General features: G+C 40.7%; 9 protein-coding genes across 21 annotated transcripts; 4 read left to right on the top strand and 5 right to left on the bottom strand.

Annotated features, from left to right (window-relative positions):
- The first annotated feature begins 14,331 nt into the window (after positions 1 to 14,331).
- On the top strand, positions 14,332 to 41,635 carry GPD1L (glycerol-3-phosphate dehydrogenase 1 like). Of its 2 annotated transcripts, XM_072853922.1 has the most exons (9): positions 14,351 to 14,472; positions 15,003 to 15,103; positions 19,945 to 20,122; positions 21,496 to 21,636; positions 25,526 to 25,664; positions 26,853 to 26,965; positions 34,590 to 34,823; positions 35,234 to 35,340; positions 38,663 to 41,635. In XM_072853922.1, the coding sequence occupies exons 3-9, from the start codon at positions 20,015 to 20,017 to the stop codon at positions 38,757 to 38,759; spliced, it is 939 nt and encodes a 312-aa protein (XP_072710023.1). In that variant the 5' UTR covers positions 14,351 to 14,472; positions 15,003 to 15,103; positions 19,945 to 20,014; the 3' UTR covers positions 38,760 to 41,635. The 2 variants fall into 2 exon arrangements, with proteins under 2 accessions (XP_072710022.1, XP_072710023.1); XM_072853921.1 differs by lacking the exon at positions 15,003 to 15,103 and having other exon boundaries at positions 14,332 to 14,472.
- A 15,646-nt stretch (positions 41,636 to 57,281) lies between these two features.
- On the top strand, positions 57,282 to 94,721 carry CMTM8 (CKLF like MARVEL transmembrane domain containing 8). 4 transcript variants are annotated; one of them, XM_072851437.1, is made up of 4 exons: positions 57,282 to 57,601; positions 86,986 to 87,159; positions 91,551 to 91,667; positions 94,471 to 94,721. In XM_072851437.1, the coding sequence occupies exons 1-4, from the start codon at positions 57,443 to 57,445 to the stop codon at positions 94,552 to 94,554; spliced, it is 534 nt and encodes a 177-aa protein (XP_072707538.1). In that variant the 5' UTR covers positions 57,282 to 57,442; the 3' UTR covers positions 94,555 to 94,721. The 4 variants fall into 4 exon arrangements, with proteins under 4 accessions (XP_072707538.1, XP_072707539.1, XP_072707537.1 ...); XM_072851438.1 differs by having other exon boundaries at positions 57,282 to 57,613; positions 86,986 to 87,141; XM_072851436.1 differs by having other exon boundaries at positions 57,282 to 57,613.
- A 4,280-nt stretch (positions 94,722 to 99,001) lies between these two features.
- On the top strand, positions 99,002 to 129,794 carry CMTM7 (CKLF like MARVEL transmembrane domain containing 7). Of its 2 annotated transcripts, XM_072853919.1 has the most exons (5): positions 99,005 to 99,317; positions 121,421 to 121,594; positions 125,013 to 125,111; positions 126,145 to 126,226; positions 126,584 to 129,794. In XM_072853919.1, the coding sequence occupies exons 1-5, from the start codon at positions 99,159 to 99,161 to the stop codon at positions 126,595 to 126,597; spliced, it is 528 nt and encodes a 175-aa protein (XP_072710020.1). In that variant the 5' UTR covers positions 99,005 to 99,158; the 3' UTR covers positions 126,598 to 129,794. The 2 variants fall into 2 exon arrangements, with proteins under 2 accessions (XP_072710021.1, XP_072710020.1); XM_072853920.1 differs by lacking the exons at positions 126,145 to 126,226; positions 126,584 to 129,794 and adding an exon at positions 125,992 to 126,097 and having other exon boundaries at positions 99,002 to 99,317.
- Positions 129,795 to 137,742: 7,948 nt separating this feature from the next.
- CMTM6 (CKLF like MARVEL transmembrane domain containing 6) lies at positions 137,743 to 151,346 on the bottom strand. 2 transcript variants are annotated; one of them, XR_012041151.1, is made up of 5 exons: positions 151,109 to 151,346; positions 144,964 to 145,140; positions 143,951 to 144,049; positions 142,221 to 142,433; positions 137,746 to 140,977 (listed from the first exon to the last, which is right to left on the bottom strand). XR_012041151.1 is itself a non-coding variant. In XM_072853918.1 (4 exons), the coding sequence occupies exons 1-4, from the start codon at positions 151,229 to 151,231 to the stop codon at positions 142,284 to 142,286; spliced, it is 549 nt and encodes a 182-aa protein (XP_072710019.1). In that variant the 5' UTR covers positions 151,232 to 151,345; the 3' UTR covers positions 137,743 to 142,283. The 2 variants fall into 2 exon arrangements, 1 of the variants encoding a protein (XP_072710019.1); XM_072853918.1 differs by having other exon boundaries at positions 137,743 to 142,433; positions 151,109 to 151,345.
- A 5,921-nt stretch (positions 151,347 to 157,267) lies between these two features.
- Positions 157,268 to 186,315, bottom strand: DYNC1LI1 (dynein cytoplasmic 1 light intermediate chain 1). Its single transcript, XM_072853917.1, has 13 exons — positions 186,073 to 186,315; positions 185,703 to 185,776; positions 174,445 to 174,561; positions 172,518 to 172,748; positions 168,998 to 169,167; positions 167,688 to 167,781; positions 165,910 to 166,045; positions 165,419 to 165,530; positions 163,494 to 163,553; positions 163,332 to 163,376; positions 162,193 to 162,313; positions 161,863 to 162,021; positions 157,268 to 159,557 (listed from the first exon to the last, which is right to left on the bottom strand). Exons 1-13 carry the CDS (start codon positions 186,231 to 186,233, stop codon positions 159,445 to 159,447), a joined length of 1,593 nt encoding a protein of 530 aa, XP_072710018.1. The 5' UTR covers positions 186,234 to 186,315; the 3' UTR covers positions 157,268 to 159,444.
- Positions 186,316 to 186,349: 34 nt separating this feature from the next.
- Positions 186,350 to 251,036, top strand: CNOT10 (CCR4-NOT transcription complex subunit 10). 3 transcript variants are annotated; one of them, XM_072853916.1, is made up of 20 exons: positions 186,350 to 186,743; positions 218,929 to 219,020; positions 220,669 to 220,964; positions 221,810 to 221,971; positions 222,497 to 222,647; positions 223,653 to 223,798; positions 224,703 to 224,789; positions 225,505 to 225,588; positions 226,604 to 226,721; positions 228,520 to 228,669; positions 229,859 to 230,061; positions 234,114 to 234,235; positions 234,876 to 235,052; positions 237,700 to 237,780; positions 242,792 to 242,905; positions 244,771 to 244,901; positions 245,704 to 245,739; positions 245,840 to 245,967; positions 249,068 to 249,143; positions 250,742 to 251,036. In XM_072853916.1, the coding sequence occupies exons 5-20, from the start codon at positions 222,518 to 222,520 to the stop codon at positions 250,894 to 250,896; spliced, it is 1,938 nt and encodes a 645-aa protein (XP_072710017.1). In that variant the 5' UTR covers positions 186,350 to 186,743; positions 218,929 to 219,020; positions 220,669 to 220,964; positions 221,810 to 221,971; positions 222,497 to 222,517; the 3' UTR covers positions 250,897 to 251,036. The 3 variants fall into 3 exon arrangements, with proteins under 3 accessions (XP_072710017.1, XP_072710015.1, XP_072710016.1); XM_072853914.1 differs by lacking the exons at positions 186,350 to 186,743; positions 220,669 to 220,964 and adding an exon at positions 212,728 to 212,879; XM_072853915.1 differs by lacking the exons at positions 186,350 to 186,743; positions 220,669 to 220,964; positions 237,700 to 237,780 and adding an exon at positions 212,728 to 212,879.
- Positions 251,037 to 255,017: 3,981 nt separating this feature from the next.
- TRIM71 (tripartite motif containing 71) lies at positions 255,018 to 318,624 on the bottom strand. Of its 2 annotated transcripts, XM_072853913.1 has the most exons (6): positions 318,546 to 318,624; positions 317,382 to 317,451; positions 316,050 to 317,220; positions 275,549 to 275,716; positions 265,518 to 265,652; positions 255,018 to 262,712 (listed from the first exon to the last, which is right to left on the bottom strand). In XM_072853913.1, exons 3-6 carry the CDS (start codon positions 316,941 to 316,943, stop codon positions 261,261 to 261,263), a joined length of 2,649 nt encoding a protein of 882 aa, XP_072710014.1. In that variant the 5' UTR covers positions 316,944 to 317,220; positions 317,382 to 317,451; positions 318,546 to 318,624; the 3' UTR covers positions 255,018 to 261,260. The 2 variants fall into 2 exon arrangements, with proteins under 2 accessions (XP_072710014.1, XP_072710013.1); XM_072853912.1 differs by having other exon boundaries at positions 316,050 to 317,766; positions 318,546 to 318,609.
- A 35,428-nt stretch (positions 318,625 to 354,052) lies between these two features.
- Positions 354,053 to 383,688, bottom strand: TCAIM (T cell activation inhibitor, mitochondrial). Of its 4 annotated transcripts, XR_012041149.1 has the most exons (14): positions 383,504 to 383,688; positions 381,138 to 381,213; positions 377,743 to 377,878; positions 377,035 to 377,188; positions 375,572 to 375,818; positions 373,852 to 373,974; positions 371,074 to 371,171; positions 369,230 to 369,337; positions 366,710 to 366,965; positions 366,020 to 366,151; positions 362,436 to 362,581; positions 360,755 to 360,823; positions 357,328 to 357,572; positions 354,053 to 357,014 (listed from the first exon to the last, which is right to left on the bottom strand). XR_012041149.1 is itself a non-coding variant. In XM_072853910.1 (12 exons), exons 2-11 carry the CDS (start codon positions 381,164 to 381,166, stop codon positions 362,356 to 362,358), a joined length of 1,509 nt encoding a protein of 502 aa, XP_072710011.1. In that variant the 5' UTR covers positions 381,167 to 381,213; positions 383,504 to 383,688; the 3' UTR covers positions 360,755 to 360,823; positions 362,319 to 362,355. The 4 variants fall into 4 exon arrangements, 3 of the variants coding, with proteins under 3 accessions (XP_072710011.1, XP_072710010.1, XP_072710012.1); XM_072853910.1 differs by lacking the exons at positions 354,053 to 357,014; positions 357,328 to 357,572 and having other exon boundaries at positions 362,319 to 362,581; XM_072853909.1 differs by lacking the exons at positions 354,053 to 357,014; positions 357,328 to 357,572; positions 360,755 to 360,823 and having other exon boundaries at positions 360,922 to 362,581.
- Positions 383,689 to 389,314: 5,626 nt separating this feature from the next.
- TOPAZ1 (testis and ovary specific TOPAZ 1) lies at positions 389,315 to 431,036 on the bottom strand. Its single transcript, XM_072851435.1, has 21 exons — positions 430,957 to 431,036; positions 429,156 to 430,339; positions 425,163 to 427,623; positions 419,931 to 419,998; positions 417,403 to 417,533; positions 415,317 to 415,378; positions 412,854 to 412,966; positions 410,474 to 410,559; positions 409,603 to 409,740; positions 405,122 to 405,185; positions 403,839 to 403,990; positions 403,533 to 403,625; positions 403,143 to 403,258; positions 401,577 to 401,643; positions 400,371 to 400,545; positions 398,689 to 398,789; positions 394,439 to 394,604; positions 393,399 to 393,563; positions 392,110 to 392,313; positions 390,865 to 391,048; positions 389,315 to 389,528 (listed from the first exon to the last, which is right to left on the bottom strand). Exons 1-21 carry the CDS (start codon positions 431,034 to 431,036, stop codon positions 389,315 to 389,317), a joined length of 6,024 nt encoding a protein of 2,007 aa, XP_072707536.1.
- Positions 431,037 to 436,033: the final 4,997 nt, after the last annotated feature.

Below are 436,033 nucleotides of genomic sequence, written 5' to 3'. Positions count from 1 at the left end.
TTAATTAATAAATATGGGAAGAAATACACAAAGCAATTTCTTTCCACTTTGTTTTTTCCTAACATTTCCCTAGTGTAAAATTAGCACAGTTCTCAAAAGTAGAAATTCTATGAAGTTGTTTAAATGCAGTACCAGTCCTCAGGCTTGAGTCTTGCTAAAAGAAAAAAATGAAAGTGAGGGAAAGGTAGAAAGATACTCTTGTATCAGCCTCTTTCTCAGGAAAATTCTCCACTTTAGTTCAAGTCAAGAGAGCTAAGGTTACCAACTTCTTTTTCTTTGGCCAAGAGCAGTTTGCTTCAACCTGGACTGGGGAGGTAGAAATAAACAGCAAGCAATATACAGTATCAGTTTACAAAAAAGGGATGAATATCCATTTGTAACATAGAACCAAGGCAGCACATTTTTCATTTACAATCTGTAGCATAATGAATTGATGTTTCTTCCTTGGAAAATAAAGTTATTTTCTTCTCACTAATGCTGTTCTTAGCTACCCAGGAATGCAGACGTGGCAGGACTGACCAGGAAGCATGTACCTTCCTGTTTCACTGGCTTCTGAACTTTCCCTACATTCTGTGTACTGTTAGTGGCACCCTTTGAGAAGAGCTGCACCTCTGAGAAATTTGTGCTATATAATAGAGAAGATCAAGAAATTCAAGCCCAACTGGAATCAAAGCACTTAATGTAGTTGATCTCTGCTATGCATCCTGTGTCCCGGAGTCTACTTAATATTGCATAACATCAGAAATAAAACTAAAATATGTATCCTAAAGGCTCAGTCACAGCTCTAGCTCTCTAGAAATACAGCAGACAATGGAATGAAGTTCAAACACTGTTATACAGCGTATACAAAAGCAATAGGTATCATTAAAAGAAAAAATGACATTGAGAAGGTCGCCTTTTTATGATGGCTGCTGCTGAAATACATGGTATGTTTAGGCATCTCCTGTTAATATAGGTCAAAGGAGGCAGTGAAGCTGCAGCATAGAAATGTAAGAAGTACAATAGCTGTGCCATAAAATGAAACACAAAAATGTGGTTTTATCCAGGGTACAAGATTACCTTAGAAGTATCTGTGGCTGAATGAAAACTGAAGAATCAAATTTGTTTTCTCACAAAGGAAAAGAATACTGAAATCTAGGACACAACTAAAAAGCTTCAGAAAACACTTAAAAGACTGGCAGATTTAGAATTAAACCCAGGCACATTATTTAGAGTTCGCTCAAGATCTACTCAGTCCAGAACAAGGCTTCTAGCAGATGGATGGCAGTCTAATTCAGCAGACATGACTGAAAATTCAAAATGCCAGTAAAAAGACGACTCAGGTATGAAGCTCACATCCACAGGGTAATAAGGAATATGCATGCAAAGCTCAAAATCAAAGTCAAGCAAAATAACACAAGAAGCCTTACATTCTGTGATAGCCAACACGATCTAGGAAAACATGTCACAAAACATAAGTAGAAAAAGAAGCAAAAAATCTAATACATTATGTCATTTTGCAAGGGTGCGCCAGCAGAGTGCACAACATCAAAAAGGAGATGATGAGGGCCTCATTAAGTCTGATTAATTCCTCACAGGAGTTGTACCAGGAGATGAATGGACCGTCAGCTAGAAAGCAAATGAGAAATGTATTGCTTTGTGCGCCAGTGTCCAGCTTAAAACTAATGTATTGCTAGAACTGCAGAGTTTCTAATAAAATGCCACTAATAATAGAAGATAAGCAATAGGACCTAGATCTCACAGTGGTTAGCTTTACCACAGACATAATATATTAATTAGGCTATATTTCTATAAATTATAACAGTGTCAAAGGAAAAAAAGCCCTAACTTTTGGATTAAAAGTAACTAACATCCTTGGTCTTACTAAGGAGGCCACACTCAGAGGCAAAGGGAAAGCAAAATAATTCATAATAATAATATGAAGACATCTTCCTAGAGAATATAGAAGTCCTTGCAGAGTGTAGAAAAGAGCTGGAGAAGTTCAAGGGCTTCACATTTCATGCCTCCAGGAAACTTCCCCTTGGCCTAACATAGCATGAGAAGAGAACCTGAATGCATTATTTTGGGAGTCACAGACCAAACAGAAGAACCAAAAGGGCAAATGCATTTAAACATCACAGAAAAAATATTCCACTTAGGCATGGATTCCAAAGAATTCAGCAAATATTTAAGAAGGGAACATATTCCATTTCCTCAAAGGGAAGGCACACTCAGGGAACATGGCTGATGCCAAGGATTTTTCTTCACTGAATGCATTCTCTGAATCTTCCACATACATCTGCAATAGCCTATCCTGAAAAGCTTATGTATTTCACTTTTCCCTTTGAGAAAAGACTAAATCATATTTTTATTTAATCCGATATTCCAAAAAAATCTCCAAGTTTAAAAGTGCAAGAAAGTGCCCGGTTAACGTGGTAATTAATGACTACAAAGTCTTTTTTGCATTTCATTATAATTTGGATAGCTCACACACACTTCAGAAGACTTCTAATTGCATTACTGATGATGAATTTTGAATGGTCAAAGCATGCATGTGTTGTGCACATTTTAGTGCCTTCAAGGCCAACACACTAAACAATTAAAAACTTTCAAATATATACTCTTGCAAACTTGAAAGCTAAGCCATAAACTACATTACTAAGTTCACTGTTATTACAGCAGACTAATTAGTCATGCAACAGAATTTATGGGTGCACAGACAAAGAAAGACAATGCATCATCTCTACTAGCAGCAAATACAAAGATCTGAATCTCCATGAGAACTGATACTATTTCGTCTAAAAGATGCAGGAAGTCTTATAGCAGTTGAGAAAATAAATACAAATGAGAAGAGGCTTAATTATCTATTGTGCTAATTTATTCTTCAATCCAAATGTTTTCTACACCATCCTGGTATCCATTTTTACATATTAGGTATAAACTAGAATATCAGAGCAGAGGAGACAAGTTTGCAGAGATAGGGATAACTATAGGGAGGATAGTCTCTTCGTGCTAATAATTGTAAAGAATTTTCCTCTTTAACCAAATGAATACAAATGAGACTATCAAACAGTACTAGAGTCTCTACATAAAAAAGACAGCTATTTTTTCAAGACAGTATTTTGTGGCATGCTGTTAACTTGCAGAGTGGATTTATGTAAATAAAAGTGGATTTATCCCTTGTGCACATTCAAAATTAAAACTCTTCTACTGAGAGATATCCGCTGATATTTACTGATATCTGGTGATATCTATTAATACCTATCTACTGATATTTACTGGGTTTTAGTCCTATCAGTAGTGACCAAAACTCAACTCTTCTTCACCCTGTTTCCTAATCAACATAATTGCATCTTATACTCCCATCATTTATGCCTGCACAACCCTATCCATGGCAACCAAGTTGTATGAGCTTTGGGGATGAATACTTCAAGCTTATTTTAGGTTGAATATCACATAAGCATTACATTAATACACATTAATACACATAAGCATTAATACACATATAAAACACATAAGCATTACAAACAATGACGTTTTTCTATCCAAAATTAAAGAAAATCAAAACTAGTGATTAAATTGTTAATGTCACCATAGTTCATCATTATTTTTCTAAAAACTTGCAAGGATTTTTTTTTCCTGTTGCTTCTCCCACACCCAAGTAACCAACTGAGGCATCACTCAGTAATTCAGAACTCAGAGCTCTTTTGGAAACGCTTGTTACTCAGGGACCTAAGCTAGCTGCTAAAACCAATGAAGCTATCCATAAACTACAGATTTTTTGTTTTGCTATGAAGAACATCCCAGTCTTTCTTAAACATAAAGGGTGGAGACTCAGATTAGGTCCAAAGTGGGAGATTAATTCAAATCATTTACTAATTTTAAGAATTGCAATAAAAATTGGCATTAACTGCCTGTAAACTTCATTTTGTGCCACATCTTGTTCAGAAACGTTCAGTCTAATGCCACTTTTGTCCCCATCTTTGTCTTTTGCTCAGTCAGTTTGCATACAAACTCTGTAAACCAATAAAGTCCCCATATATTTGAACTTTAGCTGCATGGGACAGGATTTATTGTTGGGAAACAGCAACTCCCTCTAGTGCCAAAGGAGCTTCCTCCTTCACTGCACACTAAATTAATCTCTAGCGAAAGTCATCCTTTGCTGATTAATATCATGTTCTTGTTATAAAGTTGCATTTGGGAGTCTTTTCTTCTGTTACTGGGCTTTGTTGTATCTGCCAACACAAGTGTTAACAAGCACTAAAATTTAATAGAAAAAAACATTTCTGTGCTTGCAAATCAGGACGCTGTTGGGCATTGATGATGTTTTATTTGAAACAAATGATGGTAAGCACTCTGAAAAGCTTTGGTTTACATACTCAGACCCTATCAGACTGGCACTAAAGCTGGCTAGCTGCCATCTTTGCAAGCTGTTTCAGAACCCCCTGGCCTTTCACAATTTATGGCAAGTGTATGATTTCCAACTAAACAAAAACATTGAAATCAGTCACAGTTTCTCTGGATGCTAAATTTGTCCTAGGTGTCGATACTCGGGAGGTTAATAGGCATAGACTCTACCACAGAATAACAAAACAGAAAGTTGGAACACTCTCATGGGAGTTTTTATACTCTGCAGATAAGATAAATAAAGCCCTACACCCTTGAGTTACAAACTAGCTGCAGCAGACAGTTCCACGGGGGACATTCCATGCTGGCTTGGTATGCTGATAACAGGGGTTGGATGCTGCTGGTACTATTAGACTGCACGTATGTCATGGTTTATCCCCAGCTGGCAGCTCTATCCCAGCCGAAACCAGGACAACGTACTGTACGTGAAGGTTACTGAGATTGTCATACTCGATGCAGAGAGGCTTTGCACACATTAGGATTGCACAGCTTGCATTGTTTTCTGATGCATAGCAATGGAACAGCACGAATGTAAGTGGTAAAGGCAAAAAACCAGCCCACTGCTGGTGAGAAATAAGATTGCATCTCATTAAAGGCGACCAGAGGCAGCAGGGAAGCTGTCCTACCTCCATCACAAAGAGGTGACTAGCCTGCAATGCTAGACCTGCCCTCCATCCTGAAGATACGCTAAGCACTATGGGTGGAAAAGAATAGGAAATGGGGTTTATAGAAAAGATCTCACTAGAAACTCCTGTGACAATGCTCTAAAACTTAGATAATGATCTGATGTCAAAAGATATGCATTTTTAAACCTTTATAGGATCACATATTATGACCTACTATCTAGAAAAAGGATGAACACAGGAAATAACCAGCTGCTCTGCTGTCTTAAGGTCAGAAGCTGAGGTACAAGCTGCCCCTCCTGTAGTGTATGTGGTGGCCACTTACAAAGCAGACAAGCACAGGGCAATATACATGCCCTGTGTAGATCCGTAGCAGGAAGGTATGTCTCTGCATGTTGCTACGTGGCAGAGTTCTGTACAGTGCACAAGCTAAAATAGCACAAAGTCAGCATACAGAGAATTAGGGTCTCTACAGTGCAGACAGAAGGGGTGAAGACAGTGGGGCCAAGAAATGACATGTCTATCCCAGAGCAACTACCAAGTACAATTTGGCTTTCCTACTCCTGTAGCCTATACTTTTTTTTTCCTGGGATTACTGGCACCTTGTAAGTCCCACATAGCAGAACTCCTGCAGATTGTATGGCTTTACACAACTGATACCCCACAACCTGGTCTTCATCAACAACCAGCTTGGCTTGGTACTCAGCTCAAAGCCTTGCAAACTTCCTTCCTGCTATAAAGAACCACCCATTATGAGAATGTCACCTGAGATTTAACTAAGTAACCAGCCTGACTGCCCAGGTGAAGCCATGGGACAAGGTGATTCTCTTAAGTCTCCCAAGAATCTCCTAAGACAGCGTTTCTGTGTCTATTATGCATTTTGTGGCTAATGAAACATTGGCTGGCATAGTTGCTGGAGTTTTTACATTTTGCCTGAAGAGTTAGTAAGCTGCTTTTTACTAAATACCGTATTAGTTTTGCTTGGCATGTGGAGTGTATTTTTAAGATATAACATTTTATAGATATAGATTTTGTTTATCCTACCTGATTTATTTTTAATATGATCTCACATAATAATAGAGTGATTTGCTCCAATTCTACAACAAGGGAATAAGAAGATGTTTTCACTTCCAGTCTTAAATAGTTTTGTAATGTGGAATAATTTGCCCTTTGTACATACCTTCGTTGTATGAGTGAGTCATGTATTAATTGTGACTTCTTATGGCCCTAGTCCCTAATCCTGCATAACTTTACTCAAATAAACTGGCTCTGCGGCTGCTCAAATGAGTGAAGTCAGACAGGAACACAAGTAAATTGCCTTTCTGTGCAGTTGATCTTTGTTCTGTTGTTAGTCTTACTCCTACTCTCAGCGATGCAGGATCAGCACAGGTGCATCCACATAACTAAGAAAACAGTTATGCATTTGCTGTGCTAAAAGTGAATCTTATATAAGCCTGCGTCATTATAGCTTTTACAGCTCGCGTAGAAAAATATTTCTAGCTTTAGCTGTCAGGAAACAGCAAGAATGAGCTGCTCTGCAAAGGAAGGTGAGCCAAGAGGACGAGCCAGGATGGCAAGCAGATGGGAGCAATGCCCTTCCTAACAAGGGTGTAGTCCCATACTACCTGAGCAAGAAGAGCAAAGCAGGTCCGGTGACAGTAACCAGGTTCAGCCAAAAGTCCACTGATGGCCAGATAACTCTGCAGACACCTGGCGGGTCCAAGGTCAACCCAGGGAGACAAGTCAGGAAGGCAAGATCAGGGTTGGCAAGGTACAAGGCCAGGCATCACATACATGCAACATAGTTCAGGCAGGAACCAACAGCAAGGCCTGAGCTGAAATGCAGCTCCTGAGCCAATGGGTGGAGTGTGCATGGAGGGAAATGTGCATCCTGGTCCCGTCAAGGTTTCTCACAGCTCTTTCTCACAACCTAGCTGTTTCCAGAGCAGTCTGATCCAACATTACACAGTTGCACCACACCCTGGTCGCCTGTCAACAGAGGCAGACAAAGCCTGGGACATGGGGAAGGGGTTCCAGAGGAGGCTTACAGAAAAAGATGGTCACAGGCTGGTCAAGGCAACTAGAGCCTGTGGGCTCACTGAGGGCCCTGATAGCAGCTTAGTTAAAATATTTTGTAAAAACTTTTTAGCTATTCATTTCCATGTAAAAATGGAGTACCCTTCTCATATCTCTTACTCTCCTTGCTACATCAAATGTTCACGAGCCCTTAAACACCAAGGCTTTCATTTTGCTTAAAATGAACCAACAGTTACTTTCTGATTTTAGTACTTTACGTTAACTGTCTCACAGTGAATTTATATTGTTTATTGTTTCACAATGTTTACATTGTGAAAAACATGTTCCATGGTTCTCAGTTCAGTTTCTCTTGATAGACAAGACAGTTCACTAATTTGTTCCAAAAAATGACAATGACATATAATCAAATTTGAATGCAACAAAAAAATCAGTTATGGAACTGCATACAATTTCACATAGTCTATGTCAATAAAAGCTATTAAACAGTAACAAACTGACTTTCAGACATGACTACTGAGAGCATCAGCTAAGAATATCGTTGATCTAGCAGGAAGTGCTGGGCACAATTATTTCTAAAAATCAGTCAATAAATCTTTCTACAATAACTTTATCTGAATGCTTTCTTCAGACTGCATAAGGCTGAATATCTGATATACGGAGAGAAATGAAGACATACATATCTAGGTCAACATTCACTGTGTTAATGGAACTGCCTTCACTGTCTCAATCCTTATTTTGGAAATCCCAAACTTCACATCTTGTGTTACTAAAAGCTATAGTGAAAGCACTGGGCCTGTCTTTCCAGCAACTTTCAATCTGGAAGTGTAGCTGTGTGCCAGTTAAAATGCATTCTAGATGCAGTAAAAGTCACTGGAGCACAGCAGAGAGAGACTGTAAGTGATCTATCCTGATTCCAAATCACTGGACAGCGCATCAGATTCCATTATGGATGAGAGAACTGTGAGATCGCTTAGCTGTGCTTCCCACCATGTGCATGTCAGTTACATCCATGAACTTCTGATTCCCTAATTCAACTGACCAGACAGCCATTTTACATCTTGATGAGCTAGAAATAGTTTTCACTTCAAGTCCAGACACTTCTTTACTATCAGATCCTTCACTGCAACAATGCGTTCGTGCCAAGTGCCCCTCCACAGTTGTCCAGTGTCAGCATGATGCTAGCACGCAGCACTGTACCTAACAACCCAAGAAACCAGTAGTAGTAAATAGCAACGCTAAGAAAATCCTGACTATTGCTCGTTAAGAGCTTGCAAGCCCACTCAAAACACTCTTACGTTAAAATGTGGAGGCAACGATGCCAACAAACGTGCAGCAGATCTGCAGTCATCTGTGGCATCACAGTCATAAACAAAGAGGCACAAACCATTCCATTCCATTTAAAGCAGTCTTCCTAATTGCAGCATTCCATGGGATAATGGTACATGCAGAGAGAGACCTGGTATTCTTTTTGTTCCTAGCTGAGAACAGTTATGTCACACTAGTCAGTGAAGTTTATCTGAAGAATCCAGATTTTAATTTCATTGCACTTTTTTTTCCCCCTCAATAATCCCCTTGCAGTCAACAGACTGCAGGCAAAAGTTGACACATGATCCAAACTTTTTTTGACTAATAACTTTGCCAGAATTTTATGTAGAATTCCATTGAAATAGGGATAAACAGTAAATAATTTCAATTCACTCCTCCTAAACCTCAATTATACTCTATATGTGCTTGATAATAGCCCTGTGCAGCTATAGAAACACAGTTCCATGGATTGGGGCTGCACAGTAGTGGGAGGCTCATTTTAGAGTTTTGTAAGAGATCCAGTCACTACACTGTCTGAAAGGCAGAGCAACTATGCGACCAAGAGTTATCCACAAAGCGGAACAGGACATAGCTGCAATAAGCACCAGAGTGGAGGCACTAGTTAGTCTCTAGCAGCTGTAAGGATCACATCAGAGATACTGATGTAGGCTTTGCAAATTGAACGCTTTATCAAAGCTGACTGTTAAACAGCAGGGAACTAGGCCTACATTCTTACACCATCACCATTCTCCTAGCTTCCAAAGACAAAGGTCTTTGTTATTGTTTGCTTTGCAGAGGAAAGGTTAGAAAGAAAGCATTCCCTGCATGCCATCAGAATGGTTCAGTAAGGTGAGATGAAGACTAGTTTAACTTCAAGAACATAAGAATGGAAGACAGAAAAGAAAGGAATGATTTGAAGCCATCTGCCTTTCAAAAAAAGGGGAAAAAAAATCCACACACGTAGAGCAAAGCTTGCCTTTATTTTTTCTTTTGTAAGGAATATCTTTTAATACTGTTTATATATAGGACAGAGCAATGACGAGCAATTCTTCTAAAAATAGTTCTCCACTGCCTAAAGATTGTAGGCAAGAAACACTTACCTGACAGACACCCGTATTACCCAAACTCAGTTTTGTGTATTGCCCTCAGCCCACATAATTCTGTCTCTGTTTTATATTTAGACTCTGTATTCCAAAACACAAATCTAATAGCAGTAAATTGCTTAGTCAGATATTTGACTTCTTATGCTATGGGCTGAGACAGTTGTTCAACAAACACTTCAAGCTAGAAAAAGCAGATGAACACAGCTAATTCTCTTATTTGATTTTCTGCATGGACTGCACAAACAACAACTTGTGTGTCAATGCAAGGTGGGGGAAGAAAGTGCAGAAAGGGGAATGAGCAACTGGGGAAGGATGGCCTTTTTACTGACCCAAAAGGTTTATCATGCTATGACCTTAAGTAATAATGATGTAACACAAAAGCTTAATGGAATAATTTGTAACAAAGCACCATCAGTAATAGGTTACCTGAAAGAAGTACACCATGTTGGGCAGGCAGAGGAAAAAACAGTACCAGCAGAATCTGTAAGATACAGAGAGAAAGTCTTTATAAAGCTAAAATGAGACATACATTTTCGAGATTTCTCCTTATCTATTAAGCTTTGTAATTTGTGCTTGACCTAGGTTCCCAGCTAGATTAAAATTGTATTTATCTTGTAAGGCCTGTCAAAATGCAATATGATCTCCAAGCAAAGCCGCAAATATTCTTTCTTCTTTGAGAACAGAGAGGTGATATATTTGGAAGACTGACTTATTTTGAAGGTGCCTGTCAACCTTCAACAGGTGGGTAGTTCTCTAAAAATAAAGTGAGTATATTTGCCTCAATGTGAGGAAAAGTAAAATTACTTTTAACCCTCAATACACCTTCCTTTCCTCATTAACTTTTTATCCTCAAAAGTGCAGAATAGTCAGACAAAGTAGAGCAGGACTGGGAAGTCTGAGGTGAGAATGGGCATAAATGAGAAACAGTTGAATAAAGGAGTGGAGAGCTGACAAAATAAGCACAGATCAGAGGTGCGAAAACAGGTTATGTGAAGAAAGGATGAGGAGGAATAGGGAGTGGAGTTGAAGGGGAGGAAGTCTGAGTGGGAGGGAAGGTAAAATATTTGTGCCTTTTAGCATTTCCTGGCCTTAAGGTGCATTTCTTTTTTGGGGACTTTAAAGCTACCCAGCAGTCACTGGGAATAAAAAACCCAAAACTAAAAGCCAAACCTAACTCCTTCCCATTCTGTATACCTCCAAAAAAGTCAAAGACAGTGGGACATGAAGAACATTTTCTTAATTCTATTATTCAGTTACATCTATGTTTGTTTAATTTAGGCAGAACCTCATCCTCATGTCTGTCTTTAAGATGCTTTAGAAACTGAGGTGTCTTATGAAAATATTAATTATTATATCTTAGTCTTCTTCCCTTTCAGGTCATCTACTCAGAGAGGCTGAGCTGTGCTACCTAATCCATATCCATATTTAGGCTAAAGAGTTTAAACTACTACAGAAGTGACACAGTTTTGCCAGTCCCACACTCACACAATAGTATGTATGTGAAATAAATTCCTACAAAATCAGCAGAATTTAGAATTACTCAAGATGTGTTTCAAGACCTTAATATGTTCCAGTGCAATAATTATGTAATTATATATAAATCAAATTCCTATCTTTTATACAGAATGCTAAGAATAAAATGAAAGGAAAATTGAATGCTTTTAAATGTATCCTAAACCCCCTGTTTTTTATAATAATCTATTCAATGAGAAAATCAGCATATTAAATGGAAATTTTCCAAGTAGGTAATCAGGACTGTTTTCAGAAATTTGCAATTAAAGCTAAATATTTTAAACTATTGTAGCTCTCCCCTATTTTCTAGTAGCCAGATGTTTCTGCCTTGTACAGGACTCTTTGCAGCTGTAGATTAGCACTGACATATCTTATTATCTCTGGGTACTGAGTTTTGAAAGGAGCTTGTCAGGTTTTGATAAATACTTGGATATCAGACAAATAGAGAACTTCCTAGAAAAAGAGGAACAGGCATCCTAGCAATATCTAGAATAGTTAAAATAGATTAATAGATTAAGCTATAAGGGCAATGACTGCATATAGGTAGTCTAGAACACACAACTAGAGAATCTCAGAACTTTATACTGCCCTTATGAGTTGTTTTTTTTCTTCTTAATGGATGCTTAATCCATGCTGTCTCTTTCATCAGCATGTGTAAAGTCAAATGAAGCACTGAAGAAAAAAATGGATCTACCTCTATTGACATTGGACCAACAAACCACTTAAATACAGAGGAACACTGGAAAACAAGAAGAGTGATCTCATTGTTTATTACTTTGTCCCCCATCCAAAATGTATTTTTATTTTCTTTATCAACCTTATTTTTTTTTCTGTAATGGCATTATAGGTACCAAACCATCTGCTTTCTGACATGCATTAGATAAAGTTGATATTGACTTAGTCTTTTAGGGTGTTGACAGATAAAATCTGTCAAACCTTAGTGGTGGTTTAATAAACCCAAGTGCTTGCTTCACCTGTCAGAGGAGCTCATACTGCTGCCATAGCAAAGCTGGCATAAGGGAACCTGTGCTCCTGCCTCAGCTGCTTCCATACAAAGCCCAGAATCTGAGGACCTCAACACTTACAATTCAGGCAAACAGATGTTTGGCTTGATCTATTAGAACCCACAGCTGTCTGTCACTTCCCTTTGGCTGGTTGCTGTATAAGGTTCAGGGGAATGGAATATGCACGTGGGTATCTGTGACTTCACTTCATTTATTATACCTGGACTGTCATGGCTACACCGTGAGGATGTACTCTTTTACAAAAGAAGCTACTATTTTGATTTCCCTGAGATTACTTTTCAGATTGCCTTTGCTTCTAACCCACCTTATTAGCAATTAAAGGTAAGATGCCAGACTCTGAACTCAAGCCACTAACATACAAAAAGTAATTAATTCTGCCAACACTGAGAAAAAGATTAAAATCTCCAGCTGAGGTTGGTATAGCCTGCTAGGATGGGAGGACAATATCTTCAATCAGGACAGCTAGATTGCCTGAACACAGCCAGTCTGAGTCTGCAGATAAGGCTCACGCATTTGTGTTCTTGGTAACATTAATGATCTGGTAGCACTTGTTTTAACAGTAGAAAGGTTCTTTCTTGCTCTTTCTTCTTCACTGTCTGTAATGTTTTAATTTAAAGGACTGGCCACTTCTTACGTCAGAGGCAGCTTAAACAAACCAATGCTCTATTCATAGATAAAAGTCTCTATTTGGAATGGTACTGGTGGGCCTCTGCAATGTACTTCTGCAATGTGTCTGAGGATTCTTCAAGATGAATATGTGTTTACATTATATTTTGGTGTTAACAGTTTGTATAAACTTGAACTGTTTAACTAGACTGCACTTTAGTTCATGGAGAAGATGTATGTTAAAGTTCAGGTTGCAGGCTGCCAGTAAGACAATGACAATTCTGTGTAAAACACAGAAGTGCACACACAACCTCATAAAATGCTGCAGACTGATGGACCATAGCCTTCTAGACTGTTGAATAACTGTCAGCTTTATGAAAAAATCTATAGAAATTATAATTTGTCTGTATTTTTGGGAAATGGGAAAATACATTTCCCATTTAGCTCAATACTTTCATCTTTTCTGTCCAGATTATCAAAATGATCCTGAAGTGCTTACACTAAGTATGTACTTTTTGCATCATTCGCATTCCCTTATTTCATTAAGTATTTAGACTCCAGTCTCTTGTGTCCTTATTAAATTTTATAGGACTACCCCTTCCCCAATCCCTCAAAAGCTAGGCTGGATATTCTCAACCCTGGTCTCTGGGTGCTTAAGGCAAACACAAGCAAAACACTCCCTCACAGGACTCAAACAATAACGAGATGAGGGTTTTCTCCACGTTAGGAAATGCTACCAGTGGAAATGAAGATACTAGTGCAAGCAGGTTGGATTTATGCATGTTTTGTTTGGGTTTTTTTCTCCCTTTTGGTTTAGTTTAATGTGATAGCAAACCAGCAGTGAGGTAAATGAAAACCCCACTTTTAAACAGGAAGAACACCAGGTAGCAGTTCACACCGCTTCAGTTACGATGACCCAAAAGGCAACTGAGCTGGTGCAACTTTTCCTCTCATGTAGCCTCTAATTGAAGCATTTCAGGAACAGCTAGCACTATCTAGCCCCTTGCAAGCCACTTAGAAAAGGTACAAGAGAAGTTTGCCACAGCTCCCTGTAATGAAAAGCTCAAAAGAGTATTGTCTTGATACATGATTTATTCTAATAAAGAGAGGGGGACACCATCTTTGTACAGAGACAAGAGCATTGTGTTTGAGTGCTTCCAGGTTATTATTAAATACAGCTAAAAGTGTCAGCAGGAATACACCTTTGACAAACGGTGACATCTGTTTATCACAGATGACTCAAAACCACCTTACCAAACCAACAGCTCATCTGCATTTGTTTTTTCCCTGGAGGGAGAACAATATGATTTTGGGTAAAGGCTGAGAGGAAAGGAGTATTGAAAACACTCATATTTGTCTTATTAAGATCCTCCTGGGCCTGACCTGCTTTATTACTTGATACGTTGGTTCCTCCACATCTGGGTGCTTCACAGACTTACTCCGAAGCTATTCAGCACTGCTCCGGCACTAGGAGAGAGCAAAAGAGTTTTGTCATGACATATACGACTGAAATGTATGGTATTAGTTGAGTAGAAAACGGTGACAATAAGGATATGGCACAGTGCCTGCGGGACTGCCAATTTTGGTCGAGGGCCCGCCGTGGCCGTTCGCCTCGCCCTCCATGGCGGGAGCCCTCGACCCCTCCACAGAGCCGGCGAGGGTGAGAGCGTGAGCGACGCGAGGCGGAACTACACTTCCCGGCAAGCCGCAGGGGCGGAGGGAGGTGAGAGCGATCCCCTGACGGCGGAGGCGGGGGAGCGTGAGGCGGTCGCCTCACGGAGCCCATCGCCGCGGCCATTGGCGGGGCGCGGGTGGCGCTGCCATGGCGCTCTCCGCGGGGCCCCTCAAGGTCTGCATCGTGGGCTCGGGGAACTGGTGAGTGCGGCGGCGGCAGCCCCTGGGAGGGCTGACACCTCAGCGGCGGCCCCGGCCTGACCTTCTCTGCGGCTGTGCCTGCCCGGGCCTTGCTGTCGCTTCCCGCGCAGCGCCGTCGTGCCCCCGGCCCGCAGCCGGAGGGTTTCGCGCCGTGGCCGCGCTCCCCTCAGGAGTGGCGGTGGTGAGGGCACCCGCGCCCTCGAAGCGACGGCCCCGGTGCTGGTGGTGAAACACGGTGTCGCCGGCAGCTGCCAGCAGGGCTTGGTCTGTGGCGGGCTTTTGGGCGCGCTTGTGCTGTACGGGTGGGCTTCTCCAGCCCTGGGTCTCCCTCGGCGGCAGAGGTACTGTCCTGAGGTAAACGGAGAGACACGCGGCAGAATCGAGCGCCCTGTTTTCGCGTGCTTGTAGGCACCCATCTGTTCTGTGAAGAAGTTATTTTAGGATATTTTTAACCTGGTATTTGTTGTGTGGTTTGTCCGATGTCAGGTGACGTAGACATTAAAGATACTGAACTTTTTTTTTTTCCCCAGCAGGTCATTGCTAACTAAGCGCTGCCTGTAGGGCGTCTGTAACAAGTCCACTTCTCTGCAAAAGTGTTGTTCGGGGTTTCCTATGTTAGCTGTTTTCCAAGGTAGTTCAAAGAAGAGTTGCGAGACGCTAGGTTATTTGAAATACCTTTTCTTTTTGAAATTGATTATGCTGAAGCACACTGAAGGCTTGAGACAAGGTTTTATTGCTGCATCTATCACTAGCTTATAATTAGACTTAAATAAACTTACTGTTTTGTCCACTGAAAGCAGTAGATTTACTAATCATTTATCTAAGATGAGCATCAAGTTAATAATCCTTTGGCTTGCTTCTTCAATTTCTCTACCGTTCCTGATCACTGTTTTTACCCTGGATCCCTATTTACAATGAATAAGTTAAGTACAATGTGTTAGATAAATGTATCTTTACATTTTGTCACTTTAATTACTAATGCATACTAATGTCACTTTAATTAGTAAGCATACATTATTTCTGATAACATTCTGGTTTTTAAGACTAAATTCAGAGGAGTTTGGTGTAAAGTACTGCAGTTTATTAAACAAAACTTAACAGCCTTTTATCAAGGTGATCTTAGACTTGTTGCTCACCCCTTGTCCTCTCTGTGCAATTGGCTTTTGGTACTGTTTTGCATAGTTAAAAATATCAGCAACTGCCAAGTTGTGTTTTTCTTTGTGATGGCTTGTTGAGGGAATGGCTGACATTTCAGTGCAGCATCTCTTGCTTTCCTTGCACTAGCTTGCAAGATGAAAGGGGAGATAACTGTGCATTGCAATATATGCCAGAAGGAAATTACGTGGTGAGACCTATCAATCTTTTAGGAGTATTGTTGGTGTTCTTCCATACTTGAAATCTAGCAAAAAGTTTTACAGGAAGTTTGCATTTATATTTGATTCACTGTGAAACACACTTGCAGAAGCAAAAGGATTTGTAGATATTACCTACTAGCAATAACCATGTGCATATATATTTTGTTTTCACCTCATTGGATCAGTTTAATAACAAGAAAAGCTCCTTCCTAACAGGGTGGATATTTATGTGGCAAAATGCCCATATCTGTGATGCTGAGAGAAAGAGATAATGCTGTTACGGGGCATCAGCTTTTTTCTTTCTTTTGGGGATGAATGTATTCAAATAACTGATAGCTTATTTCATATTTGATAGCAGTGTGGCAATTTTTTTGTAGCAGGAAAGCAGAAATCAAAGTAATCAAAAATTTTAAATTGCAAATGATTTGATGTGCAACAGCTCTCCCATCCCCCTTCCCACCCTACCCCTGCATGTTTCTGAAAACAATAATTCTTGGAGAGGCAGGTGATTTCTTCCTCAGAGTCCAAGGGATGACAGACACCAAATCCTGACTGCAAGGAGCACTGTGATTCAATAATATGTGCAACCATTGAACTAAATAGGACTTAATTTAAAATGTGTACCGTGTGCATGTAAGTACCTTTTTGAACTGGGGCCTGTGGTCCTAAAGTGGAAGTATTTAATGCTCAAAAGCAGGTAAATAGAAAGAAATTGAAGCACTTATATACATCTTATCATTGATATTTTGGGGTTATGTATTTTTGAAGCCTGGATTACTGCAGTGTGTGACTGGTGTTGCCTAAATTGTAAGCATGTGAGTAGTTGAACTGAGTGGGGTTTGGCATCTTTAGCAGTCTGGAGACTGTGGGGTTTTGGGGTTCTGTGTGAGAGGATTCTGTCGCACAAGTGCCAGTAACTGTAGGGATGTCTTTGCCTTCTCACAGGCCTTTAACCTATATCCGGGACGAAAAAAAACACTAAAGGAGCTTGGCACAACAGTGACTGTTTAGAAGGGTTGAACCAATCACCTTGGATGATAAACTACTTCCAGTCAGACTTGTTTGGTCGGTTTGCTAGGGGGAAGGTCACCTTAACAATGAAGTTGACTTGGCAAGGGTCACTGGATACCTGATGGGAGGTCATGGGACGGGACAGATGGCTCGCAAGGCACCGAAACGCAGGAGCTGTGCTTTTTGCTGGCCTTGCCCATTTAGGGTTGCTCAGCTGGTGGATAAGTGATTGTATTAGGATCTTTAAGATAGAGGATAAAATAAGCTTTCTTGAATGTGAGGAGCGTACGCCTTAGGAATATGCCTTGGAGCCTCAGGATTCAAGGACAGTGCCCAGATTCAGTTAAAACACTGCAAACGCTGCCTCGGACACGTACTATAGCCTACTCTTCTGATAACACTTCCAGGGCAGGTTAGTAAGGTGTGCATGGCCAGAATTTATCCCTGTCTGTTTTGCTAGAACCAGTTGTTAATTAATCTGATTGCCCAACTTGAACAGAAACTGTGGAGTTCGGGAGGAGATGGGAAGTTCCCAGGACAGAGAGCTTCATACAGCTAGGAACTTGTAGAAAAATGGGAGGTAAAACCTGTGGCTTAACTGAGGTGATTTTACAGGGATAAGTGGTAGAGCTAGAGTTAATGATATTATTTGCACTTGCATATTGTGACCTCCACTGATGCTGGTATCAGGGCAAGTTTAGGAGTTTCTGGGGTTTGTGCTTTACTTTTAAAGTGATGAGGGGAAAACAGACCAACTGTGATCTACTGTAACAGTGAAGGGCAGGAGACAAAGTGAGTGGTTTTGCTCAGTGACTATCAGCTACAGTTCTTCAGAAGTGTTAAATAAGTGTATGTGATTGTATTTGTGTGTACCTTTGATAGTCATTGCAAGGAAGAGAATTGTTTGGCATGCAGCTACCTTGTATTACTTGAATAGCATCAACCATCCCTCAGAGCATGTCAGGGTTAAGGTTTATGAGGGAATCTTTCACTATGGTTTTTCTAGTGTAACTGAGCTGCTGCAGGCACGCAGTTTTGCAGCGTAGCTCACACTAGAACTGTTACTGCTAGGGATAAATTGGCAAGAATTCCCATTCCTTTGCCTTGCGATCAGGAGTATGCAAGATGAGCCAGACATTCCAGTAAATTATTTCAGAGTACACACTGAGGAGTATTAGGGCACAGAAGAGAATATAGGCTTGCTTGTTTGATTAACAGGTGTGGGGAGCTGGTATTTCACCTTGCATAGAGCAATCTTGGACTTGGTGTCAGTTGTTTGACCTTGCTTAATTCAGTCCTACAACAGTTGTTGCAACATAAGAGGAAATGAGGAACCAGAGAAGCCAGTCAGGAAAATCTTCTTGAATTCAGGAACTAAGACTAGGCAAATCTTCACTTTTTTAATACTACATTCAAAGGCTGAAAAAAAGACAGCTAAGTGTTAAGTAGTAATGGAATTAATGTCTTACTCAAGCAGTACACACTGCCAAACTTTATGCTGGCAAACTGTTTGAAAATCCCAGTTGCACAGTTGCTGAATCAGTTATTTTTGTCTTACTCTATCAACACTAAGCACACAGAATGTGTAGTGAAGTTCAAAACTGAAGACAGTAATTTGCCAGGATCCAGACTTCGTATACAAATCTGCAGTAGTAAATGTGCTTTTGTTCAAGGAACGCAAAGTACTTTCTGAGGAACACATACCTGTGTTGAATGTGATTCATACTGTTTGTGTGGATCTGAAGTTTTGGGGTTGAGCTGGTGAGTTGTCTACTGTTGCAGCAGAAACCACTCTGTGTGCATGCAGATCTAGAATATGAGCTTGATAAGAAGTGGCTGACAATTGTGGCTTCTGTATAACCTCCTGAACCCAGGGGACTGTGTAGTCTGTGAAGTGCTATTAGAGAAATAAATTCCAGTCTTTTAAGACACACAGTTTTATGGTTTAACTGAAGAAGGTCTACTTAGGATACTATAATTTTTTCTGCCACTACTTAGAAAGTGACCTTAGGCCTGTGATAGCATAAATCTTTAATATAGCACAATGAGTTGTGCCATATTAAAAGCTCTTGGAGCAGAATGAATCTATTTGGTTTAGTTGCCAGCTATGAGTTTATTACATGCAATGTCCATAATAAATTTAGGGGAGTGTGTAAGTATAACTAGGTTTGCAAAGTTGAAGTGTTTTTACCTTCTAATAAAGTGTGCAGTTTCCACACACACACACGTCAGCCTCAGATCAGGGACTCTGTATTTTTTTCGCATCTTTCTACATTTTTTTTTGTCTGCTTGGTAGGTTATCAGTAATTATGAAGCAGCCTTCTTGTCCCAGGAAAGGAAGTTAGGTTAACAGGCTTTATGAAATTGCATCTTTTTCTTCCAGGTAGCATCCGGGCTAGGAATGGAAGGGAAGGTTGCGTTTGTTCCTCTTCTTGTATATAGCTTCAGTAATTCTGATTAATTTCAATGCTGCTTAGAGATTTGAGTAGTAAAATTGATCACCATCCTACAGGTTTCACTGTGTGCTGTTCTTGGGAAGAAAAAGAGGCTAACAGTAGTGGAATTGTCTGTCTGCAAATTCAGAGGTTGCTGTTGCAATAGTTAAATTCTGTGAGGTTGGCAGCATAACCATAAAGCTTACAACTTTTGCAAGATATAAATGCTTCTTCACTTTAAATGCATATCAGTATTGTACAGCAATTGATGGGTCAATCATCTTAGCAAAGAAAGCTTCCCATTTCTTAAAGGTGAAAATGATCAATTTTTAAAAATTGAGTATGTCACTTTTACCACTGCTTTGAAGATATAATCCATTTGATTTGTGGAAATACAACCCGAACTCTCACTGGATAGCCAATAAGCAGACAAAATAAGTAAGAACGTTTTTGGTAAATGCTTCAGTCCAACCTACTCTAGATATATTTGTTTGAGAGAAAGCAGCAGGTGTGAATAACGGGTGTATTTTTCCACTTGTTTTACTAGATCAAAAATGCGACATAGTAACTGGTCCAATAACCTGTGAATTTCTGTTTATTTTAAAGACAATCTCTTTCTTCTAGAGCAAAATCATAATTTTTTTAGAATATTTTTGTTTTCTTTCCTGCAGGGGTTCTGCAGTTGCCAGAATAATAGGCAATAATGTAAAAAAATTGCAAAAGTTTGCTTCCACAGTGAAGATGTGGGTCTTCGAGGAGAATGTTAATGGGAGAAAACTGACAGATATCATAAATAATGAACATGAAAATGTAAAATATCTCCCCGGATACAAGCTGCCAGATAATGTGGTAAGGCTCAGAAGCTAAATTCTAGTTATGGAGCAGAAGGAATATTGCTCATGCTGTGAATGGAGGTAGAAACTTATTTTGTTAACAACTTTAGGGTTTATAATATTTCAAACTGTATGCTATTTTACTGATGAGATCAGAGATTTGAACAAGTAAAATTATGCAGGTAGGTAAATCCAGTGCATTGTACTCTCTTTTACTCTTTTTTTTTTTTTTTTTTTAATCTCACTATTGTCTTTATGTTATTTCAGCTTCTGTATAGGGAAGCAAATGTGAAAATGAGGGCAAGATTAACAGCTCTGACCATACCCGTTACAAAAAAAAATTGGTCTCAACTTTGGAAGGGAGCTGGCTGGTCAGTGAGAATTGAAGGGATTTCAAGTAGTCTGAAACTCTTAGAAGGTATTACAGGATAAGAGCTAGAGTATTTCTCAAGCAAACTGCAAGCTGTTTGCAGTTTATCTGGTTCTCAGTTGCGTTTCAACTATGTGCAGTCAGATTGGCACATTAGATGTAGCATTGCCAGGGCAGAACAGTGGGACTCCACATCTATTCTGTGGTGGTGTAACATGATGGTGGGTGCGCTGGTGGTGCCTCTTGCCTGAAAAACATTCTAGGAAGAGACTGCGGCAGCTGACAATTCAGTAAAGATTTTGGGCAGGAAAAACATGAATTGCCCTGCATTGCAGTTTTCTCTTTAACAATAATGCTGAAATCCGATTTCCCTAGCCTTCAGCAAGTGTGATGTTTCTGCTGTCCACTACATGCTCATTCAAGTTTGTTCTCTTTATCAATAGGTCGAGCTTATTGCTACATTTTAAACCTGACTTATTTTAGGGTGGTCATCAAGTGTTAGGAAAAGTGGAGTCTGGCAAGTGACTTTGAAGTAGGTCACCTTCTTACAGGGTAGACAGAATCTATGAGTACAGAGAAAGAGAATATAAACTAGTAGGTGTAAGACGCCTGGAGAGGAAATTTGAGTGTATAAGGAACTAAGTAAAGAAACTACTTTTCTGCATGCAATAATTTATCAAAAATTGAGATTATTTTGTCAAAGAGAAGGCAGCTTCTTATTTTATATTTTCTTACTCAAAGTACTTGTTTGAATGTTACGGAACATTTTGAATTTTCGTTGCACTAACCGTGCTGGTGGCTGTGAAGATGCCCCTTTCAAGACATGAAATAGCTTTTTGAAAGTTTAAATTCTTTTGCTTTTCTAGGAAGTTTGTGTTACTGCTTATTTTCAATGATGAAGCACAGTAGTTTGTAGCATTCAGTATAACACCAAAATGTGCTTTTACTTACCAGATAACACTTGTGTGTAATGTTTATTTTAAGAATTTAAGTGGCCTGTCTCTCCCATAACTACACAGGTTGCTGTCCCAAACCTTAATGAAGCTGTACAGGATGCAGACTTGCTGGTTTTTGTCATTCCTCATCAGTTCATTCATAAAGTCTGCGATGAAATCACAGGACGAATACCCAAGAAAGCTCTCGGTATAACTCTCATAAAGGTATAATAAATACTATGCATTAATAACTGAGAATGTGTCATGGAATCTTCTAAAACAAGATGGCTTGTTATTTTGAAATGAAAAGTCTTTTTGCATTATTCACTTGATTGTTCCATTACACCTTTCTAGATGTAAGATTGGAATTTGTCTCGGTTATTAGTGGATTGTTATGCGGTGTTTTATTTTAGGCTAGTGCTTGCAGGAAGAGGAAAATGAGGCTGTTCACAAGACTTTTAAAAAGAAAGAGGGAGTGAATATGTTTTGCACCACCAAGCTTTCCAATCTTTTATTTATTGTTTCCAAACGCATCATTAGATGAAGAACAGAGCACAAGCATAATGCTTTGATTGTTAATGCACATCCCACACACTGAGTTGATCATTTTAAGAACTGCTGAGAGAATTTCATGTGACCGAGAGGACAGTGCTCTTGTTCATGTAAAATATTATGTTGTAAAAAGAGAGTCTGTTCAGCATGGCCCAAAAAGACAGTTTGAGCACAGGAAATAGGAGGGGGCAGAGGTGCAAGAAGTGTTTCACTGGAGTGTTTGTAGTTTTGGTGGAGGATAATTTTTAAATGTGGATGGGCTTCCCCCCCCCCGGTGTGTTTAGCTGCAAAGAATAAGCTATTCCCACAAAGTTTGGAAGATGCTGGTTTGTTCTTGCTTTGTACTTAGTTGAGAGTAGGCCATTTTCTGAGCATGCATTCCCTTGTTTACTGTCATTTCTGGAAAATGACACATTTACGGATCTGCGCTTAAAAAGAACAAAACGCCCCTATCAGTACTTACTGCAAGCTTGTATCTTCAGTTTGGCTAACTAAGCCCATGAAATCTGTATTGTTTTGTCAGTGCTGACCTGATATATTGCTGAGATGTATGAAAAAGTAATGCTTCCCAAGTGCACTTGCTGCATTTTATAGAAAACCTTTTCATATTGTAGAAGAATAAAATAAGGCAGTGTTAAACGAGGTGAAAGCATAGCATCAAAACCACACAACTGTCCTAGATGCCCTTAAGTTTATTGAAGTTGTCCATTTATATTTCTTTCTTCTGTAAGCTTAAGATAAACTTTATTCTCCTTTAATTTGCTAAATGTGATTTACGTTCTCATGTCCTTAGTGATAGGAATAACTCTAATGAAATCGGTGGAGTAAATGAGGATTTATGTCAGCATATCTGAAGTCAGAGTCTGGGCCTATATTTCCTTGGGATTACTGCTCTGGGTATTGATTACCAGTGCTTTAATGGTTGTGTTGATTAATGGCTATGTTTAAAAAAAAAAGGCGGGGGGGTGGGGGGGTGGTACTTATCTTAAAAAAAAAAATTCAAACCCCAAACAAAAAAACCCCGACAAAACAAAAACCCCGTACTTAGTGTAGTGTAAGTAAAATAGTGACACCTGCTGTGCAAAGAAGAGTTGATTACTAGTAGGATTACTACCACAACTTCCTACTGTCACATTGTGATACTATTTCAAAAGAAATGGTGTGAGGCCCCTTTTAATTTTTTTTGCAGGAGAATGCAAAGTATATGTTAGCTTTTATGAAAAGACATAACTGTGCATCATTAAAAGTACCATTTAAGAAGAAAGGGCAGAGATTTAACACAACAATGAAACTAAGTAGCAGAGGCAGGAATGCATTCTTTCCTCTACTTTTGCAGCTTCTTTATGCATGCTGTTTTCATCAAAGTCATATTTTTAGTGCTCTCATTATGCTCAACACTAATGCTATTAAAGTGGCTTGTGTTAACTTTGGCAGCTAAAGTGCAGTTCTGCTCTGAAAAATACAATTAGTGGGACGTCTGGTTTCTGTGCTTTCTAAATTGCTTGGCAAGTTAGCAGTGTGTCATCTCTTAGTCTTTTTTTTATTTCTTTTTTTTTTCTTATTTTGACAGTCTAATCTTCAAGCAGAACCTAACGTCTGATAATAAAACTGAGTCTTTGGGAAATAAAGACATTTGTCTGCTGGTTAATCTGTGTTCCCATTGAAACATTTGCAGCTGTGCTGCTTTACCTAAGTTCTGATCACTGGTGTCTATGAAAACCTAACAAATCATTGTGTGTGGGGAGGAATGGCATACAACTTCTGATGTAGTACAGCAGTGAGCACAGGAAGCAGGGTAGGTGGAGGTCACTCAAAATACTCTTCAGGCAGCCTCAACACCAATCTCATTTTCATCTACCTATATAAAGGCCCCAGGGATTGCTCTGGCAGGCATATTAGGATGCAAGTGATAAAACCACAGAATTGGACTTGCATTGCCTGGGGATCATTGCTGCCCAGTGGAAATTCCCATGTTGGAGCCTTGGTTTTTGGCGGAGGAAGGAGTGTTTGTTTTTTCTCCTGTCATCTTGTCATTCAGTATTGGATTTAACTCTACAAGAGCTGCACGCTCTCCTTGACTTTGTCAGAAGTTGCATCTGTTTCACAGTGGGGCTGAATTTGGCACCTAAGCCTCTCTGATCTCCTTTCACTTGGATGAATAATTGTTGTGTACGTATTCATATTTTTGGAGTTGTTCCCAATGTGTGCATGCTTTTCTGTTTATTAATTGCTTGCTTAGGAGGAGGGGCCTTACAGTTATTTTGTGGGGACATTTTTGACACTGCAAGGGAAAAATACAACATGTATATGTGTGCTTGCTTTCAGATTCTTTCTATAAAGCAGAGCTGTGCATTAAGTGATACAGATTGAAAAATAATGCAGAAATGCAAGCAGTGTTGTCTGTAGTTTAATTGGCTGGTTTTATAAGGCATTTCTGCATGTCTCTTGATTGCACCATGTTGTTTAAGGAATAGCACCTCTGATCCATGGAAATGGAAATTACTGCCTGCCTGAAATGTTACTACTGGCAATGGGGGGGCGGGGGGGAGCGTGTGCGTGCGTATCTGGAAGTAGTAGAGGATCACACTGCCTTTTTGCCTTTAAATCATAATTCAGAATTACCAATCCCCAAAAGGACCAAATCCCCAACATTAAAAAATAGTACTGTATAAAAGGTGGTATACTATGGGAAAGAAAGACCATTTCAGTCTGCCATGCCCCTGTTCTAAAAACTCACAAGGAGTCTGCATTTAGCAGGCTAGGAAAAAAGGGTTTTGTGAGAAGAAAGTGGTCTCATTTGGAGTTCTTGGTTCAGGCAATTCAGGGTACCAGACTCTCTTCTCCATTGCACCATTAATCTCTGGGGTCATCTTTTCTGAGGTCCTATTTCTGCCCATACTTTCACGCTTTGTAAAGAGTGCGTTATAAATACAGATTAAAAATATCCTTAGAAGTTAAATTACTCTCAGTTGTTCAGCTTTCTACATGTCTGTGAATGGCTGTTCCATTTGTAATAATACTCAAAATTATTAAACTGGGTTTCTACTAGTAAACTGTTGGTATTATACACAAGGGAATCTGTCTCTGATATTTCAGTTCAGATACCTCTTCACAAAACAAGTTATTGGGATGCCATTTTGTGAGTTTTGGTGCAATTTCAAATCCAAGTGCAGGCCTCATTCACAACTAATGGATTGGTGATACTTCACTGGTTTTAGTAAGCAGCTTCACTGGTAATAAGCAGCTGAGATTCTGAACTAACAAAGCTGAATATTCAGCACTTCTTAGAATCAGGTCTTTGATTGAGCATGGAATAAAGACTGTTACCATAATCTAGAGTTTAGTCTTATTCTTAAGGTGCTACCTCCTATGAAAAGAAGACAGGTTGGAGATGTCACAACAATAGCAGAAGTTTCACCAGTAGCAAGTGTCATCTTTAGTCTCTGTCTGAACAGGCCTTGTTGCAGTTCTCACCCATGGACAAGACTAATTGTGATGTGCTTTCTTCTCTACTGTGTCTAATTAATGACTTTTTAGTAATTCCATTTAATGTTGGCTGCAGGGCATAGATGAAGGCCCAGAGGGACTCAAACTGATCTCTGACATTATTCGAGAGAAGATGGGAATAGACATCAGTGTGCTGATGGGAGCAAACATTGCCAATGAGGTGGCAGCAGAGAAATTCTGTGAAACCACAATAGGTACTGTTCCAAGTAATAAGAATGTTTAAAACATGCTCCTGTCCTCACAGTTGCACACCAAATAGCTCAAATTTTATAATTTTCAACATTAGCTGGCTGTTATCAGAAACTGTTGGGTTCTTCTTATTTTAATGTTGAATTTCCTAGAATGTTTACACTTCCAAAAGTACTAGGACAATACCGGGAATAGAGGGAGAAGGAGGAGTGCAATTTTACCTAGTCTCACTAGGTTGTGACCTTAACAGGTGAAATACTAAGCATGCTTTTTATCACCCTCCACATAACAAACTGCTTTATTTTATTAGTGTGCTTAAGATTTTTCTTGGGTCTGCATGGCTTTATATGGATAAATGATTATATATTCTGTACTCCAGCTCAGGTGTTATGGTCACAGATGGTACCTTTATGCATGTTTGGGTTGGTTTTTTTTAAGGTATCAATATCTTATTTTAATTTCTCGAAATAATTAGTTCCCCCAAAAGCTAGACATCGTTTTAGTGCTGTGTTGATGTCTGCACACCTTTATAGCACAAAGATGTGCCCAGTCTTGGATTTCACAGTGTTTAGATAGGCATATGTGTGTGTCTATAAGCATACAGGTAGTCATACATAATAGCACAGAGTTCATGTTATTTTTTCAGTGTTAATTTTTACAGTTTTGTGCATTTTTAGCTTTGTAACCTCTCATTAACAGCTGTTGCATTGAACTTATTATTGAATAGTTGAATTGCCTCTTAGTGGTTAGACACATTTGTCAGTGGCAGCATGCTCAATTAATAAAACATCCTTGACATGCCTTTATCAGTAGGTATTTTTCTGGAATGCAGGCCTTAAAAATAATTGGTAGAATTGCACCTGCTATATTTTTAATTCACCTTTGTTTCATTATTAACTGTTCTTTTTAAAGAGAATGATCGAAAAATGAGAGAGTGTAGACCATTAATGGAATTGTTATTTAGAATCTGTTGCTGAGCAGACAATGAATTATGAAGAAGTCCAGAGTAACTCAGTGCAGAGCTTTTAAGTGAAATGTAGACATGTCCTTAGACACTTAAAACAGGAGTCTGTTTAGGATGAAGATAGAACAACCTGATCTCTGCTTTTAAGTATTTTGGCTTGCACAGGAAAGGCTAAATAACACCCAAATAAATTATTCATTTTTTAGCCTTTCTTTTCCTCTCTCAACAGGCAGCAAAATCTTGGAAAATGGCCTTCTCTTCAAAGAACTCCTGCAGACTCCAAACTTCCGAATAACTGTAGTAGACGATGCAGATACGGTTGAGCTTTGTGGTGCTCTAAAGGTAAGATTAAGAGGCTGCAGTTGCTACACAGATGGAACGGTGATCCTTGTAGAAAAAAGAGGGTATTTTCATTTAAAGAATTGTTTATTGTGCTTTATATAATATATAAAACTTCTACATAACATTTCCGGGAGAACCAGATGGGAAATTAGGGAGTAGCATGTTCTGAGAGTTGGCTTTTAGACCCTTGTCTCACCATCTGCCAAGTTCTCTTTCTACATCTTTCACTTAGCTTACACACAGTCATGAAAAAAGTATTGATTTCATCTAACTGGTCAACATATTTCTAAATCCATTTTAGTTCCCTTTTTCTTTTTGCAACAGTGTGTTCACAAAAAGAAAAGGAGAAAGAAGTTGGCATTAATCCTTTGTGTCTGTTGACAAAACTATTCCCCTCTTCATTGACTTCCACAATGTGAGCGCTCTTAGGTTTTATATTTTGTGGACATACGCTGCATAAGGTTCATGTGGATAACCACATACAGAAATAACCTGAATAGAAAAAAAGTTATTTCGGACATTTACTCATCTGGAATTTTTTTGGTAACAAAATTGATGCCTACAGAAAGCAAAGGCTAGCTTAAACATATTCTTATTGCTATTTTTTTCAGGCTAATTTACAGGCCATTTGTTAAAGGAAGGCATTAGTCGCTTGGCACCCTGGCCAATAGTACTGTACTTCATGTTATCTGATACCTATCATGGAAGCATTTCTGATGGGTGTAGTGGTTTAGTAGATAATTTAGCTTACTTTTTTATTTTTTATGTTTTGGATAATTATTTTGTATTGCTTTGTTTTCTCTGTTGAAATTATTTGTAAACTACACCATTCACCTGCAAAGCTACCATACCAATGAATGATGTCTTTAAGCTAAGGAGTTCTGATTCCTGCTCAGCGGGAAATAGATTGATAGCTATAATAACATATTTTTTGGCATACTGTTTTTCTTGATAATTTTGTCTTGAGACCTGTCATACTGGAAGTCCTGAGAAGGAGGAGGTCATGGGTCTGCGCACTGGGCTAATGGGGTACACTTTGGTGTAACATGCTTTGGAATTCCAGTATTTATAGCAATTTCTCAAGATTGTGGCACTCGTAATTTGTCTCCACAGCCATTGCTTTAAAATGCTGTGATGATGTGGGAGGTTAGCAGGAAAGAAATCCCTGTGTATAGACCCATGAAATTAGTCAAAAAGTTTTACATATTTTTCTTTGAAATCTGCTCAGCCTGATGTTTTCTGGCTAGCTTAAATTCTTGCTTGATAGAGGAGTTCTGTCCCAGATAATTTTTATTCCAGACAAATCATGTGAAAGGGTGCTAGAGATGAGCGTGCCATCAAACTGAGCAGCTAGTCAGCAGGCACTGAAACTCCAGTGTAAAGGTCCAAGTCAGGCAAGATACCAGTATCCTTTTGGAAGTGCAGAAGAATTTAAATAAATTGTTGTTCTTGACCTGGAAAGATACTGAGGTGAAACTTGTGTATTTTCTTTGTACCTTTGTTTTGTTCATTATTCATCATGCATCCTGCAGACTGAACTCTCTAGTTGCATTTCTAAAAAGTATATATTCTGTGTGCTCTGGTCATTTGGTTTTGATAGCAGTATATTTTGTTAACTGAGTTGAGACTTCCAAAGAAATGCATGATATAAGCTCTAAACAAAAAGCAAATTAAGGATAGATTAACTTTTTAAAAAATACTATGGATTTCTTGCCTGATTAAAAGGCATGAACTGGTATAAAGTGGCATAGATCAGTCATGCTAGTATAGGTGATGTTTTTTAAACATACAACTCTTCCTTAGTCTCAAAGAAAATTTTATTAAAATCATATTTTTAAAAGTAATTTTTCATTTAAAACCCTTGCTTGTTTAATCCTAAATCTTGTGCTGACAGCATGTAAATAACTTCCTGAGCTGTTTTTAAATCAAACATTGCAAAATTTTATTAATGCATTGGGAACATGTATGCCTCTGAAAGAAAATGAAGAAGCTGAAATTAAACAGATGGGTATGTTTTTATTGCCTGTGCAAAGCAAAATGCAAAGCTCGGATGTGAATAGTGAAATGTAAACTTGAGCTTTTTTTCTTAGAAGTTTTATATTCTTTTTATTAGGAAAATTGTTTGCTAAGGGTAACAACAGGCACTTTGCTTTTTTATGATTAATCTGATAATCTTTGTAATAAAAAATGTGAAAAATAAGCATCTTTCCATGTGATTGTTTTTAGGGAAAAATCTAAAGTGTAGGTTCTGTCAGCTGACAGTTACTTTATTAAACTTGGAAAGTTACTTCATGAAAAAATAGTAAAAATTGTATTTTTTAACTTGCTGGAAGGAGGAAATTCCTATTTCAGGAGATGACAGTGTTGTGTTGTGTGAAGAGAGGGGTATAAAAAGAGAGGTTCTACTCTCTTTCTATAGCAGTGCCAATTCAAAATGTCGGCAGCATCACTGCAAACTATAGCTTAGAGGACAGAAGTAAGCAGGCACATGTGCCCAGTCTGTCTTTTTGGATGTGGAAATAGTAAAAGCAACTCCTGTATTGGTATGTAAAGGATGAGAAATACTACACTATGAGAAATAGTATATTCTCTCAGCTTCTGCATTTTTCTATAAATACCAGCTTGGGAAAAGGAGACTTTTCTGGTATTTCTGGCGTAATAGACTAGATCTTGTTAAAGGTCTATACTTACCTCGCTCTTTATTCCTGCAAGCATTTCTAAGCAGGGAAGATTTTCAATGTGGATGGTTGCCTAAAGGTTGGGAAAAAATACAGAAGCATAACAGAGAGTGCTCTGAGCACAGCTTTCCCTTACAATAATGATAATTTTAGGTTTGAAATTTGTTTTTTGAAGCATATTTGAGTTCAGACTGTAATAATAGGTATTGCAGCTGGGTCATCATGAAAGAACATGTGCTTGATTGCTATTTATATACATATATATATATATATTGAATATCTACTTCATTTACTGTATTTATTTTTTGTGACAATGGGCTGATGGAGACGGACTGAAGTATAGAAATCAGTGCAGTGAAACTGCAGTCTTGCGTCAGCTTGGAGACTGGCTGAATAGGCAACGGCAGTCACTTTACAAAATCGGATGATACTGAGGAAGAACAGCTGTCTACAGTAACTTGTTGGCTGTAGGAACAAAAAGTACTTGGCATGTTCTTCTCTATCAGGATATTTTTCTTTTGAGGATTGAAGCACATTTCACATTTGTTGACCTTATCTAAGGGTTGAGGTCAGAAATTAACAAACCTCAAATTTGGATAGTTCAGTTTCAAGGTGCCCAGTTGGCTTTACAGGCAGCCTGACCCAAGGCCACCTACAAGTTCCAGCTGCCATTTGCCAGACAATGAAGAGGTCTTCCTAGGAAGTGCTTAAAGGTTATGATACCACTGTAAGGGTAGTACGTGCAGCTGTGCATACATACAGATGTGCTCCTGGATGCTGATGGATGTGATACTGCAGAGTAGCACAGACCCAAGGTTATCACCTCTGAGGTGTCCTTAGAATCCTTAGTGCCTGTGCCAGCCTGTGGTCTTACAAACAGCACAAATGTGAGGCAAGACTGAGCTGGTGTGTGAACCTAGCTGCATACTTGAGAGGCAACATAAACATTGGTAGCTGCATTCTTGGGTGTAAACTGCACTGGAATCACTTACCCAGTGCAGCAGTGACAGGGGTGAGTGTGAGGGAAGGAGAAGTGAGAATCTGGTCTCTGGATATGGCAAAATGGCCACGCTCCAGCTGCCTCGTATTTGTTCAGGGATCTGGAGAGTTAAACTCCCTCAAGTGGCAGCAGCCAAGGACCAAGACAGAAGTGACAGTTACTGTAGGAAGGAGAAGGAGCAGCACCTGTGGTTGCCTTTCAGGTTGCTTCAGGCCCATCTCTAAATCTTACAGCTCCAGCTTAGCCTTAAGCAAAGAAGGAAGAAGTATAATGATGATTTATTGTTTACCAGGTTATGTAACCCAGCATTATTACTTACAAAGGTGGTCCTGCAAAGTGTATTTATGGCAGTCACTGTTGGATAGTCAGTCTCGGTCCTGTAGAAGTTGATTGTGGTAATTACTCTTTCCTGAGATTAAGTGGAAATCCATTATTTACATTCAAGTTTGCCAGGAGCAAGCAAGCAGTTTATGCTTAACCTCTCTAACAGTCCTGCTGATACTGTCTTTGATTTGTTGAGTCTTCTTTTGACCTCTCTCAGCCATGATGTGAAGCAAGGAGCTTCTTCAAGTTCATGTATAAGTAAGAGGGAAAGTAGGCTGTGCTGAGCTGTGACACTACCTCAGGGAAGGCTGGATGTCCCAGGTGAATTAACATTTCCGCTTAGTTCTCTAATGATCCATTTATTTATGGAGAGGTAATGGTTGCCTCAGAAATGGCCTCTGAAGCTGTCTTCATGAGCAGTCCTTAAACTGTACTGTAAACAGAGTAGGACTGTAAATTGGATATTTCTGAGCACTGATTCTGTAAGAGAACAATCTATCAGCAAAGTCTGTGGCCTTGTTAACCTCGGCTCCTTGGTCATCCATTGGCCTTGCATTTGTGACCTCTGGCATGTTTGTAGTAGGTCATGTCCAAGTAAAAGACACTTTTTCTCATTTGCTCTGACACATACTCTGAGCACTACCTGGCATCAACATTTCTTTTCTGGAGTATAGCTTGACTATCCCGATGATAAAATAACTGAGTTATTATACTGAACAGCCCTTACTCATGTTCTAGAATAACTAGGACTAGGACTAACACCAGCTTCCAGATACCAGACCAGATAAAGACTCACCTGTTAGTGCAAGGTATTTTAGTTGCTTAAAACCCTATGCAATATAAAAACACCCTGTCCATCTTGCTTACAGGATGCATGCTTTAATGTAAAAAGCTGTTAATGCTGAGATGGGGGAAATGTGTTTGCTCAAACATGAAGTGGTTTTGAGAGCTCTGAATCCCTTAGGCCAAGAGGAACACTGTGTTGCAGTCATTTTGCTGGTGTTGTAACAGTATTTTTGAACCTTTGGAACAACAGATTTGTCTGTAGGCTAAAGTCATCCTTGCTTATTGGGCCGTCAGACCCCCATGTTCTGTATGCAAACACAGTCAGTCTTTTTGCTCACAGAAATGTGGGCTCTCTCCCCTTCCACAAATGTATACCCATTGCATTTGCAGGAACTCTTGTAACTTCAGGTGCAGGCTTTGGCAGTGACAGTGTTCAGGATCAACCATACAGAAAGATGTTTTGGCCAGATAGATACATGATTCTCCCCCCACCCCAGTCTGTTTCTTAGAGGATCGCTATAGTGCTAGGCTCTTGTGTGTTAATTTGTGTTTTGCTTATGCATCTTCCTGAAACAAACTCGACTTAGTGCCTGCACCCAGAGATTTCAAGTACCAAGCTGCCTGTTTTGGTCTTGTTTTAGGCAGAAAGATGACTCAGTGGCAAGTTTTGTGAGTTTTTTTGTTGTTTTATTTTTAAAAGGGGTGGCTCGTCTTTCAGTAGGGTGTAACTTTCAGTGCGGTGTAATTCAGTTTTCTACAGAATATTAGACACGAGAGAGTTGTCATAGATTCTTCAAGGATTTAAATGAAACCAGATGGTAGAGCTTGTAAATTCATAGCTGTGGCCTGAGGGTTATGTGGACCAGGGTATAACAGTCTCCTAGCTGTGGGTGTGTGTTCTAGAGCATAATCAGTTGTGTTGTTTCCTCATGATTTGCAAACTATGTGTAAGAACATACAATGAGGACATTGTACAAACGAGGAGCTTAGTGTTTCAGAGTTAGACTCACAACTTCTCTTCTTCCCTACCCCATTTCCTCAGAAGTAACTAGTCTTGGTATGACTTGCTTAAAACAGTATTTCTGTTACTCGAAAGACAAACCTTGCAAAAGGTAGAAGTGGACAACAAAATACCATAGGCCAAATCATACTGTAAATTATGATCAGGTAGGCTGCTTCAAAGTGGAAAGGAAAGTCAAAGCAGGCAAAGTTGGAGGGAAGGGGAAGTTTTAGTATTGGAGTGTTCAAGAAGTACATGGAAAAAGCCCAGAGGTTGTTCAAAAATGGTTTTGTTTTTAGCTGAGTGCTAAACACTTTCAGACTTCACTTATGTGCAAATTCCATTTAAATGGGTTATCCCGTCTGAAAACTTCTTAAATACCTGTTTGACTTCCTCTTGCTTTGCTACCAAATGAACAAATATTGGAGGTTGGTCTGAGAGAGGCATCCAATGAAAACATACCTTGACTGAATCATCAGAGCCAAGATTTAAGCCAAGATAATCTAAAGCACCAGCTTTAAAAGTCTGATCGTCTTTTGCTGCTTCAGGTCTGATGCTGAGATATGTCTGCAATTTTTAAGGTGACATTTAGATCTCAGCTAGCTGCTCAAAAATCAATGACTTATCTTCTGACCTCATTTTATTGAGAGTCACCTAGACATGACTGGCCACACAGCACTGCAGCTGCCTGCAGTTTTTGGTTCTTACAGTTAAAAAACCAAAACCAGCTGTTAATCAGCTTGTTGCTTTCATTAGTAACTTTGGACTGTTGCAGTTTCTTCAGCAACAGTTAGAGTTAGTTTTGTTGTTTGGGGTTTTTTCCCTGCATCGGGTGCAACATTAGGTGACAATGTTGGTGGTTCTCCCGTGGTTTCTGTTGAGGTCACTGCTGCTGTTGTTGCATGCAGAAAGGTGTTACTACATCTGTTGCTTCCTTGTTTGCTTTATCAGTACGTCAGAATGCCATCTCTTTTGGAGTGTTTTGGTTTTTGGTAGGTTTGGGGGTTTTTTTTTGGTAGGGGCAAACTAACCATGACTAGTCTCTGACTCCCAGGACAGAAAATAGCTTTTATAGTCACTTCACTCAAACGTGTCTCAACTAATCTCTATGTTTGTAAACCAAAGAAGAGACTGTGTAGCTGATTGTTCACAAAGAAACAGTACATTCTTTGTAGAATGCTGTCACCAGGTCTAAGTTAAAAAAACCCAACCCAACATTTTTTGCTTAGGATAGGTCTTCCTGTGTCATGAACCTTCTGGGAACCCTTGATTAACTATTACTGTTATAGGAGCTCTGCATACTTAAAAGAGCTGAATATGGTGAGTTTGGCTGAATTTGATCCCTTAGCATACCAGCATAGAAGTCAATAAATGTTTCTTAGATTCAGTATTACTTTAATCATAAAGCAAATATGGATAGAAGGGCTGTGGGATGTCAGTCTAGCTTTACCCCTACCTCAGGGCAAGAACAACTCAATCTAGATAAAACCTCATTTGGGTGTAGTGTAACCTGTTTGTTCTTGAACGTAGTCAATAAGAATAGCTCCACAGCCTCCGGGGCAACTTGTTCCAGAGCTTTAACTATGCTTTTATCCTTGGAAATACTTAGTAATATAAGACTTGTCATTTTTTTTTTTTTTAAAGGTTATCCCATAAACTCCAAAACCAAAAAAACCCAAAAACCAAAAAAAACCAACCCCAAAACAACAACCTAGTCTTACATTAATAAAGTATTTGCAGTTCTTAAGGATATCTGCACTCTGTCTTTTGGTGTCTTCTAGGATTCTGTAAGCAATAATTGACTTATTTCCCATTTGTTTTTTCTCTTCTCATTAGAATATAGTGGCAGTAGGAGCTGGGTTCTGTGATGGCCTTTGCTGTGGTGACAATACCAAAGCTGCTGTTATTCGCCTTGGCCTAATGGAGATGATTGCCTTTGCCAGAATTTTTTGCAAAGGACAGGTGTCTACTGCCACCTTCCTGGAGAGCTGTGGAGTTGCTGATCTCATCACAACGTGTTACGGTGGCCGGAATCGACGTGTAGCAGAAGCGTTCGTTAAAACTGGAAAGGTACCTTATTCACTGGGTGAAACCCATTGTTGCAAGTACTAGCACTCCTGGTTTGTTGGAGTAATAGTACAGTTATCTGAGACATGCTAGCTGTACTGAGCGAGTACCTGTCTCTTTCCTCTCATTTTTGAGTGTGTTACAAGGCTAGAATCAGTGTAAAGGTGTTAAAAAGGAGGGGTGATTAAAAAAATAGCAGGAGGGATAAGATGTTGGGAGATGCAGATTTAAGAAGGAGAATGTTTACAAACAAGAATATAGGAGAATATTATATATGCTTACTCAAGTACACTTCTGAGAAAGGAAGAACCCTCAGTAACATCTTTTTTTTCCATCCAGATGATGTTGTCAGGCTTATGAAAACTTTATCATAGCTCTCCTTTTCTTCTTTTCCCCCCTGCCCCATTGTTTAGTCTATTGAAGAATTGGAGCAAGAAATGTTGAATGGTCAGAAGCTGCAAGGACCACAGACTTCTGCAGAAGTGTATCGCATCCTCAAGCAGAAAGGAATGTTGGAAAAGTAAGAACAGATAAAGCAAGTTCCACATGCCCCTTTTTTATCTCCATAACTTTTTTGGCATTTTTAGTCTTGATAATTTCATTAAGGTAATAGCCAAAAAGAAAATCACTGTAATAAGAGTAGCTTAATCCCCAATTAAAAATCAGAGAGAAGTGAATAAAAGCTCAAAATAATATTGCTGTAGATACAGCTAATGGTGTGACATTAAATTTGTGAATGCCCTTCTGTTTACAGAATGTATTATTGCCTCCTGCTATCATAGAAAAGCATAGCAAGAGTGTGTTTTAACGTGTGAAAAGAATAAAATACATGAAAAGTAGAAGCTGAGCTTCCTAAGGAGACTTGTGAAGAGGCTCTACAGCTCATTTCATAGTAGTAAATTCATTGCTTGTCTCCAGGGAGAGTATCTTTGTTATTAAAGATTTGTATAGCTGATCAGCTCTATCCACATGGATTCTAGCTTAGATACCGCAGTTCTCTTTCCTAATGTGACTTCCAGTTTGCTGTAGGATAAAACCTGCCATCTGCTTGTGTAGGTAAGGTTTTTTTGTGGTATAAAATTAAGCAGGTTGTCCTGGCTTGTTCATTTGTATTCAAGTCAGAACATGTATGATTCCTAAAGCCACACACACAGTTGTCTCCTTATGAGATTAAGGGATGCATTATCTCTATCTGTTCCTGTTTGTAGAGGAGGCAAAATCAGAAAATAAATGTCTGCCAGTCAGAAGACCAAGGCTTGTTGCTTTTTTTTCCAAAGCAGTTTTTAAAGTCTAGTTTTAGTGGATCAGCTGCATTAAATTGCTTATTTTTTAACATTATCTTTGGGAGTAAAGCACCTAAGTCTGTCTCTGCAGTGTACAGTAATTAAGCTAACTGCAGAAAAAAATCTAATTAAAATGCTGGCTTAAGTCTTTGCTGTTTATGATTTCCTAAATGAGACAGGATGCTGTGTTTGGGGTTTTTTTTTGGTTGGTTGGTTGTTTTTTTCCCTGTTCTATCTTACAACAAATAGAGTGCATTATAGAAGACTTTGGGTTGTGTTTTTAATGAAAGATATGAAAACAGACAGTTGCTAATTTCTGTTCAGTATACCAACATATATGTGTCACTTCTTCATAAAAGGTCTCATTCAACAACTTTCAAAGTGTTTTTTGAAAACTCTCTTGCTACTGCTTTAAAACACAAAACACAGTAAAACAGCCATGGTTTCAAAGTGAAGAGGTAAGAGTCTAGTAAGAGTAAAATCTCATACTCTCAGCCTACAGAAAGAGCCCCGAGGCTTCGTAGAAATATGCGAAAGTCAAAGTTCAGTAGAAAAGCCTTGGTAGCAGGGTTGATGCCTATTGATATTTACAGTGCAATTTGTTTTTTCGTTACAACAGTTGTAGAGCTACCCCTTTTAATGTGCTCAGACATAAGATGCATTTGGAGTTTGCTGGCCATGAGCCTGCAGTCAGCCTTGGTTCTGCTTTCCCCATGTGAAGTGTGGCAGACCTGTGCACAGCAGAGTAATGTTCTCTGTGATAAACAGCAAGACTTAGGTATCAAGATGTGGGCTGTAGTAGTGGTACTTCTTCACTGAGAAGTAACGGCCAGTACTGTATCTGAAGTTGTGTGAAACTTGCTTTTGCTTCAGAAAGTTCCCGTGTTTTGTGGCTGCCTCTAGTAAAATCTCACATAGGCATAACAAGTTTTATTTTAGTGCCTACATTTACGTTTTCATGGTAAAAGCAAATTCAGTCCCCACCCCAGCCCAATATATTATACAAAATGAGTGATAAGTGAGGCATGTTACACATTTGCATGTATTAATTTTTTTTTCCTGCAGATTTCCTAGTAAGGGTTTTGCAACCTAAACAGTGTAGCATTGGATTTGAAAGAGCAGCTATGTGGCTATATGCTAATTTTGGTTTCACCGATGAAATAAAAATCAAATCAGTTGGATTGACCTGAAATAGTTTTTGCTATTGCTGCTATTTTTGTCTTGTTCTCTACAAAAATAAACCAAAAGAAATGGATATGCATTCATAGCAGGACACTGAAATGTTTCAGATAATTCAAAATGTAGCATTTCATTTTTGAGCACTTGTAATAAAAGCCATAGAAACAATGGGCTAAATTCACAAGCATCTCAATTCCCCCACTTTTTTCCCCCCAGTAATGCAAAGTATTGCATTCAGCCAAGTACAAATCTTGTATCTGCCCCTGAGAGGGGCCCCATGCAGTAGTCACCATGCTATAATGGTACTCCTGAATGGCTCATGGCTTCTCTTGTGACCTCTGGTTCACTTTGAGGAGTCTAGTTCAGAGCTATGTGGTGATACCAGAGTTACCTCAGTATAACACATGCTAGCAGAGTGTATGGGCAAGCATATGGAGTGCTCAGTACTGGTTGGGAGTTCTGCTCAATGCTGCATCTGTGCATTACAGACAAAGCTTTAGAGTGGCTGATGGGACCACTTTTCTGAGGAGAAAGTCCTAGTCCAGATGTATTCTGAATCACTCAGAAATTAACTGTTTCACCATCTCCAGTGCTCCTTATTTTTTATTTCAGTCAAAATAACATAGTGTGTTTGGTCAAAATTTATCAGTATAACAGGCCACACTGAAATGGCATATTTATTCTGGTGAACAGATAATCCCTAAAATTCACCAGGCTCTGTATGAAAATTGGACTTATCTGACTGTCACTGTCCAGGATGGACAGAAAGCAAGTATAAATTTCTGTAAAGCGTCTTGGCTGTAACAAGCCTTCAGATTATCAGAGAAGCCTGAATAATTTGAGGGTTGTTGGAAATGTGGCCAATTTAAAAAAGAAAAAAAGAAGAGATAGAATTTAGTGTTTCAAAATCCACATTTAATTTGGACTCCTATTAAAAACTTGACCTTCAGTTTCTTCTTGAGTCTCTGTGTCATATTCTGCAATTGTATTATCAAATTATTGTTCAGAGATAATGCATAACTGATGTGCCAGTCATCCTTTTTAACCATAGATGAGTACTGCTATAAGAATGTCAAGGAAAGATGAGAGTGTTTTTAATTTTTTAATTTTTTAGATCACTTAATGGTTGTGCCATACATAATGAATGTTGCAACCTCTATTATAGCTAGCTAGGCTTCTGAGAGTGACTCATTTTAGAGATGCATGTAGGTTCTGTATTTATCCAGTGCTTTTCAGCCTGGCATTAGTGCTTGACAAATACTAAAAGAAATTGATTTTTCAGTTTCTCTCTTCCCCCCACCCCATTTTATTTCTTTCATTTAAGAAGATGTTACAGAATAAACTTACACTGCATTTGCTTTCCCCACCCTGTTTCCTCAGGTTTCCACTTTTCACTGCTGTGTATCAAATCTGCTATGAAGGGAAGCCTGTCAGAGAGATGATATCCTGCCTTCAAAGTCATCCAGAGCACATATAAAATCAATCAGGCCATCGTACTAATGCAGCTTTCTGCCTTTCAAATTTATATCTGGTTTCAAGTGGATGTATCATTAAGATTCGTTCAAAGCTGCTCACTAGGCAACAGTAACAACATGAATGTCTGTGAATCGGTATTGTTTTTTGTTTTACAGCCTAGTTTGACATAGCATGCAGTGTTGGCTTGGTGGTTGTCATTTTATTGGCTAAAATACAACTGTTTTAAGATGCGCAATGCAAAAGTTGCACTACATATCTAGTGTATATACACAAGTGTACTTTGTGTGTGTTCCTACACCATAAAACAATGTTTTGTTGGCTCTTATTAAGGCCCAGTCCAGAATCCACTGGACACTGTGGGAAGAATCCCACTGATTTTAATGGAGACTGAAGCGAGCCTGTAACCTTGAAGTATTAGGAGTCTTTCTATTAGAACTTGGTTTTATTCTGCATACACATTGAAATGTTAACATTTTGCATGTTTATGATTATATTAATTTAAGCAATATTAATGCAAAACAAGTGGTAGCAGTTATTCAGGGGGCTACAGGGATATTTTAATGAACTCTGGTGAAGAATATTTTGATTTTTGAAAGTCTTTAAAACTGTCATACTATTTTGAAACCAATTTCTAAGTGAATTTAAAGTTTTTAATTACACTGTTTTAAAGGGAATATGCTAGAGGGGGATCATTACCTCCCCTTCTGTTTTTTAATCCTTGCATTTTTGTATTTCTCCGTTTCGCCCTTGCTGTTCCCAGGAGTTAGGCTCTTCTGGAATCCCATTCCTCCAAACAAGTGGGAGATGTTGACCTGGGGATTCTGAACCTGGGAGCCTAGGGTTCATTTTAGTGTTGTACCTGTGGTCATTCTTCACTGGTATTGTTTGGTGGATGGGGAAGGATACTCTTGGGTATCCACTGCTCAAAATTGTCATGCTGTGTTTCTAGCTTAACCATCAACTGCGAAGTGTTGCAGTCCACACAACACTCCAAGGAATGTTTGGGGAATTCCCTGGTAGATCACGCTTGTATTGTCAAAAGGGTTATGTGCCAGTATGCTGACTACATTCATTTCAGTGCCTGCCAGACATGTCAACTGGACTGTAGTCCTGAACCAGCATCCCCAGAGAAACGATGAGTTCTGAAGTTACTTTTTCACTGGACAAAACTTTAATGGGTGCTGGATCAAGTCCTTTATGACCAATCTTCCAGAAAGCTTCTCAAAGGCATCTGTCTCTTTTATTCCCCAGGTAGCTCAACTAGTTTTTTTCAGGCACCTTTGCTTTATCAGGGAGGTTAATTTTATTTATTATTGGAAAATTTGTGATTTTATGGAGTTTGGGGGTGGGGTTGGCTTGGTTGGGTTTTTTTAGGTTTTTTTTGTTTTTTTAAGAAGGTTGATGCAAGAGAAGATAGATAAATCTGTCTTGCGTTTCTGGTGTACTAAACTGTAATTTTTTTGGTAAAATATATGCTAGGTGCATAAAGAGTGGACTTATTCTTGCAGCTGGGAGACAAGGATTAGCATCGAGATTTACAGAGCTCAACAAGAATGCACATCCGCTCTGAATATCCACTCCAAACCTCTGAGCAGTATCAGAACTGTTGTTCACTGTTCTCAGTTATGTTTTTAGACCAGAAGTGACAAGCACAAACCCATCCTGAAGCTTTAAGTTGTCATTCAAAACTTACTAAAACAAAGGGGATGCCTGGGAATAGCTGTCATTCTTACTTAAGTAGCCTGGATTACTCTGAAATAGGTGAGCATTGGGGCAGCTTTGTAGAGACAGGAAGATGCTTCAGCTCAGGCGTACCATTTCTTGTGCTCCTATAACGTTTTGCATTAATTTTTGGAAGAGCTTGTGAATGTCTTCAGATATTCAGGGATGTGAAAAGTTATTTTGCCTTATTACTGATTTCGTGCTAAATATAACAGATACTGGCCAGAAGTTAAGTAACATCAGATGTTTGTGGCAGTTGAGGAAATTACTGGTAGAGCTGACTTGGAGTAAGCACTCTGCTTACGCAATTAAAAGGATGTTTTAAGATTGGAAGCACTGTTACACTAACGCACACATGGAGCATACACTCCTCATTACTGCATAACTTTCAGTGTGTCTGCTTATGCTTTGTGTTGTTTTTTTCGATACCAAGCTGATTGGCTTTGCCTTTGTATGTGTATATATACATATATATAAAAACTTCTTTTTACATGCAGTATGTAGAACAGTAGCATTTTGTAAGATACATAAAGGGCTATATGAGCTAAATGTGGTAAATTAATATATATTTTAAGATGATTTCTTTATTATTCCAATACTGTTTCTACCACTGAAACCCCTAAATCTTAATTGTTCTTGTTTTGTACAGAAGCCTATTCTAAGGCAAATCCAGAGAAAAGGTTTTTATGGAATTCTTTCCTCCAGTCTGTGATGATATTCTTCTTTTCAGACAAAAAGTGAGGTTTCAGTAACTAAAATAATTTATTTAAATTTCTATAGGTACTTCACCATTTGTATTTGCTTTTAAGTGCTTGAGAACATTCGGCTGGGCACTAGATATTTTTCCCTCACTAATATTTACTGCTCATTAAAAGACTATGATACTGGAACTGAATTATTAGAATCCTGTTCTACAAACACTGTTTTGCCTAGTATTGGGATAGTCTTACTGAAAACATTAACCCCTGTGTAAGATTTTTGCATACAAGGTAATAAATTTGTAACTAATTCTTGATTTATGAACATTAATTACTAAGGAAGGCATTATCTTCTAATGATACATACTCATCTTGCCCTAGGCATGTGTACTGATTTTTGTTTAAAGATTGTGAATGTATACCCATTTGAAGAGTTAGTACAAATAAACATTTTTGTCTTAGGAATCACTTTGGTTTCTGTTGTCTCATTTTACATGGCTTGCAATTAATATTTTATTCACTTGATGGAATGTAGGTTTTTATGGATATGGTATGTAATGATAGCAGATATGAGATTGCCATGCAAGAACTTAAATTTTAAAAAGAGCTATTTGACATCCAGATGTCAGCATTTTTCATTTCTGTCCATTAGTGAAACAATTTCAATGAAAATGGTGTCTTTGACCTCTGAAACAGGTTCTTGTCTTCAGTTCCTTGAGTTGCTGTGTGAGCCACTGGAGGGCACTGGTGGGTAAGTGACCAAATCCACCTGCTCCACAGTTACTTTTCTTCCCATTTATTTCTGAATTTCCTTAGGTTCCTGTATGACTGCAGCTGTCTCACACCGTGTTCCTTGTATTTGGAGATGGTTATAGTTCAGCACCAGATGCATGTGTTGTAGGTCCACTGGAAGTGAGAGAATGAGCTTGCTATAAAACACCCAACACCTTATTACCTCTGCCCAATGCCCTGTCTTGCCTGTTGTCCAAGACCCTCTCAGTACAGGGCAAGAGTCACTACCTCAGCTCTTGGACAGTATGGTCTGTGAGATCTTTCAGCATCACTTGGGGTCCTGTAATGCGCATCCAGCAATGCTTGTTTCTGTTGCATCTTGAAGTTGCGAGAGCCTGGAAAATGATGAGAGCACATTGTGCTCAGTTTTGTCAGTTTTTACATCAGCTAAAGGGGTGGGAGGTGTCACAAGGAAAGGAAGGTCTACTACTTAGTTGTGGGGCACCATACTGTAAACGAAGTATGTTTTTTTTGGTGAACAGAATAATGCAGTCTACCTGAAAGCCTCAAAACATTTCATAAAATGAGAGCAATGTCCTAATTCCTCATTGACAAATAAGGATACTGAGACACGTAAAGGTGGTTGCCCAGCCAACCTGTGACTGGATGCATTTTATTCCTAATTTTAAGCCAGAGTTTCAGTCATTAGGTCATTTCTCATTGTACTTCTAGCTCAAAATTGTATTTATTTTAAGGGTGCATGAAATCAACTAGTAGAATAAATAGGTAGGTATCTAAAACATACCATCCAAAGGGCCTTTAATTCTAGTAAGTCTGAGTCAACAGGAAAGTAAAAACCATCACAAGAGAATTAGGATGGATACGTTTCTTTCATATGGGCACTATCTTCTCAAGGGGTGGTGCTTTCTCACTAAATCAGTGTTTACAGGCTGGGTGTCTTTGGTTGTCTGACTGTAAATTAAACACCCAGGCTGGCCCAGAGATACAGGAAACATGGCAGACAAGAAGTCAGTTTCCAATGGCCTGTGCTGATGCTGCTTCGTAATGCTCCCACCCTGGACTTCACTGTAAGGCTGGAGTCGTATGAATGAAGTACATAGATATCACAGGGGCTGCTTAATGCTGAAATTAAATGTTGTCCCGGAACACGTAGCACTTCATATTATTAGAAAATGTAAAACTATTTCTCTTCTGCCTGTCTCCTGGCTGCATGGAGTTTTCTCCTGTGATTTGCAGTGAGCTGATAGTAATCTGAGCACTAAAAGGTAACACTTCTATTTTGAATAATGGATGAGAAGAGTATCTGCCTTCAATCCCAGCATGTGCAAAGGAGAGGTGTTTGGCATTCAGATTAAATGAAACCTAGTTCTCTTATCAGTCTGTTCTAACTTGATTTATGATTCCTGCCAATATGCTTTGGGGAGGGACTTGCAGATACTCTTGATCTATCAGTCTAGTCCTCTTATTGAAAGCAATTGCAGAACTGGATTTTAAGAGGAGAACAGTAGGGTGACGCCCAGCAGAATGGTATCTCTGTCGGAGTTCCCCGTGTCTAAATTGAATTTACCTATTTGTTCTATTTACCTATTACCTACAGTATCTGTTTTAGAGAGATGTTGTGAAGGGTAATTGTCGGGAGCATTGGGAACCGTATGTTGATTATTTCAGTTAAGTTACTAGAAACAGCATGAATTACTGCTTTGAAATGTATGTCCTTCTTGTAACTCATGCTGAAGGAATTAATGAATAATAAATAAAGCACAGCTCTGACCTGTGAGCAGTCTTGCTTGTTTCGATGTGGGTAACTGCCAAAGTCTGCTCGGTATAATCCATATTGCACTCTGTGATGTTAGCACTGCTTGTTGTCACCACACTGCGTGTTTCATTTTCTCAGTTGGATGGGAGTCATTTAGTGTTTTTCACCCTACAGCTTTTCTTCGTATCTATTCCAGCGTCCCTCTTGTCTTTATGTTTCTGCACCTGTATGTGCTATTTTGTAGTGAACCTTAAGAAGGGTTCTTCCTGTCAAAAGGTGGGTGTGTGTACGTGCACACACATACGCTCATCTATACAGGTAAACCCCTACCTACCTTTTATTGAACACTTGTGTGCACAAGTAAGCCTTGTAAGGGGCTGGGAATTTTGCACAGGCTTTTAGCAAGGTCACCAGGAGGACCGATGTTCAGCTGCCTTTGCACCAGCTGTGTCCATACATTCATTTAAAGCTGCTTGGTTGTAAAGCTGGTGCATAGATCTCTTCCAGACCATCCTACAGTCTCTGGGATGGCAGTAAGTCAGGTTGGGTTAAGTGAAAACATTGCTACTATTTTAGGGGAACAGTATCACATCTATGCTACTGGTCATTGAAGCTCTGAAATGCCACATTTGTAAAAAATAGTGCATATTCCATGATTAGGTGAAAATAATAATGACATTAACTGAACTAGCTTGCCCTTTCTTCAAATCCAGGTTTATTATAAACTCCATTTTAAAAATTGCAAACTACCACATAACATTCTTGTCACAGAAACATACTTCAGCTCTCAGTGTGATAGGTTCTTTCTGAATAGTTTGTTTTGAGGACTTAGTGAATGTCTTTCAGTTTGATGATTACTGAGCAGAGGCATGTGGTGGGCTCAGAAAGTACAGCCTTGGGGATTTTTAGTTTGCTTTTTTGCTTTTTGAAGGCTGGAGAGAACTGGAAAGCAAGCCAAATCTGTTAGCAAGCACTGGCTGGGTTCCTGATCTATGTAAATAATAATATAGAGACATTTATGAAGCATTAGCTAGTATTTAAAATGCAAAATTCAAACACAAAATACTTGCACCACAGCTTCTCATTAACTGTAAGCCATTTTTTTAACATGCTATTCTTTTTTGTGGTACCTACTCCCTATATTGTTGCATCAAGGATAAACCAACATGTATTGTGATACATGATTTTGAAGGCTCAAAATACTCACTTTAAAGCATTTTAGCAAAATGAGCTCAAAGCAAGCTTCTCTGTATTGTGATAGCTGAGCAGAGACAGCCTTGGCTGTGCCTGTGCTTTGGATTAAAGCCCAGTTTTTGTACAAGTGTTTTTAGTGGTGTATTTAAACCCAGTTTAGGCATTTTTCTACTGTGCAGAGTTGCATTTGCATGTGACAGAGATGCTTTATTTTGGTTTTGGTTTTTTTAATGCAGACTTCATCAGCATAATTTTCTCCAAGCTTCAAGTTAAGTGGTAATTGCAGTAGCACTTAGTCATGCCAGTCTTCCCTTGTCTGTGTTTAGTCTTATCCTCCGGTCTTCTTCATCTGCATTTTTTTCAGGCTGTAGGCTACTATGGAGAAGGAATACCTTTTGTTACTCCCAGAGCTTTAGCCAGCACGGTAAAAAAAGATCAGCATACTGCTGTCTGCATTTAGCCTTGTCTTATGTTTGTTGCCCAGTAGAGAGGTTAAGTGTGGAATAAGATCTTCCAAACTTTCATAAACTTGTTGGGTTTAATCCTTCTGCCACTGGCATCTTTATTCATATATTCACTGTTTTAAAACAGCAGAAGCTCAAGTTTTTTGTAGTGATATTCCCTGGTGCAGTTGCTCAGGCAGCTTTAAGTCTAGAATATGTGATCACACCAAAATCTTGGTAGCTAGCAATGATCTTCACCCAGCCAGAGTCCTTAAACTTTGTAACAAAAGCTGCTTAATTTGATTCTAGTGTATTCCTACTCTAGAGCCACAGTATCTTACACTTATGTGTACTGTACTTCATTACCATATTAATTCAAATAATTTTTTTTTTCTCCAAAATTTTGTCTCCAACCTATATGTGACTATACGTTATTCACAGATATATTCTAAAACTTGTAATTTGGCTGCTTATAACCATTTGGCAGAGGAATGTGCAGTTAGCCAGTACGACAATTTCCAGGTGTGGCTTTTCTTCTAAAATACAATGTGGTTGGCTTGACAGTGCTGTGCACTGTTGAGCAGCAGAGGTGTTTCCTAGCAGGCACAATTAGCTTTCTGAAAGCAATCAGATTAGAAATGAGAAAAGAGCGTGGAATGAGGTTGGACTGCCTACCCTACAGGTAATTTGTTTTAAGTGTAACTTGTATATACTATGTGTGGAGGAGAGAGGGAACAGAATTCAGAAAATTGCACTCGTTGGAGAATGGGGAGTGAGACCAAGTCAGTTTTAACCAGTGCAAGAGCTGGTAATGCAAGAACATGCACTAAAATACAGGAGGAGTGAAGACAAAGCTGTTGAGAGTTGATTTGAGCCCCTTTTGTCCTGTCACTCTGTACCAGGCACGGCTTCATGGTAACAGCTTATTGCAGCAGTGTCCTCTTCAAAACTAAATCCGGAGAAATGTCTCCTCAGATAACTTGGCAGTTGCTCAAGTGCAAGAGAGATTTCACAAGCACACTCGGTATTACCAAAATGCACTGAGATGTAACAATTGCTGTTGAAGTTCCCTCCCTTCCATGTATCACTCTCCAAGAAAGATATGGGAGACTCTTGAGATGAGAAAAATATGCTGTTCATGCACTCCAGACAAGTTATACAGAGGAAATATGGACTCTACTCACTTTGCAGTGGGATCATGAGAGTTCAGAAAAATGCAGAGATAGTCATGAGAAAGGCAGGCAGGAGGTAGTCAGAGAAATGACTGCAACCTCCTTGGGGTAAAGACCCCCATTCTTTCTTGCACACACTGCATTTAGCAAGTGAGAAATAATCAGAGATGTTGTCTACCTCTTCATCAGTTCATTATTTTTCTCAGAGCTAAACTAAGCAGGATTAGGTCTGACTAAGTAGTGAGAGGCCCTCAAAGCAAAGCTTCTCAAAATGTTCTTCCTGAAATTCTGCGGGAATTTTCTTCCTTCTCTCTTGCAATTGTAGATTCAGAGCTAGAAGTGGGAGCCCTAGTAATAGCAAGGTATCCATAACCCTGGCTATTAAAGTTTTTTATGTGATCTTAACAACCAAATAATAATGCTATTAGCAGCTGTAACCTGATGTTACCAGAGATTGACGTTAAATGATAGAAATAGAGCAAGAACACTCCAGGGTTCCTCCTGACTCCTGATGCATTTTTATCCATCTAAAATAGGTCCTGACCCACAAGTGGGCTGGAAATCTTGCTGGCTCCTTCTACCTGAGAACTTGTGTGTTGTGTACCAGCTCTCCACTAGCACAAAGTCAGCATCACTGTTTTTCTCATTGCTACTGTAATCAGTCCTGAAGTGAAGAGCAGGGGACTTGGTTACATGATTTGTGCATTATCAAATATTATGGTGATGGGGGCATGAGAAGCATTTCCGTGAATTATCACATTTAGACAGAACCTGTCATGTCAGCATGTGGGCTGAGTCAGGGAAGCATCCAAGGAGTGATAAGCAAATACCGCGACATTTAAACATCTCTGATCTTCTAATGTTGGAACAGTAATTGGGTCCAGACTGGATGGGCAGATGGTTTTTAGGAAATAGAGTGGAAAGGCCCGGTATGGGAAAATTTGAGAAGCACAGCTCCAGGTACCTTGTTTTAATTACTGAGTTGGAGTAGACTGATTTAAGACTCATTATGTTATAATGACTGGGAACTCTGCTCCAGGTAATCAGGCCTTGGATGAGTCCCTCTTGAATGCATCGCTAAAAACAACAATGTGGTTTATTGTCGCAGAAGCTATAGGGTGAATAAGCAGGGAACCTAAACTATTCAAGGCAGCCTGCTTGAGTCAGGATGAAAGCATTTCAGCTGGGCTGTTACAAGGAAGTTCCTGGGATTGCTGACTGAACATGTCCTAAAGAACAGGTGACTTCATTCCCCAGGACTGCTTGCTCTGTGTGTTAAACTCACATTTTAAAAAAGGAGATGCATGCACATGCACAGGTAACACTTGGACAGGGAAAGTGCTTAATTTTCAAGTCCACTTTCAGCTCTGAAGTATTAGTGTTAACATATGATTTACCTCTATTGAATGCAGTTTTCTTGGGCTTACCCAGTCACAAGTCTTTGCATAGCTAGATAGCATTTTGGAAAGATTATTTTGCTTTCAAAAGCATTATCTGGCTTGAGATGATTAGTAAAATATATTGAAATCCAGTAGGTAGATCTCAAGAAATAGCTGATCTTCATATGCATTTTAATACGGATTTGGAGTATTTGGGGTTGGTGGTGGTTTGGGTTGGCAAAATTTTTATTTTTTGTACTGCCTTTGAGCAAACATAGCCTAGTGCATCTGCTTTAGTCCAGTATCGTTGACTGATTATAATGTGATGATGGCTTTTTTTAGCACAACTTATGTCAGAGGACTCACTACCACACACACAGGATAAGGGCTGCTTCTCTGTGTAGTGCTAATGGAGAGAGTACGCCTCTCGCTGTCACTCATCTTACAGCTCATGCTTGCTAAAAGTTATTTTCAATCACATCCATGAAATACTGTGAAATAACGGTTTCTTTTTCAAGGCAGGGATACATACAGAGCAAGTATGTGGGGGATGTAGTTCTTCATGTCCTGTCTCTTCCTCACTTCCCCAGATTTGGAGGTGAACTTGAACTGTATCACTCGCACTCAGATGAGGTAGACTGTGGGCCTGCTACCCGCTCCATTCCCCTCTCCTAGACAGGCAGTTGTCGTGCGTCCTCACAGCTCCCGTTCTATGCTCTTACAAGAAGACAGGATTGAATACTTCTCTTTGTAGTAGAGGTGCCTTCACCAGCATATTCTTTTTTTTTCTTTTCTGTCTGTGTTTTTTTCTTCCTGCTGGTTGCCTTACACGCAGTTGCTCTACAGATGGGAGTACTTTTGCAGGCTGGAGGATGTCACCTATAACTCATCTTCTGATAGATAGATAGCTTGAAATACACCTTAAAATATGCCAGTGTTGTTCATTGCTATTTATGAAGATAATTTATTAAATCCTGCATTTCAGCACTGATGAACTTAAGTAATCCCCTTACTCATATTTCTCTTGCTTGTGAATTACATCAAGAAATCCTTCACTAGTGAATTCAGATAGCCCATGACAGTAGGCTTCTAGGACAAGAGGGATGCTTGTATGCAAGAAATAATCTCAGATTTCATCAAAGTAACACCTGGTTTGAATACATCCTTGCTAACTTTGATGTTTTTCCTTGTACTGCCTGCTTGAACAATGAATCACAAAAATATGCCCTCACTGATTAGTACTTCACTGAAATAGTGATCATAACATCGCTTAAAAAGAAAGCACAGCAGTTTGATGCATGATCTTCATTTGCACACACTGATACAGCTTGTGTCCTGAGCCTCTGATTGAATCCTTGTGAGGAAGGCAAGTAAGAAGTTATTTGATTGGCATATTCAGAGAACCACACTGCTTTTGTAAGATCATATATTTGATATATTTAGTGACTACTTTTTTTTTTTTAATAATTGTCTGGGAGACATTCTTTTAATTATATAGATATGTCTGTGTATGTATGTGTGTGTGTGTATATATATATTTATATATATATAAAACCAGTTTTCTGATGTGCTGAGGAGATGACGGTTAAGCTATCACACTACCTGTCCTCATCTTCCTTCACAGTCTTTTAACGTATGGGTCAATTCCAGCTGAACGTGACAAAGTGGAAGAGTACCAAAAGATGTCAAATTCTTGTAAATGCCAAGAAAACGTGCTAACTGAGGATACCCTCTTAGTAGAAAAAAGCTACAGGGAATAGATTGACCTTACAAATACCCCCACTGCAGTGAGTACTTCCAACAGGGTCTGAACTTTCTTGGACATTAAGGTGAGCCAACCTCAAAGTTCATAGGAAACGAAGCTTTTTAATTGTGGGGCTTATGGCGACATCTGTGTTATAACAAATGTCATGTCAGAATTGTCTCATAGTTACCATTAAGCCAGACATTCACAAATATATGATGGAATTAATTCACCTCAATATTAGTAATTAGAGCCACATCCATCTCAGAGCATCCTCTACTTACTCCGGATCTAATACTGCAAACCACAGGGCTGTGCCAATTCACAGGATTTAAATACCTAGGTAATGAGGTTGCCCTCAGTAGGAAGGCTGTATTTTAGCTGCACTACAAGCATTTAGTAAAATCCTTCTTGGTATGTTTTTCTCATGGTTCAAAGAGCTTAGATAGCCTAACTCCTATCAGCTCTTCTCCCAGTCTCCTAAAATCCCCAAATGAAAACCTTCCTTTCTTCTGAAATTCTCTTTTCCCTCACTGATCTAGCAAAGAAGCATTATCCGTGCTCAGTAGCTAGTTAGTAGGGTGATAAATGACTTGACAGGATAAGCTTTCTCAAGACATGTCATAAATGGGATAAGCCTTTGTTCTGGGGAAATCCCAGTCCCTCCAAAAGGCAGCCCATCATCCACCCCCTGACTGCTCTACAGTCTGATGCTGTGCACCGCTCTCACACAGCCCAAAGCCTGCAATTTTCAAAGCAGACTAAGTGAATTGAGAAATTTAACAAAATTTGGCTTTCTGATTAATTTAAAAATCCCAGCAGGTTTTGCTAGACTGGCAACAGACAACACTCTCTTCTCCATAAATACATGCAGCCATAATAGAAAAATCATTCTCTCTTCTATTTATCTCCTGTTTCTCCAGGCTCCTATTTCTGTTGCAATAGCTGTTTTCAGGAACCTAGAACCGAAGAATGCACTAAGTGCCTTGCATCACTGCTGCTATTTTTTCATGCACTAATGCAAGACTTACCAGATATCGGCAGCTTTGCATGCTGGTTTTGTGAGCATCTGTAACACTAATGCTATGAAAGCATCCAATAATTATTTATAATCATGAGCAGTGTTCTGTATATTGTAAAACATTGGTGCCTGCACCTCTGTGTCCTGCTTTGAGTTGAACTTGACTGTGTTTTGTGCTAGGCAGATTTGTTTCTTTGTTTTTGTTTCGTTTCAGGGCTAAGACTGTTCTATGAATACAAATAATAAGGTCATTTTGTTCTTTGTGTTCATAGAAGTCTTTTGGCACTGGTCTACTTGCAAAGATAAATTGCTGATTTGAAACTAGCGATACCATATCACTCAGTCACTTGAAGATTTCAGACCATTACGTGGTATAATGTGTTCCTCTGTTAATATTTTGCTCTCCTTCTGTTAATGGATAGATGTCAAATGTCTTTATCCCATACTAAGAGAATGGCTGTGCAGACCAGTATGAAGAGCAGTAGAACATCTGCCTGCATTTCTCTGCCTTCTCCTTCCACTGTTGTGTTCTCCAAGACTTAGGTCACTGCCCTGCCAGGCTCCCAGTTCTCCTCTCCTGCACTTCAGCCCCCTACGACACAGCATGCACACTCTGGTACCTTGCCCCAGCCAGCTGCCGCCTTTCTCAGCAGATCCTGCAGTCAGCTCACTGGCCTTTTTTCTTTCTCTGGATGAGGATTTTCCACCCTTAAACCTTGCAGCCCACCTGCATAAAACTGATTCTCCCCATACAGCACTTTCACTACCCAACTGTTGGCCAGGCACAGCCCAGCTGGTGCGACTCGTGAGATCCTTTCTTCTGCTACCGCTTCAGGACAAGGAGGTGATGTGTCAGGCATTGGTACTGCATGTATATTGTACATCTGGGTGACTAGAGCAATAACAAGATTGTAGCTTTATGGAATTAATTGTAATTAATTTGTGTGGTTTCTCGAATCACTCAGGTCATCTCCTGTCATGTTCTGTATAATACAGACCACAAAATTTGTCACTGTAAGCTTGGTAAAGAGTATATTTTAAATAAATCCATAGCTTTTAATTATAGATTTAAAATGGTGGAGAGTCTACTGCTTTACTTAATAAATTATTCAAACTGCTAATTATGCTGTATTAAAAAGATAAGTTAAAAAACTCCAAACAACAAAGATGCTTTATTTTCAGTCTGAATTTGTCCAACTTCAGCTTCCAGCCGTGGTATCTGGTTAGGTTTTTGCCTGCCAGCTACTGGATGTCTTCTCTCTGTGTGTATACGGACACAGCAAGCTCACGTCACCTCCTAATAATTTAGCATAACATAAGGCGCACTTTAGGTCTCAGGCATGTTGCAGGGTGTTGTACCAACCATAGCAGAGCAAGACAGCTGTCTGTTAATAAAGCCTGCAAGCAAGCCCATGGCAGAAGTTATGAGGTGGCTGTAAACTCTCTTCCTAAACATGGATGACACTGTGATTAAACCATGGTGGAATTCTTCAGTCTTTCATTAATTATCTAAAAACAAATATGGCATTGACAATTGTTGAAGGTGATCTTTTCCTCCAGCTGTTTTGCACTGGGCTTGGGTGCTGTATAAACATTACCTGCTGTGATTTACATAAACACTTAGGCAAGCACCATCCTTAATGAGTAGAAAACATACATGTCTTCAGTGGAAACGTTTATATTCTCAAGTACTGTAATCACTAGTATGTGTTTGTACCATAGTAATATTTAAAGGTCTACGGAGGACTGGTGACCCCAATGAAAGTATTTATGAGTGTGCCTCAGGGACAGCCTGTCTGGACATGCTCAGGGGCAGAATAAGCTCATTGCTCACATAACATGACACCGGACACTCTTGAGTATTCAGGTGATTCGTGATCTGCACGTGCGAGAAGGCATGGCCACCAGCTGCGCTTGGAGCTGCGCTTGCAGGCTCACTGTAGAGAAAGACAGCTGAGGGCAGCTGAGAAGCAGCCTGTGAAATACAATATGGGCAAACTCTTGCAGGTGCGTTACAGATTTGAGGTCCCTGACCCCAAAGCATGAAAACCACAACTCCCATTCTGAGAAGATTTGTACATAGATTTCACACTTCTCACTACGAACTCTTCTCTCAATTTGAGTAGATGTGCTCTCTGCCTTGAAGTTAAGCATATGTGTACAGCACGCCGGGATGGTGTTCCAAGTACAAATCTGCTCTGGAGGAAGTAAGCAATTTTTCCTCAGCACAGTAACTAAGACATGGTTGTGTTTCAGGGCTGGGAGGGATTTTTAGATTCCCAGAGCAGATAAAACAGCTGGTGAAAGGCTAATGCACAGAAAATACATGGCTTATGTACTTTGTGACTTCTTTTCTTAGCACAGTCTCTATCACCAAACAGTTTACTTAGTGTCATGATAATGGGTTTCAAAACTGAAAAAAAAAATTTAAAAAAATCTTTAAGTCAGTATATTACCGTTCACAGCATGGAGTTAATTCTCTGTATGGCAGTGCGTATGTTCTAAGACAGCCTTTTGGCAGGTAAAATGTCTGTGTGTCTACAGTCAGGCCTTTGTCCATACAATTCAAGTAAACTCCACATAAAGAAAGAAATATTTGTGAGAAAAGGAGTACAGAACATAAACAGCTAAATTTTGCATTTTCCAGCATTAGGGTAGTAATTTATGTATCTGATGATCAAATCCCATGCACTGTCATTACTCGAACTGTAGTTTCAATTGGTATTGATTTTATGTTCGTTAATTTTGGGGTGCCCAAGCTGCAAAACCAAACAAACCTCATGTTCAGTGACTCTACATACAACCACAGATCCTTTACAGATTTGCAGAATAATAGCCATTTTGAAAATATAGGCATCTCATCTATTCTCTCTCTATTGCAGCAATGTTAGAAGATCCAAGTATCTCAATCATGAAAGCCATCTTTACTTTGCAAAATACCAGTTCATACACAGAGTCATTTGCCTTGATTGATTATTAGGCATGCCTATAGCACATGTCACTACCAAAGCACAAATCAAGTATTTCTGGTTTGGGTTAGTGTAAATCAGCTTTTCCGTACAGTCGTAAGCCACCAAAGAGTAATATATGTTATTAATTATTTACTTAAATACGTTTGTAGCTCAAAGCCTACACTTTGCTGATTCCGAAAAGCCATTAGGAAATACTCCAAACATTTCTTGATTTAATGCTAACTAAAAATATCTCATCCTCAGATTAGGACAGTGGGATGTCAAAGGTGAGAATATTTGTCCTGGACATCTGACATGAATCCACGTTCCTTATGTATGACCTGGGTTACACGGAAAGTACAATTCCTTTCCTGCCCTCTTCAGAATAAGTTCTCTCAGCTTTCTTAGATCACTCCTATGTGGTTTAAAAACAGTAAGTTTTTGTTGTTGACTGAAATCTGCTGATGACCAGTGAAAAATCTCAATCACTTTTCCTTTTATATGTTTACTTGTTTTACTTATCTAAAAAAAAGTCTGAATAACTTTGACATTTGAAAATTCTAGCATTTGGGAGGAGGGAAGGGAAGCTGTATTTCAAAAACAGAAAACCAGTTCAGGAAATTCCAGTCAGCTCCACTCCTTGGGCCTGTGAGTCTACTTTAATTAGCACTTCCAGTTGGTCAGATTGTTGCTAAGAAGGTAGTTCTAGAGAGCTCAATCAGTAATCTCAAAAATGTTGATACCTCAGGATTTGAGAACCAAACCAGCTTAAATGGAAGAATCTGTTAATTAGATATCGAGACGTTCAGGAATAAACCCTTTACTTAGAAACCTGATAATACTTGTATCAGCTATTTTGCTTTTACTAAAACATTTACATTGAACGGCTTCACCAAATTACATATTTTTTTCTAATCACAGTTTACTTCATTATAGTAGTTGACAAGCAGAGGTTACAATCTTGACTGGTGTTTAAAAGCCTCACCAATCTCCTTCCCTTGAAAGGTTAATTTCAAATACAGAAAATTGGCCACCTTCTTCTCTCTTGGTAGTTCTGTAATAAAAGGTTGATTGTTCAAGCAGCAGCATTCAATTATTTTGCTTCTGATGCTATCTACACGTAAAAAAATCTAGCTAAGCTCAAATGGTCCCTGCAGGCTTTCCAGTTCTAACCTTCAGTGGAAGGATACAAAACAAAAAATTAGAGCCTCACAGCTAACATTCAAAATGTAAAGTATTATGTTGTCAAGTTAAAGAATGAAATTTGCTTCCTGGAATATCAGTGATATAGAAAAGCTTCTGGAGTTTTGTCCTTTTTTTAGTGAAACTCATCCTTCGAATATGTTTGCCGGAGAAAAATGTGCTAAGGAAGTCAGAGTGGGAGCCAGTGTTCACAGAAGTTGCCCAGAAATTTAGCTGTCCAGTTCTTGTTGAATTAGTCATGATACTAGACCTCTACAACAGACATTGAAAACATATGCTATATTAATAGATTTAACATAGTTGGAACAGAAAACAAATGTTTCCCTATCTGTGTTTTTGTTTTACCTTTTTTTTTCTCCACAGGACCCGGGATGCTCAAATGATAGATGTGCAGACCAAAAGTAATTAAATTTATTGCTCTGATTGTGATGGTTGAAAGAGAAACAACACTGGCCTCCAGAAGTTTAGGGAGCAAAATAAATACAGAGTATTAGCATTATGCATCAAAACTGAGACCACTGAATAATGTCCTGGAAACACGGTGAGAAAATACATCCAGTGTAAAATAAATCAGCTTGCAAAGGGACAGTGATGTGAATAACCCAAACTATTTTGAAATTTGTGTTAATTTTGCTACTGGCATGAATTTTAGCCCCACATTTACTCACTTTTACTTACTGATCTTATAGGTGGGAAACTGAAAAGACAAGAGTCTTTCAGAGGAGAAAATCAATGCTGTTACAATGGATCCTCACGAACAGCAACAGGGGCATCTCAAAGTGGCTCTGGCATTGGAAGGAAGCTTGGCAGTGCTGAACAATCAGATAAAGCACTTTTTATTTGCAAGCCAGTTGAAGCAGGTCTCTAAACAGACCAGTGCACCCATGTGTTCTGTTCCTTTAAAATCTCAGCTCTTATTTAAGAGAAAGGGACAAAATAGGAACACAACCAATACAGAAATGCTGGTAACTCCACAAAAAATGATTATTTTTTACACAAAAAAGTGTAAAATTCCTCACTCATGATTGAGATGTTGTGTTAAATGGTTTGAGTGTGTGGTTTGCTAATGGTCTTCTTTTTTTCCTCACAAATAAATTATATTATCTGTATATCATATCATGCTGAGTGGCTGGCATCTCATTCTGATGACCTGTAGTTCACGTTTGCAAAACTCTGCCACATTTCTTCTGCCATCTTAAATAAAAAAGTCACCAGTGCCTATAAGTACGTGGAGGCTCCACAGAGCCTGAGCCAAGACACACATTCCAAGAAGCCCATGGAGCCTGTGCTGCGACACACTTACACTGTGAGTGGAGGCACAATGATGCATGAGAACCAGTTCTTTTGGGTAATTCACGTTTCCCGTATTTCTGGGAGAAACTCTGCCATCCTCCTCCTCCCTCCCCAGCTAATTTAATCCCTTGCTGAAAGGTAATACTGCAAAATCCATCCTTTGTTAGCCAGTAGGAGAGCAGCAGTAAACAATTCAAGGACAATAGCCACCAGACATATGGAAAACACTTCATTTTTACTGAGCTGCCACATGCAAATGCTTTGCTAACGAGAATTCCTGAACATTGAAAAAAAACTATAACCTGCTTGCTTGTTGTTGAAACACCCTATTTTTCGTAGAATGGAAGATCACTTTAGAAGCTCTTAAATGACCCGGAAATGAATTTTTTTAAAAAAGGCAACACTTTAGACTGGAAAAGTACTAAAAAATATAGGTTAGGGAACAGCTCGACACTCTCATGTAGTAGGCCAATAATGACCTCATACTTTCCATTTCCAGTGACTTTCATAGCTTTTAAAAAGTCTTTTGCATCATGGAGACTCTTGATTGTTTGGCAGATCCCAGCTAAATCCCCATTTCCAGCTCTGAGAGGGCTGTGGTATCTCCTAGCCTCTCATTCCCTGCCTGTGGCACTTCATGGTGGTTCGTCTCTCACTAGCGTGCCACTGATGAGCAATGGCAGCCAGTGGGGACGACAACCTGCAGCACCAGCATGTCTCCTGTCAACATTTGCTGCCCGTAGAGCCAGGGGCGACAGTCCAGGCAGACGACGACAGCAGCAAGCGGATGGGGTCGGACCCCCAAAACCATGCTCATCCATGAGGCTATGGCATGGCTTCCCGCGGGGTGTTTTTCCAGAGCGCGGCTGGCTTGTCCTGGCTCCTTGGCCGCACTGGAAGCAGACCTGGTCCCAAGGCCTCTGTGTGTATAAAAGTCCCGGAGGTCAGTAGGCAGTTTCAGAGGGGCCCCAGGCTGCCCCCTCAGAGGGCGTTTCCCTAACGCCGGGGTCCCCCACACCGGCCTTGGCGGCCGGTCCCCAGCGCCTTCCCTTCAGCCCCCCGCCCGCCTCCGCGAGGCAGCAGCCCCGCTCCCGCCCCAGGGGCAGCTGCGGGAGGGCTGGGCGGCCTCCTGGGCGGGCGGCACCCCACCGGACCCGCCTCTCCGCCTGGGGCCGGGCGCTGAGCACCCTCCCCCCGCGCTGAGGCGAGGGGCTGCCCGCGGCGCCGGGGCCACACAAAGCGGTGCGCGGCGGCGCCTTTCCCGCCGCCCGTGAGGCGGCAGCCGCCCCTGCCTACGCCCCGCCGCCGGGCTCGGGGCTGGCCGGCAGGCGCGGGGCAGCCCCGCGGCGCCAACGATGGAGGCGCCGGTGCCGCCGCCTCAGGAGCACCCGCCGCGCCCTCGCTCCCACACGGTCACCACCACCAGCAGCTCCTTCACCGCCAACCTGTCGGCCAGCTCCAGCACCCTCGCCTACGACAGGGAGTTCCTGCGGACCCTGCCCGGGCTTCTCATGGTGACCGAGATCGTGAGTGACCCCGGACAGGCGGCGGCCATGGAGGAGCCGGGCCGGGGGGTGCGCGGAGGGGCTCTGCGGAGGGGCGGGGGAGCGTCGGCCCGGCACGGGGCGCTCAGCAGGTTTTCGGGTCACCGCTGTGGAGAGTTCCCGCTGTGTTTTGGAGGTTGGGCTGTTTCCCCTCGGTTCGTCACTTGATGCCGCTTCGATGGGTCCGTACCGGCAGGTGAAGCGGCGGGAAGGGACGGCTTGGAAACAAGGGCGGGGGGGGAGCAACGCTCCCGCCCCGAGGGAAACTGTCGACAAATGCAAAAGTAATACAGGGCACATGCAGTCTTTTTAGTCTCCTGCGGTGTTTGTGGTATCATCGCCTCTCGTAGCGGAAAAATGAGTTTTGGCAGATCGGGAACTGGTTTTTGGAGTCTGTTCTGAACTACATCGGTTGTATACGATTCGTACTACATAGCGCACTGATAACCATGACGTGAGAGTTAATTAGGCAACCTGTCTTCATTTTGTAGGTCAATTAAAAACCATTTCCTTATGCTTTTAGTGATTAGATATACCTGTGCAGAGCGGGATATGAACGAACTAACACCTTTTGGTTTTGGTAGCGATTTTATTTTTGGCAGGTACTTTATAAGGTGTAAATGAATGTACAGACGGCCAGGCAGTATGGAGTTTAGTCACTTGTCTTAGTGGTAGGCAGTGAACAACACAACGCTGGGATCCCTCTGCAGGACTGTCTACTCTCGGTGTGTTAAGCAATAGATGCTTAGCATCTCCACTTAAAAATAATGCATTTCTTTTAAGTCTGCTCATCTATGCTATTAATAGTTAAGGAACTTAAAGAGCTGGTTGCCCCAACTAATTTTTTGAGTTTTCTGTGTGATGTTTTTGCTTTGATGCTGCTGGAATGATTAACTTATTTGACCAGATTCATTTTCAAGGCTTGAAAACATTGTGCTTCACCAGAGCAGTGGAATGACTGTTGTTTTTGCTGACTTCAAAGTTAAAATAACCAAGCGAAGCTTCTGGCAGATGTGGAGCGTAGGACCTCTGGCAGGAGCAGTGCTGTCGGAGAGAGAATGCACACTATGAGATGCCAGCTGCTGTGCCGGCAAGTAGGGCTGAGGGTGTGAAGTCAGAGCCTGCTCCCAGCTGGTACCTTATATGTTGGCATGGTTGGGAGTTCAGGCAATCTTTAGGTGATTTTAGGCTTGTTTCAGCTGTTAAATACAGGGGATGCTCCACTGTCAGGGTTATAGTAGATCTGTGAATAAAGTAGTCTTAGTTTTTGCAAGAAAAGCTGCTTTCTTTTCCATTATTTTCTGTTACTAATTACAATAGAATTATGAACTTTCTTGTACTTTATCTGAAGAGTGATCGCACTGTAGATTGTTAGAGAGGTGCCCAAGGCTTTTCCCAACCCCTGCTGGAATGTCATCTCTTCAGCCTGGCTGTGAACACTGCATCAGCTGCACTTATTTTGAGCTACACGGCCACAGGGCATGGACAGGCTCTTGCTTACTCTTTGTTGGAAGTGTGTTTTCTAGTTTGTGTTGACCGGTGATAATACTTGTGTAGCTTTTCTTTCTGAACAGAGTGATGATGGTTTTTAGGTGGACTTTGTTTCCTATCAGCCATTCCTGACTCATGGAGTAATTATGAGATGATTCTTCAGTCACCATTTTGAGATACTTGAGTCCATTAATATTGACATTTAGAGCCAACTTTGGTTTAAGTTTCCTAAGTTTCCACATTTACCAGCTTTGGAAAGAACCTCAATGCTATATGACTGTAGACTAGTGTAGAGTTGTGTCTGCACTACAGGCTTCCACCTATGTATTTTTATTGATCAACAGTGTGAAGATGTGCAGATCCTGGCCAGCTCAAAGGAGCTGACAGAAGTCTCTAATGTAGATTAAGTTACACTGGTTTGCGATTACATATTTGAGAGAATGGAGGACAGCTTTAATACGAAGTTAAAAGCCATGAGGCAGGCCCTACAGAAGTAGAGTATTGTTGGATGCTGCCTTTGAGGAAATAATTCTGGTTCTTAACCCACTTACTTTAAAGCAGGTAGAGTAGCTGTTCTGTGAAATTAAAGGAAAAGAAAAACATATTAGTGAATACCTTGATATGGAATTAACTGACATAAAAACAGTTGTTAAATAAGTGAGTTTATATATCTGTATATATGTAATGTTTGGCATTGGATTTTGGTCAAACCTTTTCCACCAGTCCTGTATGTTCTTTTTTTTTTTTTTTTTTTTTTTTAGAGAGAAAATGTGCTTTTAAAAGAGCACGACTGGCTTTACACAAGATCTCCATTTCAGAATTAGCTGTGCATATTCAGCAGTAATGGAGTTGTGTCCCCTAAATCAGTCAGTTCCTGCCTGTTCTGATCATCTTAGATATCTAAAAGTTGTGGCTTGCCTGCACAGATTGGCTCTTCAGGATATTTCTGACCCTCAGTACTCATCCCCCAGCTCACAGCACGATCCTTCTGCTAAGAATCTGCAAACCTGTAAATGGGACAAGCTCATACGTGTGTCTGTATTTCAGTCTCAGGAGTTTGCAGCCTGATAGATCATTTTCAGTCTAAGCACCAAGCTCCGAAGTGCAGCAGCTGTGGTAAGAGCATACCTTTGCTTCCGCTGCCCCTGCTCTGGAGACAGCTGCAAGACTGACAGGGAAGAGGACTGTTTTTAGTAGTATCTGTTATCACTGCAGCTACTCATCTACCAGACCCCATGTTCATTAGGATACTATGTTAAAGCTAAGCTAGGGCTGTTAAACAACAGTGCTAAATGTTCTGAGAGTTTGCACTGTGGGGCTGCATAAATATTTGATTATTGCCGCTGTCAGTCAGCAACATGCCTGCAGCAAGAGGAATGCAGTCTGTGGCTCCTGGCTCTGAAACTGGAGCTCTCTTTTCTGTATTAGGCAAAGGGCAAATCTGTGTTATTCTTCAACCAAACAGAATGGAAAAGCACAAAGTTACCACATATATTAAATCTTCCAGTCCTTTAAATGAAGGATCTTGATGAGGTTTTGCTCCCACCTCCCTCATTTGAGTGCTGTGAAGATGAATTAACTGCTGTGTGGATTTCCACATGCACTGGTAACCAGCCTACTTCTGCAGGGAGGCTGTGGTTTAATGGCACAGTAAATTCAGCTTAACGGCTCCTACTAAGAGATTCTTTGCAGTGCTGCAAAACACTGGTCTGCTATTAACTCAGTCTGCTGTTTCCAATTTGTTCAAAATGAGTTAGCTTTATAAAGACAGGTTTTATGATGGATCAGGTATTATCTGTCCTTTATGTAGCTGCTTTAAAGACAGCATAAATCTGGGATGAGGTTGACTGTGCGTATTCAGCAGTAATGGAGTCATGTACCCAAACCTGGTTCAGCTTAATTTTGTAAGGCTATTTGGTCTAGCCCCGCACATACCTAGTATGAATGAACGCAGAACTGCAGCCTGAAGTGTAGGCTAAATTACCTGCTGCTGACAGATTTCCATTGCCTTCTGCATCTGCCTCTGTGACCAGAGGGTGTGCAAGGTTTCCTGCCACTCACTGGGAAAGAACTGGGTCAGTTTATTTCAGTGCAAAGAGCAAACCAGAAAATGCCACTGGATTTCTGAGAGATGCTTTTGGGAACTGGCATAAAGCACAGCTTTGGTGTGTGGAAGCACAGCTTTGGTGTGTGGAAGCACAGCTTTGGTGTGTGGAAGCACAGCTTTGGTGTGTGGAAGCTTATCCAAATTACTTATATACAAAAGTAATGATGCTTGCTGAACAGGACAGGGGCTTCTGACTCGGGAGACTTGGACTACTGACAATTAATTTATCTGTATCTCTCTTAACTTCTCTGAATGCCTTATCCATTCATAGAATATGGATACAAATCTTTGTAAGGCACACTGAGATCTGTTGGTGAAAAGTAGTATCTAAGATGTAAGTGGTGTTACATAAAGTCTTCAATTCAGATATCAATTGCCTGGGTTGACACTGCAGTAAAAATACATCCTATAGAAGATAATTGATACTTATTCCTATAGTGTAACACACACCCCCACCCCGAGGATTTATAGCTTCAAAAGAAGCAAGTATACCAATTTCCAGAGATGTCTTTTGAGTGTTTCTTTTCTGTACAATAATGGCCCAGAAAGACTATATATTTGTCTTCCTGGGAATTTTATGGCCAAGGTAAATGATGGCTAGCGATACCTCCTCAGAGCTTTAAATCAGCTTCTCAAGTCAAGCATTATGGATCACTTCGGAGAAGTGGAGAGTTTTGTGGTTGCTATGGATGTAGTTATAAAAATATTTACTCTCTAGCATGATGACATTGATTCCTTTGGATTGTTGCTTCACACCAGTAAGTTGCTAGATACAGTCTCTCATAAAACTTGCCCTACTAATTTTAAGGCTTGTGATAGCTATTTGTCCTTAACAAAAGCACATACTACATAGCTTGGAAAGGTTTGGAAGGTTGTTATGCTGCTGCTGCAAGTGAAAGCTTGTGATGGTGTAAGTCTTGGTAAACTGTAATTACAGTTGAATTTCTTCATGCTATTCTATGCAGATTATTCTTTGAGTGAAATGCCCAGAGTAACTTATGTACTTGAAATAGAAGCCCGATAGGAGGTTATTTACATTATTGGCACCACATAAAATTATGGTTTGAAATTACATTTCTGGACAATAAAAATAATTTTGATCGCTGTGTCATTATTCTTCAAATGTAAGACCTTTGAAGGCTTAATTGAGAAAGGAAATCTTGTTGAATTTGTTTATTCTAGTAGAGTGGTGAGCCTCAAAATATTAAATAGATGTTGAAAGTTATGTCAGATTTAAGATATTGAGTTTACCAAAACCAGAACAACTGGAAATGTTCAAATGTTTGTTCAATAGGCTTTTCCCCCCTTTTTTTTTTTTCTCTAAGAGATGCACCAAAATCTTCTACAGATATTCAGGTTTTGAAGTAAGTTAGCAATAAAATAATATAAATGTTAAGAAAACCAGAAGTAATACAGTGGGACCATCTGCTGTGAAAAAGCTAAAAGACAAAAATTGTACTTAATTTTTTAAAGCTCTACATGCATTTAGCTTTTTCTTTTAGTCTTATGCCCTCTCTGAGGTCAGAGTTTTGTGTATAGATCCCATGCTCCTCCTGCACCCCCAGTTCTTGGATAGCCCTCAGAAACACAGAGGGAGTTTCATAAAGCCCCTTTCCTCACCTGACTAGCAGCAAGACTTTCTCTTCTATCAGGAACTGTAGAGAGTTTTTGGGTTTTGTTTTTTGGTTTTTACTTCTTATAATGCAATTTTTACTCCAGTCATAGCATGTCTGCTTGCATGTAGTTGACAACACTGAGGTATCTTCTGATGTGTTGCACAAGTGCTTTGCCCTAGAGGAGGTGTACCTAAGCATGGTCTTAAAACAATTCACTTTGAATTACTGAGTGAAGAGAAGTATCCTGTACTAGTCAGTCATTTCATCCAGTAGCTTCATTTTCCTATGCATGAAAAAAACCCCCACACAGTATGAAGTCTAAGCTCTCTCCTTTGCTCTTGATCAGACAAAACTCTCACCAAAGTCAGGTTTCTTTTCTCCCATTTTTAGGTGCTGTTGTTCAATCACTAACCCTTAGCGTAACTGTCCTTAGTGTAGTGGATACACAATCTATATGATTTCCATCTTCCTCTCGGATCATATTGTTTAAAGTTCTGTTTCCTTAAAGGTCTTTGGTTTCCTGGAGAAGATCAGGGTGTTTCCTTGGGAAGAGAGAACTGTTTGGGGGACACAAGAAAACAGGCACTTTGGAAAGTGTTATCTGGAACATTCTCCAAGTGCAGATAGAAATAGTATTAGGACTGACATGGTAAGAGGGTGAAAATGCCTCTCAAACTGAATGCAGATATTTTACAAAAGGTCAAAAATGTAAAATATTCTCAGTACCTCAAGGTTAAGGTAGAATATGTACGAAATGTCATTATCTCTTCATGAGAAGAATGCTTTAAAGACATCCTTAAACATCAACTTTGTTCTTGGGTGGATAGTGAATATAATATAATTCCTTCTCCCTCACTCCTCCCAAACTCTAGAAAACAATTTCTTTCTTTTGTACCTACAAAATTCTTATGCAACCCAAAGCTAATTTTAAACAATTTTCTTGGCCTTCAGTAGTCTGTGTCTGTATGTTGGTAAAATGTGCAGCCCTCCCATTATTCCTAATGGAACAGGTACAGCTTCCTAGGCGCTTAGCTTTGGCATGATGCTGTGGCTGGGTGTGTGACTCATGAGGATGAGTGCTGAGGTTAAAACCATCGTGGTCTGAGGAGAAAGGTTGGTAATACAGTTGGAAAGAGATTGGGACTGCATCTCTGAAAACTACCTTTTTCCAGCTATGCCAGCTGGTCCAATAAAAATCATTATGGAAGCTATGGAAGACTTTTTTTTTTTTTCTTTCCCCCAGAAGCCCCACATCCCTGGGTAACTGTGCTATGGGAACTGAGTTGCTTGTGAAGACAGTGGTATTTTCAGATACAGCAAACGATAGAGATACTTGATGCTGCGTCCTAAAATGAATACAAATCCTGGACTTGTCTGTGTCCCTTTTCTCTGTGATTGTTGGGGGTGTTTTGTTTTGTGTGTTGTTTTTCTCCCATCATGTTACATTCTTTTTTTCCTCTTTCTGCACTGGGATTCCTGCCTTCTCCTTGGAATGATTTATTACACACTGTTAAGACCTCAAATTAGAGGATCTTAAAGTAGAGTATGCCTGTATGAGGGGAAAAAAAAAAAGGTTTTCCATGCCATGTATGATGAAGAGGTATATTTGCTGGCAGTGTAGTAAGAATGCGAGCAGGGAAAGGATGAAGACAAAAAGGTTAATTGACTATGAGTCACACAGGACTCTTGCAAAATCATAAATGGCCCCAAGTTTCTGACTCCCAGTCTTAACGATTAACAAAGTGCTTCTTCTACAGCAAGAGCAGATGCCTTTCACTCCCTGCTCTAGGATGCTGGGAGCACTCTTGCATTCCTGGGGAGCCTGTGGATGTGTCTGCTCTGTCCTATGTCCTGCACCAGCTGCATAGCAGCAACAGGCAGGGGTAGAGCAGCAGCGGTTCAAGGATTGTTCTTAAAAATTGAATTCTCAAAACCACAGAAAAATCCTCTTAAGGGCTCTCAGCCCTTCTGAATGGGAAGTGTCGTGGGAATTATGATGTGCTGCCTGTGTTTGGTGAATGCCTTCTCATTCAGCCTGCTGTTCTTTCCTGTTCTCTTCTGGGGATAGTAGTGCCATATAGTCAGTTTCTAATGGTCCTTCTTTTTTAATATATATGTGTATGTATGTAATTTTTTAGCTTCGTTTTTTCTTTTGGATAAAGTACATATTGTAACAGTGTGATATTTCTGCACTTTTTCCTGTTACTATTCAAGAAAAGCAGTAGAAAGTGTGTCCTTGCAGAGAGGGCCAAGCCCTCTTTTCTAGGGTCAAATAGCAAATAGATTTTAGCGTCCATCAGACCTTTGGCAAGGTAGTTCTGTTCATATGGCCTGAGCCAGTTCCCGTGGAAGCTGCTGGCACTGATTCACCTGCCTCTGAAAGGAGCGGCTCAGGTATAAGACTGGTAAAACTCCAGTGAAGGAGGAACTGAGTAGGGAAAGAATCAAGTCACTGCTTTCAGTGGGAGCTGGGTCTGGTCCAAGGAAAGCTTGGTGCCAAGCTTATGTTAGTAAACTGAAAGAGGCTGGTCTTGGTTCCACATTCATTAATACTGGATCCAGGCTTTGCCAGTTCACTTTGCTACGCAGACTTGGATCAGTCCTGGGCGTGACTGCATTTTTGCCAAGTTAGAGCACAATATCGAGTGTTTACACTGTTAGTTTTTGGAAGGTACGGGTGTGCAGATGATGCTGATGCAACCACAAGAGACAAAAATCTTCAAAGCTGAGACAAAAATCTTCAGAGAAAAACAAAACCACTTTAAACAAATTGGTATAATGATACCAATTGAGTGATACTGTCCCAGCAGTTTGTTGTGGGCAGCCACAATGTTTCTGTTCCAGTATGAGATGTACTAAAAATCAGATTTTGTAGAACTGAGGTGAACTAAGTAAGCATGGTAATAATCAGCAAGATGTTTTCAGTCTTTGGATATATCATAATCTAGTTACAAAGAATAAATATATTGAAAAATGCTAGGTAGGATTGGAAAGAGGTCATGTGGGGAAAGCAGCTTCTCTGATCATACTCGAGTAATTGCTGCTTGTGTTTTAGCTGATGGCGTGATGTGCACAACTTGAAAGGAAACCTGTCATGAACCTCTGCTTCATACCTGAAAACAAGACTGGTTTGTATCATCAGCTTTAAATGTGACTGCTGTGTCCAGGCCTGGATTTAAATATATTAAAGGTGACACTGTTTTGCACAGACTCCATTTATTTAGCCTGGAAGCTGTACAGCCACTAACAGGGTCCCCCCCTTTTTTTTTTCCTTTGTGTGTGTGTAGTGATTACTTGAAAGAGTCCCTTTAATATGTATTTTAGCATCTGTTCTCTTCATTCAACAGTAGTGCTATTCCCAAGGCTGCAGCTCCTGCAGCAGGTAATAGCTGAACGTGGCAGCGCAGTTTTGAGAGGAGTATGAGGAACTGTAGGAGAAATTTAAAAATGGAGACAGAGTGTTGCAGGCAGGACTCAAGCATTGGGGGCAGGGGAACAGCAAAAAAGCCTCCAACAAAAGGAAAACCTTTGCCGTGTATCTTTAAAATGACACTTCAGCTGATAAAATCAGCCTCGGTTGTCTCCAACTGGAGACAGCCACTGTAGGGCAGACTCTGACAAAGATCAGGTGAGGAGAGGGTGAATCTGTGGTTGGATGCCTGCTACTACTGCTGTAGATTGGAAAGCATAAACAAATGCACATTTGTCCTCTACAGGCTCAGAGCACAACTGTGGTACGTGCTGGGGAGGGTGGTGCTTTTACTCAATTCTTAGAGGGCAGAAAAAAACACCCCAAAATGGCAGCATCTGCATTGATTTGGTTTTAGTTTAATTTCTAAACTATGATGTACCCTGCTGCCAGTAACATCATATGCTGTTTCAAAGAGCTTGCATGTGTCTAGGCACATACAAAACCATTTAAAAATATGATTATAGCTGAAGGCCTTGGAAATTAAGAAGTGTCAGAATTGATGTTCACCCTGGCAGTGTTGGTTTGGTATTGGATTGTGTGCAGACACTGGAATCCAGTCAAAACCTGTGTGATCACGTTACTTTCGTCAAGAAACTTCTGTCACGGTCATTGCACAGGAGAGTGTTTCTGGGAGTTACTGGGACATTGTGCATACAGCATTGGAGGAAGACATGTAATGAGTAAGGAAAGGGATTATTCAAAGAGAAAGGATGGTCTCCTGGCTAATTGCTTCCTTGGAAAATCTGATTTTTATCTTCTGCTTGCACTACAGTATTCCTAAGGGATGCTAGATAAGGTAAGTAAGCCTGGCATATCAGTGTACTCGCTTTTCTCCTTGTTTTCTGGATCCCCAACTTTGGGTCTGAGATGCAAAGGAAATGATTATTTGCAGTTGTAGCTGAAGTCAGTAGGAGCTGTGTTGTGAAGAGGCAAAATGCAGTACCATGTTACGGGCTGTGGGGAAAAAAGAGTTTTCCAGTGAAATTTGGCAACAAGTACTTTTGACCTTAATTTTAGTGCACTGTCTGTAAAATTGCGATACTGTACTTCTTTATCTCACAGAGATGTGTTTAATAGTTTACTAATGACCTGTGAGATAATTCAGATCACAAAGTATTTTTAAAGAGCCCATGTGGATACAAAGCCCTGAGTTGCATGCTGGGAACAAGTGTGCAGACCACACAAGTAAACAAGGAGAAAGCAAAATAGTGGAAGGCATTAGTCTGAAGAAGGCTCTCCCTTCTGTTGCTGCATGCAGGTGGTGTTGTGGAGAAGGGGAAAGTACGTGGTCATGTAATCACAGACTATACCATAACATATACTTAACTAATGATAGAATTAAGATGTGTGAAGAACTTTATTTCTGGCATTGTTGCATACTTAACGGAAAGTATTTCAACATATGTTTGTGCCTGTCTCTCTTTTGTGCACTCTTCTGCCTCTGTTGCAAGTCCTATCTTTCCAACTCTTTTAGTTGCACCTTTTTTTTTTGTTTTGTTTTGTCCCTTCATTCCTTCAAGCCTTCCTTGCCCAGCAGCTCAGAGCAACTTGCTGAAGGCCTGTTTTGCACGATCTTCATCCAGACTGCTCTTCAGGCTTGACACAGATAATCAACATAGAAGAATTAAGAACTTGGCAAAATGGGGTCTTATGATAAGGAGATGTGAGGCAACTGAAAGAATAGGCTCTGCTCAGTATGAGACATCCATCTTTAATGGTTTCATAAAGCTGTAGGTGGACAAAACTATGAAAAATACTGTAGTATTTTAGAAGAATATTAGAAACACAGTGATCAGTGATTTAGGAGGCTATGCTGAATATTGTGACATGTTTGGTTCTTGCATTGCAGCAGGTGCTTTCTTTTAAATAAATGCTTTTGGCTGAGCCATAGGGATAGAGCAGGTTGGACAGACTTGTTTTTGTCAGACCTATCACTATCTTGTGATGACCTCAATGAAAGATTTTAGAAAAAGGCTGAAAAGTTCTTCAGTATGAGAAATTCAGGATACATGGAAAAGCAGGATATGTATTGGGATTTCTGATTTATATTTCGAAGCCTCACCGTGTGCATGAGCCATGTTCATTGGACTATGCAATACAGTTACAACAGTTATTTGCTATTGGGGATTGCTGGTTGACCTCCAAGCTGGAAATATTTCTCCTTCCTTGTGATATTACTAAGATATAGCACAGTACAAATGAATACAGTATTGGTGTTCTTTTTTTCTCCTCCAAATGCACAGGAGTTTGGCTAATGTCAGAGTCTGGATGCCATATAAAATTCCTACTGGATAGGAAGATAGTTGTCATTGATGAACTACTATATTTAGTTTTGGAAAACTACAATCCTTATTTTACTGTTTTGAGTGGATTCTTGCATTAATGAGACCTGACTTTAAAAGGCAGTGTGCAAGAGGAAAGTAATGACCTACTTGAAAAGATGGGTTCTCTTGTGTTTTCTGTTTGAATTATGACGTCCATTGGAAGATGTGTAACAGCAGTTCTGAACATATTATACAGGCCTATAGAACTATAATTGAATGATGAGACTTACCAAGAGTGGAGTAATGATAAACAACTTTTTGTGTTACTAATTACATCTTCATTGGTCCATTTGCAATATTTAAAGAATTTTCCCTGTTTATCTTCTCAGCAAAGGGGTAGGAATCTTAGCCAGGAGAATAAGGTTTCCAAAAATTTTGTTCAAACTTGGGATTTCTTTCTAGACTTTGGCAATCATGAAACATGACCAGACACTTGTACAAAGAACTTGACATCCTCTTTATGCAGTAACAGAGGGCTATCTAGGAAATGTTTGCCTGAAGTAAGCAAGTCAAGATAATGTGTTAAAGGTGAGATGGGGTCTCTCAAAGTGTTTTACCAAGTCAAGTTAAAATTTGCTTAATTTTGTGAGTACACAGAAATAAATGAAATGGAATTCTCAAAGCTTGGTTACATCTAATTTTCACTTTCTTACTAAGCTGAACAGTGGAATGCTAGCCTCAAAAAAAACCCCAAAACCTGAACCAATCCACATCTGAAGTAATTTTTCACTTTAAAAACTGAGCTTTATTTCAAAATGCCTCTTCCGTTTAGGTCTCGGTTTAAAAAAAATTGTGGAGAAGTGCATTTTAAAAGAATACATAATTTTGACTTGTGGTGGTTGCTGTTTCTGTAAGATTACATAGACAATGTACACGAACAAGAAGGTGACCCTGAGAAGAGGTGCAAACAGAGTCCAGATGAGTTGATGGGAACGAAATCAGACTAAGATCTAATGTACACAAATGGTATTGTTATGAAGAGAAGGTTATAATGAATCAGTTTTTGATGCTGTTAAAGCCTATTGCAAATTTCCCATTGACTTCAGTCATCTCGACATATCCGCACATGAAATAAAAAGAACATGAAAGCCTACCTACCGCAAAGGCTATACGTGCTAATCCACGCTTATATTGTTTGTCAGGCTCTTAAAGATCAGCAGCTCCTTTCCGATAGTCGTTTCCTATCCACTTGTTAGCATTTGATAAAGGGGCGGCTCTCTTGTTTCTTCCGTTCAGTACTGAAGAAAAGTGTATGCCCAGAAGCTTTCCCCATTTGTTTCATTTGTCAACTCTATGGATTAGGGTAACAAAAGAGATCACCTCCCTTTAGACCTCTCCTCTCCGATCCGCTGTGTGGAGTACTTGCTGTCAAATTAGACTGAGATTAGGAGGAGCCTAATTAACACTTTCTACCTCTTTTTTGTGTTGACCTACTGTGCGAAAACTGACTTCGGGAAAATTAAAGGCATAGCTAAGCTACTTGTTACCAAGATTTCCCCCAAGGTGCTACCAGTTTGTTTACCTGTTTCATATGTGCCGTTTCTTTGGCTTGAACAGAGTAGCTGTTAGATGATAAAAGGAGAAGCTATGCAGCTCCATTCCTCAGACATGCCCTTTTATAACCCGAATGTCTAATTTACATATTTCTTTAAAGCTCCCTATAGTCATGTATCAAGTACAAGTTGGTATCTTATTTTGTGATGAAGCGTTAGTCACTTTGTTACATCCGCATCACCGTAACCTCATGATACTGTTAAATCCTAGCTGTCAAAACAGCTTAACATCACAAATGTCAATCTAAACGTGTTTCTTCAGTCCAACAAATGAGTGTGTCCCATGGCTTTCCTGCCTTATCACTGGATTATCAAAAGACATATGCCTTCTCCTGTATCAAAGGCAAATCACTGTGCATGCTGTGTTCTTCCTTTTCCTTTTGTGGGAACTAGCAAAGCTCCCAGCTAGTGATGTCTTTCTGTGGCCTAATTCCTTTCTGCTTTCTTGGTTTTACTTGCTAAGACCTGTAACATTGTCAGCAGTAGGAGGTTCCATTACATGCCTCTGTGTTTGTGCACAGTTCATGATAGCGACTGAGTTTTCAATATGTGCGGATTTGAGCATTTTGGTATAGGAATAGTTGGTAGCTTGAAGAAAAAGGGGGACCTGCAAAATACTACTTTGTAGTCAGATTTTTTTTTGAGTTCTCTAAAGAATTTTCCCCCTTTGATTTTAATTTTCCCTCTTCGATTTGAAACTAGTAATATCATGCTTTGGAGGGAAAATGTAGTGAGTATCTCTGACTGCACCCAGACTTTTTAAACAAAAAGCTGCCTTCCCTTTCCCCCTCAGTGGGAAAACAGGAACTTCTGAGCGGGAGGTATATAGCTGAAATACTGAACAAAGAGTATTTGAACAAAGACTGGTAACACCTCTTTGTTGTATCTGCCCTATTGTCATTCTAGGGAAGAAAATACTGGGCAGAAGAAAGCTGTGATCCAAATCTGAGGAAAGAGAAAGGGAAAAGGTGTGGAAGTTAGCTAAGTAAATATAATTTAGTTGGTTGTGTATATTGGGGATAGTGTAATATAAACAGAACTACAGGAAAAGGCTTGGGTTTTTCAGAAGAACCACTTGGGTGGGAAGGGAGCCTGCTGCCAGAGCAGAGCATACCCTCAGCCTGTAACCTCTCAGCTCCTTGGCTTTTGTTACCTTACCTAGAGCTCTCCTCCTTATAACTTTGGCGTGTGTGCTGCATCACTTGCTGCTGATGAATTGCAGGTCAGATGCAGATAGCCTTCGACAAAGTCATTTGATGCATTTTTGGATATTGGTACTGTCAGCTGCCTGCAGGGCCAGGTTGTGGCCGCCTCCACTGAATCGGCAGCTGACCCAGTCACAGTTCCCGTCACCTTAAACCATGATGAACTGTGACCTGAGCGCTGCAGAGGCAGTTGACTGGTAAGCAGTTGCAAATTTGGTGCTGAAGGCTGACAAGGTGACTGCCCTCTAGTTATCTGCCTTACTCATCTGCCAGTGGTTGATGGTGTAGTAGCCTTGTCCTCTCTTTTCACAATTTAGTCTCATGCCTATGCATGAGACCGTGCCCTGAGACAGACCTGGCATCCTAATCTGCTGACTCAGCTTCTGTAATGCAGAGGATGAGGGGAGGTTGGAAGGGATGGAGAGCAAGCAGTGCTTATATTTTAGACCAATATTTTGACCTCATGCTGAGGAGATTTGCTTGAATTTTAGGACAAAATTCTAGCCTGTGCTAGGACTGTGAGCACACTTTGCTAGATAAGCAAAACTAAAAGAGGATAGATTTAGACTAGATATATGGAAGAAATTTTGTACAATAAGGGTGGTGAAACACTAGAACAAGTTGCCCAAAGAGGTGCCAGATGCCCCGTCCCTGGAAACATTCAAGGTCAGGTTGGATGGGACTCTGAGCAACCTGACCTAGTTGACAATGTCCCTGCTCGTTGCAGGGGTTGTTGGACTAGATGACCTTTAAAGGTCCCTTCCAACCCAAACTATTATTTCATGATTCTATGATATGTTTGGGGGTTCTCAGGCTAACAACATGCTCGTCTCCCAGAGGAAAGTGCTATGCCTGCAGAGGAGCTAGAAGGAGAACGTATGGGGAATAACTTTCCACTATGAAGTGTATTGCTCTAAACACTTCTCTTTCAGGTATGGGAGATCCACTAATCCGTAGTAATCCCTGTAGTTTGCAACAGTTCTGACATCTGTGAACTGTATTGGAAAATCAGATTTACAGAGAAATGGAATTGAGTATGCTTGAAAACCCCAAATCTATTAGCTGTATTGTGGGGACAGTGAAGCATAAGTGCATGCAGCGAGAGCAGCAGCTAAGAAGGACTTGCTCCTGCTTGTTTCTTGACTTTTCTGTGTTTATGTATTACAGGAGGCAAATACAGAAGCTCTGATTTCAGGCTGGTAGCTCTTAAACACAGGCAGCTGAAAAGGTCTCCATGCCTTGCTGTTTACTGCAGTTCACAGTTCAGCATATGGTGATAACCCAAACCAGTGATTTGTTTACCTCAGATACACTGGGCAGTAGAGTGCAGTAATTCAGGAGCAGCTTTGTGTGCAGTCACCCTTGCAGGGCAGCAACCTCTGACAGAAAAACAGAGCAGACATCTGAGGGACATTAAATCATTTCTGCTCACTTATTTAAATCTGAATAAGCCAATGTCTTCAGGCCCTGAAATGTTTTCTTGATTGGAGACTTTTTTCCTTGCACAAGAAAGCTGACAGTTGTAGGCAGTTGTTCTGTTCTTTGTTTACACAAGGCCCATTGAAGCAGTTGGAGAACATTATACCCTGCCTCACACACAGGCGTATATACTTAATTTATGACTTTGGTAGTTTGAATTTCAAGTGTCAGGTATCTCACGGAGGTCTTTACTTTGTTCTCTTATGCTGCATGCACCATGAGTATTTATTATGGAGAGCAGACAGGCTGTGGGAAGTCCTTCAGGCTTGTGGACTTTTGTCGTCAGAACCTTAAAGATAAAGTTACGGAGCATGGTAACAAGGACTTCTCTAAAAGCATGACTGATCTGCAGTGTCTTTTTACATGTTTGTCTGATTAATTTTCTTCCTTTGGCATTAATATTTTCACTTGCATATAATTCTTCATCTTAAAGTTGCTTTTGTACCCTAGACTTCTCCACAAACATTAATTGTGGGACAATGGTAACAACTCTTAAATAGGTCTCTATAGAAAACTTAATTCTGGATTTGCCCTGTTCCCGATTCCTTCAAATTCTTTCTACTACTACCGTGAAAAGAAAAAAGAGAAAGAAAAAGGGGGGGGTGGGGTGGGGGGTGGGAAGCGTAGCTTATTGTCAGAAGCAATGTTAGTATTTGCGATTTATCTCTTGTTCAGTTGTCTTGTCAACAATTTTAGATATGGCTCTTAGTACAAAGTTATCTTTGATATATTGGTGACAGATGGAGATTTCAGAAAAGGACATGCCTGGCAACTGACTTCAGACAAATTCAGATGAGAAGCTGGGCTGAGGTTTTTCAACAATGAGAGTAATAGGCATTATGGCAGCTTATTTAGAGACAAGACAATTTTAGCATTGCAGTGGCTATGCCAAGATGTCATCTCTTTGCAAAAAGCATGTTGTAGGTTGAAATCTTTATACTATTGCACACACGGCCAAAATGGTCCTTACTGACCATGAAGTCCGTGAACACAAATGCCTCCAGAAAGCATATGCAAATGTTAAATATTTATAGGCATGCTGTTCTTCTATGTTGTTAATGCAAAATGTATTCAGAAAAGAAAACAATTTTGCCTCATTTTTCAATGAGGTACTTCTACAACACGTGGATCAGTCTTTGTAAAATCCTTAATCTTTACCTAAAAACATGGATAATGGTTCCTGGCATTGGACCGTTATATTTGGAACTCGATACAGAAATAGTCAAGAGGTACAATAAGCTTCTAAATAGGCAGACAACCACAGATCTGGATGCAGACTTATTTTCTCATGTCTTCTGTTTGTCAGACAAGGGGAACTGTTACAACTTTTGGTCACTAGAGGATTTTGTCTTGCAGCAAGCAAAAATTCTGTATTGTACAACACCAATTTCTGTGGTGTTCAGCTGGAAATGAAAAGATACTTTAATTCTAAAAACTAAAAAAAAAATATTTTTTTTTTAATGAGCAGTTAATGTTTTCCTCATGGTTAAGTGGATATAGAATGCAGCAGTAGCCTTTCTTAGCAGATGCTGTCTTTGATTTTTCCATTGCATCTTATCTGGCTTTATGACTGTGTATCCTAACTATAGAGCAAAATAAAAAGTTATTCCCAAAGAAGTAATAAGCTTTCTATTTTAATGTAACAGCTAAGATTTGTGAAACAATGCTGTGCGTCCGCCGATTATAGGCATCTCTATTTACATGGCCTAACAGGAAGATGGAGATGTAAAAATAGCAACAAAGAGCCAGTGACATTATTAATAAAGCAGCTGTATACAGCATTGTTCTCTTGAAGAACGTGGACACCATTTAAACAAAGTGGACTACATAAATAATCAGTCATAATTCATAAGTTACCATTGTTAGGAATTCACTTTTAAAAATAGTTCACCTTATTAATGTACAAACGATGGCAGAATGACTTTCTTTGTGGGTGTGTGTATTTTACATGTACACATGCACTGCAGGTTAAAAGTAACTTACACAAATCATTGCCATTTGTTGAGAAGCTGGTATTTTTCTACCCTCGGGAACTGTATTCCTTCAGGGAAGTTAGAGAAAGGAAGATAGAGTGCTATAAAACTTCTTCCAAAGGAAAAGTTTGTATGTAGATAGAAGAGGTAAGATCAAGCTAGAAGAACACATAGGTAACTCAAACCTCTTTTCACTTACATGAATTTATTGGAACAAAAGAACAAACCCTTCCTACCATCATGTTCCATTAAGAAACAATGGTAGTTGCAGTAATAAAAATAATAATAAATGGCCACATCGGGGAAGACACATTCAGCCAGACACATATGACCCTGTATCTTTTGAGCTCAGAATCCACTTCTGAGCTTTTTCAGTTTAAATGATAAAAGAAAAAGTAAAGAGAGATGACTGAGTTAGAGATTACTGAAGCTAAGAGTCTTTTTTTGAATTTTTCTGTGCAAGGGGAATCATTTCCTCACAATGCACTTCAAAAGTGTCAAAGACAACCATGTATTCAGTGTACGCGGCAGGTTAAACCTGCGCACTCATAGTTTGTATGTGTGCTTTATAAAGGAGAAATTGTGTTCAGAGCACCAGGTCTGTACCACGGTCTTTACCTCCAGAAATACGTCTGTACTACTTGATGTCCTGGTTTTGGCTGGGATAGAGTTAATTTTCTTCCTAGTAGCTGGTATAGTGCTGTGTTTTGGATTTAGTATGAGAATAATGTGATAACACACTGATGTTTTGGTTGTTGCTAAGCAGTGTTTATACTAAGTCAAGGATTTTTCAGCTTCCCATGCTCTGCCAGTGAGGAGGTGCACAAGAAGCTGGGAGGGAGCATAGCCAGGACAGCTGACCTGAACTGACCAAAGGGCTATTCCATACTGTATGATGTCATGCTCAGCATATAAACTGGGGGGAGTTGGCTGGGGGACAGCGACCATGGCTCGGGGACTGGCTGGGCATCAGTCAGCAAGTGGTGAGTGGTTGCATCACTTGGGTTTTTTTTTGTGTGTGTGTGCCCGTGTCCCTGTCCCGTTGTGTTCCCCCCCCTTTTTGTTTTTCTCTCTCGTTGTTTTCGTTTTCATTACAATGTATTATTGTTATTATGAGTATTATTAGATTTTATTTCAATCATTAAACTGTTCTGTTCTTATCTCAACCCATGAGTTTTCTTACTTTTGCTCTTCAGATTCTCTCCCCCGTCCCACTGGGGGGGAGGGTGAGCGAGCAGCTGTGTAGCACTTAGTTGCTAGCTGCAGTTAAACCACGACACTTCACTTGGAAGCCTGTGTCCCTTCTCAGAAAAACGCCCACATATTTGTGAACCAGTTGCTACATTTGCAGGAACAAAAGGTAGTATCTTAAGCTTGTTGCCTGCCCCACCCAAGAAATGCCCCCCCAAACTTTGGTTTAGGAACCAAAAACTGGGAGGGGGCAAACCTATCCCACAGTTAAACTGCAGTTGCACTACTGAAACCCTTTCTGTCTTGAGAAGAGATACGAAATTAATCATCCATAGAAATTCTTTTTAAATGTGAGGAGAGGAAATTTCTTCCTTTTGTCCAAATCTTGGCTTCAAATCTCAAAAGAATTTAAAAAGCCTGCCAGTGTGGTTTCCCTTTTTTAATTTTTTTTTAATTTTTTTTTTTTTTTAAATTGCAGCGGAGAAGCACTGTGAGCCCTTTTAAGTCCTTCCACCAAGTAGTTGATGTTCCCTACTAATATGAGCTCTCAAATCTGCATGTAATTTTGTAGTATGAAGATCTTTTAAAATTGAAATCAATGAAATCATGTGGCATTGTATGAATTCGATCATAGGACTTATTACAAATAAACTCAATGAATTGCTACTGTGTCTCATGTGGGTCATATAGGATGTATTTTTGTTTCTGTACTGCCTGTACAAGGACAGGACCGTTTAAAGGACCAACTTGGGAGTGTTACTTCTCAAAGAAGTCAGCTACAACTTTTACTCAGAGCTCCAAAATGCATTAATATTTGAATGTTAAATACAAAAACATTTAACCTTTTAATTTCACCTGTCTTGACGATTTATAAGCAGCCAGGCCTTGCTGAAGTGGAAGGAAAAGGGAGCAGCACTGTTCCTTTTATTCGCATCCCTTGTGATTGCTAGATAAGAGGCCAGGCGGTCTCCTTGCGTTGAGGTCACATTTAGAGCTTAAGCGCTGTGGAGGTCATTGCCTGCCAACTGTTTCACCAGGTGCCCTTCTGGAGAGGTAAGTGCTTTTTAGGACAGGCTGTTTGTCTTCAGTTGTGTTTTGCACCATCCCTCTTTATTTTTACATTAAACTGTGGCCCCGATGGAGCCACCGATAGCAGTAGCCAGTGCGTTCCTGGTCAGCCACAGCTGGTTGCAGCTCTGAGGCTGGTTGCAGGTCTTTCTCCTGACTGACCTGGGACGGGCCCATTGCACTGTATTTTGCATAAAGGTAGTTTCATCAGGTAATAGAACACTATGGGCAAAGATGAGGCTGTGTCTTCTGCTGTGGCTATGTAGATAAAATGATGGCTAGCACTGTGTTAGCAAGGGCATATAAGTTAATATATGTGTAGTGTGCAGTAACCTATATAAATGTCTCTGTGTGTGCAGATTCTCAGGCAAAACATGAGTGTTAAGTTAGAATTTACAGGCATCAGTAAACAGTAGTGTGCTCCTGAATGCAGCCCTTAAAAACCTTAAAGCATTTAATGTGGAAAGTGCCCTGGGACAAGGACCAATCTTTACGCTTTGTACACATTTTAATGACCTGTTAATGATCAACCACTGGTCTGCCAAGAAGATAGATTTCATGATGATACAATTCAAGCCAGTTTCTTCACCATTGCTTGAGATTATTCCTTGTAATTCTACTTTGGAAAGAAACAGTATATTGATGTGGCATGTAGTCATCCCATCCTATTCTGTTAACACTTTTGCAGCTTCCAGTACTCAGTTGCCAGGGTCTCCTGCAGGAAAGTAAGGCAAATTAAAACCAGAAGTTAGTAACAGTGGTTGTAATGGATCTGGTCAGTGGTCTGTTCAGTCCAGTAGTCAGTCTCTGATAATGACAGATACCGAAAACTTAGGAAGGAGTGTAAGAAGGAGCACATGTGGCAAGATCCTTCTCTGCTATAGTTTTCCAGCTTCTATCAAACTGCACATTTAGGAATTTCCAGAGCTGAAGGTTGCATCTTGACTATCGTGTATATAGGTATTATATACAGACAGGGCTGACCTGTCTGCCAGGAGTGTGTATGATGTTTCCTGTGGAAATGAATTCTGTAATATGGTTAGGTATTGGTTTTTTTCCTTCTTTTTGTTTTGTTTTGTTTTTTAAATACCGCTTCCTTCTGTTTGGTTTTCAACTTTCTGCCTGATATTTAGCTGGATGCTTCTTGTGTTGCAAGTCCTAATCCAGTCCTTGTTCCTTTCTTTGTGACCTGCTATTCTGCAGACTTCTGTCATATTCTCCTTCAGTCTTCAGTGGAAAATCGGACTAATCTTTTTTCCAACCTTAACTTTATTTTCTTGCAGGAGCCATTCTCTGTGCCTTGCATAATCCAATTGAATCATTTTAGAAATGGGAGAGAGGAATGAACAGAACATGCTCAATGTGTGGGTACACCATTGATTTGTAAAGCACTGTGATATGTTCTGTTTGGTAGAGTTTTTTATTATTTTATTCCTTTCCTAACAGTTTCTAATCTTCCGTTGTGATGTTCTTGATCACATGGAACAAAATTTACAATCCAAGCACAGTCTTATTTCTTTTTTACCTTCTGAATATCCACTACCCTATCTCTAGTTATTTTTTCAGACAAAACTTCCTGAGAAACTGTAAGAAATAAACTCTTGTAGTGATTGCACAATTCTGATGTGAGATGGGACAGTCTGTGTTTTCCAGAAAACTTCTCTTGCTTTTTTAATTTAAGCTACCTCCTTTTGGTCTGTATTACTGGTTTTAGCTCTGGTCTCACACATTCCATGCATATTTCTCAGGTGAAGCAACATTTGAGCATTGTAATATGCTGCTGGGATGGACAGTACGGTTTCCTTACTCTCTCCCAACCCCAAGTTATTTTTCTCAGCTGTCAGTTGCAGTGAGCTGGAGCACCGTATCACAGAAGACTCCTCATGCATGAGTTGCAGTGCAGTCAGTGGAGTCAACAGTGGAGGCTAGAGAAGGAGCACCTTTGTGATTTACTCATTTTAGTAGGTGGTAGACTCATTAAGGTAACATGAAATTGGGGTGTGCTACTGCATTTTGCTCAGGCACTATTGTCTTTATGCCTAGGCAGCACTGCAGTATTGCAATACCCATTCTGATCAGGAAAATAAGTTTTCTGCTTGCAATGCCAGCCACTAACTGCCTCCCTCTCTCTGCTCTTCCCAATGAGACTTCATAGCTTCTTGGGCACTCCTGCAAGCTGGCTCTGCCTTTCAGTGTGAATCCTTTTGTAAGTGCAAGCCAATACCCTTATTTATGCATGCCGTGGCCAGTTCAGTACATCTTCACTGCATGGCTGATCTGGATAATGAGCGTTGCAGTCTGAACATCAGGCCTAGCCCTTCTTTACTGGCTGAGGTGTGGGGAGGTCTGGTCCCCAGTTTTTTAGGCAAAGGTGCTCTTGGGCTCTTTCCTGAGGAACTGGGGTAGGTGTGGGAGGACTTCTCTGCTCCATGGAGCTGTGGGAAAGGCACTGGAGGTCCATCAGCTGTTGAAAGGCTTGGTCTGAATTCTCACCCCAGAATAGGCCTGCTCCCTATTGAATGAAATCTCTGCCAGTGGGCCTTGACCCATTTCAAGCCTGGGTCAGGAGGTTTTTCTGTGTGGCTTGTAATAGGATTTGGACTAAACTCTTGAGTAAGAGTTCAGTCTTTACTAAAGACGTACTTCTGGAGCATACTTTGGCACATGCTGCTTCCAGTAGTTTTCTTTCTTAGGAAACGGATCCTAAAAAACCAACTCTGGGGTGGGTGTTCTCTCAAGTGATGGTTAGTGTTTCCAGTATTTTGAGCCCTTGCATTTGGTCTGTAGTGAGGGGTACTCACTGGTGCTGCCATGGAGCCAAGAGCATGACAGAAAGTTTGAAGACTTGTGGGAGGATTCAACACTGAAACTGGTTGCTTGAAAATAATTTAAAAGGTATTCAGACAATTTTTAGAAATTCTGTGAAAGTAGAAGAGACTGAATTTTGCACAGTTTTATTACAAACAGAAATGTTTTCAAAGGTAGGAGAGACTTGAGATCTGTAGCTGCTACTCGGTTTGATGCTAAGAGTTTTACTGTATAAATGATAAAATACTTCATTGATATGTCTGTTATGACCACTGGCGTGTTTCTGCGAGCACTGTGGATTTTTTAACTTTGCTAGGAAGGCAAAGCCCTGAAAAGTCTCAGCAAAAACACTAGCCTTTACTTTTATTTGGTGTACAACCTGCAAAAACATGCAGAATTCAAAGGATTTTTTTCCTGCATGTATGTAGAGCCCAAGTTCTCTTCTGTGGGACCGTCTCACTAGAAGACAGTCTGGGTGAATCACAAAGCTTTCCTCCACTGAGCAGCTCTTAGCAAAATAAATGCTTCCAACTGCTGATGACACCAAATGCTTACAGAGGAAAGGTGGTATACAGCGATGGGATAAAGAGGAGGGGGACGGCAGTGATTGTCTGATGTCAACTCATTGTAATGTTTTGTGTTAAAGTGTTTGAGACTGGGAAAGAGAAGCAGTAGGCTAAGGCAGTGTATCGATTAGATTATTACAGAGTACATTAACATGGTCCTTGAAATTTAAAAGCAAGGATCTTATGTCTCTAAAAAAATGTAGCTGAAAGATGTTTTTGAATTTCCGCATCTTTGCATCTTTACTCAGTGTTAATAGAAATCTTTTTTAAGTTTGAATCCTTCCAGTTTTAAAAGCTAAGTTTTAAAACATGGTTATCACCTTTTCTCTGACTGCAGCACAAACAAGATTTTTATATTTTGTACTTTAGTCTGGATTGATATTTAATTGATTTATGCAGTACTCGTAGGCTTTCACATTGTTTTTTCTTAGGCATTTTTCCTCCATGGACATTAAAATACAATTTTCTAAATAGTGGGGAAGAGTTTTTTGTGGTTTTGGGTTTTTTATTTTGTTTTTGTTTGGTTTTGGTGGGGTTGGTTTTGGGTTTTTTTTGTGTGTTGTTTTTGGTGGGTTTTTTGTTTGTTTTTTTTTTAAGTAAAACAAACAAATGATCCTTATTTTGAGTAGTTTGGATAAACCTACATTTGACGTTGCTGTTGTACCCAGAATGGAAGTGAACCCATCAAAGCTGCTTTGTGCAGACGCTCTTAACTTCGCATAACGCTTATGAAAGATTTCTGTATATATATCGCTTACTTCGAGCGTTCCCCTTCAATCTGCAGGCGTTTGGCACCTTTTGGCACCAAAATGCAAATTGCCCCCTTGATGTTTCTGCTGGGCAGCTTAAGCCGGCCCAAGTACCCCCTTCGAAAGCGGCCCAAGTACCCCCCTTTCTAAAAAAAAAAAAAGCAATGATTGCGCTCCCTCTGGTGGCAGAATTGTTGCATGTCACTTCTTAGATCGTGTATGAGGGCACAAAACCTCTGATTTAAAGACGTTATTTAAGTGCGCTGCAAACATGTACTCCATTTAGCCATAGCTGGAAGAAAAAAAAAAAATCATTCTGTATCTGTCAAATATAAGACAATTAAATCTGCCTGTTCTTACGACTGACTGTCCTGGGCGGCATGTCTTACAGGAGCAATAGAGGAGGAATGCCCTTCCCCCCCTCCCCCTCTTTTTCCTCTTTAAATGACCCCCCCACCCCCAGATATTTTGATTCACAGTATAAGATCCTGCGTTTTGGTGTGTGATCAATGTCATAAGATTAATAAACATTCTTCCAAACCTGTCAAATGCTTACAAACACCCAAGGGGTGGTTGACTAACCAACATCAAATAAGGGGAGCCCCTATAGTGCTGAACTGCTGGTCTGGCTGCCCTTAGGGATCTTTGCTTACCTTCTTAGTGCCTGATGAAAAGCATTTCCAACCTTGTCTTCCCAAGGGCCATGAAAGGTGAGATAAGAAACTAGGGAGCAGGCATGAGAAATGTTTGTGCTCTCCCTGCCCACAGGAGACTCCCTGGGTTTTTTTTGCCTGCAGAGAGTAGCCAAGGGAAGAAAAGGATGGAGGCTGAGACATCCATAGGATGTTTGCGCTGCTGCTGATGTAGCTCCTAACTTGTGATTTAGTAGTGAAACAATGATGTGCAATAATTTAGAACGGTGTCTCTTTCTTCTAGTTGTAAATCTCCTTTCATGGGAAGGAGAGGCAAATTGTCTTGCTTTCTACTTGCTGGATTCTGTCCATGTTTAGGTGACTTGAATACAGGAGACAACTGTTGCTGCAAATGCACAACTCTTCTAGTCTCCTTCTACCTTCATTTCCATCTGTGCTAGTAGCAACTCTGTATAAATCCTACAATACTTATGCATACAGAGAACTGAAATGGTCCTAGGAAGCATCTCTAGGATAAAGAATAGGAAAAAGCTTCAGGCAAACATGCCAAATAGGTTTTTCTCCCTGTCAATTCTGCCACAATGAGACTTCTTTTGCCTTTGAAAGGGATGCATAAACATTTTTAACTGTGTTGCTGAGTTAACCAGTCAAGATGAATGCTGCAGAATTTGTAACGCTAGCGTCACTGGAGAGGAGTCACTACATCACAGGCTTTTTAAATACAGTTTGCAAGTACAGATTCAGTTCTGCAGTTTTTAAGCTGCTTCAAAAAGCAAAACTGGATACACAGATTCAAGCTCATACCTGCTGACTTGTACCAGCGACACGAGACAAGCTGTGTCTCATCTACTAGGCAATAAAGCCTTTTTTTTTTTTAAAGTGACTGAATAGTTCGATACTTTTGAAGTTCTCGACATTGCAGAAAAAATATGGCAGTTATTTAAGGGTTTGAATGTGCAATTAAGCATCTAATTTTAAACCTGCACACTCAATAATACTGGACTTTGTAGCAAAGTTATTCCCTTTTTATGGTATCTGCCAACTGCTGACGTATGCATTAGTACATGTGACATATTAATGCATTGTAGTAATGGAGGTACCTGATCAAGCAGCAGCCAAATGATCACAAAATAGTTGTCTGAGGTAAAATCAGAGACTGCAATAAACAAGGGAAAACTGCTTGCCTTTATCACGTGCTGACGAGTGAAATCCATATCTCCTATCTGACTTGAAAAACTGGACCCAGTTGGTGGAGCCCTTATAGTCTTAGGACCCAGCATCCCCTCTCATCGACTACCACATGCATTATTTTCTTTGGTCGTCTTGATGCTTTTTCCTCCCTTTCTCAGAGTAAGTTTTGACAGGATTGTAGTATGTTCCTATAATTCTAAATAAGCATATTCTGACTTGCTCATAAATTAAAATTAAATACTCAGCTATTACTAATACAATCTAGCATACCTGGTTATAACAAGATACAGGCCTTTCCCAGTTACTGAGTGGAGCTTTCTCCCTTGTCTTTCAGCTGATCTGAAGCAGTGAAGGTAGCTGTGTACTGTCTGTGCACGCTGAATTACTGTGGGCGCTCCCCAAGTATTGCAGTTGCTGATCTTTGCTTTATGGTATGGCATACCTGTCACTCACTTGCCAGATTCTGTATGCTAGATGCTCATTGAGATGGCATTTGAATATAATCCAGTTATTCCCAGTGGGGAGGTTTGTTATCAAATCAACAGGAAAAGTGGCATTCTCAGCTCCATCAGATGCACGAGTGCCATCTAGTTTGTACTGATCTGTTGAACAGCAAACGTGTAATGTAGGGGACAGTCAGAATATTACGAGACAGGCTTTTAACACCGCAGAAGCTGTCTCAATATTTAACATGCTGAGAAGACAAGCTAATCACGAAATACTTGTCTAGATGTCTATGTTCCTGTGACTGCTTAGGTATTTTGTAGATGCTGATGGCCAGTGTGAACTTTAAATCAATTTATTGCGTTTGTTTACGTATGCAATAAAACCATTTGCCATATCATTTAACCACACACAGAGTGAATTGCTGACCGTGAGCTGATCTGACCTTTTCGGGTCTAATCAAGAAACGTGAAATATTATTTCAGCCTGTCAGCTCCAGTAATATGCAGTAAGAGTATCTGGATCTAACTGAAAATGTCAGATACGCTCTAATATGCAACCCATCAAAGTTACGATGCATATGAACCAAGAACTGGTTAAGAATATAAATCTGTAACATCCGTGGTGCATCTCAATTGCTTAGATAAATTGTTCTGCCATTGATACGGGCCGGCTAAAAAACATCCATTAAAAGCAATTCTTTGGAATACCTGTGAGATGTACAGCTGCTTAAATATTAAAATGATCTTGGAAGAGGGGTGATAACACCAAGTTAGAATATTATTGGAAAAAACAGTGACCAGTGAGATTACCAGTGCTCTAGTTAATGTCTTGGTAGCTTTGTTGTGTGGTAATGTAAGATTAGTGGTCTCATGCAACCTCAGAATTTTCCTTTTTCATTTTAATAATTTGATGCTTGTGAAGTTTTTACTTTTTCCAGAAATAATCCATTATATAAGGTGAGATGTCCCTATCGATCTTATTTGTGTTGAATTTAGTATTAAGCATTTTTCGTAGTCTTGTGCTTTTTATGAAAAAGTCTACTTCTATTTTTAAAAGCTTTCTAAAAACCAACACTGTTGTCAGTAGGTTATAGTGTTTAACGATGTTTAATTTCTTTGTTTTCTTTGTCTTATATTTGAAGTTTCTGTTCTTGGTATTTTACTAGATATTCAGATCTAGGATAAATCTGTCTTTATTTATCAAGCATGAGACCAATTATTCATAGGTACAATTTCTGGATGATTAATTTAAATTTGGATTAAAGTGGATGGGCACAATGAAAAGCAACTTTGTATCCTAAGAAAAGGGGATTTTGTTAGCTAAAGAGTCTTATCAAGATTGTTTAATCTTAAAGCAGTTATTACACTAAAATTGAGTTGATTTTTAATCTAATTGTGGGTAGTTTGTGCAATTTGAGGCATTATTAACTGAATCGCTGCTATTAGTAAAACGTTGTTGGAACTAGAATTAAAATTAACTATGGGAAGCATTGCTGAACGGATAACTGCATTAAAGAATAGTGTATATTTTAAACTACCCAGTTAATGCTATTTGAACTGTTCTTGAGGCAATGCTGCCCTCCCCTGGTATGCTGCGGAAGGTAGGAAATTTTATCCCAGTCCGAGCAAGTTCTAGGGCTTCGTATTAAAGAGAAATTGCTGAATTGGTGAAAACGGTGGAAAAAATGTTCTTAAAAAGACCATTATGTGCATTCTGTATTACAAGACCAAAAAAAAAAGTGGAACAGACATTTGTGCAGGGCTTTTATGTATACATGGTGCAGATGTGGATGAATGTCCAAATAATATACAGGAATATACTGTGAACACACAAGACAATAAATTGAGGGCTGAATTAAGTTTGGGTAGCAATTTGGAGGATGAATTGAAGACAAAATAAACATATACCAGGTAGATGCTGAAAGTTAGCAGGACTGATTACCATAAACTTTTGTTTAACAGTATAGTTTTGCCTTGTATATAATGTTTAGGGATTTATCATTAATGTTTACATGTTCAATTCTGCAATAGAAAAGTAAATGGGACCATGGCCAACAATTTACACGGGAATAGGATTAGCTCTTGTGCAAATGAAGCTGTAGCAAAACCGTCATCTTCTGTCAGGGGCTATTGATTACAAAGATACCACTGTAGGCTCAGGAGGTCCTCCACTGCACATTCCTGAGAGACGACGAAGGTAGTCCAAGGAAATATTACTATTGCATGGTCTATTCTTAATATATTTCTTCAGACATCAGTTATTAACCACTGCTGGAGACAGAATATTGGGGTAGAAGGTTCTTTAGATTGTCTAGCTATGGCTGTTGTCTGTTAAATAAGTGTGTTGCTATTTGCTTTAATTTTGTCTTCATTTTCTCACTGCTAGGCAGTTTCACCATGGTCCAGATAGCAGAAAGAGATGAGCCTTGTTTCAAATATAAGAATTTTAGTTCCCACATCTGACTCCAGTAAAGTGTGTGTGGTGGGGTTTGGGTTTGTTTGTTTGTTTTCAAGGTATAAAATATCCCTTTCTTTTTACAATTAAGACTTTTCTAATTGCTGGACAACTTGCAAAACACAGAACTTTTCTTCCTGTGGCATATGACTTGACTTCTGTTTTGTTTGCTCATCATCCCTCTTAATGTATTGGAGATCACCTAACACTAGAGAAAACTGGAGAGAGTACGTTGAAATCTCTGGTTCATGTATTTCTTCATGTCGTAGATGTGAACAGATTGCCAGATTCAGGATCAGGACAGAGTTTTTTCCCCTGACTGGTTTGCTTGAGGACTTTGCTTGCATGTGAGTTTTTGCCTACTACTTAGGGTCAGGTCACCTGGGAGATGCTTTAAGAACTGTGGAATATAATGACATTCCCAGCCTGACCTGCTCTGGTCCAGCAGCATGTTACAGTGGTGGTGGCTGTTGATATTTTACTACTACCTTTTATGATAAAGGCCTAGGAGTTGTTTTGTGTCTATGGTGCCTGCCAGTCCACAGAGCAGGTGTGGACCATTTTGAAGTAGATCCCAACTACTCAAGTTACCTGTGACTGTGGCAGATGGGACCTGAAGATCCCAGTGGTCCTTCACAGGCTTCTGTTTCTAAAGTGACTTAGCTGACTGCAAAATAGTAGTATTGAGCTTCATGCACATAAGCTAGTAGGCTGTAATAAGCAATCCTTTTGAGAGCTAGCTGTAAAACCACTGCAAGTATGGCTCCATAATAGTTCAAGTGAGCTAAAACAATACCAAGACACCTTGTTCTGCCTTTCCTTTTGTGACACCCTGCCACAGCAAAATCAGTTCTTTTTTGTTAGATTAGTATTCTGTCAGAGTAGCATCCCAACTCAGCTCATCAAATGGTTATCTGAATGCCAGTGGTGTCGTTCCTTGACCTAGAATAAATGTATGAGGTCTAAGACTGCGTAACAGTTTTCTTTCTTGTCCATAACTTTTGCAGGTGTTGGGGCTGCTGGTGTGGACCCTGATTGCTGGAACAGAATACTTTCTATATCCAGCCTTTGGCTGGGTGATGTTTGTAGCTGTGTTTTACTGGGTTCTCACTGTCTTCTTTCTGATCATCTACATGACAATGACCTACACCAGGATCCCCCAGGTGCCATGGACCACGGTGGTAAATACACCCATTCTTTGTTGTTTTAGGTTTGCTTGGTTATGACAAGAATAAAATATTGATGCATTCTGTGGGTGTAGCTAACGAACCGTACTTGTGCTTTTTGCAGATTTTTCCCTAATTACTGTGTGACTGCGTACCTGCAGTTTTTAACCTTCATACTACCCAGACACTTTTAAAACACTTTTCCTATGATGTTTCACTGTTTTGTTCAGCGGTTGATGTAGTGACTTGATTTTTAATAATGTGCGTGTGACTGATATTTATGCACAGTGGCCTCTTTTTCTCCCTGTAGTGATTACATCGCATGAAGAATGAGTCTGTTGCTGCCTCTGAGCTAACAGATCTGGCCATATGGCTTAAACAGCAGAAATCCCTTCTTGAATCAACACCATGAATTGGAAGTGGGACCCTAGCTCTTACAGGGCTATGAGTCTTCCTGGGCTAAAATAAAAGCAAAGGTGGTTCAGAGGTAGCAACAGTCTGACAATTCATATATGGCCTACTGTGAAAATGGTGCTGAAAATTAGTGTTGTATATATGTAAAATACGTGCCATTATGTAAAATATGTGCCTTTGCTTTTAGCTCAAGATTTAATGCAAATCAGATAAACAGCTAATGTAATTACAGAAAAATTTCACAGGCATTTAAAATTCAGATCCAGTTTTTGTGGTTTGAACAAACCTGGCTAGCTGTACCTCTCAACAGTATATTTTTACGTGATTTTCATAACAGGCTGGTGTTCAGGGTAATAGATCCTAAAAGTCATTGTCATCTCAGCCAACTGGCTATTTGTGACCCATCCAAGAATTATTATAAATTTTAGCTTTGCATGTGTCTGATACAGTGAGATACTGTTCTTTTTTTTTTTTTACTACCTAAAGATTATTGACTAGAATTCTGTTAATTTTATGATAAAATATATTTGACTTCTGTGTTGCAAACAGCTTGTTATCAGCTATATTGTGTACGTGACTAAAATTGAATACTCTTTTCTTTTCATCTTCCCATTTGCTGCTGTAATAAATAGCCAGCTATAGCAATTACTAATAAGAACAACCAGGATTACGTTCAGATAGCTTCTCTATTTTCAAGTTTCATGACCAGCAATTACCATTAAGGCTATAACACTGCTATAGAAATGTTGGATTATTTCAATTACAGCAGTAATGTGTCTGGGTACATTTAAAGGTGTGGGATTTTTTTTCCCCTATTGCATCAGATGTGAGTAAAGTACATTCAAAGGGAAAGCATCTTTGTATCCATTTGGATACTGCTTTAGTCATTACCCCTATTTCATCAGTTTAACACTATTATCAGACAACAGCTACACATAAATGGGTTGCCCCCGATCTATGTGGTAGACAAGCTGGAGTATTTGATTTGTTTCTACTTCATATTGAGTGTATTTCTTGCTCTGAGTTCCAAACACATAAGATAGATAAGATCACATAAATGTAGGTCCAAAAGGTAGTCTCCTTTTATAGTAAAGGGTAATACGAAGAGAATATAAACGCAAAATAAATAAAAGATGTTTGCATTCCAGCTTGTTTTGCCCTAAGGTATTAAAAGAGCTGTTGGGAACAGCCTTTGAATTGGACCTCTGCCACTCCTGGCTGGCCAACAGGAATGTTGGGTCTCTCTTCAGAGAGATATTGTTAATGTCTTCATTCAAGACACACACCTTTTAGAGTGACACACACCTTTTGGAGTGAGTGAGTGAGTTTATGCCCACCTTCCCCCTATTCTCTGAAGTATCCTGACTTTCAGTCTCTGCTAGTTATTGCTCTGCCTCCTTAGGCGACAGTTAGCTCAAACTATTGTTGAGCTATTGTTGTGTCTATTGTATGCAGTATCCAAAATTACATCTGGACTTCTCTGTCATAAATCCACTTTTTGCAGGTTAAGCACATTACCAAATTGCTTAAGATGCAGTTACTTTTACTGCAAATTAACCCAAAGGACGTGCTTCAAAACTTACTCTCCTTAATAGTGCAAGTTCTTTGCTAAAACAATCAATGGAAGCTTTTAAAATCTGGTAAATTTGAATTTAAGAAGCAGATGGTAATTTAGCATGAACCATTTGGTTTGAGTAATATATTGGCGGTAAAGGCCCTATCAGCTTGCATTGCATTCCATCTTCCCCAACAGTGTTATTTCCCAGAGCAGCAGTTTGCAAAAATTATGTGCTTTTTTTCTTTTCTACATGACAAGATATTGCAGGGATTTGTGGCTTTCCAGGGTAATTGAGTCTTTTTTGGAACGGGAAATCTAAAAATAACAACAACAAATACTCTAGGCAATCAAATCTGGAGTTTGAAAATCAGTGCTTTACAAGAAGTTCACCTGAACCTGCCAGTTGTTGGCATCTTATCCTAAAATTGACAGTTTGATATTTTATTACTGTAATGCCCAGATAAAACGAGAGGTGAGGTCTGTGAATAGAGATAATACCTTGTATTAGATCATCTGATACAGGTGAGATAAACCCCACTCATTTATAAGTGTGTGAATCAAACCTCAAGTACCAGGCCTTGGACTCCATCGGAGTGTTGACGCACTGCCCATGATTCCCTGCGGAAAGGTGGGTAAGTGGCTCTTTTCCAAATGCCCTGAAGTTGCAGGGACTTAAGAACCACAGGAGGATGTGCATGCCCTTCAGGCTGCTCTGAAAACTGTAAGAAGGCTTTTTGCATGGGGAGTCTCATACAAGCAGTGGTGACCTGAAGACTGACATGTTGACAGGTGACAGCACAGCATGCTGCTCTCTGGAGGGGCCTGCAGTTGAGAAGGCACATGTTTGGGGAATGGCTTCCTTTCAGAAAGTTTCGAACCCTGTGTGTCATGGGAGTATGCGGCAGTGAGGTAGACTCCCCCAAGTCTGAAGTAAACTCTGCCAGAACAAAATGTCATGGAGATGGATGTGAGGAGCTTCCATACCAACCACTTCAAGCTGTTGATCCATGCTTTGGTGCACTGAGGGAATTGCTCATGTGATACAGCTGTTGTCGCTGCCTTCTGAACTTCTCTTCTTGGGCTGCAGCTCTCTTTTTAGATTCTGCCAGAGTTGGTGACTAGTGAATTCAACAGTAATTGGCATATATTCTTAGCATCCACTGGGTCACACCGTGGAAATTAGTAAGTTGGAGCTGTACCAGTATGGCAACATTTAGAGACAACTAGGGCAACAGAGTTAAGGGTTGTGATATTTGTGTGACACTTTGGAGTGCAAACATGGGGCCAGAAGCTGAAGGCAGCAGATCATGTACAACATGAGGACCTGGTCTAAACTGAGTTACTAATTCCTGCAGTTGTAACTAGGTGCAAAGTATGTCATGGGTATTCCACTTAAACATGGCACCAGTGAACTAAAAGTATGTTTTCTGGCCAAATTCATATGCCTTAGACAAGTAGCAGGGTGGAGTTTGGGGGGATTTTTTTATTTTAAGTCAGAATGAACTTCCTATAGCCCTGACCAAGTATTGAGTAAGTAAAGGACAAAGTATTAAAATTACGTACTTTAAAAACCCCCTCACACCTTTTTATGTGTCTTTCATCTTCTTAGACTTACGTTCTCCCTTCCTTTCCTGTTCTCTCTCGTATGCAAAACGTGAACAAACTGTTATTTGTTTCTCTAGTGTTACGTGAGATCACTGTTACCTGCTTTGCTTCTTTCTTAGTAATGATCATAGGTACCCTGAGACATTAACTCTGCTCCTTGGAAGAGAAAATGCAGCATCTGCCGTGGGTGGGTCTTGATGACCCATGTAGTCCATTCAGACTGTTCTCCTCCTTGGTTTTATCTGTTTCTTTCTCCTCTCGAAAACAGGCAGAAGGGAAAGGTAGTGAAAAGTGGAAGAATATGACTGAAAAAATTACACCCTCTTTATCTCCTTCAGAAGTGGAGAAAACAAAGTTTTGGAAGCTTTATAAATATTCTTCATATGCCACGAGTTATTGATTCCTACAGTGTATCTTTGTGTAGATTAGAAATGTAATAAAATTGCAGTTTTCTTTTGTTTCTTTTTTTTTTTTCATGTAGTGTCATATTCTTACTGCCTAACACTTAGGTTGTGATAACCAAACTTTGTCCTTATTTCCACTTTTGGAAAATCACAGTACACCAGCTTTAAGACTCTTCTGGATTTAGTGTGATGGAGAGAACAGTTTGTCCAAAACATGCTTTAACATTTATGGATCTTCAAAATAAGCAGTTAAATTTTAATCTTACAGATAGAAACTTGGAAGAAGGTAAAAATAGTTAAGAATCACATTTCTTGTGTACATTGCATGTGTAGATTATATTTCAGAGGAGAGTTTTGTAATGTTGGAATAGAAAATGGTAACAAATGCATGTACATATTAATTACGTTGTTTGTTTTTTCAACAGGGTCTGTGTTTTAATGGAAGCGCCTTCATTTTGTACCTCATTGCTGCCATTGTAGATGCATCTTCAGTTACCAAAGAACTGGATAGTCACAATTACAACAGCTGGGCAGCTTCTTCAGTGAGTTCATTTTTTGTTTAAATCGGTTTTATGTCCAATACAGTTATATCAAAAGAAGGCTCACTGGAAGTGTGGGTTGAAATGCATGCGTTGTGGATTTTGAAAAGCTGCAGACTGATATAGAAGCTCACGCACAAAACCTATAGGCAGCTGTAATTTAGTTCATAGTTTTTGGAGGTGACTAGAAATTCCACCAGGAGATGACAGTCACACCGGAAAAGGCTGTAATGTTTTTAAGATCATACTGCTTTTCCCCTTTCCTGCCCCCATTTATTACTAGGTCTCTGGCAGAGGTTATAGCCTGCACATCTGAGTAGACAAAACAGATTGGGTGAGCACCAAGTCACCTCATGCACTTGGACAACTTCAAAAGCAGTTTACACTAACTCGGCTGCCTTTGCAGGCATGTGGATGAGGTGCATTCAGCTTTTTGTGGGCTGAGCCATATACACAGCACCTTTGGGAAGGTCCTGAAGTGGTATTGTTGTTTCTACAGTGATCTTCCTGTTACAGCCTCAACTTCTGATAATCTTTCTTCTGAGTTGGGCAGGCAATGCCTGAAGAATCATATAACTTCCCAGTGTTTTAAAGTGGATGCAAATCATTAATTAGTCTGACATTACTGTCTTACTACTTAGATTTGGAAGTCCAAAGCAGTCAGTCAATGTGGGTGAAAAACAACTTTTTTTTTTTAAGAGCCTTGTCATTTTCCAAGTAGGTGAACGTATTCTCTAGCTAAGTTAAGGGAGTTGTAGAAGAACTTTTTGCATGTTGTGGCAACAGTAGTCAGATTCAATTGTATAGAGTAATTCCAAATTACAGCCACTTTGCTGACTGTTCATGCTTCTGCAGTTGTCCTCTCTGGACTATTCACAAATTCTGTCTTCTGTCTGAAGCTTATTGTATATGGCCGTGAACACAGAGACTTGAACACCTGCTCTGTTTTTGTCTTGGAAATTGGATAACTACGTCCCTGTCACTTCAGTGGTGTTCAAGGTCTTCTCCCCTTGGCAGTTTGTAACTATTGATTTGTCACTCGGCCACTGCTGTTGATGGGAACTTGCTTGCTGCTAGATAAGCTTCCATGCTGATTTAGGTTTTATACAAAATGCAAGAATGCTCAGTGTCTCATGGGATGTTTGGAATCTTTTCTAATACCTTGTAATAGTGTTTATCTAATGCACTGTCTAAATAAACTATTAAATGTAGATTCTTGTTTTCTGAACCCATTAAGGGTTCATGGGTGGATGTTTGTGAGAATTTAGCAAATCATCTATCCTCAACAGTTGTTCTCTTTTAGAAAGATTTTAGATAGAGCTTTTATTTCATAAGAAACAAAATTACTGGACAAGAAGAATGCTACAATTTTCTATTATAATAATATTTATCATCATCATCTACAGTTTTTGGTGCCACAGATTAAATTTACATTAGACAAGACTCACCAAGAGCCCTCTGTTGGAGGGCTTAGATTCACTGCCTGTATGCAGGCTTAGTAGTGCCCTGCTCTCAGAGCTGAGGTGCCTACCCAGGCCAATGATGGTATATAAGCAAGAAACATTGGTAGAATCGTAAAATATTTTTAGGCTGGAAGGGACCTCTGGAAGTCATCTGGTCCAACCCTCTCCCCCCTTAAAGCAAGGCTAACTCGTATCAGGCTACCAGGGTCTTGTCCACTTGAGTTTTGAGTGTTTCCAAGGATGGTTATTCCACAACACCTCCGGACCTCTGTTGTCATGTTTGATTACTCTCATTGTGATTTCCGCCCCCCCCCCCCCCCCCCCCAATCTAATGGAAATTTCCCTTCTTGTAACTTGTGTTTGTTCCCTCTTGTCCTATCACTGCTAACCTCCAAGAAGAGCAGTGTTAATCCTATTTGCAGTGTCAGCTTTATTTGGTTCAGTTACCAGCGCAAAACATTCTGGTCTTATCGCAAGACCATTTTGAACATTGTCTGTTTTGAACAACATGCAGTGATTAACAGGAACTTAACCACTGGCACTGAATTGGACTTTATCAGTACAACTGAAATAGTTCACAGCTGTTCTTTGGTTTCTGTGTGCGTATGCTGCAAGAACTGCAGAAGCAACACCACTGATACTGTGTAGTTTTAATCTTTAAACATAAAATAAATCGAGCCTGCTACAGAAGGCTTATTCTGTAATCAGTTTCTGACAAAGTAGTGATATCTCAGTGTGGTTGCTGTCACTGTTGTTTGCACTGAGGAATACCTTTATTCATCAGTAGAGAACCTCTGGAATTGGTAACCTGATCGGTACTGCTGTTTAAGAACATGTCTGGGCCTGCATTTGAATCCAAGTTTTCTCTGTAAACAAGCTATTTTGATGCACAGTGGGCCATACTGAGGTACAGGTGGGCTGTACGCAACTTCTGGAGCATAGCAGCAGTGCAGGAGTGTTGGCTTGAGCTCACACTGTCCCATGGACTATCCCTCAGTCCTTACCAGCAATTGATGTTGCAACCAGCAAGTATAGGATTGGTGGGAGTCCAATCTATAAGATCCATACTGAAGCAGTATAATGTGGAGATATGAGTTGCAATATGCCATGTTTTGTCTGCTTCTAGCCCCATATTTCTAAGCATAATATAAGCTTACTTACACGGTATTGACTGCGATGGCCACACAAGTACAAGGAGGTGAGAGAGTGCCATTTTAGTCAGCCTGGTATTTCTCCTTTTTCCAAATCCCATAGCTTTTTTTTTTTTTTAAATAGAAATGACAGTGCTCTCAATTTTTTTTTTTTCCCCTAATATGTTGGTTTTTTTCTTCCTCTCTCTACAGTTCTTTGCCTTCGTGGTTACCTCCTGCTATGCTGGAAATACGTATTTTAGCTTTATATCTTGGCGATCACGAACTTTGCAGTAAATATTTTGTTAAAATGAATTCTGTAGTATAAAATGTCTTGAGGATTATACTCTTTTGACAAAAGCTTGGAAGAGGGATGAGGTCTTTTTGAGCATTTCTGTTAGAATTGACACAATATATTTTAAGCTGAGATTAAAATGATTATTTATAATACAGTATCATCTTTAGAGACATCTAACACTGACTTTGTACTGTATAATAAAAATTCATACTGCTTCTTTTAAAATTAACATGGTATTTTTCTAGACGTTGTATAGATGTTATTACTAAAGCTTTAATAAATCTTATTCAGACAATGTGCCAATTTTGTAAATGTCACTTTTTAAATGTTACAGGTATACTTTTGATACTGAATGCTACAAATCAAAACTAAGATTGATACTGTCTCATTATTATGTATAAAAAGTGTCATTGTACAGAAAAAAACCACCCAAAACTTTAAAAATAAATAAATAATTGACCCAACTGTGCATGTTTTGTAAACTGGGAGTAGAAGGTTGCTTTTTTAATTTCTTTTTCAGAGTAAAATATATACTGTTAAGAATTCTGATGATCCTGTCAGTTTGCATATTCTAACACCTTCTCACAATCATGAGATTGCTTTTGGAACCTGTTGCTGTAGGTCTGAAGCTTGCTGAAGGAATGTTGCGCCTGAAACACATTATCTTAACAGGTCTCAAATCCAGCAGGCTCCAAGGCATAAGTCTAGACAACAGTCCCTTAGTGCTTAGTGTTTAACCTACTGAGAATATCATAAAACACCTGCTGAAGGTAATATATTTTGTTTCTCAGGGGACTGTGTGTTTTTTTTTTTTTCTTCTCAGATTAGGCAATTAATCTGTCCTAATTAAAGTTTGGGCTTCTAAATCCTATTAAATGATATCAAATCTGTAGAAGAATTGTCAAGATGTCAGTGCTAGAAACAAAGAATTTCCTCCCTCCTTTCCTGTCTACTGGCATCATCTGTGAGTTGTTAGTTTAACAAATGAAGTTTTTAATTTAACACTCATACTTAAATATCTTTGAGTCAAGCAGAAGAATGACAGGAGATTATGACTTTCAAAACAGATACCTTTGAAAATGACTTTCAAATACAAATTACCTAAGGAATTTTTTCCAGGAATTATGTGGAGAGTGTAAGGTTGTGATTATTTTGTGATATTATTTAAAGTTTTCCTCATTTAAAACTACTGGTAAATCTTTTAATCCTGGATTAAGAAGATTTGGATTCTCTTCCAGTCTTCAAAAACTTAGCTGGATGATTATATATGGTAGTAGAGAAACCTTACTGCTTAAAAAAACCCTTATTTCTCCCTGTAACTAAATGGTGTGTGCTTACTTACGTGTGTGCCCTGCAGCAAAGATTTATCAGCAGCCAGCTAATTCTGTTCTCGATCACATTGTTTTGTTCTTTATTATCTGTCGGAGTCACGGGATTTCAGTGTAAGGGAAGCCAAGATATTATTTAAAAACCTATATTTGTCTGCAGATTGCATCTGGCCTGTACGACAAAGGTCAGGCTGTCTGCTGCTTGCTAAAATTACCCAGTTGTGAGAAGGAAGAAGGGCTACCAACTATGCATTTTATCTACACAGATAAATGCGTCATTAAAATCCCATATGCTCTTTTCCATTGCTGGAAAAAAATCAAAGGCATAAAAATGATCCAAATGTCAACTGATAAAATGTGGCTAGAAATATAGCCAGAATTAAAATCTCATCAGTGATTTCTCATCAGTAAAAATGCTTTCGTAGTAATAGAAATTGTTTCTTAAATGATATTTGATGTACCTATCTTAAGTCCAGAGAACATGACTATGTTTGCACAAATGTTTCATGCTTTTGTGGTAACTGCGACGGTCTGGTCTAAAGTCATAACGCAGACAACATTTGTGGATAGAGGTAGTAAGAGGGAGTAATATGTTTCATCCAGTTTACCAAAAACTGTCATGGAAATGGTGTGTTACACGTCAGAATAAGCCCATTAATGAAGGACAAAACCACACTATTACCAGATAAGGAATGATGCTGGCAAAATATCTACCACCTTTCTGAGTGCTGATCAGTGCTGATCCTCAAGGGAAGATGTGTGTAATGCCTTCCAAAGGCAAAACTGTGAGTTGAATCCTTAATTCCAAATTTTAAAAAATACATACAAGGCAGAAATTTGTTTTTATTTTTTGCTTTTTAAATTTGCTTTTTTCCACAAACCATAACTTACCGGCCTTGCTCTTTCCTTTTAGAAAGATAATTATCTTACTTCCCATGTTCGTTCTCATCTGTCTCATTTCTCAGCTGTTCCCCAGGTACGAACTGCCTGTCTTTCAAGTGTTCTGAATATCTAGTTAAAATTGGAGGAATCTTACAAGCTGAGAACTACTTTGGACATTTGCTCCTCCTGTTTCAGGCCTGAAGAAAGGCATAAGCACCCAAAAGGTTATCTGTTTCTTCCAGCACATTAGTCTTAAATACTGATTTGCAAACTATGACGTACGCCTTTGTATATTGTAATATTGATAAAGAAGATAAGCTAGCTGTGGTTTCTCATATAAGAATTAAAACAAGATTTGTGGCTGCAGGCATTGCTTAGTGTTCATAAGATTGAAAGAAACCTTATTTAAAAGAACAACTGTAAGTGATGAAATCATTAGTGAAATTCTTAATACAGATATTTAGAAGAATAAACAAAATGCTAATCAACTTGCAAAATGAAGGTATTTGACATTATAAATAACTTGTTTCAGACAGTCTCTCAGAAAATCTAAGTCACCCACATACATAAGGATACTTGATGTGTATCAAGGTCAAGTTCATTTATTAAGGCACTGTCAGTACCTCTTATCGTCATCGTACATGATGCACTTAACAAGACGAAGTAAATAGCATGAGAACTGTAATAAAAACTTCAAATTCAGCAGTGTTTTGGACTGACTGTGCCAGTGGTTTACAGAAGATGCCTGTATTTCTGAGTAGAAAATATGACTGTTATGCTACTTGTATTTAATTTCAAGGTATTTCTATTTCATTGGGCTGAACTCAGATCAGCAGGGCCCCAGTCATATACACACTTTCAAAAGAAGAACTAAAGAAGCTGAATCAGTGGGTAAAAAAAATATTTTTCTTGATAGGAAGTACAGAAGCTACTAGAACCTCCCTCCACAGGGCTTGCAAGAACCCTGTAACTGTGCATGCTTCTGAACTTGAACAGTAAGGAGAAGTGGAGAAAAAAGGAGAAGAGGGAAAAAAAGCAGCTGTTTAAAAAAAAAAAAAAAGCTCTTTCTCAGCAGCTAGCGCCTTACTCTTGTGTAGATTGGCAATGTTGTAGCTTTGATATCTAATGAAATGAGATAAAATTTATTGGGACAGGTAATATTTTCTATTGCAACTACTAGCTGGCTTAATAGAAGCCCACAACTAAGTACTGGTTAGTCTATTACAGACCATTGCCCACGCTAGCAAAGCCTGTCTGGCTCATGTAAATTACTTACACAAGCCCCTTATTTGTGTTGGAGGTCATCTGAACTTACCTGTCATCCCTCCTAAGACAATTTTAGTTGCTGAAAGAGCTATTAAATACTAAATATGAACAGAATGTGCATCCTAACTGCAGAACAGAGCAGCAGAAGATGGTGTTAGTAACACTAACTATATACTCCAATGAGTATAAAAGTGGCATATCCTCAGCTTGGAGGCCTGCTATCCCCTCATTTGTCAGAAAGAGAAACAAGGTATTTTTAAACTTGAGGAAATATATAGCTTCCTTTGCTGAGTTTTGTCAGTATCCCTGCATGATGTAATTCAAACAGTGGGGTTGAGACATTTGGACAGTCATTACAGTTTTGCCTGTTGCTGCCCATGTAATGCAAATGTTTTATGAGATCATGAATCAGAAAGTTTGGGGTTTTTTGGTGAGGAATAAACGTCGTGTGGGAAGACGCTGTTTGCAGCTGTACCTCCACTGCAAAGCACCGGAGCAGCTCCCCTCCAAGAACATCGCTGGCAAACTTTGACACGCCGAGGGGTCTTTTACCGTTCGAGTAAAACTGCTAACCGCTGCGGTGGCCGGTTCAGCGCGGAGCTCCCCTCCCGGGACCCCACACGGGAGCGAGACGTCCCTCTCCCTGCCTGGAAACGTCCGCTTCGGCCTCCATTTTCGTGTAACCCAGCTGCAAAAGGGGGACGGCCGGGCGTCCTGCTGCGGCTGCCGGTCCGGAAAGGTGCTGTGGGAGTGCCGGGTCGGAGCCGCGGCACGGCCACCCTTTGCCTGCCCGAGCGGGGCTCCTGCGCCCGGCTGCCGGGCTTCGTCCCGGGCCCGGCTTCCCCTCCGCCTCCCTGCTCTTCTCCCCGCGCGGGTGCGGCAGCGTCTCCCCCGCGGAAAACCCCCGCGGTTTCTCCTCGCCCGCCCCCTCCGTGGCCCCCGCCCCGCGGCCGCGCCAGCCCGGGGAGCGAGGGCGGGCGGGGAGGCGCCGCGCTCCGCCCGGCCCCTGGCAGCCCCGGGGCGCCGCTGCCAGCCCCTCGCCGTCCCGCCCCGCCCCGTCCCGTCCTGTACCGTCCCGTCCCCCTGTCCCGGGCCGGGCGGCGGCGAGGGGAGTGCGGGAGGGAGCCATGTCTCACGGGGCGCGAGTGATCCGTACCGGGGTGAGCAGCGGGGGGCCCGCGGCCCCACCGGCCGCCACCGCTTCCTCGTCAGCGGGCTCGGACGCGGAGCTCATGGACGGCGCCTATTTCCGCTCCTGCGCCGGCATGCTGAAGGTGGCTCAGATGGTAAGGGGCGAGCGGGGCGGGGGGCGGCCGTTGGGACCGTTGGGGCCGTTGGCACCCTCGGCCCGCGCGGGCGCCGCAGTCACCCCTGCTGTCTGTTTCTTTTGGCGGCGGGTCTGGAGAGTGTCGTCGAGGGATGCGGGGGTCGCAGCTCATTGCCATTTTGGCCGCTGCGATTTTACTCCTCGGGTCTCGCAGCTCGTGGGAGGAAGAAGAGTTCGGGTTCCTCTGGCAAAGTGAAGTGTTAAGGTCTGTCAGAAGCTGCCTTTGCGTTTTCCTAAGGCAGCAATAACGCGCCCTTCTGCTCAGACGGGCATATATAAGCCTAGAGCAATGCTACCTGCTCGAGGTACTGCATGGTATTATCTTGATAATGGTAGCTAATGGTAATGATTAGTATTAACAGCCGTTTGCCATTAATAATAACGGTAACACTGTGATGCGAAGGCACATCGTGCTCCAGTGGACCACCTCATTCCTTAGCATGGGTAAGTTTTTGGGAGAAAGCAGGGCCAAGTGCCAGCGCCGACAGTGGGCTGGTAAGGGTGGGCACCACGGTTGGGACTGCTAGTCCAGCTGGCTCTGTGCCCTGTCTGTTGGCGACCTCCAGGCAGTGACCTAGTGACCCGGGGAGGGCTCTGGGAGATGTATGGCTGAAAAGCAGAAATTCAAAAGCAATCGATAGCAGAGCGCTGCCAGGATTTCAGCTGATGCCTTAACTTGACTCACTGCAGGAAATTTTGCTCCATCCAGATGCAGAGACGATTAACAGATGGATAAGCTCTTTCTTATTTCTGTGGTATATAATTGTCAGTGGAGTGATTTGTCAGCTTAATTCCAGTAATGGCAGTGAATGACGGCTAGGAAAGAGCATGGAAGACAACATGTAGTGATACCTCCTCGCATACATTCTCATCCTGCAAAAACTTGTACCTCGACAACGTTTTATGCTGGAGTCGTTGCCTTCATTTTTTATAAACCCCAATGCCTGTTTTTTTTCCCCCCCGCCTTTATTGGTCAAGTCATTTTTTTCATCTTGTGTAAGTTATTAGCATCCAGGGTCCTAAATTGACATTATAAGTTAGGAATCATTTTGTTCTGGGTTACTGTAGAGTAATATCAAATCCTACAGTTTGTCTTTAATGGGACACCCAGTTTCTTCCAGTTCATTAATAGCCATCAGCTGCCCCTAGAAATGAGCCTTGGTAGCAAGAGACGTAATTGAATGTGACCGGGCATGGCTACCTGCACCTGCTGAGCATTTGTACTGTGCTCGTGAGACCTCAGAGTTGTCCCTCTCTATGAATTCTGTTCGGTAGGAATACAAACAGTTGTCTGCTGCCTTCTCTTAGCTTGGGTTGTTCCCAAACCATCGCGTGGAGTATCTTTTCAGGGGACAAGTGACATTCTTTTGAGCATGTGTCTACATTGCAAATGAACCTGTAGTCCTAAAATGGTAGAATTGTGCTTTGCTGATTAGCTAAATGTCTAGTTATCCTTTTGCTTTCACCACTGCGGAAAGAACAGTTCCTCTTATGGACTAGAAATACCTAGTCATCTCTGCTCTCCATCCTGCTGTGGTGTCACTACAGCTATGAAGTGTGAATCTTACAGCTAGCACATGCATGCTTCTTTGTGCTGAAATGTCAGGTTTTGGTGCACATATGAAGTGTGTGTGTATGCTTTACATATTTTTATGTAATGCATGTAAATCTGTAATTTTATGTAATACTTCACATACTTTACATAAAGCAATATTTTGTCAGTGCTGTTCAATATAAAATTTATCAGAATTTAAGCTAGTGGCTTTCTGCAGTGACTTTAACAGAAGTTAAAATAATGTAAATTAGTTCCCCTTAGCACTCTTTCAGCTTCACCTTCTTACATTTTTCTGCTTTCCAGCTTGCCTGTAAATAACATCAGTAGGAGTTACCTCAGGTATCCAAGCAACTTTGGGCAAATTAACTTATTTTAATATGGTATCACGATAGTGTCGTCTTCTCAAATAATTCCCAAAGAAAACTAAACATTTGTGCTGCAGTGTGAAGAAATAACCAGGATAGATTAGTTCTAGATTAACTCCTGTACCCAATAAAATATGGACAGCTAAATATTTTTGCGGCTCTCCTTTTTCTCATCTCAGACAGTATTTCCAATATATCCATGGGTCCATTTGTATTAGCATTCAGTTCTTCTAGTAGGAAGTGTTGGCAGTGTCTTTCTTTGAAAAGAGCTCTTTATGCTAAATCTCTAAACATTCCTGCATTAGTGTTAATGTAGCTGGTGGGACTGCAGTCTTACTAAGAAGGAGAACCATTATGCTGGCAGAGGACAAAGGTAAGGTCTTTTGGGTTGGGCATATACCACACTAAATTGCATACTGGGCCTCTGAATGGTTGTGGTTATGAAGAGGGAACATTACTGTTTCTGTTTTCTCTTTCTTCCTCAATCCCTTTTACCAAGAAGGAAGCAATATGAGAGAGAACAAGAAAGAAACATTTCATCATTTACTGTAATGTTAATGGCTGTCTGCAGTGCTTGCATGCTAAAGAAAAATTTGATTTTATGTATATGTGCATGAAATAATTCTAATAGATGACAACAATATGCTATGGAAATTATACCAAGGAAATAGAAGATAATGTTACAGCTGTTCTGTAAGAAAGATCATAACACAAGGACTAAAACTCAGCCATCTTGGACAAGATGAAGAGCTTGTGCAGCAGTCTGATGTTACTGAATTGTTGTTAATGTCTAAATGTTGCCAGTGCTTTCTCTTCAAATTCTGGGTGCTGTGTTGTCTAGCACAGAATGAAATTGGGAAGTAAAAAATGTTTCTTGCCTGTAAGCCTACACAAATTCCTTTACTTTTTTGCTAGATAATTTCTTTAACCTTGCAGAATTATTATAGCTTTGAAAAGATAATGCATTTTATGCATTGAGTGTCTGGCTTTCTAATTCTTAGGAAATGGTCTGTAAATATTTTGAAAATAAAATGGAGGAGAAAACATAGTTCTATGACTTGTGTATTTCACATGGCAATGTGACAGTTTGAAAGCTGTTTTTCATGCGTGAGTATTACTAATGTTAGTAGAGGCTCCATTTTCAAAATCCAGTCTGAATTGACACTCGTTTTAACAGGAAGTTATGCACTATCTTCAACATCTGACCTACTTCAACTGGTTTAACTTGATGGTGATTACTATAGCTTTTTCTTTTTCTTTTCTTTTCTTTTTTTTTCTTTTCTTTTTTTTTCTTTTCTTTTTTTTTTCTTTTCTTTTTTTTTCTTTTCTTTTTTTTTCTTTTCTTTTTTTTTCTTTTCTTTTTTTTTCTTTTCTTTTTTTTTTCTTTTCTTTTTTTTTTCTTTTCTTTTTTTTTTCTTTTCTTTTTTTTTCTCTTCTTTTTTTTTCTTTGTATTTGCAGTTTTGCCAAGATCTCTTATATTCATGGGGATACATGCAGGATCCCATTGTGGCCACCTTGGTTCTATAGCAGCAGTGTACTAAGTAGGTGTGTGAACAGGTGTGTATCAGTGTGCACAATACACTTACACCAGAGAAGCTAAATAACGTGAATTTTAGCCAGCTTGGCAAAATCGACACACGTGGCAATCTTCAGCATGCCACACTAACTGCGCTGATTTGTTTGAAGCATTTTTGCTCTGTGTCCATGCTACTGCTGGCTTGTTTTATTATAAGACTTTCTAGGAACCTATGTTACTTAGCTTGGTGAGTTCTCAGTAGATGGGCTCTTGGAAGCCTTTTGAGGCATTCTGTGCCATTAGAGACAGTGGTATGAATTTGCATCTGTATTGTCAGCAGGGTGGCTCAAGTTGCAGTGTTCATAGATTGAAACAAGTTTGATTCAGCTGAATTTCTTGTGGAGCCCTTATGTGCCTTTTGTATTTTTTACAACTGAAGTCTGGAGAATGCCACAGACACTGTATTGGACCAGGTCCTGCTTTCAGCACAGCCCATGTTTGACAGTGGAGCCTATATAGGTATCCCACCATCTTAGGCAGTTGGCTAGTAGGAATGGCTGTGATTGTATCACCTGTCCAAAGTGTCTGATGCAGAGATTTGCAAGAGGGTGACCAGTACAGACTGAAGAGAGAAAATAAGTGTTGAGAGCTCACATGTAGAAGGAGAGCCATCATGGCACAGCACATGCTTGTGTAGGTCTCTTGGGCTTCTCAAACTGCTCTTGGACTGTTCCTTGTTTCTGGACTCTTGAGAAGTGCAGAGGTGGCCCATGGCCTTTTTTGCCTCCCTTTCACCTCGTTCAGGTTGGGCCAAGCTAACTTTGACCACAGTTCAGACTGAAGGTGATTGTTCCCACAATAACACTGCTGGTGCAGAGCGGACAACAGTTCTGACACACTAAGCACAGCCTCAGAACACAGGGTGTTTTAAGTTTAAAACAGTGCTGATTCTTTCAGCTCCATATAAACCAGGAAAGAAGAGCAGCTTCACCAGACAGAAAAGAAGAAAATCAAAATTATCTTCTCAAGGCTGAAGAAAAAATTTACAAACAATTGCAAGGTAAAAAAGGATAAACTCAATAAAAGTTGACTTAACATCATTTTAACTTGTTAAAAACACTAAGGCAATAGTTAAAGCTTTTGTGCTGAGCGTCTATTTAATTCCCAAAGTATATCTTGACAAAAGCAATTACACACTTGATAAGTGAATGGCCAACAAGACAGTGTGTAATTCTGAGTAACTTTGAAGTGTGCTGAAACCTCTCTGGGTTATTCGTATACTAACATACAGCTGGATAATAGTATTCAAGAGAATATTAATACAGCTAACACTGAAAGCTAGAAAATGCTGGTAGTTAGGTTGCTGGAGCCAAGATCAATTTCTGAATGTGTTGGATGATATCAGACAAATTTACTGGGGAGCTAAATTCAGAAGAAGTTAAAATATGAAAAGAAAGCAAAATCTGTTAGTGGAAGAAAACAATTCCTAATCAAAACCATTGATACAGGAAAAGGAAATTCACAAAAGCAAATGAAGCTTGGAATGATTTGAGAGCTACTCAGTCTTCTAACTTGATCTTGAGCCTGAAATGTCTTTCTGTCCGTGGAGGTGATTGAAGTAAAACATCTAATTCTTTGCAGCAGCACATTAGTGATGTATGATTTTGCCTGTATGGTAATAATGCTGCTCAGTCAGAAGAGAGGGATTCTGGTGATATGCAGAGATGCTGAAACTGTAAGCCTGTCTCTGGGTCCTGTGTAGACTGCACTTGCAACTTTCCCCTACTACCCCTCTGTCTATAGTTCTTCCAAAGGAAAATAATGGCCAGAAGTAACAAGCTTGGTGAAATTTGCTGGATGCTAACCTACAAAGCTTAGATTCAAACAGCTTTGTGTTCTGCTTGACTTTTCATCTGGCTGATAGCAGAAAACATGAAAAATAATGCTGTAATTGCTATCAATGATGTCATGACATATTATACAAAAAGTCTTATTTTGAGGCATGCAGGAGGCATTTCATGTTTGCAAAGAAAATAGTGATTGAGGAAAACCACCCCAAGAATGTGCAGGTGTGTTCAGTCTGCAACTATGTGATAAACTACTGCCTAAGCAATAAGAAATGGGACATGGTTTTTTAGCAGCAAAGTTATTTTCAGGCCAAGGTCAGAGTTGTGTGTTGTAGCTGCTAATTATTTTTGTTGTTCTGCTAGAAGCTGCAGTAAAAGGACCTTGCTTGGCATGCTGAGGAAAGAGAGAAAAAAATTATCTTGGATGGCTCCAAAGTAAGCAGGAGCACTTGAGTGAGGAATGTTCAAGCCTAGTAATTAAAACCAATAGGTCTGGGAATTCCTGTTATTTCTACTCTGAGATGACTGAAACTGGTTGGCTTGGCCAGTTGTCTTTTTTCCATGCCTCTGCTCTGGGTGGCCATTTTACAATTTCTGCCCAGGTATTTGCGTAAGAGCTGGGAGCAAACAGTGCATTCTCTGTGTGTTAACCAAGGAGTGCTTGTTGGTAGGCTGACATGGTTTTATTTGATGAGACAAAACTTCACAAGCAACACCAGTTTAAGGAATTTTCCCTTTCTGTCTCACCTCCACGCAGCCATTCTCAGCTGCAGTGACGCAGCTGTTCACAAGGTTACACAGTAAACCAAACCAGGGAACTGATGTAGCTTTACTTCAGCCCTGGTTTGGTTTTCTTTTTTACCGTAAGAAGTTTTAGAGAACAGTGCAGCCATAGAGACTACTGTCAGCAAGAGCAAGTGTCTGGCTTATAAGGGCAGGAACTCCATAAGCCTGAAGTGCTTCCATGTGCTTCAAACCACAAGCTGAGAATGTAGTCCTTTTTCTGTTGGGCAGGGGAAGGTTTGGTACCATCTATTTTAATTGCTATCTCTTTCAGCAAAAAAGAAACCAGTAACTTTTCTGATGTTGAAACTGCTCTAGAAAGCTAAAAAATCAACTCCAGTACATTTTGTAAAAGGCAATTATAGTAATTGTCAAACACTAGGGAATCTCTGTTCTGAACGTGTCAGTGAATATTTTATTTGTATCCTAAAAGAGGCTTCCTAAAAGAACAAAGTTGGAGCTACCTTTCCATTGACCCATCCATTAGGATTTGTTGCAATATATTCCTTAGCAACCTGAGTGCATATTGTGCTCTTTGTATAGAGGCAATTGAACAAGGGTTAGCAAATACACTTTCTGAAACAAAAAAAAAAAAAAAAAAGGAAATGAAGCCTAGAAATTTACCACATCACCTGAGATGTGTTTAGTATGCTTGAAAGAGCAGGTGAAGTACTGGCAGTGGTTTCCTGGCACATTTGTTTTACAGGAAGTTTATTTGCAAATGCCATTTAAAAATCTTAATCAGGTGTACGTGGTGTCTGGATAATAAGATGCGGTGAAAAGCATGGATTCTTACTGCTCTGTGACTTCCCTTTAAGACTTGCAAGTGTGGTGTATTCCCTGTCTTCACTTTCTTTGGAGATGGTGTCCCTTTGAAAGTCCTCTTCTCCTGCCACAGAGAAACAGAAACCAGGGTATCAGTTCTTTCCAAGCGCAGTCTCCATCTGTTTGGAGCCTATAAATGATAAAGAACATCTTGCCAAGCATCCTTCAGTGGGTTCTAGGGCTGTAGATACTGGAACAATTTGTTGTGTCTCATCGTGATCCAGTAAAGCCATGGCCATACCTCAGTAAGGGCAGTATAGCTGACCATAAGGCTCTGTTAGGTACCTGCTCTGCATTACCAGGGTAATGCAGTATTGTCGCCCAAAGCCAGACAGTGTTTGCTTACTATGAGTAAGTGTTTCCTCTGTTCCTCTCCCTGGGGACTCCTTGTGAGGTATTCGCTCAGTACTGTGTCGGAGTTGTCTCCTTTGCGCTATTGTCACGTCATGTGCGCTGTGGCCTTGTCCTCCTATTTTGTGGTGAGATGTAAAGTATACAGCAGCTAGAAATTGCTACTTTCTGTACACAGAGATCAAACTCTAAAATTGCTGTGATTTCCTTTCACCCACCTGTGAGCTTCCTCTTTTTTGTGTGACTCAGATTCTTAAGGGATTATCACAGCTGAAACAACTCCGTGCTCTGTGATGCTGGTAATTTGATGAATGTAATGGTAAGTACAGGTGCGTCTGACTGGTCAAAGCTAGGTGACTGCAGCTTTCAAAGCCAAAGCAAATTTGGCTGCTGTTCTTGCAACAATAGCAGCAGCTGCAACACTTACGGCTTCCTCTCTTGCTCACAGCTTCCCTTAAGGAAAATGGAAATGTGATGATGACAAGATTGAGAAGCTGTTTCAAGGGGGAATTTTCTTAGAATGTTTTTGGTGGTTTGTTGGTTTTTTTAAAAAAATGCCATTAGTGAGTTCAAGAAACAAGTACTGACTGCTGGGAGAGAAGTATGCTGTGAACCTGAGGTGACCAGCAGCAGCTGCAGAACTACAGAATGACTTAGCATACTTTCCTGCAAGTGTGTAATCATGCACTGGGAAGGCCACTTCAAAAGCTCTCTCATCTGTTTGGGAAAAACACAGTTCCCAGTTGCTGCTTGTCACCTTCTGGCTAATCGAGCCTTTTGTAGATTGCTTGAGTGAAGCTTCCTAGTAGACACAGGAGTGCTGTCCCAGCATGTTTGAGAGTCCTGCCAGTCTCCAGGCAGTCACTGAAAGCTGTCAGCTGCGACAGTGCAACTGGGGAATCTCATCTATTCTCATTTTTCTTCCTCATTAATTGCCCTTCACTTCTCTGGCACTTTGCCAAGCATCAAGTGTTTGCACTTAGGAAAGGTCCTTCTTTTGTGTGCTAAGGCCCAGTCTGATCCAGCAGCCAGTTTGTGATGATGCCGGTTGGTCTAGAAATTGTCATGATGTCAGCATTTTTGGGAACTCTCACCTGTTTTTTCCTGATAAAAATTATGATGTGCCAGCACAGCTAAAAACGTGGGCTTCGGTGATGTAAACAAGTGCTCTTCTTGTTCGAGGAGACCTTGCTCAAGGCTCTGTTGCCAGGGCTAACAAAGCCTTTGCTGGAGGTGACAGATACGAACTTTTTAACTGCTGTCTGTGTGACTGCCAGATGTCAGTGTGGTGTTCTCTGGGGCAGGGAGAGGTACAGCAGGTGTTAACTGAAGATTTGAATCAGTCAAGCAATAAATGCCTCAGACAATGAGAAGGGGTTGTGTTGTGAGCAGCATCTGTAAGGGCGAGTGATGAACAGGTTGCTTGCTGAGGGTTACCAGGCCTAGGCACTGAGACTTCACTGAGCAGTTCACAATGTATTCCTTATCTCAGTAACAACTTTCAGGAAGATGAGATTGCATACACTCTTAATTTTTTGTGCATCTAGTTTGATAGGTTACTAGAATGATCATTGCCATGAGGTACTGGTTTTGTGTTATATGTTCCTATTTGAGTTTTAAGTAGCTGTATGTATTGGATATCCAGGTCGAGGGGGAAACTTTGCAGCTTGCTGTGCAGAGTTTGTGGGTGTTTGTTAATAAAAAACACTGTGTACCCTGGGCTTCAAGCAGCCAGCCAGTCTGAGCCAGGCTTGGCTGGTCAGCCAACGTGGGCTCCTTCTCTGTAGGTGGTATTGCCATGCATGGTTGGTAAATCCATTTTTAGACAACCATGAACTTTATCTAGAAGAGCTGTATAGCTCACAAATAAGGATTAAGCTCTCTCTATATGTCAGTATGTTACTGACAATATGTTACTGACATATTTAAAGGGCAAACAATACAAACAACCCAAACAATTTATCTAAGAATGGTTCAGAGCAGTGGTTTCGGAGGTGCCTTGCTCCTACAAGGAGCTCTTCTTCCCAGCTAAAAGGAAGTATGGCAGGAGAGGTGGGCAATCTCCTGCCCCCAAGGAGGGCTTCCTCTCCAGACCCAGGGTTGGTGAACTGTGTTGCTGCTTTTGCAGCAACAGCCTCAAAGGACAAAGTTCTCCAGCAATGTTTGCATACCTTAGGTGTCTTTGTACCTCCATGAGCATGTATATTCCTGTACATTATTGTTGGATTCCTTTCTGCCATTAAGAGCCACTTTTCTGTCATTCCTTAAGACAGCTCAAACCTCTTAATTCTTAGGTTCTACCAAACCTACTTTTGTTGGCCTACAGTTCTCTTCTCCTGCCAGTCTTTTTCTTTTTCTTTTTCTTGCCTCAGAAGCACCTTGTGTACTTGAGGCAGTCTTCCTCCGTTTACACAAACCTACCCACACTATGGACTGTCTTCTCCTGTCATTTTGTCTGACACTCAGGTTTGCCAGACTGAGAGAATAGTTAACATGGCTCTTCAGGAGGATCTAGATTTTGAAACTGCTTGCCTTGCAGAGAAGAGAAGTAACAATCACAGCTCGCTGTGCAATTTCTAAATCTGCAGAGTTTTGGTTATATTAATCCCTACATTTTTGGTTGCTATCACCAGATCCTCCACTTTTTACTAGAGGACTCTGGAGATTCAAGTCTCTTACAATGTTTTTTTACTTCCTGTAATCTTCTGAGTTGTGATACAGGGATTCTCCCTACCATGCAAGATAGATGGTCTTCTACAGTGGAGTGAATTACAGCAGGAGCCACATGCATGCATGATTTTTGCAGCAAGCAGGTTGTATTCTTCTAAATGGGCAATTGGCTTCGTGGTGTGGACACAGGTTCCCATCGAGCACCACAGCCAGTACCTTACCTGGGAGGAGGGCAGAGAGCATAGGCTGAGCCAGTGATTGTATCTGTGCAACTGCAGAGAAAACCAATTATAGAGGATGTGCCCCTGCTCTTACCTGAAGCAGCAGGTTCATCTATGATTTGGGGATTATGACTTGATTTGAGATGGGAGAGCCCACTGGAGTGGGTGGCAGTCTAGCTGTTACATGGGGGCTGTTGCCTGCACAGAGAAGTAATTGCTTATTAATAGATGGACAAGCTACGTGCTTGCAAAGTATAGGGGTCTCCTGGCTTTGTCCAGAGTAGTACCTTCAGTCATTGCAGGTGTCTAGAAAGATATAAGCACCTCTCTGAGAGTTAGAGGGAAAGCAGCTGTGTTTCCCAGAGTTAAAACCCTGCTAGGGCATTTGCTGTATTTAAAATTCTGTTCCTATCCTTAGCAGACATAGTAACAGTCAGCTGTGCCATTGAAACTGTTTTGCAATGAGTTTTATGTGTTTTGGGAATTGTTTGTGACTTGAATATGGCACTTGTGCAATGTTTCTCAATTATCACTTACATTGCTGCAGTATTTTGAGTGTTGTGTGTGCATCTTTTATGTAGATTGGAAAAACTTACTGATAATGCTTTTACAGTTGAAATGCTTTAAATTTAAGTTGATTTTTAAAACAAATCTGTTAATATTGGATCGGAGAGAAAAGAAATAAAATTATGAGGTTGTTGTTGGTAACAAACTGGTATTGTGGTTTGTTTTTTTTAATTAATTCACTGCCTGATGAGAATGTAGCATATTCTTTGCCATATAACTGTAAAGTCCTCAGCTTTCAGTTAATAATGTACAGGATTGTATGGTATCTTTCAGTGTGGTGCAGGCAGCTGTGGAGATTGAGGCAGGGAGCTAGCTGGCAGTGGTGGGATTGAAGTATTGCATACACTGTGATCAGTGGTAGGCAGGACTTAATTGTAACTAGTCATTATAAAGAATTGCCTTTTTAATGATCATGGTTAACACCCTGTAACAAGGGCTCTTTAATAATGTCATTCATATGCTGGTTCTGTGATTACCCCACATCCTTTTCTACCACTGAGGCCTGTGCCTGAGCAGATAGATAACTTCTTATTAATAGCTAAAGTATACCACTTGCTTGTACTTAGGATTGTCCTCTTATCTGAGTTGTAGGGGGTCTGAATAAGATTATTTCACCTTTTCTCACCCTCCCACCATTTTTATCTTCAATAAATAGCCTGTGGATGGGGGTGCACAAGTGAAGTCACTTATCAGAGGCCAGGCAGCCTCCTTATTTTAGCAAAGCAGCCAGACAAGAAGGAAATCTGCCCAGACGCAGGGGCTGAGAGATCATTGTGCAACCAAAGACTGACTGCTTCACAGAACCATGCACTTGAGGGCAGCTGATTTCATCTGTCATTAGTGAAGTTTTAAATGGACTGGTTTTTTTATCTTCTTTTTCTAGTAGGGCTTTGGCCGTTACAGCTCACATTTCCCATGCTGCCGTGGAAGAAGAAAATCTCAATTACAGCAACAGTCAACATTGTTGCTTAAATTAGCTGAACCAGTCTTGCATGAACTACAATTGTAATCTTGGCCTGCTCTTTGCTCATCTTTCTGTTTTGGGAAGCTGTTAAAAAAAATTGTTTTATTCTGTCCAGAAATATGTACTTAATATATGGGTGTTGCTTCACTGTGTTGAGGTGTAACATTCAGAGACATACAGCTGCAGTCAACGACATTTCTCCAGGACATGGTTATCCTGATTGGCTCACTTAGGGATGGAAAATTCCACTTACTATCTTGGCTGGTGTTACAAGCTGGAAACTTTGACTTTTTTTTGTTCAAATACAAAAAGCATTTAGCTCTTATTATATTGGTTTTTTTTAAAAGGCTGTGATAAAACTGGATATGAGTCAGTGCTGTCCCTTGCTCCAAATCTGTAGACAGTTTCTGTACTATTGCTTGCACTAGAACTTGGGTAAGTTTTAAGAGAGTGGAAATGAACCAGTTTTTATCAATTTCATGGATAGTTCTCGGGGTCCTTCTCTTTTCAGATTTAGGAGGAGGGATGTTAAAACAGTGCAAAGGTTCATCAGTGCTTCAGCAAGTGCAGTGGAGAAACTGTCCTCTCAATGCTGTTTTACAGCTTCCAGGGTAAAAAAAAAAGCTATTTCTGTCTTCTAGAGGGTTAAATTATCAGAGAAGGATGGAAAGGAGAAGCACCTTCAGGTATTGCCAACTACCAACTGGAGATTGGTAAACCAGAGCTGCTGCCTACAGTCTTTGTACAGGTGTAGTACTGTGCTGAATCCTGTCCCCTGACCTTTTTCCCCTGAATGGTGCTAATTTTTAGTTAGCTAATTGCAATGCATGTCTTGATGCAAAGGAGTGGGGAAGATAGCTAGGAAACGTTAAAAGAGGGAATTATGATGTGTTCACATGTATAGAGGGAAATTTGGATGGGAGAGAATGAGAGATATAAAGGAGAATAAATATGGAGTGTAATGTAGGGAAAGAAGAGGAAAGGGGAATAAAGAGCAGGAAAAAAGGAAAGGAAACACTGGAGACAAAAAGTCATAGTACAACTTCTTATGGGATAGTGTAGCAGAGGGGAGTACAGTCAAGAAAAAAAAGAACATATTCTGAGAAAAGCAAGAATGTGGTTGTACATTGCATGGCAAAATAATTCAGTGAAAAGATAATGCAGTGCTGGGTGGATTACACATGACAATGTGTGTGTCACAGTATTATGGTAATTCTTTGAGATAAGAGTTATAGTGTTTCTCTAGAGCTGGGCACCTTGAGGCAATTTTGCTTCTTATCAACATTATCTTTTCTCCCTGCAGTTTAGTTGGCATTTCACGTCTTATTTCTATATAGAAATATAAAATTATTATCCATAGTTAAAAGTTACACAGCAAGACAGCAGTTTCAGCCTGTCAGTTCAGTGTATGATCTTGGGATTTGCAAAAACCACGTTCAGTTCCTTTCTTCAATGAAAGTTTTTAATATTGTTCTTTGTACTGCTGTAGCAGCTAGAAGTCCCAGGCAAGGAGTAGGCCACCTGCAGTGGGTTAACCCCAGCAGCAGCCAAACACCCCCCCTGCCTCTCACTCACTCCCCTTTCCTGCAGGATGGGAAGAAAATAGAAGGAAGGCAAAAAGACCCATGGATCGAGATAATGACAGTTTTATAAGGAAAGCAAAAGCTGCACATGCAAGCAAAGCAAAAGGAGGAATTAATTCACTACTCCCCATCAGCAGGCAGATGTTTAGCCACTTCCTGGAAAGCAGGACCTCAGCATGTGTAAGGGTTGCTTGGGAAGACAAATGCTATAACCATGAACGTTTCCCCTTATACCTCCTTTTCTTGAGCTTTTATTGCTGAACAAGACATCATATGGTCTGGAATATCCCTTTGGTCAGTTGGAGTCACCTGTCCTGGCTGTGTACCTTCCCAATGTCTTGCCCACTTGCAAGCCTACTTGCTTTAGGGTGACGGGAGGGAGAAGAGAGAAAGAAAGCCTTGCTGCTGTGCAAGCACTGTTCATCAGCAGCCAAAAGATTGATCTGATTGATCAGCAGCCAAAAGAAAGCATTATCAACACTGTTCTAACCACATATGCAAAGCACAGTGCCATACGAGCTGCTGCGAAGGCAGTTAAGTCTATCCTAGGCACAGCTAGTACATCACCACTGTATGGGGTGTTGTACAGGCACAATGGGAAAGGATAACCCTTACTTTGCAGTCATTAATAGAATTGTGAAAGAACAGCTAGAGACAGGCAAGTGTGATAATTTGTGGTACAGAACAGTCGGGAGTGGTCAAGAAGATGAATAGTAGCCTTAGCATTAAAGATTGCACTTTCAGTTAGAAAACAGTTTATTTGCAATGTCTCGTGCATGGTGATTGTTTTGCAACACGTGATATCAAAGTCTACTGTAAGTAAATAAGTGACAGTCAGGAAATAAATACCAATTCCCATTTTACAGTGAGCTGGGACTCTCATTTTTATTTATCTCATGTGGTGTAATGGCAACAAATCAACCAAAAAGCAACCCCCAAAAGACCAATCTTTTCCTACTGTTTTACTTGTTCTGTGGCTTCCTCCTCGGATGTTTCAAGGTCATTCCCACACATATTTTCACCCATGCTTGTCTGTTACATCTGTGATCTGTTGATTGTTAGTTTGGGCTTTTGGGGGGGGAGGGCTGTGGGTTTGGGTTTGTTTTTGTTTTTGTTTTTTTTTTTTGTGGGCATCTATTCTCATTCACACTATAAAGGAAAAAAGTCATCTTGACCTAGAGGTTTATTAGCAGCGCTCAACATTTTTGCCTTACTTTACATGTCTAAAGTGTTTTGAAGGTGAAAAACTTCAGCACAATGCATGTGAAGTCTTTCTTAGCCCTCATTTGGCAAATGGGGGAGCTGAAGCAGCGAAATACATGATTTACTGAAGTTCAGACAGTAAGATGGTTACAAAACTGGGGTCAGAATTCAAGAGCCAGTGACATTCAATTCTTCCCTCGTTGTGTCAGTGTTTGTCTGTGGAAATGTATCTCTAATGCTGAGAACATTAGGCTTTCCTTTAGAGTAGGTTGTTGTCAATATTGGAGATCGTGCTGGATTTATGTTTGTGCAGGTAGCCATGTCTGAGGAAAATGTAGTTCTCTCCAAATATTGCAAAAGAATTAAGTATTGGTAATAAAGCCAGAGCTTTATTTATTACATCCATTAAAGCAGGGCAGTGGAAAAAGATCATACAAAGCACTTGCACAGATTGATTCTTGGGTTATAAAATTGTTCTGTGGTCAGACAAACTACAGTCTTCTATCACATGATCAGAAAATGCTTAGTGGTGCCAGCTGGCCTATGGGTACATGGAGGGCAAAACAAGTCCTTTCTTATGTTATGGTTCCTTCATTACCCTCAGGGCACTAGTGAGAAAAATTGTATCTGTAATCTCTTCTGCCTGCCCATTCCTTGGAGCAGGTGATTCTCTAGTAAGCTGCTTTGAACTTGCTGGCTTGGTCCAGGTTCTTCCATCTTTGCTGGTACACTCTAGCACGATTGTGTTATTGGCTGGAAGGGGAGTCCAGCCTATTAGTCCTGAGATGCAGACAGCTCTTGGGCAGTTTCACGGTGGCCCATGTGACTGGCAACAGGACTGGAAACCGCAGGAGGATCTCGCCACCAGAGAGGCTGAGGACTGTGTTGCTGGCTTGCTCTTGGTCTGAGCATCATGCCCAGTCCACTCCTGTGAAGCTAGGATGTTTGGAGCTGAGCTTTCTCTGTAAACTAGTTGCATCTGCAGGACTACAGCCAGCCAAGAGCAAGCGCAGGGAGTTAGGTGGAATCCAAACCATCTGAAATGAGGAGTACAATGGCATCTGGGCCTAATGGCTTTTCTCCAGTGTGCATTTTCCCTGGGAGTAATTGGAAGTTGAATCTTCCTCCTATGTATAATCTCTTCATAATGCAAAGGCATTCCTCTCCTTTCCTTAAGAAGGTGTTGAATTTTCCTGCAGTGACAGATTGACTTCCTGGAAGTCTTGGTATACATTTTCCTTGTTTTTTACTGAGTGTAATCAATGACCAATGGACTTTAGATGCTTATTCTTTGACAGGGACAAGAAGAAACAGGGAGGAAAACAGCTGATTTGTAAAAAGGAACAGCATTTCCAGGGAACACTTCAAGTAGCATTTTGTAGCACATGGAAAGAGAATTTATCACTCGTGTCCAGTCCTTCCCTATCCTCTCTAGCCTGAGAGGTACAGAAGGAAAGTGTGCCATTCTGAATAGGCTGATGTCATCTCTATGGGCAGGAAGAAAGATCCAGGGAACTACAGGTTGGTCAGCCTCACCTCAGGCTCTGGGAAGGTGATGAAGAAAATCCTCCTGGAAAGCATTTCCAAACACATGAAGAACAAGAAGGTGATCAGAAGTAGTCAGCATGGATTTACAAAGGAGAAATCATGCTTGACCAGCCTTACTGACTTCTATAATTAGGTGACTCGATTGATAGTAAAGGGGAGAGTGGTGGATGTTGTTTACCTTGATCTTAGTAAGGTTATGGTCTCTCATGGCATCTTCATAGACAAGCTGACAGGGTATGGCTTAGATAAATGGGCAGTGAAGTGGATTAAAAATTGTCTGAATGGCCAGGCCCAGAGGGTTGTGGTACAAGGTCCTTGGAGGCCAGTCACTAAGTGTTATATCCCAGGGGTCAATGCTGGGGCCAGGGCCAGTACTGGTCAACATCTTCATTAATTACCTGGATAATGCGGCAGCGTGCACCCTTGGCAAGTTTGTAGATGATAAAAAACTGGGAGGAGTGGCTGATGAACCAGAGGGTTGTGTTGCCACTGAAGAGGGACGTTGACGGGCTGGACAGAGAGGAATCTCATCAAGTTCAACACAGGGAAATGCAAAGTGCTGCATCCGAGGATATCTGAGGGTAAGTCCCTGCACCAGTACAGGCTGGAGGCCAACTGGCTGGAAAGCAACTTTTGCAGAGAAGACCTTGGGGTCCTGGTGGACAGCAAGCTGAGCATGAGCCAGCAATGCACCCTCGTGGCAAAGGTGGCCAACAGCATCCTGGGCTGCATGAGGAAGAGTGTTGCTAGCAGATCGGGATCCTTCCCCTCTACTTGACACAGGTGAGACCACATCTGTGGTGTTGTGTGCAGTTCTGGGCTCCCCAGTGCAAGAGAGACATGGACTTACTGGAGTGAGTCCAGCACAGGTCCACAAAGATGATGAAGGTTCTGGAGCATCCTTCACATGAGGAGAAGCTGAGCGAGCTGGGACTGTTCAGCCTGGAGAAGAGAAGGCTCGAGGGGATCTTATCGATGTATATAAATACCTGATGGGAGGGAGTGAAGAACAGGGAGATGGAGTCTTCTCAATAGTGCCCAGTGACAGGACAAGAGGCAATGGGCACATGAAACTCAATCTGGACATCAGAAAATGCTTTTTCACCCTAAGGATGATCAAACACTGGCACAGGTTGCCCAGGGAGGTTGTAGAGTCTCCATCCTTGGAGATATTCAAAACCTAGCTGGACACGGTCCTGGGCAACCAGTTCTATGTGTCCCTGCTTGAGTAGTGGGGTTGGACAAGATGACCTCCAGAGGCTTCTTCCAACCTCAACCATTCTCTGATTCTGTGATCCTTGCCGTGAGCATGAAACACATAACTGGATCACGCCTTACATTTCCAGCATGGCTGGGACACACGTGCTGCTGCAGCCCCTCTCTCACCCCCCAGCCCTGGGTGTGGCTGGTCGGCCTGGCCCGTGCTTGGCACATTGAGCGAGTGGTGTCATAGTGCAGGGGGAAAGGGTCTTGAGCCTTGCCCTCATCACTTAAAGGCAGCACCAGCATAACCCCTGGCCCTTCTTCGATGTGAAGGTCAGATCTCCCAGCCCATGTCCCACCTCCCATTAACATCCTTGAAAGATCTGTACTTGTTCACCCTTTTTTAGGGGCCATGGGTTGGCTTTTGAAGGAAGACCTTATCAGGAAAGAGAAAATTATGTTTCATTTTTGGTAGAGCTGTGCTCACTTCTGATGAGTTTAGGCTTGGGAACTTATGTCAGTGCTATTCAAGAGCCAACATTTTCCACACACACGTTGCAGAGGATGTGGTTGCCTCATCTCTAGCTCAAAATAGAGACGAGAATGCAGACTCTTACCATCTTTCTTTTATGATGTCTGTTCTGTCTGGTAAGGTGCTGAGTGCCTCCTGGCAATTGCTGACTGCCTTTAGTTCATGTTGGCTTCACTGGAAGATAGTTCCTAATATATACCAGTGTTCCTAAACACACTTCATGACTCACTTCAAATATCTGGTCCAATGGAAAGTCAAGAAGTGGATTAGTTTAAGCCAATCAACTTCTGTGAAACAGAGTAAATATGGAACTTCATTTAAATCCAAAAATCCCTTCTTGGAGTTGATTGATGCATATGTTCTTTGTTTTGCTTTTCAGAAACCAGAAAGCACTTAAGTAGTAGTGTCCTGCAATGTGTCCCCCACCCCCTTTATAACGCAGTCTGAAGCCTGGATATATTTTGTGGAGCATATTGAAATCTTCTAGTGAGACTGACCATCATTTGGCTTGTACTTCTGGTCTGACTGGCTTGCTGGCTATGGGTTACATGTTTGCTGCTCTCACAATCTGTGAAATACTATATTGAAATGGAAATGGCAGTGCTCTAATTTTTTTGTGCCTCTAGTTTGTTTTTTTTTCAAGATGTATCAACCTACTCCCCTGAGCACAGATGCATAAAGAGGAACTGTAACATTTGATCATTTTATTGCTTTGCCATTCATTTCTCTCTGTGCCACAAACTGACTTCTAAGGTATATGTTGAACCGTATCCGGGATGGTTATGTATTAATAATTTTATCGCTCAATTTCAAGTTCTCTGGAAACAGGAATTACAGGAGGGAAAAAAGATACAATCATCACCCAGTATATCATGATAAACTGATACCTCATGAAGGAACTTTGGTGTTTGTCACTCTTAAAGGAAAAGTAATATTATGTGGCTCTATTTCCTACATTTGTTAGCGTTCTTTTTCAATAGGTGAATTTTAAACTCTGACTGTACCTGCTAGCCATGCAGGCAATATAGTGTGGCAAACATGGTATAGCTTTATATAAAGAAGTTGTTGATACCATCCCCTTTGCACTTGTCCTGTGAAATAGCATTATGTGCCTCCAATCAGAGAACCCTCTTTAGAAACTGCGTGTAAATCTCATGTGAAATTTATGCTAAGAAAGGAAATCTTTGAAAGAAATACCTCTTGCTACACAATTATTTTTTCGTACCTATATGCTGAGGCACATCTAAAATCAAAGAAGGGAGAATCTTTGCTAATTGTTTTTGGAATTGTTTTAATTGTGAAGTACACTTGAAATAGAAAGCATGTTTGTTCAAATCCACATTTCTACCCTGTTCTTAGGAGCTGAGCAGATTCTTCACTGACTGGTTGGTACCTTGTATCTTCTTATTTCTGAGGAATATAACACCTCAGATGAATTTCCTGATCTTGTCCTTGGGTGGCTCACATTGTTCTTTATGCTTCTTCTCAAATTTTTATACCTTCTAACTGAAAAAAAAAAACCCTTTTATGCTTCCATGAAGTTGAAAGAACTAGGTCAGGTTTAAACTAAGGTTTTTTTACCAGTGCGTCTTATTATTCGTACTTCAGGGATCCAGTCCTTCTTATCCTTTGTACACAATAAAAAAGTTGATAAAGTTAATGGTCAAGCATGAAATGAGCCAATAGGCAGATTTCATACTTCTGTGAATTAGCGCTTCCTTCTTGATTTGTACAGTGTAATTGCAACTGAGAACTGATTATTGTGAAGGCACCTGAATAAGGGAGACCTCTTTTAGCCTTTGGTGGCTGGAGAAGGGTTGTCCTCATCCCACCTTTATCCAAGAGCAAGATTCAACGCTTCCTGTGACTTCTTGCTGAGTCTTCCTATAGAATGAAATTTCATTAAATTTAGTTTTCATTTTCTCATGAAAATAATAGCTGTGTCTTGCATCGCTTCAAGCATTCTAGATTATAGGGTAAATGGCCTGCTGATCTTCTGATTGTTCAAGTTATTCAACAGGTAAGTCAGGAGACTCTTTGCTTAACTGATGTTAAGATTCAGAGAACCGAGGCAGTCTGAGCTAAGGTTCTGAGGCAGCCTGAGCCAGCGTGGTTACTGGCTGCTGCCACCCTGCCCGTTCAGTCCTTCCTGTCCTTTCCCTTGGAGTCCTAGCTTCTCCCTCACACTCCCTTGCTCACCTGATCCTGCCTTGTGTGATGGCAGAGTCAGAGTAAAGCTATTTGCTTGTTTCAGTAGTTCACTTTTCTGCTGGCTTAGTATGCTGAGGTGGCTCAGCACAGATGAGTGGAGGAGCCAGTACATGACAGGGAATGAATACAGGGTGAGAAGGAGAAGATGACAAAGGCCATGGCCTCTCAGGAAACCACAGCTTAATGTAGACCTGGTGTATGTAGACACAGATTGGAGAAAACTTATCTCACTCTTTCTTTTAGGAAAACTTAAAATTGTCTCAGAACTGAAGAACTGGGCCAGATGTCTTGAAATGCTGAATTGCAGAGAGCATTGCTTTGTTGTCTTCTAAGAAATGTAGCATCTCAGAAAGCTCTGCCATGCACAAGATGCAAGACTTTGTGCATTTAAGATTCCCCTGTGGCTAGGCTGTGAGACCCAGAGAACAGGCATGGTACAGACAGAAGCACTAAACATGCAGGATGCTGCTATGATGGTACACTCCCAAACCAGAGGGCAGGAACATATTTGGGCAGACAAGGACTGAACAATACCATGCATTTTCAAAGGCATTTGTAACCTCCATTCCTGAGAAGCATTGAGCATGATCCAGCCCTGCACCTCAAAGTCCTGTCTTCCCTACCTTATATCTATTTCAAAGGTGGGAGGAGATGTAGGCTTACTCTAGCGCAGAAGCCTGTCACTGGCTTGGACTGAGCATCACTTACAATGCTAATATCAACTACTTGGACTACCACAGTAAAAATAATGGAGCCAGACCAGATCTAACAATAGCTTAGCCACTTGTGTGGGAAAGGATCCCAGAGCACTGACCTTTCTCTTTGGAGCCACCTTTTTGAGGTGGTTCATTGTTGCAACATTGATGTGGCTGTTTGGATGGGGTTTGGCCAAGGTGCAAGTTCTTGTGAACTTCTTGTGAAGTTCTTATGTGTGTATAGAGCTTTTGGTTGCACTTGAGGATGTGTATGTTTAGCCTGTCCACTTAGAACTGCGCCGGTGAAACTCAGTTAAAACTACAGCAGGAAGAATCTAAGCTATGTTGTTTGGGTGTTGGGTTGGTTTTTTTCCTTTTAATCTTAAGGCAATTGTTATGATAATGGATGCAGTTGATTAGGAGTTTGGAAGATGAATGTGTGGGAAAGGATGGTGCAGTCTTGAAGTGCTGGCTTCTTCAGATAGTTTTTTCATGTCTTGGAGAAACACTTAAAATGTGAATCACTGCTGCTCCTGACTGACTTTGGATGAACTAAAAATCACAGTGGCTGAAAGCATGCATTGACAAAGTCTGTAATAAGAAAATATTCTGATATATCCTCGGTAGATTTATTTTTATCACCCAGGCTAGCCAGGCTGGTAGAAGCAGCAAGATTAGTAAAATAAACAAGTAGCTTTCAATTAAAAAAAGAAAATAGCTTTTGTTCTTTGCAAGCCTACAACTGAAATAAGTTGTACAATAATGCTTTATAGTTTTATGTGACAATGTTAACATATTAAAGCTTTATAATTATTGTATTGGGAGTGGGGTGAATTAATCAGTTCCTCCAAATTTTTTTATTTGCTATGATACTACCTTATAATCTGCTAATAATCCTGCTGTGTAGGTAGTAGAAAAGGAAGGGTAAAAGGGATAGCTCAGTTGCAGCCATCTCCTCTGATTTTGCATGTGAGAACTCTCACTAAATGGAAGTAAAGACGCATGTGTTCATGGGCACCTTAATTTTTACAGCTTTCAGTGATTGCCTTCTAAAAGTGTGTAGGCTTCAGATGCTTCAGGTGCTGGTGCAACTCCAGGCATTCAATGCCTCTTCTCTATTTGAGACCTCTTGTATTGTACATAGAGGCTTCTTCAGGTTGGATTCTTCAGGCTGAAACTGCTGCTTTCCTTCTAGCAGTTGGCTCTTTCCCCACTCTTAATGTTTGTTTTAGCTCATTTGACAGAAAATTTTAAAACATTATTACCATGCTTGTTACTTTGTCCTCTGTTTTGTTGGGACCATCCAATTTACATTAGATATTTGTCTTCTCTTTTTAAGTGCCATTTTGTTGTACTTAAAATCATCTCCATGGCCCTCTGAGCACCATTGTAAAAATCTTTAACATGCCTTTTATCTTTCAGATCTCACTGCTGGTTGGATTCATCAGTGTAAATAATTCTCCGTGGACGGATTACAGTGCATACAGCTACTTTCAGATTGTCACCATGTGCGACTTAGTTATGATTTTGTTCTTCTACATTATCCACATTTTCAGAATCTACCGGAAGCTCACTTGTGTTAGCTGGCCACTTGCGGTAAGTCTGGGTTCCTTGCCTCTCTTGTGGGTTGATGTCTCGATTACTTAGTCCATTTTCTTGTGACATTACACAACGATAGGCTTTCACGTACTTCTTTTTTGCCTTGTATACAAATCCTTTTGTTGCTTTTGTTATTAGTATTCGGTTCAGTGGACGCTGTAATTGTAAGTTTTTTAGCTGATTTGGATCTGATCCTGCCCTCCTTTACACAGATATAAATCCAGATTTACTCCAGGGAAGGCAATAGTGTTATTCTGAGACAATTGAAAAGAAGCTGCTGATTATCAAGCCTTCAGCAGATGGGTCCTAGCTCAGGTCATTTATAGCAGCTAAGGGATTGCTAGGGTACCAAATCATAGCATTAGAATTCATGTACTACATCCTGTCCCAAAATAGAGTTTACTAGTGCTATTTAAGTCAAATGTCTCTCTTTTTGGTATGGTTTTAGGTAACTTAAACAATAGCAAGAAATAGGAGCCTCAGCCTGATTGCCATGGCCTGGCCATTCCTGGGATATCCTGCAGGATGTTCCTGCCTCATTCCTGTATTTCCCCTGCACATCCATCTCTCATATCCTAGCAGAGAACTAACAAGCAGCACAGAAAATGCAAGACCTGAACTTCCTCAGTAGCTTTGGGTCAGGTCAGCTAACAGAAGAGTCCTGCATCCTAGTGTGGGATGACAGGTTTTAATAACCTCTTAGAACGTGTCTCCTTTATGCATAGTGACATGTTAGTTCCACAGCGGAAGGACCAGAGGGATGGGGAAAGCCAACTGGAGAGATATAGAGGGATTTTGAAATCCAATAAGTGGTTGGATGGCATTTAATGGAAGCTACGTAAGTAGTTTACAGATCTAAGATAACGGTTTGTCTATCCATCCACTTCTAACCAGAGAGAAAAATTTAATTTTCTTTTTCTTTTTAGCTGAAGAATGTGGTTAGACTTGTGTCCCTTTTAATTTTTTTCAAATTTGTACCACCACTATTTGTCTCTATAAGGTATTTCTTTATCTAGAGATAATACAGATGCAGGGTGTTGTGGTTTAACCCCAGCCAGCAACTAAGCCCCACACAGCCACTCGCTCACTCCCCCCCGGTGGGATGGGGAAGAGAATTGGAAGAGTAAAAGTGAGAAAACTCGTGGGTTGAGATAAAGACAGTTTAATAGGGAAAGCAAAAGCCGCACACACAAGCAAAGCAAGTCAAGGAATTAATTCACTACTTCCCATGGGCAGGCAGTTGTTCAGCCATCTCCAAGAAAGCAGGGCTCCATCACGTGTAACGGTTACTTGGGAAGACAAACGCCATCACTCCAAACATCCCCCCTTCCTTCTCCTTCCCCAGTTTTATATACTGAGCATGACGTCATATGGTATGGAATAGCCCTTTGGCCAGTTTGGATCAACTGTCTTGGCTGTGCTCCCTCCTAACTTCCCGTGTGCCTGGCAGAGCATGGGAAGCTGAAAAGTCCTTGGCTAGTGCAAACATTACTTAGCAACAACTGAAACATCAGTGTGTTATCAACATCAGTGTGTTAGCACAAATCCTAAGCATGGGCCCATACTAGCTACTATAAAGAAAATTAACTCTATCCCAGCCAAAACCAGCACACAGGGATTGAAATAAAGGATTGAAGTAAGCTAATAAATGGTAGTTTTGCAAAGCAGCATTTAATGTGTGCATTGCTGTAACAGGACTATGCCATTTTGACCTCTGCATAGGCTGCTTTTGTTTTTTGTTGCATTTAATCATTCCTAAACATTCCAAAGCCACCAATGAGTTTAAGACACTGCAGTTTGTGGCTGCTCAGCTTCAGATAGCTTTATGGGATGTGATGCTTGAACATTGCTGCTTTTTTACAACCAACCTCCTTCTCAGTCACATACTTAAGTATCTTGAGAACAGAATAGGAAGACCTGTAAGAGACTTTGAGAAACTACAGCTAGTGTTTGGTTGAGTTTCCTGGCAGGATCTCTACATTGCGATCAGGGGTGTGATTTGCAGTCAGTGAAGTTTCAGTGGTTCAAGTGGTTGTTCAGCACTGACACCTTTTAAAGCTGGGAAGTATTTCTCCAGAGGGGCACTCTCCCAGCCCTGCCAGGGGTTGGTTCTCCACCTAATTTAGCCTTTGATTATTCTTTTGCACCTTTGCCCATCCCTCGGATTCCTCTAAAGTAGTGGCCTGTGTACACTGCTTTATTTGGTGTCTAAGGAGGCAATGGCATGCTGCATTGTGGACTAGCCAGAGGAGCCTCCTTACGGAAATAATTTATTCTAGCAAAAGCAAGGGCTGAGATCTTGATTACCTGAAACAAGGTTATAAAGGAGGAAAGTAAGTTGCAGTCTCAGAGCCTACTTTATGGCAAAGATCCTCCTTAGCTGTTTATAAACACCTGAACAGAGGGGAAACTGTGGTATAGTATGATAGACTATTTCTCTTCTGGGATTTCCTTGAACAATTTCCTTTGGGGACTCTGTTCTCTCTCCTTTGATTTGAGATGGAATCTCTCCTCTACCTTATACATGGCATTTGCTTGGCTCATACTGGTAGTGCAATGCAGATAAAGTAAGCAGATACCCTCCTGCCCATGCCACCATGCAAAAATAACAACCCATGTTCAGTTTGCAAACATCCGTATTGGTTGCCATAAGCCTTGTGAGGATTCAAAATCTAACTCTACAGATAACCCTTGCTTATAACAAGGTAAAATTGACTCCTGGACTGATACTCGTCACACTAGAGAAGAGCTTAAATGTGGTGCCTCAGTGCTCTCTCAGAAAAACCCATGGCATCATGTTTTAGTGCAGGACAGCTGCAGCCACCCTTACAGACTTAGGAGCCTGGGTATTGGTTATGAGTGTCTGCGTAGCTGTGCTTTTCATGGCTTCCCTCCTGTTTCCAGTCTTGGTTGATATAAGTTGTTAGTAGATCCACTGCTTACTTTCTAAGATTGTCAGAAGTAGGAGCATTTGGATTTCCACTTACGCCGTTTACTGCCATTTATTGTCATTTCATATAGGCTAGATAAATATGCCCTTAAGGCTTCTTCCTTCCTCCAGAACTGTCTCTTTAAGTAAGGTGCATACTTGATGCAATAAAGATACGTGTTTCAAGCTCAGTAATGTACCATGTTGAATTGAAAGGATTGCATCCACACCCAGTAAGTAGATCTTATTCCAGTGACATTAGCAGACCTGAAGATTGGCCCTCTCTCCTTTTTTGAACAGAAAGTCAGGTATGGTGCAAAATCCACTCACAAGGTGTTTTCTTCCTTTCTCTCTCTTTTTTTTTTAAGCTTTTTTTTTGTCCTCTGAGTTTGAGTAACCTCTGCCAACTTGTTTTCATTCTGAGGCATATGGAAATGCTTTCCTGATAAGTTTCCCTCCTGATGCAGGCTGTGCTTGTCTTTACAGGAGTTTCTTCATTATTTAATCGGTACAATTCTGCTTCTCATTGCATCGATTGTAGCAGCATCCAAGAGTTACAATTTGACTGGACTTGTGGCTGGAGCGGTAAGACTGTGTTTATTAGTCTTGACACTTTCTTAATTGCAATGTATAGTAAGTAGGGCATTGGAAATCTATTACTTGTAATTTTATTTTCTTACAGACTTGCCTTGCTTGTGTCTTGTTTGGGTGAACTACCTTCTAGCTCATTTCAGTGAATGTTCTGTAACACAATGCCAACAAAAATATTTTGTTGTGAGACTCCAGACTCACCACTAAAGTGGGTATTTGTCCTGTCAGAGAGTTGAAATCAAAGACTCCTGCTTTAACTCAAACTTATTAGTTCCTATAAGGGGAGAATTAAGACAATTCAGTTTTGACAAATGGCTGCTGTAGCAGCTAGAAGTTACCCAAAGGATTTCACACCAGTCTTTGGCTTTTGATGCCTCCTGCTCCTCAATGGAGCCCTGTTCAAGATAATTTCTCCTGAGCTAAAACTCACTGGGGTCCTGGGCTGACTTACTGGAAGATACTCTCTGCTTCTGTTGGCTGGAGGGCTTTATAGAGAAAGGCATCACTTCTGAGTGTGGGCAACACTGTTTTCACAGCAGTAGGACCTGAAATACAACTCCTCCAGAATAAAGAATTACTTTCAGAAACTTAGTCCTGATGATGCGAACGGACTAGAAGACTTACCCGACTTGTTTATTTGGCAGATGGCAGGGAGAGACTTGTTTGAATGGGGCAGTAAAAGCGCAGTAATCAGAGGTGTTAGAAAAAGTCTTTTCTTTGTTGCAGAATCCTAGTGAGAAGTCTAGAAGGTGAGACTGTGCTGCTGTCCAGCTTTTTCTCCCCCCTTGTATATGACTCTCAGTCTATCTTTCAGTCATTGTTTTGACAAGACATAAGCTGCTGTTATACTATGGAAACTTTTATTTTTTTTTAGTATATTGGCAGAATGGAGTAAGAAATCACTTTTTTGGGATCTGTTAATGTCACAAAATATGTAGCTGGATATGCAGGAGTGTCCATACATTCATGGAATATGTGTCATCTAATGTTCTGTAAGTATTTGTGGTTTGTTTGTTTTCTCATCCAGACTTTCGGGTTCCTAGCTACGATCCTTTGTGTTTTAAGCATATGGTCATCCTACAAGGTTTCATGCATCACGCAGTCAACAAGTAAGTATCATGCTTAGTCACTGCTAGAATGCTTCCCAAAATGAATATTTATATTTTCTGCCACAGGGCTGTGTCTACCTGGAAGGATTTATTAAGTCCTGTTCCTTGTTACTCAAAATTACTCACAAAGCAATAATTCCTTATTTTCTGTCAACACAGACATATCACAGCTACTGACAGCTGTTAACAACTAACTACAAGAGCAAAATAACTTGCTTTGAGCAAGTAGTGAATGTATCAGTGTTTTCTCTTCTCCCTCCCCCACCCCCTACCAGAAGAAGGTTTCCTGTGTGTTCCTTAATCAAGTAGATTAATTTGTTTGTGGCAACGCAAGTGACACTGTCTTCCTTTTCAAAGATGCATCTGTATGATTCCTTCATCTCTGCAAGACGTCTGCCTTACAAAATAAGATACCAAAGACAAGCGTCCACGACTGAGGAGAGAGCATGGGTATTTTGTTACTAACCTGGACAGCCAGTAGCTTTTGAAGATCTACTTGAATGCCTATGCAAAACAATGTTGTGAACCAAAGTTTTTTGCTCCCCACACTTCCCCCCTTCCCCCAAGAAGTTTATAATGGAGAACCTGCTTTTTATGAGCTTTACAGAGAAAGACAACTTTCTGTCTCACAAGCTGGGCTGTGGTCACTTCCAGCTATTTGCAATAAGTGCACTTAAAACTCCTTTGGAGAGTCATTTAGTTCTCCTTTCAGAGAGATGGAAAAATGGCTTCTGATTTCCTCCATCTGTTTACAGAAGGGAAATCCTGCAAATTCCTACCCGATTCTTAACTTACAAGGATGATTTGTTTAATGAAGGAACTGTTACAAACTGATTTGTGCCTGGATAAGCTGACCCAAGTCTTTGTTACCTCTTTATATCAGAACTGTGGACTTTTTCTAACATTAGTTCAACCAGCATAAAAAATTATGAACTGCAACTTGAATACATCACTGCAAACACTCCCTCCTAGCCCCAACCGTACATGATGAAATCAGGTTTTTTCTCCATGAATTTTTACAGGTTATAAACAATCAAAGATTATTCTTAAAAACTTCCCTCTGCCAAATACAGGAAAATACATACACAAAATGTGTGTTTAATGTTTTGTGGGATCTTTTTTTTCCTTTTCACAAATACTCATTTGTAAAATGGGTATTTGTAAGACCTGTTCTGTAGAAAGTTTCTGTGTATTTCCTATAAATTACTCTCTTTGGGGTCTAACAGTGTTTATGGAAAGCCCATTGTGAATGGAGCAACGTGCTTCTTTCTCTCTCTTACATGCAGTTTGTCCCTTCCTCTGCCTCTGCTGGGATCCATGCTTTTGGAGATTCTGCCCAGAGCCCGGACAGGCAGAACAGTTCAGTTTTGTCCAACCTGGTATTGTCATGAAGTTCTATGTAACTTCGAGGCTGAGGCAATACCTTCTTGGCACCTTTGTCTTTCTCTCCTTTTGCAGTCCATCTCTGGTGAGCTGGAAATTCTTTGCAGAAAAAAGGGAAGTGCAGGCCCCTCGTCCTTGGTGCTTCCCCTTGCATGTCTAGCTGTGAAGTAGAACTTGTACTTATAAGTCAGTATCTTCTGTCAGGACAACTGCATGATGGTGCAGCAGGTTTCTGGAAAAAGTAGGATTTATACAGTTTACCAGGTCCAATCTGGAGGAAAAAAGCATTTTGTGGCCTGCTATGCATTTTTCTATTTGTCTGAAATTCTGTGTCAATACCGCTAAGTAATTTAATGGTTCTCTCAGAAGATTCTTTTTGTGCCTCATAGCAGGTCATCATACTTTGCCATTTGTTGCCACCTTATTTTTTTCTCTCATCCTAATATATGTATCTTTACTTTGATTTTTTTTTTTTACTCCTTGATAAGAGAAATTGGCCAAGTGCTAAAGTGTCAAAAATTTCGAGTAAGTAAATGAAAATAACTGAGCAGGTAACCTGGAAAGGTAGAAATTCCCCTCCTCATGGGGCACAGTTTCTGTGATTCTTCTTGCTGTTCCTTTTCATAAGTGCCCTATTTACAGCAACACAGAGCAGGAAACAATTTGAAAGCGCAAAAGTCTGCTGTTTGTGGATGAAGATACGTATATTCACTCCAAGATAAACTGCTTTGACAATATAGAGGATTATTCAAATAAAACTATGTAACAGGCAGTTATAATGTTATTCATTTCATATTGACTATTTTTTATTTCTTTACATTGTCTAACTTTGGCCTGCTTTTCTACCCCGTAACTTCAGATGACATATTTTGTGTTTGGTCAGAAACGGATCACTTTTTCTTTTTAACCACCTGAATTGAGCATGCCTCAAAGGCTCTCTGGCTTAAAAAAACAGACATCCTTCTCAGCTAGAAATCCACTGTCAGCAGAGTCAGTGATGGTTCAGGCTTCTTTGCCCTGCCAGCACAGGACTGGTCCAAAGGACATACATGACAAGGGACTTCATTCTGGGCACTTTGAGTGAAAATACCTGGAGAAGAAGGTACACACACACACACATATATGGGGGTTTTTTTGCAACAAGGGTGCTTGATCACCGGTTCTCCTGCCAAGACTGAGTTAACTACAGTTTTTGGAAACCAGCACTCTGACTTTAATTTTGACTGACATGGTAGATATTTAAGGATACCACCTCTTCTGTTCCCCCAGAGGAAAGAATTGCTCTATTTCTCCTTCCCCTCCTGAGATACCACCTCAGATAGATAGTAGCCACCTTTCTACAAGCTTTAACCCCTCTTGGCAGTCCTGAGGGAAACCAGTGTTCTGCTGCACACAATGTGAATGCAGCTGAGACCTCAGCGCTGCGGTGGCAGTGGAGAGAAGCAGTGGGGAGAAGCACCTGCAAAGGATTGGGGCTGGAGCCTGAGCTTGCTCTGAAGAAAAGGCTGTTTCCACTCTCTGCTGGAATCGTGCCCCCTCTCCTGGCACTACATTAGCATCTTTTTTTTTCAGCCTCCCACATCACTCTGTCACTTGTCACCACGTGGGGGACGGGGGGGGGGGGGGAATTAGGGGGCATTTCACGCAGTCTGACAACCAAAGAATTTCTGAACTATGCTCTGTGATCGTCCAAAGAATATGTTTTGCTGCAAGTGCATTTGTTTATACTGGATCAGGAGAAGTAAATCACAAGTTCCCTTTTGGTTTTTGTGCCTATCGACAGGTCTAAGGTATGCCTGCAGCTTTTGCTGTTATGACAGTGCTGGGTCCATAGACCCACCAGATGCTCTTAATGCAGGATGCTTTCAGGCTGGAAGACTGACATCTCTGCTGCCAAAGCTTCCTTGCTTCCCCCAAATCATCCTTGTGAAACATGTCTACCAAGAAAAGCACAGGTTTTGCTGGTATCACCAGCTCTACTGGGGGTCTTTGAATGACAGCTCTGTCTGGCAGGGACTTTGGCACCTCACTACTGTAGCTCTGCCAGCAAAAGTGTTTTAAGTTTCCTTCAGTGTCAACCTGGTTCTGAAAGCTCCATCTGTCTGCAACTTTGTCAAATATGGGATTCCAGCTGTTTTAGAAATAAACTATGTTTGCTATTTGGATGATGTAACGGCTTTGAGGATCAGACTGTTGGCTTGCTCATTTTTTTTTTCCTTCCTCTACTAGAGCAGTGACTTTCTTTCTGGGGAGTGTCAGAATACATCCTGTAACTGCGGGACAAGGTGGGAGCCACAGAAAAAAAAAACGTTCCCCTGCCGTTGTGTTTGGATGTGCTGGTCTGTGACTATCCCACCCAAAAGTTGTCCATCCTCTTCAGCTCCAAGATGAGTGTAGTATGTCCTTTGAACCAACACAGGTAGAGTTTGGGGTTCAGTTTTACTGAAAATTAAAATGTAAATGTTGGGAGAAGAAAATAGGTAGTACAGACTGTTTCATACTGAAAAAAACCCCCAAACCCTGATGTTTGAGCTCTAGGGGCTTGAGATAAGTTAGAGAGTGAATAGTGCTTTTGTTGGGTAGAAACTGGGAAGATGAGAAGGGGAAATGAAACTTAAAAAAAGAGGAAGGGTGGCTTTGAAAAGCTTGAGGACCACAGTGCTGGATGAAGACACTGCAGGTTATGTGACAGCTTGCACACTTTTTCTGTTGCTCTGAAATGGTTGTGTTCTGCATTGTGTGAACTACAAAGGAATGGGTTCTTTCTTTGCTCCTAAAAGGCTCTGGGAACAAATCACTATGTGGGGTATAGAGGGGATAGCAGGCCACTAGGATAATGGTAACTTTGAATGAAGGAGGGGGCCGGGGTATTGAGTGATGCTCCAGGGAAGAGGACTAGGAGCTTATTAGGACAAAAAGGAGCAGGAGACAAGGAAGAGCAGGTGCAAACATTAGTAGAAAGCTTATGAGACGAGGAACTAATGTGAGCATATTATGCACTAATAGAAATGCTGGCAGATATCAACAGTTTCTGGCTGTGTCAGTACTTAAAGGGCAGACCTGCCTGGAGTGATAGAAAAGTCTCTTTTTTGCTTGCCTGCTATGTACACTTCATACCCTGTGTCTGGGATGTTCATGTTCTGCTAAAGCTGCAGGAGGATGCACTAAACCTAACCCAGAGGCTGCGGAACATGGTATCAAGTTGCCACATGTTCTGCCCTGTTTAACTTAAAATTGCTCAGGGCTCCACTGTTCTTAGAGACAGCATGGAGCAAAACGCTGCTGCTGAGCATGAGAGGCTGTGTGCTGGCCGGTAGCCTTGGCCATCCCTCTGGCTAGGGGCAAAAGTACAGACCTGCTTTCAGACTGAGCATTACCTGAAAGCCAAGGGACACTGGAGTTACGTATTGCTGGGCCCTGCTGATGAGCTTGACACTGGGCTGGCATCCAGGAGGTGCTGCTGGTTGCGTGAGATGGGGAGAAGTGGGTACCAGAGAAAGGGTCTGTGGGAGGGCCATGTCCTGTTCTTTCTGCCTGCAGAGATTTACACCCAGGTGGCAGGAGAGAACCCTCACCACAAACCTCTAGCTTAAGCAACCTTCCTGTTCAGGCCGTTTCAGTTTTCGGACTGGAGTGCAGGTGCAGGCGCCATGCCCTTGGCTTACCTTTCGCTCCTCTGCAGATGCACAGGGCTGCACACTTGCGAGGCCATCCCATTGGGAACAGGCAGCTCTTCGTTTGGGTCCCTGGTCCCAGGGCTTATTTAACCCCACTACATGGAAGCAGGTTGGAAAGTCACACTGGTGCATCCTCCTGCAGAAGGATGATTACTTTTTTTCCAGCACAACGGCAGCTGGAAAACAGGAAAAGCAGTAAGTGCTGTTGGCTGCTCCTTCCTTCGCCTGTCCCTTCTAGAGGTCACTGATTACCCACAGCTGGCTACTCCAGAGTTTGTCTCTATTCTGCCTGTCCCTGAGCCCAGAGTCCGTCAGCCTCAGCTAGTCCCCTGGGTCAGCACTCTGGTTTCTCACAGCCAGTATGGTAAGTATGCACTGTTGTTTATTACTAGGGACTGACCAGTATACAGTGGGTTCCCACCATCCAGGAGCTTGCATCCAAAAAAAAGCCCATATTTATAAACAACTGATGAAGCAGCTTTATCCTCTTATTATATCTGCACTGGTTTACTGGGTTAATGACTTGCTGGTTTATTAAGTATCAAAGAAGCTCTCATCACCTCCCTGGACCAGCCCCTCTGCCTTGGGGCAGTTGGCAAAAAAAAATCTGTCTGCTTTTTGCCCTCTGCCAAACTTCTGTCTGAGCTGCTCTGACAGTGAAATTGAAGCTGTCTGGCATGCCCAGAAGCAGCAGTTCATGGAGGTAGGAAGCTAGAAAGTCAGAAAAAAAAGAAAAGAAGAAAAAAGAAAGAAAAAAAGAGTTGCAGCATCACAGGATTTTCCTGCCTCAAGGGCGAGGTGGCTGCCAAGACAAGCTTTCAGTTTTACATGGAGGCCGAATTTAGATACCAAAATCTTTGGCATTATTCTGGCTTACTGCTGTGAAAGCTTGGCTCTAAGAAGCCAGTGTTGAGTAGCCAAAGGCATGATATTGTGGCTGCTTGTTATGTGCTGGGGGTGGGGGGAACAGTAGTATGATAGGGAGGGTTCATAACAAGGAGGCTGGGAGGGACCTTGCCTTTTGCGGGGCGTGGTGGAGAATAAGGATGGCAGAGCTAGAAAAGAAGGTGCAGATGAAGAAGCTAAAATCAAGGGGCCACTGCAGAGCAGCAGTGCCACCTGACATTTCATGAGCGAGCAGCTCAGAACAGTGCTGTTACTCGGGTTAATGTTTTCATATTGCTTCCTGAGCATGATATGACCTCCAGCAGCACCTGGTTTTTGCATATTGCTAAACTGCAGCTTACAGAAAGGCGCATAAGATAAATATTTTTCAAAAGCAGTTTTGTCACTGGGTAGGTGCTAACCAGTTCTCAGGTGAGACTTGTGTGTGGGCAGAGTACATCCTTCAGAGCACTAGCCAGCCATGAAGGCCAGAGCTTTTGAAGCACAAGAAAGGATTAGGACGTAGATAAAATGGCTTCAATTAAAATGCATTTTTGTGGATCCTGGCTTGAAGTGAGTTAAATTCAAAATGCCCAAGGTGTTGCAGCTTTCATATATTGCTCTTCAGATATTTACAGACCTAGAATAACAACAATGCACAAAGCAACCATTTGAAAGGAATGAACTGCAACCTCTAAAGCATTAGCAGTAGTCCTGCCCTCCTCACTGTGACAGGAAATTCAACCAGCAGTGTGAAGAAACACAGGAAGGCACAGGTGTCCCGGTGCCAACACTCGGTGCTACAAAGCCCCCACATTACTCTGACTAAAATGATTTCAGGCCTTCCTGGAGCACAGAGGCACTGCCACGCACGTCACCTTCAGAGCCCCTCTCGCCTGTGACTCCAGAGAGGTGCGCCCACAGGCTGGGACCGTGCAAAGGTAGACAGGCAGCTGTGCAGCAAACCAAGCACCTGGGGAAAAGCAGGAATAGCACAGAAGAAGAGGAACAAACTGAGTGCTCTGTGCTTTGCATGTGGGGGTATGTGTAGAAAAAAAGTAATGTGTGGTGGTGAAGGAAACACCTGCATGTTTCTGTGGCTGATGAAGGGGCTACCAGAAAGACAACAAGAATACGCCAGCTTGTGAAGTGGAGCTGATGTGTGCGTCTGGATGATGTGGTAGGCCAAGCAGAATGGTGGGGCATTTCTCCCCGCAGGGGTGAATATCCCCAAGGCACTAACGTAGAGTCATTGCTAAATTAAGTATGTCTGAACCACTTGTTCTTTTCTTACATTTGCACTTGTGCAGGAAGAGCAACAGCAGGCCAGCAGCTCCCTTGGCATAGGAGGAATTGCAGCAAGGCTCTAGAAACCTTGGGGAAAAAAACCCGCACAGGTGTAGACTTAGAGGCACCTAACCCTTAGGCATACAAGGACAGACTAGGAAATTAGAGACAGCACTCATCCTGCACCTATTTTTACAGCCCAAAGAGAATAAATGCCATTCTCCCAGGGAAAAGCACAGTATCTCTTGGAGGCTATTTGCATGGGACTAGCCTTGATACCCAGCCATTCTCCCTTGCATATTCAATGAAGAAAGAGAAGGGCAAGAGTGAATCACAGCAGCAGTGACTCAGAGTGCAGGAGTTACCCTTCCCCTCTGATTCACCCTCTAGCTGTGTCTCTTCTTCCATCAGCTACCAGGGGACCTTGGGCTCCCAGCTGGAACATCTCAGGGTAGGGCTGAGGAGATACCCCTTTTACTTTCCCATGTGGAGCTGGGGCAACACCCATCTCTTAATTCCAGCACTTGCATCTCAGCACTTACCAGAGCTAATGCGATAGCAGGATGGATGGGAAGAGACCAGGCTACGAGTTGTGTATCACCTCGAGGCCTGTAGCTAGCCAAAAGCATCCATTTGCAGCTTCCTTTTATTACATCTGCTAGCCAGCTGTGATGGTAGTGTATGATTTCCTCCCCTCCCCCAGTAGAGGCCTGCCAGCACACACAACTACGCTAACACAACTTTCTTTCATTGAGCTTCTTGGGGGTTGTAGGAGGTGGACCGGTGCTGGTGGCTTCGTACTACCACGAGTACAAATCACAGCTCTGCTGGTATAATAGCTCCTTTTAAATCAGAAATGCTTTGTCCATCTAGCACAGTCTACTGTTATTTCTACATCTGTAAATCACTCTTAACATAAAACTTAATGATCTGCATCCCCCTTTTTCATGAACCCCAGCCAAACAAGAGCACAATGCTGCAGCTGTAGCTATTAAGCTATGGTGGCAGCAAAGCACTCCATTAATACCTCATGCTCAGCAGTTTGTGATGCATGAGAGCTGAATAATTATGCCCTTGTTACCCTCAAATAAGAGGCACAATTGCCAGAAACAAGCGTTGACAATTAAAAAACTGTATCAAGTCAAGGACAACATTCATTCATTCATAAAACAAGCTCTTCTGAGCAAGAGGACTGTGAGGCAGAAAACAGACAGGCTTACGTTAACGAGACAGTCGTTTCTGGAGCTGTATTGTCCCCCCTCAGATAGACCTCCATAGCCACTTTATCCCAGCTGTTTTGAGAAACTAACAGGCAGAGCTTTAGCCAAAGCTCATGTTGCTATGAATTGCACTGATAGGGAGGTTTAAATTAGAGTTGAGGGACAGGAATGGGAAGCAGGGCTTTAGCAATGTATCAATAACCAGTGACCTGCAGCCTTTGAAACAGAGCAGACAGGCATAGGAGAGTGCAAATGGGTGTTAACAATAAAAACAGGTGGTGAGAGCCTGTCCTCCCTTCCGAGAACGTCTCGTTGCTCACACCAGGGTAGCAGCTCCACATCTTTGGTTAGTGGTGTGCAGATTAAATAACCATTAAGTAACTGTTCCTTCCTTACCTACAGCTCAACATGAACAGGGATTTCAGAATCGTGTCTGCACTGATATTTTTGGAAGAGTGACAGCTGGTGCAAAGAAAGTAGTTAAAAGGAGGGCTGTAGTGAAGACACACAGACTTGCATTATTTTGAGCAACATTCCACCATTCTCTAAGCAAGGGTAGGGCATATAATAATAAAAAACTTGTCATGCTTTTGTCTTACAATATTATGCTTTCAGTAAGTCCACGTGAGGACTAAAAAGAGAGTTCTGAAGTACACCCCAAACTTAGCACTGCAGAATACGACATGCTTTCACGCAGCACATCTAGCAGCAAATACCTGACTGGATATTTGCTGTGTGCTGTCCTCATCTGGCTGCACATGAGTCATGCTACAGAAGAATGTGCTTATGCTGTCATCTCATCTCCTTGTGAAGCCCTGACTCTCACCTCAGGACTTGCCAACTTCAAAACAGCCAAGTCGGTGTTATTTTCCCAGTCCTGTTCTAATATTCAGCCAAGAGATAATAGGTCATAAGAAAAACTGAATGAGTGATCAGGGCACGTGGGCTGGTCAAAGCAAGTTTCGCTGGGGTGCTTGGAGAGGACTGGAATTGCAAGAAGCCCTGTCTGGCATGCATTACAGCTATGCTTGCCAACATTTCTGTTTGTGGACCCTGATTTTTTTCCAGCATGCATAATTTGCATTTTTGGATAATAAGCTTCTCTCATTTAACTTCCCGAGAGTCCGGGAAATGCTCAGGTACTCCCAATTCCTTTGTTCTCCCACCCATGATCCACAGACCTTTCATTGAAAACCACAGCATAGTACAGACCACAAAAATCTTCAAAGCAGCAGTACAGTGTTATAGGTGCAGCTGTAGCTTGACTTTGTAATAAAAAGGAATTTTTAAAAACGTCTCTTGACAGGTTACAAAACAAAAGGAATCAAAGTAAAACCCTTTCAAACTGCTTAGGTAAAGGATCTCCTTGAGACAATATTGATCTGATTACATTCTCAAAAATCCCTTCAGGCTACGTTTTGAGAAATAAGCAAATGATTGGAAACAGTATCGCTAAAAGGCACAGTTCAATTTATAGCCACACTGACAAAAAAGAGGGCAAGGGGGCTCCAGCTCCAGTGAAAATACAGGTGGGAAGAGGGTGAAGTCCTCCAGACCGAATCATTTCAATCACAGGATCATCTTTGCCCTCTTGTGGGCAAACTTCTCTCCTGCAGCTTCTCAGCAGATTCCTGTGCAGACAACTGCACCAAGCGGGCGGCACGAACAAGATTTAAACGCATTGCTGGCCTGCCTTGTGCTTCCTTTAGCAGGCAAAGAATAGCTATTCTGAATCCAAAGAGAAGTCAAACCCAAAGCCCAGCCAAGTAGTTAACCTTGCCTGGTTCCTGCACGACAGCACGAAGGAGGCTGTGCGATAAAGCAGGTGGCTGGTCGTGCTCCTCGCTGTGAGGAGAAAGCCCACCCGAAAGCAAGGAAACACGTACGTGCCTTGAACAAAGGACGCACAGACAGCAGCGACCAGGTGGTGCCTGTGCACTCACAAAGGAAAGCCGCAGACTACCAGCCTATATTCTGCCCTGCTGCGCTATTCTGAGAATTTACAGTAAACTAACTTGGATTACGCTCCTGAGAAAGGAGTTGTCACGATTCTAGCAGTAACACAACTTAAAACTGTGTGGTCATGCTCCAAATTATTAAATCTTTATTCATCTTTCTTAGGACTTGTGTGACTCCACCACTGACGTGCCCTTTTAATAGAACATTTTGCCTCGATTGTTTTCTTACATCTAGTTTTCAAATGTAATTAAAAGCATTAGAGACCTTTTTCCCTTATGAATCCTTATGGTTACACTAATCTCTGGCAACTTCATCGAAGAGACAATTTCACCTTTAATGTTACGATATAAAGAAAAATGCACCATGGCATTCCAATTTCAGTGCCGACAATGAAGAGAGTGCCATTCTCCTCCTGTTTACAAGATCACCACCAGGTAATAAGCAATCTATAGGATTATGAAACAAAAGAGCTACCCTGCCAGAAAGCATGCAGGCTTATTTCCTTTTCCTCGCCCCCTGCCACTGACCATCAGACAAACATTTTTAAAGGATCCAGTGACTCCCCCTCAACCAAGTAACTCGGTCACCTGCATTTTTCTACCCCAGAAGAAATTATTTGCTCTTAACACCTTTTGCTAGTTTGTACTCTTTCCTTTAAGAAGGCTGCCACTTAATTATTTTCAGCTCCAACTAATGAAGACAACAGGAAAGCAGCACTTGAATTACGCTTGTCACAGTAACCTGTAGACCATGGTAGGTGTAAAGGCTATTGCAAACTAGTTTGGCTGGACCCTGTGGTATGAGGCAATACTGACCTTATCGGACCTTTCCTCCTGGAAACTTGCAGTGAGAATATCCAGCTTTGCAAGTTGGACCCTCTTCCCCAGTAACAGGCAAACACAATGCAAGCTCCTTCCTCCAAACCAGGAACAAAGAATGATGTTATTTCCTACAGTGGGCTCTGGGAGAACTACATAGCGGCACCAAATCATCGCAGCAGAAACGAGAAACGCTTAAGTTATTTACTAATATTTTATTTAAAAAATGATTACAAAATATTTTGAAAGTTCTTGAGACCAAAAAAGCATAATACATTAAAAAAAGACCACAGGTTTATAATGGAAAAAATATTTAAGCATTTCAAAATTACTTAAATGGAAATTCAAGGCAACACTGGCAACAAAACTGTATAAAATTTTTATTTATATATATATAAAAACTACTGTATTATCATCCTGATTTAATAATCCTTAAAAAGTCACTTAAATTCTCAAAAGTATTAAAAGTGATAGATAGTTCTGAACAGCATAAAATTTAATATCTAGAGATCTGCTTATGTTTACAGCAATAGACTAGACCAAAGATTAATTTCCATCTTAAAGGCACTATCAGCATCTTGATTCGTTACAATTTTATATAACCTTTCAAAAATTTCACAAAATATTTATTTCCCTTCAGTGTAGAAAGCTTGGTATTTTATTGCACAAATTTGAACGAGGATCACCATGACGGCCATTATGCAAAAACATCTTGTGCAGAGCTCTGAGAACTGTGTGAGATAGCTCACTGCTTTTTCAAGTTGGAGGGTGCAAAGGTAGAACTCCATTGTAATAGACCACAAGCCTTCCCGGCTATTTTTAAGCACAGAGTGCAAGCAGTAAGGCACAATTCCTTCACGTATTTAGAACCCAAAGGGCACTGGTAGCATTGCGATTTTAATGTGGGCTGAATGCCGAACACAAAAATTAACATTCCCAATCTACATAATGCACGTGGCAGAGTTTCAGAGCAGAAACTCACAGTCCAGCCACTTAACAAGACCTCACATGTCCTGGAGAATCCTCTGCGCTGATTCTCAAGGCACTGTAAACAAAGCCTGAAAGTGGGTGCAGAGCCTTTAAGTATTTTTTGGACGGGCTCAACTGGAAAAGACAAAAGCTTTTAATGTGTCTGAGCAGGCTTGCAACACCACTGCCAAGCACTGTGGTGAAGAAGGGAGAAGACAATCCCCAGGCAGATGTACTGGGCCAGTTGCTTCTTTCCCCAGGTTTTACTACCGGTTAAGATTGTACAGAGATGGTTACTCTGCAAACAGATGAAGACATTTAAGACAGTTGCTTGTAACAGCACTTCTGCCAGAGTTCCCACCGCTCTCCTGAACAATCCCTAATCCAGTTCAGTCAAAATCAGCCAACTTAATGTACGCAATTTAAATAGCTCGTTTAAATAGCTCGTTTAAATAAAGCAGGCTGATTTCATCAGAAGCAGGCTGGGAAACAAGCAGACCGCTCTGCTGACAGAGCACGGGAGGGGTAAGAGACATCCAGCCACACGCACAGAGCTCCCACAAAAACAGATGTTTAATCCAGCCCCAATACCATTTGCTGGGATCAGTCTAATTAAAAGACAAGACACTCAAAGCCTAGATCCGACACCAGAAGCATCAAAGGGGGCATGTCAAGGCTGCAGGAGACCAGTCTGCTCAGCCATGGCAGCAAGGAAGTCTCTCCCCCACCTAGCCTGCCAGGGCAGAGGAGCTAGGAGGAACACACATCTGCCCCTTTATCTTAGGAAGCTGATAAAGCAGTTATGGAAATGACCTCGCAGAAGCAGAGAACAGCATACCCACCAGCAAACCTGCTTTTCAACTATTTTAAAACAGAACAAAAAGAACACCTCGTACTTAGAAGCCTAGGATTAATAGTACCACCATGCAGAAACTGCTTGGTTAGCCAACAACTGGTTTGGAAGCAACAATTTAGCAATTGCCTTAAACCTACAACCAATATGTGACTTCTCTGCTTGTAGCATTTAACTACTACGTGACAGATTAATGCCAGCTAAAACAGTGTCTGGAATGGAGCAGTATGCATTGCTGTGAAAACAGCAGGACTCTTCCTATTAGTAAGCTCCTGTGCCATATGGGAAAACAACTAACCGGTGTCCCAAAGACAACCATTTGTCGTTTTCATTAGCTGACGGCAATGCTTGCATCCCTTTCAGTCAGAGATGGAATCTGATCCTCAAATCTATACATGGATCAGTCAGTTGGTGAGAGAATGGGTACAAACTACTTACTTGGAACAGCTAAAACGAAAACAAAAAACATGTCAAAACCCCCTCACTCTAACAACCCAAAACAGGCCAGGGATGCCAGCATGTATGTAGTAGGAGAATCCATCAAACCATTCTGCAAAGGTCAGCAGTATTTATTTCAAAAGGCTTCATAGTCAGATCATGGGAGTCAGGAGATCTCAGTCAGAGACACCTTCTTCTGACGCCAACTCCTTGTGGCACCTTTTCATAAAAATAACTTGCTCTGTATTTCAGTTTCTCTGTGAATATCAGCGGTAGATATCATAGATAGGGAGGCCAAGGCAGAGAGATGACTTTACAGATCCTTTTCATTACCAGTCTCTCCAATTCAGGAACAGACACCAATAACAAAGCACTTAAGTGGGGAAAAGCCTACAGAACAAGCAACAAAAACCCAGAACTCTTCATATATTTTCAAGCTGAGAAAAATTACAAGAAAAATTACCTCAAGATAAAAGTCCCATCATGGTGCTGCATTGCTTAATAAATATCAGCAGCACAGTGTTACTCTTACACTATATTTACAGCTTTTAATTATAGATCAAGATTTAGAGACTACAGACATTTTGATGTGAAAACAAATTCAATAGAATCCTGGGCAATAAAAAACCCAAAAAACTCCCTTAGAATGTTAATCATAGATATGGACGCAATCCTCAAAGTAAGACACTGCAAATCATACCAGAGATATTTCTCATTAAGGCAAGTTTCATATCACCAGTAACGCTGCTTGTAAACAAAACATCTCTAATCTACCCAGTTTTCAGAGAGAGCTACAGCAAGCTCTGTACACCGAGGCTGAGATCAGGTTTTAGTGCAAACGGACACTAATAAATACAAGAAAAAAAAGCCAGTCCAAAGAGCATTTCTTCTTCACAAAGCAAGACATCCTATGAAAGAAAGTACGTATTTTATGCATGGCTCTGAAACCAAGCTACAGCTTAAAGTCGATGCTTCACACAACCTGTCAAAATTTTACATCCTCGAAGCACAGTGTAGTGTTAGGCTTAAGTCTCGAAGCTTAGAGAGAGAACATCACTAACTCACGTTCATGAGAAAGTGGCAGCACTGGAAAAAAACTTTGACCTTCTTTTACAGTCCTTTGTCTTACAACAGCTTCCTCATCCTTTTCCAAATACAGCTCACTCAGCCAATTTCTGGAGGGCTTAGTCTCGATGCTGCCACAACAGGTTACAGGACTATAAATTTGTCAGACTAGGATACTGATGAAATGGAGTTAACGCCTGGAAGACACGGCAAAAGTCATGAGCACTCAAACAAGAATTGTTTTTGCATAATTAGCTTTTTCTCATTTGCTTTGGTATTTTGGAACATCTCCTGGCTTACAGCAATTTGCCCTGCTTTTGAAGGCTTTCCTCTTAAGTGAGGTCTAGCAGTCTTGCTTCTACCTCAGACATCTGAAAAATGCCTTTTCACCACTTCATTTCTTTTACAGCCATCAACATCTGGTCTGATATGTCCGTCCCTTGTGCGATACGTGTTGCATCAGTAGTGTTTCTTGCAGTCCTACAGCCTGTCGCTTTTACAAGGGTACAAGTGCTTATTTATCTGTTTACCAGCTGACCTAGTCAGTAGCAAGACGTCTCAAGCTAGCGCCATATTTATAAACCAAGAAAATCGTGGGGTCCATAACCGTTCTGGCAAAATTTACTATTTACTATGCATAAACAAGCTGCATACAGTATTAACCTTGCAAGTAATATTCACCAGGATAGTACCAACATGCTGTAACGTTTTTCCCACTGATGTTCAGATTGCCACTTTCTGGGTTACTTTGTAAAAATATTTATTCTTCATCTTCTTCCTCTCACAGCTAGCTTTTCAAGTTTCTTCCTGCAACTTTTATAGCTTTTGAAATGATCTGAAAGAAGATTCTGGCATACAAGTCCAAACTCTGACGACCATGGGGTGCAAAACTGTCTCCTTAATATACCATTACATTACCCTCCCCATGAAACCCTTACACTCACTATTCCATTAAACTGATCTCCACAGCCAGAACTGAGACATATGAGTAGTAAAAACAAAACCAAACCCCTTATGTAAGGATAAGCATTTCTGTAAGGCTCCAATTAGGTATCCCTTTTACATTCACAGTTTGACCAGTAAGTACAAGAATGAATTCTGCTGCACTAATTTATAACTTGTAACAGAAGTATCCAGTCCATTTATACAGAAATTATCTTTAGGGTATAGCTCAGAATTTATGCATCACACATTAACCTTTATTAGTCACCTCTGTCAAAAATCAAATCAGCATATTGTTGTCCTTAAGTTATTCTATTTAGACACAAGTTTTTTTAGTGTATGTCACCTGGACAGGTGGCAGGACCAGTTATTAAGCAGGACCAGACCTTAGAAAATGATGCTCAAGATGCTGTTACTTGACCTAAGGATCTATAAAAATCTGTGATGATCAATGCGTACAAAATTGATCAGAAAGAAGAGACAGAAGTTGTTACCTACAGTGCACTGAAAGTTCATTTTAGTTTGCTCCATTCAAAAAACCAAAGAAATCATTCCAGAAAGTTAGCTTTGTTTATTCAGGGGCTGATTTTCTGTGGCACTCTGAGTGTTGCCAGGATTTTCAGAGCATCCATCTATGTTTTGTTTCCGACTGTGAAAATGGTCTGCAATAATTTCAGCTAAAAACGCACAACTTGCAAGAAATCCAAATGCCTGTGAAAGTGAAAGAAATAAATTATTTTAAAATGTACAAACATTAACAGTATTCTAACATTGTTTGGAGAGATTTGCTGGACTATTTACATACATTAATAATACTTATATATTAAGATTACAGTCCTTAAATCGGTGGTTCCATTTAAATTAGAAACAGATCAGAAATCATAATTCCAGCACATTTAATGCAAAAGTTTTTACAGTTCTCATTTTCTTAATCAAGCTTGAGACATACAATATGTTCTAAACAGCCCTTAATAGTAAAAGTACATTCACTTGATTGCAAAAATTAGTTATTAAAGAAGCATGGCATTGGTGGTATAGCAGAGTATTCATCCAAGAGATGGCTGCTGATTCAAGGGACTAAGTGAAGAACAGTAACACACGGAAGTGAAGGGAGGTAAGATCTGCAGAGCCTAAGCAAGTCCTTACTGGGTCAGCAAGGGGGGGCAAAATGACATTTTGTTAATGACATTTCATTATTAGTCATGGCAAGAGAGTGATAAGGCGAAGGTTGGTTTCAGCAGCTTCTTCTGAACAAGGAAACACATGCATTATTCTAACTTCTACCTAAATTTTACACAACTGGTTTGCCCTAAAGCAATTTGACACCAGTAAGTCTTAAATCACAATAGTTTTTGTTTTTCCAGCACCAGAAAAAAAACCCTGGAAGACTTTATACTCAAACCATTAGGTTTTAATATATCAACATCACAGAAGATGACTACACAGAAGTGCTTATCTATAATAACTCGTGCTACCTGTGGAACAGAATTATTTTGCTTTTTCTAACTCATTTTTTCTCATTCAAGAATAAAATAAAAATGTGAACTTTTAAAATCACATATTCACAATTCCAAGGTTATTATAAACAAGTGCCAAATGAGTGAGGGATTACGACATCCACAGCATCCCAAAGCCTCTTCAGTGCCTTGCCCTGAGCCTCTTCAGTGTTCCCCGGGATATGCATGCCCTGTTGCTCTTCTAACTATTTCTGTCACTGAGGAAACTGCTGTTCTTATTGCAGCCTTTGCAAGTCAGCATTCTCCACATATGCTTTATAACGCCTGGCAAAAGACATGCTTTCTGGCTGACTTTGTGAGAGGGTGGCGTTATCAAAGGACAATTGAGGAAAACAGTTGGCATTTCAGAGACAGGGTATCAGAGAACTGGGGAAGCTGTGAGAGAGGGCAACATTGAAGCAGTGACAGATGACAGGGAATAATATGGAGCCAAGGCAGTGAAGTCTGAGGAACGCAGAAGCAAGCCACAAATGCTGGGGAGCTGCAAGTGCACGCAGAGCTTTCCAGCAATCCTGAGGAATGCCTGCTCTTCGGATTTCCTACGGTAAGTTTCTGGAAGGTCTGGAATAGCTAATTCCTCCTGAAACATCATAATGCACTGAATTCTGTTCCCTGCCCAGTTTCTTCCCTGCAAATTGAGTGAGGTTTAGAGGGCAGAGAAATTAACATACAAGATGAATACAAAGTAAATTATGCAATTTTAAGACTTACATATGCAGCTCCTTCAACAGCAGACCCGGAGCTGGTCGCAGCAAGCACTATTGACGCTAACAGAAAACAGACACCTATGACTAGCATGGCCCCAGAATTCTGCAAATAGAAAAAAAATGAATGTTATAGAATTGTAGATATGCAACCTGAAAAAGAACAAGCATCGTAACAGCAGCTGAGTTAACCTGCCAGTGAATTTATGCTTTGAAACTTTGATGCTAATAGGAGCTTCAGAAAATATATTTTACAGCTATATTCCAAACAACATTCAACGTTATCAACTATTTAAAAGAGTCTGCATTACATACTCCCCTGTTTTTGTCTTCTTGAAGTGTTTCATGCTTTTCATCTAACTTCTTTCACAATCAAATTCAGGCTCAGGTCAACCATGCTAGCATTATTGCCTATGTAAAACATCTAGGAAACCAGAAACCTGTAAGTAAATGTACTCATTCAAATCTCTTACTACACTCCCTTATCTGTACCTTCATGTAAAAAAAACCAGCCACTATTTGCTCTGAAGACAAATGGGAAGGGACGCTCATAAGACACTATAATACTCTTACTGACTTTACAGAGCAACTTTGTGCCACTGTGGGATCTTCTGAAATATAAAAGCATGAACTGTAACAAGTATGATTATTACCAAAAAGGAGGTAGGCTACACCCAGTATGAAAATAGACAGGGTGAACAGGCAAGTTACAAGTATCATGCTGTCAGTAAACTGTGTTCCGTATACGTATGTATAGGTGATGACTACACAGTAGTGTGAAAGCCTTTCACGCAGCCTAATAAAAGTCCTAAAATCCTGCAGGTAACCAACATGACAATTTTTGAAAAGTTGTCAATATAAAAGGGATTCTCAAAGTTGACTCATTTTTTAACTATAAACTACTTTAATCTACCCTTTAAATAGAGAAGAAAGGAGATTCATTCTGCATAGCCTTTTTACTCCACAGTAGTCTTTAAGCACTTACAAGAAATGGTTTGTTTTAAAAAAAGAATTCCTTACCACTGTCCGTACTTTATCTTCCCCAAATGTTTCATATACATCAGTGCAATACACACACAGGATCAGGAGGCTCAAAAGAAAGGCACTGCAGCTTGTGAATTCAAAGAAGTAAAGTCCGCCACACTTGATACAATCCTCCACAATTTCTTCACAAATAACAGCCAGAAGAGAGAGAATCTGCAAACAAATAACATGCTTGAGTTGGATCAAGTCTCTACTGTCTTCAGCAGATAGACGTCTCTGATATGAACATTAATTAAGACAGCTGTATGGAAAATCCTCAATCTACTACAAACCCTGTAAAATTCTGCACTATTTTCGTACAGGCAGAAATAATTACATAGTGACACAGTTTACACTTGCTGTTAAAGCTGGTCAATAATCTACACTCAGGTAAGCTAAGCACACACCGACAAAAACAGGCTTCTTGATTCGACAGTCAAGACTCCTGATTTGTGGTTTTGTGCAACTGCCAGTTGGAAGCAGACGAGGCAGGCAGTGTGGCGAGCACACATCCCACTCAGAACAGGCAAAAATGCTATTGCTTACTACTTACAACTGCATGTAATTTTAAGTGCACTTGGCTTCAGGGTGGGGGGGGAAATTGGATGGCATTGACACAGTCAGCTACCTCTCTGAAAGTTTACAGCCGACGTCACCTCCCTTGAAAAACTTCAGAGAAAGTGCACATAGCTAATAGCTCACGTGCTTATGATGCAGTAATGACAGAAGCTCAGCTGTACTTGTAGGAACCAAAACGTTAAACTATGTTTAAGCTATGTTGGACATTGTTTAATCTATGCAGAAGCTTATGTTCACCTTCCTGCCACAGTATGTTTTGAGGAAAGAACATGAGATAATTCCTGTACAGTCACCATACATCTGCTGCTGGATTTTCAGTTTTATTGTACAAGACAGAATATTGCTTATTTAACTGTTCTCTCATTTTGGCCACTTCTTGCTAGTTTCCTTCATCCCATAAAGTTGACACAGGATCATAGATCCTTGTAGTAGGGAGTTCACCAAATTAAAACAAAACCATTAGTAGGAATCAGACTCAGTCATAAAACTGAGACTGGTATAAGGATGATGACCCTATTTTTAATAACAGTATATGGGCAATAATGAGGTTGACAGTTCTTTAAAAAACAAATAAACCAAATTCTAAAATTCAGAATTGTTATTTTCCAGTTATCAGCAATTGCAGATGCTTCATCTGCACCTTATTCTTGGAAGGCAACCACCAGCCTTCGGTTTCAGTTTTCTGATAGTAAAAATAAGAACAGCAATTTAGCATGTGGGAACTGTAAATTCCCCCCGCTATGCCAGACCTCAGAAGGGCACTTCAAAGCACCATGTTTTGAATATCCTGCAATCACCCAGAGTAAACAGGATCTCAGAAAGGGAAAACCCGAGCTGGGAAACTGCAGTATTACTATCAGGCCTCCACATACTTCCCTTCTCTCCTGCAGCAGCTGGCAAGGCAAACCTCTCAGCAGCCCTCGCACCTAGAAGTGACTACAATGGCTGTCCGAGGAATGTTTTGAACTCTGAATTTCCAATTAAGTTTTTTTTTTGCATTTCAAAAGATTTACTTACAGCTGCATCCAATGACTTTCCATTTCACATTTTTCACAAGGTCAGCTAAAGTGTGAGATACATTTTCATGTATAGTTCTAGCTCTTTTTATCAACACTGAAAACTGAATGCCATCGCTTTCACCTGGGATGAAACAGAACAAAAAGGAAATAAACCTGCCCTTAAAAGAATTTATAAGCCCAGATAACTATAATATGATCTAAATAACTGAAAAAACCCTCTCTGTTGAGTGTACAAGAAGTCAAAAAAAATCCCACTCAAAGAGTAGCTATAAAGGGTTCAGTGTCAAATAAATGAGATTTACAAAATGGAGTCCCCTGTGGGATTTGTCCAAGTCAATATTCAATTTTCTATTAATAAGCTGAGTAACAAAATAAAGTACACCATTAAAAACACTTTGGCTTGAAGAACTTTAATCAAAGTAGTGTATCAGCAGCACATTTATAAGCTGCCAGAGAGTTCTGCTTGGGTTTCTTAACTTGCTTCTTGATATCACTATGAGAAACAAAAGGGATTACTCTGTTGTCCTACTACAAAAAAGGAATAGTCTTAAATACCACTAAAAAAGTAGTTCCTAACTTCAGTTTATATAGTTACAGCTATATAACATAGCAAGAAGTTTTTTCTACTATTAGCCAGAAGATTATTGTCTCTATTATTCATCTGCATTTTAGTAACATCCCACTATTAGATACAGTATAAATACATGAGACGCTTTAAACAAGCCAGGAGATACCACATTTCATTAAGTTTCCCAAGAACTGTTCTGCCAGAGATCCACCTTCATCCATCAGCATTAGTCCTTGGATGAGCGCAGACCTCTACAGGCTTACATTAAGCAGCCAAAGCTCCTTCTGTTTTGTTTTTATATCTGCTTCCTCCACACCGATCTCATGGACAATCCCTAGCAGCCAATGCCTAGAATATCACTACTGCTTTTGTTTGAGCCGTCAATAACAAGTGGAGGGGGGCAGCTCAGTAGTTCCTCATTTTCTTGAGAGCTAAACCTTCCAGGCAGATTTTCTTTCACCCTGAAGCCCAGGGTAACACCTGAAGACAAAAGCAGGCAGCCACTGCCACCTTCCTTCCCTCTTGCCCAGAGCCCTGCACTGTTGCGGACGCAGTGCCAGCGTTGGTGGGCAGGCAGAGGTTAGCTGGCAGGTACGTCAGGGCACGGTTCAGAGCAAGCACGGGCTGCGGAGAGGTGCATGGGGACACAGACAAGCTGGCACTAGGCTCGCTGGTTCCTGTAGGAAAATCCACACCTCGCCATATGCATGCACTGCTTGCTTTCCCGTGTGCTGTAAAGGGAAAGCATCACTGCAGACGCAGTTTTTAATTTTTTTTTTTTAATTATTAGTCCTATCTGTCTGTATGTACACCAGAAATTAAACATCTTTATCTGTCCCTTAGCAGCAAGAAGTTACTCATTGGTACTGACATTACTGTTGCAAGTTTCTATACAAGTGTCAAGTTTCTAAAGTAGATTTAATAAGTGAAAGGCTACAAAAGAATGCTCCGAAAAATAAATACGAACTAACTAAATAAATAATGAACTTTCCAAGAGGCCTGTGAAAATGCTCAGCAGTGGTATTCCCAGTACAAAATCTTATAGTTCAGATAGGTGCACTTATTAGTTCTGTAAGTCTCCACAATCAGGGCTGCTATAGGAAGTGAACAGCTCAGAAAAAGAGCAGATGTTTAAGACTGAATTACAATTTTCCTTTCCTAGTTAGGGAATTTCGGTTAAAGTCAAACAATAGTTAATGACAAGTATTTCTGCTTGAGATAAGAATTCGTTTCTACCTCAATCTTGGCACAATATGTGCTGTGCCATTTACCTTTGTGCAGAATTTGAACCAGTCACGGACTAACAAAAACATTCCACCTATATATATATTAAAAAAATAATAATCTAGAAACCCACACAATAAGCATGCCTCCCAGCATCCTTTTGGCAGTTACATTTTCATTATTTCATTTGCCCAAAAAGCTTTAAAAAACAGGCTAAGATTACAACGTATGCTATTATTAATCAGAAGAAAAACATTTCTAAGGTCCAGAAACCAGTTTTCTCCACAGGTGATTTCACAGAGTTTTGTAAAATACTTGATCACTTCTATAATGAAGACAGCTGATTTTCCGAGTGCAATACCCTGTTTAGCAGTCCACACGAGTGATTATCAGTGTGCAATCCCGCTAACAACTCAGAATCACTATTGTAACACAAGGCTAATAGATGTTAATGACCATCACCACCACTGGCATTTCCAAAAATCAACACTTCCCAGTAAGAGAAATGTTCCTGTTTTGGGAGATACTGAAGCTTCCACCTTCAGTAATTTCTGGGGCTTGTTTAAAGTGTTTTGACCAAGAACTCCAAGATCTGTGCATTTTGGTAAAGAAAAACAAAAAGGGGGGGAAAAACTGTTGGAAAACATAAAGGGGGGAAAAAACTGTTGGAAATTAGGAGGGTGAATTACTATAATACCGTTTTCTTTTTCCTCTTGTTGAAGGACAGGTACAGGCCATAAACTGCTAATTCTTTAGGAGCATATCAAGCAGCTATCCATCCTGTTTAGGAGAATCATAATTTTCCTTTTTTGTACCTAGAAAGCTTTTTAAATAACGCCTCTGTTCAGGTAAACAGTTTAAGACTTTGGCACACCAGTAAATTTGCGTATGTAATAGTTTATTTTAGTCGGTGAAACTACTTAAATAAATTATCTGCTTGTCTGGGAGCAACAGCCAGCAGATCTTACTTTATTAATCTCCAGTAGATGAAGTAAAAGTTTATGTCTTATTATATTTATTTATTTAAAGCACTCTTGAGTGTGATTTTTTTTAAACAGTCTTAGGAAACATTATTTTTGACAGCATTACCATGCATTACCATGCATTTTGACATCCATTACCAGCATTCAAGCACTCAAGAATCTTATGTTTATGGTTGAAGGTTTTTTTGACTGTGTGCAAGACAAAGTTTAAAAACCAAATGTCCTCTTTTCTGCAATGGTGAAGTAATGAGAAAGGGTTGGAAACCACCTACAATTCCCATGAGCATGAGACATCTGACTAAAAAGCCACTTTGTTGGCTGGAAAATGTACCCTGACGCACATTCACAGTCAGCCGCTCTTTCCCACTGTTGGTTTCACTACCTCCCCGCCAGTACTTAAGAATGACGCTGCTTGCGTCCTTATCAGCACAGTTGCACTGGCATGTTTTGGAAGAGCATATGGTCAAGCGCAGAACAAACAGGAGTCTGAATCGGGTGCCCAGCTGCTGAATGCATTCGGGAATAACATTATACATAACAAAAACCAAGCAGAACGTAAGCCTTTTATTTCCTGGTGGGCACAGGACTGCCCAACATGAACTGATGCACTGCAATGTCTCATACAATAGGCCACTATCAACACTGCAATTCTGGTGCAATTTTCTACCATGAGTCATGGGAGAAACGAGCGTCCTGATTTTAGCACAGACAGCGCAGCATGATAAGCTTACAAACGGGATGCAGGGGTGGCAGGAGAGGGAGGTCCGGATCTGATGACCCAGCAAGCCCTTCCCAGTTCTACTGCCCTACCCCAAGGTTCAACCAAAGGCTTCTACCTCCTGTTTTCATCTCACGTGGCCCTCAGAAGAAAATACTAGGTTTCCTGTGAGGTTTCCCTCTGATTTTAAACCGTAATGACAGCAGGCAGCTGAACCACGCTGGCTGCAGCACCGAACCTCGGTTGCATGACACATGCGACCATCAGATGTCAGCACCTGCTCCTGTAGCTAGAACGTGAAAAAGGAACAAGCCTGTTACTTCCCCACCATAAAATAATCTGAACCTGTAGAGATGACAGCACTGTAAGACACCACGTCTGCTTTCCATCTGAGTTACAAGTCCGCGCAGCTTTAGTGACCAGCAGCAAAGGTGGGCTTTGCCTCTAATATGTCTGAAGTCAGGCTTTCTGGTGGAGTGAGCCCTTTCCTGACCGACAGAAGTAATTCCCCTGAAGCCTGTGTACGGCCATCTCCGCCAGCCTGCACTTTGCCAGTGAAGAGTTTAATTTTTAAGCGGCGGGGGATTGTCCTAAAGCCGGAGGTCATCGTAACACGCTCATTTCCAGACCAAAGCCGCACTTTGGGCAAGCGGGGACACCTGTAAAGCACGCAGACGACAGTCGCTGACACGGCGGCAGCGGGCCCAGCCGGCGGCACGGCGCCCGCTGCTCGCCGCCGCCCCCCGGCCGCTCTCAGCCCCGCGCACCCGGGCGCGGCCACCTCGGTGGGACTTTCGGCCTCTCCATCCCGCTCCAGGCAGCCATTCTGCCAGGGGCTGCTCGCTCCGCGCAAGGCCCGGCACGTCCCAAGCCACGGGGATGGGGGCGGACACGGCCGCCGCCTGTGGAGGCGTGCGGGCGGGCGGTCCGTCAGTCAGTCGGTAACCGGCCGCCCTGGCCTCGCGCGCCGCCGGCCGCACCCGCCGCGCTGAGGAGAGGAGAGGAGAGGGAGAGGAGAAGAGGGGAGAAGAGGGGAGGGGACGGGACTCACCGCTTGGAGCGCCTTGGTCGGCAGCCGCCATCCCCGCAGGTGCCGCAGGGTGCAGCCGAAGGGGCGGCGGGACAGCTTGGCCTGTGGCTCAGTGGTCTCGTTGTAGACAGCGCCGTTCTCCATGGCCGTGCCGACGCCGGCTGCCAGCTGGGAGAAGGCGAAAGCAAAAGGGCGGCGGCGGTGGGAGGGGCGGGGAAGGGAAGGGGAAGGAGAAGGCGGCGGCGGCCGCCCGCCCGCCTAGGCCCCGGCGCGACAAAGGCGCTTCCTGCAGCGGGCGCCATCGCTCCCCCCGGCGGCGAGCGGGCGCGGCGGCCGGCGGCGGGGGCTGGGGACCGCGGCGGCAGTGCCAAGGGGCGGTCGCGCAGGGCTCGCCTCAGGCCTGGGGCTGTGCTCAGCTTTGTGAGGGGTGCTTATTAAGAAGCGATTACAAGATTATTTACTTTCCTGTTGTCACACGAGGTTACGGTATCAGAAGGATTTTTTAAGCCAAAACTTTTCCTGCTTACGTTCCTTGTTGTCAGTGAGGGAAAACAAACACTGATATCCCACAGTCTCTACTAACAGACTTCCATACCTTTGCCCAGATCAACTTTTAAAAGAAGCTACAGCTTTTGGTGCCTACGTAAGAGTACATCGAGCCCATTGTATGTAAGCAAAGATGTGTCACATTCACTTCTATGTTATTAATATATTATCCACAGAACTGTTATGGTCCTTCATAGTCAAGTTCAGGTATACCTCAGTTACTTAAATTCAGTCAAATACAATCTACTGAGAGAAAAGATGGCAATTTGCTTTCTTAACCTTAGCTTTACACGTGGTTAGGGAACAGAGCAGGATGTTCAGACACTACCTCTCTTTCAGAACCGCACAGTGAAGTGGAAGGATGTGTGCTACAGCGGCCCATGAGGTAGGTGCTATTTTTAACTCTGCCAAGGGCCACCGTTAGCTAAACAGACGGAGTAGCATGGGGCAGATAAAAGCAGTGGGGCCACGCTCCGCACTGAATGCACACCAGCAGGCCGTATGCATGACCTCTCCCGGTAAGACAACACAAGTTAGGGGAACATGCGGGGTCCCCAGGCAGGATGGTACAGACTTGCCTGTGCCATAAACAATGTTCAGCTGCAGGAATTGGCTTGAGAGGCAAATGAGTAGGGCAAGTCCTGTAATTCCCAAGGCATGGGAGTTTCTGCTAAAATAAGTAAGGTATCACCAGGGGTGTGCCCTAGCTTCTGCCTGGGGTTGAGGTGAGTCTCATGTACCTCTGCTGGCAGCATCCCAGACTGCAAGACTGAGCAGATAGGTGTAGTCGGTAACATTTACTGTTAACACCTACGAGTCCCCAGTGCCTTCATTACCTTATTTTTCCATTATAAGTAAGATTACATTACAGAGGCTGGCATCTGTCTTCTGAAGGAAATTCCCTTTTTGTTTTGTTTTCTTCCTGGATAGTATCTCAAAACTGGCTGAATAACTCCAAAGCTGTGAAGTGTGTGACTAGGCTATGCTGTGGTCTGAGGGAGACAGGACTTAACGGAGATAGAAGCAATTGTCAGTTCTTTTAAGGTGTTCAGTAGCATCTAAGGCTATTGTGGTTGTTCCCTTTTGAATCTTTACCAATGTCTTAATGCAGCATTGCTAGATTATGAACACAGATGATAGTATTGAAGACAACTCTCTTGAGGAGAGACTGCTTTTCAGGGAGTCACAGAAACACAAGACAAGCCTACAAAAGATAAGATATATGGCAACCTTTTTCTAGTTACTGCTGTCTTTAAGAGTTGTTTTTCCTGTTCAGGCCTTCTCCAGGAAATACGTATCAATGATGCATGAATTATAAAGGCTAGCTTGCCTTTAAAATTCATGCATCATTGAACTAACTTATTTAGGCTACTTTGTTTATTTATTTATAAGGAGGTGCAGGAAAAGCAAAACAACAGCAAAGCTACAGGAATTGTAAGATCATGTGACAGAGAAGAAATGAAAACTGGACAACAGCATAGGACCTGATAGCTTAAAAATACTTTAAGCATTATGTTAAAACATACAAATGCTGCTATTCACACCAACTGCAGGTGTTCTTCACCCTTTTCATCAGCACTGTCTTTCAAGTAAAGTATCTCTCCTTTAAAGAGGGAATGCAAACCAAAACAACAGTTACAATAAATAACAAGCCTGTTAAATACAAGTAACTGTAATTATCTGGTTGTGTTGTAATGGAAATCCCATTCCAGATGTACATCTATTCATTTCGTTTTGTTTATGTGCTACACCTGACAGAGTTTTCCAAAAAGAGAAGTCTTTCTTACTCCCACACGGCCTTCACCGGAATGGCAGAACCAGAGCTAAAGGCAGGACATGGCGGCAGAGAAGCAGCCCTGGAGTTAGATCCTGAGCTACGGTAATGTCTCCAGTCAGCCAGGCAGACAGTGGGAGATCAGTGGAAGCAGATTAGCCATGAGTGACCTAGTTTTCTCCCTCATTAAATCTTCTCCAAAGATACCCACCATAGTGACCAAAAAGCAATACCAATTAAGTTGAGAAAGCCATCTCATTAGGGGAGATTACAGTGTACACAGTATAGCTGTATGACAGTTACCACTCCTTGCCACTGATGTTGAAGAAATTTACAAAAAAGTGTGACTGGAGCTCCTTGAAGCAGTTGAGTAAATGCCAGCCGCTGGAATAAGGTGGATACAGGCCAGGGATGCATCGCTGTTTTCATAAAGTGATGCCCCGGTGGCTCCTGGGCACTAGCTTTGTGCTGTGTTACAGTATGACGCTAAAGCCTAAGTCACTCACACTCAGAACTGGCAGCAGGGCTCCACTGACCTCACGAACGAATAGTCTCCTTTTCCCATGTTCATAAATGCAGTTCTGGGGTTTTTTGCTTTTCTTCTCAGCGGGCGAGGGAGAAGGAAGTAGAGGAATGGCAAAGCAGCTTAAAAGCCCAAACCGCTAGGAGAGTGGGGGTTTTTTTGGCTCCACCAAAGAAGCCGGACTCGGTTTAATTTGAATCATAGAATCACAGAATCATTAAGGTTGGAAAACACCTTTAGGATCATCTAGTCTGACCATCAACCCACCACCTCCATGCCTACTAAACCATGTCCTGAAGTGCCACATCTACATGTTTTTTGAACTCCTCCAGGGATGGTGACTCCACCACCTCTCTGGGCAGCCTGTTCCAATGCTTGACCACCCTTTCAGTTAAGAAATTTTTCCTAATATTCAATCTAAACCTCTCCTGATGCAACTTAAGGCCATTTCCTCTCGTCCTATGGCTTGTTACTTGGGAGAAGAGACCGACCCCCACCTCGCTACAACCTCCTTTCAGGTAGTTGCAGAGAGCGATAAGGTCTCCCCTCAGCCTCCTTTTCTCCAGGCTAAACAATCCCAGTTCCCTCAGCTGCTCCTCATCAGACTTGTGCTCCAGACCCTTCACCAGCTTCATTGCCCTTCTCTGGACACGCCCCAGCACCTCAATGTCTCTCTTGTAGTGAGGGGCCCAAAACTGAACACAGGATTCGAGGTGCGGCCTCACCAGTGCCGAGTGCAGGGGCACAATCACTTCCCTAGTCCTGCTGGCCACACTATGTCTGATACAAGCCAGGATGCCATTGGCTTTCTTGGCCACCTGGGCACACTGCTGGCTCATATTCAGCTGGCTGTCGAGCAGCACCCCCAGGTTCTTTTCTGCCAGGCAGCTTTCCAGCCACTCTTCCCCAAGCCTGTAGCATTGCATGGGGTTGCTGTGGCCCAAGTGCAGGACCCGGCACTTGGCCTTGTTAAACCCCATACAATTGACCTCAGCCCATTGATCCAGCCTGTCCAGGTCCCTCTGCAGAGCCTTCCTACCCTCAAGCAGATCAACACTCCCACCCAACTTGGTGTCATCTGCAAACTTACTGAGGGCACACTCAATCCCCTCATCCAGATCAATGATAAAGATATTAAAAAAGACTGGACCCAAAACTGAGCCCTGGGGAACACTGCTTGTGCCAACTGGATTAAACTCCATTCACCACAACTCTCTGGGCCCGGCCATCCAGCCAGTTTTTTTACCCAGCGAAGAGTACACCCGCCTAAGCCGTGAGCTGCCAGGTTCTCCAGGAGAATGCTGTGGGAGACAGTGTCAAAGGCTTTCCTAAAGTCCAGGTAGACAACATCCACAGCCTTTCCCTCATCCACTAGGCAGGTCGCCTGGTCATAGAAGGAGATCAGGTTGGTCAAGCAGCACCTGCCTTTCATGAACCCATGCTGGCTGGAATGAACCCATTTGAAGGGTGGTGAGTTTTATTGCTACTGCACAATCTGGGGAGCTCCACTGAAGTCAGGCAGTCAGAGGCACAGCTCTCTCCCTGGCCTTGGTTCTGGTGTTCCCACACAGGCATCTCAACAGCTTTTGTTCATGACTCTAGCCCCGTGTATTACATGAAGTAAATACAGGATGACTAGCTAGCAAATGGAATATTCCAAGTACTGCGACAAAGAGCTTAGAAAAGACTTGAATGTGTTGCATCTGCTGAAGCTTCTTCAGCAACTCTATTTTTGGGCAACTCTATTTTTGGGCTCAGTATTGCAACTGAACTTCATAAACCCCGATCACCATACTAACGCGGTAGAAGGTGTGATTTTTAAACAGCTGAAGATAAAGAATTAGCATTTTTAACAGCTATTTCTAAGTATCCCTTATGGCACAAGAGAAAAAACCCCCTCAATTCTCCACATTTCCTGAAAGCAGTGTTAGGCCAACTCTTGTCAGTGGTTTTCTGCATGCGTCTGCATGGCACAGAGAAGCATAAAGCCATGAGGTATTTGATAGGCAATGGTTCTGCAGCTGCAGGTCTCCTACTGCAAATTAAGTTTGCTCCCCAAGAAGAGACTGCAGCCCAACAGGCTGGCACTTGCATTTCAGATGTATCACTAGAAATTTAAGGTTAGTATGGTATGGTAGCTAGTCCATATAACCTAAAAGACACATGCACATTTCAGAGACTGCCATTTTCAGCTGAAAAATATGAACTGTCTGGAAATAAAGTGGCCATTTACTCAAAATTTTCAAGCTTAAAATCTGCAGAACAGCTTTATTACAACCAGTTTACTCAAAGAACTGATGTAGGAACATGGTAGAGAGAAAGAGGAAGAGGAGATTTGTAAAATTCCCCCCAAACAGTTTAGTTTGAAGCTAATCAGCTCCTTGTCTACACAGAACTAGCCCTCAAAGGCTAAAGGAATGTATTTGGTTTGTTTATTTTGTAGTGTTTTTGCAATATTCATACTGCAAAGCATTTAAAAAGTATTGTTCTTTATCAAAAATCATCCCCTGTAGTTCTTGTATTACCTCTTTGCTTTCTGCATCTCGTGTGCTAGACTGAAACTTTGTACCAAATGACACTGAAGTATTAAAGGCACACAGGAGTCACTAGAAGCAAAATTGATGTTATTCACGCTGTTATTCTTTTTAAAATTAGGATCATCACAAACCTAACCCATCTATAGCTTAGGGCATGAAAGCACAATAAAGGATTATGCAGAAGTATCATTGCCAAATTAGCTTCATCGTTTTACCCAATTTATTTCTTATTTAGTTTTGGTGCCTGACTTGATGGTGATGGAAGGAGAACAGGGAGAAGGATTCACTGCCACTACATCTTGTGAAAAGGGCCTTCTGCAGAGGCTCATTCTGCATGATAGTTCTGGTAAATCACACCTTAATTGTCTACTCTCATCAGAGCAGTCGTCAGGGGAATTTCAACTCAAGAGGACAAAGCAACCAGCCCAGTAGTCTCGGTCTCACCAGACAGAAACAAGAAGCCAAAGCCATCAGGTTACACAGCAATGCATTCTCAGATGTTTTCCTTTTGTGGTACAGATACCTTAAAGTCTTTTTTTTCCCCAACCAGCATGAGCAGGCAGTAGACAGATAGTGACAGTGGTGTTAACAGAATTTGAACTTTAAGGAGGGAAGCAGGCTACTTTAGTCTTTCTTATAGAATGAAAAGGCATGGGAGGGAGACAGCCTTTTTGTAAATAATAATTTGTAAATAGTAATTTAAAAAAACAAAACAAAACCAAAGAGCTATCAGGGCTTAGGGAAGAAACACATTTAGAAGCTTTAAATATGCAGAAGTAACGTTTTGCCAACTTTGTTCGAAGAAGTGGAGTTATAATGAGTCATTAGTAAGGTTTTCCCCTGTCCCAGCCTCCACAAAAAAAGGGCACCTAGTGCAATAGCTCTTAATGTATTAGGTCTAGTTTTCCAGCTTCAGAAAGGGTATTGTGCTTTGACAGATGCTCAAGTGAACTAAATTAAAGATAGCAGGAGCTAAAGTTTTCTTTCAAAAATCTGGACAGTACCACTAGTTTAAGATGTTGCCCTAAAATCCAAAGTCTCACCCTACTAACACATACCACTGCAGTTGTACAAGGAAGCGTACTGGGGATCATATGAGCAGGACCCATGCTCTCAAGCAAATTTCAAATTCTGTTTCAATAAGTTTACATACAGAATCTAGAGAACTGTTCTGATACTGATGCATGCCATGCATCCATGATTGGAAGTTTAATTTTTTTTCTTGAAGACATAATTTATTCTATACAGTTGTTAATCAGCAGGTCATGCATTTCTCCATGTGCCACCTTTAACTGAATCGCTGCCATAAGCAAAATTTTAAAGACTCCAGTTTGAACAACTGATCCATAGTTAAGAATCTGTACTGAAACTTGTCAGTCCACAATTCAATATTCTGAGTCAATTTTAACAAGTCTGTTAACTCTAGGGATTCAACACGCAACAACATACGTGTTGTTCTTAAGCAAATTTAGGTATTCTGAAAATATGGAGGTAATTTACTAGAACCACTACAGAATGCAGGAACTGGAGGAGAGAGTACCACCATGTTCAAAATAAAGAGGATTTACCCCCTCTTCTTCAGTGTTTCAGAAGTTTTCTAAATAGACTTTAGAAATAGACTTTCTAAATTGACTTTAATAGTCAATTAACATAAGACTTGTTGATTTAAAAAGCTGAAAAACCTGAACTCATTAAAGAAGTCTCTTGGCAATCATTTGATCAGGATATACTTTTTACGCTTACTATTCTGTGGCTAACAGTAGAAAGCAACCACAAACTTGAGACAAAACAGTAAAGTGATGCTCAACATTTGTGTACTGAAAGCTTAAGTAAAGTCCTAACCTCAGTCAACTACTTCTTAGACAACATACTAGCAAGATCCTTAGTGTAACTAGCGTGCCTTTAAAACACAACACAGCAGAAACCACCCAAGTCGGATAAGCTAGTTTTACTCCTAGGAACAAACACTGCAGCCTATCCACTTCTTTCCAGAAACAATGTTTTAAGGAAGTTTAAATATCTACCAGCAATATTATTCACTGAGAGGTAAAACATAAAAGCATGTTTTCAGATGTTTTACACCACATCCTTAGATTTAACTGTAAACAAACAAGAACACCATGGCTTCAACGAAACTTATTTAAATTTGAATGCAGAGAATACTTTATTAACTGATTACAGTTTTGATGACCAATTTTAAACCGTAACTAATGTGGAAACATAGTGGGGGAGATTAAGGCTGAGCCATATATATATAGACAAATCTGGATACTGATAATCTGTACATTTAACCTCTGCTTTTTCTTTATACATCTTTTATTCACTGTCTGAAATTAATCAAAGAGGAAAAAAAAACCAAAAAACCTGGCCACTGATTTAGTCTTATATCTGGAATGATTTTTTGCATGTGTTTTTGAATGCAGTGTAAATCTCAGAGGAGATCAAACAGATTTTTTTAGCCATACTCCAAATGAAGTGTTCAAGTATAACTGGAGTTTGTTGTTGTTGTTGTTATAGTTTTGTGCAATTAATTTTCTCTTCCAAAAACTAGTAGTAGTTCTCTCCTTTAGAGGTTAATCTATTTAAGATGGTATTGAACTTGCCTAAAAGGTTGGGAAATCAATATAAATTAAGTGCCTGTGGTGTGTATCAGTTTTCCTGCTCTAAGCAACCCCTATCACTTAAGTGGACATACTTGCAATTTTACAGAATTACACTGACTTTTCAACAAAACCCAGAAAAAAATTAATTTACTATTCTTGCACTGTGAACAGTATTCCTACATGATGTGATAACTGTTTTCCATCAGTACAGCTCCCTTTTGTAAAGTTGGGCAACACATATGAAAGACAGACAGACATCAACTGTTTGTGTTCTGAAAGGTATTTCAGTTCTTTAGTTCCAGTCACTGAAGGAAGAGGCAGAGGCAAGTTTGAATTATCCCAGAAAACTGAACAATTGGTTTTATTTGGTGTCTTCAAGATGCTTCACCTTCTGTGGGAGATGTAGGTGTTGTAGGAGAGATCATTTCAGGTTTTCGTGAAATTCTGTCCAGTTCTGCCTGAACATCTGTTAAAACTGGCTTCTGACCTACAAAAGAAATGCATATCATTCAGTCATGTTTATGGAACAGTTTTGGGAAAGCCTATAGTATCTTTAGTTTTCAAGAAACACCTATCAAACTGAACAAAGAAGCAAAAACCAGAAAGACATAGTTTTTGCATCAGACAAATCCTAAAAATTGTTACCACACACTTTGAGTGCAGAGTAAAGGCATAAGGCCAAAACCCAAAAGAAACAGAAAGGAAACAGTAGAAAGTCACATCCTTCTGTATTTCCAATTTCTCAAAGAAACATCCATAATTATATATTAATTACCAGTATATGAAGAGTTAATGTGAAATATAAAATACAGAAAAGTCTACCATAGCAGTTATGAATACTTCTATGCAATTTTCTGCATCATATGTATTTTAAATATTTCTGGATGTAAATCAGGGGTTTCACCACAGACCAGTGTAGTCAGTTCTACATACTTGGTCAGCATAAACCTGACACCACTGGTCATGGGTGCACGCAGACCTGCGGATGGCAAATCCCTTCCTGTCCTCCCCCCCTTACCTCCTCCCTAACTTGGAATGGCACAAACATTTGTGCAGTCACACTTAGACCTGATCCAAACTTAAAACACACTTTTTTTTCCTCCATCATTTTACTCTTAACTCTACTCCCTCGTCTAGGTTTCTATGCTGCCATGTTCTATCACAAGAATGGAGAAGACAATATGGGAAAAGGCAGTGCAGAACATTAGAGTCTATGCCATGACAAGTGTGCATAGTATCTCAGGCTGTCAAGGAAAATTCTGACGTGTAGTTTTAGCAATGTCCCAGCATCCCTTCCGAAGACGCAAATTAACAGGAACTATCCACAAAGCTAATTTTTGCCAGATGTACTGTGCTGCTTTTACAAATAGTTTAAAGCAAGCTACTACCGAATCCAAATCAAAGCAGCTAATATTGCAACTAATAAAGCAGAGGAATTTCCCATAGCTGCTGGGGGAAAAAGTAATTCTCAAATCCCAAGCTACCATCTTAACAGCCAATTTTCAGATTTGAAAACTGAGCATTATAGATAATGCTAAACACAATACAGGAAGTACTGAGGAAGGTGAAGAGCCAAACATTTTTATTTATGATAATTCCTTGAAAACCTAGTCCTTTGCCATGTTAAACTGGCTACACCCTAACCCTTCATTTGCTGCATAGTAGGAAGGCTGAGTACAATTTTTTCTCCTTAGTAGTTTAATTCTGTTCCTGAAATTTCTGCCACAGCCTCGGACACACCACTTTTCTGGAGCACTGCCACCGTCTGCCTGGCATCACCCAAACCCACTGGCGGCCACTCCCCACAGGATTTTTCAGTGGGTGCTCTCTGCATCTCATATTGCGTCAGCTGCATTTGTTTGAACAATCGCCATATGCTGCTCAAACTAGCACGGCTGACTTTGCCTGCAGCAGATTAGGAAGTACTCATAAACTTTGCTTGGCCAACTGAGCTTTGCATTTAAAAAAAGGGAAGTGCACACATGTAAAAAAATTTCAGGGTCAGTCTACACAAAATGTTAGTGGGAAGGGAGGTGTTTTTTCACTTACTGTATAAATGTAAACACTAATGTCAAGTACCAGTGAAACACCAGCATTCTCACTTAAGCGCAGCATTACTAACCTCTGGGGAAGGGGAGAGGGAAGATGTCTGTATAAGTATGTTCTTAAGTAATACAGAAACATTTTAATCTGGAATGGCAAGAAGCACCAGAGTAGTCTTGCATCTAGATTTAGAGCAGTCACTATTAGACATTTTTAGATGAATACTAATTATTAATCACATCATATTAAAAAAGGCTATGAAGAGAAAATACGTAAGTAGTTTTATAGGCCATCACCAAACTCAGTCAACCAAAAGCTTCATCGCATCAGAGCTAGATCACTAGCAAAAGAAAATTTAGAGTTATCTTAACACTGACAGTATTGTTAAAAAAAACCCAAAACCAACAAAAAAACAGCCAACCTGAAATTAAGTCCCAATATATCCAAATAATATTAAAAATGGCTTATAGCATAAGCCATTTATTGGGATGGCGGGGAACAAAGGAAAAATGAGGAAGTCATATGGACACAATTAATGCTTAAACAAGCTGCATGAAAAGTTTTTCTTTGATCCTCTGAGAGCCATAAAAAGGTAATACTAAACTGCTGTGAAAACAAAAGCAAAACCCATATCCAATAAAAAAATTCAGTTAAATATAGTAGTGTTCATACTTCTGATAAACTATACTAATAGGAACGATCCCTCGCTCATAATTCAGATTGAGTTGATCTTTTATCATTAATCATACCTGACTTTTTTGCTGATGGTGGTAAGCTGCTGCCAGCACCTCCAGTGCCACCTCCTCCTGGACTGCCACCAACACCACCAGGGCCACCAGGGGAACCAGTTTTCTTGCTCAGGAGACTATTGAAGAAGTTAGCCAGAACTCCTTCACTAGTAGCTCCAGCTACAAGGAGAGGGAGGGGAAAAAGACGACAACACAAAACCAAAGCAAACAGATTTCTAAGTAAATACTGATTTTGTGTGTTAGTCAATCTAAATAAGCATATTAAAGAAAGCAGACAAAGCAGCTATTTTACTTCCCCAGCTGCATTTGTGCTCTCATAAGAAAAGGTACCTTTCATATTCGGATCAATTTTTTTTGACCCAGTAGGGATAGGTGTAACACTGGCAACGTTTGATGTTACAGATCTATTTGGTGTCCTGGGAGATCCTCCAGGAACTCTTGGAGAGGCGTCCTATAAAAAAAGAAAAAAATTCCAAAGCCGAACAAGTCAATCTTCTATAGAATGAAATCATGCAGTGTAAGAGTACATGAAGTGAAGTGAAGCATCTTGTTCTCACAGCTCCTAATCTTTTTTTTTAATAATGTGGTATCCCCTGCAACCGAAATGACACAGGATTAGATTTTGATGATTGTGTACAACTTTGTTTTTTTTTGGTGTGTGGGTTTTTTTTTTTTCATTTGTATAACATTGACAAATATTAACTTTGGTGCAACAAAAGCAGTAATGAAGCTTTTCATTTTATGTCAATGAGAAACTTGAAAATCCATCTGTTACTCAGTGCAGTTTTCATTACAGTCAGAGGTACTACTGATTAGATCACAGAGGAACTACACCAAATTCCTTGGAAAGACACCACATACCACCAATAGTGTGGAAAGGACTAAATGCAGCCCAGGAGAAAAAGCATTATTCATTACTTCAAGGATAACAAGTCATGTTTCTGCAAAATTGCAGTTCATCTAAAAAAGTGAAACTACCTTTATGAGATCACATGCTCCCCATTAAACTAAACTAACAAGTTTAGTTTTTAGTTATTTTATTTGTATTTTAAATGTAGATTATGTCATAGTTTTCATTTGACCTTAATTTTATGCCAGAATCTTAATATTCCTGGAGAGATAGTGCCAAATTTAGGATATAAAACTTATCAAGGCAATTCAGCCAACATAGTTTGCTCCCTGGCACACTCTTGGGACAGAAAGGGGAGTCAACTAACTGCTTAAATGCATTCTAACATATGAGAAGTAAAGCCATGACATTTATCTCTTGCTGTCAATACAAGCTGTCATGACTAGCTGTGAAGAAGTGTCATAGTTTTAGAGCAGTATATGATGTAGTCTTTAAACACTATTAGTTTAAAAAAATTAGATCAAAGAATATTTGGTAGTGCAGTTAAAGCAAGCAACCCTCTAAATGTACGAAAGTGAATAATTTTTGTGTGGTGATATTTAAAATTTTTATTACTAACCACTGGCCTTCCTGCAGCAGTAGGTGGTTGTTTCGCCAACTGTGACTGCAAAAAACAAACCCATGTAGTGTTAGATAGTGACTTAAGAATACAACCCCAAATTTGCATTGAGAATGTTGTTAAATGAAACACTGGCTGCTTGTTTTATAGCCAGAAAATTACCTGCTGCTTCATAAGAAACACTTGGTCATCTTCTGCTACAATTTCTTTTTCATGAACAAACTGCAATACAAAAACATTAACATGATTTTGACTAAAAGAAAGGAATTTATTTCCTTTTATACTTCCCCATGAATATGACAAAGGCATTCAACAATGAAGTAAATATATAAAGCACTATGTTGACTGCAGACCACATTTTCTATATTTAAGACTGCTACCTCATGATTCCACTTAAGCTAAATTAATTAGAAGTGAAATAGATCTCAGTATCTGTAAGAAATGTTCATATATGCACACACTCCGCAGCATGCTCATGTCTCTGTTAACTTATCGAGGCCCAACCTTGGTATTATGGCAAAAGTGACTCTGCACCTGCGTTGCATCAGACTTGTATATGAACTGGACAGAGAGATCTTAGATCCCAGGTCTATGCATCAAATCACAAGCACCTTCCCTCCAAACAAGCTCACCACAAAATCTTTACCAAAACAAGCACGGCAAATATCAATATTAAACTTTATAATCCAGGCCTGAAGTTTATAAGCATGCAAAAAAATTGTCAGTTATATTTTCCTTGGACACTTATGATTTAATAATATACTACTACATATGTCTTGATTTTTTCCCTAAAGATTGCAGAAAGGACATAGTATTAGTTTTCTCAGCTCAAATAATTTGCACTTGGAAATATGATCAGTCCCAAATTCTTAGCTTTGTTAGAAAAAGCCATAGAAATATTTGCCTTCAATAACTTCTGTGTGCATGGGGCCCACTGCTGCTGGCATTTTGTTCAACAGTCCCACATGGGTATTCAGGTAGTTCTATCAAAGCCTTTTGTTAAATAGTACAAGAGAGAAAATATACTGAATATATGTAGAACACGTTTTCACGTGTTTATTTTTGATTTTACACCGTCTCAAGCTTTCTTATTTTAAATACTCCAACAGAAACAGAAAGCATTATGAAGTTATGAGCAACTTGGAGCAAAATGGAGTGTTCTTAAAAAATACTAACTCAACCTGACCAGCAGTTAAACGACACAGACTTTTCAGTACCAAATATGTATTAAAAGCAGATGTCCTGGTTTCAGCTGAGATATAGAGTTCATTTTCTTTATAGTGGCTGGTATGGGGCTATGTTTTGAATTTGTGCTGAAAACAGTGTTGATAATACAGAGATGTTTTAGTTGTTGCTGCACCAGTCAAGGACTTTTCAGCTTCCCATGCTCTGCCAGGTGCAGAAGAAGTTGGGAGGGGACACAGCCAAGGTAGTTGATCCAAACTGACCAAAGGGCTATTCCATACCATATGACGTCATGCTCAGTATATAAAGCTGGGGAAGAAGAAGGAAGGGGGGAACATTCGGAGTGATGGCGTTTGTCTTCCTAAGTAACCATTACGCGTGATGGAGCCCTGCTTTCCTGGAGATGGCTGAACACCTGCCTGCCCATGGGAAGGAGTGAATGAGTTCCTTGTTTTGCTTTGCTTGCATGCGTAGCTTTTGCTTTCCCTATTAAACTGTCTTTATCTCAACCCACGAGTTTTCTCACTTTTACTCTTCTGATTCTCTCCCCCATCCCACCGCGGGGGGGAGTGAGCGAGCGGCTGTGTGGTGCTTAGTTGCCGGCTGGGGCTAAACCACGACAGCAGAACAGGTATATTCATAGTTTTGAACGATGTAACAGCAGCAGAAAAAAAACCAGTGTAAACTGGAGAAAAGCTATACAGAACAAAAATATATAATGATTTTTTTGATAACTAAAGAAGAACTGTAAGAACAAAATAAAAAGACAAAATAAGAAAAAAACCACATGGTTTATCACACTCTTATGATAAACTGGAAGCAAAGTCTCAAAGAAAGAGAAACAGTTGAAAAACTGACAGGTAAATAAACAGATAAGAAGTTGAATGCCAAAACATCTCTACCTTTCTGACTGGTGGTTTTGTTATGATATCTTCAAAACTGTCTTCTGCTTTTAGTGTCTGAAAGTTCTCGTGCAATATTCCTATCTTCTTGTCATTATCCCAACCTGCAGGACTAGATAAAGGATTATTTGGCTTTAAATTCTATTGTTACTTCAGGTTATTCTTGTATGCAATCCTGAACTGCACAGAACTGAAAGCCAGGAAAGTTGTCATAGCTCCCACTCTGCTGTGCAAGCTAGTTATTGACTAGTACAACTAGTTAGAGATTGGTTCATTGTAACAGAGAAGAGCAAAATCTCTGGGTTTAACATTTCTCTTTGGGGCAGTGAGTATTTGTAATCTCAATCCACTGGCACTCACCAAACTCCAACTCATGGGAGTGTTAAATGGATCTTTAAAAAGCATAAACAAAAAAGGCTATAAATGCTGTTTTACAGTCTCGTAAAAATAGATTTTGCAGTCATATAGACATAATAATGCAGATAACTTACATAAATACTGCATCTTTTTCCACAACAACAGCTGGAACATTGAAAGGAAATCCATACAACTTCTGAACTATATATTTATAAACTAAATCAATGTTTTTGTTCTCCTTTACTGAAGTGTAAATAAGTGCTGCCCCATCTGAATAAGCTTGTTAAAGAAAACTCAGTTTAGTGGTTAGTAAGAGATGCTAATGTGACCCTTTTTTGTTAGTTTAAAGGTTATCTACTTTGTAGAATTTAGAGGGGGAATACAAAATTAAATAGGTCAAACAACTTTCCACACTTGATTTCTGAAATAAGCTATTTAGCAATTTAAATCTTTCTTTCTGCATTTGTTTTAGTCCAACTATTCTAGTCAGCTATTGCTTTTAGAGTAAAGTACAGGCTCCTCTCAGTTTCAAAGCCCACAATACCAGTGGTTTCACTATGATGCCTTCAAAACTGTCTTCTGCTTTTAGTGAACAAAAATTTTCATGCCATATCCTTATATCTTGTTGTTATCACATCCTGCAACACAGACTACAGCACTAACACTAGTAGCTTCAAAAATGGCAAAGATCTTTCACTTCCCCACCTGAGTTTTTAAATGAGGGGAGCAAGTTCTTACATTATACAGTGATCTGCTTTTAAACAAAATTAAGGCAAATGAGTTGTGCTGTACATCAGTTACTAAAAGACCAAGAGAGTGCTTAGTATTCCAGCGTGGTTCAGTATCAAATTAACACAGCTTATGCACAGGATTAATAAAAGCAGCCAGGGAACTTTTGAGTAATTTTTACTTTGGGATTATAAAAATGCCAAGCCCCGTCATTTATTTCTACATGCATGCAATTCAAATTCTAGAAGAAAGTTATATAATGGGATCTGATTCCCATTCAGTGAAGTTTAGAATAGAATTCCAAGTTGCACATGGCATATACAATCACAGAGACTAATTCCTACTATCTTTCATATTCTTCTTCCATCCACAAGACTTATTACAAATACCCATAATTCCATTTTGAAAAATTAGGTCTTGGAAACCTTTTGAAGGAAATGCCATCTTGGTACTCAACTGAGGTCTCAGGTTCTTGAACTAACTTTTCCATCTGTTAACTGCTGTCTCTCCAATAGCATTTAAACTTCCCTTTACCACAGGATAAATGACAACGACACAATGTAGGCATATTACTGGCATCTGAAATCTAGATCTCAGCACGTCTAGCTGACTAAACAACACTAAACAGTATTTTATATACTCTTCTTTTAGAAAAAAAGAAGTTTAAAAATAATAATAGCACAGTGACAGCTTATGTGCGTTGCCTCTGCACCAACACAAGAGAAGCCAGTGGATCTTTCCTACAGCAATTCACACTTCTTTCCTTCCCTCATCACCTCATCCTGGGGAATAACTGAACACTGAAGAGACTGCATATTTGGGTCAAAAAGAATAACATGCCTTATGTGCATCTCAAGCAAGATCAATAAGTTATCTTGTTGTTATTATTTTAGGGATCTTGTCAGCTAAGATGTCTGATTGCAAACTGGCTCCTAAATATGGAAATGAAGGCAAGTAAAAAATTCATGGTAAGGGGACATGCTAGACTCTTGCAGCTCTGTTAAAAAAAAAAGAGAAAACAGAAAAGTTTAACTCAACATTGTCTTAGGGGGTAGCTGAAGCAGACTGCCAGCTACAGTAAAGGAGTTACTACTTTGGTACAGATGCAAATATTCTTTTAAACTGGTCATAATTAATGCCAAGATTTGAGTCATTATCATCTTTATGATGTGTTAAAGGATACATTGTAAGCAGAACCGTCTGATATGTGACTGAATGAAGTCGAAGTGTTCATCTCTGTAGTCATGCTCTTTTTCCAGAACACTGATGGCATCACACTGTCAAGATAAACACAAAATTAATATGCTACTTTCAGTTGTCTGTTGAAATAGCAGTGCTGCTACACATCCAGTTCACAACTGGGCAAGGGGGATGGAGTGGGGTGGGTGGTGCAGGGAAAAACAAAAACCTGCGGAGATAGTTTAGAAGCATAACTGAACAATTTATTTATTTTTTTTTTTTTTACATAGTATATAACTTGATGTGCATGTACTGCAGTCAGCATTAACCTGGGAGTTAAACTGATTGCCATTTTTCATTCACTCCCCCTGCCCCCCTCCAATGCAATAACTCAAACTCTCTTTTGAAGACTGACCCACCAAATGACACCACCATTTTTTGCACAATGTTTTTTTGTTTGTTTGTTTTTCATGCTGGTATTACAGGACATAGTAGTTTTTATCCAGTAGTAACTAGCCCTTTGCACAGGGAGGCAAAAGCAAGAAATATGGAAGCAGAAAAAAAAAAGGCGGGGGGGGGGCAGGGAAAGAAGAGTAACAGAGAGCTAGCAGGTGAGAATAAAGGTGCTTTTCAAATGAGAGGGTTAGCCTTCCAGTGAAGGAACAGCGTATGTATCAAAAGGTTTATTCTTTCACTGTGGGCCAGCAGAGGCTGCGGATGCAGTATGCTTAATGCCAATGAGAACTGAAGAGCCAGGGGGAAAAAAGACAAAACAAAACACCAAAACAAAAAACAGCCACAAGAGAACCACACCATTTTTTCTTTAGGCTAAGAATATGGTTACATATCTAAGAGAAACCAAAACAGATCACAGAAACACCCTAGGAACTGAGGAAAGTTAATAGAGCAGCACTTTACTAACTAGAACCTTCAAATATATTCATCTTCACAAAAAGATCAGAAATATTAAAAAAACCCAAACCCTACCAAAACACTATTTGCAGAATAAGGAGGACTGTGGAGATCAAGGGGAATTCTAGTTGCTTACTGGCTAGCTCACTTCTATGAACAAAACCAGGTCTGAGGTACTCCTTAATTCCTTTAAAACTGGTATAACTAAAGGAAAAACTACTCCCAAACTACATGCAGTCAGGGCTTCCAGAAAATATCCAACCTTCAACATTAAACATTTTTAAAGAATTCTTATGCAAGGTATTCAGAATGACTTGAGAACCATGTGCTTCCCACCCCGAATCCACAATTGACAGAGTTACTTAAATAAAATATACAAAAAACCTAAAATGTGAAACAAACCTTTGTACAAACTACTACTACTGGAATGCCTAAGTTACATGTTAGTGTATCTGCACCAAGGGGTAAAATCACACTGTCATCTTTGTCTTCCTGTAATGAAGTATTTCTTCTCTGTGGAGAAGCTGGAAAATCCTCGCCTGGTTCTATATATTCCTGGAAGTCTCTTACCACTGAAAGTAAAAAAAGTTACATTAAAAGATCAGCTACTTATTATTTCAACAATGATTCCCACTGTCATTGATCTCTAGCACTGTTGATTGTATAGTACTTCCGCTTCTTTATGTTGAAAAAATTGAGCATGCACCAAGTGCTGACTATTTGTTTGCTCTGTACAGCACAAGAGAGAACTAGTAACTTTGAGATCTGCTTTATCAGCAGCCAGAACATGATCAGATGAAACAGTCCACAGGGACAGCATTAACCCATTCTTATTTTATCATTGTGGAACCACTAGGCAGTTACTGTTAACTATTATTGCTTGATACATTTCCTAAAGGACTTAAGTTTCCTTGCATTCTTCTTGGCAAAATTAATGGAACAGTTTGCTAGAATAAACACAATTATGCCTTACTCATATTGCTTAGCTGCTACCATATACCAAGTTTTACCTAAAAACTCTTTGTCCACACTTCTCTTTCTCTCTGTACAGTGAATCTACAGTAGTAATAAGCAAAAAGAATAGAATACACAAACATTAGTTATTAACTAGCTTTATAATTAGTTAATAGTGTATTAAATATTTGGTATGCTTTTACAATAGATCAGATACTACTTTAAAATTTAGCAAGGAGGGTAAGTCATAATATAACAAGAATTAGAAAAAAAGATAAAGTTACAAGTGTAACTCTCTTGTCAGGTTCCGATGCATACACCAAAGCCTCTACAGTCACTTACTATTCCTACAGTCAGGAATGCAATATTAGGCATAAAACATCTGTACCTTTCACATCACGTGTCCTGTTTCACACAGCAGAAACAGGATTCTACAACCCCCACCACTGATTACTTTTCCATGAGTAGCACATCCTGATTCAGCCAAAAAAAAAAAAAAAAAAATCACACAGCAAGACAATTCAGCTGCATTGTGCACACGAACAGCCAACTACTCCAGTACCTTCTCACTGCTTTGTCCTAATTTATGGTAATCCACCACTACCTTCACTAAACTGACTGAAGCCCTCCGAGTTAATACCTAGAAAAGCATGAGTTGAATTAACAGAGCAAGACCCTAGAGAAAAATATGTATTAGGCCAAGATTATTCAACTTTTCTATAGATCTTGGAGTTCACAATAACAAAAAGCACATGCACAGATTATCATCTCTACTAGAACAGTCAACTCAGGCTCTTACTCAGGGAATGCTGCTACTTCTGTCTGGTCTGAGAGCTTCTGAGAGCCTCCCAAATTGACTGTGTTTTAAACCCAGAGTTCTCACCAAGATATGCCAGCCACTCAAGGGAATCTTTCCTACACAGCATCCTGTCTGTTCTGGGATAATTGCATGCTAAAATAAAAATCACACTACTCCAGTGCTAGAAGTCCTCCAGTGGATTCCTAAAATCCCCATTGTATGAGCATGACAATAATTTTTATAGAAGTACAGAAAACAGTAAAAAGGAGGATTGATGTAGTATATCACAGCTCAAAGACTGTGGAATACAATCTCAAGTCTTCCTTAGAGGCACAATTAAGATGACCAGGCCACAAGGCTTCATTAGACACAGCTGAATTCAGTAACAGAAAGAGCTGTTCCAACCCTTCACACACAGCTGCTGGGTACCCCCTAATGCCTTCCCATACCAGTTTTAGTCCTCACAGGGTCTGTCTTTGAGTGGAGTTAAGTTGCTAGAACAAACACAGCAGCACACCTCCAGAAAACTACAGACACAAACCCTCAGTAGATTTCAGTCCTCTTAGCAGGTTAAATCAGCTCACAGGAGCCTCTCAGGAGCACTGAGCCTGACACAAGAATAAAACAGGACCATGTAGCCTAAAGTCAGGCAAGCAAGATTCCTCCTTCCTCCTTTTGGCAGTGTCAAGCTGCTGCTCGCCTACCAATGCATGAAGCCACATCACAGGAGGTTTGAAACAAAACCAGCTTCCAGTCATATGTGGATTGTGCCCAAGGCTCCTATCATACCCAACAGGCAGACCATCAATATCTGTAAGAATTAGACAAGATGATAAAAGAACAAGAGAGCAGACAAAACTTTTAATGAGTGGCTGCTTTTCTTGAGTCACTTCATCAGTTAAATTTTCTGGATTTTGTGGAGTTTCACTATTCTGGTCACTCAGTCAGTAAAGAAGCAAATTTTTTATAACAGAGATACTGTGTCCTTACTACTTTCATCCAGTAAAATCCTACCCTGAAACTGTTTGGTGGGGTGTTTAACGCACACACACACTAACACCCACCCCCCCACCCCCCCCCAACCAAAACCAAACCAAAAACCACACCCAAAAGAGGTCAGCTCCTCCCTCCTAAACAAGTTCTTGTGGAAGATAGGATTCTCAAGGATGATACTTCCCTTAGAAGAATCTCTCTTAAGAATAAACAGAACACACACACCTCCCCATTCCAGAGTACCTACAACTGTCACCTTAAGGGCTACTTTATCACAGCATGGCTACAACCTGCATTTCTGAAAAAGCTATTCAGCAATCTGGCAGGCAGTTGCTTAAGAACGTACCAGTTCCAGAGAGCAACTTCAGACTTATAAACAAAGCTTAATCATGCTATTTGATCTTAACACACAGCTTTCTCAAATGCTCTTCCTTCTAGTAATTCACTGAGAGATGAATGGGAAAGGCTTATGTTTTTGTACCCCAAGGGAAATACGGTGGCTACCCAAAAGTAATATGGAACTATGATGTTAGTGAGTTCAGTCAGATAATTCAAGGAATCCTGCAAAATCTGTGTGTTCTGCATGTTTAAAACTAAAAAGACAAGACACTGACAGAGCTATATCATATCCATGCCAAAACAAACATATAGCTGCATGAGTGTCAATAATAATCATGATAAAACTCAAGTAGAAAGGGCCCAGACATTACCATGCTGTCATTAATCCTTTCAACATTTACACTTTTGGTAGGCAGGGAACAGGTCTCAAATTCTCTAGACTCACTAATTACAGGAACAGTTAAGAAGCTGATGCAGCGATTTGCCTTAAAAATAAGTAAATAAAATAAAATTGAAAGCTAGTAAGTTTTTTTTCACTTGGGAGAATCTTATCTAGAAAAATCTGTAAGAAGCAAGATTGTAAATTCAACCCAGCTGTGTTCATTCTGAAAGCTTCCCCCCCACCCCCCCCAAATAAGGTACTTCTGTTAGAAAGATATACTAGTATTTTTTGTATAGCTACTTGAGACTTATCTGAAGCTTGACTTGCTTGATAACTCCTAATTTTAAGTAACATTTCCAAGAATTAAGAAGACTGCAATGGAGAGATTAAATGGTGCAGAAAGCATTAAGCTCATTTGATTTAAATGGATTCCTACGTATTTGCAGAATACTCACACTTTTGTTCCATTTCTTTCATTTCTTCAGGAGGAATTTTTAACTTGTCAATATGTTCTCTTACAACACTTGCCCATTTCTGCAAAGAATCCAGTGCAGTCCAAGGCCTAGACATGTCTACTACCAACATAATTAGAGTGTCCTTTAGAGAGCTTGCCTCCATTGCAAATTTAAGAAGACCTTTGTGATACAGGTCACCATCCAAAATCCATACATTACATCTTGTTTGGTCTACAAAAAAAGGAAAAACATTTTATGAGACTTACTTGAAACAGTCCACTACATAATGGCTATTAAATCTTCTTTAGACATGTAAAATACAAGGAAGAAAGCAGATGACATGTTTTATCAGTCAATTGAACATACATAACTACACAGCAGACTGCAGCTTGTGGAGACCCCCCCTCCTCTTCCAAACCCTGATGTTTAATGGCTGATAACTGAAGATCTTAAATACATTACCTGAAAGTGAGACTCCAGAGATAGCACTCAACATTTCCAAAATTAATGTTCACCATTTTAGAGAGGGAAAGTGTTTTCTTCAAGATGCAACTTAGAAGGGGGGAATTGGGTGAATTCAGCCATCCCTTCCCAGTCCTTGGTCTGCTCAGCTGCAAGGACTGCCATCTCCCCTTAAAAACTCCAATGTGATACGCCTATATAACTCTTAAAGAACAGAACGTACCTCCGCCCTTCAGAAAACTGGAGTAGAACTGCAAATTTTTCATGATTTAGATGGAGTTAGCAGGCAAGAATTCAGATTCAGATAGCAGGCAAATTATTCAGATTTGCAAAAGGACAATCACCATACAAATAGACCATCCCACTCTTTTTTTTTTCCCCCTCCAAAACACCATACTCCAATATTCAGGGACATTTCTGTGGTAAAGGAAGAGCTGGTGATTCAAAATTAGATAGCTTAATATAATTACATTTTGCCTTCAGGTAAGTTTTTATTACTCGTTACAGAAGTTCTGAGGAAGACATTTAGACCAAACTCCCAATCCTATTAACCCTGGTCAAGTCATCTTTGAGACCAATCGCCAGACATGGAAGTCAGAAAAGCAGATGATTTCAAGGGGGGGGGGGGAAGCCAACTTCTTCTGGTTCTCCTTCTATCTATATTTGTTCTTATAGCATGGACAAGAGTTCCCATTTTTTCCCCCACAGCTCCCAGTATGTCCTCATTCACAGCCTACTCCCTGTAAGTATTGCCTCTAGATAATTCATTGCACCTCTACAGTGCCTGGTCGTACTCCTCCCCTTGGTTCCCTATATATAAGCATCAATTATCCATTCTATAGCTGCAGGTATTTGCGGTCTGGATCTTAAACATCTTTTTTACCTTCTAGCCATAAGCCAACTCAAGCCAGTTGAAACACAGCTTCTACTTCACTTTCTCCTTCCTTCAAATTTTTGGGTTGGTGGTTTGGGGTTTTTTGTTGTTGTTTGTTTTTAAAAATCTCCTTTAGCACTGTGCACATTTTCCTAACCATCAATACTAGTCTTGCAGATTCTGATACCACCAAGACAAAGCTTTCTCTGTACGTTCAAAAAGATAAATACATGCTACAATAATCGAGATGCAAGATAAGAGCCTAGGCACCTTTTCCTCTAGGCCTGAGGAATACACTTTTGCATACCATCCATTCAGAATGTTGCAGCTAAGACTGCTTCCCTGGTCTTTTCTTTTCAGCCTTTTCTTTTGACTGGTTCCTTTCCTCCTCTACCACTTAAGAGGTCATTCATGGTATCTACTAAAGGAATTACACCCAGAAACTTCCTCATGATACAAATCACTCATGGCCTAAGCTGGACTCCTGCAAATTATAAAGACAGAAAAACATCCCTCTGTCATTCCAAATATCACACTACTGAATCATTGTTTTCAAAATGGTTTAAGATATTATTAGAAATACAAACTTACCATCTCGATCTTCATCATGCACATTTAAATACAAATACTCCATTCCTCTTCCTTTTTTGTATTCCTCTATTCCTTGAATTTTTCCTATTAAACTAGTTTTACCTGCTCCATCTTCACCTGGAGAGACAGAAGTTAGATACCATTCAATCTTTAATCACAGTTATATATTAAAAATCACCTAGGGCAAGAAGGAAACCACATACTAACAGAGTGATTGAGCTCATTAGAGTTTTGAAATATAGCAGGCTTTGCCCAACTCATCCATCTGTTCAGAGTGCATGCCTCAGCTTAAAATCTTATTTCTAAGTATTAATAAATGCAATTTGGCCACTAACTATCCTATCTAAAATAGGCTCTTATACAAATCTTTAAAAAGGTACCTTAAGGAGTAGTTAAACACCTCAAACAATTTCAGTCTTTCAACTGCAACCAAAGCAGTAACAAAGTCTTTCCAAAGTAGAGTTCAAGCCACAGTAAGCTCATCTTACAATCAGAAAAATACTATTTAGAACTCTCTCATATCAAACCGCACACAACACCAGGCTCAGTAAGGCAGATCTGTTTCCTTAGCTTTTATGGCTTGGTTTCTTTGAATCTTTTTCTCTGTTACAGGTCTAAAGAAACCTTACAGAGGGGTGACAAACAGTAAGCCCATTGCCTTACAATACATGTGTATTTGGGTACACAGTGACAAGCCTGCAATCCAAATCGATTCACTCCTATTCTCTCCCCTCCAAAGGGAGTTTGGATAACCAGTGAACCTTACAGCATAAGTACAGTGTAAACACCTCAACTGTTTCCAGAGATTCTTCTTGAAAAGCTTCTATTTGTTACCATGTGTCCCAGAGCTGGAAAACTTAATGTGCAGTTTTTCCAGCTTCACGTGCAGTTTTTCCAGTCTGAAAGAGTAACCAAGCTGAATTTGGACATGAAGCGGGGTTTTGCCACTCTAATTTGGCAGTACAATGGGCACACAACAGTTAGACATTAGAAAATTATTGGAACTCACTCACAAGTTATAAAATAAGATCAAAACCAGGTTCCTAAGAAGCACCTTATCAGTTTCATGCCGAACAGAACATTTTTCTTCCCAAGGCTCTCCTATACAGGGAGAGTATAAACACTTGCTTTTAACTACATAACAAAGAAAAGAGTTCAAGGACAGTAATTTTCACTGCTAAATGCAATGATGAAGTCTTCCCTTTAAAGGGAATTGACCATGATCTTACAGACAATATTATGGCTACATTAAAAAGACTACAGATATAACTACAGAAAAGAGCAGAAAAATCATACTTTGCTAGACCGATTTTGAATTCACTCAACATATCTTTCCCAAGATTACAGCATGAAGTCTTCAATTTAGAGTTCAGCTTCAGGTTCAGATTTCACTAATAGTCTAGAAGCTACCAGAAAGCATAAGATTGTTTACTCTAAGTAGTGCAGGGGATTTTACTCAATGGAATAAAAGGCATTAAAAACAAAAAAACCACCCCAAAAAACAGAGAGAAAAATAAGACCAGAACTGAAGTTTAAGATCTGGGTAAGTGTAGAAAAGTTGTGAAAAATGAAGTTGTATCAGTTTAGCTTTTTCAACATTTAAGAGTTTGTTTGCTAGGTCCTTAACTTTATTAAATCAAGATGCACCTAAGAAAACAATTACAGCTGTGCTTTCCAATGTTTATTTAAAATTATTTTCTATTCATACACCAAGTTTTTCCTCTTCTTGTGAGAATATTCTTTTAAATAAAAGTTCTGCCCAAGAAGTGAAGAATTCAAGCTTCTTTACCAGAGATGAATTACAATTTCTCCTCTGCCCTCACCCAAGTACTTACCCAAGCTTCTTAAATTGGTCATCTACAAATAACTGGGGAGACTTTATTAAGAGCTGCTGCACTGACATGTTATGCTGCTGAAGTTGCTATTATTTTTGCCAACAATTTCTGTATGATTCATTCTATTATTTTACCTTTTTGAATAGGCATCTTCAATTAATTTGTGCCAGGAGAAGGCTCAAAAGGCGAGACAAAACAAGACTTGTTATTCCTTTTAAAGAGGGGTTGCACTGAACAGCTTTCCTAGTTTCTCAGAACAGCTGACCTCTAAGTTCTCTTGCATACTAGTTTGTTTCACATAGGTGACAATAAAGATTACAACTTGTTTGCATTGGGAAAGTTTAGCATCTTCTGCAAAGTACCTCTGCCAGTTCTTAACAAAAGTAGCTGCAACTGAAGTCTAAGAAACATCTGTGGTTATAAAAAGTTCTAAACATGACAAAAGATACACTTAAGCAGTCTAAACTAAAACATACTTACACAAATGCTAATATCTATGCAACTTTATTGTTTGAAAGTGCCCATGCTAAACAATATAGGCAAACTTGAAATATATGTCCCACAAGCCCCTTATCATGGCTGTGTGTTGTGTGGTTTCCTCCCCACTCCTGTATTTCCAAAGGCCTGAAGTAAACTGAAGTTCAGTACTGTTAAGGTAATGTCTTATGGCAAAATAAGAGCTGGACTTTTATTTTCACTCCTCAAGTTTTCCAGTAATTATCTTCAGAGCCTACACAGAAAGAAATTTTATCAGTACAGCATAAGACAAGTTGATTTGATGTAAAACTAGTACCTTTGGACACATATGTATGCACAGTAGTCATTTCAGCCTTCCATTATGGAATTAGTTAATTTTAATCTGTTCTGTGAAGAAGATTCTCTACTCCCTTCTCCTTAGCAAATATCCACCCATTTCAAAACACCAAGATCAGGTAGGTGGATCACTGACATATGTAACTGTATCATACAAGTTACTGCATGCAGAGAGAGCAGTGCTCATCATTCACTAGAAAGCCAGAATGATGCATCAGTGGGGTTTGAAGGGTTTGGTACTACTTTCATTAATAACTCAGGTAAATGAAGAGAATCGTACAGTTTGCAGATGACAGAAGAGAAACTAAAAAGATCTGGAGACCAAAAAGGTCTGGAGACCAAAAGAAAAGGGTTAGAAGCAATACTGACAAGTGGTTCAAAACAAGTTAGCAATGCATAAACCAAGCAGTCTACAAATAGGACAACTCCCTTGCAAGGGTGCAAGATAGCTGCCTAACCAAATGTGCCCTATTCCACAGGAGATCCACCATTCTCAACAGATTTAAGCCAAATTAGAGTCAATATTATGGAAAAAGCTGTCAGAAAGTAAAAGTGGGACCATTGTACATGACATGAGGACTTTCTCCTTTTTGCCCACACAATGCATCATAAAAAGGAAAAGATGACTGCCTTAGCCAAGAAAACATGCTAAGACTTGAGGTTCCATCTACCTCTACTTTCTATTTTTAGTGTGTTGCATATACCTTTTAAAATTGTGACAGCTGCAAATGTATTTGTATCCTTGTTATTTATTTATTTTTTCCAACCTAAAGTCTTCAATATAAAACACCTGAAAAGTCAACACACTTTGAATATATCGAGTTATGCTGGGAAAGAACAGCAGTATAATTTTGCTTTGTAGTTACTCTTCAGCAAGAATATCAAAATACAAATCAATCTTAAACCAGTGCTTATCTAAAACTCCTGAGTAGTTATTACAAATCTCATTAGCAAGTTAATTCTAAGTGCATGCAATGCTAGCTTTTAAGACTTCTCAAAACTCAAACATTTTATTGTAATGCCTTTAGTACATATAGCAGCTTCTTTCTACCAGAGGAGGGGGGAAATATTTGTGAGGAAATGAAAGTCTATTAGCTATTTTAGGTTTGATAGATAATGTACAGCATAGTAATGCAATTAGTGTTAAGTACTACCAGGGACATATATAAAAGTATATGTGCTTCTTTAAAAAAATAATTTCTCAATAACAATACATATATATACACACACTATATGGCATTTGAAATTACAAACCCTAAGACATTTAAGCATATTTATCTTTTTTGTTGTCTCTGGATATCTCTAAAGTATATGAAAAAGTAATGCTGCTTAATTTCAGACAAAAGGGAAATTTCATATTCCTCAGACTTAAACTTCATTGCATATTAATATTACAAAACAGATATTTTTTTTAAATGCTACTGAAGCAATATATAAAACAGAGCCTTATGCACCTTCAAAAAGAGTCATCATCCTCCTCTTCCCTCCAAAATTTTGAGATGGAAAATCCTTTAGCAGCTTCTTTATTTCTAACTGTGTGATAATCAAATTAACAATTGACTTCTGTACGTAAGCTCACAGAGCAAAACATTTCTGGTTTTGCATGAGCACAATTCTCGATATAGAATTGCAAGGTAGAATAAAAATCAAGTAGCTTGTTGCAAATTTAAGACTTTGCATCCCTCTTTTGCAAGTAACATAAAAGGTCCTCCTTTTCCAGAGTAAATCCTAAAGGACTGAAATTCTCCATTACATCAAACTCCACTTACACATTGATACTACAGTGAGGAAACAGAAATTATGCTGCCAGCAAGCAGTGCTATACACCAAAGCTGAACACAAGTAGAAGAGGGACAACAGATTTAATTTTGCAGAAAAGTCAGGCTAGGAAGCAGTTGAAACAAAGCCAAACCAATCTGCTTACACACAGTATTTCACTATCGTGTTAACGAAATTGAAAGTCTTAACTAAACAAAAGCCGTTTCATTGTTATCCCCACACTGCTACACTTCACTCCTCTGATGAGCTCCTCAAGTTTGGGGTTCTGCTCCTCAAAGCTTCTCTGTCCAAGGTGCTACTCTATCTACAAAACAGTTTGGTGACGGTCCTTCTTGTTCCTGCCCTTAAAGATAGAGGAAGCCATAATACAAAACCCTGCCCAGCCTCCTCCCTTCTCACTACTCCAGGCAAAAAGTATGTTTACTGAGCAGAAAATGGAGTATCACTAAATGTTCTGCTACAATACAGAATTTAGTAGAACGGTCACCCATAGATGGGAAGGATGGGCAATGAGGCGAATGAATCGCCTTCTGTGGATGCAGGCAAGCAAGCACTTATCTATGAACTGCTACTTAAACTGTTCAACCATAAACTATCACATTAGAGAGAACTTAGGCTCTCTATTACAGAACATCTCTAAACTTTCAGTTAAACATTTTAAAATTAAAAATATTTACTACTCACGCTATTTCCACATTTCTTTCAGTTTAGACAATGAAAACAGAAGTAGATTTTCCGTTGTCTTAAAACAAGATATTTCTTACTTCTCACAGAAGTCTTTACATGGAAGAGCAATCAATGTGTTATCTCCAGGACAGACATGACTTTTGACTTTTTATTTAAATTGTTTCTCCACTGTAAAGTGTCAAGTGTGTTTAAAATAGGGCAAGACAAAGAAGCAAGAGGTGAATGTTTCTTTTGTGTCATCAGTATTGTTGGTCTGTCCCTCTTCCATCCGGGGCTCTGATTTTTTCAACAGCTCTTTGAAAAGCCCTGGATGCACTTAGTTATGTGTAATCTATAATCCTACTGGTTCCTTGATGGAGTTTTTTTGTTTGCTTTTTAAAACCATCAATTAAAATTCAGCTTGATGTGGGAATTATACAAGTCATGTCTAAAAAAATATGTTCAAGCAAGGCCAAGCAAAACTAGAGATAATGGTCCTGATTAACCCCTTCTGCCCCCCAAAAAGGCATATTTTTGTGAACTAGCTTTATACTTTTTACAAAACAAAGACAGCTTCTGGGCAGAACAATTCATGACATCTAATATTTCTAACATAAAATACTGAATATTTTTATTAATAGAAAAAACCCACCTCACTTAAATATGATAACACAAAGTCATCAAACCCAAACCTGAGTTATCAAATAGGGCAAAGATGCCTTCCCAGAATCAGAGCAATCTCTATTCCATGCCATGTGGAATGTCTGAATCCTAAAACAGTAGAGTGGAGATATAACAGTCTTCTTCCTACTAGAACCAAGCGCATGTGTACTACAGCTGTTTTCAAGATAAAACACTTCTCACAAGCTAATAACTGCCTTTTCCACAGCCACATATTAGAAAGAGACTTGCTTACACATACTATAGTAATTGAAGAATGCCTTTTGCAGAACAAGACCAAAATAATCAGAGTAGGCCAAATTTAGTTTGCTTTCAGAGAACTGAAGAACAAAATTAGTTATGCTGACGAGATCCTTCTCTAGGATCCCTGAAAACAATATGGAAGTTCACAATAAGCAGGTCATATCAAGGCTTCAAATAACTTGCCACTAAATTATAATTTACTCATTGAACAAAAAACTTCTCCTCTAAGTTTATTTCACTCCACCAGATAAGTCTTTCCCCTCACATATGATTAATTTGGTATCTTTGTGGCAGTGAAAAATTAAATAGCTTTTCTGAGGAGCACCTTAATTGCATTTCTGCTTTACAGCATGATAGAAAGTAGATTGTTGACAACTGTTCCAGCATGCCTTTTGTTTGTTAAGTCCTGCACCACAAGAATACACGGCCTGACTGTGGAAACAGGTACAGCAGTCACAGTGTTACTTATGCTTGGAGAAACCCACAGTCAGAGGAAGCCAAATATTGCAGAGAATTCTATAGTGAATATGAACAGCATACATCTCTAATGCAAGCCTTCTCCTTTAACACAGCAGTAAGTCATCTAGCGTATTTTTCCCAGGTTCACTACCAAAATAGAATAATCCTGTGTTACTATCAAAGGGACATCTTCATCGGTGCTCCTGACACTAACCTGCCTGGAGAACAGAGAAGCACATTTCCTTTCACTGTTCGTCACCTCTGGAGCTATTTCAGACATAGATCCAGTAATCAGCACCTCTGGCAAAGCAGAGACAAATTAAAATAAATGCAATCCAAAAATTTCAGAACTTCCCGAGCTGTTCTAAGTTTTACTACACATCATCCATGTAATTCTGGCTTTTTGGAAAGGTATTATAGCAGAAAGGACACTACAAAGAAGTACTACTTAGTTCTAAAAAAATGTAGCTGCAAAACAAGCAATTAGAATTTTATCTAGGTCAATGCCCTATCAAAACAATTGACACTTTAGAAGTGTAACTCTGCTGATTGAAACAAAACTTGGCTACATTTGGAAGGCTTTCATCGCCCATAGAAGATGAAGTAGTTGCAAGAAGAGGAAGAAAAGAAGCTATCTGACTCAACTTCTGCAGTACTAGAGAATAAAGAAACATTTGAGATGAACAATATGGACAGTATCAACAAGCAGGATTTCATCAGCTGTCATGACAAAGTGATCACAGCTAAATTTTCAGCTATTTGAATAGGGAAAAAAAGTGGAAAAGTAATTTTTATAGTGTTGAGTACAAACTTAAGTAAGCAAAGAGATTTTATTTTATATATTCTCATGACAATTTGCTTTATCAGAACTTAATTTTGAAGTTCACTATATTCCATGGGTCCACTGAAAGAAAGTAGCAAGCTAAAACTACTCTTCAAGATGTACCATTTTCTACAATAACAGCCATTCCCGATACATGTACACACAGAAAAGTGTACCTGTAAATTAGCTGTAGACTGTGGAAACTTCTTCTCAAGCATCCTGACAGCCACTGGACAGGAGCAGAGCTCAAAGATTCAAACAAACAGGCCTGGCCCTGAAAAGTGAGATGTCTGGGGTAAAGAGAAAATGTGGACACAAGGCAGTTGAACACTTGCTGCCCACTAAACTCAAAGCCTTTATAACCAAGTGGGGTAAAATGCATAAAAAACCCCCAAAATGCTAGTGATTCAGTAGCAGCGTTAAGTGTTCAATACAGACACTTGGAGTCAGGTGCACATGTGTCACTGGATGGTTTGACATCATTAGAACTGCAGGCAAAGATTCTACTATGCTTCAGAGACAGAGGAATGTATGAAATACAAAGCCAGATAGAAAGCAACTATTCAGTTCACTTGCAAGCTGGGAGCCTGTTTTCTTGTGCAGCCTGGAATGACTTTGAACACTACTGCTTGAATGCGTACTGCAATTTATTGGATAAATTATTAGTTTGGGTCTCTGAATCCAAGCCTTCACACATTCTATAGCACTATGGATTCCATCTGTAACCTGTAATGGTGACTTTTTAGCTGCTCCCTCTATTCCACTTGCTGGTTCAGATATAATTATATCAGGAAGGAAATGAACAAGAGAGCTCCCAGTTATAAGCATCAGTTTTCTCATCACACTCAACAAAAAGCATCTCCTCTGATCAGCTACCTTTATTACACAAGTGAGCAGAAGAGACAGTCCAGGAGAAAAAAAGAAAAAAAAACCCCAGCACAACAACAAAAACACACTCCTTTGGCTATCTGCAAAAAGTAGCTAGAAATGTCACTGAGAACGCCCAATGTTCTTAAAAAAGCAGGGACATGTTACATTTTCTGCTGGTATAGTTTGCTAAATGAGGTAGCTATGGTCACTATGACAGAACTGGCTAGGAATCAGAGCATACTTGCCTTACAGAAAAGTTTAGGAAAGCTTGCATTTTTATTATTTGTTCATACAAGAACAGAAAAATGCTTTTATGCTACATGCAGTTCTAATCAGAGTTTAAAGTCTTCACAGAAAAATAGTTATTGAAAAAATATCTGCAAGTGAAACAATTTTGGAGAAGTAAAACTGTAAGTTAATTAATCTTTTTTGGCTAATTTTGAGCAGAGAATTACCAGTATTATATGTTAACCTTCACTTCACAAAACTATGTGCCATATCTAGAGATGAACATTTGGCATTCCAGTTTCCTTTAGTTATTTCTGTGATGCCTTGAACTGCTTTCCAGGTTTTTAAAAATGAGATGTTAACATAGCTAAAAATAAATACTGGAATAGCAGAATTAGCATGCCAGGCACAGCCAGGTTCCCAGAACAGCTAGGCATACAAGTATATGCAGTGTTTGAAAAATAGAAGCGCTGTAGGCAAATTAGAAAACTTGTCCTAGCAAACAAAAGAACACTAAGTGGTGGGTTTTTCTGGTTGTTTTTTTCTATGAGGTTTTAGGGAAGGGAGTGAGTTGGAGGCTTAGGGGATTTTTTTATTAGTGCAGTTTGTATTGAAAATAAGCATTCGTTTGTCACTATATATCATGTTTCAGCTGGGAAGTTTTGACCAATATAAACTGTTCATCCTGCAAATATTTGCCTACCACAAAATGAGTGAAAACCATCAAGACCCTGGTCAGCTTTACAACTCCTGCTTAAAAGCATTCAAAGAATGATGAAACTGTAAATAGTCATGGCAAGAAGTGATCTGTATTAACAACAAAAGCTAGTACAAAACTAAAGGAACAAAGCTTAAAAATAGAGGAAATGTGAGATAACAGAAATTGCAAACACACAGCTCAAGAACCTGAAGAGACAGAACTTCACATACTGAATCTGTCCAATAGAGAATACAGAAGACCTCTCCTTTTCCTGTGCCAGTATTCTTCAGGAGCAGCATCATGACTTGCAAGTGAACAGCAAAGTGTAAGACATGAATTAGGTATTCTCACAAAGTACATGGCCATGGTCCTCACTGGCCAGTCCTCGGATCTGATACTCTTTTTCCTAAATACATGCCAAACTTTTTTTTCCTTGGACCATATCCTTCTAGAAAACACAATTCTTAAGAAAGAACTAGAATTTCTTACACAAATCTGCACATCTTAAAAAAATGCATCAGTCAAAAAAGAAAAAAAAAGTGTTACATTAAGTCATTCTATAAGCTCTACATAAACAGGTAAAAAGAAAATTTCTATACAACAGATTAAACATTACAAACTAAATGAGTGTTTGGAAACATTCTATGGTGCCCCCTCTAGTTCTGAAGGGAGCACAGTCTCCAGTTATTGAGTACTAAGGATTGCCTGACTACGAAGAGAGAGGAAAAACAAGAGTGTAATCTTCTTGAGAAGAATCACAGCTTGAAGAAGAATCTTCCAACTTCAACAAGGACAATCATCCAATGTAGTTTCAAAATATCACATTAAAAGTTGTCAATCATTACAAAATCTTTCCTTTCTTTAATATCTATAGAACTTCCAATCTCAATGTCCTACTTAATTACCTAACATAAAAAGCAACAAATTAAAGGGGTAGTAAGTCCTGTAACAGGTTCACTAGACCATCCCATCATCCTTGCACAGTTTTCTCCATCACAGTCCATTTTAAGTCACCACTCAGCTTATCAAAGCAGGAAGAAAAGGGTCACAGTGATTGCTTTAGGATTATGGAGGAAAAAACCCTAACTTGAAAAACCTCAAGAGAGCACAAACCACAAGACTACATAGAATCAGTGTGCATAGAGTTCACATGAATATCTGTACTGGGTTTTAACCATGCTTCCAAATACTAACATACAATTCTTTCTGGGGCCAGGGAGGTTGGCAAAGGAGGGAAGAAGCAGCTAGTTAACAAATCCATCCACTCAGATTCATTAAATTGTCTACTGGCAATAGTATTTAATAGTCTTTCAGCCAAAAAAACCCCCACTAATAGTAAAAGCAATAATACACACACACACACACATTTGAGAGCATCCATTTCTCCTCCTCCCCCATTAAGTTTTTAATTTTGCTTGACATACCATTTTTCTTCTTTCCCTCAGCTCTGAATAATAGCTGGATCTCTCATTATCGCCCTATCAAAATCCCATCCTGTAACTCCTAATCCTTGCCAAACGCAAGGTTGGACTAATGCACTGGGTGGAGATAACAGAACACAATGAAAGCCAACAGCAGTAAACGATGCTGCTGCACAACTTGATGATGATATCGCTGCTGACAAGCTCGGTGCATGTGGGCAGGACACAACCAACACGCCCATACAGCCTACCCCGCCCTCTGGCCAACAGGGAGCAGCCGTCATTGATACCGTACGGACCACGGAAGCAGTTTTTGTGCTTGTATGACACACCGTAAGGACCAGCAATCAGCACTGTCTGCACGAACGAGGGAGCTTTCAGAAAAGCTTGAAGGACCTGCACGCACTCCAAAGTCAACACTCATCGGGGGAGAAAGACAATAAAAACTACCCTTCCAAGCCATCTCTACCTAAGGAACTGGAGAACTAGGGTGGGGGAAGGCTAGTAAGGGTATTATGGCGAGGTACCTATGATGAGTGGGATATCTAAAGCATCTCTGGATATTGGATATCCAAAATGAAGCAAACACACGCAAGGGAGGAGGCCAGCACCTTGCCACCATCAACCCCCGCCCCCCCCTTCGGGCACTAAACAAGAGAAGCTCCAGACGCCCAAGAGAGGGTTAAGGAGCAAGCCTGCGTGCGGCAGGGAGGGGAAGGGGATCAGAATGCTTTCCTCACCCAGCAGGAGGACGTTCTTCCCCGAAGGCAGCTTAGAGCGGGAGCGCGTGGACACCTCACTGAGGATGCAGGACCTGGCGCCGAGAGACGACAACGCTTAGGAGGGGGCTCCCGCTTCCTCCCGGCCCCCCACCCTCACCACCTCCTGGGGGCGGAAGGCACGGGGGACGGGGGGCAGGGCAGGAGTTGCCACCGCCAAGGGGAGGAGCCCCCCCCCCCCTTAGCTCACTGACTGAGAGGGACTGAATGCCAGGAGGGGGGATTAGCCAGCCCTCCCCCCCTCTCCCCCACAGGGCAAGGAGTCGCTGCGAGGGCGGTAACGGTCGGCGCGCGCCCCGGTCCCCGGCCGCGGGGCGGGGCGGGCGGTTACCAGAGGTTCTGCCCATCGTCCTCATCGCCGCCTGCCCGCAGCTCCGCGTTGTTGTTGGTCGTGGCCGCAGCGGCGGACGAAGGAGAAGAAAAACCGGCAGCCGAACCGAGCCCGGATGAAGAGGAGCCGAAGGAACCGGCTCTCCCTACCGTCGCCGCCATCTTCGCTGCCTCCTCCCAGCCCCACCGCCTCCCTGAGACGCGGAGCGGGCGGCGGCGGCGCGGCGGCTGACAGGAACCCGGATGTTGGGAGGTCGGGGGGCGGGGCCCGGGGCGGGGGCGCGCGGAGGCTGCCGCTGTGGTCCCGTGCGCGAGCGCTTTCCCCTCAGCCGCTCCTTTTGAGGGGGTCACGCCTGCCTCCCCACAGGTTGGTACCTGGGGGTACCGACGTTCCCGCCCTCTTCCCAGGTCTTTATCAGCCGCCTCGGGAGAGGAGAGGGAGGCCGTGAGTGAGGGAGCAAGTGCCTTTCGTTCGGACTGTCTCCAGTGCAGGTCCCAGCCCCCCAGGCAGGGCCACCCTGGTGAAGTGAGGTGAAGCGGTCGTCGTCTGCCATTGTGCCGGTTCCTGCTGCGAGGTGTTGCTGTGGGGCAGGGAGCTGCTGCTGTGTGCCGAGTGCCGTTTGCTCCCTAGGCAGCCCCAGCCCTGAAGGAAGCACCTTGCATCCAAGAAAAGTAAGTGCGGCTAGGGGCGAGACGTGCCTTTGTGGGCGGACTTGGTGGTCTTACCTTCTCCAGGAGGCCTACCCATTACTTGCTCATCTCTCATAAGTATCGCCTTAGAGTTGGAAAAAAATGGGTCAAATCACCATAATTTTCACAACTCAACTCTTGCTAGAAGTCCCAGAAGAAGCAAGCCAGCATGTCAACTCTTTTCCCTCAATTTACAGAGGTAACATGTTTGCTAGGGTAACACATGAACGACTTTAAATTCCATAAAAATTCGATGGATGAGTTTTGTCCATTCAATTCCAGAAAAACTTAACATGGGACATCTCCTTGTGTGCCTCTCTTTCAAAGGATGCATGTTCCTAGGTGCTCTGGATATATAGAAAGGTTGTGGCAGTATTAGCAACTTATGTATGCCAGCAGTTTGTACTTAAGTGTTTTCTTGCTGCTGGGTTTAATTTTTATTTTTCCCAGACAAGACTGCTTTTTAAGTTGTATTTTAAAATAGGAAAAAAATGAGCCCTTTTTTTTTTATCCATGTGTTTCTCTCAATGGCTTTCTGTTGCTTTGCAACCCAAACTGTGGACATTCCTTTCATATGCTGTTTTAGTAGAGATGAGGTGTTGGAACTTGCAGGTCACCATTCATGAAAGTAAATTGCAGTAAGGTCCTTTAGGTATAAAATAGCTGAAACAATGGTAGCCATATACTGAATTACAGGTACTTGTCATAACAGATGCACAGTTATTGGTCAGAAGCATTTTGTTGTGGACAGAATGCAGATGCAGAAACGTGGCAAAGTTTTGATGGAGATGTGTCATCCAGTAAACGGTGACCACTAAATACAGGAATGCTGCTGAAAAGCCATGAAGAAAAAACACTTGCTCCATGACCCTAAATTTTCCCAAGACAGCAGAGCAAATTAGCTTCCCACAGTTGAAAGAGGGAGTTTCTGCTCCCATCTCTTCCCCTCTCTCCATGTGGCCTGCTGTGAATCCCCTTCTTCTGTTCTCTCTGGTTTTCATCACTGTTGGGTCAACTGATTTAAATCACTAAAATAGCAGAAAATTGATTACTAGAATGGTGGAAGAACTCTTCAGTGAGTTGAATCAGCTTGTGGAAAGGGTTTGATGAGTGGCAGAGCCAGAACAGAGGGTGAGGAACAGAACTGACCAGAGAGTAAGGAGAGAAGGAAGAGCAGAAGGAAGGAGGAGTTTGAATTTGGAAAGCAGTGGGATGGGGGGAATGCCCTTTTCAGTGACAGTGAACAGTTAGGTCGGCTCAGCTGCAGGTCAAGTTGCAGTTCTAAGAGAAAGGAAAAAAAACAAACAAAAAACTCCAATAGATTCTATAATACATTTCCTAACTGCAACAACTTCTAAGAGTACCAACTTTAGCTACCTACTTTAGTCAAAAGGAATAACATCAGTTTTAAGACAATTTGACAAATAGGTTGCTATTTATCTGGGTGTGTGGTCTTGAGATGTTTGTGAAGCTTTACTAAAAAGTGGAAAATCTCTAAAATTCAATGAATTAGCTTTTAACACCTCACTCACAAAGGCTTAAAACTCTTGTTATTTTCAGTGCTACTTCATGTTGCTCATTATTTTAAATGATGTTCCATATCATATTGTTTGCATGTGAACTATATTAAATTGAGGTATGTAAATTATATTCCCCTAGGACTTTTTTGAAACCAGAATGTGTATGACAGCAAGTAATATCTAAGTATGTGAAAGTAGTAGAAAATAAAAGGCTGCATGGAAGAATGATAATAAGAGCATATTGCTTTGTGCTGAGTAGGGAACATACTGATGTTGAGAAAAGATGGTGCAGTTTTCCTGCTCTTCTGCTTTTATAGAGGCTAATGTTGCTAGCTGGAAAAAGAAATATCTGGTGATGGTGAATCTACCAAAGATTATTCACAGTGAAAGAGAGACCACCTCTTTTCTTTCTCCCTCCTCCTTCCCCTGACATCCATTCACTCTGGAGTCTTTTTAAGGTGGCTTTCATTGTCTCATCCTCTTGTAATGGAGGATTTTGCTGTGTGCCTTTGAAAGAGATGTGTACAATCAAAATTCTCTGAGGATTCACTTACCAGATTGTCACACCTGACAGTTCTGATTATGATTGTGTGGTATATTTGCTACCTTTACCAGAAGCAATCCCTCCCTCCTATTCTGCCTCCTCTCCATTTTATTTCTCTCTCAGGAGCTGCAGAGGAGAAGGTGAAAATGGAAATTCTCGCTCATCATACTCTCAGGTTAGGTTAAAAAAAAATCAAGATGGAAACAAAAATGTTGAGAGAATCAAGTCTTCATCAACTGTGCAGTATGCTGATACAGTATCTCAAATTATTCATAGAGTTAGCTGTGCAGCATGATAGGCAGATGAAATTTAGGAAAAGCCTGTAATGAAGATAAAGCAACCATAGAAAAGAGGGGAAAAAATCAATAAGACATTATTTCCTTTCCTCCCCTGTAAAATAAGTTTCTGTCCGGCAAAATGATCTTGTGAATGTATGGGAACAACCATTCCATGCAGCCTTTTCTGAAAGGTAACTGTGAACAGGAACTGGTGTTAATGATGCCCAGCAAATATAAAAGCCTCATTTTCTCCTACCTCACCCAATCTGTAGCTGTTTATCCAGGCACATTAAATATAAGGCCTTCCCCAACTATCAAATTGTAAGTTTTAAAGTTACAAGTTTAAAGTATGTTTTCTTACTTAAAACTACCATTCTGATTTGATAGTATCTTATACCCAGTCACTGTTACACTTGCAGAGGTAGGTATGGCTATGCAAGACATTCAAAGAATGAAGAACCAGGTTCATCAACTATGATGAGAAATAACATTGTGTCAGCTGTTGATTGTTAGCAACAGTTTTAACTTGAAAAAGCATTGCCAATGGCTTAACTACATGCATATGTAGGGCAAACTGCGACAACATCTCACTGGCAAAATAATGTAATTTCCTAATACAGGCATGATCTGCATCCCTCTGTGAGCTGCCCTGGGGTGATGCCGAAGTGCAGGCCCTGAGAGGGAGTCAGTTGTGTAGCTGTGAGCTAGCTATGCCATGCTGATCAAGGAGGGACAAACAGGGAAAGACACCTCCTGCGCACAGCTGGTTAGCAATTGGAGAAATGGAGTCTTGGTTTCTCTCATATTCTGTGCCTTTTCAGTTTCTGATGTGCTTTGATTATTCTGTACCCCTCTGCTTGTTCTTAACATAGGGCTCCTTGTTGGCTGTCTCTCTTCATGTGAAAACTTTTTGTCTGAGTTAGCATTGTATGAAATCCAGAAAGTAATGGGCCGGCTTCTCTGTCTGCATCTATTGTCAGTGGCCAAATACTATAAAATTGGTTGTGAATTTAGAAGGCATTTTTTTATAAGCCTATGGAAATGAATTATTATAGTTCAATTACATTTTAAAGATCCATTTTGGGTTGTTAGAGAAATTTTGCCTTTAAGGCAAAACTGGCTTCTTAGCAATGTTGACCTTGTTGTTGAAACCAAAATCATAAAGGTCACAGTGCTCAATACATACTAGTAGTTCACTGTGCAGAAAGCATCCCTTTGAAAAGGCAGCGGTGAAGAAGCAGAATGCATAGAATTACCAACAAGGTGTTTTGTTGCTTTTGGCTGTAGTTTATCAAAAAGTACAAAACTAAACCTTAAAAAGAGAAAGACAAGCGTGATTTGCCATTATTTGTTGATCTGAATTTGTGTGCAATTAATATTCAGACAGCATTCATGAAGTTGGTAATGATTTTTGAAAGTGTCTTTTTTGTAGTACTAACAGCTAGTCATCTGAAACTTAATCTTGAAAGTGAATTACTGATTATCTTCTTGTTTACAATGCTCAAGTTATTCTGTCAGGAAATGAAAAAATATTGTATGACTTAGCTGAATAGTTGACAATAGCAGAAATTGCAAATGGATAACATTGACACAATTAATATTTCAATCTATATGCTGAAATTTATTAAGATAAACTGTATGGATAATACTTAGGAATAATAAACACATCTCAGGAGACTTAATGGGATGAATCCATAAGGAGTATTAGACTATGACCAGTTTTGTGTATCACACTTCTGTTTTTCATTTGACCAAGTATAAGTCTTGTTATTCATTCAGTAATGGTTTTTTTGCTGGTTGGTAATATAAGTTCTGCAGACCATGCAGCAATATACCACTTCTAAATTTATGTTCTACATACTGCACTGTAAATTTTTAAGAATGTGCAGGGCTAACTAATTTTATGAAGCAGAGTATTATGGCCTGCTGCAAAGGAGACAAAGACTGTTTTATTTCACAGAGACAATGTTTTATTTCTTTAATCTAAATTTGTGACCATTCTGCAGCAGAGCACCTCAAACACATGTTTAAGTACACCCTTAAATTTGCTTGGAATCAATGGGATTTAAAATATGCTTTACATGTCTGGCTGATGATTAAAAATATGTGCTTGCTATGCATTTATAGAAGATAACTTCTGATCATCAGGATCTGATCAGCCAAGAGCTGCATGTGCTTACTTTTTGTTGGGAGACCAGGTATGTTCCTTCTCAAGGCACATTCAGCTCTTTCAGGGCCACACGATATAAGTACGATTGTTCCTTTGGTCTGAGCAGGATCATTTCTTCAAAGGGAGAAATGTCTTACTTAAATTTTTTTTTAATGCAGTGCTGTTTATTCAGAAAAAAATATATACAAATGAGTAATTTCTGTGATTACTGTAGAGACAGTCAGCAGCAGGCACTTCCTTGTGCATTACTTACAATTCTGCTCCTTTAGTCAGTTCTTTACCTCAGGGAGCTGAGTGAGTAGCTCTTAAGTAGCTGGTTTGCTTTATACTGGCTATTTGGTTGTCAGATGGCATGGCTACTTGGATAGGTTATGGTAAAACAAGGAAGGATGTCTGTTTGTGGTGTGGTAGCTACTTCATGCATGTTGTCTCAAGGTATCTGTGAAGAAATTTGTATTTGCTCTGTCTTCAGTAGGAATAAGGTAGGATATCTTCCATTTACTGCAAAATAAGAGTGTTCATAGAGACAATTAGTGCCAAGCAGCTAAAGTGTAAACCTGTACTCAGGCTACCTTGCAATAATCTATGTAAACATGCTCTTCTAAGTAGGGGTTGCCAAACTGTCACCTAACTGCTCTGTTGTGTGGTCTGAGAATCTCTCATCTATGGGACTTGGTTTCTAATTGGTTGTTTCCCTCTGGCCCAGTCCTTGGGTGGTATTTCCAAAACTGTTTATAAAAACATTAAAAGGGGCTAATGTTTCAAAATTCGGAGTCCTCCTTTGAAGACACTAAGCATTTTTAGCTGCCACCTAAGTAAGCGTTCGAGAGTGCTTAGCTTGGAAAGAAATATTCCAGTTATGTGAGTGTTGTATTAAATATATTGGGTTTAGGTTTTCATTATATCAGTGACTTAATGATCTTGAGACCTGTTCCCATTTTATCCTGCCTCTGCACAGAAGAGATTACTTGTTTTGTTACTTGCCAAAAGACATCTCTTAATTTCAATTTGCTACCCGTTAAAAAGCAAAAACTTTGGAATATGTTTTATTTATTTACACAAACTGATGTGATTCCCTCAATTTTTCCCTTTAAAAGCCTAGTCATTGAAGGTCTACAGAGTTCAGAAATATATATATACTTCCTTAAACTATGGGGTTAGAAATTGCTATTTTAACTAAGTGATATGTTGTTTCACACATTGGATGAAGATATTCTTTTTCATATTTCTCTTTCTGTGAATTCTGAATAATATCTCTGGTAAGGATGATGTCCTTTTCAATAAAACTGCCTGTTAAAATCATCGTCAGAACTATGTAAATGGATGACTTCGGTTAGTATAATCACATTATAAATATAGGACTAACCTGTACTCTACTCTCTGTGAATTGATAGAAAAATGTAGCCCAAATAGAAAGTTTTAAAAAATTGTCAATATGGAGAATTGCCTTAGAATAGCCTCACAGTGTCTTAGGATGTTGGTTTTTAAAAAAAAAAAAAGTTATTAATGTAATGAGAGGGGAAATACTAGCAGTAAGAGTTCTCACTTGAAAGCAAACCTTAAAGAAATAATATATTCAGTAAACAGAATTATAAAGGTTCTTTAGAGTGGAAGAAGGCTTGGTTGTTTTGGGTTTTTTTGGCTTTTATTTAAGTCCTGAAGAAATCTATCCTTATGGTGTCTTAAGAGATGTTATACACAAAAACAGTTAGCAGAACTGCACCCAGAGTGCCAAGATGTATTGTCCAAACACCTTTTTAACATATAAGGCAACATTTAAAAAGTAAGGAGGGAAAACAAAAAATCAAGTCATGAGTGGAGAAAATCAGATCTCAGCACCAGGCATTTGTAGCTGTCCTTGAGATAAACAGAGTGATGGGACAGGGCCATGTGATGGCCCTTTGCCTGACTGGCTAAAAATAAACATTGTACACACTTTGTATGCATCTCTCCCTTTAATGTGTGGGAGGACAGAAAAATCTACACAGGAACAGATGCTCCGCTCTTGTCCCTTTCACAGCACCCTCCCAGGTTCTTATCCCTGCCCTTCACTCAGTGAAGCTACACTCAAGTGAAAGGCCTCTGTTTGATTCTTAATCCCTATATGATGGGAGCAGGTCTATGGATGTAGCTGAGGATTAACTGGTCTTTTAAAATAATCCTAATTTTCTCTGCATTTAAAAGTATGGGATTCAGGCTTTTATATAAAATACAATTTTGAAAAAACAAAACAGAATATAGTTTTATTTATTCACAATAAAAGAATAAATCTTGCACCTCATAGCTAATAAATCAATTTCTCATTACTTTGGTAAGAATCTTGCCAGTGTAAAGAAAAAGGATCAAATCTTATTTCATGGAAGTACTATGCTATGAAAGTGATTCACAGCAAGAATACCTGAGTGAGAAGTATAAAAAAAAAAAAATACAGGAAAGAAAGATTATTGTTTTGTTCAACATGGCATATTTTGTAAGAAATTCAGATTTCTTTGTCAAAGAAGTGTTTACTGATAGTTGTCCAGCTTTCTGTTTCTCATTGGGGATTGCTGGGTTTGGTTGAATTTTTTTCTCCAAATTTTTGCAAACTGCCAATTTAGCATCTGTCTTTAAGATTATGATTTATTGTGGAAACTTGCTGACCCTTGACTGTAGGAATACAGTAAAAGTATTTTAGCTAGGTATTCTGAAGGCTTTGAAATGAGTATTGATGTTTATTAATGCAATGCTCTGTGTTTTGGAAAGAGATTAACAATGGCACTTCAGTTGAAGAATTTGTCTGGTTCACATCACATTACATTCAGATTGCATCTGAAATCTCCGATTACTTTGTTTTGCCTTTGGACAGATGTTAAAAATGCTAGTCAGGAACGTTAAGGGCTTGTTGCATAGGTATAGGGATTCAGTGGTGGTGAGGCACATTATGGGGCTGATTCTTCTCTTGACTTGAACTAAATCAAGTGAAACCTCTCTTAAGCCAGAGGTATTGCAGCAACGCAAAATGAGCGTGAAAGGGTAGTCAAGCACAGAGACTTTCTGCAGGCTGTTTCCTCTTATTCATTCATTGCTTCAACATGTGAGGAACACAGAAGCCAGGTACAGTGCCAACAGGACATCTATCATGATGGCAGAAAGGGAGTGAGGAAGTACCACTGCCCTGCTTCCTCTGCTAAGCAAACACAGATCTCTCTCTACTTACATAGTCTGATTTCAGATACGTGTTATAGATTTCCAAAATATATGTTAAAGGCTGCAAGTTGTAACCATTATAAATTACTTTAAAATAAACATTTTGTGGTTTCATATTGTGGTAAGTACATATAGTCTGCATATTTGACTTTAGTAATATTTTTACCTTTCTTTCATAAGAATAAATATGCATATACAGCTATTATTGTTATGTGGTTATATTCAATAACTAAACTTAAATTTGCGCAGAAGGCCACACATTTTTAAAAAAACCCTCAATTTCAAATGCTTTTCAGTATGTCTTTTCTCTAATCCACTGTGTCTTTCACAGGCCTTTTCCTCTCACAATTTCTAATTCATCTATAAAACATTAATGCCCCTCATCCTCTCATCTACCAAGTCACTCTGGGCCATTAGGGTCCTGGAGCTTCTCATGTTTTCTTTGCTTTGTGATAAAGTTCTTCCTATGTCCCTGTGTTTTGGAGCCCTTTTCTGCCCTCAGATCCTTTTTTAAGATTTATGTTGATCTTTGTGCTGGTCTTCCCTTCGTGCTTGTGTCAGGATAGAGCCCACTGTCCAAGCAATTGCTCTCATTCCCACCCCTAGACCGCTGCCCTTCCTCAATTCAAAAGAAGTGCTAACTAATATGACAGTCAAGCATTCAGTCAGATAAGTGGTAGAATTCCTGAAACCACATTCTCTGTTAGTAAGAGTGACTTGCAGTAACAAATCTGCAGTGTGGAACAGAGCCAGAGGAACCATGAGGAATGAAAGATGTCCAGGCTAGCTAAGCAAATTGGATTGCATAGCGGAAAGATCGGAACATGCAAGAAATTAATATAGACTGTTCTTAAAAAGAAAAAAAAAAGTGCAGAACCTTTGTCAAGTGTTCTGTCAATCTTCATTTCCTACTGTTTTAACTGCATTTCTTCCCTTCTCGGGCATCTCTTAGGAACTCTGTGATGACTATACCAGTTATCTGCCACTACTATATTAAGGAAATATTTCTTCCAAAATGATAAGAAGTGATGCCATTCTCATAATAGAGTTGTCACTAAGCTTCAGAGTCATTGTGGTGACTTGCAGGGCTAAGCATTCCAGCAAAGCTGTCAGTGCAAACTCTGAAAATCTTTTCAGTTTGCATGTCAAAGATTATCATAGACTTTGGTATGTATGAAAAAAATTAGTCTGTTCCATGGAAATTCTGCATCCCGGAAAGGCAAATCAGTACAGAGTCAGTGAGGAGAAAGAGTGTGGTGACTATGGAATTAGAAGTGTACAGTGTGAGATTAAGAGCATAATTATACTACACAGTGAAGTATGGTATAGAAATAATTCATCGAACGACCACTAAACTATTTCCAGAAGTGAATTAGTACAGCCACGTTAGTTTAGCATTGAATACATGTTGAGGAAGACTGGCTGTCTTGGTGTCAGGACACATCGGCTTGAAAGGAATGTGCTAGCCTATCTATATAGCTCTTGGAACCAGGGGCATGCAGGTATAGAGTGTTTGCAGTGTGCTGCACTGACTGGCATGGTGTCCCAATCAGCTTGAACCTCTTCACATTGCATACCATGTTGTAAGATAGATGTGCTGCAAAAGAGCTTGACTTGATTAGCCAGGCAAAATGAGTATTAACAGAAGATACGATTTCTTTCTCTGAATGTACCACCAGAGAGGTAAAGCTCTGTTTAAACTAAGGGACAGTGTTAGTAGAAGAGCATAAGTCATTGACTGACTAGGAATATATTGAGTCTAAAAATCAAAAAGAATTTTCTGCTAGGGCAGAGATGCTTTGAGACTACCATCTGATCGAGTAGTTATAAAAGGGGATCAGGTCAGTTTCTGAAAGGGATCAAGTGATAAGACTGCAAGTCTAAGAGTGGATCACTTGCAGTGATTCAGGAGTTCCCTTCTAGTCCTATGTTCCTATGTCTCACAATTCTGTTCAAGTGGCAGAGTCAACAATAAATTCCACTGTTGAATAATCTGGGAAGAGCAGGGTCCTAATTATAACCTTGTGGAGTAATAATCTGCTCTTTGTAAATATATTTCAACTATTGTGTGTGTGTGTGTGTGTGTATATATATATATATATTTCAGTTAACGGAGTTGAGGGGTGAAAGGAGTGGGTTCTCTGGTAGCCAGAGTATATAACCTTAAAAATGTGTAGGGAATTAGGCTGCTTCAGTTGTACAGTTAATGAAACAATTTTGTTTAATCTTGATTCTTTTTAAATAACAGTGATAGAACCAGGGAGGTCCTGGTAACATTTCTTGTAAAAATATGCCAAACAATATACATCATGATTTCAGTCATTCTAGTCATGAGGACTTGAGAACTGCTGAATTCAGCCAGATGAAAAGTCCACCTAACCTAGTATCCTGTCTTAGTAAGTAGATACTTACAGAAAAACTGTACGGAGGTAGTCATGCTTACAGTGACTTTTCCATCATGCTCTCCTAGCCTTCAGTGGCTAGGAGGCTCTTTTGTTTAATAGTTACTGCTGACCTACTGAATAGAACTGCTGAATTCACGAAGTCATGATTTGTTTGATCCATGTGCAGTTTGGGCCTCGCAATATCTAATGAAAATGAGTTTAGTTTATTATTAGCAAAAAATGTGCGTGCCTTCCAATATTTATATTATGAAAGCTAGTGAATAACTGTTCCAAGCTCACCTTTTTCATAAAATTCATGACTTAATATATCTCTATCATATCTTTCTTCAGATATTTTTCTAATTCTACTGTAATTTTTTTGATAATGGAATGACTAAAACTGCATATAGTATTCATAATGTGTCTGTGGCCTGAATGTGTACAGGGCAGACTTTTCACATTTGTTCTCTGTTAATTTTTAAATAATTCCTAAGTTTCTGTTTGCTTCTTTAAGAAATCTGAAAACATCTGGTGCTTTCCTGGTGATACTGACTAACACCTCATGTATATACTTATACGTGTATTTTCCCTTCCTCTCTTGATGTGCATTACACTTACTGACACCGAATAGCCTCTGGCATTTTATCACCCATTCAGTATTGAACCGTCCTCTGAAGCTTTTCATAGCCAGCTTTAGATTTCCTCAGCCTAATAGTTTTGTGTCATCTGATTTTTTTTTTCTTTGTCTTATTATGGGTGTATTTTTCCATATCATTTATGAATATATTGAAGGACCCAGATCTCTCAGTTGAGCCTATGTCAGTGAATCCTGATACTTTCTTAGTGTGAATATTTCTTTATGAAGAAAAGAATACAAGCAATATAAAATCTGACCTATAAAAATCACTCATCCTTTTTTTTCTTCTTCCTAAAATGACTCTACCATTTTAGTTTCATTGTTTATTTATTGCATAAGTAGATGCATTTTTAATTCATTTTCATGATGTAGTTATGCTTTTCAAAGGATTCATAGGATAATGGGAAAACAAGACAACAGAAATTCACTGCTATTTGATGATTTAATTATCACACATGTTGAGTTTAATGGCTCTAATTAACATTTTTATTTCATCAGAGTGTGGGATTCTGCCACATACTGACAACTGAGAGTGATTGTTAGGAAAAAGTATATAAAAGAAGCTGCTCTTTTTATTTTTTTAATGTTAGCATGTAAAGTTTGTCTTTGACTGTCTACAATCTTCTATTGGCTTAATCCACTGTGCTTACTTATTAAGCTATGAATACCTGCAAATCCTTTAAAGGATTAACTGTATCTGCCTGTTAAGCTTTCCAAGGCAGTTAAAAATAACTGCAGGCTGATTCTACTGACACACTAAAAATTGGACCTACTTTACATTTTATGTTGTATTTGCTGCTGCTTTGACAGATGCAATACAGTCTGGAGGTACGTAAACCTTCTATGAAATTCAGGTTGACCAAGTGCTCTTGAAACCCCCGTTGTAACTAGCAGCTGGTTTTCCTTACAGCCCATAGAAAATCAGCATTTGCTTTGTCTTGCGAAAAGTGCCAGTGAGCAAGGGCATATAACTTGGAAAAAGAAATTCAGCTTAATATCAATGCATGAAATAAAGGTATCCTTCTCTGTAGAATAGGCCATGACTTACACAAGATGGTCTGACCAGTTCCTGCAGTGCAGTCCTTTATGTATGACATAGCTTTTGCTAGCTTCAGTCATTGACTTCAGAAAATGTGGATCTTTTCCACATTTACAGAATTATTGTTACATTCTAATACAGTATGAGCATGTGTGCTGGATGCTGCTAGATATTATTAGGAAGGGAGCCAAACAGATGAGATTCACCATAGTGGAAGCCTTACAAGGAATGCACAGTTTCTCTTGGTGCTCCAGAGAGTGCATGAGACAGCAGTATATTAAAATGTGTACTGACTACCTCTGTGCTCTATTATTCCTGCTGGCTATCAGGGAGGAAGAGTTGGCCTTCACCTTCTTCCTTGGTCAAAGAAGTTAAATTGTGGGATATATAAAATGGAAACTTTGAGACAAGGCTTTTCACTTTTCATTGTCTTTTGCCAGATATTTTCTCTCTGAAGTCTTGTACTGGTACAACAGAAATTCCAGGTTGCAAAAGGGTATCATGCGTGCTGGTATTTTCTTGTTGGCAAAGGGGAGAATACCTGATGTGGATCCTTCTTTGCTACAGTGATTCCTACCTTCCTTAACAGATTCTTTAGGTTCCTGCAAAAAAGCAGAAGTTAGAGTGTACATAACAGCTGAAACTGGTTCTAGCAGTTTTAAGAGCTGAAGGAACATAACATGGCGTAAAGCTACTTTGCTTCCAAGTGATAGGCCTCAGGCTAAATAATACTTAGGTGGGTACATGAATCCTGCATTTGTTCTGAGATGATGAAGGACGAATATTGAAAACCAAATGCAGTGAGATGCAGGTACTCATAGGGGGCAACTCTGTCAGCATTCCTTGTAATGAACTCCTGACTGTAAAGCAATACGTACTTGGATCATGGCTTGCTAGCCACCTGGTCAGAGTGTAAAGCATTGACACAAGTGCAGAAAGAAGATTGGATTCATCAGTATGGATTCAACCTTCAATCCCAAAACAGTGTTTTACACAGAAAGGCTGCTAAACTTCTTCAGAGTTTAGCTGCTCCAAGAGCTAAGTAGTTGTTACTTAATTACTTAATTATTATGCTGTTTGGCAATGGAAGGGCTGTAGATTTTCCTGCTCTTCTAAATATGTAAGCAAACTCTGCACAATCCAAGCTGAAGGTTTTAGCTCAGATACAATAAGCAGTATAACTCCATTAACATTAATATGTGCTACTTTATGTCTAAAATACTTTTGGAGACTGATTAAAGTTTGTGCTGAGGTGACTTCATAATGAGCTAAATCAGGAGATCACATTATTCTTTTTACTAGTTCTAGCTAAGGGAAGTCAACAAAAACTTGAGAGAGTGATAACATTTTAAACCATTTTTGTAGTCATTGTCTGCCCGTGCATGGTCCTAGCCTACCTGAGGAGTGCCACGGTTAAGCAGATACATTGCTTGTGATATTTCAGCAATGTCTCTTAGAACTAGTTGCAGTGCACTGTATTGCACTATGCAGGCAATAGATGACATGGACTTACTAGGTGGATTATATGGTTCTACTTATTTCAATGGTAATTTTTCTAATTAGGCATATATTGCTTAATGTGTGGTTTTATCTGAACTTCATGAAAAATTGTCAGGTTAAATTTTACTCTGTGTATTTTGGAGGAAAAAAATGGACTTTTACAAAATGCACTTCCTAATATAAACTATTTAGTACTTTGGTATGAATAGAAACTAGCATTCTTATGTTTTAAATAAGAAAACTCGTGGAACCCAAGCTTGTCAGATTTTTGCCAGCAACTTCCTGGTTCTCTGCCAGCTCATCTACCCATCCACTTGGCAGGTTGCCCAGCCTTCCAAAAGCTGCAGCTGCCTCGGCGTCAAGGATGGCAGCACTTCCAGGGCTGCAGGCTCCAGAGCGGGTGGCCAGATGGACTTCCTCTCAGGTGCCACCCAAAGTGTCCCCATCGTCATGGGGTGATGTGCTGTGCAGACAGGCTCCTGGCAGGGTGGCAGGCTAAGGAACTTTCAGGTCTGGAGATGTTTTATCTTGTGCCAGCTTTTAGTAGTTTTCTAAGAAATTTTTTTATCAGTGGACATCCTATTCTTGCCACTAAGGAAGACCTTGTATCTGAGAAGAGGGATGTATGCGTTTAACACATCACTTTGTAGCAGTCCTGCTTCCAAGGTTCGTGTAGAAATGACACAAAACGCAACAGCATGTCTAGAGGAATGCTGCTTTGTAAGTTGGAATTTGGCTTCTGACAGAGCATTAGGTTTTGTTGGGGTTTTGGGTTTTCTTTTTATCTTAACAGACGTCCTTGTTTCTCCTACAAATATCTAATCTTATTTTAGATTCAACCAGACCTCAGCAATATCTTGTGGACTAACATACAATTTTTTAATCAGATACTCAGGATAGTTAATACACCCTTGGTATTAAGAATGTATTGTGGAAGGACTGTAATAATAAATAAAAGCTGATAAGCTTTATGTTGATATGTACATGGTGGTTGACCTTAGCAGTTTGTCTCCTATCTTTTTAGTGCTGAGACCAGTACAATTTAGTAGCACAGCAACGCTAGTGAAATTTTGGGGATTGTAGCTCATGTTTGTATAAAAGTGCTAACCATTACTCAAACAGGTTAATCAATAATAAAAGCACACAAACCAATTTTGCTTTCTTTTGCTGATTATTGGTTCACTGCATTTTAACTAGCTTGTTAGAAAATTTATCTTTCCTAACAGAGCTCTACTCCAAAAATAAATCAATTCCACAATAGTAGGCATGGTTGGAGAAGAACTTCTTTTTCTGCTCCAGCTATTGCTTGTAGATTGCTACTGGATGCCATATAAATAAATAAATCTCTATTTTACTGAAGTTAAATAAAGATATTGAAAAAGACATGTTAATGTAATGAAGCAACTGTGATACACCAAATATTTTATAGACTGTTGCCTGGAGATGATAATTTTTTTTTATAATTACCATCAAGGAAATTTAATGGAGAATTTTTAATTAAGATAATACACTAGAGCATAAGATAATTAATGCTTCTTATCATTAATTTGTCAAATAGAAACAATTATACTATAGAAGATGACATTCTGATAGATTTTTTTTTTCCCAGCTTAGTAACTTTTTCAGCAACTTTACTTAGTAACTTTACTTCATACCTTGCCCTACTAAAATTAGTAAGTCCATTTCTAAAGGTCCTAGTTGGGTAGAATAATGGTTTCAGAATCTAGGTGGATAATCTTTTTGCTTATACAATGTTATCTAGCAGTGCAAGAACTGAAGAACCAAATGTGGCCTTCTTTGATTGGACCAATGGCTCATCAAAACCAGTACAAAGGATGGAAGCACTATAATTAAAAAAAAAAAAAGAATTCCTTTCCTGTTTCTCAGCTAATACAATATGTTGGGGTGGAGAAGGTTGGCCTTGTTGTGCATTTAGCAGATGCTTCCAATGAGCTGTCCAAAATGAAAATAAGCTCAATTGATTTGCCTCTCTGCTCCTCCAGCTCTGTGTATTGAAAGCATTGGAGCTATGCTAATAATAAAATTAGAATGAAATAAAGATAAATCATACACACTGTTCTTTGCTGAAATTATGACAAGTAGTTTCTCTTTGATTTTATTATTCTTTTGCACCAGTCAATATAAAAATTTTGCTAACATGTTTTTCACAACATTTACAGATTAAAAGTAGTTGCCTAACTCGATTTCTGCTTATAAACTTAATAACAGCATGCTTATATAGAATAGACTATGATGGTCATATCTTCAGCTATATACTGGCATACCTCCAACTGCGTAGCTGTTGACTTCATGAGGATTTAGATACAAACTTAGTTAAGCCCATGCTTAACTGCTTTGTCAGTCTGTCTCTTTCTCCCTCTAGTTGCTCTTAATATCATATAAAATCTATGAAATTTAGCTCATGCTGACACACGAATGAATGTTCAGCTATTTCTATACGTTCTTTGTACCCAAAAACGTGGTTGACTTACTCTTGTTCCAAGCCTGAAGAAAAGACTGTATCCACTGTGACTTCCATAGTGGTATGCTCTGGGTGTGAGTGTGTATGTGTGCCCCCTGTCTAACCAAAACTTCTGTAATCCAATATACTGCATTTCAGAATAAATCCTTTCTAGTGAATCTGCACCCAAACTCATGCTTTTTGCAGTGGATGTAAATTAATTCCTCTTCTTTCGTGGCTTTTGATTTAAATCACTTACTGTTTATCACAATTAATGATACCTGTTTTTCATTGTATTTAAAAATGTTTACAGCAAAATATTACATTAGTAGTAGTAGCAAAGATTTAGAAAGTGAATTGCACAAGAGCTATTTTACAGCCTGAGACTGTCATCTCATATACAAAATATAAAAGTTATTACACAAAGGAAAGTATAATAAAATTATGGCTGTAGGCAGTGGCTTTAATAAACAGTATAGGTTTTTCTAATACTTAATAAATGAAGAGATTTTACCAGAAGTGTAACCTCATATTTCTGTGATTTATGTGCATTCTTCCCCAAAACATCATTCATCTACAGTAAGATTTAGTTGGGTATTTATGCCTGACCAAGCTAATGAGTGTGATATTAGACTGTCTAGAGAGCTATGGATATATTTTAATAAAAAGATTTGTAAGTGCTCTAATTATCTTGATAAATCAGGAGCTAAGTGACAATATTGGCATAGATTAGAATAAAAAAATGCATTTCAAGCACACATTTCCTTAAATTTTAGTTCCTAAAAATTTTGACAGCATGTCCATGTATCTCTTCATATTTTTAGTCTTTGCTAGGTGTACTGCAGTTTCCCCTGGCATATAGGTCCTGTAAGGCAAGGGACAACAGAATCATGAAATAAACATCTGACCATGTCACAAATCCAATTAACTCTGACAAGGCTAGTAAAGTCAAGTGAGTAACAAAGCAATGCTGTCTGGAAGCAGCTTAGTATTTTAGATCGTACTGGAGATGGTAGGACGCCAGCTGGACAAAGCAAAAATACTCCAGGCAGCTGAATTTTTTGCATCCACCAAGACCATCTTATACCCTGACGAGGTCACAGCACTATAGCATTTTCAAGTGTCAGATCTCATCTCTTCACTGTTTCTAAGCAGTAGAGAGGAGGGAAGCATTCCCCTCACAGAATGTAAAATATGTGCTAATGTCATTACGAGGTAATGCAGTGAAGCAGAAACTGCAGTAAATATCACACAGCCTCTCCTCAACCACCACCACCATGTTTGGTTATGATAATAACCTTCAATAGATTTCAGTGCAACAATCCTCGGGCAGAAGTTCTGGTGATTGTCTAATCCCAGGATCTATGCATGTTAAAAGTAGCTTTCCTTTTGCTAGCTCTTGATACATGTAGTTATCCTGTGTCCCATTTAATGAAACCGAATGATTAAATGATTGCTTCACTGGTCGGCTGCATTCATTCATGCTTGAGACTCAAAAATGCAGGTGAATTTCTCATCTCTAGTATAGCAGTGTCAATCTAGTGATACTCCTTCGGCAAAATTATTTTGGATTTATTGTGAGAGGAGAATCCATTCCCTGACCTTCTGATTAGAAATCTAAATTCTTCATTGCATCTTTCCGCATAGAAAGGAAATACATGCTCCGTTTACTTTATCTACTTTATCAAACTACACTTGGAAGTTCTACAGCTTTGTCTCTCTTCTCACTCAAGCCTATTTCACAATCATGCAGTACCCTCAAGTAAAATGTTCACTTTCACACTTGAGTTATGGAAGAAGTTATGGTAAGTTATGTTCACACTTGAGTTATGGAAGAAACTTTAGGCCCATCAAGTATTATACAATATTCACTATTATTACTGTCAGTTGTTGATGTTATTTGCAGCTCATAATAACCTACTTTTCTAGTTGCTGGAATAGTCAAACATATAGTTTATCAGCTCTAATATGGGCCCTAAAACTGGAACAAACAGCTGTCTTCAACTTTGGGATGGAGGAAGGAATGTTTCTTTGGGAAACAACATGAGAAATGGGGTTAGCTCATATCTCTCAGCTAGTTTGCGGCTGACTAGCATTGGAAATTTCCCAGCACTTTTCTAATATTTCTATTTAATTGACACTAAAATTATATTAAGTTCAGTAAAATTTTCCAAAGGGAGATTTCTCTGGTTTAGAATAGGATTTCTGGTCTAGAAACCAGAAAGAAATATACACAATGACTCAGTGATTAGGTTATTAAATTATTAGATTTGGAGTAGGGAGCGGAAACTCTTTCCCCTCTCCTAATTTCACATGTTTGTATGCACTGCACCTTTTGAATCTTTTCCCCCTGCAACTTGAACAGATTGGAGTTTTCTTCTCACAGAGGCCAAAAACCGTAAAAACTTCAGAAAGTCTGTAGTGCCTATTTTCTAGTTAATCTTAGTGTTGGTCCCACCTAACATGGGGTGAGATGGGTAAATTTATTTTAACTGTCAGGATGGTCTCTGAGGTCAGGGAAAGGAGCAAGGAAAGAATAAATAATGTGCAAGATTGCTTCTACAGAAAATTAAAAATGAAACATATAGACATGCTTCTACATTCTTCTAACTGCATTGAAACTTGATCTTCTTGCTACAACTTTGGACACAAATAGAATTTAGCAAATGGATATATGCTGTAGATGCAGCCCAGGCATATGCTGACATACGATTACCATATGTCAGTCCGCAGTGATTCTCTAGCTCCTGAGACATGTTTTGTTTTTTAAATAGCTTTCCATCTTTTTAACATTTTGAAACATGTGACTATTTTCATTATGCTTTTTTTTTCTCCTTCCTTTGAAGCCATATGCATTTACAACTGACTTTGATTAGGCAGAAAGGACTGTTAGAAAGAAGCTAAAATAGCTTTCAGAGATTACTACTATAGTCAAATATAGTTGGAACTTCAAGAGCCAACATGAACTATTGAAACAAAATAAATCTCCATTGATCTTTACAAGTAAAGAGAACATGATATGGATTGGGATTTTTGTCCTGGATTCATCCAGGATCATACACAATATTTTATTCCTCATATGTAACACAGCAAGTTAAAATTTAATCCAGAAAAGAGAAAACCTTTCTATTTAATCATGTATCATTAAATACTGAGGTTTCACCTTGAACTGGAGACCGCCTGAGTCAGAACCTTGCAGTCTCACACAGAGAACAACAGTAGCTGCCAACAGGGTATTTCCTCTTGGTTTTCACAACAAACAAACAAATTTGATATCTGCATATGATCTGCAGATGTGCAGTATGAAAGCATTTAGATGCAAGTTTTACAGAGGCCTACTACTTTAGGCAAATAATAGATAAACAAACCCCCTATCTCTTAAAAAACCAACTCCATCAGAGCTGTCTTAACATCTTTCAGGAAATTGTGTGACACATAAAATACACTCAATCTTATATTTTAAGTTCCTAAAAGTTTTGGAGGAAAAAATACTTTAAATGTACTTAAATGCCTGTAAGAACTTTTAAAAAAAGGAAGCATAATGAGAACGTACACAAACATTCTCCTGCACTGTGTGAAGGTAGAAAAACTGTACTGAACGCAGTCTTTGGCTTTTGCAACATCTCATATAGGCTTTATCAGTGAAATACTTCATCTGCATCTTTAGTGAAAAAAAGAATTGCTTTATACTTCTCAAGCGAGAAACCCTCTCTTTCTGAATGTCTGGAGAAATGCTGAGAATAATAACTACCATAAACAAGTAATTAGTAAGAATTTACTTATCTTTTGTTTTCGATTTATAGATTATTCCTGCCTGGAGACATAACATAATTTCTCAATAAACTCTGGCTTCCTAGCTGTTGCAATACCAAGGACATCAAGTGTTAGACTTCCCTACAAAGTGTATATATCAGCTTAGGCCGGCACAGGAAGAATTCTTAAGACTGGGCTGAAAGAACCAACGTTTACTCAAAGCCTCTGATTTGGCACAGGTACATTCACTTTCTATTTCTGCATCTCAGAAAGGGTCAAAGCGCTCTGCAATGTAGAAGGGCATAAAGTAGTACTTGACACACTGGACATAAACACATACGTCATGCAGACATGCTACTGTTACAAATAAATCAGTTCCTGCTTGTGCTAAAAGGCACTGATGTAATAACAAAATGTTTGAGAGACCTGATCCTTTTGCTCTTAACTGTGTAACACTGGAAATGTTGCCCGTCTGCAAATTAAAGATTGGGCCTTAGGAGACTTCCGTTGAAATAAAGGCTATTCTGTCAATTTGAGCATTTAAGTGGAAACCAAAGTTCCATAAGCTTTAGGTGAGCCTTCTCTGCAGGAAAGTAAACAACGCAAAATGTATGGTGATAAATGTATAGTTTTCCTTCCACAACTACCTTGATTTCCAGTTTAACTGTAATTGGGTGCGCAAATTTCTTCTGGATGACACCAGAAGGGAAAAATGACAAAGATTATATAAAACAATTTTTTGTTTCTTATCCTAGAAAAGTCTTAAAACACAGCACAATTTGGGTGATCCCTGGACTTAAACTGATTAACAGAAAAAGATAATGAAGCTATCACGAGAGCCAAATGGAGAGAAAATACGTAACAATACCATGCACAAGCAAAATCAGAGCAGATGTAGAACAAGGGAAGGGGGAGGTACGTGATGCCATGAAGGAGTTATTTATCAGGTATGAGGAAAAGATGAGCACCTCTCTTCAAAAGGGGAATCAGAAATTTATTGAGGATATTGTGGCATCATTCCTCCAAATCCCTTATGCTCCATTGTTCTCTATGTTTCTCAGTGGTATACCCCTGCACCCAGAAGTTTTGCACCCGCTTCTTCTCTTTCCACATCGCAACGATGATGGGGTCCTGTCTGTCTAAGCTTGTCTCCCACGTTCAGCATCTCTATTTGACTGTGCGTAAAGCTGTCACGGCGGTAAGCACTACCAGAAAGATATTCTGCCTCTCTTTTTTTATCTGTGAAAGCAAGGTGTAAGAAGAGCTTACTCAAGGTATTTTCCTGGCACTGCTACTGTGGCTGCAGGGTGGAGACTAACGTTCCTCCCCTGGACCACCAAGCAATGCATGTTCTGTCATCAGAGTGAAGAGCAGGATCTGAAACAAGTAAAACAGTGTCACTCAGAAGCTGCAGGAGTGAGAAAAATTAGAGGGCTTCCTTCTGCCTGTGAAGTTTTTATGTAGACAGTGGAGGCTGGTGTGAAACATATCTGCATGAGACAGGTGAAAGGGGAACTTGCTGCTTCCTCGAAGTCCTGTGGTTGAGGAATTAAAGTTTTGTGAGATAGCTTTCCTCCAGGGAGTTTCAAAATATGTAATGGAGATGTGTGGTACTGGGCCAGTCCCCACCTCATGCAAGATAACCCCTGTGTGAGAATATACTGGAGATGTGAGGAACCTCAGCATCAGCTGTTTACAGCTGTCAATCTACTCCTTCTGTTCCAAGTGAATTGCTGAAGTAAACACAGCCTATGCTGGTTTATCCATTGCTCACAGACAGAACAAAAAGTGTAATAGTTTGTCATGCATCATAATTTTCCAGGAAAACATATTCCATAGCACTCTGAAAGCAAAAATACTGTATTTAAATGAGATTCACAGCAGTATATTTTATTGACTTTGAGAGACAGATTCAGAAAAACAGGATTACCAAGCTGAGACTAATAGCTGCATTCAACATACTCAAATTTACACTAGTTTACATTTTAAATAAGAACTCCATCTGTAGGGGGAAAATAGTACTTAAACGTGCCTTACTTTACTAGATAGTGCCACCTAGGGGTTGAAAGCTTTTAAACTCTGGAGTGGCAAAGGCTAGCAAGCCCTATTAATAGCTGAGTGTGCTGGTTTTGGCTGGGGTAGAGTTGATTTTCTTCATAGCAGCTAGTATGGGGCTATGGTTTCGATTTGTGCTGGAAATAGTGTTGATAACACAGGGATGGTTTCGTTACTGCTGAGCAGTGCTTACACAGAGTCAAGGCCTTTTCTGCTCCTCACACCCCACCCCACCAGCGAGTAGGCTGGGGGTGCACAAGAGGCTGGGAGGGGACACAGCCACGACAGCTGACCCCAACTGACCAAAGGGATATCCCATACCATAAGACGTCATGCTCAGCATATAAAGCTGGGGGAAGAAGAAGGAATGGGGGGATGTTTGGAGTGATGGCGTTTTGTCTTCCCAAGTAACGGTAACACATGATGGAGCCCTGCTCTCCTGGAGATGCCTGAACACCTGCCTGCTGATGGCAAGGAGTGAATGAATTCCTTGGTTTGCTCTGTGTGCGTGCGCAGCTTTTGCTTTCCCTATTAAACTCTTTATCTCAACCCACGAGTTTTCTCACTTTTACTCTTCTAATTCTCTCCCCCATCCCACCAGGGGTGGAGTGAGAGAGCGGCTGTGTGGTGCTTAGTTGCCAACTGAGGTTAAACCACGACACAGAGAAAGTATTTCTTACATTAAAACATTTGTATTTTGGAATTTACTAGGCTAACAAAGTGTTGCCGAGATTTCCATACTGTTTTATCTGGCAAAAGAATTGTAACTTTCACAGTTCCCTTTGGAGCTGGCCGTACTCCTCTCTCTTCCATAGTCTGACAGTGATTGGGGATGTCGCAAATCCTGATTTTCTCCTCTGCTAGCCAGGTCTTGCTCATGTGATCAGTGGAGAGGTTATCTACATCTACTGCTGCAAGGCCAGGTAGGAGATTGCTGTCTTGCTGGTTTTGAGTCTGCAAGAACTTAAAATAGAGCCTTGAAAAGTTTGCTTTGTGGGGCCAGAATCGGAGAGGAAACCCTGGCCTACTTCTACTTAATCTAGTCTACTAAAGTAAGGTACTGTACAAGGGAGGAATGAGATGCTGGGACTACTCTCTGTCTGTGAGCAGATATGCTTTATTCTTCCGGAAACTTCACCCCCGCTCTTGCACATTACAAATTACAGTTGGCTCCTTTTGGCTTCTTTTGATGTAGCCTAGAAATGGGCAAAAGAAACCTAGAAAAATCTCCCCATCTCTGTCCCATGTTTGTTTTTTCAAACTGAGTTTTGGGCTAAAAGCCTGAATCATGGTAATTTCTTTCCTGAAAAAAACAAAACTCCAGGAGAGGTAATATTTTAGGAGAAGTGGGGTTTGTCACACTTTTTTTATTCTCTCAAATGGTATTTGATTTTATTCTGTATCTTCCACAGCAGGTGGCGTACCTGCCTCACTGAGACCAGAGACTCTTTCTGTGGTCTGCCGACTTGGCAAGATCTACTACACCTCAGGCAGAATGCAAACTATACATACATGTAGTCAAAAAACTCTCTCCCCTGTCCTTAGAGGAAGGTAGTGATGCTATCACAATATTTTTGAAGGAAAAATATCAACATTTTTGATTGCATGACTGTATGCTTGAACTGTAATAAAGGGCAGGTGTCTCTTCCCTTCCTTCAGCACCCTCCACACAGAAGCGCAATTAAGATTTGATTATTAATAAAAAGGGGGAGAAAGACCTGATTTTATTTGTGTTGAGTTCCTTTTTAAAATCATCCGTACTGAAAAAAGAAAAAAGAACAGCTGACAAAAATTGCTTTGTCTATGCCTTAGAAATGGAAAAAAAAGATTATTTTGGAACTACAAGCCACAAACATGGCAAAATGATGCTGGAAGATATACCAAGGATTGCTGTAAGTACCCCCCAGGTAAACAAGCCCTGCGGTAAAATCATAGCATGATGGATAAAGCAAACTCTCATGACTGTCCTCTAGATGTCATGATGTAGAAGAGATGAGGAGCTGGATACCAGGGCTGCCATACTTGAAGCTGAATGAGCTTTGACAAGATTGTTAAAGAAAAGCTACAGTAGGGAACAGTAAATTCATTGTGGTGTCTATTTTGATGCAGCACGCTCCGGAACAAGCAGACTACTGCTTAGATACTGGCAATAAACACTGTACCAAGCCTGAGAGAGAGGGAGACATACATTCACATCAGGTCCACGTTAGACATTCTTGTTCTGTACTCATGGTGGATTTTTGGTGACTTTCTTGTTTTGATAAAAGTCAGAATGTGTAGTTAACACTAGTAGTACAGTGCTTTTACCTTTATAGGTTCTATTGCTTACCAAAACAGCATGGTTTTTACATATACATGTGTACAAATAAATAAATAATGTGCCAGCATAAATAAATAATTACACTAGTAAATATATACACATTAGGAGGGCTTGCTATTACAACTTTATTGGCAGATATTCTCTAATACAGATAGAGCCTAATGGTCTGGGCCAGCAGCTATTTCTTACAAAAGAAGATACAACAAATTCAGAGACTTGGAATAAGATACTTATGAATAAGGATTGCAGGATTCTCTCATATATATATATGTCTAAAAGAAAGTCTGAAGATCAGAGTTTAGTGAAGAGGAATTGGAGAAGTGGTGATTAATAGAAGTCATTAAACATAATCTGGAATATTCAGAATTTCAATTACAAAATAAAAAGAATTATGCTACTCTTGAAATTCCTGAAATAATGTTTTCAGAATCTTTCATTTTACCGGGCCTGGCTCATCAAAAGCTGTGACGGTTTAAAGGTGTTCAGAGCTGGTGTGTCTAAAATCCTGTTTCTTTCCACTGTATCCCTCTGTTAAACAAAGTATCACCTTTCCTTACAAACCTTACTTCTCTGAGATGCCCCATAGCAGAGTTAGGGAAAACATGGGAGCTGGAGGCGTACCACAAGAAGACCAGTATGAAGAAATCCTGCTTCCACTAAATCACTTTTGCCATCGACTTCCCCAAGGACAAATTTCATCCTCAAATCTGGTCTTTCTTGACAAATGTTGTCTACCTGGCAACAAGGTCAAAATCATGTAATGCAGAATCTGTTAATCAGAATCGGGTGTATCCATGCTTACTGTCACCAGTAGAAAAACAAGTCAATGTTTAACAGGAATAAATGAGGAAGGGGGAAGTCTTGGAGAACCACATCTGGAGAAATAATACAAGAAAGCGTTCCCATATTAACAGATGACAAAACTATGGAAGCAGTGTCTTACATGAACCCCACTGTTACACAGAGGAAGCACACAGAGAGCACCATGATGAAAACTCACCTTCACAGAATGGCAATGAAGGGTAACTGTCCCTGTGTCTCAGGAGCTTGACTCCAAGGGACAGAAACACAGGGAGCCTTCTGGTGCCGGGACACTCCAGGGGCCCCTTCTCCTAACCTCATCCCACCTCCCACTGTATGTAACAACAGGGGATCAAAAGAGAAGGTGGCTCCTCTAGACTCGTCCACAGCGTCCCCACCCAAGAGTCAGAACAATATTAGGGCTGCTGAGCCTACAAAGATACATCTTGGCAAAGGTGAACACTCAAATACTATATATAGTATATCCAAGTCATAAACACTTAAGAATATTTAGTATTTGTAACGCTGCAAATGTCATTTATCCCATGTCTGGTACTTTAATGACAAAGATAATAAGTGCTAATTGGAGTCTTCAGTCTGATGAGGGTTACTTCGCCCCCAGTGCACTGAATGACAAGGACACTTGAAACTCGCCGCGTGAAACTGGGCTTCCCCGGGTCTCCTGGGGGGACCGAGCCGGTGCTCAAACACCCATTTAGGAAGGAATTCAGGATGCAGACACGAGGCCACCTTATCTGCCTTCATTACTATGGTGATGAGCACCGTAACAACACTGCAGATAGTCAGGCTGATAATCCACATAAACTAGTGAGTATTTTGCAGGTTTCTTCGTCACCAGCCGGTGACACCTGAAGGAAGCCCCCGGGTCACGGCTACTGGCACTGGCTGCTCCGGAGGGCATCCCAGCACCGGGCAAAAAAGACAAAATACGTTCGAGACAGCGGCCGACACCTGCCAATCAATGCAGTGCCGCGGAAGAATCGGAGAGCATCTACACAGACACGGCCCGCACCCTTCGCCCAGGCCGCTACCGCGCACGCAGCTCCCACACGGCCGAGCCGGCAACATGGCGCCGCCCCCCGACGGCCCCCGGGGCGGGACGCGACGCGCATGCGCCTCGCCACCCTCAGCACCACAGCCCCCCCCCGCTGCCAGGAAGCGCTGCCGCGTCTGACGTCATATGCGCGGTCCCCCGGCAACTGCCGGACGTCGCGAGGCCGCCGGGAACCCGGAAGCGGCGGGCGAATAGGAGCGAGTGGCGCAGTCAGCGGGGCGGGCTCGGCGCGCGGAGGGCGGTGGCGGCGGCAAAGTAGTCCCGGGGGGCAGCGGCCGGTTGGCGGTGGCGCGGCCAGCGCTCGGCGCAGCGGGGGGAGCCTCGGCCCTATCGGCGCGCTCGGACGGCGCGGCCGCACGGCGCGGCGGGGGAGATGGCGGCGGACAAGGCTGCGGGTGAGTGCGAGGGGAGCCGCCGCCGTCCGCCGTGTCCGCCTCGGGCCTCGGCCGCCTGGTGCGGAGGGATACGCTCCCGCGCGGGGGGCGGTGAGTGCCGGTACGTCCCGGGCGGAAGGAGAAAGGGTGCCTCGCCTGCTTTGTGCTGTTTCCTTCCGCCGAGGAAGTAGTGCCCCCGCGGCGGCAGGACTGCGGGCCGCCGGAGGCCGAGGTGGCCGGTGTGAGGTGCTGGCGAGGCCCGCCGCCTGTGGGCCTGTGCCCTGGCGGCTCGCCGGCTGGGCCGTGTGGGGACGGGGCCCTCCGTGCCCTCGGCGAGGGGGGCTGAGCTGTTGCACCCTCCTGGCCTGGAAGGGCTCGGTGGGGAGGGAGTTATGGACGTATTGGCGGGGGTGGGTGTCTCCCAGGGCTTAATAACCGCTACAGAAGTTGATCTTCTGGCTTAATTCGTGAAACTGGAGCATTCGGAAGGTGCTGGGGAGATTTGAACGCTTCGTGCTGCTGCTTAATGTCTGGAGTTCGGTCCGATTCCTTCTGAGTTTCCACTTTAGTTTCAGGGCACTAGTGGGTCTTTCCTAAACTCGGCCTGAAAAGACACTGTAGAGAGAAATCACCGAGATTAAAAAATAAATCATCTTCTGGTAAACACCCAAGTAAATTTCAAGTACAGTTGTTGTGTAACTCATTAGCATTCATAAGCTACTGCTCGTCCATTTCCCGTAAGATTACCCTTCATGCAAGAAGTCCTCTTTGCAGGAAAGGTCCTTCCCTCAGATGGCAGCTCAGTGGGGACGGAGAAGAGGGTGATGTGGAGGAAAGCCAAAGGGATCTGTGTTCTTCATTTTTTTTCAGTTGGTTTTACATGGTGGCAGCATTATTTAAAATTGCCTCAAGCATTTTTTCTCTGGATGCTAAATATGAAACTGCTCAGTATCTGAAAATGATTGTGGGAAAAATTAGTGTACTGTACTGAGTGATGTGTACTAAACTATCCTGTGTTTATTTATAAGCACTGTAAGCCTCTCCTAAACTACAAGAAAAAAAAAGGACATTAAGTTTTTTATGTCTTATTATTGTTGTTCTTGGAAGTGTTGAAGGAACTTTTCAGTTGTACTTGCTTAAAAGAAAAGTGTGTGCCCAAATGAATCAAAGACGTGAGCTATGGCAAGATAGTCTACATACTGTACTTGCTCACAGCAGTGAGTTACAAGTAACTTTCCACTGAAAAGTGTTTGCTTTTTATTGCACAACGTTGAAGAAGTCTGTTATATTTATACTCGTAGTGCAGTGCTTAATAGAAGAATGTAGTCTTGATGCCACAAACTGTCACTGTCTTATAAAAGGCTGAACACTCTGGCTGGTCTTCATACCCTTCAAAATGCTTTTGGATCAAGAGTCATGTTATAGATTCCTCCCCTTCCAAGGAAGAGATTATCCCCCTGCCTGTAGAGTTTGGAAATAAAAAATAATTCCAGAGGTGCTCTGGTATTCAACAGCACAGTTCATGCAAGATGTAATTTACAGGACCTAGGAACAAGAGGGCTCAGGAACAGCAGTCCTTGGAGATATGGAGAGCAGGTATGAGAAGGATAATGATTGCAGTCACTCTCCAGGTGTCTCCGGGTATGTGTATGTGGGAGATGTGCCTTCTTGTTGCCTATATGATGTGGCAGCAAGCCGATGAGGAGAGCAATCTCCCTTTTCAGGTGGCAGTCTCATGCTTTTCCTTGTTCTCCTCTCATAGAGCCAGTTTTCCCAAAGTTCTGACGTCCACCATGATGTAACTTCTCCAGTAGGAGCCAACTGCCTGCTCGTGCAAAGCAAACAAGCCTCCGTGACATAGTGTTTCTGCTGCTCAGCCCCAGGATTGTTAATTTCCTGACTCGCTTCTGTAACTTCCAGCTCAGTGCAGCAGCTTCCTCCAGATCAAAATCTGAGCAGTTGTTTTTTACATCCTTTTCCAGGTTGCCCCTTTTGCCCCTCATCACTAGCCTGAGAAGTATTAGTTTTAGAGTTGCTCTGTACTTGTGAAAATTGGACAAAATGAAAAGTTAAACAAATGAGTCCCTGTGTAAATACAATTTGCAGAGATAAATCGACTCGATAAATCGATTTGTAAAGCAGAGAATCTGCACTGTTTCAGATATTTCAGCTGATAATTGTAGCTACTGTATGGATAGGAGCATGTCGGTGGTGACTGGTGTGCCGTGTGTTACACCTGTCCTGGTTTCGGCTGGGATAGAGTTAATTTTCTTCCTAGTAGCTGGTATAGTGCTGTGTTTTGGATTTTAATATGAGAATAATACTGATAACACGCTGATGTTTTGGCTGTTGCTAAGTGGTGTTTACGCTGGTCAAGGACTTTTCAGCTTCCCATGCTCTGCCAGGTGCAGAAGAAGCTGGGAGGGGGCACAGCCAGAATAGTTAATCCAAACTGACCAAAGGGCTATTCCATACCATATGGCGTCATGCTCAGGATATAAACTGGGGGGAGTTGGCCGGGGGGTAGCGGTCGCTGCTCAGGGACTGGCTGGGCATCAGTCGGTGGGTGGTGAGTGGTTGTATCACTGTTTGTTTGGGTTTTTTTTTCCCTTGGGTTTTGTTCCTCTCTTGTTCCCTTGTTGTTTTCCTTCTCATTACAATTTTTTTTTGTTCCAATTATTAAACTGTTCTTATCTCAACCCACAAGTTTTCTTACTTTTGCTCTTCCGATTTCTCCCCCCCCCCGTGAGCGAGTGGCTGTGTGGTACTTAATTGCTGACTGGGGCTAAACCACAACACACCACATGCTTCTGCAAGAATGCTGAAGATCACTAGATCTGAGTGAGCAAGTGGCATGCTCTATGTTTTGCCAGGGAACAATGCACCTACCTGTTTCATTTTCAAATGCCTTGAGAAATATGGAAAAAATAGTTTTATTTGCAAGCACTTAATAGCCATTTGCAGCCAAGAGAGCAAGAGTACTTATTTTTCTTCTCCCATTAAAGTGGAATTGGAGGGCTCTTTTTGGTATCTGGAGCCAGCCAGCTTTTAGGTGACTCCTGTCTGTGAAATCTCTCGATAATAAAGATCACCTGAAGCAGTAGATCCTGGTCTAAACAAGAGTGGTAGGATTACAGTAGATTAGAAGGACCTTTAGCTCTTGAACAGATTTCAAGAGTGTTTGGGCAAAAAACTAGAGAGTAGCCAAAGTGTTGGTGTGGTGTGGGGTTTTTTTTGTTTTGTTTTTGGGTTTTTTTTCAAAGGAAAGAGCTGTGCTGTGAACTATGTCAGCTGGACTTTAGTTTTATTCTTTCTTGATAAGCTTCCAGTTCAGGTTTTGCAAACTTGCTTTGTTTACTGAGTCATAGTAGGTGCAGTTAATCAGATTACAGCCATAAACCTGACTTTATAGGAAAAGGGACAGCTCTGGTTTTGCTTAAAGTAGTCCCCAGTTTCATTTTGTTTTTTTTAATGTACTGGCAAACTTAGACACATAGTGAAATCTGTAGACCTGTCTTGATTTTTCCCTGGGAAATAGATCAAACAGCTATTTAAGTGGTGTTTTTATTATACAACTTAGGCAATAGTCTCTTTGGTTTATCTTTCACTTAACTGAAGACGTTTTACTTCAGGATTCAGACTTCCATAAGGCCAGTTTTGTTTGAGATGCTTGTTTTACAAACTTGCATACAATGGCAGTAATCAGTAATGCCCTCAGTAGTTGATGGCACTCTCCTAGATAAACCTCTATGTGAGGAACCTCTTGACCAGACTGAGCGTTATCAACTTCAAAAGTTTCAGAGTCTCAAGTCTCTGCACTGTGATTACTTTTACTAGCATAATCTGAAAGGCATGCTGAGCAAGTAAAGCACGTAACATAACTGTTAGCATGAAAGTTTGAGGGAAAATGTGTTTGCTTAATCGCTGCTGTTCTAGCGATCCTTGGAGGGTGATAGCTTTCTGTTCAGCTGTACAGCCACAAGATTTAGAGCAGGAATCAGATCTATTCTATATTTAGCTTGAAGGAGAGGTGCTTCTTGTTCCTTTCCTCTTTTGCTGCAGAAAACCTTGGCGCATCAGAATTTTTCTGAGCTTTTTTGTGTTTTAGTTTTCCCTCCTGCATTTCCCTTTCCTTGACAAGGCAGTGCAAGTGGTGTTGATCAATGCCATATGCACAGTCAGATTTTATAGCAGGTGCATGCTGTTCTGTAGGCCCCTGAGGATCCATCCCTCCAGAGTACTGAAATTGCTGAATCCTGAATTTTGTCTAGATCACAGGGGGTTACTTTAACTTGTGGGTGTAAGATTGTTGAGGTTTTAAAATCTCAACTTTGTTGGCATCTTGATGCAGGGTGAAAGTCACAACCAGATGTTTACAGTTCTTGCTCAAATGTGTTATTGCATAGGGCAATGGAAGGGATCTTGCTATCTTCCCAGCAACAAGCACAAACTATTAATAGATTAGTAAGTCTGCTTTATTCCTACTGTGGGGGTTAATTGATGAATCTTCTGAGATTTGGTTGCCCCTTACTGTTGTTGTTTGTCTTATATTTGTAAATTTTCATAGTCAGTAGCAGATGATCTAGATATATTGGTGATGATGGGGAATGGATTTTGCAGTGGAGCTCACAGATAAGTGCTTTCATTTGTTCAAAGTGAAAACAAAATTAGCAGAGTTTGCATTACATCTGTGAATTCTAGGGAAGAGAAAGAAGACATTGAATTCACAAAGCCTACCTAGCCTATTAAGATAGCAAAAGGTAGGTTAGAGGAAAGCTTCCGCTGTGTAATTCAATAAATAATTTTCTGCAAAAGTGGAAACCATTGCTGGTTTATAAAGTCTTGGTTTCAAAAACATTAAATGATTTTTGTATGTTCTAGCACATGAGTTAATGCTTCTAGAAATAAGCTGTCTGGTGTGGTGGTTGTGTGGTGTTTTGGGTTGGTTTTTTTTTTCCTCCATTAGTTTGCGTTCAGCCCAAGGAGGGGTTTCATGGGGGGTTTTTCAACTTCTTTGAAAGCTGAAATGGAATGTCGGTACTGTGGTTTTTCTTAATTCTTAACACTGAATTCTTAATTACATGATGACAAAAGGGTTCAGTAGGCTCCTTCCTGAAAAATATGCTCAGTAGTGACTGAAAGGTGAAACATTAGGAATTCTATGTAAAGAAATTGAAGACAATTAAAACCTTATTATATTGCTATATAAGTGCTCAAAGGGGCCACCATCATCATTGCTGCATGCTGTTCTTGTCTTAATCTGGAAAAGGATATAGTAGAACTGGAGAAGATTCTGGAAAAAACGTGTGAGGAAGATGCAGAATAAACTGCCTGCTCACCTTGGAGGAGAGATGATTCAAAGAAAGATCTGTAAGATCAGGAGTGAGGCTGAAAAAGTGAATAGGCAGCATTTGCTCCTGTCTTGCAGTATAATCACTAGATAGCATTTGATGGAGTATATTGAAGAGTACAGAAGTACAGAGAATTGTAAAAAAAATATATCAGGCCTGCCAGTGATTATTAACAACGATGGTTCGATTGCAGCCTCTTATTTAGGGAGACTTATTCTTCCAAAGCAGGGAGCTGGGTGGAAGTTCCACTGTTTCCTCTGTTTTTTATGTTGTTCCCTAAAGCATCCCTTGCTTGCTGTTTAGGAAGCAGCATAGAGGATGCATGGGTTTTTCATCTAACCCAGTGTAGTACTTATTTTATGATGTGTGGCCTTTGCTGCTAATTTTTGTGCAAATAAAGACGGTCCTAGTGTATGGTTGCAGCTTTAAAGAGAAATCTAAAATGTATGCATTGTCTGTTAACTTGCAGGACTTTGGTTATTGTTTGAGCATAGTAATTTAGCTAGGATTATTACATTTACATTTTATGGAGAGGAATTCACTAGGAGTATATGATAACTTGAGATATTTTAGTGTAGCAGGGAGACAGTGCTGCAGTTATCTGTAAAGTTACTTGTACTGGCAGGAGAATCTTGAGAACTGGAAGAAACAAAATTTTTAAGCTGAATAGCTGTCATCACATTTGCAAACTTTCTTGTAATCTTCTGTCCACTTTACAGATCAAGGTACCGAGAAACATGAAGGAGTGGGTACTTCTGGGATTACTGATCAGGAAAAGGAATTGTCGAGCAGTGCATTACAAGCTTTTCTGGTAAGACAAAGCCAAACTCTGAGACTTCTAATTTACTACATAACTGCTAAATGGGCTTATATAAGTATTTTTCCTGTTTTCTTAGCACGGTTGCGAATGTGTTAACGGGATATTATATCAAAAGTAGCACTAGTTGTGTTATAAAGCCAGCACATGCATTTTCTGTCTGCTATGATGTGAGAAGACTGAAGGAGATAGTTGAACAAAGTGTACAAGAGCGTGTTTAATATTGATTCTTAAAATGTAATAGCCTTAAAAGCTGTATAATGAGTTAATTAGAAGAAGCAGGCTGCTATTGTGTATCAGTGTTGGAAATGCATGATCTCTCTGAAGAATTAATCACTTCAAGCTAAAAATGTTGTGTTAAAAGGTTTAAAGGAACCACATGTATTTAAAAAACAGCAACCAAACAAACCTTTTTTTGTTTTAGCGTCTTGCTATATTCTTTCACAAAAAGCTTTGTATACTGTTCTGTCACTTTACATTAAAACGTATTCTTCAACACATAACATCTACAGGCAGTATTTACTACCTGCTTTGTGTTTCTTGAAAGATTTTTTTTTTTGCATGGTAAAGTTCAGGTACCAGGTCTTTCAGTTTACTTCTTTCTTTGTCTTGTCTCCTAATTTTATTCAGTGTACCAGGTGACAGGAAGTATAATTGCTTTTCCTTTCAATTGTTATATCTCTATCTCCACAATGCCTTGCATAATTTAGTTTCGGATGTGTTAAATAGATTGGGGGAAGAATTTAAATACTGTCTTTTGAGGTTCCTGCTTGTATGTTTCACTCATTACTTTTCTTTTGTCTGGAATGTTGTTGCATGAAGTGCATGTAGTTGGTCCTTAAACTGACTACTGCTTATGTTCACTGGTGTCTTCTTGAGTGCTGCCTAGCCCAATTACTCTTTTTTTCAATAACTTTTTGCTCTTTGGCATTTGATCCTGAGAACTGAAGGCACAGGAAAGGGTTGTCTGTTTTCCACCTTACCCACAGATTTGCAGGCCTAAAATACTTTTGATCTGCTGATGACTTCATCTTTGGTTTTATACTGGTCCAGTGTATCTTGTTTATCTCATGATTTTTTTTTCTTGCTTTAAGAACTCTCTAAGTGCACGGAGTTGTGAGGTGATGACAGATGTCAGCAGAATTAGTCTGGTGCCTTGTTTGCCAATTTTGCTTGCTATTGAGTTGCTGTAAATAGCTTTATGGACTGCCTTGCATGCTGTTTTATCATATTGCACTTTAAATTTCAGTTGTGATAGAGTTACTATAAAATTGTGTATTGTGTTCTAGAGCCTGTCTAGCAGAGTAGAGTAAAGGACTGTTGGCTGAGGAAAAACATCACAAAATAAGCTGAGCATTTAAGGGTTCAAGGTTTTTAGTCCAACCATCGTTAGAAGCTTTGTCGCTGTGATCTGAAAGCTACTCCTGTTGAAGAGAAGCTCTGAGTGTGAAACACATGAAGAAAATCATTGGGAGATGAACAGTCTCAATTAAAAAGCATGCCAGCAGTTGAGCTGCAAGTCCCTGTGTTTATGCACGTGATCACTAGGCAATCCATGCTGTTGATAGTTTGAGTTGTGGAAATACTGCGTGTCAATGTCCTGCTACATCTCTCTGTAAATTGTATAACTGTGCTTTCACAGGAGACTGAAGGAACTGGGATGGTTCTGGTGAGAGTAGCTGCAGAATGGCAACTTTCTCGGGGAAAAGCAGGAGGACCACAGAGCCTTTCTCTGTTGTAATTCTTCCCTTAATAGAGGAAGTTAGGCAGGAGCCCAGGAGAAGCTCCATGGAACAGCACTTAAAGGAGAAGGAAGTGGAGAGTGGTCGTGGTACTCAAGAGCATAGCTTTTGATTGTGAAGTGTTGACGGAGATGGAAACGAATCTGCTTATCTGGCTGACCAGATTGGAAGTAACCCTGATACAGAAGAGGTGAAGGTGATTATTCCTGTATAGGAATTGAACAGTAGAGTGTGAAGGATCATTTAGACTTAACATAGTGGAAAGAGTATGGAATTCTCTTTCATTCCTCGGTGCCGCTAAATTTCTCCTGCACAAACACAGAAAAGACTAAAACTGTAAGCAGAAAGAAGTGAGCCACTCTGAAGTCTTTGCCTATTCCTGAGGTCAAAGAAAGGGATTTCTTGATTAAATCACACCTCAGAGGAGCATCATACTTTTGGGTCCTAGTTTCTGTTTAGGCATGCCTAGATGATTGAATACTTCATTAAACAGGTAAAACTTGTAAAAATATTATTTAAACCTGTACCGGGAAAGTGACACCCTCTTTTTCCAACCTGTCTTAAGCTGACTTCCACAGACTAAATTGTAACTCACAGTCTCTCCAGATGAAGTGAAGAATGAACATGAAATGATGGGCTGGGACTTACGTAAGCAACTGCAGCTGCTCAATGTACACATGATGGGGAAAGATTATGAAAACTGAGGAAACAAAGAATCTTGAAATTCAAAATAATATGATGAAGAGAAACCAGAATAACACTTTTTATGGAAACATCTGTTTAATAATAGTCAACTACTCCATTTGTCCTTTCTCCACAAAATTCTTTTTGAAGTTTGGATATGACCTCAGCTTTCAGACTTACTTCTCATACATATTAATCTGCATAAATAATGAAGTATGTGTGTAGACCTTTAGTTTGCTTCACTTGCTGTTGATAAAGGAAATACTACTCTGCTCTCTATTTCATTAAAACTTAGTAGCCTGCTAGTTTAAACTTTGTATCTTCTAATGCATGTTTCTGGTATGTGTGCATTTCCAGGCCGGAAACTATGATGCTTGTTTACAACACCTAAATACCCTTCAAGACATAAACAAAGATGACTACAAAATAACTTTGAATACTGCTGTTGCGGAGTTCTGTAAAAGTAACCAGACTACAACTGACAATTTGAGACAAACCCTTAACCAGCTGAAGAACCAGGTAATGCAAACTTATTGATGTGGTACTTGATTTTTGAGTACTGTTAATGGTGGTGAGATCTTCCAGTGAAATAGGAATAAAACTTCTGCCCCTTGTCCCCAGATTTAATAAAGGAATAAGAAAGTAACATTACTTTTAAACCTCTGAGTCTGCTTAATCATTTAGGACAACTGTTTTTGTAGTTGTGTTTTTAGTTATTGTTGAAATTGATCTGAAGCTGAAACGTTTCAGAGATTATAACCATAGAAGGACCTGCTATGTTCTTTCAATAGAAAGTTCCTTAACTTGAAGTAGTTTGTAAAAATAATAAAGTGAAAATGTTACTTTACTACTCAATTGGCGGCTTTCTCAGTTGTAAATTTTTGCTAGATTTATGTTGAACAACAATAAAGTTTATTAGCTTATAACTCTTACTGACCTGTCTTTAGACAGATTAATACCTTTGCATTATTTTTTTAAACATTTGACACTTTTTAAAGTCATACGTATTGAAAGTTTAATGAAACGAGTGGGGGTTTTTTTCAGGTTCACTCTGCTGTTGAAGAAATGGATGGTTTAGATGATGTTGAAAATAGTATGCTGTACTACAATCAAGCTGTTATTTTGTATCATCTGCGTCAGTATACTGAAGCTATATCAGTTGGGGAGAAGCTGTACCAGTTTATAGAGCCTTTTGGTACGTAGACAGAAAGCAAAGTTTTGTTCATTAAATAACTACAGAAACATCATTCAGTCTTTCTCACTATCAGACAAGTGATTTTTAAATTGCCTAATATGGTTCTAAAAAAATAGGTAGGCTTTGGAATGAAGAACATGTTTTACTTATATCAAGGCAAACAACTGAATTTGGGGGGAAGGTACTTCAGAGACATGTAGCAGACAAGTACGATGAAACTGAAATGGATTTTTGACAACTTTAAAAGGTATTTATGTAAATAATATGTACGAGCTAATTAAATGATTTAAGGTCTAGTATTTTGAGTCATCATACAACTTCATGGGTGGGTGTGTATTTGTCAGGGCACTCGCATTTTTAAATACCTGCATTAGGTCATACATAATTGTATGTGCTCATATCTGAATGTAAAGTCTCCAGCTTTTATGAGCTATGGCACCCTGTGTAGTGGAATTGCCATACTTGTAGAAATAACTTTATAATCCTTGTTGAATTTTAGAGGTGACAAGGCTGAAGGATGTATATGTGTGTGTCTCAATAAATTAAGTAAATGCTACCATGTTTTTCCTTCAATTCCTCCCAGTTTTCACTATGCCTATTTGGGACTTACTCTGTGAAGCCAGCCAAGCAGAGATGTGTTTGTACAGAATCCTTTAAAGTTCTATGGCGTTCTACCTATGCATATGGCTCCATCTGTCTGTTTAGACACTGGATCTTTGGTGCTGATCTGCTTAGACCAATTCTCAAAATCTATAAACATTAAATACATGTTAAGCTGTCTTTAGTCTATGCTTTTATGCTGATGCCATTTGAATGAATTACCTTTTTTTCAGTATATGTGCTTATCTACATTGTGTAGATGTCTGCATTTTTTCTTATGTAATATATTTATTTTCTCATAATGTTGCATAGATGCACTTTATAGTCAATTTTTTTTCTTCAGTCATGTTTCAAAGGATTGATATTGGAGCTGTAAAATCATTTTTACTTCTTTGCTTTATGCAGAAGAGAAGTTTGCCCAGGCTGTGTGCTTCTTGCTTGTAGACTTATATCTGCTAACTTACCAAGCTGAGAAAGCCTTGCATCTGCTTGCTGTTCTGGAAAAAATGATTTCACAGGGCAACAATAACAGCAAGAATGGAAAAAATGAGGTAAGCTTAAAATCATATGAATGCCACTGAGCCTTACCAGGAGTATGCTTTAACTCAATTCAAAATTACACTTTTAAAATACTTTGGAATTATAAAACTATGTTCGATCACCTGTAACTTCAGACAGCAACTTGTACACGTTAGTAACTGAGTTACTTGTATACAGCAGCTATTTATTCCCTCTCTCCGACCCTTTTCTCTTATTCCCAGGGAGCTAAGAAGTGTTTCTTAAGTCAGAGACTTGCATTGGAAAGACAGTTGTCTTCAGGGTCAAATGTACATAGTTTTCCTTCTTGTCTTGGATTGTGACCATATGAGACCCAAAGCGTGCAAGGGACGTTGGTGTCAGAGAGGAATTGCAATTGCGTACCATAGTATGGGAAATCAAGCATCTTTTTTACATAGTATCTGAAAGTATGAGGCATACTTTCAAATGAGATTGTTTGTATGTGTCTTTTGGAAAAATCAGTAGAATGAGTAGTAGCTTGGAAGTGAAAAGAGGACACGTCTGTCTTCCTGTTGATGCAATGTCACACTTAAGAGAAAACATTTTATCTTTAAGTATATAGTAATTCTACTGAAGAAAATATTAAAGAGAGACTCTAGAATGTGCATATCATCCTTCTGGGTAAGAGAATTCTTAGAATACCTCAACTGCAGAGCAACGTATTGTAACACTAATGTTAATATGGAATTCTGTTCTTCATAGGCTGGTGTGATTGTTCTTGGATTTTGATTGTTAAGCTCAAGTTACAGTATTTAGTGGGATGTGTATTTTTTGACTATTAAATACTTATTTTTCTTCTTTATGTGAGATTAATAAAAATAGCTTATAAAAGAATCTGTAAACTGAATTTAAAACGTGACTATTAGTAACACTTCCTTTTTTTTGTTTGACACTTAGTCAGGTAATAATACAAATAAAGATTCCTCGAATCAAAAAGCTGAAAGTGGAGCTTTAATAGAAGTTGCTAAATCTAAGATACATCAGGTAAGTGTCTGCATATGATTTATACAGGAACATCAGTTCAAATTTTTCTTAAAACCGAGTGCCATCTGCTTCAAATCTAGTTCAGCATGAATTGTAATACTCTGTCTCTCCTTGAATTTCATGTTGTAAAACAAAAGAACAAATTTATCTAACTCTTCCTCTTTGTAAGATCCATGTACAGGAAAAACTGACCTAACACAAAAAAATCCCCAATTTCAGTCCCTGCAGTTTATCATAATTTCTTAAACTGCAGTTAGCTGCACTGACTTTATATCTGTTAGACCTCCAATGGTCTAAATCAGCTGAGGTTTTATTTCACTGTAAGTTCTGTAGAAAAATACGTGCAGCAAAATGCTTCTCTATCAGCATTCACTTATTGGTGTTTTCAGTTTAGTAGGTAAATGTCTGGGATTAAGAGGTTAATTTACTTTAATTAGTTTGTCATTTTAAGTGCTAGTATCTGTATTTGAATATAGAGTAGCTGTTGACCATTGAACAAAATGTGCATCTGCTTACTGTAAATATGAAACCTATAAATTTGTTGTTGAAAGTCTGAATATAATTTCTTTTTTAGGGAGGCTTTTTGAACAGCTTTTTACTACCTATTTTTAAGATTTATATAAAATATTCTGTAATAAATCTCTAGATATGGTTCATCTTGCAAACCTGCACAAGTTACTGTTTTTTATTTAACAAATTTAATTTTTTTTAACAGTATAAGGTGAGAGCCTATATCCAGATGAAGTCACTAAAAGCATGCAAAAGGGAGATCAAGTCTGTTATGAATACAGCTGGGAATGTAAGTATTCTTAAGGCTATTGTTTTTCTAATCTAGATCTGTTCTCTATTTTAAAACTGAATTTGCTAACTTTCTTTACAAAGAAAGGCCTTATTGAGGATGGATGTCTGACATAATGCGTTATGTAATCAGTTGGGTTTGTAATCTCTTTTCTGCAAGTGTAATTAATGTAGAATTTTCTTATTTACGCTGTTTTCAGTTGTTCAGAAAAATGCACTTTATTGTTAATGATACCAAAATAACAGTGAAACACTATATAATAAACAGGTTCAGTTTGCTTTACAACTTAAGCAGTGCAAAACAAGTTTTAGTTTACTATAAATGTTACAGGTATTACAAACTTTTGATGTCATTGGTGGTTTAAACCACTTTGTAAAAGATTAATTCTGGGATAAGCAGGTTTTTTGTTTTTTTTTCTTTTTGTTATAATTTTTGGAGGTTTCCCTCTTGCTAGAAAGCAGTTTCTTTTTTTATATAGGAGTTCTCAACTCAGAATTACGTCCATCTTCTCAGATAAATTCTACATTAACTGAGGAGCAGGGAATGGGAGGAGAGCACTTCCCTTTTGTTGCCAGTCTCAACAGCTGCTAGTTTGACAGAAATCCTTCTGGACCGTGAGCTCTCTGTTGGCAGACCAGGAAGATCACAGCCCAGGAGGAAGTTGTTGAACTCCATGGGGAGGAAAACATGGGGAGGAGTGTACTAGAAGACAGGTTGGAGAAAGATCCTCTTAAACAAAAACGAGATCCTCTGCGTTTAGCCATTGCCATGACAGTTCTCTAGAATAATGTTGGGTTTTAGAGCAGTAACAGACAATATGCTTAGTTTTGTAGTTCAGAGGAGGTGAGTGTTAATCACATGCTCAATAAAGAAATGCTACTTCATGAAAGTATTAAGGCCTAAGCCCATGTGTTTTTAAAATGGCAGCAGGGGCAAGCTGTTTGTGTAGTGATTTAACACTAGCAGTAGAAATCATAAAACAAGACATAATTAACTATTGTTTTCTCCTTCACAGTCAGCTCCTTCTCTCTTTCTTAAAAGCAATTTTGAATATTTGAGGGGCAATTATCGTAAAGCGGTGAAACTTCTAAACAGTGCAAACATTGCTGAACATCCAGGCTTCATGAAAACAGGTAAAATAGAAAACCTTCATCCTGCAAGTATGTAAATGTGTAGTATACTAAGACTACTCATTGATATTAATTTTAAGCATATTAATGATTACTTAAGGGAGTAGGCCCTGAATGTCATGGGTTTATATGCTGGATAAGTTTTCATCTTTCTTGTTGTGCTCCTTCATGTAACACTGTTGTGTTTTTCATTGAACGTTCTTCTAGACAATGCAGTGGTTGTCTTAAGAAAATGGATTTGTGAAGGTGTAAATGTAATATTTGTGAGGCTTATATTTGGATCTCTAAATCAAGACATGAAACAAAAGGCAATGTACTAGATCTAGAAAAGAGATTTCAGATTGTACTCAGAGAGGAGACTATAGCAGTTGTAATGATTATTGTGGGGGAAACATGTTTCATGAAGTGTTAAGGTTTGACTTCTATTGTATGCCATTTTAAATTACTTTTATATCTAGAAAGTATGTATGTATACACACACAGAGATATAACAGCACATAAATGTGTATACTTTTTTAGATATAGAAGTTATTTATATACTATAAATATATAGGCTGTGTATATATACACTCACTGTGTATGGTATTATTTAAATATATTTGAGATTTTAGTTGACTCTTTAAAACATCAGTTGAAAAATCTGGAGAGAAAACTGTGTCTTGTGTCAGTAGAGAGTTAGGATTTCAAAAAATACTTGCACTGTAAAACCACTGAATTTCTTTACTACTTTGTTCAATGCTGGTTTTGAGATAGTACTCTTAATTTCTTGTGCTGTAAAATCTTTTATCTAGTAGATATTGCTGCATAGATTGCAATTCGATTATAGAAGTCGCAGAGTTGGCCCTGGGAATCACAAGACTGAGTAAACTTTGTAAACTTCGGTATTTACAGATAAATTTAATGGAAAACATTAAAAATATCTGCCATAATGCCTATTCTGGTATATTTTGACACTTCTTTTAGAATTTACTGTAACTTATCTTTTTGACAGTTTTTATCTTTAAAGTTCTTTTTATAACTTAACATTTTCTGGAATGTTTTATTTTCATATAACTTTTTTGCACTAGCTTTTTTGCACAGTAGAATGTTCACTTAAGAGCCTTCCTAGGTTACGATTAAAATAGTGTATGGTTAATATGTTAATGGTCTGTTTCTTGGTTGTTTGGATTTTTAGGGTAGGTTTTTTCTTTTTGCCTCTTTATCAATGGTAACCTTGTAAAGCTTCAATTACCAGCAGATAAGTAAAAAGGTTAATTTTCTGTCCTTTGTTATTTAGAAGGAGCTTCTGACAGTGTTACCTGAGCATGATATACTTAGGAAGGAGAGTGCATTTCCTGCTTGTATGGTTAGGTTGACATATTTGTTTATTTTATGAAACTTAGGCAGGTAACATCATTGGAGAATTTCCTTTTTTACAAGAGCCATCTGTTTAAAAAATGTGAAGTGCTTGCATGCTAAATGCTACGAAAACCTCCAGGTGAATTTACTTCAACTTGCAGTCTGACAAATTTGCTTTATACCTGGCTCTCCTAGTGCATAAGAGCTGGAGATCTGTGGCTGCTTATATGTAGGTCATTTCAGGTCAACTGTCCAAGAGAACTAGAGTGGTATACAGAAATACAGGTTATGAAAATGCTTGTGAGGCAAGGACATAACCGCATAATCCATGAACATCTCACTGAAGAACATTTTTTTTAATAAACTGCCATAATATGCTGACCCATGAGAGAGCGATGGGAGCATTTTGTGGGCTCAATAACATTTTTAAGTTTACAAAAATGGTCTTTTGCTGTCCCCTCAGGTGAATGCTTAAGATGTATGTTCTGGAACAATCTTGGCTGCATCCACTTTGCAATGGGAAAGCACAATTTAGGAATTTTTTACTTTAAAAAAGCCTTGCAAGAAAACGATAATGCCTGTGCACAGCTAGGAACGGGTAGCTCAGATCCAGGTAAGACTTTTAAGAGATGAAAATAGATGGTGGAATAGGGGTGGGTGAATCAAGACAATAGAGGATAGAAGCTTTCAGGAGTTATCAGCAAAATTCCTGTTTCATCTCTTTGCAGAGGACAGGATAAGGAGGGTGAGAATTTTAATTGTAACTTGATTTCAAAGTACAGTTGCTATTGCCAGAAATAGATTATGATGAAATATGTTCTTTTTTTTTTTACTGTTTTCTGTGCCATGGGGCTGGGGCAATTACTTCTCTCTTGTTTATAGTTGTTGGCCATCAGTCAGGGAGGTGTGACAAAAAGAAAGTTTCTGTGACCTATTATGCATCATTAAAGATGTTATTTATAGTCCTGCTCGCAGTAGGTAGAATCATCAGGACTTGAAGGATGTGTTTTGGTTTGGGGTTTTGGTTTTGTTTTGGGTTTTTGTTTGTTTGGTTTAATTTGGAAGATATAGACAATGTGGAGTGCAATACTGTTAAAGTAGCATTTGGAAGATGGTGTATTTCTCAAACTTTGTTACTGAACAATTCCCAGACTTGTATGCGAAATGTTAATCTATTGTTTAGTTTTATGGTTAGTTTTATCCATCTACTTCTATTGTAAGTATATGAAAGGACAAGAAAATAAACATTCTAATAACTTTTCTTGCTTTGGTTAGTAATACTTAAGGTTTTTTTCTCTTCCAAGCGAATGATTTTATGATGAAGTGATAATTTTTCATTTTTTGTTTTCTTTAAAATCTAGTTACTGTGACACATTTTTCCTGTTCCTTCCCCAGCCGTTGTACCTAAGTGCAGTCTTGGGTACTAGTGTGAAGACAGAAAACTTTTTGTGCTTGTTAATAGCAAAGTGGTTTTCTTCTGGAATTTATATGAGCAACAAGATGTGTATTCTCACGAACCTGGAATTCAATGGTATTATATAACACTTACCTTGAGTGACAACGAATATAAGTGGTTAGCATTTAATGTACTTCAGCCTTTATTAAGAATACAATTAATTTGTCTTTGGTATCAGCTTTGATGTGGAAGGAATTTATTTACAGAGGGAGGCTAGTGAATTTCTGCGATGAACGGGGGTTTTGGTAGTGTTTGGGTGTTTCCCACAGCTTCCCTCCTTTTCCCTGAGTTATGTTTTCAGCTCTCCTGACCTGCATTTCCAATATTATGTTATCCTTTTCTGCAGGTAAAAAATTTTCGGGTAGACCCATGTGTACGCTACTGACTAACAAACGGTATGAATTACTCTACAATTGTGGAATTCAGCTCTTGCATATTGGGAGGCCCTTAGCTGCCTTTGAATGCCTGATTGAGGCAGTCCAGGTTTATCACTCAAACCCTCGTCTTTGGCTGAGAATAGCAGAATGCTGCATTGCTGCCAGTAAAGGGGTAAGTAGATTTGCAAATTCCTTATTTTGATTGTAGTTATGAAATGCATCTGATCACAGAAAGGAAGAAATAATACCTTGAGTTGAACTATGCATTTTAAAGGCCTGATGTTGCAACACGTCTGTGTAAGTCCAGATTAATTCTTTTTGTGTATATGTGTGTTTGCGTGTTTAATCTGAAGTCGTAGCAGGTGGAGGAAAACTACCATAGAAACAGTGTCTTGAGACCCAGTTTTTAATTGACTTTTCTAAGATCAGAAGAATTTGAGTAGGCTCTTCAAAGGATTGATGTGAGAAAGCACCTAAGTGGCTGCTGTAGCTCTTCTATAAAGTTATGAGTTTTTTGCTGGAGGGACTGGTTAAACGTGATTTTGTTTTGGCAGTTTACCATCACACCCCTTTGGTATTCCAACTCATAATCTGAATGGGTAATCCTGAATTGGTTTGAAGCACATTAGATTTTGCTAAGTCACCTGATGGTTTACCTTACTTTGTCTTGAAATAATTTTAGAAATAAAGATATTATTTGGACAGAAATTTGTATTATTCTCTAATGAGGCATCACTTCTGGAAGCAATATGTTCTTTCTGTAGTGAATGCTCTCTATTTAAAATGTAGATACTAGCATTAACAGTTTGACCTACTATTTATGGATGTTTTATGATGCCTCAGCTTTTCACACTCATTTCATATTGGTAGAAAAATCTTGGGGTTTATGTATTTTATTTATATACATGGATACATATATATGGTATATATTAAAACCAACCAAAAAAAAAAAAAAACCCACAGGTAATTCCGTCTCTTTTTGTGTGAACAGAGGAATTTAAACTTGCACAAGATCTTTTCTCTGTACTAAGTTCTGTATTTCCAAGGATTTGTATTCCTGGATTGCAGAAACGGCAAGATGAGATTGGAGTTGGTGACCAATTCTAGTATCCAAGGAAGGAAAATTTTCATGGCTGCTCTTACAGGTTTGATGTTAGTGTTGAGGCTTGATGCACAGAAACAACTGTTACAGCTTTTGTTGCTGAGGCTTTGAGGAGGAAGGTTTTTTCTTTTTTTGGGAAAATTGACTGCAACATCTTGGATTTTTATGTTTAGACTCTAGGAATTGCATTACAGCCTCTGAAACAATGAGGTTCTATCTTAGGTTTTAGCTGGAGTAGTAGGAGAAAACATACAACTATCCAGTAGAGATCCTTTGTCTCTACTTTAAGGCTAGATACTAGTGTGTAAAAGGTATGACTGAAAGTATGTTGCTACTGCTTTAGCAGACAGCAAGGTTAGTTTTTTGATGTTTTCATGAATATGGTTATTGGATCAGACTGGTGAATAATCTTGTTTAAAACCAAAATATAGCACTATGTCCTATAACTTTATTAAAAGATGCAAAGACTCTTGCAGAGGACTACTAAAAGTATTTGGTTAAAGAGAAGCTTCATTCCTGGGATGTTCTCAATTAATTATGTATAGTTTTCTTGATGTACAAGTAATATAAACTCCTTAAACACTTCTTGGTTAATTCTGTCTACTGTAAGTCTGCTATCCTAATTCAGATGTGGATTCACTTTATAGGACTAAGCTGGATGTAGATAACAAGATGTGCTCTGATTTCCATTGAAATCTTTGCATGTGGTGTTCCTTCGTTTCAGCTAGCCAAAACTCATCTCAAGTTTCATTATTTTCTCACTCAACTGCTGCTGGAGGTTGAGAGGGGCGAGGCTGTAGTGTGGCTACCATAGAAGTGGCATAGGCTGAGGAAGCCAAGATCAGCCTTCTCCATCTGAAGCTGTTGTGATCAGAGCTGCTGGGGAACTGAATCCCTTTGGCTGGCAAAGTTTGTGGAAAGCTGCTGACAGCAGACATATTGCATGTCCTCTGGGGCATCTTGGTTTCAACCTGTTGATCCGTGTCTGTTCAGGATAAGCCTGTATGTTAAAATTCAAATGGGTAGTGGGGACAGGGATCGTTTGTTCTTTTGAACAGAAAACTGCACCAAAATAGTATGCCTGTGAAATTAAGAGATACTGTACTTGATTCCCCGTGAAACTCTAATTCACCCCTCTTGTGTGTGGGTGTGATGATGTAATCTGTAACTGCATGATCCCATGCAGTTATTTCCACAGTATGCCCATTTCACTCAGTGCATGGGATGGGTGGGATTAATTGAACAAATGGCTATATTCACCCTATTTCCCCCCCCTCTGAATTCTTTCTGTTTTCCCTCTCTGGGTGGCCTCTGCACCTTTATTTACTGCACACTATCCAAATCATTCCAAATACAAAATTCATGACTTTTCCCTTGGAAATTTCAATGGTGCTCATTATTTTGCTGTCTCTATTTCGGAAAATTTAAGAAAGATATTCACAGCTTTATAGCTTCATAGAAGAGGTTTGCTTATATCGCCATTTCACAGGCACAGCGTTGAAGCTTCAAGAGTGTTGGATCAAAAACTTTGCACTGACTTTGTGTACGTGCTAGCTGTTGTCAGATAGTTCCAAGTACTTAGTTTTATAAAGCACAGCGCGTGCAGGGAGAGCAGCTTTTTTCATACTGATTTTACAATTTTCTGTGTCTATCCTACTGGTTACAAGTCACACATAGATAAAGAAGACACAGCTGATCATCTCTAGTGAAAAGTTGGGTATGAGAAACTGGATTAGCATAGGTTTTGTGGCAAAAAAACCCCCTAGGATTCTGTTTACAAGGACAGTGTTTATCAGTCTGGAAAAGGAAAATACAGGCCCTTATGGGGCACTTCTTTATTTATTGCAGACTAGCCAAAGCAGTAGATCGTGCCGGGCTCCTGAAGCCTAGCTTTCTTCCTGCTACAGTTGTGGTGATGTGTGGTGTACCAGAGTGCTTGAATTCATGTCACAAAAACAGATTGCTGTTTCCTAAATTTGTAATCTTACAAGAAAAAAATTAACTTTGGCTGCTGTTAATGTTAAAGGCAAAGGGGAAGTTTCTTTAAATTATAAGATAGATTTGCAACTTGACAAGTGAGGCCCTAAAATCAATAGTTTGTTTAATTTGACCTTGTAACTCAATTTGCAGTAATATTCCTTGATACCTAAGTATGGATTCATATTTATACTCTGAACACCATACAGAAAAGTAATTTCACGGAAGCTAATTTTCACCCATTTTAGTATTTTAGTTTATAAAATATAGATGGAAGATGATTCCCTTTCTGCAGTTTTTTTAACACCTTTTCTGAAATATGTGCTTTGTATCCAAATTCATTGTATGTATTTTTTTTGACAGTAAATGCCATTATAATGTCAATATTCTTCTTCACAATAGATTCTGATAAATTTTCTGAAAAGTGATAGCTATTTAAAATGCAGATTTAGGGTAAGTTTTTCCTTACAACTGCAACTCTTCATCACTAACTTAACTTACCAACAAAGTTGTTAAGATGACTCGTGGTAAAACAAACCCCAGTAAATACAGTGTAGAGAGAATTCTTGGGACTGACAATTATGGTGCTTGAATTTCGTTTGAGCCCCAGAATGTCTGCATACTCAAAAATCTGTTAAACAAGTTAATTTAATGTAACTTTGCATATGTTGTGGTTCAGCTTCATGCTCTCCATGGAATGGTTCGAGAGCAGCTTTTTCAGAGAGCGTTTTGAATGCTGTGTACACAGGAAGAGATGATGGCAAGCGTTACAGTGCCAATTCTGAATATTATTTTGCTGATCATATGATTTCTTTTTAGATATCCTAGCTGTTCTTGTAATACGACTTGGTTCATTGTTCTTTTGCTTTCAAAACAGAGGAGAAACTAGGTCAGTAGGCTATCAGACAAGCTGTCAGAACTAATCTGTGGTTACACTGTGTGCAGTAAAATCCCTCTGCAACACCAAGACAATAGAAAGTGCCTGATCCTTCATGGTACTTACGATTTAAAACTGTACCCATATAAACTATTAATTCTTATATTTTAGCAGGGTTCAAAGTCTTCTTCCAGCTTTTGCTTATTTTGTCAAGCTCTCATTCAACAGCCTTGGTATTTTAGTCCTTTTTTTTTTTTTTTCCTTTTAGACATCAGAACAAGAGACTAAAGGTCTTCCCAGCAAAAAGGGAATTGTGCAATCTATAGTAGGTCAAGGCTACCACCGTAAGATAGTCCTAGCATCCCAGTCAATACAGAATGTTGTTTATAAGTAAGTATGTTTTCCATGGGCTATTTATTTTGTTGTTGTAGCTTTGTTAAGGATACATATCGTTTATCAGGAGTTTTTAAAACTGTCATGGAATAACTGTTCATTTTGGAATTACTAATGTAGTGATGAGAGGGGCATGCTAAAGTGCTTGATGAGTCCTACTTAAACATCGTTTGGATGCCTCCTCTGTGATGGCCAGCAGAGGGCTTAACTGTGTATTCAGTGTAACTAAGAAGGGCATTAAAGCTTCAAATTGATTTATCTGAAATTTACATTTCCAGTTAACTAAAACTGTCCTCTCTTTCTCACTCAAAAAACCATATTTTCAGTAATCCTCTTTAGAAAAGTGCAAGAAGAATCTAGTTGCTCTGCCATAAAACTTCAGGAAGTGAAGTCAAGAAAAACAAGATAACTTCTTGTAATTATGTGGTTGAATCTGCCCATTCTGTTTGGGCATCGTGGTGTACTATAAGAATAGCAAGATACATAAGTCTTCATAAATTAAATGTGCTATATTAAAACATGATTTAATTTTTTTAGGATGATGTTTTCTCTGCATTTGGATCTTTCTGGAGCTCTGCTTTTATCTTTTAATTTAGTAGGATTGCTACTCACTGGTTAACTTCTGTGTCTCTTTAAGTGATGGGCAGTCCTCAGCAATACCTGTAGCCAGTATGGAATTTGCAGCGATTTGTCTAAGAAATGCCTTGCTGCTCCTGCCAGAAGATCAGCAGGAGCCAAAGCAGGAAAACGGATCTAAAACTAGTAATCAGCTGGGGGGAAATACAGAAAACAGTGAAAGCAGTGAAGCATGCAGGTAACCAGAATTGCATATAAACCTTTCTTTTTGTCCCAAGTAACTTTGGGCTGACAGTCTGTGTCTGCTACCTATCCTGTTTGGCCACCAGAAAAAAATAACGTATTTGTAAATTCTCTTAGCAGTGTTGGGATATCCAAGGAAATTGTTCAGCTGCTAATTGTTTTAATTGCTGGTATGCTAATTTAAGATAAAATACTGAGTTAATTCCTACCATTCCTAACAACTTTAGTAAATTAGACAGTGAAATGCTATTTTTCACTGGCCATCTTTTTTTTTCTGTGCTGCAAATTTTGTTTTCCCACACCCTCCCGCCGTGCATATTGGTATTTCTCTAATTGTAACTGAAGTTTCACATGTTACAGTGATTTTGTGTGTGTGTGTGCACGTGCACCATGTACTTGATTCAATATATAAATGTCTAGCAACTCAGTTGTAAACATTTCCCCATGATCAGATTTGACATTCATCAGCCCTAGTACTCTTTGTTATGTTTGTTTTAGACTAGAAATGGGAAACTAGATTTAGAAGATAAGTAGGAAAGCAGCATGGCGCTATTGCTTAATAAATTGCATTTTACAAAAAAGAGTTTAAGAAAAATCTTATTTTTTTTCTCCTCAAAGCTTCAGAAAAAGTAAATTGTAGACAATGTATGTCAAATATTAAATAGCAGGAAGGTGTTTTAATTTTTTGCGTTGATCTGGATGCATTCCAAACTTCCTTTTGAAGGGTAACTTTGTTGGCCATAGCCTGCACTTTCATTAATGCCCATTTTGAGAAGGGAAGAGTTACATTAACTAGTCTGAAAAAAGTAGCTATGCTAGAACTTGAACTACTTAGACTAATGAAAAAAACACAGTGTTTTTGTCAGACCCAAGTACAGATAAATTTTAAGAAGATAAGATCCATTTGTCACACAGCAGGATTTACTGCACATATGCCGTGTTGCATAGGCACAAGGTGCATCTCCATATATTCTGAGGTTGCCTGGGGATAGACTAGGGCTGGGAGTCGGTGGCTGCTACTGCTACAACAATATTTGAAGGCTGTTCTCTGTAACCCTTTTTTCCTAATGACAATCTTTCCTGTCAAGTGACCAAATGATTTATAAACTTTAAGGGGGAGGGAGGTGTTTCTTTTTTGCTTACTGAGGAAGGAGGTTGTGAACTAACTTCCCCTGGCAAGTTGTATGCAGCCCATTGAGATGAAGCTCCTCTGGTTTAAATGATACTTCAGTTTTAAGCTTATGGGACTCACTGAGTGGCAGCAATGAAAACAAAATGGTGGCCCTTACTCAGGCGAGACCTCCTTTTTTGTTTTGTTTTTGGTGGGGTTTTTTTGTTTGTTTCTGGTTTTGTAGGAGTGAGGAAAAGAAAACATGCCCTGTACCGGAAGATCCTTTACTACCTTCTGCTTTCAAAACCACATTCTTTTTCAGCTTAAAAAAAAAAATTTAAAAAGACTCCCTCAAATCTCCCAGTGGTTATTGCCAATTTCAAAATATCCAGCAACAAAGCAGGCTGTGCTTGAATTTGTGTGTGTCACGTTCTGAAAGGTTCTCCAAGGATTTGTTCCTTCTGACAAGGGACCCTCTGTAAGAGAACAGTAAAAGATATAAGGCATTTGAAGAAAATCACACTAATTGAACAGGATGGTTTTGAAGCAAATCCCACTAATTGAGCAGGCTGACTGTGAGACAGATTCTTCTGTTATTCACAAGAAAACAGTGAATACTTTCAGTGGTTAAGGGTATTTTTTAATCTAATTTTTGGCAAAGGCATGAGGTGTATACACTAGAACAGTGTTGAGTATAAATTTCCTTGGAGTCTGTTGCTATCTGTTTTGAAGGTCTAAGTTGGAGTTATCTTACCTGTTTGTAATAAACAGATATGAAACTACATAAATGAAAAAGTTCTTGTTAGGTGGACAGACTCAGTTTCAATTCCAGGTTTTTTTGATCTGTTGTTTCTAAACACTAGTGGCTCTCTCTGCCAAGGTGCAGCTGTTAACCTTCTCTTCAATTCTCATTCCAGGAGGAGGTTGTCTTTCAGCTTATTGGAGAGCAAAGTTGCATACTTTTTAAATAGAGCAAATACTTGCTCCCCCACAAAAGCCAAGTGTAACTTTAAGAAAGTGGAATTTTATTTAAAAAAAAAAAGATATTTTTAAATAATAAGCAGCTAGAAGTCTAAAGGAAGCTGTAGCACTTTGTGGATTATCTTTCTAGAAAATTTATGTAATTGGTTTTTAAGATGTCTAGGGAGAGAACTAGTTTACTGCTTTTCTTACATGCTAAAAGAAGAGAGGCTACAAATGCAGTGAGTTCTGCATCTATTCAGTTTAAAGTTCTTATCCTACATCAAACTTCAAAAATAGCTTGAGGCTGTGGAGAATGGTGTGGGTTGTTTGGTCTGTCAGTCAAATCGTTCCCAGCAAATGTCCCCCTTTTTCTTTCTCAAATAGAACGGTTAGGATAAGAGCATGTGCCTCAACTTCTGCATAGCTTAATTTCCCTGTTTTTTAGGCTATAGAATTTTTGCTGTCCTTTTAAATGGAGTGGATAAATATTAATGCTTATTACACTGAGATTTTTTTAATTAATTATTTATAGTCACTCCCTATAATTAATACCCTGTTTTTATTCTAGCAATAAAAGTCATGAAGGGGATAAATTCATTGCAGCTCCACCTTCTTCGCCTTTGAAGAAACAGGAATTAGAAAATTTAAGGCAAGTAAATAATATTCACCACTAAATGAGCCCCCTCTTAAACTGTGCTATGATTCTGGAGTCATTGCTAGCTTATCTTTTTAGGCACTTGCAATGTTGAATTGTAGCTGTTAGTCTAAGGATGCATTTTTCAAATGCATGTGCTTCCTTTCTTCTGGGCTTTGAGTCCAAGCAAGTAGAAACCATCCAGAATTTCAATTTAGAAGGTAGATCAGTTTGTGTTGGATCCCACTATTATAGGCTTGGCATTATATATTAGGCAAAACTAAAAAAACCAAGTCCCATAAATGACAAAGCTAAAAACCTGACAATGGCTCCTGTGATTGGTGGAAGGGGTGGAAATTACTGTATGGTACCTTTTCCCTTTAAGGCCTTGGTAAGGCTAGTTTGGAATTCAGCCCCCACAACATTATATGCTTGTTGGATGGGAAAAAAAATGAAAGTGATAAAAGCAGCTATGCTGCGTTCAAATGAGAACGGTGCACCTTTCAGCAGGAATAAATCCATAGTTTGCATAAAATAGAAAGAAAAGTTGCCTCTTTCCAGGCATTTGACTTCTTCACTATGGAAGAACATAGGTAAAACATGACTGTAGAGTTTTTCGTGTTCTCAAAGATCCTTAAACTACTTGTTCAGCAGTCTGAGTGCTCTCCAAACAGAGTAACTTCCATGTGTCTAAATAAGTATCATGTTATCTGGAACTTCTTTACTTTTCTCCAACAAGATTATCATTTGCTGGCAATGTTAATTATTTCAGGTGGCTGCCAGCCTGTTGAAAATCTCTCTCACTATAAAGCTTGCACCTGTTTAGAAAAAAGAAATGTGTTTTAAGTTTCCATTATGGACAAAGCATACAGTAATTTCCCACTTAAACTCTTGGGTAAACACTCTGCTTCAGCCTAACCCCAGGTAACCTGTGTTTTTATAATGACCAGCTTAACCTTTACTTTGCTTCACTATGTGTAGCAAATCTACTTGTATTCGTTTAAAAGCAATTTAGCAGGAATCTGTGAGGAGACATTACTGAGACCTTGATTATTTATTCTGAAGTGGTACAAGAGTATGCTACTACAAATAGAAAGCACTGGATTAAAAACAGTGATGTGGGTTGGTTGTGGGTGTGTCTTTTTTTTTTCCTCCTGGCTGTTGAAAATGTGGTTGCCACATGTCAAAATTACGTGGTGTCACATTGTGATTTTTTTTTTAATACATAGTCTTTTTCTTTCACAATCAGCTGTTGTTATCTACTGATGAAACCTGACAACATGTCAGGAAAAAATCAGTTTAGCAAGAATTACACTGCTTCTGGTAAAGAACATCATATAAGGAAAGGAATAGTGTTGATTTTTTTTTTTTTTTTGCAATACTTGCTTTGGTGGTTAAATCCAGAGGACTAGACATCCCTAGAGAGTGATTCTGCTAAAAAGATTTCTAGGTTTCTGCAGATAGCTGTGAAAAGCAAAATATGTTATACTCAAATGTTAGTATATTCCTGTAGTCTTGCTCACTAAGGAGCTATGTGAGAAAATTAAAATTCTCATCTAGTCAGGGAAAATTAAGAAAAAATTCTGCATGTTGGCAAGGATTATCCTGAGGAATAGGTGTCTATTCAATTCAGTTTTTCCCCGTTAAGTCACGGGATTGAAAAACCTCTATTGCTTCTAGAACTGAAATGGGCAACTTAAATGCTTTTTTTCCATGCTTTTGTACAGTTGCACATCCTAATAAGAGTTTAAAATGGCTGACTGACTTTGCCCCTAAATAGTTCTTAAAAATTAAAAATAACATCTAGAAAAGTCTTATGTGTCATATGTATTGTTTGGTACTTGTGCACAAATTAATTGAACAGACTGTTCTCATAATAAGCAGTAATTCAACTGCAGGGTTTTAAAGGCAACAAGCAGAAGTCTGAGGACACCAAATGTTGCTAAGAATTTAAGTGTAGGAAGTAGAAACTCCAGATTTTTCTTTTGATTTTCTTCTAAATAATTCTGCTCCTCACTTCTTCTCATCCTCAGAGAGGCCAATTCCCTTGCTCTGCTCTCAGCCTGTAGTATGTTTCACCATGCCAGAACAACCCAACGCTGTTAGGATACATAGAGAGTAAAGGAGTTCTGGTAGACCACAGTGCTACACTTGGAAAATTTTGTGGATTTTATTGTAAAAATAGAGATGAATAGCAACAGACCTTGTTGTAGCCTTTTTCTCCCTGGATTGAACAACTCTGTGTGAAAATGTTAATTTTCCCCTTCAAAGCAGTTAGAGATAAAGGAATAGTTTGATCAGCCGCTTTGTCCTGAATAGATTTGAACTGCAAGCCCTTGCTATAAGGCATGTCATCCAATTTTACCCTTTTTTCTTTTCTTTTGACTCTTCTGTTGGCCATCTCCAGTCCATCATTATGGTTTGTTTATTTTATTTACTTATGTATTTTTGAAGTGTGCATACCCTAGTATTGTATATGGTATTCCAGGAGCATCACCGACATTGCTAATAATTTCACAGGTAATACTGTAAGGGCCACTATTTCTCACCAACATACGTTGTCTGTTCTCCATGCCTACCCAGTATTGCCTCATTTGTCTACTTAAAGATTGCAGTGGTCTGTTTGTGAGCTTCCAGTATCATGACAGAGCCAATGATTATTATCTGTAGCTGCCTCACTCTTCTTCCTCACTGTCAGCCACTGCATAGTTTGCTGGTGCTGAATTTCCCCATTGAGTAAGCGCTGTTTGCATTCTGTGTTTTGTAATGTTTTCATTTGTTTCGTCTGAAACAAAAAGTAGCACAATAGCAGATATAATTTAAAATAGCTAACTAAGTTTATTTCAGATTAGTGATGCTCTCTAAATGGTTTAGAAGTGCCATTTTTGGTGTCTTCATAGTAAGTTTTGAAGAACTGGATTTGCTCTGGCTCACCCTTTGCCTGAGCCAAGTTGGATGTGTAGTTCGGGTTCTGTAAACTTGCAGTTGGTGTGGGCTGACAAATCTTGTTGCCTAGACCTGCACAAGAGGCTGTTTGACATAATCTGGCAGTTTAAAAAAACATTTTTCTTTTTCCTAGTGCAAAGGCAGTTTTATTTAGGGCATGCAGAGGCTCAGTGATGCTGGAAGTCTGCAGTGCTCAAAGGCATCCTGTGGAGTTTTGGCAGAATCCTGACCGGGGTGAAAAACTAGTTTGTCTTTTCCCTTGTGGGGCAATTCTTCTGCTCTGGTTAGCTGTCAGCTCTCTTGAGCATTTGGTTTAGCCTGCTCAACAATGGATCCTAGTGCGCAAGAACAGTACTGCAGGGAAGAAAACCTGAATATTTTCCTCTTTCGATGGCTGTTGCTGAAGAATCATGCCAGCTGTTACATGGCTTAAACAGCGATGAGTCCTTAGAGCAGAGGAGTAGGTTTCAGTTTTGCTGGACTTAACTATTGTGTGATTGGAGTGCGTCTTGTGTTTGAAATTACACTTTCAGAAATAAAACCAGGCTTTAAAAAAGCTGTGGGAAATAGAAGACACATATTGACGTAAAGGGCAGTAGCAACCAACTCTGCAGGCCTTGACTTGTGTCTAAGGGTATTTAGCCGGTGACACTTAGCATCTCTGCTGGTTTAAACGTTGTGCTTCCTTGAGGCAGAGACAAAAAGAGGATAGTTAGAAGGGGGCTGTTATTACAGAGATTTTTTTCTTCCCCATTACCTCCCCCTCCCCAGTTGCAACCTTTCAGAAATATTTTAGGTTTGGGACTTGAGCTGGGGAAGCTTTCCTCTCCCTCTCTCAAGCTTTTGTATGTGTTCAGATTTGATGTGACATCTGGGCACAGTGGAGAGGAAGTGGGGGGTAGGGAGAAACACTGGAGAAGTTTCTTATCCTGCTTGTGCATAATTAAGGAGCATGCCTCCTGGGAAAGGGGAATAAAGGCACCCCAGGTCCTGCCACAAATTACATGACTTACTGCTGAACCGAAAGTAGACTTGACAGTCGCCAGAAGGTTGGCGGGTAATAGCCCACCTACCAACGGGAGAGTCGAAGGCTCTCCTCCCTTGGATCCCAATGTGACACCCCACTAAGAGGATCCACTTGTCCTCCCTGGAGAAGGACAGGGTCCGTGCTCGCAGCAAGGCGTTGTGGGCAGAGGCTTGTGCCCAGAGGACAAGGCAGCCTGCACTAAATGATGTCTTACGAAGTGGAAAATATCCCCAAGTGCTGTGTTGGGGAGGGGGGGAGTTATAAAATGTGAAACTTAGCCTAATGATGGCATCCTGATGTGGGGTTATTGTTTGAAGATAGAAAATATGAGTAGTTCGGATTTCATTACAGGAACTGTCAGAGATTTTGTGGTTTTGGAAAGATAAGAAAGTCTGTGACAGCAACAAAATGCCACATATCAATCACAGTCTTGGCAGTGGATTACAGCTCTCAATTGAACACAAAACTGGAAATGCCAAATTCTCCAGTGTTTGTTTGTCTCCCTGTGTACAAACATTGTACAGTATAAGAGTGAAATATGTTACAGCTTAATTGATTGCTACTATGTGTTTGTAGATTGTATGTTAGAGAAATCTACAAATCTGCTACCCTTTGCTGCAGCAGAAGGGGAGGGCAGGGAAGTACAAATGAGAGTGCAGGGCAAAAAGAATAAAAAGAGGGTGAGAAAGGAAGACTGCCCATGAGAAAAATTACACATGTGGTGAGGTCCTTCTTTTTTTAATCTGTTATTTATGGTCAAAACTGCAAAGTCTTACTGAGCACACCATGCTGGTCCTTGGTTTATACTGGTAGAACACAATGTATATATCTCCTAATTCAGAGAATGCAACTGGGGCCATAGGTAACAACACTAGCTCCTTTACTTCATAGTTTGACACAGAGACATTATTGAAAGTTTATGATTTATTTCTTCAGCACTTAGAAGAAAGAAATTTAACAGCTGCATTTGGAATCACAGAATTCTCCATTTAACATTGGCTTTCCCCCCCTCCCTTTTTTCTTTTTTTTTTTTTTTTCTTTTTTCCCCTCCAGGTGCTCAATACTTGCGTGTAGTGCTTACGTGGCTCTGGCTTTGGGTGATAACCTTATGGCATTGAATCACGCAGATAAACTTCTTCAGCAACCAAAGCTGTCAGGGTCTCTTAAGTAAGTCTGATGTGGTCATTTCTTCTTTCTCAGCCCTGCTTTTTGCTGGAGAGTTCTGAGTTGAAGTTTCCAGTGTCTGTAGCTGCTTGCCAATTCTGTATCTGATGCAAAGAATTGCTTGGCCCGCTCCTGTTCTTGTTGAAGCCCTGACTAAATGTTCATTGACACGCAGGAACGTGAGTCCCCTCATTTGTGTATGAATTCCATGTAATTCGGAATCTATTGCTGCTTTTGTTACTCTTTGTTAATCTCCAGCTATGGGCCCCATGCAGTGGCAGGACCCTTGGGTCTCTGTCCTGATTCACTGTGGGACTGCACGTGCTCATGTTGGCACAGCACAGGGGGCAGGCATGAACAGCTGGGGGTGGACAGCATCAGCCCAAGCCAGCATACTGCTGAAAGCTCGCTTTATGAAACTACAGCCTCGGAGGGGAAGGTTTGCTCAGTCAGTAGGGTACCAGGTCTTGGGTGTGCAGGACTGTCACTTCACCTGCTACTGTTGCTTATATAGGTTCCATTCTTCAATTTCTCTTTTTCAGTTCTCATTTGGCACTGTATTTTTTTGAAAGATATTCAAAGCTCATTCTGTTTCTACCCACCAGTTCTCATGCATCTCTGCGAATTCAAAAAAGGCAGGTTTAGCCCCATCCTTCTGACCGTGTTTGTGCATTTAATTCCTGTGTCATACACAGGATAAAATATAGCAGAGGTTTTTATGGTAGTTATGATATTTTTCAAAACTGGTCATGTACTTGCGGAAAGCAAGCTAACTTGTGCTTATTTTTATATGCTGGCAGCATACTCTAAAATGGTCCTTGCCAATTAAACTCTTTGGCTCCCATGCTTCAAACTACTGCAGAAGCTCGTCTTTTTGCACACTCATTGTATATCAAGATATTAGAGGAGTTTGCAAGGTAACACATAATTTTGTGAAGGCACTGTTACCATTATGTAATGCAAGAAACGCTAGATGACAGGTTTTTGCTAAGACAGAGCGTCATGTATCTTGGTCACAGGAAATAAGGCTTTTGTGCAGATTGGGAATATTGAACTGTTCCTTAAGTATGTTCCTTAAGTGAAATAAATTGCATGTAGAAAATTACGTTTGATGTATCAGATCTAAGTTGCAGAAGTTATTTTGGATGATTGATATTTACCCAGTGTTTTGTAATTCATTACAACCAACTATACCGTCAGTTTGAAGCGTACTGTATACAGCTGCATAGAACAAGCGTGAGCTTTTTTGCTAAACTTTTGTTTCAGATTAAATATTTGCAAGGGAACTATGCTCTTGATCAACAGGATTCCTTCTGTTCCAAGGCTGAAAAGGAAAGCTGCTGATTAGCTGAGCTGAACTACAAGTGTGAAACATCAGACTTGCTTAATTCTTTTGCAAAACCTGCAGTTGGAAAGGTGTTTGTACCCCATGGACAGGCCTGTATAGTTGCTGTCCTTAGAAATGCAGCTGTCTTACAGAATTAGTTTTATTTTTATTGAATGTAAAGTCACTTAACACCTCAAATTATAGATGTATCCATATCCTGGGCTGTTTTTGTAAGGATTCCTTTTTTAGTTCTCTGAGATAAAGCCATACCAAGGTACTGTCTTTCTGGAATGGCAATTCCTGTGCATGAATGAATTGTCATTACTCAGGTGCAGATTTTTTCACAACATGAGTGTCTAAAAGTAGTAAATGGCAGAACTCGGTATTATGACAATACTTCATAAGCAAGGTAACTTCCATGCAAGTGTTTCAAGTATTAGTTTTCATGTGCTCACATTAAAAACTGCATTCAGTTTGTTTTACATTACAAATTGTGGGGGTTGTTATGCTGACGTTTGTACCTAACCCTTTGCTGTTGTAGGTTTCTTGGGCATTTGTATGCAGCAGAAGCTCTCATCTCTCTAGACAGAATATCTGATGCCATCACCCACTTGAACCCTGAGAACGTCACTGATGTTTCCCTTGGGATCTCTTCAAATGAGCAGGATCAAGGTTAATGAATCCACACTTCATTAGAACTGGTTATGCTTTCAGCTGCCTTCCTGCTGTAACTTTCTATATACAAATATAATGATGATTAAGACATCTTGTTTTAAGACTGTAGGTTGTTTGGGGGTTGTTTTTGTGTTTTTGTTGTTGTGTTTTTGTTTTCCTGGCTTTAGTTCCTACTTAGTGTTTGGTTTGTCTTTTGCATGTTTGTCATTCTTTTGAAGTGGCTAATTCTGTAACATAAATAGAGCTGTATATTGTAGGTAGTTTCTACCTTCAAAAAATTACCTTGTTTGAAGTTAACTTTTGAAAGCTGCTTTTGTTAAATGTGCAATTATGGTTAAGTTTGGGTTTCATACCTTCTCTTCCAGCTTTTTAGTCTCTAAACCAGGCTTTGGAGTGTCAGTGAAGTCTACTTAGTGCATTTAGTGAGAGAGAGCGGGGAGGACTTAGTTAATCTGTATCTTAATCTTCTTGCAGTGCTTCCAGTTGGGAGTGTGTATTCTGTAACAGAAAAATACTTCAGAGCCCATCTGTATAGTTAAGTCTACAGAAGCTCTCCTTTCAGTGACATGTCTGCAGTTTAAACTTCACTGTACTCATCTGCAAATCTACAAGCAAAACATTAAAGATAGGAAGCCTTGAGTGGCGTAAACTCTTGAGCAAACTGATATGTTTTCTCTCTTTAATGTCAGACCATGAAGAAAGAAGCAAATTTGTATCTTTTAAAGCTTATTACAAAATAATACCAAAAGCTCATGGAACATGATGGTTTTTGTGTGTGTGTGTTTTTTTTTCTTTGTAGGGTCTGACAAAGGAGAGAATGAGGCAATGGAATCTTGTAAGTACCAGCCACCATATTCAGCAGAGTACAGGAACTTACTTGGCCAATTTGGAATAAAAGTGTAAGAAAAGAAAGAATTTTTTCTCTTTTATTGCAGCTGGCAAGCAGACCCCACAGTGTTATCCTAGTTCGGTCACATCTGCACGAACAATGATGTTGTTTAACCTTGGAAGTGCTTACTGCTTGAGGAGTGAATATGACAAAGCTCGAAAGTGTCTTCATCAGGTATGGAAAGCAATCTCAAGACAGCTTTAGGGATAAATTTACTTCCTTCAAAGTGCCATTCAGATCACAGCAAATCCTGGTGATTTCATAGCCCAGGCTTATTTGCAGACTTTGCTGAGATGGTGGCTCTCTTCTGTCTTTATGAACCAACCTATATTAGTAACATAAAATAAAGGAATTCCAAAATTCTTACTTGTGTAAATAGTTCAGTACCACTATGTGAAGCATTTTTTTTCCTAGATTGTATCAAAACAGTGGAATATGACTAGAAGCCATTTCACTTTTTCTAAGTTGTTTGTTTGTGTTTGGTTTTTTTAAATGGTCCAATAGTAATTGTTATATTTCAGAGGAGGAAGTTCTTGAGGGCCTTGAGTTTACTTCTCTCTAATCAGTTAATAACTCACCATCTAAACTATTAACTTTAGGGCTGTGAGAACAAACTACAGTTCTGCTGGAGGTATGTTTCTTGCCTGCCTCTTGCCCCAAGAATTCTCAAGTACTGCTTCTGAAACTCTCCGTCTTCACTTAGCCTGTGTCATTTGGTCCTTATGGCTGGGACTGATCTCTTTCAATGATGATACGTTTGTCTCTTTTTGCAGCCATTGCTGTCTGTCAGGAAGACTAATCAGATGCATTGTCGAGCAGCAAACTGAAACAGCAGTCTTCCAGATTACTTCATAGTAGTTGTATAGGTGAACAGGTTCAACTTCTGTGAAGTTCTCAACTGCTTAAGGCAGTTTTCCCTCCTGAGGCCTCTTAGGAATGGGCAGGTGTCTGTGCTTAGGCTCTGTAGCACATGTGTAAAGCCCAAAGGAGTGTAAGGCCATCTGTGGATGTAGAGTAGAGTAGGTCTCTGCATCTACAATAAATCCAGTGCTTTTGGGAAACCTCACACAATTAATTATTTTGTATGCACACATTAATTATTCTGTGCGTGCAGTTACATTGTATGAGGGGGAGCAACGGAGAGCACATATCCTTCACTGAAACGAGCTGTGTGGCTCTCATGGCTGGTTGGGCCCCGCTGAGTGACAGAATAAAAGCCAAAAAAGTATTACAAAGTGTTTAACTTATGAGTGAGATTGTAGGTTTGTTTGCTGAAATGCTGAGGCATTTGAGGTAATTGCTGAAAACTGCTTGTTAAGGTAGCTTTAAAATTGGGTAATTACCAGTTGTCTTTTCTGAAGAGGACCTGAGAAGGACTTCCTAAACCAACAAAACTTACATGGCGGTTCAGAGTTCCTGAGCCAGAGTGGTACAGCAGGTCAGGGCCAGGGTGCTTGCAGAGACTAACCTTTGCATGAAGGGAGAAAGCAGGGATTGATGAACAGGGTATTTCCAGAACTTGGCTGTGGTGTGGGGTTTTGTTGATGGTTTTTTGTTTGGTTGGTTTTGGGGGGTTTTTTGTTTTTGTTTTAGTTTTTTTTAAGGACTAAGGGAAGTGATTTGCTTTGCATTTCAGTCTTCCTAATTCTTATGTTCCCTACTTCCTACCACACCATAAGGAAAGTTCAGATTCTGGATTATGGGGTGCAGATTTTAGAGGGATGAGAGGATCCTCTGTTATTAGTGGTCAAACCGTGTCCCCAGTATGAGCTCCTGGTGAGATCAGGTCTGTCAGGAGCTGCTCACTCCCTCTCTGTCAGAAGAATAGACCCCATGTTACTACTGAGTGTTGAATCTTGAACTGTCAGATGTGAAACACTGTGTAGAACGGTTTCTTTGTGGTTTAGTGGATGGCCAGATCAGCTGATTTTTATTTAGCTTAGTTAACTAAGTGGTTCCTTCTGAGGGAACATCTCCACCATCTCTTTCTTTTGAAAAGATGCAGATACCAGGTACCACAACCAGGTATCCTTGTAGCAAATCATCATCTTGCACCCATTTTTAATACAGAATCAGTCCTGTTACCTTGTTGCCATTTGTGCAGATGTGTCCTCTCTTTCTCAGGAAATTGATAAATGTACAGTTTAATTCTACAAATTTAGAGACAGATGTGCATTTTTCCTGCCCTCTGGACTGGGCACTTATAGAAAAGGTGGACTTGCAGGATTTGGTCTTACTGAGATCATGGGAGTCATCCTTGTACTAGGATAATCAAATGTTCACATTTGAAATGTAGTTGAAAATAGTAAGTTTCAGAGGTTGGGACAGAAATTCTTTCTTACTCGTCATTTTTCTTTCAGTTCATGGCTGGGCATTACCATGCAGAACCACTGGTGTGGTACTTAAATACCAGTATGATGATGATATTCAGTGACCTTGGAAGAGGGAAGGCAAAGGATAAGGAGGAGGGAAATAATATTTTCCTTTCAAAAACCTGGTAGCCTGCTTTCTCCCCCCCCTTTCCCCCCCCTCTTACTTTCTCCACCCCTTTCCCACTAAGATTTAAAAGTGCAGAGGGCCCTTCTGTTGGAACTGAAGGGACTGAGAAGCAGAGTCTGGTGATACGTGGTGTGACTCTGGGTGTAGAAGCTGGTTAGACAGAAAGCAGGGACCTGTCTGGGACGTCTGGAGGCAGCTCTGCAGAGCTGTGTTGTTCTGGAGGCTCTCAGCTCAGGATGCCTGTCAGGTGGAGCACAGGGACCTTCAAGCCAAATTAAATCAATGGCATGTACCCTGTGTGCTGTAGATCAAGAGTAGGGAGTTGGATCCGGAGCTAACGTAGAAGACGGCTTCATTGACTTAATAGCTGAAAAATATTTGTATATGGAAAGCTCATGAATGACCCTTGCTGACTTTGTATTCTGAACTTTGGAGCAGAGGAGGTTACCTTCTTCACCTGTCATCTCACCAGGAAAACACAGTAGATTGGCCCAAGAATTACAGGCTCATATTAACATAAGTATACATAAGTATAAGATGGTGCTGGTAATTGGCATGAAACAGTCTTGCAAGGCAGATAATCTTTCAGTCTCTCCTTGCATGCATAAACATAATAGAGTATATTAGTTTGAAAAAACCTTATCTTAGTTTATGAATTGTTATTTTTTTTGTTAGCTAAGATGATGGTAACAGTCTCATCAAGAGGCATTTTCTTTGAGCTGGATGTTTCTCTTAAGCACTTTCTCTCCCCGCCCCTTTCTTCTTTTTCAATAAGGCTGCTTCCCTGATCCACCCCAAAGAGATCCCTCCAGAGGCTATTTTGCTGGCTGTATATCTTGAATTACAGAATGGTAAGGAATTGAATTTTTTTTCCCAACATTAAAATCCCTAATTTAACACGTAAGCTGCAGTGTTGAATGTAACTTTGTATTTTTAACACTTTGGATTTTTCCTTGAAGTTTACAGCTAGCCCTCATAGGCAAACTGTTGAAACAAATTCTTAAGTTTTGAAATGTTCTGTCAACCTAGATGTGGGACACAAAGGGGAGGAGGGCAGTGTCGTCATTCCTAGTCTTTATATAGAGAGTTGTGCCAGTGTTTGGAATGGCACCCTTTAGGCCCTGTCTCCATTTTACACTGCTATGGATCCGTGTATCCGCACCTTCATTTCCATTGTTTATTGCAGTCCTGTTCTTACACACTCCAGCCTTCCTAAACATTCCTCTTCTGAGCTGAAGTCTTACATACTTTGCACAGAAATCAGCAGTCTTGGATAGGCTCAGTAAAACCCTTGATGAGGTTTATACTATAAAGAGGGCTTGAAAGGCTTTTCATTAAAAGACAACTGCAATCCAAGTTTCCCAAAGAAGCCATGTCAAGGGCTATGTAGCGAGTACTGTAACAAAGCTTCTAATATTGATAACTTTCTCTTCCCAAATCCTTCCTTTTGAAGGTTCACTGTGTTTGGGGAAAAAAAACCCTCTACATAATGGGAAACTGGAAAGATTGCACTTGAATTCTGCAGTGTGAGCAGACTGGTGCAGCTGCACCATTGAAGCTGTCATGGCTGTGGACCTGTGCCCCTTGGGGGTTTAATATCTGAGTGTTGTGAAATGTTCAGTGTGCTTGTTCCCTTCAGTTGTCTTGCATTGCAGGTACTTGAGCATTTGTATTCAGAATTGAGACTTCTACAAAGCTTTTCTTAGAAAGATGTTTCTAAGTCGGAATTTTGGAAACCTTTCTGCAACAAAAGTACAGAGCAGAAGAGAGTAGAAAGTGGGATTTATGTCGCTCACCCCCTTCTAAGTATATAACCAAAAGGAGCTAAAACCATTTTTTGTTCTATAAATGGCAACAAAAGGGCGCATCTCTTCTGAAACTAAAACTTTAATGAAAGAAAAGTAGTTGATAAGAGGGAGAAATGTTCTTTTCAGAACTTAGTGGGTTTTTTCCTACAATTCTATAGGTTTAATTTTTAACAAAGAATAAGTTTTCCATTTATATTGGTATTTATTTGATGGGCCATGCATGCAGTTGAAAATCAGATTTCTTGTTTTAAAAACATGTTTTATATATACCCTTGATATTTGCATTACTGTCTGTAATGTCACATTGTGAGGGCATTTTGTGTGAGATCTAGAGTCTCACTATGTGGATGGGAGAGAGAAGAGCTGCCCTTCAGGAATTTCGAAGGTGCTCTGGTATCCTCTAGCTCTGAGATAAAAGCTCAGTGTCTCCAGCTAAGAACAGGCAGAATCAGGCACTAGTGTTGTTTCACATTTACTTTTATCTAATACTTTTAATGCCTGTGTCAGCATTTCACTGAATAGGAAGACCACTAGTGTACATGGCCTGGGCCCAGGGCTGGCGTGTCAGCTCTGTTCTGAGAACAGTGGTCCATAAGTCATACAAAAGTACTTTTTGTTTTTAATCGAAACTTGTCTTGTAGGTAACACGCAGCTGGCACTGCAGATCATCAAGAGAAACCAGCTTCTCCCTTCTGTGAAAACACTCTCTGACATGCGGAAGAAGCCTGTTTTTCAGCCAGTCCACTCAATCCAGCCCATTCAGATGCCAGCTTTCACCACTGTTCAAAGGAAGTGAGGTTGTGCTTCAACCTGCTGCTGCCCTGCCCATGAGGGCTTGGGATTTTGTATATTTTTTTAACCTAGGACACCTGCATACCCCAATTGCTGGAGTGTGTCATTTATGTAAATTTTTAATAAAACCTGTAAACAAAAAGGCATGCTTGGAGATGTTTGTAAAGGTTATTTCATAAAGGAAGGGCAGTTGGTACCTGTTTTGAATGTGAGTAGCAGTTTACTTACTTACTTACCAAAAAAAAGTAGTTAACCAAGTGTGTAATTCAGCTCTTTTTGAAGAGAATAGATAGGAGGGAAGTGACTGGAAGGAGAATACCATTCACCTGAACTAAAGTCCTGCTGAAATAGCAGTTGAGCTGTTGTGCAGTGTAGAGTCTATGACTGATGTGTTTTGACACATATGTATTCCTGTAAACCTCCTTTGAGGTTTTGCATTCCTTGAAGCAGCAGCTTTTGCCCAACTTTGCTATGTTGACGTAGCTACAGTCCACTACCTTGCAGCAGCTGGGAGTTTGGACCTTGCTGTAGTTAAAGCTGCCCCTTCAGGCACAGGGATGGGAGGGGTGTGTATGCCCTGAGTTTCCTGTGGTTACCTTATTAAGATTATTTTAAGTGCAAATAGCACAGCTCCAGTGTTAACAGGGCAAGGCCCTACCTTTAATCTAAACTATTCCTTAAAATTAGCAGCTGGCCTGAAAGGGTTAGCAGGCCACTGGATCTCAGAGGTGGTGGTGTAAGGACACATTAAGGCCCTTAACAGCCCTCAGCGTGGCACTGCAGCACACTGCTAAGCCATGGTGACTTGTCATTAGTTTGTGTATCATTAATACAAGCCACCCTTGCAAAAAGCCAGTCTGTGCCCCTTTCAAGTTTGTGTGGTCAAGATGGCAGTCTTAGTGTGAGGGAGAGGGAGCTGGTGCTGAGCCTTGTGACCAGGATGCATCTGTTGTCTCTGATATGCTGTTGGGTGGGTGCGACTGACCTGGGTGCTAAGTCAGTGGCCCCTTCTGCTGCGTGAGGGCTGTAGTGCTTCTCTGCTATAAACTAGAGAGGCTCTGCCTGCTTCTCCTGCCTCAGGGGCTCAACGGGTGGCAAGAGCCAGAAGGCAGTTTGCCAAAACAAGAAAGGGGTGAGATGGACAAAAACCTGCTATGTCTGCTAAACCTTTGTCTGTTGGTGCAGCAGGGTGGGGGTGTAGGGCAATGGTTGCAGCAGGCAGTGGGTGCTCTGAAGGGACCAGTGCTGGGGAGCACTTGCTTTAGCTGGATGGACAGTGTTTGTGTTGGGGTTGTTTTTGTTGTGGGGGTTTTTTTACTTACTTTTTGTTTTTTTTCTTCTCCCTGGTTTTCCTTTGTCCTAAAGGAAGGTGGAGTGGTGCAGGTACAGTGGAAGTATGCCTGGCTGTAAGAAGAAGGAATTTTTATTTTTTTTTTTTTTTGGAATGGCAGTTTCCACTTTAGAGGAATACCTCTTTCTTTCAAAAACTTCTGCTCAAACCAAGAGGCTGTAAGACAGCAGCATAAGCAAGGCCCCTCTGGTTACTTATTGTGAGCATAGGAGAAGAGATGAGCCATGCTGCCTTGGGACTTAATCCAGGCATAAGATAATCAGAGCCCAGCATGGAACATAGCATCTCTCCTCACTTCCCCTCCCTGGCTGTTTTGTGTCATTTCAGCTACTCTGAGACTTTGCCCAGATAATCTCCAGGGCAGAGCTGGGATAACACCTTATCTCCCTGTGCTGCTGGCATTGTACTTTGCCTCCCGCCACCACCAGGAAGGTCACACTTTCAAGTGGCCACCTGAGATGCAGGTCCTGCTCTCAATAACTTGCACATTAGGTAGTAGATGTCCTGGGTTTGTCCCCAAGATCTGGAACAAAGAAGCCACAAATGACAGAAGTAGTTTATTAAACAATGTGCAAGTTGTAGAATGAGCACAAGTGTGTGTCCCACCAGCAGGAAGCTAGCCATCATGAAGCAGTACAGCAGAAGGCTTGAGAACTATCCCTTTTCTGCAAGATAACTGCCTTCACTGCTTTTCAAGGCTTTCAGGGTAATGGCCAAGTAGCTGACTTTTTCAATAACCTCTCTATTGCTGTAGGACCCACTCTGTCCTCAGGTAGGGGCAAGCAGTTTAGAAGTATTAGGAATAAAAAGATCCGGGAAAAAGTGTGTAGAAAGCACCTTTCTGCAAGAAGGGAGAAAGGGAGCTGATACAGCCCTCGAGTCAAAGTAGATTAACCTTTTTGTATTTAATCAGAGATGCTCGCTGTGTGGTCCCAGGCCCTGAATAGAGAAGATTCTTCTCTGCCTTCCCTGCCCCCCCCAGGAATGCAGGGCATTCACATGCAAAAGATGCTAATGCCTTGCTTCAGCAGTGCCCACCTCCACCCCGAGGCACTCAACGCTCCCCTCGAGGCTGGGTGAAGGATGCAGTTGTTGTTCCCCAGCTACTGCTCATCTTATCAGAGCTGCATTTGCATGTGAGCAGCAGCATTCAGCCCCAGCTCTGCCCTAACAATGACTGCTCTGCTGCCCTAAGGCAGCTGCAGTGGCCAGAGCAGCTCTGGGATTCCCCCCCTCTGCCTGTAGCACTGTTACTTGAAGAGAGGGGTGAGTAGTGGTGACTTTCAGCTATCGGGTTACATAGTTTTACTATTAACAGAAGGGAGGGAATCTGGGAAGGGAGCAGTCAAGGACCTGTCTCCCTCTCTGGCCACAGAGTCACAGTCCACTTTTTTGCCTTTTCCCTCAGTTGCTTTTAGGCTCCAATAGTAAAGAAGTGAAGGTCAAGTAAAACTGCAAGCTGTCCTGTAGTAATAGCAGGCTGGGCTGTGTGTTAAGTTAGTAAAGTCAATAATGTTTATTATTTTGGTTTGTTCCTCTCCTGCCCTCCCCTTGCCTCCAGGATCTCACCCCTGCAGTCAGGTTACACTCCCTTTCCCCTCAAGCACCATACGTGGAGGTACCCCTGTTGCTACCTCAGCCTCCAATGCCAGCATGGGCTCAGACCTAAAGGTTTTGGCAAGAAAGTGGATGACAGTGACCAGGGCCATGGTGCAAGAACTGTGCAGCACTTGTTCAGCACTGTCCAGAGCCATCTCATGGTGCTCAATGAGCTTCCAGGTTCTGGTTGTCTTCAGGGAGAGAACGCAGAGAAGCCATAGGAATACAGAGTACCACACAAAGCTGGCCAAGTGGGTAGTCTTGAAACTCACCTGAGCAGCCTTTTCCCCCTCCTTCACAGGGTCTTCTCCCTCCCTCCTTTCCACGTGGAGTGATCTGTGTATTGCTGACACATTACCAGCTGCTCCAGCAGGAAGAAAGAGCAATGGTCAAGGATTTTGATGGACAGAGCACAGCATGGTGCTGAGCAGTCCTACAGTTGTACACAGCTGGGGCCAGAAAGCATCTCAGCTTTGAAAAGCTAGTGCAGTCAGCACTTTCAGACACTGGAATCCACCACCACTTCTACCACTGCTGGGAATTCAATCAGTGGCCTTAATTCTCAAACCTTACTTGAAGAGCATCTCCCCATGCTCACCATTTCTTTTCAAACCTTTTCCAAAGTAGTAAGGAAAAAAAGAGCACCTTTCCTGCTTACCCAACTTATGTTGGCAGTCTGCTCTTCAAGATGCATTATTAAATGTTCTGGTAGTTTTGCTTTACACTACCACTCAGAAAAAAGCACTGCTTTCACAGTTGCAAAAGTGAAGAAATGGAAACCTAGAAATAGATCTAACAAGGTTAAACCAGGAACTTTCTGGCAAAATACTGGAAAAGCTACAAGGAATACAGGTGGTGGCTCCAGTATCAAAGCCATTTCCTCCAGTCATGACAGTGAGGCTGGTTTTTTTAATAGATCAGACAACTGAGAGTTTGACACTGCATCAAAACTACTTTAAAAAAATCCACAAAACACACTTCTCTCCATAGCACCCCAACATTTCTCCTCTCTCCTTTCAAAGCAGGTGCCTCTGGTTAAATTTTTCAGTAGTCATCACCTGGAGGCAGCAGGTTCAAATTCAGGCAAGAGCTTTTTCTTTTTTGCATCCTGATAGAAGAGAAGGCTTTGGCTGGGTAATACAGAAACACACATACACAGGTTTGCCATGAAAAAAACTCCTCACATTTATTTGATTAAACAAAAATAAAATAAACTGCATAGGAACATTTTAAAGTCCAGAGAGACACTGACTTTGTTTTAAGGCTGCCAGTAGCTGATACATCGTCTCCTTGCTACATCCTTCAGCCTTCCCTATGGACCACAAAGATACATTCAGAAGCCTCCATTAACACAAGGGTTCTAACATTTTGCTCGCTTATTCTACATAAAAGTTTGCACATAACCTGTCATGCTTTCTTCTCTGCAGTACTCAACATCTGACATCTAAAAATGTCACTTTTTGTCCAAGTAGAAATGTGTTGCCCTTTCTGGAGCATGGAAGTTCTTGTCACAGCCTGTTTCATTAGCAATTAGATATAAAAGCTCTGAGCAGCTCATTAAAAGCAGAGCACTGTCTGTCCTGCTGAGACATTTTTATTATTATTAGGAGAGCAGCATGATTAATCACTAAAGTAGAAGAGAAACAACTGCGACAGAAGAGGAAACTACAAAACCAAACGACTCAAAATGCCCCAACATCCAAGGACTGACAAAATCATTCTGGATCCTGATGCAAACCTGCACCAAGGCAATGCTACTTATACACTGGTAACAGAGTTTTATAAGATGGGGCCATACATCTGCAGCAAATTAAACGAGGGGAGAAAAAAAGCACATTTGACATGGGTTTCATGTGGACGACCTCCATTTTGTTCAAGGCTTACCAATTTCTACTTGACTTCAATTGCAGGCGTGTGTTCAACACCCTCGCTACTCCAATGAATTGTGCACAAACCAAGCACGGCATGACAGGTAACGCACAGTACAAACAAGAGTCACATACAGTAAGAAACCCCCACCAACTCAGGTGACTAAGCACACCTTACAAACTAGTTAAAAACTTTTAGTCATTTTAGAAAAGAAACTAAAAACAAAACCCAGAAACAGACATCTCTCCCTCTGAAGGAAAAACTACTACATTGCCTGAAAGTACTCTACAAACCTATAAAAGGACTTTTTTTTAAACTAGTCTGGTAGTTCAAAAGGAAGTTACTTAACTACATCACTACACAGACACTTAACATTCAGTCAGTAAGGCTCTACGAAAAGAGCTTAAAAAATTATCTACCTGAGTTTGTAAGTTGATACAATCATTAATAGAAGGTCTAAGACCATGCAGGTACACAAAGCATTTTTAGAACCATTACTGGTTAAACAATGATGGAAAAAGATGCCAGTCTGGCTCGTTAACCCGTAAGATCACTTAGAGACATCAACGTACATTTTCCACCATAACATTTACCAAACCCAACACAGCCTATCTTTATTAGGGGTCTCCTGTACCCACTTCTGTCACCCCTTAGTATGAACAAGGGAGGAAAAAAAGATTTTTTTTTTTCAATATAGTAATCTGAAAATGTGCTTCTGCAACTTTACTCCACAGGTAAAACAAGGGGCATGTTGCATGTCACTATTAAAGTTGCATAAAACCCCAACATACTGGTTTTAAACCGCCTCTCCTGAGAGTGTCTGAACCTAAACTGCCCTCCAGGAATAGGAACTTGGTTACTTTGTCATGGTGGAAAAAAATCCCATTGAGTCAAGAAAGCTACTAATACAATCACCAAGTCAAAAAAAATCAGGATCTTATTCCCTTCAAGCATTTGGTATAACATTGTGTTTACAGCAATCATAACATTAGTCTTTCCAAACAGGACATATTTGTAGGCATGCATAAAAGTTTCTCTTGTAGAGAGAAGACCTAAAGGTCTTACAGACATAAGAACACTGCAAAGGAACATGAAGTATGTCACATCAGCTGGTAGTGTCATAATACTGAAAAAAGTTTACATTTCCATACTTCGTAGTGAAAACAGAACAAACTGAAAAGTGTTTCAGGTATCTCAGTACAGTTTGCCTGAACATTTGGTTTTATTTACAGATTCTCTAGCAAGGGCAGCTTAATATTTCCATGGGCAGGCAGCAAAAAAAAAGGCAAATAAAAAGCAAGCAGTCACCATGTTGTACACCCTTAGTATCTCTGTTTCAGTCAAAATGCTTGTCCAACAGGCAGGATGAATCCTTCCCCCAGGCAGATTCTCAATTATTTCTCAAACCTGTCTGATGCTAAATTGAGGTAGATGATTTACTTCTGCAAAGTGAGGTAGAACTTCAAGAAAAAGATAGTGGCATCTCTAATTGTGCATTTTGTACCACAGCAAACTGGGTTTCAAACTCCCAAGGACTCAAAGACCAAAGGTACAATATTTGTCTAATGCAAGTACCAGTGTTTGTTTTTTATACAGCTCCAAACTGTTTGTCTAAATATCTCTACTTTTAAATACCCTATTACCTTTTGGCACCATTTGGCTTACACTCCATGAAAAAAATAAACAAAACACTTTGGCACTTTTTTTTTTTTTAAAGTAAACCAGAACTCAAAGAAATCTTATGATCAAAGTTATGGCAAGATAAGCCTATAAACCTGCTCTCTTCAGAAATTAATTTTGGTTTAATTGTAATGTAACAGACTGGGCCCATTTTCCTGCAATTGCAAGGGAATGCCACATCCAAGTGCCCTGTTCTTCTTTCTCCCAACTTGGTTACGTCTGGCCCCAATATGCATTAGTTTCCAGGTGCTGTCATCTTTCCCTTGCTTTCTTTACAAGTTTAAGGTTTATGAGCATCTTTAAATAAGCTATATTTAACAGGTACTAAAAAAGGAGTGAATTACCTGAAGGACCTGTATTATCAACTGAGTCTGCTACAGTTTGCTAGTGAAGTTCCTGCTTAAATAGTTCTGAGAAAGGACAAGATTGCTTCATAGGCTGAACCCAAACCAGCCATACTGACTGCTGATAACATTTTGTCACGTAAAAAGTTTACCGAGAGCCACGGGTTTAACCTGGCGTAGTGAAATTCCTTTGGGAGTTCTAGTAGACAGGTCTGTCACCCACATCTGTTGTTCCCCAATGTCAGAGCTAAGAGAAAGAGGCACAAGCTCACCTCATCCTTCTCCAGGCCATTTCCACTAGTTCAGAAGATTACTCTGAATACTTGTTCAGTTTGCAATCCAGCTTCAAAGCCTTGCTTTTTCTCTCTGCACCATGTATATTATGATACTGGGGCATTAACCTGAGAACATGCATAGCCTGAGAACATGCATGGAAAAACAGAGCAAGGTTTGAATCTCGTTTAAGTATTACTGTTTAAAAGCCCCTATGGGGCATCTGATGTTGGCATTGTATATTATCGCTACTTATTTTAATTGCATATAAAACACTCCATTTTATAAGCTACACTACCACTTTTCAATGAGACCGAATGTGCTTAGCACTATCTGACAAAGATAAGGAATTATTTTGGGTAGCTAAATAGTAGTGTTTTTAAAACGAAAAAGCTCCCCAACACGTGAGGTCAAACACTTGATGTTTGGTTTGTAAGCAAATCCCACTGAATTAGACAGCAACTTAAAGTCGTTCCTCTTCCTGACAGAGCTGGACTGGGGGTTTGTGCAATGGCTCCATACAAAATAGCAAAGGGCAACTTCAGTGTCTGTCACCTTCTGCGCCGTGCAGGCTGGAGAGGGGCAAAAAGGTTTCTGCAGTTCAACACAATCCTGAATGCACACTTAACTTTTTTTAAATGCCTGGAAAAACAACTCCCTTCTAGTCCTAGGGAAGTGAGGAACCCAACAAGCATTAAAGCACAAGAGCATTTCTAGCATACTCCACCACTGTCAGCCACTCTGGTCAAGATACTAAGAGACCTGGCATTTAAGACATGATAGGATAAATGCAAGGACACCGCAAACTAAAGATTAAAGCTTTTAAAACCAGTTTTCTTTGGTATCTAGATCTTGTAGGCTGTTAGTTTTCACAGCCCAACTTGCAAATAATTCTTGGACTGAATAATACAAGACAAACATGGACATCTGTCACAACTGTAAGGCCACCCCCAAGAAGGGAGGCATGTACACAAGCAGAACTTTTAAAAGTTGAAGGTAAATTAGCTTTCTCTCATACCCATATTTTGAGCAGCCACACAAATTTAATGACAGACATCTCTATAAAAGATTATCCTTTAAAGACTATTTTTAAACCATGCTATCCTAAGATTAAGCCTAACTGAAACACACTGCTTTGAAGAGTTTGCTTCCTCGAGGCTTTGGCTGAAAGGCAGCACAGTTATTTATCTTAATTTAGGTGTTTTTCCTCACCCTTCTTTCAAAAGAGGTTTTGCCATCTCATGAATCTGTCTGTCTCTTTCTGGTCCTTTAGTTTAAGCCTCCTCTAAGTGGCAGCTGTCTGCACACATCATCAGGATTTCTACAAAACCCAGAAAGTTAACACTCCTTGGAGGGGAAAAGCAGCAAGAAGGAAAGTGCACCTTGTGATTTCTCACAAACTTGTAGAGAGCCTTTCAATCTCAGGTCACTTTTCTGCATGGTGGCTGGCAGAGAGATGAACCCTTTCCTTGGAGGATGGTTAAGGCTCTTCAGACTTTTTGATAAAACCATGTTTATATTTCAGAGATCTTCTCTTGCAAACAGTAACGTAAATCCCATGGCATTTCCAAGCCTAAGAGTACTGATACATGAATTTTTCCATCACAGAGAGACAGAAAAGCCCTCTGTTCCCCACTTTAACCATTCTTGTTTGCCACCAAAGGCCTTACCCAGAGGGTGAAGCAACAGCTCTGTAAAGACCTTACCTGCATTACCAGCTAAACTGGAATGCAAGAAATTGAAGAATAAACCGCAATACTTCCAGGGACTCAAAGTCACATTTTGCTAAAGAGATCTCGATTCTCCCCAAAAATTTCTGCTTCTCAGAAAAGCTTTTTTTTTTTAATATCCCTGAAAGGGCTAAATTCCCCCTGCCTCCAAGCTTTTAAGGATCATATACATTTATTTTACACAGGATTCTTTGGTACTGCCCTGGGAAAAAAAGCAGCAAAGTTTCATCTTGATGCAGTTTGCCTTATGCTGGTACTGGTAACTTTTCACTTGGATCCGTAGCAAGAGATACATGGAGCCACAGGCCCACCCCACTCTAAAAACTACAGTAAACCTTCCTGAACTTTTCAGCCCAGCTCTTTGGGGAAGCCAGAAAATGAAAAAAAAAAATTTTTGTCACTGATAGAGTTATTGCAATCCTCTTTAAACACAAAAAATTGTTGACTTCTCCAAAATGCACCCTGAATCTCCAAAGCTGTGCTTATTTCTTACTTTTGGAAAAAGGTACCACTTCTGTTCTAACAAATCCATCAAACATTATTCCCTTAAAGTCTCTCTATGGGGAGGGGCAAAAAAAGCTAGTCATTTCACAAGAAAGTAAATCAAAAGGGTTCAATTTTCCCTGTTTCAATGCTCCTTGTAACCTCTTCTGTTATCCAGATTAGGTGCACTGATAAAAGAAACAGTAACTTTTTAAAACTAATTTAGCTTTCAGGTGAAAGGGTAAAAAGAAATACTCAATGACAGGATACATTAAAGGAAGCCTTGCTTTTTATCTAAACTTTACAACAACTGCACTAAGCCACTAAAATGAACAATTTGGTTTAAACTTAAAGAACTTTTGTGCATTTTCATCAGCTTCACTTTGTGCTGTTGGATTACTGTGTTTCAGAAAAAAATACACAGAAATGCCAAAAAGATGCAAACTTGCTCTTCCCGGCGAGTGAATCCCACTCACTTTCGCAAAACGTTCAAAGTCATCTGGGAACAAGACGCTGTGCTCACCAGTAAATCAAACACACTGAGGTATAAAAAGGAGAACAGGAAAAAGTTCTCTGCTGCAGCAGCAATTCAAAAAAACAAAAGTCCCCCCTCCCATGTCCCCACTCACAGAACTGCAGTATGGTCAAGAACACAAATTCTCTACAAACACCTACTAGCATTTTCTCCATTAAAAAAGTTACATAGAGCCTTTTTTGGCTTAGTCTACAGAACTCACCACACAAACCACCTAATGTGCACAGCAACACTTGTTTGTGCATGAAACCCCATCGGGGGGAGAGGTAAAACATTCTGAACTGCGAGTGTGTGGGGATGGGGAGGGGGAGAGAAACCGGGGAGGGAAGGGAGGACATTGAGGTAGATAGAATTTAACTTTACAGGCTCACTCCCTGCAGAAAAGATAAGTACATTCATCTGTAAAAAAATTAAAGATGAGGTAGGTTTGAATTAACGTTGTATTTTTTCATTTTCTCTTAGAAGAATTTCCCTGAGACAGTTTCTTCCTAATTCAAACACAGATTAGAAGACGAGAATTCGATTGTTTCCGAAGTCGACCACAACAATCATGCCATCAGGGGTGACGGCTATACCTGAAGGACGGTCCATCTGACCAAAGCCGCTTCCCTGAGTGCCAAACTTGCATAAAAAGCTACCATTGGACTCGAATATCTGCACTCGGTGGTTCCTGGAATCGGCCACGATGATGCGCCCCTCTTGATCCACCGCCACTCCCTGCGGGCGCAGGAACTGGCCGTTCCCAGTGCCCTCCGAGCCCAGAAAGCGTGCTGACTGGCAATCTGGATGGATGACCAGAAGGCGATGGTTGTTGAAGTCTGTCACTACTAAGTGGCCCTCATGATTGAAAGTCACACCTCTGGGGGAATCAAAGTGCTTCCAGAGTGCCCCTTCGAAGCCATACTTGTTAAGAAACACACCGTCGGGCCCAAAAAGCTGAACGCGATGGTTCCTTGTGTCGGAGACCAGGATCTTGCCCTCTGCGTTGACAGCCACATCCCATGGGTAATTGAATTGCCCGTTCTTTGTTCCTTTCTCCCCAAACTTCAGGATGAACTGCCCCTCAAACGTGAAAATCTGGATGCGATGATTGTCCTTGTCAGCCACAACGATCCTACGCGAGATGTCACAGGCCACGCCGGCAGGGCGATCGAACTGGCCCGGTCGGGATCCCAGTGTGCCAAACTTGTGATGGAAGGTCCCGCACGGTTTGAACACCTGGATGCGGTTATTACTGCGGTCAGCAACAATGATGTAGCCTTCTTTGTCTACACTAACCCCCCAGGGGCGGCAGAGTTTGCCATCGCTGTCTCCCTCACTGCCAAAGGAGAGCCCCGGCAGCCCAATGCCTATGTAGCTGCGCCCAGATTTCACCACAACTTTGAAGGGGCTGTTCTCGATGTGTTGGTTGCACATCATCACGGATACTAGGTGCTCTCCCTCTAGCTGTGGACGGTAGCTGACCAGGTAGGTCCCGTTCTGCTGATCACTGACATCTGCCCCGAAAAGGTTTCCATCTGGGCCCATCACCACGGCAGAGATCATGTCACCTCCTGAAAGGCGAGGCTCCCCATCATGGTCATAGCCTATCACTGTGAAAGAGGCCACTTTGCCCTGCAGCGCACGCTTGAGGCCTTCCCCAGTGGCTTTGGTCAGAGGAGCAAAAGCCCCACTGCTGACAAAGCCCATTGATTTAATGGCCATGTACAATGCCTGGTCAGGGGGAGTGAACATGATCCTGTCGTCTTCCTGTGGCTGGAGAAGGCCTCTCACATTCTTCAGCTCCTGCACCTGAGCCAGCATGCGGTCCCGAGCCAGAAGAATATCCATGGTACGACCCTCCTCCAGGACCTGCTGAACAGCACTAATGGTGTTGTCCAGCTTATTTAGGTTCTGACGTAACTTTTCAACTTGCAAGTAGAGTGACTTAGCCTTCACTTGACGAATCTTTTCCACCTTGGGGGGGACAGGGGGAAGAGAAAAGCACACTTACATCAGGAAAGACAACCCGTAACACAGAAACATTTCGTAATGTCGCTCCTCTACGTAAAAACCAGTTGTGCAGTTGCTGCAGCATGTTGACACCGAGCTGCAGAACAAGCCTCTAAAAGCCGTGATGTAGAGAAGCAGAAATGAGGAAAGTAATTATTTACCCAAATTCAGGATCATTATTCTCTCCCATCCTCCAGCCAGAATCATACATTCTTACTCTGCAGATCTGCTGCATCAGAGTGCCATTTAAAAGGAAGAGTCACTTGCTTACTAATAATGATTTGCTTCCTCAAATGCTATTCTATTTTCTAGTTGCAAAGTACAGGACAGATCATCCGAAGGCCCGTCTTTAGACTCCAGGGAGGACAGAGGTTACTGCAGGGTCTCAAGAAAGAGCAGAGGCTAAGGCTTCTCTAACCAGAATTGAGACCAATTTCAGAAGGCAGGCTGTTATCACGCAAAGCTGAGGCTAGGAGTCAGCATCAGCTCATGCACACGGGCTCTTGTCATTCCCCTGCCTGACAGAACTGTTTTCATGTGACTGGATAATATCAGACACCTATCTCCAGGGATTTTTAGGGTCCAATTATTTTAATATTTTCTTGTGAATACTGGCAGTCATGCCGAGCTAGTGCTTTACAACAGGATGCTTTATAATGTCACTTCAAATGACACAAGGTTGCTGCCAGTCCCTGCTTGGGGGACTGAAGCTTAAGCAAAAATGGTTTGTTTGTTAACTATTTTATAGAAGCCTGTGTTTATCTTTACTTGCAAAAAAATCACTTTAGATCATCTGGCAAAGACATATGCCTTGTAAAACTAATGAAACATGTAATTGCTTTATTGTTGCAAAAATACATTTCCTTATGTCTGAATACCTGCTTGGCTGCAGAACAATACCAGCAATGTATTTTAATGAGGGACAACTCACTGACTGAAGACTCCTTGGTTATGCACTGACTAGATAACAGATGTACAAATATGCTGTTTCCTTTAAAGTTAAGGCATGCAGGTTTTACCAGACTGTTAAAGAAGAAGTCAGAGATGCTTCCTCTCCAATAGATTTCCAAAAAAAGATTACTAATCTTAGGTGTCAGCTTAATCCTTGGTCTCAGCTTTGGTACCCAAAATTATTCACTAACATGCTTCACATGAGAGCTTAATACACTCAGCTTTTTTTTTGCTAGAATGAATTACCACCTCCACCAAGTTTCCTTCTTAAAATAATGTTTTATAACCTGAAGAGAACTTGTTCTCGGTGCAGACATTCCAACAAAGTGCATTTATGCAGCCTCTTGGGATACAAATAGCTTAGGGGCAGCTCTTACTTCTCCTGTAGTAGGAATACCTCAAAAGAGAAGTCTGCCAAGCTTCTTGGGGAAGGCTAACAGTGGAAAGTGAGCTCACCTCCTTCAATCCAAATACCTCAGAAAAAGCAGCATTAGAAGTACAGCAACTATATAAAGTCCATTTTTAATCTTGCCACTGACACTTATAAAAGAACTACAGAAAAACAAACTTCTCTTAGTGGATTAGTCTCACTGTAGCTAGAGTAGTTCCATACAATAAACTCTTACCAGAGTGGTCATTTTGCTGGCAACAGATATTAAACCAGGAAATTACTGTTCCAATCAATGCTGATGGAGAAGAGGCAGGGGAGAAGAACTTCAGCAGGATGGCACTGCTTCTTGGCAGTATGTGCCTCACCAACCACGTGTATGTGCCATCCTGCCTGGCTCTGCTAGTATAGGCAGCAGCCACACAGCACCTGGTTTCCTGCCACACTATCTGATATGACTGTATATTATAGGAGCATTCTCAATTTACTCCTACACTTTTCCCATCTTGACCACATATTTTTTTCTCCCCTATACCAGTACTAGCAATTGTGTGGCCATAGGACAAATCAGTTTGACTCACTGATCTAAAAGACCTAATCCAACAGCAGAGCATGGGTTTCTGTTCAATTCTACAAGTGGGACCCAAAGGGCCAGTCCAAACTAATCAGTGCTAAACAAGCAGAAGAGCCACAACCACTAAGTTACCTTTCCAGAATAAGAAACTTTGCTGTTACTTCCTTTCCTCCTTTCAAAAGCCCACACATGCATTGTGGCTGAAGTGAGTACAAGAGTTTGGGATTGTGCAGATGCTCTTGCTGGAGAGTATTCTTTTCTTCTACTACTAAAAAAAAATCAGAGGGACACTACCTTGACTGAGAGTAAAGTAAGTTTTTAGGTGCAGGGACAATGAAAGCCTTGCAGAATTTCTACTAGTCCTTCTAAAAAGGGACACAGCATATACAGCTTTGCTCCTTTCCTTTGTTTATGAGAAGTGGATCATGGAAGAAAACCCATCTACTACATACCTACTACAGTAATGTATTAAAGAGGTTTTAAAGACATTCTTTAAACAAGGTGTTTAAAGGCGATCTCTTCTCTGGTCAGTACTGCAATGTGAGGCATAGCTGCTGGGCCAGCAGGGGGAGCGCCCACCCCACTTGTGGGGCTGAGGTTGGTGAGGATACCCTAAGTCCCTACAAAAACCCAACCAGTTTCTCAGATTAAGAGATAGCTTCAGCACAAAACCAGCCAGGGCCAGAATCCGGCATCCTCCTACCTACAGGAAAATGAGTTCACTGTAAACTGTAGTGGTTCAATTCAGCGTTCCTTGGGAGGATATCAGAATGTGGCCATGTACCAGTTAAAAAGCATGTTTTCAGTTTGAAAAGGCACTCATCAGCAGTTCAAACCACAAGTGTAAGGTACATACCTTCCAGAGCAGCTCACACTCCCGCTCTTCCAAGGCCTTCTTATGTCTAGTAGTCACTGCTTTGACTTCAGACTGTACCACCTTCGCTTTCATCTCAACCTGCTCTGCCACAGCCTGGGCCTGTTCAATACTCAGCTGGGGAGAAAAAAAGACAACACACTTAGGGCTCAACCAAACCATTTAGAAATGCATCAGAGGACTGCTGCTTACATTTCACTGTGCCTTCAGATGAAGGCAAAAAGTGATAACTCTTGTTTTTTTACCAGGCCTTAGCCCATTTCATACATTAGAGCCTGAAAACTGACATAAAATTTTTTTAATACATCTATTACATGGAGTTACACCTTCGTTGTACCATGCACCACCACCACAGGACTAAATTCCTTGTGCAAGACCAGCAAGCAGCTAGTATGAACTCAAGAGACTCACATAGAAATTCATACTCATGTTTTCCTACATATAGAGAACCCAGTTTGTCTTGTCCCTCAAAAATGGTTCAGACTGTTGTTGTGTGATGGCTCTGCTTCTAGTAAGAAGTGACACTGTAGGGAACAGACTGTTTTATCTATGCATCTGAGCTGCACAGAAATAGCCCTAGCAGAATGTGAAGTTAATCAATTTTAAAAAGAAAAAACAAAGATTAGATGGTTATCATTAAGAAGCATTCATACAGTTATTCACACCTTGGATAGAGACCAAATTCTTTCTAATATAACCTTGTAATACTAGCATTTTTAAAACATTCTGTAGTAGTATTCTGCAAATAGGCAGAATGCATCTGGAAGGAACATGTCTTCTCCCCTCAAAGAAAAAACTGTTTCCTTGAAAAATCCTTCCCAAACTGCTCCCAGTTTCACAAAATATTACAGAAAAGGGCATAAAACCAAACAAGATAAAGAGCTGGCAAATCTGAAGGATCGCAGTTCCCAATGGAAAAGGTTCAATAGCATCAGTTAAATGAATCTTTTGAACACCTTTATCATGCAGTGAACCAGCATTAACATGCAGATGAGGTTTTGAACCCCTAAGAAGTTAAAAAGATACTAGTTTATTAGTTACAAAATTCTAGAACAAAATTATAGTATGTGAAGGTATTTAGCCTAGAAGAGAGAAAGCTCAGGGGGGAATCTTACCAAGGTATACAAACACCTGAAGGGAGGGTGCAAAGAGGACGGAGCCATGGTCTTCCCAGTGGGTCCCAGTGACAGGGTCAGAGGCAATGGGCACAAACTGAGGAGGTTCCCTCTGAACATCAGGAAAACACTTTTTTCCCTGTGAGGGTGACTGAGCACTGGCACAGGTTGCCCAGAGAGGTTATGGAGTCTCCATCCTTGGAGATATTCAAAAGCCACCTGGACATGGTCCTGAGCAACTGGTTCTAGGTGTCCCTGCTTGAGCAGGGGGGTTGGAGAAGACCTCCAGAGGTCCCTTGCAACCTCAACCATCCTGTGATTCTGTGACTGTGCCATCAAGCATTTACTTTTTTCTCTTTTCATAAACTTGGCACATCATAGTATTTTATTTCTAGAATTTTAATGTTAAGCAACATACACAAGACATCTAAACCTCTACCAACACACTACACATGACTATAGCAGCTCGACAAGTTGTTGACAGCTGAGAACGTAACTCAAATTCACCTTCATTTTCCACATTACATACTGAAAGCCATGGAAATAGCCATGGGTATTTGTTTTTAAATACAGCATTTTAGATAGACTTTACAACACCTTTTCCTCACTCTGGTCTGAGGAACTGGTCCACTTCAGAACTTGAGCTGTTCTTCAGACTAGGTAGCCAGGGAAAGCTCTGGCAGAAGACATCTTTAATCTTCAGAAATGCAGACTTGATAAAGTGGGCAAAAATGTAGTTTAAAGGCTTTACTGTACATTCAAGGCCTTATGGAAAATATCCTCAGTTTAATTCTGTATTTGAGTATGTACCAATTTAAGAACCACCTGAAGTAACAATGTGTGAACTACCCACTGTGACCCAGCTTTACCTAGAAAGTCAGACAGGGCTTTTTATTATCTTTTATGGAATTAGTTTTTAGTATTTTCAAAGTCTGATCTGGCAAGTTCAACAACATCTCGTTTATGCCATTATGCCGGTTATGCGTAATGGGAACATTAAAACATAAAAACAGAAGCATACTGTTACTTGAACATTTTCATTCCAGGTAGTTATTTTAAAGACAACTAGTTTCAATTAAATGCATTCTTCCAGGTCACGTAGGAGTAGAGAACTGAAAGGAAAAGGAAGACTAACTTGGTCAGGTGATTAGTCTCTGGAGAAAAGGTGAATACAACCCTTAGAAAATAAGACAAGGTAATGTTTCTGATCTTTAATCCAAAGAATTCTCTTGCAAACTGGCAGAGGAAAACAGGAGTGCTACTTGACAGCCCGTCCGCAGCACAGGGGTCAGTAAGAGGAGCATGCCTTTCAGCTGTTCCTCCTTCATGCAACTCCCAGGTCAGTCACCTTCCCTACATTTTTAACAGGGAATGTCTTCAAACTCATGGACAGCCTAAATATCCCAGTCCCACTGGAGGCAGACCTGACCTGCCTTCACTCAAAGCTTGTTGCAGACAAGTTTGACTCAACACTTCAGGTTGACAGAAAGTGGAAATCTCATTACAATTCACAAAGCAGACATGAAGTCACAACTGGCCCCAGATTAAGGCTTCATAAAAGCCAGTTAGTCTCAGTCCTAGCTGGAAGAGTTCACATTTAAGAATACTGTGCCTGTATCATCTCTACTTGCCATTCAAATACAGAACGAGCTTCTACTGCAGGGAAGAGGTATGTATTTCTGCCAAACCAGACCTGGATTCTTGTCAAGTACAGCAAAACACCCTCCCTTCTCTTGCAAAGAAAAACAGGTATCTCCTTGAGAAGTGTTAGGGAAACTATGCTATCCACTCATATTCCAATTCCAGCTCTGTGAAAGCAGGAAAGTCTTAGTTTACTTGTTTGCGCTTTTTGTACAGCAGTACCCATTAGGACAGTGATCTGTGTATATGCTTTCCTCATACCTTAGAGCTAAGAGCAATCTCAACTTCCCTCACAATTCTTCACCAAAACCAGAGTCCACCTTTCAAGAACTCTATCATAGCAGGAGAGGTATTAATTCCCTGTGGATGCTGTGGTCTTTCATCCGTAGGAACCAGTTATGGTAGGGCAAGTAACTGTACTCCATAGCACAAGGTTGTCTACCAACAACTCATGTCATCATCTGGATTTATTTTTACTTGCTTCAGACTTTACTTTACTTCAGACTTACTGAGTCTGAACAGCTCAGATCAGTGAAGGATGCCCAAAACACTAAGGCTCTAATATTGTCCAGGATATTGGCAAAGTTTTGGTCAAATTCACATGATCCTGCACTCTGCCAAAACAGGCTAGAACAGCCTAGGAAGGCTGACCAGCATCAAACAGAGCAGCAGCCAGTGGTATGGTGGGGAGGGAACAGCAACAGGCAAGTTATCTATCTGAAGCAAAAGCCAAGAGCTTTAAGTACAACTTTCAGGAGCCTTCTTTACATGGAAATCCCTTGTTCTCTTTGATTACTGTAAGATATCACAGCTCTGCCATGATAACTCTCTCCTGCTGTTCTGCAGGCATTTCCTGTGCAGAACTTGTCTTCAGAGGGGTCAGCTTTTTAGGAAACATGTTAAGCAGCAGCACTTCTTGTTCTGGTCAGGCACCACACAATCTTTAACAACAAACCCTTTTAAAGAAAAGCAGCATTTATAATGCACTCTCCTCACGGTATGTCATAATTATTCCAGTGCTAGTGAATGAGATGATCAGCCAGTTCACATGCTTGGCAAAACAGAAGACAAAACCCATGTTTAGCAGAGAATCTCACTGGGTTACTGAATTTGAGATGGATAAAAACTGTTTTGTTTTTTGCTGTTGGTTGATATAGTAAATTGCTTATTTGCAGCTGTACCTATTCACTCATGACTTCCCAAGTGCCTAAAGACAGCCAATACACTCCCCATTCCATTAGAGATGTCACCAGTGCCTTGTATTAAAAAAAAAGGACTTTGCAATGTATCTTGTAAACTCTAGGGCTGAAACTGGCACTTCCAATTCCTCAGAGTAAAATTTAAGTAATGACAGTGTTTGTGCAGCTGATATGTTCCAGAAGGCCACAACAAAAGGAAACCTTGCAAATAGAGCTTCCAGTGGGGCAGACAAGCATGTTTTCATGAAGGAAAGCAATGCAGACATCCATCACTAGCTATTGCTACCAGCACATTTCAGGATTTCTTACTCTTCGATAAACCTACCCAAGTAGCAACAAATAACATTCAAAACACACTTTAGCAGAAGAGGACAATGGCATGCAGTATCACCTGTACTTTCAGACTTCAAAGGATTTAATGAGCATTATTAAATGTGCATGTTCCAAAGTGTTTATTCTCTGGACATTTTGTACAAACCTAAAAGGCTACTTTGTTAACACGTCCAGGTAGCTATTCCTATAATTCACACAGCATTTTACATCTTATCAGACCTAGATCTGCATAAACAAACCCTATGTAAACCCAGTGTGCCAGTGCCTACATACAGCATGCTAAACCAAACGCTCTTTTCCAGGACAAGACAGGAGACCCAGGCATGCCTGGCCAGTTCCTACATGCTCCAGCCAGTTTTGAGTAAAAGGGGAAGAGCAAAGTCATACTGGACCCTAATAGTGCCAGTCATACTGGCACTAATTCCAATATTTAAGTTTGCTAGTCTAAGTCTTCCAATGAAGGTACAAACCTCTGGAGAGAAAATTCAAACTTGAAAGCAAACTGTTTCTTCAGAGGAATCCTTCAGTATTTCAGGGGTGAATGGACCACAGGTAACAGCTGAAGAACCTTAAATACACACTTCCCCACCTCAATATGGAGGATTTACACTTTAAACACTAAGGAACTTAAGAGGAAGTTAATGCTACTGGGGGGGTGGGGGGTGGGGGTGGGGGGTGGGGAGAGTAGGGGAGAAGGGGGAAAGCTTTGAGATGTATATTCTCTGGCAAACCCTCTCTAACTTTTAAAAGCATATTAAATATAAAAAACTTAAGGAAATATTTCCATACATCTCAAGTTAGCCCTCTTCCATCAAATGCTAAAGGTGTTCCATCCATAAATACTTTGTTTTCAGTTCCTTATGGTAACAAAAAGATACAGAGGGCTTGTTTCAAAGAACCTTTCCAATTACGTATCACCATTTCCGAGCAGGATAAAACAACCAGGACATAACAAGCCAGCTTTCTCTGGCATCAAGAACTGGATATAAACTTCCTAATTTAAAGGTTTCAGCCTAAAAAAGTGTAAAACGCTAAAAAGTTCTCACAAAGAAAAATTCTCACAAAGAGAATTTTAAAAGAAGCTTTGATGGAGGGAGGGCTAGAGGCCAGGTTAACTCATGTCAGAAGCCGACAAACAATCACTTTGGTTTGTACTGCAAGACAGACTTTTTGCCTAAAGTTCTAGGCAGAACAGTAGTTTGGACAGTGACACATGTCAAATCTATCTTTTCCGATAACCATCTGCTCATATGTTACACTAAGGAACTCACTAAAACGCAACACAAAACAATAACTAGAAGCACAAAGAAATTCAGCCTCTGTTGGTATAAATCCTAGATGTAGAAAAGCACAATTGACTCCATTTTGTTTACAAAGCTTCATTTCAGATTCTCAAACCTACAAGCCTGACTTCAAAGCCACACACAAGGATGCCTGAGCTACCTTGATGTGACAACCCCAGAACGATCCCTTACAGCACAGCGGTGCCATCCTTCTCCGGTATCGACCTCCCGGCAGCACAGATCCATATGGCAACCCACAGGGAAGCTTCCACTGAAGGGCAGAGGCTCAAGGCAACAGATCACCTTCCTCCTCTGTCTAGCCAAGTGTCTTAGAGTACCTCCCTCCCCCCTTCCCTAGAATAAAAGTGTTAACCTACTTCATACCACCTCCTCCACAATTTGGGAGAGGAGAGGCATTGCCTTAATGGCTGACCTGCCTTACAACCAACTCCTAAACCTTTCATGCTGGTAGGCAAGAGTGGCTCCCTCTGTTCTGCACATGGCCAGTCTCACTGCATTAATTTAAATGTGGAAGCCTGCACTGGCAAACACCCCAGCAAAAACAACTATAGGCTCAGCTAGGAAAGAATTTGTTTGTTTTCCAATAAAACCACTTTTAAGACAACTGACATGAACAGATCAAATTGTATTTTAACATGTTCACCTGGAAATTGACCCTAAATGGGAATAAGCACTCAGGGCTTTACTGTTACGCAAGTGCATTAGATTACACACAGACACACATATATATACAATTACACATGTATAGATGTATTTTAAGAACATGACATTTTGAAGAAGCCATCTATCTTTCATCATAAGAGATTTACGTTCAGTTTGTGGCCCAGTCCTTGGAAAAAATTCTGAAAGAAGACAGCTAAGTGTGCACTTTGTGAGGTAAAACAAGGCAGCAGGACAAGCTCCCCCATATAGAAAGGCAGCAGTCCTGCTTCCCCCACCCTATTAATCCAATGTCAACTTTGGCTTTCATGTCATCCTGTGAATCAATTCAAGTCTCTGAAAAGCATCCCAGAACAAGGAGCATAGCTTTCCACTGAGACAAGAAAGACTCCTACAAGCAGAGTTGGGTTGGGTGTTTCTGCTCCTTTCCCTGGCACCATTGACAGTCCTTGTGGCACTGCAGAGAACCAGCCAGGGGGGCTGACCCAGCCAAAAAGTAATCCTACAGAAAGGTTACCCTTTCAGCTGGATCAGCTCACCACTCAGGCACACAAGCATAAGTTCTTGTGTTAGGGACAGGCTTAGAAACATATGATCCAGGCCAGGACCAGTGCAGCACAGGGAAGCAGGGGAAGCTTTCCATTGCTGCAGAATCTCACTGAGGGAAAAAAGCAAGCCTTTTGCCACCAGGATTACTATTTCTTACAGAGGACTTCAACTCCTTTGAAAACTGAGGTTTGGACTTTTCAGGAGTGACAGACTAGATCAGGCTTCAGTGGATCAAGAGGCTGAAATGTATCCCGACTCACAGCACTTTTTTTTTTTTAAGTCTGAAAAACAATCTTTCCTCCAAAGCTGCAGGAAGAGCTTAAATAAACATTTCTTCCTAAAAGCCTTCAACTTTGGTTAACCAGATACTCTCCAGCCAGTTGACTCATGGCTTGATTTCCTCTCTCCTGCAACGCCCTTCAAATTCCACCTATTCCCCTTTACTCTCAACTACCCCTCCTCATTCATCCTCAACATCTCATGTCAGAGAGCTACAGTTACTAGTACAGCAGTATGGATCAGTCCCACTAAGAAGTGTTACTACAGCATACTATTTTTCAAGCCTCATAGAGCTCCAGTCTATGTTCCTCATATTGCAGCTTGTACTGGCATTTAATCCCCTGTTGACTGTTTTCAAACTTAAACAAAAGCACTCAAGCCAATTTATTTTAATTTAGAAGCTAGTTACTTTAGACTATGTTTTAAATTCATGCTGACATGCTGTCTCCTCCCTAGGATAAACATATAGCTTCACAGCCCTATTGTCCCAAGAACAAGGAAAGCTCTGCTCCATGAAAACTTTCTTATGCAGCAGGCTCACCGCATCAACCTTTGAGTCCGGCACCTCTGCTTTTAACTGCATCACATGCTCATCACATGCTGATGTTGCTTAGGTAGCAGCCCTCTTGAGTTGTACAGTCTTCCCATTCCTGCATACACACACACTGTACCACCACCTCAATTTTATCACTGATATGCTTGCTCACTACACCCTTTTTCTGTACAACAGTCCAGATTAAAACGCCCACTAAACTAGTAAGAGAACTCAGTTCCTGAAAAGCATGGATCATTTTACAGAATCTTTACACAAGCTGCCCAGTTAACACTTCCAAGACAGACTCTTAACCTGGATGGGCTGTAGCTAGACCAGGGCAAAACTGCAAACTAAGTTCAGTTGAGCTGCTTGTTCAAGTTACATGAGTATAGCCAGTACCACCCACCCTTTACCTGCACCATCAAAAAGTAGTCAGCTCACCACAATGGCAGGAGCCTCCAACCTAAAAGCCAGAAGAAAGTGTGGGAGGAATAAGCAAGGTAAATCCAGTAGGGAGCAAGCAGGCACAAAAGCATTCATGCAATAGTAGTAGAGTGGTATTCAGTGATATTCTGCTAGTTTCTACTCTAAGAGTCAGTCCCTTCTTAGATGATTTATTCACACCAGTTAGATGATTAAGAGTCCTGGAGGTCACAAGCAGCAATTTAATTACCAACAGACAAGCCCTTGTCTAGGACAGCCTGGAGAATTTCAGAACGCTGCACCAGTGAGGTTCTTTAAACTAGTATAATCCCCTTCTTGCTTATTTTGAGGACATGTTAAATGTTTCAGTATGGATACTGCTGAAGAGCCTTATGATCAAATTTAAAACAAATCTTGGAAGAAGCTAAGGTTTGCAAGATTCTTTCTTAAGATGGAGCTTTAAATTAGCCATCCAGCTCCAAAAACTTGGTGTTTGCTGTTCTGTTGTAACAAGTTAACAGCACAAGCTAAAGGGAGACACCAACAACAGTTTAATATCTATACCATCATAATACTTATTATTTCATTCCACAGGTGCAAAGACTTGAGGAGAGAAAAGTTAACTGCTCCTGTCCCACTCAACAAGCTTACTTAAGAGTTATAGCTATCTGACAGGCTAGAAGTTGTCTTATTCTCACTGTGAGGCAGAAAAATTGTCACATCACAGAAAGGGATCCAACTTCAAAACAGCCAGTCTAAGACACACAGGCCCTACATCTAGAACCTGCCCAGAGCACACAGGAATTTGTAGCACTGCAGGAAAGTGAGCCAGGAGAGACTGAAGGAGTGGTCACTGCCAATAACAATGGAAGAAGAGATTTAACAGATTTTATTTAGTAAGAAAATTTAAGAGACTTACTCAAATCCTCATCTACTAGAAGCAAGCAATGATGGGTAGACAATGGGTTTGTTTGGGTTTTTTTAAATTATTATTGTTTGTACCATGCATGTGCCAGGAAAGCACACCCAATTCAGAAAGTAAGTTTACTTTCTATACACGGCATTCTACCAATGTTTACTCAAAAAAACCCCCAACTTATTAGTTAAATCACATAGAAGCATTGAGTTTCAGAATATCCAGCTCAAATCTAGCACATCTGAGGCTAAAAAAAATGAGAAGATAGTAGTGTGGAGCATAGCTGCCCATGATGTTCCCCATCCAAAGTCTCATTATACAAGCAAAACTACTGCTAGTATCATCTAACAGTTACTACTAGATATTATTCAGCAAAAGTAACTACCTACATATCCCTGCAGCTTGCTTCCCTATGTAAATTTCTTCTGCAGTTTGAAGCACTGTATTACCTTCCTTCCAGTCCTTGCCCAGTATTTATGTTTGCATTATAAAACACAGCTGAGGTAGAATGCAATAATAGGCAGTTATAGTATGCATTTGCGTGTGCAGAGTAATCCTTGTATGGAGATAGCTCCAGGTCCTTCGCACAGGCAGGTTAGAAGTTTCACACTAATCCAAAAGCTGATTAGTATTTTATATTTGGTGGCAACTGAAGACATAACGAGAGTCACAGGTAGTGATAGTGCTAGATGCTGTACAGGCATGAAAGCTGAAAATAAGCCTCAGTTGTAAAAAAAAAAAAAACACACAAGCTTGGTGCTGCTATACAAGATGAGAACTTTCTTCAAAATTCTTCACGCTCAAGTGCATTTGTACAGAGCTTCATATATATTGTGATTTACATGACAGGATTATGCTGCAAGAATGCAAAATTCATATAACAGCACTTTGTTTTCAGCTCCACAACCACTTCTGTCAGAGATCTGAGAGAACAGAAGGGGTGAGAAGACTGACAGCAGAAGCAGAGAGCTTTTTGCCTTGACACCTTGCCCTGTAACAGACAAGCTGTGGGGGAAAGAAGCAGAGGGAAATAAAGTACTCAAGTTGGGAGTGTCTTACTTGAATAGCCTGTCGTCCTTGCTGAGCATCTGCCAGGAGCTGAATAGTGAGAGTCCTGGAGTCCTGGAGGGCATCTTGGAGGTAGATAAAGCTGTGACCCACGTGTCGGCCCATGGTACATTCCCGACATATGGGGACAGAACAGGTATCACAGTAGAAATGCAGTACCTAGAAGAAAAAAATAATCTGTATCACTATCTAATGAAGAATTAAAGATAAAGTAATGCCAGGATGAAAAAAATTCAACAGCTCTACTACAAAGGAGATGGCTAGAGGCAGTAGCAATAGGCAAAGACTTCACAATAGTTTCTCCACAGAGGAAGAGCTATCCCTCCCAGTAAGCTCCAAATCATACTCTAGCAGTTAGATGGAAGTGTCATTGTTCTCTTTGCAATACAATACTAGGAAGAGTGTCCACATCAGCTCCTCTTAAGAGCGGAAGCCATCTGCCAACACTTGCAAGTTGGAGATGTCATCTATGGCAAGTTTCAGGTGAAGACTTTTCCTGCATACACAAACACCACATTCTCTTAAGTAGGTCATTTAATAATCACTGCACTGGAGAACTGCGGCACCAGCACACCCACCTCCCAGAAGAGGAAAACAAAGTATGCATGCCCAAGAACCATCCTCTATTTTTTCAAAATATGCAAATCCCTTATGTTCAGGGTAGTGACAATATTAGGCAAGACTCCCTTCTGCCACTCCCAACAGCACAGCAAACAAATCCTTGCTATGACAGTGTTTCTATGCTAGTGATACTTACAGATGCTTGAGTTGGAGAACAAGACTGGAACATTAGCATGCCCATCAGAGCATCTGCATGCTACAGTGAACTGTGGGTAACCACTAAAACCCTATTCTATTCACAAAGCACTTAAAAACCCTATATTCAAATCACAATGAAAGTCTTACACGAGATGTTAGCCTAGGAAGTTGTATCCATTCATCAGCCATAATTGTTCCCATTCCACCCAGTAGGGGGAAGCAGCACACAGAAATAGCATCTTCCATGGAAGTGTGTTTTCTTAGAGGCAAGCAGGAATCAGCTGTCTTGTTTTCAAAGATGCAAGTGAAGGAGCACAACATTTCAACACAAGAAAGTTCTGTATTCAAAGTCTTGCTCTTCGCTATATACACTATTTTTGTTAGAGTGTCATGTTAGAAAATCTAGATTACCATGAAAGAGTCAAAAGTCTACTATACAATGGCAAACAAGGTTTCATAGTACAAACAATTTTTACATCACCAGCTATTTGAAATCTACCTCAGAAAGGAGCAGAACAAAGACTGGACAAGTGTTTGATATGCCTGTCTTCTCACAGCTGTCATCCAGCCACTCCCGATTCCAGCTAACAGTTCATGGTATGGTGCATAACATCCCCCTTTCTCTTCTCCCTCAAAAGGAAGGGGGAGAACAGGACAGGTGATTCCCTCAGATTGCCTGTGCTGCATAAAGTGACATTTTAAGCTCCTATAAGCACAACAGCTGAAGTGGTATATGGATTAATTTCTCAAAGGGGTATGTGTGTGTTTGTGCACACATGTCAGATTTTACTAAAATCCTTTTTTTTTTTTTTTTTTAAGTTAAGTTTTGCTGTAGGGAAACTGGAACAGACTGTTAATGTTTTGCTTCTGTTCAAATACTAAACCCTCAAGCAGTGTCTCAGATCCTCCGTCTTTCGTAAGTAAAAAGCTGCCTTGGCTCTCAAATGTGTTATTCAAATGCATCATCTTCCTCAACTAGAGGGTTCCTTGTCTTTACGCTGTGGTTATCTAAATCTGTATACAATGTTCACTTGCTCATGCAGTTCTGTAATTTTACTGTTGAAATTACAGGGAATGTTTATTACATGTTGCTGAATGACTCCACTTAAACAACTGAGAAGTTGAGAGAGAATGAAAACCAAGACAGGGTATCAAGTTAAGTCATATGAATCCGATATACTTTAAAAACATACAGCAGGGATTTGGGGCCTCAATCAAGCACAGCAGCTGAAAGGAAAATGGTGACCATATGAACAGAAGTTCAGAAGCAAGTTAAATCTGTTATTAGTCCTCCAAAATAGTCAACACCAGAAGCAAAAGCTTGGTAAAACACCACAGATTAGTCCTGTCACCCAAGCACCCCTGCTGTAAGGTAACAGCATCCAGTGGTAAAGAGGCATCCAGCCGTTCAAACCAAAGAGAAACTAAATTTAAGCTGTTCAGTTGCCTCTTGCCACCCACCAAACATGGTGGAAAACATCACTCTAGAATTTAGAATTAAGAGAGACAAGAGCCATAATCTCACTTCAGAAATGTGCAGATTACATTGGAGATGGCAGGGGAAAAGTCTTTTGGGTAAACACTACAAAGCCATTGATAAAACTCATATTTGTTTCTTTGTAAACAAAATGGTGAAAACAACCTAGATTTAAAGTCTGAGAGCAAAAGAGTTAACAGGCTTCGGTGAACAGAAAGGGAGGAAGTAGACAGTGATGGACCAATCTCCATCATTACACTGTTATTTAAAACAGTTACCTTAAATACACATGAGAATGCACAAATGCATAATCCCTGCTGCTCTCAGTGTGGAAGGGAGCTAGTCACCAGAAGTGAAGTGGAAGAGTCAGCCAGCTTCAAGAAGCACTAGGAACCCCCCAGAAACTCCTTTTTGGACACGAAGACTGCAACAGAAACCCCAATTTGGTAGAGGTCCACGAAGGGCAATTCTCCTTCTGTGGTCAATCTCACATACTCACTGTCAGGAACACCCAACAGGCTGTACATCAGCTCTGCCAAGCACCAGGACTACACTCCCAGAGAATTAAACTGGAAGGTACCCAGCTGTGCAGGGTGCAACAGCAAAGGGAATTTGTGCCAGCCAGGCTAATGGAGAGCTTGGAGCACAGCATCCAGCTTGCCTGCGCTTGCAACTACAACCAGGCATTTATTGTTAGGCTCAAGCCTGCTCACATCCCAGTCCCTAGGTCATGGCCATACAGGTCACATATTGCTAGATGAAGTTTCTGTGCCTGTTTCTAAATAGAAGGGGGAGAAAATAAACCCAAAACCTCTACTAAAACAAGCAATTCCCTGAAGAAAAAACCCTCGTATCAACAATATATTGTCCTATTGAAGTAGGACAACACAAGAGTGTGTTCTCAATGCAGATTTGATGCACTTGTAGTGTACCTAAAAGGCTGGCAGAGCCTCCCTTTCTTCCAATCTCAGCAATGTGAAAAGGCCACTCCAAATTTCTGCTGCACTGTTAATATAGCAACATACTGCTCCTTCTATGCTCATTATATGACAAATAACAAGACTGGTCTTGAAATGTGGATGGGCAGGGGTAGTGGGAAGGAAGGGAAGAGTAATACTAAATCTTCCATAACAGAGATCAGCTTATGATACTCAGCTTAAAAGAACCCAAACAAACAAAAAACCAAAAGACAAACACACAACAACAACAAAAAACAACCACCAAAAGCCCCCACAGTACTTAGAGGAAAGTCTTAAAACTACTCCTCCCCCCTCCCCCCCTTATCTGAAGAGGCAGAGATGATACAGTCAAGAGATCCATCAAGCTGTAAATTAACTACTGTCCTGTTAATTTCACTATTTTCCCAAATGTATGAAAAACTGTTTTATAAGCAAAAACCTTCAAACATGCTGTTTTTTTCCAAACTACACAAACGTTGAGAGGAAGCAAGGAAAGAGAGAAATGAGAAGAAAGCAGAGCCAGATTTATCCTTTCAAATAAATTCAGAATTGTGTAAATTGCATCTAATGAATTGTTTGTTTCTGCAGTAATTAAGTAAAAATGCAATTGTTTTTAAGATAAAAACTGGTGCCTTTACAACACCCATTTTGGTAACTATCTAGTAAGGGAAAAAAGGTTCATCAGCAAGTCTAGTAGATTTTTTTTTTTGAGAATTGCTTCACTACGTTAATTAGTATTTTAGAATTTCCCCCAAAATTAAATGGAGAAGTCAGAAGCAAGAGGGAAATAGTTTTAGAGATAGTTAAAAGTGATTTATTTTAAAATAAATCAGCTATGGGTTGATTATTTCCCAAACAGGAAATATTTCCTGAATTGGTGGCATACAATTTTAGACACAAAACAATAAAGGGAGCCTACTTCAATTTAAACGGAATCAGTGAACCATATTACAGGGCTATTCATCTTTTACAGCCACAGCAGCCCAAGAAATACAACAGCAAGGCCATAAATGTGATTGCTTCAGGAAAGGCTGTACAGTGCACCGTAAAAACATTTTACAACAGCAGGAATTCCTGGGTGTCGCTCTCCCCATTTTTTGGTCCATCTGCTTTCAAAGGGGGCAGGGGGATGGGTGGAGATGTTGTTAAACGTCCCCTGGGACTGCACAGCAATCAATCATCATCTGATGAATGGCCACTAAAGTTAAACCCTGACCCCACTCCACAATTCCCACACCAGCACTCCTCTCCTTACTGCTGACCAGCTTCCAGCGTGCCCCCCCACCTTCCAGCCCTCACCAAAGTTTCCCAAATACCAAACCCAGACAAAAGCAATGGAATGTAGTAGGCACCATGATAGAGGAAAATTCAGCAGAAACAGCAGTCGGGGAGGCTTATCCTTAACCTGTGTTTAAACAAATGTTACTTCAGCAATACTCACAGTGCCCTTCTCCTCCCAGCTTGCAAACACTCGATTTCTCTTGTTTCAGAGCACATTTAAGAGCACATATGTATGCAGTTGTCAATAAAGCACATAGAATCTAACCATGTTTAAGCATTTGTTTTCTGTCATGACATTTCAGTGTCCTGCAGTGGTTCTACTTAAGCCTACAGTGTTAAGAATTTGTACAAGGCAGCAACACATAAAGTCACATTATTTTAAAATACAAGTCTGATGCTCTAAAAGCTACCCTGTAAGCTTAACCAACAATAAAAAAAAATTATACAGACAAAACAGTAGCCTCTTGGTTTCTGCTTTTGGAAAAGTTTTGCATGGCATTTGTAAGTTAACTTAGTTTGAGTTTATGACAAAAAAAGTCATACTTAACATAGTCTAAAGTTTTCCATTACTAAAGGTGTTTTATTATCTAGTTCCCTTGACAATAACTCAAACACCAGTGGCTTTGTTAGGTAGTGTGTAAAGCTTAGATGACTATGAATTTAGTATAAGCTAATTTTCCAGTGAATTTTGGTCCTCGTCTCTCAGCACTGCGCTCTGGTTGTTTTGTGTGTCATCATGTCGCATGTGTCTGTGTCGCGTCCCATCCCCGTGTTGTGTGTGTGTCCCGAGAAAAAAGCTGCTTCCCTGCATCATGCATGCAGCAATTTTTTTTTTTTTTTAAACAGCATATAAATACACCACCCAGGATGACTGGTTCAGAGTTTGGTACAGATAATTGTTGCAAATTTAAGTGGAAAGAGGTAATATTTTTACTCTGTAGGAAGCTGGTCCTTAGTTTCCATTTTAACAGCAATTTGTGACAATTAACTTGCTTCACACCATGATCAGACTTTTAGGAACCTTAACTTCTGCACTGATACAACTTTGAAATTTAAATACAAAGACTGAAGATATGAGCAAGCCATGTGATGCACATCAGAACTACGGGCTATTTGCAAGTATACCTGAAACATTTCACTTTCAGAGATACTTAAAAACCTCATGTTTCTGTGTACCAGTTAATGATCAAATTACTCTTAGAATCTGTATTAAATCAACTTAATGCTCTGGTGTAGAAGAGGCTGTCTTAACACCAGTTTTCCTCACTGCATTCCTCACCCACTCCTCAAGTGGTAATGGGAAATGGTACACCAACTCCAGAAGGTCTCCACAGCAGGCAAGAGAGTTAATTCTCAAATTCAGGTCAATATTCTACTAATAAAATTTCTACAAGAATATGGGCACCTTGAAGCATTACAGATTTGTTACCTTCCTCTGCCACTTGGATGAACAGAGATGGGTTTTGGTCCATTCATAAGTTCATCAAGTGCAAGAGGACCATTCAGCCCTTCTGTTAAATTCAGCTTGACTTCCTTACCCCACATGGCATAATAAAAGCCCAGATAACAGATGACTTTAGACTCATACAAGTCTGTTTGTAAGAAGTAAAGCTGTAATTCCACATGTATTTTTTCCAACACTAGTGTCAATACCCTTCCTTTCCCAGATGCTCCAGTGGGTACTGTTCCTTGCTCCAGTTTCTCAGCCACACAGGTATCTCCTGGCCCAGCACACGAGGGGGAAGCAAGCTCACTTATAAAACCCCCAATCTAACCAGCACTGCTCCCAGTGTGAGCCACACACAGCGCAAGGCTGTCATTTCACTCCACAATTAAACTGACAGCCACTCTAAGAAGCAGCCCTATACCTCCTGCCTTCTTCCCCCCCTATACCTCCTGCCTTCTTCCCCCCCCCCCCCCCCCCCCGCTCCTCTGGTCTCAGTGAAGAGATTTGGGGATCTTTACAAACAGCAGAAAATTAATTTTAGAAAATGGCTTATTCAATCAGCTGACCCTGGGAGCAGAATAGCAGTAGGGCCAGTACAAGGGAGGAAGAACCCCCCACAGCTAAGGACATGGAGACATCTGATGACAACTATCTATTAAATATCAGCTGAGTGCTAAGCCACATGGTTCAGTTCTGTTACTTCGTCAGCCTCATAGCTGGACATCAGTGTAAGTCTTCTCATTGACAGTGTTCATCTCAAGTTCTAACTGGAAGAACAGTATCTTCTAACCAGAGACCAGAGTTCCGTCTGATAAGCTAAACAAGCTGTTAAACCAAGCTGACTACCATATTCTTAAAATTCTTGGTGTTTACCTTCTTCAGTCCTGCTGTGATGTCATGAAGCCAGTAAAAACAGCTGCATATTTTAGAGAGTGGTGACGTGACAACATTGGGTCAGTCAAATCATCTAGGTTAACAGCAAAGTTTTTTTTGGATGACACAGTTCCATTAATCAAGTTTAGAAAACCCAGCAAGTATTAACAGTCAGCTGGGCGTGGAGCGGAGACCATTTCAGTTGTCTTTGCCAATGCAAAAGAGCTTTTTCAAATTCAAAAGGAGACTTGGGTTAGAAGTGACAATCAAGATCCACTTCACTCTGAAGGCCACATCATCACTGCAATGGCGTGACAAGAGGCTGCAAACTGGGGCTAGGAGACAGGGGAGTCACACCTTTGACAAAGCTGGTTTAAGGATCTGCTGGCTCCAGCATACTATAAAATTGCATCCTCCGTGTTTTGAGTTAAAATCTTACAAATAAAACTTCATGTGATGACTTTAGCTCCTGGTTATAGCCACCCACCCGAAGCCCTGGAACTGCAGCATCCCAAGCATTTCTCACAGCACCACTTCTGCCAGCTGCAGTTACACCCCCCCCCATCCACCCCACACCCCCCCGTTCATCCACTCTGAATATGGAGGGAGCACTACACCACTCACCTGGAATTTGCCCAGCCTTTGAAGATTAACATCTCATCAGCTAGCTTTCTAAAACCTCTTGGGTGCAAGGTAACTTGGCCAGCTGATCTAGGGTACTACCCCTGAGACTCCTGTTACTGATTGACTGGAAAGAACATCTCACATCCACCTTAACTCATCACTCCAATTCTTTTAAATAGAGATAAGCAAGGCTTAGTATTATTCTAATGTTAATACTGAGGTGGCACGGGTATAGTTATCCCACAGCGGGCTATCATTTAATTACTGCATAACGGTAAGTCTACATTCTGCAATTTTCTTTTAAAGAAAACATTTGGGGTAAGAAAATCTGCATTTCTTTTGTTTCAAAAGTCACAGCATCTGCTTCAGCACTAAAGCAGGTAAAGTAGCCAGTCTGTGGATAGATGCAATAGTATCAGTAGCTAGTAGATTACTCAGCCAGTGATAAGTCAGCTCTTTTACAGATTTCAATAGGGGAGACCAGCCTGTGCTTCAACATGCAACTCATTAGCTGTTTTAAATGCAGCTTCTGTGCCAAATCTACATGACACGAGTAGCAGCAGGGTGGTCTTGGCACAGGGGACAGTGGGTGGATCTAAATATTCAACAGTTCAAGGAAGCAAGTAGCCTGACTGTGGAAGCAGACACTAGGGTGGGTCAGGACCCAGTTCCACTTTCAAGCCCATCTGTCCAAGTCACTGCTGTAAGTCCCTGCAAATCCTTCACTGAGCCTCCCTAACTCTTCAGCTCTCTGAAAAGCTAGTGTCTTATAGTTCTCAGCCAAAGCTTGGCCACAATTTCAGTGATGCTGTAAATCATAACGGGTTGACAATTGCTTTGCTATTGCACATGGCATTTTATTTCTTAGAGACAGCCAACAAACTTCAACATCTCTACAAACTCCTTAACGTAACACATTTTCCCTTTTCCTGCACAGATCAGCATTAGAGCTTTTGAAATTTTCCCTTCTATGCACAGGAAGGATTAGAATGGGAGTCAGGGTACACTCGAGGCTCCTGCGTCCTCCCTCTGTGACTAACATCAGTATATGCCTCGCCTCTCAAAATCTATATTCCTCAACTCCATCCTGTTCCTACACCACTGCAGAGAACACTACCTCCATTCCAGTCCTTGGCAACTCTTGACCTTTGCATGGAAAGCTGATGGCAAGGATGCTATTATATGCCTTGCAAACAAATAGCTAGAAAACGTTTTTGTCTCTTAGTGTACTGGAAGCAAACCTTATTCCTTTCGATTTGATGGGGGAAGGAAGCAGAAAGAGAAACAAACCCTGAAGTTCCCGGATTTCACTCAAGGGCCAGCAAGTCCTCATGCCAAAGCCAAGCCAATTGTGAAGCAACATCTGAAGCTGATGGGCTGAGCGCAGTTTGCCAGAGTAGTTTCCTGATCCCAGCACAAACAGGTCTTTTGTAGGATTAATTTTCTTACTGAGCTAGTCTGTAGTCAAACCACCACTACCTAAGAAAATTTACTTTGGTGCAACAGATTCCCATTAATATTTTTAGAAGGCTTCTCTGGGGGGTCAGAAAGCCTATCAGGCTAGACATCTTAAATTCATAATGCTCAATTGTTAGAAAAAAATTAGTATGAGGATAAAGAACACATTTATCCAGAGAAACTGTGGCTTTACTTATTTTAACTCTGTGATAGGTTCTACCTCAGTTTTTTGTTTCGTGTGGGGTTTTTGGGTTAGTGGTTCTTTGTAGTTTTTTTTCCCTTTTGTTTTAAGCAGTACTAGAAATCTTAGGTTCAGAAAAATATTCTTTAGAACACGAGTTTGCACTTATTCTTTCACATAGTGTAATGCTTGAATTCCGTCATCTAGTACTTACTTGTAACAAGAAAAAAGATTGAAAGTGCACATTTGAAAACTCCCACAGTTTAACCACCACATGAATTTAACCTGCAATTCAAACTGCAGTAGCTAGAAAATACTAGAAAACCAAGTACTAGAAAACTAAGCAATTATGAATTCTGAGCCCACTTTGCAGCTTTATTGTCTAGTTGTTCCCCCTTGCTTGTGTGGCCTTACTGCCAGTAACAGGGGAAGAGCACAAGAATCCACAATCAAAATAACTAGTAGAGAACAGTGCTCAAAAGTAATAAATTTCAGATAAAGCCATTTTTATATGGAAGTACCATTAATATAAAGCCAGAAGTATGAGATAGCGCAGCCACCTTAATTTCTGTCTTCAAGTGCATACTCTATTTGGGTGAGGTTTGTCTCTGTACCAATTATTTGTTTAAAATAATTTTAAAACATTACATAATCTCTACAGAATTAAAAAGCACGTTTTCATACCTTTTTTAAAAAAAGGAAGATTTGTGTTAGGATGAAGGAAAAAAAATATTAACTTTTAGACTAACAAATCTTAAAGCCCTTTTAACAAAGAGAGTTGTTAACATACATTTAGCAAAATGAAGCAATTGAGATTCCTAACGCCACCACTACTAGACTCTTGGTAATTCCAGTTTGTGTAATAGCTTGGTAGGCAAATCAGTCCACATACTTGTACAAGACACTGTCCCAGTCATTCCCCCCACCATTTCCAATATCAGCTCTTCAACAAAGATTTACCTGGTATTATGCAAGCTAATATCACTACAGTGATAGCAATTACTGAGGGGGGATTAGGCTGCTTGCAATGACTCCTTGTGGCAAGACTTGCATATACAAAAAAATTAAATACTTCTATCGGTTTAAGTTTAGAAACAGTACCATAGCGATCTTATGGCAGTTTAAAGTACATGGAGTAAAAACAAAGAACAGTAATATAAATTTATACATTAGGGCATAAGCTGATCACCTGGGATATTACAGGAAAGAATTCCTCCTTCCTCACACATTTTCTCAGTGGGAAACTGCCCAGTTGGCCAAGTGTGTGAGGCAGACAGGGGAGAGGGAAGAAAGTGTCATCCTTCTCTCCTCTCCTTCTCTCACCACCCCAGCATTAGGCGTTGGCTGCTACTGCAGCCTGGATGTCTGATGGGAACAGCGCAGTTCTGCTGTTCCTCCCACTTCTGCCTTGCACCTCTTCTGTCTTCAGAGCAGAGCTGTAACAGGAGCAGCCATGGTACTGAACCCCCACAGCAGGAGCTGTTAATTTTTTTTCCTTCTTTAATTGTGAAACAATCCATGCCTATTAAACAAGTCCAGTTACCACCAGTGCCATATGCACATCAAACCCAGGTCAAAGTGAATATGACCAACTATAGCCTTTTATTAGGAAATACAGGCAAGCCGGTTGTCTGGGAAAACTGACATATAAACCCATTCCAAGTGTTTTATACTGCAATGTTTTTAGTTACTGCTTATGTGGAACAGGTTTTGTGGAAAGCACAAAGGCAGCACTGAATTGGCCCACTCTGTTCTTTGCCTTCCCTGCTCCTCTTGCCTTATTCTGTCCCAAACACTGTTTTTACAACAACTATACACCCACACACCAAGTCCTTACAGAATAAGGCCTTTGAAGGAACTTCTCTTCAGTGAGATCCAAAAATGGCCAACATGAACATTTGGAAGGTATCTTTTCAATAAGCATTCAAGTTCTCCCTCTATACCATCATCCTCTCAAATGCTCACACACTAAAAATATGCAAGTGTAAAAATTTTACTAGCTTAAGTACACATGTTTCAGAGCAGGAAGAAAAATTACGACATGTTGAGGTTTTGGTTGGGATTCCTCATAAACGAGGAATCTTAATTAAGCAAAAAACAAATTTGGATTGCATTGAAAGAAAAAAAAAATTGGTTTGCTCCAGACCCAGGCAGTAGTTTCTAAAAGCATATTATATATACACTGTATCAGGGCTCCTCAGCTAACACCATCAAATTGTACCATCCACATCAAAAATAATCATTATCTGCTCCCAGCATAAGACTTGGCACATACACCAGAGTATCTTATTCAGAGAAACAATGCTGTCCTTGAGGATCAAAGCTTTGCTGCCTGTACTAGAATGCCAGACTACATTTGTCAGATGAATACGCTTGTTACAATTCCTCTTAATTTTAAGGAGGATTACACAGTCACATTTTATGAAAGACTCCTCATGCAAGTGTTATCCTATGGGTGCTAGTGCACTATTACTTCCAACTGAACTCTAGTATTTAATGTTTGTTTTGGAAGACCTAGCTGTCTTAACAGCCACAGGGCATTTCAATAATCATATAACAAACATTACTGCAGGTTACTCTTTAATCCCTTGCAAGTGAATGAGTAAATTCTTGTCCATCTATCATATAATGACACAGCTCTGCAGTTACTGCCAAAAAGGTACTGTAAATCATAAAAGAAAAATATCTAAGAATAAGGAGATCTGTTACAGGAAGTCAGAAGTGTTTACTCAGAATAATTTTTCTCCATCACTATAGAACAGTAAGAACAACAGATAAACCTTTGTTTACAAGCCATTAACACAAGTTAGAGACATTTTTATTTCCATCTGAAGATTTAGGACAAGTCCTGATGGACAATTATAAGTATGTCTTCATATATCTCTAGCTGTTTGCCTCTCTGGCAACAGAGCAGAAGCAAGACCTCAGAAGTATCAGAACTCCAAATTAATCACTTACTTGCCCCACACTTATTTCCAGATTGGTGAAACACAAGTACAAGCAAGTTTAAAGCCTATGTTTTCCCCCCGACAAAGTGGTGGGGTTTTTGTATCTTCTCTCCCCCCAGCCCCAAAACTTTCTGCCTGTCAGATTCAAGTGCTGCACAGTGTCCTCCTACTATAATAGCCCTTTTCCTCATGGAGAGGACTTAAGATTTCCCACCTCTCCCAAATTCAAAAGGAAAGCAGAGATACGCATTCCTAGATTAATATTCAATTAAGTGAATTAAAACTGAAGGAGAGCAGAATGACTGTTCCTTCAACCTGCAGTGTAGATTTGAGGTACTTACAGACAATTAATAAGAAACACTAATAATTGCACTTTGTCATTTTGCCATAGACACCATTATTGAGTAGTAGGTTCAGTTTTGGGAGAATGAAGACAATCTTCCATCCCAGTCAAGGTTTAAGTCATGATTGATACACACATTCTATATTTAACCCATTTCATGGGGCTCCCATGGGTCAAGTATATATATAGTGTATGTATTCATACTGCCACCAAATACATTCTGTTGTAGGGCGTTATAGTTTTGGTCTAACCAAACTACAGTGGTTCGGTGCCACCCTGTCATGCTTCAGTGACATATTTCAAGGACCTTTTAAGAATTTGAAAGCATTTTTAATTTTAAAATGCTTAAATAATTTGAATCCTTCAGTGAAAGCACCAGCCTTTTCAATAGCAGCATCAACCATTCCACATAACACTAGCTTTAGATTGCTTCTGTATTGTGCAGGCAAGGTAGCCTGACCCTAAACTTTAACTGTAGCCTTGTTTGAGCTTTAAATCAGGATAAATGTAAATATAGAAGGCTTGCTCAATCATCAGTGAAGGGAAGAAAAGCTATCCAGGCTGAACTAGAGGGGGAGAGTCAAATGTGACTCACTTTACCCAAGGAAGAAGGGATGGCTAAGAATGTTAAATCCTTGCCCAGTTCTTGAAGAGAAAAATACGCACTAGTCTTACTACCAAAAAAAGGCTATTCTACGATAAAATCTGCATTGTCTTGTTATATATAATACAATTCTAAGGAAGAGACCATTTTTACAGTGAAAGCATGTGAAAGTGCACCATGAACATCTACACTAGAAACACGCTATTTCTGACAAGCACCGGCAGGAGTTTGACTGCAGCTTGGGTACACCAATTCACCAGAAGGCCAGGTTTACACAAGGTATGGTTCCTTCCCCCCCCCCCCCCCCCCGAGGGAGGAAGCAGGTAGGCAAGGCAGAAGAAATTTTATTATCTCTGCACAATCAGCAGGAAGTTTTTATGAATGCTCTTGTGTACACAAGTTTTACATGTTAAGCCATGACCATTAGTTTTTTTATGTATTGTCAAACTAGTCCTACATGTCCCCTGCCTGCTAAGAAGAAAGTTTGAGGAGGTCATAGATTAGATAAAGACTTTCTGCAATCCAGGCAGAAGAACAAAACATGTTTAACCAGATTTCCAAGCACAAGACAATTAACCTATTGAGTCAAGTCTGCTTGGTCAAAAGCTTTTTCAAGGAAGCTACGAACCTGCCTCTAGAATATTCTTCTACATGGTGTTTTCTAGCACAGGAACTCCCAAAGACAATATGCTGAATTAAAAGAGGAAGGCCAGGCTTTTAGACAGTGTTGTCGTGCAGTTCCTTCAGCAACTATGTGCAGTGCTAAGCACTCTGCTGTCATTCCTAAATAAGTTATTAGGTTAATTTATTCTAAGACACAAATGGCTTATTGGGACAGTGTGTGATCACGAGTGCAGGGAAGAACTAAAACTCCGTAAGTTAACACAATAAGGATTTCGGGAAAAGCTGCATCTCTACCTTTGTCCTCCACCAAAAGGTTAACTTGCTGCACCCCGCATACCACCTTTGCTATCAAAGTAACAGGGCAGCTTTAAGAGCCACACACAGGCAAGTACCTCTGGTAGCTTACTACCAAGACAGACCTACTGCATCAGGAACATCGCTTCCTGTAACTCTGCTTTCAAGTAATAACCAGACCCACTGATTCACTTAAGATTTAATGAGATTACAGCTTGAGGTGATTTGACTGGAGACCATAAAAGTTTTAGGAGCCCATCTGCTCTGCAAAACTAACCTCTCACATAAGCCCGGGTACGAGCTGACCTTTGAGAGCTGCAGCGTAGTTCAGGCAGGAATCAAGTCCAATTGGTACTTGTGATGGGCAGACCCACCAGACAAAACAAGGGATTTGCACTTGCAGGCAAAGAGGAGTTTCCATACGCTTCAGTACTCAAGGGGAATCTTTCCAAGCAATCAGCAGACTTTTCATTAAGAAAAGGCTGGCCACCTTAGGGTGCTTTCCCCACCATTATCACACCATTAATAGCAAATTCAAACTCTACTGGCAATGGCTGCAAGATTACCGGTATTGCAAAAACCTAATGCAATATTCACCTTGTATATACACTGAAAATCCATGACAAAGTACTCTTGATCAAATGTTGCAGTGCTTAAAAAAGGAACTTCCTAATCACACTAAAAGCGTAAGTCACCACTGCTTTCCATCTCGCTTTACACTTCTGTTCCCCCACCAACAGCAAGCACATGCATTTTCAAAAACCAACTGGTTATTTTTCTGATGTTTCCCAGTATCAGATCAAACATTGACTTTTCTTCCAATACAAAAAAGAAGTACTGGTTTGGAGAGATTGAGGGCAGGAGGGGAAAGACTGATTTGGAAAGATTGAGGGCAGAAGGGGAAAGAGCTACTGTTTTTACTCTGTTACTTTTTACAGACCTGTAAAAAAAGCAGCATTTCAGCAAGACTGCCATTAAAATACTTTAAGTCTAGATGTAAATGCTGGACAAATATTCACATTTTGTTATTCTAAACCTGACCTTTTAAGCTGTAGGAGAGTCAGTCTCACTGGACAGCTGTATTTTGTAGCATAAAAAAAATTTAGGTGCTGTTATTTTTCCTTCCCCTTGTAGACTGAGATGTTTTGTTGTTTTGTTCTCACTTCAGTAACAGGCCTCAATATGCAAGTTACATCTGGAAACAGACAAAAGCCAACTGCCCAGCAGTATTGGAAAATTAAAACATTGGGTCAGACTCAAACGGACTAGGAAGCCAAAGGTCAAAGCAGCATTAAATCATTAGTTTCCCAGCTGCCACCAAGGCATGGAGTTGACCTTTGATTTTGTAAGAAGTGGTCCAAGCAATTTTCTGGTGGCAATATGGGCAATCTGGCACAGTGGAATATTATCCTTGAAATGGGTGGGTGGGAGAGAAGGAGGAGTTTAAGGTCTTGCAGGCAAAGATTAAACTCTTTAATCTCTCCAGCCCAAATTTGCACTGTGAAGCTATAAGTGCAAATAATGAATATGAAATTATCAAAGTTTAAAGCAAAGACACTCAAGCATTTGAATCATTCAAGTAGCTTTTATTCATCTAGCAGGGAGAGCAAGTAGAATTTAAGAACATAATGAATGCACTTTAGAGAATTCTAGAATATTGCATCTATTTCCTGGAATGATTTAAGTTTTCAGAAATTACAGTTGAAAGCAGTTTACTTAGTTGTATATTTTTAAAAACAATACTTCTCAGAGATCATGCTTCTTCAGACTGAGAAGGACCAGAACACTGCATTTAGTCTATCTGTATTCCCATTAATGATCACTTTTTTACACAGCTGAGGTAGCAAAGACAGAAAGCAAAGGCCAGTTTCTTATTTTGTCTTTCTCTAGCCTCCATGATCTTAAATTTCATCTGCTACTGCCCTCTGGTAATAGTTTCCGACTGGTCCTTATAAACTGCCCTGCTGAATGTCTGTTGTACGTGCCGAATTCTGGTCTGGCTGCTTCCAAGTTCCTAGAAAGGGTTGGTTTTACTGCTGCTTGGCAGAGAGCAGCACTGGTATCAAAGGGGTTTCCGATGCAACCAAGGTACATTTGAAGAGCATGTTTGATCCTCCATTAGCAGCTGAGCACATGCACACACATGCAAAACCAGTTTGCATGCAATCAGCTGGTAAGAGCTTTCTATGTGTATTTAAGACATTTCTATGCATATTTTTAAGCAATTCCAAGCAGTTTCCTTAGTCTAAAAGGGTCGCCCAGCCCACGCTTTATTGTAAGGGTGATAAAAAACTAAAAGGTATTGCTTTCCTTTGTGTTTTAGGGAGCAGCAAGTTGTCCACACAGAACATAGAGAGCCCCCTCCCCATCCTATGCCCCAGTGTTCCAGGATTAGTCACTACTTCACATGAGAAACCGAGACTAAGAGTCACAGCAGCAACTTCAGGCATGGACTGAGTCATATATCCACAACCCCTAATGCGGGGGGGAGGAGGAGGATTTTCAGAAAACTGCAATTAGGCATCAATGACTTGAGTAAGAATACATCCCTGTGCTGCTAGCCACCCAGATGTGGTTTTTTTCTGTTTTAATACAATCAGTATTTTCACTGGCAAGGTGAAAAGCACACCACCCTTAACAAATATCTTAGTGAATAAGGATGAGCAGAACAACCTCTCTTCCCACACCCTTTCTTTCTAGGAAAGGTTCAAGATCACACAGCCAATATAAACATAACACATTCTGAACATACAGACTGTTATATACAGGTCACAGAGCTAACCACAGGAAGCAAGACTTCTCTCTCCAAAGAGCCTAATGTTATAATGCTCAAACCAGTGAAAGGATATTTAAGTCTGCTTTAATAACAAATACTACCAAAACAGAACACTGAAAGACCACACTGGTAATTTCTTACAGGAAGCAACTTGGGAGTAGAACAAGATGGGAATCATCCAGGTGACTGACTAGCCCCAATCTTGCCTCAGCCCTATTTACATGAAACTGAAAAATATCTTCTCTGCTTATATGAGAAAAAAATATTTTCCATTAGACCTCCATTCTCATCTCTGTAAATGGACTGAGCCAGGACTTCAAGTTTACAGCAGAAGAAAAACACCCTAGAGTTTGAAACCATTCACACAAAACTTCTAGAGAATGACTAATGTAATGATTTTTGCAAGCATACAGATGACAACAAGCCTATGTACACCCACACAGCTGAAGTTTTAGAAATAAGTCAATAGGCTATTTTTCATCAGATAGGGTAATAACTGCCACACAGTCCATCAAGATAACACATGAAAACGGTAGAGTGTTGTGCAACTATCCCCCTCCACACCCCAATTCAAGGGGCCCATTTGATATCACCTAATGGCAGTAAGGGACCTTGTAGCCTTCTACAATGAAGGTTAGGGAGAAGCAAGACAGACCTTTGGGAGCTAGACTGGGGCAACCCAGAGGCCCCTTCTGTGACTGCATGTTCCTCCTCGTCTTTGCTACCGTGTCTCTTATCACTAGAGCCAGATGCTAGGGGAGCTGGTGGAGGGCGCAACAGCCAGCAGCAGAAGCCAGGGACAATAGCCTGGATGTTCGGGTGTGGTGGCCAACAGTGGCTAAAAACAACTACTTCATGCAAAGTCTTGGGCATGGCTGAAAGCACCCCTACCCACAGGACCTTCTGAGACAAGCAGGAAAGATGTATGGCTCCCCTCACCTAGCCCCAGACCTCCTACGCACAGTACCAAAACTATCAGCCTGAACCCTCCTTCAGTGCAGGTGGTTTGTTTTACTTTGTCTATTACCAAGCAGGCAACAGGCCCACTTCCATCTCCACAGAGATGTTCTTGTGAAAGGCCCTCTTGCCTCCAAATCCTTCGTGATACAAACAAAGCAACAAAAAAGTGGTTTTTGTGATGGGGTCTTTTTGCTTGGTCCCCATATGCTACTCTGGGAAGCGAGAAGATGTTACTAGCCATCGTAGTTTTCTTACTGGGAGGATGATCCCATAACCCTACCTCAGGGCAGGAAACAAAGTGGAATTTGGAGATTCCTCCAAAACCAGTAGTTAACAAAAGCGAATAACCCCCACAGTTTCAAGAACAAGGGGCTATTGTGTCTCAATCTCAGACTCCATGGGCTTAGTGGATGGGCTTTCTAGCCAGTTCTCTCACTCGACACGACTACAAGTTTTATTAGAGGCGGAGCTTCCCATCTGTTTGCTTTTGGTAGGAGAACCACATCCAGTTTTACTTTCCAGCTCATGGTCTACTTCTAGCTTTGCCATTTCTCTGATTCAGAAGTGTGTGTTCAGGTCTGTGCTTTGTCAGTCATATGGCTCAGTCCCCTCTGGAGCCATGCCAAGCCTAAACTGGGGTGCAAAGATGAACCCCAGGTAGCCCAGAGTAGCACAAAGTGCTCCTGGGAACAGGCACAGACATCTAGCATTCCTCTGATCTGAGCAAGGCCGTGAACCTAATACAGCTTATCAGCCAGCATCACTCTGTTCAGAGATACAAGGCAGGTTAAACGATTTATTTCCAGGAGATGTTAAGTCCTACCGCTGGTTTCTTTCCTGCTTGGCAAAAAGCAAGGGCCAAGAGTGGAAGACTACCTCCGACATGCAGCCTCACAGAAAGAGGTTCTATGAGAAGAGGAAACAGACCTTTGCTTTTATCCCATTGGCTTTCTTCAGCTTAACTCTCTCCCTCAGAGCTGCCGTTAACACCTTAGAAAAGGAAGTACAAGCCGCAGCAGCCTTCTCAAAGCCAGATCATGCTTGGACACACTGGGTCAGAAGTAGCTCAGGCAGAAGTGAAATTTGAAGTCTAGAGAGGTCTGCTCCTGGGAAGTTTGGTTCAGCTGCCAGCCACACGCAGTAGTGGAATACAGGGACCTGTGGGTGATTTGAACAGAACAAGTATTCCTTTCTGCTACTGATACAATCTGGGACTGGCTGGCAGCAGACTCTTGTACCTTAAAGTCAACAGCTCCCTTAAAGGCATAACAAAGATGTTGTCAGTAAAGACAAACACAGAGTTTTCTCTAGCAGGAGGTACCCTGTATGATCTCAAATACCATCCTCTGCTGGCATTAAAAAAATAGAAGGAAATTAAGAGTCACATGCAGTATTCTTGATGCTGCCTTACCTATGATGGAAATACTGCAGATTGAGAAGATTAATATAGTGCTCTAATCTGGTAGATCAGTAGCTGAAAGCCTCAGCTAGGTAAAGCTTTAAATGTGACCTTTATAAGCAAAGCTGATCTTGCAGGAAGTTGCATGCTCAAAAAAAAGTAATTCCAGTGAAACAGAGGCACTCAAGATGCTTGAGATCTGGAGCTAATACATACCAGGAAGGGATTTCCTTTCTTGGGAGAAGGGAGGAGTCAAGAAGGAAAAAAGGAAAAAGCTTACTAAGAATGTTAACAGCAGACATTATATCTAATTTCTTTGCATTCCTTCCCCCCTCCTTTTCCTCCCATTTTTAAAAAACAGGAGCAAACTTGCAAGTTAAGGATTCTGATCAATGCAACATGTTAGGAAAAGAGAGCAGGAGGTCAAGAGGAAATGATTAATCCTGTGCAGAAGACTGGCAGGATGGGTCCTGGAATGGCTTACCAGAACAATGCCCCCACTAATAAGCAGGTCAAAAGACCCTTACAGTGAACAGAAGCCCCAGTTACACTGTACATTAATATTCTTCCCTTAACCCCAAGTTACATTTGTTCATTAAAGCCAGATTCAAACAACAAGTGTTGAATTAGAAGACAGGTGAAAAGTTGCGGTGCCAGACACAAGCAGCAAATCTGAAAGATAAAGGGTTACAACTTAACAGCTCTGAAAGTGTTAAGGGCTCCATTCTAAGATGGTATTTGCAGAAGGCTTCAGTAAATTGAGGAACAAGAGAAGAACCCATTATTACAATTTCAGCTGTAACACTTTGTGTTCAGTTCATGCAGTGGACCAATGCCACCTCTTGATACAGACTGCTCTTCTGTTAGCGGCATAGTTTAATGTGCTGAAGAAAAAGAGCAAGCAAATTCACTGCAAGCAATACTTTGGACTGAAGGCGCATGTGGTTCAAGGTTTACTGTAAGAGATAGGCATTTAGTACTGTGGTTTCATGGTGTCAAACAGAAGCAATGCAATCCTGAGAGATTCTCAAGCTTCAGGTAATTATCCCAATCTCACAACATTTCTCCCCTCTACTTTAGTCGGCTTTACAAGCCCCCAGGACTGCACTGTGGAAGCAGCCGGGGAAGTCAGCTCTGCTTCCAAAGAGACTGCAAATTTATATAAAGCATTTATTGATTCCATGATGCAGCATGTAGTACAACCGCACAGATTTGTGTTTGCAAACACGCAGCGGGGGTTTCACAACTGCTTCAAGGCCGACCCAAGCAAACCCTCCTACTACAGAGCCACCACCCCATCAGCATCCCCCCCGTTTAGTCAACTCCCTCATGCGAGCATTAGCACCTTGTAGTGCCATCAGAGCAGTGATCTGGCTGAAGACTACCCTGAACTTGCCCATAGCCTATAAAGTCGCTCACAAGTCAGCTCGGTTCCCTAATACGGCTTGTTGTACCAATGCCGGGGAAGCGACAGGAATGCTACCAGAGGTGCAAAAGCCGGTGCCGATGTAAAAGCAAGTGGTGGGAGCCGCCAGCCGGGGAGTGCGAGGGGCCGGCCTGCCCCTCCTCCCCGCAGCAGCATGCACTTCGCTCGCTGGGGCCACGGCAGAACCACAGCCTGAAGGAGCCAAGTGGTGGGGAGGGAACGCCCTCCGGCAGCATTGCTGATTGCCTTTGTATCAGCAAACAGCCTCCATTTTGAGGAGCTGGAGGCGTTCAGGGCAGGCTGGAGAGGCCAAACATCAGCTTCCGATGACGAGGAATAAAAATGGCAGACTCGCATTAGCGCTTTCCAACCCGGTTACTGCCCGCAGCGTTCCCCCCACTCGTGGGCTACTGCTGAGGACAGCGAACGTGTGTCCTTCAGGTCCACCGCCCCAGCAACCTGGGCATTGAGCCCTCCTCCCACCCCATGCCAGAGAGGGCCCATAGCTCTGTGTGCAGCCAAGCGCAGGATTTTTGCAGCAAGACCAGTCCTCACAGCATGATCTTGAAGTCAGAAATTCAACGTCTCACAACCTTTACCCAACTGAAAATGAAAGCAAGGACTAATAATTTTTAATATACTGATCTGCATCCTTCTCCCCCCACCCCCCCATTTTTCTGCAGGGGAAAGGCACAGACTATAAAATAGTACACAGGTTTCAAAATAGGGAGGTCTTTGGCATTCGTAGGTCATTTCAGCTAGGGAAATCCACACCTCAAGAGCAGTCTGAAGACAAAGCTACAGTTTGTTTACAAGCATGTTTGGACTCAGTGGGCTCCGCAGCTCTTTCGGTTAAGACAAAATCCAGCTAGTGTATGTGTCAGTTTATGCCAGCACTTAAATCCCAGCAGTATAGGCACAGTTAAGTAGGCACAGCCTATTCCAGTTTGCGACCTCTTTCAGGTCTGCTGAAAATCAACATATGTTAGGCCACTAATTTTTATTAAATCAGTGAATGAAATTGAAATTTACCCCTTCAAGTCTGAAGGAAATTGAGTCAGAGTTATTAAATTCACTTTCTGCAAATCCATTTCCCTATTTAATCCACATTTTCATAGGGAAACACATTTTAAAAGCATTCCTTTAGTTTTAGGCCTAAGCTACCCATTCTACAACCAGTTCTGCAACATGTATTGAGAGACTGCCTTGAGGTAGAGACTGTCCTTATAACACATCCTAGACACACGCTTCAGAATCTTTGTTCCCCAACACAAGCCAAAGCAGCCTCAGAACTAGGCTAGGTTATGCATCTCTGCACAGAATCACAAGCCAGTTTTCAGCAACACACAGTTAATGAAAGCTAAAGCTCCTGCAAGCTGACCAGGTTACTTTCTGCACCTTGTGCATGAATACACAGGACAACCCTGTGTGGCTGGTTCAACATGCCAAATACAAGGATGTTAAAAAGCCAAATAATTATCTGAAGCTCAGTGCACGTTCTGAGTTCAGTGCAAACATCCATTTTGCTCTGCCTCCCCACACAAAAGCCGGGAAAGTGGATTCCAAAGTTCAAGCGCTGTTACTACAGAGGAAACGCTGAAATGAAACCCAGAGTCTCACTCTAGCAATGTTTCCACAAAATTTAAAGGACCAAGTTCTGGGACACCTCTGTCACACCAGTTAACACGCAAACTATTTAGGCTGCACCTCCTAAGCCTACATACTTATTTTGTCCTTATTCCATGACTCTAAAAAGACAATGAACAATAGAGCTCATACATCTATAGCCATTCACTGCAGTATATGGCTATTAAAAAAATTAAATGGTTAGTAAGTTCTTGAACAGATAGTAACCATTACTAAAACAAGAACTCATGTTACCCCTTACAAGAGCTATTTCTTCTGCTGCTATTTGTTTCTCCTCTGTTCCCTGCAGTTCATTATAATACACATTGGGGGGGAGGTGTGTGGTGTAAATAAAGGGACTAACCAAAAGCTAGCAGCTCAGAACAGCCAGACTCACACAGGTTGTGATGTAAATGCGTGAGAACATGCTGATGTTTTAAGACAGTCTCCTCCTATTTTGTGTGTAACAAGATACTGTCACAAGGGCAAATCCATTTCAACTATAGCTGAATTTTATGAACAGGATCAAGTCACATTGCTCCCTGCCCCAGGCTGATTAACCTTTAAAAAACAGAACCACCACCCCACAAGATTATAACCCCATTCTTGACTGGCATAGATTGTCATTGTCCCAGCCTTCATCCTGCACTTAAAAAAATACCAGAAAATTTCCCCAAAATAGTAACTACACTGTCCTCTATCTGCCCCACATAATTACTCTTTCCTTCACAGTCACCAGCTTTTACACCACAATCCCCACAAAACATCAAGCACTGCTCAGACCCCAAATCAGTTTTTAATGCTGTCCCTTTTAATGCAAGTACAAAAGCTCAGTCTGCTGTCAATGCAAGCATTTCATGGAGTTGCAAACCTCCAAATTCCACCCAGAGCAACACTATCCTCTTTGAAACTTCTCCCAATGGCTGTCTCAAAGCAAGAGCCTATATAAAGAGTTTATTTCAAACTGGAAGTTGTACAAGGGGAAACAGTCCTGTGAACACCACCATATTTAAATCATTAGACTTTTCAAATGTTTTGAAGTTTGACCATTTCAGGGAGGAAAGAGAAGGCATTTACCAGCCCTAGCCATAATTGATTTAAAAAACAGTTTAGGGGAACAGGCAGAAGCAAGTGCAGGGCTTCCTTTCAAATTTGAAAAGAAACATATCTTGCTGTCGGCCCTCCGGTCACATTCTGTGCTGTTTTTCCTTAGGACCATCTAAACAAGACAGATGTAGCCAGTATCCAGGCAGCAGCTGAAGCCTGAGCACTAGAAAGGCACTCTGGGGTGGGGGATGGAAGGGAAAAGAGGGAGAAGAGAAGAGGAAGCCATTTGGCTATAAAAAGGATCTTTCTTTCCTGTTGAAATGCAATGGTAAAGAGTGTCAAAATGGCTTAAGGGTGGGGAGGTCAAACATGTTTTGAGATGTTAAAAACTCTTAAGCTTTGTCAAAAAGACTGGAAAAAATCTTAAGGCAGGTTTTTGTTCTTTCCAATCAGAATACTTAGCCATCATAACAGGTGCAAGCAATTCTGAAATTTCCATTATCTGTTCAATTCTGTCACAAGTTAGCCAGAAGTATTCAGTTAATATTTTATGCTAATGAACCTGCCACTACAAAAACACTTCTGAAAATCACTGTTTTCCAGTAATTTTCAGATGCACTGTATTTGCCAATCCTTCCTCCCTCCAGCAAGCCTCCATTTTAAAAATCAGTCACTACTGCTTATAGGGTATGACTGACTCTGCAATAAGGATGCTGGAAAATAGACACTAAATAGCAGTTTTAATGACCCAGCATCAGCACAGTACCCCTTTAATCTGTATGCCATCAAAACTAAACACAACATAGCTTTTTTTTTTCTGTTCAACAAAAACATTTTATGAACCTCTGGGACTGGCATATTACTTGCCATTTAAATCCAAGAATTAAATTCCAGAGCTCCTCTAAACTTTATGATTCACAAAGCTAGACAACTAATGGTGCTTACAAGAAGTCAAGATGTGAGAGAAAGCTTAGTAAAGCTTGTATAGTATCTTTCACCCTTTTCTATTTCCTCACTCTAAAAATCTGCAAAAATGAGGCATACAGCTTGCATGGTGAAACCTTACTTGCTATGGCTACAGTAAGTCTTTAAGCAACTCCAGCTTAATTTCTAGTTTGTACTGCAGTAATACAAGAGTCTGAGTCCCTGTTTAACTCAGGATAAAACGTTTAGTGATATGAAGTAAGAGCCACTGGAGCACAGACTGGTACCCCAGACACACACCCACACACCCCCCCCAGAACTCAGGTTCTGCTCTATAAAGTTGAACAGCTTCCACAAGACACTCCAAACCACCATCCCAGAAGTTAAGACTTGAAAGTTCATTCACAGGAAACTGGATTTACACCTGCCTCATCTTTTAGAGGTGCATACAATAGGGATACAGCAGAGCAAAGTCACTTCTCCACCATGCGCTCCCACCCCCACACTTGAAGGGGCTGGGGTAGGGGGTGTAAGGAGAAGACTACCTTTGAGAAAGGGTTTTGAGCTGCAACTTCTGAACAGATGCTGGAAACCCAGATCCTCTATCCCCATCATGGAGCTTAAGTTACACATCAAGAAATTAATTCCATTTGCTAATATAGAAGTCAGGATGTTGTTAGCATCCTGACAATCCCACTCAACCACTGAAGTCCTCTCATGTTCTATAAGCACCTTGTCTCTGTCTCAAGTTTCTGCATTCCACTAAAACTTGCTGCTTGGGGTGGGGATTGCACTAACTGGTATTACAGCCCTTTGGGATGTGGGTATTACTGCTTTGCACCAGAGCTGTTCCATGGGAAAAGTCCTCTGAGAAGTGGCAAGTCAGACTTCGCTCTCATTTGGGCAGGTTTTAAGCAGGACGTCTTTCCACTACCCCATTGGCTTGGCTTATTAGAGTAAGAACCAGCATCAGGGGTGTTCCTCAAGGCTGGTTTCAATTTGGCAGGTTGACTGGGCTGCTTCTCTATGCATTCTCAGGAATAAGGCTCACTGTGCAACCAGACAAACACTTGGCCAGCACAACACCGGATGTTTATAGGAAGAGACAAGGCTGCTTACAGCAAGAAAAGGCATTTGGGTAGAAGCATAACTTCCCCCTCAATTGGGAAGTCTTCTGGAATTAAGGGTTAATTATTATAACCCCACATAATATCGGCAGTACTGAAGCTATAGTATTTCAAACAACTCCTCAAGCCAGCTTCATTAAAACTGCTATAAGAAACATAGTCAGAACCTAACATAACCCTCTTTCCCCAACTCTGCAGAATTCAGAATTTGATCAACATTGTTTATTTGAAATTGGTCAAAACTAAAATCAGTAGGAAATATTTTGTCAATCCCTTTTTAGGGCATAAGGGCTGAATCCCCTTGTGCCAGACATTACATTCAGATGCCAGCACTGTTGCCAAATTGTCTGGCTAGCTAATCTAGCACAGACAGAAGCCCATCTTAGCCTAGTATATTTAAGGGAGGTATACACAGAGGTGGGTCAGAAAGAGTTGAGAGTCACTGAACCAAGTAGTACCCCCTGTTCCTTTTGTTTGAGGGTAGAATCAGTAAGTGATTAAGATTTCCATACAAAATCTCAAGTCTACAGTATGTGATATTAAGACTTTTGCCACACAACCACCTGATTATTCAGAAACACAGCATCAGAAAATATCACAAGAAACTAGAAAAAGTATTTTTAAAAAGGTCAGGACAATGAATAGCCAAGAGGTGGCAGTGTTTCTATCTGGTAAACAAGAAAAATACTAATTGTTTATAGCATTCTAGTAGGGTAGGAAGTCCAGTGGCATCAAACAGCGATATGTTGCAAGAGGCACAGATTTTAAACTGTTCCTCTCTCCCTTTCAGCTGCAGCCCAGTTACACTGAATAGCCTCTTCAGGCACTACATCCAGTTCTTGGTTAAAGCAATTGCTTTAAGTAGCAGTAGTAGTATACTACTACAAACATCCAGATTAATAGTAATTGGATGCTTCTAGACAAGAAGGTGGCAATTTTAGTGGTTTAGTAGGCTCCAATAAATGAAAGCATTATAAGAGACTGTCTATGCAGGTTTAACTTGACAAAGAATTCTCAGCTTTAGAATAAAGATTTTAGCTTCTTGAATTTTACTTAGGTTTACAAAAAAGGAAGAGTGACTGTATAAATCAGTACTTAAATTTCACTTGGCATTTAAGCTAGCCTAAGGAAATCCCAAGGCTGCCTCACCTCTGAATTTTTAACATGGTTATTGAACACTGGAAGATGAAGTTTCAGTTCACATGTTCAGTGCAAAGGTCACAAGCTCTGCAAGACCATGATCAGAAACATTCCATGGCAGTGTTGCTTAATTCATGGCAACAGCTTTATTTAACAAAAGCACTCAAGGAATGGTTTCCCTCCGTAACTCCATATGGGATCAAACATGAAACAAGTCCGCTTACTCCAAGAAATGGCTTCTTTGACCACATGAGAGCTGGGTGTTTTGAGAATGTTTAGCTGGTTTTGTTTCTTTTTGTTTGTTTCAACTTTGATTTATAAAGATCTTTCATTCTGAAAGCATTTCTACCTGGTTGTAGTGGAAAAAGAGCCATGGCATACATATCTGGCAGGAATGTCTCCCCGCCTGGAGAAAAACAGACACATGAAATGGGGAAAAACAACCCACACACCATGGTAGTCTGACTCTCACTGATTTAGGAGAGTATCTTTCAACAACAGCCACTTGCTCCTAGGGAACTGCTGGCAGCAGTTTGCCTGGGTCACACAGGGGTCTCTGAAGAGGAGTTTCCTTTCTTAGATCACAAGTATAGTATTTTATACCTTTTCACATCATGCTGCTCAAAAACACATGCTACTTCATTAGAATATGTGCATCCAAAACAAGTTACTGGATTTACAGCTGTGGAAGTCACCTTGGATTATTTCCCCCTACCTTCCTCCTTAGGGCAAGCAACTATATAGCTGTCTGTCAAAGTATCTCTGCCACAGGAGCCAAATGGAAAATTGCCAATCTATTACCAAAGTGAGAATCCACTAATACAGGTGGCAACTATTTTGTTACACACACCTTAGGAAAATTCATACCAGCAGGCTTTGTAGTAAAATCATAAACCACAACACAGAACAAGACTAATTGTTCCCAAAGCAAGGAATAAACCAGATTCTGTCAGTTCCTAGAATAGAGTTATAATGAGAATATACTCATTATCATGAGCAGTTTGTCAGATATCCATCCCAAGATAAGCCGTATACAAATGCACTTGAATTCTGCAGTAAGGTAACACTGTTCTCTCATATGCTGAGGAATACCTTGTAGAATAAACAAGATTTCCAAGACAGCATATAATTTCAGTGAGTCTCTCACCTGCTGATAGCATATAGTAATCTCAGCTGGGAGGTATCACTATTCTGTGGGGTTTTTTTTATTTTGGTGCTCATTTTAACATGCAACACTTCCTCTTTCCAATCTATCCCTTAGCTTATGAGAAGTGTTTCCTTTTCTGTTTCCTCCTTGGATGGCACTAAAATGAATTTAAACTTCAAACAATAAAAACTTTGATGAAAACACTGTCTTCTCCTCTAGCCAAGATGATATTCAGTTTCATGCATTATATGGTATTTTCAGTGAGACCATTTTTTTTTCTGTTGCTCGATATTAGAAAACTAATGTTAAAGAGTGTAAGACAGGACATAGTCAAGGCTTCCCCATCCATGATAATTTAAAAAAAAATTAAAATGGAAGGACATCTTGTGGACCAGTTATTCTAGAACTATGTGCTATACAGCTTTCCATATTTTTTCTGAAACAGCTGTATTGAACATTGGTGAAGACAAAACAGCAGTTCTGACAGCATACTGGTTCAATACATTATTCCTAGATTGATTAACTGTCAAGATTTATCTTTCATTTAGGAAAAAATAAGTCAGTCTTACTATGCTAGCCAAACCCTCATAAATGCTATATAAAAGTGATGTTTATATAGGTATACTGAAAATTCATAATGAAGACAAACGAACAGGAACAGAAAAAGCATATTACTAAACAGCTGAGAGGAATGAACACATGCTCCATGCTTATGACTTGCACTAGCAAAAAAAGATGACTAAAAAGTGAGATGTTTAGTCACAAGAATGCTTTATAATAAAAAGCAGAACTATGGCTTTAACCAAAAATTCATTCAAAGCATCCAAGTTATTTAATTCCCTTTCAAAGTTTGGGTTCTTAGGTTTAAGGCAGAGCTGAGGAAGGAGAAGAGATGAACAGGTTTGGACATGAGAAAGGGAACTTCAGTACTTTTTCCTCCTTCTTCCATACAGGATCTTCAGCTGCAGTGTTTTGCTACCTCCATTGTCTAATCATTTCAACCAGCCTGGCATTGGCTTCCGTCCTCTTAGATTTGAGACAGTTCACCCTGCTACTTGTTGCTAATCAATGTGTGAAGGGATCAGATACAGAACACAGACTGTCTGAAGGAGGCTGAAGCAGAAAGGAAATGCAGATTTAGATGACAAGGGATACCTGTGCCAAGGCTAGTGAGGCAACTAGCTGGGTTTTGTGTAAGCCACCTTGCTTTGCCTGCATATCAAACACGATATCACTTCCCTGCCCCCATAATGAATGCAGCTTTTCATGCCTGGACCATGCTTGGAGTCCACACCATTCAGAGGTTTCATCAGCTTGAGCTCCTTCGCAGCCCTGTTCTTTGCTGAATGGCATAGGCTGGCATTAAGAATAGGTTTCAGAAGTGACATCATATACAGAATGAAAATGCTAACCTTCAATTGTCTTTACAAGAATGTTACTTGAGAGAGGCATGACTTGTCTGTAAGAAACTGACTGCCAAATGAACCAGCTGAGTAACTCCTCCACACAAAGTTTTTGTGGCTAGATGTGCCAATCGGAAACCAATGAAAACAAAAGCTAATGAGTAGTTTAACACCCTAAGTGACTTCTACAACAACTATAAAAATTATGGTCCTTTCTGTAAATAAATACGATTCAATTGGTGTGCAGCATCTAAAGACGGAGATATGAAAAATGAAGCTATTAACTGAAAGAATGGTTCAAGGTTATTTTTTGTTCCAGTTTGTAAAAGTAAGCTTAATGTTAACACCCGCACTTTTAAATTAAGGTTCTCCCATTTCTACTCTCAACGTAGAAAGTTTTTTTAGCATTGTTGCCAAGAGACCAAGATGGGAACACTAGTAAATACTGTCAGTAAGCACGTACTACTTGAACTGACTTCACTGACTCAGAAGCATAGGAAAAGTAACGAAAGAACTGACAAGGAAGCATCCAGGTGAAAGAAGAGCCTTTGGATCCAATCCAAGCCTGAGTGTATATTATGCCACTACAAGCTTAAGTGGCCAGCCAGAGAACCCAACTACTCCAGTCTTTGCAGAGGCATGCTGACCTTACCTATACCCAGTCAATGCCAAAGGCTTATGCAAAGGGAAATAAATGTATACATTATGTTAATTTTAACCACAGTGCTTCAGACCTTCCAGCAGAATCTCTAATAGTTCTCTGGAAGGCCTATCTGCCTGGATCATAAAGACATTTTAATTTTAACTAGCAGCATCACATGCAACCAAAGCCTACAGTTGGCTCCCTGAAAATATTATTTCAGGAGTAAGCCACTCTGAATGGAAGCCCCCCTATCCCTTCAGGCTCACATGAACATTGCCTGAGAGGTTTTCCACTTGTCTTTGGTACAGAGACAAAGAAGTTAAGCTGGCTTGACACAGCTGCTACTGTTTAGAGAGTAACAGTTCAGATTCAGAGGTACTTACTGAACTACTTTTTGACAAGATGCAAAGATGGGATAACATCACATTTGCCAGAAAGGCAATAACATGAAGATAAAATCATGTTTGTTTTGACAACTCACAATTGTCTAAAACTTATCCTACTGAGTAGATCAGATTTGTTTGCATTTGTACGCAGTCTGTCATTGGGAAGAGCACCTCTCAAGAGTGGTCCCAAGGTTTGGGGTAGACAGCCCTCCAGCAGCATGCCAGCTATGCCGAGGAAATCAGCTCGAGACCCTCCAGGCTTGCTTCCCCTCGCACCAGCCTGCTTAGACTGCCCGCTAACTTCCATACTAACCATCTCACTGACAACCATACAGTGTAGCTCAGGTAAGGGAGCCATGCTTCAACAACAGAAAGCTCAAGGGCCATACATTAGTTATCTCTGCTCTAGTGAGAGGCTCAGAGTCCTTGAGAAAATAAGTGATGCTAGAAGAGAGCAATAGCTACCACGAAACAGTACGGTCAGTTAAAATACATGTTGTCTAGAATGGAGAAAGCAGACGACACCTTCGCTCTAAGAAAGGGTGTGCTGTTACCTTTTGGGACACTGTCAACAGCCACCATTTATAACCCCAATCTAATTCCTAATTCTAATCTTATCAATGCTTCCACGATATTGGGGGGAAAGGATTACACACACACACTTACAACTGTATTAAGTACAAGAGGGGAGGAAGTGAGAAGAGTATTACATCTTCCACCCCTTATCATTGTATTAAGTACAAGAGCAGCACTGGGAAGACTGGGACCTCAGTATTCCTGTAATTCTTTTGTATTTCATGCTCTTTAATTCCCTAAGGTTTTGTTGTTAGTTTGGTTGTTATTTCTTTCAGGGTAGAATCCACTCCAGACCACTGCCTGACACTTCCCGTTCTGAATTTTTTTTTTTTTTAAACAAACAGTCCCCCCTCTCTTCCCAAAATATTTGCCCATCCATTTAAAAGCCTTTAACAGAAGTTGACACAAAATGCATTATGTTGGGACAGCACTGCAACATTACAGCTGCATCTACAGTAACTAGAAGGGGGGAAGCTATATTTGCCATTTGTTCAGTCTAGTGGTCAGTCAATTCAATATGATTCAATAGAGAATTTAGATATCTGCACAATAGTTTCTATAACTTACAAGCACTTCAGTGGGAGAATCACAGTTTTCATTTTCCCCTACAAATAACCATTGTTCTCTGAAGGGAGATGGTTCTCAACAGCTTTGGCTGGCTTGCTTATCAGTCATCAATTCAAGAAAATCTGGTTTCCAATTTGCTCATCTAGCCACAGAAACTGTGTTTAGGACACACTCAGCCGCCTGATTTGGCAACCAGTTTCCTACAGAGAAGTCATGCCTTTCTCAAGTAACATCCTTGTATGGATCAAGTATTCTTGAAATTTGAGTGACTTTGTCTAGCAGCCTGCAGACCCCCTTCACGCTCCAACTTCAGTGTATTAAATCTCCAGTGCCTTTGGGCACACCATATATAGCAGTGGGGGCGGGGTGTGCTGCAGGGGGGTGAAATTTAACTCTTTAGCAGCATTGCTTTTAAAGGAAAAAGAAGGCTTGGAGGCATGGTGATTCTTTCCATTCTCGAACAAGTTTTTCCTCAAAGTAACAGACTCACTCTGCCTCACACGTACACGCACTTACTAGAACACTGTAGAACTATATAGTTGACTTCCAAACCACAGAAAGACACAGCAGTAGCAAGCCCCTAGAAGTTACCTGATCTTTATGTCTTCTACCCTCAATCACCTGACATGGCATTACTCAAGGTTACAGAAGATCAGGAATAGTAACCTTGTCAGGCAACGGGGACCAGTACCGACTAGTTCACCAGCGATTTGCAGACCACGCTACCAGCCCTCATATAGGAGAGCAGCATTCTCTAGTCCCTCGACACAGCACTAGGTTGGATTACAAAGCTCAAAGGCATCCATAATGCAGACAGCTTTCAAGCTTTGCTTGCACCTAAGATTTAAGGCTAGGGATTTTTATATTGTACACTTAACTGCCTGACAGTGTGAATGGCGTAAGAACGACTGAAGTGAAGGGGAGGGAAAAGGGGAGGATTTGAAGTTTGATAGCTGACATTTTCCCCTAAATAATAGTTTGCCTTTTGTTAACCAAGAGCAGCTGAACAAAAGGCTGTATAAAATTAGTCTCCTAGCATATGCCTGCCACTCTGGACAGCAAGTACCTAAACGTGCAAACAGAACCCACAAAACCCAAGACAACATGGGACAAGGGGAAGACAGAGCAACAAGCTCTAACATTACCATCCGAGAATCCTGTTGAAGTTTGATTTCTGGATCTCGGGTCCCTGCTAGCCTTTTTAGTCCAGCCAAACACAGCATTTGATAGTTCTGTACATTTACAATACCTTAACTAGGGAAAGGAAATATTTACAGTAGATGGTAGTTTATAACAATGTTGGCTATCCACAAAATGTATGTGATGGACATGCAATACAAGCAAACAACTAGAAAAGATAAGGTTCAGCAAACTTGACAAAATACCTTTAAATATTTTGGTTATGCATGGAGACCAACATTAAAGAGAAAATGATGCAACACAAGTTTAGCTATTACTGTTAGCTCACTAAAGGATCCTTCTCCCCGCAAAGCACTGAGATCCAAGGGCAGGCAGTCGCTATTTTGCCAGTCCTGGAAAGTCCTGGTACTGAGAGCAGCCTTGGTGATCTTAGTGAAGATCATACCGTGATAACCAACAGGAGTAAGACATAACTACTGAGGTAACACGATGAGGACAGCAGCCTTGGATTGGATTAATCTGTTCATTTCAGAAATGAGTTTAAGATATTTCACGTTTCTTTGTTCAGTACAGACCATTTCCACTATAGCATTGAAGACATACCTCACTGTCCCCAAAATTTTAAATATTCAACTCTGAAAAGTGACTTTCACCCATTGCTAGTGAGATAAGTTTAAAGATTTCCTCAAGTTGCCTACCTACTGCTGGAAGGCAAGCCATTTTCTCCAAGTCAGCACCAGTGCAGAGGCATAGCACAAAGTATGCAGAATCATAAACAGTAAGCTTTTCATTTAAAGTTTCTAGTTCAAGTCTTAGTCACTTCAAAAATATTTCACCTACATATGTAGGAAAACTGCTGACCAGACATAATCCTATCCAACAAGCTCACCATCTGAGGCTTTAGAAGTGCATGTTATACGCTCAAGTGAAATAACAGGACTGGAGCTCTTATTTCTTACAGCTGAACATGTAACTATGAATTAATTCTTGTGAGGAAGTGTCAGTATTGCACACATATCCAAGAGGCAGCACAGTAGGACAACACAGAACATATATTCATGAGCCTCATCTGTGAGTACAGAGTTTTACTCCTTTTCATATTAAACAGCTAAAGCATTCAAACCTGATCAGCATTTTTAGTTCCTAAATAAGATTACTAGCTACAGACTCCATAGCTGAAAATTTTGTTATTTTGTTGAGTGTTGATAAAGAGGAAGAAGGAAGTAGCTTGGAGTCAAAAGAACTTTAGGAAAGAAGTACTACTCCTTTATTAGCCACATACAATTTCTCTTCTCTAAGATGGGAGGGGGAAGAGGAAGAGATAAAATTGTCCAAAGCAATACTGCGTAGTAAAGAAGCTTTTGAACTCAAGTTAGAAAACAGTTAGCAGATAATATTGCTCCAACTCTAACATGTTTTTGTTCTGTTCCTGTGACTTTCAAAATTGATTTGGATGCACAAGCATAATTTGTTAGATAAGAGGACCAAACCCATCCCACCCACATAGCCCTCCAACAAGCACAGCCAGGGAAAGGAGAAAACAGCCCATGGAAGGAGCTGCAGTTGAGCCCATGATGAGAACAGCTAAAAACAAGGACATATGCCCAATATATTTTAGGATCAGGGACATCCATCCATTCATTACATTAACCAATACTTGCATTGCCAGGCAGTAGTCCCATTCCCATCCAATATTTCTACGCTTTAAGACTTAGAATGGTAGGGTAAAAGCATTACTAAAAATTACGTACTACGTAATTATGATCCAAGATTATATTTGTAACTGCTCTATCGAAAGTGGATTACAGCTAAAGACAATAAACCCATCCTGTGAAATCTTATCTGTGGTAGTAACATTAGTCTTGCATTCGGTGCATTGTTCATACAGCTTAAAATCTGTGCTCTCAACACATCATGATTCTTTGATGGAAAGATACCAACAACTTTGCAGGAAGGAAGGGAGTATGGAAACTAGGAAGAGACAGGGTCAAGACAGTATTGAAAGAGGAATGATACCTTCTTTACTTTAAAAGAGAGGAACTAGGTAGTTTTCCTCTAAGGAAGCATGGTCTAGCAAGCATGTTTACATGCTCTGAAGATTTAGCTGAAGGAGAGACTCCTACACGATGCAAGATTTCTTCACTAAATAGAAGCAAAATTCAATCAGACCCTCTCTCCAAGTTATGAGATACACTTCAAGATATCAGTTTTAGCAAAACTAAAGAAAAAAAGAAAATTAGTTCTCAACATACAGTACACTAGTTTCATGCCTATTTTCTGTACGCACATCTCCAGTCCCATTTTCTCAAGGAAGTTATAACCTCAGAAGTCTATGCTGCAGCCTGTAAGTTTCTACTGTATTGATACTGCTGTTTTTTTTAATAGATGTTCTCAAAGTAAAAAAAGTCCATTAAAGTTGCCTGAAGAGACAAGGCATTTCTGTTTCTTCCAATTTTTACTCACTGGAAACTATCTGAAATCATGGCCAGTAGTGTAATGATATCAGAGTATCACCAGGAAAAAAACCAAACAACTTTGCTCTATTTACCCTAAAATATTGAGAGTATTTGAACATCAGTCACACCAAAGCAGGGGAAAGGAGGTGAGCTTTTGATTCTATCCAGTATGGTTTTAACACTGTTTCAAGCCCAAAGTTTTAATTCAAAAGAGAAGCAGTTAAATAAAATACTTTTACATACAGAGAAGAGCCAGGAGCTAAAGGTATGCTGGGACAGCTAAAAGGAAAGTAAGGCAGAGTAATCTAAGAGGTGACCTGTTTAGCACCAGATTGCTGAACATTACTTGTAAGTAAAAACAAAAGTGTGAAATTAAAGATTATTAAAACTGTACATCATGCCAAAGATGTTAAGTCCACATTTTATAGACCATGTAAGAACAAGGTAACTCACTGCCCTGCTTTCTTCACCAGGAAAAAATTAAAAAGGAAAACACAAGGGTCAGTAACTGAATCCAACGTACCTACACGTGCATTTGCTATCAGAAAAGACACAGTAAGTACGATAAATGAAGGGTGCATCAGCATAAAGAAGTATATGCACAGTTTCTTACATATACTGGAAGTATGTATTTCTCTAGCTCATGTGCACATTCTCCTATAAAGCTGAAGCTATAGCAGCCACAACAGCTGCAACACAATAAAGTATTACATATTAAGACTGGTGCCTCCAGGATGCACTCCTAAAAGTTTTAATAATTTTCTTAGGGGGTAAAAAACCCTAACCATTAGAAAAAGGAACAGAAAGAGCGTGCATCACATTTGTATCACATACGGCAGTTTCATATAAATAGCCCTTGAGCAAGAGATACAGAAGTGGGGATGCAGGCATATTCCCTTTGTGTTAGCCAACTGTTTTGGCAAGACATGTGGGTGGACAGTGTTAAGAGCACCACGGAGTAAAGCTCAGTGTTTGGCAGTGATGCCAAGCCATTACACAAAAGGAACCATAACTAAACCTATCCTTCCTTCCTAGCCACACTATTCCTCCTTTTCCCTCATTGCAGTTCAGTTTAGGCCAGACTCCTCTGCAATTCAAATAAACTTATACCAATGCTAGAAGAAGGAGGAAGGGAAAAAAGTTTTCTACCATGTTAAGTGAGTTTAAATTGGCTCACAGAAGCATCTCCTGAGTGCACACAACCAAGGCTGGTGAGAACAGAGGAGGATGCAAGATCCCCTTCTTTGAGTAGCCATGAGATGTTAAGACACCTCACTCCCTATTGCAAAACCAGAGCTTTACCCTACATTAGAGCAGCTTAGGTATAAATTCAATCAGCAAATTTAGGCAAGGTACCAGATAAGTAGCTTTCAGTTCAGCTGACGATTATGTGTTTGAATGCCTTCCCCTATACATACACAAGCCTTCAGAAGTTGCATCTTTTACAGTCTGCAAGACAAAATAAGGAGAAGTATAATTTTTTTTTGTAGTCTAAAAAGACAATAAATTCAGGACTATATGCAACTCCAGAATTCAATATAGCAATCTAATTTTACCCAGTGTTGTCCACATGCACTGATAACCCCATGAGCCATTTCAACCCACTGATCTGGCAAGAAACTTCTGAGTTTGTGAATTAACCTGATCAATGAAGGATCTGACCAAAGCCAGAACTGATGCAAGCAAAAGGAAGGAACAGTGTGGCTAAGGGCAAGGGGACAAAGAACTTTAAAATCCTTTCTTGCGGGGGGGGGGGAAGCCGTGGTGCTACAGGGGTTTGCCTTTTATAGTCTGTGAACCACTTCTAAAATGGATTCTGTAAACTAATGTGAGAACTAGGGGGTCACAGACCATTAAGTTGACTGAATTTGGCAACTCCGCACTTTCCCTAGAAAGTGTTAGAAGTCTGCTATTGAAGCGTTTTGACCATCCACCACTGTTATCACCAAGTGATACTAAAGCACGTAGCAGCTGAGAGTTGGCATAAAGGAAACCCCACGTTATTTAACTTGAGTCTTGTGGCCTTTTCCACTTTCTGCAACAGCAAAGTCATTTGAATCCAGATAGTTTATCTATACAAGCCAAGCATCCTACAGCTCTTCCAACATTTTCTAAGCATCTGGTTTGGTTTGCAGCCTATTATTGAGAATTCTGTGAAAAGAAAAACAGAGGTGCTCTTTCACTCTGAGAGATGAGACAATCAAGCACGCTTTGACATATCAGTTAGCATATTTGATTTAATTATGGATAAGACTAAGGTAAAACGTTTTTCAAGTTTAAAGTCCTGTTCTAGTGGCTTTTATGAAAACATCTAGTTACTCCTGTAATGTTGATAATTCTATCCATACAACAAACATGGTCACACAGAAGAAAATTTTCAGGGTTGCAACACAAATATTGCTACATTTCCAGAATGCTTTGAAGCATCTGACAGATTAAGCATTTGCCTTGCTGTCCTGATAGCATTTTACATCAGACAGTGAGGTTCAAAGTGGTAAGCAACCATACTGGGTTTCAACAGCAGCTCTGTGACAAAGCAAGATTGGCTTTTGCTTTTTTTTTTGCAGGAATAGTTTACTTTCCTTTCATGCATTGTTGCAGTATTTGCAGGCACTCTCCACCCTGAAAGCAGTGCCCAGAGTTCCACTTTCTTTAATGTTTGCCACTACAGTAACAGTCAATATTCTCTGTTAAGTTTTCAGTGACTGCATGTACTCATAGCACACAACAGGTTACTGTTGTTTTACACAAGTCAACAGCTCAACTGAGAACAGAACCAGCTCAACTAGAAAGAGACTGCTCCAGACAACTGGGTACAGAGCCGAAATCTGCATTTCTCTGCACTGAAAGGATGAGCAACTACCTTGATCTTGTCTCGCAAATGCATATCTGTAGTCTTGTTTTGAGACTTGGAACACCCAGTAAGTAACCACCCACAGTGCTATTTCCCTCCTCACTTGAGGGAGCCTCAAAATGGGGGTGGGAGGAGGGAAAGTTATGGGGAACAGACAGTACTTTCCAGGAGGAGGGATAGAAATACTAGAGAGAAACAGAACCAAAAGGTAGGAACTGAGGATGTGACGTTGGAAGGACAGGAGTATCATGTTCTAGGTGAGGAGGTAGAAAGTAAGGGAGCCAGCTGCTTTGGCCAAAAAGCCTCAGGGACAGGGTTAGAGTCAAACGCCTTATAACTTAGCTCAAACAGGGTGAGGAGGACACGTCCTGGGGAAGGAGAACTCTGCATTCGAGAGAACTACTATTCTCTTAGATGAGATCTGCCTGTGCTCAAACTTACCTGCATGACATTAGTCTGAGGGAATACCCTGCTCTGTCACCAGCTTTTCCCCACCTACGTACTGAGCAGAACCAGAGTTTGTAACTAATATTAAGGTTTCAAGCTGCCATTCCAGCCTCGCATTTTAGGTTTGTTTTTACACTGTTAGACAGCCAAACAAAGTACTTAGTGCATCACTTAAGTACTCTCTTGGTAGGCTGCCTGTCTATTATTGTTCCTTTTATGAGGCTGTAAATAGCATTCTTAGAATTAAACAAGCAATAACCCTCACAGTTTTGCAGCCACCCTCTCTCAAAAAAATTGTACACCTCGCCCACGTTTTTAGCGAAAGTGAGAAAGATTTGGAGTATAAACTTTTCCCAACAGTCACAGTCTCTCCCAAACGCTTCTTGAGTGAATAATAAATACTTGCAAATACTGATCAGGCACACCCACATTAAGGAACCACCAAAACTCACTAATCAAGAACAGTAGTAGATCATTAATTTGCAGAATAAACGCCTTTCTCAACAGGAGCTGAAGGCTTGAAAATGCTCACTTGTTTTAAAACAATTTCTAGGTCTACAGGACACAAGGACACTCAAAACCAATCCTAAGAGACATGTACTCTTTTCAAAGCACACTGTTGAAAATAAAGTATTAGTTATGTAAAATAAATTAACAAGCTTTTTTAGAAGTTACTTCTAGAAAAGCTGTACAGCTTAAGCAAGGCTAGAATATCTTTCTTCCCTTTGCAATTTAAGCTTTTAAGTCTACAAAATACCTTGGAGCTACTCTTCACCAAGTGGTGGAGAATACATCTGCTTTAGAAGCTGGATATTCTATACTACGGCCAACAGCCCTCCATTGTTTCATTTTACACACTTCAGCAAGAAGCTTTATGATACTGAGAACACAAGAACTAGAAGCTTTTTAGCCCATACCACAAGTCCAAAGTTATACTCCAAAATGAAGGCAGAAACACTGCTTTTTTAGCGTATTAAGAACACCATGCTTCATTTCATTCTGGCATTCAGTATTATGTGTGTTCTTTAGGAAGCCCACTAGCAGGAAGATACTTAGATACCACAAAAAGCTGTAAGCAGCCCAATTGCCAGTAGTTTTTTTTTTTTTAAACCTCCTTGCCCCTCAAGCACACCCCACCACCCCCCCAAAATGTCATGTTAAGTCTTTTCTTTTTCCACAGAATTCATACTTTGTCCTTTTTTCCACGAAATTCATACTTTGTCCTCTGACACCAGCAACTTTAAGAAACAAGAAAAGCTCTTCCAGAGCTTTCTAGAAATGTCAGAGGTACAGTAGCATTAAAGGAGATAGGAGAAGCGTCCTTGCAAACCGAAGACAAAGGCATCACCACATTTCACTAGGTTAAATGCCTTAATGTATCAGTTAAGCAAGCATCCCACGGAAAACTCTTGTACTACCCTGTCCTCAGGCAGGCTTTTCCCCTGAAGCGGTTTGTTGTGTTGTCCGATTTCATACTGGGAGGAAACTACCTCCAACATTGAAATTACTGGAAAATTCCAGCAAAGTCCCCCGCGTTGACCCCCAGAGCAGAAAGTGGGGGGGACAGCAGACCGCCATTTTCCAGTTTCAGATGAAAATCAAGTTTCAAACTATCACAGCAAGAAACTATGTCCCAATGAAACTTAAGACACTTTCAGTACATTCTGAAGAAGCCGCAGCCTCTTTTAGATCTGTGAAACAATACTTAGGATCATCAGAAACAAAGCTTGCGAGCAAAGCATTTTAAATGAAAGACCACGTAAAGCAAGTTCCTATTTTTATATCCATAAAGTTCTCGTTTGCACCACAGAAGCAGCTAAAGTGTTAACCAAGAGCAGGAGATGTAGCTGCTATAGGCAACATCTTTCCTAGTTTTCTGACTACCTTCAATTAAAAAAAAATTAGTCCTTTCCTCGTTACAGTTATCTTCCTTCCGTATTTATTCGTTTCCTCTGTCTTCGATAGGTTACACGCCGAACGCAGTACAAAGCAGATCCCATCAAGTAATTTAACTTTGCATTAGAAACATTAGGGGCCGGGGGGGGCTCCAGACTTTTTTTTTCCTCGCTTGCATCGCCACGGTCTCGCTATCCCTCGACAAGCGCCCTCAGACAGGCAGCGCCGCAGCAGCCCGATGCCCCCGCCGCACGCCGCGTTAGCGGCTTCCCGAGGCACCGACGGCCGCCTCCCGGGACAGCGGCTCCCGCACCTCGCAGCGGGCCCCCCCCCGGCTCACCTCCACCTCCTCCCGGGCGGCGGCGCGGAGCGGCGCCCGGGGCCGCCGCCGCCTCGCCGCACGCCCTCCCGCGGCCCGTTAGCAGCTCCCGACCCCGCACCGGCCGCTGGAGGGGCGCGGCGGCCCCGCTCCCACCCCCGAGCCCCGCGGGGCGGCAAGACCCGAGCGCCTCCGCGGGCGGAGGAAGCGCGGCCGCCGGTCCCCGCCGCCGCCCGCCCCCCAGGGCCGGCCGGCCCGCCCGCCGCGAGGGTGCGAGGCGGGCGGGGGCCCTCTGGCGCCGGCGAAGGGCGGGAACGCGGCCGCCCCCTCCCGCGTCGCGCCGCGCCGCGCACTCGCTCACCTCGTCGTCGTGGTGCTGGCAGTAGCTGGCCCGGTCGGGGAAGACGGAGAGGATGTTGTAGGGCGAGGCGGGGTAGGGCGGGCTGAGGGCGAGCGGCGCGGCGGGGCCGGCGGCGGCGGCGGGGCCGGGGGCGGCGGCGAAGCGCTCGATGAAGTGGTCCTTGGTGAGGCGGACGCGCTGGTGCGCCCGCACGCAGTTGTCGCACAGGTGCTCCTGGCAGTCGAGGCAGCGGGAGCTGGCGGCGTTGCCCTCGTCGCAGGAGCTGCAGCGGGGCTCACCCTGCCGGCTGTGGGGCCGCCGCAGCAGGAGCGCCGCCGAGCCGCCGCCGCCGCCCGAGGAGGAGGAGGAGGACGTCGAGGAGGGCGCGGCCGAGGCGGCGGCGGCGGGCGAGGAGCCGGCGGCGCGGTGCGGCGGCGGCGGGCGGCCGTGGTGGCGGTTGTTGCCGCCGCCGCCCCCTCCCGCGCCGGAGCCGGCGGCGGGGCCGGCCCCGGCGGCGCGGCCGTTCTTCTGCTCGTCGGCGGCGGCGGCCACGACGACGACGTCCAGCAGGTTGCTGAGGAGGAAGTTGGAGGAGGGCAGCGCGTCCATGCCCGAGGGCTCCGAGATCACCACCTTCTGGTCGCAGATGGGGCAGCGCAGCTTGAGCGCGTCCCCCGCGCCGGGGTGCCGCTGCGCCTCCAGGCACTGGCGGCAGAAGGCGTGCAGGCAGGGCAGGACGTGGAGCCGCCGCGGCGGGCCCCCGCAGGAGGAGCCGCCGCCGCCGCCGCCGGAGGAGCTGGAGGTCTGCGAGGAGGACGAGGAGGTGGAGGAGTTGGAGGAGAGGGGAGCCGGCGAGCCGCACATCTCCTTGCACAGCGGGCAGATCTGGAAGTCGGACTCGGGAAACGAAGCCATTTGCGATGGGCCTGACTCCCCGGTGGGAGGTAAAAATGTATCTCCCCTCCCTCACAACAAAAAAAAGTGTGGGCGGAAAAAGCGGAGGAGACGGGGGGCGTTTGGAGAGGCGTGGGGAGAAGGTAGTTCTGCAAGCGGCTTACGAGCAAGCTGGCATCGATCAGTAGTTTTGCCAAGTGGGATCGATTGGCCGGTTTTGCAAATACGGTGTCATCGATCCGGCGGTCTGCAGGGAGCTGGATCTTCGCCTCGTACCTCGCTGCTGCCGGGCTTGCTGCTGCGGGAAGGGGGGGGGGAGGGGGGGGCGTATTTTTGGTATCAAGGTGTAGCTGTCCCGTTCTCTCTCAGCAAATGGATCCTCTCTTCCCTCACATGTACTTAACCCCCGATCCCCCGTTGCATTAGACAAATTGTATCGATTCCCAGATCGGTCAATACCTCACACAGTCTTCTCATTTCCCCCTTGGGTCAGCAGTTTGACAACGTGGTTTGGTTACTTGTCTTCTTCCTAAACAGAAAGTGCATGGGCGCCAACCGCCCGATCCCCACCGCATCCAGCGGGGACCGGACCTCTGTCCGCCGGGGCTCGGCTCCGGTTCCCACGGCCGCAAGACGGGGTCGGGGCGCCGGGGCGGCAGTGCAAGTCCCTCTTGGCCGGGCGGGGAGGACGCGGGTGGGGGGCAGCAGGGGCTTAACTCAAGTTTCGCTCTTTCTTCTTGGGGCGTTGGGTTTTTTCCTCTTTTCCTTTAAACCTGTGCTTGTCGGGGGGGAAGGGGAAATTTCGTTTCAGTTCCCCCCGCCACTTTTGCAATCCAGAGCAGCTCTAGGAGAGAGAGAGGCACTGAAACGCAGTGGCCAGGCAGACTTCTCCGGCTCCAGTCCTCCCCCGCCGACGCCTGCTCCACCACCGCATGACTGGGGGGTGGGGATGGAGGGCGGCGTTGGTGCCCACCCCACCGGCAGAGACTCACGCTGGCGGGACAGAGAGGAGGAGGAGGAGGTGGGAAGGGAGGAAGAAAAGGGCTCCGGGGACGGCGGGGAAGAGCACTCCCTTCTCAGAGTCCTGGCTCCCGCCGGACGCCTTCCTTTAAGCGGGGCTCCCCCGCGGAGGGCAGCGCCGAGCCCGCAGCGGCCCCGCCACACGCGGTGCCCGGCGGCTCGGGTGGCTCTCCCGGCCGGCGGCGGGCCGGTCAGCGCTGCGGGCTCGGCGCGGCTCGCACACGCTGCGGCGGCCGCGGCCGGGCAGAGGAGCAGCGGCAGGTCCCCGCCGGCCGCCCTGAATTATTCATGGGGGGTGTATTATATTCGCTCGCACAAATTGGAGCCGCTGTGCAATGCTATCCGAGAGCGCTACGCTCGCCCCCTCCTCCTCCTCTCCGGTTCTCGCTCGCTCTGAGCCCCTGCAGCGCCTAGGATCACATTTCCTTTGTCATCTCGCCTCTTCGCGTGGTGTTTTATTGAGAAAACAAAAATAATATAAAACCCGAAGCGGGGGAGGGAGGAGGGGAAAAAAGCCGCAAAAGCCAAAACGCCCGCCTCCCCCGCGATCTGCCGAGCCGGAGCCCACCGGCCCCGGGGGGTGAATTAGCAGGAATTACTCACTGATGCGGCAGCACCGTCCCGGGCGGCGTGGGATCCAGGGAGAGCCATCGCGCCGGGCGCCTTCCCCCTGCCTGGCGGGGTGCGGAGGGGCAGAGCCGGGCGGCCCGGCCCTCGGGGGGGGGGGGAAGCTCAGGGCGCGGGGCAGCGCATGGCCCGCCTCGGCGTGGCCCGCAGGGCTGGCGGGGGCGCTGGCTCCGGCCCCGCTGCGGCCGCCGGCTCTGGGGCGGCGCGGCGTGCGGGAGCCTTTTAAGCTCCGACGGCGCGGGCTGACTTCCGCCCGGCTGCGGGGGGCGGCCGGGGGGCGGCGGCGGCGGGCAGGAAACATTCGCCCTCCTCCTGCCCGACCTGCCCCCATCCGCCCGCATCCAGCCCCGCCGCCTTCCCGCGGTTTGTTAGTATCGCTGGTTTCGGCACCGGGGACTCCCCCCCGCCCCCCCCGCTCCGCTTTGGTTGGACGCGCTTCGGCCGCGGCTGAGGCGATTGCCAGCCCCCCTCGCCCTTTTTCGGTTTGAGATGCGAGCGGGGAAGGAGCGGGGCTGCGGGGCCGTTCTTGGAAAGCACCGCGGCGTTAATGCAGCTTTAAACATCAAGTCGCTCGATTAATTGTTTTCTTACGCCCGGTCCAGGGGTGATCTCCGGCTCCTTTCTGCGCCGTTGCAGTTGCTGCCGGGACTGGCGTGCCCGGGAGGGCGAGCCCGAGGTTTGCTGCTAGCCAGGGGCAGACGTTTCCTCCTCTTTAAACTGACGCGATGAAGTTAGCAAAAATGAGCGGCGATGCCATTTGCACTCCTGCGAGAGCAAACTCACATTAAAACGCAACAATTATTTTGTTCTGATGAAACGCCTCGCAACCAGCGACTGCTAAAAGGAAAGTTTTGGCTGCAAGCACGAGTGACTGGCCACCCTCTTGTTTTAGTGGGGCTTGTGCTAGCAAGGGAGGATGCATGGCATTTTACCCTTAACAAGGAAACTGGCAATGCTGAGAAGTTTTAAAACGTGAAACCGACTCGGGGATTGGAAAGCCAAAAAAACAGGAAAAGGAATAAAAATTGGAAAAGATACATACAGAATTGTGAACGAAAGCATTTGTAAATAACCAAAATAAACGCAAAACAAATTAGTGTTAAGTAATTATAATACATTTTAAAACACACCACAGAAAAGGAAAACAGGCTATGAAAATACATTGAACGATGTTCCTCCTCTGTTTAGGCCTTAGGCATACAAATAACTAACACTGTTTAGACCTTAGACACACAAATAACAGTAACTTGTCTACTTAAAAATAAAAATGTCTTTTGTCTTTTGCTGACAGGCACTAAACACAGCGATGAGCCATGCCTGTGAGGATCTCTCGCCAAAAGCCTTTCAGAGAACTGAGAAACTCAAGAGTGCTATCGTCCTTACACGAGACCAAGCAATGGGAATTGCTGATGAAGTCCATGGGGCAACAAATGTACATTAAGTTGTAAACAAGCGTGAATATTTATTATGGCCCTCAGTAGTATATTCAGCTGGGAACTTGCCTTATGTGTCACTAAAGGATTTGGCTCGAGGGCTGTGTTCTTTATATTACGTATCCATATGTTCACATTTGAGCATGCAGGTGAAACCTACCACGGCTTTGACTAGCAGAGGTTAAAAAATCATCGAGCCTTGCCTCAGCTCTGTTTGTTTGTCCTGTGGTTGCCGCAGAGGGTTATGATGCTGCAGAGCTTGTCCTTTTCCAGATTAAGCCAGTTAGTTGTGAAGAACGGTAACTCCCCAAACAGCAAACGCGCGGTTGATCTGTTTGGGTTTCCCAGATAACCAGCTTTCCACTATCTCCCTCAGTAGAAACCATCATCTTTTGCGTTCAGAAATATTTTAATTGGGCAGAAATTCCCAGATGCATGTCTCCAGGCATATCTGACACCCCTGCCTTCCTCAGTGACAGCTGTTTGCTTTCCAGCTAACCGGCTGAAGAGGGGAATTCTGCGTGTTCGTGCTTCAAATGGCTCTAATGGGTTCACGAGGCTACCTATACACTGCGGAAGGTCCTTTTCACTGACAGGATCCACTGTATTTGTGCCAAAGCTCCCGAACCTCGTTTAGAGCTTATACCCTCCCTGAGCTTGTAAAAGGCTATAAGCAATTCACTGTCCCTGAACAGTAGGTCCTTATTCCCCAGCTGTCATCCTCGTATTTGAGCACCTCTGTCTTTCTAAATCAAAGTCCTGCTTTTCTTCTCCCTCCACTACCGCCGAAGGAATGCAACATTTTGAGGCTTCCACTGATTATGGATGGCTTTCTGTCTTCGTTATGAAAAACGCTGAAATAAAGCTAAAGGGAATACGCCAATATTACACTCTGAAACATTAGCTGCTGGAGCACTTGTGTCTTCAACTACACAGCAGATAACACCGTGCATTTTTCTGCTTAGTGCATTGACTCGATGGTTTTCGATCCAATTAACTTGTTCTGCTATAAAAAAACCCTCAGCTCTCCTCAGATAGAGCAAGGCCTCGATATATTTCATTTGTTTTCTAAGCTGATAAACACGTGGGTGAATAACAGTGCGAGGGCGATAGGTGAAGTACGAGAGGCTTCTAGTTCCTCGGTAGACAGCAGGATGAGAACTTATTTTTATGATTTTTCCCTGGGAAGCTAGTGCTTCACATTTACCCGTTTTGTTTCTTAAAAACAAAAGAACAATAGCTATCCTGGTTAGCGGGGCTATTGTCCCTCTGTGCCAAATAAATGAAATCTCACTGCTTACGTGAGCGTCTGAGGCATTTGTCTGCATTCTGCTTGTTCTCCTTTGTGTCGCTCTGCTGAGGTTTCTCGCATTTATTCCCTTCTCTCCAGTATTTTTCACACCCTTTTCTCTCATCTTTCTTTTGTCCTCCATTCATACGCTGTTGCTGGTCTGAATTTGAAACGGTGTCGTTTGTACTAAAGGCAAGCCCATAATTTAAACTGTGTTGAAATCATGACTGTGTCAAGATCACATCGGAACTGTGTTAAAACATTAACTGTTAAAACATTCTAACAATGCTAAAATCTGGGCATAACTGACCAGATCTTCAGAGACACCTAATGAGCATCAAAAGAGATCTGAAGATATGGGCCAACTTCCACCTAGTTGGAAAATCTCTATTTGGCAACATTTATCTGTCCTTGACTAACTGCCCAGCCACTGCAGCTAAACTATGCATTAAAAATACATAATTTTTTTCCTTTTCCCCTTTTATTTCAGTGGAAAATAGGACATTGGGGCAGAAGACTGCACCTGAGTCATTCTCTAGCATCTGCTTCCAATGTCAGGATGTGCTTTCCACTGTCCGTACTTGGAAGCTTCGTTTGCTTGAAGGAAAGCATCTGCTTTCCGCCAGCAGCACTACAGGACAAACAGAACGGTGTTCCTGCCAAAAGCAATACAGCTGGAAAAGCCAGGGGTCTGGAGGTTAAAAGCTTTGTTAAATAGAACCAGGTACAGTAATTGTGGGTTTGGGGATATTTTACTGTAATTTTAGAGGCAAACATTCACATAAGGAGCTTTCCCCTATACCACCTGCGTGAAATGGTCCAGCAGCCAGATACCATTTGCCCTGCTATGTTGAGCGCTAAGGCAGTGTGCAAGCTCAAAGCTTGGCAGGGCTTGTGAATAGAAGTAGCCGAGTAGCTGGTGCAAGTCCCTGAACGTGCAGAGGTAATAATAAGCATATAGGGCTGAACTTCTGTTGTCATTGTTACTGTTTTGCACCTAAGGACCCAGAAAACATTTCCATCTTCAGTATTGCTATACCAAAGAGGTCCACAGACATAAAAAGCCAAGACAGTGGTTCATTGCTTCAAGGTCTGCATAATATTTTCTAGGGATTTATAAAGACCTACAACTCTCCCTGTCCTGGTGCACCTGAGAATCCCCTTCCTTCTTTATTTGTTAACAGCTACAAAGAGGCAAAAGATCCATGCATCCTGCATGGATCTTTGCCTCCCACACTCAAGAATTTGACTAGTAAATCAATGTACGAAGGGAGCACTTCCAACAGGTCGATCCACAGGGAAGGGCTTCAGCAAGACCTTGATGCTGGCATAGTCTTTGGGGATTTCACATTTGTCAAATAGTCCCAGATAAATGAAAGAGGAAGGTTTTGCTGTTGTTTTTTAGCTCTCTGTTAGCAACTTATTCATTACACTCAGAGGAATATCCATCTTTTTTTTGGCTTTCACCATGACTGTACTCCGTGGACAACTGTGCCACTTAAGTCCAGCCACTTTAGCGCTGATTTGTGCTTTTTTCCCCCCTTTCCTCATTTTTCCTCTTGCAAGCACAAACTTCTAAATTTGCCTCAGATTCCAAATTTGCCATGCCTGCTCTTGCATACTGACTCTCGCTCAATCGTATATCTGTCATTGGATCCATTAGTAAGTACAGTAGTAAGTTCAACTTTCTGCATGTGTTGCTGAGCTTCCTGTATGGTATGTTGGATCTTGAGCAGGGTGGAGGGTTGGGGAGCAAAGAAGCAGTAAGTGTTGTCCCCATGGTATAAATCATTGAGAACTGGCTTGCTCAGCATATTAATTCAAGCCCTTGACACCCCCTCCTCCAGCCATCCATCTCCCCTACAGCAGGGTCACCTTGAGTTTAAAGATGTGCTTGTTAGGATGTGATGGGATCCAGAGGAGAACAGAGATAGCCTCCCCTATACACATGTGCAAGTGAAATCTATAGGTCTTGGTGGTGTGCAGCTTTGCATCTTTACACCCTTCAAGGGCTGGCTTTGGGAAGCAGGGATCTTGCACTCAGACAGCTGACATTACTTTTAACCCCAGAGACACGACCAGGTTTAGGGATCGATCTTCTACTCTCTGGTCCCAGAAAGAAGTAAACCCCTACTGTCTTACCTTACAGCACAAGGCTCTGCAGGCAACTAATGCAAAGGTGTCATTTTTGGATGTGCTAAAGAAAGGGTTTTTTTCACTTATATTGATAGAGTCTCCCAGAGCACCTTTTCTGCTTAAGCCTTGCTCTAGCTCTCCTATTACTTGGTATGCATCTGAGATGAAACTAAATGACCTTTCTTTTTTTTTTTTTCCTGTGCATCTTCATTAATTCCTTCTTTCTTTCAGAAATTCTGGCTGAAAATCATCCATTTCTAACCACGTAGTAGGATTTAGCATCACAAGGACTTTTAGCACCTTTACCTCCCGATGACTGCATCTCTAAAACTAGTTTCCGCTTCCAGACTTCTCAAATCTCTCTCTATTCACCATCTGTTCAATCAGATCTCTTTTTAGACTAAGTACCTGTGTTGGCTTTAATCTCCGATGATGACAGTGTGACTATTGCCCCCCAGGATGGGCTCAAGGCCAGAAGATGCAAATGTCTCTTCTTCTCACCCCGAGTCTGCTCTAACCCTGTCACAGCTTTCAAGCATGATGCCTACCATTAAGAATGGTCTAAATCCAGGCTTTGGCCCACAAGGGAGTGACTTCACTGTCTGGATGTTGGACTTTACAAAACACATGCAAAAGCTGATGCTGTATTAAAGGTAGTACTAAAGGCTCTCAAACTCACCTTCAGTGAAATCTCCCATCACATCACTTTTCCCTTGAGGAAAAGCTTGGCAGAATAGCCATGTCTTGTAACCATGCTCTGCAGGTCAAGAAATGCAAGCTCTGAGCAGCTGGAGGTAGAAAGCAGGTGCCAACATTATGGGCTAATAATTGCAAATGTTTTGTTATTAGCCTTCTGTTTCCTGACACTGCTGCTGCTCTGATACCTCACTTCACATTTATCCTCCTCGCACAGTTAACTCAGCTGTAACTCAAAAGTCCGCCCTACCTTCAATCTCGTTCATATCCGCAAGATCCTTTTACTCAGCTGGGGGAGTGCTTTTAACTGCAAGAGGTGGTATATGCTAACGCTTAAGGGAGAATGGCTTGTCAGCTGCTAACGCTTCCACACAGCTGTGTAAACTCTGGGCACGGGCAGCTGTTCCCCTCCAGATCTGGCTGCAGGAGCTGGGAAGCCTGGCACCCTCAGCTATTCATTACCAGCACCCAGTTCAGCCCCTGAACAGGGACGTGTGAGTGTCCCCTAACATGCTGCAGCACCGCGATGGCTGACCTTGTGCTGGGAAGAGTGCGCTTGTGTAGCGTGTTCAAAGGGACACTAGTATCTTCCATCTCTTCGTCTGGTTGTAAAGAGACATCATCTACATCTTAAGGCTATCTGCGTCCAAGTGCTGCCCGTCCCCTTCTGCCTCCTCATCATTCCCTGGGGAACCTGGGCAGACAGCTTCTCCCTCAGGGCCATGCAATGTAATTCCCTGAGCACTGGCAAACCGTGACCCTCAAAAAGCGGCATGTGCCCTCAGATGATTTTTTGTTACATGCAGCACTAATCCTGACCTGCATTCAGGGGTGCTGCTCTCTCCCACGGCTACTCTGATCAAGGCAGGTCAGTTCCAGAGGTATAAATTGAATGCTGAGAGAGAAAAGTGGAGGTATTTCTGCATTGTCCTTAGCAGGAAACAGGCTTTGAGCTAACCTGGACCTGAAATGTTTAGGGTTTTATATGCTGAAACCAACACTGGTCAGGGACAGTATGTGCAAAGGGAATACGCTCCTTTACAAGAGTGAATGAACAAGCAAGCAGCCATGCAGGGTGATAATCAAAGTTTCTGGTTCATGTGAGTATTTATTATGGTTATAATTGCATTTCCTGTAGGGAAAGCTGTAAGATGGACTCAGAGGAAGCTTTTGCTACCTTGCTTCATGCGGTTCGTCCAGACTCAGGTTACAGGATGAGGCAGTTGCACGCTTGCAGGACATGCAAGAGGTTGGAGTCTCAGATCCCGGCTTCCCTGCAAAGTCTCTGGGAACATGAAATGACCCGTGAAGAGGCCTTTCCCTTCCTCGCTGCTCTGCCAGGGAGCCAAGAAGGCAGAAGCTCTTGCCTGGGCAGCTCTCCTGGCAGTGGGAGCAGGCAGCTGTCTCCTCTCCTATGTGGGACCCCGATGGCATCCCTACGGTCCTTCATAAAAGTGGACTTACAAAAGCAGCCCATCACTCACATCACAGTCCAAAGCCTCTCTCATGTGCTGCTGGGGAAACACATGGCTGAAACCCTTTGGGTGAGAGCCTCCTCCCAGAAAATGCACCCCGAGGAGCCACGTGTTTCTCGGAGGCTATTAAATGTCCCTTTGCGACGTGCCTCCTCTCTGTGTGCAGAAGGGCCCTGCGCCTGCTGGTGTAAATCCTTCCCAGTATACCTCTGCCACAGGAGCTATAAATAGGCTGGGGGATAAGACAAAGGGAAGCTTTCTTAAAATGGAGGATACCACGGGTACTGTTTGCAGGAGCGGGAACTTTAAAGGGAAGGCAGGGATTCGAGGAAATTTTAAAGCTGTTGAGCCAGAACACCGGGATTTGGCTGATGCTGTAGGTCTCGAAGAGGGGAACACTGTCACTCCGAGGATCTTTTCCCTTTTTCACTTTACTATAGCAGGGTGTTGTCTCTCCTTTCAAATAAAACCCGCGTACATTTACGATGATGGATGGCTGCTGGGAAGAGAAGTTTGTATATCTTCCATTTGCTAGCTGCAGAGCAGTGGAGTTGCGTTGAGCCTGACAGCCTCTTTTGTGAACCACTGCCTGGCAGTACAGATGCTCATTTGCTTAAGTAAAAGCAGCCAAGGGGCTTGTGTGATCTCCGCAGTGCAGACCCTACCCTTCCTCAATGTTTCACAGCTACCAGCCTTTGGATGCTACTGCAAGCCGGAGAAGTAAAAATAAGGAAGGAGGGAGCAAGCCTCAGGAAGCCAAATCAAATGGCGGTAGCGGCATCTCAGGAAGCTCACCCAAGGTGGTGGGGTGCAGGGCAGGTGAAGAAGATCAGAAGTGTAGGAAATCAGGGAAACAGATGTGGCCGTGCCAGGCTTCGGGGAGGGAGCTCCCGAGATGCGGGGCCAGCATTCCCATGCGTTCCCATCTGGCAGTGAAGGAAATTATGTAAAGTGGAGGGGCCAGGGGCCCCCTTTCTTTTTTTTTCTTCCAATTCTTTTCTCCCCTCACTTCCCATGATGCAATTAAAGAGCCATTGCTGACATCATCATGTATGCACGCTGAATGCAGCCATTGTGTCTCAGCTGCGGTGCTGTACTATATATAGATTGGTTGCCAATCTCTGCTATGTATCAGCAGGGAAGACACCCAAGGAATTAAGTGAGCAGTTGCACTGTAGGACTCCTGGCTTTTGTCCCGTGGCCTCGAGACACAATGGACTATACAGTGGAACTAGAAATAATCAAAGATAAGTGATTTGGAGACCAAGCCAGGAAACTTTTGAAGGATTGATCTGCAGCAGTGGTAGGAAAGCAGCCTTCTAGGTTGTGATGCATGAAGCAGAAAGACAATTTGACCCGTGCATGTTGCTAGCTTCTTTTACGTAAAAATAAATGGTTAGTCAGTAATCTCCCCTTGCCAGTCTCTATGCTGGGCAACATTAAATAGCTGCAGATCCTGCTTCCTTGGCCTTAGGTAGATGGAGGAAAAACATCCATCTGGGAATTGTGGTTTTGGCCTTCTGGGCACTTGAGGGGACAAAGTCAGTGACCTCCCCTCTGTGGGTGGTAAATGCACCCCTCAGTCTGCTGTGCAGAGACTAAGCAGAGCAGCCAGTGCCTGTCTCGGCATTGCCAGTGGCATGAGAGGGTGAGCATTTGGGGATGACTGCTGCTACGTCTGCAGCCACCATGTACCAGGGAATCTCTTTGATGCTGAGACTGTTCAAGTGACCTTGCCAGCACTAGGTTAGGCAATTTGGTCTTCTGCATTTCCAATGGCAGGATTTGCTTTTGCAGCAAGACAGCTCCATTAGCTCCTTCTCCCTCCCTCCCTCCCACCCAGCCCTTTTTGGCAGGAGGTGACAGGAGGTGGCTGAGCCGATCTAACAGCTCAACACTTCAAAAAGGGGCAAGTCCTGCTCCTTCCCTCTAGCTGCTGCTCTTTGCTGCTCATCTCTGGACACCCCAGGCAGCTGACAGCAGGGGCTGATGAGTGCTCGAGCAGAGGAGGTGGTGGGACCAGGGAGCTGGATGAGCAGGAGAGGGTTGGGGTCCTTGGAGGCAAGCAAACCCTCCCTGTTCAGCATCGAACTGTTAGATTGACTCAGACAACAGTCAATTTGAGGGTGTAAATTGACCCTGAAAGGAAAGCTTTGATGTTAGAGGCTTTTTTCTTTCTTGTTGACTTCACTCCGGGCCAAATTCCAACTAAACTGTGGCCACTAGCAGCTTTCTCAATCATTTCATGAAGTCCCATACCAAGGTGATGAGACCGAGTGTTGCCACAGCCCTGGGCACTCACCTCCCTGCCCTTACGCTGCCCTTGGGCTAGTCACAGCATCTCTGTTCCTAAGAGGTGTTCAGGTCTTCACTCAGTAAATGGTACTTTTTGTTGCTCTGGCTGCTGCTAGGCATTTAAGCATAAGCCAAGTAAAAATGTTAATTTCTTGCAGTCCCTGCAAGAGTGGCTGTTGCATTGGTAGCAGGCAGAGAAAATGCTACCAGGGTGGTTTTGAAAATCTTCAGGGATGGAGGTTCCCCAGCCTCTCTGTGCCCCTGCTTCTGTGTCTGACCCACTTCTCACAACAAAGAGGTTTTTCCTTATGTCCAGGTAGGATTTCCCTTCCTGCAACTCGTGATTGCTGCCTCTTGTCCTTCCAGTCTTCTCAGGCTAAATAAACCCAGTTCCCTTAGCTTTTCTTCACACATCATGCTCCAGTCCTCTAACCATTTTAGTGACCCTCTGCTGCACTCACTTCAGTATATTCATGTCTTTCTTGCACTGGGAAGCGCAAACTGGACACAGTACCCCAGGTACAATCTCACTAGTGCTGAAAACAGGGGAAGGATCACTTCCCTTGACCTGCTGGTTATGCACTTGCTGATCCAACCCAGTCTGGGGTTAGCCTTCATCCCTGTGGGAGCACACTGCTGGCTCATATTCAACCTGTTGCTTACTGGGACCCTCAGGTCCTTTTCTGCAGAGCCGCTGCCTGGGTAGTAGGTCCCCGCTGTTGCAGGGAGTTATTCCAGATGAGGTGCAGGACTTTACATTTGCCCTTGTTGAACTTCATGAGGTCCCCGTTGCCCCATTTCTCTAGCTTGTCCAGGTCCCTCTGAACAGCAGCCCTGCCCTCCAGAGTAGTGACCTCCTCCTGGTTGGGTATTGTCTGTGAACTTGCTGAGGATGGGATCTCCTATTGTGCAGGTTGTGGGTGATACTGGTGTAAACCAGTCCTGGCCGTAGTATTGACCCCAAAGCTCACTACTCATAACTGGCTGCCTGATGGACTCTGAATCCATGACCACTGCCTCTGAAGCATCCAGACAGTTTTTCACCGACCTTCTAGTCCATCCACGCAGCCCATACCACCTCTGTTTAGCTACAAGGATGTTATGGGAGACTATGGCAAAAGCCTTGCTAAAGCTGAGGAAAGCAACATCCACTGCCCTCCTCTCCCCTGCAGAGCGGATCACTTATTCCATCACGAGGGCAGGCAGGCTGGTCAGGCACACTTTGCCCTTGGAGAACCCATACTGGCTATTTCCAGTCACTCTCCTGTCCTTCATGACATGGACACAGAGTCCCTCAGGACTTGGTTCATAATTTTCCCAGCCACTGGGTTGAGTCTGACCAGCTGGTCCTCCCCCAGATTCTCCTTTCTGCCTTTTTTTTTTGAAGGCAGGAATCTTTCTCCAGTCATCAGGGACCACTCCTGGTCGCTATGGCCTTCCAGAGATGAGAGAGTGTGGCCTCACAGTGACATTGGCCATCACCCCCAGCACCCTCAGGTGCATCCCATCTGGTCGCATGGACTTGCGTGTATGCAGCTTATCTGTGTAGCCCCTAGCTTGACCCTCATGTAATGTGGGCAGTGCCCCTCTCCACCAGTCTGTGACCCTCTGGGGGGGTCACAGAACCCCCCCAGTTCTGTGAAGAACGGGGCTGAGACCTTGCCAGTAAAAGTGAGGCAAAGAAGGCACTGAATGAGGCTTTTCCAAGTCCATTGTCGGGTGTCAGCTAGGGAAGAAGCTGTGTGCCAGGGCACATCACAGCTTGGTGGGGTTGGTGCCCGCCTCATATGCAAGCCAGAAAATTAGATGTAATTTAAGTACAGAGCAGCTCATTACAGTTCTTGCCTGACCAGCTGAACTCCGCACCACCATTACATGGGTCTCCCCCCGGCACGCAGCCCCCTCTTACTGTCTGCACCTGATGGTGCGGGACAGCAGAGTGGTCCCCAGCATAACTCCAAGCTATTCAGCACGTTTCTAAGTCTGGATTTGGGACAGATTAATGCCCTTCACAAGCAGTGGTGTGCGTACATGTGTATTGCATTTTCCATCGTGGCCAGGTGTGCTTTGCACTTATCCAGGCAGAGAGCCGAAACAATATCATGTTTTATGTCCCACCAACCAAATCTAAACAGGATAGTACATGGGCTGATCCTAACGGCAGACCTCAAGTTGGGCATCGATCAGAAGATCAAACACAGACCTGGTTGAAGCTGACGGATGTACAAAGCAGCCTTCAAGTAAGATAAAAGGAACAAGTGAAGATCCCTGTGCAGCATGATAGCTACGACTGCAGAAGCTACCACTCACGGCATCACAGCGAGCATTGCGCAGCCTGAAAAATGGCAACCCTGCAAAGCCCCAAATACTGCTTAAATACAACACAGGACAGTGACAGTTAATGACTGCAATTAAAATTGCAGAACTTTTGCAGCTTGACCAATGACCAATCCACAGTGTTAGAGTCTATTTCTCAAAAATTGAGAAAATCACTGTATTTCGTTTACAGATATTCCTCAAGTGGAAGAAGAAGACACATTATCCTACACCACTGCTACAGTTAGTAGCCTTATGTGTTTCTGTTTCTGCTTCTACTTGTTAGTCCTTTTAATTGCATGTATATTGCAGAGTGAATGGGAGACACAAATTTGGATATGAGAACCTGGCCCAGCTTAAGCCCTTCTGATGTGGCTATCTTCACCACTAAGAGCAAAGGCAGATGAAGAGTACCGTGGTGTTTCTGAAGGTACCAGGGAATGCTTTGTATTTCCTGGATGCAAACAGTATTTCTACTTGGTAACAGCTATACTGAAACTGATCTTCTTTCAGTTTCTGATCTTCTTTCAGTCATTGTCTTTTTAAATCCCAGATATGGAAAACTTAAATTTTTAAAATTGATTTTGTATTTTGTCTTGATATTGCTTGAAACAGCACCCTAAAAGCTTCCACCTAACTGGGGAATTGTATTTTGTTTTTAAGACAGAAATGTTTTAAACGTCCTGTAACGTTAAACACCTTCCAAAGATGCTTTGAACATTGGCCAAGAGCATGGCCAGGGGATGATTGACTACATGACTGTCAAAACAAAACAAAATAAAACAGAGCACTGAGAACCCCTGAGAAACTGGGCATGTCAGGAAAATTAAAACACCGAACCCCGACAGCAGGAGCTGGGATTTGAGGCAGCATCTGCCCTGCCCTGACTGTCCTTGGGCATCTTGCCACATTGGCCGTGGCAGGTAGCTGCTCTGAATTGGATTCATACATTTGTCTTTTAAGATGAAGTTTTGTTGGACTTTTATTCTCTGACTGCGCAGATCCAACAGTTAGGAGAAAAACTGGTAAAAACTGTAGTTCCTCAGCAGCGAAACAGAAAAGCACTACCTTTTCACAAAGCCTGAAGTACTGATTCTCTCCTGACATGGTAGACAGAGGGTGTCTCAAAAAACCCGTAAATAGCTATCTGATCCCGGCAACAGTGATCTGCAAAGCTATGAAGCCATCTCTGCTTTTCAGGTTTCTGATGCAAGCGCCTTGCGTAATACCTCAGGCTTCCAGGTGTAGGAACCGTAGCCAGCCCATAAGGCTGAATGCATATCTTATCCACCTTGAGGCCAAAATAGCCTGACCTTTAGATGATCTTCAGAAGATGATGAATAATGTATTGCATCTCCCAGAAGGCTGATTTCTGCTCGTACAGTAACTGACAGTTTTCCTGACATCAACCAACTGTGTCAGCTTGTAACTTTTCAAAAAAGGTTCTGGGGTTATTGAGGGGAAAAACCTGCAAGGCAGAGGAAGGACCACTTCAAAAAGAAGTCAAAAACTATTGCAACCATCAAATGGGAGTGAGCCTTGGGACAGCCCTGCCGTCACGCAGTGCCTGCAGTGTTGGCATTCTCCTGAGCACAATAAAATCTATCAAAGAAGAAACATCAGCAGGGCTGGAGAGAGACGGCAGGATCTGAGGGCTAGGAGAGCACTTCCAAGGAGTGAGTTATTGTTGTGTTGTTGTTTGTGGGTGAGCACACCTGTGAGCAAGGGCATATATTTATGAGATCATTTAGAAACTCCCAAAGAAGCTCTCTTCGTTGGCAAATGGCAGCACCGAGCCAGCGCTGACACACATACTAGCTGCTATGAGAGATAATTTAGATGTCACTTGTTATGGAAAAGGCATTACAGCATAAAGTCCAAGTCCTTTGGTTCAAAGAAATCTCCAGAACCGCTTCAGCATAGCTGTCTACCATCTCTGGCCATTTCCTGCTGGGCTGGGGCTGTCTCCAGGAGCCCAGGGGTCCCCAGGACCAGCTGGGTCTCAGCAAAAGCATCTCTGTGTGAGGGGACTCCCCGCAGGTTCTGGACCACCACCCTCCCATGCAAGGAAAGGCTTGTCTCCCTCTGCTCTCCCTTCTCCTGGGGTTGCCATTAAAAAGGCCCAGAAACAGCAGCTCCCTGTCATGAGTCACCGAAGTGACTTTTAAGCCCAGAGGGAATTTTCAAAGTGATTTAATGCATAGAAATTTACACCTGTTTGGGGATGGGTAAAACTCCTAAGCCCTGCTTTGGTGCTTTTGAAAATGCTGTGCCGTGCCAGTCAGCCACAGATGTGTTTGCAGGGTAAGAACTACACTGCTTGACTTTCCCTTGCTTTTCTGGGCTAGACCATTACCTGGGAGCGAGCCCCGCAAAATGCTGGAGCTCTCACCCTCAAAGCACAGTGCGGACGCCATGGCGGCAGGAACGGGCTGCGCTTCCTTCTGCTGTGGGTTTTGGGCGGTGCGGCCCTTTGATGCTCTGTCCTGGTCCCCTTGCCATCCTTCTCAGTGCTCGCCAGTGCTCCAGTGGGCTGGCTGCCCGTTTGCTCTAGCCCGGTGCTTGCAGCAAGGATGGGGTCGCCTTAAAGGCTTTTAATAGTGGAGTGGCTGCTATTAAATGAAAATACACCTCTTAAATGAAAATACACCTCTTAAATGAAAATACACCTCTTAAATGAAAATACATATTTAGATATGGCAAATGCCATAGCTGAAGGGCCTTTTGAGGAACAGCTAAGTTGCAGGGAACCACATTTTCTGCCAGCGTAACTTCACTGGAGCCAATGCAACAATTTCTCCTAAAAAAGCCTGTGTGCAGGGGATCATATCCATCAGCAGGATTGGAACTACTTGGAAATAAGAGCACAGACTTCTTTTAAAACATAATAAAAAGAGTGCTTCTCTGTGACTTATTACATATTCCTTATGCCTAAGCTGACAGCACTTGTGTTCCTTACGTGCTTTGCTCAATTACAATCTTAAGCACTTGTATGATTTTAAGCACCTGCAAGAGCTTGGCTGGCTTCACTGGATGCTGTTTGTGTTTAATGTGATGCCAGGGTTATGCTGCAGATATATGCTACAGCCTAACCAGGTAAAACTACTGTTTTTGACTCAAGCACGTTTGGTCTCTTATTTCACTTGGGGTTTTATCTTCTGTGGTGGTTCTCTGAACTAGGCGTTGCTCCAAGCTCTTCTCCATGCCTTTGGAAGATAACATCCATCTTGTTGGGACTTGCTGCTTAAACCGCATGGGAATGAAGGGCCACTTGACTCGCCAGCCTGCCTTAGACCTGCTGCCATCCTTTAGTAGCTTGGGTGACAAAGCAGGAGCTGTGGCTTCCAGGGTCTGCGCTGCTCTGCAGGAGGAAAGCAGGGACAAGGGACACAGGAATTCAGTGTCTCATCACCGAGGACAGTGGGTAGGAGAACCGCTCCAGAAATACGTCTCTGAGCATATAGAATATTTACAGGAGAAGATTGCTGAACGTGGCTCCCCTTGTTGACTGGCAGGTCTGTGCTCGCACCCCCCGAGGTTGGGGTGGGCTCCTGTTGCTCCCCTGCAGGCTGGATCCACCTGGCTGAGCTCGGGCTGGGGCAAAGCCCCCTCCAGGGGAGGGGTGGGGTGGACACGAAGCCTTTCTCAGCTGCTCTTCAGCCAGCATCTTCTATCACAAGGAAAGATGACAAATTGTTTGTTAAATTATTTAAGATATTACTGACTGGTTATGAATTATTAAAGTGTTTATTACTTACCATTTGGATGGCAACTCGGCGCAGAAAATCACAAGCCTTTCAAGAAACCCGAGGCCGGCCGTGGCTTGCCAGACGTGCTGGGGACTCGGGGGTGAGCCGAGGTGGTGGGCGCAGCAGCATCTGGCGTGAGAAAAGGCACGGCTGGAGCCTGGAGCGTGTTGCAGCCTGCGTGGCTGCAGATGGCTTTGCCACTGGTGCTGCAGTCTCACAACCTCCTGCCACTCCCCCCAACGCTATTTTTATTTAATATTTGCTTGACGGCAGTGCTAGGAGCCAGGACCCCTTTGTACCATGCACCATATGAACATACCACCAAGACAATCCTTGTCCCAATGGTTTGCTCCCTATAACTGCTATTTTCTTATTAATTAAACTATCTTTAGGTAGGAGAGGATACCACTGAAGCAAGAATATGCTAATTCTCATCATCAAATGCATATGTTTGTTTTATGGTTTTGCTCTGTTGACGATAGTTGAAGTTTTTTATACCGGCCCTTTTTCCCTTCTTTCCAGCCTCCCCCATGTTTGGAGTTTTTGCTTTCTGTTTTAATTTTCCCATTCCTTGAAACTGTAATCATGTGCTGATCATTAGGACTTCTGTTCAATGCATACTTATCCTTTGTGGTCACCATTCAAGAGTCGGAGATTAGTGATCAAAGAAAGAGTGTACCTTATCTTCCAATGTTATTTTGAGAAAGACAAAGCAAGGAGATAAAAGTAGCCTGTTTGGACATGCAGCTCTGCCTAACAATACCTCCACATCAGTGTCGAGACAGTCAGGATTGGGCATGTGGTTAAAATATAACTCGTTGGAGCAAAAATTCTGCTAGTGAGTTCTGCCTACATAACATGGCTGCGAAAAAATTCACAAAAATTCACAATTACACTTTTGGCTGAGCGAGATGAGTTTGATTTGCAGGCGTACATACATCATGGGCAGCCAGCATCCACAGGGTAGTCAGCGATCGCTGGAATTCTCTGAAAGTGTTTGTGAATACAGTCAGCTGAATATGTTTGTCCTTGAAATGCACTGTTTCTTATTTAGTATCCTGTGTTCATTTTTCCTCCCTTGCAAACATTTCAGTCATTCAGCCCAGGAACTGATTAAACCACCCAGTAAACACAGTACAGATGTCAAAGTGAAAAATTCACAAGCTATTCATAACAAGCCATCTGCTGAAAATAATTTGTCTAAACTATTTGGGGAAAATTTACGAAGTAATGAAAACGCTCAGAGATATTTGGGAAGATTCTAATTACCAAAAATCAAGAGAAAGGCTAATGATATGTTTTGGATGCAACTGAAATCTTTACAGCTCATTGCAGGATTTGGGATAATAAATGCTCTTTGGCCTGCCGTGCTAAGTACCGGCTGCTCAATTTTGAAGCACGTAAACCTGTTTCACATTCATGATTACCCTACAAGAACGAGCAGTTTGGGGATAGTCCGTGGTCTGATTTATATTCCCAGGGTGATAAATGGCTGAACTCCCACTCAGGTTATATTTGGACTATATTGGAAATCCAACCTTCAGAAATTCAAACCACCCAAACAATAACATACGGTTTTGCTCAAGAAAAGGCATATCTAACCTTCAACAATTTTTCATTCAGGTAAATCATTGTTTCTCTGGCCGTTCAAACTCTCTCACTAGTGCCGTATCTCAGTTTTCAGAGCTCCTGCTGAGTCCTGGAGACAGGCTCTTTCATCTGCCATAGCTCCGGGAGCACATTTCTCTGTTCTCTGCATCTCTTCTTTACCTTGGTTTACACGCTGGTGTTTTGACAGACACCTGAGCTGGCTAAAGTGGTTTTCGTGTGTGAAATGCAGATTTGGGCCCCTGGGAGATGTATTTGCTGGTAGATCAGAGATCTCACCTTTAAACCACAAGCAATTTCCTGAAGAAGGCTTAAAGTGAAATAAGAAAGAAGGGAAAGAAATTAGTGTCTTCAGGGGACATTTTCCAGCACATCACTTAAATCCTCCTCCCCAGCATACAGGCTGAGTAAAGGTTAATCCTACAGCATATAAAATCCCACACAATCCACACTCCCTCAATATACACATTTCCAGGAGGAATTCCTCTGACTGAGCATAGTTGGCAGCCACACAGAAAGGTGTCTCGGAGCTTAATGGCCACAAGTCAGTGGAGATCTAGGTCCATCAATCTCCAGTGGATATAAAAGTCACACGGGGACATCGCTGCTGTGCACATGCGGGACGGGGGCTTCCTTTGTGGGGGACCACGTGGACCAAGACGAAAGACCTCTCCGAAAGCCCACATCAAGAGGTAGTTGTCAGAGCTTTCACTCTGGGATTAATGGGCCTGGGGTCAAACAGATAGGTAGGTAGGTACTTAATTAATTTTTCAGTAGATGTTACATCTGAAGACTGTACTTACTGAGTTGGTCCCATGTCCTGTTTCTTCTTTTCTTTGGAAACTGTCAGTGTAAATACTCTAAATAGGCTGAAATGTCCATGAGTGCAGCCAGTTGCCGAACTTCACCAGTGACAAACACAGGAAAATTTGCTTGATGTTTGCAGTAAGAACTTGCTTCCCATTTTTAAGTGACTTCTGATATTGAAGTCCCAATTACGTACTTTTAAATAGAGATGAGCTAATGAGTTGTCCAGCTGCTCTTGCCGCTATCCTGTGTTTGTTGATAGTTGCCCATCTGCTCTTTGCCAGCTTAAAAATAAACATCCGCAGGTAATATGAAAAGATGTTAATTTAGAGTATTATTCTGATGCTACACAATTCAGTGTTTTCCATCTAAAAGTTCATTCCATGAAATAAAAAACATGAAAAAACACAGCAGCTAGTGTTATCAGAGGGACAAAATGAACTCCCTTTACAAAAATATGCCGTAAAATGTTGCTGCCAAATTAAGAGCTTCAAAACCTGCGTTAGCCTACTTCTCTTGCTCTTTTGCCTTTTATTAGTGTAATCTAACACTCAGATCCACAAAGATATGTGACTGTCAAACTCTCATTGAATCCAATGGGAGTAAAGCACCTAAATACTGTTATAAAAGCTTGGTCTGAGGGTCCCCAGCTTTGCGTTGTGCATAACCCTGATAGGGCTTTGGCACATGCTTTGACTCGTAGGCCTGGTCAGCGTTGCCCAGTGCCGTAGCCTGCATTTTCGATGGGGAAAAACGATGGGAAAGGGGGACCACCACCACGGGTCTTTGGGCAGAGCCCCCTGCACCTCGCCCTGGCGGTGGGGCTGGGAGACCAGGGACCCCACCGCCCTGCAGGTCGGTGGCTGCAGCGTGCTCAGGCTGCTTGGGGAGGCAGGAATCAGCCATACAAACAGACAGCACAAGGTGTGAAGCCGGCGATGCTCTTGGCAAGCGTGCCCATGCCCGCCGCGTCGCCGGACAGCGGGCGGGAATACCCACCCGCATGGCAAGTGCTTCTCTGGGCACCCTCCCGAGGAGAGGGGCTGCTTTTCTCGCCACTTTCGCAGGCTGGCTTGCCGAGCTGGAGGCGGGGGGTTGCTTGCGGGGAGCCGGAGCGGGGGCTTGCCCCCGCTCCGGCTCCCCGCAAGCAACCCTCCGCAGCGGCTGCTGGCGGCTGCCTCCTCGGCGGCGGTTTCGGCGGGGTTTGGCAGGACAAGAGTGGCACCCAGCGGCTGGCGACTCCATCACAGGGCCGATCCCCTCGCCCCGTCCCCCGGGCTGCGGAGAGGGGCCGGCGGCCAGCGCTGCCCGGGCTCGGCTCCGCGGGGAGCGGGACACCGCCGGGGACACCGCCGGGCTGGAGGTGGGTCTCCGGCCCAGGACTCCCAGCCTTGGGAAAAGACTTGTAAACTGCTTTTTAAAATATTTTTTAAAATAAAAACACACAGGCGAAGGAGTGGCAGAGGCCTGAGGAAGGCGGAGGGAAGGTCTGGGCTTGCTGCTGCTGGGCCGGGGGCGGGGGGAGAAAGGGAGCTACATGCTTTGGGACCTTTGTCTTGCTGTTACAAATATCAGAGAGCAGGGTTCCTCCACCCGCCAGTTTTGTCCTCAGGGAGTCCTCCCAAGATGGGGACAGCGGCGCTCCAGGGCTGGGTTGCATGGGGCGAACCTCGACTTTCTCTGCCAACAAGAGAAATGGAAGAGGAGATGAAAAGCTGTCAGGCTTAACTCCGATCCCAGTCAGCGGCATTTCGGCGGAGTTGCTGAGCCCGCCAGAGCGCCTGGGTTGGGAGTACTGCACTTCAGAACAGATTTTTTGGCAAAAATAATTTAATCCACTGCCTTAGAGTAACAAAGACCCCATTAATCGTGCCTAGCACGGTCTGCATGCTCGTGTGAACCAGCCCCAAAGCCCACAGCAAGCACGGGTGGTGTCTGCTGTGATGCAGCCATGGGAGCCCATGGCCCACGAGCCCGGCCAGGAGAGAGCAAACTGGAGAGCAGGAGCCAGCCCGTCACTCACTTTCCTCCTCCGGCTCCGATCCAGAAGACAGCTCCAACAGAAACGTGCCAGGCTCTGCCGGTTCTACTCCAGCTGAACTCCTAGGGCAAAAGCGGATCTTAACCCTACCCCTGTTTAGGGCGTTGAACATTGCTGTCTTTGTAAGACGAGACTGTTGATAAGGATGATCCAACTGTGGTTTTGGAAATGTGATAAATAAATGATGCTCAAATGGCTGCATTTCAATAGAAGTGGAGTTTGGTGGAAAAAATATTTTAAGAAAAACTGTATTTATTGTTTTTAATCTTTTTAGCATGATTACAGACGGGGCAGACAGTCTACTTTTCTTGTGGTGTAAAAGAATCCTCCTAAATGAATAAAATATGGGATATGTTAGAGCTCAGCTTAAAACCTAGAAAAAAGAGAAAAGAAAAAAGCAGAGAGAACACAGGCAAGTCCCCATCTCAGCTCTCATTGCCATCTGAGAACTCATGGTTGGGATCCTATGAAAGAACAACCCCTGGTGGGACAAGAATTAAAATTAGAAGAAGAAAAAAAAAACCAAAACAAAGTGACCCATGAAACCTAGCCCAGAAAGAAGGAGGGCCACCAGAGGAAATGAAGTTAAGGATATGTTTGGAGGGAGTTTGTTTTCTCAAAGCCTTCCGTTTCACTGCAGCTGATTTAAAACGAGGGTTGTGTTTCAGCAGCAGCAGTTGTAGGAGTGCAAGAGGGGAGCCTGCTGCCTCAGCCTCTGCCAGCATGCTTCGCACGGAGTTGTTTCTGGGACCAGACTCAGAAGCTGTTCCTGGGACCAGACCCAGAGGAAAAGCTGCCCTTTCGCTCCTGCGGACTGTGCGACGCTGCGCAGAGGCACGAAAGGTGCATGCAAACATGCAAGTTTGTTGTCCATCAGTTTTCCCTGCTTGCAGAAACGGTCAGCAGTGATGCAGGCCAGTGCTTACCAATGCAGTGATTCGAGCAGTGCAAGAACTGAACCAGATTCCGTGTCCTGAGGAGCTAGTGCCATGCCATTAAACCCTTGCACGTGATACACGTTTGCGGAGTCATCATTCCCCCATCAGCTCAACTTCTTCCCTCTCAGATTAATGGCCTCACAAATATGTCTATTTGCTTATTTTATTTACTTCTTGCCTTTGTTGTAAAGACAGCAAATCACTGAAGAACACTTTTTTTTTTCCAGGAGAATTTACCTATTCAGCTCACTCACTATCTTGAAAACATCTCTGGAGGACACTTGAGGACACTTGAAAGACCTCACAGAGCAGAACTGACCCTGAGGCCCCATGCCAAAAAAATAGCCCCAAGCCGGTGTTCAACACAGCAAATTCCCACGAGGAGACTGGGGATGGATGCAGGAGCAGAGAAGGGCTTTGCTCCAGAGGACATGGGCTCCTGGGGCAGAAAGCCAAGCACAGTGTGTGGTGGTAGTGGGGAGACAGCTCTACTCCTGGTAGTAACCTCAGTGCAGTCGAGATTTCCATGCTAAAGTAGTTTTTTCCTTGTGGCCAAGTGTTTATTAAGCAATGCCCTGACTGCCTGTTGCCTGCCTCTCCTAAACACACCGGGCAACGGGAGGGGCAGGACGTCAAGCCAGGCTCAAAAATCACGTTTTAGCAACTTCAGTGAAAATTTCACTCCCTCTGCAAGCGTACCTGACCATGCAATGCACTCCATTCCCCCAGGCTGGCTGTTTTCCGAAGCCTGGGGGGTCACAAACCGCTAAGAGCAGCACTTTTCACCTCAAAGTGCTTCTCCAAGCGGTCACATCTGGGCTGCCCTCCACCTCTGGGCACGGTCTGGATGCCCATTACAGAGCTGCACTCCTCAGGGCAATCCCAATCCAGCCAGTGAAGCCTCGGTCCTCCACACGCTCCCCCTTTTACCTTCTTCTTAACCGCAAAACGCTTCCCTTCTCCCCCCATTGAGAAACTCTGCGGGGACTGTGGCAAAAACAAATGACTCCCGGAGATTTTGTAGCTTTTTTCTGGGTCAGGAGGCTTCAACTGCGAGATGGTCCTGCAGCAGCAGGTGGATGAAGGTGTGGTGGTGTCTGCTGCTCCATCTTTCCCAGTTGGTGGTAGGAGCAGCCACCTTTGGTTCCCAGTGCCCCAGCTCCAGCCCTCCTCAGGGGCGTGATGGGGGCCCACGATGTCCAGTGATGTCAGCTGGAGGTTGCTGACACCATTAAGCAAACACATTTCAAGGGATGGTTTAAATAATAGATAAATTACGGGGAAGTTTCTGCTTAGCAAGGTTCTTTACACTTGAAATACTAGTACTAACTGTGTCTGAAAATAGCAGTGCGGATGGGGAAAAATAAATTACACTGTCAAAAGCCGAGCTGAGTAAATGCTGCAACGGGGATGTTTCAAGTTCATTAGCTCTTTACAAAGCCATACTTATATCAAATCGAATAGAAAAATATCTCCAGCGAAGGGGTGCAATCCTGCCATCGTGGTCCAGGGACTGAAGAGCCCAGCTGTCCCTCGCCGCAGCGCAGGTGCCTGGGTGCTGAGCCGCACTTCGGAGCACAACGTCTAACTGCACGTCATGGCTGAGGACACTTTATTGCTTTCTGTCAACACCCTAGCACCAAGCTAGGAAGTAATATGTGCTTCTAGTGATGTAATCCCTCAGATGACATTTTAAATCAAGCTTCTGTCTGCGGGGAGGCATGAAAGATCCCATGACACCATTTTTATTTCAAGAAGAATAAAGGCATTCATCTCCGCAACATTGGCTAGATTCACCGCCTTATCCCAATAGGACATCTTCACATAAACAGCTGAATTAAACTGCAGTCTGGAATAGCAGTCAGGGGTAGGAAGCTCAGGCCAGAAACTCAGGAACTAATTTTACTTCTTCACTAAAACTTTCCATGTTTTATCACTCTGAAGGAGGGTAGCTGGCAGTTTGTAGTATGGCTTCCAAATAATGGTACCATTTTTCCTCGGACTCCAGAGTCATTTTTATTTGAATGCTGATGGCTGGTATTTATGTCTTCAAGCCCAGGCGTGGCCAGGAGTGTGAGAAGAAAATCAAAAGCAAGCTCCAACCCCTATTTTCAAGGAATCTGGCCAAGCTGTGGAGGTCAAATTGCAGTTTAAAGCTTTCAAATGCAGTTTTAGTTCTAAAAGGAGAAAGATTGCACCAAGGCAGCCAAAAGACAAACGGTGATAACAATTTTAATACCAGTGGAGACAGCTGATTTTAATTAAGCCTCTTCTCTCAGGGGAGAGACAGCAGCCCTTATAAGGTCCACATCTCTGCCATGGTGGAGCTTCTCATGACCATTAATAGTCACGACCCTCCCAAAAGCCGTGCAAGCTTTGAAAACATTATCCCCATTTTACAGATGTGGGACTGTGGCCCAGGACTGGGCTCAGGATGTCCCCGAGGGCACTTAGCAGTCCTGCAGTTGAGCCAGTACCCAAACTTTTGGGAGTTACTCCCATGCCCTGCTCACCTTCCTTGCCCTACGCAAGCGTCCTCCAGGCTGAACCTGTCCCCCTGCCCCTTGGGCTGATCAGAGCCCCCAGATGGATGTTCATGCCCTGGTGAAGGCTGGCCCAGCCACTTTGTTCAAGGGCAGAAGAACCAGAAAACTTCTTTGGCCAGGCTGATTTCATACTCCAAGCAGCAGAAAATAAAGACAATGAGAAAAAAAAATCAGCATGAAGGGTAGAAAGCAAAGTCAATGAAGAATATCAGTATGTATACTCACCACAGTCTATGGTGTACTTAAATAACGTAGCAAGGATTTTAAAAATCCAATCTTGATCTTTTTATTTTAAAAGTAAGCGTCACTTGTGAATATACAGCTGAATGATTTAATAATTTTGTATTATTTTTAATTCTTTGATTTGTTTATGCATTTTGAAAGTTCCTCCAGCCTCAGTGGGTCTAATAACCCAAGAAGACAGGGAAATGCAAAGCACGTTATTCTTACATCTTTTCTCTTTTTTAGGTTTTGCATCAGTTTGACTGATTTTTTTTCAGGTCAGTTTATATTACTGTTAGTTTGGATCTGGGTGTGTTCGTCACCACATTATAAAGATCCAAAGCTGAAAAGCCATGATTCACAGATCATTGCTACTTTATAAGCATACATTTAAGAACATTAAGGGTTTTTTCGTCTCACCTTTTCACAGACTCAACAATTTCTCTTGTCGTTGGCAGCAACTGGGGATGAAATGTCTAGATGAACTGCTTACAACATGACCTGCCCTATTCCCCCCATGGGATAGGACTTCCCTGCCTTCTCTCTGCCTGCCCTTTGCAGAGTTTTCAATACAGCCATCCCTGTTTCTCCTGGCCCCCAGCAGATCAAACTACTGGGGTAAGGGAAGAGCTCTACTCCATGCAACCACTTCTCCCTCCTCCCAAGCAACTCTCCTGCAGAGACACAGAGGTTTAGCATCTCTTACCTGGCATCAGAGATGTTGATGTGAAATAGCTCCTCTCCTTTTGTCCAGAAAGCTGCATCCCTCCCTCCCCAGGTCTGGGGTGACTCCTGAGGAGCAGAAATCCAACCCTTGGGCGTCCATCCCGCAGAAACCATACCTTGCTGGAGGCAAGTACTGCAGATGGCTGCAGCTGCTCGAGCCAACTGCAACAGCAGCTGCTGGCCCCGCCATGCCAGCCCCACAGCTCAGGTGTCCTCAGGAAGGAGAGAATTAGTGAGGACTTTAATGCTGGATTAGGCTGCCCCAAGTTTTCCTTTTCTCTCCTACCACCAGCTCATCCCGTGGAAGCGAGCAGGCAGTCTCCGGTGTGGGTTACAGCCTGGGGCTTCCCCTCGGGGTGGCCATGTCCTTTCCTTGACCCACAGCCCCGCTGCCTCTCCAAGCGGCTCGAGGGGGCTGATGCCTGGGGGTGCACCCTGGGACGCCTCGAGGGCAAGGGGACGCGAGCTCCTTGGGATTACGACTCACAACCTGCCCTGTCCTCTGCTGTGCAAAGCCTGGGGCCGAAATGGAGCATTTTGCAAAGGGGTCCTTCCCACTCCATGTGTGGGGTGAACATTAACTGGCTCCCAGGAGCCTATTTTATTCAAAACCCATCCACCAGACCATGGGTAGAGCCCCCTACACAGACAAAATGTTCTTTCCTATGTTTTTAGGCATTTCCCTTCTCCACAAAACCTTTGGGATGTTCAACCAAGCTGCAGCCATCCCAGCAGATCTTAATGGCCCTTTAGCCCTGGAGGACTGAGCAACACAACGTTGTGGCCTTGCTTTCACGCCGCAGAGGAGTACGCACCATTCCTCCTGTGGTCAGAGTTGCAACCATTAATGTAACCACTAGGAAACTGGAGTTGACGTGACTTGTTGAGTGGTATTTTGTAGGCTTCCTGGCTGGATTTAGATAGCCTGGCAGGCTGCCCTTCCACAGCAGTCATGTGGAAAGCCGCGCTGAAGATCTGGCTATTGCGATAATGCCGTCTTTCTGAAAAGCCTGTTCAGTGGCTGAATGAGCGCATGTGGATTCAGGACAAAAATCCCATAGTCATGCATTGCAGAAATAAGAATTAAAAAAGATCTCATATATGATTTTTCCCTGGGACTTACAGATTTGTCCAAACCACTGTGTGCCAAAACCCGGGAGGACGTATAAGGAGGTCACTTTGCATTTACCCTGTTTCTCATCTTTCCTTGAACATCTGCTATTTGTTGTTGCTAGAGGGAGGTTTGCGGTGAGGAGACACACCAGATCTGACCCACTGTTGCCATTCTTTTACTTTCTGCTACGTATTGTTCATTTTTTAACCCCAGTTGACTTTGAACAGCTCAGCAAGGCTCGTCCGCCACCTTCCTTGGGCGTTGCTCTGCACCTTCTGAGAACGCCCAGCTGAGAAGTTTTCCTTCTGATAATTAATCAGCATTTCCCAAAGGGTAATTAAAAAGCTTTTGTTAAAATACGTCAGGTCTGTCTTGCTGGATTGGACACACCATGGAGGCATTAGTTTGCTGCACTGTGGATTACAAATGTGTCCATGTCAAAAGGCCAGAGCATAATGACCCTGCTTTGGCTCTCAATTTTAACACAGGTGCCAGGTCCTGAGGAATCATACCTTGAAAGAGCAGATCCCTCCACTGATTATACAGTCTCAGGTAACCAGTGCTGTCCTCTGGGTGCCTGACAGTAGCCAAGATAATCCCACTTTTGCAGACTGGAATAAAGTCACCTCGTTCTAAGCCAAATAGCAAAGCAGCAGAAAGAAACGTGAGCTCCATGTTTCAGAGGCATCACGCTCTTCCCATCAAGCATTGGGAAGAGTTACCCATGCGAAATGGATATTTCTCCCTGGTTCCTCTCTTAAGCACAGTTCCCTACCGGATCCTTTCCAGCCTCCGACCAGTGGTCCAACGTGAGGACCTAAGTACACCAAGTCACATTTTAATGTGCTGAGCAAGGGTCTGTGTACATGAGAAAGCTGTATCACCTTTGGGAGGGCATGAAAACACAGCCAAACTACCTGTGCAGGTATTTCCACTTGGTAACTGCCCATGGATGTGCCTTATAAACGGCCCTGGGAGAAAATCAGTCTAGCCAGGGACTGGGAAGAACGATACCTTATATTTGCTATGGGTAAAACCAGGCATAGAGGGATTAGCAGCGTGATTGGCAAGCCAGGAAGAATTCAACTGGTGACCGCTCTTTGTGTGGACACAACTTCAGAAGACAAACCTCTGGGCCCGGAGGTTTGCTTTTAATTTGCTGCTCTACAAGTGCAAACGGTTCAGTAGGGAAACTGCACCCGGGCTGATGGCTCCTGACCCTCCTGCTTGAGGTGCGAGGTAGCAGGAGCCCAAAAATCATGGTTGTAACACATCGACTAATTGAACTCCATCTGCCACAGCAATGGCTGTACTCTGTGCAGCACCACTCGGCTGCTGGGATATGAAGTTTCTCAAGGAGAGCTGATGCAAAACTCATAGCTTGGGAAGCTGGTGGAGCTTAAGGAGTTCATGCCAAAATGGCATGAGGAATCAGTGTTTTTCACGAGAAATATTTTGAAGTGAGCCAAATTCTCCTTTAGCCAGTGTGATTTATCCCTCAGTATTTTCAGTCTTGTCTAAACCAGGCTTCTCTCAGGAAGTTTTAATTTCCAGCACACATTTTCCTTCATAGGACGAGTAAGAGGAGGTGGGACAATCTCATGGTACAGGCCCTCAGCTGAGCTACAGCGTACACTGAGCCAATTCATAGCTCAGGCCACGGACCCTGTCTGCATGTAATTGTGCCACTTGCAGCAGAAATTTGAAGCAGATGGAGCACAAGCATGTTGGGCTTCTGTTGAATGTGTCAGAAGCCCTGACACAGGATTTGCACTGGTGCACGCCGTGGGCACAGGCTCCGTGTACCAGAACCCACAGCGCTGCATGCTGCCGTGTTCTTGTTCCCCTGCCATATGCTCTGCAATGCTGCTGCTGCTGGTGAGTAAACGCCTAAGGGTCTGGCCAAGGACAACCAACACTGTGGAAAAAAACCTCGAGAAAAACATCCGGAGCTCTGCTCACCAGTGCGGCTCTTCGTCTACCTGGAGAGGTCACGGGGCACATCATGAGGCTTGGGTCCAACCTCTTCAGGTAGGCTCGGTGCCCGTGTTCAAGCTGCTCAAGATGCTCAGCTAAGACGGACGTAGAGGGGATTTTTCCTTGCACAAGCAAGCCAGCTTTCAGGAAAATTTTTCATCAACTTTCAGGCGAAGTTGCGATCTATGCTTGTACAAATTCATAGATTTTTTTTTGTACCAGACACAAGGTAATCCTGTGACTCCCAGCACTGACGCAGCCCCACGCACTTCGGCAGTCATGTGGCCGACAAGATGCAGTTTGGTGGATGACCCCCCCCCCCCGACTCCAGTGGGAAGAGTGAGCCTGTGACAGCCCCCCCAGCTCAGTAAGAGAAAGATTTCAATCCCCAAAATAGCATTCCCTGCTCACCAGCGGCATGGGGCTGCTGTGCCAGGGCATGCTAAGCCAGCACACGCAGTGCTCAAGACCATAAAACCAGTCGTCAAAGTCTTCGGTGTGCTGCTGTTCTTGAGGGGTCCCGGGAGCCCGCGGGGGTCTTGCTGCCCACATCTCCGTCACCCCCTGAGCCCCCACGTCCTTCCCTGGGACTGCATGTGGTCTGGCACTGAGTGGTTTTATTTCTGATGTCCCAGACGTGGATCTGGGGGAGCGAGGGAAAAGAGCATTGGCATCTCTAGTTCTAGCAAGAACTGATTGGTATGAAGAATAAAAAAAAAAAAAATCAACGGATCCCATTTTACAAACCTGAGGTCAAAAGGGTGCGAGTGCATTAAACCTGCGGTCTCCTAACACCGCCTCACCTTTTCTCCACCAGGTCACGTAGGATGTTTCGGAGACGATGGCACACACACATCCTTTTGGACCCTGAGCAGGGGTACCTGCTGCCTGGAGACACCTTACAGGGCTGAGGATGCCCATGGCCATGAACTTTCTTGTGCTTAACCAGGAGTGCTAAAAGCTTGTGCAACACCCGTCGTCTCCAGGTACCCCTTGGCACCTCCAGCCGGGCTGAGACAGTCTCCTACAGAAACTTCTTAATCAGTTTGCATTGCAGATCCCAGCTGGGACAGGGAAACTTCCTACTCTGAGGGCTTGGTTTTCATTTTTTTAAAGCAGCTCTTTGATTTATTTGCCGAGCTAAAGTTTTTTAAGGATCCTGAGGCAAATCCCGCCTCGGCTGGCGGATCCTGGTTTTGCAGATGAAGCAAATAACCAGTAAAATAACATGCACCAGGTTTTCCACACATCATTACAGAGGAAGGCATGCGCCCAGAATAGATTTAAAATGTACGGAAGCAGAAAATGCAGAAGTAGTGAACATTTTAAAGCCGAGAATATGCATGTTCAGTAGATATTTCTTATCGTGTGAAGAAAAAGCAGTATTATTCTGAATATACCCTTTCAGAGTGATTTTCTAGTATTAACATTTTGGATTTTTGGAAAACAAGTATCAACTATATTGATATATAATATATGATCTGTATATTGGTATATTGATATCAATTTATATCAATTTACTATATTGATATATCAATATAATAAAAATATTTAGTTGAAAAGCAGAACAAATCAATCCTGTGCTCATCAGCCACAAATTCAGTTCTAACTTACCAGCTTTGTCACTGTTTTTAATTCTTGTTTTCCACTGCCTCTTCTTATACAAGATAACTTTTGTTTACTTATTTTCATGATAAACTTATGCAGAACTTTGTTCAGCTTTAGCACTATGGTGGGAGAGGATCAGGCAGCTGTGTAGGATGCAAAAGCGGAGCCGAGGCCTCCGTTAGAATAACCATTCACACCTCAGAAATGTTGAGGTTTATTTAATATGTCATTTTTTTGCCTTCTTGCCCCCAGCCCTGGAGAGGAGGGAGCAGCAGCACTTTGCACCCAACGCTTGTGGGCTCGTGAAGGGAAAATGCTGGGTGCCTCCCTGCGCCCACCCGGCACGGAGCGGGGCTCAAGCACCCCAAAATCCATGCGGCTCCGGCAGGAGCCCCGGAGGAGCGGGTCGGCCCCATGAGGCCACCGCAGCCAGGAGCCAGGGATACAGCCCTGGGCGCCCGCCGGTGCTTTTCCCCAGGCGAGGAAGGAGCCGGTCGCAGGCGGCAGGAAGGCGGACGGGGAGGGATAAAAAGGAAGAACCCCCTGACCAGAGGCCACAGCTGATGGCTGCGCTCAGGGTGTGCGCCCTGGCCGCTTCTGGTCCGGAAACGCCGGCGGGAGGCCCAGCGAAGGCGAGCCACGCGGGGAGAAAAGCAGCCTCAGAGCATGTCTAAGGTCGTGACACTCGACCTTTTCATTTCTTTTCCTCTTTGAAACCTGATTACGTCTATTTTTAGGCCCGTGCTTGGGGAAGGAGGGGGGGCAGGGGTGGCCTGACCCTGCCCGATAGTGCGGCTCCGCTGCTTTCCCTCCCCTCTGCGTGCCCCCGTTTGCACGTCGCAGCAGTGGCCCCACGTGCCCGTGCACGCTCCGAGCCCCCGAGCAAGCGGGGTTTGGTACCGGGGCGCTTTCACCACCCCGAATCCTCTGCAGACCGATGTCCGCCCTGCTTGCTCGGCGCGGGCGAGGAGAAGGAGCACGTGCCACGGCTGGCTGGGACAGGGAGCAGCGCTCGGCCGCCAGCAGCTTCCACGGGGATTTGCTCTGGGTGGCGGGGGGAAAGACAAGGTTTGGGGCAAAGGAGCGAGGCCGCTTCCAGATGTTTGTTCCGTATTGAGATAACCCTGTGTGCGCTGCTGGTGAGCGAGGGACTGCTGGGAAGGCACCCGAGCGGGGAAGGGACTTGGAGGTGTCAGAGGCAGAACACAGAAATCATAGATTTAGAGACTGATTATTGCAAACCAATGTAGGCTCTGGGTTTTTTCCATTTAAGATGGGCAAAATCACACTTGCAGAAACAAGGAAAAGGGGGTGAAATAATCATGGGTGGTGACAGCAAAGCTGGCTCCCAAGATAACACCTTCTTCATCAAGCATAATATCTATTTTATTTTACCATTTTAGCTTAGCTGAGCAACAAGAAAATAACAAAAACACCCCATAACCTTCTGCAGACTATTTTGCCAGGCAGTCACTGATTTTCTCCCGCTCCAGCTACCTGACTGCCAGGAGCGCAAAGGGAGAAAACCGGGAGCTGAGCAGGACTTGTCGGCATGGGGGTGTCCCCAGGCATGGCTGGGCTCTCCTTCCCTTCCCCGGGGGCTGCAGGGACCTGGGGAGCGGCTGTCACTTCACCCAGTATCCGTTTTGCATCCTGCCTTTCCCACGGCTCGGGCCAAAAGCAAGCCGGGACCAGCGCCGGTGGGAATGAGGGGTGGGGCCTCTCCAGTGCTTTGCGCTGTTTTATACATGGGCGTTTTGAAAAAAAAAAAAATGCTGAAGGCCACTGTGGTGACAGTGGCTGGGAGAGGGACTTGGATCCCCAGGAATTGGTCCCCGTGACCATCAGCAAGCAGCTTTTCAGGGGGACGCAAGATCACACCCTAAAGGGACCCTTCAAAACCCAGGAAAGTGCTGCTTGGCCTTGCTGAGACGGCAGAATCTCTCCCTTTCGCCCTCTCTTTATTTTAAAGCAAAGGTTATCCTGCCCACCCAAGGCCTGACTTGTTTCACATCACCCATGCAGCAGCCTCTCACAAACACATACAACCAAAAAAAAAATACTGGGGCTCTGTGTGCTAATATGATATTTACACGTTATTTCATATACCCCAACACACACACAGCTTTCTGCTTTGTGGTTTGTTTTTTGTTTTTTTTTTTTAAAGGCCCAGGGTATGGTCAACCAATTCTCTTGGCTGCTTAGCAACAGGCAATTGAGACTGCCTATCAATTCTCAGTTTATAATAACCTGAGGCAGACCTAGATTTTTGTTTTCCCTTGAGCTTTTGTCTTCCCTTCCCTCTATAATAAATACCAGAAATGTAGGGGCAGCGTGTGTCAGAAATCCCCCGGTGGAATATCTTTCATCGCGCTGGCGGGGCTGTTCCTCTGGAGTGTGTGAGCTCCAGGTCTCACACACCCTCCTCCTCTTTGTTAAGACATTTTAGAGATTCATTCTGCATTAGACCACACCTTGCAGTAGATTTATCTTTAAAATAGATAAGTTAAAAATAGACTATTTTCTATTTTGTATTGAAAAGAAGCTCCAAAGAGTTCACCTGGACAGACTGAATGCAACCCTCAAGATATACAATAACCCGGATATTTCTGTCTTTGAATGTGCTATAAAAAAAGAGAGACTATTATTAATTTTACCAGCTAATGGAGCACTAAACAGTGCGTCCTGCACTGCAACTTAAGGGGCTGGAGCCGAGGGGCCTGGCCATGCTCCCGGGGGGATGCGGCGGTGGCAGCGCACGCAGGCGTTGGGGGCACGGTGCTGTGCCCCGGCAAGCGCCGGGGAGCTGCTGCCTCGCGTTCGAGGAGGGCAGCACGTGGTGAGGATGGAGAGGTGGTGGGGTATGCAGCCCATCCCGAGCGGTGCCTGACGGGCCATGGAGAAGCGTGGCGGGGTCTCTACAGCCAGCTTTGCTGCTACAGCACGCTTTCTCTGAAACCCTTTTGTCCTCCACTGGTAGCACCTTAGGGATGCTCCTTGCTGACTATCAATGCCTTTACGCAGGAAGGAAAAGCAACCTGTAAGGCCTGGAGATAAGGCAAACCTATGGAGATAAAGTGTGAGTGAACGGGGGGAGCCTGTTCACCCCCCTCTGCCCCACGAGCAGCCCCGTCCCCAGAGCTTGGGGCAGCCCCAGGCTGGTGGGGACTGTGTGGTCTTTTCAGGTGTGACTCCATACCAGGATGACTACAATTCTCATAGTTATCCCATACTAAACCTAAGCATTTCCATTATGAGAAGCATTTCCAGGAGACTGACACGTGGTTTTTACAAGCGGTGAGCAGGAGGAGCCCGGCCACTCCACGTGCCCTGGATCACCCTAGCAAGGGATCGGCATCCCTGGCACTGGTCCACAGCCTCCGGCTTCATCAGGGCCCCAGCTCTCCTGCTCACGCAGCATGGTGTGAAGCAGCCGCCTGCAGCCTTCCTGCAGGCAGCTGCCCATGGCTGTGCTGCGCTCCCTGCCTGCGGTGGCCCTTGCCCCATCTCCAGGCAGCCTCCAGCTCTCCTGGCTGGGCTCCCCGCAGAGGACGAGCATTTTGCCCCATGTGGGGAGCCCCGGCTCTGGGCAAGAGGTTTTGCACCAGCCAGACCCTCAACCCACCAAGACATACCTGCTCGCTGTAGGTCCCTGGGCTCCCGTTCTCCCCAGGCATCGCTGGCCCGTGACCCTCAGCAGCAGCAGATGTAACGTCAGATGTAGCATCCTAACTGCAGGTGACCAACGTGACCAGCAAGCAGCACTGTCCCTCACAGCCAGGCTGTCTGAAGGGGGCCTGCAAACAAATTGCTGCAGGGACGACTGAAACACTCTCCTTTTGCTGAGGTCTCCACAAGTTCTGCAGGCAGACTCTGATCCTTACCTGGTCTCCACAGTGTGTACATCACAGCACCAAGTGCTGTTTCGCCCCAGAGCTCATGACCTGAACGATGGTCAGAAACTGCTGGCAATGCCTTTGCTTTCTGTGCAGATCAACAGGTCCTTCAGATGCTGGTTCATGCTGTTCCTGGAGGTGGCAAAGATGATGGAGACGGGGAAATCCAATAATATGCATGGATCTCCTCCCACAAGGACCAGACTGAAGGATCAGCAATCTTCCCCTTGCAGCAAGAACAGAGGTGGTGCCAGGGAAGGAGGACTGGGGGACCCCAGGGTCCCCATCACAGCCCTTCCCTCCGGCTCTGGGCTGGAGCCTGCTGAACTGTTCTGAGCTGCCGTATCACGTAATACCATCACTCATCTTTTGTTTGCTGGAAATTTAGCAGAGGATCCAGCTATTTAAAAATCAGAAGGTCTGGAAATGAATCATAGGCAGGGTATACATGGGAACTGGCCTCGGTGTTCACTTAACCCAAGGGCCCTGTTGTCCCCACAGAGCCTGCTCAGCAGCTTTCCTCACCTTGAGTGATAGGAGCATGCTGCATGCATGCTTTGCCCCAGTTGCACGGCTTCGTAAGGTACGATTAGCAAATAAATACACACATATTCATGCATGCCTGGAATATAAAGGCACATCTGGAAAATGTGTGTGTGGAAAAGCAGTACTTTGGATGCTCCACTTGGTCTAAAAGTGATGTTTTTATCTCAACATGGGTTGATGAATTAGTCACAAGTAAAGCAAGTACAGGAACTATCATTAGCAGGACATTTACCATCCCAGGAGGTGGTAAGTGCCCCTATACAAAGGGCAGGAGCATTTCTAAAGCTGGAAGGGACAGAGTCTGGCCAAGAGGATTAAAAACTCCTTCCCAATTTAAAAAGATGCAGATGGGAGGTGGTGGCAGGGGTTGTCTTGCATCATACCAATGTCAAATATGAATCTGGCTTATCAAAGAAAATACGGGTCCAGAAATCCAGAGCTTCTCCCAGCAAATCCACCTAAGCAAGTTAACCAGGAACCACACCAGCATTACCTCTAGTGGCTCAAGGTCCCCACGGCTGCTGGAGGAGGCTGCACCCTGCCATTGACCTGGCCCTCCTGCCTTCGCATTGATGAAGACAGCGGTTGATCGGCTCCCCTCAAGTGTGCCATACAGTGTCACCAGTTGCTCACCCTCCGGGTCACAGACGTGCCACTGGGAAAGGAGCAGGTGCTGACGCGTACCAGCAGGGCTGCAGCTAAGCTGGTTTGGGAGGTATCAGCAAGCAAATACCCAGAGCAGACACAAAGGGAAAGGGCTGGGTTCAGCGTTCGGTCATTGCGAGCTCTTCTGCCACGGAAGCGGCACATCAGTGGGAACGCGAGTGGCCAGCACCTTTCTCCAGGAGGAATCCTGCAGGAAAGCTGCATCTCCACACGATGAAACTCAGAGTCAAGTGACTGCCAAGGCATCCAACACCAGAGCCTGCCTTCGCAGAGGGAGTTCGCCAGTGTGAAGTTTGTGGTACGGTATTCGCTTCTGAACCTTCTTACAGTGGGAGGGAAAAATCACATTGCTATTGTTGAAAGTTCAGTTATAACGATGTTGAAAATTGTACCAATCTACCTTCTCCCTACATACCTCTCCCTGTGCTCTGCCCTCCTGTTAGGGCAGTAAAATTACAGGAGAAAGCAAGCTCTACCCTTCAAAATAAGATGTTAAAGAAAACATTTTTTTTCCCCCCACAAAATCTGTGCATTTGACCTGTTCATAGCAGGAATTAAAAATCTACAAAAAGAAATCCAGGAGACTTGGTGCACTGTTGTTTGAACAGCAATTTCTGGATGCAAAGCATCCAACAGGGATTACAGAAACACCAAACTCCAATGCAATCCTTTAGGAATGGGGAAATATTTTAAAACTTATCAGCTGCGGTGTAAATCAGAAACAGTTTCACTGAAGTCACACAAGGGCTTGTCATCACAAAAGTGGTAGCATTATAAGCCTACATTTAACTTACGGTAACTTTGGAGCAGTTAATGTACTTTTTAAAGTTTACTTATGGCTAGGAGTATATGTTTAAGGAAATACAACCACCACAAAGAAAATGAAATACTAGAACAAGTATCCACACAAGAGGTTACGCTATTTTAACCACCCTGAATTCAACTCTGTCTCTCAAATGGGTGACATTTTCCCAGATACACCCTTCCCATAGACCCTTGTACATTTGTGCAACTGTACATCTGGTGCACGAGGTGGAATGAGACCCTTTCCCAGAGTGAGGATGCAGCACTGGCAGCTCCATAATTAAGCAGTTTCTTTGAGGAAAACAGGTTTGCTTTAAAAAAAAAAAGAATTGGCAACAACTACCAAGTCTAAACCAGAATAACATGGAAGATAGAAGAAACGTAACCAGGAGTGTAAACTGCTGAGAAAACAGCTCTAGTGTACAAGAAAACTATCCACACTGATGCTGTGTAGTTTGTGTGTTAAACTATTTATTATGCTCACACACGTGGTGATATATTAAAATTCTTGTTGGCAAAATGTCCATTCAAAATTAAATGATGCTTTAGCCTCACCACCAGGATTTTTCTCATTCCAAGTCATGTTTGTAATAAACTTTATTAAATGCGATAAAATATTACACAGTTCAAACAGAGAAACCCAACAGGGAAATCATGTCCATTTCTGTTAAACTAAGTAGCAGGGCTTTGCTGCTGGGATTAGGAGAACAGCTTTGAGCTTCGCTAGAGATATGTTCTAGAAAATCCCCATAGTTCTTAATGAATAATTGAAGACAATATATAACCGAGACGCTTGTTTGCTACCTCCAGAGTTGGATCCTAGAGGACCATTAAATTAATTTTTAATAACGTATGCTATGGTTAAAGCTATGGGACACAAAATTTCACTCTAAATATGCTCATCTTATAAAGAATAATCCCAAGGTTATAACCCGGGTAGCAGGAGGTTTACAATGACTAATAAAGCAGAAAGGGAAACATTAGGAGAGCTTACAGCTACTCCAGTTTGGTTTTTTACCTATCATTTGTTTATGCCTCTTACCTAAAGACATATTCCTTGACTCAAACAGTGCACCATGATGATAACGTTCAAATTCTCCAGCCCAGCTCTCCTCACTTACACAGTCACTTTTTTCCCCCCAGAAGCTAGGAGTTGTGCAGGCCTTTCAATTGCACAGGGTCCGTGCAAGTTCTTACCCATTTTAGTTATTTATTGTACGTGGTCAGGGAGGAGGCAATTTCTGCTAGTGCCTCAGGGTGATGCTGAAAATGTTTCACAAATTCATTATCCAGGAAGAATTCAGTATAATAAATTGTCTGCAAAATAAATTTGTACAGAACAAAGTAATCATTAGGAAATCCAGCCCATTTTAAGTAATTGCTAACTGCACCTAGGCTTCCATTAATCGCTGCATAAGAGTGTTTCGTCTAATATTAACTCTGTCCTCAAGAAAGGCTGGTTTATCTTTGGAATAAATGAACATAATAAAAGAAGGTAACAATGAAAGAATGACAAAACCAGCACAAACTTTAAACCAAAAAAAGAACAGAGGAGTTACCAAATATCCTGTGCCATGGATGACTCAGTATTTGTATAGAATCTCTACAGACTACCACCGAGACGAGCGGCATGCTAGAACGTATTTGAATACAGGTAGAGCAGAGTACATTTTGTAACGCTATGATGGAGCTAAGGGTTTAAGACACAGAGTGACAGCCTGTACCCAGCAAAGCTTTTATTTAATCAGAAGCACAAAGCAGTTTTGGAAACCCCGGTTTGTAATTTCTTGATAAACTCTTTGTCACCATCGCTGCCAATGGTCCATGTTCAGTCAAGGTGGAGAAGCCTTTGCCCAATGGCTCTGGTGCTTGAGACGACGAATGGAGGAGAGGAAGGAGGAAGACAGAGCCATGCTCAGCACCCAATCCCTTTGTGCTCTCTTCTTAACCCCTTTTGAACATTTAGAATAAACCGGTCTATCGTTTGTACCTACCAAGAATAACCCAATGAAGGAGAAATTCAGGACACACATACCTAGCCAGAACAGCAGTCCTTTTCTCCGAAAGAAACTTCTAGTGCCAACCAACTATGCAGATATACTATACTCGTTATACAGCCTTATACAGCTTTACTTGGATGAGAGACTATCTTTTCACAAGTGATTTTTCCAGTTAAGACATAATTAGGTTTCAAGGCTTCTGAGAGAGACCTGTGAGCTGAGAAGGTCTGTTAGGACTTGTTGAAGCCATCTGAAGATCCCTGCAAAGGCAGTAAGGTCTCCATGGCTTTCAAAGGGCTGCCACCTAGGCAGTGATATGCTACTAAATTATACCTAGCAATCTCAGCTGGAACCTGCTCTTAAGATCTTCCATTCAGTGTTGGCCACGACAAACTGCATTAGGAAGGAGGTGGGCAAAAACTGTTTAAGTGCCAAGCTGCAGCAATCCTAAACCTTGTTGTTCCTTTTCCTCATTTTGAGACCAGAGCATAAATTGTAGATGAAATGTGGTTCTTGCCAGAAGATTATGGTTATGGTTTCCATACCCAGCAAAGATGGAAAGAACCATACAGTAGCAAGAAAGATAGATATATATAGAGAGATATATATATATAATTTTTTTTTTTTTTTAAAGTCCTGATCTCAGCCAGGAAGGGTTCAGACCTGCAGGGCCTTTTGTGCCACCCACTTTTCACCATCTCAGAATCGAGATAAGGGATCTTGGGCTTCAGCACAGATTTCTGGCTAAAACCAGAATGCGTGTACATCCCCCAATTTACAGCACATCTTGTTTTCCCTCCAAAGTCTGTCATACCAGGACAGCAAAGATCCAAGCAGTGAAAAAACATTTGCAACCATACAGGCTTTTAAATTGATTCATTAATTTGATTTTTTTGGTGGTAACACAGAGTGCAAGAGACCCAGCTGTTCCAGGCATCATACAAACACTGACCAAGACAAGATTCCCTGTTGCTAAAACCTTTGCGAACTGGTTAGTCACATTTAGATTAACACTTTGTGACCTTTGGAGAAAGGTCTCACAAGCTCAAAGATTAAACAGAGAGGAATGTGCATCTGATCATGCAATACACCAACGGCCCTGTGTTTAAATATCACCTGGCCAGAGGGATTGTGCATTTTGAAGACAGCAGCATCACCCTCCAGGATTCTTTCCTTATTTGAAACGTGCAAAACTGCACCAGAGCATTTGCTCCTAACACCATGAGCTGTTATTCTCTCAACACTGCTACAAAACCAGGTAGCAGTTTCAGAAAGGCCATTCCTCACTTTTGTTTTTGTGGAGGTTTTTGTTTGGTTGGTTGCTTTGGTTTTGTGTTTTTTTCTTTTTTTAAAATGAGCAGGGCTCCTCAGGCCACCCCACCTGAGAGGTTGCTGCGGTCAGATGTCCTCCCCTGGGGCTGCGTAGGCAGTCCTGATGAAGACAGCATTGACTCACCCTTGGTAGCTCTGCTTCTCCGAGCCAACATCACCTTCGCAGATCCCTGCTAGCAGGGCGAGCCCCAAATCATGCGGACTCTGTACAACGCTGCCCTGGCTGCAGATTGGTGAGAGAAATGAATTTAAAGTTAGATGTAGTGCTCCTTGTTAAGTACTTTCTAGTAATTTTAATTAAGTATGAAACTGAGGGATTTGCATATACTTTTAAATTTTTTTTTTTTGAGCATCGTGTGATTGTGTACACGTTACAGCTCTATCTCAATGGACTGTCTGAAATCAATGCAAGCCGAAAACGGGAGTTACCCATGCCTTTGAATAATAACACAAGCAGGATTCAAAAACTCAGTCTACAACTATGACTCACTGACTCAATGAACTTGAAACATCCCATTAAAAAAAAAACAACCAACCTAGAATGAGAGGTTCCCAGGAGCATGACAAAGTGATGGGTAAAATAACGTGTGGGTTGGACAAAGCACTATCAAGAAAACGCCTTGATCTTGAACTGTGGCTGCCCGATCACAGAGCAGCCTTGAGGGAGGACATCAGGTTCTCATCCAATTGCTGCTTTTAGTAAATGGTCCCAGAATATCCCATTACAGAGAGAGGGTGCACGCAGCTACCACAGGCATTAGCTGGCTGCTCAACTATGCCCCTGCAACATATAAAAATCAAATGACAAAGCAGATGATTAAAGAGAAACAATCAAAAAGAAATCAAAGCTGACTGGTATCTCAAGCTACATCAAATTGCCTTGTATTCTCCTGAGCAGCTAGGTAGGGATGTTGGAACTAAATTAAGAAGAAAATTATAACCCTGCTCTTTTTATCTAACCTCGATGTTAAACGCCATTTCATGTTGTTGCTGCAGCCGTTACATTTGGCACAAACTTTGGCCACTCTCACTTTTCCAAAATCTTATTCCCTGTTAGAATCCAAGAGAAGTTTACAAGGAGGTTAAGCAGCTCAATTTAAGGCATGTTTGGGGGGGGTCTGTAGTTAGCACAGTCCACAGCATAGATGGGGCCAATTTAAACCCATGTTCTTTTGGTAAAAATGTTAGGAAAAGCAAAAGGGTTAAAAAAAATATTTAAACTTGCTAAAATACAGAGCCACGCAATAGCCAAAAGCTATGGAAATAGAAGATCACAGAAAAGTCACTTTTGGAATATAAAAGCTGGCGAGAAAATATGAAATTTCCGCTCTACTAAATAAAATATCTTCAAAAGCTTTTTTGTTTTAAAGACATGACTGAGATCATAATCAATCAGTCTGGCTACTTAGGCACACAGCACCCATTGGAGGATTTAGCAAAAAATGAAGTACTAAATTATTCAGCATTTAAGCAATTGTGTAAGGAATATGTAGCTGAAAAGGACAAACTGCAAAACAAGATTATTTTTCTGTTACTTCAGTATATACTGTAGGTCTAACAGGGCTTTCCAGGGAGATAGCTAAACATTTTTTCCATGCACAGAATCAAGATCCCAGCTTTTAATCTTGTATTTTTAAGTCAAATTATTCTAGTATTTATATGCAACAGAAAAGCATGATCTCCATCTCTGAACTTTTCAAATTAACATTTTTACTGTATTTACAGCTATGCTTTCTCCTTCTCAGCTAGGCTGCCTTTTTTTTTTTTTTTTAAAAAACTGCCCTGCTCTGTTACAAATCTGTATACTGTTGAGCTTATAAAGAAATATTAGGAAAGTGTCATCTTTGCATATGTGTACTGCACATATACAGTACATGCATATGTCCAAGGAATCACAGAAATAACCCTGTTTGGACAACTACTATATATTCTTAGAAAGACAACTTTACATTTAAGCTTTAAAGTTTCACAGTTTCCTCAGAAAGTTTTTTTTAGCTGTAGTGTACACAAACGAGACGAGATTTATGTTCTCCATGAAAAGTTCTGATGAATTTTGGATATGCTTTGATACATCAGCTCTAATCTTCTGCAATATTTTCCCTTTTTAAGTCTTTCTCAAGATTCATTATCAACATTTTGAATGTTTTATAAAACATGAATACAAGCCTATTAGTCCCTGAGACTGTATCACAGCAGTTAATAGCCAAAAGAACAATGGCAAAATAGGCATTATTTCACACAATTTCATACAGTTTTCATATACAGCTCTAAGAATAAAAACCACATATCAAGCTGTTAAAACACAGGCAAGAGCCTGTAACAGGGAATTCATACAGAACTGATACTGTAAAACGTTATGCTGACACCTGACAAAATGGAAATTGCTGTTTGCCAATGCGTGCATCTCAAGGTCACAGTATTAAACAGCATCAAAATAACTCGTTAAGGCGATAAATTTTGTCTTAAGTCTCCATCTCTTTTATTCTAGCATTGAATTTCCTTCTGGCAGCTGCACTAAAATACTAAACCATTCTCAGAGGTTGAATGACATGATCTAGGCATCACGGTTTACTGACTCATGACGGATGGCCAGCACACATTTCAAGTCTTTGATCACTGGTAGAGATTCTAACTTATCTTTCAAATGCTTGTGGCAAATTTCTAAACAGGAGGAGAAAAACACAAATCTAAGCCAAACAATAATGATTAAAACAGCAAGACATCAACCCCACCTAATTTAATATTAAGATTTGTTTTTGAAGAGAACCCTTTTTGAAGCTTCATACCAAGCACGTTTTTGGTTGTTGGCCACAGAACAAGCAGGAATTCTGTACTGAATAAAACTACAGTAGATGTTAACATTCATTCAAATCTATTTCCGCAATAAACTGACAGCACAGCCTGTTAAACAGAATTTGAGGTGTTCTGCACAGTTTAAAAACAGACAAAAGTTTCAAATCATTGTCCATTTCCACCCTGCCATTGTGACAAAAGGCTTTCAGAGTTCTAAACCTTTTTTTTTTTCCCACCTCATCAAAATGTCAAAAAGCAAAAATGTAGTTCTGACAGATTTAACCCATACGCACCTACCTAAATGGACAATTCTCTGTTACTTTTGGGACGGTCTTCAAAATAAGTCAAACTTGTCAAAATAAATACTTACAACAGACATGTTAAGTTTAGCCTTTTGTTTTTTCCACTGCTTTTCTAAATAGGTTAAAAAATGTTGGGAGGCCCATATGTTTGTAAGGTCAACTCAACCATTCTGCAGTAAAACCGAATTAGAGAAAGTGCACCAGACTCTGTTAAGACCTAGACCTTACCACGTGGACTTACTGATCTCACGCAACCTTAAATTTTATATTGCTCAGCATTTAAGCAGTTTTAGAGATTTTGACGTGCATCTCCTTCAGAACTCAGGAAAACAAACCCCAAAACCTAACAGAAAAGGGAAGGACACCCCTGGGGCACCCAAGCTGACCACCTCTAGTGGTTTAGCACCAGGACTGGAACTCTTCAGCTTATTGCACAGACCCGAGACCCCAGCCTGGAGGCAACCGTCATAAAAGCAGGTTGGCACGCCACCGTTTGAGGGCCGACACATTTTGGCAGAGGATTTTGGCTACTTCCCCTTAGAAGAAATGGTGAGAATCTTCAGATCTATCCCAGGCAGCAACTATTTTCATTGCTTCCACATTTAAACTCAGTCCCACTCCCTCTTGCCTGCCCTTGCCTACTCCAATCCCCATTCCAGGCGAGGGTCTCCACTACCCCATTTTACTGGCGGAAACATCCCATGCTGTGTCTCATAAAGGCTCTTTACAGCTTATGTCTCCTCCTCCAGCCAGTTCTAGTCGTCTTCTCTACGCCACAGAGAGGGTCCCTAGCTCTAGTCACTGCTTTCCCCAACATTAGCGTCAGTCCTCACAGACTCCCATCAGGCTCTTGATTGAGTCTACTTACCTTCCCTCAGACTTTTTTTTTTAAATCTCCTCTAGAGTCAAACTGGACAGCTGCTTCTTGCCCGAAGACCTGGAAGGGGTCATTCAATTCAAGCAAGAAAAAAAAAATTACTACACTCAGCTTTTATTCCTGAAGACACTCTACTTTCAAAGAGCTCTTACAGGGAATATTGCTGGGCTACAACAGACAGGACTGCCCCACTTGCTTAGCACAACTGGGGCACGGACAGCATCATCAACGTAGACAGAGCGAGAAGTAATGTGCAATGGAAGTTAACTACTTAGAAGAAACTATCAACTGATCTTCAGAACCTATACAGGCATTGCTAGTAATTCAGCTGAATTACAGGCCTGAGAAAGTCCCAGCTTCTCTCTCCATGTTTTAAAAGACATGTTTGAGATCACAGTGGGGGTTTTTGTTTTAAGTTTGGCAACATAATAAACAGCTTGACACTGAGACTTTTAACAGGAGAAAACAGAGAACCACAACAATTTCCCTCCTCAATACAAATATAAATACAAGGCAAATAAGCATTTGACAATTCCTTCCTTTTTTTTTTGCCAGTTGTTATAGGTGAATTCAAGTCCAGAAATGTTAAGCAGTTGGTCCTTCTCAAAAGATATTTTGCAAAGTAGTAACTCAAATATAAAATGCATCTTGGCATGTATTACAATGAAAAAGTGTTGACGTACATTCACACTTTATTTCACTTCTTCCAAGGAATAAAGTACCAGTAAAGATCCACGCGTTTACCTTACTGCAAACTCCTTGCTCTCACTGAGAAGTACTTGCTCTTGCAGACAATCCCACAGAAATCAATGCTTCCTTTCCTTAGATGTCACATTAAACTACTCAGGTTTTAAGTGTTGTGAATGGGATTTGCAATCTGTTATAGTGTACGTAAAGAGGATTGTCTGTATTTATGGAGCAAATGCCGGAAACAAGAGAATGACATCTGCTTTAAAGTAACTGCAGACAGTACAACTGGCATATTTTGAAATTCTAAGGCAACAATAGTGGACCAGCATATGAAACTCTACTGTAGAGACCAAGTTAATGTACTGCTTTCTTCTGCAAAGTAGAAACACTCTGATGTTTTTTCCCTGTCTTTTTTTTTTAATTCGGTAATAGGTAGCAATACAAAATGCCAATATTGCCACCAGATGACTTGCGTACTCAACTTCTGCATTCAATGAAGCCCTTAAGATAACATGTAATGTCTGGTTTGAGTAGTACACTCTTTAAGATGATCTACCTGGCAATATTCATGTATATCAAAAATACACACGCACATTTTTGCAGACTTGCAATTTAATGTATTTCCATAATTCACTACAAAAATGCGGTTTCACAACTGCTACCATACACTGGGACTCCTACAGTAGTATGGAGAACATACAAATGTCTTTCCCAGAACTGGCAATACTGCGCATTGTGCAAATTGTCTAGGACTCCAATCCTTTTTGAGCAGCAGTTAGAAGAAAATTTGTGGGTTGAATACTGATATCAAAATACAGATTTAAATAATTTACTCTTAAAAACATTCATATTTATAGCCTCTTACAGAAAATAAACAATTAATCTGATTATCAGATATGTCCTCAGTTTTTCCAGTTCCAAGGTATACACAGGTCTCCATCCTGCAGCACAGAGTAGAAATGCGAAATGCAAAGGTGCATGCCTTGTAGGTACGGCAATGATTCTTCTAGCAGTCGTTTACAACAATCTATCATCTGTGCACTGGAAACACTGGGTTCCTTATACAGCCGGTCCAAAGAAAATTTTTCAGTGGAAGTATCGATTAGCTCTTTTTCTGTAATCATCATCCTAGCAAATGAAGACAACATACAGTGACAAAATTAGAACTTAATCTCTTAAAAAACAACCCCCTTGAAATAAGTATATTTGTAGGTTAATATGCATGTAAACAAAGGTGTCATTTCATGTATAGCTATGGTCCGGCTGAGATTTTTGTGCAGGTTGATATCCATGTCTACCTCAGAGGCTAGACTGAACATGCTTCCATGACTATGGGCAACAGCATGCCTACAGAGTCACATTCGGAAGCCTGCACCATGACATGCTTTTGCTCACCACGTAATGGGGAAAAATACCAAAATAAAAATCCTGTGAGGCTCCATTTTTAATGTAAGGGATGAAAGTACTTAAATAACCTTGAAAGTGTAAGCTTTAAGAATAAAATAATCTTAGTAACTACTCTGTCTTCTTAACTACTCTGCATGTCATCAAAAACAATGGATGACAAGTACAGTCAGCTGATGCATATTAAATGTGTTAATAACTTACTAATTGCAGAAGTATATGGATTTGGTTGGACTCGATCTTAAAGGTCTTTTCCAACCTAAATGATTCTATGAATATTGAATTCATAGCTTGCAGATTATTTTTTCCATTCACCCCAGACAAAGAGTGATAAGACACCACATGGCAAACTCAAGCTACTCAGAAATAAAGTTTACATGCAGAATTAACTAAGAGTCACTGGAACTGTGACTGATCATCTAATGCAGAGACAGTTCAGGTTCAGCAAGCCTCGCTAGCTCAGGCACTGTGCCACATTAATATAGCTATACTTCCAGAGCCAGCTTGGTTATAGAAACAGCACATTGCTGCCCTACACACAGACCTGTGCTAAACAGGGGGGGAGCTACAAAGCAGCAGCACATTTGCAGAGCCATTGGGATGTGAATCAGCCCAAGCTAAGCAAGGACACAGCTACTGAGACTATTGGACTCGTGTGAAAACACTACTGTAGGGGTTCAACACCACTCTTTCCAGAGCTCGCTACGAGATCTCCATGTACTTGCATGGCACTATGCTCTGCTGAGGCACTCAGATCGCTGTACAAGAGCCCAGCCCAGCTCTGGTGGTCAGGGATGAACTGAGCCCGTGAGTTAACCTGGAGCAAGCCTGCCCTCTCTACTGACCATATCCACGCCACCCTCCTGAGCACATTCTCTAATACTTGAGCACCAAGCTTTCCTATTCTGTGAAACCTCAGGCTCCCTTAAAGGATATAAAGTTAGGTGCACGTAGTGAGAACTGCAGGTTTATTTTTAGTCACTTTCACAAGGAGGCTTACACCTCTATCACAATACAAAACTGATACTTTACAAAAGCAAGGGAAGAAGTAGATTGATACTAAATGCTGCATTACTACAAGACTGATGTTATCCACACAGATAAGACAATTTTCCAGAGCAGCAGTGTTTGAACTCCCCAGTGCATCAGGTCATAGCATAGTGTACCTCGAATTCTCTATTTACTGCATGTAAAACATTCATCTGCATGTGCAAAGTAAATCCAGCACATCTCAAACTATTTTCCTTTTTCTCAGGGCCTCTTTAACAACCACAGGAGGCTAAGGAAAATCAGAAGTACAGAATGGGTTCTGTTCAAGGAAGCATTAAGTGGAAAAGGAGTTTTCAGCTTCAATAAAAAGACAACTAAAGGGAAATATGACATATCCACAAAAAAAGTAGAGGTGATACAAAAACCCCATTCTGTATTTATTTCCTACAGCACAAGAACAAGAGAATGACAAATGAAATCAGCAGGCTGTGGGTCTATAAAACAAAGAACACCTCTTCCCTCCTTCATATATACATGCGATATCTAATTCAACTGTGCAATTTGCTGCCACGGGATATTTTGGAGCCACAAAGTGTAAATTGGCTCAAAAAATAATTAGACAATTAAGAGGGGAAAAAAAGAAGATCTACTGAACGCTCTTAACATGAGATAATGTTTCCAGCTTCAAGTATTTTCTCAAGTGCAGCCAGTCAGAAACTGAAGGAGTACAGAGTAAAAAACACCCACCTAATTTTTTTCTCCATTCAAACAGCCTTTCTATAAGCTAATGGATGATGGGGACAGACCTTTGGTATGACCCAGTATAGTTGTTCTTTACTATTTTATACAAGCCAGCAATTATCCAACACACAACAGAAGAGCTGAGATATGTAGCTTGGCTCTTACATTCTTACAACACAGCTGCTTATATTCTGAGGGGAGCCCCACATTTTTCCTGGATTAGTGTCTTTTAAAATGTGGGGTAGTGTGAGGTTTTTTGGAGAGTGAGTTACCCAGATGCAAATGCATACATTTGCTACAACATCCCTCCCAACCTCTACAGACAATACTTTCCCAGCTGTCACATATGGGCAGCTACATAGACAGCTATTCAGCAGTTATAACTTACATGGCAAAAATAATCTAACTTCAAAGCTAGACTAGCATTATGGAAAAATTCCAACCAACCTCCATGTTTTACCGAGGTCCATCTCCAAAATGTATCTGCCCAAGTAATCGGGTCTTAACAGAGCTAAAACTATAAAAGCCTTCAGTAAGGCTCATGCCTAAAATAACCTTCACAAAAAAATATGTGGATCTATACATCATGTATACACTCATGACTGTGATATTTCAACAATTCATTAAAAGCTTTCCAAAGCAGAAAAATAAACTCGCAGTAACCACCTCTAAAAGGACAGTAACACCCAGTTACCTATCAGAGTATTTTATTCAAAATAAAACCAGTATCTCTACTTCATGCTCTTAATCCTCAAAGACACATAAAACATACATCAAGAACAAAATTTACAGTTCTGATGGATATTACAAGTTATGGACTTAATATTAAGTATGGTACTATGACCCACTATTGTCATCTCTCTCATCTCACTCGCATCTGTGAAAGAGTACCAAGGAGATATTTCTCTCATCATTCTATCCCAATTTTTTTCCTCCCCTTGTTAGCTGCTAACTAATCTTTTCCTCAACTAACTGACAAACAACTAAAAATAACAATTCTCTAGTCAGTCTCAGTTATTTTTACTTTGGATTTTACTGTTTTCTTCTCACAATGTAAGTAACATTAACAGAAGTTTGTTGCCTTTTTTATTCAATAAAAAGGTCTCTTCCTTAAAAAACCCCACCTCTCCTTTGGTGAAGTAATTGTAAAAAAATTACATAATTTTGTCTTGTAAGCAAACATCTTTTATTTCTGAATAAAGTACAACTGTTTCTACAAGGTGAAGGATGGGTATTTTCTAACAACTGTTTGTGTTCACTGAAATTTTTGACTTAGTAAACCTGATGGGTAAAGTTCTATTTTATAAACAGAATGTTTTTCCACCAGAAGAGCATGAATACATTCTTCAAAGTTCTCCTCCTCCTCCAAATAAAACATATGACATGCAAAGATTTCATGAGCTAAATGTATCGAGTCACGTGAACACTTACTCCTCCTTTCTTTTCAGATTCTCTCTTGCTTCCTGTGCTTTGGCAAAAATAAACCATTGAAGGGTTGCTGGATCACAGACGGTTGGGATCATAAAGTGTCCAAATTCATGTAAGCTTGGTGCATATCTGTCACTAATGAAACATGATGGAAGTAAAAAACAAGGTATCTTTTTTTTTATGCAAGCATTTACATGAATTTTTCATGCAATTCATCCTTTCAGAATGAATTCTGAAGACAAAAGGTATCAATTAATCACAATCAGAATAATTGGTAAAAAATTAATCAAGTTAGGTTCATGAGAATACAGAAGCATCATACATAAAGCTTTTTTAAAATTAATTTCAAAAGCAACTGTCAACAATACTTGAAAAATATAAACAGCAGCACCATCATACACAGCTGAGTGTTGACCTGACAGCACAAAACCTTTGATTTAACCCAGCACAACACTGTAAGATAAAGAGGGAACGCTGACTCTAACTTGAATGAAATTAAGCAGGATTTTCTTCAATCTGATTCCTTTTTAACCCATAAAGGCACTTAAAACCTTTAGAAACAAGATGACTTTGACATAACTAATATAATCTTGGATTTTCTTTTTCTTCTTAGTGAGAGTAATAATTGGTGTAACAAAAAAAAAAAAAAAGTAAAAGCTCTAAAAGGAAGAAACCTTTCCTGCAAATACCTACCTTTCCAGAATCATTTGCAAGCCTCGCAGACTGCGAGGATGAAAAGGTAGTCTACTGTCACATAATTTATTATAGAAGGAATCCAGAGTCTCGTAGTACTCTTCTAGAGTCAACAGGGGTTGCAGTTCTTCAATATATATTACTTGTATGCCTCCCAGAAGCTGGCTTATCCGATCTTCCAAGAACAGCAGCCTTTTTTGAAGTTTATAATAATTTGGCAATCTCTCAAAAATCTGCGCACACACACAAACATTGCCTATGTTACAAAACATAAAACTCAATTTTAAGAAATGAAAAAAAAACCAAACCCAAGAAACTATAAAAGAGGAGGCACTTAACAATGCAAACATGGAACTCAAGGGGGGTGGGTGGGTGGGTCAAAGAATAAATCAGAAATATCAATGTATACATTTTGGGGCAAGATATAATGGAATAAGCTCATAAGTATTTTCAGTATTTATACTATAAAGGCACTAAAGGGCCATAACAAGATTGATGGATATCCTCTTTCTCTATATATACAGAAATTAATAGTCCCAGAATAAAAAAAAAATATAATCTGAGGCCTACATATAATGTTTATCACTGAAGTTATTGTGGTAGAGCTATTCCACATACAGTCAAAACTGTTTTTGCCAGCCTAATTTATACCAATTCTCAAAAAGAGAAGTCTCTGTTGCTGGAACTAGTTCTTTCCAAGGGTTTTGACGATAATCTAGCTCACCTGAAGGGAGAGGAGAAAGGAGGAAGGTATCAGATCTCTAATCTACAAAACCTATACCAGAAAAGGTTAAGAAGTGATCAGACTTGTGAGTTGAGACATAGAAGGTGTGATAGGGAGACGGCTGGACCACGGCAACAAGTGAAAAGGGAAAGTCTGTAGTAGTAGTCACTACTTACCATCTACCTAGTTATTACTATAACATAGTTTTCCATACAAAAAAAATACTGCTGCTGGAACAAGTCAAGTGATTTCAGAACAATCTCTTTAGAAATCCAAGAGAGTAGTAGAATCAGAACAGCTTTTGGCACAATAAAATTCATTGGTTCAGCATTTGCATTTGTTATAGAGAAAAACTGCAAAAATCCTCTAAATATTGTACCTCTGAGCAAGTGTTCTACAGACTGACTTGGACTCTATTCTACCACTTCCTTTTTCTACTAATTAGTAACAAAAGTAATAGCACTTAGGACTGCTTTCTAAAATGGGTCAGAATTGGACAAAAAAATTCTGCTCTCTAAAAACCAAGCAGCTAACCAACCTCATGAAGATTTTCACTGACTTCTTCTGTGTATCATTTAACATGATCTTCAGTGCATTTTAAAATAAAAAGCCTTTGATCTCAGGTTCAAATACATACCTCTCCTTTGTCTTCCAATGCAAATACCATCACCACAACTAACTACACACATTGTCCCATCTGCACAATACTTTGTGTGGATATATGACCCCTTCAGAAAACCTCTCAGCAAAGGTTAAAAAGAGGAAGCATTTCTCTTTTCAAGGAAGACAGTGTTTATGTTAGTATTAATCAGAAAAACACTTTTATTCCAATGAATATCAACACTCTCAAATCTCAGAGTAGAAAGTTTTGCATTAAATTCTAGTTTCTCAGTTTAAGTTCTTTGTAAATCATTCACATTAACAAACCATGGTTTGTTTTCTCCCTCAGTGAAACATATATAGGCAAAAATTCAAACAACCACCAGAGAAAGCTTTGGACTGAGTGCTAAGTTTTCATAGTATTCATTGATTGGAATACAGAAATAGAATATTCTGATATTCTAGCTGTGTGAAATTCCCAGCTATGAAATTCCACCAATTACCCCTTATAGAAAGAAATATTTTTTGGTAGAACTATCAATAATATTTCAGCAACCAAGATTCAAGAAAACTTCCTTAAGTGACATGCTGATATTGCTACATATTTTATTTGTGGTCCTTTGCATATAATGCTTTATAATTCAGGATTCCAGAAAGCTTGTCAACTCCAAACTTTACACAAGCAGCAGCAGAATTCACATAAGATAAAGATATGTCACTAAAGATAAATTTCTGCAACATCCACATTATCTGCCTGAAAGAACAAAGTAAAGTGACAGGGTTGGTTAGCAGGTATTGACTGAAATGATCACAACTCCCTTTAAGTCCTATTTTTAAAAAAAAATCTGAATAAAATTTCTAAATTCTTCATGGGAATGAGCTCTTTATGGATCATGAAATATTCTGCCAGTGCTCATTGCATAGACTGGAAAACTTCATAACAAATTAGTTTTCTTTATATCTAATCAGGGGTAGGACTGATTTGTTAGTGAAAGCAGCAGTAAAGATCTGACAAAGATTGTTGTTAGTAACAGCGTGTCACAGGATTAAATTTAGAATGCAAGGTACACAGTTATGCCAAACATAGTAGCTATATGTTTGCTTTAAATTACTCATCAGTTACCTGCACCAATTAATATTTTGGTTATAGTTTAAAAAAAAAAAAGGATGTCATAACAAGAGGCATTATTATTTACTTTGAAATCTTCTTACTTTGGTCCAGTGATGGTGAACATCCATGGTCCCGAGCATTATGTGGCCTCCTGCACTCATACCTGAACGGTCTGTAAATACCACTGTACGCCCTAAAGATTGAACAAAGCTCTTTACTAATTTGGGTTATTGCAATTATTTCCACAATTATTTAAGGCTTAACTATGCTATTAACATGTTACAAGCAACACATTTCTGCAGCACACACACACACAAGTAGGTGCTTTTGTTATTCTCAAAATTTCAAAGAGTGATTCTTGAAAACTCCAGTTCAAGAATTTTTTTCATACTAACTTTACCTAGCATTTGCCTTCTTCCTGTTTAAACTTGGTTAAGATTTTTAGTTAACTGGACTTTTTTCTTATGAAGACTACTTTTAAAATAAGATAAAATCTCAGCAGACAGCATATTCAAAGAATCTGTACAAATCATGTATACAGCAGGAAATATATAGAATCATAGAATCGTTTAGGATGGAAAAGACCTTTAAGATCATCAAGTCCAACCTATATGGTATAATATGCTATATGCTAGAAGTATATATAAATAAGGTAAAGGTAGGTCAAAGAACTATTAGCACAGCCATTCAACACCAATTCCACAGAACTCTGCAACATGCAAGCTGCAAGAAACGCTTTCATATTACGTTTTTGCTCTTTTTTTAAAGAAAGAATAGAGACAACAATAGAGATAAAAGGATAATACTAGCATTACTTTTGGGGGGACAAATCAGTTTTGAGTCTGAGTATGTTTTTTTAAGTGAAGTACAATGATCCTCAAGAATTCTTTAGGGTAAAAGCACAGGCAACTATTTATCAAAATAAGCTTCCACAAAAGTCTTCAGTGTGATGTATTAATCTGCAAGACAAGGCTTAAACAGAAGCTCTTGCTCTCAGAAATCAGTTTTCCAAAATCCTTTAGAAAGAGCAACACTGACTTTAAGGCATCTAGTCCATCCTTGTACCCTAAGGCAAGATCAACTGTACCTGTATAATTACTGACAGGTATTTGCCCAGTATATTATTAAAGATGTTCAAAGATGGAGACTTGGAACAGGTTCACAAGACAGACTTCTCTAGCACTTTAAATCCTTAGCATGCTTAGGTGAAGAAACTAATTTGAAACCTGATACAATTTAAAACTACTTATTGTCCTACCCACTCTGTCTTTTGACAAAGGATTAGGTGAACCCTCAAATGAAAGCCACTCAAAACTGAGTATCTGCAGACAGGCATAAAATGTGGAGTTACAATTAGAGGAAACTGCTACTGCCACAAGTCAAACAGCTGTATGACAAGAATGGCAGGTCAGGTTTACAGAATATTTTAGTTTTTCCTGAGAAAATACAGACTTTAATATAGGTATTTTATGGAACATGCACGATAAGTGAGGACAATACGATTTTAAAGGTATTCTAGTAAGTCCTCCTTATATTGACTCTTTATAGAGATCTACTTGCATTTTTGTCTTCAATCTACCATGGGTAACAATCTATTGCTACCTCTACCCTTTCAGAGGTTCTGTCTGGATTTTTTACTTTCATTGTTAGCACTTAGTCTAGTGCCTTCAACTCACTCAGTTTGCACTTATTAAGAAGTAAAATAGAAGCTGAGTGTAGCGAATACACTATAAGGAAAGGTCATTTTAAAAAACACCCAGTAGCTTAAAATGTAAATTCTCACCAGCTTTTCAGTAAGCCTGGCAGGTTTGTTTTTGCGGTTATCAAAAGCATTCGTGAAAAGAACTAGAGCTCCCTTGTCACAGAAGACTCAGGCTCATCTTTGAATCAATACTATATTAGGATATATGAAACAAGCAATAGAAATACCTTTAACATTCTTTAATACTTCAGGTCTCTGTTGGACTAACCGACCTAGACTGTGTAGTTGGCTACAGCGGTGAGCAATACCCCAGCTTCTCTGCCACCTAAATAAAAATATAATTGAAAGCATTTAATTCTCAACATTATTAAAAAAAAAAAAAATCACAGAAGTTGAGATGCTGCTGAAAGCCTTATAACACAAACAACTCAAAACAGCACTCCAACAGTAATAAAAGCAAAGGCCTACTGAAAAGCTATCCGTGTCCTATGTTATTTGAACAGATAAAAAGCCTAAATAAATTTCACAGTCTTTCTTGAAGTGAGTGTCAAAAAAAAAAAGGAATAAAACCAGATATAGGAAAAATAAATATAAAACCTGGTAGACAGAACACAACTTGCAAATCTCTCCTCCGATAAGAAGGGGTTAGTAAGTAAATAGCAACAGACAACCCAGTATTTGGTTCAGTCATGTGGCATGCAGTTTCTGTTTGTACACTGTATAACATTTATATATAGTAATTGCTCCTCTAGACAAGGACATTGTCTCTTCTTTTTTCCCCTTTGAGTTCCTAGCCCAAAACATTACTATGATTCCAGTGGTAAGTTGCTATATATATATATATATTTTTTTTCATATTTTACAGTGGAATAATTTTTGTTAAACCATATAGGAGTCAGGTGTTACATTGGTGACTTTAATATACATAGTTTTGACATCTCTTCCATCACAGACAGATCAGACACTCCTAACAATTTCAAAAAGCATGTAAATTGTAAAGTTGTCTCAGTGTATTGAAAAATTACGTCCTTTTACAAACTTCTAGCTGATATGAAACTGTCTCAAAATGGGAAATTCCCATTCCCTTATTGTACTGGGTCTGTCTGGGATGGAGTTAATTTTCTTCATAGCACCCTTGTGTTTTGTGTTTTTTACTAAAACAGTGTTGGTAACACACCACCGTTTTGGCTATTGTGCAGTGCTTGCACAGTGTCCAGGTTTTCGCTTTTTCTTCCCACTCTGCCCCTCCATCAGTGAGTAGGCTGGGGTGGGCAAGAAGTTGGAAGGGGACAGAGCCAGGAGAGGTGACTCCAACTGACCAAGGGGATATTCCAGACCATACGATGTCGTGCTCAGCAGTAAGTGCTCAGGGAAAGGAGGACGAAGGGGGGACACTTGTGGTTATGGCGTTTGTCTTCCCAAGCAAACATTACACATGCTGAGGCCCTGCTTTCCAGAAGGGGCTAAACACCTGCTGATGGGGAGCAGTGAATGAATTCTTCCTCCTGCTTTGCTTGAACACACAGCTTGGCTTCACTTCACCTATTAAACTTCTACCTTGATCCACGAGTTTTCTTGCTTTTGCTCTTCCTATCCTCCTCCTCCCATCCCACGGGGGGGTGTATGAGCGAGCGCCTGTGTGGGTGCTTAGCTGCTAGCTGGGGTCAACTCACATCATCTCATCTAGGGAAACCTAACCGGCAAAAACCCACTCTTTGGGGTGCAGAGAATGGCACTATGTCACAGCAGTTATGAGGCAATTCAATCTATTATAATGCAAGTCATTCTAACAACTATTTACTGTTACCTAGCAATATCACTTTGCTTTCAGTAGCATCAGACAGGAATGTAAAAAGGAGGCTTATAGATCCTACCTTCTCTTCAGCTGTCCTAAACTTAAACATGGAATAAAGCCAATGACCCTGTTATTTTTTTCAAACCTCTGTGAACACTAGCATTAGGCTGCAGGATCACAAGTAGTACTTTCCTATTAAGATACTTGTCAGATTTCTGACACTCACATTCTTTTCTGAATTATGGCAACATAACTCTTGGAAGGTTAATAACTCTTCATGGCCCACAATAGTTTTAGTGTATTTTAAAAGCACAAACTATAAGAAAATTAAATATAAGCCATGAATAAAACCAAACCTACACATTTAATACTGAGGACGGTTTCAGAAACTTAAAAACCCCACACCACAGCAGTGGATTAGAAACTGTGTTGAAAAAACTGGCTTCAGCTTAAAGGAAGCCAGAGTCTTTTACAGGGTGAAAGGAACAAAAGCATGATTTCAGAAGCTCCAACTCTCTCTTTCCTGGTTAAAAGAAGAACTTAACAGACTAGCCCTTGAAATAATCCCCCAAAGTTTATTTTTCCACTTTTCAATACCCTCACTGCCTTTTTCCCATCCTGAATATCCCACTTCAGAACATCCTCATTCAAAGGTGCAAAATCTAAAAAAGGATCATAAATTATTTTCTGGAAAATATTCTGAAGAATCAAAATCACCAAATGTACTCAGCCCTTTCAAGCAAACAAATATCCTCCTCCTCCAGAGTGTGGGAAACAAGACACTAGAAAGAACAACATTTTTATTAAGCCTTCACCGGATGTCAGTATGTACCATGTGCAGAGTTGCATTTCACTGCCAATCTAGCTACCTTTGTAGATACTCACTTGAATTCAGAAAGAGCAATTTTATCCAGCAAAACAGTCAAACTAACGCATACACACAGGTCCTATTTCAAGTGCTTATGTGTTTGCCTCAACTGAAGCCTACGTTATTAGTTACAAATACTAGGTCTTTTTGAGCAGATTGTAACAGGAAACTTTTGTCCCAATAGAATTATTCTAGAAAAATATTATTCAGTGCAGTAACACTTACATATATGAAATATAGCTGTTTTGCTGGAGTAAGCCTTTAAAGCTCATGGCATACTATTAAACAACACTTCCTTGCTTTGACTGTCTTAATGCAAGTCCAACTTATCTAATTTATTACCTGATATCTGAGAGCTGGAGTTGATGAGAGAGTTCAAATTTTAAACGTTCTAGTTCTTTTCTAAGTGGCAAACTCTTTTTCAGCTTTTTTACTGCACTTGCTTCATTATCATCTAGCCAGGATCTGAAAGAAGAGGAGGAAAAAAACCAACAGTAGAGGCATGCTTATTATCTTTCATGAAAACAGTACAACTAACTGAATTCTTACTGTTAATGTTTTATTTCAAATTACTGGGTAAAGGGATTTTTTTAAAATAGAGGACAACTGAAATTGCTAAATGCTTCACCTTAACATATCTACAAAGGAAAACCTGCTGCTTAATGTCTTTGGGTGGGACTAGGGAATTAAATTGAACCAAAAGACAGTGTTACAACCGTAAGACTTAGAGGCGTGAAAGGTGTAGAGAAGCAGATTAGTGTGATTTAGGGGGGCAGCTTCAGAACTTAGTGCTTTAATGAAAGAAGTTCCCACACATCTGCCTTTAAAAAAAAACACCCCACCACACCAAAGTGATCATAGTAGACTATCGAATAAGGGAGGTGGTACTAAAGGGGCTAAATTAGGCAACTCTTACAGAGCTGGGATGAGCATTGATTAAGCATGTCAAGTTTTACTGTTCTTTTGTCAATAATCACAACCAGGCAAACATGACTCATGGAGTACATCTGAAACTTTCAATAAATAGATCATTCTATTTCTAGGAAAAAGCTACTCTAAGAGATTTAGCCTTTGTTCATAGCATAAACTTATTGTCACACTCTTATTTTTACAAGCAAACACTTCCATTCTCATACTATATTCTAAGTGAAAAAAATCAAACTCAGAAGCAAAAAGAAAGGCCCAGTGCCAAATGGCCAGGTATTAAACCCAGACTGTTAATATGTAACTGTTTGTGGCATTTCTTGTAAATGTGTAAAAGTTAAGTAAAAATATTCTCTAGCAGTTAAGTGTTTTACAGTAGCATATATTACAGTAGTTTTATTTGTAAGGTGCTAGGCAGGATGAGGGGTATTCTTTGCTCTGAAGATACTACCACCACAGTTCTGCATTTATTTCAAATGGCACCTAGGTCTCATTGTTACAAAAAGTCTTTCAAGGTAGAATTTTTCACCTTTCCCCAAAATGAGCATACACCAATTTTATAACCAACCAACTGCTAATATACAACACACTGCATTTAATGCCAAGTTCATTATTTATAACTGCCTCAATTTAAATATTAAGGTTGGTATGCTGAACAACAAATCAGAAGCATAACACAGATATGGCAAATTAAAACATTCTAACCTTAGTTTTCATGTATTATCTCCCACCCCACCCCCAACAGAATGCGATAATGAAATACTAACAAAAAAGTTAATAGCCATACAGTTTTGTGTTAAAGAAGCCCTGTAAGAGCTATTTGGAGCAAGTGGAACCCCTGCCGCCTCCTGAATTGCCACCAATATTCCACAAAACTGAAAAACTAGATCAACCAAAACTAGATTGGCCAAACATGAATGCTGGGCAAAGAGACAAGAATGCCTCAGCTTAGCTGGCACTACAGTTATACCAGGATTTCATTTGAACTCTCTTTAATTATAAAAAGTGTGACAATTACATGTTGGACAATAAAGTTTTGTATTGTTTGGAATATTTATTGCTTGGCTTTAAAAAAATCAGCATTAGAATAAGAACAATTTGGGTTACAAAATATCAGTTAAATAAAAGCCTTACATACATTAAAGTTGTTTCCACTCTCTGGGCTTGTTCTAGTTCCTCCTCAGGATCCTTGAATCCAGTAAAGGAATAATAAGTCTTATCCCATTTGATAGGTCTGTTCACTGTGCTTTTTGCTTCCTTGTGGGGCTGAGAGTTCACGTTCAGACTTTGGATGTGCTCCGTAGATAAACTGCAGGAGTTGAGAATATCTAATACTGTGCTCAGGAGATCCCTAGTATGTAATGTAAAACTGACTGCTCGAAACCCTATAAAATACAAGTCCCACAAAATTAGTATTATTTAATTAAAATTATTTAAAATGCATTCACATTTCTCCCATCTTACAACAAGAACCCAAACAAGGCAGACATAGTTGGAAATTATTATGATATTGTTATTTCGATATTCACTGCAAAATTCACATGCAGTTTAACCTTTAAAACTGTTATGTGTCCAAAAATATAAATAGAGCTGCTTTAACTATCTGAATCATTGGACAAATTGGAAACCTAGCTACAGATGCAGCATAAGCCAAAAAGGGATGCCTTCGCTTTAGCAGTGGCAGTTTTGTCCAACAGCTCTACACAATTCATGTTATTACTGATCATCACTTTGGATATAATATACTGTAGAAACGCAGTACTACAACAGCTCTTCACAAGCTATGAACAGAAGCTTCAGAACAAAACATTCCACTTGCACACTGGCTAAAACTAAGCCCCATCACTTAGCTATTGGGCCTAACTGCCCCATTAGAAAGCAAGCATTAGACTCAAGAGCAGAACACAGCTGCCAGTTCAACTGTTATTTTAAGTAGACTGGACATAACACCACTATTATCTTGAAAAACAGTATGATTTTTGTCTTCTAGCACTAGAGCCCCTCACAATTTGCTCAAGTGTTTTGACTAGCAGGATACAGAACATAAAGCTCATCTCTTAGATAAGGCATATTGGTACATCAGAGACAAATACATAGAATAAAATTAATCAAAGCCAAATAATTATTCTAAACTCAGCAATATGTTCTGTAGTCTCAAAGCTGAGAGACTATGTAGTAAATTGAAGCTTCAGATACTGTACAACTTCTGCTTACAGAATAAGTTCCTACTGATCCTACAAGCACCTGACATTGTGTACTACGCATTATCCGCAATGAAAACAAGGACCCAACTGTTGTTGCAGTTAAACATGACAATAGTACTAAAAGGAGAAAAATTATCATTTACATCAACCTATGTTTTTTACTTCCTCATACTGTAGTAACTTGACCTCAACTTTGTAATTCCTCATTCTTTCAATGCTTTTTAAAACTTAAGATGTTTAATTACTTGGGATGGTCCTAGCCGTCTGAGCTAATACATATTTTCATGGTTTGACAGGATTTTATTCAGTTGAAAAGTCATTATGACTGCACAAGGCTAAGTAATGGTCTGAAAGAATTTAAATACAGGAAGGTACATTCTGCACAATATAAAAGCACCTGAAGCACTGAAGGATTCTTGAACATTAGAAGAGTTTGGTTCTCTTTCTCTTACATAAAAAGTAAGCTGAGTTGGCTTAAAGGAGCGAAATCCTGGTTTCTGTAGGTTCTCCAAGTAGCCATTTAACCTCTTCAGAGAATTTTCATTTACTTCCTGTTTAAAAAAAAAAAAGAAGAAAACCCCACTACATTACAGATTATTAATTTGGCCATTTTTCATCTAAACCTTTTTAATCTTACACGCAGAATTAGTTTTTAGAAACTGCCAGCTGCTCTTAACAAGTAGTGATATAGTTCATATTCTCAGCATAAATGAATAATTATCTTGCCTGAATAAACTGTATGATGTACATACTTGTATATTCTTGTACATTCCAAAACACCACTTTTAAGGCTTTCAAGCTTAAAGAAATCCATTGATTCAAATACAATGCACAGCATTTCAAAGTGATAAAGTAATATGTATTATAAATTAGACTGGAAGGATTCAGTATTTTCTTTATAACATTTAAACAGAAAATATGACAAATAATGGATGTTTAAGGGATCTATCCTTGTTAAAAATAAAAAGTGCATCTTTTTGTTCTCTGGTAACAACCATATTCAATTCTAATACTACTTGTGTTTCTCTGACAGTAGGAAAACCAGAAAATTTCCATCCTTGATATATGACACGTTTACAAAGAAAGCACACTAAAAGATTTTTACCCTCTCTTTGGGATGCTGGCCAAAGAAATCTGGATGCACAGCAAAATAGAAAGGTCTGAGAGCATTGATGGCATCAGCTCCTGACAAACTTCTTGACTGAAGAATGCATTGTAACAATATCTTCTCCAGACATAACCTAATAAAGTAATAAAATGTTTATGTATGATGCAACCAATCAAGTGACAAACTGATATAAGTTACATTAGAATGTGACAGAATGGGGTAAGCATTCACAGTTGCAAATATAATCACTTAAAACTGGTATTAGAAGTCTGAGTGCTGGATTTTTCCCCCAGGACTCACAAAGCTGTCTTTATATGGAGTAAATCCAACAGGTTCAAGAGATGGTGGATGCTAATGGCTGATTAAAGACATGTAAATAAGTACAATAACTTTTTCCGCTACTTTCTCAAAGCAGGCTCAAATAAAAATTCCCCAGTCAAGTAGTTTGAATCATAAAGACTGGCTTTAGTGGTACTTTTTGTAGCTATTGCTGAAGCTGGTCTTAAAAGCCAACTCTTACATACTTTTCAAACTCCAAGTTAAAAAGCCAAACCCAGTATTTTTCAAGCAGTGCCAAAAGAGTATTAAATTTTACCCAGGAGTAATAATCACAATTCAATCAAAAGTAGTTCTGCATTAGTTTCTGAAGTCCACATACTTGTGCCCATTTAAAAAAAATTTAAAAATCTACTTTCCCAGACATTCTTTTACAGAAGACATCAAGTAAAAAGACAGTACTTTTTTACCCTTTGATCTTCACTGAAAGAGAAGAAAACAAGGACTGAAAGAAATTTCAGTGGTAGGAAAAGAAGACTGTTTCACCTAAGATCAGAAAGAAAAGTTGAAGTTCTAGGAAGTTCAGAAAGTACAAAAGATTGAATACCTCCAATTATGCATAAGTTAAACAACGGTTCTGCAAAGAGCATACTTGTATAACAGAAGACTGAAATGGAAGCAAAAACAAGTTCTGAATTAAAGACCACCAGAATTTCCTGCCGTAGCTCAAAGCTGATATTCAGGTTAGCAACCTAATTACCAAGAGACAGTCTATATAAAAGCAGCAAGAAAATGTGAATTGCTAAATATTTAATAACAGATTTCTCCTTTAGCTGATTTCACAGGCTAACAAATTCAGTGGGCCAACCATTCTTCCTGTGATTAACATTCATTTTAGTTTGCAACTCATATAAGGGTAGGGATTCTGCTCTCTTAAGCAATACAATGCTGTTTCACTCCTCACAGTATCATTCATCCAAACTGCAAGCCCCAAATAGGAAAATATATGGCAGACTGGAGGCAAAGCTGCTTCCAATTCACATAAAACTAATAACTTCATTAATAATAGTAAGCAAGACTGTTTTACAAAGAGCTATTTGTTCAGCATCCTAGACCAAATAATTGTCCTGGACACAGAAACAGGTGAGACTATTTCCTGACTGCTTTCATTAATTTTTAAAAAAAATCAAAATTAAAAAATCCTCAAATTTTTGCTCAGACAATAAGCAGTATTTTTCATTTTGGCAAATGGTGGAGTAAATGACAACAGTTGAATTATCAAGCAGATGCAATGACCCTTACTCTACCTTTTTTCCGTAAACCTTTCCAGCTCTTCAATTAGAAACATGAAAGCAATTAAAGCTAATGTTTTCTGCCTAAGAGGCAGGCAAATACTTAATTAGTAGGTCTTAAAAGTCAGCTTGCTGAAAACAGGAGACATTTTTGTAGAAAAGTGGACTGATGAAATTTCAAACTGTTATGACTAAAAACAATTTTCATGCGCGTGGATTAAATGGAAGATTAAAAAAAAGACAAAATGTATTACTGGCAAACACTTCTACCTCCTTGCTGGCTGCATCTGAGAAAGACTCTAAGACTAGTCATCACTATAGCCTATGATCATACTCAAAATAGCAGGAGATGGTGAAGTACCACAGCAATATCATGTTTTTATGGAGAGCAAAAGCTCTCAACGACAAGAACATGCCAGAGTTGCTCAGTGACGCAGGAAAAAAAGTCTTTACCTGACCTGGCAAGAAAGGAAGCAAAGCACACTGGATAAAAGTCCACTTGGTCATATGTTTTACCATTTTTTATCCAGAAACACCAAAATAGTCGCTTTGCTGAGGAAAAAAAAAATAGCAGAAATTTTCTTTTTTTTTTTTTGGTAGGAAGTGGACACAAAGCGGTAAAAAGGACAAAAATTCTTTGAGCAAAGGAAAAAAAGAGTAAATTAACCAGCTACCTATCTGATAGCAGTTTTGATTAACAGCCATGCAAGAAGCCTACATCCTCCTAGACCAAGCTGCTAGGAGGAAGTAAGGAGCAGATTTCTCTCTTCACCTTATTCGTACACCATTTCCCACATCCACTCTCAAGCAACACTGGATGCAGTTTCCAGTAGTTAGAAAAAAGTTCCAGTGTACCTAGAAACTATTAATCATACTTTCAAGTTTATTAATCATAAACTTCCATCTGGTATTCTACAAGAAAAATGGTCAAGTATGGTTAACTTCAGTTCCCTTGTTTTGTAGCTAAACATCACTGTCATGCCAGTAGGAAGGCTCAGGATTCCAGCCAAAAGTCTATTTTGAACTTGCTTAAAAGAGAAATGCTCAAAGGCCAAAATTAGTCTGCGTGACAGAAGGAAGAATTCATTCACTGAAGGTGAAAGACAGAACTCTGAGGCATCCTTCAAGTCAAGTGACAAAGTAAATGAATTAAAATGAATTTAGACAGAGAAAATGCAAGAAAGATGCTTATGGCTTCGCTCACAAGGAGCAAGGATTGTTCCAAGAACTTTATCCAGATTTGAAGAGCAGAGAAAGGCTTCGCGTTAAAATCAAGGTCATAACCACTTTGAGGACAGCCGTCTCCACTTCGTGAAAGATGTGAAACACAATCTCCGCTAGAACACATTATGCAATAGCACTCTAGGACAGATTTAATTTATTGATTAAATAATTCCCTCCAGCTTTCTTTTTACTTTTTCTTCACATCTCTCTGAAGTTTAACTTTTTGGCTTATAGCTTTGGCACTGAAAAGCTTTGTTAAATTAAGCTCATTATTACAGATACATTCACTCATTTTGAAACACTGAGCTTTAATAACTAAATAATGCAGTAATATGTTGGGTATCATATTCAGATTTAGACCTCCACTTTCTCATAATTAAGCTATTCTAAACCCCTTGTTTTGTTGAGAGCCTTTTTAATCTCTCGCTTTAGGGATTTTCAACTGTGGATGCTCTGTTGAAAGCTTCAAGCTGGGAAGATGAGAAAGCCAAAGAAAGAAGCATTAAACAAAAATACCAAACCAGTTTTACATATATGCAAGTCATAAGCAAACACTTAAAACATATGCTAAAGGTAAATTAGGTCAGCAATGTGCCATACCTTCTCACGCCTCTCAAGCAGCAAAACATTTCAGCAACTCAATGGTCAGGCTAACCTTCAGCCATCCACTAACTCACTTAAAAAAAAGAAAAAAATCCTGTTTAGTAAGAGACATGAGTATTTCCCCCTGTTACTTATCAGTGCATTCTCCAAATCTTAAGTGATACCTTTTAACAGTAATACAAAATTGAGAAATCACACATAAAACCTGAAGTTTTGCATAAGAATGTTTTCAGTTTCCTCTACAAACAGTGAGTCTTACAAATATTAAGAGTAGTAACCATATTTTGTTTTGAAGATGAGTATTTAAAGATGTTCCAGTCAGGGAAAAAAAACCTAAAAAATTATTTATTGAAAATGTTTCCCACTCTTCCCAATGTTCAGTTTTTGTCTTAAGTATAAAAACAAAAAACTAGAAGCTTTCTTTAAGCACTAACACATACCAGCTCGTGGAATTCTACATAAATTTTTACTCTGCTAAGTCCAAAACTTTCAAACAAATTATAATACTTGAAAATTTATATGCCAACCATTTTATGGGGGCACAATATAAAACCAAAGGGAAGACACTGTCATACAACAATGCCTGGAAATCTTTACCAACTGTAATCAAGCGTTTTCCAACAGGAGATAAACCACTTATCATGTCAGAGTGCAAACATACACCTAACTATTAGGGAACATGAGGGAAGCTCCCTATTGGCAATGTTTTCTCATATGTTTTCATGCACTTTATTAATATACTTCTTTGCACTTTTCAAAATAACATGTTCCCACTAAGTATACCATTTTAAAGCACCTGGGGTGAGCGGTTATCAGAGAAATACCATTCCTGTTCCAATACAGCATAATAGTTCCTATGACTATTTTGCAAAACACTTAAAGTTTCGGAAGTGCGTCTGACTAATACAATTATACTTAACTAAGAATATAAACTGTTTCCAAACATTTTACTAGAGGCAAATAGGGTGAGAAAAAAATACACTGCGCTAAAATATCCCCCAAATACTTTATAACTTTTGTCTTCTGATTTCCAGCTAAGCAGGCAAGACAATAATAATTTCGTTTTTAGTGTCCCTAACAACAGCCCTAATCATAAACTAACTTAAATACATTAACGTGCTCTCTGGTAATAAAACAGTTTTCTCTTGTTGTAATTTTAGCTTCAGGGATTTGGACAGAGGATGGAAAAAACCCAAGAATCTCACTAATGTGTGGTGACACTTTATATAACCAGACAAAAGCATCACTGTTTCTTGTTTTAAATGCTCTATTAACAGCTTAGAAATTGTTACATTGCTTAGTTAAAAAATAAAACCTCCTGGTTTTGAGTAAGTTTCACCCCCACCCCACCTCAAAGATAGGCTTGCTAACACAAAACAAAATATTAATTATGTTGCAATCATTTTGCAAAAGCCTTTGGAAACACGACATTGCATGCTACCACCTTACCACTCAAACCGAGATTATCTATTTCAGCTGGAATAGGTTACCTGCGCTGGACCCTTAAGGCAGTATGAAGACAACAGTATGAAAATAAACAAGATGACAGCACAAAATAAGCTTTGGTGCAACTGACTGACGCACTGCTTGAAAGAAAATCAGCTCTAGTGCTCCAACCACCAATAGTTTTAACTATTTAAAGTAGAACCCTCGTGGAATTCAGTTTAAAATTCACTAACGGTAAGGACGTCGGTCTTTCCCACAGGTACTTAACAGCGCAACTGTTAGCGATGGGTGTCACAGGCCTTCCCCCCACCATTAAGGCGGCACGGAATAACGAGCAATCTCGCCCGCCTGCCTGCCCTGCCTGCCCCGCCGGCAGCTCTCGGGCAGGTCGATGCTGACCACCCCGGGCCGTACGCTGCGCCCAGCAGGTGCCTCGGGACTCGGCCACCGGAGAACGGCGGCACCGACGGGCGGTCGCATGAGCTGGCACCTGCCGCCCCGCTTTCCCAAGGCAGCCTACGGAGACCCCGCCACCGGAGGAGCCGAGCGAGGCGGCCCCGCCGCCCGGCCCCCGCCGGCCCCGCACCGCCGCCGCCAACGGCCGCCCCGCGCGTGCCCGCGCGCACGTACCCCTACGCGCGCACGGACCCTCCGTCGCGGGCAGGCTCCGGCAGGGCGGCGGCGGGGAGCTGCCCCTCGCCCGGCACCCACCCCGCCGGCGCGGGGCAGCGACAAAGCACGGCCCGGTGTCAGCGCAGCCCAGCCCCCCCCGACCGCGCTCGGCCTCGCACCGTCCTCCGGCCGCCGACTGCCGAGGCCCCCCGCGGCGTCGCCCGGCCTCCCCCCCTCCTCTCCTTCTCTCTCCGGTGTCCCCCCTCGCGGAGGAGCCCGAGGCCCCCGGCCCGGCCCCCCCTTACCGCCACGGCCGGACAGCGCCCGCCGGGGCTCGGCCCCCATCGCCTGGCGCAGCCGCCCCCGCCGACGGCCCCGGAGACGGCGGGAGGGGGCGGGGCAGCGCCGCGGCGGGCGAGGGAATTCCCGGCGGGGCCGCGGACGGCGGGGCCAGCGCGCGCCTGCGCTCCCAACCCCCGCGGCTCCGGCCTGAGCGGCCGCCCCGCCCCCGCCCCGCGCCCCGCCCCCGGCGCGCACGTGACGGCCGCGCGCCCGCCCCCGCGCAGGCGCGGTGGGCCGCCGTTAGCCGCGGGCGGGCAGGCCCTCCCTCCCTCCCTCAGGCTGCCGGGACTCCCCCGCCCCGGAGCGCTTCGGATCGGGTCCGGAAACGGCGCCGGAGGCCCGCCGCCGTGCGAGCGCTCTTGTGAAATGTTGCGCTTCGGGGACCGGAGGGTTAGGTGAAACAAACACTTAACAGCCATTGGTTTCATGCTTTAGGTGTGGCTGCTGCCCCTGGTTACAAACTGCGGCCCATCTTGTAAATCTGAACGCTGGTATCGCAGCCGTTTCTCAAAGACCTGCAACATGAGATGCAGAGAAGCGGTCCCTCTTCGGTTCGGTGACTGCTGCTTCCAACAGTAGAGTACGTGCGCAGTTGTTACCTGGGGACATAGAAGGGAAATCCCCGACACAAGAAATCGCTGCTTTTCTGCGAAGAGGAGGGAAGGGGTTATCCAGGGACTTGGGTGCGCTTCACATCCCCCCTGTTCTGCAGAAAGTGCCAAATGGGCAAAGAACCTACCGTGAGCTCTGCAGCCCCAAGGGGAAAAGCAAAAGCTACTTCCCTGCAACTGCTAATGCTCGATGTATACGTGCATTTATAAATCTATTTTTCTTCCGAGGTAGCTGGTGTCAAGAAGCAGCTGATGCAGAGACATGCAACCTCAGAGCAAAGATGTCTGTTGCTGACGGGTTTCAGAACAAAGAGAGATTAACTGTTAGGGATTGGAATTATTTGCGTAGAATCTATTGCATTTCCAGGCAGAAAAGGTTAAAAAGAGGACCGACAAGTTTTAGGAACTATCTGTAGTTCAGTGAAGCTTTAAATCAAGTTAACACTCTCCCAACCCCTAGGGGATTTGCATAATTTCCATAATGTGCAGCATGTTTTTTGCCTCCTGATAGAAGCCATCAGTTATGTAAGCGAATTGGTTGCATAATTATGCAGATAGGAAAATAAATTTAATTGATTCAACAGAAAAGTGTGCTGTTCATTTCGCCCGGGATTTCTTTTAACTCAGTGAGGAATAAAATAAATTGGGAGAGGCAATCGGCAGGTGACACTGCCAGGTACCAGCTCCATTGCGTAGGGTACCCATTTTCAAACAGAGCCAGAGCAACCCACCCCACCCCTCCCCGAGCAAAGGAATGAGTGCCTACTTTTTAGCTAAAGGTCTCAACACTCACTGCTTATGAATATCACCACAATATTCCACGGCAGTAGTATTGCAGCTTTATCTGGTCTCTATCAGTTCCCAGGATACATCCCACTGGCTCAGCAGAGCGGCACAGACATTTCCGATTGAAAGCTTGTTTTATACCAGATAAAATTAACATCTGAGGAAGTTTGTATTTTGACTACCTCTTGTCCCCTAACAGAAGGAGAATTTTAAGCATTACAATAGAGTTCCTACAAGCTGCAAATGAGCCATTTTCTCCTTGCTTCTTTGTTTCTGTTCTGGTCCTTGCTCTGCAGATGGTCAAAAAGTGGCATCAGTTTCTCCACACTCATCACATGCAATGGCACAGAAGCTCTGAGGCCAATAATGTCAGCATTAATTTTTTACACTAGTCATCATACTAGTCATTTTAGAAAAGAGTTATGCAGAAGGGGTTAAGACTGAAAAATGTAGACCTGGGATTTGCAAAAAAAACCCCCACAAAGATGCAAGGTGCATCTGGAGAATGTGAAAGGACAAAAATGTGGACTAGTAATTGCTCTTAATGTAGCCGTATTTTACTGAGCTGAGGAGTATGGCATTAAGATTCTGGTAATGAGAAGTTCGATTACTACACCAGGGACATTTAATTTTACTGTTTCTCCTCATGTGAAACTCTCACTAACATTCATTAGAATTCTTCAGCGGATCGAGCGCAGCCCATAGGCCTAGCTGTAGCCTCCACTCGAGTCTAGTTAAAACTGGAAGCTGGCCATGTGCACAGCTGGGAGTTTCAGCCCAACTTATTCATGAGCATTTGCTACATTATGTGCTATGGCGTGGTGAAAGACTGCATAGCCTGACTGATTTCACACATTCTTAACCTCCTCATGCAGCATATCATACTCTAGATTCTTGTATGAGATATTAAACTCTCCACGTCTACTTTGCCATTTGCCTATCCTCCTGCATACCTAAGAATATTAATTACAGGGATCTGAACAGAATTAAATAATTTAATGACAATACTGACTCACAGATATGTTGGATACTTCACACAAAGAATATAAAACATTTATTAACATCTTAACAACTCCTCCAAAATGATCCCCCCAATTGCTCTTGATATAAAACACTGCAAAACTATCAAGCTTCTATTTCTAGCTTCTCACCTCTATCCCCGATGTGAGTTAAGAAACTCTCAAAACTATCAATGCTTTGAAATAAAGTTGTGGTAAGTCTTCCAAAAAACATTATTCTGTTTTAGTTACAAGAAACTGTCAATACCTAACAAAAGTAGTATTTCCAAAAGCATACCTTGTAATCAGTGAAAACTGAAGGAAGATTTTCACAAAGGGAATTTCTCATGCATCTAACAACATACTAAATGAGCACAGCATTGTCTAGACCTAGCTACTGAGCACAGCACAGGAAAGGTTTCTTTGCACATTCTTCTGTCTGTCTGCAAACAGGTAAGCATACACTTTATTTCCTATATGAAAAATTAAATATATAAAACAAGTTGCTTAATCTCAAACACAGAAGTTCTTTCAGCTACTAAGAAACAGTAACTTATACCTGGGGAAAAGCAAAAATATGGCTATTGTCTGCTGAGTGGCTGGCTCTGCAAAACTGCATTGTCTCTGTTGTACTTAATTTTATTCTTTAGAAGATTTTTCCATCTTTCCAGGCTTGTTTCCATTCCACACTGGAGTTTTGTCCTGTTTAGCACATGGAATTTCTGTCACCAAAACGGTACTGAGAATGTTGCTCAAGAAACCTTTCTGGCGTTTTGACACACATCAAAATGACCAGATTTGTATGGCATTTCAAGTGGATGTAGACAGTACAAAAATGTGAAATACAGGATTTAACAGTAAAGTTGTTTAAATTGCCTACTGGTTTATCATGGTGATAGGGAGAAACACTGTATTGACAGAAACACCAGGTGCACCAGTTGTACCAAAACTTCTGAGCAATGATGTGGGGAGTTTGCTTTGCTTGTTAATATAAAACATGACTGAGATTGCATGCTATCAGCTGAAGATGATATGCAGGAGATGGAACCAAAACATTGCACAAATTTTACACGGTTCCAAGTTAAGCTAGAAGGTCAATGATTAACCTGTCTGAAAAATAAAGCAACACTTGAAATTTTTTTCTGGAGATGATCTAAGTGAAAATTCAAGGCTGCTTATAATGGAAAAAATAATGCTGTCTCTAGAACATCCCAAGCTTTGAAGCCATACAGATTACTAAGAGAATTTTGTCCTTCTGCGTCTCTCAAACACAGTATTAGCCGCATCTGGTACCGCTTACAGAAATGTGGGATTTAGCTGAGGCTCAGATAGCCTCTGTCTAATTCCAAGGGAGATTAAGCTATAAAGGATCTTACAAAAAGTAATTAGCAAAAATGACTTAGTTTCTCACTGCCAGTTTTAGTTTGTTGAAACCTTCCAAAATTGCTCTTGCCACTAATGCTGGAGTGGCTGGAAGAATGTCAGTTTAAATCCCTCATCTGAAACCTGATCACTTCTTATCCAGTCTTTCAGTTACTGGGAAACAGAAGCAGCAGAATGCTACTGGCTTTGACCAGGTGGATAGCCTTACAAATGGCAGAGCCATTCTTGGTGAATACCAAGTGGTGGAACGCAAAGTCTGTTTGAACTAGTGCCAACTGCTCTTCAAGAGAAATTTTGAGGTAAGGGGCTTTTTGAAGAAATGCCATCTGTTAGTACTGAATCTACCATTTTTTAGAAGGAAAGCAGATGAGATCCCCACAGAAGAATGATATCCTGTGAAAACACAAGAGCTTCTATCCTTGCATTTTTCTGTACAGGTGGCACAGGAGGAAGGCAGTGATCTTGGTGGTCATCAGATTCAATCCTCTCTCATCCAGTAGCAACTCCGAGACAGACTGGATGAGCAGTGGTGTCAAAAAGGGTCAGGACCTGACCCTGAAGAGGGTCAGGAATCTAACAACTGTCAATCAGATTAATGGCACAAACCTGAAGACTAGAGTGGCAATCCCCCAAACAAAAACAACACCGACACCCCTCCAAAACCCTCCACAACCATCCAGCGCCAAGATCATGATGGCTTTCATGATCAGAGGCACAAAGGACACCTGCAGTAATGCTGCTGGAACTGGGAAGAGACTCATGCTGCACCAAAGGAGGGAAAGATTTTTCAAGCATTGAGGACTTATGCCACCATCTTGATCTCACTTACGATGGAACAGCCTTAAAAAACTCATGAACTTCTATACCCAATACAGCAGAAATTTTCAGCACAAAAAGCTCTAAAGGGGATGGAGAGCAGGACCAAAAGAGTTGTATTATTGGCATGTTTGTGAAGGTTGGCACTGAAGATCTAAACTAACACTACAGAAGTGAACTTGGGCAAGTATCAACTTTGACAGAGGTCCCACTGATTTGCCACAAGAGTTTTCTGATATGAAATATTTGGTTCTTCTTACTCAGGCTGCAGATCAGTAGATGAAGTGTGACTTAAGCAATTCAAGCTCCGAATCTGATTCAGGATTTGCAGGTGGAAAAAAAGAGTAATTCCTGAAGAACCAGGAATGCTAGAACCAGCTTGCTAGAAGCCTCCATCTCATCACGCAGTTGGCAGAAACTGAAAAATGGGCAAAACCACTTCCCTCTAAGAGCACAATCAAGGGAGGAAGCAAGTTTTCCTTTTCAGTGGAAGTATCCATCTATACAAATGCGAAGCCATACACAAGTTATTATCAAGACACAACTAAACCTCCAGCTGTGAGCAACTTGTGTAGACATACCTTCCTTCACAGAACTGAGAGAGTCTAAGTCAGGCATGTCTCAAGTGATTTTGAAGTTATTTTATTCTCAGTGCTTTTTACTGGGTTTTTGGAGTAAGGAAATTAAGATCTAAGGGGCACACAGATGGGACAATATCCTCAGAAGATACTGTGAAGAAGACAAAAGGAAACATGTATTACTTCTACAGACTATGGAGCAATGTGGAAAACGTCTCACTCAAGAACAGTAGATACACTCAATCAATGCACTTATATGCTATGACGTGCTGGGAGAAGAGTAACAGTTAGTGCTGGATTCTCCGTAAAAAAGGAGAATGTAGGTTCTAAGGCTACAGCTTCCTCATTATCTAATGATGCTATTACAAAACACCTATGTAAGTCGGTGTGACAATCTATATAGTTAAGGAAAAAATTACTCCTTCTGTGCTACTATCTGCATTATCATATAAGTATTTAAAAACACAACTTGAGTTTGAAGCCTTGCTGTAAATCAGTAAGGCACAGTCTCAACACAGTGGGAACTGCCTTTATTAATTTGTATTATTTTCAACAATGATTGCTTTAACCATTAAAACCCAAAAGTCTTTACTATTTAATGACTACTGAAACAGCCAAACCTTCCCAGCCCATTTCATGTTCTCCTGAAGCCATTTTAGAGCAGATGTAAGCTCCAAGCTGTAAACTTCTTCCATATTAACATTCATTGTCATATGCTTAAGAAAAAGCTTTGGATCAGATACACGAGCAGCCAGGATCAGTCTCTCCACTGCCGCTTGATAGTCACTGTTAGTCTGAACTGTCTGATCTTCACATCTGTAAGTGAATTTTCACAAATACAAAATTAGGTACCATACAGGCCCCGTGTCACTTGCCTGACACTTTATACTGGCAACAAGATTACAAAAACATTAAAATAATGGCTGGTGTTCACTTCACTTATAATAGATTATGTTAATTTCTAGACAAATTTTATCTGATTATTCTGAAGAATTTAAAAGTTAGAAAAAGTAGACTTTTAACATATTTTACGGAAATTAAAAGTAATAGGATTTAATGCCAGTGCAAAGTAGGTCTGCAATATTCACAGCATGTTTCATGAAGAAATGTTCGACTCTGGGCTGGAAAATTCAGTAAAGGAATGTAAACCATTTTATGAACTGGATATAGCAAGAATTCATGTACATGCTTGCATCTAAAAGGATTACTCATTTTTGGCATGTAATCACTTTTGGAATAAGGATGTGCCTAAGTGACATGCCTACATTTTTGCAAGAGCCGAACTTACTCTTTAAGCAAACAAGCAGAGGTACAATAGCATACACATGAAAGCAAGAGATAAAAACCTTCTCATTTATCAAAGCAACAAAATTAAGAGATGTATTCCTTGGGAAGGGTAGAGGGGAAGGAAGACAGAGATGCTGTCTTCCTGCTCAAACAGGAAGTCTGAGATGCCCCTGTTCATCCTTCTTAACAAATGTAGCTTTTCTGTGCAGTTTCACATATTGATGCTGAGCCAGTCAATCTCAGAGAAAATGGGGTCTTGAAAAATAAATTATAGGTATAATCTAGTGACAGTGGTTGGTGGTTTATGGACAAAAGGAGAAAAGCAACAAAACACATTTTTATTTGAAGGTATTAAGTCTCACAGAAAGGAGGAAAAAAAAAAAATCTAACAAATTTAATATTGAGATATCCCCTATAAAGAGAATCAAGTAAAATGGCTTCATGCACTTTCCAAAGAACAGCCAAGAAATGTTAGAGTTGGTTTTTGAAAGGAGTAACATTTTGACTGTGCCCTTCTACTCCACTGCTTAACCACAACCCAAGAATCTATACATCAAGATATCAAGCTATCCTGTCTTTGAAAATACAGTACACTCTTAGTGCGGTAGACACATTCAGTTAGGGAACACAGCCCAATATCACTCTGGAACAATTACTTTTCTGTTACACACATGTAAAAATAAAAATAATAATAATAAAAAAAACCCCAAACATTTACTGTTCTATAACCAGTTTAGAAACAAAGATTAAAAACAAGTTTAAAACCAAGCATTCTCTTTCCCAGCCAACGGAAAATAAGATCTCTCATTAATTACATGATCACCTGGATAAATACAATCAAAATGGTACATATCTGACTACAAACCTTTTCAGTATTATTTGAAGAGTCTGACTAGCAGCCATTGGACTTTGAATATCACTGGCATTTGAAACAAGAAATATTTCAATGGCCAACAGCATCTCAACCTCAGACAGGTAAGACGGAATCATCAAAAGTTTGTGATATAAATTTCCTTGCAGTGGTGGGTAGCAACCCAATGACAAAGCACCTGAGAGTAAATGCAGAAATGTAAGGAATTAGGATTACCATACTGAACATAGATCTGTTTTCTTCGGTATGTGGCTAAGAATGTGGAAAAAAGCCCCCCAAACTCTTAATGGATTTTACTATTTCACCTGTGAAATGGCCTGATTTGAGAACACAGCAAACAGCATTCTCTCATAATATTCACTGTTGTAAAATGTTATTTTTATAAATTAGTATTATCAGCAATTATTAAAAAGCTCTGTCAGAAATCGGGGGACTCTAAGGGTGCAAGTACAATTTAGGACAGGTTAGACAGAAGCTTTATTAACTATGATCACAGTGAGAAGACATTTGAACAGCATCTCCGCCTTTGCTCCCCTGTCCTCTGCCAAGTGATCCCAGAGACCCAACCTATACAGCATTTCAGAAAAAAAAAAAAAAAAAGAGGTGAGGAAAACCAATCATTTCAGTGTTAACAAAACCAAGTTTCCATCCCTCCGGGGATGGACTCCTTAAGTAGCTTGCTAACTGCAGAAATTCTAAGAAGGAATCAAACAGTAATGTGACAAGATGGAGAGATGGCTCTTGGTGGATTCTATCAGAGTGGCACACCCAGTATTATATTAGCTCAGAAGTGAGGAGGTGAAAACAATCACAGACTGCTAGCTTTCAGCTGAAAGGAGTTTTCTTTTAGTTAGGATAAACTTCTTAGCCAGACCTCTCAAATCTTAAGTATTAATAATTTTACCACCACAGTTCCAAACAGAAGTATAAAGAAATCTAATTTGCCTAGATGAAAAAGTGAAGATGATGCACTTTTTAACCATTTCAGGGTTCACATTACAGAATGTTCAGAATTACATTTATTTCATGCCAGGTAGTATGCACTGATTCATATTTTCAATGTCACTATTTCCCAATAAACATTTTGGTTACAAATAAATTCCTGATAGTGACACAGAAAGTACTGTTTTCTTCTTACAAAGTATACTCTAACCCATTTCTCCCCAACGTACTGAGCTGTTAGGAGCATATGTTATTCAAAGAACCTAAGGGAAGGATAGTGTTTAAGCAGCAACTTACTTTTGTAATAGGTCCTAGCTTTAGACCACAAAGAACTTCTTCCCAAAGCTGTGATTAATCCTCTAAGTAAAAAAAAATCAATAGCTATGTTTTTTGAAAGCATGAAGTCTACTGCAGAAGATGAGACCCCAAGGTTCTTGCTCTCAAAACAGGCATTTATCAGCTTGTTAAAAAGGCAGCTGTACTGAGAAACATCTACAGTATCTGAAATGAAATGAAGAATATTAACTACTGAATTAAGTCAAATGCAAATCTAATTGAAGAATCACTTCTCAATCAGTACCTAAATCATGACTCTTGCTTCTGTCAGCAAAATGGAACAAGGTTGAGATAACTTATGCTAACGCTTTATTCATCAAAAGTCTTTTCATACAGTTAGTTCATTCATGTTGTGAAAGAGAAGTGTTAGGGTCCAAGTAATAATTTGCTGCCAAAACCAAACAGGATCAGATAAAAATATATTCACTTGCCCCAGCCTATAAATACAATCTTCACCTGATATCTCAGACTTGAAATGTGCACCAATAAAAATCACCTTGGTGCTTCAAGTTCTGCTTCTACTCTTCCTCTGAACTGTCCACTTCCTCTCAACTGTCCCCTTCTTGGCATGACTGAGCAGCCTTGTATCCACCTCATGCCTCAAAGGACTAGATCCTTTTAGGATTCTCTAAGTAGATGGTCTTCCAACTAAGCTCTCCTAACATACCTAAAAGTACACACTGGCAATAGCACTGAGACCTACACATGGGAATCAGCTGAGGTTTCCTCAGTGCAGCCTAAGTAACTACACATCTCATCTTGAAGTACACATCCAAAATTTGTCAGATAAACTGAGTCCAAAAGGGGACTCAGTTCTTAACATGGTATGTAAAAGCTGCCTAGGTTAGCTAGCTCAGTTATGGAAAAAACCAATGCATTCATCTGAAGTTAAGATAAAATTAATCGCCCCAATGATATCGCTATTTTATCTTACTGTATAGACTCTGTATGATCCTCAAAAATGTAGTGGGTCTTTCCTGTTACCCTGCGTAACTGAGCCAAATGGAAGAAGAGGACAGATGTATAACCTCTGTGCGTGTATGTGCATGTGTGTGCGCGTGCGTGTGGCAAGAGCTGCAGAGTACAATACATATTTTAACTGACACTACTCTCTTTGGAAAAAAAAAAGGGCTTTTCTAAAACCATCTTACTTCTTCAACAAATTTTAGCTGGAAAACAAACAAGAAGAACAGTACAGAATAATCTGTTAAACTTTTAGCTCTTAACACAGTACCTTTTTCTTTACTTACCAGAATGATTTTGAAAACCTGGTAAGTTCTGCAGAACTTCAAATGCCTGCCTGTATAGACTTTTCCTCAAGTATTTGTGCACTAGTGTACGCAACAGATTACGTCGATTGAGGATGTCCACTTTATCACAGGGCCACAATGGTGCATTTGTGGTCCACTCTGACTCTGTGGCAAACAACAGTGCAGTGTTATTTCTATGAACTGAAACTGCAGGATGCTGAGATTTTTGGCCATTAAGAATATACTGTAAACTGTAGCAGAAAACAAATTTCGGAATTTCAAAGAAAATGCAGTTCTAGTTATTAATAATTAATTCTTTATCACCAATACTTCTCAGATGGGTTCTCTGAACCTTTATATTGTAAATAACCCCTTTTATTAAATATCACGGTAGTAAAATGGACTGTCAGTGGCATATATAAATATATGTGTATATATAAATATGTATATATCTATCTACCTATATAAAATTGAATAGCAAATTTGAGATCCTCAATATTACTTTATAGAACACCTTCTATTGTTGTTTATACTTCTGAGTTTCTTCTCTTTTCAGCAGATCAGAATTCCAAAAAGCCAGTAATTATGTGTTATTTAATTACAGAAATATGGTACTATTCTAAAGCTATTTTACTAAATGTGGATACTGTGAGGGGTAAAGAAACACTGGACTGACCCAAGCCTGAAATTTTTTTGACACTGAATGTCACCTGGCTCAAAGGAAATCTACATGGGGCAGGGTCACTTTCCAAGCTGCACCCCCACACACCCTTATTATGGTAGGCTTTTCAGTAGAATGGTGTTGATGGTAGACTACTGGGAAAACTTTTCTGAAAAAAGACTTGGTATTAGTCATATTTCTTATACATATCAAGAAGAATACTAACCAGTAAGATGGATCACATTTTATTTTTGTTGTCCCAGTATTATTAACTTTATTTAAGAACAGAGACCAGCTTGTAACTTTTATCTGAAATCTGTCATAGAAGGGGACTGTTCAAATTTGTCAAAACTCATTTTTTTTTATAAGACAAGCTTACCTCTCAATACCCATGTCGCTCCATCCAAACTTCCAGTTTTAAGAAAAATTTCTGCAGCTTTATTAACAATTTGGCATCTTGATGCTAACCTCTCTGCACCTATAAGTCCTTTCAAGACCGTAAAATGTATCTGTAGCTCATGCAATTTATCCAAAACCTTCCTTCCCTAGCATAAGAGGGAGAAGGGAAAGGGGGGAGGTCAGAGAAAGCAATGGTATCGGTGAACATGGAGTATATTTACACAAAATACAGCAGATTTAATTCGGTGATACAGATTTATAGGCATCAGTTTAGTTATCCAAACTGAGTTGGGAAAAAAAAAAAGTATAGTAAAATTTCTAATGAATAGTAAGGTTTTTTGACTGTGTAGGCAAAAAAATCCCACCAACCCATTGTTGAACAGTTCCCAGCACACTATTCCCCATAACATTATTTCTACTATATAATGTTCCTATACAGTATTTTTAATATACTTTGTAATTAATTTGTATTTGCTTACTTTAGTATAATATTTTTACTCTTTTGATTCCATTCAGCACTACGCAACCTATAAAATTCTAAAAAGATCATAGAGAGAGTTTTAATTTTGCAGCAGAGGCGTAAGTGTTAAACTGAAATAATTACTCCAGCATAAGCCAAAGAAAACACTGATAGTTGTACCCAGCAGGACAATAAACTGGAAAAAGTTGGGCCTATCTGGCCAACAGTATAACAACCAACAACTTTATCATCATATTCCAGGTTGATATTTAGAGTGGTTTCCTACAGAAGCTTCCTCTTAACAACTTTTTGGTTGGCCTTTTCAGTCAAAGATGGAAGAAAGGTAGCAGTCTCAAAGATAATTAAGATCTGACCAATCTAAAGATGATGATCGAGTCAAGGTGGGATATCAAATTAATGTCCCCAGCAAGGCAAGGACAGGCAGGGTTCAGCACTTGTCCTGCCTGGCTGTACCTTGCTGGTCAAGCAACACAAACGAAACTCCAAACTAGACATGTTTCTGCTCTTGCTTAGTGGGTGCATCAATGAGGAGGTGGCTTATTAAAAATCGTAGTCATATGTGTACACGCATTGTGGTGACGGAACAAGGGTCATGGAGGAAAAGGGAGGTTTTGGAGAACAGAAAAGTTGACAGAAAATGAAACTTATTAAGAAGCTCTTTTTTTGAAAATGTTTTATGCGTATGCACATACATACTGTGGACTGGCATATGCTCAAAACTGGAGACTTTTGAAGGCCTACAGGTATCTGCAATAGTTTATCTCAGCATAACCCATAAAAGAATACTAACTACATCATTGCAGGTAACATTTAAGGTGTAAAGAACCCATTCAATTGTAGATGTATGTGGTTGAAGGGAAAAAATACATACCAGATAGACTGAGTTGAAACTTTTGAAGCAAAATAGAAACTTGAAATCTAAGTGGCAAACCAGAGACAAAATACAAAATTAAGGAGGATCTGCATCTATTCCATCCTTCTAGTAAAAGGAAGGGCCACTAAGAAGCGGGTCTTTATAGAAAGATCGAAAGCATGCAGCTGTAAGCACAAATGATCTATAAAGGAAGGGCACCCAATTAAAATGCAGTTGTGGAACTAGATCCTTAATTGGATAAGAACCTCTGACCAATCCTCTGAAGTAATAAAAAATTGGATGAAAATAAACCGTAGCAAAGTCCTTCAAGATAGGAAATAGCTGAAATGGGAAGTGGATAAAATAGTTGTCAAAGGAGCATTAATGTTGCAGGATTCTCTACAAGTAAATATCCAGAAAGTAGTCTATTGTTGCTTCAAGAGCTGTCTCCATGGAAGACCTATTCACATGTTTCAGATCTGCATGTTTTTTCGAAGTACATCTTTTTTATGAACTTTCCTTAGCTCTTACAAAGAATACTCTCTTCAGGAACAAAGAGCATACATATTTTACCCCCGAGAGCCACCAAGCATCAAAGCTACATGATAAAGAGGTTTGATGTTCATGAAGGGAAAGTGATCTGAAAAGTACACCTAGAGCTTTAGGCAGTCCAACACGTTCATAAAATGGCACAGGGTGTGTCCTAAAGCCAAAATTACTATGGACACAGCAGGAAGAACAAATCCATCACTATCTTATATTTTCTGTACTACTTTTTGGAAGAAACAAGACATGGGATCAAACAGATACTAGCCTGTAACGACAAGATTAGGGACTTATGCAATACATGTAATGGAGTGAAACTGGTCGGAGAGAGGTAGGAATGACAGTTCTACTTCATCCCTGAAGCAGATCTGCCAGTTCTGATAAAAATCATTCAGAGCACAGCCTCATTCACACTCGCATATGGTCAACACAGGTTGCCTACAAGGCTATTTGAGGATCTTGAGGATCTTGGTGAGCAGTCTGTTGAGAGGTGGGTTTGATAGCCAACACAACGTTCTCAAAGAAGCAATGATCTTTTACTCTAGACATGAAAAAAAATCATAGTATCGTAAGAACTGTCTACTTTTAGTAACTCCTGTCATCCAAGAGAAACACTACACGTGCTTTTGACACCTGGCACCTCTGAAATTAGGACATGAAGATGAACCTCCTTGGAATATCAGAGGTCCTACAACCCAAATATCAGGATCTCCCTTAAGATGGATCTGTAAAACAGCTAAAATGTATGAAGGCATTTCCCTACAAACACTAAATATATGCTGCCTCTGCTGAAGAAGACAGCCAAAATCCAAGCCAAACTGAACTCTCGGATTGACACGTGAGCACTGACCACTCCTCAATACCAAAAATTTAGACCACCTCTTCTATGGCCAGGAATATCTTAACTGTCTAACTGCTGAGTTTTGTGGAACAAAAATGCTTCAGGAAGTTCTAGTGCAGTACTACAGAAGTGCTAATGCAAAGACCCTCTCTCCTTCCCTTTACTCCTGAACAGTACCACACTGTGCTGCAGCTTGATAGGGACCTGCTAAAGACCATTCAACTCAACAAGCTAATGCTGCAAAATTAATGACTCATAAAAATGGGTGTATTGCCTCTAGACTAAGCACCTCTATCAAGTATCTCCTGGGACTTGGACTGACCCTGGAAACAGACTGAGCAGTGCACAGGTTTTACATAACAGAATTCCTGAAGGTTATCCCCTAGTGACAATAGTACAAAAGACATTGTAATCCTTTGATGCAAACTAGAAAGGGTTCCTCAATGACAATTCACAAAAAAACCCCAAGAGACAAAAGGGGACAAGGAGAGTGTTTGCTTTTGTTCATAAAAATACATGCTGGAAATCATCTTGTACAAGATGAGGAACATCCCAGTACAGCGTAATTATTAGTTGTAAGGATCAGGCCCATTGACACAAAGGTAAGTTCAGAATGTGATCACTGACCAAAAGACACTCCAAAATCATTGGTGGTTTATATTATTTCTTTTGTTGGCACTGGTCATGTTGCACTGTGTAGTAGATCCGGCTTGGTATACACTGCTTCCTTCCAGGAAGAAAAAGGCTAATTTAACATTGAAATGGATCTTGCTGCCATGAACTTATGATCAATACTGCATGAGGCCTAAAGAATGTAAAACACCCAGGTCTCGTCTCTTAACCCTGGCCCTTTGTAATACTTGACAGCAAAGAAAGGATTGTAAAGGGTATTTCTTTGTGAGGTCCGAGTCTTTGCAAGATTCACAGAACTCAGAACCCTAGATTCAATGGAAGAAAAGCAATTCTAGTGACGTTCTGGGGAATGAGCAGTTCACCAAGTGTAGTAGCAGCCTTGCTATGCTTCTCTTCTGTCTTCCTGGCCTTATCCATTACATTTGAGGTCAGGTTCAGAAGCATCAGTGCAGGAAAGGGCCCATTCAAACTTCTGTAAATATTGCTTGAGTTAGGAGGTCTCAAAATACAGCAGTATTGCCAGACAGAAGAAAGTGGCATTTCTGGGAAACAATCCCATCAGCACCTCACCCCAGAATCTCAGGGAAGACCTGTCTCCTAATCCAGATTAATCCTTAGCTCAGAAAAGTCAAAAGCTGCACCTGAACAATCAAGTTTCTAGGTTGCAAGACAAAGTTATGACGGGCTCCATAGAGGACTGCTGCTCGGAAAGGCACAATAACATGCTTAGATCCAGCCGGACAATTAAGAAGTACTAAGATGGTGGGGAGGCAGGTGGCACATCCAGCCACTCTAGTTGAGAAACACAGTTTAACATCTAGAACAGAAATGACTCATTCTTTTTCTTCCAGTCAGGTTCTTAATAGTCCAGTATACCTTTATCCACTGCAGTACTTTGTGATAAAAATACATTACACTTATCCCAATCCTTCCAATGAAAATTCTGTCTGCTTCATTATGTTGTGAATTTTTTATTACTGGAAAGAAAAAAAAACATTTTTTTTTTTTAATTTTGCATGTAAATGCAGTTTTAAAGAAATTACACACTTGAAAAACACGGTCATTGTGAAAATATTAAATATACCTTCTGAAATATTTGCCATTAAAAGTAGTAACTTCTTAACATCAGAAGTAGGGTAAGTAACTATAGTTTATTCAGATGGTATTTCATAGTTGTCTAATTCATCCATAAGATGCTTGGACATGTAATGGCATAATTTAGTAACATCATTACTTGTAAAGTACGCTTTGCATTTTCTGGCACCATGAAAAAATGTTGCCAATTACAGAACCCAGTAATTACAAGTTTTTCCAACCATATTATACAACCACTTTGGAAGCACTGTTGGTATTCTAGAGCAGTGGTCTCCAAAGTGGGGTGTGAGCACAACAATCCATTCAGGTGTGGGAAGAAAATTTTTTTGTACCATTAAAAAATAACAATAAATAAAATATTTTTAAAAGTAGTGTTTATTTCATCTTTATCTCATCTTTTTAGTTTCAATTTTTGTGTATGTTTTATAATGCTCTTAATACATTAGTGCAGTAGTACATTAGTGCAGTAGTACACTTATATAATTTATAAATAAATAAATAAATTGGGGGTGAACGCTTAAAAATTTTTTACTGATAGAGGTGCCTATCAGTTTGGAGATGACTGCTCTAGGGAAGACAGACTAAATTCCAAGCCCCACCAAAATTTTCTGTCTGTGTCACAACTGGAAGCTGTGATAGCTGTTTCATAATATGAAAATCTGTGGTCAGAAAGGTCATGTCACATATCTGGAATAAATATTCATCACGTTTTAGTAGTTAATACAGGTTGAAAAAGATATGAGTTATCCATTATAAAATGCTTTAATATCCCACTGACACTTCACTGATCCTCAGTGTTCTGCAAACTTATTAGGAAGAATGATACAGATATATAAATGAAGGGGCATAGGGAAGAAAGGGGTAAGAAAACCTGCCAGAACTATTAAAAAACTACAAAACAATGTTTTGTTGTTTTGTGGACCCAGCCCTTGCAGAAATTCTTGGCTCTTTAGAGAATAAAATACTTCTGGAAAATCCAAATTACTAAAAAAAAAAAAAAAAAAAAGTACAAATTATATACATGATGTAACCCTGTTCAATGTGTTTTGAAATATACAAATATATATATAGCTGTATTTACAGCTCTAAAGCTTATTTATGCTATTAAGAGTGTGACACTTCACACGACAATACTTAAATACATTTGCCTTTGTCCTGAGAATAGGACATTCTTATTAAAAGACCACCAATTTTGGTTTCTCTTCCTGATTTCAAAAAGCTCAGATGTTCTCCTTTCAGAACTTTCTTTAAGTCTAAGCAAGCACTGTGGACTTCTACTAGAAAATGGCTTCTATTGAGCATTTTAGCTGATTGTATTTGCACCTCAAGAAATTCTGAATATTATAACATATAAAATTAACTACTATTCAGAAAACAGTATACAAATTTGGTTTTTTACCTCTTTTAAAAACTCTACAAAGAATAGGCATGAACAAAAAGCATTTCTTGCATCTTAATTTTACCTGCATCAGCAAAATCACAAAAAGGAACTCCTGGTCTGTCTGCCTCAGAACCTCTGGTTAGTATTTCAGCAATACATAAAGATAATTTCTGAAGATCATCAAAATCTTCACATCCAGTTCTCGCATTAACATACAAAGCTCCCAGCTTGGTCCAATCACTCTTTTCCTTGCAATGCTGCAAAGAAGGCAAGGGATAAATATAGGCAAACCTGCTTCCAGAACACCAAACAGAAAATATATTGAAATTCAAGAGATACACCTGGGATAGACTCAAAGCAGAAAAAAGATGCAGATGAAACCCTACTGCCAAGAACCTCCATGCTCAGTATGGCACAGTTACATGTTGGCTAACTTGCATGGACTGCTAATCACTTTTGTCTCTCAAGAAATTAAAATCCTTTCTCCATTTACATCATGACCCCAACTGAGAAAGCTCATAACTTATTCATCCTATTTAAGAACTGGCATTCATCCAGTATTTTACTTTTTTTTTGTTGTTGTATGATGCATGCCAAATTAATGGTTATTTTCTATACGAATTAGTCTTTTGCTTGCCAGATCACTTGATGATTTTGGTGTTAAAGGAGTAAAAAAATCAGTCCTGGTTCTTCCCTTCTTAAATTTTGGTCTCATGATCTGTGCAATGAATGTGATAATATGTAAACTATATTATAATTGTTCATAGGAAGTAATCTGCCCTTGAATATGAAAAATGCAAGTGTTCAATTAAAGAATTTTTTATGATATTTTCTTATTCTATAAAATACCTGCTTAGTGTTGCCAATTACAGCCTTTTACAATTATGTCTTTTTATACTAGATATTAATTCTATCTGCTAAAAAAATACATTAAATAATTTTTTGGTGGGGAATGAGGTACCACTACCAATTACAAGCACAACAAATGTAAGGCATAGGAAATGATTGCTTAAAATTATGAAATCTTTGAATTAGATGCAAAACCAAGATGAAAACTACAAGTATGTAAATTAAAATACTGACATGACGGAAAGCCAAAGACAGTTTTCCCCTGCACATTAATCTTTCCCAAACATGGCTTTGCATAAAAATACTTTATCATAATCTCAATATACTTAATAATAAAGCCCACTAATTTTAAATGATGTAGAAGTTACTGTTTCTTGTAGGTTTAAAAGTAGTCATGGTTTAAGTATTCCAACGGGCTTGAAGAATGCACATACTGTACCTGAATTTCAGCCACTGCCAAGTTGAAGTCAAAAAGCCAGTTCTTCTCAAGATTTCTTTCCTGAAATCTTCCACAAAAAAAATTAATACTTAATTTTAACACAGCCTATTGAACTAAACTATGCACTAGCAGAAGGTGATCAACAAATTAGCATATATGAACTAAAACTGATAAGATTTTTGATACTATTTACAACACACTATGCAAACTGGACACTGAAAACATGTGTCCATGAAACAACAATCATGCCAAGGGAAGTCAGTACATGTATTAAGCAAATAATTGAGCAGAGCTATTTTCACAGAAAATATTCCCTTGTCTCAGTAGAAATGTAACTGAAAAGGTATGAATAAGACTTGCAATCCATTAAGTAAATGCAGAACTGTATTGTATCTATTTCTGACATAAAGGTAAAAAAAAAAAAAAAAGATAATTACATGAAAGAAAGTGCTATTCAGCTTCAAATACCTAGGAGCATAACACTTTATTCTGATGCCGCCACTGAAGCAATGGATACATCTACCCAGTGCGATGCTATCATGTAGAGATGCATAATCTACACATGAATGAGCTAACACATGTAGTTGAAGTAGCACAGCTGCTCAGTCTTCATAGATACAGACTGTTTCTCAGTTTGTGCTGAAAACACATACATACTGAGGCAACCTGGAAGGGGTCATTCCTTTGTGAATCAGATTCCTGATCTGAAAAGTGATAAAGATTACCTCCAACATGTGTGGTAAGTTGCACTGGTAAAACACTGAGATCCGTGGCTGAAAGGTACTCTATGGGAAAAGTATGAAAAGCAGCAAATAATTTCTACAGTGCTTTCACTTGAAACAGAGATGGCTTGTTTTCACATAGTAGATGCTGCATATTTGATTTCCTCTAAGAATCAAAGGTTGCTTTATGAATCACAAATTTAGTTTCTCAACTTGTGTGTGCATGTATGATACAGATGACACACACATACACAAAAAAAAAAGGATCACAATCTTGTGCAAGTGATGGGGAGACATCGACAGTTTTGGAACAGATCTGGGCTGTGATTTCACATTTTGCCCAGCAGTACTTAAAAAATTACCCTCCTCCCTAGTTGTGTTGGCACAAGTGTTTATGCAGTCACACAGTAAATGAAACTAGAAAACTACTTCAGATTATAACTAATCCTCTTATTGCCTAGAAAGGTTGTTTATTGCAGAAGTACTGTTTGCTTATGTAGACCTAAATGATATATTAAACCATGATGTTTCTAATTTGACTATAGTCACATAAACTTGTAGCACAGCTGGGAACAGATTGTACAATGATGATTAGTATGGAAAAAAACTAATCATAACTGTGGTCAGAATCTAAGTTTTGACTGAACAATCCTTGATCTTTGAAACACAGTAGATTGACAGCACTTTAAAATACAATTAGGCATGATATGATAGTATTTTCATCCAAAACACTACATTTGCATTTTCTAATTGCCTTTTAAAGTTTTTACATAAATTTATAAAAATAGAACCTGAAGAAGGAACTAGACAGATATAATTATAAAATAGCTCCTTAAAGACATACCTGGATTTTATGTTCAAAACAATATTTATTTCCTCACTGGAAACTTGCAATTGGTGAAGGACCTTAATAATATAGTCAAAATGTTCAAATTCAAGGAGCATACCAGCATCAATGAGCTGCAATATCAAACAGGGGGAAGAAAAGTAAGCATACAAAAAATTGAGATCACTTACAGGCAAGTGGCAAACAACAGTGGGAAAAACATGTCACAGTGAATCTCAGTCAAAAAATAAGGGATAAATGGAAACCCATACCACAAATTCAGCTAGTCACAATATAACTTTTAAAAAATAGTACTGAAATAATATTAAAGTGATATGTTCGAGTTTTAAAACAGGCAATGTATTTCAGAAATTCCAACAAGTAGCAGTAGTACAATCAAACTCATACCTTACAAAAGGTACTGATTAATGTAGGCACAGCATCTCTCATATTCAAAGAAGCCACATGCTCAAAAACTTTCAGAAGAACATGTACAGCTGGCTAATTCAGACAAAAAAGCAGAATCAGTTTTGCAACTCTGTTCAATTAGAAAGCTTAGAGTTTTTATAACAGGAAATTTTGAATTGCTCTTCCCCTCCCCCCCAAGATTTGAGTTCCAGAGCAAAACCAAACTGATTACTACAAATGGCATAGTACTCAAAAAACTAAGAAACTATGGATCAAAGATTTTAAAAATATTACAAGGTCACCTACCAGTGTACTGATTCGTACAGTTACATTCAATATCTGAAATACTTCTCGCAACAAACAGTTTTTGAGCAAAGAAATGAGAAGATCATTCAGCACTTGAGAAGCAAAATCCACACCAGGAGTAACTTCTCTGTAATATTTCACAAATATTTGGACTGAAAAAGCAATTAAATTAATTTCACTTTGGGGTAACTGATGCTAACTATTTAAACAAGTTATTTCCTTAAATTTTAATTAAGGGTTGTTACACTGCATTTATCCAGGACATTATGCAACAGGGATATGGAAAAAATGGGTGAAAGGATCCAGTTTGAATACAGTGTTAACCTTACTAGACCCAGACTGACTATTCTGAAATATCTCATGTCATTGAGCTGAACAGTGTAAGCCCTGTAGGTTTCAAGAAAGCTTAGCTGATTTGGTGCAGCACAAGAAAAATGCACAAAACCAGGTTAGATTTGGTAAGCGCATCAAGGTAGTAATGCCTTTCCAGACACAAACCTCTAGGAAGTGAAGTACAGTGTTATCATGGTGGATGGTCTTACAACCTGTTCCAGTGCTAGCCTTGATAGACATGTATTGTAGCCTGCTGGTACCCAGTGTTATCTGCATTACAATGCTCTGTATTTCAGCATGGGAACGTTACTACACAGGGTGCAACTGGATCCCACGTTCACATTGTGCTACACTCTAATAAGCTTTCAAAAACTTAAGACTGCTCCGGACAGGTACAAAAGGAATGACTGTGCAGAGTAAAATTTAGCGCTTTCTGACTGAACTCAAAAGCTCAGGTGGATCGGAATCAACTACAGTCCCTAAAATGTGTTAATCATAATTGTTTGCATATATGGTAATGTGAAAGGACTAAACTAAAGCTGTTTGGGTTCTCTAACAGCACATCATTTCAACAGCTTAATTCTAAAGTTTCTGGATTTGTGATGTTTGGCCAGGGTGTTCAAAAATGCCTTAACAAAATTTTGCTTCTGTTAAACCTCCCCCCTGCCCCAGTTACTCATTTCTACTCTCAAGTCTAGTTCCATTCAGGCTCAGTTCATTTTCTGTGGAAGTAAGATTTGTAACAACTTTCTGAGATAACTCCATATCTAAATACCTAGCCTCAATGGGAAACTGGAACATGAAAACGCATGCATTGGATGTATTCCTTCGAAATCAGAACTTCTTATTCACTGTTGAAGTGGCACCCATTTCTCTCCTGACAGCCTATTTAATTTGCTTTAAATAAGCCAAGTATCAAAGATACATCAAAAGCTACTACTACATCATACCTGCACGTTTTAGAAGGCCTGATTCTTTGATACTAATGTATGTCCTAAGTATTGCCATGCAAACCTAGAAAAAGAGGAAAAAAAATCCACAGTAAAATGTTACCTCAGTTTATGCCAAACAAAAGAACTACCCACAAACCTGAGTTCTACAAGGAAACGAGCATTCCACTGCTTCTATTTAACCCATACAGACTGACAAATGTTGTAAGAAGGTAATTGGGTCTGCAGGCAAAGGCACTATCAAAAGGACAGCAAATCAAATAGAAAAATAATGTAGATGAAATGTTTAGAAAAGGAGCTGCTGGGACCACAACTACGTGCATGTGTGTGTATATACTCATAGCAAACAAAAAAAAAAGAATTTGAAAATACATTACAGAAAATGTGGCAGGCTGTAAACAAACAGAGGAAGGGAAGCAAAAAGGTGAAAGTGAAAACATGATAAACAAAAATTACATGAATGTACCGATTAAGAAGTCAAAAAATCAGCTAGAAATGAAGCTGGTAACACTGACTGTCACAAAGAATCACTCATAAGGACACAGAAGAAAAAACTCAGAATTAATTCGATTTAATGAATAATTTCACCTCAGACCAACTTGATTAAAAAAAATAAAAATCCATGCCTAGAAATTTTAATATGTTATTTGGTATTGGAACATCCTTATCGTAACGTCTTAAGCTGTCAGCTTTGTGATAGTTACACATTTTGCTCCATTTCTGCAGATGAAGAAATAAAGACTACTGAGACTAAATCTTAGAATTCCAAGTTAGGAAAAAAATACCACCCACCCTTTCAGATACCCTTTGTCACTTTTGGAACATTTACAGTCTTTCTGCACAACAATGTATTTAAATTATTTTGTGAAATACTAAAAAAATCAAGAGACAGAAAACACCCTAAATTAGTAGTCATGTTATTTTTACATGCAACTTCAAAATTAGACAGGATCCACTCATGGAGTTTGTTACACAGCAAATGCGTTATCATCAAAGCAGAAGATACTGGCTTGTGGCCAATACATCTTTCTTTTTGTAAAACCATTAACCTGTTCAGATCATCAAGTCAAAGAACACAAAAACTGTACATGTAAGTATGCTGAATATAAATAAAGCTTATTGTTTCTATTTTGAAACCATGTCATAATGTTGTTGAACTATAATCTAAGATATATCTTTCAGAAAATCATGTAAAATCTTTGATCATTAATATATATGCAGTGTCACTTGGCAATGGGTTAACTCATTTAATCCAAATCTACAATCCCAGGTGGCTGAGGGCGTTTCCAAAACAAACTTTAGCACATGCTTACAGTATGTAAATTACTTTGCTTTCTTTTGGAATCTGTTTTCCTCCTTCTTTGGACTGATTCCCAAAAAAAGCCAAGATTGCATCTGGAGCTCTGACTGTTCCAACTATTAGTGAAATTGCTTGGAAAATCCAGTTGTAGTAGTATTTAATCATGGGACATGTTACATTACATTCATAAAAGAAACTAAATGTGTTATTCATTTACAGCTTCTAGGAGGCTTCAGTTGATTTAGTTGTTTCAATTTTAAAAGGTGTAACTGACCTACAGACCATGTAAAAATGTCAGAATCTCTCAGTTTTGAGTTAACCATAATAGATTTCGAATGAAGGTACATGAAAGAGACAAGTCCCATTTTCAAAAGGTAGTGTAGATCACACACTATTCTGTCACCTATCAATTGATTCCACAACTCATTTAACATGACAATTTAATAAAAACCGTAACAAAGGGCTGTGTATCTTATAGAAGCAACCAACTGTCCAGTAGAACACAGTTCTACTACAGTAACACAGAGGTGCTTAAATCAGAAGAACAAGCACCAGAATTTATGAAATCCTTCAGCATCTCCCAGTCAGCATGCACTCTGATGTTTAATAAGGGGGGAAAACCTCATGCTGCAGCCGTTCGCTCAGTGAGATCAAAACCAGGATCCTTTTTACAAGAGATTCTGTTTATGAACTGAGTCTGTTTATGAACAGCATGTTTATGGCATCTTTGAGACACACACTCCATTTTAAATGTGGCTGAAACTGACCAACAGGTTCAAAAATTATTTAAAGGCAGTTACAGACAGTAATAAAAGGACAGTGCAACTTTTAAGTCTCATTTCTTTAGGAAGCCAGGTTAAAAAAAAAAAACCAAACCAAACCCACAACAGAAGCATACACCCAAGGCCCTGAAGTTGCAAGACAACATTAATGAAGACAGAAATCTTCCTATTTTATACCCTGTTTGTTTCCAGTTAGAGGTTCATAGGATCAAGGAAAAAGAGAGTAAGAAGTCACAAAAAGTAAACATTTCTTTAGTGGATATGAGTCCAAAAAAGTTAATAAGGTGCACAAAGCTAAAATAAAATCAGAGAAATAAAGTTTGCATAAAGATATGTTTTCAAACCACTTATTTAACTGTGCAATTATTATCTATGCCACAAACTGAATTTCCTGTAATTTCAATTTATGCCCACTGTCTCTTGCCCTTTCACTGGGCACCACTGAGAAGAGTCCAGCTTCATCTTCTTTACCTCCCCTCCTCTCCCCTCCCTCCCCCCCCCCCAGCATCAGATACTGATACACATTGTTACGATCACTCCCCCATACTTTGGGGTGTATATAAAACACAGTCTTAATAGTTGTGTTTACTTTGCCTAATACAAAAGAGATTTCACTGTTTGAAATAAAAACTGGTAACCTGTAGAACGTGCTGAGCTCAAGAGTATGCTGATTTTCAAAACATACGATGTTTTTATGAATTAAATCACTGCTGTGTTATGTGATCAACCACAACTGTGAAGAGTGTTAAATCCTAGTAAGTTATGCCTTAAAGCATTAACCAGTTACTTAATGAAAAGGAAGGAATATCCATTATGGAGAAAGGTATTTCTCTTCAAAAATTCTGGTAACAATCATCACTGAAAACACGGTACTAAGCAACTGGACTATCAGTCTGCATAACAGTTCCTAGAGAGATTTATTTCCCTTGTATTTGACTAGATTACTTTGTTGCTGCTTTACCTGTCTTCCATTTATGTACTTTGGTGCCACCATGAGGTGCTTGGCCTATTATTTTTAAATGGACAGCTCTAAAAAAATAAATATACAAACAAACAAAACCCAAAGTATACTTCCAGACTACCAAGACAGTTAGTCTAGGTTTGGTGGACAGAACAGTAAGTGTGCTGGAGTGCTGCACCACAAGTAAAATCAAATGGAATGGATTTTTAATAGTTTTAGGCAAATAATTTAATTCTTTAATGTGTCTGTATATAATGAAGCACTACAAACCATGATAATTCATACATACTAGCTGAAAATTACTGATATTCACTACAGCCTGCCAAAGATATTTCACAATTGAGGATAAGGGAAAACGTTCCATACAAAATTATTCTCAAATGATCTTAATATTTTTAAGCTGTCATACAAATTTTCAAGAGGGGCTACAAAGCATTAGAAAAAAACCCCTGCTCTTTTTTGAGACATAAAAAGGAAAAGAGAAAACATTAAGAAAAATAAAACCGAATTACGCTGATGTATTTTAAGAATTCTGACACAGTATATTTAAGATATCAAGGAGATAGATGAGCTTGTTTAAATGCTACCTTTTTTTTTTTTTTTAGTATTTATGTCTAACAGGTTCACTGCAAGTTATTTTTTACATTTTTGATTCTGTAATTTCTTACTTACTGACACCAATGATAAAACTGTATTCATATCAATAAGATGGTAGATAAGAAATAAATCTTGTAAGACCTGATGAGGACAAGTTTAGGCATTTGTCTTTGTTTAGTTGTTTTAATGTTTTTGTTTGCTTCCAAGTGAATTACAAAACCACCTAAGTGTTGGTTTCATACAGCCAATTCCAAAATCTTATTACATGACAGCACAATTAGCTTGCCTTGCACAGTTCTTGGAAGTATTACAGACTCATAATTTCTTTGTTAAATGGTCTGAAAACTCATCTACTTTGCTCACCACTGGAAAAGTATTTTTGCTTGCAAATATTATGAGAATTGTTGCTCCATTTAAGGAGATTACAGCATCTTTAAACAAACATTCCCCTGTTGCACAAAACTTGCAGAAAGTAATATACCATAGATGGCTTTTGAGTTTAAGAATACAAACAAAGTCTGAGTTTGCTTACATGTCTCCAATGCTTGGAATAGAAAAGTCTCAGAATCTCCCCATTCTACTACTCTATATTCGTACAGCCTAATTCTTGCTCTTTTGCTGATGTCTGTTCTCTTAAAAAGTCTACTAGTTCAAAATGTTACCTTTTTTTAAAAAAGAACTTTAAAAGACCTTGAGAGGAAGAATTTCTGAACATTTTTTGATCCATCAATCTCTGAAATTTACTCCCTTTCCATATATAAATGAACAAAGGAGATGTCGTTTCGCATTTAAAAAATGTTCACACTTACAATCTGTTCCTTTCTTCAGTAAATCCCTTTACCTTTTCATCCCCTTGTTCAGGAACATGCCAAAACCAACATTTTGCTCTTTCACACCCACGCAAAGTCATGAAATAAAATCTGCAATATTTACGGGGCAATTCAATCATCTCGAGGATCCGCTGGACTGAATGAGAAGCCTAAAATAAAATAAAATTAAAACAAGCAGAAAAAACCCAACAGATAATATTTTTTGAAAGCAAACATGCTCATTTTTTTGAGAATTTTAAAATACCTACAAATTATAAACAAAAGCAAAAAATGTGATCTACATTTAAACCTGTGAAACAACCCTCATCTCTATACTGTATCTGCAGCATTTCAAAGCAGACCAAGATCAATCCCTTGTCATGTCGTGTTAGTGTCTAACACAACAAAAATTTGTCTTGAAGACCACAGACAGAGAGAATGCAAGAACTGCTAAATGAGAGAGACAATGAGTAGAGAGGAGGAAGAAAGGTGACAAACTCCTGCATGGCTCTGGATAACAGTCTGAGAATTCTGGGGCATCAATTTCCTTTACCCTTTTTCAGTGCCCAGCATAATGGATAATGCAGTCTGTCTTAAACATGTGAAACCTTGTCTGCTTTTCAGTTCTACAAAAACAATAAAGCAAAAAGCATTATTTGATTTTGCTTAAGCTGGAAATAGAAACCAACAAAGCTCCACTGTGAATAGCTGTCCCCTCATCGTTGATTTTGTTCTCAGAAATTGTATTTACTCAGTGATAACATCTTTAGAGGAGTAGAAACGTAAACATGCATAGATTCATAATTTCTGACTATGGAGCATTTCTGATATGCAGAATTGTCTGAATATGCATAACAAAATTAGTGCCAAAGGATCAAAATCATTAAGGATTTAACAACTCACAATTGCATTTTTTTCCATCTTCCATGGCTCAAAATCTCCGTAATTTTGCAATGGCAGTAAAGGACTTTTTCCTGAAAATCCGTAATCTAAAAATTAGGATGAAGGAAATAAATGGATCACGTAATGAAACGAATCATACTGAAACCACACTCATTTATCTTATTTTCCTTTATAGTTACAGTTCCTTCAAGTCACAGCAATGATTAATGAAAATTTGATTAATACAACCTAAAGCCAGTAATTTAAGTTACAGTTTTCTTAATTATCCTAAAACTGAGACTTTACACAAACTTCAAGAGTAAGCACATTTAAATTTAAAACTTCACTACTTTCACTACGTTATCCAAGGTTTCTAATCTAACTTACAGAGATAAGAAAAGAAATGGAATAAAAATATCCAGAAGTTTTAATTTCAAAAGGAAAAAAAAAAACTTTAGCAGTAATCTTTGCATTCCCATATCACTAGCCATAAATTTAAACTATTTTTCCAGAATTGAAATAAAACCTTTCATGCTCTATGTTTTCAGCAGTGCAGTATTAAGCTTAAGCCCAATGTAAGTTACTGGTTTCTTAACCATGAAACTTGGTTTTAAACTTTAATTATTATTGCTAACAGATTTCTTTCTCTGAAAAATGAGTAATGTTAATGGAAGATAAAAGTTCAAATTTTCAACTCCGTATCTAAAGAGAAATAAGAGGTTTTGAATGCCTTGCTTTCTAGGGTTCCCATCTGGCCCCTTGAAAGCACTGGGCATTCAAAAGGCAGGGTGCTTAGCCCTTTCTGACAAACTATAGTTACTAAAGAGCATCCAATAATGATGCATGCTCTACTAGAGACTTGCACTAGGTACATGGTTCTTAATCTGCACATCTTTCTAAACAGATAGGACTATCAGAGGACAGGAAGGAGAAATATAATGTAGAACAATTAAATATCTAAATGTTACGTAATGTCACAGCTGCATAATTTTGTGCTGTGATGGTGGGCAATTTGGTAAATTCAGGATTGGGTAAATTCAGTGACAGGAAAAAGATTGAGAAAACGGTCAACCACTAGCTGCAGAAAAATGCCACTGGGAACTTGAGCTCAGAAGTCCTTCCTCCAGATTCTTGCCATCCCCACAGCATAGAGTTTCTGACCAGCTCCTTTGAACAGTTTGTACTCTCCCTGCTGACTGTACGTCAAATTTGTTGGGGAGCAGGCACTAAAGTGAAATAGCCAATCCTGCCTGCAGAGTTCTGGGGGAAAAAAGGTTGTTTCGCCCTCTCCTAGCACACAAACTCTTGCTTTGACAACCATTTCAACTGATTTTAAGAAGGAAGATTTAGAAGAACTCTTCAGAAGGTGTATATGCTTTTAAGGCCAAAGTCATGAGCAATTTCAAACTATTGTAGTCTAGAGACTTATTTCATAGTTGTTTTTTTTATAGCATCTATGTTTCTTGCACTTCCTGAAAATATTGTTAAATGACATGATGATAAAATCATTCTACAAGCTCAGACTGGCAGTAAAATTTGAACCTAAGCAAGAACCTTTGCCACTGATCTCAATTCAGGAAATCCATGTTTATAAACATCTGTATTAACCAATAATTCTGAAAACATTAATTCCCAAAACAGCTGTTGCAAAGAAACAGAATGCAGTATCTATCCATAAGTAAACAATTCCTGTTTTTCTCTATCTTGCATGCCAAATAAAACTATGCATTTATGTAACGCTAAATGTCAGAGTTGTTAAGGTACAGAGAAAAAGAGAAGGCAACTTTGACTACAGTTCCATTACATTATGATTTCTCTGTCAGCAGAGACACTTAAGAGGTACCTGTCCCAGGTGTGAAAAATACCAGGTCAAAACGAAGTGCTGCTTATTAAATCTAGATAATTTCCTTGATCCAGACTAGTGAATGCCTTACAAACATTTGAATTGGCATAAACAACAAAGTTCTGACCTTCAGCAAGGTGGGCAAATCCCTTAGCCAAGTTTTGCCGACAAATAACAACCAAGAAAATCTGCAGTCATGTTCTCTGACCACAAATAAAGAAAAACAAGTTACTTGCCAATAACATGGCTCAAACACAATGTGTCAAAACACTAAGAATGCAGGCATTGCTGTACTATTAAAGTATCTGAGAATTATAAATACCAAAATAGAATGATTGCTATTTGACCCTAACAAATAGAATTCTGCTAAAAAACCCAACCCAACAAACCTCACTCACCTATCATATGAGAGCTTTCATTTTTGCTGCTATGTATGTAAACTAAAACAAATTCCAGACAATGACTTCAGGAATTGAAGAAATTCTTTAAGATTTTATAGGTAAATAAAACACATGTAAAAATAAATTCTGGAGGGTTCACCAATACAGCATACGATACCATTTGTCTTGGGTTTCATCACTGTAGCGTCATGGAGGACATTTACTTTCGGGGCATGCAATGGCAATCCTGAGAGCAATTCACAGTTCACAAGATCTTTGTATTTACAGTCACTGTTGAGTATTAAAAAACAAAAATTGTTTAACCAAATTAAACAGGTGCTTCTCCCATATACTAAATGCCTAAAAAGGGGGATTAAGTGTATAAAAGATGAGAATTTCTTCAACAATTTACGCAACACTTAAAAACTTGCTGTAAATTTAAATAGCTAGCAGTCCCAACAACTTTACTTTCATTTCTCTCATTGCCTGGTCCAATCTGATTATGATCTTGGCTGAGATTATTCTGTCCTAAAGTGTAACTAAAAGAAATTCAATAAATAAGTAGAAAAGGCACCTGTGAACCACTTCTATTTTTTTTTCACTATGCTGACTGGAAGACTGAGATGATTTCTGTCACCTCTGAAGAAGCATCTACTTTTCAGTAGTCTGTTATGTAATATCTGCCAAAGAAGTAATCCAAAAAGCTTTTGAAATTACATTTGAAGAGCCAACTGTTTTCTTTCCTAGTAACTAACTCTACTCGGCAGAAGATTTAGGTGATTTCAAAGGGAACTCCAATTAAAGACTGTTCTGCCTTTAACTATTCCCAAATATGTACATTCCAGATAATTAAACTACTAAAATGTGATGTTTTCCAAAATAAGCTACAAATATTGCTAGCAAAATACTTAGCGATCTCTTTCTTATTTGTAAATAAAGCCACAGAAAAAATAATCCCCTTTCATGAGGTCTTCCTCCCCTCCCCTCTTCAATTAAGAATCTGGGTTCAGTACACAGGACATTTCAGCCTGCTTGCTGTTTCGAGACAGAAATAAACTTGCTACCCCCTATGAGGGGCACATTCTAGCTATTTAATACTTCTCATAGCCAGGATAATTAAAATCTTTCCTAAATTGCAGGCTGTTTTTAATAAAGTTTGAAATAAAAATGCTATGGCAGAGAAGAATAAATTCTATCTAATAAACCCAAATTTTCAATATCAATCTTTATTTTTATTCTAGTCAATGTATTGTATTGGTTTCCAGAGGAAAAAAATCTGCAGATCTAGTTACTCAGAATTTTCAAGTTACCATATAAAATATTTTTTATGCTTCATTGTGATGCCAGCCTCACATCTGACACAACAGGATTTTCATAGCAGCTTACCTTCAGGGTAACAATCTCAGCTCTTTTTAATCTAGACATAAAACTACACACAATTTTGCCAGGAACTGTAAACTATATAGCTCTACAATCAATTTCTTTTTTTCAGTAACAGCATCACTAGAAGTGGAGTTTGCTAAATAAGAACAGTAACTATGTTTTCTTCTAGATGAAACTTTGCAATGGTACATTTCTGAGTAAAACTAGAGAAAATAGTTTGACTCCAAATGAAGGAATAAATGCCTCTTCTCTAACCACAGAGTGTGCTGCATTTCAACTAAGGAAGTGAAGTAATGCAGCATCACTTGCACAAACATATTTTATCCAGCATAATCTACTTATTCTATAGCATAAAGAACTATTTATGCTACTAAGGTAAATTTAAACGGGTATTTTACCAGAAGGAGGAGCTTGGAGCTCTCTAGTGGATTAACGAAAAGATGCAATATTCTCCATTTAACAGACTTCTGGTACCCTTCAAGTCTGTCACAGAAATGTGACTGGTGCTGGAAAAAAGCAATGCCCTCTTCTACGCCAGCTAAGATTTCCTGATTATTGTGAAAATGACTCTGAAATATCTGTTATTTCTCTTCTAATTACTTAAGTATCCCATCAGTTAAGTATATTTTTTCTACAAAGTCTTATTCTACTTCATTTTTGGGCTGATGTTGAATGGAAGTTTCTTAGTCTGACACTTTAAGTCGTATGTACAATAAACACTGTAAGCACAGCTTGAAGCTAGCAGAACATTAAAGCACGTGCTTAACTCCACATGCCGTGTTTTTAAGCGCCTTTTTCTGCTGCTGTTCAAACATTTGTCAGCCTGAATTTGAATGAGATCTTTCAATTCTTTCATCAGTTTAGAAAGTCCCAAGAGGCAGAAAAGAAAGCTGAAAGTTTCATTGATTTTTTTTTTTTTTTAAAGTTCTGTTAAGTGCTATTGTGGCTGGAAATGTTATCTTATGCTACACTCACATTGAGATGCCAAGGTGAGACACTGGCATAAAGTGGATATATTTCATCACCAGCCGGAGGACAAAATAACCTCTATTGTCCTGTCAGGCTATGACTGTACTTGTCTTGTACTTTGCACAGGGAAATTATATTATTTCACATATTTATTTTCTTCATCACATAGTCACAATAACATCAAAAAATTGAATTAAAATGCTGATGGTGTTTCGGTAAAAACATCACATTCCATTTGTACAGTAACTGGGGAACATCACAGGTTACATGAAGGACATAGTATATATACCTTTTTTCAGCTTCACTCTTTTTTTCTTGTTTAACATCAGGCACTCCATCTGCAAACCTGAACTGTGAAGATATTTAAAATGTACTTTCAGATACAGCAAAGCACAACTAAGCCTGTTACACTTTACATTACAGACTTAAAACTGTTAGTGATCACTGGAAGGTGTGATAATATAGTCTTGACTGTAAAAACTGTAATTGGGACTGTAGGGTTACTCTTACACCATCTTTTTAAATGGACACATTGCCATTATACTCTGTGATCTTTAAAATAGTGAATTTTTAATTGGAAAAAAGATGACATGATTGTCTTCACTTCTCTTTGCTCCCACTGATAATCCCAGCAATTTTTAGGCCCACTGCCCAATTTTAACTGTGCCTGACAGATGTGTAGAAACCCACAAAAGACATTCCATCAAGTTTAATGAAAATTTAAAGCTGTCTTGAGGAGAAATCTAAGGCTTTTGCTCAGCTGTGCACCATGGTGTATAGGTAAAAAATCCCCAAAGATATGGAGAAAAAAAGACAGCACCTAACATATTTGGGGGTGAGAATCTTATATAGAACAAAGTCATGGAATCCTGGCTTTGTTTTGTCCATTATTCATGAAGTAACTTGAACTTCACCTTATATCACAAATTTATGATAGCCAAAGAATTAGAGGTGGATATGCTCTCATCGGATTTCCAAACTTCATTTTACCAGTTCCCCAAATATTTTTAGGGTTTTCTCCACTGTTAGTTTTTATCCTTCTCACAGCATTATTAGTTGGAAAAGCCATCAAAAAAACAAAACCCAAAAATCACCCCAAACGGTAGAATACTTGCAACAAGTGTTCTGCCATTCCACTCCCTCCCCAGGTCTGTGCAGCTAGTTTTCCATCCACATACAGGAATAGGTTTAGGGCTGTAGCATTTATTTTGTGGCTTAAGTTTGGTTAAGTTTTGAGGTTTGGGTGAGATTAGTTGTACGTATTTACTGTTGTCCAACACAGCACAGAAAAGCACATTAGGACACTGATTTTATAAAGCCACAACACTACGAAGTAGCCCAACTGGGACTGATCTGGCAATATTGCAGTAAGTACTACACCTCCAGTAACCTATACTATTTGACAGACCCTTTTACCCTCTCTAAGAGGTCAGGGAACAAAATGGCACTGTTCACTTTGCGAATCAGATGTCAGCAGTCCCAATTCCATTTGCTGAAGGAAATGTTTCTATTCTGCTTTTAAATAATGATTTTGTCAGGGAAACTGATTCCCTACTGTTTGATTACCTTATCAATTACCAGTTTTTACCCATGTGAATTTTACAGTTTAACTTATCCAGTTAAAACCATTATCCACTCTTGAAGTAGTGGAAAACAGTAAATGCTATCAGCAGCTATGTGAGTGGCAGTGAGATGTAAATCCAATCCATTATCAAAGGAAATAGTATAAAACTTCAGCAAGTCTTAAAAGATCTAGACTTATTATCTAGAGGAAGGAGGCCAGAGAGAGTAGAAAGGTCAGATAAAGTCAGTGAGCATGAAAATGGCTTAACTGCCATTGCCTCTGAACTGCCAGAAAGTCAGTATGTTTATGTAATGGCCCTTCTGCGCAAGTAATGAGCCACAGAATGATCCTCCTTGGATGCATGATGGCTGTGCAGCTCCCCAGCTTTCCAACACCACCCCATCCTTCTGAGACTGTGTGATGAGAAGCATTTAACACCAACTTTTAAAACTAGGTATGTTACATAAAAATGTCACATATGCATAGTAGTACTCTTAGGTGTTCACTGGAACAGTAATTTTCAGACAACTGGTAATACAGAATTACTGTAACAACTGATATAACAATATCTTGTTTCATTTCAAATTTGAAGATGAATTATTAGCGACAAGGTAAAAAAAGAGTTCTGTCAAGCAAAACTTACATTGTCAATAACACATTTCATAGCAATCTATGAAACGCTAATATTCTTTTTATTACAGGAAACTAATGATTTTGTTGATAAAACAGTATTAGTAATTAAAATTATCCAATTACATGGACTATCATTTCTTAAAACTATTTAGTGACAGAAAGCATGATTTCTCAGTACCTTTTCATCCACGTCAAAACTCTTCAAAAGTTCATCTAGTTCTCTCAGTTGCCCTTCTTCAAGAAAGTCCTCAGTAACACCTCCCAAAGGACTGTTACCCCTGGAGGAGTTGTGGGTTTTAATATCTTCAGCTGAAAATGCATAAACACATTACTTTGTGTTTCCCATGCTACAAGACAACAAAGCTTTTATTTCCTAAATATTACAAAGCCTTAATACTAATGACATTTAAGAACTCGTAGGACTCGTAGGACTTCCTAAATATGAAATTCATATGTAAAATCATTTCACCTTTAAAGCGCGAACCATTTCAAATAAATATTAAACTGAATCTGCAATTATGATTCTATCCAAGTTGTATGTTCTGTAATAGTCGCTGTAGAACAGTACAACAGGTTTATTTATATAATACTGAATTCAATATTTTAGAAATAAATTTAGTTAAGCTTTGTTATTAAAACACAGCCAAAGATATGTATGGTAATTTGCTAAGCAAATAAAGACTTAGTCTTTGCTGAAGAAGGGAATAAGTTAATCGTAATGACATGATGCAACCCTGAACTAAATATAGGTAGCTCTGAGAAACTCCAAATTCCTGTAATACAGTAAACTCAATGAGAATTCAGTGTCCGGAAATTTCAGCACCTTTTGCAGATGCCACAGGAAATGAACAGAACACCTGACTGCAGCTTTCTGAAGCAGCTCTTTATGCACAATAGAAGAGCTCTGCATAGAAAAGAAATTCACTATTTCATTGGATCACATGAATGAAATTTCAACTGTGCTGTCCAGATACAGGAAGAAAGAACTGGATTATTACTGGAAAGGCTTTTATCTTATAGTCACGGGTCTCTGTTATGATCATCAGTACAAGACACATCTGCTTGAAGACAATGTACATAAGATTTCTGCTTGAAAGATGAAGAGGATTGATGTAATCCAAAATACCTTAACTGTAGTATTTGTTGCCCTTCTTAGACTGTGAAGCCACTGAGACAAGCAGCCATGACCTCACTACATAAGACACCAAAGCAGTAATACATATTTCTAAATAAATACATAAATTGTTGGTAATTACCAAAACCAGGCACCTTTCTTTTGTTCTGTGCAAGTCTTTCTAAAAAGTCAAACATCAAACAGAAGTTACTATGTGTATATTAATCTGAGAGTGTGATGCAATCCTAAGTTTCTCAGGAAGAAGGACCTACTTAAACCTTTTTATTTTAAGCACCACAAAAAGACCAGAAGACTTTTAGCCTCAAACTTCATTAGAACACGAACGAAAACAACAAACAGTCCCAGAAAATGCAGAAGTTACTACATAGTACAGGACTTGCTCCCAGGTTTGGTTTCAATTACTCCAGTACTGCAGATGCCATGGCACAGGCTCCTATGGCCCTTTATATCACCAGAGGCCTAACTGTGTATCTCCTCCCTACTTCTCCTCAGGGAACTTGTGTCTATTTCTTGGTGTCTGAGCTCTTAAACCCTCATTACCTTTATATTTTGCATTCTAATCACTGAAGCCTCCAACCTTCTCTCCCCCAGTCACTATTCACTCCTTTTTCTCCAGGAGGCTACATGTGCCCAAACTACTCACTCTTTCTACATGAACATAACACATTAATATGAAAAAACAGCACAAGAGGTACTGTCGCAGACACTTTTCAAGCCTGCAGCAAAATCAATACATAATGGCAGAGTGCCACATTAATACCAAGCTGACAAACTGACACCAGAAGGGGAAACACCGAGAACCTTCAAAACCACTCTTAGCACTCTGTGCCTTCTCCAGTGTGTCAGTAAAGGGCTTCTGTTCAAAGTCAAAATCCTGTTCCTCCAACCTATCTAAGAGAAACTTCCACCTCAGACATACTTTACATAGTAGGACTGTATGCAAGCTGTAGAAAACAACAACAAAAAAAATCACATTCAGATGCTGCCTAGTTGGACTGTTCTGCTTAAAATAGGAAAAAAACCCATTAAGTCAGAAGTATCCTTCTCTAAAAAAAATAAGCATCCTTAAAAAACGAAACAGACTGTCAGAGGAATGGGCATAGCATCCACAAAACCCAAAAGTACAACCTGGAAAAAAAAACTATTACAAAAATTCTGTCTGCTGATGAACACAAGAGAACAACCAAGTGAGATTATGAATCAGACTCCAAAGCAGTACCACAGTACTCAGTGTCTTACTATCATCTCATCAACTAACAGAATTCCTCGCCTAAAGTATCAGAGAGATGTCAAAAACCCCACAACCAAAAACAACCCGCCCCCTGTATTATCAACAGACAAGTACTACAGAGAAGTAGATGTCCCCTGTAAGGCTCAGATTTGTACCATTTCAAAAGACATCCATTTTATATGCATTAGGAAACAAATCACTGCTACAATAAAAAGATATTACTGAACTGACAAGTTCTCATTTCATGTGGAAAGTAGAAAGCCTAGGTTTTGCCACTGAATATCTTTGCGGTTACTTTCTTCTCTTGATTATGCATTCAAAAATCTCCAAAGACTCTTACCTTTTAGCACCCAATCACAGGAATTTTCAGTATCATTTGACATTCCAGATTCTTGTATGGTAATGTGTCTGTTTTGAACAAAAAGTGTATTTAAGACGTCCATCTTGCACAAAAGCAGAATTAATCTAACCAGTTACGTAAATTAAAGTTCTCAGTAATACTTTTATCTATGGACAGAATCCTTACGTACGACACACTGTTGTAAGACTGTTCTTAACTCTCTCTTTTGGCTTTCTTATGTCCCTGCCTGCAGATATACATCTAAACACATTAAGTAAAACCAAGACATTTCAAATCCCAAAATTTGTCAGTAAAAGCTCATTATCTCATTTCACCTTTGCCTAAAATACTGAGAGGGGAAATCTTCTCTGTATAGCAAATTATGGAAATACTGTGCTAATGAGCCCATTCATCAGTTTCTACAAAATGTGATTTATATTAATTTTATATTCAAGACAATTTGCATAACAATGAATCTCAGAGAGTACCAAAACATTTGCTCATAGAAAGATACTTCATCTGTTTTAAAGGTAAGTTGGAAAAAAGTAAGTCTTTCTCCTTAAAAAAAGCTCAGAAGGTAAAAATACATATGAAAATATTATATATACAATATATAAAACAACACTGTCATCATCACAGATTTTGGAAGCTTGTACCTGGTGAATGACACCAAGTATAATGACAGCAAGCTGTCTAGTAAAATGGAACAATGAAAATTTGCAACAACCTAGTGGAAAAGAAAAAGTTCCCCAGTATGCATAACTTGAAACTATACAAACATTCAGGCACAGATATCTATGTATATACATGAGATACATTAAGAAGCAGAATTTAATAAGTTACAGCAAGCTTGCAGAGATGAGAGGGATTTTTATTAGAGGCAGGCTCTCTGTAGGCTTATTTCTTCTCTCCCCCACATTTTTATGGGAAATGCAAAGTTTGAGTCATTTTGCCTACAACAACAATTGACTTTCTTTTTTGTAAAATTGCAGTGCAGACAGTTCCAGAAAGCTGTCTTCTTCATAAACATTGCTTAAAACTTAAAATATTTAACAGCATCAAGAGACTGAAATCTTCATGTTCAGGTCAAAAGCCACTTCCAAATCTTTACCAGATTCTGCTAATTGTGTAGTGTGAAATAGTTGCAGAAGCACTTTATAAATTCTTGTAAAGAAGCTGCCTAAAACACATACAGAAAACTACATTTATTGCAGTACTTGTCATCTGCTCACCAGTCTGACAAATCTAGGAGTGCTGACAGAACCAGAAAAAGTCAACTAATTTCAGAGATCTAGAAATGGGGACAGACTAGACCATGTCAGAATGTGGCATGCTCTTGCATGCTGCTGCTGATTAAGTTTAAACAAATCTCTCTTTACAGCACAAGTTACATAAACCACAGTGTTCGGTTTGCTATTTTGCATATGAAAAACTGATTCAAGTTTAGGCTTTTTATTCAAAAGGAAAACAGTAAAATGCAGAAGTCTCCTAAGAGCAAGAATGGCTGCTGATGCGCTTTCAAAGGCATCCACTGAACCTACTAGTTCTGTTGGGATGAAAAGACGTACTGGATGCCTCTTAGAGTTAAGTGTCTAGATTCCCTACATGAGAGGAAAGAAATACCTCAGATAATTGATTAAAAAACGTGCACTATTGGGAGTCACTAAGAGGTAGGCAATAGAAAATGGCAAACAGAAGTATATGTGAAAACTGAGTTTCACTGCCCCGTTCAGGCTGCAGGTTCAGAATCCTTTCCTGATGACTGGCAACTAATGCCTGGAAGTGACCAGCACTCACTCTTCTCTTCTTAAAATGCAACCACCAGAGGAATAACTAGTCCTACTTATACTAAAGGTCAGAGCATGCTCACTGAATCAAACCATTCAGGACATACACACAGAGCCTTTTTTGAATCGTTCTGGGTTAAGAGACAGGACCTGCTTGTCCTACTTAAACCTACTTGTTCAGAGACATCAGTTCTGCGCATGCACACAAGCATGATTATAGTAGTTAGGAAACTTGAAGTCAGAGATGTGTAGCAATGTTAGGTGCCTCTTTGGTTGCTGGGTGCTTTGTTAGTTTGCTTAAAAAACCAAACAAATAAACAAACAAACAAACAACAAAAGCCAAAGCACACCAGCCCCAGCCTTATTTGAATTCTGGACCTCAATCACTATTGTGACCAGTATGTTCTGCTTTTGAAGGGCACGCGCTCTCATTATCTGAAATTTGGAAGCCAAAGATGATTATCCTTGAATTTTTGTAACTAAAAATCCATCTTTTTAGGTCACAAACAGTCAAAGAGGAAAAATGTCATTTGCTAAATACACCTTGGTGTTTAAATTCAAAGCTCAAACAAAATGGATCCACACTACCAGTTATGCATCCACAGTGGCTAATAGTTGCCACTGAACACTTGTCAGTTACTGAATCAACCTGGTACATCCTTCACATAGTTTCAATGGTTTGGTTTCACAATGAAACTTGAATAAAAAGGATTTCATTACAGCAACTGTCATTTTGACAAGCTGCTAGATCTCAGATTTTTGTAGTTGGAAGAACAGCACAAATTAAGGCACCAATCATTTCCTTTACAATTTAAATGCTATTAAACTCCTAAGTAACACTCAACACATTTTAAAAAGCTTTTTAACAATCCAGCTATACTTTCAGAATAACTTGCTGCTAGCAGAAATAGTTCTTACTGCTCTGTACCAATGCCAGACTACACAAGAAGTAAGGTACTGAAGTCCATGCATACACACACTAAAAAAGTTTTAGCAAAGATCCAGATTCTTCCTATCATCATCTGCCTGCTCTTATTAATCTGAAGGGAAATCATAACAAAAGCTATGTATTGATACAGTTAAAGAAAACATTCAGCAACAACCACCATGTGCAGCCATTAAGTGCTTGCATTGCTCTTCTACCTAAAATCACCTAGATTACATTAATCTAGAGTGTAATGGCTAACATTAACCAAATGTTAAACAAAACATGCATATAAACTAATATTTATACAAGTTAGAGATGGTTTACAATAGTGCAGTTCTGACTCGCTGTTCTACATGGACAGATTGAAGTGGCGTTACAAACTAATACTGCAACGAAGCAAAACTGAATATGCATAAAATAAGAAGCCAAACAAGAAAACATAGACAATATTCTAGAATATCTCTAAAGAAAAAAAAAAGAAGACATTAATAGAAACAATATTTTATTTTAAAATATGTAGTATGATGTGAGCGTAACTCTACCAGCATAATCACTTTTTTTGGTTGGCCAAACAAAGTTGAAGTCCCTGTTGTATCTGGTAAATACTAACAAAATAAAAAACAACAGTATGAACTAGCCATTATCTGGTATTATCTGCTGATATCATAAGCTACCTACTCAAACTGTGGTAAGTTCTATTGCCTTATTTTAATATTCTGATATTCAGTTCATTAATATGTTCCTGGCTGTTACCAACTACGATTAGTCACTGTCTTAATGATCTTTGCATCAAATTATGGAAGGTAAAAAGCAAAAATAGACAATTTTGCCTGCTTCTTTAGTAAATTAAGGGGAAATTCTAAGAAATAAGAACCATGCATTTTTATTCTCCTTGGCTGATGGCAAGCAAATTCAGCAGATACTGGGAAGAAAGTTGAAATACGACTTCAAACAGGTTCAGTTTTCATCTATCTAATGGCTGTGATAACATTACTCTAACTCAATGTCATTACTGATTAAAGGCAGTATTTGTCCTCCCTACAAAGTACTTACAAGATCCAATAGAATTTTCAGTTAGCATTTATATAAATAGCAAACTTTACTACCATAACCAATACACAAACGTAAAGGGCTCAGAAGCTCTGGTCTTCCATTCTTGTGCAACAGCTGTCTGGACACTCAGTTGGAAACAAACTCTGAACAGCCATTATTACCCTGGGGTAATATGCAGCAAATACTCATTCTATTATACAGTGTATATAAGATATAATATACACTGTACACCAAATGAATACTCATTCTAATAAATTTACTATGATACAGCTTAGCTGCTTGTTAAGAAGTTGGATGCTCCTACTAAAAACTTGCTCTGTTCTTCAGAGGCTTGTTTTGGCAGAAGTTTTATTCTATTAACATCTGAAAGTTTTATATTCCCGTGTCTAAAAACCTGTTCAGCACCTCAAAGAAGATTCCTTTCCTCTTTTGCACATGGTTTAATGAAGGGGAAAGGATAAGGAGAGCAAAGAGTAAAAAAAATGAATGCAGTTATAAGATGCAGTTATAATAAAAACATTATTTTAAATAAGGATAACACAAAGCCACCCAGAAAGAGCAGAGGAAGAAAATTAAAACACCCCTCTCAATAAAAAACCTAATCTTCAGAGGAAAATCTTGTACTATTTCTATCTAAGCTTTATGTTTTTCTTCGTAAGATGAAAAATTTAATCTCAAAACTCATTTATCAAACACAAGTATCAAAGCTTAGAGAGAAAACAGACTAGACAACTGACGAGTTAATCTATCCCATGAAGGACTACTACCTCTTTTACAAAAGTTTGTTTCCACTTTAAACTTCTCCTCCCCCTTCCGTGACTTTTATTATAATCTAAAAACCCAGAAAAACATTAATGCCTAATAATTTACACCAGGAACTTGCTGACTGAAGATCCTGGATCATAAACATCTATAACATGTTAGCCAAATTACAGATTTGAAAACATTCACATGTCTGGGGATGGGAGAAAGGCAGGGAAAGAGAATGGCAGAACAGAATACTACTGTAGAGACAACCATTTACTCATACAGATCCAGCAAAAGAATAAGCTACACCTAGAAAGTAAAAAATATTTCTAAGTATTATACCACTTTACAACTAAAAAACTACCCTCAAAGGAATATCTGCTATCTCAAATGGTCAGATATTTAAAAATATTAAGTTATTAAGAAAATTACTCTTAATTAGCTTTGTTTATACTTTCATATTTCACTTCACTTGGTCTAAACCAATTCTTTAGGACTATGTTTTCCTTTGATTCAGAGTTTATCCTAGTTCTTATGAAGAACAAATTAATTTATTTGCATTCAGAATACTGTCATACCTCAATAAAATTTTGACACTTAAAATCAACCCAGAAATTTCTGAAATTCTGTAAAGAGGCCTGACTGCTACAACCCAAGTATCCCGAGATAAGAACAAAGTACTCAGGATTATTGCAATAAAAATAATTATATGCATACCTAAAATTATCATCTACTGAATCTCTATTTTCTGATTTAACAGGATACTCAGGCTTAAGATCCTGCTTTTTGTCTTTAATGCAGATGCCAGTATAGGACGCCTTCACAGGACAATTTTCACAGTCTGCAAGTGCAAGCTCCTCTTCATTATTGGTTCCAAAAAGGTCAGGGTCATCCTGAATCACATCAATGACAAGAACATCTTCTTCATAAGCTTCAAGAATATCTGGAAAATTTTGGCTTCTGTGTTGTGAAAGATTCCTTCTTGATTTGCTCTCATTATTTATTTCTAACGCAACAGGGTGGTCAACTGCATTCCAAGAATGAACAGGAAAATCAGACTTTAGTACACATTCAGTTCCACGGAAATCAGGCACAGATGACTCTAGTTGTCTGTCAAGAAAAGGATGTGGATATAAAGAAAAATGTTCAGGGATCGCGGACATCTCATTTGAAACATTTGCAGAGCCATCATGATGAAAGTCCCTACTGTTGATCTCACCCACTTTTTTCTTCACGGAACCTGTAGACGTAGCACCACTCGCAACAGGAAGAGGCCGCTGCCTGGAATTTACCAAAAAAGTCTCTTCACCTGTTTTCTGCCTTCTTGAAACACTAGTGCTGTCAGGAGGCTCTAGTGGACTACAGGTTTTTCTTTCAAATGTACGGACGGATTCCAGTTTCCTGGATTCAGGTTTGTTTCTGCATAGAGGAATTTTGAATTTTGTCAGGGTTCCAGTGTTTAATACTTTCACTAGTTTTAAATCAGAAAATGTCTGGTTCACCACTGATGCTTTATGGCTGAAGTTTATTCTGTTTGTGTCACCTGTAGATGTACCACTATGGACTGTCACAGACAGGTTTCTTTTTGTTACAGCTCCATCATTTTTATCTTTTTGTTTTGTTGTAAAATTCAAAGTTGCTTTAACTTCTTGCACATCATCATGGTTAAAAGCCACGGCACTTCTATTCATATTAACTGGCGATTCCACATTTTCATCGCTCAAAGTCTCATAAATATCCATCGAAGAGGATTCTGGTGTTTCAAGTGAAGTCAGACATTCAGCATTTGGATCCATTATTTTACGTGTAGATTCTTTGTTAATTTCTGCCAATGATGCATGCAAATCCAACCGTCTCAAATTCCCAGTCACAGCACTGTTTCCTACAGCTTTAACACTGCTTTTATCACAGGATTCCTCAAAGGCGGCCCTTAAAAGTCTTTTTCCTTCTGAGATGGACCCTTGATTTTTATGAACCCATTCACAAGTCCTGGCACAAGATTCAAAAGGCCAAACATTTTTACCAGTCATAGGTACTGTTCTTTGACAGGTGAACTGCTGCAATTTCTTATTAACTTTGTTCAATTTTTTATCTGTCTTGCTTTTGTGACAATTAGAAACATCATGGACCTGAGCTAGCACTCTCAAGCTACCTGAGGCAGCAGAATGATGTGCCACACTGTTCAAATTTTCTCCTTTTGCTATTACAGAGAGCTCAGAGGTTTTCTTAATGCCATCTTCAACTGCAAGTAATTTGGTACTATTCTTTCTCCAGACTGATATATTTTGTGCTTCATGAGTATTTTTTCCTATATGAAGACTTGATGTGTGATCACATGAAGCTGACAAAGTAACTTCTTTCTGATTTAGTCCCAAGACTGCAAAGGAGCTTGACATGGCAACTGCCGCTTCTGTTTGTAGCTCACACTCACTGCATTCATTAGCCATATCTGTGAAAATATTCTGCACTGATGATTTCTCAGTGATTTTCACCTTTTTCCTAGGCTTTCTACCAATATTCCACTTTTTTCCCCTTAAACAGTTATTGTTTTCACTCTGACAGGATGAAAAACCTTCTCTGTTTTGAGTTTTTTCTTTATTAAACAATAAACCACCTTTTATGCATGATCTCTCATTTTGCATTCTACTAGTGCTGCAATTCCTATCACTCTGTTCTACAGTACCATCAGGAAAAACACGCTTTCTTTTATCCTGGGCTACATGGAAGAATCCACTTAATTTATAACTGCTGGTAGTTCCACTAGCTGAAGACTTCACAAATGTATTGATGTAACTACAGGCCTCTAATCTCACAAATGGATTCTTTTCTGTTGCACAGAGCAAGCCATTACAATAGTTTAGGGCATTTCTGCCATGTTCAGTGTCACATTTTGCAGATACATTTCTCACTTTTTCAGCTGTAGTCACACTAAAATTTTGCAAGCACTTGATTTGATCAATTCTGGGTTTCTTTTTTTTATACTGCACACCAGACTTTTTTGTTACAGGATGGCACAGAAAGCTCTTGCTTTGAGTCCCACCTGAAGTAGCAACCGGAGGAGATTTAGAGTAGCGAGGTTCCTTTTCCTTGGAATCTTCTGATCTGTTTTGATTTGTCTTAAGCTTCTTCACAGCCTGTGTACCAGAGTCTTGCTCAATTGCTTTCCATTTTTCATTTGCTGATTAAAAAACAAAGAAATGTCATTAAAGAATACCCTATTGCAATATTTTATGAAGAGAACAAAAACATTCAAGGCTACTAAAGAACATGACACTGTATAAGGCTAAAACATTTCTGTAAAGTTTTTCCTTTTTTTTTTTTTTTAAATGAGCATTAACAGACTTCGAGTAACAAATGATGTTTTGTCTTCAGAAACAAATGTGAAGATGAACAGAACCTTAAGGTGTGATAAGGACATTAGAAGTTGTATATTTAAAACATAGGTGGAAACCAAATTAGAGCAAGTCTGGCAAGAAAATGCAGATGCTGTCTGCACACAGCCTTAAAATCTTTTGTTTACACAGTAGGTTCACTGTAATAGGAAAGCTTGTTCATAAGAATATAGTAATTTATTTCAGATATATAGTCCAACCAAATGCATCAGACTGTTCAAGAAGATCCAGGAAAACTGCAGGACTTGCATTTTTATAAAGTACTACTTTTTATTTAAAAGCAAACACAGATTATGTAAAAAACTGTACATCTGAAAATTTTGTCTGAAGAATGAACTCTAGAGTTCATTCTGAAGAATGTACTAGTAGAATGTTGGGGCTTTTTAGATCTTCGTTTTCAAAGTAAGGTACAATTTTAATACCTCAGTTTTTCAGAATATGGTTTCTAGATAAAATATTTATTAATAATAACCTACAGCAAATATTTGTCATTTGAATGCACATTTGAATGTACCCTCTTTGAAAGTAAAAAGAATATCTTTTAGACAATTGTCCTGAAAAAAATGAGACTTTTAAAAATCCTCTTTCAAAATTGTTCCAGTTTGATACAATGCTCTCTTAAAACACCAAAATACATTTTTTGTTTCTACATCTTTTAGGATTTTGCAGAGAATAGCAACTAAAAGGCAAAAAGTTCTGAAAACAAAACCCAGCATCCTATAAAGGCAAGGACTAAAACAAGACAGCATGATACATATTAAAAAATAATCAAAAAATATACAGATGAATGAAGAATTAACTATCTTTTATTTTGGCTTTGCTGAAACAACTGCCTTCTTTCCTGCTTGTGCCTGACCTTCTAAGCATAAATGAACTGACCGCTTTTGGGGAGCGGGATCTCTTAATTGGGTCCTGTTGCTGCCAATACCCCTTCATCCCCCCTCCCCCCCAAAAGGGTATCTGGTCTCCTCTCCTTTGTGCCTAAGACCTGCTTTTCTCCTTCAGGGAAAGCCTTTTCTCTTCCTAAAAATCAGTTTTCTTCTAAGACTGCTATTCACAGTAATGTAAAGCAGACCCTAGCTCTTATCTCTACACTTCTTGAGCTAAGTTAGCAGCCACACACTAAGAGTCACTTTGAGATAAGGTACAGGCCACTCTTTCTTGCCCCCATGACTTTGTCCCACACAGACATATCTGCAAAAGAAAAATTATCTCCTGTTTTTTCACTTTTTAATGGGGTCTTACTGCAGCACCAGTCCCTTGTCCTGGGAGCCCAAATTCTGCACCTGAACTTCTACAATGGGGTACAAGTGCTTACCACTTTCCCCCAGGCTGTCTGGTCCTTTCTGAGGGTTTGAGCTCTGCTGCTCTTCTTTCATGCAACACTTGCGCATCTTTCCTCTGGTTGTTGGTTGTTCTTGGCCACTTTGACGCTGTAGCCGCTGTGACACCAGTGCATTTCTTCCTCTCTTCCTCAGACTCACAGCTCCCTTCTTGGACTCTGGACACTGTGGATGCAGTCCTAGCAAGGCAGATCTACCACTCTGTCTGCGACCTTGCAGTTTTGGTTTCATCAAAGATGGTCCGCCTTTCTTGCTCAAGCATCTCTTTCCTTTCTCCTGTGTCCCTGGCTTTCTTGATCCAATTAAAGAACACTCATCCAACTTCTCCGGCGTATCTACCTCTTCCTGAGGTTTTGGTTCAGACAAGGATTCCCGAGTCCCCAAATTCTTCTTAAGATCTGGGATTTGCATCTTCAGTATCGTTATGGAGTCAGTGCTTTTCATTTCAGTACTACATGTGCCCTTTCTGGTTTGCAGTACCTCTGGTTCTGGCAAACAGGAAAAGCCATGTCTCTCTGTGCTCTCAATTTCCTCTTCCGAGGATGGGATTTGTAATTTTATTTCCTTAAAGGAATATTTGCCTTTTTTTCCTGAGCTCCCTGAACTCTCCTGGAAACTTGAGAGATTCAGTCCTTCTGAGCTATGTTCTTTCCTTTCAGTCCCTGATGAGAATTTATTCTGCAAAGTAGCTCCTGAGAAAAATAGCTGTTGACCTTGTCCTGTCCCTCTCCTTACAGTCTCTTCCCAGGACGTTACTGCAGCCGTGGTTGCTGCCTGCCAATCTTCACATACAGCAGCATCTGAAATTGGCAGAACTACACCCTTGTTGCTTCTGGCAGCCCTCCTGCACTGTATGCCCTTTGTTTTTTTACCTGGGAGTCTCTGGCTACTCTCACCTTGCTCCTTCTGCATGGGCACAAGAGCAAATTGCTCACAGGAAACACTGGAGATGATGGCAGGTTGCACACAGGAAGATAAGGGCTGCTCAGGTTTTCTCTTTGGTGCCAGGTGAGGATGCTGCTTAACTACCAACTTTTTCTCTGGCTCATGTCCTACCCCCGCACCTAGAGAGCTTCGGCTGGTCACCATCCTGTCAGCCAACTTCACCTCGCTGGCAGTTACCACTTTCCCTGACCTTAACTGCGGCATCATAGGAGCATAGAGAGAGCAACAAAATCCAGAAAATCCACTCACCAGTGCGCCTTTAATAGCACCCCAGCTAGCCTGGCACCTAAGGGGCCCGGGCACAGGCACGACCAGGAGGGGAGCACAACCCCCCTCAGGCTACCGCCTCCGAGGGTCCCCAGCCTGACAGAAAGCAAGCCCAGGCCGCCTGGGGAAAGCCCACGGCCACCCGTGAGCCCCCACCACTGCTCCCCCAGCCCGGAGCAGCCTCTCACCGCGGAAGGGAGAGGAGGAAGCAGCCCCGCACCTCCGCCGCCTCAAGGACCGCTCCACGGTCGCCCATGCCACGCAGCCCACCGCCGCCCGCGCCACCCCCGCGGCCCCAGCAGCCGCCCAAGCCACCCCCGCACCACCCTCCCTCTCCCCTCGCCCCGTTTGTCGTCCACCGATCCGTCCCTCGACGCTTCAAAGCCCTGTCAGCGCCGCCTGCCCGCAACGCGCCGCTCGGAGAGAAAGGCGGGCGCCCACCGCGCGGCGGTAATGGCGGCGCAACCGGCGCAGGCGCAGAGCGGGAGGCGGCCGAGGGCCGGGGCGTGAGGGCGGCTCCGAGGCGGGGCGAACCCTGCGCGGCCGGGCGCGCCGGCACTCACGGGCAGGAGAAGAGGAGTCGCTGCCGGCGCCGCTGCCACGGTGTGCTCGTCCTCTTGCTGGGGCAACGGTACCGCCTTCATGGCGGAAACCCCTCTTCTGAGGCGGGGCCGAGCACGGGGGTGGCAAACGCTGCTCTTCTGGGCGGCACGGCTCGGCCGGGCGGTGGTTTCTTGGTTTCGGCAGGGGAGCCTTCGTGCTGCTCCCTTCTTACCCGAAGCTCCGTGCCGCAGCGGCCACGGGGTGAGAGGCCACCAGGCCCGGCTACAGCCGCGGCCGTGGGTTCAGAGGTGGCCCAAGGTCGGAACTACCTTGGAACTACCATACCCTGTAAAGCACCAAATGGCAGCAAACATTCAACTCGCCCAGAGCTGAGACTCAGGTAGAAGAAACCCCAAACTGCCTGGCTCGCCAGTTTCTTCAGGTGTTTCATCCGCGTCAGTGAAGTAGCGTTACCTCCTTTCTCCACAGCACTTCAGAAGCTCTCCAAAATTGCGGGGTGATACGCTTTTTTCCATATCTGTAGCTTACATAAACTTTGTATTTCAAATAATACAGTTTCTCAGAACTGGAGTTAGGGAAAAAATATATAGTCAGAAAACAGCCAAAGTTGGTGTTGGGGCTTCAAATGTAGTGATAGTTTCAACACAAACAGAGGACACCAAAGCTTCAGGCCCATTCACTGCGTGATAACGCGAACATGTAGAAGTTAGCTTACAAAAACAATGATGTTGTACAAAGATTGAATCTAAATGGCAAGTGCTATGAAAATCATAAATGATTAAACTTAATAAGGTGATACTTTAATGCCAACAACGTGATCAGCAAAATTGCACGTGGTTGATAAATGACTGTGTCCTACAAGCAGTCCCTTTCTGTTCACAGGTGGTCTCTGAGAGATGAAATGCCTTATTCAAATTAATTTCACCCTGACTTAGTGCTTGGTGGTGTTCATATTTCACGCGTCCTAGTTTGAGACCCGTGCCCAGAAATAAAGCTTTTTGTGTCACTACTTTCTAGAAGTGCAGTACTGTGGATGTAAAAGAGTAGTTGAAGAGTAAAGGCATATTTTACCAACTGACGTTGGCTAACTATGTGACTTCAGCTCATGTTACTCACTTTATCTCTGTTTCTTCATCTATAGGTAAAGATAATACATTGCTGTCCAAATAAAGACAGAGAACACTGGGTTTTCGGCAAAAGCTTTCCATAGATGAGGAAAGAACAGGCAGGCTGGGAAGCTGTTAACTTTCTTTTGCTTATCATCTTCTTAGGTTGCACGTATGTGCTTAAGTACGACAAAAAAAGTCAGCGACTGGCTAACTAAAGCTAATCAAAGCAGAAAATACAGATTTCTTAAGCAGTTTCTCCCCTGGCTCAGTATTGTGCTTCAGGTCCTTAGGACAGAAGGGACCCAATAAAAGGGAGTTAACTGCACAGCATTTATCATCGTCAGTGTTCTGCAAGGCTAGTATTACATAAAACATTCAGCTCTGGCAAAATTTAACCTCCTGCAGTTCAAATATATCCTTCTGCAGTGTGTAACATAGTCTTTGATAGCAAGACAAGAAAGAAAAAAGATATGCCGAAAGGCAGTAGTAAAAGAAATCTGGAAGAACAGCGTATGAATTATCTTACTGCTCTCCAGTATCATTTTAAAGATTTGAGTATTTAGTTATTTACAATGATGAGAACTCTACTCAGACCAGATTTTTATGAAATGAATAAAAAATGTGCTTTAAATTAATACTAATTAAAGACATTTTTCATGAAAGTCCTTTGAAAAAAGGGCTAGAGCCTCACAAAGGACATTTTGAAGCAGCTGTGGATTATGTTGAAAAACAGATTGCATTCAGTTTACAATACTGCTAAAAAGAGGTAGTATAAACATTGTCTTGCAAAGTGGATCAATTTAACCATCTTTTAAAAATACTTGGAGGAAGAGAGAATTTTAATACATAGACATATTATTTAAAGAAATTCTGTGTCAAGTGTTTATTAAAACTGTAGGTTATTAAAGTGGAAATAACTTTAAAAAATCATATAAACAGCTTAAGGGGGAAAAATGAGTTATTTTCACATTCCAACAGCATTTGAATTAGTAATACTACAAGGAAATGTTTGAACTTTATTTTAAAATTATATCTTGTTTGGAAATAAAGGTAAATGCTTGTTTCTCTTGAGTTTTGTAAGTCCTGTATCTCAATGCCATATCTAAATTTTAGAACTAATTCAACTTTTGCTGATCTATTGCTTTGTTTCACTGGTTTCTTGTTCATCCTAGACACTTAAACACAGTAATAGAAATATGAAGTACCGAGTGTCTGAAAGTAAAGAGGGAATCCTGGTGCCTAAAACAATTTTTTTCCAGAATAACCAGTACACTCAGAGATGCCTGGCAATTTCCAAGAGGGAAAAAGGAACTTGTGTGACTACATTTATGTAAAGTCCATGAAATTATTATTTCTTTCCTCTCTCAGAGGAGTAAGTGTGTGCACTTAGTCCCCCAACTAATGTAGTTTACATTACTAGTGTGGAGAAATTGTGGCTGCAGATCTAACAATGATACATTTGAGTAACCTTCCAAAAGTTTTTGAAGGATTGAAATTTATAAACACATAAACCAGCTACACAGGTGAGCAAATCATATAAATTTTTTACTGGGCTGTATTTCAGACTTTGCTAATACACTCACCTAGCAACAGGAATTAAGTCTTTTTTAGCTAGGGAACTGAAAAGAATTAGCATGAAAATGAATTGGTTTTTTTGTGAGGCAATGTGAAAAATGCCCCCCTGGACCACTTCTTTTTGCACTGCTTACATCTTCATGCTTGGCTGAGGGATAGATTTGTTATCTCTAGCAAACCTTAGTGGAAAGAGTTTGGCTGTGCTGTAATAACTGAGACTGAGCTCTGAAGAATACGCATAGTCTGTTAGATTCCTAAAACACACCAAATTAATCCCTTAAGTAATGCAACTAAAATGGAACAGGGAAGAGTTTTAGTCCAGTATGTCTAAGAAAGTATCCTTTTGTAATCCCAAGGATTTATTTATTAACAGTTCTGAGCTATTGGTTTTGCAAAGGTAGTACCCAAAGGTAGTAAACGTAGATATGATTTTTAAAGTAACTTCTCTACCCCCTGCTTTCTGTTCCAATACATGGGTGTTTTGGAAATAGGTGTATTGCTAATCTGTTGAACTAAGGAGTTTTTTCTCAAGCCATTCATATATATCCCTCTAAAACTGCCTTTGCTTTCCATACCCAGGCACTTAATACAGGAGCCACCTTTGACATGACTTCTAATGAGAATCGTGCTAACTGCCCTTGTTAGGCTTGAGATACAATGTATGCATTCGACTCATGTCCTTGGTAGCTCAACTGTATAGATGTTGATCCAGTTTATACTAACAGCTGTTTGTCTGCTTGTCTACACTAACACTACAAACTCTGTTAGACAAGAACCAGTATGGTGTTGAGAGCAGAGGTACCTCAGTGGAAATACGTGATCTGTTTCGTGAAGTAGCTGAGTGATTACACTACATGGCATCATGGTGGTAGACTAGGTGAATCCAGTGAGTAGCTGCATATTTCAACCTTTATTTTGGTGTCTGTTTCTATTATAGAGCTGTACAGGGTAGATTAAAGTAACTTCATTTTCCACCAATTTAAAATGAGAAGTTGGAGGAAAAAGGATAGCTGGTGTATTTCATAATGAACCATCTGGCATTTCTTGATAGATCTTCTGATTCCTGATTTACTACTGAATTGTGACATTATGAAAATCAAAATTATTAACTGTGTGGAATCAGTGCTTCCCTCTGGCACATTTTGTGCTCCTTCAGTTTTTGTCAAAGGATAGTCATAGGAGGGATAAGGACCTCTCACACTGAGCTTTGCAAAGCTTGAAAGTCATCTATACCATTTTCCTTTTTTTTGGTAATCATGTTGCTTGACATTTATTCTGGAAGACCGACTTTCCAGATGATTACATCTGATCTGAACCTTACAGAAAGTGGCACTAATCAGTTTTAAGGTTCCATGAGGGAACTCCTGTGTTAGGTTTGTATTCTGCTTTATTCCCTTTCATTTATTGCTTTTTTTAAAACTTCCACTGCTAGGAGTTTAGGAAGTAAACTAACTAGCTAGCTGGAATTTGAGATTCAAAAAATACAGATGCAGTAGAGGATTAACTACTCAAATAGGAGACTACACATTCAGTCTCAATTTATTTTAAAATTCTCTAAATAAAGCATATCTTTGCTTTAACTAGATAGTACATAACCATGTACCTACCACTAAATCTGCCTTTAGAATCAACTTCTTTTAGTGGCTGGATGAAAAAGATGTTTGACTTAGGAGGAAAGCATCTGCACACCATTGAGTACATGACGCCTCCATCTCACTGCCAAAAAGGATTATGAAATGTGATTTCTAAATGAGAAAATTAAAAAGAAAGGAAAAGAGGAAATGGGAGTTGAGTAAATCAGAACTAGAAAAGGCATAGGATAACAAACAGTAAGGGTGGGGTAAGGTATAGACAGAATGTGATAAAACAGTCGATAAACAGAAAAAACAGTGCTAGACAGAAATCAGACAAAAAAAAAGGCAAATTGCTTCAGAAAACCGCCTTTAAAAAAAGAAAGGAGAGGTGAAGACAAAACACAGTAATGGGAAACTTCTCTGGTTCAGACTGACTGAAGAAACAGTGGAGGATCATCTTCAGCAGTGCTCCTAGGAAAAGAGAGCCTTGAACTTTGAAAGGTGACAGTGATCAATCGCAAACTAGAATCCAGATTAATCTTGCTGTTGGGCATTGAACAGTGACTGGCTTCTAGGTTCAATTTGTGCTGTGGTCATCCATTAAAGCCTTACATCTCTGTCTGCTTAATAGTGTCAAGGTGGCTGACATAGAAAGTGTGGAGCCTCAGAATAACTTGCTGTGTCTTTTCTTCCTTGGGTGATTCCTCCATAAGCATCAGATCACTCCACATCCCCCAATATATTATATAGTTTGTATATATAGTTTTGAACCTGAGGAGTGTATTTGCAGTTACTGTATGTTTTCAGGACTTGAATGTG

The sequence above is a fragment of the Ciconia boyciana genome, chromosome 2, assembly GCF_034638445.1.
Source record: "Ciconia boyciana chromosome 2, ASM3463844v1, whole genome shotgun sequence".
Lineage (NCBI taxonomy): Eukaryota > Metazoa > Chordata > Aves > Ciconiiformes > Ciconiidae > Ciconia > Ciconia boyciana.
Note: the sequence above shows the minus strand (reverse complement) of the source record. Positions and strands in the feature narration are given on the sequence as shown.

Excerpts from the sequence above, each read along its gene's own strand:
- CNOT10 (XM_072853914.1), top strand. The coding sequence starts at position 212,858 with ATGGCGGCGGACAAGGCTGCGG. Across the intron at positions 219,021-221,809 it reads GTGCATTACAAGCTTTTCTG|GCCGGAAACTATGATGCTTG; the intron begins GTAAGACAAAGC and ends GTGCATTTCCAG. Across the intron at positions 222,648-223,652 it reads CCAGTTTATAGAGCCTTTTG|AAGAGAAGTTTGCCCAGGCT; the intron begins GTACGTAGACAG and ends TGCTTTATGCAG.
- TOPAZ1 (XM_072851435.1), bottom strand. The coding sequence starts at position 431,036 with ATGAAGGCGGTACCGTTGCCCCAGCAAGAGGACGAGCACACCGTGGCA. Across the intron at positions 419,999-425,162 it reads TCAGTAGATGATAATTTTAG|ACACATTACCATACAAGAAT; the intron begins GTATGCATATAA and ends TGTTCAAAACAG. Across the intron at positions 417,534-419,930 it reads CTGTGATTGGGTGCTAAAAG|CTGAAGATATTAAAACCCAC; the intron begins GTAAGAGTCTTT and ends ATGCATTTTCAG.
- TRIM71 (XM_072853913.1), bottom strand. The coding sequence starts at position 316,943 with ATGGCTTCGTTTCCCGAGTCCGACTTCCAGATCTGCCCGCTGTGCAAG. Across the intron at positions 275,717-316,049 it reads GCCAGCACCACGACGACGAG|GTACTGCATTTCTACTGTGA; the intron begins GTGAGCGAGTGC and ends TTTTTCTTCTAG. Across the intron at positions 265,653-275,548 it reads AAGGACGACAGGCTATTCAA|CTGAGTATTGAACAGGCCCA; the intron begins GTAAGACACTCC and ends TTTTCTCCCCAG.
- DYNC1LI1 (XM_072853917.1), bottom strand. The coding sequence starts at position 186,233 with ATGGCGGCGACGGTAGGGAGAGCCGGTTCCTTCGGCTCCTCTTCATCC. Across the intron at positions 163,377-163,493 it reads TGTTTCTTATGAAGCAGCAG|TCACAGTTGGCGAAACAACC; the intron begins GTAATTTTCTGG and ends TGTTTTTTGCAG. Across the intron at positions 159,558-161,862 it reads ACCATCAGCAAAAAAGTCAG|GTCAGAAGCCAGTTTTAACA; the intron begins GTATGATTAATG and ends TTTCTTTTGTAG.
- TCAIM (XM_072853910.1), bottom strand. The coding sequence starts at position 381,166 with ATGTTTTGCTGCTTGAGAGGCGTGAGAAG. Across the intron at positions 371,172-373,851 it reads CTCCAGCTCTCAGATATCAG|GTGGCAGAGAAGCTGGGGTA; the intron begins GTAATAAATTAG and ends ATTTTTATTTAG. Across the intron at positions 366,966-369,229 it reads CAAAGTAAGAAGATTTCAAA|GCAATGTTTGTGTGTGTGCG; the intron begins GTAAATAATAAT and ends TTTGTAACATAG.
- CMTM7 (XM_072853919.1), top strand. The coding sequence starts at position 99,159 with ATGTCTCACGGGGCGCGAGTGATCCGTACCGGGGTGAGCAGCGGGGGG. Across the intron at positions 99,318-121,420 it reads TGCTGAAGGTGGCTCAGATG|ATCTCACTGCTGGTTGGATT; the intron begins GTAAGGGGCGAG and ends TTTATCTTTCAG. Across the intron at positions 125,112-126,144 it reads CTGGACTTGTGGCTGGAGCG|ACTTTCGGGTTCCTAGCTAC; the intron begins GTAAGACTGTGT and ends TTTCTCATCCAG.
- CMTM6 (XM_072853918.1), bottom strand. The coding sequence starts at position 151,231 with ATGGAGAACGGCGCTGTCTACAACGAGACCACTGAGCCACAGGCCAAG. Across the intron at positions 145,141-151,108 it reads CGACCAAGGCGCTCCAAGCG|ATTCTCTCTCTTCTGGCTGT; the intron begins GTGAGTCCCGTC and ends ATTTGTTTGCAG. Across the intron at positions 142,434-143,950 it reads CTGTTGAAGGAGCTGCATAT|GCATTTGGATTTCTTGCAAG; the intron begins GTAAGTCTTAAA and ends TCACTTTCACAG.
- GPD1L (XM_072853921.1), top strand. The coding sequence starts at position 14,420 with ATGGCGCTCTCCGCGGGGCCCCTCAAGGTCTGCATCGTGGGCTCGGGG. Across the intron at positions 25,665-26,852 it reads ATTCTGTGAAACCACAATAG|GCAGCAAAATCTTGGAAAAT; the intron begins GTACTGTTCCAA and ends CTCTCTCAACAG. Across the intron at positions 34,824-35,233 it reads CGTTCGTTAAAACTGGAAAG|TCTATTGAAGAATTGGAGCA; the intron begins GTACCTTATTCA and ends CCCATTGTTTAG.
- CMTM8 (XM_072851436.1), top strand. The coding sequence starts at position 57,443 with ATGGAGGCGCCGGTGCCGCCGCCTCAGGAGCACCCGCCGCGCCCTCGC. Across the intron at positions 57,614-86,985 it reads TTCTCATGGTGACCGAGATC|GTGTTGGGGCTGCTGGTGTG; the intron begins GTGAGTGACCCC and ends TAACTTTTGCAG. Across the intron at positions 87,160-91,550 it reads AGGTGCCATGGACCACGGTG|GGTCTGTGTTTTAATGGAAG; the intron begins GTAAATACACCC and ends TTTTTTCAACAG.